Source organism: Pseudopipra pipra, chromosome 30 (assembly GCF_036250125.1).
Source record: "Pseudopipra pipra isolate bDixPip1 chromosome 30, bDixPip1.hap1, whole genome shotgun sequence".
NCBI lineage: Eukaryota > Metazoa > Chordata > Aves > Passeriformes > Pipridae > Pseudopipra > Pseudopipra pipra.
The window spans coordinates 899,052-1,431,235 of record NC_087578.1 but is presented as its reverse complement, the minus strand read 5'-3'; the positions used below and the strand labels follow the sequence as shown (position 1 = coordinate 1,431,235).

The 532,184-nt window shown below is 59.1% G+C and overlaps 39 protein-coding genes, 5 long non-coding RNA genes and 2 other non-coding genes across 86 annotated transcripts in view; 22 read left to right on the top strand and 24 right to left on the bottom strand.

The window, feature by feature from the left end:
* The window catches only part of KMT2D (lysine methyltransferase 2D), a 27,549-nt gene extending 5,230 nt beyond the window's left edge, over window positions 1-22,319 (top strand). Inside the window, 40 exon segments of the mRNA XM_064638921.1 lie at window positions 143-324; window positions 404-568; window positions 982-1,088; window positions 1,181-1,222; window positions 1,330-1,545; window positions 1,631-1,774; window positions 1,860-1,976; window positions 2,361-2,485; window positions 2,573-2,762; window positions 3,212-3,286; window positions 3,604-3,708; window positions 3,839-4,012; window positions 4,314-4,398; window positions 4,511-4,755; window positions 5,057-5,130; window positions 5,209-5,259; window positions 5,400-7,058; window positions 7,211-7,384; window positions 7,469-7,617; window positions 7,829-9,900; window positions 9,992-10,115; window positions 10,207-10,294; window positions 10,473-10,539; window positions 10,659-10,891; window positions 11,173-14,337; window positions 14,418-14,561; window positions 14,643-14,807; window positions 14,895-15,051; window positions 15,134-15,215; window positions 15,307-15,482; window positions 15,808-15,956; window positions 16,063-16,198; window positions 16,283-16,419; window positions 16,757-17,921; window positions 18,196-18,332; window positions 18,455-18,585; window positions 19,233-19,518; window positions 19,850-19,923; window positions 20,027-20,135; window positions 20,248-22,319. Of these exon segments, the coding sequence (XP_064494991.1) occupies window positions 143-324; window positions 404-568; window positions 982-1,088; window positions 1,181-1,222; window positions 1,330-1,545; window positions 1,631-1,774; window positions 1,860-1,976; window positions 2,361-2,485; window positions 2,573-2,762; window positions 3,212-3,286; window positions 3,604-3,708; window positions 3,839-4,012; window positions 4,314-4,398; window positions 4,511-4,755; window positions 5,057-5,130; window positions 5,209-5,259; window positions 5,400-7,058; window positions 7,211-7,384; window positions 7,469-7,617; window positions 7,829-9,900; window positions 9,992-10,115; window positions 10,207-10,294; window positions 10,473-10,539; window positions 10,659-10,891; window positions 11,173-14,337; window positions 14,418-14,561; window positions 14,643-14,807; window positions 14,895-15,051; window positions 15,134-15,215; window positions 15,307-15,482; window positions 15,808-15,956; window positions 16,063-16,198; window positions 16,283-16,419; window positions 16,757-17,921; window positions 18,196-18,332; window positions 18,455-18,585; window positions 19,233-19,518; window positions 19,850-19,923; window positions 20,027-20,135; window positions 20,248-20,340 (12,969 nt within the window). The 3' untranslated portion in view covers window positions 20,341-22,319.
* Window positions 22,320-23,183: 864 nt separating this feature from the next.
* PRKAG1 (protein kinase AMP-activated non-catalytic subunit gamma 1) lies at window positions 23,184-26,273 on the top strand. Of its 2 annotated transcripts, XM_064639005.1 has the most exons (12): window positions 23,184-23,265; window positions 23,381-23,471; window positions 23,805-23,908; window positions 23,987-24,068; window positions 24,146-24,204; window positions 24,301-24,346; window positions 24,432-24,486; window positions 24,573-24,699; window positions 25,045-25,210; window positions 25,321-25,358; window positions 25,460-25,606; window positions 25,689-26,273. In XM_064639005.1, exons 1-12 carry the CDS (start codon window positions 23,260-23,262, stop codon window positions 25,785-25,787), a joined length of 1,020 nt encoding a protein of 339 aa, XP_064495075.1. In that variant the 5' UTR covers window positions 23,184-23,259; the 3' UTR covers window positions 25,788-26,273. The 2 variants fall into 2 exon arrangements, with proteins under 2 accessions (XP_064495075.1, XP_064495076.1); XM_064639006.1 differs by lacking the exons at window positions 23,805-23,908; window positions 24,432-24,486.
* Window positions 26,274-26,595: 322 nt separating this feature from the next.
* Window positions 26,596-28,560, top strand: DDN (dendrin). The gene is given in 5 exon segments (XM_064639023.1): window positions 26,596-26,724; window positions 27,230-27,304; window positions 27,385-27,741; window positions 27,744-28,297; window positions 28,299-28,560. Coding segments are annotated over 3 exon segments (789 nt in total). The 5' UTR covers window positions 26,596-26,724; window positions 27,230-27,304; window positions 27,385-27,617; the 3' UTR covers window positions 28,410-28,560.
* A 5,118-nt stretch (window positions 28,561-33,678) lies between these two features.
* WNT1 (Wnt family member 1) lies at window positions 33,679-37,601 on the bottom strand. The gene is made up of 4 exons (XM_064639001.1): window positions 35,867-37,601; window positions 35,342-35,595; window positions 34,869-35,134; window positions 33,679-34,556 (listed from the first exon to the last, which is right to left on the bottom strand). Exons 1-4 carry the CDS (start codon window positions 35,965-35,967, stop codon window positions 34,068-34,070), a joined length of 1,110 nt encoding a protein of 369 aa, XP_064495071.1. The 5' UTR covers window positions 35,968-37,601; the 3' UTR covers window positions 33,679-34,067.
* A 782-nt stretch (window positions 37,602-38,383) lies between these two features.
* Window positions 38,384-41,577, top strand: ARF3 (ADP ribosylation factor 3). 4 transcript variants are annotated; one of them, XM_064639027.1, is made up of 5 exons: window positions 38,632-38,741; window positions 39,553-39,732; window positions 39,845-39,955; window positions 40,061-40,185; window positions 40,566-41,577. In XM_064639027.1, the coding sequence occupies exons 2-5, from the start codon at window positions 39,585-39,587 to the stop codon at window positions 40,725-40,727; spliced, it is 546 nt and encodes a 181-aa protein (XP_064495097.1). In that variant the 5' UTR covers window positions 38,632-38,741; window positions 39,553-39,584; the 3' UTR covers window positions 40,728-41,577. The 4 variants fall into 4 exon arrangements, with proteins under 4 accessions (XP_064495096.1, XP_064495094.1, XP_064495095.1 ...); XM_064639026.1 differs by lacking the exon at window positions 38,632-38,741 and adding an exon at window positions 38,384-38,487 and having other exon boundaries at window positions 39,845-40,185; XM_064639024.1 differs by having other exon boundaries at window positions 38,614-38,741; window positions 39,845-40,185.
* A 1,421-nt stretch (window positions 41,578-42,998) lies between these two features.
* On the top strand, window positions 42,999-45,042 carry FKBP11 (FKBP prolyl isomerase 11). The gene is made up of 6 exons (XM_064639028.1): window positions 42,999-43,189; window positions 43,637-43,702; window positions 44,364-44,451; window positions 44,540-44,573; window positions 44,659-44,729; window positions 44,809-45,042. The coding sequence occupies exons 1-6, from the start codon at window positions 43,073-43,075 to the stop codon at window positions 45,024-45,026; spliced, it is 594 nt and encodes a 197-aa protein (XP_064495098.1). The 5' UTR covers window positions 42,999-43,072; the 3' UTR covers window positions 45,027-45,042.
* Window positions 45,043-45,215: 173 nt separating this feature from the next.
* Window positions 45,216-48,438, bottom strand: CCDC65 (coiled-coil domain containing 65). 2 transcript variants are annotated; one of them, XM_064638989.1, is made up of 9 exons: window positions 48,413-48,438; window positions 48,053-48,186; window positions 47,417-47,584; window positions 47,177-47,346; window positions 46,917-47,055; window positions 46,634-46,831; window positions 45,997-46,215; window positions 45,756-45,908; window positions 45,216-45,654 (listed from the first exon to the last, which is right to left on the bottom strand). In XM_064638989.1, exons 2-9 carry the CDS (start codon window positions 48,176-48,178, stop codon window positions 45,430-45,432), a joined length of 1,398 nt encoding a protein of 465 aa, XP_064495059.1. In that variant the 5' UTR covers window positions 48,179-48,186; window positions 48,413-48,438; the 3' UTR covers window positions 45,216-45,429. The 2 variants fall into 2 exon arrangements, with proteins under 2 accessions (XP_064495059.1, XP_064495058.1); XM_064638988.1 differs by lacking the exon at window positions 48,413-48,438 and having other exon boundaries at window positions 48,053-48,304.
* A 199-nt stretch (window positions 48,439-48,637) lies between these two features.
* RND1 (Rho family GTPase 1) lies at window positions 48,638-51,834 on the top strand. The gene is made up of 5 exons (XM_064639022.1): window positions 48,638-48,808; window positions 48,895-48,982; window positions 50,418-50,527; window positions 50,833-50,967; window positions 51,046-51,834. The coding sequence occupies exons 1-5, from the start codon at window positions 48,689-48,691 to the stop codon at window positions 51,289-51,291; spliced, it is 699 nt and encodes a 232-aa protein (XP_064495092.1). The 5' UTR covers window positions 48,638-48,688; the 3' UTR covers window positions 51,292-51,834.
* A 593-nt stretch (window positions 51,835-52,427) lies between these two features.
* On the top strand, window positions 52,428-58,506 carry DDX23 (DEAD-box helicase 23). 2 transcript variants are annotated; one of them, XM_064638964.1, is made up of 17 exons: window positions 52,428-52,526; window positions 53,012-53,220; window positions 53,322-53,420; window positions 53,523-53,619; window positions 53,702-53,767; window positions 54,363-54,501; window positions 54,582-54,712; window positions 54,786-54,898; window positions 54,979-55,122; window positions 55,323-55,548; window positions 55,664-55,809; window positions 56,119-56,296; window positions 56,381-56,623; window positions 56,967-57,118; window positions 57,237-57,345; window positions 57,444-57,618; window positions 57,924-58,506. In XM_064638964.1, the coding sequence occupies exons 2-17, from the start codon at window positions 53,012-53,014 to the stop codon at window positions 58,145-58,147; spliced, it is 2,451 nt and encodes an 816-aa protein (XP_064495034.1). In that variant the 5' UTR covers window positions 52,428-52,526; the 3' UTR covers window positions 58,148-58,506. The 2 variants fall into 2 exon arrangements, with proteins under 2 accessions (XP_064495034.1, XP_064495033.1); XM_064638963.1 differs by having other exon boundaries at window positions 54,579-54,712.
* Window positions 58,507-58,673: 167 nt separating this feature from the next.
* CACNB3 (calcium voltage-gated channel auxiliary subunit beta 3) lies at window positions 58,674-65,861 on the bottom strand. The gene is given in 16 exon segments (XM_064638971.1): window positions 58,674-59,846; window positions 60,101-60,250; window positions 60,336-60,431; window positions 60,506-60,657; window positions 60,745-60,854; window positions 60,944-61,002; window positions 61,204-61,284; window positions 61,503-61,522; window positions 61,629-61,693; window positions 61,763-61,878; window positions 61,965-62,087; window positions 62,174-62,296; window positions 65,211-65,303; window positions 65,453-65,505; window positions 65,508-65,627; window positions 65,630-65,861. Coding segments are annotated over 16 exon segments (1,863 nt in total). The 5' UTR covers window positions 65,847-65,861; the 3' UTR covers window positions 58,674-59,561.
* Window positions 65,862-66,193: 332 nt separating this feature from the next.
* Window positions 66,194-68,264, bottom strand: LOC135404135 (basic proline-rich protein-like). The gene is made up of 2 exons (XM_064638711.1): window positions 67,343-68,264; window positions 66,194-66,252 (listed from the first exon to the last, which is right to left on the bottom strand). The coding sequence occupies exons 1-2, from the start codon at window positions 68,262-68,264 to the stop codon at window positions 66,194-66,196; spliced, it is 981 nt and encodes a 326-aa protein (XP_064494781.1).
* On the top strand, window positions 67,468-78,472 carry ADCY6 (adenylate cyclase 6). 2 transcript variants are annotated; one of them, XM_064638933.1, is made up of 22 exons: window positions 67,468-67,626; window positions 68,514-69,348; window positions 70,549-70,698; window positions 70,793-70,914; window positions 71,022-71,133; window positions 71,203-71,330; window positions 71,835-71,993; window positions 72,096-72,237; window positions 72,334-72,462; window positions 72,927-72,952; window positions 73,054-73,201; window positions 73,477-73,574; window positions 73,649-73,736; window positions 73,824-73,940; window positions 74,044-74,202; window positions 74,759-74,934; window positions 75,019-75,048; window positions 75,575-75,704; window positions 75,854-76,117; window positions 76,749-76,953; window positions 77,561-77,685; window positions 77,769-78,472. In XM_064638933.1, exons 2-22 carry the CDS (start codon window positions 68,515-68,517, stop codon window positions 77,895-77,897), a joined length of 3,471 nt encoding a protein of 1,156 aa, XP_064495003.1. In that variant the 5' UTR covers window positions 67,468-67,626; window position 68,514; the 3' UTR covers window positions 77,898-78,472. The 2 variants fall into 2 exon arrangements, with proteins under 2 accessions (XP_064495003.1, XP_064495005.1); XM_064638935.1 differs by lacking the exons at window positions 73,477-73,574; window positions 73,649-73,736.
* A 958-nt stretch (window positions 78,473-79,430) lies between these two features.
* Window positions 79,431-88,297, top strand: CCNT1 (cyclin T1). 2 transcript variants are annotated; one of them, XM_064638968.1, is made up of 9 exons: window positions 79,436-79,644; window positions 80,407-80,488; window positions 80,746-80,874; window positions 81,667-81,727; window positions 83,066-83,128; window positions 83,738-83,783; window positions 85,750-85,913; window positions 86,257-86,327; window positions 86,610-88,297. In XM_064638968.1, the coding sequence occupies exons 1-9, from the start codon at window positions 79,460-79,462 to the stop codon at window positions 87,984-87,986; spliced, it is 2,178 nt and encodes a 725-aa protein (XP_064495038.1). In that variant the 5' UTR covers window positions 79,436-79,459; the 3' UTR covers window positions 87,987-88,297. The 2 variants fall into 2 exon arrangements, 1 of the variants encoding a protein (XP_064495038.1); XR_010425606.1 differs by lacking the exon at window positions 85,750-85,913 and having other exon boundaries at window positions 79,431-79,644; window positions 86,610-86,747.
* A 1,089-nt stretch (window positions 88,298-89,386) lies between these two features.
* On the top strand, window positions 89,387-100,979 carry KANSL2 (KAT8 regulatory NSL complex subunit 2). Of its 3 annotated transcripts, none has more exons than XM_064638980.1 (10): window positions 89,387-89,457; window positions 90,180-90,438; window positions 91,551-91,729; window positions 92,166-92,280; window positions 92,847-93,010; window positions 94,472-94,638; window positions 95,261-95,357; window positions 97,778-98,031; window positions 99,610-99,786; window positions 100,430-100,979. In XM_064638980.1, exons 2-10 carry the CDS (start codon window positions 90,188-90,190, stop codon window positions 100,544-100,546), a joined length of 1,521 nt encoding a protein of 506 aa, XP_064495050.1. In that variant the 5' UTR covers window positions 89,387-89,457; window positions 90,180-90,187; the 3' UTR covers window positions 100,547-100,979. The 3 variants fall into 3 exon arrangements, with proteins under 3 accessions (XP_064495050.1, XP_064495049.1, XP_064495048.1); XM_064638979.1 differs by lacking the exon at window positions 89,387-89,457 and adding an exon at window positions 89,653-89,885 and having other exon boundaries at window positions 100,433-100,979; XM_064638978.1 differs by lacking the exon at window positions 89,387-89,457 and adding an exon at window positions 89,653-89,885.
* LOC135404316 (small nucleolar RNA SNORA2/SNORA34 family) lies at window positions 95,439-95,566 on the top strand. The gene has a single exon (XR_010425610.1). It is a non-coding gene; the product is annotated as a small nucleolar RNA SNORA2/SNORA34 family (small nucleolar RNA).
* Window positions 100,241-100,368, top strand: LOC135404317 (small nucleolar RNA SNORA2/SNORA34 family). The gene has a single exon (XR_010425611.1). It is a non-coding gene; the product is annotated as a small nucleolar RNA SNORA2/SNORA34 family (small nucleolar RNA).
* A 476-nt stretch (window positions 100,980-101,455) lies between the features above and the next one.
* On the top strand, window positions 101,456-109,506 carry NCKAP5L (NCK associated protein 5 like). 4 transcript variants are annotated; one of them, XM_064638950.1, is made up of 13 exons: window positions 101,456-101,525; window positions 104,393-104,434; window positions 104,536-104,639; window positions 104,965-105,033; window positions 105,147-105,185; window positions 105,305-105,424; window positions 105,509-105,622; window positions 105,955-107,687; window positions 107,759-107,912; window positions 107,988-108,066; window positions 108,154-108,438; window positions 108,544-108,683; window positions 109,060-109,506. In XM_064638950.1, the coding sequence occupies exons 3-13, from the start codon at window positions 104,538-104,540 to the stop codon at window positions 109,294-109,296; spliced, it is 3,072 nt and encodes a 1,023-aa protein (XP_064495020.1). In that variant the 5' UTR covers window positions 101,456-101,525; window positions 104,393-104,434; window positions 104,536-104,537; the 3' UTR covers window positions 109,297-109,506. The 4 variants fall into 4 exon arrangements, with proteins under 4 accessions (XP_064495020.1, XP_064495018.1, XP_064495021.1 ...); XM_064638948.1 differs by having other exon boundaries at window positions 104,533-104,639; XM_064638951.1 differs by lacking the exon at window positions 101,456-101,525 and adding an exon at window positions 103,727-103,842.
* Window positions 109,507-109,608: 102 nt separating this feature from the next.
* Window positions 109,609-113,282, bottom strand: TMBIM6 (transmembrane BAX inhibitor motif containing 6). Of its 2 annotated transcripts, none has more exons than XM_064639015.1 (10): window positions 113,152-113,282; window positions 111,693-111,793; window positions 111,494-111,602; window positions 111,288-111,408; window positions 111,149-111,197; window positions 110,958-111,055; window positions 110,784-110,863; window positions 110,574-110,674; window positions 110,422-110,494; window positions 109,609-110,182 (listed from the first exon to the last, which is right to left on the bottom strand). In XM_064639015.1, exons 2-10 carry the CDS (start codon window positions 111,746-111,748, stop codon window positions 110,159-110,161), a joined length of 711 nt encoding a protein of 236 aa, XP_064495085.1. In that variant the 5' UTR covers window positions 111,749-111,793; window positions 113,152-113,282; the 3' UTR covers window positions 109,609-110,158. The 2 variants fall into 2 exon arrangements, with proteins under 2 accessions (XP_064495085.1, XP_064495086.1); XM_064639016.1 differs by lacking the exon at window positions 113,152-113,282 and adding an exon at window positions 112,967-113,080.
* A 276-nt stretch (window positions 113,283-113,558) lies between these two features.
* On the top strand, window positions 113,559-126,303 carry FMNL3 (formin like 3). 6 transcript variants are annotated; one of them, XM_064638954.1, is made up of 27 exons: window positions 113,559-113,797; window positions 116,275-116,358; window positions 116,454-116,534; window positions 116,621-116,694; window positions 117,722-117,805; window positions 118,149-118,301; window positions 119,282-119,390; window positions 119,478-119,554; window positions 119,624-119,717; window positions 120,094-120,168; window positions 120,257-120,367; window positions 120,449-120,598; window positions 120,708-120,809; window positions 120,889-121,135; window positions 121,307-121,375; window positions 121,737-121,861; window positions 121,945-122,147; window positions 122,409-122,643; window positions 122,727-122,795; window positions 122,939-123,019; window positions 123,125-123,254; window positions 123,333-123,493; window positions 124,369-124,470; window positions 124,552-124,641; window positions 124,728-124,839; window positions 124,988-125,086; window positions 125,733-126,303. In XM_064638954.1, exons 1-26 carry the CDS (start codon window positions 113,648-113,650, stop codon window positions 125,077-125,079), a joined length of 3,060 nt encoding a protein of 1,019 aa, XP_064495024.1. In that variant the 5' UTR covers window positions 113,559-113,647; the 3' UTR covers window positions 125,080-125,086; window positions 125,733-126,303. The 6 variants fall into 6 exon arrangements, with proteins under 6 accessions (XP_064495024.1, XP_064495023.1, XP_064495022.1 ...); XM_064638953.1 differs by having other exon boundaries at window positions 116,618-116,694; window positions 120,452-120,598; XM_064638952.1 differs by having other exon boundaries at window positions 116,618-116,694.
* Window positions 126,304-128,111: 1,808 nt separating this feature from the next.
* Window positions 128,112-130,458, bottom strand: ATG101 (autophagy related 101). 2 transcript variants are annotated; one of them, XM_064638975.1, is made up of 3 exons: window positions 130,248-130,458; window positions 129,456-129,744; window positions 128,112-128,969 (listed from the first exon to the last, which is right to left on the bottom strand). In XM_064638975.1, exons 1-3 carry the CDS (start codon window positions 130,292-130,294, stop codon window positions 128,565-128,567), a joined length of 741 nt encoding a protein of 246 aa, XP_064495045.1. In that variant the 5' UTR covers window positions 130,295-130,458; the 3' UTR covers window positions 128,112-128,564. The 2 variants fall into 2 exon arrangements, with proteins under 2 accessions (XP_064495045.1, XP_064495046.1); XM_064638976.1 differs by lacking the exon at window positions 130,248-130,458 and adding an exon at window positions 130,183-130,247.
* A 1,821-nt stretch (window positions 130,459-132,279) lies between these two features.
* On the bottom strand, window positions 132,280-138,656 carry NR4A1 (nuclear receptor subfamily 4 group A member 1). 2 transcript variants are annotated; one of them, XM_064638973.1, is made up of 7 exons: window positions 138,367-138,656; window positions 134,415-135,223; window positions 134,031-134,160; window positions 133,773-133,924; window positions 133,435-133,637; window positions 133,175-133,353; window positions 132,280-133,097 (listed from the first exon to the last, which is right to left on the bottom strand). In XM_064638973.1, the coding sequence occupies exons 2-7, from the start codon at window positions 135,219-135,221 to the stop codon at window positions 132,841-132,843; spliced, it is 1,728 nt and encodes a 575-aa protein (XP_064495043.1). In that variant the 5' UTR covers window positions 135,222-135,223; window positions 138,367-138,656; the 3' UTR covers window positions 132,280-132,840. The 2 variants fall into 2 exon arrangements, with proteins under 2 accessions (XP_064495043.1, XP_064495042.1); XM_064638972.1 differs by lacking the exon at window positions 138,367-138,656 and adding an exon at window positions 137,372-137,480.
* Window positions 138,657-140,756: 2,100 nt separating this feature from the next.
* Window positions 140,757-144,816, bottom strand: TAMALIN (trafficking regulator and scaffold protein tamalin). The gene is given in 9 exon segments (XM_064639008.1): window positions 140,757-141,088; window positions 141,090-141,298; window positions 141,381-141,447; window positions 141,529-141,595; window positions 141,668-141,761; window positions 141,848-141,950; window positions 142,388-142,442; window positions 142,795-142,844; window positions 144,661-144,816. Coding segments are annotated over 9 exon segments (1,005 nt in total). The 5' UTR covers window positions 144,802-144,816; the 3' UTR covers window positions 140,757-140,869.
* A 1,878-nt stretch (window positions 144,817-146,694) lies between these two features.
* Window positions 146,695-164,955, bottom strand: ACVR1B (activin A receptor type 1B). The gene is made up of 9 exons (XM_064638981.1): window positions 164,798-164,955; window positions 155,655-155,894; window positions 154,461-154,709; window positions 153,175-153,405; window positions 152,394-152,561; window positions 151,699-151,855; window positions 151,098-151,222; window positions 150,239-150,369; window positions 146,695-149,661 (listed from the first exon to the last, which is right to left on the bottom strand). Exons 1-9 carry the CDS (start codon window positions 164,919-164,921, stop codon window positions 149,536-149,538), a joined length of 1,551 nt encoding a protein of 516 aa, XP_064495051.1. The 5' UTR covers window positions 164,922-164,955; the 3' UTR covers window positions 146,695-149,535.
* A 1,271-nt stretch (window positions 164,956-166,226) lies between these two features.
* Window positions 166,227-175,896, bottom strand: ACVRL1 (activin A receptor like type 1). Its single transcript, XM_064638984.1, has 10 exons — window positions 175,596-175,896; window positions 172,470-172,540; window positions 171,000-171,224; window positions 170,498-170,697; window positions 170,314-170,413; window positions 169,912-170,058; window positions 169,554-169,829; window positions 168,694-168,891; window positions 167,418-167,548; window positions 166,227-167,320 (listed from the first exon to the last, which is right to left on the bottom strand). The coding sequence occupies exons 2-10, from the start codon at window positions 172,534-172,536 to the stop codon at window positions 167,186-167,188; spliced, it is 1,479 nt and encodes a 492-aa protein (XP_064495054.1). The 5' UTR covers window positions 172,537-172,540; window positions 175,596-175,896; the 3' UTR covers window positions 166,227-167,185.
* LOC135404311 (uncharacterized) lies at window positions 172,473-175,978 on the top strand. Its single transcript, XR_010425607.1, has 2 exons — window positions 172,473-172,557; window positions 175,350-175,978. It is a non-coding gene; the product is annotated as an uncharacterized LOC135404311 (long non-coding RNA).
* A 2,324-nt stretch (window positions 175,979-178,302) lies between these two features.
* Window positions 178,303-181,289, bottom strand: ANKRD33 (ankyrin repeat domain 33). The gene is made up of 4 exons (XM_064639034.1): window positions 180,888-181,289; window positions 180,497-180,626; window positions 179,654-179,794; window positions 178,303-179,558 (listed from the first exon to the last, which is right to left on the bottom strand). Exons 1-4 carry the CDS (start codon window positions 181,194-181,196, stop codon window positions 178,765-178,767), a joined length of 1,374 nt encoding a protein of 457 aa, XP_064495104.1. The 5' UTR covers window positions 181,197-181,289; the 3' UTR covers window positions 178,303-178,764.
* Window positions 181,290-212,042: 30,753 nt separating this feature from the next.
* On the top strand, window positions 212,043-214,739 carry FIGNL2 (fidgetin like 2). The gene is given in 2 exon segments (XM_064638965.1): window positions 212,043-213,246; window positions 213,248-214,739. Coding segments are annotated over 2 exon segments (2,322 nt in total). The 5' UTR covers window positions 212,043-212,362; the 3' UTR covers window positions 214,686-214,739.
* Window positions 214,740-218,095: 3,356 nt separating this feature from the next.
* On the top strand, window positions 218,096-218,864 carry TMDD1 (transmembrane and death domain 1). Its single transcript, XM_064639018.1, has one exon. It carries the CDS (start codon window positions 218,137-218,139, stop codon window positions 218,776-218,778), a length of 642 nt encoding a protein of 213 aa, XP_064495088.1. The 5' UTR covers window positions 218,096-218,136; the 3' UTR covers window positions 218,779-218,864.
* A 6,037-nt stretch (window positions 218,865-224,901) lies between these two features.
* On the bottom strand, window positions 224,902-278,506 carry SCN8A (sodium voltage-gated channel alpha subunit 8). 2 transcript variants are annotated; one of them, XM_064638925.1, is made up of 27 exons: window positions 278,385-278,506; window positions 268,435-268,764; window positions 260,832-260,949; window positions 258,763-258,853; window positions 258,433-258,561; window positions 256,442-256,533; window positions 252,565-252,786; window positions 252,164-252,227; window positions 251,638-251,779; window positions 250,773-250,979; window positions 250,260-250,547; window positions 249,181-249,540; window positions 246,695-246,830; window positions 244,495-244,733; window positions 244,144-244,317; window positions 243,112-243,468; window positions 241,566-242,036; window positions 241,003-241,120; window positions 240,003-240,157; window positions 239,265-239,438; window positions 235,313-235,435; window positions 231,687-231,971; window positions 231,215-231,268; window positions 230,386-230,523; window positions 229,666-229,770; window positions 228,469-228,739; window positions 224,902-227,295 (listed from the first exon to the last, which is right to left on the bottom strand). In XM_064638925.1, the coding sequence occupies exons 2-27, from the start codon at window positions 268,708-268,710 to the stop codon at window positions 226,148-226,150; spliced, it is 5,937 nt and encodes a 1,978-aa protein (XP_064494995.1). In that variant the 5' UTR covers window positions 268,711-268,764; window positions 278,385-278,506; the 3' UTR covers window positions 224,902-226,147. The 2 variants fall into 2 exon arrangements, with proteins under 2 accessions (XP_064494995.1, XP_064494996.1); XM_064638926.1 differs by lacking the exon at window positions 256,442-256,533 and adding an exon at window positions 256,214-256,305.
* A 2,250-nt stretch (window positions 278,507-280,756) lies between these two features.
* Window positions 280,757-283,097, top strand: TMT1A (thiol methyltransferase 1A). The gene is made up of 2 exons (XM_064639019.1): window positions 280,757-281,563; window positions 282,339-283,097. The coding sequence occupies exons 1-2, from the start codon at window positions 281,054-281,056 to the stop codon at window positions 282,573-282,575; spliced, it is 747 nt and encodes a 248-aa protein (XP_064495089.1). The 5' UTR covers window positions 280,757-281,053; the 3' UTR covers window positions 282,576-283,097.
* A 769-nt stretch (window positions 283,098-283,866) lies between these two features.
* TMPRSS12 (transmembrane serine protease 12) lies at window positions 283,867-291,409 on the top strand. Its single transcript, XM_064639013.1, has 5 exons — window positions 283,867-284,174; window positions 285,115-285,313; window positions 287,367-287,638; window positions 289,693-289,835; window positions 290,975-291,409. The coding sequence occupies exons 1-5, from the start codon at window positions 284,069-284,071 to the stop codon at window positions 291,212-291,214; spliced, it is 960 nt and encodes a 319-aa protein (XP_064495083.1). The 5' UTR covers window positions 283,867-284,068; the 3' UTR covers window positions 291,215-291,409.
* Window positions 291,410-291,937: 528 nt separating this feature from the next.
* On the bottom strand, window positions 291,938-307,073 carry ATF1 (activating transcription factor 1). 3 transcript variants are annotated; one of them, XM_064639009.1, is made up of 10 exons: window positions 306,905-307,073; window positions 302,827-302,942; window positions 300,989-301,117; window positions 299,623-299,723; window positions 299,176-299,306; window positions 298,173-298,352; window positions 296,916-297,075; window positions 295,401-295,554; window positions 293,496-295,294; window positions 291,938-293,450 (listed from the first exon to the last, which is right to left on the bottom strand). In XM_064639009.1, exons 2-8 carry the CDS (start codon window positions 302,938-302,940, stop codon window positions 295,410-295,412), a joined length of 960 nt encoding a protein of 319 aa, XP_064495079.1. In that variant the 5' UTR covers window positions 302,941-302,942; window positions 306,905-307,073; the 3' UTR covers window positions 291,938-293,450; window positions 293,496-295,294; window positions 295,401-295,409. The 3 variants fall into 3 exon arrangements, with proteins under 3 accessions (XP_064495079.1, XP_064495081.1, XP_064495080.1); XM_064639011.1 differs by lacking the exon at window positions 302,827-302,942 and having other exon boundaries at window positions 293,496-295,554; window positions 306,905-307,071; XM_064639010.1 differs by lacking the exon at window positions 306,905-307,073 and having other exon boundaries at window positions 293,496-295,554; window positions 302,871-302,942.
* Window positions 307,074-307,929: 856 nt separating this feature from the next.
* On the bottom strand, window positions 307,930-374,226 carry DIP2B (disco interacting protein 2 homolog B). Of its 4 annotated transcripts, none has more exons than XM_064638837.1 (38): window positions 373,984-374,226; window positions 346,838-346,909; window positions 343,346-343,495; window positions 342,334-342,459; window positions 340,421-340,633; window positions 338,023-338,166; window positions 337,435-337,554; window positions 336,652-336,849; window positions 336,385-336,476; window positions 335,801-335,911; window positions 334,552-334,675; window positions 333,928-334,037; window positions 333,175-333,277; window positions 332,142-332,206; window positions 331,590-331,683; window positions 330,706-330,825; window positions 330,033-330,147; window positions 328,869-329,008; window positions 328,530-328,666; window positions 328,186-328,266; window positions 327,929-328,056; window positions 327,139-327,253; window positions 324,731-324,932; window positions 324,264-324,373; window positions 324,076-324,156; window positions 323,420-323,543; window positions 322,896-323,017; window positions 322,403-322,514; window positions 321,864-321,973; window positions 319,450-319,580; window positions 318,764-318,932; window positions 316,060-316,230; window positions 315,081-315,142; window positions 314,902-314,959; window positions 314,205-314,279; window positions 312,850-313,027; window positions 311,937-312,060; window positions 307,930-311,450 (listed from the first exon to the last, which is right to left on the bottom strand). In XM_064638837.1, the coding sequence occupies exons 1-38, from the start codon at window positions 374,072-374,074 to the stop codon at window positions 311,198-311,200; spliced, it is 4,731 nt and encodes a 1,576-aa protein (XP_064494907.1). In that variant the 5' UTR covers window positions 374,075-374,226; the 3' UTR covers window positions 307,930-311,197. The 4 variants fall into 4 exon arrangements, with proteins under 4 accessions (XP_064494907.1, XP_064494908.1, XP_064494909.1 ...); XM_064638838.1 differs by having other exon boundaries at window positions 335,819-335,911; XM_064638839.1 differs by lacking the exon at window positions 373,984-374,226 and adding an exon at window positions 366,258-366,294.
* A 2,351-nt stretch (window positions 374,227-376,577) lies between these two features.
* LARP4 (La ribonucleoprotein 4) lies at window positions 376,578-399,392 on the bottom strand. 5 transcript variants are annotated; one of them, XM_064638833.1, is made up of 17 exons: window positions 399,284-399,339; window positions 392,931-393,104; window positions 392,577-392,724; window positions 391,303-391,461; window positions 390,930-391,005; window positions 390,298-390,434; window positions 389,977-390,080; window positions 388,851-388,961; window positions 388,431-388,484; window positions 387,605-387,814; window positions 386,627-386,730; window positions 383,587-383,811; window positions 382,902-382,950; window positions 382,559-382,717; window positions 381,911-382,032; window positions 380,882-381,050; window positions 376,578-380,731 (listed from the first exon to the last, which is right to left on the bottom strand). In XM_064638833.1, exons 2-17 carry the CDS (start codon window positions 392,979-392,981, stop codon window positions 380,384-380,386), a joined length of 2,226 nt encoding a protein of 741 aa, XP_064494903.1. In that variant the 5' UTR covers window positions 392,982-393,104; window positions 399,284-399,339; the 3' UTR covers window positions 376,578-380,383. The 5 variants fall into 5 exon arrangements, with proteins under 5 accessions (XP_064494903.1, XP_064494901.1, XP_064494905.1 ...); XM_064638831.1 differs by lacking the exon at window positions 399,284-399,339 and adding an exon at window positions 397,241-398,485; XM_064638835.1 differs by lacking the exon at window positions 392,931-393,104 and having other exon boundaries at window positions 399,284-399,392.
* On the bottom strand, window positions 396,375-397,241 carry LOC135404196 (uncharacterized). Of its 3 annotated transcripts, none has more exons than XR_010425594.1 (3): window positions 396,655-397,241; window positions 396,485-396,512; window positions 396,375-396,439 (listed from the first exon to the last, which is right to left on the bottom strand). It is a non-coding gene; the product is annotated as an uncharacterized LOC135404196 (long non-coding RNA). The 3 variants fall into 3 exon arrangements; XR_010425596.1 differs by having other exon boundaries at window positions 396,485-396,559; window positions 396,700-397,241; XR_010425595.1 differs by lacking the exon at window positions 396,375-396,439 and having other exon boundaries at window positions 396,464-396,512; window positions 396,655-396,799; window positions 396,845-397,241.
* Window positions 399,393-405,758: 6,366 nt separating the features above from the next.
* LOC135404246 (uncharacterized) lies at window positions 405,759-407,896 on the bottom strand. Its single transcript, XR_010425604.1, has 2 exons — window positions 407,704-407,896; window positions 405,759-406,012 (listed from the first exon to the last, which is right to left on the bottom strand). It is a non-coding gene; the product is annotated as an uncharacterized LOC135404246 (long non-coding RNA).
* Window positions 407,897-407,943: 47 nt separating this feature from the next.
* On the top strand, window positions 407,944-434,214 carry LIMA1 (LIM domain and actin binding 1). Of its 3 annotated transcripts, none has more exons than XM_064638918.1 (11): window positions 407,944-408,048; window positions 411,876-412,011; window positions 413,989-414,034; window positions 416,138-416,506; window positions 420,553-420,637; window positions 421,601-421,761; window positions 424,764-424,868; window positions 428,136-428,190; window positions 428,501-428,616; window positions 431,289-431,422; window positions 431,967-434,214. In XM_064638918.1, the coding sequence occupies exons 2-11, from the start codon at window positions 411,893-411,895 to the stop codon at window positions 432,949-432,951; spliced, it is 2,175 nt and encodes a 724-aa protein (XP_064494988.1). In that variant the 5' UTR covers window positions 407,944-408,048; window positions 411,876-411,892; the 3' UTR covers window positions 432,952-434,214. The 3 variants fall into 3 exon arrangements, with proteins under 3 accessions (XP_064494988.1, XP_064494986.1, XP_064494987.1); XM_064638916.1 differs by having other exon boundaries at window positions 420,550-420,637; XM_064638917.1 differs by lacking the exon at window positions 407,944-408,048 and adding an exon at window positions 408,096-408,118 and having other exon boundaries at window positions 420,550-420,637.
* A 2,820-nt stretch (window positions 434,215-437,034) lies between these two features.
* CERS5 (ceramide synthase 5) lies at window positions 437,035-456,343 on the top strand. Of its 3 annotated transcripts, none has more exons than XR_010425597.1 (11): window positions 437,035-437,286; window positions 442,015-442,120; window positions 444,031-444,161; window positions 445,889-445,946; window positions 446,638-446,688; window positions 447,227-447,319; window positions 448,772-448,900; window positions 449,494-449,600; window positions 451,868-452,024; window positions 453,442-453,539; window positions 455,077-455,169. XR_010425597.1 is itself a non-coding variant. In XM_064638843.1 (11 exons), the coding sequence occupies exons 1-11, from the start codon at window positions 437,096-437,098 to the stop codon at window positions 455,227-455,229; spliced, it is 1,206 nt and encodes a 401-aa protein (XP_064494913.1). In that variant the 5' UTR covers window positions 437,035-437,095; the 3' UTR covers window positions 455,230-456,343. The 3 variants fall into 3 exon arrangements, 2 of the variants coding, with proteins under 2 accessions (XP_064494913.1, XP_064494914.1); XM_064638843.1 differs by having other exon boundaries at window positions 453,510-453,539; window positions 455,077-456,343; XM_064638844.1 differs by lacking the exon at window positions 453,442-453,539 and having other exon boundaries at window positions 455,077-456,343.
* LOC135404202 (uncharacterized) lies at window positions 443,527-445,212 on the bottom strand. Its single transcript, XR_010425598.1, has 2 exons — window positions 445,148-445,212; window positions 443,527-444,762 (listed from the first exon to the last, which is right to left on the bottom strand). It is a non-coding gene; the product is annotated as an uncharacterized LOC135404202 (long non-coding RNA).
* A 154-nt stretch (window positions 456,344-456,497) lies between the features above and the next one.
* Window positions 456,498-458,893, bottom strand: LOC135404201 (cytochrome c oxidase assembly protein COX14 homolog). 2 transcript variants are annotated; one of them, XM_064638847.1, is made up of 3 exons: window positions 458,801-458,893; window positions 457,605-457,799; window positions 456,498-457,544 (listed from the first exon to the last, which is right to left on the bottom strand). In XM_064638847.1, the coding sequence occupies exon 2, from the start codon at window positions 457,789-457,791 to the stop codon at window positions 457,630-457,632; it is 162 nt and encodes a 53-aa protein (XP_064494917.1). In that variant the 5' UTR covers window positions 457,792-457,799; window positions 458,801-458,893; the 3' UTR covers window positions 456,498-457,544; window positions 457,605-457,629. The 2 variants fall into 2 exon arrangements, with proteins under 2 accessions (XP_064494917.1, XP_064494916.1); XM_064638846.1 differs by having other exon boundaries at window positions 456,498-457,799; window positions 458,801-458,892.
* Window positions 458,894-461,162: 2,269 nt separating this feature from the next.
* GPD1 (glycerol-3-phosphate dehydrogenase 1) lies at window positions 461,163-466,978 on the bottom strand. Its single transcript, XM_064638845.1, has 8 exons — window positions 466,851-466,978; window positions 465,964-466,141; window positions 465,276-465,416; window positions 464,706-464,844; window positions 463,740-463,852; window positions 463,204-463,437; window positions 462,851-462,957; window positions 461,163-462,609 (listed from the first exon to the last, which is right to left on the bottom strand). The coding sequence occupies exons 1-8, from the start codon at window positions 466,889-466,891 to the stop codon at window positions 462,513-462,515; spliced, it is 1,050 nt and encodes a 349-aa protein (XP_064494915.1). The 5' UTR covers window positions 466,892-466,978; the 3' UTR covers window positions 461,163-462,512.
* A 1,082-nt stretch (window positions 466,979-468,060) lies between these two features.
* On the bottom strand, window positions 468,061-475,365 carry SMARCD1 (SWI/SNF related, matrix associated, actin dependent regulator of chromatin, subfamily d, member 1). The gene is made up of 13 exons (XM_064638842.1): window positions 475,186-475,365; window positions 474,924-475,111; window positions 473,806-473,848; window positions 473,595-473,717; window positions 473,018-473,140; window positions 472,419-472,535; window positions 471,991-472,092; window positions 471,344-471,505; window positions 471,141-471,238; window positions 470,560-470,695; window positions 470,127-470,249; window positions 469,791-469,892; window positions 468,061-469,638 (listed from the first exon to the last, which is right to left on the bottom strand). Exons 1-13 carry the CDS (start codon window positions 475,348-475,350, stop codon window positions 469,585-469,587), a joined length of 1,536 nt encoding a protein of 511 aa, XP_064494912.1. The 5' UTR covers window positions 475,351-475,365; the 3' UTR covers window positions 468,061-469,584.
* Window positions 475,366-477,728: 2,363 nt separating this feature from the next.
* On the bottom strand, window positions 477,729-511,801 carry ASIC1 (acid sensing ion channel subunit 1). 3 transcript variants are annotated; one of them, XM_064638904.1, is made up of 12 exons: window positions 511,383-511,801; window positions 509,881-510,275; window positions 505,762-505,957; window positions 484,400-484,550; window positions 483,868-483,995; window positions 482,769-482,919; window positions 482,118-482,174; window positions 481,879-482,032; window positions 481,703-481,794; window positions 481,441-481,520; window positions 481,221-481,325; window positions 477,729-479,860 (listed from the first exon to the last, which is right to left on the bottom strand). In XM_064638904.1, exons 2-12 carry the CDS (start codon window positions 510,240-510,242, stop codon window positions 479,756-479,758), a joined length of 1,581 nt encoding a protein of 526 aa, XP_064494974.1. In that variant the 5' UTR covers window positions 510,243-510,275; window positions 511,383-511,801; the 3' UTR covers window positions 477,729-479,755. The 3 variants fall into 3 exon arrangements, with proteins under 3 accessions (XP_064494974.1, XP_064494975.1, XP_064494973.1); XM_064638905.1 differs by lacking the exon at window positions 511,383-511,801 and adding an exon at window positions 510,683-510,702; XM_064638903.1 differs by lacking the exons at window positions 505,762-505,957; window positions 509,881-510,275; window positions 511,383-511,801 and adding an exon at window positions 488,117-490,748.
* On the bottom strand, window positions 497,848-504,767 carry LOC135404121 (mucin-6-like). Its single transcript, XM_064638698.1, has 4 exons — window positions 503,299-504,767; window positions 498,833-499,210; window positions 498,273-498,757; window positions 497,848-498,181 (listed from the first exon to the last, which is right to left on the bottom strand). The coding sequence occupies exons 1-4, from the start codon at window positions 504,765-504,767 to the stop codon at window positions 498,057-498,059; spliced, it is 2,457 nt and encodes an 818-aa protein (XP_064494768.1). The 3' UTR covers window positions 497,848-498,056.
* Window positions 511,802-516,658: 4,857 nt separating the features above from the next.
* Window positions 516,659-517,472, top strand: LOC135404238 (uncharacterized). The gene is made up of 2 exons (XR_010425603.1): window positions 516,659-516,794; window positions 517,105-517,472. It is a non-coding gene; the product is annotated as an uncharacterized LOC135404238 (long non-coding RNA).
* A 1,648-nt stretch (window positions 517,473-519,120) lies between these two features.
* Window positions 519,121-520,140, bottom strand: LOC135404235 (uncharacterized; the record flags this gene model as incomplete). The annotated part of the gene is made up of 1 exon (XM_064638902.1): window positions 519,121-520,140. A coding segment is annotated over one exon (969 nt), but the record flags the coding sequence as incomplete, so codon positions are not given.
* Between the last annotated feature and the right edge of the window lie 12,044 nt (window positions 520,141-532,184).

Sequence of the window (532,184 nt, the reverse complement as noted above, 5' to 3'; positions counted from 1 at the left end):
GTGGGACACACACACAAGGTCATGCCCGGCGCGTCCCCCGGCCGTGCCGAGCCACTCGAGTGTCCTCTATGGCCACGCCGAGCCCGAGGACCCCCGTGGCCATGCCCAGGGCTCACATGGCTGCCACCCCTCACATCCCCAGATCACCAAGGTGATGCTGCTGAAGGGCTGGCGCTGCGTGGAGTGCATCGTGTGCGAGGTGTGCGGCAAAGCCTCGGACCCCTCGCGCCTGCTGCTCTGCGACGACTGCGACATCAGCTACCACACCTACTGCCTGGACCCCCCGCTGCAGACCGTGCCCAAGGGCGGCTGGAAGTGCAAGTGGTGCGTGGCGGGGCAGGAAGGGGTGTCCGAGGGGGCGTCCGAGCCGGCGCTGACCCCTCGGACCCCCCTCCCTCCCCAGGTGTGTGTGCTGCGTGCAGTGCGGGGCCGCCTCCCCCGGGTTCCACTGCGAGTGGCAGAACAACTACACCCACTGCGCGCCCTGCGCCAGCCTCGTCGTGTGCCCCTTCTGCCGAGAGAAGTACGTGGAGGACGACCTGCTCATCCAGTGCCGGCACTGCGATCGGTGAGCAACGCTGAGGGGGCTGGGGCTGCTTGGCCTGGAGAGGAGGAGGCTGAGGGGAGACTCATCACAGTCTGATCTCAGTGGTGACCAGTGACAGGACGCGAGGGAACGGCCTGAAGTCGGGTCAGGGGAGGTTTAGGTTGGATATTAGAAAAAGGTTTCTCCCAGAGGATGGTTGGGCACTCAACAGGCTCCCCAGGGCAGTGGGCACAGCACCAAGGCTGCCAGAGCTCAAGGAGTGTTCGGATGATATTCTCAGGCACACGGCGGGATTTTGGGTTGTCCTGTGCAGGGCTGAGGGTTGGACTCGATGGTCCTTGTGGGTCCCTTCCAACTTGGCATATTCTGTGATTCTGTAAAGTTTGGGGTGCCCGGGGGTGGCCGTGGTGTGTGACAGGTCGCCCTGCCCGCAGGTGGCTGCACGCGGCGTGCGACAGCCTCTTCACCGAGGAGGAGGTGGAGCAGGCTGCGGATGAAGGCTTCGACTGCAGCGCCTGCCAGCCCTACGTGATCAAACCTGGTGAGCTCACGGGGTGCAGGGAACCCAGAGAAGGGCTTGGGAGACATTTGTGGGACGTGGGGACTCACCTGCCCTTCTGCTTTCCTATACAGCGCCCGTGCCTCCTGCAGAGATGGCCAAGGCCAAGGATCCGGGTACGTGCGGTGCCACGACGGTGCCACGGGCTCCCCGGTGCCGTCCCCGCTTCTGGCCACGCACCCAGCCCTGGCATTTGTCCCCAACGTGGTGTTTGTTCCCCCAGAGCCCCAGTATTTCCGCTTCGAGGGCGTGTGGCTGACGGAGACGGGCATGGCCGTGCTGCGCAACCTGACCCTGTCGCCCCTGCACAAGCGGCGGCAGCGCAAGGGCCGCCCCGGCGCCCTCAACGGGGACGGGGGGCTCGAGGGGGGCGACCCCCTGGGCCCCGAGGACAAGAAGGACGGCGACCTGGACGCCGACGAGCTGCTCAAGGCTGAGGGTGGGTGTTCCCGGCGTGAGAGCTGGGTGGGTGCAGTGTTGGGGGTGCCAGAGGGCCCCACTGAAGTGTCGTCCCCCCGTGGCAGTGGGTGTGGAGCACATGGAGTGCGAGATCAAGCTGGAGGCTCCGGCCAGCCCCGACCGCGACGTCGGCGCCGACGGGGACTCGGGGAAGGGGCTGGAGGACCCCGAGGAGTGCAAGAAGAGGAAGCGCAAGCCGTACCGGCCCGGTGAGTACCCCCCAGGCCCTGACCCCCCTCAGACCCTGCTGTGACCCCTCCTGGGCACGCTGTGATCCCCCCCTCTGCCCCCCAGGCATCGGCGGGTTCATGGTGCGGCAGCGCAAGTCCCACACGCGGCTCAAGAAGGTGCCGGCGGTGCTGGCGGACGTGGGGCGTGAGGGGCTGAGCACCGAGGGGCACCCCGAGGATGGTAGGGCCTGCTGGCACCCCTTCCCTCCTTTTCCCTTTTCCCCTTCCCTCCTTTTCCCTTTTCCCCTTCCCTCCTTTTCCCTTTTCCCCTTCCCTCCTTTTCCCTTTTCTCCTTCTTTTCTTTTCCCCTTCCCTCGTTTTCCCTTTCCCCCTTCCCTCTTCCCTTTTCAGCTCCTTTCTTTCTCTTTTCAACCCTTCCCTCTCTCCCCTCTCCCTTTTTCCTCCTCTTTCCCTTTCCCCTTCCCTTTTCCCCCTCTTTTTCCTTTCCCTTCTCCTCCCCCCGGGCTGTGGAGGACCTGCAATGCTGTGACGGTGCCGGTGGCTCAGGAACAGCCCCAGGCCCTTTTTGGGAGGTGTGTGTTCATTCCTGGGGGGGCTGTTGCAGGGGCTCCGGGCGATGTCCCGGCCGAGGCTGGCCTGGATCCGGGTTCGGGAGAGGGGGACGAGAAGAAGAAACGCCGGGGACGGAAGAAAAGCAAGTTGGAGGACATGTTCCCCCCGTACCTGCAGGTGGGGTGGATGGGGGGGTTGAGGTGGCCTGGAGGTCGAGGGGTGGAGAGAGGCCCCCCTGATGCTGACAGAACCCCTCTGTTCCAGGAGGCGTTTTTTGGGAAGGCGCTGATGGACCTGAGCCGGAAGGCGCTGCTGGCAGCGGGCGGGGTGGGGGACGGGACCGCCCGCCCCTCCCTGGGCCAGGGCGCCCCAAGGCCCAAGGGGGACCCCAACCTGGCTGGGGCACTGCAGGGAGTCCCCCCGGACAGGAGGGAGACCCCCACCCACCCCCGAGGTGAGTGAGGCCAGGAGCGAGGACACTGGATGTTGCTGAGGGTCATAGGGGGTCCTGGGGTTTTTGGGGGCTTTCAGGGTTTTTTGGTGGTCCCTGAGGTGGTTGGGGGTTTTTGAGGGTCCTTGGGGTTTTTGGGGGTCATTGAGATTGTTGGTGGTCTCTGGAGCTTTTGGGAGTTATTGGGAGTCATTGGTGCTGTTGGGGATCCCTGGTGTTGTTTTGGGGTGGTTGGGGATTTTGGGGGTCCCGAGGATTGTTGGGGGTGGTTGGGGGAGACCCCCATTGTGAGGACCTGCTGTAGACACTGGGGCTTGTTGGAGGATGCCGTGGACTGTGAGGGGTTGACATCGAGGGGTGTAGGAGGTCTCTGGGATTCAGGGGGTGACCTCGGGGGACCCTGGGGAGGCTGGGGGGTCCTGCCCCCCCCAATGAGTCCCGGTGCCCTGCAGGGGATGACAGCACCGATGGCAGCGCCGCCGCTCCCGACGACGATGGCAAGGACGATGCGAAGGCCGAGGACCTGGGTGAGTCCCTGGGACCCCCGCGGGACCCCCCAACAGCGGAGTCCTCCCCCGGGGGCTGGAGCGCCCACAACCATCGAGACGGAGCTCTATGGTTGAGGGGATCCGCTCTAGGCAGGGCTGAACTCTATGGTTCCGCCCATGTGATTCCCATGGCCCTGGTGACCATAGAGTGGCGCCTAGAGCGCCCCCGCGTGGCTCGGGGTCCTTGGAGGACCGAGGGACTCCTGTCCCTTTTTGGGATCGGGGGCGATGGGTTCAAATGGGGGTCTCCAGTCCTGAGCCTGGGGCTGAAGGCACCTCCTGATTCCTCCTCACAGGGGCCGATGAGCCAAAGGATTCCCCAGACCCTGGGGACACCGAGAAACCGGCCACCCCGGGCGAGGGAGCGCTGAGCTCTGACCTCGACAAGATCCCCACGGAAGGTGAGACCACCCTCATCCACTGAAGCGAGGGCAGTCCCGGGGCCAGGACCCCCAGATTTCTCCTCTGCTTCCCGCCAGTGTGGGTTCTGCACCCTGGGATGGCTCAGCCTTTTTGCTTTTGCCCCTGCAGAGCTGCCCAAGATGGAGAGCAAAGACGTGCAGCAGCTCTTCAAGGACGTGCTGGGCTCGGCGGAGCGGGGGGAGCAGCCCCTCAACTGCGTGGCCGGGGGGATGGAGGCCGGGCAGGACCCCGGCCGGGCACAGCGCCCCTTCCTGCAAGGAGACCTCCAGCTCTCGGGGCAGGGTGGGTGGAACTGGCAGGGCCCCCGTGGGCTGGCAGGGCCTGGATGGTGGGGAGAAGGGCAGGACTCGCTGCCAACCCCCCAGAAAGCCAAAGTGGTGGGGTTGAGCTGCTCAGAGAGCAGCACAGTGCCTGTGGTACCAGAGAGCCAGGGCTCCTGCCTGTTCCCAGTTGCTCTGGGGGTGAACGTGGGAGGCGTTTGGGGGGATGCTGTATTTTCTGGGGGCTGCTGGGACCCCTAGGGGAGGCACAGGCTTGAGCCCCAGCCCTGCCCTCCCTCCAACCTGTCTCCTTTCCCTCTCAGGGAGCGTTTCCCTGGGCTCGCTCTCCGGATCCGTCTCCTTGGACTCGTATTCAGGGGTCTGCCCGTCCCCGTTCCTCGATAGCAGGTACGTGGGGGAGCTGGGGGTGGTCTCCTTGGGGGGATTGAAGCCTGGGGTGTTGCGGGACCCCCTCTTCCCTCACACCCTGATGATCCTTGACACTCTTCCCTCCACGCAGGGAGCAGAGCGGCTTCTTCAGCCCAGACCACTGCGAGCCCGAGAGCCCCTGGGCCAGCAGCTCGGCTGCCACCACCCCCTCGACCCCCACAACGCCCACGACAGAGGGGGAGGGCGATGGCCTGTCCTACAACCAGCGCAGCCTCCAGCGCTGGGAGAAGGACGAGGAGCTGGGCGAGCTCTCCACCATCTCCCCCGTCCTCTACGCCAACATGAACTTCCCCAATCTCAAGCAGGATTATCCAGGTAGGGCTCTGGGGGGGCTGTGGCTCTGGGGGGGGGCTGCAACTGCCCTTTTGGGGTGAGGGTGGAGGGTCTGGGTGCAGCCTGACCCCCTCTGATCCATGTTTGGAGGGGAGATCCCAGCTGCTCTGGCACTGAAGTGTTTCCTGCAGCATCATGGAGGGGGTCTTTTCACCAGCTCCTGGGCACGAGGCTGTCCCCACGCGAGAGGGGACGATGTCACCCACCCAGGGTGTGGGTGGGCTCGTCAGGTCCGGGCTAAGGTTGTTTTTGTCCCCTCCATCTGCTCGTACCGGACTCCCAGACTGGTCGAGCCGCTGCAAGCAGATCATGAAGCTCTGGAGGAAGGTCCCTGCCACGGACAAAGCCCCGTATTTGGTGAGTGCCGGGGGGTCAGCGGGGTGGGGGGCCGGGGCGCCGGGGGCTGCGAGTCAGCTGGCTTCGTGTCTTTGTTAGCAAAAGGCCAAAGATAACCGGGCGGCTCATCGCATCAACAAGGTGCAGAAGGTACGTCCGGCGCGGGGAGGTGCCCGGCGGCCCCGGCCCAGCTCTGGGGGGACGTGGTGTGCCCACCCCAGCCCCGTGTCCGGCCCTCAGGGAGGGCAGGAGGGGGTCCCGCAGCCCTGACGGGCCGGCTCTCTCCGCAGCAGGCCGAGAGCCAGATCAACAAGCAGACCAAAGGGGAGGGACTGCGCAAGCCGGAGAGGCCCTCGCTGCACCTGCGGATCCCGGTGCCGCCGGGGGCACAGCCCGTCTACATCAGCAGCCCCCCCGCCGCCGGAGAGGGCTTCCTGAAGCCCCCGGCGGGTGCCGGAGCGGGGCCGGAGTCTCCCAGCGAGCTTTTCCTCAAGCTCCCGCCCCAGTCCCCCGCCCAAGTGCCTTCGCACGACCCCTACGGCGCCTACGCGTTGGAGCCCCGCTTCCCCTCGCCCCTGGGCCAGAGCCCCACGGCGGGCGCTGCCTTCCAGCCCTTCCCTGGCCAGCCCCAGCCCCTCACTGCCCCCCGGGCCCCTCCTGACTTCCACCCCACGCCCCCCGGAACCCCCCGGCACCAGCCTGGCACCCCAGACCCTTTCCTGAAGCCCCGCTGCCCCTCCTTGGACAACCTCTCGATGCCGGGGAGCCCCGGGGCGCGGCCCCCCGAGGCCCTGCTCTCTCCCCTGCCTTTCGGGGAGCAGAAGAAGGGTCTGGAGGTGAAGAAGGAGGAAGGGGGGAACCTGGGGGTCTGCTCGCCCGGCTATGCCTCCGCCATGGGCTACGGGGACTCCCCGGGCGGCCCCCACCTCTCGGCTGCGGAGCTGAAGGCGGCCGACGTCTTCAAAGCCCCCATGACCCCACGGGTCTCTCAGGTAGAGCCGCAGAGCCCGGGGCTGGGGCACCGGCCCCCCGACCCCCACCCCTTGGCCCCCTCGCCCCCCGGCCACCCCGATCTCTACCGCCAGTCCCCCTACCTGGACCCCTACTCGCAGCCCCCGCTGACGCCCCGGCTGCAGCCCCCCGAGGCCTGCTGTGCCCTCCCGCCCCGCTCCCTGCCCTCCGAGCCCTTCTCCCGCGTCCCCGCCAGCCCCCAGTCCCAGTCCAGCTCCCAGTCACCCCTCACCCCCCGCCCGCTCTCCAACGAAGCCTTCTGCCAGTCCCCCGTCACCCCCCGCTTCCAGTCCCCGGATCCCTACTCCCAGCCGCCCTCCCGGCCCCAATCCCGGGACCCCTTCACCCCCCTGCACAAGCCCCCCCGGCCGCAGATGCCGGAGCCGGGCTTCAAGCCTGGCGGGGGTTTTGGGGGCGCCCCGGCGGGTGAACCCCACGCCAAGGCACCGGCGGGGCCGCAGCCGCCCTTCGCTCGCTCCCCCGGCGCCAGCGTCTTCCCGGGCAGCCAGACCCCCATGCGCTTCACCTTCCCCCCGGCCGTCTCGGAGCCGCTCAAGGGCTCCCCGTCCCACCAGCCCCATGGGATCAACAGCCATTACGGCTCTGGGAAGCCCCAGAGCTCGGCCTATGCCTCGTCCCCCGGCTTCCACCAGGCCGGCAGCCCCCTGGGCCCGGGCACGGCTGCCCCTGACACCTACAGCCTCTCGCCCCTGCGGCCCCCGTCGGTGCTGCCGCCGCAGCCCCCGGCCCCCCCGCAGCAGCAGGACCCTTCCGGAGCCTTCCTGCCCCGCGCCGCGCTGGGACCGACGGCCGACAAGAGGGAGGATTCGGCCGTGGGGCTCTCGGCGCCCCCGAACCGGGACCTGGCAGAGCTGCCCGGCGGCCAGGATGGGGCCCTCGGCACCATGAGCCAGTCGGAGCTGGAGAAGCAGCGGCAGGTGAGGGCTCGCTGGTGATCCCACTGTGTCCATCCGGGTTTGGAAGGGGACGTGAGGGAGGAGCTGGGACCTGTGGAGGCATTGATGGCCACCTGGGTCTTGCTGGTTTCACTCCTGTTCCTGCTCTTGGCTCTAACACTCGGTTCTCCCAGCGCCAGCGGCTCCGGGAGCTGCTCATCCGGCAGCAGATCCAGCGGAACAGCCTGCGGCAGGAGAAGGAGAGCGCGGCCGCTGCCGCCACCTCCTCGCCCGCCGCCTGGGCCCCCGAGGCCGCCGGGCAGGGCTTCGAGCTGAGCCGGGGCATGGCCCCCTACCAGCCAGCACAGGTGGGAGAGCCGGGTCAGGGTGTGCACAGGGGGGTGACACGACTGGTGGAGGGGTGACACCGTCTCATTCCTTCCTTCTTCCAGGACAAGGGACTCCTCGGGACCTTGGCCACGGCAGCTGGCGCCGGGAAGCTGCCCGGCTCTGTCATGGTGCAGGCGGCGTTTCCCCAGGACGAGCGGCTCTCCCGGCCCCCGCCAGCGGCCACCCCGGCCACACTGGACATCAACGGGCGGTGGGTGCCCCGTGACAGGGCGGTGGGCTCAGTGCGGCGGGGTGGGAGCCAGCAGGGATCACCCTGGTGGGGTGTGTGTCCCCAGTTTGTGGGGAGCGCCCCAGAGTGGCAGTGAATTTTTGGGTGACTGGAGTGGTCCGGAGGAGGTGGGACTTGGTGCATCGGGGCTGTGGCCGTGCCGAGCCGGTACCAACATCACGGTGTCTTCCAGGGCGACAGTGGGGCCCCCCCAGGCCTTCTACCCCCGTGGGGTCTTCCCAGCACCGTCCCCGCAGCAGCAGCAGCACCTCTGGCAGCAACAGCAGCAACAGGCGGCCGTGGCGGCCCTGCGGCTCCCCGTGACCTCCCGCTTCGCCCCCCCGGCCGCCGGGACCCCCATGGGCAGCCTGGGCACCCGCCTGCCAGCCCCCGCCGAGGCCGTGCCCCCCTTGTCCACCACCCTGGGCGCTCCCTTCATCGAGCTGCGACACAACGTGCAGAAGGGACCTGGGGGGGTCGTGGGGTCCCCCTTTGCCCCCCAGGCGCCCCGGCCTCGCTTCTTCCTGCCCGGGGAGGAGGGCACCGCCCAGGCCCTCTGCACCCCCGTCGTGCCCATGCAGGCGCTGCCACCCCAGAAGGTTCCGGCGCCGCTCCCGCCCGCGTCCCCGCAGGGAGCAGAGATGGGCAACAGCCACCAGCAGCCCCACGCCAAGGTGGCCCCCCCGCCACTGCCGGCCCCCACCCTGGAGCTGCAGCACGTCCCCCCCCGCCCGCTGTCCTCGGGCACTGCCCTGCGCCCCGAGGGTCCCAAGGATGGCCCCGCTCCAGACCCGGCACCGGCCCCAGGGAAGAGCCACCTGAGCCTGGAGGGGGCACGGCTGCCCTGCGAGGTGCCCGTGGAGCCCGATTTGGATGACGACTTCGGCTCCCACAAGGACTTGGAAGATGACGACGATTTGGCCAACCTGAGCCTGGATCCGGACGTGGCCAAGGGGGACGATGATTTGGACAACCTGGACAGCCTGGAGACAGCAGACCCCCACCTCGACGACCTCCTGAACGGTGACGAGTTCGACCTGCTGGCCTACACCGACCCCGAGCTGGACACCGGGGACAAGAAGGACATCTTCAACGAGCACCTGCGCCTGGTCGAGTCGGCCAACGAGAAAGCCGAGCGCGAGGCCCAGCTCAAGACGGAGCCGCCGCCGCCCACCTTGAAGCTCCCCAACCCCGGGGACAGCAAAGATGTGACCCCATCTGTGGAGAACCAGGAGGTGCCCAAGGAAGGGCTGGTGCCCAGTGCGAGCTTGGGACCCTCTGCCTGCTCCACGGGCACCGTGCTGGCCCCTGACCCGGCTTTCAAGGCTCAGGGTGCGGAGGCAAAGCCCGGCTCGCTGCCCACTGAGGTGAAGCCCAAGCTGGAGGATGGTTGCCTGAAGACCTCGCCCTGCCAGTTCACTGCCACCGGCCCCGAGCGGCTCCCGGTGCCCGTCAAGTCCGAGGGGCTGCAGGGCACCGACAAAATCTCTGCCTCGCTGGGGCTGAGCCTCAAACCCGGCCAGACCCTCCTGAGCCCCGGCGCCGGCCCCGCTCGCCTCGGCCTGACTCAGTTCCCCAACAGCGGCCACGCCGGTGTCCCCATGCCGGACAAGGACCCCTACGCTGCCCCCGGCCGTGGGCTGGCCCCTGCCCAGCTGGGCAGCCAGAGCAACCCCTTGCTGGAGAAGTTTGAGCTGGACAGCGGAGCGCTGGGGCTGGGCAGCGCCCGGCACTCACCGGCGGATGACCTGGACAAGATGGAGAGTTCGCTGGTGGCCAGTGAGCTGCCACTGCTCATCGAGGACCTGCTGGAGCACGAGAAGAAGGAGCTGCAGAAGAAGCAGCAGATGTCGGCCCACCTGCCCCGCAGCACCCCCCACCTCCCGGCCCCGGGGCACCCCATGCTGCACACGGGGGCGGCTGGGCAGCCCCCCGAGGGGCAGCCCCCCCGCCTGGGCGCCCCTCAGACCCCCCTCCAGCTGGGGCTGGTGGCCCGGCCACCACTGATGCCGCCGCAGCCCCCCCGGCTCGGCGCACCCCAGCAGGGCCCGGCGCTGGCCCCCCACATGGGCATGGCCTCGGGGCAGCCCCACGTGCTGGCGTCCCCGCACGGGGTGCAGGTGGCCCTGGGGCAGCCGCAGCAGAGCCAGCAGCAGGTGCTGGTGCAGAAGCCGATGGCTGGGGTGCAGCCCCCCGCCCTGGGCCTGAAGCCCCCCCAGCTCGTCATGCAGCAGCAGTTGGCCAACAGCTTCTTCCCAGACACAGGTAGGACCTGTGGGTGGTGGTCTGGGGGAGCGTGGGGCTGTTTTGGGTGGAGCGTGTAGGGCTGAGCGTGTTGTGACCTGTCTCGTGGCAGACCTGGACAAGTTTGCGGCTGAGGACATCATGGACCCCATTGCCAAGGCCAAGATGGTGGCACTGAAGGGCATCAAGAAGGTGATGGCTCAGGGCAGCATTGGGGTGGCCCCAGGCATGAACAGGTAAGGGGCACAAAGGTCCGTGGGGCACGGGCAGGGATGGGCAGAGTGCCTTGGCTCCAGCTGACCCCCATCTCTGTGTCCTCCTCCAAAGGCAACAGGTTTCCCTGCTGGCCCAGCGGCTCTCGGGGGGCCCAGCAGTCTCTGAGATGCAGAACCACTTGCTGGCAGGGAGCGGGCAGGTGAGTGGGTTGTTGGGGATGGGGAATACAGAGGTCCCTTAGGTCTGCCTGGCTTGGTGCTCAGCACCCTGCCAGGCCAGAGCCACTCTGGCCGGTGGGTTTATGTCTCCCTGGGGAGGTGAGGGCTGTGGGGAGGGGACAGGGAGGCACATGTCCCCAGCATTCCTCTCTCTGGCAGGAGCGAAGCGGCACAGACCCAACCCAGGCTCGGCCCAACCCACCCACCTTCGCACAGGGCGTCATCAGTGAGTACGGGGGGGCCGGCGCGGTGAGCTCACCCTGCCCCTGGGAGCCGGGTCCCCGCTCACCCCGCGTCCCTGCTGACCCGGGATCCCTGCTGACGAGCCCTCTCCCCACTCCACAGACGAGGCTGACCAGCGGCAGTACGAGGAGTGGCTGTTCCACACGCAGCAGCTGCTGCAGATGCAGCTGAAGGTGCTGGAGGAGCAGATCGGGGCTCACCGCAAGTCCCGCAAGGCGCTCTGTGCCAAGCAGCGCACGGCCAAGAAGGCCGGCAGGGAGTTCCCCGAGGCCGACGCCGAGAAGCTGAAGCTGGTGACGGAGCAGCAGAGTAAGATCCAGAAGCAGCTGGACCAGGTAGGGCCCTGCATGCGGGTGGGAGCCTCGTCCTCGGTGCAAACACGATGTCCCTGGCACCCTGTGCCGCCCCCAGTGCAGATGTGATGTCCTCAGTGCTAATGTGCCATTCCTGGCCACAGGTGCCATGCCGTTCCTGGCACTAACTCCCTGCTGTCCCAGGCACTAACACTGTGCCATTCCTGGTGCTAACATTCCCCTGTCCCCAGCAGTAATGCCGTGCCATCCCCGGCACTAACGCCCCACCGTTCCCGGTGCTGACGCCCCGCTGTCCCCGGCAGGTGCGGAAGCAGCAGAAGGAACACACCAACCTCATGGCCGAGTACCGCAACAAGCAGCAGCAGCACCAGCACCAGGCCTCGGCCGTGATGGCCCTGAGCCCCTCGCAGAGCCCCCGCCTCATGTCCAAGCTCCCGGGGCAGCTCCTCTCGGCACACGGGGTGCAGCAGCCCGGGGGGGCCGTGGTGGGAGCACAGGGCATCGGGCAGCAGCCGGGGCAGCCCGGGGGGCTGCGCCTGTCCCAGGGCGGCGTGTCCATGGCCGTGCAGCAGGGCCTGTCCTTCATGGGGCAGCAGGCCATGGGGAACGCCCCGGGACCCGGCTCCTCCAGCGCCTTCTTCGCCGGGAACCCCACGCTGCGCGGGCTGGCCGCCGACAGCCGCCTGATGCAGGAGCGGCAGCTCCAGAGGATGCAGCTGGCGCAGAAGCTGCAGCAGCAGAACATGCTGGGACAGGTGTCACTGCCACAGCAGCAGCAGCAGCAGCCTGGTGTGATGGGACAGAGCTCCATGCAGCAACCGGGTGTGATGGGACAGGTGTCGTTGCAGCAGCCGGGGGTGATGGGACAAGTGCCCATGCAGCAACAGGGTGTGATGGGGCAGACCCCCATGCAGCAGCCAGGAGTGATGGGACAGGCGTCCATGCAGCAATCAGGTGTGATGGGACAGGCATCAATGCAGCAATCAGGTGTGATGGGACAGACGTCACTGCAGCAATCAGGTGTCATGGCACAAGCATCGATGCAGCAACAGGGCGTGATGGGTCAAGCCTCCATGCAGCAGCCCAGTGTGATGGGACAGGCATCGCTGCAGCAGCCCGGTGTGATGGGACAGGCATCCATGCAGCAACAGGGCGTGATGGCCCAGGCAGCCATGCAGCAGGCAGGTGTGATGGGACAGACGGCGATGCAGCAACAGGGCATGATGGGCCAGGCGTCCATGCAGCAGCAGGGTGTGATGGGACAGAGCTCGATGCAGCCGCAGAGCATCATGGCCCAGACGTCCATGCAGCAGCCAGGCATGATGGGACAAGCTTCGATGCCACAGGCAGGTGTGATGGCGCAGACGTCGATGCAGCAGCCGGGCATGATGAGCCAGGCGTCCCTGCAGCAGCCGGGGGCGCTGGGCCAGGCCCCCATGCAGCCGACGGCCGTGGCGGGGCAGCCCGGCCTGCTGGGGCAGCAGCAGCAGCCCCCGACCCCACAGCCCGGCGCGGGGGCTCAGCCCATGGTGCCGAAGGCCGGGGGGCTGCTGGGCAGCCAGCAGAGCCTGCTGGTGCAGCAGCTCTCGCCCCAGCAGCAGCCGGGCGTGCTGGGCCACGCACCGGCACCGGGGCTGCAGCACCAGCCCATGCTGGGCCACCCCCAGCCCCAGCGCCAGGTGCTCCTGGCCCCCCACCAGCAGCGGGTGCTGGGCTCGCCCCAGCTGGCACCGCAGACTCCGGGGATGCTGAGCCACCGGCTCGTGCTGTCCCAGCAGCTGGGACAGTCGCGGGCACTGCTGACCCCGCAGCAGCAGCAGCAGCAGCAGAACTCGGCCCAGCCGGGCCTCCTGGGGCTGGGCCAGGGGCAGGCCTCGATCCAGCACTTTCCGCAGCACGGGGCGGGGGGCCAGGCCCCCTCTGTGCTGCACCTGAGTCAGGGAATGCAGCCGGCCCCGGCGGTCCTGGCTGCCAAGGACCAGCCCACGGGGCTGGATGGCAGCGCCCTGCCCGCCGAGGGTGGCGAGAGCGGGGGGCAGCTGCACGGGGAGCAGCAGGGACCCCTCAACCCCCAAGGGCTGGGGGGTCCGGAGGCCGTGGCCCCCAAGCACCAGGCTGAGCTGGGGCAGGGCCAGCAGCTCCTCTTGGCCTCCCCACAGCCGGGAATGCTGCGGGCAGCCCCTGGGCAGCAGGGTACCCTGCTCGCCCCGCCGCTGCAGAGCCCCGGGGCCGCCCACCCCGAGCTGTCCCAGCAGCACGGGGACACGGCCGGGGTGGCGGAGCCGCCGCTGGGCTGCGGGACGGGCCCGGCACCGGGCATGGTACCGGCACCGCGGCCCCCGGAGCAGCCGGGCAAGGGGCCGGCAGGGACCCTGCAGGGGCAGCCCCAGCCCCCGCGGCTCCAGAGCCCCGGGCAGCACAAAGCAGGGCCGGCACCGGGCACGGCCACGCTCCCCCCGGCGCTCCTGGGGCAGGTGCCGGGGCCGGTGATGGGCCAGATCCGGGCGCAGCTCCAGGGTGTCCTGGCCAAGAACCCGCAGCTGCGGCACCTGACGCCGCAGCAGCAGCAGCAGCTCCAGGCCCTCCTGGTGCAGCGGCACCAGCAGAGCCTCCTGCAGCAGAGCCAGGCACTCCGGACCCCCGGCCCCTTCCCCGGGCAGGCCCCGGACTATGGCTCGCCCGCTGCCCGCCAGCCCCCTCGCCCCATGGGGTCCCTCTTCCAGCCCCGGCCGGGCACCCCAGCAGAGGCACAGACCAGCTTTGCTGCCGAGCCGGGGCGGGCGCTGCCAGGGCAGCCCCCTCAGCAGCCCCCCCAGCAGCCCCTGGCAGAGCTGGTGCAGGCAGCCCTGGCTGCCCGCGGCCCCCAGCCCGGCCTTGTCCGCCTCCCCACTCCACCAGCCCCCTCGCCCCTGGGCTGTGCCCCCCAGCACGTGGCCAGCCCCGAGCAGAGCCCCCAAGAGCCAAAGAAGACGTCACCGGGGGTCCCGGCCTCGACCCCCAGCCCCGCGGTGCCCACAGAGCCGGGGCTGACGCCCACGCCGAGCGCTGCCCTCCCTGACCCAGCGCGTGGCCCCTGGGACCCCGAGGCGCCCGTGGTGGACCCAGCTGACCCCAGCGAGATCCACATCAATGGGGCAGTGCCAGAGGGGGCCCCCGCGGCAGGTGAAGCCCCCCAGGTGTTGGTGAAGCAGGAGCCGAAGGAGGAGGCGGCAGCAGCGGCGCAGTGTGAGCTGGATGGAGACGAGACGGCAAAACCGGAGGCCAACGGGGACCCTGGGGCCGGCCAAGCCAACAGCCTGCTGGCCCCGGGCGGGCGCTCCGAGGCCGGGCACCTGCTGCTGCAGAAGCTGCTGCGGGCCAAGAACGTGCAGCTGTCAGCGCAGAGCCCGGGCGAGCTCAATGGGCACACGGAGAGCCGGAGCGCCGGGATGGAGCCGCGGCCGCAGCCGCTGCTGCTGGGCCGGGAGGTGAGTGGGGCAGGCCGGGCCGGGGGGCAATGGGCACGGGGCTGTGCCAGCACAGCTCACACCCCCCTCTCCCTCCCCAGGACCCCTCCATCGCCAGGAAACCGGCGCCCACCAAGCCCAAGCGGGTGCAGAAAGGCAACGAGCGGATCCCGGCTTCCCGCAAGAAGCTGCGGAAGGATGAGGGGCTGCGTCCCGGCGAGGCCCTCATGAGGCAGCTGAAGCAGGTACGGCGGCGGGCTGGGGGGTGGTGGGGGCTCCCTTTCTGCCCCTGTGCCCCCCTCACCACCTCACCACTCTGCCCCCAGGAGCTGTCGCTGCTGCCGCTGACGGAGCCGACCATCACAGCCAACTTCAGCCTCTTTGCACCCTTCGGCAGCAGCCCCATCAACGGAAAGAGCCAACTGCGGGGCGCCTTCGGCAGCGCCGTGCTCGACAGCGTCCCTGACTACTACTCCCAGCTGCTCACCAAGGTGAGGGAAGGGGTTCTTCACCTGTTGTCCCCTCAGTCCAGGGGTCCTGGACCACCCTGCCGCACTCACCCCCCTGTCTCCCCCCAGAACAACCTCAGCAACCCGCCCACGCCGCCCTCCTCGCTGCCCCCCACGCCCCCTCCCTCCGTGCAGCAGAAGATGGTGAACGGTGTCACGGCCCCCGAGGAACTGGGTGAGCAGCCCAAGGACACCGACCCAGCCCGCGAGCCCCACGGCCAGAAAGGTAAGCCTGGCTGGCACAGGGGTGGCACAGAGTCCCTGCCACCACCTGTCACCCTCCCGTGACACCCGTCCCTTCCCCACAGACGCACCGGCTGTGGAGGTGAAGAGCCTGGACCTGCTGGCAGCTCTGCCCACCCCACCACACAACCAGACTGAGGATGTCAGGTGAGACCCCAACCAGGGTGACCTCTGTGAGTGACACCAGCCCCCCAGGGGTCACACCAGCCCGTGGCCCCTGACACCTCCTTCCCTTCAGGATGGAGAGCGACGACGAGAGCGACTCCCCTGACAGCATCGTCCCTGCCTCGTCCCCCGAGAGCGTCCTGGGCGAGGAGCTGCTGCGATTCCCGCTGCTCAGCGAGGCCAAGCCGGAGCTGGAGGAGCGTGTGCTGTCTCCCATCATCCCCATTATCCCCCGGGCCAGTATCCCAGGTGGAATGGGCTGGGGATGGTGCATGGACCAGGGCAGGAGTGGTCTGTGGTCCGTATGGACCGAGCAGGAGGGGTTCAGTGGGATGTAAAGTGCAGGGAAGGGGGTCTGGAGGGCATGTGTTGGGTAGGAAGGGATATGGGTGGGGCAGGAGGGGGTTCCTGGGATTTTGGACAGCAGGGGAAGGGTCCTTGGGGTTGTGTGGGCTGAGGGAAATGGGTCTGGGGGGTGATGGATTCCCTGCAGGGGTCTGGGGCAGCTGGGTGGGGTCAGAGGTGGCTGTTGGGGTGTCTGTGCAGCTCTGACCCCTCCTTCTCCCCACACCAGTGTTCCCTGACACGAAACCCTACGAGGCCGCAGAGCCCTTTGGGGCCCCCCCAGGGAAGGTGGGGGCAGCAGGCCCAGGAGCCCCGTGGGAGAAGGGCAAGAGCAGCGAGGTCTCTGTCATGCTGACGGTGTCTGCGGCGGCTGCCAAGGTGAGCGAGGGGACGGGGGCACGTGAGACGCTCTGGGGTCCTGGCGGTGGCCCCACATGGTGGCATCTGGGGCACCCTGGACCCATCCCATCCTTCTCTATCCCAGAACCTCAATGGGGTGATGGTGGCCATGGCTGAGCTGCTGAGTGTGAAGATCCCCAGCTCCTACGAGGTGCTGTTCCCCGACGGCCCCGTGCGAGTGGCCGTGGTCGAGGCCAAGAAGGTGGAGGCTGATATGGCTGGTGAGTGTCCTCCTTGTCCCTGTGGGCCCCCCACAGCCCCAGGCTGGGCCCCTCCCCGTGATGGGCTGTGCCTCTCTCTTCCAGGGATGCTCGGAGGGAAGGAGAAGGCGCTGGCTGGGAAGGTGCCGGACAGCAGCTCCGAGTGGCTGAAGCAGTTCGACGCGGTGCTGCCTGGGTACAGCCTCAAGGGCGAGCTGGACCTCCTGACGCTGCTCAGACAGGTCAGTGGCTGGGGGGGTCCACTGGGATGCTGAGAGAGGTGTATTGGGGTACCTGCAGGGCTGTGACTGGGTTGGGGTGCAGGAGTGAAGGGGGGCTCTTTGGAACCAGGTGTTAACCATGTAGAGGTGCCTGGTGGTCCCTGTAGGTCCCCCCATGATTGCAGGGGGCTGCGATTCCTGGCTGGGTCTCCTCATGGAGAGGTGCTGAGTCTCCCAGGAAGGGCTGGAGGTGGTCCTTGCAGAGCTGGGAGCACGTGAGGTGCTCTGGGGTCCCTGCAGGTCCAAAGACCCTCTCCTTGCGACACTCTGACCCGTGACCCCCTCCCCATCTCCACAGGAGAGCTCCGCACCTGAGAAGACCCTTCACCACTGCTACGTCAACAACGTGTCCAACCTGGACGTGCGGCAGCTCTCCGTCATGCCCCAGGAGCCCTCGCCCCCGCTGTCCCCCTCCGTCCCCTCCCCATCCAGCCCTGCCGAGCCCACCAGGGTCCCCAACCCCGAGGTGGCCCACGAGGCCGCCCCGGCGTCGCCGCTGCCGCCGGCCCCCTCCCCGGCCCCCCAGGAGGAAGGGGCCGCAGGCCCCCACTCGCCGCCCCGTTTCAAGCCGCGCTCGCGGCCGCCCGAGGACGGGGACGAGGCGCGGCCGCGGCTGAAGAAGTGGAAGGGGGTGCGCTGGAAACGGCTGCGCTTCCTCGTCACCATCCAGAAAGGGGGGGCCAAGCGCGACGGCGACAAGGAGATCGCCGAGTTCATCGACAAGCTGGGCACCACCCTGCGCCCCGAGAAGGTGCCGCGGGACCTGCGCAAGTGCTGCTTCTGCCACGAGGAGGGCGACGGGGCCACGGACGGGCCGGCCCGCCTGCTCAACCTCGACCTCGACCTCTGGGTCCACCTGAACTGCGCCCTGTGGTCCACGGAGGTGTACGAGACGCAGGGCGGGGCCCTGATCAACGTGGAGGTGGCCCTGCACCGCGGGCTGCTCACCAAGTGCTCCCTGTGCCAGAAAACCGGCGCCACCAACAGCTGCAACCGCATCCGCTGCCCCAGCGTGTACCACTTCGCCTGTGCCATCCGCGCCAAGTGCATGTTCTTCAAGGACAAGACCATGCTGTGCCCCCTGCACAAGCTGAAGGGGCCCTGCGAGCAGGAGCTCAGCAGCTTCACCGTGTTCCGCCGCGTGTACATCGAGCGGGACGAGGTGAAGCAGATCGCCAGCATCATCCAGCGCGGGGAGCGGCTCCACATGTTCCGCGTGGGCGGGCTGGTCTTCCACGCCATCGGGCAGCTGCTGCCCCACCAGATGGCCGATTTCCACAGCGTCACCGCGCTCTACCCCGTGGGCTACGAGGCCACGCGCATCTACTGGAGCCTGCGGACCAACAACCGCCGCTGCTGCTACCGCTGCACCATCTGCGAGAACAACGGGCGCCCCGAGTTCGTCGTGCAGGTCATCGAGCAGGGCCTGGAGGATCTCGTCTTCTCTGACTCCTCGCCACAAGGTGAGGAGTTGGGAGGTGCTGGTGCTGGACTAGTGCCGGCATTCATTGCCTGTGCCAGCGGTTGAGCCACACCGGAACACAACAGGGGATGGGGTGATGGGAGGTGACTTGAGCTGGGGGTCTCCAATGGGTCCCCATCTCCAGCCCGTGGCACTCAGTGCTCTGGTCTGGTTGGCGAGGTGGGTGATCGGTCAAAAGTCGGGCTCGATGATCTCAGAGGTCTTTTCCAACCCGATTAATGCTGGGATTCTGTGGTTCTCCCTTCCCTCGGCAGCCGTCTGGAACCGGATCATCGAGCCGGTGGCGATGATGAGGAAGGAGGCCGACATGCTGCGGCTCTTCCCCGAGTACCTGAAGGGCGAGGAGCTCTTCGGCCTCACGGTGCACGCGGTGCTGCGCATCGCCGAGTCGGTAGGTCCGGGGGAGGACGGGGGTCTCCCCTCCATACTGGAGGTCAGCCCTGCTGGGGAAGGGTCTGGTGGCTGCCCTGGTGTTGCCACTCGACCCCCGGCCCTTCTGTGTCCCCTCGGCAGCTGCCGGGTGTCGAGAGCTGCCAGAACTACCTGTTCCGCTACGGGCGCCATCCCCTGATGGAGCTGCCACTGATGATCAACCCCACCGGCTGCGCCCGCTCCGAGCCCAAGATCCTCACCCATTACAAGAGGTAAGCGGGGCTGGGATCCCCCGGGACAGCTGGGATCTGCTGGGAGAGCCGGGATCCCCCGGGACAGCTGGGATCTGCTGGGAGAGCTGGGATCTGCTGGGAGAGCTGGGATCTGCTGGGAGAGCCAGGATCCCCCAGGAGAGCTGGGATCTGCTGGGAGATCTGGGATCTGCTGGGAGAGCCAGGATCCCCCAGGAGAGCTGGGAGAGCTGGGATCTGCTGGGAGAGCCAGGACCCCCCAGGAGAGCTGGGAGAGCTGGGATCTGCTGGGAGAGCCAGGATCCCCCAGGAGAGCTGGGATCTGCTGGGAGATCTGGGATCTGCTGGGAGAGCCAGGATCCCCCAGGAGAGCTGGGAGAGCTGGGATCTGCTGGGAGAGCCGGGATCTGCTGGGGGAGCCAGGATCCCCCAGGAGAGCTGCGATCTGCTGGGAGAGCTGGGATCTCCCGGGACAGCTGGGATCTGCTGGGGGAGCCAGGATCCCCTAGGAGAGCTGGGATCTGCTGGGAGAGCTGGGATCTGCTGGGGGAGCTGGGATCTGCTGGGAGAACCAGGATCCCCCAGGAGAGCTGGGATCTACCAGGAGAGCCAGGATCCCTGGGGATCCCTCGGCTCTGACCCCTCTCATCCCCCCCCCCCCTTGGCAGGCCCCACACCCTGAACAGCACAAGCATGTCCAAGGCCTACCAGAGCACGTTCACGGGCGAGACCAACACGCCCTACAGCAAACAGTTCGTGCACTCCAAGTCCTCCCAGTACCGGCGCCTGAAGACGGAGTGGAAGAACAACGTGTACCTGGCGCGCTCCCGCATCCAGGGGCTGGGGCTCTACGCGGCCAAGGACATCGAGAAGCACACGATGGTCATCGAGTACATCGGCACCATCATCCGCAACGAGGTGGCCAACCGGCGGGAGAAGATCTACGAGGAGCAGGTGGGGCTCTGGTGGGACGTGGGGGGCGTTTGGGGGGCACACTGAAGGCTCTGGCGGGAGGTAGGGGGACCTGGGTGGGATGCTGGGGGCTCTGGTGGGATGTGGAGTGACTCAGTCGGGGTGTAGAGGGGCTCTGGTGGGATGTTGGAAGCTCTGGTGGGATGAGGGGGAACTCGGCTGGGACGTGGAGGGGCTCAGATGGGATGTTGGGGGGCTCAGGTGGGACGTGGTCTCAGATGGGATATTGAGGGCTCTGGTGGGATATGAGGGTCTCAGGTGGGACGTGGGGACCTCGGTGCACCCCCTGACACCCTCTTGTCCCCCGTGGCAGAACCGTGGCATCTACATGTTCCGCATCAACAACGAGCACGTCATTGACGCCACACTGACAGGGGGCCCGGCCAGGTGAGCACGGGGGGGCTTTGGGATGGTGGGACCCCCCCCGGAGGGAGCCGTGGTGTCCATCTGTCCTGCCCCTGGGTCGGTTCTGACCTTCCACCTCCTCCAGGTACATCAACCACTCGTGTGCCCCGAACTGTGTGGCCGAAGTCGTGACCTTCGACAAGGAGGACAAGATCATCATCATCTCCAGCCGGCGCATCCCCAAGGGGGAGGAGGTCAGTGGGGGGCTGAGGGGGGGTCGAGGGGGGCAGAGGGGGCTCAGAAGGGGGGCTGGAAGTGGCAGGACTGAGCTCTGCGCCGTAGGTGACTCCCCACTCCTCCCCTCAGCTCACCTACGACTACCAGTTCGACTTCGAGGACGATCAGCACAAGATCCCCTGCCACTGTGGAGCCTGGAATTGCAGGAAGTGGATGAACTAGCTGGGAAAAAACGGGGCTGGGGGCCGCCACCCCCGCCTGGGAGACCTCGCCAAGCCCCTCCCCGGGGCCGCGGGAGGTGCCAGGGGCAGCCGGGCACGGAGGGAGGAGCGGCCGCGGCGCCGCCGGCCCTGCCCGGGCGGGACGGACAGACGGACGAACTGGCAACTCAGGGTTTTCTTTGCTTCGTCCTGCGAGGAAAAAAACAAACAAACAAACGGAGCGGGGGGCTCGGAAGCCCCCCCTTCAGCACCCCCCCTCCCCGCCAGCCTCCCTCGTGGGGGAGCCACGGGGGAGCAGCGCCGGGCCCAGCGCGCGGAGCCGGCCCGGATATAACGATTATTTTATTCTATTTTATTTTATTTTATTTTGTTTTCGGTTCTCTTGGGTTTTTTGGTTGGTTTTTTTTTTTTTTTTTGGTTTTTTTTTTTTTTTTTGGTTTTGTTTTTTTGTTTTGTTTTTTTTTAGAAACTAATAATATTTGCTCGCTAATTACCAAGGTAACACAGACTCCTTGAGCTCGACAATCCGGGCTCTGCCCCGCCCCCGCCAGGGCGGTCAGAGCTCGCTCGGTTCCTTTTGATCTCTTTTTGTTTGTGCGTGTGGACGAGACCCCGGAGCGGCGGCGGGATGAGGCCAAGACCCCGACAGACACAAGGAGCTTCTGCACCCAAACCTACCTCATTTTAAGTGTTAGATTTGTTTCTTTTATTTGTTGTTGTTTTTAAATGTGAGCCCCCCCCCTTCCCCTTCCAACCACCCCAACCCGGCCCCCCCCGCCCCGGGGGGGTCTTTCCCTCTCTCCCTCGGGCTCCCCCCATCCTCCTCCTCGGATGTGGCTGCAGGAGGCCCCTCGGCGGGACCCTTTGGAGGGGGGGACACGGGGACCCCCCCTCCTCGTTACCTCCCCTCTTCCCCAGGAGGTGCCAAGGTGTGAGGTGGGGATGGGGGGGGGGGCCAGACCCGCTCCCCCAGCTCTGGGGGGGGGGCTGAGGGGCTGGGTGAGAGCCTCCCCTTCTCGCACGTGGCCCCCATGGCTGGGGGGGCTGGAGGGGGGGCAGGGTGGAGGCCCCCCCCCCCCCGCTCACCCATAGCCCCCCCACGGCCGGGGCTGCACGTGGGCACCGACGGCACAGGGGTGGAAGGTTATTTATCTATTTATACCTTATATTGTATATACTAGACGGGGGGGGGGGCTCTTTGTGCTCTGCTGGGCTGAGATTTGGGGTGCAGGGGCAAAGGGGGGGGTTTTTTTAAACCCGATCTCCGAGGAGTGTGTGTGTGTGTAGGGGGAGGGGGGTCGGTCTGGAACCTCCTGCCAGGCAGGGGCGGCCTCGGAGAGCGAAGCAGCGAGTGGGCATTACACCCCCGGCCCCCCCCCGCGCTGGCTGCGGCCCCCCCGGGGTCCCCACCTGCCCCCCCCCGACCCGGGGGAGGACCCCGGGGGGCGCCGGGATCTCTTAACGCACAAACACGGCGCGGGGGGGGGACGGGACCCTCCTGCTCCTGAGGGAGGGTGGCGGGGTCTGACCCCTCCCTCGGGGTGCAGGGAGGGGGGGGCTGACGGGGGTAGTGCCCCCTCCCCACCCACCCCCCCCCCCGGCGCAGGGTGGGCCGGGGCTGATCTTTAAAAAAAAGCTGCTTCCGCAACTCATCAAAGCTGCAAAAAAAAAAAAAAAGAGAAAAAAACAAACAAACAAAAAAAAAAAAGAGGAAAAAAAAAAAAAGATTTAAGGTAAAAATGTTTAAAAAAAAAAAAACGAAAAAAAAGAAAAAAACTCACAAAACAAAAACCACAAAAACAAACCCAGACAAAAAAAAAAAAAAAGCGCGAGTGGGGGGGGGATGAGAAAGTTTTAACAGAAAAATATACGAGAAATTTAACTTTCAGAGCTGTACATAGGCCGGGGCGTGTAGAAAATCCCGTTTTTACCAATACCGGAACCACTGGATGTTATTTTAAATAAAGCGCGTGAGAAGCCGAGGCCGCCTCGTCCCTCCTGGGATGGGGGGGGGCTTGGGGAGGGGCTGGAGGTGGGGGGACAGTGGGGGACAGCCCTGACAGCGGGGGCAGCCAAGGGCAGGTGAGTCCTGTCTGTGTGTCCCCCCTCTCACCCCCCTCCGTGTCCCCCTGTCCCGATATCTCGGGGTGGCCTCTGCCCCCCCCCCCCCCACATTGGGGTCCCCACCGTGTCCCCCCTGCCACAGCCACGGGCCCCCCAGTCAGTGACCCTGCCCCCCTGGGACCCCCCTATCCTGCTCCTCTTCATGCAGGGACCCCCCATGTCCTGCCCGCCCTGCCTCTGGGGGATTGTGATGTGTGTCCTGGGGACCCCCACACGTGTCTGTGTCCCCCCCAAAAAGCTCCTCCGTGACCCGGCGGGAGGGAAAATTGCCAGTCCGACTCCCAAAATTGAATACGGACGAAGATTCCTCCCAGGTGCAGTTGGTGGGTCACCGTGGGCAGCAAGAGCTTTCTGGCCTGGCACCTTTTGTCTGGGAGGGACCATCGCTCGCTTTTGGGAGCCCTGCGCTGAACTTGCCAGCCCGACTCCCAGAACTGAATACGGACAAAGATTCCTCCCAGACAAAAGGTGCCAGGCCAGAAAGCTCTTGCTGCCCATGGAGCGCTCAGGCTCGCCCACCAACTGCCCCTGAAACCCAAAGGTCACGGGCTCGCTTTCCTGGGGGAAAGGGCCTCGTTCGTTTACAGGAGGCCTGCGCTGGAACTGCCAGGAGCCGGGCGGAAGTAGGTCAAGGAGCCGGGCGGAAGTGGGTCAGGGAGCCGGGCGGAAGTGGGTCAGAGAGCCGGGCGGAAGTGGGGCAGGGAGCCGGGCGGAAGTGGGACAGGGAGCCGGGCGGAAGTGGGGCAGGGAGCCGGGCGGAAGTGGGGCAGCGGCGCCGCGGGACGGAGCGGGGGCCATGGAGGTGGGGGCGGGGGGGGGGAACAGCGGGGACCGGGAGGGGGGACACGGGGAGGGACATGGGGCTACCGGGACCGGGGGCCGCGGCCCGGCCTGACTCGCTCTGTGTCTGCCCCCAGGATCCTGGCCCCGGCCCCGACCCCGGCCCCGGCCCCGGCCCCGGCCCGACCGCCGAGAGCCTGGCGGAGCTGAGCCCCCCGGGGCTGGAAGGTGATTCCAGGCTGGTCTGAGGGATCCGGGGTGCGGGGAGGATCCGGCAGGGGAGGTGCCGCGTGGGTTTGGGTGTCTCAAGGTGTGCAGAATCCAGAGGGTTTTCCCTTTCCTGGCGTTTGGGGGGTCCGAGGTGGGAAGGTCCTGGGGTTCGGGATGTCTGAGGTTTGGATTTGGGATGCCTCGGGGTCTGGATTTGGGGTATACCCACGATTTGGGGCCCAGGGTTTGGGGTGCCCCAGGACTGGGGGTGCCCCGGGGTCAGGATTTGGGGTATCCCCAGGACGGTGCCCCAGGGTTTGGGGTGCCCCCTCACGCTGCCCCCCCCCCCAGGGGACGCCCACCGCGGTGCCTACACGGCTTTCATGAAATCCCACCGCTGCTACGACCTGATCCCCACCAGCTCCAAACTGGTCGTCTTCGACACGTCCCTGCAGGTGTGCTGGGGCCGGGGGGAGAAGGAAGTTTTGGGGCTGGGGGGCACTTTCGGGGCTCCCTGACGGCCGTGCCCGCAGGTGAAGAAGGCGTTCTTCGCCCTGGTCACCAACGGCGTCCGGGCGGCCCCGCTCTGGGACAGCAAGAAGCAAAGTTTCGTAGGTGAGCCGGGGGGGCACAGGGGGCTCTCAGGCTGGCAAGGGGCTGGAGGGACCCCCCTCACCCTCCCTGCCCCCCAGGAATGCTGACCATCACCGACTTCATCAACATCCTGCATCGCTACTACAAGTCGCCCATGGTGAGGGCCGGGGGGCTGCGGCGTGGGGGGTGTCTGGCTCTGCCCACCCCACCTGTGGCTCTGAGTGATCCTGGTTTCTCCTCTTACCCCCCCCAGGTGCAGATCTACGAGCTGGAGGAGCACAAAATAGAGACGTGGAGAGGTGAGGGGGGTCTCTCCCGGCCGCCTCCCGCCCCCCCCGGCGCTTTCCCCTGCCCACCCCCCTGAGCCCTCCCCTCTCCCCGCAGAGGTTTATCTGCAGGACTCCTTCAAGCCCCTGGTCTGCATCTCCCCCAACGCCAGGTACCCCCCGGGGGGCAGGGAGGGGGTCATGGCTTGGGGGGGCACCCCTGGGCACCCCCCAAATCCCCCCCCTCTCCCTCCCGCAGCCTCTTCGACGCCGTGTCCTCCCTGATCCGCAACAAGATCCATCGTCTGCCCGTCATCGACCCCGACTCGGGGAACACCCTCTACATCCTCACCCACAAACGCATCCTCAAGTTCCTCAAGCTCTTTGTAAGTCCTGCCCCTGCCCCGTGGTGATGGTGGGGGCCACCCTGGGACCCCCAGCCCGGGCTGTGTCAGGTCCCTGTGCCAAGTTCTGCCCCGAGCCCCTCGATCTGGGCTGTGCCAGGTCCTTATACCGGGTACCACCAGCACTGGGCACAGGGTGGGCACAGCTCTGGTACCTCCCCACATGTTCTGGGTGCTGAGGGACCCCCAGGAGGCCGCACAAACCCTCTGCACCGCCCCTGCCCGGGGGTCCCACATCCCCTGCTCCGCCCCCCGGCGCTCTGTGCCTTCACCCCCAGCACGGGGGGGTCTGTGCTCAGCCCCGTGCCCCCCTCGCTGTCCCCGCAGATCGCAGAGGTGCCCAAGCCCGAGTTCATGGCGCGGACGTTGGCGGAGCTGCAGATCGGCACCTACAGCAACATCGCCGTGGTGGGCACGGGCACCCCCATCTACGTGGCCCTGGGCATCTTCGTGCAGCAGCGCGTCTCCGCGCTGCCCGTGGTGGATGACTCGGGTAAGGACGGGCTGGCCCGGCCTTGGCTGTGCCCAGGTCACCTCCGGGGGGGGCTGTGTCCCCTCTCGAGGGCCCGGCAGCGCCGCTGAGCCACTCCCCTCCTTCCCCAGGGCGGGTGGTGGACATCTACTCCAAATTCGATGTTATTGTGAGTACCAGGAGGGGCAGTGCCTGGGCGGGGGGGGTGCTGGGGAGTGGTGGTGGTCCCCAGGGTCCTGGCTGTGTCCCCAACACCTGTTCCTGCCCCAGAACCTGGCAGCTGAGAAGACCTACAACAACCTGGACGTGACGGTGACGCGGGCGCTGCAGCACCGCTCCCACTACTTCGAGGGCGTCCTCAAGTGTTACAAGCACGAGACGCTGGAAACCATCATCAACCGCCTGGTGGAGGCCGAGGTAACCGTGCCTGGGGTGCCAGGGTGGGGTCTGGGGGGGTCCCCGCTCCCCCTCAGCCCTTCCCTGTGTCCCCCCTCCCCAGGTTCACCGGCTGGTGGTGGTGGATGAGAGCGACGTGGTCAAAGGGATCGTCTCCCTCTCAGACATCCTGCAAGCCCTGGTCCTCCCACAGGGCCCCTGAGGTGGTGGTGGGGGGGTTAATTCCTCCCCTGGAGCCCCCCACTCTGCTCTCCTGCCACACTGTGCCCCCCCGGGCTGGCGGAGGCACCCGGGGTTGGACCCCACTCACCAGCAGCATCCAGCAATAACTCCCAGCCCTGGGGCAGCCCCCGCTGCCCTTCCCTGGGTGGGGGGAGCCCACGGTCCCCCCTGCACCTCAAGGCCGTGCAAGGTGCTGGGGGCAGCCCCCGACCCCCCTGGGGTCACCCACCTCCGTGCCAGGGCTGTTCCCAGTGCGGACCCTCGTCCCCATCACCCTGCCCACCCCGGCCCCCCCCCAGGGTTTCACTGGCTTTGGTGAAACCCCCTCAGCTCTATCTGGCCCAGGGACCCCCCCCCCAGCCCCAGGGGTTCCCCCCAGGCCCCCCCCAGGTCTCTCGGCCACATCCCCACCTGCCACCGCTTCGTGTGTGGAGAAACCCCACCAATAAACACAGACCTGGCACCACCCCGGCTCGGTGCGGGGCACGGGGGGGCACCGGCGAGGGAGGGGGTGCCCGGGGAGGGGGCGAGACACCCCCCCCACGAGACAGGGGGAATCTGCTGAGCTCGCCCAGCCCCTAAATCCCTGTTTGTTCCGCCCGTGGCTTTTCTAAAAGGCCGGGATTGGGGATGGACGGGCACAGGGACCCGGCGGGACATGGGGACCCTCCGGTGGGCACCGCGGTGAGCGGGGGGTGTCGGGCAGGGGCTGGGGGAGGCCGGAGCGAGGGGCTGCGTGTCGGGGGGCTGGCGGGGGTCGCGGGCAGGCGGGAGGCCGGGGTTTGCCGCCGGTGCCCACGGGGAGGCGCGAGGCCCGGCCGTGCTGAGCGTGGCACATTCCTGGCCGGGGGGGAGAGGCCGGGCCGGGCGACCCCGTCCCTGCCGGCCCCGGGGTCCGGCAGAGGCTGCGGAGCGAGGTGAGCGCCGGGCAGGTACCGGGGGGCCCCGGGGGGGCTCGGGGGGGCCGTGCCGGTTGCCATGCCGCCGCCGGAGGGTTGCTAAGCTCCGCTCGGAGCCCGCGTGGGCTGCAGCGCTCGGTGGCCAAACCCGCCATCGCCTGCTTGTCGCAGGGGGGGAAGGGATCCCGAGGGGGGGGCACACGCACACGTACACGGCGACAAGACACCCCCGGGACGGCCGGAGGGGTCCCCGCGGCGCGCCGGGCTCCCGGCCCCCCGGGGGGCTCCGAGCCCCGCGGTGGCACCGGGCGGGACACGGGGGTCCCGGGGGGAGCGCGTGCGGCCGTGGGTGTGCGCGGGCGGGCGAGGGGCTCCGCCGAGGCTCCGCTGAGCCCCCCTGCACGGGGACCCCCCTCCCGGCCGGGGCCATGCTGGGGGGTCCGGAGCGGGGCGCGGGGCGCCTGCGGATCTGTGAGCGGACCAAGCTGGTGCTGGTGGAGATCGACACGGTGGCGTGTTGCAGCTCGGGCGCCGGGATGGCTGCGGGGTGCCGGCCAGAGCCCCCCTGGACCTACCGCCGCATCGCCGGGGAGTACGCGTGAGTGGGGACGGAGGGGCGGGGGGTTCCGGCCCGCCCCCCCCCCCCTCCCTCCCCTCACCCCCATCTCTGTCTTGCAGGTACCTGGAGAAGCGCTTCGTGGCCGAGCTGGCCCCCCCTGGCCCCCGTGCCCCCCAATCCCTCCCGACGCCTGCAGGACTTCGCCCCCCGGCCCCGGGTGCCCCCCACCCCTTGCCCCCCACGGCAGCCCGAGGGGACGGGGGGCAGCGGACCCTGGGGGGGGAACCCACCACCCACACCCCGGCCCCCGGTGCCGGTGGGCAGGTTGTGCCCCCCCACCTACGAGGTGCACATGCAGCGGGTGCAGGCGGCCCATGCCCGCCGGGGAGGGCCTCCCCCCTACATCTCCCCCCCCGCCTATGACGCTCCCCACCGCACCCTGCAGCTCCGGCCCCCCCGGGGACCCCGCAGCCCCCCGCGGCACCCCGGGCCCGGGGGCCTGTGCCGGGGGGCTGGAGCCACACGCTGCCCCGGGCGGCCACCGAGGCCAAGCACCGGCGGCCCCGCGGGACGCAGCTCCCCCCGGGGGGGGCCGGCACCCCCCGGCACTGCCAGACGCTGCCGCGGGCGGCGGCCGGCCGGGAGCGGGTGCCGGGGCGCGGGAGGGGGCGGCGGGGGTCGGGGGGACACGTCCTCATCGACGCCACCCGCGTGGTGGTCCGGGCGCAGTACGTGCCCCCCCCGCAGCGCCAGCAGGTCCGCTACGCCGGGGGTCCCCGGCGCCCGCCAGCCCTCCCCGCAGCCCTCCTGCGCCCCCCCGGGGCTCTCACCCCCCCCGCAGCGCCCTCGCCCCCCCGGGAGCCACCGGGAGCCCCCGCAGTCCGTGGCGGAGCCCGGGGGGCTGCGGGGGTCCCCGGGGGCGGCCCCCCCCCGCGGCGGCCGGCACTGTACGCCCAGGCCCTGCGCGAGGCCGTGTCCCGCATCCGCCGGCACACGGCGCCCGACTCCGACTCGGAGGCCGAGGGGAGCGTGGGGGGGGTCCCGGCGGCGGCTCTGCCGAGACCCCCATGCCTACAGCAGCAGCAGCAGCAGCCTGGAGAGCACCGGGGCCCCCCCGGGCCCCACCAGCCCCACCCGAGCCTGAGGGCCGGGACTTGGTGGGGTGTGGCACCTCGAGGGCGGGACTTGGCTGGGTGTGTCCACCGGAGGTGTGGCTTGGCAGGGTGTGGTCCTGGGGGCGGGGCTCAGGGCTGGATCTCCCGGAGCTGACCCCAATAAAGGCTGCGGGATCCCCACGTGCCGCCTCAGCCCCTGTGTGTGTGCGGTCGGGGGGGGGCCACCACCCTCCTCAGGCCCCTCCACCCCCCACCGCCCCAGCAAGGACCCACGTCTCTGGAGACCCCCTCCTGAGGACCCAGGTGTCCATCCACACCCCGCCGTCACGGTTCTGGGGTCAGTCAGAGGCCCCGGGCATCCGTTGGGCACCGCAGCGCGTCACAACACGGGGGGACGTGCCACCCCCCCCGTGTCCCCCGTAATGAGTAGGTGAGCGCAGCAGGTCTGGCCCTGGGCCACTGGCCCCACGTCATGGCCGGGGGGGGACCCCGAGTGACTCACCGGGGGGGTGCCGTCCCCCCCCCGAGCGGCCGCCACCTCTTAGTCACGCTGCTGGGGGGGGAGGATCCCCCGGCCCCAGGAAACCGCACAAATATCGTGTCCAATTTGCACGTTATTTAAAACCGGCTCCTCCCCCGCCCCCCTGCGCGACCCTGTCATTATCCCGCTGCCACCGGCCCGGAGGTCACGGCGCGGGGCAGCCGGCGCGGCCGGGGGGGGACCCGCGGGCAGGGGGGGCACCCCCGGGGCCACGTCACCCCGTGTGTCCCCCGTCCTGGCACGTCCCACAGCGGGCCTGACCCCAGCCCCGACGGTGACCTCAGCCCAGCACGGCACAGCCGTGGTGCTGCAGTGGCACCTGGCACGGGATGGCCTGGCATGGCACAGGATGACCTGGTATGGCACGGGATGGCCTGGCATGGCACGGGATGGCCTGGCATGGCACGGGATGGCCTGGTATGGCACAGGATGGCCTGGCATGGCACGGGATGGCTGGCACAGTGCAGCGTGGTCCCCTTGGCTTGCCACAGGCTCATGGCACAGCTCCATCCGGCGTAAACCTGTAATGGCACGCCACGTCTTGGCATGACCTGGCACATCTTGGCACAGCCTGGTATAGCCCGGCACGGGTTGGCACAGCTTGGCATGGCTCACCACGGCACAACAGCCTGGCACGGCTCAGCACAGCCCAGCACAGCTCAGCAAAGCCCTGAAGAGCCCAGAAGAGCTCGGCCCAGCCTGCTTGGCACAGCACATCACCGCTTGGCACAGCCCGATGTAGCCTGTCACGGCTCAGCTTGGCACAACGCAGCCCGCACGGCCTGGCAAAGCCCTTAACAGCCCAGCACAGCTCGTTGCAGCCTGGCACAGGCTGGCATAGCCTGGCACGGCTCGGCACAGCACGTCACGGCTCGGCTCGGCGCCCTGCCCAGCGTGGCGCGGGGTGTCCCAGACGCGGGGGCAGCGGCGCGGCCCCTCCGTGGGATCAACTCCTGCCCAAACCCGCTCCCCGCCGGGAAAATCACCTTCTAATTCGGGCTGCGCCGGCGCCAGCACCGCCCCCCCGGCACCCCCCCGGCACCCCCCGGGCACCCGCCGCCCCCCAGACCTGCCGCGGCCCGGCGGCCCCGCGGGGGGCTCGGCCCGTGGGGTGCCCGCGCGTGGCACCGGGGGGTCCCCCCGGTACCGGTGCCCCCGAACCGGGGCGCGGTGTCGCCCGCGGCCGCCAGATGTCGCCGCGCAGCCGGTGACCGACAGCCCCGGGGGGCACCGGGGGGCACCGGGGGGGCACCGGGACCGTCGCCGGTGTCCCCAGGGAACCGTGAGCCACGCGTGTCACTGGTGCCGCTGCTGTCTGAGGGTCACGACAGCCCCGTGTGTCACCGGTGACAGTGGTGTCCCCAGAGAGCCGTGACCCTCGTGTGCCACCGGGGCTGGCATTGTCCCCAGAGAGCCGTGATCCTCGTGTGTCACCGGGGCTGGCATTGTCCCCAGAGGCTCTGCCCCTCGTGTGCCACCGGGGCTGGCATTGTCCCCAGAGAGCTCTGCCCCTCGTGTGTCACCGGGGCTGGCAGTGTCACCTGGGGACTGGTATCCCCAGCCAGTCGTGACCCGCGTGTGTCGCTGGTGCTGGCAGTTGTCCCCAGGGTGTTATGGCCATGTGTGTGTTGGTGTCCCCAGAAAGCCGTGACCCACACGTGTCACCGGTGCTGGCACTGTCCCCAGAGAGCTGTGGGCATGTATGTGCCGGTGCTGGCTGCGTTCCCGAGGAACTGTGACCCGCGTGTGTCTGGTGGTGTCTGAGAGCCGTGCCCCTCGCGTGCCACTGGTGCCACTGGTGTCCTGAGATCTGTGCCCACGGATGTGCCAGCGCTGTCGGTGTCCCTGCAGAGCCGTGACCCACGTGTGCAGCTGGCACCGGCCACACCACAACGCACGGGCGCCCTCAGCACTGTCCGTGTACCCACAACGTCAGCCGCGGTGCCAGCCACGCCGCATCCCTGCCCGTCCCCATCCCACCGTCCCCGCCGCGTCCCCGCATCCTGCCCGCGGTGCCGGCTCTCCCAGGCCGCGCGAGGAGCCGGTGGGAAGGGTCCGGTGAATGCGGCATTGTTGCGCGGGGTTGGAGTCACAGATAATTACCTCAATTAGTTACAATGGCAGAGTAATAAATACAGGCTTAGCGGCTCCTTCCCCACTGCGGCTTCTCAGATTAATCCAGCCCGGGCGAGCGGAGCTGAAAGGATTGATGGACAATTCATTAAACCCGCCGAATGCCGCACAAGGCACCCGTGAAGGCCGGCGTTAGCCCCCGGCGGCTCCGCTTTGTCCCTAATTGTTCGTCTCGGGCATTGGTCACCTATCAGGGAGTGGGTGACGGCGACGGTCCCCCCGGGGCTGGCATGCCCGGGGATTAGAGGCCAGCGCTGCCACCGTTGCTGGGCGCGTTGGCCCCGCGCCGGAGGAATGCGGCGGATGGGAGGGGGCGGCCGGACAAGCCGGGAGCGGGCGGGACGTGGGTCCGCGCCGACCGGAGGCGAGGGGAGCCGGGACGGGGCTGTGCCGCTGGCCGTGGGGACAGGACGGGATGGGGACGGTCCTGCAAGGTGGGATGGGGCCACCGGACAGTCGGTGCAGGAGGGCACAGCTCTGCCTGTCCTGCAGCTCTGGGCACTGTCCCATCCCTCTGCCCTGCACCTCTGGGCACCGTCCTGACCTTTTGTCCTGAACTTCTGGGAAGGACACCATCCCTCTGTCCTGCACCCCTGGGCATGGCTCTGTCCCTCTGTCCTGCACCTCTGTGTGTCATCCTGTCCTTCTGACCTGAAACTTTGGTCACCGTCCTGTCCATCTGTCCTGCATTTCTGGGCATGACACCATCTCTCTGCCCTACACTTCTGGGAGCATCCCTGTCCCTCTGTCCTGCACCTCTGGTCACTGTCCTGTCCCTTTGTCCCACACCCCCAGGCAGAGCCCCCCTGCACCCCACCCCTGCTGGGGGGGTGTCCCAGCCCTCCTCAGGCCCAGCTTGTGGCCACCATCCAACTGTCACTTGGCTTCCCAGATGTGACAGGCTGGCACCGGGCAGGACCGCCCTGTCCCTGTTCCTGTCCCTGTCCCTGTCCCTGCACCGGCCCACAGCAGCTATTTCCAGCACCCAGGAATATTTGTCCAAGCCGGGGAGGTCTGTGCCCTGTGCCCGGGGTGCCCCTGCCCGCCCGGGGGTCGCGGCTGCCCAAGGTGCCCGGCGGTCACCGACCCGCAGGAAAAGCTGAGTAACAGAGGTGACTTATAAGAATGTCATTATCTATATTCCTGACTCCTACCGCAGGAAAACAGGCTATTTTCATGCCGGGGCAGGAGCAGAATTTAGCAGGCAGATAACCCGGCAGGCGGGAGATGCTCGGAGGGTTATTTCGGGCTGTGTTCCTTTCCAGGCGTTTTCCTCGCATTTCGGTGTTTTATTCCCCACGCTGGGCTGTGTTTTGACCTTGGCGCGGGCAGCGGGGGCCCCCGGGGTGTTTTTCCCCCCCCCCTCCCCTCTGCGTCTAAACATCAACTTTTCCACTATCGGCTCCGCGGGATATTTCGGGTGGTGGCAGCGTCATCCCCGCAGCCTTTGATGCGGCGGAGCCCCGGGGGCCCCGCGAGGTTCCCGGCTCCGGAGGGCAGCCCGGGCTGCAGGGACCTGCCCGGGGCAGGTGGGCACCAGGCTGGGGGTCCCCCAGACACACGGGGGGGGTGTGAGGTGCCCAAGATGTGACGGCACGGGGTGGGGGGGGGAGGATGTGGGCCCTGTGCCAAGCCCAGGGGTGCCTGTCCCAGGGGATACCCACCCTGGTGGGAAACCCATCCCAGTGGGATACCTGTCCCAGAGCGATGCCCTCCCCAAGGATGCCCATCCTGGGGCTATGCCCACCCCATGTGGGATACTTAGCCCGGGGGAAAACACACTCCAGGGGGATGCTCGTCCCAGAGGGATGCTCGTCCCAAGGGGGTGCCTGTCCCGGTGGGATGCCCGTTCCAGTGGGATGACTGTCCCAAGGGGATGCTCGTTCTGCTGGAATGCCTGTCCCAGTGGGATACCCATCTCGGAGGGAAGTCCATCCCAAAGAGATGCCCATCCCAAGGGGATACCCGTGCCAGCAGGACACCTGCCAGCCACAGAACTGCACCCCACCTTTGCCACAGCCTTTCTCTGGCTGTGGCCAGACCCCACACACGGATGCGGGGCTGTGTGTGGGGCCAGTGGCCATCCCCGACCCCTCTGGCCCCCGCCCCGGTAACCCCGGTGCCCTCCCCGGCCCCCCTCCTCCCCCGGAGCCGAGGGGAGCCGTCAGCCCCGGCCGGGAGCGGTGATGGACGATGCTCATTCCCTGTCTGCCGTCTTGTACCTCCCGGGGCCGCTCCCAACGCCCGGCCCCGGCGGCACCAGCCCCGCCGCCCCGGCGAATTCCAGCGCCGGAGATGCCGCGGCCCAGGTGCCATGGTGATGGGCGCCCCAGCCCTGCCGAGGGACCGGGATGGCTGGGGCTGGAGACGGGCACAGCGGGAGAAAGAAGGGGGTCTGAGGGGAGGGGATGGCAGAGACGAGAGGGAAGGAGGAGGAGGATGGACAGACAGCGGCCGGAGGGGCTGATGGACACGGAATCGGGAGGTGAGGAGGTGGAGAGGTGATGGATGGACAGATGGACGTGGGCAGCAGACCCCACAGTGTGGGGGACCATTGGTGTCCCCCCTCCCCAAGCTTGTACCCTCCCTTCCTCAGCCCCCCCAGACACGGATCAGGTCAGGACTGATAAAAATATATCCTTTATTCTTCTCTAAAGGCTATCAGTGACACCTGTAACAAAGCATCATTATTATTAATTATTATTAATTATTATTTTCTTTAATTACAAAAACCAGGGCCTGGGGCCAGCGAAGCGGGGAGGGGGCGACGGCGTCGAACCGTCCACAATAAATATTTTATTTACAGCGAGAAGGGGACCCCGTGGAGCCGGGGGGTGGCCGGGAAGGTGCGTGGCACCAAGCCCACCCGTGGCAGGACGGGGGTCCCTGGGGGGCACATCCATACCCCCGCCCACGGGCGCCTCCAATCCAGCCGGGCACCCCTCATGGGGGGTGTGTGGCACAGACCCCCTCCGGGGCTGGGCAGGGTGGTCCCGGGGGGCCGGGGGGGGGGTCACAGACACTCGTGCAGCACCTGGGTGTTGGTGCAGTTGAGGCAGCTGACGTGGCAGCACCAGTGGAAGGTGCAGTTGCAGCGCTCGGTGACGCGCTGGGTGCGCGTGCGGTACCCGCGCCCGCAGCACAGCAGCTCGCACCCGTCCAGCCCCGGCGAGGAGCTGTTGCAGAACCTCCCCGCCGTGCCCGCCGTGCCCGTCTTCCCGCTGTAGGTGCAGAAATTGGGGGACTTCTCGAAGTAGACGAGGTCGTGGGGCGAGGGCGGCTTGTGGGCCGGGTTCTCGGGCTCCAAGTGGTGCAGCTCCACCCGCGACGCCCGGTTGCTGCCCTTGTTGCCGTAGATGACGCGGGAGGCGCCGTCGAAGCGATCCTTCAGGACGTCGCCCACGGCGCGGAAGGTGGGCAGCCGCATCCAGCAGGTGCGGACGGTGCAGGAGCCCGACATGCCGTGGCACTTGCACTCCTGGCGCATCTCCGAGAAGACCGTCTGGAAGGGAAGAGGGGGGTTTGGGGTGCTGTGAGCAGCCTGGAACCCCCCTGTCCACCCCGAGGACCACGGAGCTCCTGCACCCCATTGCCCCACAGCATCACATTGCACTCAGCCTCCCAAAGCCGAGTGAGAGACTCTTCTCTGACAGTTCCCAACCCGCACATGGGGACAGGCTGGGGGGCTTGGTGGCCGTGCCCATCCCAGTGCCCACACCAGTGCTGCCTGAAGCCCCTCAGGGCATGCCCTTACCATGCCCCTGGTGCCCTCACCATGCCCCTGGTACCCTCACCGTGCCCCTGGTGCCCTCACCATGCGCCCGGCCTCGTTGTTGTGCAGGTTCATGAGGAAACGCAGGTCTCGGCCCTTCTCGCTGGAGTCCACAAACTCCCTCCCGAAGAGGCGCCCGAAGTCGATGTTGTCGCTGCAGCCCCCCCAGTGCCAGTCGGGCCCCCCGGGGCCACGGCGCCGGTAGTCGCAGGTGCAGGACTCGATGGACCCCTCGGAGCACGACCGGGCCACCGAGTGCGTCACGCCGGCGCTGGTGATGGCAAAGATGAACGCCGTCTCCCGGCAGCCTGCGGAGGGGAGCGGGGCCTCAGGGTGCTGCCAGGGTGGGGAGGGGGCACCCAGCAGCACCCCCAACCCCCCAGCAGCACCCCCAACCCTCCACCACGACAGGCTGGCGGTGCCCCACGGCAAACCAGGGGCTCTTTGCCGAGCATCCTGGCTCGGGGGTGCACAGAGGGGGTCGGGGGCCCCCCGTGCTGCCCCTGCAGCCTCACCCCGGTTGACGATTTTGCCGAAGATGTTGGGGCCCTGCGAGGTGGGACAGTTCCAGCGGCGGTTGCGGAACTGCCACTTGCACTCCTTGATGGCTGTCTGGAGGCCGGAGCTGACGCTGTGCAGGATGCCGGGGTTCTGCCGGATCAGCTTGCGCTGCTTGCGGCTCAGCAGCTGCAGGCTGGGGTCCAGCACCAGCTGCACGTTCTTGGAGTCCGTCAGCAGGTTGGTGGACGAGGCCACGTTGATGATGCCCCTGTGGCACAGGTGGGGACGGTGACCACCAGCGGGGGGGTCCCCGGCATCTCCCTCCTCACCTCAACCTCCCCGGGGACTCCTTGATACTACTGGAGCATCCTCCTCCCCGGGTATCCCCCGCAGGGATCCCACCCCGGGGATCGCAGCCCCGTGTCCCTCCATGTGCCCCATCCCTGGGTACGGGGCAGCTGCTGCTGCGCCGGTGCCAGCCCCTCTTTCCCACTCCACTGCCCCGGTACTGGTACCGGTGCCGGTGCCGTCGGACTCACCACCACCGCCCGCTGTTGTTCACCGCCAGCGTGTTGGAGAGGGAGGAGAGGGCCAGAGCCCAGAGCGCCCGGAGCGCCAACCCCAGCGCGGCCGCGCGCATGGCTCCGGCCCCGGGAGCCCCGGCAGAGTGCGCGGGCGAGCGGCCGTCCCGGTATTTATGGTGCCGCGGAGCCCCCGGCCCGGCCGCTACATCCACGCGTGTTTCCGGACGCGCGGGGCGGCTCCGAGATCAGGACGGCCGCGGGGGGGACGCGGGGAGCGCCGGGCGGGCGGGCCGGCACCGGCACCGGCACAGGGGTGCAGCCGGTGGCCGGGGCGCGGCGTCGGGGGTGCGGTGCCCGGCGCTCCCTGCCCGGTCCCTGGAGCGCGGCGTCGGGCGCTCCGTGCGCGGTGCCGCCGCCGCAGACCCGGCGCTCGGCAGTCCGGGCGCGGTACCCCGTGTCGGTACCGGTTCTCTGCGGTCCGTTCGCGGGACCCGGTGCCCGGTGCTCGGTGCCGGCGGCTCCCCGGAGAGGCGGCCCGGCTGGACTCGGCTCGGCGCGGCGGGTGCGCAGCGCTCAGCACCCGGGAGCATCTTCCAGCCCCTTCCCTCTTATAGGGGCGGCGCGGAGGGTCCCCGTGGGCCGGTCCCGCCGCGCGGGGCCTCCCCGCGTCCTCGCCCTAACAATGGGGAGCGGCGGAGCCGCGGCACCTCTTACGGGGCGGCGGGAGCGGCGGCGCCGGGGCTGTCCGTCACGGGCCGGATTAGCCCGGCGGGTGGCTGCGCCCCGGCCCCGTGCCCAGAGCCCCCGGCTGCCGTCCCCCGCCCTCCCCGCCGCCCCTCGCACACGCTCTACCGGCACCGGCGGGGGGAGCCCAGCACGACCCGCGACAGCTCCCGGCACAAGGAGGAGCCGGTTCCGGAATAGCCCGGGACGGCCCGGGACGGCTCCGGGTGTACGGAGGGAGTGAGGAACGGGAATAGCCCGGGATCTCCCGGGACAGCCCGGGGTGCACAGGGAGGGGGAGTGACGGGATCTCCCGGGACAGCCCCGGGCGCACGGGGGAGGCAGAATTCAGGGGCCACGGGCTTTGCGGGGGACAGGACGTGCAGCCCCCCGGGACGTAGGACCACCGGAGCCGCGCTGGTGACGGTGCCGGTCCGGAGCCCCCAGATCCCCCTCCCGTCCCGATCCGTGCCCGGCGCGACAGGACGGCCGCGTCCCTCGCCGCTCGGGACCGGGCTGTCCCGGGCTGTCCCGGGCTGTCCTGGCGGCACCCCGCACCCTCGTGAACGTGCCCGTGGACACCTACGGAGTGCACAGCCCGCGTGGGCGCAGCACTGCCCCGCACGGCTCCCGCTGCCCCGGGGCACCCGGTCTGAGCCGGTACCGGGTGTGTCAGAGGGGCGGATGAACACGGGGGACGGAGGGACTGAGGGAGATAGAAGAACGAAGGGCAGGGGGTGCCCGGACGCAGCGGGGGCGGTCCGGGGTGCCCACGGCCAGGACACGGTCACGCAGGGCCGGTGCTGGTGGCCCGGTCTCGGTTGGGACAAGGCTCTGTCCCCGCTGTCCCCGGGCGGGTGTGAAGTCCCCGGTGCGGAGCCGGGCGGGCCGGGGGGGCTGAGCTGAGCCCCCCGTTGGGGCGGGGCCCGGGGGGTGTAATCCCCCCGCCGCGGTTTCCCCGGACCAGTCATGCGGGGCCGGATTAGCCCCGCTCGCCCGTCACGGCCCGGGGCCGCCGCTCATCAGTTCAATTCAGGGACGGACAAAGCCCGGGACGGCGGCGGCGGGGGGCTCGCGCCGGGCACCCCCCGCACCCCCTCCCCCGGCCCGGCAGGGGCCCAGGGCCGCCCCGGGGTCTGATCCAGGACGGCTCTCCCGCCTCCCCCGCCCCGGTTCCCGGCCGGGCCGGGCCGTGTCCGCGCCCTCCGGCCGCCGCCCCGTCGGGGCTCCCGGGGCTGAGGTCAGCGGCCGCGGGGAGGCCCCGGGGCGCGGCCGAGAGGGCCCTGCCCGGGGTTGTGCCACCAGCGGCGGGGCCCAAACACGGCCCGCGCCTCCCCCGCTACATCCCGGGATTCTCCGGGACCTCCGGCCCCCCCGCACCCCCTGCCCGCTGTCCCGAGGCCCCGTTGCCCCCCCATCCCCTCTGCTGCGACCCGACGGCGCCCCGTCCCGTCCCGTCGCACCAGGCAGGGGCGGACGGACAGACAACGGGGACATACGGACGTGGAAGGGGACCCGGGGGTCCACCGCACCCGCTGCCAGTCCCTGCCCCGTCCGTGAGCACCGGGACGGCCTCGTTACAGCCGGTACCGGGACGGCGCGGGCGGGCTCAGCCTGGCCCGGGGTTCCCGTTTGGGGGGGGAGCATCCCCGGGACCCCCGTGACGTTTTGGGGTCCCCGCCCCCCCGTGAAGCACAGGGCACGCCGGGGTCGGACGGGGTTCTGCCTCTCCCGGTGCGCACGGAGCGGGGGGGGAGCACCGGGACCCCCCCGCTCCCCACCGGCCCATCCCGACCCCCGGTGCGGGTCCCCCCGAAGTGGAGGGGCTCCCGGCGGGGGGTGTGGGCGGGGAACGACACCGGGACCCCCCCTCCGAGCCCCCCCCGCCCCGCACTGCTGCATCCGTCGCCATGGTAACGCCTCGCGGCTCTCGCGATTGCACCCCCTCCGTCCCCCCCGCCCCCCCCCCCGCCGCTCCCCGCGCGCGCCCCCGGTCCCGGTGCGGGGGGGGGGGGGGCGGGTGTGCGGGAAGCGGTGCGGGGCGGCGGGGGGGGGGGCACCGGGCGCTCTCGCGAGATCGGCGCGATCGGGGCCTCCGCTTCCGGCGGCGGGAGCGGTGCAGAGTCAGCGGCGGCGGGGGCGGCACCGGCACCGGCACCGGCACCAGGTGCGGGGGGGGCCCGCGCCGCACCGCGGGGGGATGCGGGGCGCGGGCATCGCCGGGGGGGGGGACGGGGGGGACACACACGCGCGCAGGGGGGTCGGCACCGCACCGGCCCCGCGGGGGGGGGGGGGGGCTGCAGCGCGTGCGGGGGTTCCCGGTGCGGCGGGGGGTGCGGAGCCCCGGGAGCGGAGGGGTGGGGAGGGGGGGGTCGTGCCGGGGGAGGGGGGGGTGCGGTGCGGTGCGGCGGGCGGGGGCGGGGGGCGATGCGGCGCGGGGGGGCGGCGCAGTGCGGGGGGGGGAGGGCGGTGATTTGGGAGGATGGGGGGTGGTGTGGGATGGGGGGCGAGGTGAATTCGGGGGGTCCCGGGGGCGGGCGGCTGCACACGGATATGGGGGGGGCGCTCTGCGGTGCGGGGGGGGGGCGATGAGGGTCCCCCCGGCGAGGCTGCGGTGATGGGGGGGGTCATGCGGGGGCTGGAAGTGCAGAGGGGGGGTCGGGGACGGGGGGGCTCTGCTCCCCCCGAGTAGGGCGCGATCTCTGCCTCAGTTTCCCCCTGTGCAGCACCCTGGGCTGTCCCCTTGCAGGGTGGGCCCCCTCTGCTTACAGCCCCCCCATATCGAGCTGCACACAGGGACACCCCCACGGAGCGCGTGACCCACTCCTCAGCCCCTCACTTGGGGTCCCCCAAGCCCTGCATCCCCTGGGACGTGGGGCTCCCCCATCCCCGCAGCCCCCCCCGGAGCACGGGGGATCCCTACAGCCCCCTCCCTGCAGATTTCAGGGCCACCCCCAGCCTGCCCCGTGCCCCCGCAGGATCCGGCCTCGGAGCCAGCGCCGCCGTCACCATGGGCAACATCTTCGGGAACCTGCTGAAGAGCCTGATCGGGAAGAAGGAGATGCGGATCCTGATGGTGGGGCTGGACGCCGCCGGGAAGACCACCATCCTCTACAAGCTCAAACTGGGGGAGATCGTCACCACCATCCCCACCATCGGTGGGTGGGGTTGTGGGGGCACCGAGCACGGACCCCTCCCCATCAGGGCTCTCCTCCGAGGGGGCTCGTGGCTCCCTGTGCCTCAGTTTCCCTCTGCTGTCGCTGCCCGCAGGGTTCAACGTGGAGACGGTGGAGTACAAGAACATCAGCTTCACCGTGTGGGACGTGGGTGGGCAGGACAAGATCCGGCCCCTCTGGAGGCATTACTTCCAAAACACCCAGGGTGCGTGTCCTGGGGGGACACGGGGTGGGGGACACGGGGGTGAGGGCGGCCGAGGGGACCCCGCCAGCACCAGGGACCCCACCAGTGCCCGCTCCTGTCCCCCAGGGCTGATCTTCGTGGTGGACAGCAACGACCGGGAGCGGGTGAACGAGGCGCGGGAGGAGCTGATGCGGATGCTGGCGGAGGATGAGCTGCGGGACGCCGTCCTGCTCGTCTTTGCCAACAAGCAGGTGGGTCTGGGGGCGGGCAGGGCCCCCGTGGCAGGGCTGAGACCGTCCCCAGGGCGTCAGGGCTGTGCCAGGAGTGTGCCCATCCCCGGGGTGTCAGGGCTGGTGTCTGGGTGGCTGTTCCAGGAGCCCATTCCCGGGGTGTCAGGGCTGGTATCTGGGTGGCTGTTCCAGGAGCCCATTCCCGGGGTGTCAGGGCTGGTATCCCACCCCTGCTGTGGCAGGACTGTGCCCATGCCCGTGGTACCAAGGCTGGTGTCAAAGAGACCCCACGGCAGGACCATTTCCATCCCCGTGGCATCAGGGCTGATGGCAGGGCCATGCCCATCCCCGTGTGATGGTGTGATGGCCAGCACGTGATGCCCCTCCCTGTGCCCCCCCAGGACCTGCCCAACGCCATGAACGCGGCGGAGATCACGGACAAGCTGGGGCTGCACTCCCTGCGCCACCGTAACTGGTACATCCAGGCCACCTGTGCCACCAGCGGGGACGGGCTCTACGAGGGCCTCGACTGGCTCGCCAACCAGCTCAAGAACAAAAAGTGAGGGGGGGCCACCCCGTGCCCCCCCGGCCCCTCCCCCGGGGCCACGCCAGGGCCCCCCCGGCCGCCCCCTCCCCGCCCCGGCTGGGTTTTGCTTTCTTCTGGCACCGGTTGCTGTGGGGTTTTTCGCCTTTTTTGGGGTCCCCCTGGTTCCCCTCGGATCTCGTGTGTGCGTGCGTGGAATTAGAGCTCTATATAACGCCCGGGGGGGCGGGGGCAGAGCCCCAGGAGAGGAGGGGGGGATGGGGGCTGGGGGGGTCCCCTTGGCGCTGCCCTGACCGGGGGGGGGGCCAGGGACACCCCGTCCCCATGCATGTCCCTGCACCTCTCGCCTTCCTCTGGACCAAATGTGGGGGCAGCGGGGCCGTGGGGGGGATTTGGGACCATACACCCCCCTCCTCCCTCCCAGCACCCCCTCCTGGCCCTGAGTGCCCCCCCCCGGGGGTCCCACACGTCCCCGGCCCCCCCCTCATGTCACTTCGAGGCAGGTCTCCTCCCCGCAGCGCGACCCGAATGGAGGGGGGGGGACACGAGGCTGCCGGGACCCCCACGGTCCCCCTGGCCGTGCCCCCCCCTCACCCGGCCGCCTGTCCCCACCCCCTCCATGCCAGCATAGTGATTGTATGTCCCTGCCCCTCACAGACAGACGGTGTCCCCCCCCTCCCGTGCTGTCCCCCCCCCCAGCACCGTATTTATACCCCCGGTCTGTGCTTGGTGTGACGTGTCGCTGCGGCTCTGCCCCGTCCGGGGACGTGTGTTCTCGCCCCCCCTCCCCAGCCCCCCCCCCCCCACGCCTGAGACGGTGGGTGACCCCCTCCCAACCCCCCCCTTGGATATTAAACATGTTTTATGTAGCGCTGCCCCTCGGCTCTTCTTCCGCAGCCCCCCCGGCGCGGGGGTCCCGCGGAGGGGACGGTGATGGACAGCCCCGGGCTGCCTTTAATTAGAAAGAGCTTAACAGGGGCGAGGGGGGGGGGCTGGCAGGGGGAGAGGGGGCCCCCCCCCTCCTTCCCAGGCTCATCTTTAGGGGAATATTGGATGAAATGGCAAATCCCATTAGTGCTAATCCCAGCTGGGGCGTGGGGACGGTGCCAGCGCCGGCCTGGGCGCGAGTGGGGGCTCGGTCCCCTCGTGTCACCCCCCAGCCCTGTGTCACACCCCCCCCCCCGTAAGTCAAGGGGGGGTTGAGTGGCATTTGGAGCCAGCGCTGCCATCCCCATCCCTGTGTCCCCTCTGGGCTGCTGGCTGGGGGGCTGCTCTTGGCTGTGGTGATGACACGGGGGGGGTCAGACTGGGGGGGTCCGGGGCTCCCCGGTGGGTGGGAGCCGCAGAGATGACACCGGGGGGCTGCGGTGGGAGTGACCGGGGCTCCCCGGTGGGGGGGGGCAGCGGAGCCGGCACCGGCGCGTTCCCACCGGCCGGACCGAGGGCTTTGTGCGGCGGGGGCTGACCCGGCGCCCCTAATCCCATTAGCGCCCCGGGCCCCGCCGCCAGCCCGGCTTCCCCACCTCTCGGCAACCGGGGCTGGTATGTGGGTGCGCCGGTGGGGCCGGCGTGCCGATGCCGTCGTCCGGGAGCTGCACCGGGGCCACCACCGGCGTCAACGGGGCCACCGTCCGGGAGCTGTACCGGGGCCAGTGCCACCACTGCTGGCAACGGGGCCATCACTGCTGGCACGGGGCGAGGGATCCGCGTGCCGGTGTGACCCCCTCAGACCGGGGGGACTCTGCGGGCTGGGGACCCCCAGGCACAGGGACGACGATGTTTGGGGCAAATTCGGTCCCACCGGGCCCTAATCGAGCCCCCGGGTCCCCCGCTCGGGCTCGGCTTCTCTTGTTGGGCACGGCCGGGAGCTGGAAGGGACGCTGGGGTGCCAGGAGAAGGGATGCTCTGCACCCGCCGGGGGCCGGGGGGGGGTCCCGGGTCCCGGTGGGCGCCGGTTTCCCCGGGCGGTGCTGCCGCCTGCTGGCACCGGCGGCGACGGGACACCGGGAGCTGTACCCGGGGAACGAGCCCCCCGGTCCCGAACCCCTCCCGGACCCCCACCCGGACCTCCACCATGACGCCCCCCGGGACAGTGCCCGGGCAGAGGGGGACCTCGGTGCCGGCCGGGCTGGGTGGCACCCGGTGGCACCGGGTGGCACCGGAGCGCACGCGTGGCACCGGGCACCGACAGAGCGGCCAGTCCCGGGGACCCCCCCTGTCCCTCGACCCCGCCGGGGCCCGGGGGCAGCCGCGGGTGCCCGTCCCGGGGCCGGTCCCGGGGCGGGGGGCGGTCCCGGGGGCGGGTCCCGGGGCGGGAAGGGCGGTCCCGGTGCCGGTCCCGGTTCCTCCGCCGCCAGCCCGGCCATGCCGTCCCCCGCCGCGCTGCTGCTCCTGGCGCTGCTGCTGCCGCCGCCGCCGCTCGCCCGCGCCGCCGAGAGCGAAACCGAAACCGGCGCCCGGGAGCTGCGGCTGGAGACCATTGTGAGCTCGGGGAAGGGGCGGGAGGACCGGGAGGCACCGGGGACCCCCGCGGCCCCTTCGGGCGGGGAGCTGGGACCGGCGGGGCACCGGCGGGACGCTGGCGGAGGACGGAGGCACCGGCGGGGAACGGGGCACCCGCGGGACGCTGTTGCTCGGGGGGCACCGGAGAGCCCGGCCTGGGCACGGGGGGCGGGGGGGCACAGCGTACCGGGAGGACCGGGCTGCGGAACGAGTGCGAGCCGGGGGGCACCGGGAGGACCGGACTGCCGCGGGGGGGCACGGGGAGGACCGGGCTGCGGGGAGGAACACGGCGAGCCGGGAGGACGGGGGAGCCGGGGGGAGAGTCCGGTTCGCGGAGCGCTCGGGGGACACGTGGGCACGGGGGCTGCGGGGACCCCGAGGCGAGGGGGCCCCGTCCCGGCTTCCAGTGACCCCCCCCCGTTGCAGGTGGCCCCCCCCGAGGGCTGCACGGAGCTGTCGGCGCCGGGGGACACGGTGCACATCCACTACACGGTGCGGGCGGGCGGCGGGAGGAACACGTCAGCACTGCGCTCCCGCGGGCGGGGCGGGGGGCACCGGCACGGGGGGGGGGGCTCGGCCGGCACCGGGGCGGTACCGGGGGTGGTACCGGGGTGGACACTGGGGTGGCACCGTGGTGGTACCGGAGTGAGTGTAGGGGTGGCACCGGGGTGGGCATGGGGACGGCACTAGGGTGGGCATGGGGGCGACGCCAGAGTGGCACTGGAACTGGGATGGGGACGGCCTCAGGATGGGCTCTGGGTGGCACCTGGACTGGCACAGGGGTAGCACTGGGGTTGGCGGCCTGGGGATGGCACTGGGGTGGGCTCTGGGGGAGCACCTGGGAAGGCACAGGGGTGGCACTGGGGCTGGCGTGGGAGAACCCGAGTATGGGCATGGTTGGCACTGGGATCAGCCCGAGGATTGCCCTGAGAGTGGCCTTGGCACTGCAAGCAGTGGGGATGTCCCCAGCATGGCACAGGGGTTGCACAGTGGGGGACACCGGAACTGGGACCAGCACAGGGATGGCACAGGGCGGGCACTGGGATCAGCACCAGAGCAGGAGTGGGATGATACTGGGCCCCGCATGGGGAAAGCACTGGGGCCGCATCCCCAGGGGTGACCCCGGCTGTGACTGTGTCCGTGTGTCCCGCAGGGCACCCTGGAGGACGGGCGGATCATCGACTCCTCCCTGAGCCGGGACCCGCTCCAGGTGGAGCTGGGCAAGCGCCAAGTGATCCCCGGTGAGTGGGGGCTGAGGGGACCGGGGTGGGGGGTGAGGGGTACCCAGGCCCCCAGGCCCCGCTCACCCCTCTCCCCGCTCTCCTGCAGGCCTGGAGCAGAGTCTGCTGGACATGTGTGTGGGGTAAGCGGGGATGGGGGGCACGGGGGTGGGCAGCGTCCCCCCACCGTGTCCCCCCCACGTGGCACCGACGGTCTCCCCGTGGCAGGGAGAAGCGCAGAGCCATCATCCCCCCTCACCTGGCCTACGGCAAGCGGGGCTCCCCTCCCACCATCCCAGGTGAGTGCAGCCCTGGGGGTCCCCGTGGGGTCCCCCCCGAGCCGCCGTGGCCCCCACTCAGGCCGTGCCCCCCTCACAGGTGACGCGGTGCTGCGGTTTGAGGTGGAGCTGGTGGGGCTGTCCCGGGCCAGTTACTGGCAGAAGGTGGTGAACGAGGTGGTGCCGCTGCTGTGCCTGGGGCTGGTGCCGGCCCTGCTGGGGCTCATCGGGTTCCACCTGTACCGCAAGGCCAGCAGCCCCAAGCTCTCCAAGAAAAAGCTGAAGGAGGAGAAGAGGAACAAAGCCAAAAAGAAATAAAACCTTCCCCTCGGCATCTGTGGCTGCTCTGACCGGGACAGTGGTGGGGATGGAGCAGTGGGAAGAGGCTGTGCACCCCCCCAGCTCCCTGCCTGCTCCAGGGCCTTGGTGGGTCACGTCAGACCTGAGTGGAAGGTGACAAAGCCCCCCCCCAGTCAGTGAATCCCAGAAATAAGACCCTGGAGCACATTTTTGGGCAGTTTTGCTCTTTTATGGCATCTCCGGGCAGTGACAAGTCCCTGGTGTCCCCAAGCACCAGGCAGGTCCCTGGTTTGCCCGTGGGGGTCTCAGCTGGAGCCGGCAGAGCCGAGGACGGGGTCTGGGGGGGTGACCCCTCCCTGGAGGCTCTCGGGGTGTGCTGTGTCCTGATGTCCCCGAGTGTGGCCCCGCCCCAGCTCGGGGCTCATTTCTGGGGACGTGGCTCTTGCTTGGTGGCGAGGAGGGGGTCGAGGTCTTTGAGCACCTTGCGGCTGACCGAGACCCCCGCCAGGTACTGCTGGAGCAGCTCCCGCAGGTGCCGGTTCCTGTTTGCCAGGGCTGCCCGTGTCTTCTCCAGCACCTTCTCCTCCAGCTTCGCCTTGTTGAACCGCTGCCAGAACCGCTCCAGCCCCACATAGTCCTGTGCAGCCTGGGGGGAGGGAGGGACGAGAGCTGGGGGGTCCTCAGGGCCGGATCCCGACCCTTGTTCCCTGTGGGCACATCCAGGACCCCCGGGCAGTGCCTCCTCACCTGTGCCAGGGGCTCCACGGGGGTCTCCTCCAGGACTCTGCGGGCGTCCTGCAGCTCCCCCTCGGCCAGCGAGGAGGGGTAGAAGGGCAGCACCTTCTCCTCCTCCGTCTCCAGCCTGCGGCACATCTCGGCCAGGCGCAGGATGCGCTGGGCCTGGGGGGGGGGGGGTAACAGGGGGAAGGGCAGGTGGGAGGGGACACCGGGACACGGGGATGTCCCCCCTCGGCACTGCCGGGCTCACCTTCTCCACCACCCGCAGCAGCGCCTTGAGGGCGGCCCCGCTCTGGCAGCTGAGCGTGGCCAGGTCGGCGCGAGCCGCGGCCACCGCCCCGGTCACCTCCTTGCGGAGCTCCTGGAGCTGCCGCAGGGCCTCTTCCTTCCCCTCCCGGGCCCGCTGGATCTGCTCCTCGCTCTCCCGGGCGTGAGCCGCGATCTGGGCCCTGGTGGCTGCCACCGTGTCCTGGTGGAACAGGGGGTTGGGTGCCGGGGAAAATTCCCTCGTGGGAAGGCTGGTGGGGCACTGGAGTGGGCTGGTCAGGGCAGTGGTGGATGTGCTGTCCCCTGGGAGTGTTCAAATAACGGCTGGACGTGGTTCAGTGGTGGCCTTGGTAGTGTTGGGTTGATGGTTGGACTCGATGGTCTCAGAGGCTTTTCCAGCCTTAACGATTCCATGATTTTATGAGCCACAGCTCAGGTGCTGCAGCACAAGCTCTTTGGGAGGCCCCTGCTTAGCCCAGCCCGTTGTCACCTCCCGGTTAATGGCTGGACTCGATGGCCTTGGAGGCTTTTCCAACCTCAACAGCTCTGTGCTTCCATGGGAAGCGAGCAGTGGGCAGGGGTGTCCCTGCTCCCACAGCCACCCAGCTCCCTGCCAAAACCTGGAGCTTCTGCAGCTTCTGCGCCTGCTCCTCGATCTCCCGGGAGCTCTTCTCGCACTTCCTCAGCAGCTCCTTGAACTCGGCCATCTTGTGCTCCGTGGCCTCGTTGTAGCTCTGCCGGGCCTTCTGGATCTGCTTCCACAGCCCCTCCAGCCTCCCCACCAGCTGCAGGCGGCTGTACTGCTGCTCCTGCCAGCTCTGGGGACACACAGGGGGTGACCTGCCGCCCCCAGACCTCCCTCTCCAGCCCTAAAGCCCCCTGGTCGCTCCCTCCTGCCCCTGCCTTGCTTTTGATGTCGTCCCGGGCGCTCTGGAAGCCCAGCGTGGCCTCGTGGTCGGTCCTGGCGTGGTCCTGCTCCGTGGCCAGCGCCATGTCCTCCAGACACCAGCTTTCCCACTCCTGCTGCTTCAGGATGGTCCTCCTGCAGGGCCACACAGGGGGGTACAGGGGTTCCCTCCCCGGCAGAGGCTCAGCCTCACCCTGGGACACCCGCCGGGCGCCACTGCTGCCCCGTCCCCCTTCTCCCCCCAGAAATCCCGCACCTCTCAGCCTCAAACTCTGCCTTCAGGGCGCCCACCTGGGCAGCAAACCCCTCCTCCAGGTAGCCCAGGCGGCAGCGCTGGAGCTGCAGCAGCTGGTCCGTGAGGCTCAGGTGGCTGCGCAGGGCTCGGCTCTGCTGCTCCTCCGCCTCCTCCAGCTCCCTCAGCAGCGCCTGGGGAGTTTAGGGGGGGTCACAAGTGTCCCCTGCGGCCCCCCCCCGGCTCCACCGGCCCCGCAGCCACCTCGATGACGGCGTCCTTGCAGTCCATGAGCTGCGAGAAGGTCTGGCTGAGGGTCTCGATGTCCCCGCGCAGCTCCTGGTCCTTGGCGTGCCGCAGCGCCGAGCGCCACAGCGTCCGCAGCTGGTGGAGCCCCCCCGTGCTGAGCTGCTGCTCCCGGGACAGCTTGTCCTGCGGGGGGGGCGCGGGAGGTGTGGCAGGGGGGCTGCCCACCCGGGGTGATGGGGGTATGGGCTGGGGGAAGGTGGTTTGGGGAGCTCGGAGTGGGAGCGGGTGGCGGGTCTGGAGATGGGGGTGAGCTGGGGGGAAAGGGGCTTAGGGGAGCTCGGAGGGGGAGATGGGGGTGGGCAGGGGGCGATGGGGGGCTGGGAAGGGTGTGGTGGGGAGATTGGAATGAGCCTGGGGATCTCTGGAGGGAGAGATGGAGATGGGTGGGGGGAAAATGGGCCTGGAGGGTCCTGGAGGGGGAGATGGGAGTGGGCAAGGGGCGATGGGGGGCTGGGGAAGGAGATGGGGGTGAGCTCGGGGGGGCTGGAGATGGGGTTGAGCAGGGAAAAAGGGGGCTGGGGGATCCCTGGAGGGGTCCTGGAGGTTTGGGGGGGGTTGCAGTGGGGGCATCGCTGCAGTGGGGTCCCGGACCTGCAGGAAGCGGGTGAGCAGCTCCCGCCTGGTCTTGGCCGCCTCCTCCTCGGCCAGCGCTTGGCTCTGCAGCAGCAGGAGCTCGGCCTCGGCCGACCCGGGGGCGCCGGGACGGGCCCCCGCCATGGCTGGACCTGGGATCCGTTGGTAGGGGTGGGGGGACGCTCGGGGGGGGGCTCAGTGATGGCCCCTCCAGGGCCCACCCAGGCCCGTTTCCCCCTGTTCATCCCCCCTCTCCCCGTCCAAGGACCCCTCGGCCTCATCGCCCTCTGCCCACCCCCATCTGCCCCTCCAGAACCCTCCATCCCCCCCATTTTTGGGGTCCCCCCTCCCGGTACCGGCCCCGCTCCCGCGTCCCACCGGTCTCCCAGCAACGGCCACTTCCGCTCCCAGTGCTCCAACTTCCGCCCTCGCCCGCGCGGGCGCCCCCTGGCGGACCGGAGCGGGTCCCGCGGGTCCCACCTCTCCGCCATTGGCCGACGCTCCGGGTGCCCCCGCGGTGATTGGCGGGCGGGCGCCGCCGTGGGCGGGGCCCGGCGGCGGCGGCGGCGTATATAAGGTCCCTGCGGCGGCGGGACGCAGGGCGGTGGGCGGGCGGGATCGTGTGGGGAGTTTTTCGCGCGCGGTGCCGCCGCCATGCGGGAGCGGAGGCCGGCACCGGCCGCCCCGGCCCGCTGCAAGCTGGTGCTGGTGGGCGACGTGCAGTGCGGCAAAACGGCCATGCTGCAGGTGCTGGCCAAGGACTGCTACCCCGAGGTGAGCCGGGGCAGCCACCGGGAGCCGGCACCGCGCACCGGGTGGCTGGACCGGAGCGGGCGCTGACGGTGCCGGTGCCGTTGCAGACGTACGTGCCCACCGTGTTTGAGAACTACACGGCGTGTCTGGCCAGCGAGGAGCAGCGGGTGGAACTGAGCCTCTGGGACACCTCCGGTACCGGGAGGGGACACGCGGTGCATGTACGGGGGGCTCCGGTACCGGGAGTGCAGCCCCGGTCCTGGTGGGGGTGATGGAGGTATTTGGTGGTCTGAGGGCGCGGGGGGTTGTAAGACTGCGGTTTGATGGGGGCTGCAGTGGGGGCGTCCCTACAGTGGGGTGTTTTGGGGTCCCTGCAGCGGGGAAGGGGGGGGGTTGGTGGCCGCAGTGGCGTCCTGGGGATGTTTTTTGGGGTCCCGGAGGTGTTTTGGAGTCCCTGAAGGGGGGGCCTAGTGGGCCCAGTGCGGTCCCTGCGGTGTTTTGAGGTCCCAGCAAGGGGGGGCTTGTTGGCCGCAGTGGGGACCCCTGGGGGGGCTTCGGGTCTGCGGTCGCATCCCTGAGTCCGGGGGGCACAGGGACCGACCCCGCGGTGGGGGCACAGACACAGACGGGAGGGGGTCACACAGGGCTGAGCCCCTTCCTTTGGGGGGTCCCCCACCCCGCCGAGCCCCCCAGAGGGAGCTCAGGGTGCCCCCCGCGCCCTGCCTGCGAACGGGGGGGGGGTATGGGCGATTCCGGTGCTGCTCCTCCCGGGGCACCCCGAAAGGTGGGGAGTCCGGGAGGGGTCGGGGGGGGTCGGGGCAGCCCTGCCCGGTGCTGCAGTGTCCCCCCTGGCGGGGGGGTCCCCAGCCGGTCCCCGGTTGCCATGGCGATGCGCTGGCGCAGCCTCTTTGCTATTCCGTGCACGGAGCGTCTGGGCTGCGAAACCCCCTCCGAGGCCTTTTGGGGGGCGAGGGGGGGCGGGGGCACCCCCTACACCCCATGGACGCCCCCCGCCCCGCGTCCCCCGCAGTCCCCGGTGCGGTGCCGGTGGCTCCGTGTCCCCGGGGACCCCGCGGGGGTGGCAGCCCCCCCACCCCTCTCCCGGCTGCCTCCCCCCCCCAGACACCCCTCGGTGCTGGCGGGGCTCCCCAAAATGCGGGGGGTGGGGAGGCTGTTACATAAACACCGCGGGATCCATTTCCCGGTGCCTCGTCAAGGCGCGATGCGTTCGATGGGCTGCGGGGACGGGGGTGGCGCTTTGGGGGGGCTCCAGAACTGTGCCCCCACCCCGGGCAGGAGGGGGGCTGCGTCTATTTTGGGGGGCTCTAGAGCTGTGTGCCCCCCCATCCCTTTTGGAGGGCTGTGTGTGTTTTTTGGGGGGGGCTCTAGAGCTGTGCCCTCCACCCTGGGCAGGAGGGGGGCTGTGTCTGTTTTGGGGGGCTCTAGAACTGTGTGCCCCCCCTCCGTCCCTTTTGGGGGGGCTCTGCCCCTTTTGGGGGGGGGTCTAGAGCTGTGAGCCCCCCCCCCCCAGGCAGGAACGGGGTCGTGTCCCTTTGCCAGCACCCCCTGCCTGGGTCCCTGTGTCCCTCTGGGGGGGGTTGAGAGGTGACACCCCCTCCATACCCCCCAGGCTCCCCCTACTATGACAACGTGAGGCCCCTCTGCTACAGCGACTCGGACGCCGTCCTGCTCTGCTTCGACATCAGCCGCCCCGAGACCCTCGACAGCGCCGCCAAGAAGGTGGGACAGGGTCCCTGGGGGGTTTGGGGGGGCTCAGGGATGGGTCCCTGGGGGCTTGGGGGGGCTCAGGGATGTGGGGACGCTGACCCAGGAGGCCCCTGGGGGGTTTGGGGTGCACAGGGACGTGGGGACACCATCTGTGGAGGGGGATCCCTGCAGCGTTTGTGGGGCTCAGGGACATTGTCCCAGGAGTTTCCTGCAGGGTTTGGGGTACACGGGGCTGTGGGGACACCAACCCAGGGGGGTCCCTGTGGTGTTTGGGGTTTTGGGGTCCCCTCTCCCTGACGGCAGCTCCCACCCCGCAGTGGAAGACAGAAATCCTGGATTATTGCCCCAACACGCGGGTGCTGCTCATCGGCTGCAAGACGGACCTGAGGACAGACCTGAGCACCCTCCTGGAGCTCTCGCACCAGAAACAGGCCCCCATCTCCTACGAGCAGGTCGGGGGGGGCCCCGTGGGGGGCCGGGGGGAGGTGGGCTGGGGTAGTGCCAGTGGTCTGACATGGGGCTGCTCCCAGGGCTGTGCCATGGCCAGGCAGTTGGGAGCCGAGGGGTACCTGGAGTGCTCGGCCTTCACCTCGGAGAAGAGCGTCCACAGCATCTTCCGGACCGTGTCCGGCCTCTGCCTCAGCAGAGCCCCCCAGCAGCCCCCCCAGAGCCCCCCCCGCAGCCTCTCCAAGAGACTCCTGCACCTGCCCAGCCGCTCCGAGCTCATCTCCAACACCTTCAAGAAGGAAAAGGCAAAAAGCTGCTCTGTCATGTGAAGGGGGGGGGGACAGGAATGACCCTCCCCCCCCTTCCAGCCCCCTCCCAAGTCCCCAGGGTGGGATGGGGGGGGCTGGACAGGGCCCTGGCCCCACCACCCCCTGAGGAGGAGGGGGTGCTGCTGCCCCCCTATCACACCATTGCCCTGCCAGCCCCCGGCCGGGGGGGCTGCCCCTGTGGGGAGGGAGGGCTGGGGGGCTGCTCAGCACCTGGGTCCCTGTGGGGTTTGGGGTGCACAGAACCCTGGAAACACTAACCCAGGGACGTCCCTGTGGGGTTTGGGGTGCACAGGGACACGGGGACACAGTCCTGGGACGTCCCTGTGGGATTTGGGGTGCACATCATGGGGCTCATCCATGGACTCATCCTGTTTTCCCCACCCCTCATCCACTGCTTGGCCCTGGGGGGACCCTGGCGGGTTGGGGGATGCTGGGGGGGGGTTGTTTTATGGACTGTCTGGGGTGGGGGGGGTGTCTCTGTTCCATGTCAGTGTTCTTAAAAAGCTTATTTATTATCAGAAATATAACACCCACCTATGTGCAGCCCTGCCTGGTGTGGCGTTTTTGGGGGGGTTGTGGGTTTTGGGGAGGTGGTTTTGGAGTCACTGGGGATGGGGACACTGATGTGGGGGGGTGGGGGGCCCCTGGGTACCCCAAAATGCCCCCCCCAGACTCTGCCTGGGAATTTCAGCTTGGGAATGGGGGTTCAGTGGGGGCATGAGGCTCCTGCAGGGATGCTGATCTGGGGGTCCCTGGCGGCTTGGGGGTCACAGGGATGCGGGATCACTGTCCTGGGGGCATCTCTGGGGATTTGGGGTAGGTAGGGACAAGACAGTGACCAGAGAGGGAGGGGGTCCCTGTAGGGTTTTGGGGTACGTAGAGACACTGACCCTTTGGGGGGGCTCAGTGACACCAACCCGGGGAGGACTCATGGGGGCACGCAGGAGCTCCCGGCGGGATTCAGGGAGCGCGGGTGCACCGACCGTGGGCACTTTGGGGGCTGCCGGGCCGCGGGGACACTGACCCGGGGGACTCATTTCCGAGGGCGGGGGCGGCGGAGGGATCGCGGGGCGCGGCGGTGCTTTGACGGCGCGGGGGCTGCCGGAAGTTGTAGTTTCTCCCGCGCAGAGGCTGCCGGGAGTTGCAGTCCCGCGCCGTCCCGGCGTGCCCCGCGGCCCCGGCGGACATGGCGGCGGCGGTGGCGGAGCGGCGACGCTGAGCCCGAGGCTGGCGGGGTGAGCGGGGACCGGGCACCACCGGGAGGGGGCCGGAGACCACCGGGAGGGACCTCCGCGGCGCCCAGGGGCTGCAGGACCCCGCTACCGCCGCGCCGGGCTGAGCCCCGGTACCGGGCACCGCGGGCGGGGCCTGGAGCGCCCGATGCGCCGCGTCCCCCCGAGCCCTTTGGGGGCTCCTCTGCCAACCCCCCCCGGGTCCTCTTGCCCTCCACGTCCCCTTCTTGGGGCCCCTCTGGGTCCCCCTGCCCTGGTCGATCCTTCCTGGGGGTTCTTCTCTGCCCCCCCAGGTCCTTCCTGGAGGTCCCTCTGTGCTCCCTCTGGGTCCTTCAAGACCTCCCCGGTCCTTCTTGGGGGTCCCCCAGGGTCTCTCGCAGCCTCCCCGGGGTCCCTCTGCTCCCTCCCCGTGACCCCCAGCCCTCCTCGTACCCTCCGTGGGGGTCTCCCAGCCCTCCCCGGTCCCCCCCGCTGACCCCTCCCCGCAGATGGCCGGAGAACTGGCGGACAAGAAGGATCGGGACTCGTCCCCGGTGAAGGAGGAGAGGAAACGCTCCCGCTCCCCAGACCGGGAACGGGACCGGGAGCGCGACCGGGACCGCAAGGGCTCCCCGGCCAAGGACAGAAAGCGACACCGATCCCGGGACCGGCGAAGGAGCCGCTCCCGCTCCCGGTCCCGCTCCAAGTCCACGGAGAGGTGAGGGGGGGCCACGGCTCCGTGGGGTTTTGGGGGAGAGCTTTGACGGAGGAGTCTGGGGTGCGGGTGGGACCGCGCTGTGACCCCTCCCCGTCCCTCAGGGATCGGCGGCACAAGGAGCGGGACCGTGACCGGGGCAAGAAGGAGCGGGATCGGGACAAGGATGGGCACCGGCGGGACAAGGACAGGAAGAGATCCAGGTGGGTTTTTGGAGGGGTCCCTGCTCTCTCCTAAGCCCCCCAGAGATAGGGATTCCCTGGGGATGTGTCTGGGGCCTGATTCCATGCTGTTTTCCCGGGAAGTTTGTCCCCGGGCAGGGGGAAGGACTCCAAGTCCCGGAAGGACCGGGATGCTCGGAAGGCAGAGGAGGAGGAGGAGAATGCCCTGAAGAAGGAGAAGGTGAGGATGGGGCTCGACTGGAAATGGCTCCAGGGGGATCCAGGTCCCTGGGGGTGGTGCTGACATCCAGCCCCATTTCCAGGCACAGCCCCTGTCCTTGGAGGAGCTGCTGGCGAAGAAAAAGGCGGAAGAGGAGGCAGAAGCCAAGGTGGGAGCGAGAACAGGAGCCTCTTCCTTGTGCCAGGGCTGGGGATGTTTCAGGGGACACCGGGGAAGGGCAACCCAGGAGGGAGTGGGGGGAGCTGAGGGGGGCCTAAGGGGTGAAGGGAAGGACCCAAGGGGGGCACTGGGGGGCTGTGGAGACCCAGAAGGGAGAGGGGGAGGACTGGGGAACCCCCAGGAGGGAGCAGAAGGACCCTTGGAGGGAGTGGGGAAGATTGGGGTACACAGAGGGGTCCCCAGGAGAGAGGGCTGAAGGACTCAGGGGGTGCAGAAGGACTCTGGAAGAGAGAGGAGAGACCTGGGGAGGGAAAAGAGGGACCCGAGGAAGGAGTGGGGAAACCTGGGGGCTTTGGGGGGAACAGACAAATCCCAGAAGCAAGTGGGGAAGGCCTGGGTGGGACCCTTGTGAGGGACTGGGGAGGCCTGGAGGACTCCAAGAAGGAGTGGGGAGGGCTGGGGGACCCCTGGGAGGGACAGGGGAGGGCTGGGGGACCCGGAGGGGGAGTGGACAGGTCTGGAGGGACCCCCAGCAGTGTGAGGATTGCAGCCAGGCCTGGTGTGACCCTTCCTGTCCCCCCCAGCCCAAGTTCCTGTCCAAGGCGGAGCGGGAGGCCGAGGCCCTGCGGCGGCGGCAGCAGGAGGTGGAGGAGCGGCAGCGGCTGCTGGAGGAGGAGAGGAAGAAGAGGAAACAGTTCCAGGAGATGGGGAGGAAGATGTTGGGTAAGGGTCACCCCCTGGAGCTCTCGCCCCCCCCCAGGGGGCTGTGCTGGCTCTGAGCCCCTTCCCCTGCTCCCCAGAAGACCCCCAGGAGCGCGAGCGCCGGGAGCGCCGGGAGCGCATGGAGCGGGAGACCAACGGCACCGAGGACGAGGAGGGCAGGCAGAAGATCCGGGAGGAGAAGGACAAGAGCAAAGAGCTCCACGCCATCAAGGTGGGGCTGGGGGCCGGGCTGGGGGCCAGGGGGGGGTGTCCGGGGGGGTCCCGCTGACCCTGGGGTCCCGCAGGAGCGGTACCTCGGCGGGGTGAAGAAGCGCCGGCGCACGCGGCACCTCAACGACCGCAAGTTCGTGTTTGAGTGGGACGCGTCCGAGGACACCTCCATCGACTACAACCCCCTGTGAGTGCGGGGGGTGCCCGGGGCTGGGGGTGCCCCTGAGGGGGTGCAGGGCAGCCCCTGATGCTCCCACCCTGCTCCAGGTACAAGGAGAGGCACCAGGTGCAGCTGCTGGGCCGCGGCTTCATCGCGGGCATCGACCTGAAGCAGCAGAAGCGGGAGCAGTCGCGGTTCTACGGGGACCTGATGGAGAAGAGGAGGACGCTGGAGGAGAAGGAGCAGGAGGAGTGAGGATTTTGGGGAGGGTGCTGAGGGGTGTGGGGGGGTCCTGGCTGGCTCTGCTTGGCCAGGGTGGGGAGCTGGGGGTGGCACTGGGACATGGCAGGTCCTGTGGGAGGGGACGGGAGGATTCCGGAGGCACAGGGTGAGCCCATCCCGGTTCCTTGTCCCCCTTCCCACATCCCCGTCCCCTCCTGCCCCTGGCCAGGGCCCGGCTGCGGAAGCTGAGGAAGAAGGAGGCCAAGCAGCGCTGGGACGACCGACACTGGTCCCAGAAGAAGCTGGACGAGATGACGGACAGGGACTGGCGCATCTTCCGGGAGGATTACAGCATCACCACCAAGGGGGGCAAGATCCCCAACCCCATCCGCTCCTGGAAGGACTCCTCCCTGCCCCCCCACATCCTGGAGGTCATCGACAAGTGCGGATACAAGGTGGGCACAGGGAGGGGGGCCCCGGAGGGGGCTGGGAGTGGGGAAAAGGGGCCGTCAGGGGCGTGGGGAGGGGGAGGAGGGAGAGTTCTGCTCCCGACCTGCTTTCCCCTGGCAGGAGCCGACCCCGATCCAGCGCCAGGCCATCCCCATCGGGCTGCAGAACCGGGACATCATCGGCGTGGCCGAGACCGGCAGCGGCAAGACGGCGGCATTCCTGATCCCACTGCTCGTGTGGATCACCACCCTGCCCAAAATCGACCGGTGAGGGCACAGGGCGGGGGGACGCTGCCCATGGGAGGGGGAGAAAGGGTAACGTGGTGGTGACACTGTGGAGGGGGTAGGACAGGGTGACAGGGTGACACTGCCGAAGGGATGAAGCGACAGGGTAAGGCTGGAGGGGACGGGGATGAGGCAGGATGATGTGGTGATGCTGTGAAGGGGATGGAGCGGGGGGGCAGGGGGACACTGGAGGGGATGGGGGACGAGGCAGGGTGACCGTGCAGGGGACAGGACAGGCTCACGTGGTGTCACCGTGGGTGACACGTCTGTCCCCCTCCCCCTGCGCTGCAGCATCGAGGAGTCGGACCAGGGGCCCTACGCCATCATCCTGGCCCCCACCCGCGAGCTGGCCCAGCAGATCGAGGAGGAAACCATCAAATTCGGGAAACCCCTGGGCATCCGCACGGTGGCCGTGATCGGCGGCATCTCCCGCGAGGACCAGGGCTTCCGCCTGCGCATGGGCTGCGAGGTGGGCTGGGGCGGCACCGGGGGGGCCCAGGGGGGTGGCTCAGCCCCGGGGCTGCCCCACTGACCCCCCCCCAACCCCCCCCAGATCGTGATTGCCACGCCGGGCCGGCTCATCGACGTGCTGGAGAACCGGTACCTGGTGCTGAGCCGCTGCACCTACGTGGTGCTGGACGAGGCCGATCGCATGATCGACATGGGCTTCGAGCCCGACGTGCAGAAGATCCTGGAGCACATGCCAGTCACCAACCAGAAACCCGACACCGACGAGGCCGAGGACCCCGAGAAGATGTTGGCCAACTTCGAGTCGGGCAAGCACAAGTACAGACAGGTGGGCACGGGCAGGGGGGGCTGAGGGGGCGTCATGTGGGGGTTCGTGGGGTGAGGAGGGGTTTGGGGAAGGGGTTCCTGCCCCACTAGGGATGTTCCCACAGCACAAAGGATGTCCTTGCTCCCCGGGGGAGATGTTTTAGCATTGTGGGGGCATGTTTTTGCTTTGTGGGGTGATGGTTTTGCCCCACAAAGTGCGTTCGTGCCCAGGGGGGAGACATTCTTGATCTATGCAAGATATTACTGTTCCACGGGGGGGGTTCCTGTCCTGCAGGGGGATGTTCCTGCCCTATGGGGGGACATTCCTGCCCTGTGGGTGACGTCCCTGCCCTGTTGCCTCACAGACTGTGATGTTCACGGCCACGATGCCGCCGGCGGTGGAGCGCCTGGCCCGCAGTTACCTGCGGCGCCCGGCCGTGGTTTACATCGGCTCTGCCGGCAAACCCCACGAGAGGGTGGAGCAGAAGGTCTTCCTCATGTCCGAGTCGGAGAAGAGGTGGGCAGGACGGGCTTTTTGGGGTGGTCTGAGGGGGTTGAGGGTGAGGGGGGGACTCTGCGGGGCCGCTGCAGCCTCTCCTCGCCCAACTGTCCCTCCTCCTCCTCCTCCTCTGCAGGAAGAAGCTGTTGGCCATCCTGGAGCAGGGCTTCGACCCGCCCATCATCATCTTCGTCAACCAGAAGAAGGGCTGCGACGTGCTGGCCAAGTCCCTGGAGAAGATGGGGGTGAGTCTGGGCTGAGGGGGGTCATCCTGAGCCCTGTGTCCCCTGTCCCTGCCTGGGGACCCCCCGATGTGCCCCCACTGACCCCCCTCGTCCCACAGTACAACGCCTGCACCCTGCACGGCGGGAAGGGCCAGGAGCAGCGGGAGTTCGCCCTCTCCAACCTCAAGGCCGGGGCCAAGGACATCCTGGTGGCCACGGACGTGGCCGGACGTGGCATCGACATCCACGACGTCTCCATGGTGGTCAACTACGACATGGCCAAGAACATCGAGGGTGAGGATGGGGGGGCTGAGGGGGCTGGGAGGCACCCGGGGGGCTGTGGGGGACACCCAGCCCTGGTGCTGTGGGGTGTTTCCCAGCCCTGGGGCTGTGGGGTGTTTCCCAGCCCAGGGGGCTGTGGGGTGTTTCCAGACCCGGTGCTGCCTGTGCTGGGGGTGCAGGGAGTGCCCAGCCCTGGTGTTGCCCACACTGGGGGGGCTGTGGGAGGTGCCTGGCCTTGGTCCTGGTGCTGCAAGGTTTGCCCAGCCCCAGTGTTGCCCACACCAAGCCCTTTTCTGACCCTCTGCCCCCTCTCCCAGATTACATCCACCGCATCGGGCGGACGGGCCGAGCGGGGAAGAGCGGCGTGGCCATCACCTTCCTCACCAAGGAGGACTCCACCGTGTTCTACGACCTCAAACAGGCCATCCTGGAGAGCCCCGTGTCCTCCTGCCCCCCCGAGCTGGCCAACCACCCCGATGCCCAGCACAAGCCTGGCACCATCCTCACCAAGAAGCGGCGGGAGGAGACGATCTTTGCGTGAGGCCCCTCTGTGCCCCCTCTGTCACCTCTCTGGGGACGACAGGACCAGCAGGGCTGCCAGGACTGTTGTGGCCGTTCTTTTCCCACCTCCCTGCTCAGCCAGGACTGTCCCCACACAGAGACTGGGGCTGGGATTGTCCCAAAATACCCGCCCTGTTCCCCCAGTCCCCCTCCCCACCTTCCCCACGGAGCGGAGGAGCTGCTGGAGGCTGTTTGGGGGCCGGTTCCTCCCTGCTGCCAGGGCGGGGCTGGTTTTTGGGCTGTCCTGGGAACTGTCTGCACCTCGTGCTTTGGGTTTTTTGGGAGTTTTTTGTAGCTGAAGCTCCAGGCTGCAGGAATAAACCGGCAGCGGCGTTACCAGCGTCGGCTCCTCGTCCTCTCCCTTCCCTGGGTGCCACCTCCCACAAGGACAGGAGCCAGCAGTGCCCAAAAGGGCATTTTTTTGGGTGCTCAGCACCCACCCCCACCGTCCCTTTCCACCCCCCAGACCAGGTGTCCCCCCCCCCACAGACACGGACACCGGCGCCTCCAAGCACTCGTGTGTTTCTGAAACCAATTACAGGGAAATCAGTGCTTTCTACAAAAGAAATCGTAACAAATCTGTGGCCCCCACCCCTGCCCCCCCCTCCCCACCAGCGCTGGCCCCCGGGGGGGGCTCAGCCCACGCCGGGTCCCCCCCGGCCGAGGGCGGTGGGCGCCGTATTTACAGGAGTGTGCGGTGACTGCGGTGACGGCAGCGTGGGCAGGGGGAGGGTGGTGGGTGCAGGCGTGGAGCAGCCCCCCCACCCCGTGCAGCCCCTCTGTGTCCCCCCCCCATCCCGAGGGAGGGCGGTTTGGCTGCGGTGGTCGGGGCAGGGGGGAATCGATGCAGAGCGAAGCGAGTGGTGCGGCCCCCTCCTCCCGGGGGTCCCATGCAGGGGTGGGGAGGGGGCAGGCAGGACCCCGGGGGGGGGGAGTGGGCGCCTTCCCCCTCTTCCTCGGGTCTGTGCGGGGTGGGGGACGCTGCTAAAACTGCCCCCCGTGCCCCTTACCTACCCTTTTTTTTGGGGGGGGGGCACCCACTGTCCACGGCAGCTGCCCTGCGGGGAATGAGCCAGCCTGCGATGCGGGGCCGGGGGGACACTGAGGCGGGGGGAGAAGGCATGTGGCTGTCCCCGGGTTTCCCAAAACTTTTCGGGAGAGGGGGGGGTCCCAGGGCATCCTGGCCGCCGGGCCCCCCCAGCTCTGTGCTTATGGCTGAAGATATGCCCGGGGGGGGGAAGCCCGGGCGAGAGGAAGCTGCCGGTGCCGAGGAGATCCCCGAGAGGGAGATTGTCTGAGCACCCCCAGCGCGGGGCTGGGGCGAGGGGGGCAGCGCCCGGGCTCTGAGGGGGGGGGCCGGTTCCCAGCCGTGCCCCCCCCCCCCCTCCCCACCCCTAATAGCTGTCCTTGGCCCAGGGCCGGCTGCGCTGCCAGTTCCTGTCGTGGTTGCGCTCGCCCGGGCGCTCCGGCGTCCCGGGGCCGCTGCCGTGGTGCCGGTGGGGCTGGTACAGGTCTGGGTAGGGGTCCCCGTACTCCTCCTCCTCCTCCAGGTGCCGGGAGCTGCGCTGGGACGTGGCCCCCCAGGGCTGGGGCGAGGTGTCCCCGGCCTCGTCCGACGGCATCAGGCTGTCGTGCTCCAGCGGCGAGTGCTCCCCCCGCTCCCCCAGCAGCTGCTGGCTCTGCGGGCACCGAGGGGTTGCAGGGGTGGCACGGTGCCCTGGCACCCCTGTGCTGGGTCCCCGGGGGGAGCAGGGAGAGGGGCTGCGTGTCCCCAACCCTGAACTGTGCACCCCCCACACCCTGGTCTGGGGACCCCTGTGCTGGGTCCCAGTAGGGAACAGGGAGGGGGTTTGGGGACAGTGCAAGGGGATTGTGTGTGTCCCCCCAGTCCTTGTGGCAGCCGTGGGGAGCAGGGAGGGGGCCGTGGGGGTACCTGCAGGCCCGGGAGGCCGGTGGGCGAGGGGACGGCGTGGGGGGCGTGCGGGGGGTGGTGGGTGGCCCGCCAGTACACCTCCAGGTACTCGGCCAGGTGCTCGCAGGCGTCCTCCAGCTGGTTCTCATCCAGGATCACATCGAAGAGCTCCTGGGGGAAGAGCAGGTAAAAGGGGTCATGGGGGGCTTGGGGACCCTCCCGGGCATCCCCAGGGTGGGGGGACGGGCCAGCTCACCGGGGGACACTGCACCAGCTTGTCAGCTGCCATCATCTGCACGTTGAGGTGCTTCACCTGCGACTTCCCCCGGGACTTGATGAGGCGCTGCAGGACCTGGGGAGGGGAGAGGGGGGTGGTGGCACCACGGGGGGCAGCCGGGACCCCCCGGAGCCACGGTCACCCCTCACCTTGGGCGAGGACACCTTGACGTAGACAATGATGGGCGCCAGGGAGGTCTTGGCCAGCTGGGCCGGGTGGTTGATGGTGTCGGCGTCCAGCACCACCAGCTGCAGGGACTTGGCCAGCTCGAAGATCCGCTCGATCTCGCTTTGCACCTCGGCTGGGGGGGGGCACGGGGGGGCTGTGTCAGGCTGGGCTGGCCCCTGGCAGGGGGTCTCTGCACCCCGGGGCGAGCCCGACCCCTCACCAATGCTGGAGCGGGTGGTGGAGCGCTCCAGGATCGCCTGCTTGCCCAGGTTGTTGAGGATGGAGCGCTTGGCCAGGGACAGGTCGGCCGTGATGTGGGTGATGGAGATCCTGGGGGGGGCACAGGGACACGGTGGGCACCCGGGGACCCCTGGGCCACGGCCGGAGGGGGGTTCTGGGTACGTGAGGGAGTGTCTCACCTGCCATCGAATCTGTGCTTGAGGAAGTCGAAGAGGGCTTTCTGCATCATGTCGGTGACCTGCCACGGGGCCGCCAGCCCGGTGAGCCGGCACAGATGGCACCGGCAGGGAGGTGGCAGCCGCCCGGCGCCCTGCCAGCCGCCCTCGGCCCTGCCATCTGCCCGCTGCCGGCACGGGACGGGCAGGGAGGGGACGAGGGGCACGAGCCACCACCCCAGGGCACAGCGAGGCCTCCCCCCAACCCCGCAGCCCCCTCATACCTCGTATCCTTTCAGTGAGGGCCCCACCAGCACCACGGGCCGCATGGAGGGGACCACGTCGTAGGGTGGGATGTGCTGCGTCTGGAGGACACGGGAAGGGGTCGGTGCCCTGGTCACCCATCCCCAACCAGGAAGGGGTCGATGAGCCTATTCCACAGAGCTCCAGTGCCCTGGAGTCCCCCCTGGCCCCATAACCGGAGCAGAGGGGGTGTCTCTGCCCCCCCCCCACCCTTGGCCCTGCCTGCAGCCCCCTCCCCATCTCCCCCTGCCCGGGGCACGGCTCTGTGCCCGGGACTCACCTGCTTCTGCTTCTGCTTGGCTTGAGGAGAGGAAAGAAGAGACAGAGGTTGGTGATAGTAAAGTGAGGGCCCCCCTGGATCCCTCTGGGTCCCTCTGGGTGCCCCTGGGCCAAGACCTGCCCTTACCTAAGGAGGGGGGAGGCGATCGCCGGCTCCCGCTGTCGCCGAGGCCCGAGGCATTGCCAGCTCTCCTGAGGGAGAAGGGGGTGAGTTGGGCAGCCCGGGAGGGATCCAGGGGGGAAGCAGGGTCCCATCCCTACCTGGCTTTTTGCTCCTGCTTGAGCCTCATGGCTTCCAGGCGCTGGGGGCTGGGGATGAAGGCGATGTCCCCCCCCTCCTTCACTAGGCGCCCGATCCACCAGTCATTGCTGTATTTCTGGGGGAGGACAGGGCAGGGGTGAGACCGGGGGGGCATCCCTGGCCCTGTTCCCCCCTCCCCGCCGTCTCAGCACCCAACCTCACCTCCTTGATGTGCAGGAAATCTTTGGCTTCGAAGTTGATGGCGGCTCCCTGCACCGGGCACTCCTCGTCCAGCGCCCCACAGTAGCTGACATTGGTGCGCACGGCGAAGGCGACTGGCTTGTGCTGGGGGAGGGTTGGGGGGGTAAATCAGCACCCCCAGGCCCTGCCAGTCCCCCCCAGCCGTGCCCTGGGTGTCCCCCCACCCCTACCTTGGCCCTCTCAAGCTGCTGCTGGGCCTGGCTCTCCACCTCGCGCCGGGCACCCTCACGGTCCTCTTCCAGGGACACGTCGGAGTCCAGGGACGGGCGGCTGGTGTAGGAGTCCGCCGAGCCCTGGGGGGACAGGGCTGAGTGCTGGGGGGCTGCGGGGGGGACCCCCACAAAGAGGGGCCTTGCCCTGAGGCAGTGCCAGCCCGGGGAGGGGACCCCGCTGACCCCCAGCCCCCTTCCTTCCAGCTTTCTGGTGTCCACGGGGGCATCGAGCCAGGCGTGTTGGGTGGCATCGCCCAGCACGGCATCCCTGGGGTGCAACCCCCGTGTGCTGGGGGGGGGCACGGGGGAGAGCCCTACAGCCCCGGGGAGGGCCGGGCCGGGGAGAGGAGTCCCTGTCACGATGGGGATGTGGGTCTTGCCAGTGTCCCCCCCCCACCCTGGGGTGCTCAGCGCAGTCCCCCCCGGCTCCCCCCCCCGCCGCGCTGGTATTTACCCCCCGCCCGCTGCGCCCGGAACAGGCGCAGCAGCCGCGGTGAAATATTTATAGGTCCCTGGATGTAGCTGAGCCCCCCCCTCCAACCTCAACCACCCCCCCCCGAGGCCCCACGGGCCTTGCCTGGCTGAGCTCAGCGCCGCTGCCCAGCACCGCCCCCCCCGCGCCAGCACACGGGGCCTCCCATCCTGCACATCCCACCCCGCTCACATCGGGGGGGGCCGTGGTCCCCCCCACCCCACCGCAGGCAATATGGTTTCCCAGCATGCCCCCCCCCCCAATATGGCCTCTCCAGCACGGCCCCCCAGCATCGTCACCGCCTCCCCCCCCTCCCCGAGCATCCCCCCCACCCCCCCAGCATCCCCACTAGGGCACGCCAGCATCCCCAGTATGGATCCGCAGCATCCCAGTGCGGGCCCCCATTGCAGCGTCTCCAGCGGCCCCCCCTCCCAGCATCCCCAGTGCGACCCCCAGTACAGCGTCTCCAGCGCCCCCCCAGACACGACATCACCCCCCAGCATTCCCAGTGCCACCCCCCCTACACCGCGACCCCCCCCCCATGAAGCCCCCCCAGGCCCGGAGCATCGGCCCTCGCGGGGTCCCCGGTCATGGGGGGTGGGATCGTCCCACCCCGGTCCCGAACCCGGTCCCCATCCCGGTCGCACCTGCCGGGATCGAGGGAAAAGCGGCGGCGAGGAACAAAGGGCCCGGGGGGGCGGCACAGCCCTCCCCCCTCCGCCGCACCGGGCACGAACCCCCTCAGCGGGCACGGCCAACACCGCCCGCACCGGGCACGGCCCCCCCGTGCGCCATCACCGCCCCCCGGGGCGCAGCTCCCCCCATCTCCCACCGCGGCCCCCCGGGCACGGCCCGCCCCGGCCCCCCCGGTACCGGAGCCGGTACCGGGGCCGGTACCTCGTTGAGCAGGAAGGTAGCGCTGGAGTCAGAAAACGACATAGACGGGGCGAGCCGAGCCGAGCCGCCCGCGCCCCCCCCCCCGCCCCGCTCCACCGGCACCGGCTCCGGTTCCGGCTGCGGCTCGGGCTCCGGCTGGCCCTGCCTGCTCCGCCGCCGCCGCCGCCGCCCCTCCCCGCCCCTCCCCGCCCCCGCCTCCCACCGCCCCCCCGGGGCGCACGGAGCCGCCCCCGCCGCTCAGCCCGGGGGGCGGGGGGGCGTCGGGGGTCGCGGTTCCCTCTTCCCGGTGCTGGCGGGGGGCTCCGGTCCCTCCCCGGTGCAGCTCCCCCCGGGGGGCTGCACTGGCAGCCGGGGGTCCCGAGCGGTCCCGGTGCGATGCACCGGGACGGGGCACCGGGGCAGCTCTCGGTAGCGGCGTGTGTGCGAGGGGGTAGTTTGGCAAGAGGGCAAAGCTCCCGGGGAGGGGGCGTCCTGGGGTGCGGCGGAGGGTTTGTGCCGGCCGGGGGTCCCGGGGCGGCGGCGGGGGGGTCCCGGGGGGTACCTCCATGCTCCGGTGCGGCGGCCCCGGTCCTGCCCCGAGCCGGCAGCAGCCCCGTCTGCAGGGCGAGCCCTGCGGCGGGGCCGGAGCCGCTCCCGCCCCCCCGCCGCGCCCCCCCCCCCCCGCCTCCGAGGAGGGGGGCAGCGACGGGCCCCGGGGGACCGGCCCGGCCCTCCCCGTTACCGTGCAGCGGGACGGCCACCGGCGGGACCGGCCCGGGAGCGCTCGGGGCCGGCCCGGGGGCCGCGGGGCAGCGCTCGGCGGGGCGGGGGCTCCGGGCAGCGGCGTGACGGGCCGCGGGCACCTGCACCGGGCACGGGGCACTGGGCACCGGCCCCGGTACCGGACACGCGGTGGGGCCCGGCCGGGCCCTCTCCGAGGTGCTGAAGGGGCCGCGCCGGGTGCTGGGCCGGGCCGGGGGGTCCCTGAGGGTACCGGGGAGTACCGGGGTACCGGAGGAGCAGGTGCTACCCTGGGACGGAAAAAGGATGCTCGGGCCGCTCTGCGGCCCTCGGGGCCTCCCCCACCGGAATCCCCCGCCCTCCGCGAGGCCGCTCCGGTACCCGCTCCCCCGCCGGCGGCCGGGGAGGGGGCGCAGCTCGCGCCGGGGGGAACCGGAGCACCGGGTGGTGGGCGGCGGGGGGGTCCGTGCCCCCTCGGGCAGCGCACGGAGGCGGCCCCGGTGCCGGCTGATGGACCGGGCGGGGCGGCCCCGCGGCCCCCCCGCCCCGGCTCGTTCCCCCTCCGCTGCCTCAGTTTCCCGGGGCCGCCCCCCGCGCCGCAGTGCCGGTGCCCGCCGCCGGCCCGGCCCTGACGCAGCACTCGCTATTTTTAGCCGCGGGGAGCGGCTGTTGCGATGCCACCGGCGCCCGGTGCCGGCGCCCAGCCCCGGTCCCCCGGGAGCGGCGGGGCGGGGGCGGCCGCCCGATTCCTCCCGGTGCAGGGGTTGGGGTGGGAGATGCTCGGCCGCTCCCCGCTCCGCACCCCCGGTCCCTGCCTTAATGCGGAGCCGCAACGGCGGCGGGCCCGGGGCTGGTGGGGCTGCCCCGCCCCGGTGCCGGTGTCGGTGCCGGTGCCGTCCCGCTCACCTGCCTGCGGAGGATGCTGGAGGTGGTGTCGGACGAGGTGCTGCCGTCAGAGCGCTTGAAGCGGCTCTTGCGCTTCGGGAGCCTCCGGGGGCTCTGCGGGGAGAGCGGCCGGTGAGCACCGGGCGGCACCGGGCGGCGTGGCTCCGCCGCGGCGCTGCCACCGGCGGCCCCCCGCGCTGCGGGAAGAACCGAACCGGGCCGCACCGGGCCCGCGACGGCCGGGAGGGCTCCGGTCCGCTCACCTGGAAGGAGCCGGGAGCGTCAGACTGCGCCGGGGCGGACATCCCCGGCGGCGCCCACCGGAGCCCCCGGGATGCCGGCGGGGCCGCCCCGCACCGGACCGCGGCGCTCCGCGGGGAAGGGCCGCGCCGCCGCCGCCGCCACTGCCGCGCTCCGCATCACACGGGGCCGCCGGGGCGTCCCGGCCGTCCCCGCCCCCGCCTGCCCGCCCCCGCGCCCATCCCCGCGGCGGCCGGTCCGCGCCCCCGCGGCTGGGCAGCCACCGGAGGGCACCGGGAACGGACCCTCCCCGCAACCCGCAGTGCTGCGGGCACCGGCCGGGCGGGACCGGGAAAGAGGAGACCCCTCGGCCGTGCCCACGCGTGTGAGGGGATGCGGGAGCCCTACCACCCGCATCCCACCGTGTTCCCCCGCCCGGGGGTTTTTGCCCCCCTGCCCCGGGGGGTATATACCCCCCTGAGGGGGTACCTGCCCCCGTAGACCCCCGCGTGGGGCAGGCGGGGCTGTGGGGAGACGCAGCCCACCCACCCCACGCCCCGTGTCCCCGCCATGCCCACGGGGGCGGCCGGTTCCGGTGCTGCAGCATCACCGGACCGGAGCGGCGGGCGCGGGGGCTGCGGGGAGGGGGGTACCGGGAGCCTCACGGAGACCCAGCGTGGGCCCCCCCCACCCCCCGCGCGGCGGGACTTCCGCGTGGGGCCGCAGGGACACGGCCCCGCCGGCGGCTGCTAATTAATGATTAATCAGCGCTCCCCGGGGCCCGGCGCCAGGGCGGGGGGGGCTGCGGGGCCCGGCGCCGCCGCTGCGGGGGAGGGAAGGGGGGGCACGGAGGGGTCCGGGAACGGGAGTGTGTGTGCCAAGGCATGACCCACGCCCACTCGTGGGGGACGGGGGTGGGGGGCTGGCGGGGACCACGGTGAGGGGGTGCCCTGTGCGAACTGGTCACGGGGCGCGTGGAAATGGGGGGGGCGTGTGCAAGGGGCTTGTGTGTGAGGGGGACTGTGAGGGTGTGAGGGGATGTGTAAGGGTGGTGTGTGTGTGCAAGGGGGGGCTGTGAGTGTGTAAGGGGGAGTGTGTGCAAGGGGGTGTGTGTTGGGACTGTGTGTAAGGTGTGTGTGTGTGTACAGGTGTGTGTGTGTGTACAGGTGTGTGTGTGTGTACAGGTGTGTGTGCAAGGTGCGTTTGTGTGATGTGTGTGTGCAAGGGGGGGCCGTGCACGCGTCCCTGAGCGCACACCAGGTGTGCCCAGGTGTGTGTGCCCGGGGAATCCGTGCGTGTTTGCGGGCACACACACACACAGAGGGGTGCACGTGTGAGTGTGCAACGGGACTGCACGCGTGTGCAAGGGGGGTGTGTATGGAAAGGATGTAAATGTGCAAGGGGTTGTGGACGTGCAAGGGTGTGTGTGTGTGTGCAAGGAGGGGGGGGGTGTGCAAGGGGGGGGTGTGTGCAAGGGGGGATGCAAAACACGCGTGTGCGTGTGTGTGTGTGTGCAAGGCGGTGTGTGCTTGTGCAAAGAGGTGTGTGTGTGCCTGCCAGGGGCGTGCGGGGGGATACGTGTGCGTGTGTACACGCGTGTGCGTGTTGCACAAGGGCGGGCGCCGTGTGCGTGTGCAAGGGGGGGTGCGGGGATGCGCGCGGGGCGGGTGTGCAAGGGGGGGGCACGGGGGGGCACTGGGGTGGGCGTGCAAGCGACACACTCAGAGAGGGGCGTTGTGCGGACACGGGGGGGCCCGGGGAGTGCGGACACGGGGGGCCCGGCCGCGCGTGTCCCCGCTGTCCCCGCCATGTCGCCGCGGCGCGGCGTGTCCGTGTGTGCGTGTCCGTGTGCGTGTGCGCAGCCCCCGGGGGTGCGGGTCCGCCCGCGCCTCCCCCGCCGCTCCGGGCCGTACCGGGCCGTACCGGGCCGTACCGGGCCGTTCCCGCCGCCGCCGCTGCGCCTTTAAGGCCGCTGGCCGGGAGCGCCCGGGAGCGGATCCGGGCGGGGGGGGGGCGGGCACCGGCCGGGGCGGGCCGGGGCTGCGCGACCGGGACCGGGGCCGCCACCGCCACCGGGGGCCCGGCCTGGGCGCGGGATGGGGCGGCGGGGACGCGGCGCGGCCGCCGTGTAGGAGCGGGCGGCGGCGGGGCCGTGGCGGGGCGCGGGGCCCCGCGGGCGGCGGCTCCGGAGGCGGAGGTGAGCGGGGCCGACCGGGAGCACCGGGAGCGGCGGCGGGCGGGGGGGAGGTGGATCGGGGCGGCGGCGGGGACCGCGATCGGGACCGGGACTAGGATTGGGAGTGGGACTGGGATTAGGGCGGGGGGGCGACACCGGGCTGGTCCCCGGGGCGGCGGGAGCGGTGCGGCGGCGGGGGGGCTGTGCGGTGCTCGGCGGGGGGGTCCCGGTGCGGCCGGAGCTGTCGGTGCGGCGGGAGCGGCCGGTGCGGCGGCGGGAGGGCGCTGGCGGGTCCTGGTGAACGGGCCGGGCTCGGCGGGGCTCCCGTGCCCGGAGCGGGGAGGGAGGGAGGGAGGGACGGAGAGAGGCGGCCGCCGCCACCGGGGCCGGCCCTTCTCGGTGTCCGTTCCCCACCGCCTCTCGCCCGCTCCTACCGCGGCCGGCTGGGACCGGGCTGCCACGTCCCGGCTGGTTCCCGGTGCCCCGGGGCGGCCGTGCCCGGTGCAGCCCGTTGGCCGCCGTTCAAGACAAACAGGGCCGGGACGCCCGGGTCGGTCCCAGCTTTGTCGCAGGTCGCTGCGCCGGGGAGGGCGGGCTCGGGGCGGCCTCGGCAGGGCCACGCACCGGGCACCGGGACACCGGGAACCCAGCACTGGCATACGGGTGGGCACCAAGCACCGGGCACCCGGCACCGGGGTTCCGACACCGGGAACCCCGCACCGGCCGTTCCCACAGGGGCCATGGAGGTGGTGGGAGAGCTGGGACTTGGGGTCTGCATCCCCCAGGGTGGAGCGGGACACCGGGACACTCTGCCCCTCGTGTGGCCTCGCACCCCCGTGAGCACCGGGGTCCCTCTCGGGGTGTCAGGGTGGGGGTCCGAGCGCTGAACCCCCCCCCGGTGCCCGCAGCATGTCGTGGTTCAGCGGCATCCTGGTGCCCAAGGTGGACGAGCGGAAGACGGCATGGGGGGAGCGCAACGGCAAGAAGGGCCCCCGGCCCCGCGCCGGCCTCTGCGGGCCCCGCTACATGAGCTGCCTGCAGGACCCTGAGATGGAGAGGGGCGCGGGACCCCCCCGGGGGCTGCGCTGCACTTGGCAGGAGGACCACTATGGCAAGAAGGGGCCTGCGGGCGACCTGGGACTCAAATCGGTGGACGGGGCCCTGGAGGACGGCGAGGCCAAGGGCCCGAAGGGGGTCGGGGGACACGGGGGGCGGCCGTCGGCCGGCGAGTGCTGGCGGCGGCTGCTCCAGGTTTTCCGCTCCAAACGCTTCCAGTCGGCCAAACTGGAGCGGCTCTACCAGCGCTACTTCTTCCAGATGAACCAGAGCAGCCTGACGGTGCTGATGGGGGTGCTGGTGCTGGTCTGCGGGGTGATGCTGCTCTTCCTCTGCCTGCCCGGCGCCCCGCACGTGCCGGCGGCCGCCGCGCTGGCCGGGGCCACGGCCCTGTTCCTGCTCCTCATGGTGCTGTGCAGCCGCAGCGCCTTCCCCCAGGACTACATGTGGGTGGTGAGCTACGTGGTGCTGGGGCTGCTGGCCGGGGTGCAGGCGCTGGGGACGGTGGCCGTGTCCCCCCGGAGCGCGGCCGAGGGCGTTTGGTGGAGCGTCTTCTTCATCTACATCACGTACACGCTGCTGCCCGTGCGGATGCGGGCGGCCGTGCTGGCCGGGGTCCTGCTCTCCGCCCTGCACCTCGCCATCGCCTGGCACCGCAACGCCGCCGACCCCTTCCTCTGGAAGCAGGTAGGGAAAGGGGGACACGCACACGGCGGGGCGGGGGGCTGAGCCCAGGGGGTCCTGCCCGCCTGTGGGGATAACCCCCAAGCGGGACCCGGCGGCTCCCCGCTTCCCTTTCCGCCAAATTGGGGTGGTTTTGCACTTGGTGGCGGAAAATTCTGGATGTGGGAGGGGCCCCTTGGCTGCCCGGGGGTGGAGGGGTCCCGGGGGAGGTCCCGTGCCAGGGGCCTGTGGTGAGACCAAGGGTCTCTCTGCTGCCGCAGCCCCCATGGGGCAGGAGGGGCCCCTCATCCTGGCACAGACCCACCATTGTGGGCTGCACCGCGGGAGGGGGGCACCCACAAAGCCCCTGTTGTGGGGCTGGCGGAAATCCCCGAGGAGGGGACGCAGGGCCAGGGGAGGGGGGGGAGGGCTGTCACCCAGGGCACTGGGACGCTGGCAGTGTCCCCTGTCCTGCCCCTCTGGCGTGCTGGGTGCTCCCAGTGGGGTGCTGCGGGCACAGAGGGGTCCCCCATCCCCAGGGCTGGGTGTTCCCAGCCCTGGCAGCCCCTTGCTCTGCTCCCCCTCCCTGCACGGGGCCACTCGTCACCGTCACCCTCGCCCTGCCTGGCCGGGGCTGGGGCCACGTGTCATCCCTGCGGGGCACAGGGCGAGGAATTCGATGACAGGGGGGATCCGAGGCCAGCGGGGCTTTGGGGGTCACGGGAGGGGCAGCCCCTCGGGGGTGGGGCTCACCCCCGCAGGGTGGGAGCGATGGGGCTTCCAGGGGGATGTGAGGGGGCTGGGGGGGGTGAGGCCCCCCCTCCCAGTGTGTTGGAGAGCTATAAATAGCCCTGGCTCCGGTCCCGGGGGACTGGGACAGGGGGGAAACCGCAGCTCCCACTGCAGCCATCTCTGCTTCCCGACTTCCTCTGCTTCCAGAGGGTGTCCTCGTGACCCACCCTGCTCCAGGTCCCCGTGTCCCCCTTGCCCTGGGTTCCTGTATCCTTATATCCCCCCTTCTCTGGTTTCCCACATCCCCATGGCCCCCTGGTCCCCCTGTCCCCTGTGTCCCCGGGTCCCTGCATCCCCACATCCCCCTGCCTTGGGTCCCCAGGTCCCTCCCTGCCCCACATCCCCCCATACCAGAGGCAGGGTTTTGGGGCGCACACCGGGGTGGCAGAGCCGGCTGGGGGGGGTCACGCTGAGCCAACCTCCCCCTCCCAGCTCAGCGCCAACGCCCTGATCTTCCTCTGCACCAACGTGGTGGGGGTCTGCACCCACTACCCCGCCGAGGTGTCGCAGCGCCAGGCCTTCCAGGAGACCCGCGGCTACATCCAGGCACGGCTGCACCTCCAGCGGGAGAACCGGCAGCAGGTGGGCTGGGGGGGGTCCCAGGGGTCCCCGTGCCGGGCTGGGGGGGGTCCCCAGAGGTCTTGGCCCCCCACTAATGACGCTGCTGTGGGTGCAGGAGCGGCTGCTGCTCTCGGTGCTGCCGCAGCACGTGGCCATGGAGATGAAGGAGGACATCAACACCAAGAAGGAGGACATGATGTTCCACAAGATCTACATCCAGAAGCACGACAACGTCAGGTACCGGGGGGGACGGGGGTGCGGGTGAGGTTTTGGGGGTGTCAGCAGGGGAGGGGGTCCGGGGCAGCGCGTGGACCCTCCCCAGCCCACGCCCTTGCTCCCTGCAGCATCCTCTTCGCGGACATCGAGGGCTTCACCAGCCTGGCCTCGCAGTGCACGGCCCAGGAGCTCGTCATGACGCTCAACGAGCTCTTCGCCCGCTTCGACAAGCTGGCGGCGGTGAGTGGAGGGGCCGGGGGGAGTCTGGGGGGGGTCCCAGAGCCCCCCTGACCCGCCTGTGCCCCCCAGGAGAACCACTGCCTGCGCATCAAGATCCTGGGGGACTGCTACTACTGCGTGTCGGGGCTGCCGGAGGCGCGGGGGGACCACGCTCACTGCTGCGTCGAGATGGGCGTCGACATGATCGAAGCCATCTCGTGAGTGGGGCAGGGCTGGGGGGCTGTGCCCGTCCCCCGGTGCCCATCCCCGGTGTTGGCAGGTCCCACGTGCCACCATGACTTGTGGGGACGGTGCCTTGTCCCCAGTGGTGGCGCGTCCCTGGTGCCACCACAAAGCTGGGAGTCTGTGCCCATCCCTCTTGCTGGCGTGTCCCTGGTGCCACCACAATGCTGGGGGGCTGTGCCCGTTCCTGGTGCTGGTGCTGGCGCTTCCCCAGTGCTCACCGGTCTGGGTCATGGTGCCCGGGGGTGTCATGGTGTGACTGGGGGTGCCCGTGAGGCCCTGGGGTGCCTTGGAATGCCTGAGGGTGCCAAGGGGTGCTGGGAGGAGCCTTGGGGTGCCCAGGGGTGCCTGGCAGCACCAGGTGGTGCCCGGGGGGTGCCACGGTGTCCAGGAATCCCATGAGGTCAGGGAGTGCCTCAGGGTGCCCGGGGGTGCCCCGGGGGTGCCCGGGGGTGACGCGGTGCCGGTGCCATCCGCAGGCTGGTGCGTGAGGTGACGGGGGTGAACGTGAACATGCGCGTGGGCATCCACAGCGGGCGGGTGCACTGCGGGGTCCTGGGGCTGCGCAAGTGGCAGTTCGACGTCTGGTCCAACGACGTCACCCTCGCCAACCACATGGAAGCAGGAGGCAAAGCCGGGTGAGCCGGGCTGGGGAGGGGCTGGGCTGAGGGGGGGACGGGGCAGGGGGTGTGGAGCGGGGTGAGGGCTCACGTCCTCCCCCCCCCCGTCCCCGTCCCCAGGCGCATCCACATCACCTGGGCCACGCTGCAGTACCTGAACGGCGACTACGAGGTGGAGCCGGGGCACGGGGGCGAGCGCAACGCCTACCTCAAGGAGCACAACATCGAGACCTTCCTCATCGTGGGCTGCAGCCAGAAGCGCGTGAGTGGGGGGGGGACAGTTGGGGGGGGGTCCCAGGAGGGTGGGAGAGCCGGGGTGTCCCCCCCTGCTCCTCACAGCCGCGCGTCCCCCCTGCAGAAGGAGGAGAAGGCCATCCTGGCCAAGCTGCAGCGCGCTCGTGCCAACTCCACCGAGGGGCTGGTGCCACGCTGGGTGCCCGAGCGCTCCTTCTCCCGCACCAAGGACTCCAAGGCCTTCCGGCAGATGGTGAGTGGCCTCGGGGAGGGGGGTATTGGGCATGGGGGGGGCCCCACCACGGCGGTATCGGCTGCTTGCTGCCCTTCCGGGGCTGCCCGTGGCTTCCCCAGCCCTGCCCGAGGATCTTGTGGCTTCCTCCTGCTGCCTTGGGTGGCCCCCCCGTCCTCATCAGCCCATGGGAACCCCCCCAGTGTCTCCCCCATCCTCAACAGACCTCAGGGATCCCCCCGTCCTCCCCAGCCTTGGGGACCCTCAAGGATCCCCCGTCCTCACTGGTGTCAGACATCCCCCCCCAGACCCCTCTCTCCTCCCTCTGCAGACCCTTGGGGACACCTCCACCATCCTGGTGACCCCTGGGACTCTGTCCCCCATCCTGGGTGACCCTGGGGGATGTCTCATGCCCCTGTCATCCGTGGGGGCCCCCCCCATCCGTGCCAGTGTCCCTGACACCCCCATCTCCTTGTGTCTCCCAGGGCATCGATGACTCCAGCAAGGACAAGTGAGTGTCCCCATGCCGGGGCGCTGGGGGGGTCACGGCTGGGCCCTTCCCTGGGGCAGAGACAGGGGTCTTGGGGGACCCTGACCCCCCCGTGTCCCCAGCCGAGGTGCCCAGGAGGCCCTGAACCCCGAGGACGAGGTGGACGAGTTCCTGAGCCGGGCCATCGACGCCCGGAGCATCGACCAGCTCCGCAAGGACCACGTCAAGAAGTTCCTGCTCACCTTCCAGACACCTGAGCTGGAGAAGAAGGTGGGAGGCCCTCTGGCCCCTCTGCCCCAGCCCTGAGGGCCCCTCTGTCCCCTGGCCCCATCAGCACCTTTGTACTTCTCATCTCACCTTAATTTCCCGGGATCCTCTGTGTGCTGGTCCATGGATCCTCCACCTTCTCAATCTCATCCCATCCCATCCCCTGAATCCCTCAGGTATCCCCAATCCTCCTCCATCCCATTCCCCCAGGGTCCCCCCTGTCCCCTTCTATCCTATCCCGTGGGATCTCCCTGTCCCACCTCCCCCTCTCCCCTCAGTACTCCAAGAAGATCGACGACCGTTTCGGTGGCTACGTGGCCTGTACCCTCCTGGTCTTCTGCTTCATCTGCTGCCTCCAGATCCTGGTGTTCCCCCAGTGAGTTCTGCAGCCCCCCCAAAACCCCGGCCCTGGCCCCCCGAGCCCGTCACTCACCCCCCACCTCTCCCCAGCTCCCCGCTGATGCTCGGTGTCTACGTCAGCATCTTCATCGTGCTCGCCGCCATCCTCTTCGTCTGCGCCGTCTACTCCTGCATCACCGTGAGTGCCGGGCCGAGGGCTGGGGGGGGGCTTTGGGGGGCTCAGCTGGGAGTGACGGGGTCTTTCCTGTGTGTGTCCCCCCCCCAGCTCTTCCCCACCGCCCTGCAGAGGCTCTCCCGGAGCATCGTCCAGTCCCGCGCCCGCAGCACCAGCATCGCCGTCTTCACCATCCTCCTCGTCTTCATCGCTGCCTTTGTCAACATGGTGGGGACATGGGGGGCCCTGGGGGCCTGTGGGGGGCTGTAGGGGGCTGTGAGGGGCTGTGAGGGGCTGTGGGGCACCATCTCACCCCTCTGCCCCCCCCCAGTTCTCCTGCAGCCGCGTGGCCCTGCGGGAATGTGCCGCCCGGGAGCTCAACGTGACCCCCGAGGCCGTGGGGCCCTGCCAGCTCCGGGCCCTCAACTTCTCCCTGGGGACCCCCCCTGGCTCCTGCCACGGTGACGGGCTGGCCTGTGACTTCCCCGAGGTGAGGGGCTGCGGGCACCCCCGGGCACAGGGTCCCTGGGGGTTCTGGGTGCTGGCAGAGGGTCTCTGTAGTCCCTGGGGCCCCAGGAATGCTGGCAGGGGTCCCTGAGGGTGCTGGGTGCCAGCACAGGGTCCCTGCAGACACAGGGTGCTGGCACAGGTCCCTCGGGTCCAAGGTCCTCTGCGGGTGCTGGCACTGAGCCCTTGAGGGTGTCCCCAAGGGTGCAAGGTCCCCATGGGCGTGGGGTGCCATCTGGGGTTCCTGGGGTGCCATCCAGCATTCCCAGGGTGCTGCAGGGGTTCCTGGGGTGCTGGCTGGGGTTCCTGGGGTGCTGACTGGGGTTTCCAGGGTGCTGCCAGGGTTCTTAGGGTGCTGCAGGGGTCCCAGAGGTGCCATCCAGTGTTCCCGGTGTGCCCTTGGGGTGCCCGGGGTGCTGCAGAGGTTCCCAGGAGCGCTGCAGGGATTCCTGGGCTGCCATCAGGGGTTCCTGGGGCGGGCTGCAGGGGTTCTGGGGGTACCAGGGTCCCAGTGCATCCCCCCCATGTGTCCCCCCCAGTACTTCAGCTACAGCGTGGTGCTGAGCCTGCTCGCCTGCTCCGTCTTCCTGCACATCAGCAGCATCGGGAAGCTGCTGCTCATGGTGGCCATCGAGGCCACCTTCCTGCTGCTGGTGGAGGGGCCTCACGCCGCCCTCTTCGACAACGCCGACCTGCTGGTCGTGGCCAATGCCCTGTGAGTGCCCCTGTGCCCCCCCCGGGGTCCCCGAGCTCCGAGATGTGTCCCCACCCCGCTCACCCCCAGCTCCTCTCCCCACAGGCCCTCCTTCAACGTGACCCAGGGCGAGTGGTGAGCGGGGAACTGGGACCAGTGGGGAACTGGGGGCAGGGGGTGAGGGTGGGCAGCAGCAGGAGGGTGCCTTGTGGGGGTCTGTGCTGCGAGGGTGGGTGCAGCTTTGGGGTCTCTGGCGTGGGTGCAGCTTTGGGGTTGAGTGTGTTTTAGGGGTCCCTGGGTGGGTGCAGCAGTGGGGCTCCTGGGTTGGGTGCATCCTTGGGGTGGGATGAATCTTTGGGGCTCCCTTGGGTGAGTGGGTGGGCCTTTGGGGTCTGGGTGGATCTCTGGGGTCCCTGGAGTGGGAGGGTGAATCGTAGGGGTTGGGTGCAGATTTGGGGTCCCTCGGGTGGGCGGGTGCAGGTTTGGGGTCCCTGGGGTGGGCGGGTGCAGGTTTGGGGTTGGGTGCAGGTTTGGGGTCCCTGGGGTGGGCAGGTGCAGGTTTGGGGTTGGGTGCAGGTTTGGGGTTGGGTGCAGGCTTGGGGTCCCTGGGGTGGGCGGGGGCCATCCCTCAGCCCCTCTCAGGGCTCCGGGGGTCCCGCAGCCCCGCGGAGGGGAAGGTGGCCCTGCGGTTCGTCACCCCCGCCGTCCTGGCCGTGTTCGCCCTGGCCCTTTACCTGCACGCGCAGCAGGTCGAGTCCACCGCCCGCCTCGACTTCCTCTGGAAGCTCCAGGTAGGACCAGGGGCCGGGAACCACCCCCATGACCGGGACCAACCCTTTTCCCTTCACCCCAGGACCAGAACCGACCCCTCCCCATGCCCCAACCCCGGGGTGGCCCTGTGGCCCCCCTGGCAGCCCCCCCACGGGTCTGTTCCCCGCAGGCAACGGGCGAGAAGGAGGAGATGGAGGAGCTCCAGGCCTACAACCGGCGGCTGCTCCACAACATCCTGCCCAAGGACGTGGCCGCGCATTTCCTGGCGCGGGAGCGGCGCAACGACGAGCTCTACTACCAGTCCTGCGAGTGCGTGGCCGTGATGTTCGCCTCCATCAGCAACTTCTCCGAGTTCTACGTGGAGCTGGAGGCCAACAACGAGGGCGTGGAGTGCCTGAGGCTGCTCAACGAGATCATCGCCGACTTCGACGAGGTGCTGGGGGGAGCGAGGGGCGACGAGGGCAGGGGGGTGTGGGAGGTGTGGAGGTGAAGTGCATGGGGTGCTGGAGAGGCTGTGGAGCAACGTTCTTGGAGCCATGGGAAGAGATGCAGGGGGTGCTGGAGAAGCTGTGGAGCAGCATGGATGAGGATGAGGTACAGGGAGTATGACCACGGGGTGCTGGAGGGGCTGTGGAGCAACATTTTTGGAGCCTTGGGAAGGGGTGCAGGAGGTGCTGGAGAGGCCGTGGAGCAGCACGGATGGGGTGCAGGATGACGGGTGCAGGGAAATGGGGTGCATGGGGCCTTGGAGAAGCCACGGAGCAGCATCCACGGAGCCTTGGGAAGGGGTGCAGGAGGTGCTGGAGAGGCTGTGGAACAGCATGGATGAGGATGAGGTACAGGGAGTACAATCACAGGGTGCTGGAGAGGCTGTGGAGCAGCATGGATGGGGTGCAGGATGATGGGTGAAGGGAAATAGGGTGCACGGGGCCTTGGAGAAGCCACGGAGCAGCATCCACGGAGCCACGGGAGGGGGTGCAGGACCCGGGGCACCCACAGCCCTACCGAGGGGCTGCGGGGGGGTGGGGGGTGACCCCACCACGTGTGTGTGTGTCCCCCACCAGATCATCAGCGAGCAGAAGTACCGGCAGCTGGAGAAGATCAAGACCATCGGCAGCACCTACATGGCGGCGTCGGGGCTCAACGCCTCCACCTACGACCGCGAGGGCCGGAGCCACATCGCGGCCCTCGCCGACTACGCCATGCACCTCATGGAGCAGATGAAGTACATCAACGAGCACTCCTTCAACAACTTCCAGATGAAGATCGGTGGGTCCCTGCAGGCCCCCGTGAGCCCCCCATGGCTCCCGCAGCCCCTCACACCCCCCTCGGCCACGGGTCATGGCTTTGTGCCTGGTGGCTCTTCCCCTGTTCGCCCTTTTCCCTCCCCCTTTTCCCTTTGCCCATCCCTTTTCCCTTCTCGTCCCCCCTTTTCCCCTTTTCCCACCCCTTTATCCCTTTTCCCACCCCTTTATCCCTTTTCCCACCCCTTTATCCCTTTTCCCACCCCTTTATCCCTTTTCCCATCCCCTCATCCCTTTTCCCTTCTCATCCCACCCCTTTTCCCCTTTTCCCACCCCTTTATCCCTTTTCCCATCCCCTCATCCCTTTTCCCACCCCCTTTTCCTGTCCCGTCCCCACTTTTCCCCTTTTCCCGCTCCCTCATCCCTTTTCCCACCCTCTTTTCTCCTCTCACCCCACCTTTCCCCCTTTTCCCACCCCTTTCCCCCTTTTCCCACCCCCTTTTCCCACCTCCTTTCCCCCCTCGCCCCTTCCTTCCCCTTCTCACCCCTCCTTTCCCTTTTTCCCTCCCACTCTCCCCATCCCCGTGGGTGTGTGGGGGTTGTTCCCTGACCCTCCCCCGTGTGCCCCCCAGGCCTGAACATGGGCCCGGTGGTCGCGGGGGTCATCGGGGCCCGCAAGCCCCAGTACGACATTTGGGGCAACACCGTCAACGTCTCGAGCCGCATGGACAGCACGGGGGTCCCCGACCGCATCCAGGTCAGCTGGGGGGGTGGGAGGGGGACAGGACCACCCCCCAGGGACCCCCACGCCCCCCCTCACCCCCGTGTCCCCCCCCCCAGGTGACAACGGACCTGTACCAGGTGCTGGCGGCCAAGGGCTACGTGCTGGAGTGCCGGGGGCTGGTCAAGGTCAAGGGCAAGGGGGAAATGACCACCTACTTCCTCAACGCTGGCCCTGGGGGCAGTTAGGGGGGGTCCCCGTGGTGCCCCCTCACCCCCCCCGGGGGGCTCCCCCAGCCTCTGCTGGGGCCAGGCGAGGGAAAAAAAGAGAAAAATCCCCAAATCCACGTATTTAAAAAAAAAAAAGAAAAAAAAGGGAGAAACGGACACAAGGGAGGTGGTTGGAGGGGGGGGCGGTGAGACCCCTCTGTGCTTCCCCCCCACCCCAAGGTGGTGTTTTGGGGGGGGTGTTTCCCAGGCCTGCACCGGGGTGTTTTATTTTGGTGGGGGGGGGGTCAGGGCAGGGTGAACCCACCCCCCCCCTTCCTTTGCTGAAACCCCTCCATGTGCCAAAGAGGGGAGATGGGGCCCCCCCAAGGGAAGGTTTTTGGGGGGTTTGAGGGTGGGGGTGTCCCCAGCCCCCTCCATGTGCCAAATTGAAGTGCCGCCTGCGGGGGGGGTTGGGAGGGTCGCAGGCCCAGCACCTCCGCAGCCCCCCACCCCCCCGGGGGTCCCAGCTCCCTCTGGGGGGGGCTGCAGCGGGGAGGAGGAGGGGGGGGCAGCCCCCTTCCTCCTTTTAAATGCAAAAAAAACTAATGAAGTGACTTTTTTTTTTTCTTTTAATTTTAATTTTTTTTTCCGGTTTGTTTTGTTGTTTTTTTTTTTTTTTGAAGCGGTTTTGGGGGCGGGGGGGGGGGCTCAGCCCGGGGGGAAGGGTGTGTGGGGGGCAGCGTCGCCCCCCTCATCCCAGCGCAGACCTGAGGTACTTTGTCCTTCGTGTGTACAGATAAATTATATATAAAACACTTTGGATACGAGCTGTGGCCTGGTCTGTGGGGTCAAGGGGGGGGACACACGGGGGTCCCGGTGAGGGGGGGTCCGGGTAAAGGGGGGCTGAGAGGCTGGGGGGGGGCACAGGCGGTAAAATCGGAGTTGGGGGGGGGTCCCCATGTCCTGGGGTGGGGGTCATATCAGGGATCTGAGAGGGGGGTCCCCATGTCCTGGGGTGGGGGACATATCAGGGATCTGAGGGGGGGGTCCCCATGTCCTGGGGTGGGGGTCATATCAGGGATCTGAGAGGGGGGTCCCCATGTCCTGGGGTGGGGGACATATCAGGGATCTGAGGGGGGGGTCCCCATGTCCTGGGGTGGGGGACATATCAGGGATCTGAGAGGGGGGTCCCGGTGTCCCGGAGGTGGGAACACGGGGGTCCCAGTGCTGGGGGGTCCTGCTAAGGAAGGGGTCCCGTAGTCCCGGAGGGGTGGCACACAAGGGTGCCGGTAAGGGGGCGGTGAGAAGCTGTTGTGGGGGCACAGACACCGCCCTGAGGTTGGGGGGGGGCTGCGAGACCCCCCTAAAACCGGAGACCCCCCCTAACACCGGAGCCCCCTCAGGCTTCCGGTGTGGGCGTGGCCTGTCCGTCCACGGCCGTATCCCCACAGGAGAGTGGGCGTGTCCGCCATCAAGCCCCGCCCCCTCCCCGGAACACGCGCGTTCCCCAACGGCCGCTCCCGCTCCGCCCCTCCGGCGCTGTGACGTCACCGCGTTGCGTGCGCACGCCGCCGCGTCCCCCGCGCGGGCGCAGAGCCGCCATGGAGGCCTCGGCGGGCGGCGGCGGCGGCGGCGGCGGCGCCGGGCCCGGGCGCCGCTGGTACTTCAGCCGCGAGCAGCTGGAGCGCAGCCCCTCCCGCCGCGCCGGGCTCGACCCGGACAAGGAGCTCTCGTACCGCCAGCAGGCGGCCAACCTGCTGCAGGACATGGGGCAGCGCCTCAACGTGTATCCATCCGGGCCCGCGCTCTAGGCCGCGCTAGGCCGCGGGGTGTGGGGGGGAGCGGGGCGGGGCGGGGAGGGCGCAGAGGAGGGGGAGACGGGAGGGTCGGGAGAGACAGGGGAGGGTGTGAGGGGAACCGGGAGCGGGGAGAGCCCGGCCCGGCGTTGAGGTTGAGCAGAGCCCGGCCCGGCATTGAGCAGAGCCCGACCCGGGAACGGGGAGTCGGTGCTGGCGTATTGGGAAAGCCCGGCTCGGCTCGGTAGCGGGAGGAGCCGAGCCCCGTTTTTTGGATCGAGGAAGTCCTGTTTCGGGAGCGGGCAGAGCCGCTCTGGCTTGTTGGGAAGGCTCGGGAGCGCCCGACCGGCCCGGAAGCGCCCAGCTCGTTTTGGGATCGAGGAGATCCCGTTTTGGGAGTGAGAAGAGCTATACCGAGGTGCGGGGAAGGGAAGACGTGAGAGGCCGGGAGAACCGAGCTTGTGTGGGGGTCGAGGAGATACCGAAATGGGTTTTGGGAGCAGGGAGAGCTATGCTGGGCTGTCGGGAAGACCCAGCCTGGGAGCGAGGAGAGCCGAGCCTGTTTTGGGATCTGGGAAAGCCCGTTTTAGTCTCGAGAGGAGCTGTGCTGGGATGCAGGGAAGACCCAGCCCAGGAATGCGGAGAGCTTGTCCCATCCCGGTGGGATCAATTCCAAGGGCTCCCCTGAGGAGAAACCCCCTGCCCAGGGGGTCTCTGTCATGGCTGTGCCTTTCCTTAACCCCCTTCTCAAGCTCCCAGCTCACCATCAACACAGCTATCGTGTACATGCACCGCTTCTACATGGTGCAGTCCTTCACCCAGTTCCACAGGAACGTAAGTGCTGGGATCTGGAGGGAAAGGGGGGCACTGGGAATTCCCCTGCTCTGCTCTGGGGAGGTGGGAACTGGCCCGGGGGGAGGGATTTTGGGAAGGGGGAGGGATGAGAAGAGAGACCCTTTTCTCCCTCCTGGTGGTGGCTGGACTTGCCCAGGCTTCACTTCCTGGAAGAATGTGGAGAATCCACCTGATTTATTTGATTTATTGTCGAGTTTGGCGACTTTTTGAAGTGACTTCTGTGTCTCTGCCCTCAGTCCGTGGTGCCGGCGGCACTTTTCCTCGCAGCCAAGGTGGAGGAGCAGCCCCGGAAGCTGGAGCACGTCATCAAGGTGGCACATGCTTGTCTGCACCCCCAGGAGCCTCTGCTGGACACCAAGAGCGAGGTGGGTGTGGGGATGGAGCCCTGGGATGCGCTCTGAGGAGTGGGAATTGCCTCTGGAATCGCGCGGCTCCGGTGGCTCCTCGACCCTCCCGGGGGCAGCTTCCCAGTCCAGCAGCTCCTGCTATGGGGAGATTTGGGCTTCCCTGCTCTGGGCAGCCTCTGCTGTGCTCTGCTGCACACCTGGGTCCAGGTGTGGTGGGAGCCAGTGTCCCTGGAGTGCTGCCCAGGAGGGCAGAGGTGCTGGAATGGAGCAGAAGTGGGAGCAGTTTGTCCCCACGCCTGTCACAGGGGGTTAAAAACGCTGCTGGTCCCCCCCCACCTCTCCAGACAGCCCGTTTCACCTGGAGCTGGGCAGCCAGTCCTGCTGGAAGGGGCAGCTTTTTTTCCAGGGAGACTTATGGAAAATGAGAGGGAAAAAAAAAAGGCAGGAATAGCTGCTGATTCCTGCTAATTCCTTTCCTGCTCCTGTGCCACCCCAGGAGTGTGGGGGACCAGCACCCAGGGCCACCCCAGAGCTCTGCTCCCTCTTTCACACAATCCCAGGATGGTTTGGGTTGGAAGGACCTTAAACCCCATCCTGTCCCACCCTCCTGCCATGGGCAGGGACACTTTGCACCAGCCCAGCTTGCTCTGAGCTCCATCCAGCCTGGCCTTGAGCACTTCCAGGGGGTCTGTGCCAGTGGCCCCGTGCAGGGAGATTCCCATTTTTCCCCTGGAGAGAAGGGTGTTAGGAATGTGCAGGCTTGATCCGAGTGCCTCTCCGTGAGTAACCTGCCTGTCCTCTCAACCCCAGGCTTACCTGCAACAAGCCCAAGACCTGGTCATTCTAGAGAGCATAATACTGCAGACCCTGGGTAAGTTGTTCGAAGCGGCCGGGCTGCCACACGAATCCCAGAGCCAGGAGAATTCCACAGGCTGGAGAGCCTGACCCCTGCTGTCTTCTCCCCAGAGCCCAGGCAACAAACCCCCTTTTTCACCCCCACTCTTGTTTTAACATCAGTTTTTCCAGGTGTAACTCGTGCCAGGCTCAATGCTCAATGCTCAGAGAGATTTTAAGTGTGGCTTGTCTCTTTTTTTTTCTTTTTTCTTTTGTTTTTTTTTTTTTTTTTTTTTTTGCTTTTTTCCCCCTAAAGAACCAGGATTTGTGCTGCTTGGACACTGGTCACTGTCATGGGTTGTGCTTTCTGGCTCAGTCATAGAATCATGGAATGGTTTGGGTTTAAAGGGACCTTAAAACCCACCTAGTTCCAACCCCTAAAGCTCTAATTCTGTTGCAGGAAGCAGTTTGTGCTGAGAGATGTCTAAAACACCCAATTAAAAAGTGAATATTTGCATCAAATAATTGAATGGGGAAAAAAAAAAACCAGAAAACAACAAACCAGCAAAAGTTTTTGGAAGTAGAAGTTGGAGCCTCCACGTGGGGCGGTGGTTGGTGGACCTGGTACCCTGTTCCTTTCTCAAATGTGCTGTTAAAAGTTGTTCTTACTAACACATGTTCCATTTCAGAGGCAGTTTGTAGGTAGATTTTTCTCTCCAAAAGAGCAGGAGTTGTTATTCCTGCGTGGATTCAGAGCAGACACCCCGTGTGTCCCCTCCTCAGGATGGGCTGAGGTGTCGTGGGCCACAAACCCACGGCTGAACTGAGCCCAGTTCTGCCACCACTCAGTTCTCCAGTTGCCTTTTCAAACATCCCAGTTCTTCTAGAACATTCTGCAGATCTGCTGCACACATGGACCAACTGGAATTCTTTCTCCCTTTAAAGCATAATTCCCAAACTGAGGAGGAAACTGGAGCGAGGATTAAACTCAGTTGTCCTCAGGCCCCTTCAAAGGGAAACAATCTGCTTCCTCTCAGCTTTTTGGGTGAGAGAAATTCCTTGGAGCAGATGCCATTGTCTTCTCCTTCCTCCCAGCTGCTCCAAGAGGCTTTGTCCTGCTATTTTTAAAATCCTTAATAGTTGTTTTGTTCCCAGTGAGGCCCTTCAGAAGTCCCTGAGCTCTGGGGAGGTCTGGCAGCACCAGAGAGACCTCCAGGGTTTGTGGCTGGAGAACTTGAGGCTTCTGGATGCAGGAAAATGGGCTCTTCTATTCCTGCCCAGCTCCAAGGAGGGCTGGAGGAGGGAAGGGGAGCAGGAAACGTGGCTCCAGGGCTGTGCTGCTGGTCCTGATGGTCGTTTGTCTGTGTCCTTGCAGGGTTTGAGATCACTATCGACCATCCCCACACCCACGTGGTGAAGTGCACCCAGCTCGTGCGAGGTGAGGGGCAGCTGGGATGGGAAGGGCTGGGAAAACAGGGTGGGATGTCCAGCTGGGACTGCTCCAGGGCTTCCCAGAATCCTGGGGTGGGTTGGATTGGAAGGGCAGGGACACCTTCCACAAGACCACGTTGCTCCCACCTGGCCTTGGACGCTCCCAGGGATGGGGCAGCCACAGCTCCTCTGGGCAACCTGTGCCAGGGCCTGCCCACCCTCCCAGGGAGGGATTTCTTCCCAGTATCCCATCTAAAAAAATCTCCCCTTTTCCTGTGGGAAGCCATTCCCCCTTGTCCTGCCACTCCAGGCCTTGTCCAAAGTCCCCCACGATGGTCACCCCAGAGCCTTTTCCAGGCTGAGCAATCCCAATTCTCGCAGCCTTTCCTCACAGGAAAGCTGTTCCATCCCTGTAATCATCCAAAAAGAGGCAGTTTTAAATGATTCTGGCTCTGTTGAACTTCACAAAGCTCTCAGTGAACAGAATTCCCCAAATCCCTGTGGCTGTGGCCTAGAGTGTGTTAATCCATGGGTGGCATGTGGCCCTTGCACCAAAAAATGATAATGTTTATCAGAATATGCAAGTAACACCCTGCTTTTTCCTTTTATCTTACAGCCAGCAAGGACTTGGCACAAACTTCCTATTTCATGGCTACAAACAGGTTATTATTTTTTTTTATTTTATAATTGATTTTATAATTTGTCTGCTGCTGGTGACTCTGGGGGCATCGCTCAGCCTGGGAGCAGCTGGGAATCCCTCAGGAGGAGCCTTAAGAAAGGGTTCCTACCCTTTTTCCTGCCAGCTGCTGGGCAAAACCAGTTGGAAAATGAGGCAGTGGGGTGCTCAGGAGCTTCAGTGCTTGTTTTATAAGAATTTATTTGTGAAAGTTTAAGGAAAACCCCGAGCAAACAAAAAAAGGTGAAATGAATATATACATTTTTCCTTGCTCAGTCCCAGGTGTTGGAGAGTTTTCACTGAACCAGGTGCTGTGGAAATTGTCCATGAATATGGTTTGTACCCAGAAAAAGGCTGATTTAGGGTATAAATGGGGTAAAAGCAGAGTTGGGTGCAGGCCAGGAGGAAACTGTGCTGTGAGTAGAACCTTGGAAAGAAAAGTCAGCCCAAGTTCATCCTCTGGGTTGTTTTGTCCCTAAATTTTCGCTTCCAGGCTGATGCCAGCAACTTGTGTTGGGATTATTTTGCAGTTGAATTTCCTGGATTATCAGCTTCAGGCAAATCATGGAGTGAATGTCACGGACAGAGAAAATGTTGTGTTTTTGTGAAACTAGGGAGGAACAAAAGGTGGTTTGGGAGCCAGCACGGGTGAAGCTGCAGGGCCAGAGCTGCCTCCGAGCCCTGGGAATGTCTGTGGGCACTGGCTTCCCTCCTCTCCACCTGGGAGGTGTTCCCTGCTCACCTGCACTGTTTGTTGAAGGTGTTCTCAGGCTCCAAAGGGCGCCTGTGGATTTCCGGCATCGGGAATGTGATGTTGGTGATATTTGGGTAAACACAGCCCTGAAACCTCTTTTATCCCTTGCAAAGCCAAGGAATTGGGAGTTAAGACTGTAACTGAGGGAAATCCAGGCAGAAAGGACGAAGTGGAGCCTCAGTTTTGCCCCAAAGTGATGCCTGAGGGAGATGCCTTGGGGATGAACTGGATTTATCCGTGTGTTCCACTTGGATTTCCTTCTGGCATCGTTATGGGGCAGAGTTGAGGCTCTTTGTGCACCTTAAGTGCACTCTGCCAAGGCTCTGAATTTCCTGCTTCTTCTGGATAAACCCAGGGTCCATGAAACCTCAGGATTTTTGGCTGTAGATTCCATGTTTCTGCCTCTCCACCTTTCACTGGTGGAAAAATGTTCAATAAGGTGGTGAGGGGATGGTGCCTCGTGGGTGCTCAGGGGCTCCTTTTCCCAAAGGGCCCATTTGTGTGTGGGCAGATCCCACACTCAGACTTTTGCTTCCATGTTTCCTAAAGCTCTGGTGTTCCTGCAGGGAGAGCAGGATCCTTTTAGTCCCTTGGTTCTTGCTTTCCCAGTGCTGCCCACACTTCCCAGCACTGAGTGGGAAATTCATTTATTAGTGAAAACACTTGGTAGGTGACCTGGCTCAGGTGCTCCTGGGTCACTCCAGCATTGAGTGTGTATTCCTGAAAATCCTTTGGGAAAGACCAGAGCCTTCCTAAAGCTAAAAAAAAGGGCCAGTTTGCTCCTTCAGTGCCATCCAGGAGTTGTGCTTGGAAGTTTCTCCTCAGAGCAGAGGTGGGGCCGGCAGGTCCCCACTGACTTTCCTCTTCCCTGGAGATCCCAAATTTCCTGTAGCAGAACAGGGATGAACAAACAAACTGGTGGAGGAAATCCCAAAATTTTCCTGTAGCAGAACAGGGATGAACAAACAAACTGGTGGAGGAGATCCCAAAATGTCCTGGAGCAGAGCAGGGCCGGCCAAGCCCGGCGGTGCAGAAACCCCCCCGGGCGGTGGAGCCGGGCCGGATCCGGCTGTGCCGGGGGGGTCGTTCCGGGGAGGTCCCGAGGGCCACCCCCACATTCCCCCCCGTGTCCCGCGTGGATGCTGCGGCTCAGGCGTGGGAGTTGATGGCTTTCTGTTTTCTCTCCCGGTGACGTCAGCCTGCACCTGACCACCTTCAGCCTGCAGTACACCCCGCCCGTTGTGGCCTGCGTCTGTATCCACCTGGCCTGTAAGTGGTCCAACTGGGAGATCCCAGTCTCCACGGACGGGAAGCACTGGTGGGAATACGTTGATGGCACTGTAACTCTGGAGCTCTTAGATGGTAAGTTTGGGAGCGAGGTTTTCCCCCCTCCAAAAAAAAAAAAAAAAAAAAAAGGAAAAAAAAGGCTCTTAAATTATTTTGGCATCTTTGGTCCTGGGTCTGATGTTCCAACACCACCTCACGGGCTCCAGGATTTCAGGGCTTGCCGAGGTTTCCAGGGCAGCAGCAGCTTCTGTAGCACCACAGAGAGATGAGTTTAAATGTGTCAGTGGTTCCAGTTCTCAGAGTTCCCCTCCCGGAGCAGCTCCATCCCACCAGTAGCTCCATCCATCAGAAGAGGGGGTTGTCCTGAGGGACCAGGGCTGCTCTGACCCTCCCGCTCGGGTTTGTGTCTCCTCTGCAGAACTGACCCATGAATTCCTGCAGATCCTTGAGAAAACTCCCAGTCGGCTTAAACGGATCCGGAACTGGCGGGTAAGAAACTCTGGACATTCTCTGTGATTCCTTTGGGAATGACAGTGCAGGACAGTGTCTGGGAAGGGAGCGTGTGTGTGGAATCTGAATGCTGGGAGTGGTGCTCGAGTTTGTCTGTGCTGAATTAACTCTGGAGAGACTTTGGTTTTCCAGCTGCAGTAGCAGCCTGGCTTCCAGGGCTTGGGAATCTTCCCACAAGGAGGGATGGGGGCAAAATCTGTCTGTACTGACGAGCTCCAGCGACACCCCAGAGTAAACACCCGGTTGGTCTTTCAATTCCAGGCCTCTCAGGCAGCCAGAAAGTCCAAGACCGACGACCACGGCGACGACGAGAACCTGTCGGAGCAGACCATCCTCAACATGATCTCCAGGAACAACAGCTCGGACATGAACATCGCCGGGCTCATGAGCATGTCCACGTCCTCCACGGCCGGCGCGGGGCCGGCGCTGCCGCCCGCGGCCGATTCCCCCGGCGAGCCGAGCGCCGCCGACCCTTCCCAGGCGGATCATTGGCATCCCCCGGCCAAGCTGGACATCCACAGGACTAGCGAGAGCTCCTCGGCCGCCGCCGAGCACCCCCAGCAGGACGGTGCCGCCTACCCAAAGCAGGGCACCAAGAACGCGCCGTCGGCCAAGGTGTCCCTCAAGGAGTACCGGGCCAAACATGCCGAGGAGTTGGCGGCGCAGAAGCGGCAGCTGGAGAACATGGAGGCCAACGTGCGCTCCCAGTACGCCTACGCCGCCCAGAACCTGCTGGTGCAGCAGCAGCGGGAGAGGGAAGGGCAGCAGGACAGCAACCCCTCCCCGATCATCCTGAAAATCCCCATCGCGGGCTCGGACAACCCCGAGCGCCCGCCCGGCGCCGACAAGGGCGACAAAGCCCTCAAGATGAGGATCCAGGCGGCGGGGCCGGGCGGGGAGAGGCCCATCCCCTCCAAGCAGGAGGAGATCAAGATGCGGATCAAGGTGCCGGGCCCCGGAGACAGGCACGGCTCCGCGGACGAGGGCGGGAAGAGCCGGGAGTACAAGGAGAAGCACAAGGGCCACTCGTCCAACCACCACCACCACCACCACAACCACCACTCGCACAAACACTTGCACGCCCAGCTCGGCGCCGGCCCCAGCACCGCGGCCAAGCGCCCGGGGGACTCCAAGCACGGCGCCCAGCCCGGCGCCGCCGCCCCCCACAAGGGCTACGGGCCCCTCGCCCCCACCCGCAAGAGACCCCTGCCCGAGGAGCCCTCGGCCGCGCCCCACGAGCACCAGCCCAAGGCGGCCAAAGCCTCCAAAGGCCCCGCGGTGCCGTTCCCGTACTCCCACCTCCCCGGGGCCTCCCACCTGCCCGGGCACAGCTCGGATTTATCCCAGCCCGGCAAAGCCCAGCGGGGCGCCCACAAATCGGACAAGGGGCCCTCGGGGGCCAACGGGCACAACGCCAGCCAGGCCAGTGACTATCAGGACACGGTGAACATGCTGCACTCGCTGCTGAGCGCGCAGGGCATGCAGCCCACCCAGCCCCCCGCCTTCGAATTCCACTCGTACGAGCTCCTGAACCCCCGGGCTTCCAGCGGCTCCCGAGCTGCCGCCAACACGGACAAGCCCCGACCGCCCCCCCTGCCCTCGGAACCGCCCCCCCCGCTGCCCCCCCTCCCCAAGTAAACCCCCCCCTCCCCTTTTTACTACTGAGTCCAGAGCCCGAGCCCGAACCTGCAGGGCTTGAGAAAGGGCTTTTTGATCTCCACTGCCTCACGAAGAACTTATTTTATTATAATATAACTTTTATTATTGATATTTAGTTGTTAAAAAGCTGTGAAAGGATAAGGAACCCTTTCTCTATTCCTTCCCTTTCCCCCCATAGGCTCCCAGTTAGTGTTGGGCTTTGCCCCCCCCTCTGGGGAACGTGGGGGGTATTTAAAATATGTCACAGAAAATTTAAGATGTTTTACAAATAATTTAAGCATTAACTTATATCTTAGTGGTTTTGGTCCTTTTAATTCCGTGGGGCTGCAGTGGAGCCCGGGGAGGATTTGGGGGGGACTTGGTTGTGGGGGCTCTACTTGAGCTGTTGGAGATTGGATGTGGATTTAGGAGTTTTTGGGGGAAGGGGGGATGTGGGGGGCTAAGGGAATTCCAGGTGATAGGAGCTGCTCTCCCTGCCATGGTCCTGTTTCCTCGCTCCTAAACCTGCTCTGATTTGGGAATGGTGTCTCTGTCCCTTATTCCCCTCCTGCAGCCCAAGGCTGGTGTGTGCAGAGCTGGGTTTAGGGCTGTGTTGGAGGACTTGGCTGTCGGGGACAGGATTATGGTGCATTCCCAGTGGGATGAGGATGCAGGATCACTGTGCCTAGGGCAGCTCTTCCAGGGAATCCCACTGGCATGTGGCTGTTCACAGCCAAGCTGGAAGAAGCTTTTAAACAGCCCAGGGACCCACCAGGGTTTGGGTTGAATGTTTGGGAAAACCCCATTTCCTTCCTTAGACTTTTACTCTCCCACCTTCAATAAATGGATGGTTTTTGGGAAACTTGTTCCACATGGGCTTGTTTTCAGGAAGATTCAGTGCTGGCCTCTCCCTCCAGCACCTCTACCCTCGGTGACCCTCCCCTGCCAAGGGTTTGGGAACGGGTTTAGGTCCGTTTTTGGGTCTGGCTTAGATTTCAGGCTCTGGCCAAAGGCCCAGCCCCTTGTTTCCCCCAACTCCTTTGGAGGCCGGTTTCTCCCGGGATGAGGAGGTTCTGCCTTCCCGTTAACCTGCGGGGAGAAGTGTCGGTCTGCAGCCAGTCCGGGAAACCGGGAGGGGATCAGGAACAGTGTGTGGGGCTCTTGGCCAAGCCCGAGGATCAAGCCGGGGCTCCCGGGAGCTCCTCCTTTCCCGGGGCCGAAGCCCGATCCCGGTGTCGCCTCCCCCGGGGACCCTCCCGGTCCCGCCGCGCCCACGTGTCGCGTTCCCGCCGCGCCTCGCCCACGTGACCACCGGGGGAGGCGTGGCCTCTCCCCTCGTGAGTGACGGCGGGATCGCCCAACCGCGCGCGGCACCGCCCCCGCGCCCGCCGCCGATTGGCTGCCGGGCGGGCCAGTGAGGCGGCGGGGCGGGCGCGCGCCGGGTCTGCGCGGAGGCCGCGGCGGCAGCGAGGTAAGATGGCGGCGGCACCTCCCGCCCACGGAAGGGCCCCTGCGCAGCCCCTCGCCGCGGCTCCCGCGCGCTCCCCCGCGCCCCCTCAGCCCCGCACCGTCCCGCGGGCGGGCTCCCACCCCGCTCCCCGCGCCGACAGCACCGCCTGCGCGGCCCCCGGGGGTTCCCCCGCGCGCCGGCCGCCCGCGGACAAAATGGCGGCGCCGGGGCGGCGGGAGCGCGCATGCGCGGGGGAAGCGGCGGGGGAGCACGTGCGCGGGGTGGGGGGGCGATGGGATAGAAACCGGGATAGACCGGGATGGGATACTGGGATAGACTGGGATGGGGACCGGGATAGACACCGGGATAGACATGGATGGGCACCGGGATAGAGGCGAAATGGACACCGGGGTAGATCGGGATGGAAACCGGAATACATCGGGATAGAGGTGAGATGAGAACCGGGATGCAGCGGCACGGAGGCGGGAACGGGCACTTGGAGGCACCGGGAGAACGGGGATGCAGGCAGGGATAGGAACCGGGATACCCCGGGATTCAGGAGGAGGGAGTTCTGTTCTGGTCCTGTACTGGTCAGTGATGGGGGGGGGGTGATCCCGGGAGCTGGGAGGGGCCCTGAAGGGATGAGGATCATACCGGCCATGGGGGTCAGAATTTTACCCGCATCAGTTCCCAGCTGCTGCTCTTCATCCTGTCGGTGTTTCGTTCCCTCTCTTTCCCTGCAGGTGTTGCCATGAACAGGATCCGGATCCACGTGCTGCCCACGAGCCGGGGCCGCCTGACCCCGGTGCCGCGGCCTCAGGAGCCGCTGGCCTGTGCCTTCAGCCCCCGGCCCTGCTCCCAGCCCCGCCTGGAGGGGCAGGAATTCTGCATCAAGCACATCCTGGAGGACAGGAACGCTCCCTTCAAGCAGTGCAGTTACGTGTCCGCCAAGAACGGGAAGCGCTGCCCCAACGCCGCCCCCAAACCCGAGAAGAAGGATGGGTGAGTGCCTCCTCTGCCTCCTGGTTTTCCCGGTATTCCCCGTGGTTTTTACCCTGTGGAATTCAAATGGCCAGGAGGAGGTTCTTCCCCGCCGAGGGAAAGGCTGGAGCTGTGTCAGGGGAGGGTTGGGTTGGATTTTTTGGGGAAAGGTTCTTCCCCCAGAGGGTGGTTGGGCACTGAACAGTTTTCCCAGGGTTTGGTCACGACCCCAAGGCTGCCAGAGCTCAGGGAGCATTTGGACAACACTTTCAGGAGCTGGGATTTTGGGATTAGTGGGATTTTGGGGTGTCCTGTGCAGGGCCAGGAGTTGGATTTTGATGGTCCTTGTGGGTCCCTTCCAGCTCAGGATATTCCATAATTTTCCTCCTTCAACTGCTGCACTTGGATCACCTCAGAGAAGCATCTCCCCTTTTCCAAAGTGTTTTTTAAGCTGGAAAAAGGCTCCAGGGAGTCCTCTTGGCACCGTGGCTGTGCCCTGGGCCAGCAGGAGGTGGCTGCAGTGCTCCAGGCCCTGCCTGGGAGCCGTCCCTCCCTCATCCCAGCACGGAGCTTCCTGCTGCCTGTGCCTGTGGATAATCCCCAGCGCAGCCACTCTGGCCCTGGGGAGCTCTGACCTGGTTGTGCTGCTGCTTCTCTGAGGTGTTTAAAATGCTCCAAGATGATCAGAGGGAGGGAGCAGCTCTGCCATGGGGAAAGGCTGGGGAGAGTTGGGATTGTTCAGCCTGGAGAAGGGAAAGCTTTGGGGTGACTTTCCAGGACATGGAGGGGACCTGCAGGAAAGATGGAGGGAGATTACTTCCAATGGTCTGGAGTGCCAGGACAGAGGGGAATGGCTTCAAACTGACAGAAGACAGGGTTAGGTGGGATATTGGGAAGAAATTCCTCCCTGGGAGGGTGGGGAGGCCCTGGCCCAGGTTGCCCAGAGAAGCTGTGGCTGCCCCATCCCTGGGAGTGTCCCAGGCCAGGTTGGAGCAACCTGGGCTAGTGGGAGGTTTCCCTGCCCATGGCAGGGGGTGGAACTGGATGATGTTTAAGGTCCCTCTGACCCAAACCATCCAGAATTCCATGGCTCCTTCCCTGGGGGCTGTAACGAGCCCTGGTTTATCCCTCAGCACGTCCTTCTGCGCGGAGCACGCCCGTCGGAACGCGCTGGCGCTCCAGGCCCAGGTGAAGAAATCCCACCCCGGGCCCGTGAGTGAGACCCTGCTGTGCCAGCTGAGCTCCTATGCCAGGTCAGAGCTGGGCTCCCAGAGCACGGAGAGCGTCCGGAGCGAGGCCAGCCGCATCCTGGGTAAGGGCTGGGCCCGGAATCCCCCCGGGAGAGGGCCTGGGCACTCCGGTTTCGTGTGGAAAAGCCCAGAATATCCCTTCTTAAATCCAGTGGGAAAACCACCCCGGGGTCTGGGGGTAAAAGGTGCTGTTTTGCAAACCTCGGTGTGTCTCTCCTGCAGAGCCAGCCCCAAATCCTGCAGGTTTAACATGGAAATGTCAGTGGGGTTGCTCAGTGGTGGTCCATGGTTCCTGGGAAGGCTGCTGGGGGGGTTTGACCCTGCCCAGCTTGGGGGGGGGGGGGGTTCCTGTTGGTTCCTGCTCCGTGTCCCTCGCTCAGTTTTGGGGTGGAGAATTCCCTCTGGGCACGAGGCAGAGCCAGCTCAGCTCTGTGGGGCTGTGGGGCCACCCTGGGCCGTGGGATGGTGTCCTGTCATTCCTGGTGCTGTGTGTTCCAGACGAGGACAGCTGGAGTGACGGGGAGCAGGACCCTGTGACCGTGGAGCAGACGTGGCGGGGGGACCCCGACAGCGAGGCCGACAGCATCGACAGCGACCAGGAGGATCCCCTCAAGTGGGTCTGGGGGGGTTAAATCCTGTTAAATCCATGTTAAATCCTGTGAGGAGCTGAATCCGCCACACTCTTTAGGGATTCAGCTCTGAGGGACCCCCATATCCTCCAGGAGAATAATCCTGGGGAATCCCCACACCCAGTGGGAGAAAACATCTGAGGGACCTCCACACCCTCTGGGGAACAATCCCGAGAGACCCCCACACCCCTTGGGAGAATAATCCTGAGGGATCCCCACACCCCTTGGGAGAATAATCCTGAGGAATCCCCAGACTCCTTGGGAGAATAATCCTGAGGAATCCCCACACCCCTTGGGAGAATAATCCTGAGGGATCCCCACACCCCTTGGGAGAACAATCCTGAGGAATCCCCACACCCCTTGGGAGAACAATCCTGAGGGATCCCCACACCCCTTGGGAGAACAATCCTGAGGGATCCCCACACCTCTTGGGAGAACAATCCTGAGGGATCCCCACACCCCTTGGGAGAACAATCCTGAGGGATCCCCACACCCCTTGAAGGAGAACAACCCCGAGGGCCCCATCCCAAACTGCCCCTGGTTTTTCCAGGCACGCCGGGGTGTACACGGCCGAGGAGGTGGCTCTGATCATGAGGGAGAAGCTGATCCGGCTCCAGTCCCTCTACATCGACCAGTTCAAGCGGCTCCAGCACCTCCTGAAGGAGAAGAAGCGCCGGTTCCTGCACAGCCGGAAGGGAGAGCACGAGGCCATCGGTGAGCCCGGGGCATGCACAGAAAAACATCTCAAAGGAGGGGTTTTTGGCCTTTGTAGAGGCAGATTTTGGAGCAGGGTGAGGGTTCCACGCTCAGGTGTTTTCACTGAGGGGCTGGAGCATGTGCAGAGGTGGGAATGAGCCTGGAGCACGAGGAGAAGGGGCTGGAGAACTGAGGGAGCTGGGGGGGCTCATGCTGGAGGAAAGGAGTCTCAGGGGGGACCTTCTCTACAGTTCCCTGACAGGAGGGAGGAGCTGGGGGCATCAGGCTCTGCTCCCAGGGAACAAGGGACAGGATGAGAGGAAACAGCCTCAAGTTGTGCCAGGGGAGAGTCAGGTTGGACATTAGGAGGAATTTCTCCATGGAAAGGGTTGTCAGGCATTGGAAGGGGCTGCCCAGGGAGGTTTGGAGTCCCCGTCCCTGGAGGTGTCCAAGGAGGGACTGGAGGTGGCACTCAGAGCTCTGGGCTGGGGGACAAGGTGGAGGATCAGGCACAGGTTGGACTCAATGATCCTGGAGGTCTTTTCCAACCCCGGGGATTCTGGGATCCTGTGCTGGCCCCGTGCCCGGAGATCCGTATCGTCGGGGTTCCAAAGCTTTCCCAAAGCATTTCTTTGCTCTTCAAAGCTTGCAGCGTTGACAGGAAATGAGCTTACAAAGTTAATTCTGAGACAAAAGTGCTTTTTTTGTACTGGGATTTCCTGTTTTTGCTTCTATAAACAAAAAATATTCGTCCGTAAGGCCCTGGGTGTGTGGGCAGGAGTTGGTTCCAGTAGCACCAGTGCTGCTGTACTGGCATATTCCTCCTTAGCATGGATGCAGCTTTCCCTCTGCCTCTGTTGGGATTCTCCCTGTGCAGAATATGCTCTTGGAAGCAGGAATTCCCAGTTCAACTGAGGCAAAACCGGGCTCTGTAACTGATCCCAAGTACTGCAGAGCAAAGGACTCTTTTTTCCAGCATCATCCTTTAATAGCTCATCCCGGAAAATGTCATAATTCAGCTCAGGCCCAAGTAAAAATAACCAGGACTTTGGTACATACCAATTTTGCAGAACTCCTTTTAGCAAAGCAGTCAGAGGAGAGCAGATCTTGAGTGTTGCCCTGTAATTACTCCGGGAATGCTGGCAGGAAGCTTCCAGAACTCGCGCAGGAGCGACCTGGAATTCGACAAGCTCCCGTTCTGCTGCAGAAATCACAACGGACGGGAGTGGCTGGGCTATTTTTAAAAGGGGTTTTAAAATCACCCTGCGGGCCCCAGCGCTCCTGGTGTGCACAGAGAGGTCAGGGTGAATTTTGGGACGGAACCTGCGTTACTGGTGTCACCCAAAGCTTCGCTTTGGAGCCTCTGGATCCCCCCCCGTGGCTCTCGGAGCCCTCTGACAGCCGATTTGGGTTCTTGATGCTGGGAAAAAAAACAGGCAGGGGGGTGGAGATTCCTTGACTTTTCTGTGGTTCCTGCAGGGAGCAGCCTTCTGACGGGCCCGGAGGGGCTGATGGCCAAGGAGAGGGAGAACCTGAAGCGGCTCAAGTGCCTGCGGAGGTACCGGCAGCGCTACGGGGTGGAGGCTCTGCTGCACCGGCAGCTCCGGGAGCGCCGCGTCCTGGCCACCGACGGCGCGGCCCAGCAGGTCTGTGGGGACACCCCGGGGGGGTCTCCCCTCTTGTCTCTTCCCAGGAGTGATGCCAGGCCCCTGACAGATCCCCCCCTTCCTGCTAGGACACCGCGGTCTGGTGACCGTCCCCCTGTGCTGGGCGCCTCCAGTCCTGGGGTTGGTTTTGGGGCCCTCGCTCCCAAGACAGATGTGGAGGGGCTGGAGTGTGTCCAGAGAAGAGAAGGGAGTTGGGGAAGGAGCTGGAGCACAAGGAGAAGGGTCTGGAGAACTTCTGAGGGAGCTGGGGGTGCTCAGCCAGGAGAGAAGGAGGCTCAAGGGGGACCTTAAGCCCCTTCCAGGGCCTGAAAGGGGCTTGTTAGAAAGAGGGACTTACACGACCAGACAGTGGTAGGGCAAGAGGGAACAGTTTAAACTAAGAGATGAGAGATTTAGATGGGATATTGGGCAGAAATTCCTCCCTGGGAGGGTGGGGAGGCCCTGGCAAAGGTTGCCCAGAGCAGCTGTGGCTGCCCCATCCCTGGAAGTGTCCCAGGCCTGGTTGGACGGGGCTTGGAGCAACCTGGGCTGGTGGAAGGTGTCCCTGCCTGTGGCAGGGGGTGGAACAGGAGCTTTAAGGTCCAACATTCCATGATTTCAGGCCCACACCACCCGTTCCAGCCAGCGCTGCTTGGCCTTTGTCGATGACGTCCGATGCTCCAACCCGTCCCTGCCGATGACCCGGCACTGCCTCACGCGTATCCTTTGATCCACCTGCTGCTGTCCCTGGCTGTTTGCTGGCCGTTTGCCCTGCCTCTGCCCTTCCTTTTTTCCCCTCCCTGGCCCTAAATCAAGGCCACCGGTTTGCTGTAGCCGTTGGTTTCAAGCAGGAGCCCAGAGGAAACGTCTCCCGGTCTGTTGGCGCTCCCGTCCCATGGAGCAGCCAATTCGTGTGGGAGGGACAGAGGCACGGGCTGGTCCCACCACAGCCTCCCTGATCCAGAGCATCCAAACAGGGTGGGCAGTTCACTTGGGAGCACCCAGAGAACCCAAGGAGGCCTCAGTTGTGAGGGGTGTGTGCGGGAAGGGGTGTCTGACCACCGCAGCGTGTCCTTGGGGATTTTGGGGAGGATCTGGAGGGGTAGTTCTGGGCCTGTTTGGAGCTGCCACGGCCCAGCTTGGTCGCTGTGACCCCTTGAAAGGTTCTTTCAACCTTTCAGCCTTGAGCTGTTCCAGTTCCCGAAACTGCCTCAGCTGTTGGAGACCTGGCACTGAAACTTCCTCTGGGATCTCCCAGCTCAGGGATCACCCCCCAACATGGGACCCACTGGGTCCCATGCACTGCCCTGGGTGCATCTGCTCCATCCACTCTTTTGGATCTGTGAGAGCTCAGGGGTCTGTGGGAGCTTCTGGATTTGTGGGAGCTCGAGGGTCTGTGGGAGCCCCGAGGTTTTTGGGACCCCCTGGGTTTGTGGGAGCCCCTGGGTTTGTTTTGTCCCCAAAGCTGACCAGCTCACCTCCACCCCCGTGCAGGGAGCAGGAGCTGGAAGCTGCCTTTGTTTCTCTCTAACCACCATATACCTCAAAATAAAGACAGGATAAATCCCATAAAACAGCCGGAGAAGCCGCTGCTGGCAGCTGGTGCTGGGGAGGGCGGGGAGGAGCTCTCAGCTGACTCCCCCTGACACAAACAAGCCTTTCCCATAACATCTGCATCCCGATAACATCTGCAGCCTCTCTGTGCTCCCAGGAGCTGGATTGTTTGTGACAGGGCACTGAAGGGGTGGGGAGAGGCTCCAGGTGGGGCCTGGGCTTTTTGGCATCTTGGGGATCTGTGCTTTTGGCTGCTGGTGAAGTCGGTGCTGGAGCTGGGAGTCACTCCAGGAGGTGAAAACCTGCCTTCCCCACCCCTGCTCTCCCCACATCTGCCCTCGGGTAGCTCGGATCCATCTCTACTGGGATGGGCTCCGATGTTGCTGCCAGCCCAGATTAGGGCTCCCCACAGCCTGTTAGGAAGTGGATCCATGAGAAATCCTTGTTCGGGGAGGAGAGGAGGGAAGGATGAGTCTCAGGCCTTGGCAGCTTAAGAAACTGGGTTAAACGTGGTGACTTTTCCCGGTTTATGTGGGTTTGGGATTTTTTTTTCCTCTGCCACGTTGTGGTGTTTGAGGGGGAAACTGCAGCGTGAAGCCCCCAAAGCTGGAGAGCAGCTGAGATTGGAAAGGGGATGGGAGGGGGGTCTGAGGAGGGTGAAGGGGTTGGAAGAAAAGGATGGGGATGGGAAGGGGAGAAAGGGGTTGGAAAAACAGGAAGGGATCAAAAGAGGAGAAAAGGGTGGAAGAGGAGGAAGGGGGGTTGGATGAAGAGGGTGGGGGTCAGAGGAGGAGGAAGAAGTCGGAAGAGAAAAAGGATCAGAGCAGGATGGGGCTGGAGGAGGACGGGATCAGAGCAGGATGGGGTTGGAGGAGGATGGGATCAGAGCAGGATGGGGTTGGAGGAGGATGGGATCAGAGCAGGATGGGGTTGGAGGAGGATGGATCAGAGCAGGATGGGGTTGGAGAAGGATGGGATCAGAGCAGGATAGGGTTGGAGGAGGATGGGATCAGAGCAGGATGGGGTTGGATCCACGGCTCCTCTGCCGCTGGATCGCTCCACAAGTGCGACACAATCAGAGCAGAGCTTCTGTTTGTGATTAAAGGCAGGAAATCCCATTTACACCTCTGGCAGGAACAGGTTTTCCACTGGGAAGGAAAATGCACTGGGAAGATAGAAATACCGGAACTAAAGTCCTGGCTGTGGGAGAGGCATTGTGTGTGCTGGGATGTCCCTGCGTGTGGGGCTGGAGCCGATCCCTCCCCGGGGCTGGCTGCAAACAAAAGTTAATCCCGTGCCTTTGTGACATCCACACGAGGATCTGCCAGTGGTTCACAGGGATCCAGCCACATCTCCCAGCCCCCACGGGGAGGCTGTGGCTGTTGTCCCAGTTTTCCATCATGGAAATAACGTCACCCACATCCCTGGGCAGTGGGGATGGAGCTCTGGGGTGTGGATTCTTCAACAGGGAGAAATGGGGGTGGGGAGGGGGTTAACAGCATCTGATGGGGGGACTGGGAGTTTTATCCCTCTGGATGCGTGCCTGGCTGTACCTGGGCTGCTTTCCTTGACCAGCTCTTCCCAGATATCTGCCAGGACACGAACCAGACGCTGTTCAAGCCGTGCCAGGGCTCCGAGGAGGTGCCCTGCAACAAGCCCGTGCCCGTGAGCCTGTCGGAGGAGCCGTGCTGCCCCCTCCACCTGCGCCTGCCCCCCCAGATGTACATCCCAGAGCAGGGCCTGGCCGTGCCCCAGGAGCTGGGAGCTGCTCCCTCGGAGCTGTACCTGAGCGCGGCCGAGCTCCAGCCCACCGAGAGCCTGCCCCTGGAATTCAGTGATGTAAGTGGAGCCCACAGCCCTCTGCCCTCCTGAGAGAGCCCTCCTGGAATGCTGCGTCCAGCTCTGGGATCCTCGGCACGGGGGGAGGACGTGGAGCACCGTGGAGGTGCTCCAAGGGCTGGAGCCCCTCTGCCATGGAGACGGGCTGGGAGAGCTGGGAGTGTCCAGCCTGGAGAAGGGAAGGCTCTGGGGAGACCTGAGAGCCCCTTCCAGTGCCTGAAGGGGCTCTGAGAGAGATGGAGAGGGGCTTGGGACAAGGGCCTGGAGTGCCAGGACAAGAGGGAATGGTTTCCCACTGCCAGAGGGCAGGGTTAGATGGGATATTGGGAAGAAATCCCTCCCTGTGAGGGTGGTGGGGCCCTGGCACAGGTTGCCCAGAGGAGCTGTGGCTGCCTGGGAGTGTCCCAGGCCAGGTTGGAGCAACCTGGGCTAGTGGAAGGTGTCTCTGCTGTGGCAGGGGATGGGACTGGATGAGCTTTAAGGTCCCTCCCAGCCCAAACATTCCTGGGATTCTGTGAAAGTGCAGGAGTGGGGAAGGTTTGGGAGCTGTTCCTCAGGGTTGGTGGCTGCTCCTTTGGAAGGGCTGTGCTCGTTTAAATCCCTGTAGGGGCCTCTTAAAGAGAGGATTTCCCCCCCCCCCCCATTTTCTCTCCCATGAGGAAAAAAAATGAGGATTTTAATCCCCAGATTATTCTGGCATCCTGCATTTAAGCCAACACACTTAAACTCCTCGGAAATTTGTTTAAGCAAAACAAGAACACCCCAATCCGTGGGAGCTGCTCCTCTGAGCGAGGTGTCACCTCAGGCTTTGGTTGCTCCCGAGATTCCTGAGCGCTGCTGTTGGAGACAAACCTCGGATCTGCTCTGGAGTTGGCTGGTGGAGGAGGAGGGATTCCAGCAGCTGCAGAGCCCCAGGGATGGCAGGAGCCAGGAGAACAAACGGGGTCAGGCTGGGGGGGAGCTCGGATCAGATCCCAGCCCCTTCCTGTGCGAACAGGAGGTGGATTTTTTGGGGTTGGAAAGGGAAAATGGAAGTGTTTTCCCCCTCCTGGGCTCCGGAGCTGTGGCTGCCGGGGGCATCTGTGTTGTGTCTCACGTCTGCCAGGCTGGGGAGGTGCCACTCGTGAGTCGCAGGAATCTCACCCTCGTGTCAAACTCCCTCTGGAGCCAAAACAAATCCCAGCCTCTCCCAAATCCCACCCTCTCCCCTCTGCAGGAGGGGCAGATGGAGGAGTCCTCGGAGCCCATCTGTGGTGTCAGGGCAGGCGGGGGGGGGTGTGACATCCTGGAGAGGGGGGGCTGCTCTGGGGGTCCCCAGGAGGACACTTCTGGGACAGCACGTCCCAGGCCGTGTGTCCCAACACCTTGTCCTGGGATCATTCCTGCAGGAGGAGGAGGAGGAGGCTCCTGTGGTGTGTTCCAGCTGCTGGACGGGGGTCCTGCTGGCACAGTGCCCACTCCTCTTCCTCCTCCTTCTCCTCCTCTTCTGCTGCTCCAGGGGTGACAGAGAAGGGCTGTGAGGATCTGGGTCTCCTCAGACCCTTCCTGACAAGCCCCTCCACTGTTTCCCCCCCTCAGGACCTGGACGTGGTGGGTGATGGAATGCAGTGCCCCCCATCCCCTCTGCTCTTCGACCCCTCCGTGACCCTCGAGCCGTCCCTGCGGGACGTGGCCGAGGCTCCCATCGACATCCTGGCGCTGGAGGAGCCGGACAGGGGCAGCTCCTCGGCCCCCCTGGCCGAGCCCCCTGCGCAGGTACGGCCTGGTGGGGCTGCAGCCCCTCAGGATGAGCTTTCCCAGCGGGAGAACCACCCCCTCCCTGCCCTCCCACCTCCCAGCTGGGCCCGGGGGGCTCCTCTCCCCCGCTGTGCCCACCGTCTGGATGACATTAGGGATGGGGGCGGCCCCCGGGATGGCTCCATGGGTGTCCTGGGAGGTGTCTGGGACACTGGAGATGTGTGGCTGTGGGGGCTGCCCACTGTGGGAGCCTCTTAATCCCAGCTGGGGGTTTTTAGGGGAGTGGCTTCCCAGGCCAAAGGTTCTGTTTTCTCTGGAGCAACTTGAGTTTGCTCCTCCCGTGTCCTGCCCGGAGCCTGGGGCTTCCTTGGGATGACCCCCCAGACTGTCCTCCTTGGAGATGTCACCTTGTCCTGCCTCCCCTGCCCTCCCTGGGTGGGAGCCAAGTTTTGGGGGGGGGGGGGGCCCAGCCCAGGCTCTGACTGAAGACCCCCGGTTTGCTGTAGCCGTTGGTTTCAAACAGGAGCCCAGAGGAAGCGTCTCCCGGTCTGTTGGTGCTCCCGTGCCATGGAACAGCCAATTCGTGTGGGAGCGACACCAGCCCAGGCTGGTCTGGCCGTGTCCCAGCACAGCCAGCTCAGTGTCCCCGTTCTGTCCCCAGCAGGGTCACCTCCCGGGCCGGACGGGGCCTCAGGATGACCAGGAGGAAACGGCCTCGGCCACCCCGGCCCGGGGAGCCACTGCCAACGGGAGCCTGGAGCCGGGGGCTGTGAGCTGAGCCCGGCACCCCCTGGATCTCTGCTCCCATGGGACCCTCAGCATGGGATGTGGGGGGACCCACAGGCGCTGATGTCCTGGTCCAGTGCCAGGATGAGCCACAGCTCGGGTTCCTCTGCTGATGTGATTCCTGGGGACCCCAAAACCCCAGAGTGGGGCCCCTGAAACCCCGGAGTGGCGGCTCTGAAACCCTGGCATGAAGACCCTAAAACTCTGGAGTAGGACCCTAAAACCCTGGCATGGGGACCCCAGACCCCCCCTTGCCTGTGGGGATGGAGGAGCCGCAGGGGGACTCTGGGAGAAGGCAGGGAGGGACTCGCCGGAGTTCTGGGATCCTTTGCCACGTCCTCATGTGCCCCCGGGGGGGGTGACGTGGCCCTGTAACATTTGGGGGGATGGAGGTTCCCCCCACAATAAAACGATGGAGGTGGGCTCCTGCTGTCCCCGTATCTTGTTGATGAGCTGGGGGGTGTCCAGGGGGGGTTCGGGGATGCTCCGGAGGGGGGGGGGGATGAGTGACCTCCCCGGGGGGTGGGACCACGCTGCTGCCAGAGCCCCAATCCTGCTGCCGGGGGGCCCTTCGGGGGTCACTCCCTTATTTCAGCCCTTCACCCACGACCCCGGAGCTCGGCGGCCGCAGCGGTGGGGAGGACACGCGGGGGGGGCTCCGTGGGACGCGGCCGGTCCCAATCCGGTCGCTCGGTACCGAATCCCGGCGGGGTTGGTGGGGGGGGGGGCTCCGGGGCTCACGGGAGGGGGGGATGCGGGAGGGGGCGCGGATGCGGCGGCACCGGGACCCCCCCGCGCCGGGACCCCCCCGCCGCCCCCGGGCGCGGATTGGCGGCGGCGGGGGCGCAGGGCGGGGCCGGCCCGGTGGAGCCATGACGTCACCGCCGCCGCCGGTCCCGCCCCGGCCCCGGTCCCGCCCCGGTCCCGGTCCCAGCCCCGGCCATGCCGCCCCGGCCCCGCCGTAGCCCCCGGTGAGTCCGGTCGCGCCGCGGCGGGGGGCGGGCGGGGGTCCGGGGGGGGTTCCGGCCGCTCCTCGGGGCACCGGCGGGGGGGGGTGTCCGTGGCCTCCGGGCACCGGGACGTGCCGGGAGGGGTTGGGGGGCCACCCCAGGGAAGCGGCGCGGGGTGGCCCGGTCGGAGCCCCCCGCATGTCCCCGGTGCCCCCCGGTGCATCCCGGTTGTGTCCTCGGTTCTCCCCGCTGTCCCCGCTGTCCCCAGTGCATGCTGGGGTGTCCCCAGTGCCCCCAGTGCATCCCGGCTGTCCCTGGGGTGTTCCCAATGTCCCCAGAGCATCTCGACTGTCCCCAGTGTCCCCAGTGCATCTTGGTTGTCCCTGGGGTGTCCCCAGTGTCCCCACTGCACCCTGGCTGTCCCTGGGGTGTTCCCAATGTCCCCAGTGCATCCTGACTGTCCCCGGGGTGTCCCCAGTGTCCCCAGTGCACCCTGGCTGTCCCTGGGGTGTCCCCAGTGTCCCCACTGCATCCTGGCTGTCCCTGGGGTGTTTCCAGGGCATCCTTACAGTCCCTGTTATGTCCCCAGTGTCCCCAGTGCATCCTCACTTTCCCTGGGGTGTCCCCGGTGCATCCTGGCTGTTCCCGGTATGTCCCCAGTGCATCCCGGTGTCTCTGGGATGTCCCCCACTGTCCTCCATCCCACCTGCTGGTCCCCACTGTCCCCAGTACCCCCCAGCTGTCCCCTGCGTGTGTCTCTGCTGTCCCCACTGCATCCCTGACCGTCCCCAGTGCTGCCACCGCATCCCTGCCTGTCCCTGCGTGTCCCTGGCGAGTCCCAGCTGTCCTCGATGTGTCCCTGCACCCCGAGGCTGTATCTCTAGCACATCCCACTCGTCCCCGGTGTATCCCGGCTGTCCCCAGGGTGTCCTTGCTGTCCCTGCTGCATCCTGGCTGTCCCTGGGCTGTCCCCAGGCTGTCCCCAGTGTGTCCTGGCTGCCCCCAGAGCAGCCCAGCAGGGCTGGGGACACTCAGGGCTGTCACCACACGTCCCTGGGCTGTCCCCAAAGCAGCCCAGCAGGGCTGGGGACACTCAGGGCTGTCCCCCCCTGTCCCTGGGCTCGGGGTGGGGACCCTGGTGTGGGGCAGCCCAGGGCCAGCCCGTCACGGCCACGCTGGCGTGTCCTCGGCCGCGGTTTGGGCACGTGCCCTGTCCCCACACCGTGTCCCCGCAGTGCCCGGGGCAGTGGGGACGAGTGACCGGGGTGGGGGTGACACCGGGGAGGGGAGCTGAGCTCTGGGTGCCCCCGGCTGTCCCCGAGCCGTGTCCCCCTCCCCACAGGGACCCTCGCGCTGCCCCCGCGGGGCCCCACGCTGGGGGAGGGGACGGCCGCGCCGTCCATCTGTCGGGGCCCCCCCGGCTGTCCCCGCCGGGGGCTTGGGGGGGCCGCGGGCTGCTCTTCCCCTCCAGACGGAGCCTCACTTCCCCCCGTGACGCAGCCGGAGCCGCCGGCCCCGGGGCCGCTTCCTGCGCGGGGGGCGGGCGAGGGGCCCACGGGCACCTCGGGGACAATGGGGACCACGGGCACCCGCATGGGATCCCCCCGCGGGCTGCAGGGGACAGGGACAGCACGTGAGAAGCGTGGCCGTGCCCTCCCAGACCCTCTTCTTGTCCCCTCCGTCACCCCCAGACCCTCTTCTTGTCCCCTCCATCACCCCCAGATCCTCTTCTTGTCCCCTCCATCACCCCCCCCAGACCCTCCTCTTGTCCCCTCCGGCCCCCCCTTGTCCTGCCGAGCCCCCCACGCCGCGGTGCCGTGGGGTCCGGGTGAGCTGGGGCCGCGTGGCCTCGTGTGAACCCCGAGTCCCCCCAAACCTCACCCTCGTGGGGTGGGGGGTGGCGGCCACGTCCGGGGTTCACGGCCCGGCTCCGCCTGCAGCCCCGGGGGGCTCCCCGAGGGGTCCCTGGCTCCGGGGGGTCCCTCCCGAGGGTGCGGAGTTCCCCGGGGGGGGGTCCCTCCGTGGGGTGCCCTGTCCCCCCCGGCCGTGCCCGGTGCCGCAGGGGGATTCCCGGTGCTTCCTCTCGCGGGCCGGTGCCCGGTGTCCCGGGGGTCCCCGCGCCGGTTCCCCGGGGTTGGCGCTGGCGGAGCCGCGCACCGGGGGCGGCGGCGGCTCATCCCCGGCTCCTCCCCGGCCGCGGCGGGAAGGCGGAGCCGCCGCCGCCGCCTCCCAACAATAGCGCGGCCGGGCCGGGCCGGGATGGAGCCGCTGCCGCCGCCGGGACCGGCCCCGGGGCCGCGCTGAGCCGGGACGGGCGGCGCCGCCGGGACCCCCGGGCGTGAGTGCGGGGCCGGGGCCGGGGCTCAGCGCGGGGCCGCAGCGGCAGCGGCGGCGGGGGGAGCCCCGGGGGGAGCGCGGGGTGTGCGGTACCGGGAAGGGGGGGCCCGTCTGCACGCCGGCGGTTCTGTGCACCGGGTCTGCGCATCGCGGTGCCCCGGGGCCGCCGGGGTCAGCCCCGGGCCGGGGGTGCTGCACGTTCCGGTGCCCCGGGGCCGGTGCCGATCCCGGTCCCGGTGGTGCTGCGCATCCCTGTGCCCCGGTGGCGGGGCCGGAGCCGGTCTCGGGGGCGCTGCGCATGCCGGTGCCCCGGGGCTAGTCCTGATCCCGGTCCTGGGAGTCCTGCGCATCCCGGTGCCCCGGGGCTGGTCCCGGTCCCGCTCCCGGGGGTGCTGTGCGTTCCCGTGCCGGCTCAGGGCCCTCGCACCCCCAGGAAGGGGCTGGGTGGCAGGAGGGCTCCCTGTGGCTCCCAGTGCCGGTGGGGTCAGGACTCGGCCCCGGGGGTCTCCTGAGGCCTCGTCCCACCCCCCTCAACCCCATTTTCCCGGCAGGTGACACCGTGGAGGGACAGGGCTGGGGACGCCCCGAGCCAGGTAAGGGGGGGCTGTGCTGCGCAGGGTCTGGGGGTGCCACGGGCCGGGGGACACTGGCCAGGGCCAGCAGGGACCCTCCTGACACGTGTCCCCTGCAGCAGCGATGTCGGAGAGCGTGGCTGAGGCGCCGGGAGCCGGGAGCCCCGCGGCCCTGGGAGAGACGGGCACCAGCCATGAGCTGCTGCAGCGGCTGCGGGAGCTGGAGGTACGTGGGGATGGGACCACTGGGGCACGGGACCACCAGGCAGCCATGGCTGGTGCCACCAGGCAGCCATGGCCACCATGAAACCGTGGCCACCATGCAGCTGGTGCCAAGAGCCAGCTGTGGACCCCACAGCCCAGGCACCACAGTGATGGGCAGCACTTTCCATGGCCCTTGTGTGCCACTGCTCCGGGGTCAGCTCTGCCCCTCCATGAGTGGCACTGGGTCCTACCAGGAAGAGGAGGAGGGGTCCCCTTGGTGCCACGGGGGGGTCCAGGTGCCCGGGCCCCTCCACTGCATCCCCTGAGTCGTCTCTGCTCTGTCCCAGGCGGAGAACTCGGCCCTGGCCCAGGCCAACGAGAACCAGAGGGAGACGTACGAGCGCTGCCTGGACGAGGTACGGGGACACAGGGACACACACACATGTGGGACACGTGTGCACACGTGTGTGCCGGGGCAGGGGGCTGTGTGTGCCCTCCCACCCCACCCAAACCCCCCTCTGCTCCCCAGGTCGCCAACCACGTGGTGCAGGCACTGCTCAACCAAAAGGTGGGTGTCAGGAGGGCCGGGGAGGGAGTTGTGGTTCTAGGGGGAATGTTGGGGGTCTGGGGGGGATGTTGGGAGTCTGAGGGGTCCTTTCTAACCCCCCACCCCCCTGCCCTGACCAGGACCTGCGTGAGGAGTGCATCAAGCTGAAGAAACGGGTGTTCGAGCTGGAGCGGCAGAACCAGGCACTGAGTGACTTGTTCCAGCAGAAGCTGCACCTCTCGACCGGGTCCCTGCCCCAGGTGTGCCTGGGGCCGTGTTGGAGCTGGGGGGGCCACAGGGCAGAGCCCCCCCAAAGCTTAACCTGCCATCTCCCTCCTCTCCAGCTGCCACTGCACCCGGTGCCAGTGCCCCTGGACGCCCCCGTCACCCCCCAGCCATGTTCTGCAGAGCAGCCGCCCCCCCCGCTGCCCCCTGGTCTCTGTGTGCCCCTGCCCGAGGTGAGTATCAGTGTCTGCAACCCCCCCTGTCCCCGTGTCCCCTTCTCTGGGCTGTGGCACCCCCTCCCCTTTCCCTCTTCCCAGTGTCTGGTGTCCCTAAGCCCGTGGGACCCCATTTCCGAGGCCCACGGTGTCCTCTCCTTCCCCCTCCCTGGATCCTGGGTGTCCCCACCCACGTGCCTGTGGCATCACCTTTCTGTGGTGTCCCTGTCCCCATTGTGTCCCCATCCCAAAGCCCATCACGTCCCTCTCCGTGTCCCCAGGGTGTCCCCCTGGTGCTGGGGGGGTTCAGTACCGGGTGCCCAGGGGGTGACGGTGCCCGGCCCCCGCAGGTGCTGCCGCCGGTGCCGTCGGGCAGCCCCGGGCTCAGCCCCGGTGCCCCCCCTCTGGACGCCCTGTCCCCCTTCTTCAAGAAAAAAGCCCAAATCCTGGAGGTGCTGCGCAAGCTGGAGGAGACGGACCCGCTGCTGGGGCCCCCCCCGGCCTCCCCCGGCTCCCCCGAGCCCTGCCCGGCCCCGGGCTGGCCCCCCTGCCCGCTGCGGGGGCCGGGGGCTGCGGGGGGGTGGCGGGGGGCCGAGGGCAGCCCCTGCTCCTCTCCGGAGGAAGGGGGGCCGCCTCGGGGGGCTCTGCTCAGCGCCTTGGCCGAGCGGCTGCTGCGGGGCGAGGGGGGGGGCTGCTGCCGGCGCAACGGCGAAGCCCCCGGGGGACCCCCCCGGCAGCGGCGCGGGGACCACCCCGCTTTCCTGGGGCTCTACGCCCCGGGCGAGGAGAGCCCCGAGGGGGGCTTCGCCCCTCTCTCGCCCGGGGGGGTCCCCAACGCCCTGCCCTCCCCCGCCAAGGTGCTCAAGCTGCCCCCCCCGCCCGGGGGGCTGCGCCTCAGCCCCCAGGTCGCCCACCCCTCCAAGATCCCTTGTCGTGGCGCCCACCCCGAGGCCTCGCCAGGGCTCAGCCGCCGCGCCTCCCCCGACGCCCCCCCGGAGCCCGACTCCCCGGAGCCCCCCGCCTTCCCCCCGCCCCACACCTTCGAGGGGGCCGAGCAGCCCCCCGGGCCCCCGGGCCCCCCGGCCGGTGCCGAGCGGGCAGCCGCCTCCCCCCCCAGCTCCCGCCGCGGCACGGGGGGCTCAGCCCCCACCCGCCGCCCCGGCAAGAAGCCCCCCGAGCCGGGCTACCTGCCCTTCAAGGAGCGCCTGGCTGCCCTGGGCAAGCTGCGGGGGGCCGAGGGCCGTGAGCCCCCCGGCCCGGGGCGGCCTGAGCGGGGCCACGGGGCCGAGCTGCGCCCCCCACCCCGGGGGGGCATGGGGGGCAGCCTCAAGCACCCCGAGCCGGCGCACGGCACGGAGCCCCTGGCCCGCTGCTACTCCTCCGGCTCCATGGGCGACCCCGGCAAGGCGGGGGGCAAGGGGCGCGCGGCCACCGGCAGGACCCCCCCGCGGGCCCCCCCGGCGCCCCCCGCCAAGTCCTCCCGCAGCCCCCACGGCAGCCCCACCAAGCTGCCCACCAAGACGGGCACCGGCAAGGCCGGGGCGCCGCGGGCCGAGGAGCCGTCGGGCGCCAAGGCGGGCGGGGGTCCCCACAAAACCCCCGCGGCCCCCGAGCCCACGGGGCCGGCGCCGGGCGCCGCGGGGCACTCGGCCATCGAGGAGAAGGTGATGAAGGGCATCGAGGAGAACGTGCTGCGGCTGCAGGGGCAGGAGCGGGCGCCGGGCGCCGAGGCCAAGGGCAAGGCCGGGCTGGCGAGTTGGTTCGGGCTGCGGCGCAGCAAACTGCCCGCGCTCAGCCGGCGCGGGGACGGCGGGCGCGGGCGGGAGTGGGCCGGGACCCCCGCGCCCCTGCGCAGGGAGGTCAAGTTGGCCGCCCGCAAGCTGGAGGCCGAGAGCCTCAACATCTCGAAGCTGATGGAGAAGGCGGAGGACCTGCGGAAGGCGCTGCGGGAGGAACACGCCTTCCTGCAGGGGCTGGCGCTGGAGAAGGGCAGACCCCGCGGGCCCCCCCGCGGCCCCGGCCCCCTCCCCGTCATGTACCAGGAGGTGACGGCCGAGACCTTCATGCAGCAGCTGCTGGACAGGTGAGCGCCCACCCGGGTCCCCTTGGGGTGGGGGCGAGCGTGGGGTGTCCTGACGCGTTGTCCTTCCCCAGGGTGGACGGGAAGGACGTTCCCTACGAGACCCGCCTGGAGCACAAGCGGGAGCTCTGTGACCTCCGGCGGGTCCCCCCCGACGCCAAAGACCCCCGGCTCTGCTGCCCGCCCCGCAACGGCATCGTGGGGCACCTGCGGGAGCCCCCGGACAAGGTGAGGACCCCCCCTCAACCCCCAGGCTCCCGCTCTGGGGGGATCCCCGGCCCCTCACCCTCCGTGCCCCTGCAGGTGCCGGACGTGGGGCTCCGGGATGAGCTGCCGTCGGACGAGAGCTTGTCCGAGTCGGGGACATCGCAGCACTTCGCCGGTGAGGGGGTGACAGGGGGGTTATGGTGTGAGGGGGCACCAGGGTGGTCCCCCCACCCCAGCACTGACCCCTCCGCCCGTGCCGCAGCCTGCGGGTCGCTGACACGGACGCTGGACAGCGGGATCGGGACCTTCCCGCCCCCCGACTACGGGGGGGTCCCAGCCAAGAGCACCCCCAAACCGCGGGGCCGCCCCGAGGCGCTGCCCGGGGCTGTGCCGGCCGCCGCCACCAAAGTGCCGCGCAAGGCCCGGACGCTGGAGCGGGAGGTGCCCAGCGCCGAGGAGCTGCTGGTGCCCGGGAAACACCGGAGTGCCCCGGGGGGCCGCCCCCCAGCACCCCCCGGCCCGCACGGGCACCGCGCCGCGCCCCAAGGTGGGTGTCCCCCCCGGGCAAGGGGTGTGCCCCACGCTTGGCTGCCCCACGATGGGGGCACCGGGGTGGGCCCTGAGGCCAGCGCTGACCCTCTGTATCCCACAGACGCCGGGGATGACACCGGGAAGCCGCGGCGTGTCCAGCAGAGCAAGAACTGGACCTTCCCCAACGCCAAAGCCTGCGGTGCTGCCGACCCCTTCCTGTGCCCCTCCGGGGGGCTGGAGGGGCTGCACCGGCCCGTGCAGGTAAGGGGGGCTATGGGACCCCTGAAACCCTGGCATGGGGACCCTAAAACAGTGGTGTGGGGACCCTAAAACTCTGGAGCAGGACTCTGAAACCCCGGCATGGGGACCCCAGACCCTCCTGCCCTCGCTGCAGGGATGGAGAAGCCACGGGGGGCCATGGGGAATGGACGTGGGGGGACTCACCAGAGCACTGGGATCCTTTGCCACGTCCTCACATGCCCCAGTGGGGGTGACAAGGCCCTGTAACATCTTGGGGGGATGAGGGTTTCCTCCCATGGGGTCCCCCCACAATAAGGAGATGGCGGTGGGTGTGGTGAGCACCGGTGGGGAGCGGGGGGCACGGGCAGCCCCCCCTGCCCACCCTGTCCCTCCCCAGGCACCCGTGTGCAGCCCGGCCGGGCGTCGAGGGGCGTCCCCGGAGGCCCCCCCGCCGCTGCCCCCCGCCCTGAGCGCCAGCAGCAGCCGGACCCCCAGCGCCTCGGACGTGGGGGACGAGGGCAGCACAGAGGCCCGGTCCCGGGATGGGGGGCACGGCCCCCCCGGGCTGGAACACTCCGAGTCCCTCAGCGACTCGCTCTACGACAGCCTCTCCTCCTGCGGCAGCCAGGGCTGAGCCCCCCCGGCCGCGCTCCCACGTCTTCCACCCCCCTCCCCACTGCTCCTGCTCCCGCTCTGGGGGTGCTGCCTGGGTTGGGGGGTCCCGCTGTCCTGTCCCCCCCCTTCTCCCGGCTCTCTCCGATGGTGCTATGGCCCTGTACAGCCCCCACCGATGGGTTTTTAACTCAATAAAGCTGCCCCCCCCCCGGGTTATTTATATACGTGACGGTGCAGCCGCTGCCTCCCTGCGCCGGAGGGAGGGACAGGCGGACGCGGGGAGGGAGGGACGGACAGACGGACACGGGAGATGGAGGGAGGGGGCCAAGAGTTTGGAGTCTGAGCGGTTTTATTGAATCATCCCGGTGTACAAAGAGCGGAGACGGCGGGATTTGGGAGCGCTGGGAATCGCGACGTCCCCGCGGCCCCTCCCAGCACAGCTTCACTTCTTGGCACTGGTGCTACAGGGGAGGCTCTGCCGCTGAGTTTGGCTGAGGGGGGTCCCACCAAACCCCCCCCGGCTGGTTTTGGGGCTCTCACGGCTTCCCGGGGCAGGAGAATGTTCTGGGAGCCAGCGGGGCTGGGGACAAACCTCCATGGAAAGGGGACATGTGGGTGACCCCCCTGAGGGCCGTGGGCCGGGGGGGAGTTGGGGGGCTGTGGGGGAGCCAAACTCCAGCAGGACCCACAAATTGGCCAATTTTTAATCAAAAAAAAAAAAAAAGAAAAAAAAAGAAAAGCCGAACGAGAGAAAAAAACCCACGAGGTGCGAAAGCTTCCGGCTGCTTCCTGGGCAGCAAAGCACAGCCCCTTTAATGACAGGGAGGGACAGGAGGGGACATGGGGACACAGGGACGGCTCCGCCTCGGCCCGGAGCCGCTTCACTTCTTCTCCTTCTTCTTGTTCTGCAAGAGGAGAGGCGGCCACAGTCACTACTGGGGCTGTCCCCCACCCCACAGGGCAGCTCTGCCCCCTGTCCCCCACCCCACAGGGCAGCTCTGCCCCCTGTCCCCCACCCCACAGGGCAGCTCTGTCCCCCACCCCACAGGGCAGCTCTGTCCCCCTGTCCCCCACCCCCCAGGGCAGCTCTGTCCCCCTGTCCCCCACCCCCCAGGGCAGCTCTGTCCCAGGACCCCTCACCCACCTCGGACATGCCCAGGATCATCAGGAGCTCCCGGAAGATGTTGACGAAGTCGAGGAAGAGATCCACGCAGTGCCTGTGGGAGAGAGGGATGCATGCTCGGGGGGGGCCACCCTGTGCCCTGTGTCCCCCCCCCTTGTGTCCCCAGCACCCACCAGATGTAATCCTTGTCCCCGTTCTCCGCCTTCTCGATGATGAGCTGCGTGTCGAAGAGCACGAAGCCGCACATGATCATCAGAGCCACGTACAGGTTGGCCTGTGGGGAGGAGAAGGGGGCATGAGGTGGGGACAGTCCCCTGCTGGGGTCACCTGTCTGTCTGTCTGTCCGTCCTCAGCGTGGTCCTGGCAGGTGGGAGGGGACTCACCGTGAAGACCCAGGTGGATCTCACGAAGGCGTTAACCAGGGAGGAGAGAAGAAGCAGGGAGAGCCCAGAGAGCAGGAAACCTGCAGCAAGAGAGGGCAGGGAGTGAGGCCTGGGCCCTGCCCACCTAGGGGAGCCCCTGGACTCCCTGAGAGTCCCCCCCAAAACCCCTCTCACCTCCCAGGTAGAGGTAGCTGCGGCGCCGGGCGTACAGGGCGCTCAGGGAGAAGCAGGCGAAGATGGTGGCAGTGCCCAGGAAGGCGGTGGGGATGATGCTGGGGGGGAGGAGACAGGGGTCAAAGGGGTCTGGGAGGCAGCTTGGGGTGGGAAGAGGGTCTAGGGGGTGATGGGGACACACACACTCCTACCTGGGGTTGATGGAGATGCACATTTGCAGGAGGGGTCCCAGGTTGGTGCCTGGAAAGGACAGAGCTGGGTGTCACAGGAGGCATTTTGGGGGCTGGGGTCCCACAGGATGTGAGGGGGGGGTCCCTGGTGCCCACCCACCTGTGAGGAAGGCGAAGGCAACCAGCATCCCCAGCCGCTTCTGCTCGGTCTCGCGGTTGTGAGGGGTGGCCGTGAGCCAAACCATCAGTCCCAGCGCACCCAGGCCGGTCAGGAGCCCAAACTGGGGGGGGAAGAGACACGTGAGGGCTGGGCATCGCCCCACCCGGGGGGTGGCAGAGCTGGGGTGCCCCCCAAAGGGCCCTCACCTGGAACAGGTGGGTCACCATGTTGACGTAGGCGCCCGCGGCCGCCACGAACATGCAGAGGGCGAAGCTGCCATAGACCCTCTTCAGGTGCTCCTGAGTGGAGGCCGAGCTGTGGGCGAGGGGAGGGGGTGTGAGGGGGGCAGAAGGGGCTGGCACAGTCCCCCCTGCCCCCCCTGCCCTGCCCGGGGGTGTCACTCACATGTGGGAGAACTTGAAGAGGGCGTCGAAGTTGATGCTCCGATCGAAGACGTTCATGGTGCCAGGCTGGGATGGGCCCGGGGCCGCTCCGCAGGGTGCAAGCTGTGAGGGGACAGGGGGGGTCAGGGGGCACCAGAGCCCTCCCACACTCCCCCCAGGAGCCGGGTGGGAGCCCAGGAGCTGTGGAGCGAGCGGCAGGAGCTGGGAACTGCCCGGGCTGCGGAGCCTCCCTGGCCCAGCTGGTGCAAGCGCTGCCGGCTGTTGCGAGGCCCCCGGGGACCCCCCGGGTGTTGCGGGGCTGTTGCAAAGCCGGCACGGCCCCCGGGGACCCCCCGGGGGGGTTGTTGCGAGGCCCGGGAGAGCCCCCCTGGGAAGGCCCCGGTGCCGCGGGAGCGCTGCCGGCAGCTGGAAATGTCGCTGCGCCAGGTGACTATTAGTGCCCGTAATGACGTCCCCGGAGGTGGCTCCGGCAGCAGGAGGCTCCCGGCAGGGCCTCTTCCTCCCCTTCCTCCTCCTCCTCCTCCTCGTCCGGCCGGCTCAGCCGGCTCTGTCCCCTCTGGCGCCTGCGGGAGTCCGACCTGCCCGGCCAGTGGCACGAGCCACCTGTCCCCGAGGGACACAGGGGACACAAAAGGGCCAGAGGGGGTGCGGGATGGGGCGTTTCAACCAGCACCCCCCCGGCACAGGGGAGGATCTGGGGGGGGTGTCTCATCCTGCCACACCGGCACAGCCCGGGGGTGTTGGGGTTACACCCCAGCACGGGGACAGCGACATCGGGTTGGTGCCACCACGGGGCTGGTGCCACCGGGCCATGGGGACCCCCCGGGTCACCCCCCGGCGGGGCAGGGGCGGAGGTGTGGCCATGGGGACAGTCCCCGCCGGGCTGTGACGGCTGGCGGTGTGTGACAGGGGTGTGGCAGGGGTGTGGCAGGGGTGTGACAGGTCCCCCCCCCCCCGGCGTTAACACCCCCCCGGGGCCGGGGCCGCCGGGGCCAGCCCGTTCCATCAGGCAGGGCCCGCTGGGTGTCGGTCCCGGGGCGGCAGAAGGACCCGGTGCCGGACCCCGGCCCCCCCTTCCCGGCTCCCCTCGGAGCCCCCCCGGCCCCAGCGCCGCTTTCGCTTTCGCCGGTGCCGCCCCCGCTCGGGCCCGAGCGACCTTTACCCGCGGCTTTCTGCACCCGGCCCAGGCGCTGCCCCGCCGCTTCCCCTCCTCCCCCCGCTCCGCCAGCCCCGATTCCCTCCGATCCCCCACGGTAGAACCGGGCGGAGCCCCACCGGGGCCCGATCCACGCGCGCCCCCTCTGCCGCGGGGCCTGGGGGGTGCGGGACCCCCCGGATAGCCCTGAGAAGGCTGCTTTAGGGGGGTTCCCTGGCTCCGTAGCCCCCTCGGACCTCCCGGACCCTTCTCTGGCCCCCCCGTCCCGGTCCGGGCCCCCCCGTCCCGCGCCCCCCGCCCGCACCTGCGCCGCGTCCGTCGCCCGTGCCAGGCCTCGAGCGCCGCGCACCGCCCCGCGCCGCCGATTGGCTGAGCCCTCTCCTGGTCCCGCCCTTCGCCTCGTCCCATTGGCTTCCGCGGGCCCCGGGGGCGGGGCCCGGCGCGCGCCGCCGTTACCGCCCGAGCCGCGCCCGAGCGCCGCCGTTGGGCCGCGCCGAGCCCCGCCCCGCAGAGCGCGAACGCGACGCTGATTGGCTGCCGCGGGCGCGGACCTGGCCAATGGGAGCGCTCCATTCGCTGCGGGGGCCTTCGCGAGCCCCCCCGCGGTGGCGCGGCCGCACCACGGGGCGCCCCCTGGCGGCGGCGCCGGGACCGGCTTCGGCGGGGGCGGGACCGGGACCGGGCGGGACCGGGAGGGACCGGGCGGGGCGGGGGGGGCGGGACCGGGAGGCGGTGGCGGCGGTAGCGCCGGACACGACGGGCTGAGCCTCCCCCGCCGCCCCCCGGTGCCTGGGCCGGGGATGGGGAACGTGGAGAGCGCGGACGGGGAGGCATTGCCCCGGGGCCCCGGAACGGCGGCAGGCCACCCGGGGGGGCCCGGACTGTTCGCCCCGGGCAAGATGCCGATGCCGGAGCCCTGCGAGCTGGAGGAGCGCTTCGCGCTGGTGCTGGTGAGAGGCCGACTCCCGCCGCTCCCCCCCGCGGTTACCAGGGGGCTCCTCCGGTTCCCGGTGCGCCCCTGCGGTGCGCTTCCACCGTACTCCGTCCCCGCGCCCCCTCCGGGTCCCGCTGCGCCCCCCCGGTCCGCCCCTTCCCGGGACCCCTCCCGATGCGCCCACCCGGGCCACGGGGCAGGCACCGGGCACCGCCGGGACGACACCGGCGCCCGGAGCCACCGGGGACGGGCGGGGAGCGCTGGTGCCCGCGGGGATGGGCAGTGGCCTCGGGGCTGCGGGGAATACCCCGCCCGGGACAGCCCCGGGGGGTGACGCCACTCCCGGTGCCACCGGCGGGCCCCCTGAGGCCCCGGGGACTTTGTGAACCGGGAAAGTCCCGTCGGGGCGGCGAGCGGGGTTGCGGGAGGCGGGTCCCCGTGGTTGCGGGGGTCCCCAGGGCTGGGGTTCCCCCTTGGGTGGCGATTCCCGGTGGATGCGGGGGTTCCCGGTGGGTGCGGGGGTTCCCGGTGAGCGCGGGTCCCCCGCGCGGTCCCCGGCCCGTTGTCACGGACGGGGCGGTGGCCACCCCGCCGCGGTCACCGGCCCAGCCCGCCGGTGCCACCGCGTCCCCGGGACGTGGCTCGGCAGTGCCCCGTCCCCACCCCGTGCCACCGGTGCCATCGGGACCCCCAACACTGCGGGAGGGAACCCACCGGCGCCGGGCTCGCGGCGCGGGCCGTCCCGGTGGCCCCTCCGCGTCGCCGGCTTTGTTTGGCGGGGGAGACACACCGTGACCGGTGACACCGGTGCCCCCCGGTCCCCGACGCCAGGCCCCGCCGTCCCGGTGGGGGCCGCCGCCAGCGGAAGCCGCGGCCAGGCAGGAAATGCCGTGTGGTCCCACGGGGCTCTGGAAGCCGAAACCGGAGGGCATCGGGGGGGCACGGGGGGCACCGGCACCGCCGGCGTGGGCGCGTCCCGCCGGTGACCGAGCGGCTCCCGCCCGCGGCGCCGCTGCCCGTCCCGCATCCCACGCGGGGCGGATGCGGCCGCCGGTCCCCGCGGGGCCGGTGGCGGGGGGGACACGTCCTGCCGGGCGACACCGATACCGGGGAGGGGCTCAGTTTGGAGGGTTGTTGCACCCCCCCCCTCACCTCCCAAAATGTCCCCCGCGCCCGTCGGCGGCGCCCGGTGCCGTCCCGACTGCTGCCGGGGGTGGAAAAATATTCCATCATGTGATGGAGCTCCGGCGGCCCCCGGACGGGAGGATCCGCCCCGGTGCCCCCCAGCCCCAGGATGCGCTCCAGCCCCGGTACCGCCGTTCCCCGGGGGGGTTCGGCCCCCGGGACAGCCGTGGGGGCTCCCGGTGGGGGCGGCGGCGGAGGAAGTGCCCGGCCGGGAGCGGCCGCGCTCCCACCACAAAGGCAGGAAACCGAGCGGCGGGAACGCCGGGGCGGGCGGCTGCGCTTCAAAGCCCCCCGGTGCCCCCCCGATGCCCCCGAGACCCCACCCGGGGTCTCCGTGTGTCCCTTCCGCCTCCATCTCCGGGAGGGCCCTCGGATTTCGCCTGTGGCCCGGGGGGAATAAGCGGAGACCTGTGGGGAGGGAACGGTGCCCCTTTTGGGGGCAGTTTTGGGGGGCCCCGTGCTGGCGGTGACGTCCCCGTGGGCCCGCGGGACCCCTGCCCGGGGGTGTTCAGTCTCGCCCAGTCTCTGTATCCCGGTTTCCTGCGGCTTTGTGGGATCGAGATGAGCAGGGGAGGGATAATTTTGGCTGCCACGGGGCGGGTGGAGCGGTGGCAGTGACCGGCTCCCGATAACGGGGCTGCCCGGACCTGCGTCACCGGGGTGACATCACTCACGGGGGTGGCATCGCCCACCGGGATGGCATCGTGTGCTGTGACGGCATCTCCCGCGGGGGTGGCACTGCCCCAGTCCCGCGGCCATCCGGCATCCCCGGTGCCCCCTGGGACACTCCCTTTGTGTCCCCTGTGCCACATCCCGCACTGTGGGTCCTGGGGTCCCCCATGGGGCTTCCCGGTGTCCTGGTGAGCCAGCACCGGTGCCTGGCCTTGTGCCCAGTGCCTCAGTGAACTGGGACCGATGCCAGGTCTCGTGCCCGGTGTCCTGGTGAGCTGTCACCGGTGCCAAGTCTCGTGCCCGGTGTCCTGGTGAGCCGGCACCGGTGCCCGACCTCGCCGCGGTCGGGAGCGGAGGCTGCGGTTGCCGCGCGGAAGCGGGTGCAGGAAGGACACATCGGGGATGGGGAGATTTGGTGCTGCCCGCAGGCTGGCATGTGGCCCTGTTGGCACTGCTGGCACTGCTGTCCCTGTGCCACATCTGTGCCCACCGGTGCTGGTGACCTTGGCTGTGCCATGGGCCTGAGTGCCCTTAAGGGGGACCCTGGCTGTGTTGTGGGTGCATTTTGGGTCTGGGTGCCCCCGGGGGGCACAGTGTCCCTGTGTCCCCAGGGTGACACCTCCACTCTGCCCCCAGAGCTCCATGAACCTGCCCCCGGACAAAGCCCGGCTCCTGCGCCAGTACGACAACGAGAAGAAGTGGGACCTCATCTGTGACCAGGTGGGGGCTGAAGGGTCCCAGGTATCCTGGGGGGGGGTCTGGGTGAGCTGTGCCGCTGTCCCAGTGTCACCAACGCCCCCCCTCATCCCCTCCAGGAGCGGTTCCAGGTGAAGAGCCCCCCCCACGCCTACATCCAGAAACTGCGCAGCTTCCTGGAGCCAGGTGTCACTCGGAAGGTGAGGGACCGGGGGGGCCTGGGAGGGGCCCGGGGGTCTGGGGGGCTCTGAGGGGGCACAGCTCAGCCTTGCTCTGCCCCCAGAAGTTCAGGAGGAGGGTTCAGGAGTCGACCAAAGTGCTGCGTGAGCTGGAGATCAGCCTGAGGACGAACCACATCGGGTGAGTGGGGGGTCCTAGTGAGGGGTGTGGGGTCCTGGGGGAGGGTGCAGGGTCCCAGGGTGGGGTGCAGGGTCCCAAGGTGGGGTGCAGGGACGCGGGGGGGCTCTGGGGTCCCGTCACCAGCCCCACACAGCTGCAAGGGAAGCCGGAGGCGCTGCAGGAACTGGGCCGGTTCCTGCCCCGGCCCGCGGGCAGGTCCCGGGGGCGGATGCCGGGGCGGATGGGCCAGCGATGACGCCCTGGACGAGGCAGCGTGGCCAGATCCCGCCTGGCTCCTCCTGGCACCTCAGGGCTCGGTCGGCACCGTCCCCGAGCCGGTGACACCCCGATCCTCCCCAGGATGCCCCGGGGGCAGCGCGGGGCGGTGGGAGGGACGGGGCGGTCCCGGGGGTGTCGGGGCCGTCAGCGGCGGGTGCCCGGTCGTGCCCGCGTGCCCGGGGCGGCTCGTGCACGTGCTGGGCTCTTCCCCGCCGCCGGCCCCGCTCGTCCCTGCCCACGGACCCAAAATAGCAGCAGCCGGAGACAGGAAACGGGCTGGGGCGAGGGGCTGGCGGCGGCAGGAAAGGGGCAGCTGCGGCCCCCCCAGCTCCCTGACGCAGGGCCGTGGGCAGGCGTGGGGACCCCCGGCGCTCCTGGGTGGAGCCCCCACCCCACACACCCCACTCTGTGCACCCCCACCCCCTTCCGCACCCCTCCCTGCCCCTGGGCACAGCACCTCATATGTGCACCCCGACACCCTCCCCCCAGGCGTCGGGGCACCCCGAAGCCCCCCCCCGCGGGGTTCCCAGGGTGGGGGTGCAGCAGCCCTGGCACCCACCTCTGTTTCCCGCCCGCGCCGAGCCCTCCCCGCCCTGCAGCCTGCAGATAACCCCGCACCGGCGCTGGCACCGGCGATAGCACAGGGGCTGCAACTGCCACGGCAGCCCCGGGATGTCCCTGCGCCAAGATGGGGATCCCTGTGGTGGAGGGGGTCGTGCCGGGGGGGGTCCTGACCCCTGCAGGCCCTGATGGGTTCCCGGTGCCGCAGGTGGGTGCGGGAGTTCCTCAACGACGAGAACAAGGGGCTGGACGTGCTGGTGAACTACCTGTCCTTCGCCCAGTGCGCCGTCATGTGAGTGGGGTCGGGGGGGCCCTGGGGGATGGGGGGGGGGTCCTGGTCCCTGTAGCAGCCCCCTGCTGTGGGCGGCCGATGCTGGTTGGTCCCTTATCATCCCTGGGACACCACAGGGGGGACCCGCTTGCCGTGGTGTCCCGAGGGACAAGGGATGCTCAGCCCCCTTCCTGCCCACCCTGAGGGTCCCAGAGCCGCCTTCGCGCCTGTCCCTGCCCTGCTGCCCCCCTGCCCCCTGCCTCAGCGCTTGCCTCTGTGTGCCCCCTTGCCAAAGCCGTGTGCCCCCTTGCCAAAGCCTTGTGCCCCCCCGCCCTCGCACGCGTGTGCCCCCCCCCCCCTCCAGGTTGGATTTTGAGGGCCTGGAAGGCGGCGAGGACGGCGCGCTGGAGAAGCTGCGCGCCTGGAGCAGGTCCATCGAGGATCTGCAGCACCCCAGCGCCCTGCCCGCCCCCTTCGCCAGCAGCCTGGCCCGCTCGGCCCGCCAGACCGCCCTACGGTACGTACCCGGGGGGACACCCACCGTGGGGGCACGGCCCACTGGGGGGGCACGTCCTGCTGTGGGGGTACGTCCTGCCGGAGGGCTCTGGCTGGTCATGGAGCTGCCGCTTGCTGCGTGCTGTGCCACGTGCCGGTGTGCCACGGTGTGTCCTGGTGTGCTGTGCCACGTGCCGGTGTGCCACGGTGTGTCCTGGTGTGCTGTGCCACGTGCCGGTGTGCCACAGCGTGTGCCGGTGTGCTGTGCCACGTGCCGGTGTGCCACAGCGTGTGCCGGTGTGTTGTGCCACGTGCCGGTGTGCCACTGTGTGTCCCGGTGTGCTGTGCCACGTGCCGGTGTGCCACGGCGTGTGCCGGTGTGCCGTGCCACGTGCCGGTGTGCCACGGCGTGTGCCGGTGTGCTGTGCCACGTGCCGGTGTGCCACGGCGCATCCCGGTGTGCCGCAGTGTGTGCCGTGCCAAGCGCTGTCCTGCCGTGGCGTGTGCCATCGTGCCCCGCGCCATGTGCATCGCACCACGCCACGTGCAGCGCCCAAAGCTCGGGCTGTGCCTCGCCCGCAGCGTGGCCGTGCCGTGGCTCTGCCGCGTGTGCCGCGTCCTGCGCTGCCTCGCGCGTCCCGCCCTGCCCGTGCTCCGCCCGCCCCTGCTCTGGCTCTACCCCGGGGTAACGCGCCCCATCTCTGCTTCCAGGGCCGGGTGCCCCCTCTCTGGCTGTGCTCTCTCTCTCTCTCCTCCGTGCCCACCTCGCCGCTCGCTCGCCCGCCCGCCGGGTAAGTACCGGCGTCCCGGGGCCGGCCCGGCGCTCGCGGCGGCTCAGCGTCTGCAGCCTCTGTCCCTCTCACCCTCCGACCTCTTCTCTCTGCCTCTGCCCCTCCTAAAGCCCTGCTGTCCCACGCTGTCCCCGCCCCGTCCCTCGGTGAGCGCTGGCGGTGCAGCACCGCGGGCGAGGGTCCCACTCACCGCGTGTCCCGTGTCCCCCAGCTACGGGACCCTGCCCAGCCGCCGGGCGCTGAAGAACTCACGCCTGGTGAGCCAGAAGGACGACGTCCACCTCTGCATCATGTGTCTCCGGGCCATCATGAACTACCAGGTACTGTCACCCCGCGGTGGGGACGCCGCTGTTGCCGCTGTCGCCGCTGTCGCCGCGGCTGACGCTGTCCCTGCTCCGTCCCCGCAGTACGGCTTCAACCTGGTCATGTCCCACCCTCACGCTGTCAACGAGATCGCCCTGAGCCTCAATAACAAGAACCCGAGGTAAGGGGGGGGTCTGGCAGGACGGGGGTCCCGGTGCCGGCCGGGGGGTGACGGTGACGCTGTGCCCAGGATGAAGGCGCTGGTGCTGGAGCTGCTGGCGGCCGTGTGCCTGGTCAGGGGGGGCCACGAGATCATCCTCGCGGCCTTCGACAACTTCAAGGAGGTACGAGGGGAATGGGAGCAGCAGGACCAGGCTGGGATGGTGGGAATGGGAGTGGCAGGACCAGGCTGGGATAGGGGACTAGGGGGAGGCAGGATCAGGCTGGGATGGTGGGACTGGGGGGGAGGCAGGACCAGGCTGGGATGGGGGCACCAGAATTAGGCTGGGATTGGGGAGCAGGACCCAGGGAATGGAGAAATGGGGGACCCCAGGAGAAGGCTGGGATGGGGAGCCTGGAGCACGTGGGATGGGGGGATCAGGGAGGATGAGGACCGGGGGGTCTGGGGGCACCAGGACCGGACTGGGATTAGGAAACTGGAGCCCAGGAGACAGGGGGGGAGGCCAGGTCAGGATAACCCTGTGTCCGCTGCCTGCTCAGGTGTGCAAGGAGAAGCATCGCTTCGAGCGGCTCATGGAATACTTCCGCAACGAGGACAGCAGCATCGACTTCATGGTGGGACAGCCTGTCCTGGGCGAGGGGGAGGGTCTTTGTGGGGGGCCAGGGGGGGCTCCCAGTGACCCCAGGTGACCCCTGCCCGCAGGTGGCCTGTATGCAGTTCATCAACATCGTGGTGCACTCGGTGGAGGACATGAACTTCCGCGTCCACCTCCAGTACGAGTTCACCAAGCTGGGGCTGGAGGAGTTCCTGCAGGTACGGGGGGGTGTCAGGGCTCGGGGGGGGGGGTCACCCCACAGGGCCCCCCCATCCCTGACGCCGCCCCCGTGCCCGCAGAAGTCGAGGCACACGGAGAGCGAGAAGCTGCAGGTGCAGATCCAGGCGTACCTGGACAACGTTTTTGACGTGGGGGGGCTGCTGGAGGACGCCGAGACCAAGAACGTGGCCCTGGAGAAGGTGGAGGAGCTGGAGGAACACCTGTCCCACGTACGTGAGCGCGGGGGGATGCAGGGACCTTGTGGGGTCCCGGGGGGGGTCAGTGGTGATACCTGGGGGGTCCCTGAGGGGGTGTCACAGCCGTGTCCACCCCCCCCAGCTAACGGAGAAGCTGCTGGACCTGGAGAACGAGAACATGATGCGGGTGGCGGAGCTGGAGAAGCAGCTGCTGCAGCGGGAGAAGGAGCTGGAGGTGGTCAAAGTGCGTCGGGGGCCACGGGGGGGCTGTGGGGAGCGGGGAGGGGTCCCGACCCCCCCCGCCTGACGCTCGCTGTCCCCAGGAGACCTACGAGCACACGAGCCACCAGGTGCACACGCTGCGCCGGATGATCAAGGAGAAGGACGAGGCTTTCCGGCGCCGCTACGGCTCCGAACCGCCCCCCGTGCCCGGCGCAGAGTCCCCCCCCCAGCCCGAGCCCGAGCCCCTGGAGGAGACCCTGCGGCTCCCAGTCCTGCCCCCCGTGGAGGCCGCGCCCCCTCCACCCCCCCCGCCGCCCCCCCTTCCGCCCCCCGCGCCCCCACTCCCAGGTGAGGAGGGGGAGCCCCCGGGGCATCCCCCAAAATGGGGCATCCCCGAGCTGGGCTGTCCCCGGGGGTGGGAGGGGGGGCTCTCAAAGTGGGGTGTCCCTCGTGCTGGGCTACTCCAGAGGGTGGGGGGAGTCCCCAGAACTGGGGTCTCACCCTCTGGTGGCTTCACAGGGAAGTGCCCCCCGGCCCCGCCGCTGCCCGGGGCTTCGCCCTCCATCGCCCTCACCGTCGGGCTCTCGGGTAAGGGAGGGTGATGGGACTGTGGGGATGGGGACAGGGATGGTGCAGGGACTGTGGGAATGGGGACAGAGAGGACATGGGGACCAAGGAGACAGGGACAGGGGACAGGCACCGTGAAGGAATCAGGATGGGGACAGGGAGGGTGGAGGCATTGTGGGGACAGGGACAGGGGACAGGGAAGGGTTCCAGGCACCAGGGTGTCAGGATTGCAATCTCCAAGGAACACCCGTTCAGGAACAGGGATGGGGTGGCCCAGGGGATGGTGACACCAGACTCAGATGGCTCAGGGTGGGCACAGGACCTGTCCCCCCTCCTCCCGCTGCCCCGGGGGGTGCTGAGCCGGCTCCCACCCCTCTGGCAGCCATCCGGATCAAGAAGCCCATCAAGACCAAATTCCGGTTGCCCGTGTTCAACTGGACGGCGCTGAAGCCCAACCAGATCAGCGGGACCGTGTTCAGCGAGCTGGACGACGAGCGGGTGCTGGAGGTGAGCCCGAGACCCCCCCTGAGCCCCCTGGGTGGGCACCAGCACCCCCCCCCCCACCTGTGACCCCCCCTCGTCCCCCCCAGGACCTGGACCTGGAGCGCTTCGAGGAGCTGTTCAAGACCAAGGCGCAGGGCCCGGCGCTGGACCTGGTGTGTGCCAAGAGCAAGGCGGCGCAGAAAGTGGCCACCAAGGTGACGCTGCTGGAGGCCAACCGTGCCAAGAACTTGGCCATCACCCTGCGCAAGGCCGGGCGCGGCGCCGACGAGATCTGCCGGGCCATCCACACGTATGTCCCCACGTGGGGGGGGGAATGGGAGGTGGGGGGACAGGGAGGGTTGGTTGGTGTTGCAGGGGGGCTGGCAGGGGTACAGAGGGGGTTGGTTGGGGTGCAGGGGGTCTGGAGGGATTCAGGGGGTCTGGAGGGATTCAGGGGGTCTGGCGGGGATTCAGGGGTTCGGGCAGGTTTCGGGGGGGCCAGGCTGGGGTTGGGGGCTCCCAGCCCAGGCACTGCCACGAGCTGCTCCCTGACATTGTGGGCGCGGGGCAGGTTCGACCTGGCGACGCTGCCGGTGGATTTCGTGGAGTGCCTGATGCGGTTCCTGCCCACGGAGGCCGAGGCCAAGGCGCTGCGTCAGTACGAGCGCGAGCGGAAGCCGCTGGAGGAGCTGGCGGACGAGGACCGGTTCATGCTGCAGTTCAGCAAGGTGGAGAGGCTGCCCCAGCGCATGGCCATCATGGCCTTCCTCGGCAACTTCGCCGAGAACATCCAGATGCTGACGCCGGTACGGAGCCGGGAAAAGGGGGATTGTTCCTGCTGGACCCCCCCCAGCCCTGGCTGAGCCCCCCCTGTGCTGTCCCCCTGCAGCAGCTCAACGCCATCATCGCGGCCTCGGCCTCCGTCAAGTCCTCCCAGAAGCTGAAGCACATGTTGGAGGTGGGGACAGGCTGGGTGGGGGTCCTGCGCTCCAGCCTCGCTGGAGCTGGGGGAAGGGGGGGGTCCTGTGGGGGTCCCACTCTCTCCTGACCTCCCGATCCTGCTGCTTTGCACTCCCCATCCCCGGTGCTTCACTCCTGCAGATCATCTTGGCGCTGGGCAACTACATGAACAGCAGCAAACGCGGCGCCGTCTACGGCTTCAAACTGCAGAGCCTGGACCTGGTGGGCAGCCCCCGCCCCCCCATCCCCCTCCCTGGCTCCCTGGGAACCCCCCCCCGGGGGTCCCATCCCACAGCGCTGACCCCCCCTCCCCAAATCCTGCTGCAGCTCCTGGACACCAAGTCGACGGACAGGAAGATGACGCTGCTGCACTTCATCGCGCTGACGGTGCGGGAGAAGTACCCGGAGCTGGCGACCTTCTGGCAGGAGCTGCACTTCGTGGAGAAGGCGGCAGCAGGTGCCCCCCCCGTGCCCGCAGCCCCCCCTCACTGTGCCCACACCGCAGGGCCCCTGACCCGCCCCGTGTCCCCCCCAGTGTCCCTGGAGAACGTGCTGCTGGACGTGAAGGAGCTGGGCCGGGGGATGGAGCTGCTGCGGCGGGAGTGCGGGATGCACGAGAGCGCCGTGCTCCGCTCCTTCCTGGGGGGCAACGAGGGGCAGCTGGAGCGGCTGCAGCGGGACGCGCGCACGGCCGAGGTGAGGGCGGCTCATTCCTGGCCCTGCGTGGACCTTGGGCACAGCGGGGCATCCTCACCTTGCTCTGCACAATCCCTGTGCATTCCCAGGCATCCTCACCTTGCTCTGCAGGATCCCTGTGCGTTCCTGGGCATCCTCACCTTGCTCTGTACAATCCTTGTGCATTCCCAGGCATCCTCACCTTGCTCTGCACAGTCCTTGTGCATTCCCAGGCATCCTCACCTTGCTCTGCACAATCCCTGTGCATTCCCAGGCATCCTCACCTTGCTCTGCAGGATCCCTGTGCGTTCCTGGGCATCCTCACCTTGCTCTGCACGATCCCTGTGCATTCCCAGGCATCCTCACCTTGCTCTGCACAATCCCTGTGCATTCCGGGGCATCCTCACCTTGCTCTGCACGGTCCTTGTGCATTCCCGGGCATCCTCACCTTGCTCTGCACAGTCCTTGTGCATTCCCAGGCATCCTCACCTTGCTCTGCACAGTTCTAGTGCATTCCTTGTCACAGGAACCTTACTCTGCACACTCCCTGCGCACACCTGCCCTGCCTTGCACACACCTTGTCATCTGCTCTGTGCTTTGCACAGCCCTTGGGCACTCCCACTCATCCACACCTTGCTTTGCACGTTCCTTGCCATCCACAGCTCACTCCGCCCGTTCCCGGTGTGCACCTGCCTTCCCTCGCCTGTTCCTTTTGCATTCCTTGCCGTCCACACCTTTGTCTTCGCGCTCCTCACGCACACCTGCTCATCCACACCTTGCTTTGCACACTCCTCGTGCACTCCCGCCCTGCTGTGCCTGTCCCTGGTGCCCACCTGTGCCTCACAACCCCCCCGAGCCGGGCACTGCCCCGTCCCTGACCGCCCACCCCGTGCCAGGACGCCTACAACACCGTGGTGCGGTACTTCGGCGAGAGCCCCAAGACGACCCCCCCGTCCGTCTTCTTCCCGGTCTTTGTCCGGTTCATCCGCTCCTACAAGGTGAGGTGGGACCAGGAGGGGACACAGGGGGGGTGTGGGTGGCACTGGGGGATGGCTCCCACCGCCCCTGTGCCCCGGCAGGACGCGGAGCAGGAGAATGAGACGCGGAAGAAGCAGGAGGAGGTGATGCGGGAGAAGCTGCTGGCGCAGGAGGCTAAAAAGCAGGAGAAGGTGAGAGCGGGTGGGCACCGGGTGGGCTGGGGAGGGGGGGGCACAGCGGGGACCCCCCTGTCCCTAACCTGGACCCGCCCTCACAGCGCAACAAGTGGCAGCAGCAGGAGCTGATCGCGGAGCTGCGGCGGCGCCAGGCCAAGGACCACCGGCCCGTGTACGAGGGCAAGGACGGCACCATCGAGGACATCATCACCGGTATGGCCCCCCTGGCCCCTGCCCTGGCCCCTGCCCTGGCCCCCCCGGCTGCCGGGGCTGACATCTCCCTGTCCCCTCCACCCCCCAATTTGGCCACGGGGGCTGACATCTCCCTGTCCCCCCCGTTCCCCGCCCATGCCCCCCGCAGCGCTGAAGAGCGTCCCCTTCACCGCCCGCACGGCCAAGCGGGGCTCCCGCTTCTTCTGCGACCCGTCCCACCACGACGAGTCCAGCTGTTAGTCCCCAGGTACCACTGCATGCCTGGATCCCCCTCTGGATCCCACTCCGGATCCCTTCTGGCCCCGCATGTCCCCTCCTGCACGCCCCCTCCCCGCATGCTGTCACCCTGGGGTGCCCAGCACCCTCCAGTCCCTTGGAATGGAGCAGGATCCTGGGGAAAGGTTGGATCCTGGAACAGGATCCCAGCTCAAGGCTGGATCCCAGCACTGGATCCTGGTGCAAGGCTGGGTCCCAGCACAGATCCCAGTGCAATGCTGGGTCCCAGCACAGATCCCACTGCCAGGCTGGTCCCAGGAAGGGATTCCAGTGCAATACTGGGGGGGGGTCCCAGTGCAATACCGGATCACAAGTCGGGGTCCCAGTGCATCACTGGATCCCAGGACAGGATCCCAGTGCACTACTGGGTCTGAGGTGGGATCCCAGTGCAATACTGGATGCCAGGGAAGGGTCCCAGCGCACTGATTGACCCCAGCACGGGGTCCTAGTGCCCTTCAGAATCCCAGAGTGGGATCCCAGTGCACTACTGGGTCCCAGCCCAGTGCTGGGAGGACTCACCCTGAGCTGCCTGTACCCAGGGGGGGTCACCTGGGCCCTCCCTCGGGCCAGGCCAGCTGTCCCCAACACTGTCCCTGACTGTCCCTTCTGTCCCACAGCCCGCAGGTGCATCCGCCTGTAGCCGGGAGAGGTCGAGGACCCGGCTGGGGGCAGGGGGGGGCTGGGGCTGCCTCAGTTTCCCCTCCTCACCCCCCTCTGCCCTGCAGGTGCCCGGGGAGGCTCTGTCCTGTCCCGACACCATGCAGGGGTTGGGGGGAAATGTCCTCGTGCCACCGTCCTCGCGGGTGACCCCCCCGTCCCTGCGCCAGACCACCCCCAGACCACCCAAGACAGAGGCCAAATCCAGCTGTGGTGGGACCCCAGCGCCGAGGGCTGACCCGTGGGGTGCCCTCTCCCAGTCGGGGTCCCCTCATCCCTGGGGTGGGAGGTTGTCACTGCTTCAGGGCCCCCACCCCACCACAGGGACCACAGGGACCCCCCCACCCCGCGCTCGACACTTTGACCACTGATGTGAACACTAAGTGCCAAAAAAAAGGGACCAAAGCCAGGCCGGGGGGGGTGTGTGGGGGGAGTGGCAGGATGGTGCCCACTGTCCCAGGACCCCCCCGGACCCACCCCCTCGCCCCCCAGTGACTTTTTGTACATGTGAAATATATGGAGTCTTTTACACGGCCACTGCCTGATTGGGGGGATTCACAGAGGGGATCCGAGTGCCTGGAGTGCCCCCACCCCAGGCTGGGGGTCCCATGTCCCCAGGCGTGGGGGCCACATGGATATACAGGGGGCAGACCTTCAGCAGGGCTTTGCAGTGCTGTTATTAAAGTTATGGGATTAAAAGGGGGAGGAGGGACCTGCTTTTGGGTGGCTGATTTGGGAGCCGCCCCCACATCACCAGCCCTGTTCCAGGGTGGGGGGATGCCAGTTCACCCCACTGCTGGTGGCTGTGGGGGACTGGGAGCAGATTAGGGGCCAGGAAGGGCTGTGGGGAGCGGGGTGGGGGGCAGGATGTAGCCCCAGGAGCAAGGGAAAAGGGGGCGAAGGGGCAGGGTCAGACATGGGAGAGGCAGGATGGGGCCAGCAGGGCAGAAAGAGTTTGGGGGGGCAGAATGTGACCACCGGGGTCTGAAGGGCTGGGAGGGGCAGGATGCGATCCCAGACCCTTGGCAGCGGGGCAGGGGCCCGGCCTCCTTCCCTGAGCCCCACCAGCCCAGGGATTAGCCCTGAAACAGGGAATAAAAGTTTCCCCTAATCCTCTTGGGGGGGATTACCAGCACTGCCGCGCCCAGGGCGGGATCCAGCCCGGCCCCGGCCCCCCCAGCACCGCTGTGGCCTTTTAATCCATCCACACGACCCCCTGCTCCATCCCGGGGGCCACCAGAGATTCTGTGGGCAGAGGTGCTGCTGCCCAGCCCTGTCCATCCGTGTCTGCCCATGTCCAGCCGTCCGTCCATCCGTCTGTCCGTCTGCCAAGCTCAGGCAGGTCCCAGTGCCCTCGGTGACATCCACCCCCCTGAGCCCCCAGCGCCGTCCCAGAGGACTCTCAGAGATGCCACTGTCTGTCCACATCCCTCCATCCGTCCGTCCGTCCGTCCGTCCGTCCGTCCGTCTGTCCGTCCCTACCTGCCCTCGGTGACATCCACCCGCAGGAGCTCCCGGAGCCGTCCCGCTCCCTCGGAGACGAGGACGCTGCCGCGCGTCCGTATCCACCCGGGTCCCTCTGTCCGTGCACGGGGCTCTGTCCGTCCCTACGTGCCCTCGGTGCCCGCGTCGGGCTCGGACGGGCCCCGCTCGCCCTGTGCCGCGGGCGCCGCCAGGCTCTCGGCCTGCAGGAGCAGGTTGCAGCCAAGGAAGAGGATGGCGAAGGCGACGGCGAGGCCGAGCACCAGCACCACGGCGATCTGGGCGGCCTCGCTCAGCCCCGTGTCCTCACGGGTGGTGTTCATGGCCCCCTCCTCCTCCTCCTCCTCCTCCTCTTCCTCCCCGGAGCGAGTGTGGCGGCAGCGACAGACGGGAGGGTTTAAGTGATGTCAGGGACCGTCTTATCCCCCCCTTCTCCACGGCCCCCCTCACGCCCGGAGGCGCCGGAGCCCAGTGGATCCCCCCCACCCCGGGGAGGGAGGGAGCAGCTCTGCCCCCCCTTGGTGCAGTGGAGGGGTGCAGGGTCCTGCATGGAAGGGAGGGGTCACCCCAGGCCCTCCCCGATGTGCCTGGGGGCAACTGGGGCTGCCCCGCTCCGGGTGTGGGCAGCACTGACCCCCTGCCCACTGCAGCCCCCCAGCACTGGGGTGCAGTGGGGACCCCCAGCTCAGCCCCATGACACTGGGGACCCCCAGCTCAGCCCCCCCAGTGCTGGGGAATGATGGGAACCCCCCAGCTCAGCCCCACAGCAGCGGGGACCCCCAGCTCATCCTCAGCACCTGCTTCCCTCCTCCCACGGCCCTGAGCCCCCCCCAGCCAGGATGTGACCAGTCTCCATGTGAAAGCAGGAACACTTTATTTTTGGGGCAGTTCCAGTTCCCAGGGAACAGGGTGACACCGGGGGGGGGGACAGTTGGTGACAAGGGACACTGGCTGTGACACCAAATGTGCTTCGGGGGGGGGTTCAGGTGTCACTCCGCCCCTCAACACCCTGTGCCAGGCCCCAGCACCCCCGTGCCAGGCCCCAGCACCCCCGTGCCAGGCCCCAGTGCCACGCCAAGCCGGTGCCACACGTGCCCCGAGGACTCACCCCCGTCATCAGCCAGGCCAGAGCTGCCGAGCCGGTTCTCCAGGACGGACAAGACCAAGGAGCAGCAACCCCCAATTACAGGCCAGGCCGAGCCCAGCTCCTTCCAGAGGCTTTCTGGAGGTGGAGAAGGGGATCCAAGCAGAGCCTCTTGTCCCCAGGAGGTGCCACCAGCCGGGGTGACCCTGCCGGGGTGACCCCAGCCCTACAGCGCCAGCGTGTCCTTGATGAGCCGGCGCATGGTGGTGGTGACCGAGGTGCCCAGGGAGTCCGTGATCTGGTAGGAGATCTTGTACAGGTAGGGCTGCACGTCCTTCAGGCTGGTGTCGAAGACGTTGTCCACCTCGGACTGGGTGGGCATCTTGGGCAGGTACTCGTGGCGGTTCATCACCTCCACGATGTTGATGATCTTCTCGCAGAGCTTCTCGCCCACCTTCTCGCGGCAGATCTGCCGCTCCTGCTCGTTGGCCAGGTTCACCACGTTCACCTTGATGGTCCAGAGCTCCCAGGGGATGCACTCATCCGAGAAGGGCCACCGCGACTTCTTCTTCTGGTAGAACTCCAGGGAGATCTGCCCCATCCCGTCGCTGCCGGAGCCGCGCAGAGCGTCCTGCGGGGCAGCATTTGGGTCGGGGGGCAACAGGGACTGACCCCCCCCGGGGCACATCCCTTGGGACTGTACTGAATCACACAATATCCTGAGTTGGGAGGGCCCCACAAGCATCATCCAGTCCCCGCACAGACACCCCAACAATCCCACCCTGTTCCTGAGAGCATTGTCCAAATGCTCCTGGAGCTCTGGCAGCCTTGGGGCCGTGCCCGCTGCCCTGGGGGGCCCGTTCAGTGCCTGACCACCCTCTGGGGGAAGAACCTTTCCCTGACATCCAACCTAACCCTCCCCTGACACAGCTCCAGCCGTTCCCTCACGTCCTGTCCCTGCTCAGAGAGAGCAGAGATTGGAACTGCAGGCCCTGAGGAGTCTCCCCTCAGTCTCCTCCTCTCCAGCTGAGCAGACCAAGTGCCCTCAGCTGCTCCTCGTGGGGCTGCCCCTCGAGGCCCTTTCCACTGCCTTTCACCCCTGCTGGGCCCCCCTCACCTTGAACTCCCCCACGGCCTTGCGCAGGGCCCGGTCCAGCTCCTCGGAGGAGACTCGCACGTAGGCGAAGTCGATGAAGTCGCAGTCCACGTCCTGGGTGCCCACGGTGCCGATGGAGTAGGTGCCCTCCTTCTTGTAGTGGAACTTGCCGGTGCTGCGGTGCAGCAGGACGGTGTGGAGCACGGCCAGCATGGCCTCCTCCACCTGCCGCCCCTCCACCGACACCTCCAGCACCTCGGCGCGGCAGTTCATGGCGGGGGCGGCGCCGGGGGGGCCACAGCAGCGGGTGCTGGGGGGGCACAAGGGTGGGGAGGGGATGGGGGGGTGTCGGTTGTACCCCCTGCTCGGGTGGCAGCCCCTCTGGGGACCCCCCTGAACCCACCCCTGGGGACACTGGTGTTCCAGTGAGTGCCCTCCCCGTCCCAGTACAGGCCCCCCCGTACCTCACAGGGACCCAGCCTGGGTCCCCCATAACCCCGCAGGGACCCCAGTGTCCTGGTTCGAGCCCCTCACACCCCACAGGGACCCCAGTGTCGTAGGCTGGCCCTGGCACAGCCCAGGGGGGTGACCAGTGTGTGGCCTCCCCACCCCACACGGCCCCACACGGCCCGGTCCGCTCCCTCTCAACCTCCCCCGGAGCGTCCCAAGCTCCCCTCGGGCTCCAGGGCCCGGATCCCCTTCAGTCTCCGGGCCCCTCACCCCCTCCAGGGGCCGCAGCCTCCCTCACCCCCGATCCCGGCCCCGGCCCTGGCCCCGGTCCCAGCCCCGATCCCGGTCCCGGCCCCCACTCACCGCCCGGGCCCGACCATCTGACGGCGGGGAGGAGGGAAGTGGACCATCCCATCTGCGCAGGGGGCGTTGGGACACGCACGGGGGCCGCGGCGGCGCCTCCCGCTGTAACCGCCGTGTTTCCTCACTCTACATCTATTTCCGTTAGTTTTTTGCCCCCCCCTCCCCTCCCGGTGTCGTTTCTCGCCGCGAGCCGTCTCCGGGGGCGGAGTCGCCGTTCCCCTTATGAGGATCTCCCCCTTCCCGGATTGGTTCGTTCCGAGAGGCCACAGAGTTGCGCCCGCCGCGGCGCAGAGCGGCTCAGCGCCTCCACAGCGCCCCCTGGGCTGGAGGCCCCCGCAGCGGTACTGCAGCGGGGCGGGGCGTCCGGTGACCTCCCGTGACCCCCGCGGGGGCAAGTGGACAACGGGGGGAAGTGCGTGGGGACAGGGGCCACAGGGGCACGGGGAACACCGACACGGGGACATCAGGCACATAGGGAAAGGGGGGGAAGCAGGGACAGATGGACACAAGGGACAGAATGACACAGGGATATGGCGACACGGGGCACAGGGGATACTGGAAACGGGGACGTGGGGACATGAGAGATATGGGGACAGGATGGATGGATGGATGGACATGGGGGACACAGGGAATGAGGATATGGAGATTTGGGACACGTGCCCAGGTGCAAATAGCAGGAGGTCTGTGGCCGTGGCATGTCCCCGGGCACACGCTGTGGCACCCTGTCCCTGCCATGCAGCCCCAGGGCCACCGCTGTGGCCAGAGCTGGCCATGGGGCTATTTTTACCCGGCCCTGCTGGCACCATGTCCCCATCCTTCCTGCAGCCAAGGGGACGGGGACGGGGCCAAGGTGGGCAGAGGCCAGTCCTGAGCTGTAGGGAGGGGACAGGGACCTGTGGCACGGCCACTCCTGCAGCTGGACCAGAGCCGAGCTGTGCTGTGCCAGGGGCCCACCCCGTGCCCCCCATGCCCTGTGTGTGGGGCTCTCCTGTCCCCCAACCCAACCCCCGTGGCCCTGCCGTGCGTCAGCACTGTCCCCGCGGCGGGGGCGGCGGGGGGGGACAGAGGGACCCTTGTTGTGTGTCACTGTGGGGCCCCCCCGGCCCCGCTCTCAATGTGGCCCTTGTTCCACACCGACCCTGAGTGTCCCCATTAAGGTTTCTCCAGGGCCAGGCTGTGCCCAGCAGGAGGAAGGCGACAAGCTGGGGGACACACCAGCCCCATATGTCCCCCCTGCATGCCCGGGGACCCCCACCCTGTCCCCAGCCCCTGGGATGGGGATCCCCACCCTGTCCCCAGCCCCTGGGATGGGGACCCCAAAAGCCATCACTCCCTCACCAGGACTGGCCCTGCCAGCGGCCACGTCCCCGGGGACACGATGGGGGGGACACGGTCACGCTTCGTGGCTATTTTGGGGACGATAAATCAGGCAGGCGACAGGTGCGGGGCCGGGGCAGCGCCGCCGAGGGGGGGAGTGACCGTTCAAGGGCAGCGGCGTGGGCAACGTGCGGCTCCGGCACCGCGGCTGTCCCGGCTCCGGAGCCCCGGCTGTCCCCGAGCCCGGCTGTCCCCAGCTCCAGGTTCCCGGCTGTTTCCAGCTCCTGGGCCCCAGCTGTCCCCTGCCCTGTCATCTCTGCCGTCCCCAGCTCCAGAATCCCGGCTGTCCCCTGCCCTGTCATCCCGACTGTCCCCGGCTCCAAAATCCGGCTGGGCTGTCCCAGCTCCAGAGTCCCATTTCTCCCCAGCTCCGGCGCCCCAGCTGTTCCCAGCTCTGACATCCACACTGTCCCCAGCTCCAGTGTCCTGCCTTTCTCCAGCTCTTACTGTCCCAGCTCCAGTGCTCTGTTTTTCCCCAGTTCAGCATCCCGGGTGTCCCCTTGCCCAGCTGTTCCCAACCCCGGCTGTCCCCATTCCAGTGTTCCTGGCTGTCCCCAGTCCCGTCGCTTTGTCCCCACCCACCCCCCCAGTCCCCAAATATTCACCAGAGCCAACATTTCCGGGGGACACGCAGGACAAAGGTCCCTCTCAGAGCTCTCACCGTACGTACAAGTTTTATATACAGAAAGTGGCCAAAAAGGGGGAAAACCCAGAAAAATATATATAAAGGGGAGGGGGCCGAGGTTGGGGGGCTGGAACCTCCCCCCACCCACGCCCCCCTGCTCTGTACAGGACCCGGCCGGCGCTATTTACATCGGGGGCGTTTTTACAGGGGGAGGGGGCACCGCGCCGGCGATGCCCCGAGGGGGGGACGGCACCGGGGCTGCTCTGCGGCCGCGCCCGCGCCGTGAAGGCACATGGGGGACCCCCAAAGGTGTCCCCGAGGGGACTCAGGCATCTGAGGGGGGACCCAGATATCCCGGGAGCAATCGGGGGAGGGTCCCAGGCGTCCTGGAGTGATCCAGGGGCGGTCCCAAAGCATCCTGGGGATGATCCAGGGGTACACAGGGGATGTCCTGGGCACCCCACGGGTGACCCAGCGGTGTCCAGGGGGGTCCCAGACATCCCTGCACTGAACCAGGGCTGCTCATGGGGGGTCCCAGATGTCCCCCGGGGGGGTGGCAGGGGCTGGTAGTGGCAGCCGCCCACCGGGGGCTCAGAAGGGCAGCGTGTCCATGAAGATCTTGTCGACGATGGGCGGCGGCGGCACCAGGTCCTCCAGCTTGAGGTAGAAGATGCGCTGGAGGCCCTGGGTGCAGAGGCTGCGCAGCTCCGGCAGCTTCCCCAGGAGCTTGGAGAGGCAGCCCGGCCGGCCCGGCTCGGCCCCCGCCGCTGCCACGTGGTCCTTGAGGCAGCTCACGATGCGGTTCTGCAGCTCCTCCACCCGCTTGGGCTCCTTCAGCCCGTGCCGGTCTGGGGGGCACAGGGGGCGTGAGGTCAGGGTGGGATGGGGACACCCCACAGGGTGGGGCTGGGGAGGGGGGTCTCACCTGTGATGATGACGAGGGCGGCGAGGCAGGAGAAGGAGGGCACGTCGACGCTCATGCGGTGCAGGCTCTGGGAGAACTCCAGGATGGCATCGATCCACTCCCCGAAGCCGCGCACGCACTGCTGCCGGTGCAGCACCACCCCGTTGCAGAAGATGAGTTTCCCTTCCTCTGGCTTCGAGCTGCCGGCACAAAACCGGGTGTCAACCCCCCGGCACATCCCGGGCTCGCCCCGCTCCGCCCTGTGCCGCCCCGGGGCTCACCGGTAAGCCAGGCGCAGGATGAAGAGCTCCAGGAAGGCCGACTCCAGCAGCAGGTCCTGGTCCTCCTTGGGCAGCTCGGCAAACCCCTGGATCTTCTCGGCCCACTTGCGGATGACGTCCATGGAGCCGGTGAGCAGGTCGTAGAACTGCTGCACGTCCACCGAGTCCTCCTTCTCGAACGGGCACGGCGCCGACTCCTGGAACTGGGGTGGGAATGGGATCAGGAGCCGGGATGGGGATGGGTCTGAATCCAGCATGGGGACAGGTCAGGAACTGGGGTGGGTGGGTTAGGATCTGTCCCCAGCCCTGGCAGGGCCCCAGGGTGGCACTGGCCTTACCTTGGAGTAGTCGAGCTTGGTGGCACTGGGGATGGAGTCGATGTGTGCCCGCACCAGGGAGGTCATGAGGCTGACGGGGGACACGTCCAGCGGCTGTTTGGGCTTGGAGGGGAGGCGGCCCCGCCGCCCCTTCAGGCTGTCGGTCCGGACCACTGCGGAGAGGGACATGCCATGAGCGTGTCTGTCCTCAGCGCGGGCTGCAGAGCAGGAATCCCCCACTCCTGCTGGGACCCCCCGCCCAGGACGGGACCCCCGTACCTTCTTTGACCATTCCGACGGCCAGGCACTTCTGGAAGCGGCAGAACTGGCAGCGGTTCCTGCGCCGCTTGTCCACGGGACAGTCCTTGTTGGCCAGGCAGATGTACTTGGCGTTCTTCTGCACCGTGCGCTGCGGGCGGGGAAGGAGCGGCCGAGCTCAGCCCGGGGCGCCGAGCTCCGAACAAAAGCCCTTCTGTCCTCCCTTGCCTCCCGCTCCAGCCCCGGCATCCGGCTCCGCGTCCGTGGGGAGGGCTCGGGGCCGCGCTCCCTGCCCTGCCCCTCCCCGGGGTACCCCGCGGCATCCTCCCGCTGCCGCAAAGCCTTGTGGGAACATCCCGCCGGCGGCGGGGCGGGGTGGGGCGGGGGGCGGGGGGTCCCCCTTACCTTGAAGAAGCCCTTGCAGCCCTCGCAGGTGCGGACGCCGTAGTGCTGGCAGGACGCGTTGTCCCCGCACACGGCGCAGCGCCCCTCGCCCGCCCCGGGGCTGCGCACCTTGGTGGGCGCCAGCGCCGGCCCCTCCAGCAGCGGCGAGGTGGGGGCCAGAGGCAGCCCCGCGAAGCCCCCGGGGGGTCCCTGGGTCGGGGGGAAGGCGTCTGTGTCCAGCAGCCGCGGGTCCACGTGGGGCGAGGGGCCCGGCTGCCCCTTCAGGGTCACGGGAGACCCGCCGGGGCTGGGGGCCGGGGGCCCGAAGGCGAAGAAGGGGGGCTGCGACCCCCCGCCCTTGGCCGGCTCAGCCCAGGGCTGCCCACCCTCGTAGTTCGGCAGCGGCGAGAAGGCCCCGAAGGAGCCCTCCCAGGCCGGGGCCTGCTGGAAGCCCGGCGTGGCAGGCGAGGGGACGGAGCAGGGGCTCCCGTAGCAGTCCGAGCCGCTGGAGGAGAGGGTCTCGTCCGGCTGCCCCCCGAAGGCGCTGGGATAGCAGCCGTACACCTGGAAGTCCTCCAGCTTGAAGGCGGCGGCGGCGCTGGCGGCGCTGGACTGGCCGCTGGCCGGCAGCTGGTAGAGGAAGGCGTCGAACTCTCCGGCGTAGCCCTCCATGAAGGTGCTGAAGCTGGGCAGGGCGGGGGCGGCCGCCAGGTCGGCTCCTGCCACTTCCATGGGGAACCGGCCGCCCTCGGGGCTGAGCAGCTCGGCCGGGCAGCGCTCGCAGGGGCCGGCGCCCGCGGTGCCGTACTGCGCCTGGATGCAGGGCATCTCTGTGGGGAGAGAGGGCCGTCAGCGGGGACCCCGCCATCGCCCCTCCGCCATCCGGGCACAGCCTGGAGATGGCAGGAGAACCGCTGGAGCTTCCCCAGAATCCCACTCATGCCAGAACCAGGCCCCTGGGGCCGCTGGCTGTCCGGTGGCGGCCACCCCTGTCCCTGGGAAAGGTCACGGCACAGCCAATGGGCGCAAAGGACATTCCCCAAAACGTTGATTTAGCAAAGTCCCCTAAAGGGAAGGAGGGAGGAATGTGACCAGCAGATTCCCAAACCCCAGGGCTGGCCAGGGGAAGTCAGAGCTGAGGCTGAACCAGATTTCAAGGATCCCACTGCCCTCATAAGCCGTTCTGGGGCCTCGTGGTAACAGCAGTGCGGGCAGACTCTCAGGGGCAGGGGCAGAGGAGCCCACCCTGTGTGTCCCCACAGCCCCCGGCGCTGCACATGGACCCAGCACCATGTGAGACAACCCGAGTCCTGTGTCCAGCTGAAAGCCAAGCCAGGAGTGACCCCGATGGCAAGACGATAATGTAATTCATCTCGCAGACCTTTAAAGGTCACCCTGCGCTGGCCCCCGGCCGCAGCCCCGGCACGGCCCCGCTGCCAGAGCTCCGCCGGCCCCCGGCTTCCCCCGGCCAAATCTGGGCAGCTCTCGCCGGTGCCCAGAAAGCCGATACCCGCCGGGAGCCAGGTTTAAAAATACCCAGTGTGCATCCAGCCCCGGCACCCACGGGGTGGCACCGGCCCCACTCCCAGTGTCCCAGTGGGGTTTGTGCCTGTCCAGCTGGGCTAGGAGGGGGAGTTCAGTGGGGACCATGATCTCCCCCGGCCACCTCCTGCCCCTGAATGCGGACGAGGGGACCTGAGGCCGCGCTGGGGACACGACCCCGGGGGACACTGGCTCATTCCCTTGCCTGTCTGCAAATCCTGACAGATGCAAAGCCCCGACCCTTCCCGTGGCCCTGGTTATTCAAACACTTTTGCCCTTTCCCACGTGCCGGTGGCGTTTGGGGTCCCTCCTGCCATGACCTCCCCGGGGACAGGGCACAGATTCCTGCAGCAGCCCCCGCGCTGCCCACGGCCGGGCACTAATTGCAGATTCCTCATTTGGGAGTGCAGGCAGCTGCCCGTGCCCCGTCCGGAGGCTGCTGCCTGCACGGGCGGGTGGCAGCCGCTGGCACCGAGCCCTGGGCCACAGGAGGGCGAGAGCAGCCGGTGGCCCTGGGGGTGGGTAACGCTGCCCACAGCCCTGCCGGCACCTGCTGCCCGGAGCGGCCGCTGCCAGGTCTGCGTGGGCAGCGGGGGGTTTGCCTGCAGGGGGCTGGCCTGAACACCCCTGCCCGCACTGCCAGGTCCTGATGCTGCCTGCACATCCCTGCTTGCACTGCCAGGTCCCCGGTGCTGCCTGCACGCTCCTCCTGCCCGGTCCTGCCCACTCTGCTCAGGGATCCCAAGGTGATGCCCGGTATGGGGTGACTCTGCCCCCCACAGCCCTCAGAGCCGCGGGTCTCCTGGCTGCAGCTGGTCCCTGTTTTGGGTGCTGGGATGGGGGATCCAGCCCGGTCCCCCATAGTCCAAGAAGTGCCTCCCGGTCCTGTGCAGCTCCTCACAAAGGAGCGATGTCAGGCTCTTCCCCGGACCCCCAGGACGGGGACCCCTCGCTCTGCCGGCTCCCGCCGGGGCCGCGTCCCCCTGGCTCCTCCCGGTGCCGCCGGGACTCCAGATCCAGTTCTCCCGGTGCCACGCGGGATGCCCGACTCGGATCCCCCCCGGTGCCACCGGATACCCCCGAGGGCCGGTCCCGCGTGTTGCTCACCGCCCGGTCCCTTCCACCGGGATCCCCGGTGGCACCGGGCGCTCCTTCCACCGTGTCCTTCGGACACACGAGCCCCGGTTGCCCCCGGTGCTACTCGACCCCACGCACTCTGTAGGACGTCCCACGCCCTGAGCCCCCGGTGCCACGGGGATGCCCGACCCGGATCCCCCCGGTGCCACCCGGGACACCCGGTCCTCTTCCCCCCGATGCCACCGGGACACCCGACCCCGTGCACCTCTCGATGCGCTCACCCCCGCCCCCGCTGCCCGCGGGACCCCCCCTCCCACGGTGCCCCCCGCCCGGTGCCCGCATCCCGGTGCCGCCCGTACCCGGGTGCCGGCGCGGCGGCGCTCCGGTCCCCGCTCCTGCCGCCGCCGCTCCGCGGGCTCCGCCGGGCTCCGACCCCGCCACTACTTTCTCTTAAGCGCTCGGTGACGCGCGGGGCGGTGCGGGGCCGGTGACGCACGGGGGGGGCGGCCCCGGCGGGGGCGCGGCCGTGACGCACGCGGGGTTCCATTGACGCACCCGCGGCCCCGGCTAAAAATACCCCCGCGGCCCCGGCTAAAAATAGCGCGGGCGCCCCTCGCCCCCCTCCACATCCCCCCTCCGGGGCTCCCGGGGCCGCCGGCGGGGGGAGGGAGGCCCCGGTGTCGGGGGTATCCCCGGTGCCCCCAGCGCCGGTGCCCCTTCGGTATCCCCGGGGCTGACATCCCCCGGTGTTTCCATCGCCGGTGCCCCCTCGGTGCCGGTATTTCCGGTGTCCCCTCGTTGCTGGTACCCCGGTGCCCCCATCCCCTGTGCCCCTTCGGTGCCAGTATCTCCGGTGCCGTTCTCCCCGGTGCTCTTCTGCACTCCCGGTGTCGTTATGCCCAGTGCCCATCTGAGCCGGTATCTCCGGTGCTCAGCAGCGCCGGTACCCCCGCTCTCCTCCCGCTCCGTGCCCGGGTGCGGGGTGGGTGACGCGGGGTCCCGCCCCCGCCCCGGCCCCGCGGGGAGCCCCTGGCCGGGGCGATGGAAAGAGCGGCGGCTGCTGGCGGGCGCCGGCGCCGGGAACAGCGCCCGCGGGCTGGAAAGATGAGCTCAGCCCGTGCGGGGCCGGGCCGGGCCCGCGGGAGGGCGAGGGGTGGGCGGAAGGGACCCAGTACCCCCCGGTACCATCCCGGTATCTCCCCACCTGGTACGCTCTGGTACCACGCCGGTACCCCCCGAACCCTCCGGTACCATCCAGGTACCACCCCCGTACCCTTCGGTACCGCCCCAGCACATCCCGCGGTACCCTCCGGTACCACCCCGATACCCTCCGGTACCAGTCCCCTTCCCGTACCCTCCGGTATCCCGTTAGTTGGGGGTCGGCAGAACGCGGGGTTGGCAGCCCCGTTAGTGCCCCCCGTTAGTGCCTCCCGCAGCGGCAGAGCCCCTGGCACGGTCCCACCGTGCCGGGCATCGGTCCATCCCCCGGAGTCGGGACGGCGCTGCCGGGATCATCGGTACCGGGACCCTCCCCGGCTTCAGAGGACCCCCCGGCCCCGCGGGGGAGAGCCCGGCACCGGAGGGGCCCGGGGGGAGCACGGGGGTACCGGAGGTGGCTGTTCGGGGACGGGCGCCGTCGCTGCCTCCTCTCGCTGCCCGTTACCTCGTTCCGGCCCCGGTTCCCGCTGTCGCCCGCCCCCGACGGGGCTCCGTGACATCACACCTGCCCGCTGACGTCACACCTGCCCGCTGACGCCTCGGGGATCCCGCGGCACCAGAGGGGCCTCCCCCGCGGGGATCCCCCGGGCCAGGCGGGACCCGCCGGGGTCCCCGCGCCCCGCACAGCCGGTACCGGGACTGCAGCCGGTGCCAACCCGGGGGTACGGACAGGAGCCCCCCGGGACGGTGCCAACCCGGGGGTACGGACAGGAACCCCCCGAGACGGACCCCGAGCTGTCGGGAGTCCCGGAGCCGACGGGGGTCCCAAAGCCACCGGGGGCACGGAGCCTGGTGGCTGCAGCCCCCCGCACCCCTCGCTCAGCAGCGGCGTTACCGGAGGCAGGAGGGTGATACCGGCAGCCCCCGCACCCGGGATTAGCTGTACCCCGGGAGAGGCCGCGGGGACCGGGATGGCTTCGGGGAAGGAAACCCGAGCCAAGCCACCCCGGCAAGGCCACCGAGCTGCAGGGGAGGACCCCGGCTCGCACCGGCCCTGGGATGCCGGCTCCGGGATGCCGGCTTCATCCCGATACCCAGGTGCGGACACAGGGACACGGTGGCCACCAGCCAGCCCTCTCCGAGCCTCAGGGTGGGGGTCGGGGCTCGCGGGGTGCCCACGGCCGGGCAGTGATTGCCGAGTGCCCACGGCCGGCGCTGGCTCCCTGCCCCGGGCCTATATTTGTCGGTAATAACAGGCTGCTCCGGGGCGTTCCCGGTCCGTACCCCGCAGCCTCAGCCCCCCGGCCCTGCCCGGCTCAGCCGGTGCCACGCGTGACCCTGGTGTCCCACTGCCACCTGCCCATTCCCGGGCACACGCAGCCACAGGTCCGGGCTATAAAAAGCTCGGCGTGGGGTGGCAGCTGCGACGGGGGGTCCCGTGATGGCCGTGACAGGGACGGGGTGCTCCGACCCTGGCAGTGTGTGGGAGAACGTGAGCCGGGGCCGCCGGAGCCAGACCATAAATGTCCAAGCGCGGAGTCGTCCTGGAACAGGGACAAGGCAGGAGAGCGGCGGGGAGCCAGCCGGGCCCCCCACTCCGCGGCACACACGTGTGCACGCACGGCACCCACGGGCACCTGCAGCCTTGGGGGTCTCACCCCCCAAATCTCCAGCAGATCCCCCTGGGATCCCGGGGGGGTGGCCCGAGCCGTGGGACGCTCCAGGAGCTCAGAACTGGGGCTCCCCGGGGCTCCCCACACACGCGATGACCCAGCCAGAGGGGAATTTGAGGCACGGAGGGCTGGGGGCTCCCGGGGCTCCCCGGAGAGCTCGGGAATCCCCGTGCGGAGGAATCCCCGGGCGAGGGAGTCCCCGCGCACTCACGGGCGCTGCTGCAGCACCCGGAGGGTCTCTGCGTCCCCCAGTTCCTCTGGATGCTGCTGGATCCCACTCCAGTGGGAGTGCACTCCAGTGCCCGTCCCGCGTGGGCACCCCATTCCCCGCGGGCGGAAGGGCTCGGGGTGGGACCCGCTTCCCGCCGGCTGCCGGAGGAAACGGGGCAGGAAGGGCCTGGCCGGGGCCCCGCAGAGCCGGGACGTGGCCCACGGCACCGGGGGCTGCGGCGGGCGGGGGGACACGGGGGGTCCTTGGGAACCCACGCAGGTCCAAGGTGACATCAGTCGGTCACCCCAAGGCCGCCCCGCCCGGAGCCCAGCGGGGAGGGCAAAGGGGGCAGCGCGGGGACTGAGGGGGGGCTGCAGCCTGGTGGGCTCCCCTGTGGGACACAGCCCCCCCAGCCAGCCCACCCCGCTCCCCACGGGGCCCTGTCCCCCCCCACTCACAGCCACACGTCGCTGCAAAACGTCTCTGTATTGGTGAGCGCTGGCGCGGTACAACAGCCCCGGGGGGGCGGGGCCCCCCCAGCCCCCCAAACCTGGGGGACGCAGGGCCCCCCAGTGCCCACAGGGAGGAGGGCACCGATTCCTGAGAGCAGCAACGGCTCCGTGAGCCGTTTCGGGAGGGTCCTCACGTCCGTCCCTCGGTGTCACGTCTGTCCCTCGGTGTCAGGACCCCCCCGGCCTGGGGGGGGCCAAACCGGGACCCCTGGGGCCAACCCAAACCTCCTTCCCCCGGGGATGGGGGGATGAATCCTCTTGGAATAAATAAATAAATAGTCCTGGGGGGGTGGGGACCCCCGGCTAGAGGTGACTCTCCTCCTCCTCCAGTGCCCGGTTCAGTCCCGGGATGAACTTGAGCAGCCGCCGGCGGAAGCTGCTGTGTCGGCCCTTGCGGGGGGCGGCCGCCCCCTCCCCGGGGTCCCCGGCCCGGGCCCAAAGTCGCCCCGCGGCCCCCACACCCCCGGCACACTTGAGGCTGGCGCTGCGGGCCAGGGTGGGCCGGGGGCGCGGCGGGGGGGGGCGCGGGACCCCCACTGTCCCCATCCTTGTCCTTGTCCCCATCCTTGTCCCCATCCAGCGAGTCGGCGGAGGCGAAGACGCAGGTCTGGTACAGGGAGTCGTCGCTGCCGCTGGCGCGGGAGGAGCCCCCCGGCAGCCCCCCCTCCCCCTGCAGGCACCAGCGGATGGACTCCAGTGTGTCGTAGATACTGGGATCCTTGGCCACCACACCTGATGGCGGACACGGAGAGGGGTCAGGGGGGCCAGGGGGTGCCCCAAAGCCCACCCCCCCAGCCCCCCGGCCCCGACTCACCCCGCACCAGCCGCTGCTCCTGCACCATCAGCGAGCGATACTCCCCCCACTTCTCATAGAGTGTTTGCTGTGGGAAGGGTGTTGGGGGTGAGGACCCTGCTGGGGGGATCCCCAAACCCCCCTGACCCCCTCAGGACCCCCCTCTCACCTTCAGGTACTGCAGCCGGGCTTCCAGCTCCGCCCTCCGGATGGACGTCCCATAGAGCGTGTCGAGCCTGTGGGGCAGCAGCCGTCAGCGGGGGGGAGGGCTGGGGCCCCCTGGACCCCCCTGAACCCCCCCAGCTCACCGGAGCACGTTGCCTGAGCTCTTGATGATCTCCACGATCTCCCGGTGCCGGACGCCCTCCACATTCAGCCCGTTCACCCCCGTGATGGTGTCCCCTGGAGGGGGGGGGGTGAGGGGGTGAGCTCAGGGCAGCAGGTCCCCACTGTGGGGGTCCCCCCCGAGCCCCCCGGGGTGTGCTCACCAGCCTTGAGCCCCGCGGCCTCGGCCGGGCTCCCGCCGTGCACGCGGCACACGAAGGTGAACATCTCCACGCTGTTCCTGTCCTGGTGGTGCAGCCCGTAGGTCTGGAACAGGGGGGGGGGTTGGTGAGGGGCACGGGGACCCCCAACCTCCAAAGTGCCCCCGAGCCCCAGGGCCCCCCAGCAGCAGCCACGGGGCAGCGATTGCGGTGTTTAATTGTTTAATTGCCGGTGGGTGATGAGGGGCAGCCCCCCGGCCCCGGGGAGGGGGGTCTTGCCCCGATGGCTGCGCCCCAGTGGGGCCCCCCCGGGCTGCCCCAGTGGGGCCCCCCCGGGCTGCCCCCGCGGGCACGGCCGGGGGAGGTTCGGTAACACGGCGGCTCTGTCACTGCTAAAAATAACCCCTGGCTCAGAGACAACTTAAAAATACCCTCGATGCAAAGCAAGGTGCGGGCTGGCAGGGTGGGGAGCAGGGCATGGCACGGCTGAGCACGGCACAGCTCGGCTCAGCTCAGCTCAGCTCAGCTCAGCTCAGCACCCACCTGGATCTCGAAGCCGAAAGACTCCTCTGCCTTCTTCTCCAGCGTCACCACCCTCCTGGGGGACACGGGGATCAGGGACAAGGCAGAGACCCTGGCACCCCCCAACCCACCTGCACGGACCTTGGGCCCTTCTCAAAACGCTGCTTTGGGGACCCCAAGGACAGGAACCCCCTCCCCAGGATGGGACCCTCCCGCAGGATGGGATCCCCCCCGTCGGCCTTGGCCAGAGCCCTGCAGCCTGTCCAGCACCAGCTCCCCTCAGGGTTTGGGGATGTCAGGGCCCTCCAGGGAGTGTGATCCCATCACTGCTCTCAGGTTCCCCCACAAAATCTCCCCCATTTCCAGTTCTTCCTGGAACAGTGTCCCAGGGACTCCAGCCCCACCCCTGTGTCCCCCTGTGTCCCTACCTGTGCTCCTCCGGGGACTGGTTGGGGGTCGCCCACCTGAACCCTGCGTCCTGCAGCAGAGGAAGAGCCATCACTGGGGGACACCCCAGGGGACATCCCCCCCTGCCACCCCCTCCAGGGACAGCCCAAACGGGGTGTCCCACCAGGGCAGCACCAAACCCCTGGGGAACACCGTGCCAAGGCGGCACCGAACCAGCACCCGGGAGCCCCCCCAGCCCCGCGGCCCCCCCGGCTGGGTGGGCATAACAGGGCTTTGATCGGCGCTCAAAGGCACCCTCAGAGCTGCCCCGTGCTCCCCCCACGCTTTGACGTCAACCGCGCCGCACCCACCCCACGCCGCGCTCGGGGGGGGGCCCCCGGCACAGAGGGGCCCTTTTGTGGTCACAAAGTCGGGTTTTTTCATGCAAAATTCCCCCCCCCCCTCCCGGCCCGGACAATGCCCCTGTTGTGGCGGGCGCGGAGGCGTGGGCGGGCGGAGGGACAGGCCGGGCACGGCAGGACCCTCGCCGCGGGGCAGGAGGTGACAGGGCTGTCCCCAGATGCCCCTCCGAGGCCGCGGGGCTCCAGCAGCCCGGTGCGGGCGGTGCCACCGCGAGCTGCGCCTCCGGAGTGGCACGTGGCCCGTCTTGGTGGCACCGGCTCCGTCCCCGCTGTGCCACGTGGGTGCCACCGGCCCCGCAGGTGCCACCGGGCGGTGGCGGGGCCGTCCCCGACCGCATCCGAGGGCGTTTTAAGTGCAAAACCACCCGGCTCGGGTGCTTTTGTCACAGGGAAAGTTGCCGCCCGTCACTCCGGGCCCCACGTCACGGCAGTGACGGGAAGGTGACGTGGGATGTCCCAGACCCCTTGGGGACGTCTCCGGTGGTGGCCTTGGCCGGTGAGGGGGAGCCGGGACACCGCGCGTGACCCGGGCTGTGCCAGCGCGGCCGCGAGGCCACTTCTGCTCCGGATGTCGGCTCCGCTCTCGCTTCCCCACAAGGCTCAGGAAGCGCCGCGGGGCCGGGGGGGGAGCGTCGGGGCGGTGACAGTCCCAGCGCCACCGCAAGAGGCTTTTCCAGGGGCGTGGGGGCAGAGGGCCCCGTGCCCCACCAAAGCAGACATGGGGTACCCTGTGCCCTGTCCCCCCCATCCTCTCCAAAGCAGACCCGAGGTACCCTGTGCCCTGTCCCCCCCATCCTCTCCAAAGCAGACCCGAGGTACCCTGTGCCCTGTCCCCCCCTGCCCTCCCCCTGCAGCAGAGCCCAGGGGGGCTGTGGGGACATGCCTGCCCCGGTGCCAGGGCCGCGTACACCAGGGTGGGAGCCTGGCCCTGTGCCCCAAAAACTACAAGGCAGGACATGGGGAGAGAGCAGGACAGGACGAGGGGCTTGGGGGGCCGCTGTGGAACAGGGAAGATTCCGAAGAATAACGTGGGGAGGGACCTGGACAGGACGTGGGGCTTGGGGAGGACACTGGGGTGGGGGCACAGGGACAATACCGGGGCAGGACGTGGGGAGGATCCGGGACAGGATGTGACGCCTTGGGGGACAACACTGGAGCGGGATGGGAACACTGGGAAGATGCTGGAGCAGGACGGGTCCGGAGTGAGGAGATGCTGGGGCAGAGCAAGAGGCTGGGGGCGGTCACCGGGCCAGGACCGGGACACCGGGGCGGGACGGGGACACGGAGCGAAGCTTTGGGGGCTCCCGGGGGCAGGACGGGGGGGACCTCGAGGCAGGACAAGAGCCCAAGAGAAGACGCCGGAGCAGCGACCGCGCGGGGCGGGGACACCGCGCACCCCCTCCCTGCTCTCCCCCCACCCCGGTTACCGCTCGCGGCGCCGGTTCCCGCACCGGCCCCCGGTGCACAACCCCCCAAATCTCCTACCTTGCGCACGCGGGGCAGGGTCCCGCCGGCCGCCGCCAGCGCCCGGTACAGCTCGGCGGGGCCGGGGCTCTCCGGGGCCGCCGCCGCCGCCACCGCATCGTCCTTCGGCCGGAGCCGCCGCCGCCGCCGCCGCAGGGTCATGGCCGGGCCGGGCCGCCCCGAGCGCCGCTATATGGGCCCGGCGGGCGGGGACAGCGCGGGACGCGCCCGTTTCGGGGCAAAACACGCCCCTTTGTGGCTTAAACCGCGCCTATTTGTCTGTAAGCCGCGCCTTTCGCGGGGAGCTCGGCCCCGTGTCCGGCATCGCCCCCGCCCCGGGTCCTGCGTGGGGACCATGTGGGGGGTCCCGGGGGTCCAGCTTGGGGTCCTGGGCAAGGATTCCCTTGGGGTCCGGCGTGGGGGTGCAGGGGGGATGTCCTGTGCGGGGTCCAGCGTGAGCGATCGGGGGAGGGTCCTGCGTGGGGTCCTGCTCGGGGACCCCGTGGGGTTCAGCGTGGGGGTCTGGGGGTGCTGCTGTGGGACAGCAGGGAGAAGGGGGAGGTGGTGACCGGGGGGTGCGGGGTGGGACACTGCCGGGGGTGTCACGGGTGGCACCGTGGGGTGCCAAGGAGGGGCCCCAGGGATTACATCGGGGATGATTTTGGGGAGAAACCAGTGGGTTTCCGGGCGCAGAAGCGACGCCGGGCTCTGCCTCCCCCCGACAGCTGCCACTGCACCCCCCCAGGCCACCCCCCGCCGCCAAAGCCGCATTTGGGATTTAACGGGAGGCAGGAGCTGCAGCAGGGGCGGCCACAGCCCCGGGCCCGGCTCCCAGCGGGGGCGGCCGAGGGGGGATTTAAACCGTTCCTGCGCGATCCGTGCCCGCGCCGAGCCGGGACACGGGAGGAAAGAACAATTCCCGGAGGCAGCCGCGGTGTCTGGTGCGGACACGTCGCTCCGGCCGCCCCTCGCTGCGCCGCGCCGGGAGGCAGCGGGAATTTTCCAGCTGGAGTTGAGAGCTTTGCCCAAATGTTTGTCTAAAATTCGCCAAAAAAAATGAAGATCGTAACAATCCCGCTGGCGTTCCACCCAAACCTCCCGCCCACAGCCTGGCCTGGGGTTACCAGGAGGCAAAAGTTTTCTCCTGGAGCGGAGCTGCTCCGGGTTGGAAGTGCTGGGGAAAGGATGGGATCGAGCCCACCACCCCGTCCCGAGGCACCAACCCCCTGGGGATGGAGAGGAACATGCCATTCTGTTCCCGAAATTTGGTCATGATTTGGCCCCCTGGCTGAAGCCATCCCAGACTGTTTCCCCATCCCATTTCCTAGAGGAGTAAAGACAAATTTTGCTTAAAAATTCCCCATGTTCTCATCCCACTGCTGCCTCTGCTTCCAGGACGGGGCTGGATTTTCCCAGGGACCACAGCAGGAGCTGCAGACAAAGCTGGGAATGAGGAGGGACGAGCCCAGATGGCGACTCCCCCTCCCCACCATGTCTGAGCCCGGGGGGACCCCAGGCCCCGGCGGATTTTCCCCTTGATCCGCTCACAACAGGCTCGTTTGCAGGAGGCTCTAATTAGGGAGAATTAGTGGGGGCATTTTGCACAGCACCGGTTGCCCTTGGAGCAAACGGGATTTTAGAGGGACAGGGGGCGGTTTGCTCTGGGATTTATCCTTTCTGGAAGCTGTGGGAGATACAGGGACGCTCCAGGGGGATGCCCACTGTACCCACCACATCCCCAGGGATGCTTTGGGGGGATGCCCACTGTACCCCCCCCCCCACTCCCTCCTGCTCTGTGCCTGTCCCCAGAGAAGGAGCCCCGAGTTCAGCTGCTCATCCCTGTGTGGGCTGGAAATCCCACCTGCCACCTGCTGGAAGCTGCATCTCCACCAAAAATGGGAATATTCAACATTAAAATGTCTTGTCCGGGATTCCCAGAGAGATTATTTTACCTGTGGGGGACAAGCCCCCTCCCAGCCCCTTTTTCTGGGGGCCTGAGATCTGCCCTGTGCTTCCCACCCCTCCCAGTGAACTGAGAGACTCCGACACCTCACGTGAATAAAACAAACTTTTAATAATGTACAGCAGAAATCGACAGCCTGGTTTTATATTAAACAAAAGATTTCCTATCTTACACCGTATGTACATTTGCATACTGAAGAGGTAAAGTGGCTAAGTGGCTATTTTCTTACAGTCCTTTGCTAAGAAAAAATGTACAAAACCAAACAAATCAAAGGGGCAGAGAAGTACCAAGAGTTCTGTCCTGCAGCCGCGTACCGCTGATGGACCCCCCCTCCTCGGCCTGCACCGGGCTCCCCTCGGGACTGCCTGGAATGCTGCTTTTTCCCAGAGCTGCTGCAAGGCCTGGAGCCTGGCAGAGATTCCTATGTGCTCCCAGCCAGCTCTGGCACCCCCCGGGCACGGCTTTGCATGAAAGTGCTGTGTAAATGCTACATGGTCAGCGTTCCCGCCGCGGATCCCGCTTGGTTTTCCCCATCTCTCTGTCTCCCAAACAAGGCTTCTCCTTTCCTGGGATGCTGCTCGCAGGGGTGTCGCCCTCCCCTCGTCCCTTGTGCCTGACCCGGGCCGACCCCGCGCGCCGGGCGCTGTTTGGTTTGGCGCTGAGGCAGGTGCATGTGTGGCTACAGTTGGAAGGGGGGGGGAGTCAGTGCAAGTTCCGGAGCCTCCGGAGCGTCCCTGGGAATTGGCCTGCACGGTCCCGGGGATGGGAGACCCGAGGGAGAGCCCGCAGTACCTACCAGTGGGGGACGTCCCTTCCTGCCCAGCCCGTCCTTCCCCAGCTCCCAGGGCATCCCCGGGGCCTGTGCCAGCAGCTGGAGAGTCAGTGCTGGGCAGTGCCCGCCAACCCCTGGGCTTCTAAACGCAGGTTTCGGGGAAATGGAGACTGGTGGGAACCTCTGGCTGGGACTGGGAGCCGAGATAAACTGGGATGGGACGGGGAGCTGGACCCCGATCCCGCTCCGGGAGCTCCGCGCCGCTCCCAACTCCTCGGGGGGATGCAAAAGGGCTCCTAACACGATGCAAAAACCACACTCCTCACTTTACACAAGGTCACAGACAGACGGGGGAGTCGGGGGGACACACGGACAGGGACACAGACAGCAAGAACAGAGGGATTGAAATAAAGATTTAACCCCGGCGGCCGGAGCAGAGATGAAACCTCACCTTAGAGAGCAGGAGCAAGGTCAGAGTAGAAACAGTTCCAGTGTAAATCGAGCTGTGCATTTGGTTTTTTTCCTTTTTTTTTTTTTTTTTTTTGCAGTGATTTCTTTACAAACCAACAGGTCAAGAGGTAATAACTAGAGATTGTTTTTCTTCTCTTAGAAAGAATTAACAATATTCAAAAAAGTTAAAATCCAGACCCTCCCAGAAAATAATAATAATAATAATAACAATAATAATAACAACAACAACAATAATAAAAAAAAAATAATAATCAAAACCACTCCAGTTAAAAGTTATGGCTTCAGAGTTCTCTACCGCAGACACTGACCTGACCCCCACACCAGGACTGCCAAAATCAGCAGGGCAGCCTCAGCCCTCACTTCCATGTTCACTGCAGACAAGTCATCCCACCTCTTCCTCACCCGGATTCAACGCTGAATGAAAAAAAATCCATGCAGGCCCCCCCCACCCCACACTTAAGACATGGCCACTTCCACATCAGGAGATATTTATACACCTATATTAAAAAGATGGACGCTGATTTCCCAACCCACACCCGCTGTCAGATCCTGCCCGGCGCCTCTGGGAGGTGCAGAGCACCCCCAGCACCCAGCATCCTGTGGATCAGCCCCCAGAATTCTGCCTGGATGGTGGACTTGGGAATTGTGTTCCCAGGAGAACCGTCCCCTGCTTTCCCTGCAGGCCGGGCGCAGCGCCTGCTCCATCTCTGACACATCTCAGCTCCCCCCTACCAAGAATTACAAACCCCAGGGGCTCGAGACAAAAAAAAAAAAAAACAAACACCCCTGGATTCCAGGAGTGATTCTCAGTTCCTTATTTTGTTTTGTCTTAAAAAAGGGACAGGGTGGCAGTGAGGTGACCTGGCGGGGACGTTCCCCGCCGGGGAGCCGAGGATCCGCTCTGCAGCAGCCTTGTCCAAGCTCCACAAACGCTCACAACTCAGCACAGGAGAGCACCAGCAAACAGCTCACAAACGGGACACTCGAGATTTGCACATGCACAGGAAGCACGGACAGAGATGAGCCACCCACGGGCAGACACCGCACGGCTACGGAGGAGATGACCAGGCACAGGGACACGCGCGCCTCGCGCATGCAGACGCCGGCGCCCCGACGGCCGCCGGGGCGCTCGGCTGGACTTCTTCAAGCTTAAGAAAAAAAAGGAGGGAGGGGGGGGAAACGGTTTCGTGAAGCTGATCAACTGTTCCGGCTCAGCCTCTCAGGAAAGGGAGCACCATTTTGTTTCGCTTTTTCTGCACCGGCGTGCCAGTCCCCCGGAAAAATCCTCAGAGCAATGGCAAGAAAAACCTTCCCTTTCCCTTCCCACTCCCGGCACCGGGCACCCCGGGCTGGCCCCGACCCCGCCAAGGGGTGCCCAGCGCCCGCTGAACTTTACAGGGACTCCCGTTAAAGGGACAAAGAGTTAACGATCGTGGCTGAGATCCCTCGGGTGAAGTCCCCTCTCCGGTCTCCACGCTCTCAGGAGGTGATCACAAAAGGTTTCGGATTGTTTCATACCCAAGCAGGGAAGAGAGCGGCTCCGTAGGCTCCGTCCCCCCGCCTCGCAGCCTGCAGGTCCCGCTGTCTGGTTGTAGCAGTAGGTTGGGCTGAAACACGAGGTAGGCCTCCATCACATGTCTACTCTAGCACGGCAGCTCCTGTGCAGTTTCTTCCTGCTGAGGCTCAGAGCCTAAATTTTCACATCTTCCTGGACGCTGAGCTGGGAGAGGGTTTTCTTGATGCGGAGGGCGGTGAGCCGGGCGGCTCCGTTGGCGTACCAGCACTCCCGCATCATCTTGCCCATCACCCGCAGTGCCTGGGCAGGAAACAAGGAGGGATATCAGTGCTCTGCTCTCCCCCAGGCCCCACATCACTCTGCCAGGACACTGGGACACCCTCCACACCCCCCAAAACCAGAGCTCAGCTTACGGCGCTCACTGTTTACTCACCTCACTGCAGGATAATTATGGAATGGTTTGGGTTGGGAGGGACCTTAAAGATCATCCAGTCCCACCCCCTGCCATGGGCAGGGACACCTTCCACCAGCCCAGGTTGCTCCAAGCCCCATCCAACCTGGCCTTGGACACTTCCAGGGCTGAGGCAGCCACAGCTTCTCTGGGCAACCTGTGCCAGGGCCTCCCCACCCTCCCAGGGAGGAATTCCTTCCCAATATCCCATCTAACTCCACAGTGTAAAGCCATTCCCCCTTGTCCTGGTACTCCAGGCCTTTGTAAATAGTCTCTCCCCATCTTTCCTGCAGGCTCCCTTCAGGTACTGGGAGGCCACAATTAGGTCACCCCAAAGCCTTCTCTTGGCCAGGCTGAACAACCCCAGTTCTCTCAGCCTTTCCTCATGGCAGAGGAAGGGGAGGTGAGGATGGAAGCCGACCTCACCTCGTAGCTCTGCCACCAGTTGGGGATGTTGGGCCGTAATTTCTGATCACACACGACCTTCCGCATCTCCTCGATGGAAGGATCAGAGGGCACAAGGTCGTAGTAGGGAAGCTGATACTCCTCATGGATACCTGGAAGGCAGAGAGGGGGAAATGCAATTCCTGGAGAAGGAATCACGGCCCCAGAGCTCGCTGAAGGCAGGCGGGTTTGGGCTCCATGACTCACTGCTGAGATGCGTCAACACTTTGCACTTATTTAGAACAGAAATGAAGAATCTGGGATTTGGGTTTACAGGAAAAATTCAGGGAAAATAAAATGCAGCTGCCCAAACTGGAACAGAGTCACAGGCTGGGATCAGCACCTCCCAGCACGGAGCCAGGGTCACCAGATCTCAGTGGCAGTGGGGCTGTCACAAGTGGGACGGTGGGGCTGTCACACGTGGGACAGTGGGGCTGTCACACGTGGGACAGTGGGGCTGTCACACGTGGGACAGTGGGGCTGTCACACGTGGGACAGTGGGGCTGTCACACGTGGGACAGTGGGGCTCTCACATGTGGGACGGTGCTGCAGCCGCACGTGCCAAGACATCTGTACTGATCTGGGGGAAATCCCCCACCAATGGGCACCACCACGTCCTTAAAACCCATCCAAAGGAACACCAGACACCAGTGGGAGCATCAACCCCCACGTCCCCACACTGGCCAGGCTCAGCAGCAGCCGTGGGTCACCTCTACTCCTCCCTCAGTGGCAACACACAGGGACATTCCTCCCACAGCCCTGCTCTCCCTCAAACCTCCCCAACAGCAAAGGGAGACCCAGGAGCAAGCAGAGCCCATGGCACAGCACACCAAGGTGTTACCTCCTGCGTTGCACCTTCGGGCAATCTCCCAGTAGACCAAGCCCAAGGCGTAGATGTCGGCACATTTAAAGGAATCGAAATGTTTCATGTTGATGGTTTCATCCAAGACTTCTGGGGCCATGTATCTGCAGGCAGAAAGGAACAGCGTGTTCATTCAGAGAGGGAATTCTCTGGAAGATAGTAACTGATCTGTTTTCCCCACACAGCACTTCCCAGCAGAGCAAACTCTGCATGGCACAGCCCCCATCAGAACGGAACTGGGCCCCGTGGTCTAACAGCGAAGAAAATAACTCCTAAACAACAGCAGGATGGGAAAAGAGGTAAAAAGAGGTTTTTGTGTCCCCAAAACACATCAGGCTCCCAAGAGCAAGTTGGCCAAGCCTGTTGCCAGGTACTACATAGGCTCCCTGGTGCTGGGTTTACGTGGCTGGCCCACCCCTCTCAGACTGAAGGTACTGAGGTCCCTTGGGCATCAACCTGGGCACAGAGCTGTCCCTGTGGGACACTGGGAAACGTTGGACACAGAGAATTCCCCCAGTGCTCAACCAGCAGCTCAGGCATTTCCAGTCTCACTCTGCTGCCTCTGAGTGTGTTTCCCTACCGTTTGGTGCCGACCCTCTGATTGGGTGCGATATCGATCGTGTCGGTGACGGAGTCGTGCCGGACAGCCAGGCCCAGGTCAGCGATGGCACACGTGCCGTTCTTCTTCACCAAGATGTTCTTGGATTTCAGGTCTCTGTGAGCAATCCCAGGTTTCCCTAAGAGAGCAAAACAAAAAGCAGCGAGGGTCAAACTGGGGAAATCCGTTTGATGAACCGGTGCGGAGGCAGCGCCGGATTTCAGGGCGTTAAACCCGGTGTTGCAACACATTTTCCTGTTTGGATCCACGAGGGACCGGGGCAGGGCTGCGGTGGGAAAAGGCTCCGGTGGCGTTTCGGAGGCGCCGCTGATGCAGTGGCATCCAGAGGCCTCAAGAGGGACGTGAACTCCACGTCCCAGCACAGGCGCGGCCCTGCCGACGTCAGGAGTTTGTGCTGGTGCTGCTGCCTGCGCTCACATCCCACCCAGGCAGCGCCAATTTTAGGATGGGATGTGAAATGGTGATATAACTCCCGGGAGTGAGCGCCAGGATAACCCACTTCCCAGCCAAAGCAGCCGCTCTATTTCTGGGCAGTGAGGACCAGCCGAAGCCAGGCTGCCTCCGAGGCTCAGGCAGGGTTTGCTGGGCAGCACATCAGCCCCCCCTGAGCAGTTCTGCTTTAGCCTCCCCTCGAGGATTCCCAGCTGGGCTCTCACCCTGAGTGCCCACGATCTCCATGTGCAGGTGGGCCAGCCCGCTGGCAGCAGACAGGGCGAGCTTGATCATGCCCTCGATGGTCACCGTGTAGCGGTTCAGGTAGTCGAAGAGGGACCCGTGCTCGTGGTAGTCGGAGACGAGCCACAGCTGAGTCCACGTCCCGTTGTCTGCAGCAGGAAGGAGACGGAGCTCAGGCAGGTCCCACACATCATGGAGCAGCCCCCACCCTTCTGGGACAGAGCAGAGCTGCTGGATAAGGCTGCACTGATCAGTCAGCCTGGGGCAAGTCAGGGAGCAGAAATGGCTCCTATCAGAAAGAGCGTGGCCAGCAGGACCGGGGCAGTGACTGTCCCCTTGGGCTGGGTACTGGTGAGGCCACAGCTCCAATCCTGGGGTCAGCTTTGGGCTCCTCACTCCCAAAAGAGACACTGAGGGGCTGGAGTGTGTCCAGAGATGGGAATGGAGCTGGGGAAGGAGAACAAGGAGAAAGATCTGGAGAATCCTGAGGGAGCTGGGAGGGCTCAGCCTGGAGAAGAAGAGGCTCAGGGGGGGGACCTTCTTGCTCTCCACAAGTTCCTGGCAGGAGGGGTTGCCAGGTGGGGGTCGGGCTCTGCTCCCAGGGAACAAGGCACAGGACAGGAGGAAATGGCCTCAAGCTGTGCCAGAGGGCATTTAGATTGGATATCAGGGAACATTTCTTCATGGAAAGGGGGATCAGGCACTGGACACCAGGCTGCACCCTGGTGAAGCCTCCGCTCCCAGGCCCGAGGCACCTCTTACCTTTGTTATCCGCAGCAATAAACCCCAGGATGTTCTCGTGCCGCAGCATCACAGTCTGATAGATCTCTGCTTCCCTGAACCAGGAACGCTCCTCACGGGAGGAGAAGATCTTCACGGCCACGTCGCCCCCACGCCACCTGCCTCGCCACACCTCCCCGAAGCGGCCCTTGCCGATGATCTCCTGCAGGACAATGGTCCTGGCCACGGTGCGCTGGACGAACAGCGGCAAACCTGGGCACAGGGGACGGGCAGGAATGAACCCCTGGGGCAGCAGCAGAACCTCCAGAGGCTGGAGAACACCCTCAAAGCCAGCAGGCTTCATGGTTGATAACAACCAGCAGCCTGAGCAAGGCCCAAAGCAGGGGATGGTGGTGGCTCCTGCGTGGGCTGTGCCACTGCTCAGGCAGCATCTGCATTCGGCTTTGAAGCAGTGGAGCAGCCAGGGAACTCCTGCTCCACGGCACATCAAAGGAATTTCAGCCTCAATATGCAAAGAATGGAACTCATCTAAATCAGGCTCTGCTAAAAAGCAGAAAACCCCCTGAATTTCTCTCAAGAAAGGAGTCCCAACGTCGCTGCCATGGCTTGTGGAGAGCACGGAGCTCACCTGCCCACATGGAAGAGATCCCAAACACTTTATACAGAGCAGCAGATGTGCTGCTGAAGGTTTATTCCCTGGGCAAATACCAGGTTCTGACATTCTCTGCCTCTGTGGGTTTTCCTACAGTTTCCACCTGCTGGAAAATTCCTTTCCTTCTTTAACCCAACTGCTTTCCTGCTTCAAAGCCACGACTGAATGATGACTTCCCATCTACTCCATGAATCCCATCTAGGGATTCCTTTTAAGTGCTACAGAAGCAAACACTGGGAAGACTCAAGGATTCTTTGGGATAAAATGGGCTGTGCAAATGCACTGTTTGCACACTGTTAAACGTTCACCTGCTTGGGTCTCTCCCATTTTCCTGCCAGCTTTGATGCAGGTGACATGCTGCATCCTCCTCTGAAAGCCAGCAATGCACAGCTTAGCAGTTAACTGCTGTTTCCAACCCAAATCCACTTCCAAGGCTAAGGTGGGGAGAGATGCAGCTGCCTGAGGTATCCTCTTGCAGTTAAGGAGCTGAACTATTGTTCTTACCTCAACACAGGGTGACCAAATGACTGAATTTAACCATCCCTCCAGGTTACTCGTGCCAAACACCCTGAACACCCCTGTGCAAAGCCGTGGCAACCATGAGACAACTCCAACTCCAAGTTCTCCTCAGTCACTTCCCACCATCCCACAGTACCTGAGCCCGAGCCGGAGGTGGAGAGATCGTAGACCAGGTCTTGCAAGGTCTTATCCTTGGAAAGGCACATTTCACAGGAGGGGTCCTCCATGTCGAGCCGCTGGCGGTTGTGATAGACTCGCTGGTGGTGATGGAACACGAAGACCACGATGATCATGACGACGAACACGAGGAACACGGGCCCGGCGATCACCGCCACCAGCTCCACGGGACCCCAGCTCGACGGGGGCTCGTTGTCCTTCAGGTGCCCTTGGCAGGAGAGGGAGAAAAAGAACAGGCGCTTTGAGAAAATTATCACTCCGTTGAGGGCTTTCTTCTTGGGTTTTAATTATTCTCTCAGAGCCTGGACAATTTTAGATCACTGTTCCGGGACATCAACACGGGGCTGAGCGAGGCACCAGGCAGGCAAAATGCAGCTGGAACCCCCAAAAGAAAATGGACCTGGGATCAGGGATCATGGGCATTCACTGTTTTAAGAGGATGGGAGCCTGTCCTGGGCTGAATCTTCCAGAACAGTCTGCAGTTCACCTCCCACTTGAACCCAACCAGTCGGTCAGGGCTCATTGCTCCCTCTCTGCCCTTTGCCCTGCAACAACCAATGAACCTGCACCTGAAGGCAACAATTAAATTTTTGTCATTTTGAGCCCAAATAAGACCTCCCCCCTGCTCCTGAGGAAAATGACACTGCAGTCTCCACAGCACCCACTAGAAAGCAGCCCAAAACGGAGAGCAGGAGGTAGGAGGAAGCACCACATGCCCTCTGTGGCCCAGGAATGAGAAGCAGACATTTCCCACACCCTCACAGAGGCAGGGCTGCTTCCCCTTGGTGTATTCTGAGCCCAGGCACCCTCCACCCCCCACACACTTTGCTCTGAAGCTGCTGCAACGTTCCCATACTCGTGTTCAGCACTGAAAAGATCTGGAGTCCTGGAAAGGAAGCAGCTCCAGCTGATAAAGGCAGGTCCAGCTCAGGGCGGGCTGTGCCCGGGGAACACACACACATTCCCATTTCAATTTGAAGTAGTTTGTTATTTCCACTTTACAGACGAAGGAAACAAACCCAGTGCTCGAGTTCCCACATCGACCAAAGGGAAGGAGCGAAACCAGGGCCGAGAACTGCGAATTCCCAATCCCAACCAGACTCCCCCTCTCCTCCCCACTTCAAACACCCGATTGATCCCGCTCTCCACTCACCGCTGGGAACCATTAAATCAATTTTGTTGCAGAAATCGGAGTAGCAGCAGTGAGTGTTCCGCAGGTCCTCCGAACTCAGACAGTAGAAGGGCTTCCCAGCAGGAATCAGCTTGGCCTCGGGGATGCAGGTCCGAACGTGGTGTTTGACCCCGTCCAGGTTGAAGACCGAGACCATGCAGGCGCCGTCCGTCTCGCAGGTGGAGTTGGCTTGTTTGCAGTCGGAGCACAGACATGTCAAAGCTGGAAACAAAATGAGAGCGAGCCCTTAAAACCCACCGAGAGCGAAAGCGCAGGCGAGAGGAAACCTTCCCCAAACTCCCCGTTCCAGAGGGGCCCTTCTCAGCCTCTGGAAGAACCAGCCTGAAGAACAGCACAAGTCACAGCTCAGGATTTCAGGCCTGCAAGAACCCAACTTCAGCACGAAACCCAGCGTGGAGGCAGAGGAGCCTTTCCAGGAGGTGCCTGCCCAGGCAGCCCTTTGCCTGCCCCTGTTGCAACCACCACCGGCCATGCCCCGAGTCACCCCTGCAAACCGGGCGAGCCCCACTCCCAGCCCAACCTCTGCTCAGGCTCAAACCAAACGCAACAATTCCTCCAGCTGATGGATGGGATTCCCCCTGGCCTGGCTGCCCAGGCTCCAGGGGGAGCTGCCTGATCCAGGCTGGCGAGGGACGACCACCCCGGCTCCCGGAGCAGGGAGCAGCTGGCAGATGCCAAACCCAACCCCATCCCAGCCGACTGCACGAGCCAAGCGTGCCACGCCCAGCTAGATCAGCCACTTATTTAGCAACTGCTTTCCTGATCCGAGACACTACCTTGGGGTCAAATAAATTCCTGGCTTTCTGCCTGCTCCCCACGAAGATTATTCGGGTAAAAGAGCGAAGGAGAAACTCCGAGGCAGATTCCCACATTTTTCCGCCTCCCAGCTGTCATTGTGCTTTTCTCAAGCTGCCTGAAAAACTGTAAGCAAATCCCCAGGCCCTGCCATCCTTGGGAACAAAGAGGAATCCAACAATGTCAAGAAGAAGGGTGGGGCTTGTTTAGCAGCACGCCGGGTTTTTCTCCAGCTTTCATCAGCTCTCCCCAGAGGGAACCCGAAACCTGCCCTTACCCGCTGCAGAAATGGGCTTTTGGGTAGGGAGGGTTTCCAGAAGGGTTTGAAAAGGTACAAGTGCCACAGTTCACTCTCCCCAGGCCGACCTGAACCTTCTGTCTGAACCTTCAGCCTCAACACTCTGTCGTGTTTGGGGCCACGTTACCTCGAGCTTAACAAAAAACAAGCTGCTCCTGATTTACTGGGGGTTCCTTCAGGAGGAAGACACCCATTAGCCCTCATCCCAGAGTCCTGGGTAAATCAATCAGCCTAATTGCATTACTGCTCACTTAATTCTCCCTGGACGCTGCTCCTCGTTTTCCAGCTGTTGTTGTGAACTGTTCCAGACCAGCTAAATGTGGCTGCTGGGGAGTTTGGAACCAACAGATTCAAAATTGCACTGAAAAAGCCTGTGACCAGTGACAGGACCTGGGGGAACCTCTGGAGCTGCGTCAGGAGAGGGTTAGGTTGGATCTCTGAGGGTGGTTGGCACTGAACAGGCTGCCCAGGGCAGTGGGCACAGCCCCGAGGCTGCCAGAGCTCCAGGAGGGTTTGGATGATCCTCTGGGGCACAGGGTGGGATTTTGGGGTGTCCTGGGCAGGGCTGAGGGTTGGACTGGGTGGTTCTTGTGGGTCCCCTCCAGCTCCAGAGATTCCACGAGTCTACAACTCTATGATTAAAACCCAGAGTGAGAAACCTTTAAAAAGCCTCATGAGCAAATGTCACTTAGTACCATGTGCTCAGCACAGGCCAAGGAAAAGGGACATGGGACAGAAAAAGGACAGGGAAAACCTTCAGACTGATCCATGTTGGGAAGGGTGGAGAGCATCCATGGATTCAGCAGATTCTATGAGGAAACTTAATAACCAGAGGAAAAGACCCCTCCACTGATGTTCACCTCAAAGAGCTCCGAGATCAGTGTTTTATGTGGTCAGCAGAGCACAGACAAGACAATTCTGAAAAATACAAACACTTGGGGGAACAAAGGTTGGTGATAAAGGAGATTTTATGAACACCCCAGATGGCAAAGAGCAGCCAGGGCACATTCCTGCCTTCATGTCTTACTTAAAAGGAAATGGTGTTTTAAAGCATCTCCCTTATTACTTATCAAAAACTCGAGGTACAAATTAAAAACATTTAACCCACACACATCTCACCATGTAGGTTCTTTTCAGTTTGATTTAGATGCAACAAAACTGAACTTTGGTCCTGTTAGACTCATTTCTGAGGTCTCAATCCCAAGATTCAGACTGTGGCAGTTTTGCTTCCAGAAGCTCCCAAGTAAACAAAGCACTTCAATGCACGAATAAAACTGATTTCGTAAACGTCTGAGTGAAGGATCTGGCCTGAAACCCAGCATGCCTTTGAGAGGGAAAGCAGAGGAGCTGGTTGTGTCTGCTCAGTTGCATTTGTAGGATTAAAAAATAAAAACAAAAAAATCAGTTTACCTGCAAGGTACGATACCAGAGCCCCGGCGCAGAGACAGACTGAGATCCTTATCTGTTCTGTGCAGAAAGCCAAAATTTCCTGCTAAGGAGGGGGATGCCCCACGGCCTCCTCTCACCCCATTCCCCCTCTGAGACAGCTGCTCTTTTTTAACTTCAATTCTACTGTTTGCACCTCAAAAATCCCCAGGGTGGGAGAGCAGCGGGAACAAAGAGCACGGAGCCTTCAGCACACACGTCTGTGCTCCTTTACAATTCTCATCAGCGACCCTCAAGGGGCTTTCCAGATATTCCTGGCCAGAACCTGCAGGCTGCAGGCAGGAACTCTCCAATTTTCTGTGTGTGCCAGGGAGGAAAGGCCTGTCTGCACCGGGAAGCTCCCGGCAAAGAGCAGAATTCCAGGGCAACCCGTGCAGGCCCAGCTCGATTAAACCAGGGGGAAAAATTCTCCTCCCATCAGTAACATCAGAAGCCAGGCAAAAGGAAGGGTTGTTTGCCCCTGGGTGGGGGTCAGGAGATGGCCAGGGAAGCAGAGCCACCGACCAGGTATCTCTTGGGTGCTGTGGGAGCAGCTGGGGCGAAGCGGGAGGAGACAAGAAGCGGATAAAAGGATTTTTCATGCCAACAGCATTCTTTTTTTTCTTGGGGAAGAAAAGCTCCTATTGAGCAAAACATATAATCTACTTAATAAAAGAAACTGCCTGGGCTGAAGGAAATAGATGGGGTGAAGGAAAACAAAGAGCAGCTCCCAGAGCCGGGGAGGCACATTCCCCCCTCTGGAGCGCCCGGGGACGAGTCTGCGTGGAAGGAGCGAGCGGAGCTGGAGCAGAGCCCGCTCCATGAGCTCCCCACACGGACACCCCACTCCCAGCCCAGCCCAGCCCTGCACAGACACTGTTTGAACAAGCCCAGCGTTGAGCTGCAGGTCCCAGGGACGAGGCTTTGTTCTCCTGGAGAGAGGGAGCAGGTCGGTGTTTACACGGAGCAAAACGGGGCCTCTCTGCTTCCCAAAAAACAGAAGGGCAGTCAGGGCTGCCAAAGGATGAACTCTCCTTGATCCTGGACTACCCCAGCCCAGGGCTCGACTCCTCCAAACCCAACAACTGCTTCTGCTCCCTGTGATGTTCCCAGATTCCAGCCCCAACAGGATCCCAGGGAATGGAGGTGTCCGTGTCCTCTGCATCAACCAACACGAGCAGAGCCTCTCCCACCAAATCCCCCCCTCAAAGCAACCTGAATTCCCCCAAGGGATCCAAACAAACAGGTGGGGGGGGGGGCTGTGGATTCGAGCTCTGCGCTCCAGGGAGACTCAAACACCGAGCTCTGACAGGCAAAGAACATTTCTCCTCCTCTCCCAGCAACTCCCCGAGCTCATTTTGCACAGATTCGTCCTCGCGCAGGGTTTCACGTGTCAAGATGTCTCTGCAGCGAGACAGGGGAAAGTTTCACAGCAAAACCTCCTGCAGTGGTGGCAACCACCCCCTGGACTGCCTTTTCCAGCGCCTCCCCAAAGCACACGGAGCAAGGTGCCATTTTCTCAGGGCTGAGAACTCCACCTGACCAAGATGTGTGAAGATAATTAACCTGAAGACGAGTATTGGTAAAATTGCCAATAACCACCCACGTATTTACCAGATAAACAGATTTTTTCGGGGCGATTGTGGCTGCTGTTCTTTTTCAACAGTTCGAGCCTGGGCTGGGAGAACGACTCCCCTGACTTTGAGCCTTTCCAAGGCTCTGCAACAGGAGCTGCAATTTATTGTGTCTCTGTGCAGCACCAAACTTAATGAGCCCCACTCTGGGAGTGCTGGTTTCATGCTGCAGCAGCACAATGTTAGCAAGAGAAATGGGAAACAATTGGCTTTGTAGCTCTGCTGCTTCTTCAGATGCTCTAATGAAGAGGGACGTGTGTAAACACGCTTGGAAAACAGAAATATCTGTCAGTGCTTGGCTCTATGCTGTGCTGAAATAAAGAATAACCTTTATCACAGAGGGTTAGGAATAAAATCCCTTCCCTCGTGCTGAGGGAGCAGAGGTGTGTCCAGCTGTCCCTCTGTGCTCCATGTTCAGCTGTACCACCCCAGGAACAGCCCTCCAAGAAAACAACCAGCTCCCTTTCCAAAAATCTGGGCTGAGGGCAGGCTGAGCCATCTGATGAAGGCTTTAAAGACAAAGATTTCCTTGCCATTATCATGGAATCCTGGAATGGTTTGGGTTGGAAGGGCCCTTAAAGATCATCCAGCCATGGGCAGGGACACCCTCCACCAGACCAGGCTGCTCCAGCCTGGCCTTGAACACCTCCAGGGCTGGGGCAGCCACAGTTTCTCTGGGCAACCTGTGCCAGGACCCCACCACCCTCCCAGGGAGGAATTTCTTCCCAATATCCCACCTACCCCTGCCCTCTGGCAGTTTGAAGCCATTCCCCCTTGTCCTGGCACTCCTTTGGAAATAGTCTCTCTCCCCCTTTCCTGCAGGTTCCCTTCAGGTCCTGGAAGGCCACAATGAGGTGACCCCAAAGCCTTCCCTTCTCCAGGTTGAAGAATCCCAACTCTCCAGCCTTTCCTCATGGCAGAGCTGCTCCATCCCTCTGATCATCCTGGTGGCCCTTTATATTCAGATCCACCTCGATTCTTCTGCTGCCTGGCATCCACAGTGGGATCCCCACACCCCTTGCTGGGACACATCCGAGTCCAAAGTGACCCCTCCAGTGTCTCCCCCAAGTCCCAGACCCAGCTCCACCTTCACCCATCGCCTCCAAAATCCCTGCAAGGACAATTCTGGATGCTCCCACAGCCTGTTTCCTCCCAAAGCAGCTGGAGAAACGAGCCCAGATCTGCCCTTCCATAGACACAGCACCACCACCTCGAGCACCTTCCCCACATCTCACTGCCCCTTCAACTTCTCCTGCTATTTTGGATGCAAACATTCTCTTTAGCTTCTTGCTGGTGCTTATGAAATCCACTGACCCGCTGCCGCGAAACGAAAGGGAGTTAAAATTAGCTGCAAAAAAAAAAAGCAAGAAAAAAAAAAAAAAAAGCAGCACTTTCACGCAAGTCATCCAGAAACTAAACATTATCCTGGGATATTTCAAGCTGGAAATAAGAGTCTCAATTTCTTTGAGCTGGCTGCAGTCCCCTGGCACAGGTTGGACCTGACGTGAAGGCTGCATGGCTGAGTAGAAAACACACGAAATGGAAAAAAAAAAAAAAGAGAAAAGGCAGGAAGAACGTGCCTTTAAAGTGCAGAACTTTCCCTGCATCGACTCAAGGAACACAAAGGAGCTTCCAGATGAATTGTAAATAAGGAATTGACAGGAGTCTCATCATTAAGAGGGTAATTAGAAGAAGCCTTGATGTTTCTGCTGCTGCTCTTCCACTCGGAACACAGATATGTGGCTCTGAATTCCCTCTCCAGGCTCTGGTCTGACACCCATTTTGTGTTTAAACTCGTCAGGAAACCAGCTGAGGAGCCACCAGACCACACCAGTGCTGTGGAAGAACATCCTGCACACCTGATGCCCAGGTCATCACCGAAGTTCCAACACTCCAAACCCATCCTGGCTTTTCTCAGGCAATTGGCTTTTCCAGAGTACAAACAAGTTGTTTAATGTGTGGTCTCTATTCCCACATCCAGCAATCCACCTGTACTTCCAAAAAGCCCACAGAAGGCAGCAAGGCTACCAAGGGGATTTAAAGTGCAGGGAAGGCTGTTTTGCTGCTGAAAATAAACAAATATATGTCTGCAAGCAAAGCACAGGGAGGCCGAGAGCCAGGGGCTTAAATCAAGGGGACAAGAGAGCTCCCACCTGGCATTTCATCCCTGGAAAACCCTGGTGGAGGAGCAGTTCCTGCCTGCTCTGCTCAGGGCAGACACATTCCCACTGGTCACCACCACCCAGTGAACTTTGCTCGCTGAGAGAGCTGACGTTTGCCTTCGCTCCTTTCGCAAGAGCCATTTCCGGAGCATCCCCTCCTGGCAGCGCCGGGGAGAGGGGAAAAAAAAAAAGAAAAAAAGAAAAAAAAACCAACCCAAGCTGTCTGGCCAAGGAGCTGGAGGAGTTCAAGAATGCTTGTTGGACACTGTTTCTAATTTCCAGTCAGAGAAAGGCTTTCTTGGAAAGTGGTGGGACGGCGGCTACGGCCGGCGCGGGGTTCGCCTGATTTAACCGGGTAAATATTTGCAGCAGGTGTTAATGATAAAATCTGCTGCCCCAAACTGTTCCCCACGGTGGGTTTGCTGCTTTATTTCCAGCAAAGCTGACCCGCAACACCCCAGAACCATCACTGCAGAGGCACCTTTCTTGATTCTTTTCCTTTTTTTTTTTTTTAAAGGAAGGGGCTGGAGGGGTGTTTTCTGCTCTGTTTGCTGGCACACAGAGGCTCAGGCTCCCCAGCACTGCAGAAATTCGGATGTTTTTCCAGCCTTCCCTGAAACAAGCAGCTGTTAAATGTGTGGTACAGAGCACAATAGTGAGGGCAGCCCCGGCACGCCGAGCGTGCATCATGGCTGCTCCAGCAGCAAACAATTCCCAGGGGGATTCCCTGTTCCCTGCCATCCTGCCCCTCGCTCCAGGAGCACAGCTCCCTCAAATCCAGGCTGAGCTCACACCTTGGACTGAATAAAACCATTCAGTGCACGCTGAGCGGAAACAATAGTCACTCACAGAGGCCAAAATCAAAGGCACCGGGAGTCGCCGAGTTTCCAGGGGATTCGTGCAGTCAAGTGGCCCTTTCCTGTTTACTAATTATGATTATTTTTTTTTAATAAACACCATCTTGCACCTAAGTGAGAGCCTGAGAGCAGTTGTGCAGTGAGTCCCATCAGATCCTGCTCTGCCATTCACCACAGAGGAACTGAAACCCCTTCCTCGGGCTGGGTTTTACCTGAGGTTACTCCAAAGAGCACCTAAAACACCCCCTAAAACACCATCCCATTCCCAAATTCCCAGGACTCACAGGCAAACCCTCACCTGCTGCCCAGGTGAGGTTTAAAGCCATTTTCCGTGGCTCTGACAAGTCCAGATCTGCACACACACACAGTTATTACCCTCTGACGGTCGGCTGGGAATGCAGAACCCGAAGAGTGAGAGGTTGGGGAGGAGGAGAAAAATATTCCAGCGTGGAGCCTGTCGGAACAGGCACCCGAGTTACACAACAGCGATCGCCCCGACAGCCACGGAGCTGCACTGGGCTGGGGAGCCCTGGAGGCCACGGCCACCAGCCTGTCCTCTGTGCCCTGATGGATGCTCAGAGATCCTTCAGGCCCCTCCTCTGGAGAAAAGGGCCCAGTTCATCCCAAATCCAGAGCCACGACCCCCTCGCTCGTCCCCCGGGAGTGGCAGGACCCCGCCAGGTAAAGGGAACGGATCAGCACGGAACAAACGACCAACACAAAGAGTTTTCCCTCCCTCCAAACAAATATTTACAGTTGTTCCAACCCAGAGGCTCAGGGCTGGGGGAAGGTTTCCTTAAAACCCCAAACCGCAGGTTCAGAGGGGCTGGAAGTTACGGATCTCCAGGGCAGGGGGGGCCACCAAAGCCCCCCCAGGATGGGCCACGGGATGATGGGAAGAGGTGACAAACTCCACAGGCTCCACAAAAAGACGGTGGCACTTCCCACCTTGGGCTGACCCGCTTCTCAGTGCCAAGCCCAAAACACCTCTGGGACCCACCCCCAGGAGCCCCCCCAAGCCCATCCTCACTCTGAGAGAAGCCCATAAATCCCGGTTTCCTTCGTTATCCCCTCCAGCCAGGCTGGAGGCTCCCAGATCCCTTCCCAAGGTGAGCACGGGGGGCCTCGGTGGAGCATCCCCCGGCACCACAGGACCCCCCAGCACTGGGAGCCGACCCCCAGCCCCAATTGCTGCTGCCCCCCCTGGACATCTCAGAGGGGGAAAGGGACACCCCCCAAAACCAGCTCCAGGGTCCTCTTCGTACCACACACCCCTGTGAGCCCCCTGAGCCCCCCCGGCCAGGCTGGACCCCCCCCGAGAACCCTCACACGAGATCCTTGATGTCTCCAGAGCCCCCCAGTCTCCCAGGAACCCCCACCCCACGGAGCCCCCTCCCCAAATCCTTCTCCCCACCCTGAAACACCCACTCCTGTGTCCCCCCCCCCGCCCCCAAACCCCTCAGTGCCTCCTCACAGCCTCGGGGGCACCTCCAGCTCCCCCCCCAACCCTCTCACCCCCCACCCTCCAGGACCCCCGCATTCCATGGATCCCCCTTCCCCAATTCCTTCTTCCCACCCTGAAACACCCACCTGTGCCCCCCCTCCCGAGCCCTCAGGGCCTCCTCGCAGTCTCGGGGGCACCTCCAGCCCCCTCAAACCTCTCTCACCGCCCTCGAACCCTCCCAAAATCTCCCCCCCGGCCTCACCCCCCCCTCACCTGCCCCACAGCCCCCACCCAGATCCAGGCCCGGGCAGGCCCCGGCCCCCCCCGTCCCCATCAGCCCCCGGCATCGCCTCCCCCCCGCTTCCCCCCATCGCCCCCCGCTCCCCCCCACGAACCCCCCCAAGCCCCCCGGTTCCCCTCCCGGCGGGGGCGGGGGCGCCGCCATGTTGTGCCCGGTGCGGGCCGGGCCCGGCGCCGCCGCTCACTCACCGCGGGCCCCGCCGAGCGGCCCGGCCAGGAGCAGCAGCAGGGCGAGCAGGGGGGCGGCGGGCGGCGGCGGGGGCCGGCGGGCGGCGGTCGGGGGCGGCGGGGAGCGGGGGGCCCGGGCGGCCATGGCGGGCGAAGCGCCGCGGCCTCGGAGCGGAGCGGCCGCAGCGCCGGCGGGAGGGGGAGCGGAGGGGGCGGGGCCGGCAGCGCGGGGGGCGGGGCCGGGGGCGGGGCCGGGGAGGGGCGGGGCCGCGCGGGCGCCACGGGGAGGGGAGGGAGGGGCGTGTGTGTGACATGTGACATGTGTGTGACATGTGTGTGATGTGTGTGACATGTGTGTGACGTGTGTGACATGTGTGTGACATGTGTGTGACATGTGTGTGACATGTGTGTGACATGTGTGTGACATGTGACGTGTGTGACATGTGTGTGACATGTGTGTGACGTGTGTGGTGTGTGTGACGTGTGTGACATGTGTGTGATGTGTGTGACATGTGTGTGATGTGTGTGACATGTGTGTGATGTGTGTGACGTGTGTGACATGTGTGTGACGTGTGTGATATGTGTGTGATGTGTGTGACGTGTGTGACAAGTGTGTGACGTGACATGTGTGTGACGTGACATGTGTGTGATGTGTGTGACGTGTGTGACATGTGTGTGACATGCGTGACGTGTGTGTGACATGTGTGATGTGTGTGATATGTGCATATGATACATGTATGATATGTCTATGATATGCGTGTGGTGTGTGTGTGATATATGCGTGACGTGATATGTGTATGATATATGTGTGACATATGATATGTGTGTGATATGTGTGTGATACGTGTGTGATATGTGTGTGATGTGTTTATGCACACATGATGTGCGTGCATGCAGTCATGTATGCCGTGTGTGCGTGGGAGATGTGTACAAGCGTGATTCGTGTATGTTCAAGCGTGACTTCTGTGTGTGGGATCATGTATGACGTCTGTACATACATGCTGTGTGTGTTCAAGCATGATTCGTGTGTGTGCATGCGTGATGTGTGTGTGTGTATGTGCAATCTGCCTGGGGACTGAGCCACCCTGGGCAGGGCACCCCAAAACCTGGCCAGAGAACCCCAAACCCCAGGTGGGGCACCCCAACCCCTGCCCTGCCCCACATCCCCTCATCCCCCCCCCACAACCAGCAGCTGCCCATTGCTGCCCAGTTCCTCCCAGTCCCTAACTGGGCTCAGACCAAGACGATTCCAGGGGAGCCCCCTGGAGCAGCCCCAGCCCCTCATGGGCACCGGGAAGGGGTTGGCACAAGGCTGAAGCCAGGTTTGTCGCGGGATCCGACGGATCCATCGGATACTCGGAGGTGAAGCCACAAACGGAGCCGGGCAGGAGCTCCGGGGCCCGTCCTGCCGCGGTGCCCGGTGCCTGGTGTGGGAGGTTTGGCAGCTCTCAGGCGATAAAATAGCTTTACACTTTATTAAATATATTAAATCTTAATAATTAAATAGTTATGGAGCAAAGCTGGCTCTGCTGAGCGTCCCGTCCTGGTCGTGTCTGAACAGCCCGGAGCACGGGGCGGATTTTGGGAGGGCGGCGAGCGACGCGGGACGGAGCCGGAACACCTCGGAAAACACCAAAACTCTGGCAAAGACCCAAAAGGGCACTTCTTTGGGAAGGGGGTGCCGGCTGCTGGGCAGGGAAGGATGAGGCCACCACGGGACCTCCGCCTCGGAGGGGTGCTCAGGCCGTGCTTGACGCCAGCAGCTCCTCATCCCGGGGAGCCCCACGACGTGCCAGGGTGTGGATCCAGCGTGACCGGGGCGATGCTGCCCTTGGACCATCCTTTCCCAGTGAAATCCATCCCTCTCCCTCGGCGAGAGGCGCGCCGGGCACCGCAGCCCTGCCGGGGAATTCCTGCCGCCGCCGCTGAGCCCGCGGCGTTCCCGCTGCCAGCGCCGGGCGGGCAGGTCTGGGCAGCTCCGGGGCTGGAACTGGTGCCAGGGCGGTGCCGGCGCTGGGTGGGTGCCCCGCGGGCTCAGGGTGCAGCAGCAGGGGATGGTTCTGTCCTCGGTGCCCCTCGTGGTGGTGTCCAGCCGGGGGGCTCAGGGTGTGCCACCAGCCCCAGGCACCCGCTGCCCTCCCCGCCGGGCAGACGAGACGCGCCGGCGTCGGATGACGGATCCGGGGGGGTATTTTTATCACTGACTGGAAGATTCCTCCGATGGTTTGGTTTTGTTGGGGTTTTTTTTCCCCTATTTTTTTCAGTCCTTGCAAATCCAAACAGCTCCAAGGAGGGGTGGGAGAGGCGGGGGCTGTGAGCAAAACCCCTCTGAGACTGGAGCCATCCCGACATCGGCCTCGCCGCAGTCCCTGGTGCAGCCCATGAGCGGCTCCGGCGTGTTCCCGGCTCTCACTGCTCCGGCTTTGGCTTTTCCAGGGAATTGTTCAGCTTCTTCAGCGTCTTTTTAATGCGCAGGGCGGTGAGGCGGGCGGAGGGGCTCTGGTACCAGCACTCCTTCATGACCCTCGCCAGCGCCGACAGAACCTGGGGGAGGCACAAAAAGAGGGATAAATGGAAGGGTTTAACGGGGGGGCAAAGGTCTGGCCCAGGGTGGGAGGGGGGCAGCCCCCCCGGGACTCACCGAGTCGGAGAAGAGGCGGTTGGGGATCACGGGGGTCTGCTGGTCCACACACACCACCTTCTTCATGTCCTCGAAGCTGGGGTCGCTGGGGACGGCGTCGAAGAAGGGCGGCCGATACTCCTCCACGATTCCTGTGGGAAGGGGGGCGGCGTCAGGGGTGAGGGCGGGCGGGGGGATCACCCCCATCCTGTGCATCACGGGGTGCCCGGAGGGTCTGGCATGGCTGAGCTGCTCCCTGCCTTGGGGGGCACGGGGGGAATCGCCGCTGGGATGTGCCGGTGATGGTGCCTATGGAGTGCACGGCTCTGGCACTGCTGGTGGCTCCGGCACCAGCTCCAGCCTTGACACTAATCCAGCCCCAGCCCCACCATGAACGCCAGCTCTGGCACCAGGTCCAGCCCCCAGCACCAGGTCCAGCCCCCAGCACCAGCTCCAGCCCCCAGCACCAGCTCCAGCCCCCAGCACCAGCTCCAGCCCCCAGCACTGCCACCACCTCCAGCCGTCACCCCAGGGCCAGCTGGCCCAGCTAATCTCCGTTTAGTGCCTCCATATGTCCGTGTCCCCGCAGGGTTTAACCTCTGTGGGATGCCCCGAGCCCTCGCCAGCTCCCTGCACCCCAAGGAGTAGCCCCCAAACCTCGGGGTCCCCTGGAGTCCTCCCCATCCCTGATGCCCTGAGGCCATCCTGGAGGGGGGGGGATTCTGGAAGGGTTAAACCCAGCTGGCTGAAGGTCGTCCCTGCACATGGCCGGGGTAATTCGGAGTAAATGTGTAATCTGAGGGAGCCCTGGGGCCCTAAATGAGATTATCCCGGCCAGACTGTGCCTGGGGGGACCTCCCCCCTCACCCGCCAGCACCCACCATTTAATTAATGCTTCTAATGGGCTTTGCCTGATGAGCAGCGCTGGCCGGGCAGCCCCGAGGAGGTTCCTCCCCGGCGCGGGGGGGACCTCATCCCTGTCCCCATTCCCGAGTTCCCAAGCCAAGCCCCAGCGGCCGAAGGTCCCGGCCGTGGCCGCTTTCCAGGCAGAGCTCGGGAGCTGCTTGTTTTCTAATCAGCGCTGAACAAACAAAGCACTGATTGAGCCTAATGGGCCCTTTAATCAGGGAGCCGGGTGCTGACACTAGATTACAGTGTTTATAATTTACAGCTAATCTTCTGGGCGAAGGAAAGGAGGAGAAAAAAAAAAAAGGCAACAAGAGAAGGAGGGAAGGACAGAGCAGAGCCTCACGGGGAGCCGGGAGCGAGCGGAGCCGCCGGGCTGGGATCCACCCACCGTTCACCGCCGTGCGCCGGGTGATCTCCCAGAGCACCAGCCCGTAGGCCCAGATGTCCGTCTTCTTGTAGGACTCGAAGCAGTCGGTGCGGATCTGCTCGCTCAGCACCTCGGGGGCCATGTAGCGCTTGGTGCCCACCCGGGGGTTGTTGCCGATGTCCAGGTAGTCGCTGCCCTGGGAGTGCATGACAGCCAGTCCTGGGGATGGGACAGGACAGAATCACAGTCACTGGGGTTGGGAAGGACCTTTAAGATCTTCCAGTTTAACTGTAAAAGGCCGGGATGTTGGCCTTGGTCAGTGCTGTGCTGGTGCTGTGTCCTGGGATGCTGCATCCGTGGGGCACCACATCCCTGGGGTACCACATCCCTGGGGCACCACATCCCTGGATCACACATCCCTGGGGCACCACACCCCTGGATCACACATCCCTGGAGCACCATATCCCTGGGTCACACATCCCTGGGGTACCACATCCCTGGGGCATCACATCCCTGGGGTACCACATCCCTGGGGCACCACATCCCTGGGGTACCACATCTCTGGGTCACATATCCCTGGGTCACACATCCCTGGGTCACACATCCCGGGGTCCCACATCCCTGGGTCACACATCCCAGGGTACCACATCCCTGGGTCACACATCCCTGGGGTCCCACATCCCTGGGGTCCCACATCCCTGGAGCACCACATCCCTGGGTCACATATCCCTGGGGTCCCACATCCCAGGGGCACCACATCCCTGGGGTACCACATCCCTGGGTCACACATCCCTGGGTCACACATCCCTTGGGCACCACATCCCTGGGGTACCACATCCCTGGGGTCCCAAATCCCTGAGGTACCACACCCTCCACCTCACCCAGGTCAGCGATGCAGCACTGCCGGTTGCTCTTCACCAGGATGTTCCTGCTCTTCAGGTCCCGGTGGGCGATGGCGGGCTTGCCCTGGGTGCCGAAGATCTCCACGTGGAGGTGGACGAGGCCGCAGATGATGGAGGAGGCCAGGCCCAGGCAGGTCTCCACGTCCAGGACCGTCCTCTGCAGGAAGTCGTAGAGGGAGCCGTTCTCGTGGTAGTGGGTGATGAGCCACAGCTGGGTGCTGGAGTTCCTCGAGGTCATATCAGAGGCGATGAAACCTGGGCAGGGAGAAGAGCTGGCACCGTGGAGCCCCCACTCAGCTGCCCCCCACGCCCCCAGCCCTGCCGGCCCCCCGCTCACCCAGGATGTTGTCGTGCCGGAGCAGGACAGTGTTGTAGATCTCCGTCTCGCGGAACCACGACTGCTCGTCCCGGGAGGAGAAGATCTTCACGGCCACGCTCTCCCCGTGCCACACGCCTCGCCACACCTCGCCGTAGCGCCCTTTACCTGCCACGGCCACGGCACTGTGCCACGCAGCCCCTCGGACCCCCATGCCCTGCCCACCCCCAGCATGGAGCACCGGGATCCCGATGGAGCGGCGCTGCATCCATTGGCCTTGCTAACATCCATCCACCCCCCCAGCCTCTCTGTCCCTCCCTCCCGGGGTTTTGGTTGGGTCTAACCCCCCTCTTGGGTCTGAAGTTGTGGTGGCATCGCCCAAGCACCGGCTGGGGCACCAGGGCAGCCCCCCCTGCTCCTTACCCACGCACTCCACGAGGGTGATCTGCCGAGCCACCGTTCTCTGCACGAGGAAGGGCAGCCCCGACCCGCTGCCCGTGGTGCAGTCGTCGTTCAGCAGGTCCTGCACAGCCGGGGCGACCGTGGGGTCAGCACAGAGGCCACCCCACCCTCCCACACCTCGGGGTCCCTCCCGGAGCTCACCCACCTCTAAGGTGCTGTCTCCCACCATGGATGCCTTCAGCATGAGGTCAGTGTCGCTGAGGTCACTCTGCTTCTGGCGGTGCTGGGCCACCTTCCAGCAGAAGAGCCCCGTGAGCGCCACGAGGACGAGGAGGGCAAGCAGAGGGACGAAGATCATCAGGAGGAGGTTGGGCAGGGAAGGCACTTTTCCCAGGGCATCTTCTCCTGGGTGGGGGAAATGGTAGATGGGAGCATGATAATGAAGGTCTTAGGGCTCAGGCTTCGACGTGGGAGGGTGGAGGCCTCGGGGTTTGGGCTTGGACCTGGAGAGGGTGGCTCTGCACTGGGTTCAACCCCACGGGTGGCAGCTCTGCGGGCACAGCCCAATAAGGGACACCTGAGGGCATCTCTCTGGCCCTGCCCACCTGGGAACAGGTGGCTCTGGAGGGGCTGAGTGAGGACAGGGATGATCTGCAGATCCAACCATGTGTCCAGCTGCGTGGGCAGCTCTGCCCCTCGCCCTGTACCTTGCAGGAAGATCTCCAGCTCGGCGTTGCACATGCGGGACTCGCAGCACCTCATGCCGTACTGCTCCGTCACGGGCGTGTTGCAGTGCTCCAGGATGTTCTGGGAGAAGCAGCCCCGGTGCTGGGTGATGGTCCCCTCCTCCCTCCTCTTGCTGACGAAGCACACCTTGCCCGTGCAGGTGGGCTGGCTGCAGAAGGGCACGTCGCAGGCGCACAGCAGCTCGTCTGCGGGCACGAGGAGGGGGCACGTTGTGCCACGGGACCACCCTAGATGGGGTGGCTGGTGGTTTTGGTGACAGGGACATTGTCCTAGGGACTCCTGAACCAAATTTTGAGAGTGGGCAGCCTGGGACTGTCATGGTCCAGAAGGGGAATGTGTCTGTGGGTGCTCAGTACAGGGAGCCCGTCCTGACAATTCTTGGAAAAGCTACAATCCAAGTACCAGCCCTGAACCTGGGGCTCGCCTGTCCCCACACCCCTGACAGGCACAGGATGGGCTGTGCATCCAGCCCCAGCAGCTGGGATTAACTGGGATGCACTGGTTCACATCCTGCCCGTGGGGTCCCAGAGGACGTGGGAGCCGTGGGAGCCGGATGCCGGGAGCCAGGATGGGATCAAAAGCCTCAAACTCAGCCAGTGCCTTCCCAGAGGGTGTTTCAGGAGCTGGATGCCAAACCCGGCGTCTTTCCTGGAGCTTTCCCTGACTTCCCCGAAGGCATTTCCCTGTGCTGTGGTGCTGGAGCAGCTCAGAGGGCGCCACAGCCCCGAACTCCCGATTTAGCTCTGCCCTTTCGCGCAGAAAATATCCCTCCTGGAATCAGCGAGTTCAGCGTGAGGGCAGCCAGGCGGCCAGCGGCGAGGGGACAGCGAGGGGACAGCGAGGGGACAGCGAGGGGATGTCTGGCAGTGGCCAGTCCCCCTCCTGTGCCCGTCATCCCCCTGCCCCAAAGGCTGCCCGGTGCCAGCGCTGTGGGGTGGTGGCAAGGCCATGTTGGGGTTGGTGGCCCCGTGGGCAGGACGGGGACTCGGTGGGGACTCGTCCCCTCAGTGAGCTCTGCTGCTCCTCCCCAGCACAGCCACACTGCCCCTGTCCCCCCTGCACAAACACGGCCGGCTGGATCCGCCCCCAGGTCACCTGGTGCTCCCCTGGGATGCTGAGCAGCTCCTCCCCACAATCATCATCATCATCACCCCTGGGAAGGAGCGCTCTTTAAAGCACGTGGTGCCAGCCTTCCCCGTCTCCCCTCCGGTGACGGCAAAGCACTTGATCAACCACAGTTAATTAATTAAGCCGAGATCCTCCCTGGGGAGTGGGTCACCATCCCGCAGGGGCACAGCCCCTCGCTGAGGACGGCGCCGTCCCCGAGGAGCCCTGGCTCCCTCTGCGGGAGGTTATTTTGGGCGGAGACGCTCCCAAAAAGCCGAGGGTTTGTTTTAACCTGCTGTTCGCCCCCTCCCGTTGGTACTCACCGGCTGCGAGGCCGAGGGACAGAGTCATCAGCGCCAGCACCGCGCGGCCACCGGCTCCACACGGCATCGTCCTGCGGAGAGAGGAGCGGTGAGAGCGGCCCCCGCGCCCCCGAGGGGCTCATCACCAGCCCTGGGGGGCTTTGGGGAGGAAGAGGGGGGACCTGGAGAGGGAGAGGGCGGGCGGAGCGAGGTAGGATGGGCTGCTTCCAATGGAGTTTGGCTCCGGACATCCTGGGTACAGCCCTTCCTGAGAGCACATCCCGGGACCTCCCGAGCCTGGGGGACCTCCCGACCGTGGCACTGGACACCACGGATGGCACTGGGACCGGGACCCTGCCCTGCCCACGCTGCCCCAACATCCTTCCTTTGTGCCAACGATCCGTATTCCAGCATTTCCCACCATTCCCACGGCTCCTGCTCTGTAAAACCACGGCCCCCACGGGCTCGGCACCGCTGGAGATTCCAGGTTCAGCAAGATCCAGGCCTTGGGATGGAGCTCAAAGGCCTCACACCACGTGCACCGGAGCCTCCGAGCGCCGCTGGCCGCGGTCCGGGGCTCGATCCCGGCGGGGCTTTTGCACCGAGCTTATCAATGACACAAACAGGGGCAGCCAAAAATTCCCTGCTGTGCCTCGGGGGAAGTTTGGCTATTTTTTCTCTTCCCATATTTTTTTTTTTTTGACTTGTAAAAGGGACGTTTCTGCCAAGGCAAACACGGCGGAGCCCCCCCAGTGCCCCCCGCCCCGCTCCGCGGCCGCGGGCTCCCGGCCCCTCCTCGGCTCATTCTTCGTGGTTCCCGACATAAACACGCCAAAGGCTCCGTTTCCTGCAATTGAAGAGCCCAGCCCAGGGCTGCCGGGACAGGAATCAAGATTGTTTAGATTCTGGCCTTGATGGGGAAGCGGAGTCACGCAAGCCCAGCCCTCGGGAGCGCGCTCAGACGCGGCTGACCCCGGCAGGCTCCGGCAGCGCCGTAAAACGGGCTTTTCCTCCCCGAAATAACTCGCTTGGTTGTTGCTCGCGGGGAGGAAGCAGCGACCGGGTGCCAGGTCCGGGGGCTGGAGGGCAGGAGTGAGATCTAGTCCCGGGTGCCCCGTGCCGGGAGCGATGCCGGGCTGATCTCCATCCAGGTCCTCGGCTGGGCCAGGATCAGCTTTGTTTTAAAATCCCAACTCCCCTGGACCTGGGCTGGGATCAGCTTTGTTTTAGAATCCCAACTCCCCTGGACCTGGGCTGGGATCAGCTTTGTTTTAAAATCCCAACTCCCCTGGACCTGGGCTGGGATCAGCTTTATATTAAAACCTCAAACCCCCTCGGAGCTGGGCTGCTGCTCCCTGAGTGCCCAGGGTGCCCCCAGGCACTGTGCTTCTCCCTGCAATTCTGAGAGCTCCAAAATGCATCTTTTTAAAGTCAAGCCGAGTCTCTCAGGTGGTGAATTCCCTCCAGGGAGCCCCTTCCATTAAATCCCAAGCCTTAGATGGCTGTGGGGTATTTGTTGTGAAACACAAAGTGGGCAGGGCCCAAAACTTTGTTGTATATGAAATATCACATGGCTTGTTGTTGTTACCAAGAGCAAACCTTAATCCAGAGTCATCCCTGGCATCCCATTGGAAAAACATCCTGAGTGTTTCCGTAATGGATCAAATCAGAGCCTGCACCTCCATCCCTGTCCCCAGCCTTCCTCCTTTGTCATCAGGAACTGCAGCTCAAGGACTCTCCTGTCACCCAGAGCATCTTTCCCCATCTATGCCATACCTTTTGGGATTTGTAGCAGCACCAGGAGATGGAAAAAACCCCAGTGAAAACCTCTTGGATGGGACGTGGATGCCGACAGGAGCGGCTGGGAATGATGGGCACCACAGCCGGGGGGTGCAGAGCAAGACCCAGCCCTGGGAAGGGGAATTTCCCCGTGGAGGTGGAGGAGGAGGCAACAGGAGTCCAGGGAAGGGTGGCTGGGCACAACCCTTGGGATGGGTAGGATGGTTCAGGGTTAGGGTTAGGGTCTTACTGGGGGGGGCTTGGCTGAGCTTCACATTCCTGGTGCTTCCGCCCTCCCCTGCAGTTTCTGCTGCTCCCAGGGGGGTTTGACACAGGATGTGGCTCCTGACTCAGTTCCCTGTGCTGCCTTTTCACAGGGAGCCAGACACAGCCGAGCCCCTCGTGCCAGTGCCAGTGCCAGTGCCAGTGCCAGCTGAGGGGGAGCTGGCATGTGCCAGCTGCCGGCGTGAAGGACACTGCCAGAGTCAGCAGGAGCTTTGCCACAGCTCCCAAGGCTCCAGCCTGGTTTCAGGCTCAGGGGGAGGTTTTCCTCTCCCTGCCCGGGGCTGCAGGAGGGTCACGGATGCAGCAAAGCCACGCTCACCCTCCGGCACAGGAGGGATGCTCGGCTCAGGGAGCTGCACTGGAGGGGCTGAGCCACCCCAGCCCCTCTCCCTGATGGGCATTGCTGTTCCATGAACATGAGACACACACAGAGAGCAGCAAAACCCACCCAGGGTCACCCCAGCGTGGGGCTGGCACTGCCCCCTGCTCCTCGTGCAGAGCAGGGACGAGGGCAGTGACCCTGGCCTGGCCTCAGGGAAGGCTCTGTGCCCACAGTGGGACAGAGCTCCGTGGTGAGGCTCATCCCAGCTTGGCTCTGGAGATGGAGCCTCTTCAGCAGCCGTTTGGCTCTTCCTCACCCACCCCTCCTCTGAGAGCCCCAGAGTTTGGCTGTGCCAAAGGGGAACATGGAGGTGGCACATCCTGCAGCATCTCTGCCGCCCTCGCTCCAGCCCCTGGCTAGAATTGCTGTCAACTCTCCCTCATTTTTCCCTGTGGCTTTTCAAAGTACACCCGAATTCCCCATTTCCCATGTTGATTCCAGCCTTTCCGTTGCAGCTGCGTGTTACTTCAGCTCTCCAGCAAGAACATGGGGACGGATCCTGTCACCAGCCCACTGGTGTGGAGCCAGATTCCCCCTCCCAGCCCCAATTCCAGTTTCTCCAACCCCGGTGCTGACACCGGTGTCCCACCGAACGTGAGGGAAACGGGGGCAAATCCTGCTTTCAGCTGCCCCGGGGGTAAATCAGGAGGGAAATGCTGAGCTCAGCACAGCCCCAGACCCTGCAGTGCTTCCCCACTCACCTACAGCATCGGCGTCCCGCGGGCGCCCACGGCACTGCCCGGCCCTGGCGAGGCTCTCCCGGCCACGGTCCCGCTCTCGGAGCCGGGGCAGCTCTGCTCCGTGCCCTGCACCCCGGCTTGGAGGAGCTTCATGGGTCTGCTCCCCTCCCGTCCCGGCACCGGGGCAGCTCCCGCGGCTGCGGCCGTGCCCGTCCCGGTGGGGCAACGTCGCCGTTCCCGGCCCGGCCCCGGGGGCTCGGCAGCCCCGTCGTCCGACGCAGCCGCTTGGCAGGAGCTCTGTGGTCTGGATGTGGGAGAAGTCAAAAAAATGTTTCTTATTACTGCCTCTTCCTGCCTGGCTTCTCTCCACCACTCCCAGCTAATAAAGCATTTCCTATTGCTGAGCACACAGCCACGACCGGCCTCCCTTCCTCCCGCTCACCGGGCCCCAGCTCCATCCTGGTTGCTCTCCCTCGCCCGTTCCTCCCGCCTCGTCCTTCCCCGGGCTCTTTCCCACATGGTTTCCCAGCTTTCAAAGCCAACCCAAGCCCATTGTGGGGACATGGCCATGAGAGCTCCTACCCTGGGCATCCCCAGGAGAGCAGCTTTGGTGGCGATGGGAATGTTCTAGAGGGATGCCGTGGGAATGACCCTGGCATGCTTGGCCATCCCTCCCTCTCCAGCCTCCAGCCCTCGTGGGGATGGAGCATCACAGCCCCTCAAGGGGCTCCCTGGTTATTCCATGTTGGACACAACACTCTGGGATGGGGCACGGGAGGATTTCGCCCCTGGGGTACAACGTGGCATCGGGGGGTGCCCCACTGGGGATGCTGAGCCCGGCTGCGGGCACGGAGCCAGGCTGGCTGGGCCAAGGGGCTCATGCTGGCACAGCCCTGGCCCTCCCCACATGATGCCGCGGTGGCTGGCCGCTGGGATGCCGCCGGCAGGGCCGTTCCCACGGCGGGAGGTTGGGCACTTCCCGCTCCCCCAGGGCGCACGGGACCGCGGGCGGCGGAAGCGCCGCTTCCCCTTTTGCTGCTTTCGGGGCTGTTCTTTGGGCCACCCCAATCTCAGCTGCTTCACACTTCTCCCATCCTCTCCTGCCCCTCCAGTGCCTTCCCAAGCCCCATCCCTGCCTTTCTCCCAGCTGCTCCACCAGCACCGTGACTCCATCCAGCATTGCAGCCTCTTTCCTAACCAGGTGCCAGGGCCTGCTTTGCCACCCCGTTCCCATTGCATCACCAGCCCCAGTTGCATCAGGAACCCACCCGGAGCCTCCTTGTGCCGGGGCACCGCGGCGGCGGAGCTTTGAGTCTCGCCGGCCGCCTCGCCCCGCTATCAGCCGTGATCTAGGAAGTTTAAACAAACAAAAGCACAAAACCAGGATAAAACACCAAGGACCTTCACGGGTGACCTTGCCCGTGTGCCGGGCCCGGAGCTTTGGGAGCCGGCGCGGGGGAAACGGGTAGTTTCCATCAGATAGGAGCCGCCCCGGAGGAAGCCGGTGCCTGCAGACATCTTATCTCCGTGACCATCTTTGCTCTGCTCTGCAGGTCTCTGTGATCCAGCTGCAGATCAGCCCCTCCCAGAGTTATTCCTGGATGGCTCCTGCATCCCCCCCATGGGAGCAGGCACAGGGTGGGCATCAGCACCCCAAATTTAGGGCTGCGGGCAGGGGTTGCCCCAGGCAGCCAAGCACACCAGGTCTCTGGCAAGGGCGGGTGCCAGCTGGTTTGATCCCCATAACTCCGTCTTCCAAACAGGACATCTTCATTTTTAAATCATAAACACTTGCTTAAAAACTTCTAAAACTTCCTAAGTCCTAATCCTGGGTGACTTGAAGGGGAGGGATGAGTGGGGAGCCCCAGGCCAGGCTGTTGCTCTGGCACTGCCGCTGTGGGAAAGTGGATTTCCCCACGGTGGGACTGACTGTGAAGGGACACGACGGACAAACCAAACCCTTGGCAGGCTCCTGCCCCGCTGCCAGCTCTGAGTGGGGCAGATGGGGTGAGTCAGCAGGGCTGGGCACCACCCGGCAGCACCGTGACCCGACATCCCGCGCCAGCCGTGGCGCAACCTCCTTTCCATCACCATCGCTACCATTTCACCCCGTGGAGGGGCACGGGCATCCCTGCACCGCGGTCAGACCCTCCATGGGCACATCCAGCCGCCCCTCGGGGTCTCACTGCAGTGGCAGAGGAGTCGAGGGGCCGGTGGGAGCCCGTCTGACCGTTCCCCCTGCGCGGCGGGAGCCGGGCTGGCGCGGCGCGTGCGGCGGCTGCTCCGTGTGCCACCCGCCCCCGGCTCATCTGCCAGTCGCCGGGAGCTGGCGAGGGAGGGCAGCCACGTGCCGGGGAGCCCGGCCGAGCCAAGGGCTGGGGGGGAACAGACGGGGAGGCTGCAGCTCCTTCCCTCCCCACCGCAATCCTTCCCTGCCTGCGGCTCAGCCCAAACCTCCCCGTGCCCCCCCAAGGCAAGGCTGCGGCCTCACAGTGGGGGCTCTCGTCCCCCTAAGGGAGGGGGAGCCCACAAGCACCCCGAGTTTGGTTTCCAGCCTGTGCCTGGCACCCGGAGCTCCCTCACCCTCCGCAGTACGGAGCTGCTTCCCTTGGTGAGCCTTGGTGTGTCCACCCACGACCCAGGAACACGCAGGAGTGGGCAGTGTCACCAAGGGGGTGACAGGGTGGCCAGGGGACTTTGGCAGAGAGGAGGGAGCATTCCTGCCAGCCCCACGAGCAACCCTGAGCTTTATTCATGGAATCAGTCCTGTTAACATGGCAACCACTTCCATTTTAATTTGCTCAGCCACATTCCAACACGCGCTGCGGAATCAAGAGCTCGGGAAGATCAAAGAGCCAAAAAAAAAAAAAAAGAAAGAAAAAAAAACAAACCAAAAAGGAAGAAAAGGGAGCAACTTGTGCCACAGTCCTGCTCCCTGGCACTCCCAGAGCCCAGGCCAGGGTCTCAGCACGTCGGTGCCCAGCATGACCAGCGCTGGACTGGGATGGTCAGGTAAAGGTAGAGAGGACAAGGGACCAGTGGGGACACCTCAGCTGGGTGCATATGCCCACATCACCCTCCTCCCCTGGGCATTCCCGTCCCACCAGGAAGGAAACCATCCCTGTGCCACAAGAGCCAGCAGGTCCAAGGGGACAGCGGGGACCTCGTCCCCACCCCGGCACCTCCTGCCTCAGCGTTTCTTTTTCTTTTTCTTCTTCTTCTTCTTCTCCTTCTCCTCCCCATTGGCCTTGGCCTCCTCGGCCGCTTTCTTCTCCTCCTTCAGCGCCTTGTACCTCCACTGGGGCGGCTTCAGGAGGTGCTTGTCCTTCACGCGCGGCTTCTGCTCCCTGGCGTCGGGGGCCGGGCCGGAGGGTTTGCTCACTTTGATCCTGGGGACGGGCTCCCCGAGGGGGAAGATGCTGTTCCCGCGCCGCAGCCACAGCGGCAGGAAGCGCAGGAAGCGGTGGCCCGGCCGGCGCGGCGGCGGCACCTCCGTCACGGCCTGGCCGTTGCAGGAGGACGCGCCGGTGCTGGGGCGCGAGGACAGTTCCGAGTCGGCGTCCGGGTCCGGCACGTGCTGCCCGAGGATCTCCGGCACGGACAGCCTGCGCTTGCCCACCTCGGGCGGGCTGTCGGGGCAGACGGTTTGGCAAGCGGTGGCCACGAAGGGGCTGGCCAGGGACGTGGTCATCCTCACCATGTGGTCCATCACGCCGTCCTCCTGGGGGTTGCAGGGGATGCTGCAGGTGAACATGGAGCAGATCTTCTCCAGCAGCCTCCTGCTCCTGGATTTGGGGCTCAGGGCCTTGGCCACCAGCTCGGCCAGGGCTGGCCACTCGGGCCGGTACTGGGACCCGAACTGCTCCGCCCGCGGGCGCCGCAGGAGGGTCCGGATCCGCACGGTGGTCTCGAAGCGGCCGGTGAAATTTGCCCATTCCCGGGCCGTCTTCCCCTTCACGGCGTCCACCGCTTTCAGGTCAGCCCCTGGAGGCAGAGGGATCCCGGGAGGAGGATCACCACCCCACCCCACCCCGAGCAGCAACGCCAGCCCTTCCCCAAAGGGCCGGGGACGCGCTCACCCGCCAGGAGCAGGGCGGTGACGCAGTCCTCCCGCCCCTGCACCGCCGCCTTCATCAGCGCCGTCAGCCCCCGCGGGTCCCGCTGGTCCACCTCGAGCGCGGGGTAGTAGTTGAGGAGGTAGTTGACGATGGTGATGTGTCCTTAACAGCCAGAGAGAAGCTGTGTTAGAGTTCCGACAGTTAACGGGGAACAACGGCCGGTGCCTGGCGGAGAAAGGGTTTAGCAGCTGCATCTCGTGAGGATGAAGATGCAGAAGCTTGGAGGGTTCAGGACTGAAAGGGTTTGGGTTTATCTTGTTTTAGGTTTGGCCGTGGAGGGAACAGAGCTGGCGCACCAGCTGCCTCAGCAGAGAATTCAGGAAAGAGTCCAAAAAATGAAAAAAACTAATAAAATCATCAATTCCAGCAAGGATACAACGGGGTGAGCCCCACCTTGGGACCCTCCTCCTTCCCCCTATGGTTATTCACTAATAAGGAAAACTATCTGGAGGTTTGGTTCCTATATGGACCTTGGAGCCTTTGGGGAAGTAAATCCCTGCAGCTTCCGGGGCTTTCCTGGAGCACATGGGGTGGCTTCCAGGACTTTCCTGGAGCTCATGGGGTGACTCCCAGGACTTTCCTGGGGCTCATGGCCAGCTCTGCCACTCAGCACGGCACATTCGGGACAAATCACTGGAGGAATTTCCATTTTTGCATCAGCTTTAAAGCACTGCTGAGGTGAACCATAAATGCAGCTGATGTCACACATCCCTTGGGACCACGGCTTTCCAGGGTGGATCATTCCAGGGTTTTTGGGGGGAAGCACAAGCCCCTTCCCAGGGGCTGCCCACGCCGAGGGCTGACCTGCCTGGGCTGCCATCATGAGGGCCGTGTTGCCGTCGTTGTCCTGCTGGTTGACGTTGATGTAGGGGCACTTCCTCAGCAGTGGCACGATGTCCACGAAGCCCTTGGCGCAGGCGAGCATCAGCCCGTTCTGGAGAGGGGACAGCACTCGGCACAGGCACTGCACCACCCTCCCACCCTGTCCTCCCGTGGCCCCCCCCAGTCCTCCCCCCACCCCAAACCAGGCAGGCTCGGGATGGAAGGTTCTGCTCCAAGGACTGGGTGGACCCCAGGAGATCCATCACGCTCAGGCCTCTCCCTCCTGCCCCACCGGCTTTAGCAACCACCAGGATTTGCCTATTCCTGGAAAATCCTCTTTCTTCTCTGCGGGGTGCCCCTCCCAGCCACTCACCCTCCCGTTGATGTCCAGCTCCGTGGCCTCGCTGCGGGTCACCCCAGACTCCAGCCTGTCCCACACCAGCTTGGCATCATTCCTGGCACAGCACTGGTACAGGGTGAGGAACCCGGGGCCGTCGGCCTCCGCGGAGGACTCGTAGCAAGGGTAGACGGAGTCATCAGAGAAGATGCTGCTGCTGTCCGAGGGCTCTGAGGGCCCCGAGGACTCCGACTCCTCCTCCTCATAGTACAGCTCCGGGTCGGAGTCATCCAGGCTGGCACTGGGGGCTGCAGCACGTTCTCCTCCACCGCAGGCATCTGTCATCCGGCCCGGCCGGGGGGAGCGAGCCCAGCCTGGCCCCGCGCCCTGCCCGGGGCCAGGAGCCTCTCCCGGGGGGACAGGGGGGCTCTCGGGACTGTCACTGCCCCTGTGCAGACACAGAGTGGGCGTGGGAGCCGTGTGGGCTCCGGCATCCCCCATCCCGGCTCCCAGCCCCCGGCACAGCCCCCGGGTCCGGCTGCCTCTGCCCCGGGGTAAATGCTCCTTCCCCTGAGGGCCTGGATGCTGCAACACCCCCAGGAGGGAAAAATGGGCAGTTGGAGAGGTGGATAAGTGTCCCATGGCCTGGGTGTTGAATCCAGGTGGGTGGGAGATCAGGAGTGCCTCCAGGGCTGTCAGCTGCTGATCAGGGAACTGAATGCAGCCAGCAAGTGCCAGCAGGAAGGGCACATCCACCACTCCAGTGCCACACTCTGGGGCTGAGCCCTTCCCAGCTGCCCTCCCCACCTATCCAGTGCACAGCCCAGCAGACACAGACACCTTTCCCAGCAGAGCAGCTCCTGCTCCCCCAGGACACAGGGCAGCCCTGGAACGGGAGCTGTGGGCAGGGGCTGAGCCTGGCAGCAGGAATTAAACCCTTCTGCTGCTAAGCAGAAGCCAACAGTTAATTGGTGGGCTCCACGAAGCCTCCAGAATTCCACGGAACTCTCCTACTCCTTAAGCATTCCCAAGCAGGGTTGGAGGATGTTCTCCTCACCTTGATCTTACCTGGGGCTGCTCAGACCTTCCCCGTGGGTCCTTCTTCAGCTGGGCAGCATCCCGGCCCCAACCAGGAGGGAAGAGTCACCAAGAGACTCTGGAAAATCCCCTTTGCAGGGAGAAAGAGGTTTGTGCTCCGGGGCTGAAGAGGCCTTTTGACACCAGAGCTGTGACAACCCTCACGTTGACGTTGCTTCAGCTACCCAAGAGATCTTAAATTAAACTGTTGCTTAAAATGGCTCCATCCACCCTGAGCAGGATCAGGGCAGGATTTAGTGTCCTTAGCCAAGGAGCTGCTGGGAGCCCTGGGCTGTATTTTTATACCTGTCTCACACCGGTGGGATGGTGCTGCCTGAGCAGCCCCAGGGGCTCGGCTGAAAGCCCCCAGGCACTTCCCAGCTGCCTTTATGTCCAGGTGAATTGGCTTAGACAAATCAGTGAGGCTGCTGGTCTTGCCTTCTAGACAGGGCTTGGACACCTGGACTGTGCAGGTGCAGCCAATAAACTCTGTGATTCCCCCTTGAGAGGTGCCTTGGAGCCTCCATCCCACCTCCTCCCCTGGAGGGGGATTCCAAAGCCCTCAGGGCAGCCTTATCCCAGGAGTTGCAACAACTGGTTTCCCAAATTCCACATAAAACCCGACTGTCCTCTTGTCTTCATCTAAAGGGGTTTTTTTTGTGTGTGGTTGGTCAGTGTTTGTGTGCTTCCTGGGCTTCAGGGGCCAGCTGGGCTGTGGGATCTGGGAAAGGGCATTTCCAGTCCCAGGATCAGCTATTTTCATGCCAAAAAGGCAGGAGTTTGGTGCCAAGGCGGATCGTGGGAGGCCACATTCCCCATTTACAGCCACCACGGAGATGGAGTCCCAAAGGTCACTTTTGCTGCATCCTCGAACATGAAAATATGGAGCAGATGAGGGATCCCAGCTGTTCCCTCAATGCTGGGAGGAGCAGGCTGGGAATCCCAGTGTTGAACCTCAGGATCCTGGGGTGAAGCTCCAGACTGTGATGCCAAACACCCGGATCTCAGTGCTGAACACGAGGATCCCAACGCTAATTGTCCAGAGCCTGGACACGGCGCGGCCACCGCGGTGTGACCCCGGTGTGCCAACCCCTCCTGCCACCTTCTGGCTCTGCCTGATCTCGGGGGAGGACGGGAGCAGATTTAGGGCTTAGGGAGTCATCCCCAGAGCCCCGTGCCGTAATCTGCCACCTGGCACAAGTGGGAGGCTCTGAGCCGGTTGTGTAATCCCGGGGCTGGGTGCCCAGGTAGGTGCTGAGGTGGGTGCCAGGGGAGGTGCCCAGGCGGGTGTCCGGGTCGATGCCGAGGTGGGTGCCAGTGGAGGTGCCCAGATGGGTGTCAGGATGGTCGCCAGGGTGGGCGCGGCACTCCCGTCCCGTTTGCCGGTGCCCTCGGTGGGGTCGGGAGGGTCCCCCCAGCACCGCGCGGTCCCGTTGGGGCGGCCGGGCCAGGGAGGGGACCGGCGGGGTGGCACCGGGGGACGTTTCTCGGCCAGCCTTCGGTGGCGAGGGGATTTGCAGAGCCCCCGGCTGCCACCAGGGGATGCCGGAGGCCGCGGGAGGCGGCGGCGCCTCCGGCCGGGACCGGGAGCGGCCGCGCCGGGAATGGGGGCTCGGGCCGGTGTCACTGCCCGACACCCCCCCCCCCCCGCCCGCCGGGTCACCTCTGGAAGGGCAGCGGGCAGGTCGGGCTCGGGTCTTCTGTTTTGTTATGGTCATCATCATTATTATTTATTTTTTTTAAAGAAGTTTGTACGTGGATGTCAAAGCGTCCTCCCAGCTGTCGGAGCATCCTGCCAGATGTGACGGCATCCTGCCAGACATCCCAGCACCCTCCCGGGTCTCAAGGTACCTTCCCAGATGTGACGGCATCCTCCCAGACATCCCGGCATCCTTCCAGATGTCATATCACCCTTCCCGCAGGTGATGGCGTCCTTGTGGCCACCGTAGCATCCTTCCAGATGTGCAGGCATCCTTCTAGACTTCATGGCATCCTCCCAGATGTGACGACATCCTCCCAGATGTGATGGCATCCTCCCCGGGGTTCATTGTACTCACCTGAGCCTTCACTGCCTGGGAACCTGTCCCTTAGGGTCACCCTGGACAGAGGGATGGAGGAAGCACAGCCAGGAGATAAATAACCCAGCTGACACACGGGAATGGTCCCTTCCCAGAGCTCCAGGTCCAGCTGCTCTGCAGCAGGGATGCACTGCTGTGGGGTCCCACCCTCCCGGTGATCCTGCACACCCTAAATCACTCTCAGGAGCCTCGGTGCAGGTGGGGGGCTGGGAAGGGGCTGGAGGACAGCCCTGATCTTTCACCCCTCGCCCAGGGTCCGGCTGGGAGCGCCGAGCCCGGTGGTCTGGCCCAGGTCACTCATCCCTCACCGCCTGGTCATCTCCATCACAAAACCAGGAGCAATAACTCAGCGTGGACGGGAAGTGGAGGGCGTTGATTTAGATCCGGGGACGGGCTCTCCTCGCCCTGTCCCTCCTTGCCGTGGTGGGGCCAGGTCGTGTCCGAGCGCAGCTCCCTCTGCAGGAGCAGGCTGAGGGGACACGGTGACCCAGTTTGTGTCCCCACATCCAGCCCTGCTGGCCCCACACTTGGGTGCTGCCCAGTTTGTGTCCCCACATCCAGCCCTGCTGGCCCCACACTTGGGTGCTGCCCAGTTTGTGTCCCCACATCCAGCCCTGCTGGCCCCACACTTGGGTGCTGCCCAGGGAAGGAGCGGAGCGGCCGGGACAGGGTCGGGTGCTGCCGGGCTGGGGGGGTGAGAGGTGTCTGGGGTGTCACATCCCACTCCCCACCCGGCCATAAATCAGTGCTGGGTGTCACCAGAGGAGGTGACAAAGCCACCCTTGCCTGAGGGCCGGAGCAATCCCGGGGTCAGGCCGTGATTTACGTCGCCGTGGCCACTGTGGATCCCGCTCAGGAGTCTGGTGTGGGCCGAGGGTTTCCAAACCGTGGTGCAAACTCCCGTCCTCTGCCTTGCCCAGAGCCCACACCACCCCCTGCAGCCCTTTTCCTTCCCCAAGCCGCTCCAGAGGGGGGGATTGTCCCTCTGGGTGGGTCCTGCTGTGCCGAGGAATGTCCCTCCCTGCCTCTGGCGAGGACAAAGCGCTCGGAGCATCCGTCACACTCCGCTGGCCACCTCGGCACGGTGGCACAACAACCCCTTGTCTTGTGCCTGCCTGGACATTCCCGGAGGATGCTCTGTGTGATTCCTGGCACACTGGGAAGCCGGGGGATTCACCGGGATTTACCCCCAATACACGTTAAGACCATAAAGCTCCTCAGCCCCGGGGCAGGGCTGTGACATGCAGGAGAAGTGAGCTCTGGCAGGAGAAAAAAAAACAAAATAAAATAGAAATCTGACCTTAGTTCCCTGAATTTCACAAACCTGGTGCAAGTAGAAAGGAGCTGCTGCCTGAAAAGGAAATTAAGGACTTGTGTGCTTTATAAATTATTTTTTTCTCGGTTCTTCTCCTTGGCAGCAGGATCAAAGGGGGTTCATGAGGATTTTTCACTCGAGTTCTTCCATTTGCCTTTTTTTTTTTTGGATTCCAGCTCGAGGGCAGCACAGCCAACAGCCCCTGAGCCCAAACTTCATGGGATGGAGGGTGTCCATGGGGAGCAGAGTGTGGGAACAGGCACTGGGAGCCAGGACACCAAACCAGGGTGGTGTGAGCCCATCACCCCCTCGGCACAGTCTCCACACTCAAGGGCTGGTGAGAGGCTCCAGCAACTCCCAAACCCGTGGTTCCCTCTGTTCCCATTCCCACCCCACCATCCTCTCCTTTTTAATTTAGGACCTCGGGGTTAAAAAAAATAAATAAATGGCAAGAGAGAGGCTTTTCTGATTAAATTACAGCTGGCCAGCGCCAGAGCCGGGGATCAATTTCAATTTCTCCTCGTTCTTTTTTTTTTATTTTGGAGGAGGGGGAAGCTCCGGGGAGGAGCGGGGAGAGAAATCAGACTTGCTAATTCCCGCCTGTAATTATTCCTAAAGGGAAACGGTGGCGCACGAGGTCCCTGGTGTGCGGGGAGCAATTTAGGGCTGCTCTGCGAGGTCTCTAGGAAATTTGGAAGGAGAGGGGCTCTCCCCCCCCCCCGGTAATTGTATTTCTGGTGCCGCAGATGGTGCTGGCTCCGGGTCCTGGCTATAAAGAAGATGGATCGTGGGGTGAGGAGGGAGTGAGGTGACGGCATCGCTCGGCTCCACGATGAGCATTATCCATCAGCCCTTTACAAGGCAGCAGGAGCTGGGACAATAAGGAATTGCCCGGCAGGTAGAGAGGCCACCACATCCCCTGCCCGGTGGCCCCGGCCCCAGGCAGATCCCCTGTGTCCCCAGGCAGATCCCCTGTGTCCCCAGGCAGATCCTCTGTGTCCCCAGGCAGATCCCCTGTCTTCACCTGGCTGGGTTTTTCACCAGCTCTTCTTCCTGGTTGTTGCTGTGTCTCTCAGTCTTCTCACATCCCCATTTTTATGGAGATTCCGCTTTTATGGACTCCTCTCTTCCCCAGGAGCACCGTGGTGGCTGCAGGGGCACACGTGTCCCTGTGCAGGAGTGGAGATGCCCAATATTTGGACTCGAGCCTTGTGGACCTCCTCAAACTCAGGATATTCCATGATTCTGTGATTCAAACTGAGAATACCTCTTGAAACTGCGATCTTGCAAGACCTGTTAGGTCCTGGATGTCTGGAATGGGATGAGAAAGGGCCTGGCTGGACAGCAAAGCCTGGAAATGAGCCCAAGCCCAGCAGGGAAGGTCCCCGTGGGCTGGTGGTGGCCATGAATGAAATAATTGATTTTTTTTTTTTTAAATGCTTGTGGCAGGGAAATGGCTTTGTCCTTTGCAGGAATTTCCATGTATTTATAAAACATTGTTACTTGAGCAGGTCCCTGGATACCTCCTCTCTCCCAGCAGCACGAGCCGTGCTTGCACACCCATCCTCTTCCTCCCCCCCCCAAGTGCAGCTGCTGCTGCTCACACTTTTCCAGGGGCTCCGTGTGGGATCCTCAGCCACGGGGAAAAGCAGCTCCTGGAGCTGAGAGGAAACCTCAAAAATTCCCTCGGTTCCAAGGGGTCTCCTTCTTTTCGGGAGCCTGGGGAGAAAGAGGGGCCAGAGGAAAACTCGGGGGGGCTAAAAGAGAAGCTGTAAATGAGGCTTTTTGTGGGATAAATGAACATCCAGACATCGGATCACACGGGGCAGGAACTGGAATGGGAGAGTGGGATGATGGAGCTGCTCCCACCCGGAGCATCCCTGCGTGGGAGGGGAGGGTGGGATGCCCCAAACGTGGGGAAGGGCCCGGGCTGGAGCCGGGTTGGGTGATTTACAGGAGGTGACAAGGCCAGCTGGAAATGATGGATAGGAGGTGGGAAACGCCGGTCCCCAGCTGGGCCCGGGGTGGCAGCGGAGGCGAGGGGACGTCCCCAGCTATTTATCATCTCTCCCCAGGCCCCTGCAGGACTGTGAACACCCAGTGTCCAGCACGTGGGGGGGAATTAACCCTTTCCAAGGACTCCAAAGGGGCCCGGGGGGGGTAAAGGCTCTGCTGCTGAGTCCTGGTGTCAGCAGGAGGGTGTGGGTTTGCCCCCAGTCTCTCTCTCTGCCCCAAAGCACCCGCAGATGGGTGTGATGCTGCTGCTCCAGAGGAAGGTGGGTTTTGAGGAAGCTGGGCCGGCTGTTTTTGGGTGGAAAACAGCCCTTTTTCCAGGTTTTTTTGGGCAGGGGAAGGCTGTGCAGGGTGGGCAGGCTGAGGTTGGCAGCTCATCACAGGAGTGAAGACCATGAGCCTCAGCACCCTCCAGTAGAAGGAGGGGAGATCCTGAGGGGGGGAGCAGCAGAAAACTGCTGGATCCACAGGGAATGCCCCCGGCCCCTCCCAGAGCCCCTCGGCCGGTGCTGCCTTATTAGATTTGGCAAAATATTAGGGGAGTGTTTGGAAGGTTAATTAACCCAAGGCTCTGCAGCCTGGGAACGCGGCAGCACCGCTGGTTCAGCCCCGGGCCAGGGGGTTCAGCTGCCGGCGGGAAATCGAACCCGCCTGGGACCACCCGGAGCCGCTTCCCAGCCCCGTCACCTCCGGGAGCAGCCCCTGGCACTCACTGGCTGGTTCTTCCCGCTGCTGACTGAGCATCAGAGCATCCCTGCCGCGGGGATTCCCAGTTATCCCGGCCCTGCTGGGGTGTTTCCTGGTGGGGCAGCTGAGGAGGGGAGCTGTGAGGGGCCGGTGGAGCCGTGCAGGGGCTCTGCCCGGGGGTGCCAGATGCCACCTCATCCCCCCTGCCTGCTCCTGCTCTGCTGGCTGGACTCCATGACTTCAGAGGCTTTTCCAGCCTAAATGATTCCGTGATTCTTCGCTTCTCGTCCCACAAGAGCCGCAGGGATCAAATAAACCCAGAAGAGCTCCTTTCAATGCACTCTGGGCAAGGCAAAGGCTTTTCCTTGGACACAAACTGCGTTTGGAGGACAATCCCCCTCCTGGCAGCGGGGCAGGGATCAGCATCACCGTGGTGGGAGATGCTGGTGCCATTCCCAGTCCAGGATGATGGGAATGAGGGGGACACAGAGCCAAAGGGGCCGTTTGGGGCTGTGACACTGAACCCCCACGGCCGCCTGTCCCCCGGGGTGTCCCCCCAGCCGGGTGTTGGGGTGCAGCTGTAACCCGATGCTCCCATTCCTGGCATGTTTTACATGTGGTTGCGTTTTGTTTTGCCAACCTTTGCTTTCCCCAAGGGAGGGAATGAAAGGGCCAGTGTGCCGCCAATTTATTGTGCCCCCCGAGAGCCCCGTGGCTGCCGAAAAAGCAGATGCCTCCTGCTTAATCTGGCCTGTTGCTATGTAAACCTCCTTCCTGCTTTGATGTCCCCTATAAATACTCCATGTGTTTCCAATAAACTGGCATTTTTATCACTGGAGCTGTTAAAGGCAGATCTGTGTCCGATTTGTCCCCGGGCTCGGCCGGGGGTTCGCTGGGGGTAAAACCTCCCTGCCCTTGGAAAGGGGCTCCTTGTATCTGGGGGTGGGGGTCCTGCAGGGGAGGGGACACGGTGATGGCACCTCTCCTGGGTCCAGGAGATGCTCCCAGGGGTGTGGGATGTGCCTGGGTACTAATCCTGCAGCAGTTGGGGCTGAACCAACAGCCCCAAACCCTGGGCTGGGATCACCACAGCCCCAAACCCTGGGCTGGGATCTTCTCAGTCCCAAACCCTGGGCTGGGATCACCCCAGCCCCAAACCCTGGGCTGGAACCACCCCAGTCCCAAACCCTGGGCTGGAACCACTCCACTCCCAAACCTTGGACTTGGATCACCAGAATCCCAAACCCCGCAGCCCCCAGGACCCTCAGGGCTTTGTTGGGTCTCCCCCTCCCAGCTCAGCCTCTCCTGAGGTGCTGCTCACCCGTGTTTTGTTTCAGAGGCTCTCACAGACCAGGAGGAAGCCTTGGGGCTCCTTGGGGACGAGCTCAGGCACCTCATTTTTTTTAATCCCAACCCTTAATTTTGTAGCTCAAACGATGTGACGGCCAAAGGGAGAGCAGGGAACACACCCCAGAGTCCTCCTGTGAGGAGCATCCCTGCAGCAAGAGCCTTCCTTCTTTTTGTTACCATCATTTCCCTGAGCTGTCGGGGTGACACCCACGCTCGGGGCACAACCAGCACCGAGCTGAGCTCTCGTGGAGGTTGCAGCACGAGTGGGCTACCAGCCGTGGGGCTGGGCTACCCACGCCTCTGCCCTGTTGGGAAACGGGGGGAGGGGTTGTTGTGGGGGGGTTTTTAATCCCTGTTTTGGCCTGAAACGTGGTGTCAGGAGCCTGGCTGATATATGCTGCGGGAGAAGGGGTCGGCAGCGGCGGTATTCTTTATTTTGACAGGGCAATGAAAGTGTTATGTAGTCGTGACGCCTCCCTGCTGCTCCACCCCCCTCGGCCTTTATCAACCTGAAAGAGCCCAGGATCCTATTTATAACCTAACCTGAATTGTGCCGTGCCTGGGGAAGGGGCCACAAAGAGCAGTGATTTATGAAGGCGGAAAAAAAAACAATGCGGACCCTCCACACTCGCCCCCGGCCCGAGGGGAGACCCCTTCACCCACCCCCAGCCCCCCGGGGAGGGACCTGGGGGGCGTTTGCATGAGGTGGGAGCAGCTCCTGGGCTCGTTTTTGGGGTTGAGATGGGAACCCAGAGCTTCCCAGGCACCTGATCCCCGGCTGGAGCCGCTCCATGGACCTGTCCCGTTGGGTTTGCAACCTTCCTGGGAGGGTTGTGTTCAACATCCTTGTGGGGAGGGGGGGATTGGACCTCCTGGTTCCCTTCTGCAACTCCACTCACCTCGGGATGCGCCCGAACTCCTTCCTGCAGTTGTTTAATAGGTTTTAAATGAATTACTGGGATAAAAAGCGCTTCCTGCCGGCGCGTGGGAGCGCTGACAGATTGCAAAGCCCCTCGTTACGCCGCGGGGGAAGGGGAGGGATGACAGGGAAGCTCCTCTCTCCAAGGTCAAACCACTTCCATCCCTCACCTCTGCCTCTCTAAGAATCTTGTCGATGAGCACCAGCGGCTTTGAGGGGACAGGACACCCACTGTCCCCACGTGCAGGCACACGGGGACACCCCCACTGGGTCTCAGGGATTGATTTGGGTGAGTGGGTGCCACCCTCACCCTGGTTCAATGCCCCAAACCCACCCTCCTGAGTGGCAACTCAGCTTCCCAATGTCTCTTTTGGGCTCTGAGCAGTTTGGAGAGAGTTTGGGTCTGCCCTTCACTGTGCTGGGGCTGTGGGGGTCCCTGTGCCACCTTCCTCACCTGTGCCCCTCTCCTTCCCCTTTTTTCCCCTTTTTCCCCCTTTTTTGGGGGCAGGGTGGTGGCACTGGTGCCACCAGTGGGCCTCTTGCCCCTTGTACATCCCTCGGGTTATTGCTGCTGACATCTGAATTTGGCGTGTGGAAAACCTTCCCTCCTGGGCCGTGACACGTTGATGGCTGAAGCAACCCAGCAGGGTTTTGACTTTCCCTGCCCTAATTACTGCCAGATTTCTCAGCCCCGGCCCTGTGCTCCCAGGGGGGGAAGGGGCTGCGCGCGTGGGGAGCAGGATGGGCTTGGGAAAACCCACCTCACCCTCATTTCCCTGCGACCAGGAAAGAGGCACCGCCAGAACCAGAATATGAGAAATTTTCAGTGCAAAAGGGAAGTAGAAGTTGAGCTGAACAGCACCAAATGTCCCCTTAAAGATGCTCAGCCTGCTGGCGGGGTTCCCCTCCACCTCTGGATCATCCTGGGGGTGATGTGCTGCTTCCCACCCTCCTCTGGGCTCACCCCACGAGCTCCCCACTCCCGGCACAGCCCCCCCTGTGCCGCAGTTTCACACCGAGGAGCTTAACGAGGGTGTTCCTTCTATCTTAACTCATTTATTCTGGTACACACCGAGGTCAGCCGGGGTGCAGGGCGCTGCAACCCGAGTGAGAAAAGCTCTTGACAAGGGAGGTGCTGCTCTGCTTTCCGTCAAGCGTCAGCCCCGCTGCCGTCGGCGCTTCCCTTCGGAGCCGCGCCGCCGGCCCGGGATGTGGCACCTCCCGGCCGCTGGAATCGTGCTGGGAACCTCCTGCCCGGCGTGGTTTGGTCTTACCTGCGCGAGCAGAGCCCTGGGAGAGGGCAGGACACTTTGTGGGAAGAGCAGATCCGGGTGTTGGCTCAACCAAAAGCAGCAGAGGGGAAGGGCCGGAGCTGCCACGCGGATTCTGGAGACTGAGGAGCTCGTCCTGTGTCCCCAGTGCTGGGGACAAGAGGAGCCAAACTGCCTGGAGAAGTGAAATGTGGATAGATGGATGGATGGATGGATGGATGGGTGGATGGATGGATGGACAGGAGACCTCAGTTTTCCTCTTCCAAAACTGAACCAATGCTGAGGCTCAGAGCTGTAGAATCTTCACACTTAGGACTTGCTTCATCAAAATACTGCTCCCCTTTCCCGGTTCCTGGAGGTCAGTAGGCACATCTGCAACGTGCTTGAAGTCCTTCTGCTTAACCAAAAGTCTTGCAGCAAGTCCAGAGGTTCCTCGATGGAGACATCCAAAACATCTGGAACGACGCCCGCTCAGAGTTCATGTTTCATTGTGCGTTGATTTATCGTCCCTTGAGTTAATTATTGACCTTAGCCTTGCCTTGGTCAATATTTACCTCCCCAGGTCAATAAATCTTGACGTTCACCTCAACAGAAGTCAATATCTCCTTAGTGTTTATCTATTCCTTCTGTTGCTAATTTTGCTGAAAGCTTTTATTTATTCTTCGAAGCGCGTGAGGAGGAGCCACCTTTGCTCACCCACCACGGGCAAAGCCCCTGCTGCTCATGTGGGACCTCACAGACACAAACTGAGGGTGGCATCGCTCAGCCGAGGCAGGGCACTGCTTTCCTTGATCCAGCTGATGAGATCTGGCTGATTTTCCACCTTTTCTGATGGAGCTGGGACCACAGCCTGGCCGCTGAGAAGACCACGTGGCCCTACCAGGAGCTGGACAAATACTGGGGTAGGAGGGAGCAGAATGGCAGCTCATCCTCAGGTATTTGTGGAAAGATGGGCCAGTTGTTGCTGATGTCACCCCTGCTTGGTCCTGGAGCAGCCTGGGGGTGCCATTCTCGTGGCACATCAGCTGGGGGGGGTTGGGGACATGAGGCTGAGGATTCTCATGGATTCTCCTCTCTTATCCCTGATGTCACCCACAGAGTTTGGGCTCCTGAGCCCGGGACAAGCTCTGCCTGGTGCTGGATTCTGCAGCGTTGGACACGGCCACAGATTCTGTCTTACAGTCACCAAATGACAATTTGTGCTGAGTGGAGACTCGTGTCAGTGGTGGGCGTGGCAGTGCAGGGTCAGTGCTTGGACTCGATGATCTCAGAGGGCTTTTCCAACCTTTATGGTTCCTTATCCGATTTGGGAACGAATCCCTGCTCCTTGCCTCTTGTTGCATGTTCCCTTGCCCACCAGGACCCCCTGCCACAATCCCTAATCTCTCTCCCCCTGCCAGGAGAGGGGAATAACCTCCATCTCCGTGCTCCTGCCTCGAACTTTTAATATTTTAATTGAGTGAATTGACCTGGAGTAGTCCATTGAACTCTGCCCGACCTTTTAAATAACAGGTCAAGGATTTAGCTTTGCTGGGCTGACCTCGTCCCTTATCTGCTAACGCTGCTCCTCTCTCAATTAGCTGCTGCCCCCCGACCCGCCGGGCTTGGGACCACTTTGCCGGCGTCTCCGTGGCCTCCTCCACGCACGAGTGGGCAACGCCACGGCCTCCCCGGCTCTGCAATGGAGATCATCTGTGCTCCCGGGGCCTTTGCTGTCCTGCAGCGTCCTCCTTCAGGGACAGGCCTCCCTCAGATGTCCACCCAAGCACCCAGAGAAAGCTCCATCCTCGTCCTTTACCGGTGGGGGAAGGGAAGATGAAGCCGCTGTGAGGGTCCTGTGGCAGCTCCAGCCTCATCAGCCACATCAGGGAGACTCCAAGGTCACCTTTCTCATTTTCCTGGAATTTAGAGGTTGTCAAGAGGAACAGCTTGAGATCCCACCTGTGCCAACGAAGCAAAGGGGGGTCACCCCTCCAGAGCAGCCTGAGGTGCTGCTGCAGTACAGTGAGAAGGTCCTTCCCAGGAACAACAGTGGAAAATAAGAAGAATCTGGAAGAGTCATACTGAGGGTTACAGGAGGGATTTTTTGGCATTGCAGCAGCACTGGGACATGGGATCCTCCACAGCCACATCAGCTCAAGCAGGAGGTCCCGTGTGAGGGGCTCAACCAGCGGGTCCCTCGTGCTCTGCACACTTGGACAGCTCTCTCCTGTGTCCAGAGGATGGACTCAACGGGCAGGTGACCACTGGGGGGTTTGAACCTCAAACCAGGTGACCTTTCAGGTCCCTCCCAACCCTTCCAAGCCATTCCATGGCTGTGTGGCCCCTCGGGGAGGTCGGAGCCTGTTCCTCAGGCAGTGTCCGGCCACCCTCTCCCACCCTTCCCAGCTGCCTTGTCCATCTGCTGGGTGAGGTGCCTTCCCAGGGAGCATCATTTAACTTTTACGGGGGATCCGAGGGGGCTGGAGAACAAATGCAAAGATTTGTAAACCCATAAAAACTCTGCCCCATCCAATTTTATCTCCTCGAGGGCCCGGCTTTGGAGAGCGGCCCTGGGTTACCCAGCCCTGTTAAATTAGCACCGGGCTCTGCATTCCAGAGTATAAATATCTGCCATTGTAGTGCTGAGGAATGCGAGCGTGTTGGAGTCTAAAATTAAAGAGCTGGGACCGAGGCATCTCGGGTTACCAGAAACAAGACTCCATTGTGCTCCCGTCGGAGCGGGGAAGGCACCGCCAGGGTTTAGAAACCGCCCGGCTTTAAAATGCGAGGGGCAGACGAGCCCTAAATTACGAAACTGGGACGAATCCCTGAAGTTAAACCCCTGTGACTGCTGCTCCAGGAGGGCAGGCTGCCCCGCCAGGCGCTGGGAGGAGGATGCTCCGGGGTTTTGCAGCGTTTCCAGGGGGTTTCTCTCGTCTGCTCTGGGATGCTCTGGGTGTCCCGTCCGCTTCTTCTGCCTCAGCTCTGCACAGCTTTAAGCACGTGCCTAAATTAAGCCCCTCTGGGACTGGGGTCAGTGTTAGCTCGGGGGGAAGGTGCTGTAGGACCCCCTCCCTGTGCCTGGCCCCGTCCTGCCCGCCCCGGCTCCGCTCTGTTTCACACGCGGGGCCGGCGATGCTCGGCCGGTGTTTACCGGCAATGAGGCCACTTGTGCAGAGGAATTTCTGGCCCCTGGAAGAAAACTCGGGGTGGGGAAAAGGAGTGGGAAATAGGTCAGGGAGGGATTGTGCTGGGGCTGCGCTGGGGGGGTGCACAGATGTCATTGGACCTCCCCGGGGTTCCCTGTGCTGTGGCATCCTCAGGGAAGCCCCCGGTCCTGGTGGGTCCTGCAGCTCCAAATCCTCCAGGGGAAACTCTCCCCGCTCCTCACCTCAGGCACAAACATCTCGCTGGCTGAAAATAAGGGGCAGGAGGAGAAAGAAAAGATGGGTCAGATGGAGAAATGGAGGAGAAAAATCACATTTGCTGCCATTTGCTGGTTTTGCCCCCCCATGCTTTTGTTGGGATGCAATTCTTCCTGAGGGGGTTGATCCTGGCATTATCCTGGTGCTGCTTTGGGTTTGCACCCCCAGCTCCTGGTGCAGCAACAGTCAGGGGACACACAGCTCCCCGGGATGCTGGAGCTGGTCCTGGGATGAAGCAATCCCAGGGAAAGCCACGTTCCTTCCTGCCTTAGTGAGGGTTTCACGTCGTGTCCTGCCCCAAATCCATGGCGGTCGCTGGTGTGGCGTGATGGGAGCTGCCATGGGGATGTGGTGCCCCCCTTTCCAAAGGGTCCAGCACCTCCTTAGAATCCCACCCCTCGAGTGGGGGCTTTGGTTGCAACCTCAGCCCCTCGTGACGCGGAGAAAGCCCAGAAACCTCCGTAAATATGGAGCCGTTTCCTGTTGCCGCCGCCGAGTCCCCTGAGCAATCAATTTATGGTCCCTAAAGCTCCTCTAAGTGGATTTGGCCTCTCAAGATAAATCTTCTCCCTTTGTGCCTGCCCCGGGTCTGCTAAACTGGGCGTTCGGGGGGATTTAACCCCCGGCCGGACCCTCGGCCGGAGCCGCCGAGCCCCGTGGTGGCTCCGCTGGCTCCACCCCGGTGGCTCATCCCCAAATTGTTCTCACGTTCGTGGGACTATTTTTTTTAATTAAGGGGATGTGCTTGCCCCCGGGGGCGAGATCTCAGGGCTGAGTTATGGTTTTTCCTTAATTCAAGCGGGGCTGAACAAAGAGCTCCTGGAAGTCCTTTCCCCGCTCCTCTCGCAGCGGGGACCTCCTGGGGATGGACAGGGATCCCTGTTTATCCCTGGGAGCCACTTTAAGTAAATAAAGCTGCTAATGGAGGCTCTGCCTTCTCTACCTCTGCCCAGTTTGGGGTGAAGGGGGTCCCTGTGATGCTCTGGGGCTCAGAGCTCACCCGTTTTATTGTTCCCTCTCTGCAAAGCCGGGACCACCAAGTGCATCGGGGCGGGGAGCAAAGCCACCAGCTCGGGGTCGTGTCCCCCCTCCACGGAGAAAGGGAAGGGAGCTGGGATAATGTTCCCTTTGCCACAGAGAAAGGGAAGGGAACTGAGGCAGCCTCACCTCTCTGGGAGAGGAGGAGCTGAGCTGGATTGCAGGCAGGAGCCGAGATTCCCGATCCAGGGACGCTCCCCAGCCCCTGCTCCAGGCTCAGCTCTCCCTGGGCTGGGAAAGGCCCTATTAGCTGCACGGGTTTTAAGCACAACCAGATGTGGGAGATGAAGCTGTTAAAGTCCTTTTGTGCTCTCAGCAGAGGCCGAGGGGGGGTCCTGGGCCCCTGCACTGCCCCGCACCCCCTCCACTGCAGCCACTGAAATCAGAGGTTTCACTCAGGCCAGGGAGGGGACGGTGCTGCTCGGAGACCCCACGTGTGACATGGGCTCTCTTATTGCTAAAGCCAAGATTAAGACTCGTGCCACGAACTCATTCCCCAATTTCTGTTCATTTGCAAGCCTCATCTCCTCCAGGAATTCAGCACAAGCCCTTTGTAAAAAAAAGAGACCCATTCCTAAGAGAAAAACTGCAATTTCTGGGCTAATTTCTGCTTTGCCTTCCAAGAGCACATCCAAGATTGTCCCCCTTAGGAGCTGGTGGGTTTTTGGTCTTGTCACTGGGAGCAGGTATCCCCAAATCCTGGGAGAGAGCAGTGAGGATCCAGCAGCCCTGCTGCCAATAAATCAGCAGCTCTCTGTAATTTTATGTAACGTTAATAAATCAGACAAATGAAAATAGCTCGAGCCTTGTAGGGCATAAATCACCTTCCGCTCGGGCACGGTGCTTTAAAATAATTTGTAGATTGATGGTTGTCGGGCTGAATGAGGGAGTTGGGGGCCTGGGAAGATTTTTAATGACCACTGTGGTGTAATGTCTCCCCGGGCAGAATCCCAGCTCCTCCCCCCTTCCCAGTTTTCCAGAAGTGGCTCAGAGGGACCTGGGAAAGTGGGAGCAGGGGGAGAAGTCCAAGCTGGACACCCTGGCACCGCTGGAGGCACAGCCCTGGGGTGCCCTGTGTTGGGATCGGGGGCTTTTCTGGGATGAGGCCCCCCAGGCTCTGGGTACAAACTCATCAGGACCAGGTCTCCTTTCTCCACTTGGTCTCAGGATGGTCTTGCTGCCAGTGTTGGATCTGTGACACCCTCATGGAGGGCTTTGGAAGAGGGAAAACCAGTAGGAAAAATGCCCCGAGCATCAGTGTGGGGTCAGAGCTCCCAGCCTGTCTCCATCACTGCCCACCCTGGCATCCTCCCCACGGCCTCTGTGCCCCAGGAGAGATCAAGTCCAGGGTTTCCATGGTTTTTTTTCCCGTGGTGCTGCACGTTTTACTGCTTTTGGAGGTGTGAAGAGTTAAGTGCTGGGCCGGAGGGTAATTGCTCCCTGACACGAAGGCTGCGTGTTCCAGCAGGATCAGCTGCTCTGCCTGCGGGTTGGATTCTTATGGATGGGGCTTCCAGTGGGATCCCGGGCACCTGGTGGGGCTGAGACCCCCCGAAAACACTGGTGTGTGTCCCAGTCCCCTGCTGAGGGGTCCCCTTGGCTGAGGAGTGGCCGGTTCTTGGGGTCCCTCAGCCAAACCCAGCTCTGAGCACGGGCAGAGCCTCCGGCACTGAAGGGCTGGGATGAAAATCCCTCTCTAACCCTCCTCATCCCGCTGTGGTGATCCACAGCAGCCACATTGCTGGCAGTGCCACCCTAACCCAGGAACCTGCCCTTTTTAAGGAGCTGCTCCCCCAAACTGAAGCAGAGCCCGATCCAGCATCTCCCTTCCAGCCAAAACGTATCCAAACCCCATCCCACCTCCCAGGGATGAGCCACGAGCATCCCAGCTCCCTCTCTCACGGCTTCGTGGCCAGATTTGAAACCCTTCCTAGCGGGAATTTACAGCTGCTCCCAATCCCGAGGGAAGGAGGACGTTAAATAATCAGAGGCCTCTTGGATTGATGCCCCTCGCTCGGTGTCGGGCACCCGGAGCTCCTGGCACAGCTGCTCCTGCCAAGGGGAGCGTGAGCCGAGGCAGGGCCGTGTCACCCCTCCGTGAACCGGCAGCAAACATCAGGCATCACATGCCCACAGCCCCGGGATTATCATATTTTGTCGTTAAAGCCTAATGTGAGCTGTGGAATGCCGGCTTCCCTGTGGGGGAAGAGAAACCCCAGCGTTTCTGAGGAGGAGGTGTCAGCACGGATTTCTGCTGATGGTTTCTATTGCTGATCAAACAGAGCAATAATTAACGAATTCGGACTTTTGATGAGGAGTTTATTTTTTAGAGGAATCATGGGGAGTGATTAGTGAAAATAAATTGCGTGACCCCGCAGTTCCCATCCAGCTTTTCCCTTGGCTAATGAGGTGAGGTTGAACTCTGCGAGCAGGGCTAGAAATCCGGCTCCCCAGTTTAATAAAAGGCAGCTTATACCCAGCGAAACCGGAACCACAGTAAATGTCAGGCTCGTTTTATGGCTTGCTGGGATTAGTATCATTAAGATGCTGGTTTTGGGACGGCAGCGTCCAGGTGGATGCAGCCAAAGTCACGGTCCTGCAGCCCTGGGGAGTCCTGGCCCCAGAGAACCCGCTGCTGGAGCCAAATTAATTGATTTGGTTGAGGGAGGTTGGTGGTTGGCATCTTCAGCAGCAGCTTGGTGGCATCCTGGGCAGCTGAGCTGTGGCACCCAGGAGGGCACAGCCAGAGGCTCCTGCAGCTCCAAGGACAGGGAATGCTCATCTGCTCCTGGAAAGAAAAATGTGCCCTGATCCCTGAGGGATATGACACAACGCTGGGGTGAGGGAATAATGCCGTGATGTGATTCCATCAGGGAAGAGCCTGGGGTGGTTAATTAAAATGGAGCAGGGGTTCGGAGAGCAAAGGCAAAGCAGCTGCAGGGCCTTCTTGGGGAAAACCCACCCAAAAAAGGGGAATTTTGAGGCCCAGAGAAGGGAGTGTGTTGTCTGGAGCCTCAGCACAGCTGATCCCGAAGCCTGTGTGCATCCAGAGTTTTCAGGGGGTGGATAATGCCTTAATAAACGGGCTGTCCTGTGGCCACCTCCCAGTGACACACTATCCTTGGGGCAACTGTTTTATTTTTGCACGGTAAACCAATAGTAGGAAAATATTCCAGGTATTTGGGATTCCTCTGAGAGCAGCTTGGCAGCTGAGGAGGACCCAGCCCAGGGCTCCCCACGTGCCACAGCTGCGTCCTCGGGGGCACGGGCAGGGCTGGAGTTGGGGTGCAGGGGCAGGGATGTTGAGGGGAGCTGGGAGACAGGGATCAGGGATGTTGGGGTGCAGGAGGAGGGGTGTTGGGGGGAGCTGGGAGACAGGGATCAGGGATGTTGGGGTGCAGGGGCAGGGATGTTGGGGGGAGCTGGGAGACAGGGATCAGGGATGTTGGGGTGCAGGGGCAGGGATGTTGGGGGGAGCTGGGAGACAGGGATCAGGGATGTTGGGGTGCAGGGGCAGGGATGTTGGGGGGAGCTGGGAGACAGGGATCAGGGATGTTGGGGTGCAGGGGGAGGGATGTTGGGGGGAGCTGGGAGACAGGGATCAGGGATGTTGGGGTGCAGGGGGAGGGATGTTGGGGGGAGCTGGGAGACAGGGATCAGGGATGTTGGGGTGCAGGGGGTCGGGGTGCTGGGGAGCTGGGGTGCAGGGTTCAGGGATATTGGAGGGCAGTGGAGGGGAGAGGGGGTACAAGGGGATGGGGTGCTGCAATGCCAGCTGCTGGAGCTCGTGGGTGCTGGGATGTCAGGGTGCAGGGCAGTGGGGTGCATGGGCATTGGCACTTTGGGGGTCAGGTACTTGGGTGCTGGAATGTGGAGGGTCAGGGTGCGTGGATGCTGGGGTGCAGGAATGCAGGGTCCATGGGTGCTGGGGTGCAGGGGGTCAGGGTTCACAGGTGCTGGGGTGCAGGGGGTCGGAGTGCTGGGATGTTGGGATGCAGAAGGTCAGAGTGCTGGGATGTTGAAGGTCAGGGTGTATGGATGCTGGGACGCTGAGGGTCAGGCTGTATGGATGCTGGGGTGCAGGAATGCAGGGTGTATGGATGCTGGGATGCTGAGGGTCAGGCTGTATGGATGCTGGGATGCTGAGGGTCAGGGCGTAGGCATGCTGGGATGCTGAGGGTCAGGCTGTATGGATGCTGGGGTGCAGGAATGCAGGGTGTATGGATGCTGGGATGCTGAGGGTCAGGGTGTAGGCATGCTGGGATGCTGAGGGTCAGGCTCTATGGATGCTGGGACGCTGAGGGTCAGGCTCTATGGGTGCTGGGATGCTGAGGGTCAGGGTGTAGGCATGCTGGTATGCTGAGGGTGAGGCTCTATGGATGCTGGGACGCTGAGGGCCAGCGCGCACGGCCGGGACGTTGTGTGCCAGGGAGTCGGGGTGCACGGGTGCCGGGCCGCACGGTCTCAGCTACCCTCTCCCCCGCTCTTCCCCCGGCCCGGGGGCGGCAGCGCCCACCTCCCCATCCCCATCCCCGCGCTCCGAGCGCGCCCATCCCCGCGGCCTCCCGCCCCGCCCCGCTCCGCCCCGCCGCGGCTCAGGGGCGGGCCGTGGGCGGTGGGCGGTGGGCGGCGGGCGGGGGCAGCCCCAGCCCCGGCCCCGGCCCCGGCCCCGGCCCCAGCCCCAGCCCAGCGCCGGCCCCAGCCCCAGCCCGGCCCCAGCCCCCGCCGCCCGGGGCCGCCGCGCCGCCCCGCATTGTCCGGGCGGCAGCGCAGGATGCGGCGCCCGGCACGGCCGCCCGGGCTGCGCTAAGGGCCCGCCGGCATGAGGAGGTGAGTGGGGACGGGGGAGGGAGCGGGGGGGGCCGGGGCGGCCCGGCCGAGCATCCCCCGCGCTGCCCGGGATGCTCCGGCCCCGCGGTACCGCCGAGCCGGGCTTTGGGGAGAAACCGGCCGGGCTGGGGATGCGGGGGGGTGGCGTGGGGGGGCTCCCGGTAACCCGAGCCCTCCCGAGGGACGGGGCAGCCCCCGCTGCCGGGGCCTTTGGCGTTCCCCTCCCTTCTTCCCCCTAAAAGGGTGCGGGGAGCGCCGGGGGACGCGCTCGTGACATGAGCCCGCCCCGGGGCGGGAGCCGGGTCCCGGGGGAGCCCCGTCCCAAGGGGAATCCGGTCCCGGTGGCTTCCGAGCCCGGAAGGTGCACACGGTGGGGTGGACCAACCGTCCGTCCGTCCTTCCTTCCTTCCATCCACCCACCCAACCATCCTTCTTTCCATCCCTCCGTCCCTCCATCCTTCTGTCCACCCATCCCTCCCTCCATCCCTCCCTCCTCCCACCCCTCGGTCCGTCCATCCCTCCCTCTCTGCCTCCGTCCCTCACCCCCCAGGAACAATGCGCGCTCCCTCGGCCCCTGTCGCACGTCAAGCGCACGCCGGGAGCGCTCGCCTTCAAAACAGTCGCGGCGTTGAGGAGCTGAGGGTGATTTTTAATCAGGAGCTTTGAGGAGCTGAGGGGGATTTTTAATCAGGAGCTTTGCCCGAAAGGTCCTTTTGTTTTTTTTGGAAATGGGCTCTTTCTGCTCGGGGGACAGGAGGCGTTTGGAAAGAACACCAGGAAGGGTTTAAGTTACTTTACTGGTGTTGGTGTGTTCCAACATCAATTCTCCTGGTTTTGGAGGCGCCGTGTGCTGGTTCCTCGTTCCATTCCGGGACCACAGAAATGAACATTGTCACGAATTGGATCCCGGTTTTGTGACAGATTTCAGGGAGTGAAGGTGGAGAATGGAATTCTGGACAGAGCAGGGTGTTTGATGTGGAGGCTGCAGGGCACAATAAGGGCTCGGGATGGATGTTCTGATGGGGATTGATGAGGTTTCTCCCTGATTTCCTCCTGCTGCCCCAACCCTGCCAGGGTTTCCGTGCGGGCGCTCTGGTGCCTCTTTGCTCTCGAGGTGGTTCTGAATTAAACATTTCAGCGGGGGCCGAGGCCCGGGAGTTGTTTATCACATTAAACATTTGCTTTAGCTCTCTTCAGCAGAAGTGTGTTGACATTTTCTCTTGGGGGACTGCTGGGATAATGAATGGCACGTACTGTATTGTGTTCCTCGGAAAGCCACGGGATCCTGCAATAACATAAACAGCCAGGGCTGAATTCATCCCAGAGCCGAGAGGAATGGGCTCGTGTTTACATCCACACTGCCCTGCACTGCAGCTCCCATTTAAACTTTGTTGTTGATTATGAAAATATCCCGGTTAATGCTTACTGTGTACATGTATTTATTTATTTACTGTGCTGCTGACAGCTGTAGTTTCTCTCCCTGCTCTGTGTTTTAGCTGGAGAGCTTTTGTGGAGGGGAAGGAGCGAGCTGGGTGGGTTTGGGCCACTTGGCCAGGGGAACCAGCCACTGGCTTTCCCTTCTTCTTCCTCTGGAGCGTGGAATGGGGGGGGCAGCCACTGGCTCTCCCTGCTCACGATTCATTCCTTTGGAGCAGGGAAGGGGGAGCAACTGCTGGCTCTCCCCACTCACAATTCCCAGAGCAGGGAAGGGAGAGCAGTCTCTGGCTGTTCCCACTCGTCCCTCTGGAGCAGGGAATGGGGGAGCAGCTGCCAGATCTCCCTGCTCACAATTCCTGGAGCAGGGAAGGGTCTTGTAGCCGCCAGCTCTCCCTGCTCACAATTCCTGGAGCAGGGAAGGGTCTTGTAGCCTCCAGCTCTCCCTGCTCACAATTCCTGGAGCAGGGAAGGGTCTTGTAGCCTCCAGCTCTCCCTGCTCACAGTTCCTGGAGTGGGGAAGGGGGGGAGCAGCCTCTGGCTCTCTCCACTCGTTCCCCTGGAGCAAGGAAGGGTTTTGCAGCCGCCGGCTCTCCCCCCTTGCAATTCCCGAGGCAGGGAAGGGTTTTGCAGCCCCCGGCTCTCCCCGCTCACCATTCCTGGAGCGGGGAAGGTTCCGCGGCCGCCTTTGTTCTCCCGCCGAGCCCCCGCCGCATTCTTCCCTTTTGCCATTATCATTTTGGTTAAACAGAGCGGCGCGTTGTGAACCATATGGATCATGTTAACAATTGCTTATCTGGAGCCGGTGTTTTCTCCTCCCTCCCTCCCCTTTCCAGCCCTTTTCCCCCTCCCGAGGGCCGGGTGGGGGCTTTAACAGCATCTCGGCTTCGGTGCCGGCTCGACGCGGCCCCGGAACCCAAACCCCTCTTGTGTCCTGTCAGAGCTAATTCCCCGAGGGAAAACGTGCAATAAACACGAAGAAACCTCCAAAGAGGTTTTCCCTGGATGCTCTGGAATACGGAATCCAGTTGTTGAAGAACCCAGCGTGTCTGTGGTTCCCAGCCCATCAATGGGCTTCCCCCCCCCACTGCAGCTCCCTCCTTTGCTTTATCTGGGGAGGGGTCGACGGCCGGAATCTGATCCTGATGGTGTTCTGATCCAAGGAGGGGCTGTGGTTTTCCCAAATCCCTCCTTCAGGCTGCTCACAGATCCGTATCCAAGCGCCTGGATAAGTGGGCTGAAAGTTTCGAGCCCCTCACCCCGTATCCACCCTCCGCTCCCGGCACTTCCAGTAGCCACGGGAGGAAAAAAAAAAAGCCCAAAGGATGTTTTTTTGGGTGGCCAAATACAGCTGTGAGGGCCCAACCTTAGGCCAAGGGAGTGGCCATCGGGTCACTTCATTCGCCTCCTCCTTCCCTCATGGAAAAGATAAACACAAAAGCCTCCGGGAGCGATCGGAGCCGGCAGCGCATCCCGCAACGCTCCAGAGGATTAGAGGGAATCAAGGGATTCTGCACATCGTTCCTCCTGGGTGACAGCATCTCTAGTGCCCTTCAGAGATTCCTGGAAGGAGCCCTGCAGCGTGTGCCAGCACATCTGCAGACGCTGCCAGCTTCATTCCTGTTAATCATTTGTGCATCCTCCCAGTCGAGGGGATGTTCCTGAGGGTAGGAATGCCACAAACAGCCAAATGTTCTCCTTTCTTCTCTCTTCTCTCTGCTTTCCCAATGATTTGGGGCTCCCTGTGCCTCCCTTCTTGTGTCTGGAAGGAGTGTAGGGAAGGAGAAATCCCTCAGCCCAGCATTTAGGGCAGCAGATGTGGATTGGAGCGAGGATTCCTGGAGGGAATTTCCCTCCGATGACATTAATGCATCCAGAGAAGCGCTGCTGACCCCTGTGCGACGCTGACCCTCCTTTCTGCCTCTGTAAACACTCCCCAGTTTTATTTTTTGAGCTCCAGTGGTTCCGTGGCTGGAGGGAGCTTTGCTGTTTGACAGGGCTGTCCGGAGGCTCCTTTTGTCATCCCAGGGCAAATCCCGTCGCATCTGGCCGAGTGTCAGCTGGAATTCTGCAGCCTGCAGGAAAGCTCGAGGCCGGTGGCTCCCAGCATCTCATTCCTCCCCCCTCCACTCTGGCTCCAGCTCCGGTGCCAGCAGGACAGGCCCTTCTCTGGCAGCTTTTTGGCAAAATAAAGGTGTTTTCCTTCTCTTTTGGGCATGGAGGGATGTGCTGGTAGTGCACGTGTTTTCTGGTAGTGCACGTGGTGCTCTGGCTCTGGAAAGCTCGTCCCAGGTGGTGATGCTGGTGCTGGTGCTGGTATTGGTGGTGATAGTGCTGGTGGTACTGGTGGTACTGGTGGTGCTGGTGGTGCTGGTGGCAGGACACACGTGCTGACGGTGTCACCCAGCTCCGATCGAAGGGAACTGTTGGCATTAAACCTCAGGAGTGTTAAGCAGGAAAATTCCCATTGCTGGATCAGCAGCATAAACCAGTTCTTCCCAGTGCCAGCCCTGGCAATTCCCAGTTCTGAAAACCAGTTTGTCCCCTTGCCAGGTCCCGCTGCCGGGATGACTCCCGGCATATTTTCCCATCTATTTTTCCTTTGGGCTCGGCTTGTTCATGTCAGGAGAGGACCCTCCTTTTTTTCCTCCATCGTGCTGCAGAGCCCTGAGCGGGATCACGGAGCTTTTTCTGCTCCATAAATCCCATCCTTGACGTGCAGAGGGTGCCGTGCCCGCCCGGGGCTGCCCGGAGCGTCGGGTCTGGGAGCAGGAGTTGGGAATGGAGTTGGGAATCGTCTCTCCACAGCAAAGTTTATTTTGCTGTGTGACAAGGGCGTTGTAAAACCTCCCCTGGCCTTGTGTCCCGGCAGCAGCTGCAGTTACTGTTGGTTAAATTGTACCAACGGCCCTCGTGATTCCCCCGCCCTGGGGCTGCCCCGGGTTGCTTATCAGCAGCCCTGGATCTTTATGGGGGCCCCGATAAACCCACCCAGGCCTCGAGATGCTGCCAGAGAGAGAGCTGGGAGGATGTGGAGGAGAGGTTTTCTTCCTGGCTCCTTTCTCCTCAATCAGGGGTGAAAAACGGGAATGTTTATTGGATTACAGCGATGCCATTGTGGTCTGGGTCGTGGTGCTGCCCGGGATCGGGGTGTTGGGTTGTCTCCCTGGGGTGTGCTCCCTGCTCAGGGGTTTGAGGTGGGATGCTGGAGTCTACTCCTTGGGGAGGGATGCTGGGGTGTCCCCCCTGAGCCACAACGCTGGGCTGTCCTCCCTGGCTGGGATGTCGAGGTGCTCTCCCCGGGGTGGGATGTGCTCCCGCCGGGATGCTCGGCTGGCAGAACCGCGCTACCCAGGCGAGTGTTTTCCCTCCGAGGAGAAAAGAGCCACTTTTTTCCCCCCCTCCCTCTTTTTTTTTTTTTTTTTTTTTCCCGAGAAAGTGAAAACGAATGTCAGGACAAACTGCACTTTAACCCACGCTTGTCTTGCCTACAAAAAACCAGCTGAGTAATCGCTGAATAAGGAGCCTCTCCCTGCCCCCGGCGGAGCCGCTCCGCACAAAGGCTGCGCTGTGTAAATAACGGGAGGTGCGCCGCTGGCTCCGGGCTGGGGGGGACTTGCGGCGTCGGGGATGTCGGAGCCGGATCCTCTCCCCGTGATTAATCCATCCCAGCCTCCGAAGAGCAGCGGGACGGGCTGCCGGGGCGCTTTGTGTGCAGCCTCGGGGATGTTCCCGTCGCTTTTTCTCCTCCCTTCGGGAAGGCTCCGCGAAGCACTTGACTCCGCTCCCCGCGTCCCGCTGCTCCCGGCGCGGGATAATGTGGGTGTAATTGATGGCGAGAGGACTAATGGCTGCAGAAATGTGTAATTAAAGGCCAGGGGTGACGTGTGGCGAGGCCGGGCCGCGCGCGGGGGGTTACAGAGGTTGAGTGTGTTTTGAAGGGCTCGTCCTGCACATCCCGCCTGGGGAGGGCGGGTCACCCTGCTCGGGGTGGGGGTGAGCGGGAAGGGTTGGGAGGTGGGAGTTTCTCACCCTGCTGGCATCGCTGCAGCTGGATCTGGAACGGCCTCGGGGCCTGCCACAGGTTCTGCCTCCTGTCCCCCGTCCCAGCCTTGAGCTCCAGCATCTCCCAGAGCATCTCCTCCTCCTCCTCCCTCCCGACGCTGGCTCAGGCCACGTGTTGTCAACATAAATCCGCTAAAATTCCAGCGTGCCACGGGCGGGTTGGGCTTTACCCGAGCCGGGAGCCTTCGGCTGTGCCACCACGCTGGGATGATGGCTCTGGGCCCCCTGGGGACCCCCGGGGCTGATCCCAATCCCTGGGGAGCCGGGGACGGCCACAGGCAGGACTTTGTGCCCAGGATGGGATCTCAGCCACCCGAGTTGTCGCCTCCCAGCTCTGGATGTGCCACCAAAAAACCATCATTACAGATCTCACCTCGGGCCATTCCCATCCTCCTCCTCCTCGGTGATTACTTGGTAACGAGTGGCTGCTAAAAACGGTGGAAAAGGAATTATTTCTGCTGTGGGATTAGCTCGAGGAGATTAGCTCCGCCCCCGTGGATGAGCTCCTGGCACCAAAATTCCCCATTTTCTGGTGATACCTTCACTTCAACACTGCTGCCACCTGATTATTCTTTAACATTTTGGGGTTTTTTTGGGGAAACAACCCTGTGGTGGCAGGTTGAGGTGTTTAAACCACGGGATACAATATTTATATGCACATAAATACACAGCCTGTTATAAACATATAAATATAGTGAGATATATAAATATAGTGAGAGATATAAATATAGTGAGATATATATATTAGATATATATAAAAATTATAATATATTTCTGTATATGATGGTGTAGAATTATAACTGGCTTATAATAGCCATGGATCCATGCAATCCCAGAGTGCAGAAGGTGGGAGCTCTGGGAGCAGACGCTCTGAGTGCAGCAAAGGATCCCCAAAATCAGAGTCCTTCCATCTGTCCAAGCATCAGGAGCCGCAGCCTCGAGTGTCAGCAGAGAAAGACTCCAAAAAAGGGGAACTTCTGGAAAATCCATTAGTGAATGGGAGTGCAGGAGGGAGCTGGGCTTTTCAGGCTGCTGGGGCCGGTGTTTAAAAAAGAATCCGCGAGTCAAAAGGCTTGTGAAAACAAAAGCCACGGCGAGAGGCCTCCCCGGCCCCGGCCCCGCTCCGGCGGGATCCGCTGGGGCTGGACGGCCCAATCCCCAGGGATGGGGCTGGATCCGTCGGGGACATGGAGAAAGGAGATGCAGGAATGATGGAAAAGAGGAGGTTGTGCCCAATTCCCTGCGGGGCACCTTCCCCGGCGGGCACCGAGGCGGAAAATGCAGCGGCTTTGGCGGGGCTGGATGGGGCTGGGAGGCTCCCCGGAATTAGAGTTAATTAAGATTGATTCGTTCCGTGGAGGAGAGGAGCTGGAGCGTTGCTGCTGCCGCCACGGAGGGGGCACTGAGGGAATTATCTCCCTCCTGCAGCCCCTTCCCAGCACTGACATCCCCCCGAGGGCAGATCCTGGAGCAGATGGACCCGGGGCTGGGGGGTTCATTAGTGGAGCTTCATCCCACAGGGATCTGAGCAGCACCCATGGGAGTGCTGCTGAGGCTTCTCCTGCTCCTCGAGGTGACCTGGAGGACGGCAGGATCCAGTGCTCAGGGATGCTCCTGGGAAAATCCTCCTGCCCGCCTGAGAACCGTCCTTCAGGCAGAGCCCGCAGCTGGAATGTGGAGCCCGCAGCTGGAATGTCACCCCGAGGGAGCTCCTGCAGCAGTGAGGTGGTTCAGGGCAGGAGAAGATCCACTGGAGGAGTGGGGACACTGTCAGAGGGAGCTGAAGCCCCCCATGGCAGGGAGTGGGCAGCACTGTGGTGGATTAATGGGATAATTAATCATTTGGAATTAATGCTCATCCTTGGTGCAGAGGGGGGGATCGTGCTGGTGGAGTGGCAGGAGTGGAGCTGAACCAGCTTCAGCTTCCAGGGGGTTCTAGACCCAAACATGTTCCTGGGGGTGGTGCAGGGCTGAAGGCCAGATCTCAGCAGCCTGAGGGGTCCAGACAAGCGGTGTCAAGAAAAATAGAAGTGACAAAAGGAGGCTGGTTTTTTTCTGCTCTTTTAGGTCTGCTTTTCTTATTTCTATTTTATTTCATTTCGTTTTTGTTTGGCCGGGTTTATTTTGCTGTGTCACTGTTTCCTTTCCTTTCATTTCGTTTTGTTTTTTTTTTTTTTTGTTTTGCTTTGTTTCACTTCTGGTTTCGTTCCATCCCTTCCCATTTTGTTTTCCTCCCGCCCACCCTCTGCCGACGCGCGGAGCAAAATTCCTCCGATCCGCCCCTCGCGTCGCCTCCTTATTAACAGCCCCCAGGTTTTATTGCTGTTCCCCTTGATCCCGGAATTCCCAGGCCAGGGGCCGTGACTCTGGCTCCCCCGGGTGCCGTTGGCGGTGGGTTCCTCTCTCCTGCCCGTGACAGATGGGGATGTTCAGCTGCCGCCGGATCCGGATGAATTTTTCATTCGGGGCAGCACAGATGGACAGCGGCCCGTTGGTCACTCCCGGCCCGTGCTGGTGTCCAGCTGCTCTGCACTTGATATATGAGCGGCCAGAGCGGCCGCCGGAGCCTTGGGATCACCCGGGATGAGGCCGTTCCTCCCGGGGGTGGGAGAGGGCACGGGGGGGGACGGGGGGGGAGTCAACCCAAATCCTTTTAACACATGTACGTTGCCCCTGCTCTGATTGCAATCCCAGCCCTCGCTGGGGAGGGCAGGGGGAATGTCACTGCGGTGATGGGTTTGCCAAACGCCCTGGGTCTGCCTCGGAAAACTTGGGGTTTGCCACGGAATCCCCGCCTGGGCCGGGCTGGGGGTGGAACCTTCACCGGTGCTGCCGTGGTGGGATTATGACACCTGAGCTTTGTGCCTGGTCCTGCCTTTGGGACAGGCTCTGCTGGGCTGCTCTGCCTATTCCAGACTCGCTGGAGATGACCGGAGTCTGGCCTCAAGGCATGTATCAACACGCCCAAATATTGCTTTAATCCCCAGCCTTAGTGCTGGAGCAGCTCCGAGACATTGCCACGAGCCTCAGGTCCTCTGTGAGGGTCAGCACAGTGTCTGCAGGGTCATAATTCTGATTTACAGCCCTGATTTCACCCGGATGATGCCGTTGCACTTTCCCTGTGCTGCTCTGAGGAGGCAGGGATGGACCCCAGAGCTCTGGGGCTCTGCTTCAGGGAGCTGTAGCCCAAAAGATCATCAGGAAATACGCCATTTAGAAGAAGAAAAAGTCGTTCCCACTCCTGGGCAGACTTGGGGAAGCCTCTTCTCTCCTCCTCTTTGTCCAGACCCACCACTGGGTGCACAGTCCAGCATGGAAGATCCGTCACGCGCATCCCCGAGGTGGGAAACCCGTGTTTTCGGGGCTCAGTGAAGGCTGGGCTGTGGAAGGAGGCTCCGGCATCCCCGTTTTCTCTCCCCTGGCCCAAACCTTGCGTGGCAGAGCGTTAAAATCCCGGGAAGTCGGGCAGCCCCTGGAAGCAGGGCGGCTTTCGGGAGCCGATCGCGTCGGGCCGCGCTGCCGCGGGGATTTCAGGGATAATGGGGCTGCTCAATGGATTTTGGAAAGAGCATAACTGCCCCGAGTGACAGCTCGGCCCGGAGGAGCCGTCAGCGTTAAACCGGCACGACAGCGGCGGGACGGCCGGGGGGTGGTGGATGGAGGCGGCTCCGCGGCTCATCCCGGCACCCCAGGACTGGGATAACGCAACCAAAGGGTCGAGCCCACCTGGATCGCTCCCTCCAGGGGCTGATCCCTCTTCCCAAGGCTCGGGGGAGTTCGTCTGGATTTAAACCCTGGGCTTTAGTGCACCCCCAGCTCGAGCGTGTTTGCTCTCGCGCGTCGCTCTCCTTCTTCGCCTTCCAAATCCACTGGAGCCCTCTCCTGATCCCCCCCGGGATGTGGGATCGCTGCAGCCATCAGCAGATGCTGCCTGTGGGTCGCCCCTGTGGGATTTTTGCCGGGGTTTTTGTGCACCGTGCGCGTGGGGCCGACACGGGTGGGGGTGTGTGTGCGTGGTGTGCTCTGCATACGAGGGCTGAGGACGGGATATCCCTGTTCCAACAAAGCCACCTCACCCCGAGATGCTGCTCTGGGGCAGCCCGGCATCCCGAGGCCTCGTGGCCGGAGCTCCTCCCGGGGAGGGGGGCGGCGGGAGGCAGCGCACCCCGTCCCCACGCCGAGCCGTTGGACACCCTCGGTGGTGCTCCCCGCTAAAAACCCCCGAACAAAAGCCCAGTTCAGAGTCGCTGCTGAATAGATTAACAAGATTTCCATAATTAGGGCGGGCGGGAACAATAGGATTCTCCCTGCCCAGCCCCCCTGCCTGCCTTTGTCTTGCGCTGGGGATAATGGGCAGCAGCGAGGGTGGGAACCGGCCCGGCCATTTGGTCACTGGACAGTAATTTTCTCACACTGCCAAGGGGAGCATTGAAACATCTGTCCCGCTCCGCCGCTCATTCACGTCCCATTTCAGCCCTGACAACTCCTCCCTGCCCGCCGCCCTCCCCCTCCCGGCGTGTTCCAGGGTGCGACCGGCTTTTCCATGGATTTGGGTTTTTCTTCTCCCAGATGCCTCTCTTGTCCTTAAAGGGTTGGTTGCAAACCTGCGACCCTGCAAACCCCCCTGCCCCTCTCCTCCCGGCAGCTCCGGGATCCGGGGCTCGGGAATGGGGGCTGGAGGAGCCCGGTGCCATCGTGATGGGCTTCCAGCCACCCTCTTCCAGGCTCTTGGGAAAGCAATTCCATCACTGGGCCCATCCTGAGATGCCAGTTTTTAGCTGGTGTGTGAGCAGTGGGGTTCAGGCACTGGGATGGATCCGTGGGGGACAGCTGGGTGCTCCTGGTTGCTCTGGGGTTCTGTCCATCCTCGGGGTGTTCTCCACAGAAACAGAGCTGGCGCTGCCGGATGCCACAGGACGGGAGAAGACGGATGTGGATTTCTCTGGTCTGTGGGCTGCTGAGTCCTCCCTTCCCCAGGAGGGTGAGGGTCTCCGTGGGCAGCTGCTCCCTGACTTCAGAAGCCTGGGAATGCCACTGGGGTTTGCTGGTTGTGCTGGTGGCACCTCGTTCCTGCCACGCTCCACACTGGGCTCAATGCTGGAGCAGTCGGACACCTCTTGGTGCCCCCAAACCCCTGAGCCCTGGGTGTTTCCAGCTGGATATTTTGGGGGGGCAGAAGCAGCTGCAGGACTGCACAGTGCTCAGGTGGAAACTCACAGGACTTTAATTCCTTAAAAAAAAAAATAAAATCAAGGAAAATGTCTTATTCCTCCTGGAGTTCCCAAATGCTCCTTTTTCCCTTTGCAGCTTCCTGGTACCTTTGCCCCCAGGTGCCCCCCGTGCCCCTCGTGCCCAGCCGGCTCCGCGGGCGGCTCCGGGAGGATCTGCTGGGCGTTTATCCCCCAGGAGCTCTTTGATAATGGCCATAAATGCAGGGGGAGGGCGGCTCAAGCCACGCAAAGCCACCATCTAAATCCTCTTGTGGAAGTTTGATATCCAAAGTGGAAGCACAAATGCCCTATAAGTCAATTAAAGCATTAAGTAATCTAATTGTGCCGTGGCCACAAAGTGGCTTAAAGGCTGCGAGCGGAGAGCGAGGGGGGCACGAGGCCCCTGCCTGGCTCCGGTGTCGGTGTCCCCGGAGGGGATGGGGGTGGGATGGGGGGGACCACAGCAGGGTGGGGAGGGGGACACGCTGCCACCACCCTCAGGGGCTGCTGGTATTTGGGGACTGGAGCAAGAGAGGGTGACACTGACCCCAGTGGAGGCCCCCGTGGTCAGAGGGGATTTTTGGGTGGAAGAACTTCTGCGTGGAAAGGGTGGTCAGGCCTTGGAAGGGGCTGCCCAGGGAGGTGGTGGAATCCCCACCCCTGGAGGTGTCCGAGGAAGGACTGGAGGTGGCACTCAGTGCTCTGGGCTGGGGGACAAGGTGGGGATGGGGCACAGGGTGGACTCGGTGATGTCGGAGGGCTTTTCCAGCCTCAGGGATTCGGGGATCCTGTGAAAGTTTGGGGTGAGTTGAAGCAGATGTTTGCAGTCAGGGGGTGTGATGGGGCACAGGACAGGCCAGTCCAGGTTTTTGGGGGTGCTCCACGCAGAGGGTGCCCGTCCCTGTTTCACTGCTCTCACCTGTGCCGCCCTGTCCCCACAGGTCTGTCGAAGATGCACTGGTCACCAGAGCATGCCCAGTCCCTGAACCAGTGGCCGGAGCAGCACCTGGACGTCTCCTCCACCACCTCCTCGCCGGCCCACAAGTCCGACCTGTACCCCAGCACCCGCCAGCGCTTCAACTACGCCTGGGCCAACGACGACATCTCGGCGCTCACGGCCTCCAACCTCCTCAAGAGGTACGCCGAGAAGTACTCGGGGGTGCTGGACGCGCCCTACGAGCGCCCGGCGCTCGGCGGATACGGGGATGGCGCCTTCGGGCCCGTTAACGGGCAGAAGGGGGACGGGGAGCCCTGGCCGGGGGCTCACGGCTCCGACGGCACCTACCCCCTGACGCCCATCCACGATGGCCTCCCCGGCGCCAAGGGGGTGGTGCCGCCCGCCGTCCCCGCCGCCGGCGGGGCCATCGGGCTCGGCGGCTCCCCGGTGGTGTCGGCCAACCTCGCCGACCCCATGTACCCCGGGAACTCCTGCGGAGGGGCCGCCGCCGGCTCCGGCGGGCTCGGGGCATCTCAGGAGTACCCCTCAGGCTACGGCGGCACCTACTTGCCCTCCGGCTACTGCACCCAGCCGGCGGCAGCGCTCCCCCCCCCGCACCCGTCCGCCCTCCACGGCTCGGGGCTCCTGCAGCCCCCGCACCCCTCGCCCGCCCTGGTGCCGGGCTACGGCTCCTCCGGCCCCATGTACAACTACGCCGCCGGCAGTTACCCGCCGCAGCCGGGCTACGGGGGCATCCACCCGCCCCACCCCCCCCGCCTCCTACCTGCCCTCCGGCATCGCGGCGCCCACCCCCATCCCGGCCCCGCCGCCCGCCGCCCGCCCGCCCGGGGTGCCCGGGTACGGCTACCAGGGCGCCGGGCTGGCCCCCCTGGCCGTGCCGCCGCTGGGCACCGAGGCGGGCGCGCTGAAGAGGAAGGCGTTCGACATCGGCGGGGAGGACGACGGGGAGGGCAGGTACAGGAAATACAGCTACGAGCAGCCAAAGTCCCCCTACCCCATGTCGGACAACGGCGAGTGCCGGGGGAACGGGTTCGGCGGCGCCGCCGAGTCACCCCAGGTGGCCTTCAAGCCCGGGAAGCGGCCGGGGGGTGCGGGGAACGCCGAGGAACACGCCGGCAAGTACGGCGGGCAGCAGATGAAGAGCATGGTCTCGCCGCCCTACGGCGCCGGGGACGCTCCGCTGCGGCCGGCGGAGCCCTTCGAGAAGTTCAGCCCCCCCCTCGCCAACGGGGAGCGGGCGGCGGAGCCGGGACCCCCCTTCCCGCTGCGGCTGCCCCCCAAAGCGCCGGTGTTCGGCGGCGCCCCGGTGGAGGAGCAGCCCAAGAACGTCGACCCGCTGGTGCTGGAGCTGGTGAACACCAAGGTGGTGGAGCGGGGGCCGCCGGTGCAGTGGTCGGACGTGGCCGGGCAGGTGTCGGTGAAGGCGGCTATCGAGGAGGAGCTGGTGTGGCCCATCCTGCGCCCCGGCGCCTACAGCGGCGCGAGCCACCCGCTGCGGACCCTGCTGCTCTTCGGCCCCCGCGGAACCGGGAAGACGCTGCTGAGCCGCTGCATCTCCACCCAGCTGGGCTCCACCCTGCTGAGGCTCAGCGGGACCACCCTGCTCTCCACCTGGAAGGCCGAGGCCGAGAAGATCCTGCAGACCGTGTTCTTCGTGGCCAGCTGCCGCCAGCCCGCCGTGGTGCTCATCACCGAGGCCGAGGCCTTGCTGGCGGCCCGGGCGGGCGAGGACGGCGGCCAGGTGAGCAACCTCAAGTCCCAGCTCCTCTCCTACCTGGACAACGTGGCTACCTCATCCGAGCAGAACGTGGTGGTCATCGGGACCACGGCCCGGCCCGGCAGCATGGACGAGGCGTCGCACCGGCGCTTCGGCACGCGGCTCTACATCCCGCTGCCGGACGGCGCCGCGCGCCGGCACATCCTGCGCCAGGCCCTGGCGCAGCAGAGCTGCTGCCTGAGCGAGCGGGAGCTGGCGGCGCTGGCCCAGCGCACCGAGAGCTTCTCCGGCGCCGAGCTCCTGCGGCTCTGCCAGCACGCCGGGGCCGCGCGCCGCGCCCTGCCGGGACCCCCCGCCTCCTACCAGGACCTGGAGAAGGCGTTCTGCAAGGTCCGCCCCGCCGCCTCCCAGAAGGAGCTGGACTTGTTCCTGGAGTGGGATAAGATGTACGGCACCAGGCACTGACGGCAGCGGGGGGACGGGGGCGCCGGGACGGACCCCGAGGCCGCGGGGCTGGATCTGGGGTTGGGGTCTGCGGGACTCCGGTTCTCCGGGCGGGGTCGGATCCCTCCTCCCAAAGCGCGGGAGATGCCGCCGGCAGCACCACGTACCTCATCTCTCCTCTTTCGGACTCGCCCAGGGAATTTCCCCTCCGTGGTTTTCTCGGGAGTGTCGCCCACGACTCAGGATAAAGCTATTTATTGTTCTCCCCTCTGTCCGTCCCTGGACCAGCGGTGCCAGCGGGGCTGGAGGCGCCCCGGGATCCGGCTCTGCCGTCGGGATCCGCTCCGGCGTCGGACGCACGAGCTCCCCCCGTCCACCCAAAAGCTTTATTATTGTTTTTTTTAAACTGCTTTTATTGTCCCCAACAGAAATACCTCGGGCTTCTTCCGAGCCAAGCAGCCCCTTCGCCCCCGGCCATGACCTTGATCGGGGAGGGAGGGGCAGGGGGGACACCCCAAAACCAGGTGACACCCCAAAACCAGGGAGTTCCACCCCAAAACCAGGGGGTTCCACCCCAAAACCAGGGGGTTCCACCCCAAAACCAGGGAGTGACACCCCAAAACCGGGAGGTTTTGGAGTAAAATGCTGTAGATTGTTGAATATCCTAGACTTGGGTTTTTATTTTTGTAAGGTCTGTAGTATTTTTTTTTTTGTTTGTTTGTTTGTTTTTGTTTTTTATTTTTAACTACTCAGGAAAAGAATTACCTCAGAAAAATGAAAGAATGTGTTTTTAAAAACTCTTTTTATCTTCTCAGAAAAAAAAAGGAAAAAAAAAAAGAGATTTTTTTAAGAGTTTTCCGACCTGGGACAAAGCTGCCTCATGCATTTGCTTCCAAAGGGGGTGAAGAAAGGAAGAAAGAAAGAAAAGGAAAAAAAAATAAATAAACTTGAAGCTGTTACAAAGATGAAATTTGAATGTATTTCGGGTGCTTTCCACGTATATTATGCCATAATTTTATTTTTGATTTTTGCTTTTAACATTGTTATTGTAGCGTTTGGTGGAGTAAAACGTGTCTTCAAGGGGAAGTTTTAGTGCTGTAGGTTGGGAGCTGTCGCTGGCACCACTTTTTGGAGCAGGGGGGGTCCCCATTCCCAGAGTCAGGCTGGAACTGGGGGGGATCCTCCTCCCAGCGTGGGTTTGGGACACAGGGGTCACCCGGGCTTTGCTGGGAGGATTCCAGTGCTGACACTGCTCCTTTTTCACCTGAAATCAGGGAATTTTGGCTCCTCTGGTGGCCACAGATTGGGGAGATCACTTCTCCCCGGCCCCCCAAAAACCCATCAGGGGGTTTGCACAAGAGCATGAACCCCCAACCCATCCACTCACCCCCCACCCCTCTGCATTGCTCTGGGGGTGGGTTTTTTCCCCTAATTAAAAAAAAAACTTTTTTTTTTTTTTTTAGTGCTCTATAGATGGGGAAGCAGCTGCTCCAGGCCCTCCCCCCCAGAGCAGCCCCCCCAAACCTCAGGGTCTGCACATGCAGAGAGAACAGACCCCTCATGGGGACTCCCCCACCTCACCCCGAAGTGTCTGCCAGGGTTTTTCCCAATTTTTCCCAATTTTTTCACAGTTTCTTATTGCATCCAGGGCATTACCAGGGCACCCCCTTTGCTCCTCCCCCCCCTTCCTCCAAAAAGTGGTGCTGGGTTCCTGAAGACTTATTATTATTATTATCCTATTTGTACACTCTCTGTAACCATTTCTACCTCATTTTGCAACATATTGTACATGAAAGTATTTAATTCATGTCTTATTGATGTCTGAGACAGACAAGCTCTAGGGCTGGGATGGTCTACCTCAAGAAAATGCTGTATTTTAAAAAAGAAAAGTATTACACAGTATTAAAGAGATTACATGAACAACTCCTGTCCTTGGGGTGTGTCCCCTCCCCTTGTTAGAGGTGTCCCAGGTGTGTCCCCTTCCCTTGTTAGGGGGGATGGGGGTCCAGGTGAATCTCCTTCCCTTGTTTAGGGTGTTGGGAGGATCCAAGGGTGCCCCATTCCCTCGTCAGGGGTGTCGGGTCCAGGTTTGCCCTTCCCTTGTTGGGGCAGTGGCACCGATGTCCTGCTGAGGAGGGGGCCCTGCTGGAATGTCCCCCGGGCCTGGGGGGCTCAGGGGGGTCTCGGGCAGGTTTGGCTGCTGGGGAGGACCCACCCAGCACTTGCAGGTACGGGGGAGGTGCGGGGGGGGGCCGGGAATGACGGGGGAAAGGGGGCAGGGGTTCGGTGGGTGCGAGGGTGAGGAGTTGGGGGCTGGATCCCGGGTCGGGAGGGGACACGGTGCTGTCCCTGGGTGGTGGCAGGGAGGGGACAGGGTGTTATCCCTGGGTGGTGGCAGGGAGGGGACACGGTGCTGTCCCTGGGTGGTGGCAGGGAGGGGACACGGTGCTGTCCCTGGGTGGTGGCCGGGAGGGGACAGGGTGTTATCCCTGGGTGGTGGCAGGGAGGGGACACGGTGCTGTCCCTGGGTGGTGGCAGGGAGGGGACAGGGTGCTGTCCCGGGTGGTGGCAGGGAGGGGACACGGTGCTATCCCTGGGTGGTGGCCGGGAGGTGCTGGAGCCTTTGTGCTGGCGCTGGAACATCCGGAACAATCCGGCTTTTATTGGGACCCCCGAGGTTCCGGCGCTGTGGAGAAAGGCTGCGGAAAAACGGGAGAAAGGCTCCATCCTCCTCCTCCTCCTCCAGCAAAGGGGGGCTCGGCTCCTCCACCTGCTGCCGGCACAGCCCCGCAGCCTCCGGGGTGAGTTTTTCGAGGAGATCCAGGGAAATCTCAGCTTTATCGACACCCGACCGAAAGTGGGAGCGCCGGTGGTACCTCGGGGCTGCGCTGTCACCTCGGGGCTGCGCTGTCACCTCGGGGCTGCGCTGTCACCTCGGGGCTGCGCTGTCACCTCGGGGCTGCGCTGTCACCTCGGGGCTGCATTGCCACCTCGTGGTTATGGGGTCGTCGCCCTGACCCCGAGCGAAACTAAACCCGGCTCTGCTCCGTGGATTTGGGGTGGGAGAGGAACAGGCAGGTCCCGGCGTGGGGGGGCGGGTGTTGCATCCCCCCTCCTTGGGGAGGGACAGGCGAGCTGTTGTCGTGGCCTTTGGGAGGTGGAGGTGTCCCAGGGGGCAGTGGTTGTCCCCATCCCGCCCCTCCAAACGTGCTGGCGGAGGTGGGGACGGCGGCTGCGGAGCCCGGATATCCCAGCCCGGGTGAATCCCGCGGGTGCAGGTGGGATGCTCCAGGCTGGAGGGGGATGTGGGAAGCGAAGGATGTCGTGGCTGGACAGGGGGTGGCTGGACAGAGGGACGGCTGTCCCTGGAACACGCTGGTCTGTGAGGTCAGCGGGGGATTGTGAGGTCAACAGGGGGTTCTGTGTCCCCCCTGGTGCCAAGGGGCACCAAATCCATGCTGGTACCCAAACGATGCTGGTGCCCGTGGGACTCGCCCTGCTCTTGCTGGCCACGGGTGGCCGGGGCGATGACACGGTGGCGGCCACCGTGGGCCGTCACACCATGGGCCGCATCGCCGAGCTGCTGTCCCGCTCCGAGTGCCTCCAGCTGCAGGCGGAGCTGAACGGGCCCGACGAGGAACTGCAGCTGGAGCCGGAGCATCTCTCCGGGAGGAGCCGCCCCGCCCGCCCCCGCCGGGGCCGCCGGTGCTCGGAAGCCCTGCGGCACTGGCTGGTGACGGCAGGAGAAGTCACGACCTGGGACCGGCTGGTCCGGAGCCTCCGCAGCATCGGCCGCTCCGACATCGCCCGGGAACTGGGGAAAAACCTGAACCAAGACCGGAGCCTGCAGCTGAAGAGGAACGTGGAGGGGTACAGCCGGAGCGTGCAGCACCTCAGCTCCGTGCAGCTGCAGCCCGGGGGGCTGCGGGGCAGGAGGGCCCCTGGCACCGGGGACCTGCTCTTGGAGCGGCAGCGGCTCCCCCGGTACAGCCGCGACCCCCTGGGCTGGGTCCAGCCCGTGGTCCTGGGCGTCCTGGGAGCCTTCCTCACCTCCACCCTCCTCACCGGGACCCTGATGTACTACTGCCACTGGAGGAGGCTCTTGGCCGCCTGAAACTGGGATGGTTCCCAGACCGGAGCATCGCCCGGAATCTGCCGGGAGGGAAAACGAGACCCAGTAAAGCCTCGTGGAGGGACTGAGGTGGAGAGACCGACCCTGTGTGTTCTCCCGGGCAGGGAGGGGCCCGTCCTTGGGTTGCCCAGGGCTGGATGGCCACCAGCCACCCCCGTCACCCCTGGCTGTGCTGGAGATGTCCCTGGTTGTCACTGGATGCCAAGGTGCCCTGTGGCAGGGATGGAGCCGGGCAGAGCTCCCTGGGCTGCAGCCCCAGTGTGGGGTCCCCCCCGGGGCAGGGAGGGGGCAAAACCTCTCTGCTGGGTTCTCAGGCTGAGCCAGAACCAGGAGTTAATTATTCATGGGCAAGAGGGTGATTTTAACCCTCATGACCTGATGAGTTGTGGCAGAGGCATTTTGTGCTGGGATGACACTCGTGGCTTTCCTGAGGGTGGGAGCTGGGTGGGCTGAGGAGCCACCAGGGGTCTGAGGGCTTCTCTTTATATCAGAAACTGGTTTGCATCAATCCAACCAAGTGGCCTACGAGCGTTGGAGAAGGAAGGGAAGGACAGATAACCCTGAGTGCAGCTTTCAGAGACGAGCAGAACAGTTAAAATCTACACAATTTACAGAATGCTTTTTTTTTCCCCCTGAATGGAGCCCTCGGGGAGCCTCTTCCTGAAGCACCAGCACGGCCAGTTCCTGGCACGGAGCTGTCCCTGTGTCCTCTCAGGTGGCTCCTGCCCGTCAGTGAAGGTCAAACCCAGTGGCTGCTCCGCAGGGTGAGGGGCTCAGGGGCTGTTTTGCCATCTGTCACCTCGGCCCCCCCGTGCTGGGGAGCGTCTGCCTCGGCCGCGGGGAGCCCGAGGAGCAGCTCGAGGCTGGTGGGAGCTGGGGAGGAGCTGGTGGGTCTTGGAGTGTTCACTCTGGAGCAGAAGGAAGGCAGTGTGGACCTGCAGGGTGGTTGTGTCCCCTAAAGCATCGCTCAGCCTCCCTAAACCAGGAGCTGGAATACGCTGGGACAGGGCTGGGATGAGCTTTGTGTTGTGCCCAGGGGGTTTCAAAGCTGTGACTCTCCCAGGATGAGGAGCCCAGGGGCTCTTCCAGGACAGGGGCTGGTGCTGGACATCCACGCTTCAGACCAGCCCCACCTTGCAAAGCCACCCTTGGAGTCCTGCCCTGGCAGGGATGAGCTGTCTGGGCCGAGGGTGTGGATTTTGGGGACTGGGTGTGGATTTTGGTCGCTGCTGTGCGAAGGTTACAGAACGACAGGGCAGCCAGGAGAAGTTGTTAAAACAAGATGGACATACCTCTTTATTGCAAATTCCAAAGTAAAAAGATGTACAGTACAAAGGAACTCAAAAGTTCAGACATGGAACTCCCAGCCCGTTCCTCCATCGCCTTCCTCCTCCCTCCCCCTGCTCCCTCCTCCTCCTCTCCTCAGGTCAAACAGAACAGAGAGTAAAGCCCAGGGGGGGAAGGGGGGAGCACGGACAGCTCGGGGTGAAGCCTGAGCGAGGTGTCAGAGGGAGGAGCTGCCTCTGCCCCGGGCGGAGGGTGCGGGACTTTCGTAGCAGCATTTTTGGCCCCCCCTGCCCCCCCCCCCCGTGCCCCGCTCTGCCTGCACAGCCCCGGGTGCCCGAGACCCTCCACGCATCACACTCGCTCGGTAACTAAGCCTCACAACACCCCTGTGAGGTAGGGAATGAGCCACCCCGTTTACAGAGGGGGAGAACTGGGAATGCTCCGTCCTCCCCGTGCCCCAGTTAAACCAGTGCTGTCGTGGTGTGGCACTGGTGAGGTGCAGGACGGCACAACCACGCTCTGGGCCCTGCAGTGCCAGTGCTTTGCTCTAACCGGCCTCAGCCAAGCAGGAAAATTCACATTTGTCGAGCAAATTGGACCAAAATTCAAACAGGAAAAACGATTCCAGGGCGACCAAAACCCAAATGGGGAAAACCAATTCCAAGGTGACGCCTCGGACGTTCAACTCCAAGGTAAGTCCTGCCCTTGGCAAGGGGTTCACACCCAGCTCAGCCCTTCAGGTCCAGAGGGGGAGTTGGTGGTGGGGTGCAGGTGAGGGGTCCCCTGCCACCAGCTCCAGCCCCAATCCGGGGCCCTTCAGCACCACTGAGCAGCAGGACCCCCCACTTGTCCCTGCTGCCCCAAACCCTGTCACTCCACGGGGCGTCCCATGGGATAAGGGTTGATCTGGAGAAGGGAAGCCAAGAACAGGGGTGGGACTCAGGGTCTGGAAGGACCCCCAACAGCACCAGTGCTCAGAGCTCCCGACCTGCCCCAGGGAAGGACTCGGGGGGTGCTCTGCAGCTGCTTTGGGTCCTTTTTTGGGTCCTTTTAGTGCAAGTGAGGGGGCTGCAGGGTCAGTGAGGGGGCTGCAGGGTCAGTGAGGGGGCTGCAGGGTCAGTGAGGGGCTGCAGGGTGAGGGGCTGCAGGGTGAGGGGCTGCAGGGTGAGGGGCTGCAGGGTGAGGGGTTGCAGGGTCAGGGGTTTCAGGTCAGGGGTTCCAGGGTCAGGGGTTCCAGGGTCAGGGGTTGCAGGGTGAGGGGTTCCAGGGTGAGTGAGGGGTTCCAGGGTGAGGGGTTCCAGGGTGAGGGGTTCCAGGGTGAGGGGTTGCAGGGTGAGTGAGGGGTTGCAGGGTGAGTGAGGGGTTGCAGGGTGAGAGAGGGGTTGCAGGGTGAGAGAGGGGTTGCAGGGTGAGAGAGGGGTTGCAGGGTGAGAGAGGGGTTGCAGGGTGAGAGAGGGGTTGCAGGGTGAGAGAGGGGTTCCAGGGCGAGTGAGGGGTTCCAGGGTGAGGGGTTTCAGGGTCAGGGGTTCCAGGGTGAGTGAGGGGTTCCAGGGTGAGTGAGGGGTTCCAGGGTGAGAGAGGGGTTCCAGGGTGAGTGAGGGGTTCCAGGGTGAGAGAGGGGTTCCAGGGTGAGAGAGGGGTTCCAGGGTGAGTGAGGGGTTCCAGGGTGAGAGAGGGGTTCCAGGGTGAGTGAGGGGTTCCAGGGTCAGGGGTTGCAGGGTCAGGGGTTGCACGGTGAGTGAGGGGTTGGGTTCCAGCGTGAGAGATCACAGACCAACAATGTCCTCCCCTGCCAGAGCAGGTCCAACACGGGGCATTTTGACCTGCCAAGGGCACCCACCTGCCCCAGCCCTGAGCAGGTTCTGAGCCCCCCCCTCAAAGGCACCGACCCCACAGACCCAGCATGGGGACCAACACCAGGTAACACCAAACACCTTCCAGTAGCTTCTCCTGCACCTCACTCTGCCCCACAAAAACCACCCTAAAAAGCCTTGGAGGAAGCACAGAGGAGGAGGAGGGGAGGGAGGATGCAACCAGGCAAATAACTGGGACACCAAGACAACCTTCCCTTGTACAGTGAAAAGGGTAACGTTTATTTAATTATTTTCTTTTGGCTTATAGTAATTGTTAATCATGTTGGGTATGAGCCACCATGCAGTTTCTAATACACTAATCTTCGCTATTGAGCTTTTACAGCTTGAACAGGTTTTTTTTATTTTATTTTTATTTTATATTTTATTTTATTTTTATTTTACTTTTGCGGCAGAAAATTAAATAATTCGAACTCAGGTGTGGCCTCTGCGGGGTTGCCTGGAATTTTTTGGTTCAACGTTGGCTTCTACATTTTTAAAAAAAGGTGAAAAGTGAGTAAAGCAGCTTGGACTGGCTTTTTGTTCTCGCCCTCCCCTCGGAGTCACAGATTTAACCCAGAAGGGAGAGGGTTTTAGAGGAGGGGGAGAGAAGGGAACTGCTCGGTGTGGGTGTGATTTTTGTCTTTTTAAAGGCAACACCCCCTCCCTTGCTCTGCTCCCACAGCCCTGAATCCAGAATGGGAATTCTGTGCAGGAGTTCGGATTTGGGAGATTTGGGTGCCACACGAAGGTCCCTGAGGCTCCTGGCCTGAAGTTTCCTCTCCCCTCCCTTTGGCTTCACCCAGTGAAGCTCCACCATGTCCTGCTCCCCCTCAGCTGAGGGAAAAACCCACCCTGGGGAGGAAACTGAGAAAAACCCCCCCAAAAACCCCCCTTGGGCCTCTTTTTTGAGCAGAAGGACCAACTCCAGCCACCCAAAGGCTGAAAAACCTCCTCCCTCCCCTTCCTGCTCAGCAACCTCCTGCGTCCCAGCGTTAAAAAAATAAATCTCTCTGCAGAGTTTGAAGGGACTTTTTATTTTAAAGTCATCGAGCAGCTTCATGAGTTGCCAGCACGAAGGCACCGAGCGTCACCTGCGAGACTCAGCCCAGCCCAAGGACAATTGTGGAGTTCAGCCAAATCTTGCATAGAAGTGGTCGACTTATTGCACATTGGAACCCAAAAGTGGAGACTTTTTGCTGCTGCAATAAAGCTTTTGTCAAAATCTATTTTGGGGGAGGTTTGTTTGGAATTATTTTTTGTTTGGTTTTTTGTTTGTTTGGGTTTTTTTTTTTTTTTTTCCTTTGGGGGACGTTTTTCCTGGCTATCTAAAGCCTTAAAGGACAACAGAAAAAATCTTAAAAAAATAAAAATAACCATGGACAATGGCATAAGCCAGAAGCCATTCTATAATTTTTTTTTTTTGTAGTTCTTTGTATTTACAAAAAGGCATGCCGATAAAATAAAATGATATATTACAGTATTTATAACGTCTCTTAAAAAGTTCAACCACCCTTTTCTGCTATTTTTTTTTCCTTTTTTTTTTTTCTTTTAATGTTCATTATTTTTTTTTTGTGCTGTTTACAACGTAACCTGTACATATGTATGAAGATTTACGGTTCTTATTTTTTTTTGTTTGTTTCATCATCATCTTTATTGTTATTATTATTATTATTATTATTATACATCCCACCCTTGGAGCAACAGGGGCAAGGCAGGACAGGCGAGGTCCCTGCTGTGGGGCAGAGCTGCTCCCGTGCCCGTGGCCGCCCCGGTGGCACAGATGGCTGCTGGATGGCTTCCTGCTTGGGTTTGGTTTATTTTAAGTGGTTCCTGTCGTTTTTCTGGGTTATGGGATTCTGCAAACTGAGATTCACCCTCCTGGCGAGTTCTGGCGTCTTGGGTTTCTCCCTCTCCCTCCCTCCCCTGCTCTGGGTACCCTTGGTTTGGTTGGGGCCAAACGTCACCTCCCTTCGCTCCCCCTTCCCTGCACCCCCCCGAGCCCCCCCTGGCCCTGCAGAGACCCCCCCCAACCCGAGTGGGGCTGGCCTGAGAACCGGCTGAGCCGTGAGGACGCCCCAAAAACGGAGCTGGGGACGAGGGAACAGAAAAGCTTTGGGAGGTGGCTCGTGATGTCCTTCCCTGCCGCGGCGAGACCAGGCAAGAGGTAGCTCCGGTTCCTCCCCCTCTGTGGGGCTGTGATGGAGGTGTGGGAGATGGGAAGGGAGGTGAAGGCACCCGACAGCTCCTCCTGTGCCCCTGCTGGGCTGTCCCCCCCCCAAAACCCTCCTGGCTCCACCCCACGGCACGGGAAGGGCCGCGCTCCCAACACCGGGAGGATCCCCCAAGGGGGAATCCCATCCCCGTCCCCCACCTCGTGGGATGGCTGTGGGATCACCCCCCCCAAAATTCCCACCAGCAGAGATAACACACTGCTTTTCTTTTTTCTTTTTTTAGCTTTTATCTCTCCCAAAAGAAGTGTCTGCGCCGCAGGACGGAGGCCGGACAGTCAGTAACGCTAAATATTGCAGGATACAACTGACCTTGCTGGCTGGTTGAAGCCCTAGGTTTTGGGTTTTACAGTGACATGGATAACAAGCCATTCCCAGATTTATCCTCTCCCCTTGGGTGAGGTCCAGAGCAGCATTTGGAATTTTATTCTATTTCAGTGTGCAAAAAGAGATGGCTCTATGGAAAAGAAAGACAGAAGTTGTTAAACAGACACACACAATTCATTCATCTGCTTGTTGGGGTTTTGTTGGGGTTCGATAGGTTTTGCTGGGGGGTTTGTCGGTGCTTTGTTGGGTTTTTGTTGCATTGTTGTTGGGTTTTGTTGGGGTCTGATAGGTTTTGTTGGGGTCTGATAGGTTTTGTTGGGTTTCGTTGGGGTTTTGTTGGGGTCTGATAGATTTTGTTGGGTTTCACTGGGGTTCTGTTGGGGTCTGATGGATTTTGTTGGGTTTCACTGGGGTTTTGTTGGGGTCTGATAGATTTTGTTGGGTTTCACTGGGGTTCTGTTGGGGTCTGATAGATTTTGTTGGGTTTCGTTGGGGTTCTGTTGGGGTCTGACAGATTTTGTTGGGTTTCACTGGGGTTTTGTTGGGGTCTGACAGGTTTTTGTGGGGTTTTGTTGTTTTTTTTTTTCTCCTACTGGCAGGCCTGTGGAAGATTCCCCACGAACTGGGACGTTCCGGTGCCGGGCAGGAGCGTCACTAAGGTTTCTCTCCAAATACAGTGTGCGGTAGATACTCAGTGGAGTGCCTCGAATTTATGGCTTAAACACACCCCTGTGGACAGGTGACTGCGTGTCTCGTGGTTCCTCATGCATGGTCCCTGGTCATGCCGTCATGCAAATTCGCTTCTGCGCGTTAACGAGCACTTTTTGTTCTGTTTTGGGGAGGATCAGCCCGAGCTGGCTCCAGGCTGAAGGTACCCGATCACCCCATCTCCCAAACCAAGTAAAGCCCACGTAGAAAGTAGAATGCAGATAATAAATCTCAAATAAACTTATGACAACTGGATGGGCTCAATGGGTGCTTTGTTTCGGTTTTTCCCTTTTTTTTTTTTTTTTTTTTTTTTGTTCTACTTGTTTTAACTTTTTTTTTTTTCCGGTTTTTTTCCCTTTTTTTTTTTTTTTTTTTTTTGCTGCTTAACTAAATGCAAATCCGGTTTTGCATGAACAAACCCGTTAACATCGTGACTTCTGGGTTTTCTTTCGAGAATAATCAACAAAATGGGAAAATAAAATCCATTTTGGGCTGCTTTGGAAAATACATGAATCCCAGCAGCGGGTTTTGTTTCTCTGTGTGTGTGTGTGTGTGTGTGGTTTATTTTGCTTGTTTGTCCTAAGTTGCATTGACTGATGTGGAACATGCAGTATCCACCTGCCCAAACAATAGAAAATCCTTTTTTTTTCCTTTTTTTTTTTGTGTGTTTAAATGTTTGTTTACAGGGTCCTTTAAACAGGTGGTAGGTCACTGCTTTAGATGCAACGCTGTCACACAGTAAGCAGACTATGTTTGGTATAAGATCTTCAGGTAAGTGTCTCCACAGCTGTTCTGTATTGAGATTATTTCAGGAAGTTTGTAAACAATCTTTTTTTTTTTTTTTTCCTCCCGCTTGCAAATATTTTTTTTTTTAATTTGTACAATTCTACTATTTTTTTTTTTATTTATTATTATTATTTTTTTTGTGTGTGTGTGTGTGTGTGTGTCTCAACACTTGGATTCCCTGGTGTCTTTTTGTCTCTTTGCCTTTTCTCGCCTCCCCTCCTCCGCCCGCTGCTGTTTCTCCTTCTCGGGTTTGGTGACGCTGTCGTAGGACGGCAGGGACGCCGTGGACGGGGTTCCTTCCTTTTTCTCCCTGTTGGCTCCCCCGTTTTCCAGTTTGGTGGAGGCAGGCCTTCGGCTGATGAAGCCCCGTCGTGCCAAACGAGCCCTGTAAGCCCTCTGGATCACCACGGCCGACACCTCCTCCTGCTTGCGCCGCAGCGTCGTGGTGATGGGCTCGTAAGACACTTTGGAAGGGTTGGACGCCACGAACCTCTCCTCCATCTGCTGCCTCAGGATGTCCAGCTCCCCGCTGTCCCCCAGGACACGTTTGGTGAAGGCAAACAGGATGTCCAAACAGTGGATCCTGTCCCCACTTACCATAGGCAGGTCCATGGCGATGAGTTCGATGGTGTTGGGTTTGGGGACGCGCAGCGGGTGCTCCAGGGCGTCGGCGAAGTCCGCCAGCTTGCTGTACTCGATGAACTGCGTGGCGTCGGGGTCGAACTTCTCCCAGATCTCGTAGAAGGTCTCGAAGTCGTCCTCGCTGAGCGGGTCCGCGCTCTCCTCCGTCGCCACGCTGAAGTTCTCCAGGATGATGGCGATGTACATGTTGACCACGATCAGGAAGGAGATGATGATGTAGCTCACGAAGAAAAATATCCCCACCGAAGGGTTCCCGCAGTCCCCCTTGAAGCCGCTCCCCGGGTGCTCCTTGTCCAGGTCGCAGTCCGGGGGCCGGTTCAGGATGGGCAGCAGGAGCCCGTCCCAGCCGGCGGACGTGGTGATCTGGAACAAGCAGATCATGCTGTTGCCAAAGGTCTCAAAGTTGAACATGTCGTCGATGCCGGCCTCGTGCTTGACGTAGGCGAAGTTCGACATGCCAAAGATGGAGAAGATGAACATGACCAGGAAGAGCAAGAGGCCGATGTTGAACAAGGCAGGCAGGGACATCATTAAGGCAAAGAGCAGCGTGCGGATTCCTTTGGCTCCTTTGATCAAGCGCAGGATGCGGCCGATACGGGCCAGGCGGATGACTCGGAACAGGGTGGGGGACACGAAGTACTTCTCGATGATTTCAGCCAGGAACATTCCTAGGGAAGAGGAGGGACAAGTGTGACGGTGGGGACGCACAGGATGCAGCTTCCTCTGGGCCCGGTGGGGGACGGGGCACAGGGAGGGGGGCTGGGAGCAGGAGGCCTCACCTTCGGGCAGGTGAGTCCTCACGAGGGGACATGGAAGGGCAAACACGGATCTCTGCTCTGGTGACCAGTGACAGGACCCGAGGGAACAGCTGGAGCTGTGCCAGGGGAGGTTTGGGTTGGATACTGGGAAAAGGTTCTTCCCCCAGAGGGTGGTTGGCACTGACCAGGCTCCCCAGGGCAGTGGGCACGGCCCCAAGGCTGCCAGAGGGTTTGGACAATGCTCTGAGTCCCAGGGTGGGATTGTTGGGGGGGTCCTTTGCAGGGCCAGGATTGGACTGGATGATCCCTTCCAACTCAGGAGATTCCATGATTCGAAGTCTTAGCTGGGTGCTCTGGCTCCCTGAACAGCTCTCCTACCCAGAGAGGGGTCCAGCTGCAGGGGGGTTCATCCCACCGGGAGCAGGATGGATGAATTCCCTCCTGGAGATGTTTGCTCTAGGTGCCCCACCCTGCTCCAGGAGCCAGGCTATGGACTCTGCTTTGAAGGTGCTAAAAATGTGTAAGATAAACCTGATTTCAAGCAGCAGAAAACCTGGAGCTGGGTTTTAGGCTGCGGGACAGTCTGAAGGCTGTGGTTTGTCAGTGGGCCTGTGTGCTGCCAAGCTTTACCCTGATTTATTTGTGAGGCTGTGCATATTTTGCAGATTAGGTGCTAAAAAACCCCAAATCCTGTTGGAGGAAACACTGATTCAACATTCAACCAAAGTCCAAACACCACATGCTGTGGCAGGAAGCCCCTGCAGGGACATTTTCAGTGGTTACTGAGCATTAAAACGTTCCTATGGGGGGAGTGAAACTCCTGTTTATAAAAACAAGGAGAGCAATTGTCAAGTGGTTTACTCCACACAAGGACAGCAATTGTCAAGTGGTTTACTCCACATGACTGCAAAGGAATTCCAGAGCAGGGGGAGGAGGCATCAGCCGGGACTTCAGGCTGCCAAAACCCGCCGCGGTCCCTTAAAAGAGAACCTCGGAAACCCTGAAAGCCCCACACCCTCCCTCCAGGGAGCAGAATGTGCTCTGCCCTGGCCCCCCCAGAGCCCTGAGGGGTGTCACACTCACCCACGATGGACAGAATCACAACCACGAAGTCAAAGATGTTCCAGCCGATGGTGAAGTAGTAGTGGCGCAGGGCGAACATCTTCAGCACGCACTCGCACGTGAAGAAGATGACGAACACGAAGTTGATCCAGTACAGGATGTCCTCCATCTGCTTGCTCTGCGTGTCCGTCTCCACCATCATGGTCACCATGTTGAGGCAGATGAGCATCATGATGACGATGTCGAAGGCTTGCTGGGTGACGAAGTCGAACACGGCCCCCTGGACGCGGTTCTGCGCCGCGGGAGAGACGAGGGACAGGGTTGGGACACGGGTCGTGGGGGGGGAAACTCACCCCATTCCACCCCCTGGCCACGGGCAGGGACACCTTCCACTAGCCCAGGTTGCCCCAATGTGGCCTGGAACACTCCCAGGGATGGGGCAGCCACAGCTCCTCTGGGCAACTCGTGCCAGGGGTTCCTCCCAGGGAGGAATTTCTTCCTGATCTATCATTAGGCAACAAATGATTTCACTCTTGGTGGGAAGAGGGATGAGGACTTTGTTTTGTCAGGAAGCTTTCAAGGCAAACCCTGCCCACAGTCCAGTCTGTTTAGGGGAAAGGCAGGAAAATGCTGCTGTTTATACCCCAACATGCTGCTACAGCCCTACTAACAGCAGATCTTCCTCTTTGCTGAGCCCAAGGGGAGGGTGAAGCACTTCCAGTCATGACCAGGGAAAGCAGCCAGGTCCACCTTGCCCTGGTGACTGACTGCTGGGTACCTGGAGAAGAATCCAACCCCTTTTGTGTCCTGGCATCAGTGTAGTCCCAGCAGCAGGTGCCTTAAACATGCAGGATGTGAGGGACTCACCCCAAAAGCCTTTTTGGCTCTCTGAGGGGTGCAAAGCCTTTCAGAAAGCAGGGAAAGGTGCATCAGTGCAGCCCCCAGGGCTGGATAATTGCCCAGGCCCTACTCCCCATCTCTGGCCTCTCACCAGACAGGGTTTGGGGATTATTTTGCTGATTCAAGTGATGAGAAGTGATTAACACCAACCCCAGCACGGGCTGTTTAACCTTTCCCAGCTGATACCTGAGTTACAACGACAAGAACTGGGTGAGGTGGAGCCCAGCATGAGTCAGAACAAAGGATGCTTTTGGAGGCAAAGCCCCTTTGAAATCTGCTCTGCAGGTTCCCCCCCTCAGTTCCCTCCAACGTACTCACCAGAGGTCGGGGAATGGGTTTCTGAGGCTTCTTTGAGCCCAGTTTTTTCATGGCATTGTAGTACTTCTTTTGTTCTTCTGTCATGAAAATGTCTTGACCTCCAAAGTAAAGGGGCAAAAGGAAAACTGGTTACAATCAGCTCGTGCAGCAGAAGGGGTAAAGCCCAGCTCAGGCAGGAGGAGGTTGGTGGGCAGCTGTTTCAGACAGAAATAACTCACACTCATGCCCAAGGTGGACTGATCTTCCCTTAAAAAGGAGTATTTTTCCTAGGAATGACCTGTTTTATTGCACTGCCTCCTTCCCATCCCCTCTCTCCCCTCTGTGCTAAACAGGTGTGGGGGCATTTACAGGATGCAAATCCTCAGCTTGACTTGGAAGAAAAGCAGCAGATGAGAGACAGGCAGGAAGGCATTTTGCTCCCAAGCCTATATTTTAGTCAAGGCACAAAACCACCCCAAAATGCATGAAAATGTAGTCTAGGGAAAATGTCTAATGTGGCTGGAGCTTAAATCAAGCCTTGGGCTGCCTCTTGCACCCCTGAGCCTGCTCAGCCAGTCCCACAGGGCTGGGCAGGGACTGAGGCACAGAGAGCTCTAAGGAAGGAGGTTTGTGCCCCAAACTGACTTTATTTTGGAGAAAAACCCACCAGCCTGAAGGCCCAGCACTCCTCCAACAAGCAGAGACCACAAGAGATCACAGCAGCAAACACAGAGCACTTATCTTTTTCTTCTGTTGGTTGAAGTTGTCGATGATGACACCAATGAACAAGTTCAGGGTGAAAAAGGAGCCGAAGATGATGAAGATCACAAAATAGATGTACATGTAAATGTTGTCCTCGTACTTGGGTTGCTCTTCTTGCTGAAGGGGAGGTGAGAAGAGGAACAAATGACATTTCAAAGACATCATACAAATACAGGCAAAATGAGACTGGTTGTATTTTCCAAGCTCTTTCTTTTGAAGATGTGACACCAAAAAGATCAGAGGAGAGAAGAACATTTTTACACTGCCCTGACACAGCCATACTTGTTTCCAACCTGCATTTAGTGCAGGACAAGAAAACCCATTTAAAAATATTTTCATACAAAATCGAGAGAAGAGGAGGGGGGGGAAAAAAGAAAACAAAAAGGAAGTCATGGTATTTGCATGATTCCAGCAGGCAAGAACCAGAAAAGTGCCTGAGGAACGACTCCAGCCCAGACACAATTCCAAACCTGGATTCACACCAATGCTCCCATGCAGACACAGGTTCGTGGGGGATCTTCTGGCTAATTCCTCCCCACAATTTGCTCTGATGATTAAATCTATAATTGTATTATTTCCTTCACTGTATTTCTACTCCAGGAGGAGCAGAACAAAAAAAGCAACTGGCAGAACCTGCCCTTCTTTGGGATTTCCTCGAGCATCTTTTAACTCATCAGAGCAACAGAGCCAACGAAACAATCCCAGCATTAAAAACATGCTACAAGCACAGCTCTGCAATTCTCACTCCTGATTTTTACCACAGCAGAAGAGCAGAGTGAAATGTGGGGAGGGGAGATGGGGGTCTTACCTTTCTGGAATCTACTGCTGCATACATGATGTCCATCCAGCCCTTGAACGTAGCCTGGCAAAGAAAACACATGTTCTCTGAGACAGAATTCACCCAAAACACAAGAACAAGCCTGACCTGAGCCAGCTCAAGGACTCCCTGGCCCTCTTGATGGCCCTGTGTAGTGAAGTTTAACATTCCTTCTCTTTTGATTTAAGTGAAATCAGCCAAGCTTGAGAAGCTGGCCCATGGGAACCTCATGAGGTCCAACAAGGCCAAGTGCAAGGGGACAGACCTGGGGCCCCTTTTGCTGTGAGGGGAGACCCACACACTGGGAAAGGGAGGAAAGACAAAATAGCCATTTTACTGCAGCCCCAAACCCAAGGGGGGGCTGAGGGGACTCTGTATTTCACAGAGAGAGGGAAGCATTTAGAAACCCATCAGCAGCAGTTTGTAGTCCCCAGTTAAAAGAAGAGTGAAAGGCCAAACTCACGACTTGCAGGAGAGCCAGATATCCTGCCCCAACGTTGTCAAAGTTAATTTTCACATTCTTCCACCGGATCTCCGTGGAGTTGGGTGGCATCAGAGCCTCGCAGTCTGTCTTGTTGTTAACAACATCTATCTCAAAGCGGTGCTCAGCTGTTTCATTAAAGCAGTAATGATATTTCCCGGCAAACAGGTTAACCCCCATAATGCTGAAAATCAGCCAGAAGATAAGGCAGACCAACAAGACATTCATAATGGAAGGGATAGCGCCAACCAAGGCGTTGACAACCACCTGTGTTGGAAGGGGTGGGAAAAAGTTTCAGTATAAAACACGAGGCAGGAGACAGCGAGCATCAGTACAGCTGTTTTCGGGGGGGGAACAGGGGTCGGGCCACTGACGCACCGGCACAGGAGCCGGCAGTGAACTTATTCCAAGCCGTGACAAATTCCGCTCCAAAGCCACCTGGGGAAGCTCTGTTTTCAGGCTAAAACAGGCCAGGCTGTTGGATGGACAGAGTTCAACTTTGGATCGGTCGTTCTTCGGTTAAACAACGATTATTTAATGTTATTTTAGGGAGGAAGGGGGGGGTGTGCTCAGACTCTCTTTGTCGGAACAAACAGGCAATTCCTAGCTGGAATTTTCTCAGAGCCAAGTGTGAGGACACTTTTGCTCGTGGATTCCACGGGTTTTTTTATCAGCCAGTGGCCCCTCCGGCCATTCCCCACGTTCAAACAAGGCTGTTTTCACTCCGGAGCCTGATCCTGCTCCCACCCAGGGCCAGGGGGGACAGGACCAAGCCCGGCATCGCTCTGGTCACACTGAGTAACACCAAGATCATACTGTGACTAAAAGCAAGGCCAGTCATGTTGCCCCAGGCAGACAGCTGAGCATGCAGCTGGGCAGGCTCGAGGAGACAGAAAAGCCATGTTCCTTCCTCCAAACAGCAGCAAAAACAGGGTGGGAACGAGGATGGGTTCTGTCAGAGCTTGGCTCTCCCACCATCACCTAATTTTAGCCTCTCCCAGTTTGGGAGCACCGTGTCCCTGAGCATCCCTGGCCACACCACATGACCAAATGTAAGCTCTGAGGCTTTTAATAGAGGTAGGTCAGCAGGATATTAAATCTTTTATTATGATCTCCTAATTTAGATTCCTTTAATAGACGAAGAGAATCTAAACTGTTGTTACCCCTTCGCCTGAGTTTCGAGAGATGGCTCAGCTGCACGGGGGTTTGGGGGTTCTCAGGTGGCAGCACCTGAACCACAGCTGGTCCTGGTCCCCTCTCTGCTCCTACAACATCCCTTTGCTGGATGCCACCACCCCACCCAGTAAGTGCTGCAGCAAACCCCTGTCCCCCTCACAGCAGCTCATGGAGAGGCTGGACAGGGCTTGGAGCAACCTGGACTAGTGGAAGGTGTCCCTGCCCATGGCAGGGGGTTGGGAGTGGATGATCTTTAAGGTCCTTTCCAACCCAGGCCATTCTGGAAGAAAATTGAAGCCCGTGGTGATCTAGAGAGTCTCCCATTCCAACTGTTAAATCGTGTCACGGATTCATCACTGCACCCAAGGAGGGCTGGAGGCACAACCTTTGCTCTCATCCTCCCTTCATCCCAACAGGATGTTCAGCTGCTGGACACCAACACCAGGGGGGGCTTTTTGGGTCAGATCCTCCCATCTGTACACTGGTTTATTCCACTTCTCACCGGAAGCGAGAAAAGGGTGAAATCCCCCTGAAATATGGGCACTGAGGGTTGTTTAAACTGACAGAGCTTTCCAAGAGATGGGAGAGGAGGAGGAACATGGCTTTTGTGTGCAGACTGACAAGAACACATGCACATCCCACAGCACCACTGTCAAACTCCCTGACTGAGCCCAGAGCAGAGCAAGCCCCTGGAAAAGCAGATTGTCATGGAGGAGAGAAAAGCAAAGAACTCCAGTTTGGGTCTCCTTTACAAAGGCATTTCAGACCTTCTGATGTGTCCTCTGGCTCAGAGGAACTGGTCTGGTTGGGTGGGGCAGGGACACTTGTCTTCAGGTCAAAACAAAGGAGAAATAATTGGGTTTGGGCACCTGACAGGGCTAAGCTGTAACTACCAATTCTGCTGCGGTGAAAACCCCCCACTTTCAGGACGAGCATTTCCTGATTGTGCAGCAGAAATCTTCTCTCCAGCACGGCTTAAAAATGGCTTTAATGCCCCCAGGTCTAGTGCTGGGCCTGTTCTTTGTGATCAAACTCTTGGGTGGGACCTGAACCCAGCTCTGCCTTTGTGTCCAGGGGAAGTTTTCACCCTTTGTGCCGTTATCATACAATCAAATTTAGGATTAAGCCAATGACACAAAGAAATAACAGCAGGGTAAGGCCTTAGGGAAGAAACACTCCTCTTTGGGTTTGGATCTCGTGTATTTCTATCACTTCCTAGGGAATTTGAGGATCCCTGCTCAGCTCAGTGCCCCCCTCACACTGGATTTTGGGCTCAGTTACACTACAGCAAATCCAAAGAGCAGAAGGGTCCAGGTAGGATTGCTCCAGAAGGATCCCCGTGGAATTGCTCCAATCAGACCCTGAAGTAAAACAGCGACTGCTCTTCCCTTCCCTTTTCATTTAAAATGCATAATTTTATCTCCTGTAATATCTCTGATTATGAGCTAACTGGGATTTAGCACAAAACCCACATTGCTGTTCTAAGATCACCTGGGAAACCCATTAATACAGAACACCCTTTACTTCATTTTCCTACTATGCAATATTTTTTTTTTTTTTGCGTGTTCATAGGAGACTATTTCAATCCCAATTGGGGAAAAGAATAAAAAAGGCACCAAAATACAGAATATTAGTGGCAAAGCAGCGAGACACTGCAATAATTGATATCCCCCAGGGAGTGGTTCCAATTTGAGGAAAGCTTGATAAGTTCAATGCTTTGCTTGTGCTTCATTCTGGTTCCACAGCGACAGGACAGGGACCAAAAAGCATGGAAAAAGGGAGGGGGTGGAAAGGAAAAGCTCCACTACCAGACAAGGCTGCCAGTCGCCACCAGACTGGACCGAGAACAACAAGGTGCAACAAGAGGAATGAAACCAAAGTTTTCAACCAGCTGAGCTCCCCCCAGTCCCTTCCTGCAGTGACCCCCGAGAGGCAGCAGCCTTTTCCCCCTGGCAGCCAAATTGCTTTTTTGTCAAACCCCCCTCGAGCCCAGAGTCTTTCCATCCAATTCCACCGACAGCCAACGCTCGGAGGGGCTGGAGACCCCGAGGTGGTTCCAGTTCTGCTTCTTTGCACCTGGTGATTCTCCCTAGACCGGAAAAGTTCCAGCTGAGAAGCCCCTCGGATGCTCGAGGTCAAAGCCAGGCCAAATGAGAACAGCCAAGTGTCGACATCGGCTACGAATGGCAGGTGGGTTGGGCCGGTAATTAATGTAATGAGGCAGCTTTTATGCATCTCCCTTGGTTAGAGGGGAGGGTGCAGCGGTGGGTGGGGTGAGGGGACATCCACGTAGAGGTGATCAGAGTCAGCAGCTGCATCATGATTCTGTTTGGAATTTTTTATCCCACCGGTTTTGATCGGTTCTAGCATGCTTTTTAAAAAGAAACCGCTCCACGGGCATGCAGAAGGATCAGCTGCTAATGGAATCTTACCCTCATCCCCTCAAATCGGGACAACGCTCTTAAAGGCCTCAAGGCTCTTAGTGTCCTAAGGGACTTTATGGCACCTAGTTCCGAGTAGCCCAGGGCATTAGCTATAAGGCTGACTAAAGAGACCTACACAGAAAATAGAAACAAAACAGAGAAAAAAAAAACAAACAGAAAAAAACAAAAAAAAAAAAAACAAACAGAAGGAGAAAAAAAAAAAAAGAAAGAAAAAAGAAAGAGAAAAAAAAAAAAGAAAAAAAAAAAAAAGAAAGGAAAAAAAAAAAGGTTCCAGACTGTTAGATTGGATCCCCTAACCCTGATTGCCCAGCCCAGGAGCCACCTGGGCCGCCCCAAATACCGAAGCCATGACACCAGCTGCCTACTTCACTTGACTGAACCGACCTGGAAGGAAATAATGAGGCTGAGAAAAGAACAGAGGGGAGAGATCAGTGAGAGAGAGGCAGAGACACACACGGAGAGGGGGCTGTTTGGAAGGAAGAGCCCAAACGAGGACAAAAGCCTTACCCTCGCCCTGCACCGGCGGCGGGATCCCGGCGGCGCCCATGAAATTTAAGCCAGACAAATGTTAAAGGTACCTATGGGAAAGAATACAGATAAATACACTCACTGCACACCCGGGCCCAGCTCTCACAGGTGAGGCCTCTCCCACCTCAGCCAGGATGAACAAACAGCTCCGGGGAACCCGAGCACTGACCCCGCCGGGGCCGCTCCGGCTCCCGCTGCGGCTCCTCCTGCCTGAAATCCCAGGGATGGGGGTGTCCTTCCTGCCTGTCCACACTCCAGCTGTGCTTTCTGCCTGCCCCCAGTCCCAGTGACCCTTGGGAGTGTCCCAGTGACCCTTGGGAGCATCCCAGTGACCCTTGGGACTGTCCCCAAGGCGGGACGAGGGCGGACGTGCCCGTTTTCCACGCGGGCGGCTGCTCGGACTCACACACTGAACCACCACACAGCTCTCAGATCCACTTCCCAACGCTCTTCCAACAGCAAAGACAACCTGGTTATCAGCCTGGAGTCACATTTAGGCTCTGCAGGTGGGAATTATCAAAATATCCTTAAACCCACCAAGTCCCAGACGTGACTTGGCCACGTGTAAACAGCTCCAGACACCTTCCACTATTCCCATTTTTGCTGCTGCCACACAGACACAGATAAGAGACAGATATTCCAACCTTTTTTAAGGAATAAAAAGACACCAATATAGAGCAACAAATAACGGAAAAACACGAGAACTCCTCCTGGAACAGGTGGGGGTTGAGCTGCGTTTTCAGAACAGGACAATTCCCATGTACTGTTCTTTTTTTAAAAGGGATTTCAGGATAATAATGTGAAATCAATCATAAGGATGATTCTTACTCCACACATATTCCAGGGAAATTTCAGAACCAGATTTCTAATGCACAAACACATGGGAAAACTGAGATTTCACCTTATTTGGTGCACATGCTTTTTCCACCTTCATATGAAAAGTGTCCCTGCTCTGGAAAGGGCTTGGAATTAGGTGATGTTTAAGGTCCCTTCCAACCCAAACCATTCCACAATTCTGTGATATGTGCCCCAAAAAATAAGTGGCTACAATAGGTGGCCACACAGCTCTCTGGTCTTTCCATCTGACCTTAAATTCCACTGATTAAACCCAGGCCCAGGAGCGTCCCAAAGGTTCCAGCAGAGATCCCAGGGGTGTCCCAAAAATTCTAACAAAGCCTTTTGAAGGACAATCAGCCCTCTCAGAATGAGACTGAGCCCTTGGTACGTTAAAATCGTGGACCCAAATATCAAAATCCAATGGATTTGGAGGTGTGGCCTATTTACCCTGTAAATACAACACTGGAATGCCCCACCCTGGAAGTGTTCAAGGCTGGATGGAGCTCTGAGCATCCTGGCCTAGTGGGAGGTGTTCCTGCCCGTGGCAGGGGGTGGAATGGGATGAGCTTTAAGGTCCCTTCCAAGCCAAACCATTCCATGATTCCATGATTCCATGAACACAGGGCACAGACTTCACTGACTCCCCATTTTTAAAGCTTCTTCCCCTCGGGATAACACCTCACTCCCGAGCAGGACACTAAAACCATGAGAGAAAAAGGCTGTTTGAGCTTTCAGGGGTCTCCCAGGGCCATTCCCTGGGGACATTCCGAGGGAAGACACAGCAGGCACGAGGTCGGACAGAGGGAATCCCAGAGTGACTGAAAAGCAGAATCCTTCATTATTACCCAGAAAAAGTCTTCACAAACACACCCAGGAAGCTTTGGGGCTGAGGAGGAGGAGGAGGAGGGGATTGGACAATGCTACCAACCTGCAAAATAACAGCCAAGAGCTTTGTTAGGGTGCAAAGGCTCATTCCCTGCTGTCCTGACTCACTCCGACCCCATCCACGCCACATCCCAAAATTTTTGGGGGAAAAACCCCATGATTTAACAGCCCCAGGACACGAGGCATCGCCAAGATTTCACCAAGGGACATTTTGGCATCTCAAAAGTCCCACTTCAGACTCTTTGTAGAGGCAAATGTGGAGCTCTCCTGCCTGAGACACCACGGGGCAGAAGGAATTCCTCCTAAAGCCCCGGGAATTCCGGATCCTTCTTCCCTCCCCCTGCACGTGTTACCTGCCTGGGAAGTTCCTGATCTTTGCTCCACCAGACACTTGGGAAGGAAATTAAACTTGGACCACATCTGCCCATCAAACTGCACTTCATTCCCAACAGCTGGAATTAGACTTGCACCTCACCTCCAGGCAGTGAGAGAGATCCAGGGTTATTGTCAGAAAATAAGATTTACAATGTGCAGATGTGCCCAAGGAAAGGTGTCAAAGGGGATCAAGAGGGGACTTTTTAGAAAAAACAGCAATTTAAAATTTCAGTTTTTCCACAGGAAACGTGGAGTTTGAGTCACTTCTGCCCCTGAATTCCAAGCATAGCTCCTCCACCTACTCAGGAATATTTCCAGAGCGATAACGGTGCTGAGCAGCAACTGAATCATATGCAGAATGTTCCAAGGGAGAAGCTTGGAAAAAGTGTGAATTCTTTTTTAAAGCACTGGCTCTTGGGGTTTTCACTGTGGCCACTGATTCCCAGCTGGATGTGCTGAAATGCTCTAAAAGAATCCAAGCACTTGGGATTCCAAAGTTCCTGGTTTTGCAATTCTTTGGAGCTCCAGTCCTACTGAATTTCACAATTTCCTGCCACTCTGGACAGCATAAATTCCGTTTATTTTGAATTCCCTTGCTGTGCTTCAGAGCCAAACCTATTGCTAAAACTTCTCTCTGTTGTCTTTCTTCTTCTAATCCTCAAAGTTACTCTCCCTGTTTCAATTCTCCCCTTTATCCTCCCTCCCAGGGTGTCCTGCAGGGGATTCCAGGGCTGATCTATCCCGATCAAACCGTGTCCCTCACTCCTGCTCTGACCTCTTCTCTGTCCTCCTGGTTTCAGGTGGTCCTGCCTTCTCTTCCCTGGGCTAAATTAGATATTCTGAACCGAAGAAGGATGATGTTGAACTTCATTTTGCATGGAAAAAGCTTTCAAAGTATTGAGATCCTCCCAAAAACACGCTCCCAGTTCGGAACAGACCTCGGGGACTGGAGAGATTTTGCCTCATCACCCCCTTGTTGTTCATAACACAAGAAAATGATGACAGGGAATGTCATTCCTTGGAACATCACATCTGGTGACACCTTCCAGCAGCTCCACACGTGGGTAGGTCTCCTAGAAATCCCATTTCCAGCTGAGCAGAAGAGCCAAGGGCTGGAAAACCTCGGCCTCCGCAGGGCAGAAATCCCCCAGTTGCACTGGAAACCCCCCAAAGGGCTCAAGGGTTTGACCCTTGGTTTGCAAAACTCACAGACATCTGGCACCGAATCCTCATTAAATCTGGGATTCAGTTGGGATGGAAACATTCCCCACCACGGTTTTTTTCCAAGCAGGAATAAGGAGGAGAGGATACATACAGCCACAATGAGGAAATCCAGCCAGCACCAGGCATTGGTGAAGAACTTCACAAAGCCATAGGCACACCACTTGAGCAGCATCTCCAGGATGAAGATGTAGGTGAAGACCTTGTCTGCATATTCCAGGATGGTCCTGATGGTTTTCCTCTGCTCTATGTAAATGTCCTCAAAAGCCTGGGGAACAACCAGGAGCTCGTGTCATTCCATGGGATTTATTCCACAGTCCCATGTTCTTATCCAGAAGCTTATTCAAATGGTACTGAGTTAAATATATATTATATATATAAAATATATAAGTCATACATAATAAAATGAATTATGTTTCTTACATGGTGAATTTTATCTGCTCGAGTAGTTGAAATGCTGCAAACACTAAACCAAAAATAAAAAAAAAAACCACAACCCCCCCCAAAAAAAAGGAAATTCCTGGTCACAGGTTGCACTCAATGATCCTGGAGGGCTTTTCCCACCACAGTGATTGCAGGATTTTGTGATTCTGTGAAATTGGACTTAGACACAGGCTGACCTCGCCCCAAATCCTCCTGATGAGCAGGACCCAGATTTGCAGGTTTAAGGCTTTGTTCTTAGTTTAAACTTAACTGAAATCTTCAATAAAGGCTTTTGTAGAGTACTCTAAAGGAGCTGTGCTGTTCTCCAGGTAAGAACCCTCCCAAGTTTGCTTTTCCCCCACATTTCCTACACAAGTTGGACACCTTGAGGTCCACACCCTGTACTCACCAGAGCTCCACTGCTCAGGAGGATCATGAAGATGATGAAAGTCTCAAACCAATTGTGCTCCACGATCAGGAAACAGGTTTTCCTCAAGGTCCACCATGACTTGCCCAGCCCTTCCTCGATGTTGACCTGGCAGCACTTGCAGCGCTGCATGCACCCTGCCAGGGGGACAGGGCACAGGGGGCTCAGGGAACGCAGCATTCCAGGCAGGAACGGGACATTCTCGCCCTCAAGGAGCAGTTTGGGATGCCACCAACACCAAACACGGCGGGTTTCAGTTTGAATCCTGCGTTCTTGAGGATTTTGGGGATTGTTCTGCCACCCTTGTGCCCCCGGGCACCCGAATTAACACCAATTTGGGAACAGAGCAGCTCGTTCTGCTCGGTGAGGTCCAGGCACTTGAGGGGACGAATGGAAAACTTGCTGATAAAATAACCTTGAACCATTTAAAGCATCTTTGCCATGGGAATACCTGTAATGGATCAGCTGCTGCAAGACATTGAGGCCAGAGACAGGAGGGGAAAAGTACTCTGCTTCTGAGCACTCAAGGCACCAGCTGTACAAAACCCATCTTGTTCTACTGCAGGTCATGTAGGATTCTTTAGAAACTCCTCCCTGGGAGGGTGGGGAGGCCCTGGCACAGGTTGCCCAGAGAAGCTGTGGCTGCCCCAGCCCTGGAAGTGTCCAAGGACAGAGCTTGGAGCAACCTGGGCTAGTGGAAGGTGTCCCTGCCCATGGCAGGGGGTGGAGTGGGATGATCTTTAAGGTCCCTTCCAACCCAAACCAGTCTGTGGTTCTATGATCTGCATCCTGGCAATGGCAACCACCACCTCCAAGGCCTTCACTCTGCAAATTCCTCAGAATTAGTTCACCAGCATCCAGGGAGGGTCTCAAAATAAGCTGAGAGCCAGCCCTGAGCCAGGCTGGCCTAACCCTGAGGTGAGCTTACAGCAGAGCAGTCCCCAGGACAGCTCAGAGACCTTTTCCTTCCCCCAGAGCTCACCTTCTGTGAAACAGGCCTCCGGGTCCAGGTACTCCTCCGGTGCCTCCACGGGGACTTCTTCCACCTCAGGCTTTATGTCAATGGTGCTGCCCTCAGAGGAGCTGGTGTCATCGAGTTTCTGAACACAGAACAAACCCCCACCCAATCAACAATCAGTTCCCAGCAAATAATGGACCTTCACCACGGTCCAGCCACAGTTTGTTCACCACATTTACTGGAGTGAAAGTTGTTTCCTCGAGGTCCTGACCCACCTTACACCTCATGTCAACAGGACAGACAGGATTAAGCACTGATATGATGAAAGGTGTCCCTGTCCATGGCAGGGGGGTTGGAACTAGATGATCTTTAAGGTCCTGCCCCACCCAGGCCATTCTGTGATTCTATTCTAGATATTTTATGAGTATTTGTGGCTTTCCACAGAGCCACAAGGAACTTCTGTCCTGAGCACAAAGACAACAACACAAGCAGAGATTTTGTGCTGGAACCACCCAGTTCTCCCTCCCAGTGGGTCAAAAATTAACCCGAGTGAACCCCCAGCCCTTTTCCCCCCCCTCACCCCCCACCTCTTTGCTGCCGTCGGGGTCCGTGTCGCTGCTGAAATCCTCCGTGTTGAGGTTCTCGAAGTCGGACTCGCCCACGGCGATGGGGACGCGCACGGTGAGGTTGGGGTTGTTGATGAAGGACATGTGGTCCTCGTCGATGATGTACTTCTCCACGCTGCTGCCGATGCCGCTCGTGGTGCCGTTGCCGTTCTTCTGGAAGTCGATGTCCCTGTTGATGTCGGCCCCGGTGTGGTTGGCGATGCAGTTCACCTTCTTGTCGTACAGCTCGTCCAGGGGCTTCACCTCGTCGGCCTCCCTCTGCTTGAAGTGGGTGTGCATGAACTCCCGCACCTTGGCCTTGGTCCAGGCGATGCCCTTCTTGATGCGGATCACCGAGATCTGCAGGTTGTTCATCTCCCCGTCGTCGTCCGTGGCTGCCAAGTTGTCTGCGCTGAAGGAGCTCAGCAACAAGGCCAAGAACAGGTTCAGCACCTGGAAGGGAAGAGGTGATGCTGGGCTGACACGTGGGGGTGCGTTCCCAAAGGACCCAAGTCCTGCTTTGTCTCCAAACACCACCGAGGACGAGCTCTGGTGTCCCACAGACCTGCTGAGGTGCCCAGGGCTCAAGGGACGAGCCCCTGACCCTGCAAGACGTCCCCTGAACGGGGACCCCGGTGCAGCACAGGGCTCTGAGGGGTCCTGGGGGTCTGCTGCAGGTGCAGGAGTCCCTGGCATGGAGCCCCTTGCAGGCTCCAGCCTGCAGATGTCAGAGAGGGACTGAAGCAGCAGCCACCACCCAAGGGATTTAAATTCAGCCTTACTGGTTTAGACCCATCCCTGGCTCAAAAAGAAATGGGCCAAATCTTGGCATTCTGAGTGATCCCTCCCAGCTCTGTTTCCTTGCCCACATCCAGTGACAATCCCCAACACTCATTTTGCCAAAACCCCTTGGCAAGATGGGCCCTCCCAGAGAGAGCTCCCACCGCCACTGGGAAGGCTTGGGACCGTTCATGTGACTTCATTCTCGCTCACAATTTTCCTCCACAGACTTTTCCTCACAAAATTTAAGGCCAGAAGGAACCATCATGATCTAGTCCAGCCTCCCACACAACTGTGCAGCTTCACAGCCCATTCCTGCACACGACGGCGCCTCATGACTGAGCCAGTGGGCAGGTTTTTAGAAGACACTTCCAACCTCGTTTTAGCACTTCAGGGCCTTCCCCTGAGCACCAAATTATTTCATTTCCCGGCTGTTTAAACACCAGGTCCTGCTTCTTTTAAGCTTCTTTTACTCCTCGGGCCAGGTGTGGGTCTGTCCCCTTGGGCTGAGGGTTTGTTCCTCAAAATGCTCGGAGGTTTGATTTGTGGGCAACTGTTTAAGGCCCTCACCAAGCAAAGAATATGGTGCTACCAAAGCCCACAGGACTGTTCATAGTCAGAGGCCGTGGAGGACCCCAGCAGAGCAGGAACAGACTCACAAATCACCACTCCCTCGTCCTGTGGTCTCCCCGAGCTCTACCCCACCCAGAGGCAACCAAGAAAGCCCAGCAGGTAACCATTTACTGACCACTAAATTGCCGATGACCATGACCATCATGAAGACAATCAAGCACATGGCCTGTCCTGCCACTTCCATACAATCCCACATGGTCTCAATCCATTCCCCACACAACACACGGAAGACAATAAGGAAGGAGTGGAAGAAATCGTGCATGTGCCAGCGGGGTAGCTCACACTCCGGACTGATCTTGCAGACACACTCCTTGTAGCTTTTGCCGAAGAGCTGCATCCCCACCACGGCGAAGATGAACACGATGATGGCCAACACCAGGGTCAAGTTCCCCAAGGCACCCACTGAGTTACCAATGATTTTTATCAGCATGTTCAGAGTGGGCCAGGACTTGGCCAGTTTGAAGACTCTCAGCTATAAAAAAAACCAAACCAAAAAAAAAAAAGACACTGAGTTGTGTCAGAACTGCCTGAAAAACAACCAGCTTGTATTTTATGCAAAGATGAGCCCAGGCTGAGGTCGGTGGGAGCAGGGAATGTTTGACCTCTCTTGGAATTTGGGCTTGTGTATTCTGCACTCAGTCACCCCATACACACGGGTCTCCCTTCCCCAAGGAAAAGTCACCCTTGCCTGCCCAAATGCAACGAGCTGTCAGTCAGAGCTTGGAAAGGGAAGTTGTGAAGTAAGAAGGGACCACAAAAATGGCACCGTTTCGTTGCTGTCCTCCCCAAATCCAGAAAAAAAGTGGGTTTTCCCTTTTCTCACGCAAACAGGGAACATTTCTCATGTAAAGGGAACGGCTGGAGCTGTGTCAGGGGAGGTTTAGGTTGGATCTCAGGAAAAGGTTCTTCCCCCAGAGGGTGGATGGGCACTCAACAGACTCCCCAGGGTCCCCAAGGCTGCCAGAGCTCCAGGAGGGTTTGGACAGTGCTCTGAGGGACAGGGTGGGATTGTTGGGGTGTCCTGAGCAGGGCCAGGAATTGGACTGGATGATCCCTTCCAACTCAGGAGATTCCATGACTCTGGGACTCTAAGCTTCCTAGCAGTTCCATGACAGCAACACCGGAAAAGAGCTGGAACTTGGAATACCAATCGGAAAGATCGCAGCACGGAAAGTCCTTCCACATCCGCCAGGCTCAGCTCCATCAAACTCAGGGAGACAATAAACCCATCAAAGATGTTCCAGCCCTCCTGGAAATAATAGTAGGGATCCATAGCAATGAGCTTCAGGAACATTTCTGCCGTGAAAATCCCCGTGAAAACCTGGAGTGGGGAGGAGAGACAGACAAAGAACAGGCAAAGAGTGGCTTTGTTAGTGTTTTGATCCTCAGGCTAAATCTTGAGGGTGCAATTTGTTCTAAGTTTAAGTCTGTATCAACAAGCTCTGCATTGGCACAGCAGGAGCAGATCCAGGGGGAGCCTTTCCCACCCCTCCCTTACCAGATTTCCTACGGAGAGCACGTGCTCAAACTGGGGGGTCATGGGGTGGTGCTCCATGGCCATGAACAGCGTGTTCAGCACGATGCAGATGGTGATGGCCAAGTCAACAAAAGGATCCATGACAATCAAGTTCACGATCTCCTTCAGCTTCATCCAGTAGGGGTGGCATTCCCAGATCAGGAACGTGTTGGCGAATTTGTACCAGCAAGGGGGACACTTCCTCTGGGACTCCTCCAGCTCTACGGGTACAAAACAGAACAGGGGTCAGGCTTCACCTCTGAGGCTGAAGACAAAGAGCTACAAAGCCATGAACCGCAGGACCACGGCCACGACAGAAGAGTTGGGTCCAGTTTTGGGACAGGTTGGACATTAGGAGGAATTTCTGCATGGAAGGGGTGGTCAGGCCTTGGAAGGGGCTGCCCAGGGAGGTGGTGGAGTCCCCACCCCTGGAGGTGTCCAAGGAAGGCCTGGATGTAGCACTCAGTGCTCTGGGCTGGGGGACAAGGTGGGGTTTTGGAGGGGTTTTCCAACCTCAGAGATTCTGGGATTCCATAATTTTATGATCACACTGAGTTTCTCTGCCTCCTCCTCTGTCCCTGCACAGGAGCTGCATGACCCCTGCCCCAGGTCACCAAACCTGCAGCTCTAACCCTGAGCTCCACCTGAGCTTTATGATTCAATGCAAATTGCTCCAAATGAGGGGCTATATTTAACTCAGAACTGATCAAGGTAAAACAGTTTAAACCAAAGTTACAGATTCTAAGCTGCCTTTGGTGCCAGTTTTTAAATAACTGAGATGAATTCTGTGCTGAACACGGCCCTGGTCTAAAAGAGGAAAGAGATGACATAATGCTGCCAAGGATTTTCAGCAGGAATAACCTGATTAAGACAAACCACATCCATTTACAGAAATCAAACACGATGCCATGTCCATTTCTTATTTTTTTTTTTTTACACTGCCTTATTTCAAGTGCTTGGGGAGAGGGAATCCAACTGAGGAGTTCCGCCCTCTCTTTGTTGACTTGCTGTGGTTCCAGTCAGGCTGTGCAGCTGTGAATGCTCAACTTTTATTTCTCAGGGGTAGAGGGAAAGGACCACTGTGCTCTCCTTCCCATTGGTTCTCTGGTTGCTTAGTATTTAGTTGCCTTGGAATTTGGGAAGTTAAAAGGAGGCCCGTGGCTCTGGAGCCCGTGGGCGGTTGCGCAGGAGGGAAGCGGCAGCAGAACCCTGCTCTGCTTCTAAGTATATTTAGTTTTCATACAATTTTATTGCAGGAGACAGCAGGAATTTGAGATCATCAACCTCATGTGGCTGCTGCTCAGAAATTCTTGCTGGTTCCTGCATAACACGTTTGGAAGTCACATCTCCATGTGCTGTCCCTTCCAGAACTCCCAGCAGCCCCTTTCCCTTCTGACAGCTGCCACACTGCAGCTCTCAGGGTGGCTCCAGCCCTTTTCTCCCATGGACTGCAGCAAAGGAGGGTCTCTCCAGCCCCTGGGAGATGGTCCAGGACAGATCACCTGGAGCAGACTTTGTCTCACCCCTCTGACCTGTGCATTGTCATTAGTGTAAAGTTACAGCTCTTTGCTGCCTTTACTTCCACTTCTCTCTAATTCAGATGCAAAACTAAGTAAAATAAAGCCTAACAAACACTTCTGCCTCAATAATGACTGAAAAGGAGAAGGTTTAGGCAAAACCCAGTGCATGAACATGAACTGCCTGAAGGCAGGGGGAGCTGAATTCCATAAATCCGCAGGGAATCTGCCAGGTGCCCCTGGCTCCAAACTGATCTATTTGGGGTCTGTGCTCCCCACCCTACACCCCTCAGCACCCCCCTTACAGACCTCAGAGTCCCAGAGAGGTTTAGGTTGGAAGGGACCTTAAAGCTCATCCCATCCACCCCCTGCCATGGGCAGGGACACCTCCCACCAGCCCAGGTTGCTCCACCCTGGAATGGGACAATTCCAGGGATGGGGCAGCCACAGCCTCTCTGGGCAACCTGGGCCTGGGTTTCCCCACCATCACAGGGAGGAATTTCTTCCCACTATCCCATCTAACCCTGCCCTCTGGCACTGGGAAGCCATTCTCTGTGTCCTGTCCCTCCATCCCTTGTCTCCAGTCCCTCTCCAGCTCTCTTGGAGCCCCTTCAGGCACTGGAAGGGGCTCTAAGGTCACCCTGGAGCCCCCCAATCACACTTACCCTCAACAAGGGTGTTGGTCAGCCCGGTCATGACGCTGTTGGTCCGATCCTTCCTTCCGTAGGACGCGTTCACCTGATCCATGGAGACCAGGAGAGACCCACCAGGTTTCTTTCTAATCTCAATTTCAGTTGTACCCTGCAAAATGCAGAGAATGATTAATACAAACTCTTGAATCTCCCCAGAATTTTTACACACCCTCAGCCCACAAACGTGGCACTTATTTCATATTTTCACATTCTATATTGTCTATATCCTTTATTTCTCTATTTCCTGTTGTCCTTCCCACTTTCCTACAACATCTAAGTGGTCAAACCAAAACTCAGGCCCTCGTTTCTGCTGGCCCAGTGCTTTGCAGCCTTAGACAAACTAAGGATTATATTTCAAAGGACATTTCCAAATGTTCTTTAAAGAGCTACTGCAGCACAACATCATTTACTCTCTGTGCTCCAACCCACCACCTGGGCAGTGACTCCTTCACCAACCCCGTTGGTCAGAGGTGAACTCCACCCCAACCTCATCTGAGCCACCCAAATTAATAAGGTTTATTATTTAACTTAACAGTATCAGCATTTATTTCAAAATCTGCACCTGAAAATTAGGCTGCAAGAAGCTCAGCCCCCACCCTGGAGAGCTCGTGGGGATTCCTCCCACTCCAGCCCACGATGCAGCTGATTTTTCCAACACACCAGGGATGTGAAATCCCCCCTCATTCCACCCTGGGAAGGATCACCCTGCTCCCCTCCAGTCAGAGCTGGCACCTCAGTTTCCCTTTCCAGGATTGCTCTGGAAAAGCCCAGAAAATCCTGGGCACTGACAGAGAACTGGGCTTTTATTCCCCCTGTGTAGAGTCAGTAAAATAACAGCTAATTAATAGTTTCTCTCCACACCATGCAGGTTTTACTGCTCCCACCACATCCAAGCTGTGCTAGAAAAGAGGATTAAATACTGAAGTAAAATCCTGTATAAACGTGGTAACAAGGGTAGAACAAAACCAGGTAGCAACTGATGCTCAACAGAACTAATTAAGGTCAAACAGGTTGCAAAAACTCAAATAATTTAAAAAATAGCTTGGAATTTATAGGCACAGTAACCAGATTTTCCAGAAACAATTGACTCAGGTCTCTCTCCAGTGATGTTGTTTAATCAAATCCAGATTCATCTGCGCCCCACTAAGTGATGTTCTATTTCTGGAGCATTGTTTCTCTCCTGCATCCTGAAATGCTGATCCACTAAAAGGTTTCTCAACAACCAATTCATTCAACTAATCACAAAGAGCCACAGTCAAGGAGAACCCAACAATTAAAAAAAAAGAGTAGTTTGAAGAATCCTGATTTCACCACCAGCTCCCCTTGCAAACCTCAGCGAGAGCAAAGAGATTGGTTGGATTTCCCTTTAATCCCCCAATATTTTCTCTCCCTGTGGAGAACATTCCCAACAAGCTCTGGGAGCTGGGCTGGTTTTTCCCACTCCCGTGCCTTGAACAGCTCTGTAGGTTCCTGCTATTATTAGTCCTTTAATTAAGGACTCAATTCCAAGCCTTCCTCCTCCAAGGAAGCTGGAGGGGGCGGGTTGTGGAGGGGAAGGAGGGAAAGGGGCAGTGGAAGCTCGGGGGGTTGGGGAGGATGGACAGACTGGGCTCCAGTTCAGGAGGAGGAGGAGGAGGAAGAGGGAAAAGAGGGTAAAGAGGAGAGGGAGGAGGGGGAGGAGGAAGTGAAAGAGGAAGGAGAAGAGGAATGGAAGGGGAAGGGGAAAAGGAGAAGGAAGAGAAGGAGGAAGAGAAGGAAGAAGAGGAGAGAAGAGGAAGAAGAGGAGAGAAGGAAGAGGAGGAAGAGGATAGGGAAGAGGAAGGGAAAGAGGAAGAAGAAGAGGAATGGAAGGGAAAGGGGAAAAGGAGGAGGAAGAGAAGGAAGGGGAAGAAGAGGAGAGAAGAGGAGAAGGAAGAGGAGGAGAAGGAGAAGGAGGAGGAGAAGGGAGAGGAGAATTAAGAGGAGAAGAGGAGAAGTAAGAGGAGAGAAGGAAGAGGAGAGGAGGAAGAGGAGAGGAGGAAGAGGAAGAAGAGGAAGAAGAGGAGAGGAGTGAAGAGGAGAAGGAGGAGGAGGAGAAGGGAGAGGAGAAGAGAATTAAGAGGAGAAGAGGAGAAGTAAGAAGAGAGGAGGAAGAGGAGAGGAGAGAAGGAAGAGGAGAAGAAGGAGGAGAAGGGAGAGGAGAAGAGGAGAAGGAAGAGGAGAAGGAGGAGGAGGAGAAGGGAGAAGAGGAGAAGTAAGAGGAGAAGAGGAGAAGGAAGAGGAGAGGAGGAAGAGGAGAAAGAGGAGGAAGAGAAGGGAGAGGAGGAGGAGGAGGAGGGAGAAGAGAAGGGAGAACAGAAGAGGAGAAGTAAGAGAAGAGGAGAGGAGGAAGAGGAGAGGAGAGAAGGAACAGGAGGAGACCCCACCCCGTGCTCTGAGCTCAGGGACCCCCTCCCACCGTGCCCCCCCTCCCCTCTGACCTCGGGCAGGATGCGGCCCCCGGGCATGCTGGAGGGGGGCCCCCCGATGAGGGACACGACGCCGTTGCAGTCCACGGTGCTGTTCCTCTTGACGTTGCGGCGCAGGGCGGGGAAGATGCGGGAGGAGCGGCTGCCCTGGCTGTAGCCGCTGTAGCCGCTGTAGCTGCTGCGCCGGTCGCGGCCGCGGATGGGGATGAACAGCGAGTCCCGGCGGCCCTCGCTCTCCTCCACCGTGCTGTGCTCGTCGTCGGCGAACTCGTTCTCCGAGCCCGGGTCGCGGAAACGGCCCTTGTAGCTGAAGATGCTGCTCCTGCTGTTGACGCGGGAGAGGAACGGGGAGCCCGGGATGCTGAGGAGAGACTGGGGGGGAAGGGGGAGGACAGCGGGGTGAGCGGGACGGGGACCAAGGGCTGGGGTGGTTTCACAGACTCACAGGGCGGTTTGAGGTGGAAGGGACCTTCAAGATCATCTCATTCCCACCTCCTGCCATGGGCAGGGACACCTCCCACTAGATCAGGTTGCTCCACTAGATCAGGACACTCCTGGGAGTGTCCCCTGGCCTGGGACACTCCCAGGGATGGAGCAGCCACAGCTTCTCTGGGCAACCCGTGCCAGGGCCTCCCCACCCTCCCAGGGAGGAATTTCTTCCCAATATCCCAATTTCTTCCCAATATCCCAATTTCTTCCCAATATCCCACCTAACCCTGCCCCTCTGGCAGTGGGAAGCCATTCCCCCTTGTCCTGGCGCTCCAGGCCCTTGGGAATAGTCTCCCTCCACGTGTTTCCCTCCCCTCTCCAGGTCTGCACAGACCATCACCCCTCACTCCTTGGCTGCACTGGGAGAGCTGCTCCCTCCTGGCTGGCTGAGCTGGCTCAGAGAAGGAATTAACTGGCTGGATTCCCTTCCCTCAGGAACAATTCCTGCTGGGGGAAGTGTGTGTGAGTGCTCTAAACCTGGGCCCTAAGTGTCCTCCTGATCTGCTGAGAGCAGATCCTTGGACATGCTAACCAGAATCTAAACCAGAACACCATCCTGACCTCCAGTAAGCACAAAAACCAGTGAAGGAAGTTAAAACTACCTGGTTCATGATGGAAAACTTCCTTCCCAGCCTGTTATCGGGCAGCCTGAACGCTTTCCTCCTCATGCCATCCTCGGATTCTGACTTGAACACCTTCTCAGTGTCACACTTCTCATCTCCCTCCGACAGCTCCTTGTCCTTCCGCTTTTTCCTCCGGTTCCGACGCTCCTTGGCGCTCTTGGAGCTGAGTTTGGAAATCTCTGAGGAGCTCCTGGACATCCTCCCCCCACCATCATCCTCCACAGCTTCTTCAGAGACCGTCCCAGCTGAGGTGACCATGGCAGCAGCCTGAGGGGGGAGGCAAGAGAAGGGAAAATAAATCACATCTTTCCGTGATTAGTGCTCCATTTCCTGCTTGGAGGAAGAGTTTGGCTCAGTGCACGTGAGCACAAGTCCAGCCCAGGTTGCTCCAAGCCCCATCCAGCCTGGCCTGGGACACTTCCCACAGCTCCTCTGGGAAATCCATTCCAGTGCCCCACCACCCTCACAGGGAGGAATTTCTTCCTTTCTCACCTGTGCCTCTTCCTGCTGCTTTTTCAGCTGCTCCAACATGGCCTTGAACTCTGCCTCCTTCTGCTCTGCCTCCTCCAGCGTCGCCTGGTTCTGCTCCTCGTAGGCCATGGCCACCACGGCCAGGATCAGGTTCACCAGGTAGAAGGACCCCACGAAGATCACCAGCACAAAGAAGATCATGTAGGTTTTTCCTGCCGCTCGTAAGGTCTGGGAGCGGAAAACAACGGCAGAGGGATCAGAAGAGGGAACGGGAGGAGACCCCAGGGTGACACCCGACGCGTGAGCCGGCCCCGAGTTTCTTGACCTGGATGTTTCTGAGGAAATCCAGCAGTGCTGAGAATTTCAAGCTCAGCGCTTCCCCTGCAGAGCGCTGGAAGCTGCAGGTTGAACACAAAAGGTGACATCCCCCTTCCCCTCCGGAGGGAACATCCAACAGGTGCAGACTGAGAGGGGTTCGGAGGCACAGAGTGAAACCCAAGGCTCAGGCTCCCTCAAAACGACCCAAAGCGAGGAAAAAGCCACTTCATCAAGTCCCCAGAGCACCCTCAAGTCACGAGGGGAACCTGTGCCCTCCAAAGGGCCTGAGCACCTCCTGTGAGCAGACCTGGGCTCCCACCACCTCCTGCAGCGGGTGCTGAGCTTCCTCCAGAATTAATTCACAGCTCAGCTGGACCCACCAGCCCTTCAGGACTCCAAGCCCAGCACCTGCTGCCAGGTAACATCCCCTTCCTCCTCCAACCCAACACCTCACTGGGCAGCTTCTCCTTCAGAGAAGAGGAATGAAACAAAGCTTCTCCCGTTCCCCTTTCCTGGTTTATCCCCGAATTCTCACCGTGGGAGAGGCAGAAGGGAAGCATTTACTCACTAATTGATACAAGTTTTCCCAGAAGTCCTGAGTCATAAGGCGAAATAGAGCCAGGAAAGCCCAGCTGAAGGTGTCGAAGCTCGTGTAGCCGTAGTTGGGGTTCCGTCCTGCCTTCATGCACGTGTATCCCTCTGGACATTGGCTGGGGAGGGACAACAGCCAGGTCAGGGCATGGAGAGGGACAAAAAGGCACCAGCTTTGGCCAAAAGCGCCTTCAGAGCTGAAGGTCGGGGGGAAAAAACAACTGGAGGCCACAGCATGAGGTGAGTTCCTGTTTCTGAGCCTCCACCCCCCCTTCTCTGGTGATCCCTAAGGTTGGATTCAGAGGGAAATGGTGCCACTGGCACCACCTGCCCCCTGAGGTGACGTGGAAAACCCACTGCACCAGCAGTGCATTCCCAGTTAGAGACAGAAATTATTGAAAGCTGGTGAAATAACACCAGAACCAACCAAGGAAGGGACAGGGAATATTCCAGAGGTTTTTGCCAGCATTAGCCACCCATCAACAGTGAAGGTCAGCACTCACCCTGCATCCGAGCTGTTACCACAGAGCAAAGGATCTGGGGCACCAGGAATGATGTAAAAATTTGCTGAAGAGGGTGAAAATGAGGAGATTACAAGTGAATATGTATGGAGGTAGAAGATTTAACAGACTACAGCACCATAAAACCCTCCACCCAAGAACTCCTCCCCCCAAATCCCCTGCTGAGAAATTTATCTGTAAAAATACATTTTGGACAAACTACTCAGCTCAAAGAGCACGGCCAAACTCTTTAAAAGGGTGAACCCCACCAGAAACAGCCTAACTGGGTTCTAAGAAGCTGAAAATTCTCTGGGCACGGGGGGGGTTTTTCACTGCACACTGGAAATGGGGGGCACCTCCCTGAGCTGAACAAGGAGGTTTTGGGGAGCCTCAGAAACACCTACACATGTTGTTGGTGTACTCCTCCCAGTCGAAGCCCCTGGAGCCGTTATCCAGGAAGGTCTCGTTCACATTAATTGGCCAAATCACACACTTGTTCCTCAGGTTGCCCATGAACAGCTGGAGCCCAATGAGGGCAAAGACACTGAGGCAGAAAACTGTCAGGATCATCACGTCCGACAGCTTCTTCACCGACTGGATGAGGGCACCCACGATGGTCTTCAAGCCTGTGGGGAGGGAAAGGAGACTGGAAATCACTCCTGCAGCGGGAAAACACACTGCAAATCCCTCCCAAACCATCCAGCACCTCCTAACACCTCCAGGGGGGGAAAGGTCCTGGCTACAAACTGGGGGGGCTCCCGGGAACCCCCGTGTGGGGTTGGGTTTTCCAGCTGGCACAAGATCGGGATGGAGGGACCAGCTGAGGGGTTTTGTGGGGAGTGACAGTCAGAACAACCCCAAATCCTGCTGTTTGTCCCTGAGGATGCCTGAGCTTTGCAGCCAAGCTGAGGGATGTGCTGCCCTGCACACAGGGGGTGTCAAACAGGGATGTTAAAAGCAGGATTTGCTGCCACAAACCCCTCGCTGGCACGGGCTGCGACAGCTCACAAAGATCAAACACCTTTAAACTCTCCCACCTCGGGTTTCTCCTGCTCATCTGAGCTGTCCCAGCATTTCCCTTCCCTGTCCCAGCACTTCCCTTCCCCCCTGTGGGAGCTGAATTTTCCATTTGGATGGATTTCACCTGGTGCTTTGGGATCCCTCGGGATCCTTGATAGACTCAGTACTAAAAGTAAGCTCAGGCATAAGCCAAGAATCCTTTTGGTTTCTCAAACCAGCCTGGTCTGTGAGAGGAACCCCCTCAGAAGGGGGGGAAGAACTCAGCACTAATTTTTAGGAGACAGGTCTAAACTAGCAAGAGTTTTGGAGGCAGAAGCCACACAGATTTAGGGCCCTTTAATCAGCCTTTCTGGTGTTTAGTAGGATAATTCTGTGACTTGTAAATGAGCAGTGAAGGGAGAAAGGAGGGAAAAAAACCCATAAATCACAGATCCAGCTGGATTTGGGGCCAGTCAGATCCAAGGCTCTGGCTGAGGCCACAACAACATCCCACAATAAACCCCTGACCAGAATCCTTGGTCCCCTCCAACCTTCCCCTTCTGCACCACCAGAGGTTTGAGCCATGTCAGGCACATAAAGATCCATAAATACATGGTTATAGATACATTCCTTACAGAGGAATAATTTTTAAAATGTCGTTTCCTTCCATTATCCCAACTTTTCCTGGATGCCAAAGCCCTGCCCCGCCCCAGAGCAGGTTTTTGCTGTTAGTTCTGGCAGACACATCACCCCCATGCTCATCCCACAGCTCTGCTCTGCTCATGCACCAGCCCTTGGGTTCCTGCTTGGGATGCTGCTCCTTCAGAGGAGTGCAGGAAAAGGGGGGGTGGAACCAGGACAGAACTGGCAGCAGGAGAGTTCTGGCTACAAACCAGGAACACTCCAAAAAAACCCCACAACTCCAGCAACAGCAGCTCCAGGTTTTCCTGGGTCCTGTGTGCTGCAGGTGTGACAGAAGCGTGTCCCCATCAGACAATTCAGTGTAAGAACTTCAAGGGCCAACAGGGAAAATCTCTTGAGACCATCACAGTTTCACAGGGACCCCCAAGCCATAAAACCAAAGCAGTACTTTGATGTTTTAGCTCCCAGGAGCCACAGTCTGCTCCTGTCACACAGATCCACGGAGACCATGGAATTCTGCCCAGGGGCAGATCCTGGAAATATTTCCCATTTTTTATCTTATCTCAAAACCACAACGAATCCCAATTACTGGTAGAAGGTGTAGTCAGCACTCAAAGCACTAAAACAAGTTTCTCAGTAGCTCAGCACAGGGTTAAAATTCCCACTCCATGTGCTGAAGCAGAAGGGGAATCCCTTTCGATTTTAATATTCAGTGTGTTCTGGAAATCCCTTTCTGCCTGTGAAATGACAGCAGTAAAACCCATAAAGAGCACTTCATGCCTTCACATTAAATAACCCAAAAGGCCAATTACCCAAGTGCTTTACATTCCTCCTGTTGTTAGTCCCAAAATCGAGGGGGGTGAGGTTTGTGCTGCAGAACCACACCCGGACAACCCTCCCCCAGAGAGGGATACAACACCCAGGGTTTGGGCACTTCCAGGTGTGTTCAGTGTCCCCCAACGCCCAAACAGGGTCCCCTCGGCTGCATGTGGCAAATCACCCTTTTAATTAAATCAGAATATGCAGCAGATTGTGCCTTTGGTACCAATCAGGGCTGTGCTGAGCTCAGCAGGGCTCAGCCCCCCCCTCCCCTCGCTGCCATTGGAATTCAATTCCATCAGTTTGGAGTTCTGTGGAGGGAATGATCCAGAACTGAGCTGTCCTGCTCCCTTCCACGGGAAGACAAGGCAGCCACACAGTCAGGAACCAGCTCCTTGAAGCTGCACCATCTCCACTCTGCTACAATTAAGGAAGCAGAACAGGCAAATCTGGTTCCAGCAGGGATGTTTCCCTCTGAGCCAGGCAGTCACCCCCTGGAGCAGGCTGAGGGAATCCCAACTGCACATCAGGCCTGCCCAGGGCACTGCCAGCAGCAATTCCCAGGGATCTTTTCTCTTTAATATCCCCAGACATTAAGGAAGGCTCAGCAGGGACATCACTCCAGCACGTTCTCATGGGGTGCAGGGGAAGCAGGTGCCACATCAGAGCATCATCACCATCATCATCATCATCACCATCATCATGCACAACAGGCAGGGGCAGCTGATGGGGTTGGCAGTCTGGGATGGGCCCTACAAATCCACAGGCTCTTCCCTGGCAGCCTGAGGAAGCAGAGCCAGGGAATGTGTCATGGAACAGACTCCAAAGGACCTGCAGAGCACTCGAGGGGGTTATTTTGGGTGCCTGCCCTGAGACAGGCTGAGCACCTGAAAACCTGCTGAGTCCTGGGAGAGCTGAGCCTGGAGCCTGACCTTAAAACTAGGGGCACCTGTGAGAAACCACCCACATGAGGCTTTTCTGTACAGGAATTCAGGATCAGGAAGTGGTTTAGGCCAGGCTGGATGGAGCTTGGAGCCACCTGGTCCAGGGGAAGCCCTGCCCATGGAATGAGATGAGCTTTAAGGTCCCTCCCAACCCAGACCATTCTGGAATTCTGGGATTCTCAGTCCATAATCTGTGTGTCTCACAATAAAAGAAGGGCCCCTGCTCGCCCCATGACACACAGATGAGTTAAAGGTCTAGAAGCAGCTTTGGGAGGCTCAGCCCTGCCAAGTCCAGCTCAGGAAATGGGCAAAAGGTTTTAATCCCAGTTGGGCAAATCCCTGAGCCAGAAACTGCTCAGCCTGAGGGGGAGCCTGAGCCTTCATTCACCTGCAATTAAACTTCGAGCCTGGCTTTAATTGCAGAGATGGGCACACCAGGGATGTACACAGGGACAGAGGAGTAAATAACAGCCTGTTCACCCCATGATTTGGTGGCCCAGAAGCCTTGATTTCAAACTGTTCTGTCACACAGACTGCAAACCCCATCCCAAAAAGCCCAGTGCCATTCCTGAGGAACAAGCAGTGCAGGGAGGGAGGGGAGGTGGAGAGAGGAGACACAGCCCAGCCCCTGATGCCGAAGGGTTCTCACCTGGAATTACAGAGATAGTTTTCAAAGCTCGGAGAACTCTGAAAGTTCTCAATGCTGAGACATTCCCAAGTTCCACAAACTCTGTGACATATCTGCAATGAGGGAGGTCACACACAAAAAAACACCATGACAATACACACACCAAAATAAAACAACAACTACAGACAAAGCAATACATCACTCACAGGGGCCTGTACCCGACAGCTAAAACACCAACCGGGGCCTTACCTGGAATTACAGAAATAGTTTTCAAAGCTCTCAGAACCCTGAAAGTGCGCAGAGCTGAAACATTGCCTAGGTTTACAAACTCTGTTATATACCTGCAGAATTAAACCAGAGTTAATGGCACCGTTGGGGTCACCTCCCCCTGCATAAATCGTCTGCTTGCAGGACACAGCTCGGGATTTAAAACGCTTCGGGGCGGGCAGGGAGAAGAGAGAGACAGAAAGTTGTGGAGGTAAAACCTGGTTTAAGTCTCTCCTCTCTGCAACCAGCTGGCCCTGGTGCATGGGTGGGTACCTGGATCCTCACCTGGAATCATGGAATATCCTGGGCTGGGAGGGACCCCCAGGGATCATCCAGTCCAACCCCTGGCCCTGCACAGACACCCCAACAATCCCACCTTGTCCCTGGGAGTGTTGTCCAAACCCTCCTGGAGCTCTGGCAGCCTTGGGGCTGTGCCCACTGCCCTGGGGAGTCTGTTGAGTGCCCAACCACCCTCTGGGGGAAGAACCTTTCCCTGGGATCCAGCCTGACCCTGCCCTGGCACAGCTCCAGCCCTTCCCTGGGTCCTGTCCCTGCTCACAGGGAGCAGAGGTCGGAGCTGCCCCTCGGGAGGAGCTGCAGCCCCCGAGGAGTCTCCCTTCAATCTCCTCCAGCTGAACAAACCCTCAGCTGCTCCTCCAGACCCTTCCCCATCCCTGTGTCCCTGCTTTGGACCCTCTCCAACACCTTTACATCTTTTTGACATTGTGGTGCCCCAAACTTCCTATACAGGACTCGAAAATTCAACATCACCTCTGCAGAGGGCAACTGTGGAAGTGTCACATCTGTGAGGAGTCCTGGTGACACCACCCTAAGCATCCTGCTCTGGTGGAAGGTGTCCCTGCCCACAGCAAGGGGTGCAACTGGATGAGCTTTAAGGTCCCTCTCAAACCCAAACCATTCCAGGATTCCATGATTTTATGATTCCTCAGTTCGGGGGTTTCAGGTATATTTGCTCCACTTCACGTTTTTAATAAATCATGATCATCTTTTGCTCTGATTAGCATCCTCCACTTTCATTAGCATCCTTCATTTTAATCAGCATCCTTCATTTTAAATCCTTTATGCTCCTGTTTCTGAGCCACAGGTAGGTTTGATCATCCCCCTTTTCCAAGGGGATAAACCCAAGATACACAGAGAACATGTTTAGTGCAAGGCACCAGAGTTCTATTTTACCCCAATTTAGAGAATATTTCCTCTGTGCTGTCTGGGGAGAAACTTTCAAGTGCTCTGAACCCTTGGAAATCTGGCTCCTGAGCCTTCCTACACGATCCCTGTTCCCTCAGACCTTGGTGACCACGGGAGCCCAACAATGTGCACCTGCAACATCCCAAAAATAAATGTGAAAGGGGAAAAATATCTCTTCCACCAGCAACTCAGAGACCACTGACATGGACCTGGTTTCCATCAGCAGGACTGAGCCTGAGCCAGGATCACCTCAGGGCAATAAGGAAAAACCCAGAAATAAGGAAAAAACCAGTCCTGATGGGACTCAACATCCCCCTGATCCTCAGTGTCAGCCACTGGAGCTGATCTGGCACGAGAGGAAAGAAGGAGGAAGGAAAATTCCTTCCTTGGGGAATGGGTTTATGACCACAGTAATTAAGGAGTTATTAATGGGTTATTAGTGGGGTAATGACTGTCCAACCTCCAGCTGCAGCCCAGGAATATTTAAAACCCCAGCCCAAGGAGGAAGGAGAGGTAGAGACTGGGATTTAAAGGTATTTGGCTCCTGGTCCTACACTGAGCAGCCCCTCTGGCACGTGAGCCATCGAAAAATCTCCATTAACAAAGGCAATTCCCTGAAAATCCTGGTTTTTCTGCAGCAGCAGCTCCACAGTTTAGAGCTGAGATTCCATCAGGCTTTAAAAGCAGGCCAGAAATCTCCTTTTCCTTTACAAACCTCCCCCCCTCTTCCCCCCCGAGCCCGGAGATAACCTGGAAACTCGACTCACGCCATCATGATGACGCTGAAATCCAGCCAGTTCCAAGGATCCCGCAGGAAGGTGAAGCCATCTATACAGAAACCTCTGGCAATGATTTTCACGAGTGACTCGAAGGTGTAAATCCCAGTGAAGGTGTACCTGGGGGCAGGGGGAGAGAGACACGGGCTGAGAACCGCCGGGGAAAAAAAAAAGGGCGTTTTGGCCCCCGGGAAAATGGGAATGACAAACCCTCCCAAAGGGCTCTGGGGGGTGATGGGTCCGTGCAAAGGGGCAGGGGGAGGGACAGGGAAGGAGCTCAGAGCTCTGGGGGGGTCTGGCAGCACAAGGGTTGGTACTTACTCCACGTTCTTGGACCATTCGGGCGGGTTACTAAAAGTCATGAACACACAGTTGGTCAAAATAGTGCACATAATGATCATGCTAAATACTGTGGGGCAAAGTCAAGGAGCAAAGGGACACGTGCTGGCTCTTTACATCCCCCTCTGGGCCCCAAAAATCACGGAGTGCAGGAAAATGCAACCCTTTCCAGGCATAATAAGAAGCCGAGATGCTTCCAGCACTCGTGGGAAATAAGGTTATTTATATATTATATACTAAATATAATATATAATATACAACATATATAGTATAATATATAATATTTATATATATAATTTCTATACTGTACAATATTTACAATTTATATACTATATATATACTATTGACATATATATACTATTTATATGCTATATATACTATTGACATTATATATATACTATTTACATATTATATATACTATTGACATATTGACATATAAATATATACTATTTATATACTATATATACTATTGAAATACTCTATATACTACTTATATACTATATATACTATGTACATACTTATATATATTATTTGTATACTATATATACTATGTACATACTTATATATATTATTTATATACTATATATAATATGTACAAACTATATATACTATTTATATACTATATATACTATGTACTATATATACTATTTATATACTATATATACTATTTACATACTATATACTATTCATATACTATTTATATACTATATATACTATTTACATACTATATACTATTCTTATATTATATATACTATATATACTATGTACATACTATATATATATATGATTTATATACTATATAATACATTTATAGTATAGAAATAGTATTTTAAGTCACTCTTTAATTTATTTTTTATTTTCCAGTATGTCTTAGTAATTAAAAAAAAAAATCCCAGGCCTAAAGGAAAAATGTCTCCTCAAATAATTCCAGTTGTTCAGTAACATGAAAATCTCTTGTCTGCTCATCCAGCCCGTGGGAAAGCCACAGACACCAGGATTTAGCTTGGAGAAAATCACAGGAGTCCTCCCAAAGCTGTCTGTGTGTGTTTGGGAGCTGGTGCTGGGGACTGACTGGAGGAGGTTGCAGCACAAATTCCCCACTGGAAGTGGATTTTAACACTCAATTATTAGCCCAGCAGTGAAATCCAGCTCAGATCCGAAGCTGCTCGGCTCCAGAATTATTTAAGGAGACTCCAAGAGACCTCGGATGGAGACCCAAGAGCCTCCAGCAGCATCTTGGGCTCAGCCTGACAATCTGCATCCCTTGGCTGCAGCCCAGGGGGAGGAAAAGGCCACGAGAACTCACACAGAGCCACAGGAAACATTCCCAAGTCCACTTGGAAAAGATGGAAAAGCTTTTTCTCCCCCTGAGAAGCAGGAATGGAGGGCACAGGAGCCTCTACAGCAGCAACTGAGGGTGTTTCTGCTTTAGAGCCACCATCTCAAATAAATAAATAAACAGGGCAAAGCAGCTCAGTCAATAAGAGACATTTTTTTCCTCCCAATAACACCATCAACCAAAAGCCACTGGAGCTGCCTGAGCCCTGCAGAGGAACGTTTTGGAAAAGCTTTGCCATTAGAAGGATGTTTTAGAGATGCCAAAAGAGCAAGAAATCACTGTCTAATTACAGACAAGGTGGCTCTGGCTCCTTCTCCGGATAATAATTCTATTTAATATTTAGTATTTTTTAAAATCTGTTTTAGTTCTATTCAAGCATTTCAGCAGCTGTTAAAGGTCAGCTCCTCTTCACATTAAAAACACAACCTTAAATCTGTTCCAAAATTTATCCACGGGTGTGGGATGGGAGGATGGACACAGGGAAAATAAAGACGTTTCCTTCACTGGATGTGGCTCAAGGACACTGACTTTTCACACAAAAAAAGCAGTTTTTTGTGCATGTTCTGAGGCCAATCCACCTCCCTGGGTGCAGGACTGTCATTCACAGATGGGAACTGAGCAAAAGACAATTTGGGAGGGAAGAGATTTGACAGGGAAGAGATTTTCAAGGAACACACAAAGGCAAAGAGAACTCGGTAATAAAAAGGATATGAATGTATCAAAATTTTAATAGCTATTCTTCTAAACAGATTAAAAGGACTTAAAATGTACAAGGCAGGTGTGGCACTAAATCGGAAGAGTGTTTTCCCTCTGTTTAGTACTACAAAGGTCTGCAGAGAAACAAAGAGAGAGAGAGTTAATGCAGGAAAATCAAAGCAGGGGTTGTAGTCATTTAAAAAAAAAGGACAAACAATTTCCATAGGAAAAAAATAGCATTTTCTTTTAAAGAATAATCTTCTTTATGAAGCTCCCATTAGGGTGAGACATACCAGGCCATCCTGGACATCCCTACCAAGACATCCTGGACATCCCTACCAAGACATCCTGGACATCCTCACCAAGACATCCTGGACATCTTCACCAAGACATCCTGGACATCCCTGTCAAGACATCCTGGACATCCCTACCAGCACATCCTGGACATCCCTACCAAGACATCCTGGACATCCTCACCAAGACATCCTGGACATCCCTGTCAAGACATCCTGGACATCCTCACCAAGACATCCTGGACATCCTCACCAAGACATCCTGGACATCCCTGTCAAGACATCCTGGACATCCTCACCAAGACATCCTGGACATCCTCACCAAGACATCCTGGACATCCTCACCAAGACATCCTGGACATCTCTACCAAGACATCCTGGACATCCTCACCAAGACATCCTGGACATCCCTACCAAGACATCCTGGACATCCCTACCAGCACATCCTGGACATCCTCACCAAGACATCCTGGACATCCCTACCAAGACATCCTGGACATCCCTGCCTGGACATCCTCACCAAGACATCCTGGACATCCCTACCAAGACATCCTGGACATCCCTACCAAGACATCCTGGACATCCCTGCCTGGACATCCTCACCAAGACATCCTGGACATTCCTGTCAAGACATCCTGGACATCTCTACCAAGACATCCTGGACATCCTCACCAAGACATCCTGGACATCTCTACCAAGACATCCTGGACATCCTCACCAAGACATCCTGGACATCTCTACCAGCACATCCTGGACATCCTCACCAAGACATCCTGGACATCCTCACCAAGACATCCTGGACATCCCTACCAAGACATCCTGGACATCCTCACCAAGACATCCTGGACATCCTCACCAAGACATCCTGGACATCCCTGTCAAGACATCCTGGACATCCCTACCAGCACATCCTGGATAATTCTACTCCAAGCATCCATTTCAGCAGAGATTTCAGAGCAGAAGCCAACCCTCCCATCCAAGCCAAGTTTTCCTCTCCCACAGCCCTGTTACCCCCACCTAAGAGAGCAGAACTGAGGCCCAAAGTGCCCCAGGACCAGGAGCCAGGAGCGGATCCGGCAGCTGAGCCCTCACCACGAGCTCCAGCCCCTCTTCAGGGCACAGCCTGTGCCTCCTTCCCAAAGAACAGCTCCCACAGGGAATCCTGGTTTTACAGGACAGCAGCTCAGCTGGAAAGAGAGACTGGCAGGTGATCAGGAGGAAAAGGTGGTGGCAGAGTCCCCCAGCCCAGCAGACACAGGTCACCCCCTGCCCCACCCCGGGCACAGCCCTGGGTCTCCCTGCCCTTAATTAATCAGAGAGAAGCTTGAGATTTGAGGTTCAATTCCTTATCCAGAACCTGTGGAACGACTCCTGTAAATGGGAGGCAGAATCCCACAGCCTTACCCCACAGATCCCTCAGTCCATCTCCCCACGGAGCACCGGGAGCATCCCAGGCACGAGTGGGTGTGTGGGCACTTCATTCCAGCACACCCAAAGCACCCAGCACCGACTCAGAGGGCAGGAAGCAACTTGTGTGCCCTGAGAAGCCAAAGCCCTTTCCCTGGCACCATTTGTCCCGTTTTTATTCTCTCCTGGACTCGTCTCCAGCCCCCCTGGCTGGCACAGCCCCCAATTCCCAGAGCCCAACCCAAGGGAATCCTGGGGCTCCCTGCCAACCCCGGCTTCCCCAGGAGACTCCTCTTAGGAAATCTGTCATTTCCCTCCTCGCAAGGGGAACGACGTGTTTGAGCTCGTTTGGCTCAATTAGACCATCGAGCAGTAAATTATTTTGCAAAGGAAACCAAAATCAGGTTGTGGTTCAGCACGGAGGGAGAAAGCCTCGTTAGCAGAACCACTAATGCATCCCCACCAAAAGCACTTTAAAGACAGCCCTGGACAGCTCTTCAACTGCAGCATCATGAATTAATGACCAGATCACCTTGGCATGGAACAACCTTCTAAAGGGCCCAAAGTTTTGCAGAACTGCCATTACAAAGTGCTCAAGGGACAACCCAGTTCTAGGAACCAGCTCATTTCCCTTCCCTGACACCACAAACTTTCCAGGACTTGAATCCCATTCCTTTTTAAACCTCTTTTTAAGGCTCTGGAGCAGGACACTGGGATGCTCCCGGGCTCCCGCCGTGTCCTGAGCTCCTGACTCTCCCACATCTTTCCAGCAGTGACACCTCTGATGTGCCTGTGCTGAGCATGATGTGGGGCCAGGTGAGCTGGACAAAGACCTGGGGACTCCACCACCTCCCTGGGCAGCCCCTTCCAGGGCCTGACCACCCTTTTCCAGGAAGGAATCCAAGCTGTTTCATCCCACTGCCCACCAACCAGGAACTCCACGTTCTGCTTTGCCCTCTTAGTCCCTCCCCTGCCCCGTGTCCTCGTTTCCTCTCCGTGCTCTGCACACATTTCTCCTTTTAGACCACAAAACTTGTGGAGTGGTTCCTGCCTGTAAAGCCCATCCCCCCTGGGCCTTCCAGCACAACCCTCACACCAATAAAGTGCCCCAATTCCAGTCTGCTCATCGATTCCGACGGTTCCGAGATCCACCATTCCCCTGTGCATCCCATAAAATCCTGGGTAAGCCTCCCATTGGTCTCATCAGTAGAAAGAAAAGCCCAAAAAGCCAAGAAGTGTTTGGCAATTTAAACCCTCTCTTAGCTTCTCTTTCTGCTGCTGACATATCAAAACTCCATTTCGAAATGGCTGCGAGCTCTTAAAACGTTCGCTGGGTCCGGGCCAAGAACATCCTTAAGAGCTTTTAAGATGTGCTGAGGCAAAGCTCAGAACTCAGAGGAAGGTGATACCTGGAAAAAGGCACTTTGCACTCGGTTTAAGAGGTGGTTGTGCCTGGTTGAACCTCCCAAACTCTCAGTTTGTTGTTAGAGCTGCGAAAAAACCTCCGTCCGCTTTAGTTCCCTCAGAGCCCCCGTGTTAACAAATCCTTGGGAACAGGGCTCCTAAGGAGGAGGAAGATTCCCAGAAGACGGATTTTCTAAATTAATCTGCAAGATGGTGCCTGTGCCAGAGGAGCAGGACAGAGCTGATGGAGGGGTGGCAGCTCTGGGAAGCTCTGAAACGCTTCTGCTTCTTGTGGGTTTAATTCCAGGCGGTTCCGTGGCGGCTGAAGGGTGAGGAGGGGAGTGGGCAGGAGATTTCAGAAGGCAACAGCTTTGGGAACAGCCTGGGAACATATGGAAGCACATTCCTGCAGCAGCGACACCGGGACGGGCTGACACTCGGCGCTGAGCAAGGGGGAGAGCGACGACTTCCCGGTGACACCCCGGGGCAAAACTGCTGGAAAACTCATGGACAGGGAATTCGGGCCCTCTGAGGGCTGAGGAATCACAGACAGAGTCAGAGCAGCCCTGGGGGAGAAGGACCTGGGGGGATCTGGTGGGGGAGAGGCTGGACATGACCCAGCCCAGAAACACCCCCACGTCGATGCAAAATATTTCTCAAGTCTGTTTTGTCTCACAGAGTTGTACTTTCTAACACAGAAACCCAATTATTTAATATTTAATTTCCCCTTCCCCCAAAAGGGGACAGATTAATTCTTCCTTACTAACTTACTCTTCACCACTGAAAAGCTTGTGGGGGAAAAAAGTATCTGCTATGTTTTGTTCTTGCTTTAACCTCTTGTTTCAAGCCAAATAGTGGGAAAAAAAACTTGACTGTTTTGGAATTTAGAAAATAAAACATTCCTGAAAGATATATTTAAAAAAAAAAAAAAAAGCAGATGGTTCAATATGGAATATTGAGAAACTGATTTGGAATTTAATTTTAACAACCTCTCAATCTGCCTGTGCAAGGAAATCCATCCTCTCTCCAATTCCCCATCCTTCCACCATCCCCAGTGGTGCAGATTTAGGGGTGGCAGCAGAGATTCCATCACCTCCCTGGCCCTGCCACACTCAGCATTCCCTGATCCCAGCTGGGATCCTCGGGGCTGGATCCACTCACAGCCAACAGCTCCATCCCACTCTGCCTTCCCTCTGCCCCAGAGAGGGCAGGACTGACAGGGATTTCACTTCCCTTCCTTCAACCTTCTCCTTTCCCACTTTTCCTGCTCCTTTTAAGTCAGTTGGAGACACAAAGTGGAAGAAAAAAACCTCATTAAGGAGGACCTGGAAAGCAGGGGCTGGGGCTGCTCACACTGGGAGCTCTCCTGAATTCTGCTGGAACAAGGAAGTTCACAAGGAAGTCCTGGCCCTTGGGGGGTTTTAACTGAAATATTTCCAGTTGGCACAACAAATATCATGGCCAATATTGCTTCAGTGTTGGAAGGTCTGGAAAAGGCACCGAGACCCTGGAAACAAGTCCAAAAGGCTGATTTCTTGAGGTGGTTCTGACTCTTCCCCCTGCTTTGGGGACTCCACTGGAAGGCAAAGCCCCGGCAGAGCCACCCCCTGTCCCTGCAGACGTCACATCCCAGGGCCAGACGTGACTCCTGCAGCTGGGCCCTCCCATCCCAGAGATTTTCCCGGGCCCACAGAGCCAAGGTGACATTCTGGACCCGAGGGCCCACTTCCAACCCGGGCATGTGACTTGGGGAAGCTGCAAGTCACTCCACTGGCACGAAACCTGGAGAGAGGGATCCTCAGGTGCTCATCTGCCGGCAGGAGGTGACCTCGGACGTCCTGCTCCAGCCTCAGATGCTCAGGGATGTGTGGACAGCCTTCCTTTTCCCACTGGAATCCACCCACCCGAGCCTATCCATGGTCTCAGCTCCCAGGATATTCAGGGACCTCCTGCTGCCTTGGAAGTGGAGCCAACTGCAGGAGCAGGAGCACCTTGACCCCGTCCCGCAGCACGGATGAGATTCCAACCCAGGGAAGGTGCTTCAGGAGAACAACCCCAGCCTGGGAAAAGCCTGGACTCGGTGCTCTGGGCTGGGTGACAAGGCAGGGATGGGTCACAGGTTGGACTCGATGGTCCTGGAGGGCTTTTCCAAGCTCAGTGATCCCGGGATTCCGTGACTCCCATGTTGCAAAACTGAGCAGAGCAAGGAGCAGCACTTGGGACAAAACCATCGCCGGGCTCCAGCCCCAGGGCTTGTGACTCCCTGGGCCATGGTGCTGTTTGCAGGTCACTCTTTTCCTCCTTTAAATATCAGTTACCAGGCCACTGGAAGTTCAGCTGCTCCCTTAAAATGCAGCTTCAGTTTCCTCAGAGAAACCAAGATCACCGTGTCCTCCTGCAAGGAAAAGCAACCAGCTGATCTGTCCCTGTGCACGCTGCAGGAGCAAAGACCTGTGATGCAAAGCCTTCTGGAGAAGGGGGGGGGTTGTGGGGAAATCTTGGAAAACTTCCCATGATTCAAGCAGATTCCTGATGATTCAGAGAAGGGCCTTTTTTAATGGCCTTAAAAAAAAACAACTGCCTGGTGGGAAGTCACAGACTCTGGGAAGCAGCAGGAAGGACACACCTAAGGAATGGCCACAATCCCACAGAATCCAGTGGCTGTGGGAAGAGCCAGGCCCTGCTCCCAGCATGGAACACACAAGGCTGGGGGGGGTTTGCCTCCCATCTCCAGAACCTTCCCTCCATCTCCACACCACGAGCAGGCAACGACTCCTCAAGTGTCAGGACTCCTGTGGTGCTCCTGGAGGTGGGAGAGATGCTTTCAGGGATGGGAGTGTGGCTGATTTTCTCCTCTAGAAATGGAAGGTTTCTTGATAGCCTCGTGCTGGGAGGCAAACCTGGAGCCTGGTGGAGCAGGAGGGGTAAAGGGGGTCCCCTCTGCCTCCTGCTCCTGGTGGGACACCGAGAACCAGGGAGCCTCTGCCCCCTCAGCACCACAGACCTATTTCTGCTGGAAAAGGGTTCAACAGCCCAGCTCTGCCTCTGGCACCATCCCTTCAACTCCACAGGCACAGAGAGGCTCCAAACCCCTCCTGATGGGATCCCAGTGACATTTGTGACACCCCGCTGGTGGGATGGGCCAAGAGACCCTCGGAACTGGGAGGGTGGGGAGGCCCTGGCACAAGGTGTCCAGGGAAGCTGTGGCTGCCCCTGGACCCCTGGAAGTGTCCCAGGTCAGGTTGGAGCAGCCTGGGATAGTGGAAGGTGTCCCTGCCCATGGATGAGCTTTAAGGTCCCTTCCAGCCCCAACCATCCTGGGATTCCATGAGCCGGTCTCACCAAAAACCAGGTTGGTTTAATAAAGGGAAAATACTTGGTTGATAAAGAAAAAAATACTCCTGAGGATAACTACGGTGCCTTTTTCCCCCAGGAGTTCCTGGCAGTGCATCTCCTGAAGCAGCACATCACCTGGACCCTGGGATCCAACACACACATCCCTGAATTCCAAAGCCCTGTGCTGAGCCAGGTCCTGCTCCCAGCAACACAACTCACCACTGCAAATGCAGGAAAGAACAGCCAGTTACACCCAAATCCAGCTGATTCCATGGGAATTATGCCCTGCCAGTCTCTGAGTCCCTTCTGAGTGTGGCACAAGCTTCTGTCCCATCACAAACTCGTCACACATTTGTTACCCAGCACAGGGATTTCACACACAGCCAACTGTCCCCACTCACATCCCAGCTCCTGTCACCCAGGGGCCAGACCTGCAGCTCCTCCCAGGACAGCTGAGCCTCACTTAGGGATGGCAGCTATCTCAGCTTGCCCCAGTTAAAGTTGTACTGAGGAAAGTCATGAAAATAAACAGCCAAAAACCTCAATTTCAGCCTTCTGAGAAAGTCCATGACCATGCTCCTCCCTATTCCACGACCAGCAGATCCCTCCCCTCCTTCTCCAGCACTTTCCCAACTCACTGCTCCCCTTATTTCTGAATAAACCCCACAAATGCCTCCTCTGCCACATCACCTTGATTCCAAACGTTTTAAAAATAAAAATTCTCCAGATGAAAGCCAGTTAATTAGTTTCTTTTCTGCCACAATTCTGTGTCCCACTGCCTCCTAACCATCCCATCCAGCCTGAATTCCGTGGAAGTGATGAAACACATGCTCAGACCACCACTGTTGCCCCTCAGTTCCAGTCTCCTTATTACCCCAATGGTTAAAATTGGCACAGCAGCACAGTTTGATCTATTTTTACTTTCCAGCCCCTGTTCTCTTAACTCCATCCTTAAAGACCGGCCTTACAATACCAATTAAACCCGATCACACAATATCAATTAAACCTCATAAAAAAACCCACACAACAAACCAAACCAGCCCCATCCAAGACTCCATCCTTTGTCTTCTGCTCCAACCATCCCCCAAACCTGCCATTTATTCCCAAGAGGGGGGAAAAAAAAATAAAAAACCAAAAAGCAGAAGGGTGCTTTAGCGGCTCCTTTCTCGCCAGACTCACTTTCTGGGTCATATAATAAGGGTCAAAGTCCTCCAGTGGCACAGCAACCAGCCCTTTGGGGATGTCCCCGTAGATGAAAGGCAAATTCTTCCCCGCCTCGAGGTCACTGTTGGGTTTGGGTTTGCTGTCCTCGTCGTCATCCCGGTGGCTGCTGTCCTGCTTCGCGCGCTGCTTCCTCTTCAGCTCGGCGATGTGTTTCTCGATGTTGGCCAGAGACTCCGGAGTGAAGGGCTTGAAACTCTCGGGGCCTGGTGGTGCGAGCAGCCGCGCTGCCATCTTTTCATCCTGCAGCAGCTTCTTTAGCGATGTTGCACCCCGGGCAGGTCAGCTCTGGAGAGGAGGGGGGGGTAAACACAGGGGAGAATGTCAGAGTGGGCACAGACAGACAGACAGACAGACAGAGAGACAGACAGAGCAGGGCAGAGCCACGGGGAGCTCCGGCCTTCAAATCCCCTCGGGATCACTGAGGGACCCACAGGGATCGTCCAGTTCAACTCCTGGCCCTGCACAGAACACCCCAACAATCCCTGAGAGTCCTGCACAGGACACCCCAACAATCCCTGAGAGTCCTGCACAGGACATCCCAATGATCCCACCCTGTCCCTGAGAGTCCTGCACAGGACACCCCAACAATCCCTGAGAATCCTCCACAGGTCACCCAACAGTCCCTGAGAGTCCTGCACAGGACACCCAACAATCCCCAACAATCTCTGAGAGTCCTGCACAGGACACCCCAACAATCCCTGAGAGTCCTGCACAGGACATCCAACAATCCTTGAGAGTCCTTCACAGGACACCCCAACAATCCCTGAGAATCCTTCACAGGTCACCCCAATGATCCCACCCTGTCCCTGAGAGTCCTGCACAGGACACCCCAACAATCCCTGACAGTCCTGCACAGGACACCCAACAATCCCTGAGAGTCCTCCACATCCTCCACAGGACACTCAACAATCCCTGAGAGTCCTGCACAGGACACCCAACAATCCCCAACAATCCCTGAGAGTCCTTCACAGGACACCCCAACAATCCCTGAGAGTCCTGCACAGGACACCCCAACAATCCCTGAGAGTCCTGCACAGGACCCACCCCAACAATCCCCAACAATCCCTGAGAGCCCTGCACAGGACATCCCAACAATCCCTGACAGTCCTCCTGCACAGGACATCCCAACAATCCCACCCTGTCCCTGAGAGTCCTGCACAGGACACCCCAACAACCCCCAACAATCCCTGACAGTCCTGCACAGGACACCAGAACAATCCTCAGCAATCCCTGAGAGTCCTGCACAGGACACCCCAACAATCCCTGACAGTCCTGCACAGGACACCCCAACAATCCCTGACAGTCCTGCACAGGACACCCCAACAATCCCTGAGAGTCCTGCACAGGACCCTCCCCAAGAGTCCCCCCACATCCCTGAGAGCATCATCCCAAGGTTTCTTGAGCTCTGGCAGGAACGAGGCAGCCGAGCTGCTGGTTCAGCCCCAAAACAAGCCACACCAAGGCTGGACACAAGTGAACCTGCCCATTCCCACCCACCTCACCCAGGACAGGAGAAGCACCACACAGAGGTGGCTCTCCCACAGGTGACCACCCCGATTTTGGGTCCTCCTGAACACAAACTGTTCTACAAAAAAGCAACTCCCTCATCAAACCCACTGTTCTCCTGCAAAAATGGTTCTGCCGGTCACTGCCCTCAGGCAAACGGATTATTAGGCAAAATTCCCAGCCAGCTGGGGTTGGACAAGGTCTGACCTGGCCCAGGCAGGGCTGGGGACCAGCACATCCCTCGCTCTGCTAACGAGGTGCTCAGCAAAGAGCTCCCTGGTACCCACAGGAGGAACTCGGTGCCAACGGGAGCGGAGCGCTCTGAGCATTCCCAAAAAGTGCTCCCTGGCACGGGCTGCCCAGGGAAGCTGTGGCTGCCCCAGCCCTGGAAGCATCCAAGGCCAGGTTGGAGCAGCCTGGGCTAGTGGGAGGTGTCCCTGCCCACGGCAAGGGGTGGAATTTATGGTCTTTAAGGTCCCTCCCGACCCAAACCATTCCCTGACTCTGCCAATTACCAGGGCAATGATTCATTTCGGGCCACGAGAATGAAATGATTTTAAAATACTTTGATTGAGCACAACAGTGATTCCTGCAAGTGAAATTTCTCTGGCATATGGGTTAGACACGGGGTCTTCTTTGCATCAGATGCAACACAAATGATGAAAGGAAAGGGAGGGGAGGAGGTGCAGAGCAGGGGTGAGGACGAGCTCGCAGAGCTCCCCTCCTGCCCAAGGAGCCCAGACCCTGCCAGGGTTTGCCCCATCCCTCCAGGAGCCCCTCGTGCTCCTCCACCCACTCCCCCAGAAAAGCCGAGCTGGGAGGAAGTCGGTTCCTGGGAATGCAGCCGCCCACAAACCCTCTGCAGCTCCGCTCCCCGTGCCAAGCTCCAGAACCAGCAGCAGGAATATCCTGCATTCCCGAGCTGCCGGGCTGCTCTCGCTCCGGGAGGAGGCCAAGGGAGGAGAGGGATGACAGAAACCCTGCACTGATGCAACAGCACTGCAGTGCTGCAGGCTGGAAGAGAACCCAGCCCCGCCACGGCGCTCGGGGAGGGACCCGACAGCAGATCCAGGAGGGAAGGCAGGAGAACCACGAGGATCCAAAGGATTCGTGGGATCAGGTCCCTCAGTGAGGGAAAGAAACCACCGGGAAGGGCAGAGCTTTTAAGGCAACACAAACACGGCACCCAAGCAGATATTAAAAGGTCTGGAATCTCGGGAAGGATGACTTTGAAATTCCTTGCAAACCACGCCAGGGGGCTGAATGGTTAAAATTCGGGTCAGCACCAGGTCAGAGGCACCTGCCCAGCCCCTGGAGCTGAGGGTTGGGCTGAACTCACACGGGAGGAGCTCAGGGAAGCCCCAAAAAGGACAATCACAACTCCCTGGAGGGCAGGGGGCTCCAGGAATAACCCCAGGGACAAAGAACCGAGCCCTGGGGAGGAGCACCCGGAGATCCCAGCCTTTCACCCAGCACTTCCAGGAGCCAGGACATCCCAAGGATCCTGCTGAGGGATCCCAGGGTGTTCCCTGCAACTGCTCCACTCCAGCTCTGCCACGGCCATTCCCACCCTCCCAGGGTCAATCCAAAGCTGCCCCACACGTGTGGGCACTAAATGCTGTGCCCAGCTGGGGTTTTATTTGAAGACCCCAAAAACCTGATGTACAGATCCCCCTCCTTATGTAATCCCAGAGCCTGGCCGGGCTGGGATTCTCTTCCCACAAACCTGACCAGGTATTTCTAAAGTAACAACAGTAAAGACTCAAAAAAAGATGGCAAGAGGGGAGAGAAAAACCAGTATCTTGGTCACATTATCTCTGAGAAATCACCCAGTGGCCTGCTGATATTAAGGAAAATTAATTTATTCTATTCTTGCAGCATTTGCATGCATTTAATTACCAAATTTCCCACATACTGTGAAACTATAGAGCAGCATTGGGGATGTGGTCTAATTGAATGGCACAGATAAATATGTAAGGCCTGAATTTAGAAACCAAAGTAGCTCAGGGACACAGCAGAAAAAAAGGGGAAAAAAATGAAAGCACGAAGGAATTTGTGCACAATTACACAACCCACAACTGGAGGCACCGACTCAACTTTATCCATTAAGGGAAAAGAACAAAACCAAAACCAACCAAACCAACACCCAAACCTGGCTCCCAGCTGCACGTGGCAGCAGCTTCTCTGGGTTTTGGCATTTTGGAATTGCTCAGAGGGCTGTTACTTGTTTCAGTTTCACTCCTTGGGAAAGTTCTTGCCCGCCCTGACTTTGTTTGTTCTGCCAATAAATAATCCCACATGAAGAGAATGGACAAAATTCACTGTGTGGCTCATCCTCCTCTTCCTCAGTGAAGTCACTTCCACGCCTGGCCTGGCCCACGTGGCCTGAGCTGTTCTTCCCAGCTTCTGGAGGCCAAAAAAACCTCGTCAGGGTTCTTTTCCAAGTGGGAATGGTCCTGCTGGGACAGCAGGAATTGGGAGGGGATAAATGCCAGGATTCCTTTTGGCCCTTTGGGAGGTTCCTCAGCCTCCGAGGAGAGAAACGTGGTGGAAATTGTGAGGCAGCCTCGGCCCCCAGGGGAGGGCAGGAGGAGGGTGGGGGGTTCTGGATCCATGGATAATGCCCTGGGAATGCTGCCCTGCAGGAGGAGGGTGGGGGGTTCTGGATCCATGGATAATGCCCTGGGAATGCTGCCCTGCAGGAGGAGGGTGGGAGGGTTATGGATCCATGGATAATGCCCTGGGAATGCTGCCCTGCAGGAGGAGGGTGAGGGGGTTATGGATCCATGGATAATGCCCTGGGAATGCTGCCCTGCTGCTGGGGGGTCTGGGGATTCATCCTGGGCCCTTGGAGCTGGGTGCACACAACTCCCCAGGCCCCATTTTTCAAATCTCACAACTTCCCACCAGATTAACCACTGCACTGAGGGGCCCAGTTGCTAAGACTTAATTATTTTTCTCTAAATGTTCCCAGCAGTCCATTTACCGGTACATTATGAAATATTCCAATAAATTATTCAAGCTGATTGTCCAAATAAATTAAAAAAACACTTTTGAGGCAATTTCCTTGCTTTAACACATTTCTTCCTTTATTAATTACCAAGATTCAGCCGTTCACAGGGTGACTTTGAGCAAGAGAGAGAGACCTTCTGTGTGAATTTTTATATGAGCCACACAGCCACACGTGGCTCTGATTCCAACATGAGGGTCAGGGCAGGAAGGAAAACACAGTGTGGATAAACCCCCCCTGAAATTCTGCTGCAGGAGAGCCTAAAAACCTTCAAGCCAACCCAAAATATCCCTGCATGGGAACATCCATGGCTGGAAGTGGCTGATCCCCACCTGCAGAGACTCCTGTGCCCAGACCAGGCCAATTTTATCAATGAAAAGGTTCAGTGATGCAACAGGCTGGGGAGAAGGAGGGACTTTTCCCTTAGGGAAGCTCTCATGGCATATTTGTTGCTGGAAAGTGGAAGGAAAGAGGAAACACCTTAAAGCCCATCTTGTTCCACCCCCTGCCATGGGCAGGGACACTTTCCACCAGCCCAGGGTGCTCCAAGCCCTGCCCAACCTGGCCTTGAAAACTTGAACACACAGAAAACACCTGAATATTTCACGAGGCTTTCATAAAAACCTGAGAAATGAAAGCCCTCAGAGTGCAGGGCCCTCCATCCACCCCAGGAGCTGGGTGGCTTCTGCAACACCCCCCAGTGAGTTACCAGAACTAAAACCAGTCAAGCCCAGTTCACCCACTAACCCCCAGTCCCCTGTGCTGCTGCTACTCAAAGCTGGCTCGTGTTTACCCCCAACCTCACCCAGAGCTTGGAGATTCACAGACTAAACAACCTCAACTGCTTCAACTTCCCCCTTTTTAAAGCCCAACTTCTGAACAAAGAACTGAATAAAGCAGCTCCTGTGTAAGAGTTCAGCCCCTAACCCACATTTAACTCCTGGCTGGGTTCATTCAGCCCCATCCCTGACCCACAAAACAGGAGCCAGGGAAGGGTTATTTTACACCAGCATTTGAGGGGAATTAATCTCCTCTTGTGCAGCACTGGGATGCTTCGAGTACAAATGAGGCAAATATGAAAAAAGGCAGAACAAATAACCCTCCTCTAAGTGCTCTGCTCTCACACAACATGGATCTGGGAATTTCTGCCACGTGCTGGAATACAACCCAGGTTTCCCCATGGAGAGACAGTGTTTTCTCCCTTCCTTATCACCCCTGCAGATCTCAGCTGGTCACACCAACAGCTCCCCCTCCCTGGGAGTTTTCCTGGTTGTCCTGACATCACCATCCTGAGACCAATCTCACTTGACAGCCAAGGAAAAGTTCACCTCCCACTGGAATCACCACTGGAATGGCCACATATGTTGTTCAACCTCACGTTTCCAGGGCACTTTTCCACCTGGGTGCCACAGATCTCACACTGAGGAGCAGCTGAGAGAGCTGGGGGGGCTCAGCCTGGAGGAAAGGAGGCTGGGGGGGGACCTTCTCACCCCCTCCAACTCCCTCAATGAAGGGTTTATTTCTGTAACTTTAAAGCCGCCCCCTGGACAGTTCACTGGGTGTTGTAACATTATTCAACAACAAAAAAAACCACTCCTCCCCAAATCAGCTGGCAGCAGATCTCATTCTGAACTGCTCACACCCTCCTGCTGGGGCAGGAGCACCACGAGAAACATGGAATGGCACTTCCAGGGTTCAGGTACCAACAGTTTTGCATTGTGAAACGTTTCTGTTCAGAAAGCAGCAATGTCACAGCTTTGCCACAGCCCAGGCCCTGCTGGCTGCCCCTTCTCCTTAAAATATCCTGTCTGCTGGAATGCTCCATCAGGCAGGAATAACAGCTACAGGACAAGGGGAGGGGAGGCAGAAGTTGCTCTAACTTTGGAACAGCATTTAAAGACAGAATCCCAGGATCCTTGGGGTGGGAAAAGCCCTCCAAGACCATCGAGTCCAGCCTGTGCCCGATGCCCACCTTGTCCCCCAGCCCAGAGCACTGAGGGACAGCTCCAGTCATTCCTTGGACACCTCCAGGGGTGGGGACTCCAAACCTCCCTGGGCAGCCCCTGCCAATGCCTGACAGCCCTTTCCATGAGGAAATTCCTCCTGGAAAGAAGACAGTTTTGCCTAAGCCAGAAGAGCATGTGAAGTGTTAAAAGCCAGCCTGGAGCTCATGCCAGGGTTTGTAACATGCTCCTGCAGCAGGAAGCCACTTCTTCCCTGCTCCTCTTCCCCAACTCGGCTCCTGTCTGCTCTGCACACAGGTGGGATAACGGGGGCACAGGGGGGACAGTCTGAGAGTTCAGTTATTCCTGAGCCCCACCAGATCCCAGCCAGTGGCCAGCAATGACCAGCAATGACCAGCTGCCCAACACCAGGCCTCACACGTGTTTCCTCCCCGGGGGTCCTCAAACGATTCCTCCCCATGCTTGCTCCCCTCAAACAATTCCTCCCCCTGTTTGCTCCCCTCAAACAATTCCTCCCCGTGCTTGCTCCCCACTCCCTGGTTTCTCTGTTTTACAGCTTCTCCCTCCCCCAGCCCCCTGCTCTGAGCCCAACAATCAATTATTGATCCCGGCGGATTTGCCCATGTCAGTGGAGTCGCAGCCGCTCCCAGGGAAGGGATTGAGAGGGAATGGGAACCACGTCATGGCAGGAGCCCAACGGAGCCTCAGGGACCCCCACGGAGCCTCAGAGACCCCCAGGAGCCTCAGGGACCCCCACGGAGCCTCAGGGACCCCCAGCCACTGGAAACCAGCACCTCCCAGTCGAGGTGAAAACCCGGCTGGGGCCGTTTTGGTGAAAGCCACACTCAGGCAGAGCCAGCCCCGAGCAGCAAATGGGGGGAGGTGACTCCGTGATTTGGGTTTTGAAGCTGCTTCCTTCCCACCCCGACTTTGTTTCTGCCTTATTTGACGGGAGGAAGGCCCGGCCCTGCTCCATTTCCTGCGGCACACGAGCGCTCGCCCTCCTGCCTGTCAGAAACCTCCTTCCCCCCCAGCATCCACAGGATCACACTTGTTCCCCCCAGCACTACAGCATCTACACCACCATCCTCATCCCAGCCATATGTACGAGCTTATATAACTGGTAAATTGTCTGTGATGGGCCCGGGTCCTTCCCCCCGGGGTGAACGACGCCGTGGAAGCGCCAAAATGCGTAAAAATGATCCGGTGGCCCTTGGGTCAGGCTGTTAATTTTACAGAAAACCCACCGAGGCGAAGAACAGGGACTTTCTAGACAGGCAGAGGATGGAAAACCCGAGCAGAGGATGGAAAAACCGGGGAGGCCTTAGGATGGAGCCGTCCGGAAAACACCCGGACAGAGGAGCGCGGCCGGGGGCTCGTTACTGCAAAAAGCACCGGCTCCCCTCGCCGGGGGACACCCAGAGGTGCCCAACAGCTTCACCAACTTTACATAACGGCACCTGCCCCCCCAGGAACGGCGACATCGGGGGTGGCGATGGCCCGAGGGGACGGGGATGGGGGTCCCGGCTGCGGGCGGGGAGCGGCCCCGGGAGGAACCGGGAGGAGCCGGGAAGGGCCGGGAAGCGCCGGGAGGAGCCGGGAAGGGCCGGGAAGGGCCGGGAGGAGCCGGGAAGGGCCGGGAAGGGCCGGGAAGGGCCGGGAGGAGCTGTCCGTTTCAGCACCGGCTCCGCCGGAGCCGCGGAAGGTCCCCCCGGCCCCTCCAGCCTCGCCCAACCCTTCCGTCCGGGGCACCGCTGGAGGAACCGGCCCCCAGCGCTTCCATCACCCACACAGGGAAAGAGAACCATTCCCGGGCCCCCATCCCTCTAGGGCTGCCAGGGAAAACCACCACCGCTACACCTTTCCCCCTTTTCACCCCCCGAAACACCGGCAGGACGAGACGGGGCCCCCCCGCCCGCCCGTTCCTCGCCATCGGAGCTGCCCGGTGCGAAGCGAGGACGTCCCGGTCACGGCTCCCGGTGCGGCTGGAATGCTGCAGTGTTCCCGGAGAGGGTGGACGCGGATCCACAAGAGCACAACCACAACCAGCGCCCCAAAAACCCGCCCCACCCGTGCGGCCCCTCGGGGGGTTGGGGGGGCTCCCGCAGACCCCACGGGGGAAAGGGGGGGGAACACAAGGATGAGCCTCCCACGCCTGGGATCACCCTCCAAAATTCAGCTCAGGGCCCGAGGGGCGGAATCCAGCTGCTGGCCCTCGCACACCACACACTCCCCTCTCCCAGAGTTTCCGACTTCACCCCGGCTCATCCGCAGCCGCTGCCGTGGAGCATCTCCCGGCGTCCCCACCCCCACAGCAGCCGGGCATCGCTTGCACCAGAACGCAGGGGGAGGGGAGGAAGACACCCAGATTTTTAACAGGAAAAAAAAAAAAGAAAAAAACCCACCCAAACCTGTGAACGTGCAATTCCCTCCCGGCAGGAAAAAAAGAAAAAATAATATAAACCAAACCTGCCCTCGCCGACCCTCCACCCCCACCCCAAAATCTGTGCGGTGGAAGGAAGGAGGGAGGGAGAGAGGGAAGAGCACAACCACGATGCTGACCCAACATCTGGGTCAGCTGGAACATCGAGGCCGCCCCGAGCATCGCCCCCCACCCCCAAAAAACCCCTGTCCTCCAGGTTGTCCCCCATCCCCGGGCAGCGGGAGATGGGGGTGGGGGGAGCGGGGGGCGGCGGGGGGACGGGGCAGCGCTGCAGCGAGGGCCGGGGGAAGGGACAGCGGCGAGAACTCGGGCTCTCCCTCCCCACAATGCAGACAAAGAGCACGGCCCCCAATTTGGGGCCTGGGAGGAGGGTCCCGGGCAGCGGGGTGGAGGGGGGATGCAGGGATGGTGGAAGGATGGGTGGAGGGAGGGAGGGATGCGGGCAGCGATGGAGGGATGGGTGGAGGGGGCCCAAGCGGGGCTGCAGGCCCAGGGTGGGCGCAGGGGGCTCCTGCCCCTTCCCAGCCCCTCGGCGGGGGGACACTCACCCCGGGCCTGGCACCGTCCCCCCCCTCCGCGGGGCCGGGGCCCTCGGGCTGCAGCGGACGGACCCTCCCCGGCCCGGGCAGGGGCTGCCGGAGCCCCCCGAACAGGGCTCGGGGGGCAGCGCCGGGCGGGCAGAGAACCGGCTGCCCCCGACCCCCTCCCCGGGCGCGGGGTGACCGGGCATCCCCCGAGGGGGCGGCTGGGGAAGAGGGGGGAAAAGCCCCGGGACCCCCCCGCTCTTCCCGCGGCGGGTTTGGGGCCGGGGGAGCTCCCCGAGCTCCCCCCCGAGCTCCCCCCACCACAACGGGGTGTCCCCGGCGCCGCCCGGGCCGCGCTCTGCGGCAGAGCCCCCGGGGGAGGCGGCGAACCGAACGGGACGGTAAGCGCGGGGAGCGGCGGGTGAGGCCCGCGGGGGTCCCGGGGGCCGCGGACTCACCGTGTCGGGCGGGCTCAGCGCGGCCCCGGCGCGGCGGGGCCGGACTGCGGCGCGGGGGGAGCTGCGGGAGGGACTGCGGGTGTCGCCATCTTGGTGCGCTCCCGGCGCTCCCCCCCCCCCGCCCGGCCCGGCCCCCCCCGCGCCGCGCGGCCCCCGCCCGCCCCCCGCGCGCCGGCAGGGGGCGCTAAGGAGCCGCCGAGAGCACGCGCGGGGGGGGGCGGAGGTGGAGGGAGGGGGGGGGGAGCGGGGAAACCCCGACCCGGGGCGGGCACCGGGCACCAGCACCGGCACCGGGCCTTCATCATCTTCATCGGCACCGGGCCTTCATCAGCATCTTCATCAGCACCGGCACCGGGCCTTCATCATCTTCATCGGCACAGGGCCTTCATCAGCATCTTCATCAGCACCGGCACCGGGCCTTCATCATCTTCATCGGCACAGGGCCTTCATCAGCATCTTCATCTTCATCAGCACCGGCACCGGGCCTTCATCATCTTCATCGGCACCGGGCCTTCATCAGCATCTTCATCTTCATCAGCACCGACACCGAGCCTGCATCAGCACCAGCACCGGGCCTTCATCAGCGTCTGCATCATCTTCATCGGCACCGGGCCTTCATCAGCATCTTCATCTTCATCAGCACCGGCACCGGGCCTTCATCATCTTCATCGGCACCGGGCCTTCATCAGCATCTTCATCTTCATCAGCACTGACACCGGGCCTGCATCGGCACCGGCACCGGGCCTTCATCAGCGTCTTCATCATCTTCATCGCCACCAGGCCTTCATCAGCATCTTCATCTTCATCAGCACCGACACCGGGCCTGCATCGGCATCGGCACCGGCACCGGGCCTTCATCAGCATCTTCATCATCTTCATTGGCACCAGGCCTGGTCCTTCATCAGCATCTTCATCTTCATCGGCACCATCACCAGGCCTTCATCAGCATCTTCATAGGCACCATCACTGGGCCTGGTCTTTCAGCATCATCGTCATCATCATCATCACCAGGCCTGGTCCTTCAGTAGCAGAAGCAGCATCATCTTCATCAGCATCATCACCGGGCCTGGTCCTTCATCAGCATCTTCATCATCTTCATCTTCATCAGCATCATCACCAGGCCTGGTCCTTCAGTATCATCATCATCATCTTCATCATCAGCATTGTCACTGGGCCTGGTGCCTCACCAGCACACAGGTGCTCAGGAAAAAAAACAATTAAAACTGTTTAATAAGGATCCTGCCTCCTCCTTGGTTCATCCCGACCTCTCCTTCCCCTTCAGTGCAGTGACCTCTGCTGACACCTCACACCTGGGCTTAAGCTCTGCATTTTCTGCTCTCCCTCCAACCTCACTCCCACCTTTTAAACACAGGAGTTTCCTTAGGAATGATTTCCAGGGAAATTCCCCCGGGACACCAAGAGCAGGTGCTGCTTCCTTGGCCACTTTAACCTTTTCCATGATTCCCTGCAGCACTAGCAAGGAATTACAACCTGATATAAAACCAGATTATAATAAAATAATCCATTACTGCCTCTATTTGTGCTTCACACATGCAACCCAGAGTAATTAACTCCATGATCTTGGAGGTCTTTTCCCACCTAAACGATTCTGTGATTCCCGTTGTTCAATCTGTCTGTAGTTGCCACGAGGTGGAGGCACGAAGACACAACAGAGCTCGTTAATGAAGCACCTAATTACTCCTGGGTTTAATTTGCTTCGCTGCCACCAGAGGGAGGAGGGGACGCACCGGAGGCACTCCCAGGAAAACAAAACTCCAACGCAATTCCCAGCAGAACGGCCTAAGGTTGTTAGGGAGTGCTCATCCCGAGGGTTTCAGGGGCTTTTGAGTCCTCCTGTCACCCGGAGCAGAGCAGTCCCCTGTTCGTGGCTCACCCACACTGCCACCAAATCCTTTGGAAAGCTCTGGCCACCCCAAAGGTGACAAAGCTTTCTGTTGACTTGACTTTAAGTCAATAAACCCCAAACCCCACATGCTGCACATGCAGCAACTCCTGAATTAATAAACTGTGTTATCTCTGCCCGTCACTCTGGAAAATCACCCCGAACAGCAGCTCCCAGAGCCCGCTCCCACATCCCAAAGGATTTAAGGTGTCCTCGAACTGCAAAGACTGAAAACCCTTTTCAGTGGAGATTCAGTGCAGTTCAGAGGGAGGATGGAGCTGCTGAGCTCACCCAGCTGCTCACACCGGGTGGAAAATCAACTCCCAGACAAGTGTGTTTGAACTGAGACTTTAATCAGCCCCCTAATGAAATTCCTGCAGAGCTCCAGAGCCGGGCTGAGCTCCCTTCAGCTCCCCCAGGGCAGCACAGGCGGCTTTAAGAGACGTGACCGTGCTGGAACCGCCGAGCGCCAAGAGAGGGCACTCGGAGACACTTTGCCAGGGGTTACACACACAGTTGTGCTGCCCAGTTTGTCCCGGTTTGGGAACAAACCGGCAGCTCCTCCCCTGCCAGTCGGGACACTCTGGTCACCGCTTGCCTGTGACCGGACTTGGAAATCAGCTGGAGAAAAGAGTCCACCAAGGAGCTGAACGTACTCGGACAGGAGCACAGGGAGCACCCGAAGGCAGCTCTGTCTGAGCTCCCAGGGCTCTAACACACAGCAGAAGCTGTTCTGCCCCGTGCAGATCCTCTGCCCACGCTGGGAATGGCAGAGGCCGGTGCCAGCGTCCTCCTCCTCCGCACCTGCCTGGTGCTGCTCGCCTTCCCCGTCTACCTGCTCTCCTTCCTGGGCGTCTGGGAGCCCTTCTGCAGGAAGGTGTTTTTCCCTTTCATCTTAGACAAGATCGCCGCAGTCCACGACAAGAAATCGAAGAAGCACAAACTGGAGCTGTTCCGGAGCCTCCCCGACTTCCGGAGCCCCTCGGGGGAGCTGCGGCTGCTGGAGATCGGCACCGGCGCCGGCTCCAACTTCCAGTTCTACCCCTCGGGCTGCAGAGTCACCTGCACCGACATCAACCCCAGCTTCCAGGAGAGCCTGGCCAAGAACATGAAGAAGAACCAGCACCTCCACTACGAGCGTTTCCTGGTGGCCGCAGGGGAGGACCTGCACCAGGTGCCCAGCGGCTCCGTGGACGTCGTGGTCTGTACCCTGGTGCTGTGCTCGGTTCAGAGCGTGAGCGGCACCCTGAGGGAAGTGCTGCGGGTGCTCCGGCCGGTGAGTACCTGCATTAAACCTTTATCAGCCACTCCAGAGGCACCTTGCCACGAGGAAAGGGGAAAAATAGTATAAAAAATTGGTTTTGAGCTTAAAAACCAGACCCAAGTTGGTTCCTGCAGCCGTTCTGCACGTGATACTGGTCAGACTGGTTTAGTCTTAAGAGTAAAATCCTAAAAGCAACACTCTGCTAACTGAAATTGCTTCACAGTCCATCATTTAAAGCAGAATGTGGTGCTGTCCCTTCCCACTCACACGACTTTCCTTGGGTGGGAAGTTCTGATCAAGGCTGGATTTTAAACGAACTGCTTCGGCCTCTCTGAAGTGGGGCTGCTCCACCTGCATGACCAGACCAGTCTAATTAAACACCACCTCCCCTGGAGTTGCTGATGAGCTGCAGATTAAAACCACCCTCACAGGGGGGAATTTCTTCCCAATATCCCATCTAAAATCTGTCCTCTGTCGGTTTGAAAGGCAATCCTCTGGGTTGTCCAAACCCGATGGGTTGGAGCAGCATTTACACATTTCTCTTGGTTTTCTTTGGAAAAAAAGTCATGTTAGCAACTAACTGAAACAAAGCCACAACAAGTTATTGCTGGAATAAAAGAGGGATCAAATAAGTCAATTCTTTGTGCTTCTTGAATTTCTGCAAGTTTCCTGCTTTCAGTAATTCCAACTGATACAGGGAGGAGAAGAGGGAAAAGGGAAGGGACAGGACAGTGGGAGCTGCTTAGCATGACCCCCCCACTCACTGTAAGAGACTCTGTGTTCCCAGGGAGGAGCTTTCTACTTCTTGGAGCACGTGGCCGCCGAGCATTCCAGCTGGAAGTATTTTTGGCAGCAGGTCTGCTTCCCCACTTGGAAACTCGTCTTTGCTGGATGCTGCCTCACGAGAGAGCTCTGGAAGAGTCTGGAAGAGGCCAAGTTCTCGGAGCTGAAGGTACAACACATAAGTCTTGCACTGCCCTGGACGCCCATCGAGCCGCACATCGTGGGGTACGGGGTGAAGTAACCCCTGTCCTGCCCGGCTGCTCCCTGTGCCCCCCAAATTCCTCATCCTGACCAGCACACCCAGCACGGCACAGGCTCCTCAGCACGACTTAAATCAGAAACTGAATTAAGTGTTAAGTGAGAAGAGAGGGTCTGTTTTCTGAGCGTCTCCGAATCACAGAACTGGTCGGGTTGGAAAAGCCCTTTTGGGTCAGAGTCCAACAGTGAACCCAGCACCAGCACCACGGTCACCACTAACCCATGTCCCCAAGTGCCACATCCACACGTTTTTTGAACATTTCCAGGGATGGTGGCTCCACCACTGCCCTGGGCAGCCTGTTCCAGTGCCTGACAGCCCTTTCCATGAAGAAATTTTTCTTAATCTCTAATCAAACCTCCCCTGGTGGGACTCGAGGCCGTTTCCCTCGTGAAGCCCTGGCACTGCTGACCCTGCCTCGCTGGAGCCCAGTGCAGATACAGAGGATCCCAGGAGAACATAAACCAGCCCAGCAGACAGGAAAATAAATGTATTAATGGAGGGGAACTGCTGCCTGTGCCTGGTTAACTCTGGGATGGGATTCCTTCAGGTGTTCCTTACCTGGGATGTGGCCGGGGCTCCATTGGACCCCGTGTCCCCTCCTCACGATCCCTCACGGCTGTTCCTGTTCCTCCTGATGGAACCCGAGTAAACCCCGACCCCCAAACCCTGACCCTTCACCCAGGGGAGGGCGAGATCCCCCCCAAACCTTTGCTCAAGTGAAAGTGAGACCCCTGAGCCTTTGTCCGGGTGACCGTACGACCCCTGAACCTTCACTCAGCTGAGGGTGAGATCCCTAAACCTTCGCCCAAGTGAGAGTGAGGCCCTTGAACCTCTGCCCAGGAGAGGATGAGACCCCTAAACCCTTGCCTAGGTGAGAGCGAGACCTCTGACCCTTTGCCCAGGTGGAGATCCCCAACTCTTTGCCCAGGTGAGAAGGACATCCCCTAAAACTTTGCCCAGGGGAGGGTGAGACCCCTGAAACTTTGTCCAGGAGAGGGTGAGACCCCTGAACCTTTGCCCAGGTGAAGGTGAGACCCCAAATCCTTTTGCCTAGGTGAGGGTAAGCCCCCCTGAACGGCACCTCCTGCGAGGGCTCCCTGAGGGCAAGGCCGGTCCCCGAGGGAGGGCAAGGCCGGTCCCTGAGGGCAGGGCCGGTCCCTGAGGGCTGAACCGGTCGGTCCCTGAGGGAGGGCAGGGCCGGTCCCCGAGGGAGGGCCGGTCGGTCCCTGAGGGCAAGGCCGGTCCCTGAGGGAGGGCCGGTCCCCGAGGGAGGGCAGGGCCGGTCCCCGAGGGAGGGCCGGTCGGTCCCCGAGGGCAGCGCGGCCCCTCCCGTCCCCCGCAGCCCCTCCGGCCGCTCTCCCCGCGCCGTCCCCGCCGCCCCAACGGCCCCGTGCGGACACCGGCACCGGCCGTTCCCCCGGGGGGGGTGGGGGGTGTCCCTGAGGCGCCGCCGCCATCTTCGCCCCTCGACGGAGATGCGGCGGGGGCGGCCCGCGGTGCCGCCGCCGCTGCTGCTGCTCCTCCTGCTGCTGCTCGCGGGGCCCCGGCCCGGGAGAGCGGCCCCGAGGGACCCCAGCGAGGGTACCGGGACCCACCGGGACCCACCGCGGCCGGGGAAGGGCGTGAGGGGGCCGGGCGCTGAGGGGAGGAGTTGGGGGCGGGTGTGTGTGTGTGTGGGGGTGTTTCCACACAGACGCGAGGAAAAACTTCGTCTGCACCTGAATTTGGGGGGGGGGGGGGGGGGGTTCGTGAAGCAGCAGCAGCAGCAGCGGCGCCTCGAGATGCGTAATGTCAAATCTACGCGCGAGGGATGCACCTTAGTAAGATAGAAACACGTATTTGATACCAGCCAAGGAGTCCCGGGATCCTCCAAGGCAGCGAGGATGATTTGGGTGGGAAGGGGTCTCAAAGATCATCCAGTTCCACCCCCCTGCCATGGGCAGGGACACCTCCCACTAGACCAGGTTGCTCCAGCCTGGCCTGGGACACTTCCAGGGATGGGGCATCCTCTGGGAAATGCATTCCAGGGCCTCACTACCCTCAGAGAAGGGAATTTCTTCCCAAAATCCCATCTAAAATCTGCTGGCACTTTGAACCCATTCCCCCCTGTCCTGGCACTCCAGGCCCTTGGAAATAGTCTCTCTGCACCTTTTCTGCAGGTTCCCTTCAGGTCACAATGAGGTCACCCCAAAGCCTTCCCTTCTCCAGGCTGAACAATCCCAATTCTCCAGCCTCTCCTCATGGCAGAGCTGCTCCATCCCTCTGAGCATCTTGGAGCATCTCTGGACTTGCTCCAACAGCTCCACTTCCTTCCTGTGCTGTGGGAACGCTGGAGATTGAAAAAAACACAAACAACTCAAACCAAACAAAAAAACCAACAAAACAACAAGACACCTAAAAAAATCCCCCCAAAACCCCAACCAACCAAAAACCCCAAGGCAACCAAACCAATAACACCCAGATCCTCCCCAAAAAAGCTCCGTTTCCCCCCCTAAACCCCCTCCCCTGTTGTGTTTTGCAGAGTGTCAGCAGCAGCCGCCCCTGGCCCGGAGAGCCACGTCCTGGATCGTGGGGGGCCACGAGGCCCCGGAGGGTGCGTGGCCGTGGGTCGTGAGCCTGCAGGTCCTGCGAGGGGGCGTCCGGTTCATCCACCTCTGCGGGGGGGTCCTGCTGAGCCGCAAGGCCGTGCTGACCGCCGGGCACTGCGTCGAGGGCAGGAGGTACGGCCGGGCTGGCACCGGGGGGGACCACGGCGGGACACCACCGGGGGGACCAGCTGGGCTGGGGGCAGTTTGGGCCACAATCTGCCACGTTTAGGTCACAATCTCCCACATTTAGGTCACAATCTCCCACATTTAGGTCACAATTTGCCAAGTTTGGGCCACAATCTCCCATGTTTGGGTCACAATCTCCCACGTTTGGGCCACAATCTCCCACATTTGGCTCACGATCTCCCACGTTTGGGCCACAATCTCCCACGTTTGGGCCACAATCTCCCACGTTTGGGCCACAATCTCCCACGTTTGGGCCACAATCTCCCACGTTTGGGCCACAATCTCCCACGTTTGGGCCACAATCTCCCACGTTTGGGCCACAATCTCCCACGTTTGGGCCACAATCTCCCACGTTTGGGCCACAATCTCCCACCTTTGGGCCACAATCTCCCACCTTTGGGCCACAATCTCCCACCTTTGGGCCACAATCTCCCACGTTTGGGCCACAATCTCCCACCTTTGGGCCACAATCTCCCACCTTTGGGCCACAATCTCCCACCTTTGGGCCACAATCTGCCACGTTTTGGGCCACAATCTGCCACGTTTGGGCCACAATCTGCCACGTTTGGGCCACAATCTGCCACGTTTGGGCCACAATCTGCCACGTTTGGGCCACAATCTCCCACGTTTGGGCCACAATCTCCCACGTTTGGGCCACAATCTCTCACGTTTGGCTCACAATCTCCCACATTTGGGCCACAATCTCCCACGTTTGGCTCCCAGTCTCCCACATTTGGCTCCCAGTCTCCCATATTTGGCTCCCAGTCTCCCACCTTTGGCTCCCAGTCTCCCCAGTTCCAGTCACTGGGTGCAGTACAATCAGTAAAGTCAACCTGCAAGAGTCCCATTTGTCCCTGCAGATGGAAGTGGCCCGTCAGGAAAGGCCCTGGGGGTGTTGGTGACAGCAGCTGCACATGAGCCCAGGTTTTTGGTGGGTTTTTTTTTCCACAATGTGGTAACAACTGCTCAGAACAGACTTTTAACTGTGGCCTTTGCCCCACTTGCACAATCTGCACCAGTTCCCATCGACTGTGTTGACACAGCCATGACCCTGAGGGAAAGTGAACTGTAAAATCCCTGAACTTTGGAATTTCATCCTTCATCGGGACTTTGTTACATCAACTCCCTGTTTCTTTAAATGAATTTAACAATCATTTATTTGCAATATAATGCCTCTTTAAATTATCAATTTAATTTTTACCTTAACTTTGGAGGTTAATCTGAATTTTATAGCTCATCCCAGGCCAAATTCAAATCCCACTTAATACCAGTAAAGATTTTTTTTCAACATACATGAACTAGAAATTAGGTCTGAAAGACTCCAACCCTATTTCTAAATTTCATATTCATTATTGTTACTTCTAGTTAATGGATTTCCCTAATCTAGGTACAAGCAGAGTCTTTCTGAGCATTGTAGGGATGAGCCTCTGCAAAATAAATCCAAGTTTTTAGGCTTTTCAGAAGAATATCTCCTGGTGGCCTCTGCTGAGATGGGCTGGGAGGGAAAATCCAGGTTTCAGCTTAAATCATTAACCTGAATTTTCCTGAACAGCCACCAGCATTAGGCAAAGAGAGTGTCCCCAGGGACAAGGGGAACGAGGCAGATTCCTTCCAGAAAACATTTCCTCTGGAATTTTCAATACATATTCCTAAAGGTGCATGAGCCAAAGAGGGCAGGCTTAGATGGGACACTGGGAAGAAATTCCTCCCTGTAAGGGTGGGGAGGCCCTGGAATGCATTTCCCAGAGGACGCCCCATCCCTGGAAGTGTCCAAGGCCAGGTTGGAGCAACCTGGGCTAGTGGAAGGTGTCCCTGCCCATGGCAGGGGGGGAACAGGATGGGCTTTGAGGTCCCTCCCAACCCAACCCAACTCAACCCAACCCAACCCAACCCAACCCAACCCAACCCAACCCAACCCAACCCAACCCAACCCAACCCAACCCAACCCAACCCATCCCACGATTCCCTAAACCCAACCAAACCGCGGATCCCCCCGCAGGAATCCGTGCTTCTGGCGCGCCGTCCTGGGCCTGCACAACCTGCACAGGCACGGCCCCCACACGGCCAAGAGGAGGATCAGGAGGATCCTGGTGCACTCGGAGTTCAAGAGTGAGACCTTTGAGAACGACGTGGCCGTGTTCGAGCTGAGCTCGGCCGTGCAGTCCAGCCTGCACATCCAGCCCATCTGCCTCCCGCCCGCGCCGCTGCAGCCCCAGCTGGAGAACGGCTCCGACTGCTACGTCAGCGGCTGGGGCCGCACCGCCGAGAAGGGTAACGGGCCCTGCCTGCCTGCCTGCCTGCCATTCCCAGCCTTCCCAGGGGAATGGAGTCCCACTGAAACAGGGGGATGTTAAGAAGGATATTAGGGATATTAGGAATGCCTCCCTGTGTGGGGCACAGCCAAGAAGGGTAATGGGCCCTGCCTTCCTGCCTGCCTGCCATTCCCAGGGGAATGGAGTCCCACTGAAACAGGGGGATGTTAGGAAGGATATTAGGAATGCCTCCCTGTGTGGGGCACAGCCAAAAAGGGTAACGGGCCCTGCCTTCCTGCCTGCCTGCCATTCCCAGCTTTCCCAGGGGAATGGAGTCCCACTGAAATGGGGGGATGTTAGGAAGGATATTAGGGAAATTAGGAAGGATATTAGGGATATTAGGAATGCCTCCCTGTGTGGGGCACAGCCAAGAAGGGTAATGGGCCCTGCCTTCCTGCCTGCCTGCCATGCCCAGCCTTCCCAGGGGAATGGAGTCCCACTGAAATGGGGAAGGGTTGAACGGGTTATCAGGATGGATATTAGGGATATTAGGAAGGATATTAGGGATGTTAGGAAGGATATTAGGGATATTAGGAAGGATATTAGGAAGGATATTAGGAAGGATATTAGGGATATTAGGAATGCCTCCCTGTGTGGGGCACTGCCAAGAAGGGTAACGGGCCCTGCCTTCCTGCCTGGCTGCCATTCCCAGCCTTCCCAGGGGAATGGAGTCCCACTGAAATGGGGAAGGATATTAGGGATATTAGGAAGGATATTAGGGATTTTAGGAATGCCTCCCTGTGTGGGGCACTGCCAAGAAGGGTAACGGGCCCTGCCTTCCTGCCTGCCTGCCATGCCTGGCCTTCCCAGGGGAATGGAGTCCCACTGAAATGGGGAAGGATATTAGGGATATTAGGAAGGATATTAGGGATATTAGGAAGGATATTAGGGATATTAGGAATGCCTCCCTGTGTGGCACACCGCTGAGAAGGGTAACAGGCCCTGCCTCTCCTGCCTGCCTGCCATTCCTGGCCTTCCCAGGGGGAATGGAGTCCCACTGAAACAGGGGGATGTTAGGAAGGATATTAGGGATATTAGGAAGGATATTAGGGATATTAGGAAGGATATTAGGGATATTAGGAAGGATATTAGGGATATTAGGAAGGATATTAGGGATATTAGGAAGGATATTAGGGATTTTAGGAATGCCTCCCTGTGTGGGGAGGCCCTGGAATGCATTTCCCAGAGGATGCTGCCCCATCCCTGGAAGTGTCCAAGGCCAGGTTGGACAGGGCTTGGAGCAACCTGAGCTAGTGGAAGACATCCCTGCCCATGGCAGAGGGTGGAATTTATTGTCTTCGAGGTCCCTCCCAGCCCAAACCATCCGTGATTCCAGCTGGATTTGCTCAGGTTATGGTCCCCTCACACAACTTCATTAAACTCTCTGCAGTGAGATTCTGCTTCCAGGGGGTTTTTCCATCGTGACCAGGTTAGATCCACACAGCTGCAACCACAGGAATACATTTCCCAGCCTTTCTTCCAAGAAAAACATGAAAAAAACCCCAAAAACAACTCACCTGACTTTCAGATTTGTGCTCTGCTGGAAACAGCTTTTCTATCAAAAAAGCAACAATTCTGACGCTGCATGTTGTGAACTGGGGGGTCCCCAGGGATTGATGAATGGGGTCCCCAGGGATTTAGGAATGACTACACTCCTTCCAGATCTCTCTTTAATCCTACTGGGCACAAACTCGATGCCAGTTGGTGTATGGGAATTTTGGGATCACATGAGCCCTTTAGATAAGTCACCTCTGACACTTGGAGCGAGGCAGGTGTGTTACCACTGCTGCTTCTTCTGAGGAAGAGCTGCAAAATGTCCATCAAACCCAAGTCTGCAAACCCTTAAACCCCCTCCAGTTCCAATCCCTCAGGAGGAGGCAGGACCCGTGTCCCATCCGTGCCTGAACACGCCCCAGCTGGGGAGACAGGGGGGAAAAAAAGCACAGCAAAAAAAACCCCACTCCCCACACCCCCCAGCACATTTCACCTGGCTGAATTCTGCCTCCATTGCAGGTAAAATCTCACCTGTGCTGAAGGAAGCCCGGGTGGAAATCCTCCCTCCCAGCCTGTGCAACAGCTCCGAGGGCTACGCGGGGCTCATGGACCACAGGGTGCTCTGCGCCGGCGCCTGGGCCGGGGGCACCGACACCTGCCAGGTGAGAGGGGGTGGCTCAAGGGCAGCAGGAGCAATTAAAACAACAGAAATGCCAACTGGAAAACAGGCCAAAGGCAAAGGAAGCGTCAGAGAGAGGGGTGGGACGGTGATGGCGAGGCAGAAATATCTCAGGTGCATGTTTGGTGGCATCAGAAACGTGGCAAGAGCCTGTGAATGCTGAACAAAGGGAAAGGGTAAAGGATGCAACAAATCTGTGCCATGGAGGTGACAATAAATCATATATGACACTGGACACACGTGTTGCTGTGCCATGGAGCGTGTGTGAAGCACACCAGTGTGCCACCTGTTTTTATGCTTTTGGAAGAGAGCAGCAGCACTGCACAGGGATGGGGCTCAGGGACGTGGCTCAGGGATGGGGCTCAAGGATGTGGCAGGGCTTTCATTCCAGTGGCTGAGCAATCACCACCTCTTTCTCAGAAAAGCCAATTCTTGTGTCTGAAGCACTGGCAGAAGCTGCAGCACCAGCTGGGACATGGAGACATTTATAATTAAACCCCATAATGTGCTTTGTCTGATACACTTCCTGCTTCCCTCAGCAGTTTTCCCCGAGTAGGTGACACGGCCAAGAATCAGGATGTGTGTTCCTTACCATGTGTCTTGGTGCTTCCACACTGTGTGGACAACACATTCCCCAATGAACTGAGGAGTGAGGAGTTGAGGGGGACAAGGCTTGGCATGAAAAGGTGCAGAGAGAAAACAACAGAACTTTAAAGACACTGAAGCAGTGCAGGCCTGGGGTTCTGGTCAGGGCAGTGTCTTGAGCAGAATCAGGAGGAATTTCTTCATGGAAAAGGTGGTCAGGCCTTGGAAGGGGCTGCCCAGGGAGGTGGTGTCCCCACCCTTGGATGTGTCCAAGGAAGGCCTGGACGTGGCACTCAGGGCTCTGGGCTGGGGGACAAGGTGGGGATGGGGCACAGGTTGGACTCGGTGATCCTGGAGGGCTTTTCCAACCTCAAGGATCCCGATTCTGTGTCACCACACTCACCTTGACTCGTCCACGTTCCCGCCCACGTTACCATCACTGCTGCTGTCATTAATTGAGCTGCCTGAAGTTAAAAACCCTGCCTTTATTACTGCCTGGCTTCTGCATTTCTGCATTTTGTGGTGTTTTACCTGCAGGGCGACAGCGGGGGCCCCTTGGTGTGTTACCACCCCGACAGGTATTACCTGATCGGCATCGCCAGCTTCGGAGTCGGCTGCGGCCGCCCCAAATACCCCGGGATCTACGTCCAGCTCTCCCAGTACAGGACATGGATCAAGACAAAACTTAAGCTGACCAGCAGGACTCCAAAACCCACGAGCACCACGCTCACCCTCCTCCTGACTGTGGCACACACGGTGCTCACCCAGACCTTCTGAGAGGGGCAAACCCAGCGTGGCACCACCGCGGAGCTCGGCCCGGCCGAGCTTGGGAAAAACCAGCTCCCTCCTTGGCCCTGCCTGGGAGAGCTTGGGAAAAACCAGCTCCCTCCTTGGCTCTGCCTGGGAAAGCTTGGGAAAAACCAGCTCCCTCCTGACTCACAATAAATCCGAGAGCCAAAGGACGTGCACTTACTTTTTAGGAGTCGTGTTTGCATTTGTGGTTTTTTTTTGTTTGTTTCCTGCCTCTGAAATCCACACTGATGGGAGAGGAAACAGCAACAGCCTTGGCCCTAATGCTGAAAATTGAATAGAGGGATGTTATCAACTGGCAACACTTTCCTCCCACCCTATTTCTGCGCCTTTCCAGCCACCAGAAGGTTAAATACACTCGGTGATGCCACCAGGGTTTGTGGATGGCAGATGCTCCCTCTGCCGGGTAAAAGCCAGCAGAGCACACAGAGGTTTTAATTAACCATTTAATTAACCAAACCTCAGCTGTGGCTCAGCTTATTGAAATCTAAGAAGGTAAAAAACCCCCTACAGGAAGGTAAAAGTTGTTCTGCACTCACGATTTTTAGCATGACAGGTGCTCTTTCATCCGCTAAAACTGACAATTAATTATTCCTGGCCACCTTATGACCCGATCCCACAGAGGTATTTCCACCTGGACAGCACCACTGCAGTTCTGTGCTAGTTAAAAATAAATAGGGACCATCAGAATTAGAATATTTTGGCGACTTTATTTACCAAGGTCAAAATTTGCAACCATTAATTGTTTCAACAAATATTTACAAATCATGGAAAGCACGGACTGTTTGGAACCAACCAGCAGAGCAGCACTGGGTGCTGCCCCTCTTACCCTCAGCAGTGAGATTTTACTCTTTACAATCGAGATTTTAAAGTAAATCCAAATTAAGAACTTCCTGGTCCGTGATTAAAGAGCGAAACCCGTGTTACTGTTTAATATTCCCATGATGAAAAATCAGCTGCTCTTTCCAACACACTGTTTTAAAAGAGGGTAAAACTTGACTCCTGGTGTGTCTGGCAGCAGGGCAGGGGTTGGACACAGAAAGAACTGGCCACCACGGTTCTACAGCCTCAACATTGGATAGGTTTTGTTTATTATTATTCCATATTACAAGAGGAAAAGGAGAATACCCAGTGAGGATCAGCTACCACAGAGTTCCCAAAGCAGTTCAGAACTGCAGCTCAAAGCCTGTTCCAGGTACCACACACACACCTGAGGGGAAAGGTGCAGATCTCTGAGGTTCACACTCCGGGCTGTTCGTTTGTCCTGAGATTCCACCAAAGAAACAGGGGGCACTGACACCTCTCCAGGAGCAGCTCCCTCAGGTCAGGACTTTCCCAACCTCGTTTCTGATGTGCCAAAAAGCTCTTTTCTGGCAGGGTGGCAACCAGGAGTCAACTCCAGCCTGGCCTAAAGGAAACACCTCAGGACTCGTGTCCAGAACAACCAGAGATTCAGAAACTGCAGGAAAAAACAGCCTTTTATGACCCACTAACCAGGAGATCGTGGAATGCAGACTCCTCATGGCAGAGAGCTCTGCTTGCTACAAGTCCATTAATTCCCAAAGGAGTAAAATCAAAAATCCTGACTGACCATGGGATAAGCATCACACACCCAGGGAGGGAGCACAGCTCGGAATTCCACCCGGATCCGAGTGAGCAGGACACACAGGGAGCTCCAACACCTGGGGACAGCACAGCCCACAGTGCAGTTCCTGCTGACAGAACTGGAAGCAGGATTGGGATTCAATCCCAACTATGGAAATGGGGGGTTGTTCCTCATGCAAAAGCTGCAGACACGGCGGGATCGTTCCCAGAGCCATCCTGGAGTGGGACTGGGGGGGTGGGACTCTGGGGGTCCTCCTGTCCCACCCCCTGCTCAGGGGGGTCACCTACAGCACCTGCCTGGGGTCACAACCTGCCCGGGGTCACAACCTGCCCGGGGTCACAACCTGGTCAGAACCTGCCCAGGGTCACAACCTGCCCAGGGTCACAACCTGCCCAGGGTCACAACCTGGTCAGAACCTGCCCAGGGTCACAGCCTGCCCAGGGTCACAACCTACCCAGGGTCACATCCTGCCCAGGGTCAGAACCTACCCAGGGTCACATCCTGCCCAGGGTCACATCCTGCCCAGGGTCACATCCTGCCCAGGGTCACAACCTGGTCAGAACCTGCCCAGGGTCACAGCCTGCCCAGGGTCACAGCCTACCCAGGGTCACATCCTGCCCAGGGTCACAACCTGGTCAGAACCTGCCCAGGGTCAGAACCTACCCAGGGTCACATCCTACCCAGGGTCACATCCTACCCAGGGTCACATCCTACCCAGGGTCACAGCCTGCCCAGGGTCACAGCCTGCCCAGGGTCACAACCTGCCCAGGGTCTGAACCTGCCCAGGGTCTGAACCTACCCAGGGTCACATCCTGCCCAGGGTCACAACCTGCCCAGGGTCACAACCTGCCCAGGATCACGTCCTGCCCAGGGTCAGAACCTACCCAGGGTCACATCCTGCCCAGGGTCACAGCCTGCCCAGGGTCACAGCCTGCCCAGGGTCACAGCCTGCCCAGGCCCACAACCTGCCCAGGTCCACGTCCTCCCCAGACGGCTCTGGGGATCTCCAAGAACGTTGATTCCCCACCCAAAAGAGTCCTGATCACGTCAAACACTTAATTTTCACCTGAAACAAATTAAAAGTGTACAAACTGAACCCTCTGACACAATCAGATCTAATGTGCAGATACTCTCAACTGTGGGGAGTAAAAAGCCCTGATTTCTTTATTATTTATTCTTTTTTTTTTCCCCCCAATACTCTTTAGGATCCTTTTTTTTTTTTGCAGGTTGCCCACAGACATACAAAATTAATTCAAATATCTCCTACACCAAAGAGGAATCTCATTTGACTTTGTACTATCCATAAAAATATATCCTTGAAAATCTGGTTCACAAAATATTTCATTTGGTTACTAAAATGAAATATATAAACTGTCAAAATACGTATAGAAACTCAATTTCAGGTTTTGTAAAGATCACAATTTAGCTACAAAATATACCAACCATCTCCCTGTTTGCAATAGAATATTTGCTTACAAAGACACCCTCACTTTGCAAAATAGTTCCTACCTTACAAAATTAGGCTGGAAATGGTAATTTTGCACCACTTCCAGCAATAACCCAGAAACTAGAACCTCGTAACCCTTTGGTATAGATCTTCCATTTTTTACTGCATCATTTCTCTTCTATTTGGTTTCATGTTCCAAAGCCCAGGAGAATCCCCAGCCACTGAGTGTTTAATTGTAACACAATTTAATTTTCAATGATTGATGTTTCTCATTGCCCAGAACTAAGAACAAACCTCCTGTGAAATTAAACTTCCAGAAGTTTTGAATTTCGGAAAATTCTTCAGGACTTTTGTCATCAGTCCCTGTCCCACTACACTGTGCTTTAAAAACCAGGGATGTGTTGAATTGTCTGGGGAAAACCAGCACAGTTTCCTGTGCCTCAGACACTTCCAGGCCCAGGCCTCCTGCTGCCTTCTGCAGCTCCTTCCCAAATCTGATAAAACACAGCAAACATGGATTAAAAATCATCCCAACTTTTTTCAACTGCCATCTGAGAAAGAGGAAAAACATAATTTATACCTCGAGCAAAAGTATCACCTGCACCTGTAAATGCCAACTTACAGGTTAAAATAAAAATATTTACAGACAAGTAACTGAAGGAAAAAGGATTGAAAAAGAGTAAGAAATCAAAACATACACTGGTTATAAATGTTACTAATAATGTCAGCTATGGCAAGGATTCCATTTCATCCACGTTTTCACTGGAACCAAATTTTGCCTCCATTATCAGAGGTATTGGTAGGAATTCTCAAAGAAACTCTCATCACCTGCCTCGTCACACGTGGCTGTCCTTCCACTGCAGCTGCAATCTTGACTTTTATCGGTTTCCAGTTGTGCCAGCAGGAATTTTGGTGAGGTTTTCTTGTTTCCTTTTTTGTACTTTGTCACCAACACGTTGTAAATAAAATCTATAGAGTCTTTGAGCTGTGAAATCTAGGTAGAAAAGTTTCATTTTTGACCTTTCATCTAGTTTAAAAAATTCAGTATAAAAAAAAAAAATTCTCCTCTGAAATTTCACCAGTCCCCAAAGGTTTTTTACCTTCTTTTCTTACACACTTTTATGACAGTAAAGATCTTTCAAAGTTTTTAGTTCTTCAATTAGAGTTTTGTTCTGGTTTTCCAGGACTGCCACTCGATTTTCCAGACATTTCACGTACTCCTTCTTCTTCCTGCGGCATTCCCGGGCGGCTTCCCTGCAACACACAGGCAGGATTGGGCATCTCAGGGTTGTGTCTGTCCTTGGGATGTTACAGTTCTGAGAGAGCTCAACTGCAGGCAGGAACAAAACCAACCCAGAAGTGCCCCAGGAATCACAGAAGGGTTGGAAGGGACCTCAGAGATCATCCAGCCCAACCCTTGATCCAACCCCGCCGTGGTTCCCAGCCCATGGCACTGATGCCACATCCAGTCTGTCCTTAAACACCTCCAGGGATGGAGAATCCACCCCTTCCCTGGGCAGCCCATTCCAATGGCTGAGCACCCTCTCTGCAAAGAAATTCTTCCTGATCTCCAACCTACCCCTCCCCTGGCACAGCTGCAGACCCAGCCCTCTTGTCTTGCTGATGGGAAAAGAGACCAACCCCCCCCGGCTCCCCCCTCCTGTCAGGGAGTTGCAGAGAGTGAGGAGGTCTCCCCTGAGCCTCCTCTTCTCCAGGCTGAGCCCCCCCAGCTCCCTCAGCCTCTCCTCACAGCACTTGTGCTCCAGTCCCTTCCCCAGCCTCGTTGCCCTTTTCTGGACCTGCTCCAGCCCCTCCATGTCCTTCCTGAGCTGAGGGCCCAGAGCTGGACACAGCACTCCAGGGGTGGCCTCACCAGGAAAAAATCCCTTCCCTGGCCCTGTTGGCCACCCTGTTCCTGAGCCAGGCCAGGATCCATTGGCCCTCTTGTCCCCCTGGGCACACTCTGGCTCCTGTCCAGCTCCCTGTCCATCCCAAATCCCAGCTCCCTTCCTGCCTGGCTGCTCTCCAGCCCCTCTGTCCCCAGGGGTTGTTGTGGCCAAAGTGCAGGACCCGGCACTTGGCCTGGTTGAACCTCATCCTATTGGAATCAGCCCAACTCTCCAACCCATCCAGGTCCCTCTGCAGAGCCCTCCTGCCTTCCACCTGATTGACACTCCCCCCCAGCTCAGTGTCATCTGCAAATTTGCTGATGATGGACTCAATCCCCTCATCTAAATCATCGATAAAGATATTAAACAGAACTGGGCTCAACGCTGATCCCTGGGGACACCACTGGATCCAGATCCCAACTGGATACAGCCCCATTCACCAGCACTCTCTGGGCCTGGCCCTCCAGCCAGTTCCTAACCCAGAGAGGGGGAGAGCAGGAAACTCAGCAGGATCTGGTGACAACACACTGCAGCCAACCTGCAGCGTTGGCAGGGGCTGCCCAGGGAGGTTTGGAGCTGTCCAAGAAGGCCTGGCCGTGGCACTCACTGGGACAAGGTGGGCATCGGGCACAGGGTGGACTCGACAGTCCTGGAGGGCTTTTCCAAGCTTGGGAATTGTGTGGTTTCAGCACATGAAGCTCAGCAAGCCCAGGGGCACCCCCGTACCTGTTCTTCATGAGCCGGATCTCCCGTTTGAGCTGCGGGTCGTCCGTCTTGCTCGTCTGCGACGTCAGGGTGACGGGGGACGTCATCACCACCGTCTGCGGCAGCGAGGACGTGGTGGGCGTCGTGCGGATCTGGTACGTCTGCATGTCTCCAGAGGCAGCTGGGGACACCAGAAACGGGGCAGGGTTAGGAGGGGACAGGACACCAAACAGGGCAGTGTTAGGAGGGGACAATGGGACACCAAACGGGGCAGGGTTAGGAGGGGACGGGACACCAAACAGGGCAGGGTTAGCAGGGAACAGGACACCAAACGGGGCAGGGTTAGGAGGGGACAGGACACCAAACGGGGCAGGGTTAGGAGGGAACAGGACACCAAACGGGGCAGGGTTAGGAGGGGACAATGGGACACCAAACAGGGCAGGGTTAGGATGGGACAGGACACCAAACGGGGCAGGGTTAGGATGGGACAGGACACCAAACGGGGCAGGGTTAGGATGGGACAGGACACCAAACGGGGCAGGGTTAGGAGGGGACAGGACACCAAACGGGGCAGGGTTAGGAGGGGACAGGACACCAAACAGGGCAGGGTTAGGAGGGGACAGAACACCAAACAGGGCAGGGTTAGGAGGGGACAATGGGACACCAGAAATGGGGCAGTGTTAGGAGAGGACAATGGGACAGCAGACATGGGGCAGCGTTAGGAGGGAACAGGACACCAAACGGGGCAGGGTTAGGAGGGGACAATGGGACACCAAACAGGGCAGGGTTAGGAGGGAACGGGACATCAAACAGGGCAGGGTTAGGAGGGAACAGGACACCAAACAGGGTAGGGTTAGGAGGGGACAGGACACCAAAGGGGCAGGGTTAGGAGGGGACAATGGGACACCAGAAATGGGGCAGTGTTAGGAGGGAACGGGACACCAAACAGGGCAGTGTTAGCAGGGAACAGGACACCAAACAGGGCAGGGTTAGGAGGGAACAGGACACCAAACGGGGCAGTGTTAGGAGGGGACAACAGGACACCAAACAGGGCAGTGTTAGGAGGGGACAACAGGACACCAAACAGGGCAGTGTTAGGAGGGGACAGGACACCAAATAGGGCAGGGTTAGGAGGGGACAATGGGACACCAAACAGGGCAGTGCTAGGAGGGGACAGGACACCAAACAGGGCAGGGTTAGGAGGGAACAGGACACCAAAGGGGCAGGGTTAGGAGGGGACAACAGGACACCAAACAGGGTGACCCCAGGGGTACTCACTCTGCACCACCACCTGGTTGCTGGGCACCAGGATCTGCTGCCCGTCCGAGGTCTGGGCGTACTGCAGGATGGTGGGGGTGGGCTGGGAGCCGCCGGCGTTGGCCATGGTCAGGGTCTGCAGCCCCTGCACCCCGTCCGCGCCCGGCCCCGCCAGCTGCAGCCCGTTGGCCGCGATGGCGACTGCGGGGAAGGGACAGGACAGCAGGGTTGGGAGCTGAGCAGTGTAAAACACGGGTAAATCAGGGAATCATGGAATGGGCGGGGTGGGAAGGACCTCGAAGATCGTCTCGTTCCACTCCCAGGGAAACCTTCTGCTAGAGCAGGTTGCTCCAAGCCCCGTCCAACCCGGCCTTGGGCACCTCCAGGAGGAGCATTCCACTGCCTCAGCACCCTCACAGGGAGGAGCTGCTTCCCAGTATCCCATTTAACCTTGCCCTCTTCCAGGGGGAAGCCAGGACCCCTTGTCCCATCACTCCTTGCCAGAAGTCCCTCCTCAGGTCTCTTGGAGCCCCCAGTGAAGGAAAACGAGCTCTGAAGCACAAACCCTCTGCTCAGAGGATGGAGAGGAGGAGCTCCACGTGCTGGAGCAGGTGTGGAGCACACTGAATACCAGGTGATGACATCAAAGGGACAAATCCTATTTTTTTTGTGCCTCCCTGATACCACAGGAACCTTTTGGTGTGGCCTATGATATATGTGTATATATATATATATATATATATGTATTGGTGTCTTCACTGAGCTGACATTTTGGGTTAAATCCAGCACAGAACACTGCTGTGTGCTTCACACCAACAGCCTTAAATGTCTTAATGTGCAAAAATTAAGATTACAAAGGACTGAGTTTATCTGAAGTCTTAGATACCAGTTATTTCTATGTACTAACTCCACTGACTGCTAGATAATAACCAACTTTTGAGTTTCATCTTAATCAAATATATAACAAAACCTGTATTTTGAGGCCATCTGAATAAAAACTGTGTAGGTGTTTTGGGTAACATACTGTACTGTCCAGTGCTTGTCTGGTAGATGGGTGTGGGAACGGACATGGAGGTGACAGTGGAGACCCCGGGACTTTCCTCATCTCCTTTTCTATCCCGTGTGTCTTCAGAGGAAAGATCTTTCAAAATTTTTCTGTGGAAAAAAAAAAAAAAAAAAAAAAAGAGAGAGTTTGACATTTGGCTACACTCCCCACTTTCAGCAAAATGATACAAGTGAGTAAAATCCCAGCTGATGCACATTTTCCCCTGCACGACATCGTGCTGAGGCTCCAGTCAGCAGAGTCAAAGTTTCCTCTGTCAGCTCGGGGTGTTCAGTGCATGAACAGCCCCACTGCATGTTCCAAGGCAAAGGAAACAACTTGGAGGTGGGCAGAGCACGTGAAAGCACTGAAAGGAGCCCCTCTCTTGGTTTCAAACAGAACCCCAGGTGTGTCCCAGCTCATCAGTACCGGTACGAGGGGCGGCGAGCCAAGATGCCCCGAGCCTTCTGCGAGGAGCCAATGCTGTCTGAGGAGTCCTGGGAATCCTCACTCTCAGACAAGGAAGAGACCTGGTGGGAGAGGGAACAGGAACACCAGTGATGCACAAACACAGATGTTTATGTAGGCAGAGGAGCAGTGGAGTTTGGTGGTGAGAACACGAGTCCAAGGAAAATAACGTTTGAGGCAGCAGCGTATCAGGGAGCAAATGTGCAAAGTACTATCTACAACTTTCTTTATTCTACTGTGTGCTTGAAGTGTTATTTTGTCTCTGATGCTCCTTATTAGTGAAGAAAATATTTATCTGTTCTTATGTGTGTGCCAGCAGCAGAGTCCAGAGGAGTGCACAGAGCTCTGGGAAAAGCCTTTCCCACTGAGCTGCAGAGACAGACAGAGCAGCCCACGATCAGCAGGGAAAAAAAACCTGCTCATGTTGTACTTTTTTTCCCCCCCAACAAGGCCACAATGTTCATAAATAACATGGGGGAGGAAAAAAAGAGGAAAGAATCCAGTCAGTGGGACCCTGCAGGAGGGGGAAGGAAAAGGAATGGGATTAAGGGGAGCACCAACAACTGACTGGGGCAGAGGCTCCACTGCTTTCAGGAGCGACACGTGTTCTCCTCTCCCTGCTCTGATTCCCAGCAGTGGCAGCTGACAATCCCTGCCAGCTTTGCTTCCCATGGTTTATCAGTGCTATGAGGAGTGTGGGACAAGGATCAGGGACAAATTCCTGGGTTTTAGGGCAGCTCCTCCCTGGCCCTGCTGCCAGGGCAGTGGCTTCCCAGGGTAACTGCAGTGGCCCGAGGGCTCTGCAGCAGGGACTGACTGGAGCAGGAACAGCCTCCCTGGAACTCCCTGGGAAGTGACTCACAGCAATCACGTGGCAAGTGAGTAAGAGGCACAAGCAGAGACTTGGGCACCTCTGAAAGGGAGTCACAGAGCGCACGAGGTGAGCGAGCAGCAGCTCAACCCTTCACTCACCCACCTTTCCCAAAGACTCATTTGAATCCAATTTTTAATTATTCTGTTATTCCCCTACTTTGGGGACCAAACCCCAGTTCCCTGCCTGCCAAGGCACAGCCCCAGAGCAGTGGGCTGGGTTTGTTAACAAAGGGAGGCCTTTGTTAACAAAGGTTAAACGTTTATTTGGAACTCCAAAGGTGAGTCCGGCACCACAAATCACTGCCAGCCCAAAGGAGGGATGCTGTGTCCCACAGGATTGTCCCTGGATCCCACTCTGCCTCTCACGGGGCACTGAGGGTCAGACAAGCCTTTGCACATCTTCTCACCCACAGAAGTGCTGAGGTTTGGGGTGGGAGAGCCCTGCTGGAGTTACCTGCACGGTCTGCACCTGAGGGGAGTGGATCACCGAGGAGGACTGGGCTGTCTGGATCACTCCCTGCACCTGGACTTGCTCTCCTGGAAGCTGAACGACCGTCAGGGGAGCAGAACCTCGGAGAGACATCTACAACAGAGCCAAAACCAGCAGTGAAACCAGAGCAGAACCTCAGAGACATCTACAACAGAGCCAAAACCAGAGCAGAACCTCACAGAGACATCTACAACAGACCCAAAACCAGCAGTGAAACCAGAGCAGAACCTCAGAGACATCTACAACAGAGCCAAAACCAGCAGTGAAACCAGAGCAGAACCTCACAGAGACATCTACAACACACCCAAAACCAGAGCAGAACCTCAGAGACATCTACAACAGAGCCAAAACCAGAGCAGAACCTCACAGAGACATCTACAACAGAGCCAAACCCAGAGCAGAACCTCACAGAGACATCTACAACAGAGCCAAACCCAGAGCAGAACCTCACAGAGACATCTACAACAGAGCCAAAACCAGCAGTGAAACCAGAGCAGAACCTCACAGAGACATCTACAACAGACCCAAAACCAGAGCAGAACCTCACAGAGACATCTACAACAGACCCAAAACCAGAGCAGAACCTCACAGAGACATCTACAACAGACCCAAACCCAGAGCAGAACCTCACAGAGACATCTACAACACACCCAAAACCAGCAGTGAAACCTCCGTGCCAGGGGGCTTGGGAGGTGCAGCTGGGGGAGAACTGCCAGGAGCTTCTTTTAATTCTAATTAAGTCACAAAAGTACCTTTAAAGATGCAACAGTTTTGAGACAGGACTTACATATGAAACAGGTTTTTATTCCCTTTGGTTGGGGGAAATCAAATGTGTCACGTTATGTCACATATTAAGATTAAAAAGATGCAAACTCCCTGGAGGGTTTGTAGTTTTGACACTGAACTCACATAAATCCTTCCACTTTAATTCAATTGATATCGTTCACATGTTCACAAACCAAAAATAATTCAAGTTGACTCTAAGTAAATAACCAGTTTCCTCACCAAATTTCTTCACTACCTCTATTAATCTGAAATACAGGAGAAGATGAAGGGATCATTAACACTCACACAGCTGAATTTCCACTTCAGGCTATTTCTGTATCATAAATCACAATATTAAGGGACATTCAGAACTTTATATAAAACCAGCCTGGAAACAAACCCCAGGCCACCTGCTGATATTCCCTCCTCTCTTAAATCCAAATTTGGCACCAAAATACCAATTGCCTCCACGGGGTGAACAGTGGATGAGTTGCAAAACGTTTCTGTTTCCCAGGAAAACCCTCCTGGAAGGATTCACTCTCAGGTGCAGCAACAGCTGAATCCTGAGGGGTTGGGGTTAAAGCTCTGACAGGGATGTCACCTTGGAGGAAGAATCTCACATTTCCAACTTCATGTGATTTATTATATTTAATATGTTCATGCTGGGCTAAAATCCAAGTGTTTCCATGGTGCTGAGCACACCCAGCATTGCTGTTACTACAAAAAGGAGCTGAAAATGCTTTTCCTGAGCAAAAAATGAAACCAGGCCCTTGATTTATTCCTGAGCAGCTCCTGTGGTCGCCTAACCCCAACTCTGGGCTGGACTTCTGCACTGCACAAGCCCAAAAAATCAACTTTTTAAACACTTTTCCATTCATTTGACATCGTTCACCAACAAACAAACACATTTTTCTCAACCTCTTCCCGTTTTTAATTCTCCATGCACTTCTAAGAACGACCCTATGGTTTGTGGCACAGAAAAAAGGGGCTCTGAAGGCCCTGAAATGTTTGCTGAGATGCAAAGGCCCAGGCTTTACCTGTTGAGCAATATGAGAGAGCTGAGCTGCCTGGAGGGTTGTACCTTGTACGGCCGAGGGCTGGGACGGCGTCACCGAGCTGCTGCTGCTGCCCTTGTGCACCTCTTCCATCATAGCTGGGGGAAAACCAGGGAGATCCAGTTAACAAGGGGGAAGGGATCTTAAAGATCATCTCATTCCACCCTGTGCCACTATTTCAGGTTGCTCCAACCTGGCCTGGGACACTCCCAGGGCTGGGGCAGCCACAGCTTCTCTGGGCAACCTGTGCCAGGGCCTGCCCACCCTCCCAGGGGGAATTTCTTCCCAATATCCCACCTAACCCTGCCCCTCTGGCAGTGGGAAGGAAGATCCAGGAAGAAAACCGAGATTCTTTATACTATCTTGCTCTAAGCAAGAGAATTTCCCAGAAGATTTTCTAGCCAGGCCTATTTTAAACCATCTGAAGGTGCATAAAAACAACCCGGGGATTCAAATCGAAGCGGAGAGAGAGAGCACAGTTTTGAATTTTAAGCCCTGCCAGAGTCACTCTGTCTCCATGTAATGCAGTCACCAACACCTCTCTCATGTCTAAGATTTTATATTTAACTGTTCAAGGTCTTGCCAGCATCCCCCCCCCTCAGATATTGGGGGTTCAGGGATGCACAAGTGCAGGTTTCAGCTGGGGGGAGTGGGCGGACCAGCCTGGAGCATTAAAAAGCTGATGGGCGAGCGTTAAACATTTTGTCACAGAAGGTTTGAAAGTGTTGAAAGGACAGTTGCTATGAGACTGGAAATTACATTGCTTTCTGTGGAAATGTGAGTCATTGATTTTTCCCTGCCGAGCTGAACCGCGGCGAACGCTCCGAGGGGGAAAAGGCGACGGAGAGCAGAGTCCTGCTCCTGCAGCCTCGGCTGCCAGGGGTCCCAGCTGGGACTAAATCAGGCACTAAATCAGGGCCAGGCACTAAATCAGGGCTTTGGGGGGACAAAAACGGTGCTTGGGTGACACAGGAAACATTGATGGAGCAGCTCTGCTGGGAGGAAAGGCTGCAGAGTTGGGATTGTTCGGCCTGGAGAAGGGAAGGTTTTGGGGTCACCTCGTTGTGGCCTTCCAGGACCTGAAGGGAACCTGCAGGAAAGGGGGAGAGAGACTATTTCCAAGGGCCTGGAGTGCCAGGACAAGGGGGAATGGGTTCAAACTGCCAGAGGGCAGGGGTAGGTGGGATATTGGGAAGAAATTCCTCCCTGGGAGGGTGGGGAGGCCCTGGCACAGGTTGCCCAGAGAAGCTGTGGCTGCCCCTGGATCCCTGGGAGTGTCCCAGGCCAGGTTGGAGCAACCTGGGCTGGTGGGAGGTGTCCCTGCCCATGGCAAGGGGTTGGAACTGGATGATCTTTAAGGTCCCTTCCAACCCAAATTCTTCCAGGACTCTGTGATTCCATGTGTCCTTTACAGCCCAGACCAAACCCTCCCCAGCACATGATGCAGCTTCCCAACGTCCTCGTGGCTGCAAACATCAACCACATCAAAACGAGGAGCAGAATTAATGACAAACATGTGCAGGGGACACAACTCTGTCTGCCCTCTAATGCAGCTTTAGCTTTTATAAGGGAAAAAAAAAACCAATCTACCTTTGCACCCACTGGGGGCCCCTCGAACCGAAATCCAGCAGCAGCAAAAATGACAATAAATTTCCAGTGCCCCAAAAAGCCCCCGTTCATTTCTGTAGTGCCAAACCACAGCCTGCCCTCCCCTCCCTCTGCCACTGCTTTCTCTGCTTTGCTGTCCCAGGAAAGACTCAAACCAAGCCTGCAAGAAACAGTGAAACCGATAAAAGCACCCAAAAGCAGCACCCCGGGGAGGGAGCACAGAGGGGTTGCTGAGCTCTCTCTCATGGGTGTGAAGTTCTGCTTTACAGGAATAAAAGATGAAGTACTTCCCATCAAAAATGTGGTTTTTCTGAGCTGACTCCATCTCTGCTTGCTCTGCAATATTTAATTATTCATCCAACATCAATCTGTTTGAGTACAACAATGTTTTCAGGAGAAGACTCAGCAGGGGTTGCAACAAGGTGGGAATTCCCCCTGCACCTCACACCCTCCGGGGATGTGACAGTCCCTCAGTGCCTTTACCTTGCTGAAACAAACCTATTGAGCTGGAAAACCGGGAATTTCCTATTGGAATTTCCTATTGGAACGGCCTCCTGTGAGCACCTGAGACAGCAACTGGCACCCAGCAGCTTGCAGAGGGAAGCTCCAGGGAAAAAACCTCAACCTGCAGGTCTCAAGCTCTGACAAGAGGCACCAAAAAGGGAAATCCCTGAGCACAGTCCCAGAGCTGAATTTGGATTTACTGAGCTGAAAGAGCTGCTCATGTCGGGGTGAAGGAAGAGTTTAACCTGTCACAGAGCCCTGGCAGGAGGGTTTATTATCCAATTATTGCCCCAGTGTGGACAAACCCCACTTTTTTACAGTCAGACAGGTACAGGTGATGCTTTTCAGGGTAAAACCAAAGTCTCCAGGCAGCTACACCTCAAAAGTCATTTAACTGAGAGGATCCTCCAGCAGCAGCTCATGAAAGGACTTGAAGGACTCCCAGAATTCTGGGCATCATCTCCCTCCAGCCAAGGATTTCAAAGAGAAGCAGGAATGTCACAGTTCACCGTGGGCATGTTCCATTTCTCACCCCAAAGCTCACAGACCCCCCCCCAAAATCCCACAGGCCTCAGTGAGACCCACCAGCCAAACCCCCCAGAAACACCCAAAATGCCTCATTCCCAAAACTTTCCCTAATTCTCTACATTCCCTAAAATGCTACGAAGAGCACCAGAGGAAGAAACCAAGTGCTTGTTTTGCCCTTTCAAATCGAGCAGAGGAAAGGCCCTAAACGATGTTTCACCCCTGAAATATTGTAAGAGCCAATTAATCATATTTTTAAAGGCTTTATAAAGTCAGAAGTCAAAGAATATTGGACAAGGCACTTGTTCTCAAATACTCAGTGAAAGGGGACAAATTCTGACATTTACAAATTGCTCAAAGGGATTTAGAAGTTGTTTTTTTTTTTAAATGATACCGAAGCAATCTGGGGAAATTTGGAGTTCTTCAGTGCCTTAAAATCAGCTGCTTTCGGCAGCGAAAAGATTTTTTTTTACCTAATTTTGCAATTAAGACGCTTGGGGAAATTTCGTTCACCCAGAAAACTGTCAGAAGTCCGAGTTTTTTCCCCGAAATCAGCGAAAGAAAGAGCGAAGGGCAGCGCATCCCACCGGCTGTGAGGAGCCCCGAGTCAACGCGCCCGGTCAAAGCCCTGGAGCCCATTCCAGAGATATTCCTTAAAACTCCAGGAGCGCTCTGCACGTGTGTTTTCTTCCACTCACCCCCCCCCATCCTCCCAGCCCGTACAGGAACATCCCCGACAGGAGCTTCAGACACAAAAGCTGCAGCCCAAAAATCTCGATATTCCATCGGCACCGGGGACCTGATGGGTCGGGAGAGGAAAATCCCCCCGAGAGCACTGACATCCTCCCCGAGCGCCGGAGCCGGGGCTCCCCAACGCGGTTTGGGGCAAAACCCTGGGAAAACAGGTACCGGCGGCCATTAATTAAACGGCGGGTTAATGAGCGATAAAGCTCCTGTTTGTCACAACGAGCGGTTTGTCACAAGCTGCCCGGGGCCGGGGGCACCGGGGGACCCCCTTTTAAACCCCCACCCCCGGGGCAAAGCGGGACTGGGGGGTCCCTCGTCACGCTCAGAGCCCCCTTTCCCCCCTCCCAAGACGCGGCGGGGGAGCGGGAACATGGAGGGGGAGCGGGAATGGGGGGAACGGGACTCGGGGAGGGGGAAGCGGGGGGACCCCCCGTCACCCCCAGACCCCCTTTCTCCCCCACACAGCCCCGGGCGCAGCTGGCCCGGCCCCGGCAGCAGCGCCAGGCCGCGGGGCAGCGCCTGAGGCCCGGCAGCGGCCGGAGCTCCCCGCGGGATCCGCCGGGCCGAGGCCGCGGCCTGTTGCCCGTCCCCTCACGGCCCTCGCGGGGCGGGGGGGGGGTGAAGGGGCGGGCGGGCCCAAAGGGGGACGGGGCGGCCTCCGCAAGCCCGCGCTTACCTCAGAGCCCCGCGGGGCCGCGCGTGGGGAGCGCCGGAGCCGCCGGATCCCGGTCCCGGCCCCGGCCCGGTCCCGCCTCAGCGAAGCGGCGCCGGCGGGGGGGGCGGGCCGCGACCATAGAGAGCGCGCCCAGGGGCCCCCGCCATAGAGCGCCAGCGGCGCGGAGCGCGCGCGCGCCGGGCTAGAGCGGCCGCCTGAGCGCCGGCCCCGCCCGGCCCGACCATAGAGAGCGCGCGGCGGAGCGGCGCGCCGCGGCAACAGCGCCCCCCCGCGGCCGGGAGGGCGCCAGGGAAATCACGATATTCCCGATATTCCCGTTATTCCCGATATTCCCGGTGTTCCCAGCCCTCGCCGCGGGGTTAAGCGCGCCCAATGCGCGGGCTAAGGGCGGCGCGGGCGGGTTTTACACCGAGTCCACCCTGTGCCCGATGCCCACCTTGTCCCCCAGCCCAGAGCTCTGAGTGCCACGTCCAGGCCTTCCTTGGACACCTCCAGGGATGGGGACTCCAAACCTCCCTGGGCAGCCCCTGCCAAGGCCCGACAACCCCTTCTATGAGGAAATTTTCCCTAAACTCCAGCCTGACCCTCCCCTGGCACAGCTTGAGGCCGTTCCCTCTCATCCCATCCCTCATTCCCTGGGAGCAGAGCCCGATCCCACCCGGCTCCAACCCCACCAGGGAGCTGTGGAGAGCGAGGAGGTCCCCCCTGAGCCTCCTTTTCTCCAGGCTGAGCCCCCCCAGCTCCCTCAGGAGTTCTCCAGCCCCTTCTCCAGCTCCCTCAGGAGTTCTCCAGCCCCTTCTCCCTGTGCTCCAGCCCCTTCCCCAGCTCTGATCCCCAAAAAAATCATATCCACAAAGCTGCAAGTCCAGGACACCCATCCAGCCCTTCACTCCCTCACGGCTCAGACCCCTCTCAATACAATGAACAAAACATAAAACACAAGTTCTCCCTCTCCCCAGGATCAACATTAACCCACATTTCACTCCTAAAAAAAACCCCAAAAATTCCTTCATGGAAACAGCATCTTCAAGGACTAAACGAGCAACCAGGCATCAATATTTATTAACACAAGACAAAGGAAACACAATCAATGCGTTAATGGGACACTGTCCAGCCAGGTGTTAAATTTAAAAATGTAACTAAGCTAATTTTAAATAAATAAAACCTTTATACATAATTACAGAAACGCCGGAGTCTGGATTGGACAATGGGAAAGAGGTTGACAGAAATTAAAGGAAAACAAATGCACCTAGGGCTAAAATTGATCTGGTTTTTACAACCTTATTTTAGAGCAGTTAGTAGGAAACAGCTGAATTCCGTTGATTTAAACCAGAAATGAAGTGCAAATTCCAACAGAAGAGGATAAAACCGACCTGTTCCCACACAGTTTGCTCAGGGAAGATCCAGAAACAGTGAGACATACAAACTAGTTTAGTCCAGTGGGAAGAATTCCCAGTTTTTCAGTTTCACTGCAGTTGCTAAGCTTGGAATCTGATGGACAAGAGGAAGGAAAAATGTGCCCTGTGCAACTCCAGGAGCTGGGAGGTCAAACCAGGGGGGAGAGGCTGTTTTTTGGGGAAAAGCACCCAGCCCTGCCCCTGCCAATGTCTGGAGAGAAGGATCTTGGTTTGTTCCCATATGGAAAAATCCCAGAGGAAGGAATGGAAGGAATGGAAATGTGGAAAGCTCGTGGAGCCGGAGGAAGAATTTGGGGATTGCGGAGTCCCGGCTCCATCCTTCCTCCTCTCCACCACATTGCTTCCCACTGTGCCAAAACAGGGACAAAGCACCCAGGGAAGCCAAACTGAGCAGCTGCTCCATGTCCCTGGAATGTTCCCTGCATCCTGCAGTTCTCCAAGCCCAGAGAAATGGAACGTGCTGGAAGGAAGACTCGGAGCACCCAGGGAATGGCAAGAGAAAAGCCCCCGAGGCCTGAAAAGCCATGGGTGCCCATCCAAATGAAAACTAAAGGGAAAATGAGATCAAATGGATCCAGTCTCATTCCAAAATGCCATTTTGGGAAGGCCACCTACCACACTTGGGAATCTCTGCTGGAATTCACACACACATTGTTTCGTTTGTGAAGGATCACGAGGAAAAATAAATGACAATCCTGGACTTGAAATCCACTCCAGGGGACAAAAAGCGTTTGCTGAAACAATTTTAACTAAAGCTTTTGAGTAAAGAAAAAGGTCCAAGACCACCAGAATTTTCCCTGGAAAGGTCACATTGGAGTGAAGCTGCTCGACCAGGCCTGGGCTGTGCAAGAAACACAAAAATGGTGACACAGAACATGGAATAACAGGAATTTTCTGGCTGTAAAGGGAGAACAACCTTTGTGCACTTTACACCCAAAACAAGCTGCAGGACCAACTGTGTCAGTCACAGTTTCCCCTGTGGCTGTCCCCACTTTGTGGTCAATTTGTTAAAACTAAACACATCAAAGATTTGGTGCCTATTCTGCTGCCACTGTGGAAAACACAGAAAAGGTTCCAAAACGTGCCCCCCGTGAACCGAAGTGTTTGCAAAGAACCTTCGGCCCAGGCCTGCCAGAAAACTTCCAGTTCCTAAAGCTATTTCCCCACCAAATATTTATTATTTTTATTTTTATTCTTTTTTTTTTTTCAAAAATATACTTTCAAACTTCTTCTCTGAGTTTTTTTTTTTTTTTTAAAGCTCCTGGTTTTCGGTGAGGAACTAACCAGGATGCAGCAGGAGCTTTTTTTTTTTTTTCCAGGACATGGCTGGGCTTTGCCCACGGATCCACCGGGTCCTGCTCCAGGAACTGCCACAGGATCTTCCGAGTCCACACCACGAACCTTTTTAAAAACGGCCTAAAAACTTTGCATGAGGTATCTGGAACATCTGAAAAGTTTTATATTTACACTGTATATACCACATGGGACTCAAAAAAAAAACAAAACCCTGTTGCAGGATCTGGCAGCAGCCCCCAAGGCTTCCAAAATCATATTTTAGCACCCAGAGGAATGTAATTGCTATTGAAAGATGAGGTGTTGAAACGGAAAAAGGTCATTTTTGAGTCAAAGCTCAACCACTGGCTCCGTGGAGGGGCTTCCCAGCAGGAAAAGCTGGTACCTGCTGCTCTCTAAGGCTTCTCTTTCTTCCCATTCCCTGACTTTGGAGCTGACCCAGGAGGTGGAAGGCTGGGAGAGCAGTTTGCACAATGTTGTGTTTGCCACAACTGCTCTGTCTCCTGTAAAATAAAACTTGCATCCCACTCAAACCCAGGGTTCTCCTGCTCTTTCCAGGGAATGCTCTGAGGGAAGATGGGCTGTTTGCTCCCAGTTTTATTAAAGCCTATTTACAGTGTTTCCTGGGGATGGAAGGAGTCATGGATGGCACAAGCAGGGGAGTTACCTGTGTGTCCACCTAAGGAATGTTCTTCCTTCCCACACCTGGAGCCAGAGGATGAGGCAGAGGCTGCATCATTCCAGTTCAGGATTTGGGACTTGCATTGCCACTTCTCCCCAGTTCCACCTTTTAAATTCATCTCTTGGAGGAAGATGTGCCTTAATATCAAAGGTTCTACATGCTCTGACACACTTCTGGCCAGAATGAAGAGACAAATGGAATCAGAAACCTGTGGAAGGTGGGAGCATCTCACATTGTGTCTAAGCCAATGCCAGGATGCTGAGGACCACAAAAGTCACCTGTCCTTAAAAACATCAACCTTCAGCTGTCCTCATTAGCCAAGTTAATTTTCTAGCTAAGTGAATTATGTATAATAATATTTACATATTTAAAATATAGGCAAAATTCTTTTTTTAAATTCCAGAAATCTCTCTATGAATAAGTAACTCTTCGATTCCGTAAGTTATTGATTTGGTCATGGCACAATTGTCAATAAGTCGGGTGATCCCAGGGGATGAACAGCTCCAGATGCAAAGGAGATCATGGAGTAGGGAACTGCAGAACTCTGATGACCCTTTTTCTTAATAGTTTATTATCTTAACTAAATAAACCCTCCCCTTATAGAATCCTACCCCGGGATTAGATAAAAATACAAATATGTACAACGGATGAAAAAGTAACACTACTGTAAAGGCCTTGGGGGTTTTGTAGCTCACACACTTCTCCACTTTGCATTTCTCTAAAGCTCATGTGTTCAGTAAACTGTTACAGAGGTTTGCCAGTTGCCTCCCAAATTCCCTCCTCTCCCTGGGAGGGAAGGAATGTGGCAGCAACCTCAACCTGTAGGTCAAGTATTAGTAATTTCACCAGCTTCACTTCCATCACCACCCTGGTCCTTCTGGGCTCCTGCAGCTCCTGCCATCACATGTTGTAGGCCACGTAGATGGGGTCCAGCTGATCTGCCAGGAAACTGTCCCGGAGGTGCATCCGCTGCTTCTCGCCTCGGGAATTGATGGGGATGACCCCGGGATCCACCACCACCACCACGCCCACGATCAGGTAATGCTCTTCCAGGACCACGTTGGTCACCAGAGGGACTAAATCCAGAGCCTCCTGCTCGCAGCCACACAGCTCCACCACCACCACCAGCAGGTTGGTCCAGGTGAACACGGCACTGGAAGGGCAAAGGAGAACCAACAAAGACCCAAAAGTTTGTCACAAAGACCCAAAGTTTCCAGCTGATTATCCTCAAGTGGAATCTCCCACCTGCTCTGGGCTGCATTTCCAACCTAACCCCGGGGTGACCCGGCCCTGACGTGTCAGAGACCAGTTCAGAGCCACCTCAGCACCACCCGTGTGACACAACAACGCTGCTGCCACCCACTGAGAAGTGGCTCTTTACACCCCAAAGCAGCAAATCATCATTTCTGTTCAATACTGAGGCCTGTGAGAAAACCCTGAGTCTGTTCTGTGTGGAAATCAGGCACTGAGTCTGTTCTGTGTGGCCGAGGGCAACGTGGATAAATCTGAATTTCCCAACAGAAAAAAATCTGAATTTCCCTGATTTTTTTTTCCTGATTAAACCCTGCACCTTTGCCTCAACTGCTGCATTTCAGCTGGGCCAGGAGGAGCCCAGCCCTCCTGTGGGGGGCTGTGTTACCATTCAGCAATGCTCCTGTGGGTCCGGGACACCGAGGTCTCGATGTCGATGGGGTGGTAGCGCAGCCCCCGCAGCTCCAGAGTCTCATCCAGGGCTCCCACCACGTACAGGGCGTCGTGGCGCTCTGGGGAGAGAGGGAAAACAGCTGGAAGGGCTGGAATTCAGGTACAACAGTGTCTGCTACAGGCCAAAGAATCATGGAATGGTTTGGGTGGGAAGGGGCCTTAAAGATCATCCAGTTCCACCCCCCTGCCATGGGCAGGGACACCTTCCACTAGACCAGGTTGCTCCAGCCTGGCCTGGGACACTTCCAGAGATGAGGCATCCTCTGGGAAATGCATTCCAGGGCCTCACCACCCTCAGAGAGGGGAATTTCTTCCCAAAATCCCATCTAAAATCTGCTGGCGGTTTGAAGCCATTCCCCTTGTCCTGGCACTCCTTTGGAAATAGTCTCTCTGCACCTTTCCTGCAGGTTCCCTTCAGGTCCTGGGAGGCCACAATGAGGTCACCCCAAAGCCTTCCCTTCTCCAGGCTGAGCAATCCCAGCTCTCCAGCCTTTCCCCCTGGCAGAGCTGCTCCATCCCTCTGATCCTCTTGGTGCCTCTGGACTCTCTCCAGCAGTTCCACATCCCTCCCTGTGCTGTTCCCCAGCTGGAGGCAGCTCTGCAGGGGGGTCTCAGCAGAGGGGCAGAATCCCCCAGCACAGGAGGGGTCTCTGGGCCATGTCCAGCCTCTCCCCACATCCTTCTCCATCAGCTCATCCCTGCCCTGCCCCGACCCAGCAGCAGCGCCGGCACTCGTCTTACTAAACCCCCCGAGCTCCCTGAGGGCCACTTCTGGAGCTCCTCCAGGCCCCTCTGGATGGCCCTGTCCTGGAGATGTGTCCCCCAGAGCCCCCCGAGTGCCTGCCCACCTCCGCTGGCCGCCGTGAGCTCGGTGCGCCGCACGAAGCCCAGGTAACCGGTGCGGGCCCAGAGCGTCTGCGCCGCGTCCCCGAAGCTCAGGCGGGTGTTGAAGTGGTCGGCCTGGAGGGTCTCGTTGTCGTAGATGGTGTAGTAACCGCTGGCTGTGTGGGGGCTGTTCACCCAGATCTGTGCAGGGAGGGCACAACGGTCACCCCCGGGCCCCACGAGCGCTGACGTGGAGCGGGTGAGAATCAGAGAGTCATGGAATCGTGGAATCATGGAATCATGGAATCATGGAATCAGCTGGGTTGGAAGGGACCTCTGAGATTATCAAGTCCAACCCTTGATCCAACCCCGCCGTGGTTCCCAGCCCATGGCACTGATGCCACATCCAGTCTGTCCTTAAACACCTCCAGGGATGGAGAATCCACCCCCTCCCTGGGCAGCCCATTCCAGTGGCTGATCCCTCTCTGCAAAGAAATTCTTCCTGATATCCAACCTACCCCTCCCCTGGCACAGCTGCAGACCCAGCCCTCTTGTCCTGCTGATGGGAAAAGAGACCAACCCCCCCCGGCTCCCCCCTCCTGTCAGGGAGTTGCAGAGAGTGAGGAGGTCTCCCCTGAGCCTCCTCCTCTCCAGGCTGAGCCCCCCCAGCTCCCTCAGCCTCTCCTCACAGCACTTGTGCTCCAGTCCCTTCCCCAGCCTTGTTGCCCTTCTCTGGACCTGCTCCAGCCCCTCCATGTCCTTCCTGAGCTGAGGGCCCAGAGCTGGACACAGCACTCCAGGGGTGGCCTCACCAGCTCTGAGTCCAGGGGCAGAATCCCTTCCCTGGCCCTGTTGGCCACCCTGTTCCTGAGCCAGGAAGCTCCAAGGTGAAGGTTCCCTTTTCATCCACCATTTTTTCAGACCAAAAAAAAACCCCCATTCATTTAGGTCAGACCTCCAAATATCCTCTGTTGTCCTTTATTATCTCAATAATGCACCTTGCAGACCTGCTCTCAGGACTCGCTGAGCAAACAAACTGCGGATTTTTAACGTGTCGAGTCCAAAATTTGATAATAATCTGCCAACACAGACAAATACACTGGTGTGTAATCAAGATAAGGAAAGCCAAATGTAAATTAGATTATTTGGGAGCCAGTTTGCAAGATTTGGAGTGGAATAAGCTTTCCTTTCTAGTGGGTTTTCTTTTGACCGGGCAGTGAAATAACGCCCAAATTCTGAGAGCTCCAGCAATAATTCAGCTTCCAAAGGCCTGTGAGTGTCACAGCTCCAAACTGTCCCCCAGCAGCTTCAGAAGCCAGCAGAGAAGAGCCCAAGGAACAGCAGGAGAAGGTTCCCAAGGAGCAAAATTTCCACTTACCTCCCCAAGGTGGGAATCTCCCAGAGGCCCTTTTGTCTCCGGGTTGACAATGACCACTTTGACTCCAGGCAGAATCTAAGGAGCACAAGAAGGAATGTGTAATTCCTGCTGGATTACAGGAACAATAAAACACATTCAGGCACAATAAACCACATTCATTCAGGGCAGGATTTCACCCACAGCCACCACGAGCAGGGATAAAACACGCCAGGACAGGTACAGCGAGGCAGGCTCAGGGGATGGAGGGATTCCATGGCTCAAGGGCCACACAGGGAGGGCATTCTGGGCCTGGACATGTTGCTGGACCTCAATTTTGAAGAATTCAGTTACAAAAATACTGGGAAACCTCTTTTTGTTAATCCATGAGGGAGCGACAGTAAATCCCAAACACAGGCTGATTTCAAGGATCCCACAGCCCCCACTTCTGATGTGGACTCCATGATCTCAGAGGTCTTTTCCAACCTAATTCACTCTCTGATTTGGTTCATTTACTGCTAACAGAACCAATTCTCCCACGAGTTTCAGCAAAACACGCTCCTTAATCATTACTTTGTTATAAATCCAACTGATTTTCCAGAGGAACAGTGTAGCCAAGCCCTTCCCAAGCCTTGCCACAGGATTATCTTCCTCAGGGCTGTAAGAAATGTGTGGTTCCCAGCTGCCCTGTGCTGTGGCTCTGATAAAGATGTGGAATTACCTTCCCAGACTCGGAAAGCAACAGGCTCTGTGGAGCTCCTCGTTCCACCAGACGGACTCTGAAGGGAAAGAAAACCTTGTCAGGATTAAAAGAGTGGAAATCTCCAGAGCAGTGTGAGAGCTCAGCACCCTCACAGCATTTTATACAGTTGTTAAATTGATTTAATGAGCTCACTGTACCTGTCATGCCTCAAGGACTTCAGGTCCACGTACACCGTGGTGGGATCGGGCCCGGACGTTCCCTGAGGAGTTCAAACATTTAAAACCCATCAGTTTGTCTCCAGCAGGCAGGGGAACTGCTGCCTGAGCTCAGAAACCTTTCCAGGGGCTTCCCACAGCAAAATTCCTACTCACATCCCCCCCACCTTTGCAGCTGCACTAAAGGAGACCCTTCAGTGAACAGGGAAACACTTGGGGGGAGGGAGGTTTGGGGAGGGGGGGACACAGTCCAAGCCCCCTCAGCCATCAGTGCTGGGGCAACCAGGCACTGTTTGGGTGGGAATAAACACACCAACACTGTCCATGTGGGAATAAACACACCAACACTGTCCATGGGGGAATAAAGACACCAACACTGTCCATGTGGGAATAAAGACACCAATCCTATGTGGGAATGAACACACCAGTGCTATGTGGGAATAAACACACCAACACCATGGGGAATAAACACACCAATACTGTGGGAATGAACACACCAACACTGTGGGAATAAACACACCAACACTGTCCATGTGGGAATAAACACACCAACACTATGGGGAATAAACACACCAACACTGTGGGAATAAACACACCAACACCATGTGGGAATAAACACACCAACACTGTCCATGGGGGAATAAACACACCAACACTGTCCATGGGGGAATAAATACACCAACACTGTCCATGTGGGAACAAACACACCAACACTGTCTACGTGGGAATAAACAGCTCCCCAGGGCACGTTCCAGCTGTTTGGAGCATCTGTGCCATGGTCTGGCAGCCCAGAACAAGGGAAGCTGCCTCCCCCCCGTGCCAGCTGCTGCGGGCAGGGCAGATGTTGGGCTCCAGCAGGGTGGGCACACGGGGGAGAGTTGGCAGGTTCTGGAACAGAACCAGAGCCTGGAAGGTGGGCTCTGGGATCCCAGGAATGCTGGGAAGCCCTGGGAAGTGTCACCTGTAAGCAGATGGCCACGTTGACCCGGGAGCCGAAGGTGGTGCTGACGGCGCGGGACGAGAGGCCGATGTCCTTGAAGAGCTTGGAGAAGGACTGGGTGAGGGCCACCCGGGGCCGCTCCTCCGCCACCACCACGCACGTCCTCACGCACGACAGGTTGATGCCCCGGGCCTGGGGAGAACAGGGGTCAGGCAGGAGCCCTTCTTCCAGCTCCTATTTGGGATACTTATTATTATTCAGCACAGGGCTGGATGTGCTGGTCACCTGTCACCACTCAAGAGGTGACACTTGCTTCTTATCCCTGGAAATAACTCAGGAAATGCAGGACAAACCCTGCTCTTGTGTTCAGGTTATTCCCCCCTTTTCAGCTTCTGTTTGTAATTCTTATCCCTGGCAATAACTCAGGAAATGCAGGACAAACCCTGCTCTTGTGTTCAGGTTACTTTCTCTTCTCAGTTTCTAATTATTATTATTATTATTATCATTATCATTATTGTTGTTATTCAGGCACAGGGCTGGATGTGCTGGTCACCTCTCACCACTCAAGAGGTGACATTTGCTTCTTATCCCTGGAAATAACTCAGGAAATGCAGGACAAACCCTGCTCTTGTGTTCAGGTTACTTTCTCTTCTCAGTTTCTAATAATAATTATTATTATTATTATTATTATTATCATTATCATTATTATTGTTGTTGTTATTCAGGCAAAGGGCTGGATGTGCTGGTCACTTCTGTCCCCTCTCAAGAAGTGACATTTGCTCCTTATCCTTGGAAATAACTCAGGAAATGCAGGACAAACCCTGCTCTTGTGCTCAGGTTGTTTCCCCTTTCCAGCTTCTATTTGTAATACTTATTATTATTCAGGCACAGGGCTGGATGTGCTGGTCACCTCTCACCACTCAAGAGGTGACATTTGCTTCTTATCCCTGGAAATAACTCAGGAAATGCAGGACAAACCCTGCTCTTGTGTTCAGGTTACTTCCTCTTCTCAGTTTCTAATTATTATTATTATTATTATCATTATTATTATTGTTGTTATTCAGGCAAAGGGCTGGATGTGTTGGTCACCTCTGTCCCCTCTCCAGAAGTGACATTTGTTCCTTATCCCTGGAAATAACTCAAGACACACAGGACAAACCCTGTTCTTGTGTTCAAGTTATTTCCTCTTTTCAGCTCCTATTTGTTGTTGTTGCTATTGGTGGTACTGTCAATAATAATAATAATAATAATAATAACAATAATAAATAGTATTATATAACATGAAATGTGTTATTTTAGCTTCTATTTGTAATTATTATTATTATTAACAACAACAACAACAACATACTATAATAATATAACATTAAATTTGTCATTTTCAGCTCCTGTTTGTACTTCTAAAATGTGTCTGACCAAGCCTGGAAACGCAGCCAGGACCAACCCTGCTCTACCAGGGCTCCCTCCTCTGCCCCAGTGCAGCACCAGGGGCTCCTGCAGAGCCTGGGATTCACTGCTCACACACCTGGAAACCAAAACAAGGGAGGGTAAAGCTGGGATTGCACCGAGCCTTCAACAAAACTGGGAGCAGAACCCACTGTTTCCATCAGGAATGCCCTGAGCAGCAGCAGCCCAGAGTGCTCACCTGGTGACACAGCCCAGGCAGGCACCCAGGGAATCTCACAGAGGGAGCCACTACTGCACCAAACCCCGGGCAAAAATCCACCTCAGGCATCTCAGGGAGTTATTTTTTGCCTTCTCTCATCTCCAAGGAGAACACACCTCCCTGGAGCAGCTCCTGCCATGTGCTGTGCATTATGTGCTGGGCTGAGCCTCCACTGCAGACTCTTACATAAGGGATCTGCTGCAGAGCCCTGTGGGATCCTCCCTCTGCTCAGGGCTGGCCTGGCACTCCCTGCCAGGTGAGTCCTGCACTCCACACATCCCTGCTCCATCCCAGTGTCCATTCCACACATCCCTGCTCCATCCCAACCCTGCTCCCTGCACTCCACACATCCCTGCTCCACCCCAGTGTCCACTCCACACATCCCTGCTCCATCCCAGTGTCCACTCTACACATCCCTGCTCCATCCCAGCCCTGCTCCCTTCACTCCACTCATCCCTGCTCCATCCCAGTGTCCACTCCACACATCCCTGCTCCATCCTAACCCTGCTCCCTGCACTCCACACATCCCTGCTCCATCCCAGTGTCCATCCACACATCCCTGCTCCATCCCAGTGTCCATCCACACATCCCTGCTCCATCCCAGTGTCCACTCCACACATCCCTGCTCCACCCCAGTGTCCACTCCACACATCCCTGCTCCATCCCAGTGTCCATTCCACACATCCCTGCTCCATCCCAATGTCCACTCCACACATCCCTGCTCCATCCCAGTGTCCACTCCACTCATCCCTGCTCCATCCCAACCCTGCTCCATCCCAGTGTCCACTCCACACATCCCTGCTCCATCCCAACCCTGCTCCCTGCACCCCACACATCCCTGCTCCATCCCAGTGTCCACTCCACTCATCCCTGCTCCATCCCAATCCTGCTCCATCCCAGTGTCCACCCCACACATCCCTGCTCCATCCCAGTCCTTCCCCTCCTGGGGCTGCAAACCTGCTTTGGTGATTTGCTTCCTGAGCCACCTGTGGCCTGGAGACTTGTGCAACAGGAAAACTTGTGTTAATTCATCCAACAGATCACTCAGGAAACGTTTCTTACCTTTAACATTTCAACTTGGTTTCCAAGTCCCTTTGTGCACAGTTCCATGACTGAATAGGAACAGAAAGTGTCCCTTATTTTATACTGGCTGACAGTAGATAACCAGAGAAAAAGGTTGGATTCCAGCTCCATAGGAGGAATTAAAATTGACTGGTGTCCAGAATACACGCTGGGAAGAACATAAAGGAAGAAAACATCTTTGTGCAGCTCGTAGTTATCTTTAAATTAATATTTACTGTATTAGCACATTATGTTCCTGCTAAACCCAAAGCAGGCTGTGGGACTCTGCAGCTGAGGCAAACTGGAGCAGCAGCATTTGAAAAATGCAACTTACTGTACAAGAATAACAGTCTGTGCACACACACAAACGTGCCCAAACACTGTCAGTGAGGGAACAGAACTGGCTCAGCCCCACACAGAACAAAAACCTCCCTTATTGCAACACATAATCAAGGAAGAAAGGGAAAAGAAACATTCTGGAGCCAGGGGCATTTGGAGGCACAAACAAAGATAATCGAGATGGGATAATCTGCAGGAAAAGGGAAGGTGGTGGTGTGAGTTCAAAGACAAATCCCCCCCCACTGTAAATCAGTCACTTTGGTCTGGAATTACACCCAGAGGGACCCATTTCCAGAGGGACAGAGTCAATCTGTCCCTTCCCCCCCACAAAAAGACAAAAGTCCTACCTGCAAAGGCACCAGAGCACGAATCCCAGCCCGCAGTAGGGGTCGAGGCAGATGGCAATCTGCCGGGAGGAGTAGAGCTCACACTGCAGCTTGATGGCCCTGCACAGGCCACTGACAGCAGCATGGGACATCTGCAACACAGGGGACAACAGGGGACATCAGCAACACAGGGACATCAGCAACACAGGGGACAACAGGGGACATCAGCAACACAGGGGACAACAGGGGACATCAGCAACACAGGGGACATCAGCAACACAGGGGACAACAGGGGACATCAGCAACACAGGGACATCAGCAACACAGGGGACATCAGCAACACAGGGGACAACAGGGGACATCAGCAACACAGGGGACAACAGGGGACATCAGCAACACAGGGGACATCTGCAACACAGGGGACAACAGGGGACATCAGCAACACAGGGACATCAGCAACACAGGGGACATCAGCAACACAGGGGACAACAGGGGACATCAGCAACACAGGGGACAACAGGGGACATCAGCAACACAGGGGACATCAGCAACACAGGGGAACAACAGGGGACATCAGCAACACAGGGACATCAGCAACACAGGGGACATCAGCAACACAGGGGACAACAGGGGACATCTGCAACACAGGGGACAACAGGGGACATCAGCAACACAGGGGACAACAGGGGACATCAGCAACACAGGGACATCAGCAACACAGGGGACAACAGGGGACATCAGCAACACAGGGGACAACAGGGGACATCTGCAACACAGGGGACATCAGCAACACAGGGGACATCTGCAACACAGGGGACAACAGGGGACATCATCAACACAGGGGACATCAGCAACACAGGGGAACAACAGGGGACATCAGCAACACAGGGACATCAGCAACACAGGGACATCATCAACACAGGGGACATCATCAACACAGGGGACATCTGCAACACAGGGGACAACAGGGGACATCAGCAACACAGGAGATAACAGGGGACATCAGCAACACAGGGGACAACAGGGGACATCAGCAACACAGGGGACATCTGCAACACAGGGGACAACAGGGGACATCATCAACACAGGGGGACATCCGTGACACAGAGGACATCAGCAACACAGGGGACATCTGCAACAGAGGGCACATGAGCACCACAGGGGTGTCAGAGACTGAAACAGTTCATGATTTGTGCATTCTAGGATTGCCAAGGGGCTTTTCCAGGCTTCAGCAGGACTTTTGCATTGTACCTCTGATGGCCCGTTGTACCTCTGATGGCCCATCAAAGCTTGTCCACCCCCCTGCCAATCTTGAAAGGCAGGAAAACCCCTTTTGCCAGGCCCCTCGGGGGAACTCAGCACAGACCCAGGAGATGTTGGAGGCTCCTGGCATGGCCTGGGACATCTTTTCTTTCCCTTACTCTCCCTTCCCCTTATCCTGTCTTTCCTTTCTCTCCCTCATGCATTTTCCCCCCAGGGGTTATCCCTGTGAGAGATGATACAGATGACAACACCCAAAATGCTGACATACCTGTTCAAACAAAACTGTTAAAATGAACCCTACCTATATGCTTTTAAAATAAACCCTACCTAGATATGTTTTCAGACACTGATTATTCAGTGTCCTTTCACTCTAATCCACCCCAAGGGAATTATTGATAAGAACCTGGGTTGCTCCCCCCCTTTTTTCTGGGGTGGGTAGTAACAAGGGGACATCTGAGACACAGGGGGACATCTGAGACACAGGGGACATCAGCAACACAAGGGGACATCAGCCCAGGGGAGAGGTGCTTTCTGCAGGAGCCCCTGAGCCCCAGTGACCAGGAGCAGAGACACCAACAGTTAAAGCTGCAGGGGTTGAAGTTCCACCTCAACTCGAGGAAGAACTTCCCAGGAGGGTGGCAGAGCCCTGGAACAGCTGCCCAGGGAGGCTGTGGAGTTCCCCCCTCTCTGGAGACATTCAAAGCCCCTCCTGGATGTGTTCCTGTGTCACCTGCTCCAGGTGACCCTGTCTGGGCACTGGGGGGTCTCCAGAGGTCCCTTCCAACCCCAGCTCTCCTGTGATCCAGGCATCCCTGACTCCAAACACACCTGAGCATTAAGGGCAGTCTAAAGCTTTCAGTTTTAGTTTCTTATCTTCCTTTTTTTGCCAGCTGCACCCCTGTTCTGGTCCTGGTGGGGGAAAACAGGAGCTCAGAGCTCTGCTGCTCTCCCAACAGGCAGCTCTCCAGAGGGAGGCAGCAGCAGAATTCCTGATCCCACCCTTGAGACCTGTTTTCCTCCACTGCAGAACTAACTCAGTGAACTAAAAATCCTCAGCTTTGTTAGAAGGAAATCAGGGTCTTTATTTAAGCTGCAAGGACCAGCTTTGGTGGGGGTCAAGGGGAGCTGGCTCAGAATATCAGCCAGAGACATCTCCTACCCCATTACTATACCTTTACTCCTGTGAGCATGCCCGTTGTGGAGACACTAAAATCTAGATATGCCAACATTTCAGGCGTGGGTGGCTTATAGATCTGGGCCAGTCTCTTCCTGGGCAAGTCATCTGTGCAAGAGAGGAACAAACAGGTTAGTTTTGGTTCCTGAACTGCTGTTTGAAAGGAGAACACAACTTTCAAAAAGCCAGAGAGGGAGGGAAAAAGCTTTCTATTAATTCTCTTTCCAAAAGAGACAGACTGCTGTATGGCAGGAGTCTTGCCAAAGCTCCCACGTAGGAATTTATTTATTCTCAGGAAAAGGGAGGAAAGACCAACTTGCCCTTGAATTAAGATGAAAGTTGGCTGCAGCAAGGCTGGTCTGTACAGCCATTGTCCATGCACAGCTCAACAAATGCTCCCAGTGAACAAGGTCACAATTAGATTCCATCTTGGACAGCTTTTGTAAATATTCAAGCAAATTCTCCAGAGCCAAACGGGGGGACAGTCCCTCTGGAAGTCACCCCTTCACACAAGTCCCAGGAGCCTTTTTGCCCCACCTGTGTCGATGATGGTTGGCCAGGTTTTCACATCCACAGCTCCAGCTGCCTCCCTGGACTTGAGCAGCCTCATCAGGGTCTGGGTAGTGAGGATACAGGCGGCTTTGCTGACCTGGAGAGACAAAAAAAAGAGACTGAGAGACTGAAAAAAGAGACAAAAGCCTGGCCCGGCAGCACTGCCACTGCAAGGCCTGCTGTTCAGGGACTGTTTTATCACCTGCAGCCAGTTTCCCTCAGCAAACCTGAACTCCCTTCTCTGCCTTTTGCACACCCTGCTCTGCTTTTCCTTCACTAACCCCCCAGTGCAGCCCAACCTGCCCAGGACCTGCCAGAACCTTCCGGGCAGGCGAGAACGCGGCACGGCCACATCCAGCTTTCTCCCAGGGAGGGACTCTCCCCCGTCCAGCTGGGGAGGGCAGTGACTGAGCAGCTCTGGGGGGGTGCCTGGCAGCCAGGCAGGGTGTCCCCAGTGCCCCAGCCCCTCCTTGCTCACCTCCACGATCATCCTGACGGTGGGCAGGGTCGCGGTGAGGCTCTGGGCGTGGGGCGGGCGCACGGTGACGGGCACACAGCCGGCGTACAGGCAGCCATAGAAGGCTGTGATGAGCTCAATGCCTGCAAGGACAGGGCAGCTGGAGCAGGGGACATGGGGAGGGACACCCTGGGGACACCCTGGGCACTGCTGCCTCCTCCAGGAGTTCCTTCCTGCCGGGTAAGGGGGACGCTCCCACGGCGCGGATGCACACCGAGGGCAGGGAGTTTGGGATAGGGGATTGGGAAGGTAAAGCACAGAAAATCATCTCCATTGTACAGGAAAAGAACATCTTGAGTGTCAGCTGACTCAAAAGCCAGTCAGGACATGGAGCAGTGTCTGGCAGGGCTGTAAATACACACCGGTGACCAACTCGCACCAGCAGCGAGTGTCTGCCCTGGATTTCCATATCCCAGTGAGGAAACCAAAGAAAGCCCAGGCTGCACTTCCCCAGTGGGCCCCAGCCATTCCCAAAAGCCACTCACCAGGAGGATAAAGAAGCACCACATTGTCTCCTGCATTGAGATGTCCTTTGTCACAGAGCACTGACGCGATCCTCTCGGCCTTCTTGTGCAGCTGAAGGCAGGTGGCCGTGCACACAGTGGTTCCCTTGAAAGGACACAAAAATGCTCGAAACGGGGGCTGGCACAACCCCAACTGGCTGCTGTGAGATCAAACCAAGCTTGCTGGGCTAGCAGGAGGCTACAGCTACGAGTTATCTCTACCTAAAGGCTGCTGGTGCTCAGTGAGCTGCTTATCCACTACGGTATCAAAGGACAGAGATGGAGTTAGATCTGCTCTAGAAAATTCTACCTTCCAGGGAGTCAAGTTCAGGTCTTCTTGCACCAGAACCTTGCCAGAATATACTCAACAGGGATACACCATTAACTGATACAGGAACCAGTGGGACCTACAAACAGGCTCAGTTTGAAAATGAAGCCTCGAACCGTGAGAGTCGTTCGCTGAAGGGACCTACAGGGTCAAAGGGTCAAGTTTTGAGTCACAAACCTATGGGCAAAGGCTGATACAGAGACTAAAGAGAGGCACTGCAGAGGGCAGAAGATTTTAGAGAGAGTCTCAAACTGGCACTGAGTGAATAACACGTGGGCCTTGAAATCCAAGAGCTCAGCACTGACCGTACCTTGGCGTTCAGTAAAAGGAAGAGCGGGTGGTCAGGAGTGGCTTGAGCTCTCCACTGCAACACCTCTGTCAGGAACTGGTGCTGGAAGAGAGAGGCAGGAATTCAACACCAACCAGAGCTGCTGCTCTGCACCCAGCTGGAGGGGAAATCCCCTTCCCTTTCCCCAGCTCTGATCAGCACTGATTTACCTTTTTAACTAAATCGTTGTCTTCCAGCTGGCCCAGGTCTCTCCCCGAGGCCTGAGCGATTCGCTTCCCAGCAACCAGGTTCCCCACCATCACAGAGGCAGGGCCCACGCCTGAGGAGAGAGAACAGCCTGGAATGGGCACTTTGGGAAAGCAGAGGGAAGGTACAAAGAGTGTCTGCGGGATCCCACCGCTCCCGGGCACGGATGCAGGAGGACAGGGAATGAAACCTCACTGAGGGAGTTCAGCAGGCACTGCTGGTCTCTGCTCACCAGCAGGGAGAATCCCAATGAGTTCAAAGGTAGGAATCAAAATTCCTGACTAACACATGCAAAGGAGAGGCCTCAAACACACCCCAGCCACAGGGCACGAGACAGGCTCTGGTCCCACAGGGAATGGGACACGGAGTGGGACACGGAGTGGGACACGTCACCCCGACACCAAAAGGGCCCCAAAGGGGCTCAGGTTACCTGGCTGTTTCTGCCTGGGCTTTGGCAAGTTTGTCACACAGGTGTGTGGGCACATGAGGATGTTGCAGGGGTGCAGAGAGCCCTCCAGAAAGTGCTGTTTGGTTTGTGAGATGTGGATCCCTCCCAGCGGAGTTTTTGGCAATGTGTTGGCTGGCACGAGAGCAAGGCAGTACACCCCCACTTGGTGAATGCTGTCAATGGCCTGCAGAGAGGAGAGATGGTCACTGCAGCTCCTGCTGCTGCTGTTGCTGACTGCACTGGCACTGCAGGGCAAATCCCTGGATTTCTGAGGTGCTGGAGGAGCGAGGCAGTCACTGACATCCCATTTCACCTCTGCACCACCAGCCAGCCCTGCAGGGAGAGCCCCAAGTGCTGGCACATCCCTGCCTTTACAGCCCATTCCACAGGCACCAAAGCCATTTTTAAATCTTCCATGACCAAAATCCCAAAATACCCACAGTTGCCTGATGAATCACAGGATTCTGATCTCGGGATTGTATCCATCTGTCTCCTCTGAACCATCACACTCTGTTCCTTTCTGCCCACCTCAGCATCCAGGCATCTGATCCATTATTCACAGCACCAGGTACTTCCCTCATTTCCCTCCCCAGCTTGCACACTTCACACCCTGAGTGTCATTCCCAGGAAGGACACACATGCAGCTCCCAGAGGAAGTATTTGCTGCTCATTCTGCTTTTAGGACCACACTCATTCAGCTGGTTTAACCTCCCTCTGCTCACTGTCTCCCTGCTGAAAATGCAGCTCCAAAGGCCAGGGAGGCTTTAAAGCCAAACTCTGAGCTCCTCAGGATCCAGACTAAAAGCAGAACTCCAAAGCTTGAGCACAGATCTGCTCAGCAGTGCTGAGGGAACTGTTCCTCCAGGTTGGAAAGGACCTTAAAGCTCATTCCATTCCCCCCCTGCCATGGGCAGGGACACCTTCCACTAGCCCAGGTTGCTCCAACCTGGCCTTGGAGTAACTTCCAGGGATTGAGGGGCAGCCAGAGCTTCTCTGGGCAACCTGTGCCAGGGCCTGCCCACCCTCCCAGGGAGGAATTTCTTCCCAATATCCCATCTAACCCTGCCCTCTGGCAGTGGGAAGCCACTCCCTCTTGTCCTGGCACTCCAGTCCCTTCAGGGCACAACAGAACACCTTGGACACAGCAGATGCACCAGTTTGTGACCCTGCACAAACCCCCTGTGCCAAGAGGGATCCAGAGCCTGTTCTCCCTCCATCCCAGTGTTCTCTCCATCCCTGTTCTCCTTCCATCCCACTGTTCTCTCCATCCCTGTTCTCCCTCCATCCCTGTGTTCTCTCCATCCCTGTTCTCCCTCCTTCCCTGTGCTCTCTCCATCCCTGTGCTCTCTCCATCCCTGTTCTCTCTCCATCCCTGTTCTCTCTCCATCCCTGTTCTCCCTCCATCCCAGTGTTCTCTCCATCCCTGTTCTCCCTTCATCCCAGTGTTCTCTCCATCCCTGTTCTCCCTCCATCCCAGTGTTCTCTCCATCCCTGTTCTCCCTCCATCCCTGTTCTCTCTCTATCCCAGTGTTCTCTCCATCCCTGTGCTCCCTCCATCCCTGTTCCACCTCCATCCCTGTGCTCTCTCCATCCCAGTGTTCTCTCCATCCCTGTTCTCCCTCCATCCCTGTGCTCTCTCCATCCCTGTTCTCCCTCCATCCCTGTTCTCCCTCCATCCCTGTTCTCTCTCCATCCCTGTTCTCTCTCCATCCCTGTTCTCCCTCCATCCCAGTGTTCTCTCCATCCCTGTTCTCCCTTCATCCCAGTGTTCTCTCCATCCCTGTTCTCCCTCCATCCCTGTTCTCCCTCCATCCCAGTGTTCTCTCCATCCCTGTTCTCCCTCCATCCCTGTTCTCCCTCCATCCCTGTTCTCCCTCCATCCCTGTTCTCTCTCTATCCCAGTGTTCTCTCCATCCCTGTGCTCCCTCCATCCCTGTTCCACCTCCATCCCTGTGCTCTCTCCATCCCTGTTCTCCCTCCATCCCTGTTCTCCCTCCATCCCTGTTCTCCCTCCATCCCTGTGTTCTCTCCATCCCACTGTTCTCTCCATCCCACTGTTCTCTCCATCCCACTGTTCTCTCCATCCCACTGTTCTCCCTCCATCCCAGTGTTCTCTCCATCCCTGTTCTCCCTCCATCCCTGTTCTCCCTCCATCCCTGTTCTCCCTCCATCCCAGTGTTCTCTCCATCCCTGTTCTCCCTCTATCCCAGTGTTCTCTCCATCCCTGTTCTCCCTCCATCCTTGTTCTCCCTCCATCCCTGTTCTCCCTCCATCCCTGTTCTCCCTCCATCCCTGTGCTCCCTCCATCCCTGTGCTCCTCCATCCCTGTTCTCCCTCCATCTGGGCCATTCCTCTGCTCTTCCCACCCCCCAAAAGTGTCCCCCCCTGACCTGCAGCACCCGACTCATCCACTGGAAGCTGTCCTCCTCGGAGGCATCCGGCCTCTGCTCCGCCACCACCACGATCCTCTCGTCGTAGAACACGGACACGGAGAACACGGCGATCCTACGGGAAAGGGGGAGAGCCCCAGAGGCACAAATTCCAGCTCTGCTCCTTGGCAACACAAGGCAGAGCTTGTGAAAATAACCAGAGGGGCAAAGACAGAGAGGAAAAAAAATCATCAGGCAATTCAAGTGGAAAAGGAAAGACTGGGAAGTGTTTAAGGGGTTAATTCCATCTCCCGGTGAAACTTCCACATGGCGAAGTCCCCTGTCCTCCCAACCTGCTGTCACATTCCTGCTCCAACCTGTGGCAAATCACCAAGGCAAGAAGCCTTAAAGGCACCCACATGATGGTTTAAAATCTCCCTCTGGAGACACAAGATCCAGCCCTGCCTGAGGATGTAGAAAATGACACCAACAACTGCCAAATAAAACCCAAGTGTCTTTGGGCATTAATGAAACCCTGCCTTGCTGCAGAGCACCAGCCAGCAGCTAAGGACTAAAACTCTGCAGAGACAGGGAATTAAATTCTCCATGGGGTTGACTTGGGACTCCTTCCCCTAAAGCACAAAGACTCCATGGAAAGCCAGGCTGGACACTGGGAAGAGGGTGGACAGTGGGGGGAAAAAGACACCTAAGTCAAAAATACATTGACTTTAACTGAGCTGCCCAAAGGGAAACCCAAGAAAACACTGAAGACCCTGTTTCCCTGTATTCCATGGGGGTTTCTGGTGCTGACCTTCCCCTGTAAACTGTCTTGATGGACTCCACGGCCAGGCCGGTGGCCACGATGTCGTCGGCGTTGTGCCTCCGCCCGCTCACCATCAGCAGCCCGTCCATCTTCCCCACCACGAACACCAGGCTGCCCTGCAGCACAAGGAGAACAACCTCTGAGTTCTCCCACACCCCCTCTGGCCCCAGGAGCTTCTCTCTGAGCCCCTGGAGGCCCCGAGCAGAGGGACAGAGCGGCGCTGAGCTCGGAGCTGCCTCACGTACGGGGCCGACAAATCCCAGCAAGCCGGAGCGGACGAAGGGCACTTCCCCCACTGGAGAGCCTGAGGAGTTCACAGGGATCACCTGCAACACAGTGGGGAGCACCTTGGAGGCCACTGGGTTTGCCTGAGGACAGAAAAACCTTCCCCACCCCCCTTTACATGAGTGGAGGGAGCCCTCGGTGCAGTCAGTGCAAGGGGAATGCTGAATACCCCTGACTGTAAGGAGCTTCCCAGGGTATATTTTTAAAAAAAACAACATTCACACTTCAGTTACAAACCCAAGGGATTACACAAGGCTCCCAGTTTTACAGAGAAAACAGGGCAAGGACATTCTGCTGTACATACCTCGAAAGTGTTCTTTGTCACCCCTGCCAGCCCATAGTACATCATCCCTCCTGCTCTGGAGCTCACACAGATCTCACCAATCTCGTCTGTTTTGCAGAGCTGGGGTGGCCCATCGGGTTTCACAATGCACATCATGCCTAGGACAGAGCAGGCTTTGTTAAAACAGCCCCCAGACTTGGCCTTGTGTGAGAAGTGACCCCCTGAACGGTGACAGGAACGAGAGTCTGGCCCTGCCCCACCTCCCCCACACCAAGGCTGGCTATGGGAGAGAACACTGACCTGTTCCTCTCCTAAAACAGCCCCAGAAAGCTCTTGTAGGAGCCTCCTGCCTGTTTTTACCTCCTGGCATCACGTGGCCAACGTCCTGCACGGTGAGAGCAGAGTTTTTATCTTCAGTGTTGACCCGAATCACCCCGAAGCTCAGCCCGTTCATGGACAGGATGGCTCTGCCTGGCAAAGGGGCCCCAGGGACTCCAGGCCTTTGAAGGACACAAAAATCAATGAACACACTCCAGCAGGCACCACAGCAACAGAAAGAGGAGGATTTCAGTGTCTCTGCTTTGCATAGTGACTTAAAACCGAGATGGGCAGGAGGAACTGCCTCCCACAAGAGCCACACTGATCAGTCCCTAAGGAATTGTGTTCCTGGGCAGTGCAGCTCCTCTCCCAGCTCGTTATCTCCCCCAGTGCTAATCCCCAGCTCCCAGGCCAGATGATTGCAGGGCTGTTTGTCACAGAAGGCAGAGGATGAAAATGTCCAGAGTGATCTCAAATCTAACCCCAGGCTCAGAACACCCATCCTGTGACCCTGTGACTCCCAACACCCCCCTGGCTGTGGAGATCAGGAGGAGGAAAAGCAGCTGTGGAGCTCAGGAGCAGGAAAAGCAGCTGTGGGGATCAGGAGCAGGAAAAGCAGCTGTGGGGATCAGGAACAGGAAAAGCAGCTGTGGGGATCAGGAGCAGGAAAAGCAGCTGTGGGGATCAGGAGCAGGAAAAGCAGCTGTGGGGATCAGGAGCAGGAAAAGCAGCTGTGGGGACCAGGAGCAAGAAAAGCAGCTGTGGGGATCAGGAGCAGGACAAGCAGCTGTGGGGATCAGGAGCAGGAAAAGCAGCTGTGGGGATCAGGAACAGGAAAAGCAGCTGTGGGGATCAGGAGCAGGACAAGCAGCTGTGGGGATCAGGAGCAGGACAAGCAGCTGTGGGGATCAGGAGCAGGACAAGCAGCTGTGGGGATCAGGAGCAGGAAAAGCAGCTGTGGGGACCAGGAGCAGGACAAGCAGCTGTGGGGATCTGGAACAGGAAAAGCAGCAGCCAGGCCCTGCCGAGCTGTCCCAGCCCAGCACACACTCGTGTCTCAGGAGGGATATTTATCAGCTCAGCCTCTCCAGGTACCTCAGCACGCCCAGCAAATGTCAGTGGAGTTCATTACAAGTTTAAATCAACTCTGAGCAAGCCATGTGTGAACAAAGCCCAGCCTGGATGAGTCAAACCCAGCGACGGTACCTCCGGATCGCGATGGTCATCGCCTCGGGGGAGGTGGCACAGGGACAAATGGCCTCTGGTTTGAGCCCATGGCTCTGGAACAAGCTCAGGAAGGCATCACAGGAGGAGACAGACCCTGGGAAGAGAGAAAATGTCCCACTGGGACCTCACAGGATTTGATTTGATGCCCATCTATGGGAAGGGTCGGGAGGAGGAGGAGGGAAACGAAGTGGCTTCGAGTTGTGCTGGGGAGGTTCAAGTTGGATATTAAGGAAAATCTCCTCACTGAAAGGCTGGAACAGGCTGCCCAGGGAAGTGGTGGAGTTACCAGCCCTGGAGGGAATTAAAAGACCTGTGGATGTGGCACTTGGGCACGTGGCTTAGTGGTGAAGGTGGCAGTGCTGGGGAAGCAGTTGGGCTCGATGATCTTAAAGGTCTTTTCCAACCTAAACAATTCTCTGATTTTATAAACTGTCTCCCCTCTGCTCCCAGCCCAACCTTTCCCTGTACTTTGCAGGATCTCTCAGACCCCAAAGGGTGGAAGGGTGGGAACCCCTCGTTCTGGTGCCCGAGCACCACGAGCCAGAGCTCCGGGATCTCCTGGGGGGTGTCTCCTGCAGGAGTGGAGGTTGATCCCACGGGACACCAGCTGAGCCCCCCCTGCCCTGGGAGCCCCCAGGCTGCCCCCACTCACAGGGATTTGCACCATCAGTGACGATCAGCATCCTCAGGGAGCTCAGACTGACATCTCTTTGGTCTCTGTGGGCCATCATGGCCCAGTGCAAGTCTCGACACTTCACCAAAGCCACTTTTGCTGCAAACCAACACAAAAAACCACAGGTGAGGACAAATAAAAACCTTCCACGAGTCACTGTCATCCACCTTCCCAAAGGAGGAAGCTCTCACCAAAGCAAGGAAGCCTTAATGAACTGAGCCTGCTTAACAGCAAACCCAACACACAGTGGCATCTGCTGTGGCCTGCAGGCCACTGCCCACCACCTGAGCCAGGGTCTGTCACCCTCACAGCTCCTCCTCCAAAGGCCACAAATCCTTACCACCCTCTGGATGCCCTGGGATCAACACCCCATCAACAGTGCTCAACCATTCCCTTGGTTTCATCCAAGAAACTGGCTCCAAGTCAGGAGGCCCCCACCAAGTTCCCCCATGCTCACAGGGCATTAGGATTTATTCAGGAATAAATTAGAATTTGTGCACATTTAGAAATAAATGGCACAGTCCCCTGCCCTCCCAACCTGCTGTCACATTCCTGTTCCAGCCTTGGAGCAGGTGGCAAATTGGTGGAACCAGCCTTGGAACACTGGTGGCAAATCACCCCTGTAAGAAGATTTGCAGGTATCCACATGACATTGGGGGCTTAAAATCTCCCCCTGAGCCTCACATGAGCTCCAACCCTGACTGAGCATCCAGAAAATTGGATCTACTGCTGCCAAATAAAAATTTTTGGATGTGAGTGACACTCTCCTCCTTGAGATTTGTCAGGGGAGGGCAAGAAGATGGGATCTGATGCATCTGAGATTTTAATGCTCCAAGGTGGAGCTGTGGGATGTCCTGAGTTACCTTTGTGGGCGTGGACCCTCTGCACCCAGGAGAGAGGGCAGGTTTTCATCACAGAATAGGGCACGCTGATGGTGTGCAGCTTGTTCATTACATTCTGAAAAGCAGGAGAAAGGTGGCTGGAAAAGGGCTCACAAACCTTTTCTCAAGCAGAGTTTAAGAGTCAGTCCCCATCAACCCCCCCCCAAGAATTCACAGGGGTTCAGTGAGGATGGTTCTGTGATTCCCTGGGAGAATTGCAGATGTGGCAGGGAGAGAAATGGTTGGTTTAAGAGGTGATGGTCCTCAAATGCTGCCTTTACCATATTTCATTGACTCAAGGAATCCCAGACTGGTTTGGTCTGGAAGAGACCTCAAAGCTCCTCTCATTCCACCATCCCAGGAAAACCCGGCCTTGGACACTTCCAGGTATGGAGCAGCCACAGCTTCTCTGGGAAAACCATTCCAGTGCCTCCCCCCACCCTCCCAGGGAGGAATTTTTCCCTAATATCTCATGCAATCATTAGCCATTAACCTCTCATTAATTCCAGAGGGCTCGGGAACGCTCCGACTCACCGTGAGGATCCCGTGCCACAGCCCTGCATCCTTCTTGAAGTCCAGCACATTCACTATCGTCTCACCTGGGAAAAGAAAGCTGGAGTTGTGAAGTGCAGGGTGGCAGGAGAGCTGCTGGAATGTGTGCCCATGGATGAACCTGTCCCTGCCCCTGCCAGAGCTGCTCCAGGGGCACACGGAGCCCTCGTTACACGTGTGGCTGCTCCCAGCCCCTTGTGATGCTAAATAACAACTGCACATCCATTTCTGAGCAGGAACACGGCCCAGAAAAGCTGCCAGGAAATCACATCCCCAGCCTGGAACAGCCCAGCAGCAGGACAGGAAGGCTCTGAGCCTCGTCATGCACGAGTGGGGAAGGAAGGGAAGGGGAGCAGGGAACATCATTCAAGCCCTGACTCCCAGGAGCAATGGAAACTCGAGTGATGGCTTCCAAAAGACAGACTTTGCATTTTAAAGCACTTTGACCTGCAGCTCTATAAATAGTTTCGCTCGTGGATCAAGGAATTAGCTTGAATTACAAGGCAGACCAGACTAAAACCATCTCCTAGAGCAGAACTCTCTGGAAATCTCACCAGAGTTTTCCCATCTCCACTTCTGGGTTACCCAAAAAAAAAGCCTTATGGGACCAGAACAGCCCCAGCAAGAGGTATTTACACACTCTCAGGAACAAAAGTTTGGGAAGACATTTCCATGTGGGATCAGAGGGGACTCGAGTTCGCTGGAAAATGCTCCATTTTCAATTCATTTGCTCCCCTTTTGGTTCAGCAGAACAGACCCAGCAACTCCCCAGACATGATGCAAACCCCACTTTTTACTCCTCTTCATTATGGTCATGAAAATGATGCAAATTTGGATGGAAAAACATCCCACTCAGCCTTCACTTCTGGGGGAGAATCAACCTGCGCTTTTTATTCCTTTTTTTTTTTAAGCAGCTCTTGGTCACTCAGAGACTGCTGTGAAATGCAGGAGAGGCAACCACACCAAATGAGGCTGCTGACCCTTTGTTCCTTTGGTGTCCTGTGCCCTCACCCACCTTCAGAGTAGTTGCAGGCCTGAGACAAGGCTTGGCAGTGGGCCAGCATGGCCACCCGGGACACCGTGACCCCCATGACACTGCCCTCCTTGCTGGTCTTGTACTGCAGGAGAGAGGAGAGAGTCAGGGTGGAGGAGATTCAACCACAAAATACAATGGAAAGCAAGTTTCCTTTCTGTGAAGCTGCTGAGACAACCCCCAAACCCACCTGCTGGCAGGGTCAGCCCCCAGGGGATGGTTCTTGTGGGGGCAGCTCCAGGGAGTGGGGGATAAAAAGGGTGTGCTGGTGTTTATCTCACTGCCACTGATGCTCACAGCATCTCTTCCTGCTCCCACAACAAACTGAAAAGCCAGGCTGGGATTGAAGGATGGCCAAATCACCCCTCAAACCACTGCAGCCCCTGGAAGTTGCCTTCTGGCCCACAAACAAAGATCAGCTCTGCCAGGAAGAACTGAGAACTCAAACTGAATGTGTGTTATCAAGCACCATCTCAGGGCTCAGCTGCCTCCACTCCTCACTTTCTGGAACAAGAACAGTTCTCCAGCTCATTCCAAGCAGTGCCCAAGGCCATGAAGGGACTCAAAAACTAAACCTCAAAAACTAAAAGGAGCTTCCCAGCAGGATGTCCCCTCATTTCAGTGGCAAGAAAGTGGGGAGTTTAAGGGAGTGAGGTGAAACTATTCTCTCTCTGGTGATTAGAACATTAAATTCAGCTCATGGAAGCCACTTTCCATTCCCCATTCACCACTTACCTCAATATATGCTGGCTCAGTTCCTGCTGCTGAGATGTTGGGCTGCCAGTCCTTGGGAGATTTGGAGAGATATTTTGAATCTGTCACAACCCATTTGAGTCTGGGCCAACCTGGAGCCAAAATTAAACAGCACATTAATATCAGCTTATTTACTGAGGGATTTATATTCTGCAGGAATGCACTAAACCCCATCATTTGTCCAAGCTGAGTTACACAAGCAGAATTCCAAGCCAAGCCCAGCTACCAACCAGAAGGTTCGTCTCGTTTCTCATCAGGGAGTTCAGTGGGCAACAAGGTACTTCCTTCTCCTCAGGAAAGATCCCTGCAGCATTCCTAAAAATACCCTGTTGCATTGGGAATAAACTGCCTTGGAACCTGCCAAGTGCCACTGAAGGGACCTGAGGACAACCCTGAGGTGGTTCCTCGTGGCTTCCAGAACCCCCAAAGTTCCACCAGACACGTGGACTGATCTCACCACGCACTCAAAACCCACAGCAGTTTGGTGACAGGACCAGAAGTGGCCCCCTTTGCCCCCCCCAGATGCCTCCAGGCTCCTGGAAGCTCCTTTCAGCCAGTCCAGCTCCAGCAGAAGCAGCACCAGGAGCTGGCACAGAGCTGACTCACCTTTGAACTGCACGATTTCTCCGTTCTGGGTTTTTGGGAGCCCTTTCAGACACACTTCAGTGGTGAGGGCCAGGGCAATGCCACAGCTCCCCAGCAGGAAGCCAATCTGCTGCCCACCAGCATCCTGAGGGAAGAGGGGGAAAAGTCATTCCCTGTTCTAAGGTGACCTGAAGTGAGATCCCCCCTCACCAAAATCCAGGGGTTGGTAACGCTCTGGGAACTGGGGAGGAAGAAGAAGAAGAAGAAGAAAAAGAAATAACCCATTCCCACAAACACCCAGAATCACAATTACAGCAACCTGGCCTAGTGGAAAGGGTTCCTACCCATGGAAGGGGGTGGAACTGGGTGGGCTTTAAGGTCCCTTCCAACCCAAGCCATCCTGGGATTCTGTGAAATACGTCCCTGGCAGGATTAAAATGCACTGGATGTGAAATCCAGAGAGAACAAGTGCTCCTGCCCAGCATCCAGGCAGGGCTCACACCCCATCCAGTGTCATTAATGGAAACCCAGATGCTCCAAAGAGGAATCAAGAGGCAAAACCAAAAAGCAGAACGTGTAATTACACCCAAATAACGAGACCTCTCCATCCCCAGGAGCTGATTCCTGCTGCACAGTGACAAAAACCCCGAAACGAGGAGGCTCAGTCAGGGACTGACTGGGCAAATCCTGCACAGGTTTGAATTTTGCATGTGGTTGCCACAGCAGTTTGTGCAGAGAAATGGAATCAGAGCTCTGTGATCCCAGAGCATTCCCAGACCAGCTCCCACCTCTCCTGCCCCATGATTGCCAGGAGACTGCTGCTTTTGCTTCCCTTAGGAAATCCTCTGGTTTATGTGGCAACAGTGCAGAGATTCTGGTAAGGGGGTGAGGAAAACACTTTTGTGGAGCAGATAATTTCCAAGAAGTGCCTCAGAAACCTTCAGGAACGCTGAGCACCTTCTTGTCCAGCAGAGCCAAAGCCTGGCAGAGCCCAGCAAGGCTGGATGAGCCCCCTCCCATCACCCAGGGGGGCAGATCCTCCCTGTTCTGCCTTCCCCAGAAACGAGCTGCAGTGAGGGGTCAGCACAGCTCTGGTCAATACATTTTTCCACTTGGAAATGCCATTCCAGGCTCCCAGAGGTCCTCGTGGGCACACGGAGCTGCTCAGGCAGCAGCTGGAGGCTGGGAAAACGCTGTCAGAGGCTGATGGTCTGACTTGGTTTCCATCCCACCATCAGCCCACGGCTCCTCCAAGCTCCAGCCACGTTACCTTTCTGGTAAGAGGTACCTCTATAGGCACTGGGATCACTTCTGCCAGCAGACAGCCATAAAATGCCACCATGAACATCACGGGGTCGTTGTTGGGGTAGACAAGGGCCACCTGCAACCCACACAGGGGTGTTGTTACTTGAAACAGAAGTCAGAGCTGCACAGTTCAGACCTGCAGGGACTAAAACTCGGGAAACTTTGTGCTTTTTCATGTTTTTTTCCTCCCACAGAAGGCATGGAATGGGCCTGAGCTCCTCACGGAGTCCTGTCACCGTTCCCACGTGTCCCCACGTGTGAGGGTTGCTCACACAGCCAAAACACAGAGTCTGGGTCTCAAAACCCACACCCTGGGTCTCTCTCAGAGCTGCAGAGCTCTGCCTCAGATGTATTTCAAAGCCCAGAGATAAAAAGCTGCTCCCAGAGGAGCCAGAGCCACTGCAAAATTACAGGAATTCCTTTCCCCGAGTAGCCTGTCCCTGGGATCAGGGAACTGCTGTGAAAAGAACACAGGATCCTGGTGCCTGTGGCAAATTACAGCCCCCCCAAAACCCCAGAGGGAGAACCAGGCAGCCCCAAAGTGATTACCCTGTCTCCAGGTTTTAACACAGGCTCGTTTTTGGTCCCCAGTTTGTTGAGCAGGGTGTAGGCCAGCTTGAGACTTCTGCTCCACAGTTTGCCTGGAACACAAGAGAACAGGGACTTGCACAGCTCCAAACCAGCCAGCACAGGGGAACAGTTCAGCCCCTGGCTGCTCTCACCCCCTGGTGTGGCCAGGGGGGTTTTTGGGAGCCCCTTCCCCAGCTGTGCTGTCCCCTCTGTGAGCAGGGGCAGGGAGGGCTCAGCCCCACTCACCATATGTGAGGGTGTAAACGGGTTTTCCTGTCACATCCAGGGCTGTCAGACAGGGACACTTGGCCTGGGTGGTCCCCCAACGCTGCAGAGCTGCTTCCAGGGCAGGAGGCCAGTTACAAACCACTCCCAGGGGCTCCCCCTTCACCGGGGTCATCTGCCTGCCCTCGGGCTTGGGCTGGTTGGGGTCGGGCTGGGGGACTGAGAAAATGCAACACTATTTCCAGGAGATATACAGGAATGGTCCCAACACAACCCAACCACAATATTCCCACTCCTTTCCCACTCATCACCCGACAGCTGAGCTGGGAAGACACTGAAAACAAACGTTTTCAGCATTTAAAAACCCCCAGCCCAGCCCATTTCTGCCCAAAACAAGCCCTGGGGAACAGGCTTCTCCCAGGGAGCTGTTTAAAGGTGTTCAACACATCAAGTGAGGGGCAGGAACACAGAGGTGGAGAAAAGGAAACCTTACAAAAATCATGGCTGGGATGAAACCTCCAGTAAAGGACAATCCCTTCTGGGAAATTAATTAACGTGGCCTAAGCAAATGAAGGGGTTTCAAAAACCTATTTAAATAGTTTTCTTAAGAAGTTTAGTGCTGAGGAGGTCCCCCCCAGAGCTCAGCAGAACAAGTAAATGACTTCAAACACTGGGTTTGTGTCAGACTCTTCATGGAGGCTGCTGCAAACACTGAATCAGAGTCAACCAGGGCACAGATGAATTCAGTTCTTTGCAGGTGTGACAGTAACAAATGGTGAATAAAACCATTATTTGTGCCATTACCTTCCACGATTTCTTCAAAATCATCCACGAAGAATTCTTTCAGGGGTGGTCTTTTGGGCCTTTTCAAGGTGTTGAGCAGCTGCTGAATTTTGGTGGAGACTCTGCTGCTCACAGGGACACCTGGGGGGGAAGATTTGGGCCAATAAAAGTGTCCTTCCTGTGCCTGTTACAAACATTTACACCTCAGCTCCTCCCAGTGCAGGGCACCCACTGGTTCAGCTCCTGGTTTCTGTTCTTAAAGCTGTGCCAGTGCAGGAGGGACATTTAATTTTACACCAGCTCTGCGTTAACTCCGGTCAGAAAACGCCATGAACAGAGATTTGGTTTTTAAAGCATTCCCTCCCTTCCAAATCCTGCTTTCCAGCACCAGCAGAGGGGACACCCCAGGACACCAGTGTCACCTCCTGCACAAAGCTTTCCCTCAGACAGCCTGGAGCATCCTCAGCTCCACGGGAGCTCAACCAGGAGCCCGGAATTCCATCATTCCGTGCTTTCTTTTCTTTTTTTTAGGGACTCTGGGGCAAAAATCTTCCCAAACCAATCAGCCCCAGCCATGCATTTATCATTTTTTTGCCCTTCCCTCCCTACCATCAGCAGTGTCCATGAGGCTGGAGCGGTTGGATCCCTTGTGCATCCCCTTGACAATTCCAGAGGGAGGGAGGTCGATCGCCGCCGGCCGGGCCGAGGGGGTGGAGGTAGTTGCTGTGACATCTGGGGGGACTGAGAAATTCTCTAAAAAGAGGGAAGAAGTCGGTTAAATACTCCTTTTAAATCAGGCAGCACAAGCAAAAATATTGTCAGTGACCTGTCACCAACATTAAGGGTTTAAGGAGTTGGATATCTGTTTATTAAATGCTAAAACACTCTGATCCCCTAAATGTGAAGCACATTTATCTGCTCTGGGAAACCAAAAGCCAAAGGCTCCATGTCAGGAGAGTGGTTCAGCAAAGCAGGATTCCTGGTCTTGGTTTCTAAACCTTGAAGCTCAACCTTGTGACATTCTGTATTTAAAAAAAAAAATACAAAAAATAAAATAAAAGAAATATAAAAGTTTGAGATTCACGTGAGCTCTGAAATCTCCAAAGCCCAGCACAAACCCCTCCCTCACCTCTGCACTGACTCCTCTTGCTAGAATTCTACTATTTAGCTTTTTTTTGTCGGTCAGGGCTTTCAAAAACAAAACCACGTGAGAGTTTGACCGAAGCAGATCAGCAAAAAATCGAGTTGGGTCTCAATTCCTTCCAGCTGGGTGGTTACAGAGCCTGTCCAGCACTGACAGAACAAACCCCACGAACAGGGTGAGCTGCCTGAAGGTGCAAGACACTGTCCTGCCCTGGAGAAGAGGCTGGAAGTGCATCCTGCAGGAATTCTCCAGTGAAATCTCTCTTAAATAAAGGGCTTTTTGCTTATGTGGGATTTCTTTGCACGACCCAGCGGGTTCAGTCATCTGATAGGGCAAGAATATTCTATTCTGGCTTAGCAGCACCAGCAACTGGTGCTTACAAAGGAAAAAAAAACCAACAAATTCGAAGCTCAGAGAGCCTGGAGCCAGATCCTACATAATTCCCACTGAAAGGGTTTTGTGGTTGGTTCTGTGTTGATTTCTCTTTTTTTCCAGGGATTAAAACCGACCCATTTCTGCATCCCTTTGGAGATACAGTGGCAAGAAACACTTCCCAAGCACTGCACTTCTCAGATCACTGAGAAGGACCTGGATTTGTGCAATCCAAACATCTGCAGGACTTTTTATTTCTCTCTCCAGAGAGATGCACAGAATTGTGTGAGTTCTATTCACTTAAATCAGCTGTTAACACAGGGTGAATGTGGCAAATATAATTCTGACACAGATTTAAAGCTTCTACTGGGCATAAAACACTGATTAGATTAGACAGGAGATATTCTGCTGGTGAAAAGCTGTATTACCTTAATTCATTACAAAAGGTAACGTGGCTTTCTGCATTCTCCAATTAAAAACAGCCTCTCTGCTTCAAAGACATTCCTTATATCGACTACATTTTATGGGCAATTTCCTCAGTTTTCCATTTCAGGAAACAATTTGCATCCCAGCAAATAAACAGACGAAAATAACAGCAATAAAAAAAACCAAAACAAATAAGTTGAAACAGTCCAAACCACCAGCACTTCTAGGCACTGCTTGCCCCCAAACCAGTTAAGCAGAAGCAGAGAGCACACGGAATACAGACATGTCCTACAGGTGCAGGAATTCCCTCCCCAGCAGCTAAAAAAAGGACAAAAACATAACACAGAGCAAAAAAAAAAAAAAACAAACTTGGCCATTTCATACAGAAGCATCAGCAGCAAAGGAGCACCTCAGAGCCTCAGAAAACTGAGCCTGGGGGATCCAGATCTGTAGATTCTGCTCCGTCTCCTCAGTACCTGGATGCTCTGGTTGTTCCTCAGCCACTCAGGGCAGAGCTGGGCTGAAGCTTTACTCTGATTAACCCTTTTTTTTTTTTTTTTTAAGGGCAGGTTCATTTGTTCACACACACAAGGCTGGGTTTGGCTCTTTCTCTCTCCTGATCTAAGGCAGACAATAAACCCTCAGGGCTCAGATGAGGATGGGCAAACACAGCACTTCCCCACTCCACGGGCACAGACACCCCAAGGAATTCGGGACACGGATGGAAAAGCCACTTGCAGGGGGCAGTTTTGTGCCCACAGGAGAGCTGCAGACACAAAGCAACACAGCACAGAGGTTGTGCCTCCTGCTCTGCCCATGCTGTCCCTGGAGCCTCCTCTGCTTCCAGAGGCTCCTGCTCCCGCTGCCCCTTTTCCAACTGCCTGGAAATTCTTCGGGGGGAAAAAAAACCCAAGGTGATGGTGGGACTCCAACCAGCCCTGGCAGGTTCCATCAACACCAGCTAAACCCTCACTCCAAATTTCCCCGTGGGGGAAGGGACAACTCCAGCTTTATCAACACAGTCTGAACTCGAAGCCACCGGTTCTGTCGGCACCCAGCTCCTACCTATTCGAGTATTGGCAAATACATCAGCTAGTGACCCACTGGTCCCTTTGCCTTCTCCATGGGAAAGCGTAGAGGATGCTGATGAGGATGTGGATGACCCCTGAACAGATCGGTTGATCCAAGACTCAGCATTCTGTAAGCTCTGGTGCAATGCAGCAGAGAGAGCGGCCTGGCGCCTGAGCGAGCCCTCGTCCTCGGAGGCGGAAGACGTGTCTGTGTGGAAGCAGAGAGAAAATCTAACTGCTCGGGGGAAAAGCACATGGCACTGAACATGCTCTTTCCAGTCACATATCAACAGGCTTTTTTTTCCACAGAGGGTCTGTTTTCCACAGGTTGTTGCACTGGTCAAAGCATTAAAGCAGGTGGGAACACACTCACCCCTGGTCGATTCACCTCAAGCAACGCCCTTCCCCTGGCTTCTCCAAGCCTTAGGATTTATCCCTCGTTACTTTTCCCTTCGTATTCCACGATATCAGATGCTGCTTTGCCTAGTTCTGAGCTGGGAAGCGAGGGCTCAGTGTCCTTGTGGCAGAGCAAACTCCCAGGAACAAAGCAGAACTCAGGGAACGGCCGTGCCAAGGCCGCAGCAGAAAATGCTTTTGTCCGGGGCTCTAAATGGGGCCCTTTCAACCTCAGAAAACAAACAAAAAGCCCAGCCCCAAAACAAAACAGAGAAATCTGCAACGAGGAGCTGTTCCTGTGCGTCCCAGAGCACGGACACCTCGGCTGTCCCCAGATTGTGAGCTCAGGAGTTATTTATCACGGAGCCAGCACTCAGGACTTGGGATGCTGGTGCTAAACACAAACACTGGGGTGGCTCTGGCCTAAAATTGAGGTGTTCTCAAAAGTGATTTTCTGCCTACACTCAAGTGGTAAATTAAACTATCAAATCATGTCCTCCCCACTTGCCAGAGTGGAAGGGAGTGGAGTGGGACTGAATCCAGCTGGAAAAGCTGACCTTTATCCACGTGACACCCCCAGCTCGGGATGTGCTGCAGTCCTGGACAAGTGAGCACAGAGCTGAGCCCCAAAGCAGACACCAGGAACATGCACCAGCCCCCAGGAGAGAGGAAGGGAGAGAAGGAAGTGTGATAAAGCAGGAGGTAGAGAGGAGGAGGAGGAGGAGGAGGAGGAAGAGGAGGAGTGACATGGCCCAGCAGAGCAGGTTCAGGGGATATGAATCCCCCCAGGAGACAGGGATTCATAACATTTGGATGACTTTGTCCATCCAAATGGCTGCGATGCTTCTGCACGATGAGACACGACACAGAAAACCACACGGACTCGTTTGGAAGCCAGGGCATTCCAGCTGCTGGGAAACAGAGGGTTATCCATGTCTGCTGCTGGAAAACAGAGGGTTATCCATGTCTGCTGCTGGAAAACAGAGGGTTATCCATGTCTGCTGCACGTGCACCACACCAGACACCACGTTATCCGGGGGGGGGGATTCTGTTGCAGCCACTAAAGGGAGGGGTGGGAAAAGTCCTGCAAGGCTGGAATCCCACCAGACCCCTCCGAGGTCCTTGCCCAGAAATGTTCATCACTGCAAATCCTCCTCCTGTGTGCTGAGCACTGAACCTTAAGGAGATCGAGACGTGAATTGTGCAGCAGGAACAGGAGTGAGGGAAGCAGGGCAGGCCTGGCCAGCCTGAATCATATCCATGGAATACCCAGAGTTGGACCCACAAGGATCATCTGAGTCCAACTCCAGGCCTTGTAGAGGACACCCCAAAAGTCCCACCAGGTGGTTCTTTAAGAACTCCTGGAAGAGGAGCCCCTTCCCCAGCCCTGACAGAGCTCCAGGACAAAGAGTGTGGGAGTCTCTTCCCGGTGTGTGAGGAGCTGGAACACTCAGCCCACTGCAGCCCCTGGGCTTGGCTGCTGCTGAGCCCCTGGACCTTCCCTGGACTCACCTGGGGGAGTGCAGGCATCTGCTGGGGACTGGACAAACGTGGAGCGTCGCTTGGTGGGCATGGGCAGGGCCATCTTCTGCTCCTTGTGCTTGGCCAGCGCCGCCTGCACCGCTTCCGTGTGGATATCTGGGGACAGGAAGGGTTCCTGAAGTTTGGCAAGCTGAAGGCAGGGCTTTTTTTTTAAAGTCTGGAATGTTCTGGATTAGTCATTATATATCCTTGTGTCACCAGCAACTTTCAGGGAGAAACCTCAACCCCACCAGCTCTTTCCCCTCGGCCAAAGATTATCCTAAAATATGCCTGTGCACAGCTTGAACATGCACCGAGGGTGTGCAGCCCCAGGTGCACCCAGCTCTGGGCACTGACAGTTGCCTGGTTTAGGAAAAACCTCCTGTTCCCAAATGGATGCAGATTTCATGTAAATCTTGGAAGTTTAGCTGTGGTTGTAAAGGCAGGCTGATCAGGAACTGAAGCAGGCTGGGACTTGAGGCTTCCACCCCTCTGCAAGCCCCAGAGCTCTTTAAAGGAAGACACACACCACTGGTGAGGAGGAATCAACTTGTTAAAAACCTGGGACAGCTCATCTACATTCACTTCTCAGACTGATGTATTTTAATTATGCTTTTGCAGAGCCCAAACTGGGGGAACGGGGGGATACGGTGGGGGAGGGAGCCCTGACGAGCTTAATTTGCCCACACTGAGAGGAAAATGTTAATTCTTGCTATTGCAAAGTGAAAAACAAAACCAGGTGGAGATAAAAAAAACGTGTGCCACCACCTTGCCCCTTCCTGAAGCAGAGCAGGAGTTCGGGAGGAGGCAACAAATTATTTGCTTTTTCGACTTAATAATAATAATTCTTTTTGATTCGGCGGCTGCAGCCCCACGAGTCTGATGTTTCTTTGCAGGGAGCCACCCCAGCGAGGTGTGGAATGATAATTTTGATCCCTTGAGAGGACAGAGCACGTTCCTCCCCCACGAGGAGGGGCCCAGGTGGCTCCTGCCCTGCCCTTACCGGAGCGGTACCGTTCATCTCGGGCTCCCCCGGAGCGAGCGCGGTGGAATTTGGAGGAGGAGGAGGAGGAGGAGGAGGAGGAGGCTGGAGCTGCGGATGGAGGGGGCATCTGAGCTGATCTGGATTCCTTCTGTGACGCTGGATCAACCCCTGGAAAACAGGGAGCAGGGGATAAAAGGAGCTTTTTCTAGACCCCGCTCTTTCCCGTGGGTGTTGGGAAGCTGGTTTGTCACTCCACGTCCCAGGGACCAGTTCATTATTGACTGGAAAACCAATAATAAACCAGCAGCAAGAGCCTTTGCTGTCCCCACTAATTACAAACCCAAAGAGACCTCCAGCTGGCCAGTCCTGGCTCCCTTCAGCTCACCAAGTGTGGGGCTTTATCACCCAGGAAAAATTGGTTTTGCCCGTGAAAACAGGGAGCTAAACAGACCCCTCTGCAGCATTTATTTGCCTTCACCCAACCCCAGAGGGCTTTGTTTTGATCCAACTTCACCAGCTGAGAGCCAGAAGAGCCTCATGTTTCCTGATCCCCTGAGTATTCACCAATTCAGGCACCCACTAGATGTCAGCAGCAGATTTGACACTATTTTAACGTGAATTATTAAATTCATACTCGGTTCTTTCGTAAGTCTTGCAAAAAGCCTCTCGTCTCTCTGAAGGGCATCACATGGCAAACATGACATTCCAGTCAGGAAGGGATCAAAGGTGCCTGGGAGTGACATGACACACGAGAACAAGCTCTTTGTTTCAGTCTTTTGCTCTGACATAAGAACATGTTGCAGTCGCCTCACAGAGCTGTTCAGAGGAGGGGAAAGTGGAAATCACTGATGGTTGCACAACAAAGCAGCACGAGGGAGCCTGGCAGGTGACAGGTGATTTATTCCACCTTCCCTTCGGAATTATCCTGCTTTCCACCGGCAGGAACGTGACAAACACGGCGGAGAGAGACGAGAAATGAATTATTTATGTTTGTTATTTATCACTGGCTCTTTGAAGGGTGCTGTGGGTTTGGGAATCGCCCTCGGATTCTAATGAGAACTGACTGTTTTGTGATCCCCGTGTTTGGAGATTCAGAGACTGAATCACTGGAAGATCAGCAAGGATAAATGTTTGCATTAATAACGAGGACAGCAATGCCCAAGGAAGCAGCAGCCAAACCTGTTACTCTGACATTTGTACTGGGAAGGGAACAGCAGTGCTGCTGGGGCACTGGCTGGTCCTTGGAAAAGGGGGTTTTTTCAAGCTACATGCCTGTAAAAAAACATGGAAATCACCAAATCGGAGTAGCCAGGGACTACTACTCCCAGAACCCAGGGACACCCACCAGGTCCCCTCCAGTTATTCCCCTTTGGAATAACACGAAGCTCAAAGGCAGGGGGAGAAAAGAATTAAAAAAATAACCAGCAAAACTTCACAGCAGAGTTTTTTCTGCTGGATTTTGAGGGGGGGGGAAGGAAGTACAGAAATAACACTTCTTTCCCAAAATGTCACGACTTCAGGGCAAGAAGTTGGACCTTGCTGAACCTTGTGAGCCCCTTCCAGCTCAGGATATCCCACGATTCTGTGGAATAAAACACTGAAGTAAAAATCTGTCGTGTTCCCACTGAGTGACAGCAGCAGCAGCACTTCTGTTCCATCACCAGAGCGAGTTCCACGGGCAAAAATGGACATTGCACCAGGAAGAAAATTAATCTCTGGGCAATGAACTGTGCTGCCTTCCCTCCACAACAACCAGGCAGCTGCCAGAGGCTGGGAATGGAGCAGGGATTCAGCAGGAGGAACCTCCTCAATGATCCTCTGACGTGCCCTGACACGTCACCTCCCCTCCCTCACCTCATGGAGACACCCTGAGCCAACCCCAGGATGGTACTGGGAGAACTGGGATGTGCTGGGAGCCAGCACTGAGCGGGTTTTGTTGTTGTTGTTGTTGTTGTTGTTGTGGAGTAAATGAATTTTCCCCTCATTACCAAGGTGACCCGATTCCCAATCCCTCATGCACGACTTCCCCAGGGTTTTTACCACGGGAGGCTCCCAAACACTGGGGCAGCTGGGTGTGAGATGGGAGGAAAAACTGGGGGGCTGAGCAGGAAGGGCAATTAAAGCTCTTTGTTAATTGTGACCTCCACCATCCCGGGCCTGGGCCTGGACTCCAGCCCCGTGTGCAGCTCCCCGAGCTCTCAATTAATCTCCCAGTCCTGCCAAACACTTTTCTCCTCTCCTAATTAAGGGTTTTCTGAGCCAAACCCAACCCCTGAGCAGTGCCAGGAACGAGGGGCCCGAGATTGTGGCATCTCCAGGCCCAGGACAAGGGCAGGGCTGCCAAGAGGCTCCGGAGCCACCAGAGGATCCCACATTTCCTCCCGGGGCTCCCGGGATCTCCACGGGCACAAACACTGGCCTGGGAATCTAAAAACCCACCCAACAAATCCTTCTAAAGAGGGATCAGTCATTTATATCTCACTTTCTGGGTCCTTTAAAACAGAAAAATGGATTTGACACGAAGGCAGCCACCGAGTCTCCGAGATTCCCATCACACCCCAGTCCAGGGAGCAGCCCTCCTTTGTAACAAAATCTCCAGTTTGAAGGCTAAATTACAATTTTTGCTTGCCTTGCTCCCTCCAGCACGTGGCTCTGGCAGAACACACCGACCTTTTGTGTAAAAAAACCCAGTTTTTATCTCGGACAAGGGAACAGGCCCCAGCTTTCAATGAACTCACGACCTAATCCAACCTGAAACCAGCAGGGCTGGAGAGCAGGAATGACACCAGCCAGCGTGGAAGGGTCTGGAAGTTGCCACATGACAGCTTTATGTTCCTCCATCGAGTGCCTGAAGGGAGCTGCTGTCATTTCCCCCCCAGTCCTGTGGTGCTGATGGGCAATAAATGCACTGGGAGCCTTCACTCTTCATTAATTATCTTTTTTTTGGCAGCAGCTCAGACTTGGGAAATTCCAGTAGGTCCATTCAGGACTCCCCATCACACCCAGTAAGAACCAGCCCCATCAGTGGTTAATGGCTGAACCTCTCAGCAGATCAGTGACACAACAGTTGTGGGTGAGCAGCCCCACAGAAATGATCAGACACACGTTCAGCCACGTCCTTCAGCTCCCAATTATATGTAATTATCCCCCAGCCAACGAGCTGAGCTGCCCAGGATCTTTGAACCCCAGGAAACAGATGGGAGCAAAGCAAAATAAAGCACCAAATCATGAAAACCCTCGTGTTTCTCCAAGGAGGAATTAAGGTGGCTGAAGGACACGGCACGGACCACGCTCAGGAGCTCTGGAGCTGCCAGGAATCCCTGGAGTTCCACAGGAACACAGGAACCACAGGCAAAACCCTGGCATCCCCACACCTCCACCCAGGGAACACACATGGAAGAGAATAACCCAGAGCTGGCAGAGGGATCTCGGGGCTCCACAGCCACTCCCCAGCCCCCTGGAATGTCACAGCTCCACAAAATCCCCCTGCCAGATGGAACAAGGACCTACCTTGGCTTTGGGGGACATATGGAGCCAGCAGCTTTGCTCTCTTCTTCTCATACCCCTTCTGTGTGATGTCCCCTAAAACCAAGCAGACAAAAATCGTTTTTCAGTCTGAGCTCTGTTTGCTTCTCTTTCCAGTGCCACGAGGGTTTCACCTGAAAACAGCTGAGGAAAACCTGCAACCCAGCAGATCCAAGAACATTAGGATTTCAAAGCTCCACGTTACAGAACTTCTGCAGTTTCCCTTGGGATCAGAGATCTGCACCATCCACTATTTAAATGCAATAACTTGGATCAGAGCAGCTATCTAGATGGAATATCAAAGCAAGGAGAACCTAAAAAGGGAAACTTGGGAGTGGATGAAAATGTTCTGTAACCACAGAGCCAACCTGGGCGAACAAAGGGGGAGAATTCCCAGCCAACAGGGAAAGTGCAAATTTGGAGCCTCACCTTCAACTCATCAAACTGAGAAGAGCTTTCAGCAAACCAAGCCAGTCCCCTGCAGGGGCTGCTGAGGGCACCCCCAAAACCTGAGGTGGGGATGGACAGATGCAGGACTCAGGTGGGGTCTCACAAGAGCAGAGAGAGGAGGAGAATCCCCTCTGAAGTGACTATTCCAGAGGACAGAATAAAGTATTTGTAAACTTTTCCCTTTTTTTTTTTTAAAAAAACTAATCTGTCTGATCCTGGAGATGCACCATCTGGCTGCTGTCCCTTTGTTTTAATTTCTCACGTTACATCAGAACCACAAGAAAGAACTGGAACCTTGAAGGGATTAAAACAAAAAAAAAAAAAAAAAGCCCTGCAGGGTTTCAAGCCTTTTCACAGCACTTACAACCTCTTATCTCTGGGGCCCCAAAGATGGGGAGCCATCAAACACAGCACTAAGAAAACACAGAATCATTTGGTATCAGGTTAAAATCAAGCCACAGTTCCACGATGACAAGCAGTGAGGGATCCCAAACAGGATGTTTTCTTTGCTGGGAGGGAACAGCACCAGCCACTGGGTTTTGCTCCCAGCAGGATCCTCCTGCCTGAGCTGGGGGGGCACAAAAGGGGATTACAGGGATCTAAGCCTCTCAGCAGCACCAGTGTCTCTGCTCAAACATCCCAGCTGGCTGCCCAGTTTGGTTCCAAAGGTGAGCTGTGGAATGCCTGGAAAGGGAATGGACTCCACTCCACACCAGTGGCACTTGGAACACCCAGAACAGGAATTCCAGAGCTGGAGAGGGACTCAGTGGCTTCAAACTGCCAGAGCTTAGATATCAGCACAAAATCCTTCCCTGGGAGGGTGGGCAGGCCCTGGCACAGGTTGCCCAGAGAAGCTGTGGCTGCCCCTGGACCCCTGGGAGCGTCCAAGGCCAGGTTGGAGCAACCTGGGCTAGTGGAAGGTGTGTCCCTGTGCTCAGCAGAGGGTTGGAACTGGATGATCTTTAAGGTCCCTTCCAAGCCAAAGCAGCCCCAAGTCTCTCTGGTTCGTGCTGCTCAGGGCAGGGTGTGTGTCTGCACCCAGAACTTTATCTCACTCCTCACCCTACGCCGGAGTCAGGCCCCGACAAGCCTGAACAAATCCAGCAGCTGAAAGGGAGAATGTCCACGAAGCACTGGAATGCCAAGCAAAGCAGGAATTTTAATGCCTGAGTGCAAAGCAGGGCCCAGGTAACGCTGACCCAGCTGCCTGGACAGGTACCTGCCAGGGCAGAGGGACACCCCAACCAGAGCTCCTGGAGCTCCTGTGCCCGAGCACGACGTGCTGAGCGACTGCAGGAGCTCCAAACCCCACCAGCTCTGCCCAGCTCTGCCTCTCCATCTGCAGAGGCAGCTTTCAGAGGATCAGGGAATCTCCCAAGTGTGAAGGGACCCATAAGGATCTTCCAGCCCATCCTGGCCCTGCAGAATCTCACCCCAACAATCCCACCCTGTCCCTCAGAGCGCTGGCCAAACCCTCCTGGAGCTCTGGCAGCCTTGGGGACCCTGGGGAGTCTGTTGAGTGCCCAACCACCCTCTGGGGGAAGAACCTTTCCCTGGGATCCAGCCTGATCCTGCCCTGGCACAGCTCCAGCCCTTCCCTGGGTCCTGTCCCTGCTCACAGGGAGCAGAGGTCGGAGCTGCCCCTCGGGAGGAGCTGCAGCCCCCGAGGAGTCTCCCTTCAATCTCCTCCAGCTGAACAAACCCAGTGCCCTCAGCTGCTGCTCCAGACCCTTCCCCATCCCTGTGTCCCTGCTTTGGACCCTCTCCACCAGCTTTAGACGTTTTTTACCTCGTGGTGCCCAAAGTGCCCCCAGGACTGAGGTGAGGACAATCCCCTCCCTGCCCCCAGGACACCCAGTTCCTTTGGGAGGCACAGGGAGCCAGGGGATGGACACTGCAGGAAAACACACCTGCACAGAGAGGGGAGGGATTTCTCCCTGTAATCCAACCCACGGGTTTGTTTGGAGCTTGTTATTTCGTGATTAATTTCTCCACAAGGTTTAATTGGACTCTTGACACTGGTGGTTACACTCTACCTATATAATGAAACACTTGCCATGGAAAATGGTTGGAATTACTAAGGAATACAACACACACAAATAATCCAAGTACATTACGAACAAACACCAGAACTTTAAATGTAAGTCCTGGCAGCATCCATTTCTGAGAAGCAGAAAGTCCTCATTAATTCCACACTAATATCCCACCAATAAAACAAACCCATCCTCACTGGAATGCAAACGGTTCCCAGACTGGCACTGGGAAATCTGAAGCTGAGATGAGACACTACTGAGAAACAAGAAGGTAACTCAGGGCAGAACTCTGCTCGTAACTGAGCCGGCCTCGTGATGCAGATCACTGACATTGTTGCTGAAAAAAGGATTTTCTGAGCATAAGCCAATAAAAAAAAAATAAAAGCCTAATGCTATTTGGCAAGAGCAGGAAAGTTCCAACGAGCAAAACTCGAGCAACAGAAATAAAGGTGCTGAATTCCTGGGACTTCCCAGCAGTGCTGTGTCTTCCTAGTGCTGAATCTCCAGGTAGAGTTTGTTAGAATATAAAGAAATAAATCATTATTTTAACAAACAGGGTGATGGTCTCAAACACCTGCACAGGGTTAGAAAACACAAAGCTTCAATTTTGAGACCAGCCCTCCTGAAGTGGAATCAGGCAGGGATTGAAAGTAAGAGGAAAAGAGGGAAATCTGAGTTCTTTTGCAGAGTGCCAACCAAAACATCATCACTTGAAATAAAAGCTGCAGCAACACACAGGGATTGTCCTCTGGGGAAAAACCTCGTGTGCAGATTCACCTCATGAACAGGATGATGTGATTCCTTCAACCACAACTGTCCTGCCCCGGTGACATCCCGAGTCCTGGGAGGGAGTAACGTCCTTTTGACACTGAAAAATTAATTTATGCCATAAAACCTCTTCTCCCTGGTCATGCACAGTCCAAATTTGGGGCCAGTCCACCGAGACAGGAACTGAGGAATCACTAAAGGAGAAGTTTTCTTTCACCCTGTTCCTTTTCCGCTGATCCGCGGGAAATGGTGAGACCCGGACACGAACGTGGACTTGCTCATGGAATATCACCCATTGCAGCCACGGGAGGAGCACCAGGACAATCCCCAGAACCAACAACACACACCTGGCTCAACCACCAACCCCACTCCCACCCTCCAAACCCCCCGTGGCACTCGGGGTGCCGGATCCTCCCCGGGGACCACGACCCCTCCGCGGGCAGACACGAGACAGGGCACCCCAAAGGACCAGTGAGAGCTGACAACTGGGCTTCCCAAGGGTGTTTGTTCACTCCTGGGGGGGAAATCACCAACACAAACAGTGCTGAGACGCCCTCCTGGCTCCCTCCCAGCCCCAACCACCGCTGTTGGGGTCAGTCTGTATTTATCCGTGTCCCGAGCTGAGGGGGCCCCACGCAGGAAATGGGGCTCTGCTCAAAGGGAAGCAGCTCCAGGGTGTTTTGGAGAGCACATGACAGTGAGCTGAGCTGCTGCTGGGGGGGAGGAAGAGGCTCTTCTTCCTTCCTGTCACTGCTGCAGTGACGGCACCGTCGTCGTCTTCAGCCCCCACAGGTAACCCCGGGCCAGGGCAGGTGCAAACACAGCCCCCCGGCCACTGAAATCATGGAATCATTGGGGACCTTCAAAATCATCTCATTCCCACCCCCTGCCATGGGCAGGGACACCTTCCACTAGCCCAGGTTGCTCCAACCAGGCCTTGGGCACTTCCAGGGATCCAGGGGCAGCCACAGCTTCTCTGGGCAACCTGTGCCAGGGCCTCCCCACCCTCCCAGGGAGGGATTTCTTCCAATATCCAACCTAAAACTAACCTCTGTCAGTTTGAACCCATTTGCCCTCATCCTGCCACTCCAGTTCCTGATGAAAAGTCCCTCTCTGGCTTCCCTTCAGACCCTGGAAGGGGCTGTGAGGTCTCCACACAACCTTCTCTTGCCCAGCTCTCTCAGCCTGTCAAACCATGCTGGACAATCCAGTTCAGCAGCTCCACACACAACCATTTCCCTCACTGCATTACCCAAACTCAGAGTTTTTCCCCTCCCACCCAAAGCAAAGCTCTACCCCCACCCCAACACGTGAGAAACCTTCTCCTGCTCCTCCGCCAGCTTTAAAAGAAGAACCTGAAGAAATCCTACTCTGCACGACACAGCAGGTCTTGCAGACACACCTGAGATGCCCTTCTGGGGATTCAGGACAGAAACCAACACCTGTGTTTTGCAGACACAACCAAGGAACAGGGATTTTCCTCACGTGGAATGCCCGGACAATAATCCCGACTGCCAACACCTCCGTGAGGGAACCCTTGTTTGGGATTACACAAGTGCACACCTGAGAGACAGAATTCCCTAGGAAAATGCAAAAAAAAAATGGATCCTGAGGTTAATTTTTTAATCTGACTCTCCCAATTTCCCGAGGGAAAATCCAGAACTGATCCTCAAACCCAACCGGGACGTTTCCGATCGCCGGGAGCGGCAGAGAAAGGCTCGACCTGGCCATGGCAGAGCCCAGGGGAGCCAAGGGAAGGGCCACCTGGGCAGCCTGGATGTTCCACCTGTATTCAAATCCTGCAGCAGAGGAGCCTGGAGCCTCTGGAGCCTCCCGGGGAGCCTCACTCAGCGCCCTGTGACGCCGGGGCGGCTTTTGGGCAATTAGCGCTGATGATCTTTGCTCACCAGTGGTGCTCAATCAGTGCAAGGTGGTAACACCAGCTAATCCTGCTGTGCTCAGACAATGCTCTCCTCTTTCAACATCCCTGCTCCCCCTTCCCCCATGGAACACTGAATCATTTACTGTCTAACAAAACCATAATTACCACGGTGGAGAAATTAAGGAAAATGATCACGTAGTCCAACAGCATCTCCCCAACAAAGCCTGGGCCTGAGCAAGGGAAGGGTTCCAATCTGAAAGCAGTTTGTGTGCAGTTTTAAAAAATGTTTGTGTGCTCTTAAAGGGAAAAAAACAAAACAAAACAAAAAACCTGTTGATGTTTTCCAGCACTTTGTGGGAATCGTGGCAGCGCTTCCGGGACTTCCAGCAGCCCCAAAACACAGCAGCCACTCTGCTGAGGGCAAGTGCCATAATGAGGTTGTAACAAAACTAATGACACTATTCCATGAGCACTGCCACAGCTGCTTTTCACCTCTCAACCCCAGAAATGACCTGCTGACTTTGCCTTTCTTGCCTGTTCCCTTTATTGATCTCCAGCCACGGGACAGGCGACGTCTCCCCTTGGGTGGTTTTGTCACCTTGGACCTGCTCTGAAAGAACAGAACACACAGCCTGGGTGTGCAGGGCTTGGGTTTGGATCACCCAGTCATTACCTGGCCCTGATCAGGAGACAGGGAAACCCAGAAGTGCTGCTGGAAGCCCAAAACATCCTTTTGCTGCAGATAAAACGTGACTGGAGTGGCAGGAGGCACCTCTGAGAAACCCCAAGTGAGGACTGAGTGCACTTGTGGCCTGGGCAGAAAATGGGCACAAACCCACCTGTCCAGCACTCAGTAAGCAATGCTGCTGTCACATATTTGTGTATTTACAGCTGGTTTTCTTTCCTGCAGAAGAAATCCCTCCCTGGGAGGGTGGGGAGGCCCTGGCACAGGTTGCCCAGAGAAGCTGTGGCTGCCCCTGGATCCCTGGAAGTGTCCCAGGCCAGGTTGGAGCAACCTGGGCTGGTGGGAGGTGTCCCTGCCCGTGGCAGGGGGTGGGACTGGATGAGCTTTAAGTTCCCTTCCCACCCAAACCAGTCTGGGATTCTGTGATTTTCCTGGAGGACTGGCACCTTCTGGACATCCCTCACTCTCTCTCCAAGGGTTACAAGCTGGGACATCTCAATCCCAGGCTCCAGCAGCCCAAAACACGACGTTCAAACCTTTTTTTCCTGAGGCTGTGTGTTCAAACAGGCTGTACCTGTGGAATGGCCTTACACTCCTACCACTCTTTGGCTACAACTGCGGCACAAAACCTACGTTTGAGACAAGTTTAGACAATTGCCTCCTTCTGTCTGAGGCCAAAGGATGATGCATCTTCAAAGATTCCTCCTCCTTCCTTTGGGTGAAGCTGTATATCAGGTTTCCTCCTTGGAGATAATACCAACAGCCTTCCAGAAAAAAAAGTGTGATTTCTTGAAAGAAATAAATGCCTTTCTCAACTCCATCTGTCACCAAAAAAAAAAAGCCCCAAACGTCAGCAAATCAAGGAGCACGGGTTTGGCTCTGCAGTTCCCCTTTAACAGCACCATTCTGTCCCCATCAGGAGCATGAATAGGGCACTGAGAGCCTGGCCCTGCTCACAAAGCTGCGTTTGTTGGGCACCAGCATTAAACTGCTACACTTTCGGTGCTAAAAGTTTCACAGCCAGATCAGCTCCAGATTAATTTACACACACAGAACAAGTGGGCTTGGCCCCAGCACTGTGAGCACTCTGTTCTCCACTCCCCAAACCCCTTTTTCTGGAGGCTTAGGAGCGTTTGTTTCACCAGATTAAAACCCATTTTAATCCTGACGTTTGTTATTTCCCCAGGACGAGGTTCCTGCGCCACGTCTGGGTCGTTTGGGGTCACAAGGTGCTCTTCACCCCGGGGTCACTCACTTGCCTCAAACCTTGACAATTTTTCTGCCTTGTTTTGACTGGGAGCAATCAATCCAACTCCTGGAAGCTCCCCTGAAGAAATGTCTTTATCTGGCAGCGGCAGCAGATCCTCTGTCCTCGAGTCACCCGTCTGGGCCGGGTATTTCCAGCAATAATCTTCCAGGCCATATGTGATGCATCACCCGAGTGGGTGAGCTCAGGACAGGGCTCTGTCCTCCCCCTGAGCTGGGGGGGACCAGTTTTCGAGGAGGTGCCACCAGCTCCTTGTTAAAAAGCTGGTTCTGAGGTCACATTTTCTCACCCCGTATTCAAATCATCCAACTCCGCAGCAGAAAAGTTTCTGTCTTGTTCTTCTATCTTCCTTTACAAAAGGTAAAATGTTTTTTTTAAAAAGGCTCCCAAAACTCTCCAAGATAAACCCTTCAAAAGCACCACTAGCCCTGAAATGCAAGCTCTGCTCAACTGCCTCCTCCAACCTGGAAAAAAAATCCTATCACCCGACAACTTTATGGGAGATAATTCCACTGCAAAGTGCAGCCACATAAATTTTACATGTTACCCATAAAACTTATGTGCAGCACATGCACATAAACAGCTGAATCCCACACACACAAATAATAAATCTTGCATGTAACCCCCCATCCTGGGGAAAAAAACCCCTAAAAATCTTTTTAAATAGCTCCCACTTGTCATGGGAGGGGGGGAAATGCATTTTCCCTCCTGGGTGCTACAAAGGGCACAAACCCAAGGCTTTGTCACGAACAGGACTTCACAAAACCTGTTCAGGAGAAATGTTTTCATCTATTTTTAATCAGCAGCCAACAAGAACCGTGTGAGTTCAGGGGCTGCACAGTTTGTCACCCCAGAACTGTTTGCAGAGGACACACGGATGGTGTCAAACATTGTTCCCAAGAACCAGCTGCACTCAGGGGCTGAGTAAAGCAAGATAACAGAGCAAGAAAAAAAAACCACCGAGGTGATTGTGCCCTGACTAATTCCCTTTGCTGACTAAACCTCCTGCTCACAGGACTCCTGATTCCCTTTGCTGACTAAACCTCCTGCTCACAGACAGGAACTCCCCGGGACTCAACCCCCGGCACAAACCCCTCTCGGAGAAGTTCCCCAGGAAATGAGTGAACTCTGTGACAGCCCCGTGACTCAGCACCTGAGTCAGGTACAGCATCACCTCCCTGCAGGTCCAGAGGGACTGATCCCAGCTGGGAGTGCTGATAAAACCCTCTGCCAGGAGCTGCCTGTCCAGCCCAACCAGAGCTTTCCCACCGACACTCGCCCGTCCTGGGACTTTGCACTTTCTCCACAGGGCAAGACAAGTGTGGACAGATGATTTTCTCCAAATCAAGCCTGGTTTTAGCCCAGGAATAAAAATAAAGCCAAAACCACGCAGGCAACCCAAAGAGACTGAAAGAGAAGTCACTGTGGCTTTTAATCCCACACACAGTTCCTGTCGCCCACCTTTTCACGGCTCTCGGGTGCCAACATTTAAATCATTCTCTTGGCTTCAGTTTTTAGCATAAGGCAAGTGCCACAGGCAACTCCTTGCTGGGAACTCTCCTCCAAACCTTCTCCAACCATCCCAAGAGGCATTTTGGGTGCCCAGCCTGGCTCAGCTCAACCAGACCCAAAGTTACTTCGCTTCATTAAATCCTAAATCCTTGAACAAGAGGCAAGGAGGGGAGGAGAAAGAAGTGAAGAGCAATTATTGCCCTATCTGGTGATCAAACACAGCTGCTCAAACCAAGTGTTCAGCAACTCTGACCTGCCCTTAAACACAGCCTTCCTTCCAGAGCACTAACCCAGTTGGCACCACCTCACCCTGCAGAGTAATGATGTGTTTCCAGATGGGAAAATGCTATTCCCAGTCACAGGGCGAGGAGGTCGATGACTGTGCACGATGAAACAAAGAGAGGGACCTTGAGGAAAGCACTGGCACTTAGGAGATCCCTCCTCAAACAAAACCCAGCTCAAAAAAACCAGAACCAACCAACCAACACCAAAAAAATCAATTGCAAGAAGGAATTTTTCCAAAATCAGGAGGTCAGAGGTGGGTCCTCCATCCCTCCCACCCTGGCCTTCCCACAGGGACAGTACCAAGTGTGTACCCATAAGGATGTCACTCCCATCCCACAGAAAGAGCAGCAGAAAAGTGGTGGCTGCTCAAGAGAGCAAAGGATGTTGTTTTTCCCAAAGCACTGGAACCTGAAGCACAACCCCCAGTCACTGCAGAGCTCTCTCCAAAGTGCTCACTGAGGACAGTCACTATTAAACAGGATTAGTCACCAGAGCAGGATCCCACTACTTAAAGGCAAAGCAATACAATTATTAAACTTTTACCAGCCTCCAATTAGTGTGTGACACCCGTAATTTGGCTGGGGGGAACTCCCACCCAATTCCCGGGGTGTTCCTGGCAGAGGCAGCTCCTGGAGCTGGGCTTGGCCTTCCCAGTCCTTCCCTTCAAGCCTGACCAGTGGGAACCAAAGCACCTCCTTCAACACCCCCAAACCCTGCTCTGCACCCCCCCATCCCGACCCAGAGCCGTATTCCTGGGAATAAGAGCAGCCTGGGAAAGAAGATTTAAACAGAGGGAGCAGGAGAAAAACGCCCTGCACGGCCTGGCAGGAGCAGCACATTCCAGGCTCTGCACTCAGGATGGGTTGTGTGAAGCTTTTAGTCGTGTTGACATCCCACCCAGGGCTCCCTGAGGAATGTCAGTGCCAAGGAAACCCTCCTGGCAGGGCCCCAGCAGGCCCAAGGAAGCCCATTATTATCCCGCCGGCTCCGGCCGGGACGGATCGAGCCAGGAGCGACTCCGTCCAAGGGCTCTCAGGGCAGAGCCAATGCCTCCTTCAGCAGAGCTTTGTTCTGGGCTGCAGAGCAGGAGGTGGCAGATCCTTCTCCTGTGAAAGCCTCTAAAGCTGAGTGGAAGATCAAAATGAGGAGCAAAACTCGGGAGAACCCCCCGAGCTCCAACGAACCCACCCCGGAGCCACCGAACTCGGCTCCTTCCTGGGAAAACCCCCCCTGTTCCCTAATTAATAAAGCACATTCAGAGCTCTTTAGAGGGAATGGCATTCCCTTTTTGACACAGAGTGGCCCTTTAAAGCAGGGAGATCCTGCTGTGGTCACGAGGAGGAGTAAATCAGTTTATTGTCCCATTTCTGACGTTCCAAACAGCAACATCCTCACACACGGAGTTTTCTTGCCTCCTGTCAGAACCTCACTGCTGCCACAACGTGTTTTCACACAGCTGGGAAGACAAATATCCCTCCCACACCGACACCAGTGGACTTCAAAGCTAAAAAAACCAGGCTTCAAAGTAAGAAAGGTCTCATTTCAGCAGCCGTTTCCAAACCCACGGCAGCTCCTGACGGAGGATTTTTCCTCCCGTGGCCTCTCTCAGGGTGCAGAGTCTCCTCTTCCAATTCAAATAAACTGAATTCTCACATGTCTCACTGGCAGAGGGAAGGAAGTGTGGAGAAATCAGCGGGACTATTTAAGAGCACAGAGTCAGCAACTTGACGGGGAGAAAAAGAACACAAACAAAACGAACAAAGAGGCAAAAAAAAGAAGATTGGGCAGTTACAGATGTGAATTAGCTTGAAAACTTCAGTCTTTAACAACAAATTAACCCAGGAATTATTTACAATGCACTGGAAGGGGCTGCCCTGGGAGGTTTGGAGTCCCCAACCCTGGAGGTGTCCAAGGATGTGTCACAGGGGGACAAGGTGGGGATGGGGCCCGGGCTGGACTTGAGGATCTCTGAGGGCTTTTCCCTGGGGGATCCCGTGTGATTTATTACAAAATGTGCCACTGCAACCCCGTTAAAAAGCTGGTTCTGAGGCCACATTTTCTCACCCAGCTCCACAGGACGAGCTTCTACCTTGTTCCTTCTTCCCCAGTGACAAAGAAAGCAGAAGGTGACGGTGGAGTGAGCACAAAAAACGACTCTGAAACCCCCTTCTTGGGATGCTCAGGGAACTGGGGCTCCCAAAAACCCACAGAGCAGAGGAGGACACAAAGCTCTGGACAGTTGTTCAAACAGTAACTCCAACATCTCCAGAGAGGCTGAGGAACATCCCTGGATTCCTCCCCAGCCCTGCCCTACCTGAGGAGCTGCTCCAGGGTCCCAAACTGCTCCAAAACCTGCTGGGAAGGAAAGGTGGTTTACACCTGGTTTACACCTGGTTTACTCCTGGTTTACACCTGGTTTACACCTGGTTTACAGCTGGCAGTGAGCAAACACTGCTCTGGGTGAGCAAACACCTCAGTGCACCCAAATCACCCAGCAGGTTGTTCTGTTTGGTGTCTCTGCACCCCCAAGGCCACGGATGCAGCGAAAATAAACTCATTGGGGGTTTATTTGCAACAAAAAAAAGGCAAGAAAAAACAAACATGTTCCCCTCGAAAGCAGCAGGGAGATGAAAAACTCCCTGTGGGTAAATTCAGCACCGAAAAGTATCAAAAGGCACAGCTGTAAACAAATTCTTTTGAACAAACACTGGTCAGCTGGAAAGAAACTGTTCCCTGGTAAATAAAATTGGTGGCTGCACAGAGGGGAAAAACCCCCCAATCAATCTCTAAACTGGTTCCCAAATGTTTGTCAGGCCAAACCAGCTCCTGCACTGAAAGGCCACCAGAAGTGGTGGCAAAGTCACTCACGGGAACAGGAAAAGTGTTTCAGCCACAAATCCAAACAAATAAACCCCATTTCCACCCCAAAGGCTCTCTCCAGTTGTCCTCACATCCACCAGCCCAGGAAGCAGCCTGGCAAAATCTGCTAAAAGCTTTAAGGAGCCTGAATTAAATATTCATGCCCTGGAAATGATGAAGCCAGCACAGAGTTCTCCTCTGCCACTCCAGCTCTCTGTAGCCCAGAGGAAGGGATGAAAAGAGCTGGAATCTCCCTGGAGGAGGAGGACACTGGTGGCTCTGCCCTCAGGAGTTCAGGGCTGGATTTCCTGGCTGGGGATTTTCCTGGGATGCTCCTTTACCTTCCTGTCACCTCCCAGAGAACTGTCCCCATTCCCCTCCAGTTTAAGGATCCTTGGTCAGGTCTTAATAACAACCTGGAAAGACTTGTCAAAAGCTCCTAAAAAACCTCCTAATTGAATGATGACATCAATTACCTAATTTTAATGAGAGTGAGATCATATTTTAATTTTTCACTCCGTGCTAAATTTCAAGCAGAGGTGACTGTGCAGTTTCTCCCAGCACTAACCAAGGTCCCTCCAAGGTGGAAGCAGAATTACTTTCAACAACAAACTAATCTTTATTGCTTTATTTCCCATTAGCACTTAATTCTCCAGAATTAGCCTGGGTTTTATTACTATGCAAAAAAGTCGTGGCAAACAAGACACCCAAGACTTTGAACTCACTGGAAAAGATCCTGCCAGCTAAATTCTCTCCAGGCATGGGCAACTCTAAAATGTCCAGAAAAAAAAAAAAACAACAACCTCAAACCTAAGAAAAAAATAAATGAGGCCAAACTCAACAAAAGCATCACCCGAAAAAGCAAAGTAAGAGTGTGAAATGTTAAATTAACTTTGTGTCAGAGTCATTCGTGGGGATCCCAGTCCCACAGCATCCCTGCTGGGAAGGGCAGGGTGGAATCCAAGGATGGATGAGCCCTAAGGTCCCCTCCAACCCCAACCATCCCCTGGTTCTGTGATTCCAGGCATTCCCTTCCTCCTCCACCACAGCCCATGAAGAGAATTCCACCTCCCCTTCTAATTCCTGCCTGGAAATGACAACATGAGAAGTGCCTGGGCAGGAACCATCTGTCCCTGTGCCTAATGGAGCCACAATCACTGGAGATCAAACATCCCCTGTTTGGAGAACCAGGGGTGGCAATGGAACATTACCAGGGAGATGCTCATCTCTTTGGGATAAAAGATGATGTTCACAGCAGGCTTTGCTTTCAGCTGCAAACACTGAGGCCTCTCCCAGCCAACCAGAGCATTTCTGCACAGTTTGGGGGGGTTGGAGGGGCAGGAAGGGCCAAGGACGTGTTGACAGCAATAATTTAAAGACAAGACACTCTGCCAAGAAAGTAAAGGATTAATGGCCAAACAGAAAACTTGCAATCAAGCAAAACCTCGGAGAAAGGAGGGCTCTGGATCTCTGGGTTGGATCTCTGCCCTCCAGTTTGTTCTCCAGGACTTCTCTGCTGACTCCAGATGTTCCATGGGAGTGAAGTTCGTGCCACGCTACGTAACAGCCCCTCAAGAGAAATTATGATGATGGGGAAATCAAACAACCACTTCCCTCCAGCCTCCCCTGCACAACAGGACTGTTTCTTCTCTAGCACTGGGATTCTGGAAGCACAACAGGACTGATTTCTTCTCTAGCACTGGGATTCTGGAAGCACAACACAGAACTGCCTGAGAAATGCAGAAAGAAAATAAATAAACTCCTGGGGGGGACTCCCAGCTGAGATGCTCCCACCAAACACACCCCTGACCTCGGTGACAGCCAACCTGGAGCATCCAGAGAAGACACCCCCGGGCTGTGGCACCTCAGGAAACTCTGGGGAGCTGCTCCCTCCAGCCCTGGTTCTGCTGGGGGGGAAGACACAACAAAACTCCCCCCGAGACCCCGAAGTGCCACGTGAGGGGCCCCCATTCCCATGGAGACATTCCCCCATTTCCATGGAGACATCCCCCCATTTCCATGGAGACATTCCCCCATTTCCATGGAGGAAGCCACAAATGCAGGATGTGCTCAGGGGTCTGTGCACAGGCAGGGGCTGAATATTTCATGTCAAGAGCTCTGAAAGGAGGAACACGAGAACCCCTGGCCCAGAAAACGCCTGCCAAAAATCATCTGCTGGGCTGACAGGCCTGCAACCCTGAGCAGCCTGCCCTGAGAGCCACAAATCACCCCAAAAATCACAACTGTGGTTTGTGGTTTGTGCCCTGACAGCCACAAATCACCCCAAAACCTTCTTTCCACGCAGAGCAAAGGGAGATGGCAGAGATGTGAACAGGGGAACCTGCTCCAGGTCAGAACTGAGGCTCATCTCCACCCTCCAGTTGGTCTCTCCTTTTCATTCCCACACGCTGGGAGCGAGGAATTCATCCCATGGAGCAGCCAGTCATTCATCCCAGAGGCAGAGACCCCGGGGCTGCACCAGTGTCCAAATGGGCCCAGGATTCCCTCAGTCCCTGACAAAGGCTCCCAGCAGTTGGCACTTTGCTCCTTCCTCTTCAGATGTGCCTCCCACCCCCTGATAAGGCCTGGAATTCACACCCAGCACGATCCCAGGGAAAGGGCAGCACAGGAAACCCCCAGTCAGCTCTTTCCCCTGGGTCAGGGAACTCTCCCTGGAAGGGCCAGCACGGTCCATCCCTCCCCCAGTGTCCCAGGGAGACAGAAACGTGCTCCCAGTGCTCCCAGTGCTCCCAGCTCCACCATTAACTGGTTTAGTGAGTTAAGACACGGATCTGTCTGCGACTGCTTGGGGCAGAATGTGCTGAAGGAGCAGAAATCCACCTTTCAAGCAGGGATCCATGAAAACAGCTTTAAACAATCCCTTGAAAAGGTGGAAAGGATCCAAGGGCTGCGAGCTCATCCCAGTGTGTGACAGTAACTCCCAGGGACTCGTCCTCAGCTCTTCTGCAATAATTCTTCTTGATGGAATCACAGAAAAACCAGTTCTGACACCTCCCAGATCCCCCTCTCCCTTTCTTGGACTGTTTCTCCTCTCTTGGTGTCATAGATCCCACAGCAACACTGGGAATCTCTGGGAGTTCCTCCCCTCAGACCCCGGAGCGGCTGCACCGGCACAACCCCGAGGTCCTCACTTTGCAGGGCAGGAGAGCTCCCAGATCCTCCAGAACCTGGAGCCAAACTCTCATGGAAAACTATTTACTCCTCCCCCAGTTCTCCAGCCAAGTCTTCCCTTTCATCCTCGTGCCTCCCTGGGAGAGGAGTGTGCCTGTGGTGCCATAGGACACCTCTGTGCTCACAGCATCCCACTGCTCCCAGGAAGGTGTCCTGTCATTTTAAACATCCCCAGGAAGGTGTCCTGTCATTTTAAACATCCCCAGGAAGGTGTCCTGTCAGTTTAAACATCCCCAGGAAGGTGTCCTGCCATCTCACACCAGAACAGAACAAGGAATTGCTTTCCTGGGAGAAGAGGCCAAGTCCTGGCACCCTGGAGAACTTTTATCACCACCCTCCACCTTATTCCGTGCCCTCCTCCCTCGTTGCTTCCCTGAATCCATCTAAATCTCTGGAAGGGGAGAAAGAGTCACCTTTGCTGCAAACTCAACACTGATGAGTGTGAGGCTCCATAAAAACACCCCTGAGAGCTGCCAGGACATGGACCTGGGTTTCCACTTGGCTCTTCCCATCGGGTTCATCACCAGAAGCCACCTTCCCATCCCACAGATAACTGGGATCACTGCAGGGGAGGGATCCCAATTCCCACTCACACCTGGAAAAGTGGCTTTGCTCAGATGTATTAAAAATCAGCTTATCAACCCTGAAACCCACACTCTGAGGTGAGTAACTACCCCCTAAAACACAGGACATCAATCCCAACACATCGCTCAGGACTCTGCTGCATCCAAGTGCTTTTCCTTCCACCTTCCACGCTCCAAGGAGCTGCTCCCAAAAGTGTTTTACCAAAGCTCTGCCCAATGAATGAGGATTTGACACACAAAAGGCAAAGGGTAATTACATCTTCCTGTTTGCTCTTCCAGCCAGACATTTTTTTAAAGGCATTTACTGCAAAAAGAATTGCCCTGAAAGCCTTCCAAGGCAACAACCCGGCTCCAGGGTTATGGATTTTTCTGATTTTTGGGAAAATATCAGAGCAAATGAACTATGTTCCAGCTCAGGCCTCTGTGCTTCTGGTCAGAGTGATTTGAAACAACGTTCCTGAGCCTTTAATGTTAATAATGGGGACTGGCCCTACACAATTTTTTACATGCTGCAATTTTAAAACAGGACTTAACAAGCAAAGTGTATCAAACACGGGGAATAACCAAACAGAAGTGTTTGCTCAAGGTTTCTAGGTGTGGCTGCAGCCAAGAATAATGGGATTATTTATATCTGACTCATTTGCTTCGCCTTCATCCTCGATTCTCCCTATTTGGGACTCAATAATTGACTTTTTTTTTTTTTCCTGCACCCCAGGACTTTTTACATTCGGGGTGTTTTCCAGGAGGGCTTGAAAGCTTAAAGCAGAGAGGAGAAATTCCACAAGTGCAGTGGGTTTACATCACATTCAACCAAAACTCACCATCAGCATCACTGAGAAACCCCCTCAAAATTCAAATTCAAGCACCCTGAGACATCACTGGTGACCTGCAAATGTCACAGTGGGAGTGAAAACGTGTCCCAGGGTCTGCTGTGCCCTGTCTGTGACCCAGCCCCTCACCTCAGCCCTGGGCATCTCCCCTTCCTGCCTGGGAACTCAAAACAAGGAGACTTCCCCCTTTTCCAACCCCGTAAGAACGGGGGGGGTTTCGTTCCCGTCACAATAAGAATTGTTCTTTTTTTTTTTTTTTAATCCACAAGGGATCACTTGAAGAGTTTCTGCCCTAAGAATAAACACTGGTCTCAGGCTCCAAAAACATTTACACCATTCTGAGATCTCCCTTTTTGTAACACAAAAAGCTTCAGCCTCACATTCAATATTTTTCCGGGATTGCCACAAAAGCCTTTAAAAAACCGTCTCAAAACACTTAATAATTTGCTTACTTACAAATTCTTTCACTGCTCCTGAAACAAGGTGAAAGTTTAGGTTATCTTTTTAAAGGGAACAAAGCTCAGATTCCTAAAAGTTTTCCCCAAGTGCCCTCCCCTGGTTTGCCAAAGTTCAGGGCTCTGCCATTCTGAGATGGAAAGAGTGAGGTGGAAGAGGTGAGGGCAGCCTGAGCCAACTCTGCTGGGGTTATGAAACCCAGGATGCAGCTCTTGAGGACACACCAGGGAACAAGACAGGATTTCTCCAGCCTGGAGATGCCACACTGGGTGAATTTATCCACAACCCCCTTCCCTTCCCGTGTCAACTCAACCGGAGCCACCAGGACCTCGCTCCAAGCCCCCCTGTGGGACACACCCCGAGCTCCTGAGTGCCACAAATGGAACACCCTGAACAGGCACTTTCTGCTTGTGTTCAATTCAGGGGAGGGAATAAAAGGCAGCCCAGTTTAATGAGCTGCAGATCTGTTCATTCTCTCCCAGAACCACTGAAGAGGATCAGGGGCTTTTATCTCCCTGACTCTCCAGCACAGGGTGAATAATCACAGCCTGGAATTTGCCATGTCACCTCCCAGCTCCTGGGAGGAATTCTCCTGCTCCTGATCCCGGTGACAAAGCACATTGTGAGTGGGAATGTCAGCAGGGACAGAGGGAATGTCAGCAGGGACAGGGGGAATGTCAGCAGGGAAAGGGGGAATGTCAGCAGGGACAGTGGGAATGTCAGCAGGTACAGAGAGAGGGAATGTCAGCAGGGACAGAGGGAATGTCAGCAGGGACAGTGGGAATGTCAGCAGGGACAGGGGGAATGTCAGCAGGGACAGTGGGAATGTCAGCAGGGACAGAGGGAATGTCAGCAGGAACAGTGGGAATGTCAGCAGGGACAGGGGGAATGTCAGCAGGGACAGTGGGAATGTCAGCAGGGACAGAGGGAATGTCAGCAGGGACAGAGGGAATGTCAGCAGGGACAGTGGGAATGTCAGCAGGGACAGAGGGAATGTCAGCAGGGACAGAGGGAATGTCAGCAGGGACAGGGGGAATGTCAGCAGGGACAGAGGGAATGTCAGCAGGGACAGGGGGAATGTCAGCAGGGACAGAGGGAATGTCAGCAGGGACAGTGGGAATGTCAGCAGGGACAGTGGGAATGTCAGCAGGGACAGAGGGAATGTCAGCAGGGACAGGGGGAATGTCAGCAGGGACAGAGGGAATGTCAGCAGGGACAGGGGGAATGTCAGCAGGGACAGAGGGAATGTCAGCAGGGACAGGGTTCCCTTCCTCCCTTCCTCACCCCACAGCCCAGGGTGACCTCAGACAACCATCAGCTCTGCTCTCACCTCTGGCTAGAAAGGGAGCAGAAAACTCCCCAGGCCTCCTTCCCCTCCTTGGGGTTTCTTCTGGCTGCTCAGCCCCTCTCTGGGATCCCCATTCCCAGAGAAGGGCTCGCTCATAATTACAGGGAAAGAAAACATCTTATCAGGTCAACCCTGATGGATCCCAGGGAGCAAACACAGCACTGCCAGGAAAGGGGCCTCCAGCTGGAATGGTTCCCTGTGCCAGAGGTTCATCAGCACCCAAAATGAAGAGCTGGTGTGTTAAAGGACAGTCACCCACAGCCCATCCTGGTGGCAGCCACGGCGATGGCTCACGTGGAAAATGAGCAGCAGGAAAATCCTTGTCCTGAGCTTCCTGTGGCTCGGGAGGAGGAGGGGGAAGTGCCACGTGAGGGTGGATTCCCAAGGGAACACAGGGATCTGTGTGTGCCACAGGGATGTGGGACTGCAGGGACAGCAGTGCCTTCCCTCTGGAAAAAGGGAGCTCTGGCAGGTCCCTTCCCTCTGGAAAAAGGGAGCTCTGGCAGGTCCCTTCCCTATGGAAAAGGGGAGCTCTGGCAGGTCCCTTCTCCCTGGAAAAGGGGAGCTCTGGCAGGTCCCTTCTCTCCAAAAAAGGGGAGCTCTGGCAGGTCCCTTCTCTCCAAAAAAGGGGAGCTCTGGCAGGTCCCTTCTCTCCAAAAAAGGGGAGCTCTGGCAGGTCCCTTCTCTCCCAAAAAGGGGAGCTCTGGCAGGTCCCTTCCCTATGGAAAAGGGGAGCTCTGGCAGGTCCCTTCCCTATGGAAAAGGGGAGCTCTGGCAGGTCCCTTCCCTATGGAAAAGGGGAGCTCTGGCAGGTCCCTTCTCTCCAAAAAAGGGGAGCTCTGGCAGATCCCTTCTCTTTGGAAAAGGGGAGCTCTGGCAGGTCCCTTCTCTCCAAAAAAGGGGAGCTCTGGCAGGTCCCTTCTCTCTGGAAAAGGGGAGCTCTGGCAGGTCCCTTCTCTTTGGAAAAGGGGAGCTCTGGCAGGTCCCTTCTCTCCAAAAAAGGGGAGCTCTAGCAGGTCCCCTCCCTCTGGAAAAGGGGAGCTCTGGCAGGTCCCTTCCCTCTGGAAAAGGGTCCCTTCCCCTCCTCTCTGCAGAACTGGAGGGGATGAAACAGAACTTCCTCCAAAAGTTACCTGTGCTGCTCTCAGAGAAATTCATCCTAGACCCGTAGCAGAGGAACACCAGTGCTGCTATTCCCAAGGAAATTTTCCAGTGCAGTGAGCTAAAATCCAGGAATACAGGCTCTGACTTCACCTCTTTGCAGTTTATGCCTCATCTCCAGTAAAAGGCTTCGTTTCCCAGCTCCTTTAGGATGAAGGCACAGGAACAATATCCTTCTCAAGACACAAAAGGTGGGAGAAACATCCCAAACAATTCTTTTTCCACTGCTGCACTTCAGACCCTGTGTGTGACATCAGCCCTGATCCCAGAGGCAAAACAGGGAGCACTCAGCCACCAGCCATCCCAACTGGAATAATGCATTATTCCTGCATGAAAACATATGTTTTTCAAGGCAGACAGCCATCCATCTGGGAGATTGCAGGAGACCTAATTTTATCAGGCAGGGATACAATTCTCCCTGGTTTTTTTGCTCCCTAAGGACACGGAGCTGGGTGAAAAGCAGGTTGCCTGGCTGCTCACTCAGGCAGGAAGGGGCATCCTGGGCTCACAGGATGGATTAATGGATGCCCTGGAGGCTCCGTGGGCTCCCATCCCTGTGGAATTCAGAGGCCAGAAGACCCAGAATTTGCACCAGCAATTCTCAAGTCAACAAGAATTGAGAAAAGTTTATATGATAAAACTTCCTTTTTTTTTTTTTTTCTGGTTTTCCTTTTAATCATCCCCAAGTCCCACTAAATAAAACGAGGTGTTTGCTCACAGGGAGGGAAGTTAAGTTACTGTCACACTGTTATCTTTGGTACAAGCTCAGTGTAACTCAAACAAGGTGTTTACTCCAAGTGTTTACTGTGTTTACTCCAAGTGTTTACTCCTGTGTTTACTCCAAGTGGTGCTTCCCAAACCCTGGGCTTTGAAGCCTGAAAAGAACACGAGCTGATGGAAACAGGCACTTCACTGAGAACACCAGGCAAGAGGAACCACCCAGGAACGACCCAGCACATGATCCAGGATGAGAAATACAGGTGTGAGGCTTCTCCTGAGGCTTTTCATCAGGAAAATCCGGGGAGCAGATGGAATGTTGCTGCCCGTGGAGCATCCCTTAGCTGTAAATCAGTTTCCTCACACATGGTGCAAATGTAAAGACTCTTCCATCCTAATTAATACAAGGAGACATCCTGGCCTGGTGGCTCTTCCCTGATTTCACAAGCTCTCCAAGAAATTTTGGGACTGAGTCCTCCCCAGCTGAGGAATGTTTCAATCCTTCTCTCTCCGGATCCAGGCCCAGAAAGCAAGTGAGGGAGTCACGGAGAGCTCCAGGAAATGCTTTTTTCTAACTGAGACCAAACCATCCTGAGAAATTATCTGCTCATTGTCTTTGAGAGAAATGCAAACAGGAACTCTCCGGCTCCCTCGGGAACGCTCGCCATGAGTTCACTCTTTTGGCTCCTGAAAAACTTGCCACTGAACAAACACGATAAATCCAGGGAGCAGAGAGCTCCAGGACAAACACTGATCAGGGGAGAGGGGCTCAGGAAGGAACCATCACCCTTTTCTTTCCACCACATCACCCCACGGAGCTCATGGGGCTCTCCACGGGCACCTCCCCTGCGGAGCCCCAAGGATTGCAGGGCAATCCTTGGGAAGAGCAGCAGCTGCCTCTGTGCAGCTCCCCTGCCACCCATCACATCTGCTGCTCAATATTTCATGCTCCAGAATCCAAAATAGCAAGCTGAGCACCAGCTATGTAGGACACCACCACAGCAAACCCCGAGCACGGACGGGCCGACGGGGCTGGGGAGCGTCCCCGGCCCCAGGATCCAGCTGGAATGGCAAATATCCCCCATCCTGGGAGCACTCAGAGTCCTAAAGGACAAACTGGGAATCCTTGCTACCAGATAGCCCCTCCTCCCAGCTGAGGGAACTGGTTCCAGCTCCTGCAGAGCTTCAGAGAAGCCGGGGAGGAGGTGCAGGACTCTCTTTAAAGCCTCTAATTTCCTCCTCTCCCCAAGGCAAAGGGTCAGAGCTGCAGCTTTTAAAAACAGCCCCAAACTCGGTCTTCATTTCCTAAGCATAAAAGGGACAACACAGAAATATGCACATTCCTTAAGTCTCCTGGTCACCGTTTATTACTCCAGCCTGGATGCTCCAAAAACCTCCCTCCCCTTCCCCGTGGCTCACATGCTTCAGTCACTGCACCAGCAGTAAACCCAACTCCCACTCGCAGGAGCCAAAATACTCCTTCCAGTGTTTGTGTTTAACTCCCTCTCTCCAAACCATTAATCACTGGGATCACCCTGCCCTGGCCATCTGCAGAGCAGAGATCTGGGATCATCCTGGGGACCTTCTGTTTGCCCCCACTCTGCTCCCCTTGCTGGATTTCCTTTTCCTGTGGCACAGACACTGTGTGCTCCACGTCTGCAACACTTCTCCCTGGGCTGTAAGTCTTAAAAAAACCCCACAGTTCCATCTGCAGTGAAGGATCTCTGTCAGGATCTTTGCAGAGCCAACCAAGGCTGGGAGGATGCTCCCTGGGTGAGCACAGCCTCCAAGAGGGTTTTTTGGGCATTTCAAAGCTCTCAGAGCTGTGCCTGTGCTGGCTGCACACAGAGACACAGATTTTCTCAGCAGATTTGGGGCCCATCCGCTCTCAGTCAGTCCTGCAGGTAAATTAAGGAAGCAACATAAAAGCTTTCCCAGTGCTGGTTTTGCCTAATGCAAGACTTGTGGGTGAGATGCTGCATAAATGCACAAAAACCACCTGCAAGTCCTGTTACAGCTACGAGAGGATCAGATCTGACTTGCTTGTGTTTGTAAAGCTCCTCTTCAACCTTTCCTGGGCTTTGCCCACAGTTCCCCCCTGAGTGGGGGGAGAAACTCGAGCGAAACCTTTCTGCTCCCTCAGCACAATCCAGCCCCTGCTCAGACAATGACTTCCCCTGGCTCTGTAATTTAAATTCTGTGCTTGGGCTGCTTAATCTATTAAAAAAAAAAAGGCCCTCACCTCCTCTGACAGGCTCCTGGCAATCAAGGGCTGCAAACTGAAACACTCAATTTCTGAGAGATCGCAGAAATACCCCCATTCCAGAGGAAATTCTCCAGCCAAACAAAACAGAGGCTCTACCCACTTGCTTGAGTCAACACGTTTCCTTCCAGTAAGGTTCCATCCCATCTGGCTGCCCTTCAGTCCCAGGGCTTCCACCGTTTTGCTGATCCTCTTTTTTCCACGTGTGCCACCATCCCTGGTGTTCCTTCAGCCCCTGAAAGCCCCTCACACCCAGAGCCTCAGGCCCAAAAACCCCTCACACCCAGTCCTGCTCTGCAAACAGACCCTCAGCTCCCAAAAAGCCCTCACAACCAGAGCCTCAGCCCCAAAAACCCCTCACACCCAGTCCTGCTCTGCAGACAGACCCTCAGCTCCCAAAATCCATCACACACAGAGCTCTGCTCTGCAGACAGAGCCTCAGCCCCCCAAAAACCCCTCACACCCAGAGCCTCAGCCCCAAAAACCCCTCACACCCAGTCCTGCCCTGCAGACAAACCCTCAGCCCCAAAAATCCCTCACACAGAGCTCTGCTCTACAGACAGACCCTCAGCTCCCAAAAGCCCCTCTCACACACAGTCCTGCTCTGCACACAGAGCCTCAGCCCCCAAAACCTCTCTCACAAAGCCCTGCCCTGCAGACAGACCCTCAGCCCCCCAAAAACCCCTCTCACATAGAGCTCTGCTCTGCAGAGCCTCAGCCCCCCAAAAATCCCTCTCACACAGAACTCTGCCCTGCAGACAGAGCCTCAGCCCCCCAAAAATCCCTCTCACTCAGCTCTGCCCTGCAGACAGACCCTCAGCCCCCAAAAAACCCCTCTCACATAGAGCTCTGCTCTGCAGACCCTCAGCCCCCAAAAAACCCCTCTCACACAGAGCTCTGCTCTGCAGACCCTCAGCTCCCAAAAATCCCTCTCACACAGAGCTCTGCCTTGCAGACAGAGCCTCAGCTCCCAAAAATCCCTCTCACACAGAGCTCTGCTCTACAGACAGAGCCTCAGCTCCCAAAAATCCCTCTCACACAGCCCTGCTCTGCAGACAGAGCCTCAGGACCTGGTAACCCCCTCACAGAGCCCAGAGGGGACTGAAATGACACCTCAGGCCTGAGCTCCTGTCACTTGGAGGTGGAGTTCCCATTCAGACCCCACCAGCTGGAGTTCACTCCACTGCCACCCCTTTCCTGCTCCACAAACGTCAGACAAGGCAGAAACCAGGGGGAAACGAGCCCCAGCAGCCAAATAAGCTCTTTAGGAGGGTGTCTGACCCTCACAGAGCCAGGCTGGGCCCTGCAGTGGGGCCTGGGAGGCAGCTGTGCTGCTGTCCTTGCTGTCCTTGCTGTCCTTGCTGTCCTTTGTCCTGCTGTCCTGCTGTCCCTGCCACACCTCCAGGAGAACACACCTCCCCACACAGGCAGCACCAGAGTCCTGTCTGAAACAAACCCTCTGATGGTGCCTAATTAGAGCCTTTGAACCTGGATATTCCAGAGTTTCCCCACTGATGGCTGGCAGGAGGGAGGTCGAGGTGAGAAGAAAGCTTCAAAATTTCATCCAAAAGTGGAAGAGCACCCAGACACCCCCAATATCAACCTTTTTCCACTGGATTCAACCATTTCCCCTGTTCTGTGAACCCCTGAGAACACCCCAAGGAACAGCAGCGGGTGGTGGATCCAAAGTCACCTTCTCTCAGCAGCTGCAGCTCAGCCCCAAGGTGTGAGACTGAGCTCCTGTCTCACCCTCAGACACGTGAAAATAAGGGGAGGGGAAAAGCCTCCTTTAAAGTTCACATCCCTGGCACTTTCACTCCTGAAACAGGAGCAGATGCAAATAGGAAGACAGCCCTTCCCATCGTTAGGGATGCACAAAATGTGGGTGTTACTGACAGAGGAAGAAAAGCACTAGGAAAGAAAAATATCCCAAAAGTGAGAAAAGAAGGAAAACATGAGTAATGAGCAGGTTCCAGGTTTCCCACAGCTCCATGACCCAATTCTCAGCTGATACACAGTTATTGTTACTTGAACATTCTTACTCAGAGGCAGCGACACTGATCCCTCTGTGAGGGAACTGGGGGGGTCTCTCTAAATTCAGATTTGGGCAGAATGTTCTGATAGGAGACAACAGAAGCCTCATGCACACTCAGGAATAAATGAGTTTGAATCCAAACCACCTCTGAGGGCCAAGACTCACAATAAGATCACTGAACAATTCCTGTTTCCTGAGCCACGTCCCACTGCTTCCCTCAGACACCTGACTGCCACTTCCACCCTGAGCACCAGGAACAATCCAGAGGCACAATCAGTCCTGTTGCTCTGCCTGGACAGACACTGCTCCTTGAGGAAGGCTCCTGGCTCACCACTGCAAACTCTGATTTCTATTTCCAGCCCACACCACACTAATCCTGCTCCACTTTGCATCCTGCTCCTGCTGACACAGCACCTTCCACGAGCACGACGCCAGAGAAGGGGTTTTAATACTTAAATTTCCCCCCTGTTTTGGTATAAATTCTCGACTCTGTGGTGGTTAATGGGAACACAGCCCCTGCATTAAAACTCCCTGCAAGGCTCAGCAGGTTCTGTGTTCCCAGGCAGCATTCCCTGCACCTGGAGCCAGGTACTCCCCTGCTCTCACATCATCCATCAGGGACAGAGCCACCTCAGGGACCCCAGGCTGCTCCCCTGCAGCTGCAGGTCCTCTCCTCTCCCAAAACCAGCCTGTTCCTACCCAAAAAAAACCCCCAAAAACCCCGACAGAAACATTTACACAGTCAACAGTCAGGCCCGGGGACAGATAAAGCTGCAAACAAGGGGGTGGGAAAAAAAGGGATCAAGTGTTCTTATCTGAGCAACAACTGAGCAGTTACACAGGGAGCCCTGCTGCCATTTTTAATAAAATGCTTCCATTCAATATTGTTTACTGTCAACAGCCCTTGGTTATATTCAGCTGAACAATGCACACACAGCCCTCAAAATCCCTCAGCTTAAGCCTCAAACTGGGGCGTGTTTTTCAAGAACTCCACAATGACATTACCTTACTCCCCTTCCCAGGTCAGGCCTCAGTTATCTCAGCAACAACATCCCCCTGAAATACGTTCCCAAGAGCTCGGGGACCCAAAATTCTTGGTACTCACAGGGGAGGGGTTTTTTTTTTTTGACAGAGAAAGTGATTTGCACAAACAAATCCTCGGCACCCACGTCAAGAAATCCGAGTATTAAACCCCCAAAGGGGCAGCGGATTTAACACTCAGAGAATTACTTGCATAACCCACAAAACTTCCCTCTGTAGCAACTGAAGTTGGAGGTATTTGAGGAGCTCGTTAAAGATTAGTGGGGTGTCACAGCAGCCAGTCCAGCAGCAGCAGCTCATTTATTCCCAAGTTTGCAGCACAGGGGGTCAGTGCCACAAGAACCAAACTTCAGAAAATGCTTAAAACACCCAGTGAATTCTCCAAAAAGCATCAACCCCCGATTTAACGCTGCATTTTGAGACAGTCCCTCAATTCTTTTGTTATCTCAGAGTCCCCCAGAGCAAACCCCGGGACAGTTTATCTCTCTAGGTAAATGTTTGCTGAAGGTATGTCTGAAAAACACCTCACAAAAAACCCCCAACCAGCCAACAGAGGGGGTTTAACTCCAGCCAGGCTGTGGCAGGAGAGCAGTGCCACGGCCTTTTCAGCTGGCAGAGCCTCCAGTGCCAGCGTGGGCAGCCCCCAGCTCAGGGAGTGAATTCCTCATCTCCAAAGGGTGAATAAGTCTCTTTTATGCACTGGGATAAACAGAGCGAAGCAGGATGTTCCTGCAACTTCATTTTTCTTAATTTTTAATGCTAACAGAGACATGGATGACGCTTGTAGGGTCCCTTCCAGCTCGGGATATTCTGATTCCATGGTTATCCCAGCCATGGAATGGACCCTCCTGAGAAGCCACTGATTTTGGCACCGAGCTCCGCGCCCTGACAGAGGGAGGAAAATTAAAGATATGCAAATCTGAGCTACCTGCTCTGCAACCTCTCCCCCCTCGGCTCCATCCCGCAAGGGAGGCTCGCGACAAAGCTGCACCGAGAGCAGCATTGGAAACGCTGGGAAACAAAGAACGAACACACGGCAAAAAAAAATAAAAAAAAAACCGAAACAACACCAAAAAAAAAAAAAGGCAGGGGAAAAAAAAAAAAAAAAGCGCATGCTCCGAAGAGATTACGGTAAAAAAAAAAAAGAACTTATTCAGAAAGTGGGAAGAACACGGGGTTTGTCTTCATTTATGTGCCCGAAGTTCCTGCGGCTCCCCCGCCCCAGGACGGGCTGTCCCGGGGTCTCCCCCTCCCGCTCCGCATCCTCATCCCTGGGGAACGACGGGGAAGAGAAAAACCCTCCCGGGACCGGGGAGGGAGGGGGGGTCGGGTCACCCAGCCCAGCCAAAGGCTCCCCCCGGGGTCGGGAGAGGGGGGTCCCTTGGGGGCTTCTCCTGGACCAGTCGGGGGGTCCCGCGGGGTCGGGGGAGTCGTTCGGGGGGTCCCCCGGGGGTCACTCAGGGGGTCCCTCGGGGACAGCCGGGGGGTCCCTTGGGGGTCAGTCGGGGGATTCCCCCCCCCCAGACGATGCTCCCAGCGCGGGGGTCCCCCGGGGCTCAGCCGGGAGGTGCCCCCAGACACGACCCCAACCCGCAGCCCGGGCCCTTCCTCCGCCCGGACGGACCCCGGACCCTCATCCACACCGACCCTCATCCCATTCGACCATTCCCGTCCTCCTCGCCGTCCCCACCCGCTCCCGCACCCCCCGAACCCTCCGGGCCGGGCCGGGCCGGGCTCCGCGGCGCTCCCCCCGCCCCGCTCACCTTCCGAGAGCTCCAGCTCCAGCTCGGCCAGCTGCTCGCGGACCTCGCGGGGCAGCGAGGAGACGGCCGCGGGCGCGGCGGGCTCTGCCATGGCGGCGGGGGCCGGGGCCGAGGCAGGGGCAGGGGCAGGGACAGGGGCCGGGGCAGGCTCGGGTCGCTCCGGGCTCAGCGGCCGCGGGGCGCTGCGGGGGCAGCGGGAGCGGCCTCAGGCTCGGCCGCCATCGCGGAGCGCGGCGCCGCCGACCACGTGACCGCCGGCCCCGTGTCCGTCCCCCCCCCCCCCTCACCGTCCCCGCAGCGCCCCCGCGCGGCCCCGCCCCGCGCTGCGCGCGCGCGCCCGCCCCTCAGGATCCGGGATCGGGATCCGGGATATCGGGATATGGGAACGTCTCCCGGGGCCCGGCCCGCATCCCCAGCGCGGCCTCCGCTCCTGCTCCCGGTCCCGCAGCGGCTCCCGGTCCCCGCTCCTGCTCCTCGTCCCGGAAGCCGCTCCCGGTCCCTGCTCCAGGTCCCCGGAGCCGCTCCCGACCTGTCCCACACCGGCTCCTGCTCTCGGAGCCGCTCCCGGTCCTGCTCCTCGTCCCGGAAGCCGCTCCCGGTCCCTGCTCCAGGTCCCCGGAGCCGCTCCCGATCTGTCCCAGACCGGCTCCTGCTCTCGGAGCCGCTCCCGGTCCTGCTCCTCGTCCCGGAAGCCGCTCCCGGTCCCTGCTGCTACTCCAGGTCCCCGGAGCCGCTCCCGATCTATCCCACACCGGTTCCTGGGCTCGGAGCCGCTCCCGGTTCCACTCAAGGTCCCCCCGATACCGCTCCCGGTCTCCGCTTTTGATCCCAGACACGCTCCCGGCCCCGCAGCCGCTTCCCCTTCCTGCTCCTGGAGATGCTCCCGGTCCCCATTCCCACGACCCCCCCTCCCAGTTCCCTCTCCTGGTCCCGGAGCCGCTCCCGATCCCAGTTCCCGCTCCCAGTCCCAGACCTGCTCCTGGTCCCAGAGCCACTCCCGGTCCCCATTCCTGCTCCCGGTCCCCATTCCCACTGCCCCCCCTCTCCCAGTTCCTTCTCCCGGTCCCGGAGCCCCTCCCGGTCCCAATTCCCGCTCCCAATCCCAGTTCCCGCTCCTGGTCCCAGAGCCACTCCCGGTCCCAGTTCCCTCTTCTGGTCCCAGAGCCGCTCCCAATCCCAGTTCCCTCTCCCAGTCCCAGACCTGCTCCTGGTCCCAGAGCCACTCCCGGTCCCATTCCTGCTCCTGGTTCCCATTCCCGGTCCCCATTCCCTCTCCTGGTCCCTGCTCCCACTCCCAGTCCCCATTCCCATTCCTGCTCCCGGTCCCAATCCCAGCCCTGGGTTCCCCCCATCCCCACACACCACTAAGAGCTCAGGGATTTGTGTTTTAGGTTTTTTTTTTTTTGTTTTGTTTTTTGGTTTTTTGGCTTTTTTTTTTTTCTCTTTTAAATCAGCTTTATTTTTTCTAACTGTTATTTCAATTTCCCATAGCACCTTGGCAATGTCAAAAACAAATACAAATACATGTATTATCATTTGAACATTTAAAGCATGAACCTACTTTACACAAATTTCGTTTTGGACAGTTTTGACGACAGGAATAAACCAGAACAGACAGTCTAAAAGCCAGATAAAGTTGCTTTTTTTTCTCCTTTCCTACCACTTTGAAGAGAGATCGTCAATGCCAAGGGGAAGCTGGATTCATCCGGGAGGAACAAGATGTCTGTAATAACTCGAGCTCAATATATTATCTGAATATTTTGTATTCTATAAAAATTAGAACAAAACCCATTTATGCACAGTCTGTTTACATTTGAAGTTGCTTTTTTTTTTTTTTTTTTTTGGAAACTGTATCCACAACTGAAGCTCCATAAAAATAAACCTCTGGTTCTTAAATATAAAATTTTAAAGTTGTTACAGGTTAGTCTGCAGATGGATTTTTTATTTTTTATTTTTTTTTTTTCAGAAATAAGTTGCTTTTAACTCCATTTCGAGTCCTCCCAACTGTACATTAAAAACAGACTCAATGAACCTCTTGAAGTGCCTGAGCTAAAGGCACTTAAAGAGAAGAGCCAAACTAAAATAACTACAACAAACCCAAAATTATGTACCATCCTAAAGGAAGCTCAGACTAATATGTAATATATACACGCAAAGAAGAGCATGATAAATCATTCAGATTAATGGCAACAATCTTACGTTTCAGAAGGAAATATCAAAATTAGAAACAAACAAACAAACAGAAAAAACAAACCTCTATTGCATATCTGTAGTAATCAAGGATTTTACAAAAAAAAAACCTCATCAGAAGCCATTTTTTCCCCCCGAAGTGCATTTCTGTTGCATCGTCTGTAATAACAAGGGTGCATTTTTTACAAATTTAAAATATCATCTGTACATACCAGGATATCTCAGCCCAGGGGAACCCACCTGGGGACAGTAAAAATCGCAGACAGTTCCAAGACAATTAAGCTGATATCCACAAAGAAGTAAGGCCATAGCTATTTAACTACAGTAAAGCATTGATTAAGTCACTTATTTGCTACTGATCTGCCACAGTATCATCTTTCTCTTCTGGTTAATAAGTGGGTTACTTTATTTTTATTTTATTTTATTTTTTTTTAGCGTTTTTAAATTTTATTTTTATTTTTGTTTAAACCTACAGCTAGAACTGCACCAGGCTAATTTAAAAACGAAACGAAACGACGAGAGCAGGAATGTCAGATACTATAAAAACTAACTCAATGTTAGAAATCCAAAGAAATAGAACCTTTTTTTTTGGGTTTTTTTTTGCACTTTTTTAATCTATCACATGCAAAAAAAAGAATTCCTCCTCCTTTCAGCAGAAGCACAAGGGGGGGGGGGGGGGGGGCATTTTTTCCACGTAATTTGGAAAAGAACTGAACTGGGAAGTGTTTCTGCCTCTACCAAAACTCTGAAGGAGGAGAAGGGAACAACAGCCCTGTCCCTGAATCCTGGGGCACAACTCCCACCCCACTATGGATTCACAGCCTCTGTGTCCACTTGGGAATTTCCCCCTGCACGGAAAAGGATGAAAAGGAAAAGAACCAAACCCCAAACCACAGCTGGAAAGGGTGGAAGGGAAAGGCTCCTGTGAAATCCCTGCACCCAGGTAGGAAATCAGTAACTCCCAGCACCCCAAGCTGAGAGAAGCTGGGATGTGCTGGGAAAAGCCAAGTCACAGCCTGACTTGCATTCACTGCACAAGAGCCACGATCTGCTGCTGGAAATGCACTCCCAGGACACCCAGAGCATCCCTTCCCATCTCCCAGGACACCCAGAGCATCCCTTCCCATCTCCCAGGACACCCAGAGCATCCCTTCCCATCTCCCAGGACACCCAGAGCATCCCTTCCCATCTCCCAGGACACCCAGAGCATCCCTTCCCATCTCCCAGGACACCCAGAGCATCCCTTCCCATCTCCCAGGACACCCAGAGCATCCCTTCCCATCTCCCAGGACACCCAGAGCATCCCTTCCCATCTCCCAGGACACCCAGAGCATCCCTTCCCATCTCCCAGGACACCCAGAGCATCCCTTCCCATCTCCCAGGACACCCAGAGCATCCCTTCCCATCTCCCAGGACACCCAGAGCATCCCTTCCCATCTCCCAGGACACCCAGAGCATCCCTTCCCATCTCCCAGGACACCCAGAGCATCCCTTCCCATCTCCCACGAGGACTGAGCTGCAGCTGGTTGGGTTTTCCCCTCCTCTGACCCCACCCAGGTCCTCTCAGCCCCACCAGGTCCCTCCAGCAGATGGATCAGGGAATTCTGATCCCCACCTGCAGCAGATCCCACACAATTCCTGCTCGGATCAGCCACGGGCACCCCAACACTTCCTCAGCCTCCCAACCACAGGGCACATCTCCCCCATCTCCCCCAGACACCTGTGACCATCCCACAGGTTCATTTTGTTCCAGTTTGGGCTGCAGGAATCATTTAAAAGCCTTTAGAACAAATCCAACTTTGCATTTCATTGCATTTCAGAGCTTTGACACTCGAAATGTTTCAAGCTTCCCTCTCATTCCAACAAGCTCAGCGTCCCCAAAGTAAAGGGAGAAGGGTCTGTAAGAATCCCTAAACCATAGATGTGATGATTTTTTTTTTTTACTAAATTAAAAAAGAAAAAATAAAAAACAACAAACCTCCCAAACCCAGTACAGGTAGTTTGAAAGTGAATAATGGTTTTGGTTTTTTTAATATATATATTTTTTTATATATATATATATATGTATACACACTACAGGGGAGGGAAGGGCAGGAAGCTGAGTCAGGGGGAGGTTTTAGGTGGGATCTCAGGAAAAAGTTCTTCCCCCAGAGGGTGGGTGGGCACTGGAACAGGCTCCTCAGGGAAGTGGTCACAGCTCCAAGCCTGTCTGACTTCAAGAAGCGTTTGGGCAACGCTCTCAGGCACATGGTGGGAATTTTGGGGGGGTCCTGGGCAGGGCCAGGAGTTGGACTCGATGATCCTGACGGGTCCCTTCCAGCTCAGCCTATTCTAGGGTTCTACTTCTAACCCCATGCGTAGAAATGAACAGTTAACTGCATAAATACATTATATCGTGTTATGGATCAACTCAAAGCAACTGCCAAGCTGAATAATAAGTTAGAGAAATGACAACTCTGGCTTTATATATATATTTATAAAAATAGATATGAGTGTTCTCCAAGCAGGTTGATAGAGAATCCCTACTGAGGCCGAGGGTTATCTGGCTTAAGAAACTCAGAAGATGAAAAATTTCACAGTTATTTTTAACTGCCACTTACATTCATTCTATGGCAACACGAGCATATATTAATTACTAAAGATGGTTACGGAATATAATCACAATTGAGTTTTTTTTTCCAGTGTTCACAACTTACGACTTTTTAAATTTGTACACTTGCTATTCACTAAAACAAAAAAACAAAACAAAACAAAAAACCTAAAAAAAAGACAAAAAAAAGAGGAAAAAAATAAAAATGTGATTCTTACTGCTGGAAGCTACTTTTCCCTAATGCTTTATACAGAACTCTGAACCCTGGCATGCTGATTTTGGCAGATTAATGAGCTGAATGTTCCTATTTCGGTCATTAATCACCCTGAAACTTAACCACTTACTGCACAATAGTGTTGCAAATTCGGGCAGCACACAGCTGGCAAGGTGCCACCTTTCCAGCAGCTTCTCTGAACATGAGGGGGTTTCAACTCTTCACCTTCAGTTCCACTTTAAACAGTTCCAACGAGTCAGTTGCTACCACATCAGCTGTAAACAACGAGTTCCCCAGATGTAAAAACCCTGATCTCTGGAGGCCAACCAGCCTGTTCCAGAGGCAGGACAAAGAAAACCTGGCTCTGGTTTGCTGCCAGCCACCCAGAGAGGATGGTGAGTGCCCAGAGTTCCCACCTGCCAAGGCAGAATTCCACATCTGCAGCCGGAATTTCCAGGCTCTTTACCTGTGCAGCCACACTGTGGGGCCACTGGGCCTGCCTCAGGAAAAACACACTACAGTCTGTAATAAAGAAATCAGAGAAAGTAACGAGAGAGGGAAAAAAAAAGCAAACAAACAAAACCCCAAACCTAAGAAGTTGCCCTCGAAAGGAGGCGAGGAAAAAAAGGGCAAATTAAAAACTCTGACGTGCTCCTCCTGCCTCCTCCCGTCCACACCCTCTCCTCTACCATCCCAGAATCCTGCAAAAATTACACTTTTTTTAAAAAAGCTCGCTGAATGAATCATTAGTAAGGTCAAGAGACTCTACTTCAAGCTGGAAACACGAGGTTTAACTACAGCAGTACATTCGGTTTTCATCGGCTCTGGCTGCGCTCGCCCCGCTCAGGAGGGTCTGCAAAGCAAGGCCACCCATGGCACACACACCAGCCCACAAAGCCAAATGTTAAATAGGTTAAAAAAAAAAAAAAAAAGAGTTCTAATTTTACAGAAACGCTCATTATTTCAAAAATAATATTCTCTTATCCTTTTTTTTTTTTTTTCCTCCTCCTCCCACGCCGAGGGACGGGTTAATTCGTCCAAGTCGGATCCTTTCTCTTTGTCAGAACACCACTTTCACAAGCCCCCAAACCCGATTTTTCAAGCAGGAAAAAAAAACCCCCTCTGCAAATTAAAAAAAACAAAAAAAAAAAATACAAAAATTATAATCTCTATATTTATAGTGATTGGAATCCTCCAGCATTCGTGAGATCGCTTCTTTTTTTTTTTTTTTTTTTTTAAAAGAGATGAATTTTTGGGACCCTCCACAACTCCTCCTCCGGCACGAGCCGCGCTCCTCCAGCTCAGAATTCCCCTTCCTGAATCTTTCTTCCTCCTCCTTCCCAGTCTCTGCTGCTCCTCAGCCCAACAGCTCCAACCCAACCAGAGGCCCAGGGGCTGGCCCGGCGTTACTTTGGTGACCGCGGCGGCACAAACTGCTCCTTCCCCACGCGCCGCGGGGCTCCCTGAGGCGAAGATCTGCGTCCAAACTGGCGCCTCTGTTCCCTGATTTTCCCGGCGGCTCCCCTGGGAGCTCCTCCAGGGCCACGGAACCCGGGGTAATCCTTCATCCGCCCCTCAGCCTTCTCGGCAGGAGGAGCCTTCTCCGGAGCCCTCTCGGCCGGCGCGTCCTCCTCGGCTTTGGCGGGAGGGACGATGTTGGCGCGATGCTCCCGCAGGGGTTGGACGGGCGCCGGGGGCGGCGGCTCCTTCGGGGGCTTCTGGCAAACCTCGGCGTAGCTGAGCTTGCGGGGCTCCTTTGGGACCAAGGAGAAGAGCAAGGTTGATGTGCCAGGAGCACCTTCCAGCCCGAAGGCACAGCGGCAACACCACGGAGGAGAGCGGAGAGAAGGTGCCAGGGCACCATCAGAAAGCTCCCCAAGTTCACCCCCTGCTCTGGGTCTTACCTGTGTCGACAGAGCAGGAGCTGCACTTGCTTGAGCAGAAGGTGAGGAGGTGTTTGTCCTTGGTGGCTTTGCAGCACTGACAGGGGACAGGGAGGCCGGTGGGGAAGCCTGGCTGGCCACGTCCTTCGGAGCAGACGCTTCTTCTGCTTTGCTCTCTGGCTGAACCGTGCTGAGAAAGCAACAACAATTCACATCAAAACCTGCTGGCACGTAAATGGAACGTTTCAGAGAGTAGTTCCTTGCTTTGGAGTCACAGCTGCACTTTAGCAGAACAGAATGGCACAGCCATTCCCACCAGCATTTGTTATTTCCATCTGGTGGCCTCTGGAGAAGCCGCCAACCACAGATGGAGAAACAACAACCATTATTGCCACCGTGCTGGACACTGCTCTGAGACACTGCTAAAGCATGCAAATGAGTCAACAGTGCCCTGGCAGCAAAAAGGGTCACCATGGCCTGGGGGGTACCAGGCCCAGCATCCCTGGGCAGGGCAGGGGATTGTCCCGCTCTGCTCTGAGCTGGGGCGGCCTCACCTCAGTCCTGGGGGCACTTTGGGCACCACGAGGTAAAAAAAGTCTAAAGCTGGTGGAGAGGGTCCAAAGGAGGGACACAGAGATGGGGAAGGGTCTGGAGCAGCAGCTCAGGGCACTGGGTTTGTTCAGCTGGAGGAGACTGAAGGGAGACTCCTCGGGGGCTGCAGCTCCTCCCGAGGGGCAACTCCGACCTCTGCTCCCTGTGAGCATGGACAGGACCCAGGGAAGGGCTGGAGCTCTGCCAGGGCAGGGTCAGGCTGGATCCCAGGAAAAGGTTCTTCCCCCAGAGGGTGGCTGGGCACTGACCAGGCTCCCCAGGGCAGTGGGCACAGCCCCAAGGCTGCCAGAGCTCCAGGAGCGTTTGGACAACGCTCTGAGGGACAGGGTGGGATTGTTGGGGTGTCTGTGCAGGGCCAGGAGCTGGACTCAGTCCCTGGGGGTCCCTCCCAGCCCAGGATATGGAGTGGTTCCCTGGACTGCCCTGTGCTCTGCCCACCTCAGCAGCACAGGCTCGCTCTGGCTCGGGGAGCTGGCGCTGCCGGCGGGCGCTGGGGCAGCGCTGGGCGTCTCTTCCTCGGGAGCCGGCGCCGGGCAGGTGGGCAGCGAGTCTTTGCCTTCCTGGACACAGAGCACAGAGATGGCAGGTGGGCTTAAACTGCTCCTCAGCGTGCCACTCACTGCAGGACAGCTGAGCTGAGCAGTGGGATGTTCCCAAAGGCTGCTCAAGTCCTGACTGTATTAATTTGACTCCTTTCGGAGAGTTGTCTCTAAAGCAACTCCCCCCCCTCCCGTGGGCAAATCACACAGGGGAGAAGAGGAGGAGGGCTGGATCAGCCCAATTCTCAGTGTCCCACCAGCCCAAAGAACAGGTTCATCTGCAAAGATCCCTTGCCCACACTCCACCACACTGTTCCTACTCCAACAGCCACCGCTCCTGGTTTCCCTGCTTCATTCCCAGCTCACAACAGCAGCATTCCCACAAAAAGCCAGGGAAAATGCACTATTCTGTGATCACACACAGCGTGAAGCTTGGGATTAAAGCATTCCAACGTGTGGCTCTGACCAACTGACTCTTTAGCAGGGAAAAAGGGGAGTCCTGGCCCGGGGATACTCCCGTGTGTGAGAGGGAGACGGGAGCGGGCACCTTCTCTTTGCAGACTCCTTTCACAACGTCGGCCATCCTGCTCTCCAGCACAGGCTCTCCCGGGATTTTTGCCGTGCTGCCAGGCAAAGGTGGGAAATTTGATGCAAGCAAGTCAAACTTTGGTGTCTGAGTCTTTGTTTCTGCTGAAGGCTGAGGTCTCTGGAGAGGGAAAACACCCGTTAACAGAGCCGTGACACCGAGCAGGAAAAGCCCCGAGCAAGTGCCAGGGAAATTCATGGAAAAACTGTTAACCCCCAGTTTAATCCCAGGGTTTAAGGGCTCTGCCACTCCTTCAATAACTGCACTTTGAGCAAGTCCCTGCAATAAGGGAAGGGGAACTCACAGAAACCCGGTCGTCGTCCCGTCTCCTCCGACCTCGGAACACGTTCCTCCTTGGAAGACAAGAAACCCTCAGTCAGTGCCTTGACCCTGCTCTGCACAAGGGAATTTGGGATTCCCTGTGTCCCTGGGATTCCATCCTCAGGAGGGGTCAAGGCTCTGATGCTCTTGGAACAGAGGAAATATGGGAACAAGTTCTCTCCCTCACCCCCAGGGATGAGCAGAGTTATCACCAAGCACAGGGACACCTGTAATTAATTCTACAGCAATCAACTTATTGGCCTGACTTCTCTGAACATTTCTTTTTAGGTGTCTAAACCCTGAATTCACAGAGCAAAGATAAAACAACTTAATCTTAAAATATTGCAGAGCATCAAACTGCCAGCTGAGGATTTGCTTATTGTTCACAGCAACGCAGCTGCCAACTTGACCTCAGCAACTCTTCTAATTCTGGGGACAAATCAGGTTATTTTAAAATTAAGACCCCTCACTGTCTTACTGCCAGAGTAAACAGCAGGTGTGGACTCGAGCAGGAAGCTGTCCCTGCTCCCAGCTCAGCTTTTATCACTCCTGCTGTAGTTCAATGCCAGTTTTCTCGGGGTTGGCCTTTATAGAAATGTTATTTTGTGCCCGTGGCCGATGACCTTTGGGCCGAGCCCCACCTGAGCAAACAGGACACAGCTCCTCACCTGCCCCTGCCGACGCCGTAATCCCCGTTCTGCTCCAGCTGTGCCGTGGCAGAATCCTTCTGGGAATACCCTTGGTCTTGGTGCCCGGTTAAGGGGCTGCTGTGCCTCTCCAGGACGAAACTCCTGGAGCTGGCTCTGCCCAGGTCCCCCATGGGCACGGCCCCCAGGGCGGGCGGCCCCTCCGCGTGCTCCGAGCCGGAGGAGGAGCGGAAATGGGGCTTCACCCTGCGGAGACACAGAGCTGAGGGACCCCCAGAGGGCTGGAGAACCACCCCCACAGCACCCACAGGCCACGGGATAACAGGATATCCTGAGCTGGAAGGAGCCCCCAAGGGTCAAAGCCTCAACCCTGGTGTTGGCAGCACTTTGTTCTGACCAGCTGAGCTCACCCCGGGGCCGAGAGAGCAGCAGGTCAGGAAGCACCACAGCTCAGAAGCTCTTTCCTAGGTACATTCAAGAGGAATAAAGACATTTGGCTTCCCCACCTCCATGGGTTCCTTCTGTTGTGGTTTTCCTGCAGCCTCCTCTCAAATGTTGGGTTTACAGGAAATATTGAGATCGTTGCCCAACAGATACCAAAGGGGGAAAAAAAAACCCAAACCCAGTGGTGGCAGCAGAGCCAGAAGCCCAAAGAGGGATTTTTCCTCTGTCTGGGCCTGCAGCAAAAGCACAGGGAATTGGAGAGGGACCTGGAGAAATAAGCTGAGCCCAAGGAACAAACACCTCTGGCCACAGGTGAACAAATGAACTGAGATGAGGCCAGGAGTAGATGGTGAATGAAATGGGAGATCAGGCCAGGGCAGCTGAGCCCCTCTCCAGGCAGAGCCAGGCTCAGCCTCGCTGTTCCCATTCCCAAACCCCCAGCACTGACTCTGCAGTTCCCAATCCCCAGACATTTCACTCTGTTATTGATTATTCAGCACTAAAGCTGCAGTTCCCTTGAGCACAGACCCAGCTTTGCACGCTCAGTGCTGCTGCAAGTTCAGGCACGGGGTCCTAAATGCAGAATTCCCCAGAAAAACTCTGCCCCAGCACAGCATGGAACAGTTTTCTGGGGCAGCATTTGGGTGCCTTGGACTGTTTTCCACTCCTGCCTTTTCCAGCAGCACCCACCAGCTGCAGAAAGCAAGACAAGGAATTTAAACTTCTCTCTCTCTCTCCCCTCTGGTCAACTCTGCACATTTCCTAATTTAAGGACAGCAGGAGGATTTTGCACACTTATTGTTTTTAAACAGTCTCATTACAACATTCCATGCAATCAGAAGGAACTCTCCTATTGCCAGCTGAGGTCTGACTTCTCCATCTCCCTTTCCCACAACGATGTTGCAACAAATCAGGGCAAAATAAATACAAGTGGCTTAAACAAATGTTTAGCTACAGAAAAAAAACCCAATGCTTAACTATTAACTGCCTAAAGGACAAGACAAATCAGGCTTAATGGGCCAGCACAGAAACCCAAAGGCAGCAGCTGAATGAACCTCTCTGAACGAGCTCCTCTGCAGCTCAAGAGGGGATGTGCTGAACAGAGATTAATTCACATTTCACAGCTTTGAGAAGCACCAAGAACCAGTTTTAAGGCCCCCAATAAAAGTTTTCCATCAGCAGAGCCCATAAAGAGGAGGAGGAGGAGGAAAGTGAAGTGAATTCTTCCATTTTGTTGAAGTTGTCCTCAAAATGGCAGCCCTCAGATCTCATAATCTGACCCGTCATCGAGAAGGCCGCGGTCTCGTCTGGGCAGAAGAGCAAAGCAGGAAAGATGAGGAAAGATAAAGGAGGAAAAAAAACAAAAAAAAAAAGCAGAAAGAAGGAGAGATGATGTGGAGAGAGCAGGAGGAAGGAGGAGCAGGAGGAAGGAAGAGCAGGAGGAAGGAGGAGCAGGAGCTGCCCAGAGCCCGACCGTGACCTGTTCTCTCTTAGCGCGATACTTGATCATCACTGGGCCACAACCTGCACAGTCCCACCCCTAAAGCTGCACCTTCAGGGGGTGAAGTTGCCCAAAGTAAAACACAGCCAGGATTTTAGGAGCTTAGGGATTGCACAGCTGTGATCTCCGGGGCAGCAGCGAACACGGGGCGTTCCAAGGTGGGAACGTTGGGAACGCGCTGACACTCCTGAGCTTTCCAGGCTTTGGTTGGGGCACAACTTGAGGCAAAAGAAAGAAAGAGCCAAAGCACCTTTGTAAAGATGGCAGCTGGGAGCTCAGCAGCTGCAACTGGAGCAAGCAGAGTCACCCTCCCAGTCCCACAGGCCGTGTCAAGGCTCTGCTGAGTCACCGCAGAGCAAATCCTGAAGTTCCCCTTCTGCCAAAAAGCCCCTGACCTGAGCTGCACCCACAGACCCTTCTGCCAACAGCCCCTGACCTGAGCTGCACCACAGACCCTTCTGCCAACAGCCCCCAACCTGAGCTGCACCACAGACCCACTCAGAGCCCTGGCACTGTCAGCTGATTCCTCCAACAACACAAAAAGCAACTCCCTTGGCCCCTCTCTGAGCTGCACACAAACAATTCCCACCCCCAGGTTGCCACTCCATTGTATTCCCAGAGCAACACAAAGTGTTTCCTCCTCCCCAGTGTTTACAGCTGAGTCCTCACAGCTCTCAGGAAAGATGGGGGATAAAGCAAATAAATTACAGGAGCAGACAGCAGAGCTCAGGGCATGCAACTCCCACTGCAGGAACCCAAGGGCTCTGCAAGGCTGATCCCAGCAGGAAAGGCTTATGTTAGTGCTGCTGGAGTTCATAATCTGCGTAGAACAAACATAATTACAAGTATTAACTTAAGAGGAAGTTAGTTATTTGTCTGCAGAAATTCCTCTGAGGCTTTTAAAGGAGTTACCTTTGCTCTCTCCAGCACGTGTGTCCAATAGTTTTCTTTTTTTTTTTAAGGATTTTAAGCTGCCACCTTGATTTTTTTTTTCAAATCAAGTTGAAAACCATCACACAGGTTTGATAAATGAAATAAATAGCCTGCCCCCCCTGTGACACACACAAGAAACACTTGAGGGTGTCAGCAGTGTAAGTTTTCCAAGAGCTGTCTTACCGATTCCTATGGAACGGGCGACCTATACTCAGGGAAGCAGCATTTGTTTTGTATGATCCTGGTGTGTTAAAGCCATTCACAAATCCACCATTGGGAAAGGGGGCCTGCAACAAAGACACAACACTCTCAGTGGGGCTGAGCTGCAAAGGAAAACGTTGGCAGGTTTCTGAGGAGCTCCAGCAGGGTGTAACCACCATCTCCCGTGGGGGGAACTCCCTTCTCCAGACCAACCAAACCCCCCTGGGAACAGCCAGCACCTGCTTCAGCAGAGTCCTGGAAAAGCTACAGACTCCTCTAGTAACACCAGCTACTGGACAATGGGATGTCACACCAGAATTCCCTGAAATAAGTGGCAGGCAGTGGCCAGGCTGGCAGCCTGTCCTGCTTGAGGTCCTGGAGCAGGACCAGAGGAGAGCAACGAGGCTGGGGAAGGGACTGGAGCCCAAGTGCTGGGAGGAGAGGCTGAGGGAGCTGGGGGGGCTCAGCCTGGAGAAGAGGAGGCTCAGGGGAGACCTCCTCACTCTCTGCAACTCCCTGACAGGAGGGGGGAGCCAGGGGGGGTTGGTCTCTTTTCCCATCAGCAAGACAAGAGGGCTGGGTCTGCAGCTGTGCCAGGGGAGGGGTAGGTTGGATATCAGGAGGAATTTCTTTGCAGAGAGGGTGCTGAGCCATTGGAATGGGCTGCCCAGGGAAGGGGTGGATTCTCCATCCCTGGAGGTGTTTAAGGACAGACTGGATGTGGCATCAGTGCCATGGGCTGGGAACCACGGCAGGGTTGGATCAAGGGTTGGACTTGATGATCTCTGAGGTCCCTTCCAACCCAGCTGATTCTATGATTCTATGATTCTGTGCTTTATCAGGTCCACAACACAAATGTCATAAGAGAGAGAGGTCTGACTAGAAGAAAACCTGGGCACTCCCCAGCTGGAGCACCCCCTCAGCCTGCTGCTGCTGAACCTGCTCCCCTGTGGGACTCACCAGTGGTGTCTCAAAGTAAGGTGCAGGATTTGGAGACCAGGTCTGAGGCACGATGCTGTAGATGGAGTACTGCTGAGGGCTATATACAGGCTGCATGAAGAGGGGGGAGGCAAACTGGGCCTGGGTCTGCACGGGCTGGGGGTACACGCTGGAGTCCAGCACCCGGTAACCATTCTTGGCAAAGAACGTGTTGATGGCTTTGATCCTGGCCTGCAAGACAGCAACAGCCCAGCCCAGGTGAGCCAGGAGAGGAGGAGAAGCACAATATGGAATCTTTCCTGCCTCCTGAGTTGCAACAGAAGGGATGAGAAGGGCTGGTTACTGCTCAGGAATAAACCCTGTCAGGAGTCAGCCCAGCTCACACCCTCGCAGTGGGACAGGGGAAGGGCACACGTTGCTTGGACTGGAGAATCTGCCAAGCTGAAGATAAAACTACAGCAGGGACTGTCCAGACTCCAGTGGTGACAGCTCCTCTCACAGCACAGGCAGCTCTGCTCTAGCCTGCTCTGTGCTGCAGCCAGCTCAGGGCTCACAGGGCAGGAATCCCTGTCCTGAGCTCTGCAGACCCAGATTCTGGGGAATGTGGGGGAAGGAAGACAGCACAGGAATGTGTTTCAGCCCCCCTGTGAGCAACCAGCAGCCACTGAACTGTAATTTGTCAGAACTACCCATGACCTCATTCATGTCTCCAGCCTTCAGAGCAGGAGTTATGGACCAGCCCACTGCTAATTCCTTGGTCCCACCCCTCCCTCAGGAATGGTCCCCATCATCCAAAGAGAAACAACACAATTGCACCAGAAAGCTCAGCTAAAGAAAGCAGCCTCACCATTACTGGCTTGCCCTGAAAGGTTTTCACTTCTTCCCTTAAGTATTTAAACGCCTGCAGATACAAAAAAAAAGGAAAAAAAAGATCAACATTAGAATATCTCGATAAAATTTTACTTCCCAAAGGGTATTACATGATCTAACACAAATGTGCTTCCCTGCCAGCCCAGATAAATCCATTAACACTTCAAATTCAGGATTCCAGTGCCAGCCATGGTCACTGAGTGCCGAGGCAAGAGGCAGACAAGGGAATAATCTCCCAACTTCAGTCTTATTAACCAGAATTTGCCAGTAATCTCTTAGAACAACAAAAGGGGGATCAGCAAATAAATATTTCTCTTAGCCACAGGGAGCACATGTGCAATCCCCCTGAGCAGGGGGAGGATTAACAAGGGGGATGTTGGGGTTGGAGGGGCCTTACCTGCTGGGCGTCTGTGTCGGACTGGAATGTAACGTACCAGTTGTTGTTGTGAGCAAACTCACAGCTTATCACCTTGGGGCAGTTCTCGTTCTTAAACAGGGCCTTCACCTCCTGGGGAGACAAAGCCAGGCCAGTTTAGGGCACCTGGCTCTGAGCTGGGCAGTGAACACCAACGAGAGACAGGTTTAAGCTCCAGGGGTGTTCTCGTGTTCCCCTGACAGGTTCTGCAGGCACCACGTCCTCCTCTCCCTGTTCCTGAACCCACAGAGCCCACTCCAGGCCTCCCCAGTTCCCCAGGCAAAACACAGCAGGATCAGGTGGGAAGAAAAATCAAGACCTGTGTGATATTTCCACAGAAAACAGGTAGTAAAGGTGTGGCTTTAAATCAGAGAGACAAGAATGATTCCATGAAATACTCCTAAGTCAAGGCAACCTGACAGGGTTTTTTTTTATATCTTTGCAATAATCAGATTGTAAAGAGAGGGACAAGCAGCTGTTCAGTGTTTGCATTAGAAGAACTCATTAAAAATGCTGGTAGACAAACACCCTGTGTTACAACTTCTAAAAAACAAAGAGCTAAATCATTCTGTTCGCCAAGTATCAGGAGGAATTTTATTATCCTCCCTTCTCTGAACATAATGAGCTCAGCTCACGCTGGGGCACAATGAATGAGAAATGTTTAGCAACATTTCTTGCTGCCAAAACAACCGTCTGACTTCAAGTGAAGTTACTGCTGTGACAAAAATTCAGCCTGAATTCCAAGCTGTGCCCCTGGACTGATTTATTTTTGGATCCGAAAAGAAACCAGTTCAAACTTCCTTCCAGAGAAGCCAGGCTAGCTCAGCTTTGGTGGAAAAAAAGAAAAAAAAAAAAGGAGGAGTTTACTTAAGAAGGTTTAAATATAGTAGTAAATAATGGGAAGGCACGATGGCAATAAGTTTTTGTTTGGGCTGTTTTGACAGCGCACCCAGGAGGAAAATATTACTGATGTGGTTCACAAGAAAAATATCCCTGTTTAATCACATTAAACACCAGCTGACCTTTTCCTGGTGCTGTTTGAAGCCCTGTTGAAGACAAAACCTTCCAAAATCATCAACCTTTATTTCCCTTTTCCCCCTGGATTTACCTCTATGGGTGTTGTCTCGGGGATCTCCCGGAGGATGATAATGCACCTCTTGTGGTTTGGTCTGACCTTCTCCCCTCTCTCATCCACTTGTACCATGGGAGAAGCTGAAATTCAAAGAGCAAAGTGGGACACTGAGCACACTTGGGACAAAGAAGGAGAATTCAGGAGGCTGGAACAGCCCCTTACTCAGCCAGGGCTGCAGAGGGAGGGTCCTGTCACCCTGGACCAGCACAAGAAGCCACAACCAGCTCAGAGACTGAACCATCTGAAGCACCAGGATTCTTTGTCCTACTGACACACCCCCCAAACCCCTAGACTTACATCTCAGAACTTCAAGAATAAGGTCCATATCCGTGGTCAGCTTCTTAATCCCTTCCATGTTGGCAATTGTCCATATTGGAACAAACTGATCGCTGTCCATCTGAGACATCAAGTAGAGATCCTTTGAAAGATTCTCACTAAAAAGACATAAAATCGTGATTTCAGAAGAATCCTGAACTTGACTCCCAGAAGACTCAAAAACCCAGGATCACTGCAGGCTTAAATATTCCCCAATTCCACTCACAGCTGAAAGGCCCTCAAATTCTCTCTCCTGGAACAAATCCCAGCAGACCAACACAAAGCAATTTAAAAAATGTCATGAAAGTTGTGGTGCTCTGCAAAAGGGATCTGCCAAAGAGCCTCCTGGGGACACACAGCCAAGTTATCTCGAGGTCTTACAACTCCAGAGCACAGGAGGTTCATCCTCACCCAAGGACATGGATGCACAGACGGGACTGGAACAGCTGGAAGGTGCCAAGGGGGTTTCCACGGCACGCCAGCAAACCTTGGTTTGTTCTTGATAAAAACCTTGTTTTTTATCAAGATGATGGGACACACCAAGCCAAACCCAGGGAATGTTTGTCAGGGATTTCAGTGAAGGCTTTGTAGCAGGCTGAGTCAAGTGCACCTACCGGGAGAAGCAGAATTCAAGTTGTTTCCTCAAACATTCCCTGATGTCTTCCGTGGACACGGCGGAGGGGCCGTCACCTGGAAGGGACCACACCCCCCATCAGACCCCAGTTCCACACCCACACAGTGCAGGGACACATCTCATTGTCCAGCAGAATAAATCCCTCTGGGTGGGAGCAGGGGGAAAAGCTCATCTGAGGAGCTTAAAGACTCCCAACGCGACTCCGACCCCACTGCTTGCACCTGCTTGGCCAAGAGTTGGAGCTCCTGGGACAGCCATGGACGTGCCAGGATTCCTCCTGGGTCACAGCACAGCTGCAGCAAACTGCAGGGGGTCACAGGCACTGACAGCAGTGGCTGAACTCGAGCACTCACCAGACACTTCATAGATTTGGTATCCCAGGTCTTCGGTGGCCAGGACGATCCCGTTGGCAGAGGCTTCGTCGGCTCCGGTGCCATTCCTGGTGGCTTCACAGGACGGGGAATACATCACTTCATACTGCTTGCAGCTGTCCTCTGAGAGCTCTATGTTACCTGCCAAAGGGACACCCCAGCAGCAGGGAAACTCCTGTGAGCTCCGGGAGAATTCCCCCCGGGAAAAACTTGGGCTACCAACATTAAAACAAACACCCAAAAACTGCTGCAACTGCAACTGAGAGTCTCTAAAGTTAGTCTGTATGTCTCAGATTTATTATTGGAGAGAACTTTCCAGTTCTTCAGTTTCAGAAAGGTCTTCTGGTTTGCACCAGGCTCTCGGGGATAAGTAAATAAAAGTAAATAAAAGATCCTGAAACTGATCCCCAGAGGGGGAGAGGATCTAAAAACCAGTCTTTCCACACGAAATTTAAAATATTTAAAGCGAGGTTCCCAAAAACAAGGGGTGGAAATCGCTGACACTGCCAGGGTTGCTTCACTTTGTTGTGAAGAGACAAATGAGTTTCTGTCGGGCAAAGCACAAACCCGGTGCTCGATCCCCACTTCTGCTGACTTACCAGAAACCTTTGACAGGGCCACACGAGCTCAATCCCCCCTTCTTTATCCCTGACTTTGACTGAGCTGTTTTTTGCAGGGAATCTTCTGCCTCCTCTGCTGTGCTTTGAGTCACCTCAGTTACCCCTGAGCCCAACCAGAGCCACAAGAATGCTCAGCTCTGGATGTGGTCAGGATGGAAACAGGGCTGGGATGGAACAGATCGAAGGGAGAGGAGCAACCCGTGGGCACTGGGCACTCCTGCCAGCTCTCAGCAGCCCCTCGGTGTTCCCAGGATGGCAGGTGGCCCTCAGACCTCATTTTCCTGTTCACAGGGTCCACGGATGCCAAAGTGCAGCGATGCCATGAGCCCATGCCCACACATCTGGCACCCTGCCCCCTCCTAGCGCGTTACATGGTCATCACTGGGCCTCTTGGATCCTGTTCCTGCCCAAGTGTCCTGTCCCAGCAGAGCTCTGACACCTCCTTGACCCTCTGAACCAAAGCCCACCGGTGAGACCCGTCACCTCCAGAAACCCCCTGCTGCCTTCTCACACACTTATTTCCCACTTTTTGCTCCCTCAGCACTGACAACCTCCAGGACAAGGGCCCAGGGGTTGCTCCTCCCAGCTGAACTCGCCCTGAGTGTCCCCCCAAGGGGAGGTGTCCCCACATCTCACCCTCGGCCGGGGTCCCCTGGGCCGCCGCCGTCTCCTGCCACGTGTGCTCGGTGCCATTTGAGGGGGGCACGGCCTCACCACTCCCCTGGGGGACTTCTTGCCACACTTTGGCGTTGGGGTTCAAGCCAGCCCCCTTGGATGTCACCTGCTGAAGAGACCAGAACACCCCTGTCAGTGCAAACGAGCCAGAGAAGCCCCAAAAAGCCAAGCCAAGACAACACAGGAGAATTTAGTGATCGTCCCTCTAGAGTTCCACATCTCAAGTGTCTACCCAGCTATTAAAGCACCTAAGTGATTTTTTTCATTAATCAAAACAGGAAAATCCTTGGTGTTTTCCAAGTATTTCGTTTCTACCTCCATTAGAAGTGTTGCCTTCAACCTCTCTCTATTGACATCCGACAACATCAGCGGAGGCAGCGGCTACCGGCCAGGACTCTGGGAACTCATAAGCTTTTAAAGACTTGACTGTCATAATGCTCCAGTCCCCTTTCACCAGAAAGGGAAATTTTCCCTCCTCCAGACCCCTTCCTAGAAAGGAAGGTAAAAAAACATATGTCAAGGAGCAGAAACTGTATAACTTATGGAATTAGTGACGTCTCTACTAACCAAGCATCGCCTGCGCTGTGCCAGGATTCCTCCTGAACTTACCTGAGCCCTGCCCCGTCCCCCCAGGGATCACCTACACCTTGCACACATCAGCAGACACCAATCATTTCCTTAAACCTGCAGCCAAGGAGATTTGGAAGTGCCAAGACAAACTTGCACCTATCCCGGCCTGTTTTAGACTTCTCACCTTGGGAATGGGCAACGAGGACCAGGATTAGAGGGAGGGGGCTGAAAATGGGACAAGACAAGAGGAACTGCTGCATTCCAGCCTGGAACCTGGCAGGGAGAAATGCTCCCTCCCACAGCACAAGGTGGAACCCTCCAAGGTCCCTTTCCCAGAGCTGCTCAGAGGGTGACAGTGGTTTTTGCTCCTTCCACGTAGACAACAAAACTCCCCTTCTGCAAAAATTCTCCCCCCAGGAAGTTCAAAGGCCCCACAAGCCACTGACACAGTTCCTCCAGCCACTGAATGATGCCCCACTTTGCTCCTGCTGGACTTTCAAAGGTGAAAGCCATTAATCCAGCTCCCATCCACCAGCTCCCAGATGAGGAAGTTGGATATTTTGGAGCCTGGCCTCCTGGGTACTGAAGTTAAGGAGTGGCTCACTACCAGGCCTCAAACACAAAGCACAAGGATAAGGAAGCAGTTGCAGCAGCTTTAGAGATAATTCCTCTGCCAAGGTCACACCTCGTGCCAAAGCTGTTGGCTGCAAGGACAAGCCCCAGTCCCGTAACAAGAAGCCTCCAAACACAGGAGAGGTTCAAGACAACCATGAGAGAAGCAAAACAAGGGCCACAATTCCTGCTCTCAAACTTCCCAACAGCAACAGTCTTCCCCCTCTCATTAATCTCAGCCCAAGAACAGAGCTGGAAGCAGAAAGGACTGGAAAGAGTTCGGGGTGAAAGGACACACTTTGCAGAGTTCAGAGCAATCCTCCAACAAAACAACCTGAGAAGGGAATCCCAGGAAGCTGCTGCACCCCCAGGCTCTGTCCCTGCAGCTCAGCACTTCCAAACTCCACCTTGCTCAGCTGCTGGGCCCTCCTGGGACAGAGCATCACCTGTCCACCTGCACTCAGGGACCCAGAGCCAGCAGGTCCCAGTTCTTTGACTTCACTTCTCATCAAAGCAAAATGAGACAAGACACAACCAGGAGATGATTCATTCTTCTCTAAAAATAAACTCTGCCTCACTACCTACATCTCTGAGGGAAGCACTGAGCTTGAAGGAATAGCTGTGAGAAAGGGAAACTGAAACACTTTTGGGGCAGTTTCTGCGCTTCTGGAGGTGCTCAGGACTAAAAGCAGCTCTGGGGATGGCAGAGGATGCTCCTCACCTTAGAGAGACCAAAGGCACACGTGGCAACAGCACAGCTCTGAAATCTCAGGTGCAGGTGAGAAGGGCTCAGAAACCAAAGAGATTTGGGCTGGGAAGTGCTGAATGGCCCGTGAACACACGGGCTGGGACACACACCTGGAACAGAGCGTGGGCCACTTCCCCTGGGCTGGAAACCCTCAGTGACGTGGAACACAGCCCTGCACAACCCAGCCCTGCTCTCACCCCTCTCAACAGCAAAACCCCACGGTCTGGAGAGGACAGAAAGTCCCTCATTTACATCAGCTTTTGGGAAATTCGCCGTGCCGGCCCCCAGGAGCGGCTCTTCAGAGGAGGAGGCCAAACTATCAACTCTTGCTTGTTTAAGCGAGGATCCAGAGCCCTGGCCTGTGGGATTGGCTGCAGCACGACCCTCCCAGCTGCTATCAGGAACTTTCAGGACGAGGTTAAAGCTTTACAGAGTGACAAAGGTTGGGGACACTCGCTGGGACCCACGAGCTGACAAAGCTGCCCTCGGCACAGCAAACGTGGATCAAAGATCTTCCTCCAGCAACTCCCCCCAAAAAAAAATGACTGTTGAAGCCAACTCTCCTTCTTGAAAGGATGGAAAAGGATATTTTTCTTGCTGTAATTACATTTAAATAGTATTTAACCAGAGTCAATTAAGCTGACAGAAATGCAAGCGCTCGGAGGTTTAAAGCATTTTAATATTAACTCAAATCATCCCGCGACCAAAATCTTAACCCAGAGCTTGTGACACGTTTCCCAGAGCAGGCAGAGACTGAGAGGGAATCAGAGCCGAAAAATCCAGAAGAGAATTTAACAAAAAAACTTGCGAGGGGGAGAAACTAAACCTTTTTCCAGAAGTGGAAACGTAAGCAGATGGAAAAACCCCAAGGTCAGCAAAGCCCCGGGAGGCAGCACGGGAGAGAAACCTTGTGCTGGCTGGGGGAGAGGCAGGAGGGAACACCCCTGGGGGGATCTCAGGCATAGTGTGGGCTCCTGGTACCTCCTCAGAGAGTAGGGACTGTCACCTCCTCAGGGGGAGTCACCTGGCACCTCCTCAGAGAGCAGGGACTGTCACCTCCTCAGAGAGCAGGTACTGTCACCTCCTGGAGTCACCTGGCACCTCCTCAGAGAGCAGGTACTGTCACCTCCTGGAGTCACCTGGCACCTCCTCAGAGAACAGGGACTGTCACCTCCTCAGGGGGAGTCACCTGTCACCTCCTCAGAGAGCAGGGACTGTCACCTCCTCAGAGAGCAGGTACTGTCACCTCCTGGAGTCACCTGTCACCTCCTCAGAGAGCAGGGACTGTCACCTCCTGGAGTCACCTGGCACCTCCTCAGAGAGCAGGGACTGTCACCTCCTCAGGGAGTCACCTGGCACCTCCTCAGAGAGCAGGGACTGTCACCTCCTGGAGTCACCTGGTACCTCCTCAGAGAGCAGGGACTGTCACCTCCTCGAGGGGAGTCACCTGGCACCTCCTCAGAGAGCAGGGACTGTCACCTCCTCAGGGGGAGTCACCTGGCACCTCCTCAGAGAGCAGGGACTGTCACCTCCTGGAGTCACCTGTCACCTCCTCAGAGAGCAGGGACTGTCACCTCCTGGAGTCACCTGTCACCTCCTCAGAGAGCAGGTACTGTCACCTCCTGGAGTCACCTGTCACCTCCTCAGAGAGCAGGGACTGTCACCTCCTGGAGTCACCTGGCACCTCCTCAGAGAGCAGGGACTGTCACCTCCTCAGAGAGCAGGTACTGTCACCTCCTGGAGTCACCTGGCACCTCCTCAGAGAGCAGGGACTGTCACCTCCTGGAGTCACCTGTCACCTCCTCAGAGAGCAGGGACTGTCACCTCCTGGAGTCACCTGGCACCTCCTCAGAGAGCAGGGACTGTCACCTCCTCAGAGAGCAGGTACTGTCACCTCCTGGAGTCACCTGTCACCTCCTCAGAGAGCAGGGACTGTCACCTCCTGGAGGGGAGTCACCTGGCACCTCCTCAGAGAGCAGGGACTGTCACCTCCTCAGAGAGCAGGTACTGTCACCTCCTGGAGTCACCTGGCACCTCCTCAGAGAGCAGGGACTGTCACCTCCTCAGGTGGAGTCACCTGTCACCTCCTCAGAGAGCAGGGACTGTCACCTCCTGGAGTCACCTGTCACCTCCTCAGAGAGCAGGGACTGTCACCTCCTGGAGGGGAGTCACCTGTCACCTCCTCAGAGAGCAGGTACTGTCACCTCCTCAGGGGGAGTCACCTGTCACCTCCTCAGAGAGCAGGTACTGTCACCTCCTGGAGTCACCTGGCCCCTCCTCAGAGAGCAGGGACTGTCACCTCCTGGAGGGGAGTCACCTGGCACCTCCTCAGAGAGCAGGGACTGTCACCTCCTCAGGGAGAGTCACCTGTCACCTCCTCAGAGAGCAGGTACTGTCACCTCCTGGAAGGGAGTCACCCTCTCAGAGCTCAGCCAGGGTGTGAAGCTGGATAAGGAGAAGCTCCTCAAGAGCTGCCAGCAGGTCTCAGGTGACAGTTCCATGCTCTGAGCACCCCAGGTGACTCTCAAACCCACATTAATGGTCACAGAGGAGTGTTGCTCCCACCAGGTGGGTTTTCCAAAGGCTGGGATGAGTCCCCTGTACCCAGGGGGGGTTGTGTAAAGGGGGTACCTGTGGCAGAGGTGTGTGAACAGGGGCAATTCTGGGGGGCTCAGAGGGAAGCCAGGAGCCTCACCTGCAGGAGGAGAGGGCCAGCAAAGCTCAGTGCTCGCCACAGCCCTGGATTTCCAACCAGGACACATCACGGGCAGCGTTTCGCCCACCTGGAACACACAGACTTCCATTTCCCCCATAAACTACAAACAGATGGGATCAGCAGCACGTGCCCCCCTGAGCAGAGCCCCCAACAGCCATTATCAGTCCCATTTTTCCCCAGTGCTTTTAATAATATTCCTAATGCAGCTAATTATTGATTGTGAACAGCACACGGGCCCTGGCTGGGAGGGAAAAACAAGGCCGACCCCAAACATCAGCATGAGCCTCACACAGCCCTCACTGCAGCACTGGAGTTAAAGATGTGACAGGAAAACCCAATTTCCCTCACTCTGTGCATCCCACGAAAGGCTCCACTCACAATCACCACGTTCACACTTCAGGTGGGTCTAAACCAAACACCTACAGCTACAGCAAAGCAGCCAATCCCCCTGGAAACCTCGAGATGTCCACCACCGTCCTGCCCTGGGCCTTATTTTCCAGCAATCCCCAAAGATCCTGAGGCAAAGGTGCTGTTTGCTCCCGAGCATCCGACTGCAGCGTCCCAGGACAGCCGGCTCTGAGCTCCAGCCCCTGTCCTGCCAGCAAAAAGGCACCTTCAGAAAGCCCAGATGGTCCTCAGGAACTCAAAACTGAACATTACTGAGGCCTCCAGAACTGGGAGATCACCGAAACTCCCACCACCACCAGAGGAAGGAGATCAGACAGAGCAGAGCTGGTGTTTTTAGAGGGACCCCCTGAACACCCCGAGGTGGGGATGTGCTCCAGCTCCCTCTGAGCTCAGCCACAACATCACCACCAGCCATGTGCTCGCCGGCTGATGGGCTCTGTCTCCCAGCACAGCTCCACTGCTCCCCTTCCAGAACCTGCCTCGTGTGCCCAAGGGGGGCCACCTCCTGCTCCGGGGCCCTCTCACCACGCTCAGCCTGGGCTGAGGCCGCTGCTTATGGCTCCCCTCAGCCCGGGCAGTTCCTCTTCCAGCCAAACGCTGCAAAACCAGAGCCCTCAAGACCTGTCACCGTCCTCACGACAACTTTTATTCCTCTCGGGTGAAGCCACGTTAACTCCCAGCTCAGAGCCGAGGTTTGGCGATTCTTCTGCGGTGATTTCGCTCAAGGGAGAGGAGCCGCTTCCCGAGCCTTTTTATTCGGAGGGCCTGAACCGCAGAGCACGTGTCGGTGTTTCGCGTTAAGAGCACCACCAGCACCATCACCCCCGAGAAACTCCGAGCAGGACCCCCCAGGCAGAACCCCACGAGCCGAACACCCCCCCAGGCAGGGACCCCCCTGAGCTGGAACGCCCCCGACAGACCCAGCACGGCTCCCCCGGTCCCCTCCGTCCCCCCAGCCGCCACCCCCCCCCCCCCCGACCCCGCAGCTCTTGGCTCCGCGCACGTTTTCGGGACAAAACTCGGTGCAAAGTTTCCAGCGGCCGCCCGGGTCCGTCCGGCAAAGGCTGGAACGGCCTCGGCCGAGCCCTCGAGGGGCCGCGAGGCGCCGCAGCCCCGTCCCGGGGCCTCCGGGGACACCGCGCCCGCCCTCCCCGGTGACCTCCAGGGCCGGGCCGGGCCGCGCTCCCCGTCCCGCCGGGCCCCGCCAACGGCGCAGCCGCCCCTCGCCCCGCCGCGAACCACCCCCGGGGGGTTTAATTAACGCAATTAACGAGGCGCCGCGCTCGGGCCCAGGGCCGCGGGGCCGCCCCGCGCCGCGGAGGGGCCGGGCCGGGGAGGCCCCGGGGAGGCCCCGCGCGTGTCCCGCGTCACCTTCACGGCCGGGCCGCGGCGGCCCCCGAAGGTCACGGCGGCGCCTCCCCCGCTCCCGGAACCTTCCAGAGCGCCCCCCAGCCCGCCCCGCGGCCGCCGCGCGCGGATCTGCTGTGTCAGCCCCGTCCCCTCCCCCGGCGCGGCGGGCGCGGCGTGCGCGGCCTCCCCGCCGCCTCCTCCTCCTCCTCCTCCTCCTCCTCCTCCCGCGCCACATGGCCCCGCGCGGCGCCGCCGCCGCCTCACCTCCACGAAGAGCAGCATCGCGCCGCCGCGGCCGGCGGGGCCCCGCGCTCGCTCCCCCCCCACCCCCGCGGTGGCCGGAGCGGCGATCGGGACACGCGGGCTCCGCCTCCGGCCGCGCCGCCCGGCCCGGCCCGGCCCGTCCCGCCCGCTGCCCGCCCGACGCCGCCGCCTCTTCCGGGCGCTGCGAGCGCGTCCGGGGCACGGCCGGCGCGCACCATTCCCCCGCGCGCGGGGGGGGGGGACGGTGCTCTTCCCTCCGGGCTCCGCCAGAGGGCGCGGCGGGCGCGGCGCCGCGCGCGGGAAGCGGCCCCCCCTCCCCGCGAGGGGGGAAATGGGCGGGTCCGGAGGCGCGTTGGTGGAAAATTCTCGGGTTTGGGGGTTTTTTTTAATTTGTTTTTTTGTTTCTTTTTTTTTTTTATGAGGGATTTGTTTCTTTTGTTTTTTCTTTTTTTTGTTTGTTTTTGTTTTGCTGTGTTTTGGTCGGTTGGTTTTTTTTTTTTTTTCATTACGGGACCCAAAATACTTCATTTCCCCCCCCACACACACACAGCCCAAATCATCCCCCCTGTGCCTCGCACGGGTGATGCTCCCGCTGCAGGTTGGACGCGCCTCAGCTCGGGGATCAGCAAGGGCCAAACCTCACCCACGGAAAGCCCCGAGCACCGAATCCTGCCCTGCACCCCAAGGGGATTCCTGCCAGGAAAACACACCCTGAAAAAACCTTTGCTTTAGGGGGAGAGATCCACAAAATTTGCTACAGCTCACTGAGAGGAATCTTGTTATTTTGGGTGACCGAGAAGTGTCCTGTAACAACATTAAAACATTCTGGTGTGGGTGGAGGACCGAGTTTCCAGCCCTGGGATCCCCGGGATGCTGCCGTGGATCGCTGGCCTGGGAGGGACCCCACCAACCCCATCACCTGCAATTAGGGCCGGGCAGATCCGGGTGGATAAGTGGGAGCCAGGGAATAATCAGGGGCCATTGAGGAGATTAGACAGGGAGCACAAGCTGCCTGGGAAACGCAGCCCAGCTGGCAGGTTCTGTGGTGTTCCATGGGCAGCAGCTCCGGGACACGGAGGAGTGAAAGAAAAGGAAATTGGAGGAGCAGAAATCGAATTAATAACTTGGAGCAGGATAAATGGGAGGATTCACAGATCACAGAATCCATCCTGGAACCCCGAACCACGGGGACAATGTGGGAGCAGATCCCCCTGAGCAGGGTTTGGACCATCTCTGAGAGCAGGGGCAGGACCCAGGGAAGGGCTGGAGCTGTGCCAGGGGAGGTTTAGGTTGGATTTTGGGAAAAGGTTCTTCCCCCAGAGGGTGGTTGGGCACTGACCAGGCTCCCCAGGGCAGTGGGCACGGCCCCAAAGCTGCCAGAGCTCCAGGAGGGTTTGGACAGTGCTCTGAGGGACAGGGTGGGGTTGTTGGGGTGTCTGTGCAGGGCCAGGACCTGGACTGGATGATCCTTGAGGGTCCCTTGCAGCTCAGGATATTCCAAGAGTCTGTGATTTAGTGAGACCTCATAGTTCCAGTGAGGAATTGAGAACCTCTTCCTCCTCCTCACCCCCTTCCCCCAGCAGATGCCGTGGCACTGAGCACTTTGTCATCTCCAAAGCCCTTTGCAGCCATTAACTGGTTAATCCTCACCCCCCCTGTGGAGCAGGTCAGCATCCCCCTGGCCCGGGGATATCCCCAGCTCCAAAGCTGCTCCTTAATTTTGAGTGTTCTCAAACAGAGCTCCCAAAGCCACGGAGGAGTCACTGGCACCAAACGGTTCCGAGCCCCAGTTTCAGACCTGATATCCCTCAGGAGCTGAGGATTCCCGACCCCAGGCTTTGCTGGGATGGAAATTATCACTAATGCCTGGATTAGAGCGTTTCCCAGCAGCTGGTTCTGCCCATTCCACTGAAATGCTGTTGGTGAAGGGCTTGGTGCCACCAGAACACTCCCCCAAGCCTGCTCCAAGTGCAGATGGGGTGCAAGTAATTCCTGCTGGGTGCCAGCAATTCCCTGTCACCCGAGGGAGAGATGCAGGAGCGATGCCACTGCAGCCAGAGCACGCTTCAACCAGGTCCCATTCCCACCTTTTGGGAGGTGAAACCACCAATTCTGTGTTTACAGCCCCGGGGAAGGTCACCAGAGGCAGGGACAGCTCCCTGCTCTGCTCCCAACGGCTTCTCCCGCTGGGGGGGTTTGGAATCACGGCAGGAACGAGAGTTCCTCCTGCTGAAAGTGCTCCAGAGAGCTGATGGACACACTGAAGCTCCTTTCCTACAGCAGGCCCTCACCCAGCTCCGTGGAACGGGACTGCAGAGGGATTTATCTCTTCTTAGAGCTCAAATTATCTGATGTGAGCCGGTGCCAGTAAAAACTGGGATTTCCTGTCCCCAACCTCCCTCTGCTCTGCTGACTTTCCCTTTGCCTCGTTCCCCAGGAGTGATCCAGCTGGATTCAGGGGCATCCCACCCGCTCCTCTGGAGCATCCTCTGGGGCAGGAGCATCCCAGCCCGTGGGGTGGGGCAGGAGGGAGACAAAGGCTGTGACACAGACACCTAAACAGCGAGCAGAGCCTTTCCCAGCCCTCGGAGCCAACGGGACAGGAGGTTTTTGGCACCCGCTGCCTTCAGGAGAGGAAACTCCACCTCGGGGCAGCGCCGAGGGCACCGGGAGCTTGGCTGAGGCCAGGAGGGAATGTTGTGACCACGAGGCAGAGTGTGGCAGCAGCAGCAGGAACACTCAGGAGCCTGGGGCGGCCGTGCTGGCACGGATTGGTGACTCCTGGGTCAGAGCTGGGACCTCCTGCCCGCCAGCCCCGAGGTCTGGGCGCTTCCTCGCAGTTGGGAAGTGCTGCTCCCTCCCCAGTGGTGCTGAAACAAGGAGGGAGTTTCCCTTTTCCTGGTGTTTCACCTCTGTTCCATCCCCACCGGAACGCTTCGGTCCCAGCCCGGTGTGAACACCACGAGCCAGGCAGGGATAAAGTTAATCCCCCTGGTTCTGATGAGGGCCCTGCACAGCAAAGGCTTCACCTGTTACCTGAGCACAGCCTGCCCGAGGGGTCTGAAGCCATTCCTGGGACAGGGATGATGTCCTGTCCCTGTCCAACACAGCTCCACCACCTCTTGGCCCCAGGGTTTTGCCCAGAGGTGCTAAATTTGGTGACCACACCCCTGCTGCCATCCCCGCTGCGAGCCAGGAGCAAATACTCTGAGACAGGGCATAAATCCTGAGCTGGCAGCACCATCCCTGCCCCAGCTCCTGCTCCCTCCTCCCAGACAGCCAGGGAGCCTCCGGCACCGCAGCAGAGCCGTTGGGATTACAGGGTGTTCCCACCACGGGGCTCTGCAGATGCTGCCAGGGCCTCCTTGGTGGCTCCAGCACAAAAAGGGCTCAGCAGGGTGGGTGGAAACATCTGGCTTTGATTCTTCTTTAAAGCCACGACTTTCATTCGGCCACCAAACCACTTCCCTTTCATCTCCCCGGAGGAGCGACCCTGTGGCTCTGCCCTTCCCCTGCCCCTCATCCCGCGGGAAGAAGGTCCCAGAAAATCCAGGGGGGAGATTTCAGAGAGGCAGCAGCTCCCAGCTGACACGTCCCTGCCCTCCTCCTTCCCTGCATTTCCTTTTCAGGTCCCTTCAAGGCACACATTTCTCTGTCAGCCCCCCTCCAAGGGGCTCAGATCCAGTTTAGACCCTTAATTCCCTGGGATGAGAAGCCAACCTTGAGGAATTTGATAGACCTGGCATGTTGTGCTGAGCGGGCCAGAGCGTGCCCTTGGGCTGGAGGGAGAAGCTGTGTCTGTTTGGAAATTCCTTTAGCTGAGGATGCTGAGGGTTTGTGGCTGGGCTGGCAGGCTGGGGAGAGGGCTGGGAAGAGGCCTGGCAGGATCAGAAACACAAGCAGAGGCAGAGGAGTTTCCTCAACAACACTTGGCTGATAATTCTGCTATCAATAAACGATTACCCGAGCTAAGAGATGCTGTTTTGAGCTCTCAGTGTGTTTTTGTGCAGCAGGAGAGGCCTGAAGCAGGAATGTTGGAGGTTGGAGAGATCAGCTGCCATCACATGATCCCTGTAACCACAGCAAAGTTTTATCCAAAGCCAGGGAGACTTTTGGCTCTGCTTCTGGGCCTGAGCTCAGCAGAGACTGTGCCTTGTGTTTTCCCAGCCTTCCATGGATGCTGAAGTGACTGAGTGGCTCTCCAGGCAAAGCTGAGTCCCAGCAGAGTGGGAGAGGTGCCTCAGGAAGCCTCAGGCAGCTCGGAGCCATCGTGGGGGCCGAGCCCAACATGCCAAGCAAACACCCCTGGAGCTGCCAGCCCTGAACAATCCATCTCCTGTGGCAGACTCTGGCTACACCCAAAGCCTTGGCAGTGCTGGGGTGGGGGAAACTGTGGCAATAAGACCAAATAAACCAGCTCTTCCCATCTGCCTCCTGCCCTCCTGCTGCTGCAGCACCGTGCCCTTCGCGCTGCCCCCGGGGAAAAGGATTTACCTTTTTTTTATTTAATCAAATCAAAATAATCCAATAAAAAAAATGGACAAATAATCCATGCAGGGAGCAGCAGGACAGTAACAGGCTCACATGGAGTCACAGCTGCCTGGGAGGAGCAAGGCCCTGCTGTGGGGCTGCCGTGGGACACGGAATCCTTCCACAGCTCAGGTGGGTGTTCTGATACCCGGGATTTTCCCCTCTTGCTGCCCCATATTCCAGCCAGGAAACCCACTGGGTCACCCAGCCCTCGGGAGCTGATCTCCAGTGCTACGTGCAGGAGAGCTGAAGTGTCCCTGTGCCACCTTCCCACCTCTCCATCCAGGTCAGGACTTCCTGGTGGGAGTGAATCACCGGGAGAGAGCGGGAGCAGGAAATGCAGCTGCCAGGCTGACTCAGCGTGGCTCCCTCCTGGACCTTGGACAGCTGGAGCCGGGCAGGACGTTAATCTTTAACTCCACTGAAGCCTCCAGCTTTGCAAAAAGGCCTGGGAGACACCAGCAGAAGGCAGGGACATCCTGCTCTGCAGGAGCTGTGCTGCCCAACGGGTCCCTCGGGGCTGGGTTTGTGCCTGAGAGGCGAGTAAGTCAAAAGGCAAAAAAGTCCAAAGGGCCCCTCGACATCTGATAAGCCCCAGGAAAGAGGTGGAATAAAGGGAATGGCATTAATGAGCTCATCTGGCCAGCCCTGCCCTGCCCTGGGCAGCTCTGGACAGACCCACACCATCAGCAAAGGAAAGCTCACGGGTTGTTTGGGAGATGTTATGGATTATCTCAGCAGTGACCTCCCTTCTCCATCTCTCCTTCCTCTTCCCAAGGTATTTAAATCCATACAGGACTCTCTTGGCCAAGGAGGAGCACACAGTGCCCCAGGGGGAGGGCAGGACCCCAGACTTTAATCCCAGCTCTGGTTACTCAACAGCCAGGCTGGATTCCTGCTCCTCACTTCCCCCTTGTAAAACGGGGATGGTGCTTCCTGAATTCCCAACACTGCCAGAGTCACCTTCCAGGGGCTAATTAGGAAGATCCAAAAATGCTGGATGAGTGGCTGGGAAACACTCCCTTGTCAGAGGACCAGGAGGAACCCTGGCTTTCCTGCTCCACAGCCAGGATGCCAAGGACAGCCAGGAAAGGGCCCAACAGTTCTGCCTCTGTCCCACAGGGAAGAGAGATCCTGCAGGGAATCCATCCATCCCTTCCCTTTGTGGCCTCTGCAATAACCTGACGTGGGCACAAAGGGAAGGGATCCATAACCCTGTTCAGCAGGGGGATCCAATATCCCTCCCAGTCCCTGAGGGCTGAGGGAGAATGGATCTGTAATCCAAGAAGCAGCAGCTCTGGCTGCCTGGGAATGAAAGAGTCACAGAGAGCACTCACCTGGCTAAAGTTACCTGCAGGCAGAGAGGGAAGAGCTCAGCCTGTCCTCTTGGAATGGCTTGGAAACGGTGTGGCTGTGCTGGAGGGAGCTTGGGATTTGTTCATCATGGAATAACAGCAGCTTTTGCTCTGTGAACCTCCAACGTGGAGCTCTACCCGTGCCCAGCCCCAAACTGTACAGCACAGGCACCAAGGAGCTGCAAAAAGAGGCAGATGATGCTTCAGGATGTCCAAACTGCCTGGAAAGGATCTCCTGGTGCCGCTGGAAGACACAACCCTGGAGTCCTGAACTGGATGAGAGCTTAGAAAGGGCTCCAGGACCCGCTAGAGACACTGGGACAGCAACTGAGCTGTGCCAGGGCAGGTTCAGGTGGGACATCAGGGAGAATTTTTTGGTGGAAAGGGCTGTCAGGCCTTGGAAGGGGCTGCCCAGGGAGGTGGTGGGAGGGCTCAAAGCTTCTGCTCCTCAGCCCTAAAGTCCCCACACCTGACCCAGGTGTGCGGTGCCACCTCAGCAAAGGTGCCACAGGAGTTCCAGGATGGTGTTTTCCTGTTGCCCTGGCTCTTGTCACAAAACAGAAACGGGGAATGCACGGACTGACAGAGCATGTTTGGAAATGGAAGTAAAATTCCAGTTTAATCGCTGATTAAACAAACCAGTAGTGCTGTTGGGAGGGGTCACGTGGAGTTCACTGCCTGGGTGGAGACCTCAAAACCAAAAAAAACGCCACGAGGGTGTCCGAGCATTGTCCAGGGGTTTCTCCAGCTGCTGCCTCACCCTTGTCTGCTGCTGCTGGGCCTGGGCTGTGGGAAGCTGGAGAGTCAGAGTGTGCAACACCGAGAGCCAGCCCCAGATGAAACACTGAAAAGGGAGGAGAGAAAACAGAAAGTGTTTCTTTGGATTCTCCCCTCTGGTATAAACCTACCAGCCCGGTTCCATCCTGCAGCTCCAAGGAAAGATGCCATCCCTGGAAAGCACCAGGCCCCACCAACACATTAATAATCACCCCCCCGAGGTTATTTCCCCAGAACAGGCTGTTTATATCTCATTGACTCATCACCTTTCACACAATTCAAAACCTCTCACCAGAGCACCAGAAAACCCGTTTTAGATCAGTGCTGAGCTCAGAGCCCTCAGCTGCACCTCAGGAATGAGATCAGAGCTCAGAGCCCTCAGCTGCAACTGGGGAGTGAGATCACAGCGTTGTCACTGCCAGTTCTCTGAAGCCACCGGCTCCTGGTGCTGGGGCAGCCAAAAAAGGCAACGGGAGGACACTGAAATGAGGCCAAAACCCCAAAATCCTCAGAGCACTGGAGTGCAGTTGTGGTCTCAACTGCTCAGTCTGGAACGTGGTGCCACAGAAGACCACGGAGACAACGTCAAGTTAGAACAGGAGCACATGAATTCACACCCACATGGTTATCAGTGGCCTCTAAAAGGGCTCAGACTCGCCCTTGACATCTCTGGGATGCTCAGGAGAGAAAAATGGGCAGCAGCAGGAGCTGAACTTGGCTTGTTCAGCTGGAGAAGAAACCGAGGGGACACTTGCCAGGGTCTGCAGCTCCTCCTGAGTGGCAGCTCTGTGTGAGCAGGGACAGGAATCCAGCTGGAAGTGTCCTGGTCACCCAACCCAGACAAACAGGTGAGTTCCTGTCCAAGTCCCACATTCAATAGCAGCACATCCAAGTTTATCTGACACGCCCCAGTGCCAGTGTCACACCTGCACCACCCAGACCTGCCTCCAGCCCACCAGGATCCCATCCCTGTGCCATTGCTGGAGCCTGTCATTCTCAGTGTATGGATTCCTGGACTCCAGGCTTTTTCCTGCAGTGACTGGATTTCACATGTCAGTGCTGAGACTGCCATAAAAGTAACACCAGCGTATTAATTTAATTAGTCACTTCCTGTCTTAATGGCCAGAAGATCCTGAGCTGCTCCACAGGCACAGGACAAAGGAACACATATATTTGTCCCAATAATTTGGGGCAGCCCAAAGCGAGCTGTGGGGACAATGTCCACGTCCAACAGGTGCACTGGGGCTGGATAACCAGACACACGCCGTTATTTGCTTTTAACTCGGGAATTTGGTACCTGACACATCAGGAAAAACAACAAGGAAAGAGAAAGAACCAGACACCTAAAGCTGTTCCTGAGAGAACTGCTCAGATAAACTCCCGGAGGAGCCGCAGGGCTGGCTGGGAGCACAGGAACACAGGGATGTTCCCTATCTCAGGAATGCCAAGTGTCCCTTCTGGCTGCTGAACCTCCTTTATCTCGTTTTTCAAACAAACCCCTTTTTTTTGTTTCCCAAACAAACCGAGGCCGTGGGAGGTTCGGAACCCGGAGCTTCCCTCAGACAGCCCTTCCCTCAGACCTCGGGAGCCACGGGAAGGGCTTTGGGGGGGGTCTGACAAGCCCCAACCCCGAGACCCCTCATCCCGCCTTCACTTTGCCAGGCTTGGGAAGCACCTTTGACACCCCCAGCCCACCTGTGTGTGTTGTGTGTGTGAGGGGGGGGTTCGGCCGGGCGACCCTCAGCCCTGGGGAGGCACCTATGGAATCTGCGTCCAGTTCCGGGCTCCTCAGGACAGGAGGGACATGGAGCGGGTCCAGTGGAGGCTGCGAGGGCGATGAAGGGACTGGAGCATCTCCGTGACGAGGAACCCTCAGATCCGCCCCCCCCCCGCTCCCCTCACGGCCCCTCAGAGCCGCCGAGGGCGGGAAACGGGCGGGGGCGGACCCCTGCGAGGGGGCGTGGTTAGGGGCGGTCCGGGGCGTGGCCATAGGGAAAGGGGGCGTGGCCAGAGGCGCTGCCCGGCGCTGAGGCGGCTGAGGGGGGACAGTCGCCGGTTCGGCCGCGACAGGTGCGTTGGGACCCCCCCGTATAGCTGAGAAAGGTGAGTTGGGACCCCCTGCCCCCGTATCCCTGGGAAAAGTGGTTGGGACCCCCCCGTATAGCTGGGAAAGGTGCAGCGAGACCACCCCCCCCGGTGTTCGGCTGGGAAAGGTGTGCTGCCCCTCCCCCGGTATACCTGGGAAAGGTGCGTCGGGACTCCCATTTCGGCTGGGTGAGGTGCGCTGGGAACCCCCCCCGGTTCGGCTGGGAAAGGTGTGCTGCCCCCCCCCCCCTCCGTATAGCTGGGAAAGGTGCGCTGGGAACCCCCCCAGGTGTGTTGGGACTCTCAGTTCGGCTGGGACAGGTGCGATGGGGACCCCCCTGTTCGGCCGGGACAGGTGTGTCGGGATTCCCCCCCCCCCGGGACAGGTGTGTCGGGATTCCCCCCCCCCCCCGGGACAGGTGTGTCGGGATTCCCCCCCCGGGACAGGTGTGTCGGGATTCCCCCCCCCCCGGGACAGGTGCGTTGGGATTCCCCCCCCAGGACAGGTGTGTCGGGATTCCCCCCCCCCCAGGACAGGTGCATGGAGGGGGGGCAGGACCACCGGGACCCCCCTCCCGACAGCGGGTCCGCCCGGAGCTGGTCCCGGTCCCGCGGGAGGGTCCGAGCTGGACCCGAACCCCCCCTCCGGGCATCCCGGGGGGGGGCACCGGGGCTCGGGGGCAGAGCCCCCTCCATCGGGAAAAGGGGGTCTGGGGGCTCGTCCAGGGGGCAGGGAGGGCTGGGGGTCGGGTTCGTGCCCGTGGTGGTGCCCTCGGGGTGTCCCTTTCCTGGAATGAGTCACCCGCTTCCACCTCGGGTAACAAGGACTTTTTGCGTTCAGGATCTTTCCAAACACAGAGGGATTTTTATTCTGCTGTCGGACTCCTAGGGGAGGTTATTGGGGGGGTGGATTTGGTGCGTTCAGGTGGCTAAATCACAGTCCTTCCCTAACATCTGGCACACCTCTGGCATCCCCGTCCCCTCCTCCATCTCTCGGTGCCACCTCCCACGTGTCCCGTTGCAGAACGCTCACGGTCCTGTTAAAATTTTAATGCGTGTTTTCCTGAAGTGACTGGGAATAAATCACTCGGAAGGAGCAGCAAAGAAAGCCCGGAGATGCTTGAAAGCACCAAAGCCGTAAAATGAATGAGAAAGCCCCAAGAATGTGGAATGGCGTTAAAAAAAATGCGGGAGCACGAGTTTCAAGGCATCTCAGGGCTCTGCTTCGTGTCATTTCTGGCGACTGAGATTCCAGATTTGCTGCTTCTCTTTCCATTTGAAGGTCCCAGCAGCAGGTGCTGAGATTTTTTGCCAAAACAGGCCTGATTTGGCTCAATGTGCCCGTGGCCGTGATGGAGGAAACGGCAGGGAGACACAAAAACCCCAACAGGGAGGAGGTGCAGCCCCAAACTGGGATGGCTGGAGCTGCACTGGGAATGCTCAGGCACCCAAAGCAGGGTTATTTTCTGAACAATTGCCCCTCGGTTTTGTTTCACTGAACTGTCCTTCCCTGTGTCAATGGGCACCTGTTCCCTGTGCCAGGGGAGCTCCCGTGAATGCCCCGCTCCTGTTTCCTGGGCACAGCTGACTGTGCTTGTGAAAGGCCATTTAAACTGCAGCAGGGCCTCAGGTGAGCTCCCTTTGGCTCCAGATTAGTCATAAAACAAAGTTCAAACTGTGGCATGGCACGGCTCATTCAGCATTGGGGTTTTGGTGTGGACAGGATTCTTTTTGTGAGATTTTTTTTTTTCTGTGTGTGTGAGACTGGGAGCTGCATCCTGCAGCCACGGGAACACTGGTTCGTTTGTGCAGGCAATATGATTTTTAAGGAGTGGAGGAGATGGAAATGAGCCCCTTGTCTTTGGGGGTGGTGCTTTTGTGCAGCTGTCAAAGGCCAGACAAGTGCAGAGCATCCTCCTCTCAGTGCAGCCTGGACAGAGGTTCACAGGGGAGTGGAGGGGGGGGACTTGGTGATGCAAAATGTGCTCAAAAAAAAAGCAGGAATTTCAGAAAGTAACTGCAGTGTGAGGTTCTCTTGCTGCTTGGAAGGGGCTCTGGGTGCCTCTCACGTTGATAAGTGGTTTCAGGGTGTTTCAACATCCCCACAAAACCAGCGCCACTTGTTTGCCTCCAGAGTTCCACCTGCACATCTGAGAGCTCCATCCAAATCCCTGTCTGGATAAAATGTGTCCTGGCACGTCTCTGCAGGACATCAGGGGGCTTCTGGAATGGGAGAGAAAGGCCTGTTCTCCCTGACTGCATCCCCAGGACAGGAGCAGCCCTGGAGAGGCTCCTCCATTCCCAGTGTTCCCATTCCAGCACTGGAGAGGCTCCTCCACTCCCAGGGCTCCCATTCCAGCCCTGGAGAGGCTCCTCCATTCCCAGGGCTCCCATTCCAGCCCTGGAGAGGCTCCTCTGCTCCCAGAGCTCCCATTCCAGCCCTGGAGAGGCTCCTCCATTCCCAGTGTTCCCATTCCAGCACTGGAGAGGCTCCTCCATTCCCAGAGCTCCCATTCCAGCCCTGGAGAGGCTCCTCCATTCCCAGGGCTCCCATTCCAGCCCTGGAGAGGCTCCTCCTCTCCCAGAGCTCCCATTCCAGCCCTGGAGAGGCTCCTCTGCTCCCAGAGTTCCCATTCCAGCCCTGGAGAGGCTCCTCCACTCCCAGAGCTCCCATTCCAGCCCTGGAGAGGCTCCTCCACTCCCAGGGCTCCCATTCCAGCCCTGGAGAGGCTCCTCCATTCCCAGTGTTCCCATTCCAGCCCTGGAGAGGCTCCTCCGCTCCCAGTGCTCCCATTCCAGCCCTGGGAACTGCAGGCTCTGCCCAGGCAGTTGAATTCTCCTGGCCCCAGGCCTTGCAGAATCCCAAGTCTCCCTCATTTCTGAGCAGGTGCATTCCACACCCGTGAGGATTTTGGGAATGTCCTCATCCCTCCCTTTGATCCACTGTTGCCTGAAGGTGTTTCCATTCACCTGTGACCAGTCCAGCAGACCTGGACTCAGACTGGAGCCAGAGTTCTGTGCCTGTTCAAATCCCTTAAAGGAATTAATGGAAAATGCAAGGAAGAGCTCAGCCCCAGCAGTTGGCATTGTGTGACGTGGAGACCAGGGAGAAAAGAAAAGAGGGGGGAAAAAAAAAAAGGAAAGGCGTTTCCCTACAGGCTTTTATTTTTGTCTTATCAGAGAACTCTGTAAATTATGATCTCCCCTCCTTTCCTCCTCCTCCACAAAAAGAGAACCAAGCACGTAAAAAAATAAATCTGAGGTGGTGAAAAGCTGGACAAAATCCCGTTTCCAGCAGGATGGGGAGGGAGTGAGAGCTGTTCTTGAGGTGACTGGTGTTATTTAAGTGCCATTGTGGTCGCTGTTGTGACAGGAGGGTCGGTGAACACTCACAGAGGAAACCGAGGGCGAAACGAGAGTGAATGACAAATGTTTGCACAGGAATTACATCCTCTTAGTTTCATAACTCGAGCCCTCTTGCATAAATGCCAGCAGGTTTGGGTTTGAGGGCACTCTGGGGCTTCCTGGAGCTCCTCTGGGTGTGTGTGTGGGAAACACGAGAGTGTCACTCCGGAATCCTCACTCTGGAATCCTCACTCCGGAATCCTCCGGCCCCTCTCACCCCCTCCTGGAGGCTTTATCAGGGCACCACCTCAGTGGCATCTGCTGAGGAAATTATAATTGGCATCTGCTGCCTTTTTTTTTAAGTCAGTTGATGGGTGGGATCCTGCTGGGTCGAGGCTGGTGGCACTGGGAGCACCCGCACGGGGACGGCAACAAATCACTCTGAAACCTCCTCCCCCCTCTCCATCCCTGCTGCTGACAACGTTCCTTCCTCCTCACAGGGATTTGGGGAGAGAAGATGGAGCCTTCCCCGTTCAGCAGAAGACAATGGGCCTCCCAGTCTTTGAAAATCACTGCCAAGGAGCTTTCCCTGGTCAACAGGAGCAAGTCCTCGGCCCTGGCTGAGAGGTTCTCCAAGTGAGTGGGGCTGTGGGGCTGGGAGGTGACAGCTGCTCCCTTGGGCAGGCACTGCTGCACTCACAGTTGCTTTGCTGCTTCAAAACACCCCAGAGCTGGAGGCACTGAGGTTTCTGGTTTAGGATGTGCTGGGCAAAGGTTGTTCTCCTTGCTGACATTGCCTTGTTTCAGCAGTCAGGGCTGGAATACCTTCTTTCTGCTAAAGGGGCTAAAGGGGATCATTTTCTGTCACACTACCAGCTGCAATTTGGAGTTGAGGGACAGAGCACTGGGATGTGGGAAGCCATGCCCACTGCCCAGCCACCCTCTGGGGGAGGAACCTTTTCCCAATATCCCCTGACTGGGGTAGAAGAGGAACATTACCCTTCCCTTTCCTCTGAGAGATGGATGAAGTGTTAAACCATAAATATTGTACACACTGAGGGGTGGGAACCTGCATATGTTTCCTGGAAAAGCTTCTATTTCCTTAAGGAATTATAATAGGATGCAGCTGGGACTTTCAGTGGGATTTGGGGCACCTGAGTCTGCTGGGATCTTGGAGCCAAGTTTAGGGGTGTTTGGGTCTTGAGTGTGGGGGAAACTGTGTAAGAGAGGGATAACTGCACATCTCCAAGTTCCTCTGTGGGTCTCTGGGCCAGGGAGAAGCTTTTTGCTGTCACTGCCTCCTTAAGGTAATTTATTCCCTCGCTGGAGCTTGATTACAGGACCTGCTCATCTTGCTAAATGTTGATAATCCCTCGAAAAGGGCTTACTGGGAGTAATCCAAACTGCTATTCCTTAATCAAGCCCTGTCCCCCTGCACAGGCAGTGTCAGTTCCTTGGAAAGAACATGGTCCTGCTCCCTGACACCTGCAGGGAGGAGGGTAATTTCTCTAAACGGCTGTTACCCAAATATTTGTCTGCGAAAACATTTCTTTTTCCATCCCACACAATCAGTTTTGTCGGGTCACAGGCAGACAAACAGCAACGGGAGGGATCCCAGCAATGCCCTGTGCTGGGAAGGGCTGGGGCTCCTCAGTCCTCCTGTGTTTTCCAGGTGGTGCTTGACTTAATCCCGGTGTCCCTCTTGGTTGCTTCTCCCAGTATTGATCCCTCTTTTCCCAGCAGCACTTTCTCAGCCTGTCTTGCTCAAATTTTGGACCCTTTGTGGGGCAGAGAGGTGGGTGAGTGTGTTTGCAGGGATTAAAGGGGAGGCAGCAGCACACTCACAGCTGAGTCAAAAGCAGAATTCCACAGATAAGGAGAACAGAAACACCCTTTGCCCAGGCAGACAGTGGGTGATGTTCCCTCTCCCTGAAAAGCAGAGCTCTCCCTAAAATGGCAAAATCTGTCCCTAATTTTCACGTTGCAGACACCAAGTGTGGTGCAGGAACAGTGAGGAGTGTGCAGGGACTCCCCCCCGGGGGCAGATTGCAGGGAGTTCCCTCCTAGAGCTCCTTAAAGGACTTTGATTCATGATCCAGGGTGGCTTATCTTGGGAGGGCTGTGATTACCCTTCCTGCTGCCACCCTGGCTCAGCTGCTCAGGAGGCTGAATGGGGGCAGTTCCCAGCCCACAGAGTCGGATCCACTGGCACTCAGGGAGGTTTTTGGGGTGTGCCAAGCTGGGATTTGTTCTGGTTCAGCAGCTGCTGGATAAAGAGCTGAGTTATTCCTGCCAGGGGGGCACAGCAGACAGCTGGGTGGCGGAAACAATACCAGCTATTCCAAGGTAAACTGTCTCTGTTTGGGGATCAGAGTGCTTAGGGAGGGAGAAACATTCATGGGTGTTATTACTGTAAACTGGGTGACTGAAAATGTGTCTGTCACTTGGCTTTGTGTCATCTGCTGCTGTTTGTCCAGCCTCTGGTTTTAGTTGATGGATCCAGGGAGTGAGATCCTTGCTGGGGGGATAAAAAAAAAATCCCAGCTGTCTTTTCAGGAGTGTTCAGTCTAGTCAAAAAAAGTAATTTATGTTTGGTTTTCCTCCCTCTCAAAGGTATCAGAAAGCTGCTGAAGAAGCCACTGCTGAGAAGAAAAGAAGTGTAAGTGTTTGCATGAGTATTTGTTTCCTTGGGAATGAGCAGAGCCCACGATCAGGATGGATCACCTGCATCAATGTTGCTGTGACAGCTGATTTTTGGAATGTCCAATTTGCTGCTCAGAACTTGGCTTAGACACAGTGTTTGCTCTTGCCTCAGTCTCCACACCTTCCCCCAGTGTGGAGGGAAGGAAAGGAAAGGAAATGAAGCTTCTGGCCCAAAGCTCTGTTGAATCACCAGCTCACCCCTCAGCAAAAGGCAAACTGAGTTAACCAGGGGCCATGAACACCCACCTCCTGTTCTCAGCTGGGGGCACTTCTGTGGTGCCTCTTCCCTCCTTAACTAAACTGAAAAGTGCTTAAAAGAGGCCTCCAGCCTCTCTAAAATCCGTGTGTGTCTTTGAGAGCTGCAGGATCTTCCCTGGAGTGACTCCCAGGGCTGGAAATGCCCCTGGAGGAGGCAGCACCGACCTTTTTGGCTCTGTGACAGCCTCACATTCCCTCTGCTGCACTCGGTGTTCCGGGGTCAGGGAACCTTGGCTGGAACACCAGGCCTGAAGGTTGCAGGGCTTTGTCCAAGCAGGCCCTCGGGGTAATTAGTATTTAAAAGGACTGCCAATATTTTCAGGATCTAGAGGAAAGTCGCTGCCTCGAGTTCCTTAGTTCTTGGGGCATCACTCTTTTGCTGTTTGGGATGCAGGTGGGATAAAATAAGCCCTCTGAAAATTACTTTTGGGTCTGAAATTCCCTTCACTGCTCGTGCTTGTGTCTGTCAGTCCCCCTGTCATCAGGGAACAGGCAAATCCCAAGCAGGAGGGACTCGTGTTAGGAAGTGTGCAGGGACTCCAGAGGTGTTCCCATGGAAACCTGCTGTGCAGCCTCCAGGATTTCTGTCCCATTACAACACTTCCCTTATCATTTCAGTGCTTTCCTTTCAATGCAGGCAGCAAACAGGCTGATTTTTTTAAATTTATTTATTTATTTTGGTGGAAGTGTAGGTGGATTCAAGTCAATTTGCAAAGCAGTGTTCAAAAGGGGACCAGAAGAGTAATAGGGTGAGAGACTTAAATCCCAATATAGCTGCTAATCCCAGTTAATTCCTGTAAGCCTGGCAGGCCCTGCTCCACTTGCAATGAGTTTGGAGTGGTCTCTGTAGGGGAGAGGCAGGAAACATGCAATGGTGGCAGGTACTGGGTTGGGAGGAACCAAACAGGGGCTGGGGCTGCTGCTCTGGGGAGGGGGAACTGCCTGGAGCAGAACTGCTCTGGGAAGGGAGGGATGGAAGCACTTGGATGGGAGGGATGGAAGCACTGGGATGGGAGGGATGGAAGCACTGGGATGCTCCAGGTGCTCCCTGGAGGGGTGAGGTGTGTCTGTGACCCCCTGGGCCTGTCCCTGGCAGAGCTTTCAGTGGCCTGAGTGGAAGAGAAGAAAAATCCCAGCGAATTGCTGGTTATTAGAGCACTGGAACAGGCTGCCCAGGGAGGTCCTGGAGTCTCCCTGCCTGGAGTCATTCAACAACCTACTTGCTCTAGGTGATCCTGCCTTGGCAGTGGTCCCTTCCAACCCTGACAGTTCTGTGATTGATGAGGAGGAGTGGGGGGATGTTGGTTGTGGGTGCTTGGCTGGAGCTTTGTGAAATCCTGCTCAGATCCCTCGGGGCCGAAGTGCTGCTGTTACCTGGGAGTGGAAACACAAACCCCCAAGGGCTGGGTGGTTTCTGAGGACTGATCTGTAGCTTTGGGAAGGCCTGATAACTGTTGAGGACGCTGCAGGGTCGGGCCCTCCCCTGTGGCCGCTCCTGTCCCGTGGATTTTGGGTCCCATTTCCTTCATATGTGGATTCGAGCCTTTTGTGTGGAATTTAACCCCTCGGGTTTGACTCCCATTTTGCCTTATAAGGCCATCCTGTTTGCTCACTTCCTGACTTTTTTTCTCCTCTCTCCCCCCCTCCTTCCTTCCCTGTCCTGGATGTTTCTCCATGTGGCACAGCTGGAACTGTTCACAGCTGGCCGGGAGCGGGAGCGGCGCGGAGCCCTCGCCTTCCTCCTGCATACGGGAAAGGAAGCGCTCGGGAGAGCTCGGAACTAACTCCTTGTCCCTTGCAGAACGCGGAAAACCTGCCCCCTCACTTCCCCAGGGGCAATCTGAGCGCGCTGAAGAAGAAGTGGGAGAAGCCGGCGCCGGGAGCGGAGCCCGGGAGGGACTCGCTGCGGGGCGAGGTTCGGCACAAGGTCGGCACCGGCCGCGCTCCTTCCCCATCCCCGGGGGCTGGAGCTGCCCCCGCTGACGGCTCGAAGGCCAGAACCCGCTCCCCGGAGGGTGCCACCATGGAAAACTGCGTGAGAGAGCCCAGGGAGGTGGAAAAGCCCGAGGCCGGCGAGGGCGCGGAGCCCCCGGGCAGGATCGAGAAGTACAACGTGCCCCTGAGCAAGCTCAAGATGATGTTCGAGAAGGGCGAGCCCCCCCAGCCCAAGGTAAGGGGTCGCTCCTTTCCCGAAATCCCGGGAGCAGCTGGAGCTGCTGCCTCCTCCGGGGAGCACCGGGAAAACCCCGGGAGGGAGTGGCTCCGGCTCCGGGCTCTGCGAATCTCGTGTGCATTGTTTGGGGGGGAAGAAAAGCAGAACATCGTGGGGTTTAATAACTCACACCGCGGTGGGAACGACTTATTCGAGCCTCCCGAGTGCGTGCAGGGCGCTGGGAGCTGGTGGCTCGTTGGGGTGAAATGGTTTTTGCTCCTGGAAGGGTCCGGTTGAAGGGAGAAAAGGGAATTTATTAGGTCGGGATTATTTCTGCCTCGTGTGAGGACTGCGGTGAGTTACATAAGCAGGAATTGTGCAAAAATACATATATATATATTTATACATTTATATATGTATATATGTATATATTTATATATTTTATATTTATATATTTATGTATTTTTAATTTATTTTATATATTTACGTATTTTTATCTGTATATGAAAGAAGAAGTAACTGAGGTGAGCTCAGCAGTCAAGCTGAAGCACTGAGGGGTGAGAGGTTTTGATATCTGGATCAGCACGAGTCACACACACACATATATATATATATACACACATACATACATATAAATATGCATTGTGAAATACTCCCATCTTTTCCTCGCTCTTCCCACATCCCTGGATCTTAACAAACGTTTCTTATCGGGGGAAAAAAAAAATAAAAAAAATCCCTCACCGGGGGAAAAAAAGAAGCCGAGATGGCCAGAGCAGCTCCTGCCCTCGCTAGTTTTGACTTGCAAATGCTCAGGGCTCGCATTTTTCCTCCGACTGCTCATGAAATCCGATCCCGCGTGTGGACTCCGAGTGTCCCCGGGGGGGGGAATTGCTCAACTCCAAAATGAGTTGCATATGCCGGGGACTTGAAACGCGGGTCCCGAGGCCCCGATGCTGGTGGATTTTCCAGTTTTTCTCCTCGTTTCCCCTCCTCTCCCGGCTTTGTTCTGCTGCGGGTGGTTTTTCTTGAAGCGTTGGGTAAAACAAACGCATTTCGGGCAGCGATTTAGGGCTCAGACGGTGTCGGAGCGAGCTTTGGGGCCGCGTGGAGTTTCACAGAGTTTCCCAACTCTGGATTTTTTGGAGCCTTTGTCATGCTGCGAGAGCCGCCCGCCCTGTCCCCCGTGGGGAGGGCGATGTCCCGACAGCCCTTCCCTGAACTCGGGATTCATCACTCAGGATTCCACTGGAATCCTGCAGATGGGCTTCCAGTAACTTTATCCAATTGTTTTGGACCTGAGTGAACATGAAGCTGATGGTTTTGTCGAGTTTGGTAATTCAGGCGTTGTTAAGAACCAGCTCAAACACAGGAAACGCCGTCCAGGAGGGATGGAACTGGCCAGGCTGGGTTCAAACCCCCTCTCCCAAATTAATCTGTTAGCCTTTAATTTTACGAGGGGAAAAAGGCACAGAGTGTTGGGAAGTTAAGGACTGTAGGAGGGGGGAAGAAGGGGTGTCTGTGGAGTTAAATTCCTGGTTCTGGGAATCGATCCGAGGGCAGGAGGGTGATGTCATGTCCTGTGCAGTGAGGGGAGCTGGCACTGGGGGGACACAGCTCTGCTCCAGTGGAGTGGAAGCCACGGCAGCCCTGCTGTGAGTGTGGCCAGTGCAGCTCTGCAGTTGCCACTTCCCACTTCTTTCCTGAGCAAAACTCCGTGGAATCATTTGGTGGAAAATACCTTTTTGATCACAGAGTCCAACTGTAAATTCAGCTGAGGGATGGAGGCTTTCCTGGGAATTTCCTTCAGGTGTAAGTGCTGTCAGAGCTTTGCTGACAGAACATCTGGGTGAACTGGAACAGCAAATGGACTTTCCTGGTCCCTGGGCAGGTCTGGGGCAAGAATCCAGGTTAGAGCCTGGATTTCCTGGTTCCATCTCCCTCTCTGAACAAACCTCCTCTCGTTTGCAGGTTTGGAAGCAAACCCTCCCTCTTTTGTTCATTTATTCTGCAACGGGGAGGTGGCAGATCCTCCCCCGTTGCGTTTTCACGGGACCAAACTGCTCTAATCCCATTAGGGGCAGGCACGGCAGGCTGGAGTTCAGCCTGAGCACAGCCTGGGGGTGATAAAAGCCCTGATGTTCAAAGGGCTCCTCCTGGAAGTGGCAGTGAAAGCACAGCCCGGGGAGATGGGAGGAGGAGGAGGAAGAGCAGCACTTCTGGCAGAGTTGTCTCCAGGCTGGTTTGGGTTTCAGGGCTGTGGTGTGTAGGGCACACATCTGGGGTGGAATGAAAGAGGTGTGACTTTGATTTGGGGTTTTTTTTCCCGACTCTGTGCCCCCAGGGTGAAGCTTTAACCTCCCTCCTGGTGCCTCTGCCCTCGCCCAGGGCTGAGAACTTGGGGCTTTCCACACCCCAGGGATGTTTCCTCTCCTTCCCAAAGCTGTGCCTTGGGGATCCAGGGCTGGGAAGGAACTGATAGCACGTGCCCAAGGTTGGGATTTGGGAATTCCTCCACGTGAGGGGTGTTACCTCCCACAATCCAGCTGATTCCCTGCAGTTGGTCCCTGCAGATTGTGATGGGGAAAGTCCCTCACCTTCCCTCTGCTAAACTTCTTTTTCCTTTTACTCTGCTTTCCCCCCCCTCCCCAACACAAAACTGTTGATATAAAACCCACGTGTATATTTATAGATATTTATAGATTTACTGAATATTGGGAGGTTTATTGGAATATCCCTGACCTCTAACAAATTTCTGAGCAGCAAGAACCCAGACTCAGGGTGACAGGGAAGGGGACAGTGGCTGAATAAGGATCATTTAAGAGCAGTTTTCACCCTTCATGAGGAATCTGCAAGTCCTTACAAGTGCAGGCACTCCCAGCCCGAGCCTATCAAGGGAAGGAAAAGACTTGTCAGAGCTAAAGCTCTTTTCCAGTAAGAAAAGTTACCAAAGCCCTTAAACCACAGAAAGAGAAACTATTTCCCATCCTAATGGAAAAAAAAAAAAAAGAGGTTTCCCAGCTGCATTTTCCTTCCCTGGTGAAGCTGCTGTTTGCATGGAAAGCAGCCCTGATTTTTTCACAGTGATTGTCTTACAGAGAGCAGTGTTAAAATAAACTTTGGAATTTCCTTCAGTTTGGTGAGCAGCAAATATGAAACTCGTTGGAAAAGTTGGGGAGGGGGGAAATGTGTGGTTGGAGCATCTTGCCAAACCTCCCTTTTTTTTTTCCCCCTGCCTTAGCCTCAATCTGCATTTCCAGCTGTGATTTAACTCTTCCTAGGGAGGCAACAAAAGATCCAGCACCTTCTAGGATTTTATGGGTTGGGCTTTCAGCTGTGAAAACAACCCCACCTTGGTGGGGTCCAGCTGGACTCTGTGCTCGGGAGGTTTTGTCAGAGCTGTGGAAACTTCTTTTGTTGGGATTTGGATTTTGGGGAGTTGGTGTCCAACAAATAAGTGTAAAAATCTGATGGAGGCAGCCAGAGCATCTGTGTGGTGCTGAGGGACACCCTGTGCAGCTCTGCAGCCTGGCAGGGAGTGATTATCCTGCAGATCTGGGAATATTTATCTCTCCTGCTCTCCTGCTTAAGCTTCAGCTTTATCAGGCCTAATCAGGGAATTATTTGGTACCAAATGCATGAACTGTCCAAATCAAAGCAGGTAACTCAACTTTTATTAAAATACTACCAGTTCCTTTTTCCTGTGGCTGAAAATCAGTGCAGATTTCGGGTGGCTTCTCCTTTCACCCTCCACCTGATTTTAGAGCTCAACAGAAATGGTGTGAGTGGCAAAAACCTGCACCAGAGTCTGTGTGTGCAGTGGGAACAGCCTGAAAACCTGATCCCTGGGCTCCTTTTCCAACCAGGAGAGCTGTCAGAGGGCACCAGGTGAAGGTGTTCCCCAGGTCAGGCAGTTCTGTGATCAAACTTTTAAATGAGATGTCACCTGCCAGACTTGTTTATTCGGGCCAAGCAGCTTTGCTAGTGACACCTGGGCCTCTTAAGGGATTACCCCCAGCAGCCCCTGGCTGTGCAGGCAGCTCAGGGGGTGGCTCTGTCCCCAGCAGGTCCCCAGGGAGCCCCGGAGGACGGCGCTGGGCAGGAGGGTCTCGGAGAACAGCGTCTCCTCGGAGGACTGCGACGCCGGAGCAGGTCAGGGGCACCCCAGGGCTGGGCTTTAATTCACTTTACAAACTCAATCTGCTTGGTACAGCACAGGGGAGATTCCCCTGGGTGTGGCACTGGGAGCTCAGGGCTGGGGGATGAGGTGGGAATCGCTCACAGGTTGGACTTGGAGGGTCCTGGGGGGGCTTTTCCAGCCTCAGGGACCCTGTGGAATAATGTCTGCCTTTCCCAAAGGGAAGGGGGTGCAGCCACCTCCCAGCTGGAAAGTCCAGCAGCATCCCATTTAATAGAGCAAGGTTTGCTGGGAATTTTAAACCATTCCCATTTAATGAATGAAGAATTTTAAACTATTCCCATTTAATGTATTGAGGCTAAATGGGAATGGTTTAAAATTCCCATTTAATGTTTCAAGGCTTGCTGGGAATTTTAAACCATTCCCATTTAATGTATCAAGGCTTGCTGGGAATTTTAAACCATTCCCATTTAATGCTTCAAGGCTTGCTGGGAATTTTAAATCATTCCCATTTAATGTATGAAGAATTTTAAACCATTCCCATTTAATGTTTCAAGGCTTGCTGGGAATTTTAAACCATTCCCATTTAATGCATGAAGCCTTGCTGGGAATTTTAAACCATTCCCATGTAATGTATTGAGGCTAAATGGGAATGGTTTAAAATTCCCATTTAATGTATCAAGGCTTGCTGGGAATTTTTAACCATTCCCATTTAATGAATGAAGAATTTTAAACCATTCCCATTTATTGTGTCAAGCCTTGCTGGGAATTTCAAACCATTCCCATTTAATGTATGAAGAATTTCAAACCATTCCCATTTAATGTATGAAGAATTTTAAACCATTCCCATTTAGTGTATGAAGAATTTTAAACCATTCCCATTTGCTGGGAATTTTAAACCATTCTGCTCTTAAGCACAGGAGACCAAAGCACAGGGAATAACATTATTCATGTGTTTTTTTGGGTTTTTTTGCCAGGGCATCCTGCAGAGACCCTCCCAGGGCTGAGTGTGGACAAGGCAGATGCCAGGAGGAGCCTGGACATGCCTCGTTTGACAGAGAGCTCCATCAAGGACAGGCTGGCCAAGTACCAGGCAGCTGTGTCCAAGCAGGGCCCTCCCTCAGCCCTCACTCCCATGGTAAGGCCAGTTTTTGGCTTGGCTGGAAAGGGAATTTTTGCCCCAGGCTGAGACTGGAAGGAAGATCTTGTGGAAACCAGGCTGCTTGGGACCTTCTCCTTCCCTGGGACCTTCTCCTTCCCTGGGACCTTCTCCTTCCCTGGGATCACTCCTTCCCTGGGATCACTCCTTCCCTGGGATCTCTCCTTCCCTGGGATCTTCTCCTTCCCTGGGATCTTCTCCTCCCCTGGGATCTTCTCCTCCCCTGGGATCTTCTCCTTCCCTGGGATCTCCTCCTTCCCTGGGATCTCCTCCTTCCCTGGGATCTCCTCCTTCCCTGGGATCTTCTCCTTCCCTGGGATCTCTCCTTCCCTGGGATCTTCTCCTCCCCTGGGATCTCCTCCTTCCCTGGGATCTCCTCCTTCCCTGGGATCTCCTCCTTCCCTGGGATCTCTCCTCCCCTGGGATCTCTCCTCCCCTGGGATCTCTCCTCCCCTGGGATCTTCTCCTCCCCTGGGATCTTCTCCTCCCCTGGGATCTTCTCCTTCCCTGGGGTCTTCTCCTTCCCTGGGGTCTTCTCCTTCCCTGGGGTCTTCTCCTTCCCTGGGGTCTTCTCCTTCCCTGGGGTCTTCTCCTTCCCTGGGATCTTCTCCTTCCCTGGGATCTCTCCTCCCCTGGGATCTCTCCTCCCCTGGGATCTCTCCTCCCCTGGGATCTTCTCCTCCCCTGGGATCTTCTCCTCCCCTGGGATCTTCTCCTCCCCTGGGATCTTCTCCTTCCCTGGGATCTTCTCCTTCCCTGGGATCTTCTCCTTCCCTGGGATCTTCTCCTTCCCTGGGATCTTCTCCTTCCCTGGGACCTTCTCCTTCCCTGGGACCTTCTCCTTCCCTGGGATCTTCTCCTTCCCTGGGATCTTCTCCTTCCCTGGGATCTTCTCCTTCCCTGGGACCTTCTCCTTCCCTGGGATCTTCTCCTTCCCTGGGACCTTCTCCTTCCCTGGGATCTTCTCCTTCCCTGGGACCTTCTCCTTCCCTGGGATCTCTCCTTCCCTGGGATCTTCTCCTTCCCTGGGATCTTCTCCTTCCCTGGGATCTCTCCTTCCCTGGGATCTTCTCCTCCCCTGGGACCTTCTCCTTCCCTGGGACCTTCTCCTTCCCTGGGACCTTCTCCTTCCCTGGGATCTCCTCCTTCCCTGGGATCTCCTCCTTCCCTGGGATCTCCTCCTTCCCTGGGATCTTCTTCCCTGGGGTCTTCTCCTTCCCTGGGATCTCCTTCCCTGGGACCTTCTCCTTCCCTGGGACCTTCTCCTTCCCTGGGATCTTCTCCTTCCCTGGGACCTTCTCCTTCCCTGGGACCTTCTCCTTCCCTGGGATCTTCTCCTTCCCTGGGACCTTCTCCTTCCCTGGGACCTTCTCCTTCCCTGGGATCTCTCCTTCCCTGGGATCTCTCCTTCCCTGGGATCTTCTCCTTCCCTGGGATCTTCTCCTCCCCTGGGATCTTCTCCTCCCCTGGGATCTTCTCCTTCCCTGGGATCTTCTCCTTCCCTGGGATCACTCCTTCCCTGGGATCTCTTCTTCCCTGGGACCTCCTCTTTCCCTGGAATCTTCTCCTTCCCTGGAATCTCCTCCTTCCCTGGGATCTCCTCCTTCCCTGGGATCTCCTCCTTCCCTGGGATCTTCTCCTTCCCTGGGATCTCCTCCTCCCCTGGGATCTCCTCCTTCCCTGGGACCTTCTCCTTCCCTGGGATCTCTCCTTCCTTGGGATCTCTCCTTCCTTGGGATCTCCTCCTTCCCTGGGATCTCCTCCTTCCCTGGGATCTTCTCCTCCCCTGGGATCTTCTCCTTCCCTGGGACCTTCTCCTCCCCTGGGATCTTCTCCTCCCCTGGGATCTTCTCCTCCCCTGGGATCTTCTCCTCCCCTGGAATCTTCTCCTTCCCTGGGATCTTCTCCTCCCCTGGGATCTTCTCCTTCCCTGCTGGGAAAGCACCCAGGGCTCCTTTGATGTGGAAGTGTGGGGTCTGTGCTGCCCTTCTCACCCCTGTGCCACAAAGGAAAGGCAGAATCTCTCTTGGGAACAGCTGTTTTGGGACATTTTGGTGGAATTAGGCCTGGATTAAAACTGCTGGGCCCTTGGCTGCAGTGAGGGTGAGGAAGGAGCCCTTCTGTGCCTTGCAGGGGGTGCAGGGAGGGGAGGGAGAGGTGCTGGGCAGCAGATTTCCAGCTCTGGGCAGGATTACAACTCCAACATTGTCCCAGACTTGTTGGATGTGGCTGGTTCTGTGCAGACTTGTCTCCAAAGCCAGTGAGATGCTGGGGCTGCTCCTCTTTGATGTCCCACAGGAGAAGCCCCGTGAGGAGCACGAGGCTCCCACTGCTCTTGTGTCCTGGGGCAAGGAAGGAAACACGAGGTCCCACTGGGTTTTATCTCCCTTTTTAAGCCTGAAAGATTCTTCTGTGGAGATCTCAAGTCAGCCTGTCAAGAGCAGAAACCTCGGGGAAAGAGCAGAATCAAGGTTTTGACTTGAAGCAGAAGTGGGATTTGCTTTTATGTCAAGTCTTATTTGGCAGCTGCACCATTCTTGTCTGGAAATACTTGTCATTCCCAGGGAAAAGTTCACATTTCTGGGAGATGTGGACTGGGCAGGGGATTTAAGAGCTGGTTTTAAGCAGGAATTTGGGAGGGTTGTTAAGGAGAACACTGGTGTGCCCTCCATGGAGCACAGTAAAATCCTGCAGCCCAATCCTTCCCCCTCATTAGGATGTGTCACTCACCAAGTGTCTGTAGGTTTTTATGGCCCTTCCCTTAATTATCATTTTAAATACTAGAAAAACATTTATTTTTTTTTAGGATGTGTCACTTACCAAGTGTCTGTAGGTTTTTATGGCCCTTCCCTTAATTATCACTTTAAGTACTAGAAAAACATTTATTTTTAAAAAAAAAAAAATTGAGAAAAATAAAGAAGCAAGTTGTTTTTTCCCAAGGGGAAAAGAACCTGTCACCATCCCAGTGCTTTGTCCTGTAGAGTGAGATTCAAGCCAGTGAGAGTGAACTCAAGAATTACAAATCTGGGCAGAAGGAGAATGTGGCACCCAGTGAGGACTCCAGTTCCTGTCAGGATGGGGAGAAGGTAAGATGTTTGTGCTGGGGGAGATCAGGGGCTTCCCTGGAGGTGGAAATGGTGGTGGGAGCACAGCTGAGGCACTGGTCCCACATCCCTCAGGCCACCCAGGAACTGGCCATGAGCAGCTGCTCCAGATGAGTTCCCTGCTGCAGAATCCCTGAGTTTTAATTGTTATTTTTAATGATTTTTTTTAGGCTGTCTCTGTGGAAGAGAATGCCTAGAGACAAGTTTTCCTGGAGAGTTTCTCTGTCTGCTCAGCAGTGATGTGTCTGTGCTGTAGCAGAGCCCTTCAGCCTCCTGCTTTTTGGGTATTTTTCAGGAAAGAAATCCCTCCCTGGGAGGGTGAGGAGGCCCTGAGGTTGCCCAGAGAAGCTGTGGCTGCCCCTGGATCCCTGGGAGTGTCCCAGGCCAGGCTGGAGCAACCTGGGCTGGTGGGAGGTGTCCCTGCCCATGGAGCTGGATGATCTTTAAGGTCCCTTCCCACCCAAACCACTCCCTGTGCCCAAATCCCTTGATGCTTTTGTGGTTTTTCCTCATTTGTCCTGGTAGGGATTTTTGGTTTTATTCTTGGCTGTGATGAAGCCACCTAAAGGTTTTTTTTTTGTGTCATGTCCCCTCACTGTGGGAAGATGATTCACAGCCAGGTATTTATTTGTTCTGTTGGTAGTTTTGTCTTGGGATGGGTTTTTCTTTAATAAGCAAAAAGGATCCACACCAGAAAAAAAACCAAAACAACAAAACAAACCACGAGGAGCTTTGTGTGACAGGAGCAGCAGGAGTTTGTCACTGCTTCTTCTGCATTTAGTGGCTCAATTTTAAGGTAAATTGGGAATGGCAGCTCAATTTTAAGGTGACTGGGAATGGCAGCTCAATTTTAAGGTAACTGGGAATGGCAGCTCAATTTTAGGGTAACTGGGAATGGCAGCTCAATTTTAGGGTAACTGGGAATGGCAGCTCAATTTTAGGGTAACTGGGAATGGCAGCTCAATTTTAGGGTAACTGGGAATGGTAGCTCCATTTTAGGGTAACTGGGAATGGCAGCTCAATTTTAGGGTAACTGGGAATGGCAGCTCAATTTTAGGGTAACTGGGAATGGCAGCTCCATTTTAGGGTAACTGGGAATGGCAGCTCCATTTTAGGGTAACTGGGAATGGCAGCTCAATTTTAGGGTAACTGGGAATGGCAGCTCCATTTTAGGGTAACTGGGAATGGCAGCTCCATTTTAGGGTAACTGGGAATGGCAGCTCAATTTTAGGGTAACTGGGAATGGCAGCTCAATTTTAGGATAACTGGGAATGGCAGCTCAATTTTAGGGTAACTGGGAATGGCAGCTCAATTTTAGGATAACTGGGAATGGCAGCTCAATTTTAGGGTAACTGGGAATGGCAGCTCAATTTTAGGGTAACTGGGAATGGCAGCTCAATTTTAAGGTGACTGGGAATGGCAGCTCAATTTTAAGGTAACTGGGAATGGCAGCTCAATTTTAGGGTAACTGGGAATGGCAGCTCCATTTTAGGGTAACTGGGAATGGCAGCTCCATTTTAGGGTAACTGGGAATGGCAGCTCAATTTTAGGATAACTGGGAATGGCAGCTCAATTTTAGGATAACTGGGAATGGTAGCTCCATTTTAGGGTAACTGGGAATGGCAGCTCAATTTTAGGATAACTGGGAATGGCAGCTCCATTTTAGGGTAACTGGGAATGGCAGCTCCATTTTAGGGTAACTGGGAATGGCAGCTCAATTTTAGGGTAACTGGGAATGGCAGCTCAATTTTAAGGTAACTGGGAATGGCAGCTCAATTTTAGGGTAACTGGGAATGGTAGCTCCATTTTAGGGTAACTGGGAATGGCAGCTCAATTTTAGGGTAACTGGGAATGGTAGCTCCATTTTAGGGTAACTGGGAATGGCAGCTCAATTTTAAGGTAACTGGGAATGGTAGCTCCATTTTAGGGTAACTGGGAATGGCAGCTTGGCTTTGCTGCTGCTTTTCAGCTTCAGTTTTGAGACTCTGTGAATGGGCCTGGAGCATTTTGTGCCCCGAGCTGGGGATAAAAGCAGCTGAATAACAATAATTGGGGTACTGTGTGGCCCAGCCAGGCTGAACACGTGGCAGCCTAATGCCAGGAGGGCTTTTAGAGCTTTCCAGCCTCCCTCGGGCAAGGGGCCAAATCTTTGGCTTCTCAGCTGCTCCTCCCTGGCAGCTGAGCAGCTCTGGGTCCAACTGCTCCCTGCTCAGAGGTGAGTTCATTAAAAGAGCACCTGTTAAATCAGAATTAAAGCAGAGCCTCTGCCACCCCTCGAGAGGGGAAGGTTTGAATAAAATCCCTGTCATTGCAGAGTCACCCACTGAGGTGTCCAGGTGCAGGGAGAACCTGAATGGGACCTTGTTTGGGAGCCTTTGGAAAGGGGCTGGGGTGAAATTTGGGAATGAGCCTCATTGGAGCCGTTGGGAGGAAACAAAAGGCACTTCTGAGCTGCCACTTCTCACTCTGCCCCTGGGACAGATTCAGGGGCCACAGGGGTGTGACTGTCAGGGACTGTCCCAGGGACTGTCCCAGCCTCTCAAAGGGAATTATCAGCCCATATCAGGGGTTACAGTGGTTTTTTTATGTTAATAGATGCAATTTGCCTTCTCATTAACTCGTTAATTTGCAAATTTTTCGGGTGCTGGCAGTGGGCTTTTCAGCCCTTAAAGTGAATTAGGGATGATTTGCAGTTAATCTCGTTACTGTGCTTCAGGTCCTCGGCCCAGCTACTTAAAACTATTTGATTTAATAGCAACAGTGCCAAGTTGAATAAAGGACTCTGCATCAGGAGCTTTACCTGTAATATGGTTGCACTCAGTGATCTCAAAGGTCTTTTCCAACCCAAACAATTCTGTGAGTCTGAAACTGTTCAGATCCAACTCTTCTAAAAGGTTTTTTAATTTGTTGGGTTTTTTTTAAATATGAGTTTGTTTCCAAAAGGGGATGAACAGGATACAGATCCAGCACGTCTGTCCCAGCAGGTGTCTGGCTCTACAAAAGTTTCTTAGAATTCAGCTGTTCCTTTTTTTAAGTTATTATTAATTTTTATTTTTTTTTTCCCCAAAAGCACAGTCTCTGCTGAGTGTTTAAATGTCACAGGTTGGTCAAATGAGATTTCCAGGACTGGTGGTGTTGACACAGCAAACCCTGAGCCCCTGGGGTCTGTCCCTGCCCCAGCCTGGGGGGTTTGCTGGGGTTGTTCAGTCTCAGAAGGCCAGGGGGGCTCATTGTCTCCTTCTCTTGCAGGTTCCTGCAGGTGAGAGCAGCTCTGTGCCCTCTGCCCTGCTGGAGGATGGCCATGGTGAGCACACAGGGCTGGGGGAGATAATTCAGCTCAGCCCCCTCAGATGATCCCCTGACACAGACTAAAGATCTGCCCTGTGCCCAACTCCCACTGGATAAGAACTTCTCTCACATTCAGAGTTTTTTGCAGTTGTAATTCTAAGACATTTGTAGCTCCTGCTTGCCCTGGCTGAACACTTTTTTAAGTGTTAAAAGCTCCCTCACCTTTTCACCCAGACTAATGCCCCGTGAGCACGAGCTGCCCGTGGTTTAAAGCTTTAAAGCCTCCCTGTAATTGCATTTTTTTTCTCCCTCCTCTGCTCCCTCAGCTGGCCAGAACTCAGAAACTGAGGCAGAAGCTCAGAAACCTGTTGGCACAAAGCAGCAGAACGTGGGGGCCAGAGCAGCTGCCCAGGCTGAGGCCTCCCCACCCAAAGCCGTGAAGGTAACACAGCTCCTCAACCTCAGACATTCAGGGGGGGTTAAAACCATCTGACACCCCTGTTGGATGCTGGAGAACCCTCAGTGTGGGCCCAGAGGCCTGGCAGTGAGTGGGCTGATGCCTGGCCAGGCTGTGTTTGTGAGGGAATGATTTAAAGCAGGAAATCAGGAAAATTTAAGTCAGGAAAACACCTCGAAAAGGGGGTTTTCCTCCTGAGGTTGGGTCAGGAATTGCTTGTTGTTCCACAGACTCTGCCCCTCCTCGGTGTGGGAGAAGGGGGGGTGGCAGGGGCTTGTCAGTGCTCCCCCAGAGGTGGGCCCTGAGCTCCTGGGAATGATCTCCAGAGCCTTCCAGCACGCTGGCACTCGGCTTCCCACCCTCCTCTTCCAGCTGCTCCCAAGGGAGCTGCAGCTGGGAGCAGCTCCACAGTCAGGGCACTGTGATGCCTGGCTCTGGAAAGGTCAGGCTGGGCTTTCTGAGGGGTCTTTGATGTTCCAGTTCCTTCAGGGCAGCGACAGAGCAGCCTCTGGGACAGGACTGGGTTTGTTAATCTGGTTTAGACCCCAAGGGGCAGCAGAGCTGGGTGTTGTGATCCCGCTGCAGTTCCCTGTCACATGAGCTGTCTGGAGCTGGGATGAGGGTCCCCCTGGGCTGCCACAGACTTCCTGGCTCACTCCTGAGGAAACAACTGGGCTTTTGTTGGTTCTCCCATCTTTGGGAGGGACAGCACTGACCTCAGGGATCAGGGAGATGTGGCTCTCCCAGCTGGGGAACTGGAGCTGCCTGGAGGAGCTGTGTGATCTCTGTCCCTGGTCCTCTCTGCTCTCTTTGTATCATTAGAACCATTTTTAGCCTTTTTGCCTCGTCACTGCTTTAGATGCTGCACTGTGAGATAGAAACCCAGCTGCTGTTTATTCACCTGAGGTTCCTATTTCTCTCTTCCAGCTTCTGTCTCCTGCTCTTGGTTCCTAACCTCTCCTCCTGCCTTCTGCTTCCCTCCTAATGTGAGCTCAACTCTCAGCTTTCTCTCCAGTCCTTTTTTTTTACATTTATTGGGCCTCACCTTCCTCCTGTAGCTCCTTTTTGTAGCATCCTGGGAAGGAATTCCTGCCTCTTCACCCCCCAAAAACGCCTCTCCACAGACATAGGGCCTGTTGTGTGCAAGTAAGTTCCTCTCCTTGCATGGGGGGGTGATTGCAGAAGGACCAGGACCCTCCATCACTGTGCAAAACTTAAACCTTCAGGGAGAAGACTTTTTAATGGGCAAGCATTATTTTTTTTTGAGGTTTCATTTAGGGACTCAAAGAGTTTTGGCAGCACCTGGAAATTGTGGGTTCTTTTTTCAGGAGGAAATTCTGAATTTCTGGTAGCCAACCCGTGGCAATCAGAACTTTTAATCTGTTGTAACCTCAATTTAAAATGGAATTAAATTGGCAGCAAACCTTCTGGCTGTGACAAAACCTGGCCCTGCCTTCAGCAATCTGCCCCCTCGGACCGTAACTTTCGTTCCTGGCCATTGTTCCTGGGCTGTTATAAATAAATTGCTGTGATTATGTCTTCCTGTGACCTTCCTGTTTTTTTCTTCAGCCATCAGATTTTTTATTTTTTTTTTTCCTTAAAGCTTTTTGTAAGTTTGTAGGAAGAGGTAATTCTTTGTCAAAGAAAAGCTCTGAGTGTGTCTGGGCAGGGTGTGGAGCCTGAGCTCTCTCCTCCCCGGCTGCCAAATTAGTTCTAATCAACTAAATCAGCCTCAAACTGCCAATTTTTTCAACTGTGTTATTTAATTTTTCCTGCAAAGTGTCTTCCCCCCTTGGCCAGAGTTAACAGACTCCAAGGAGCAAATGGCACCTTTTCTCATGGACAGTGTTTTTTGCTTCCTTTGGTGCTGTTGGAAAACAACCCCAAAGTCACAGCAGTGCCACTCCACTGCTCAGTGTTCAGCTCCTGCTGAGCCCTCAGGGCAGTTTTCAGTGAGCACAGCAGAATTTTAGCTGTTTAACCTCAAAAGCTCTGCTCACTTTGAGCCTTCAGCGAGTTTGGGGGCCCTGAGCCCTGAAACCCCAGTGTGGGTTCTTTGGGATGGAGCTGGGAGTGAAGGCAGGGAGTGTTTCCTGCTGCTGTGTCGGGGCTGAGACTGTTTCCTCCTCTCTGAGAGGGAAGATTTGGCAAAAGTGGATTATTTCAGACCTTTGAGCAGCCTTTTCACTCCTTTCCTCTCCCACCCTCCACCTTCTGAGGCTGCTTCAGCTCTTCCAGTGAGAGGTGTCCCTGCCCACAGCAGATGATCACCAAGGTCCCTTCCCACCCAAACCATTCCAGGATTCAGTTTTTTCTGCACTATTTCTATTCTTCTGGTAAAGTCTCACCCTGACTGTAATTGGATGTTTCATCATTTTCCTATCAAGAGAAGCTGAGGCTGCAGGAAGAGGTTACTCAGCTTTTGGGAACCGGCTCAGCTCTGGTGCTTTCACTGTTGCTCAGGTGGAGCTGTGGAGCTCACAGGGGTAAAACCCTGGCTGGCTGTCGAGCCACAGCAGCCCTGGGGGTCTGGTGGAACCTCTTCCCACCTCGTTGCCCACCAGAGCCCACTGGGGAGAGCTCGGGGGGGAACCCAGGCCGAGCCCGCGGCGGCCGACGCCTTTTCCAGCTCCCACACTCTCCTCTCCTTCCCACAGAAATTCCAGTTGCCAATGAAGGAGACCTGTGTCGGGTGCCAGAAGACCGTGTACCCCATGGAAAGGCTCTTTGCCAACCAGCAGGTGTTTCACATCAGCTGCTTCCGCTGCTCCTACTGCAACAGCAAGCTCAGGTACCCACTCTGCTCCCCCTGGGAGGGGTGTTCTCCTCTGCTCCCCCTGGGAGGGGTGTTCTCCTCTGCTCAGGCTGAGCTGAGCTGGAGCCATCCCAGGAGTGGTTCCACAGGCCTGGTTCTGCCAGGGGTGTTCCACAGGCCTGGTTCTGCCAGGGGTGTTCCACAGGCCTGGTTCTGCCAGGGTGGTTCCACAGGCCTGGTTCTGCCACAGGCCTGGTTCTGCCACAGGCCTGGTTCTGCCAGGGGTGTTCCACAGGCCTGGTTCTGCCAGGGGTGTTCCACAGGCCTGGTTCTGCGCTTTGGTGCAGTTTCTAAACCTCTTAATGTGATTTTATGGTGGGGGGGAAAAAATAGCGTGTCCAGCTCGGTGATGAATTCTTGGAAAGAGCCCCACAGGATGCAAACCCTGGGGGCTTTGAGCTCGTTCTGAACGTGTTGGAAGAGTGACACACTCAAGAGAGTCTCTTGAGTGACACGACTGAAGCAGAGGCCGGTGTTGGTGGCCCTGAGCTCTGATGTCTGACCCTGTTTTCCCCCCCAGCCTCGGGACGTACGCGTCGCTGCGGGGGAACATCTACTGCAAGCCCCACTTCAACCAGCTCTTCAAATCCAAGGGCAACTACGACGAGGGCTTCGGGCACAGACAGCACAAGGAGCTGTGGGCGGGCAGAGCGGAAGGCGAGGAATCCCCGGAGAAAACCCTCCCCGGGGGGAACACGACAGAAGCCCCGCAGAGCCCCGGGGTGGAGGAGGCCCCGATTGCAAAGGTCGGGGTCCTGGCGGCGACTATGGAGGCCAAAGCTTCGGCCGTGCCCGAAAGGGAGGAGAGGCCGGCGGAAACCAAAAAGCTGCGGATCGCCTGGCCCCCTCCCTCCGACCAGAGCGTCCAGGGAAGTGCCTTAGAGGAGGGCATCAAGGTCCTCAAACCCAAGTGGCCCCCGGAGGAGGAGGTTTCCAAGCCGGAGGTGCAGGAGGAGGTGGATCTGGATCTCAAGAAGCTGAGGAGATCCTCCTCGCTGAAGGAGCGCAGCCGCCCCTTCACGGTGGCGGCCTCGTTCCGAACGGTGTCCGTGAGGGGCCACAGGGCAGAGAACTCGCCCTCTCCTCCCAAAGCTGAGAGGGACACGTGGAGGAAGGGGGAGGAGCTGGAGAGAGAGGAGAGAAAGCAAAAGGAGAAGAAGGTTGAGCACAGGAATGAGGAGAAGAACGCGGGGGAAGAGCAGGAGCTGTGCGGGGTCAGAACGGCAGAGCTCAGCGTCGTGGAGAACGGGCAGGGGGGTGTGGAGACAGACGAGGAGGAGCACGCGGCGGGAGAGCCGGAGATCCCAGGGGAAGAGCTCCTGGAGCCAAACTCTCCCAAACGCTCCAGCCTGGCCCACGTGGTGACTGGCAAGGAGCCCTCCCCGGACCAGCACCGCAAATCCCAGGACGTGGGTTTCTGGGAGGGCGACGACGTGGAGGATCTGTCCGTGGAAGAGCAGATCAAAAGGAACCGTTACTATGAAGATGATGACGATGAAGAATAAAAAATTGGCCTTTTTTTAACTAGGAAACTTGCTGCAAGGTGCTGGGCCTTTTGGAAATGGGTATTTTTTTTTTTTTAGCTTTAACAAGCAGCTCTCCTCCGTGAAGCGACGCCACACTGCACGTCAAGGGAATCCACGTCCAAATGATCTCACCTGGGAAACTCTGGAAGCCTCCAAAGGGTCTCTTTGGGTGCAAAGAGTGTCTGTGGGACAGCAGCAGCAGGGGATGTCTGCCCACGGGCTGTCCTGTGCTTGTCTCATCCCTCTGGGCTTAAATACGTGTTCCACTAACCAACAATTCCTGGAATTCCACCATAACCTGTGGAATTCTGCCGTGGTGGTCCGGGACAGGCCCTCTGGAACACGCCACTTGTACCACTACAAATGCTACTGCAGTGCTTAGGGACCAACTTCAAAGGGACTTTCTGGCCTGCTTTAAAAATGGTCACTTAAAATGCACTTTAATACGTGGAAAGGGGCACAACTGGGCTTTTATATTTCTTTTTTTTTTTTTATTAATAATAATAAAACCCCATTTCCGTGCGTGGCGTCCGACGACGGAAGCATCTGGAACCGAGTGCAATGTGAATTTTGGTGGCTCAGACCCGCCCCTGATGGGCTGGGGAGTCCCTGCCCTCTGTCCCTGCCCGACTGGAAGGGTGCCCGTTGCTGGACCCACGTGTATTTTAGTGCTTTCCCAGGAGCTGTGCTGGCTGCCAGGTCTCTCTGAGGGCGAGTGAACACTTTTTTTGAGCAGCCTGCAGGGCATTACTTCTGCATTTTCACACGCATTTGAAGTGGAGGTTTTTTTTTGTTCGGTTTGTTTTTGTTTTTGTTTTTATTATTGAATTTCCTCCTCGCCATTTTAAACCGCAAATAAGATTTTTAAGGCCTTCTGACAACTCTGGAAATCCTGCTCGTATCAAGCTGCCATAAATCCTCTTCCTTACAGCTGTGAAATGATGCTGCATTGCAAAAAAAAAAAAAAATCTCTGGAATCAAACAGTGACACTTTCTGACTTGCCAGCTTTGAGGCTCAGAACGTTTTTAAACTTGACTTTGTTTATTTTACAAATAATAAATTCTTGACCGGAGGAGGAGGAGGAGGAGGAGGAGGCCCTTTTGTATTAGCTTTTATTTGTACTGTACTCTCAAGAGAAGTAGCTCTTACCTATACTTGAGGTGTAAAATATTCTGCTTTCTTAACAGTTCTGCTGCCGACCAACCCTTCAATAAAGTTCGGTCATTTGCATTAAAATGGAAGCCTGGATTCAGCTCCTTTCATGGAATCATCCTGGAATGGTTTGGGTCGGGAGGGACCTTAAAGATCATCTCATTCCCACCTCCTTCCACGGGCAGGGAAACCTTCCACCAGCCCAGGTTGCTGCAACCTGGCCTTGGACAATTCCAGGGATCCAGGGGCAGCCAGAGCTTCTCTGGGCAACCTGTGCCAGGGCCTCCCCACCCTCCCAGGGAGGAATTTCTTCCCAATATCCCACCTAACCCTGTCTCCTGGCAGTTTGAAGCCATTCCCCCCTGTCCTGGCACTCCAAGCCCTTGGAAATAGTCTCTCCCCCCCTTTCCTGCAGGTTCCCTTCAGGTCCTGGAAGGCCACAATGAGGTCACAATCCCAATTTTCCAGCCTCTTCCTCCCCCTCAAGTCCTTCTCCTCAGGGCTGTGAAGGGATTGAGGGAGAAGACGGGTGAATTCCCGGTGTTCTTCCTGGAATTCCAGGGTTGTCCCTGGAAGCCAGCCCGGGATGGTGCCACTAGGTGACACTGTGTGTCCGTGTTTCCCAGTGTCTGCTCTCGAATTCAAGGAGAGGGATTAGAACAGGAGGGACAGAAGGGATTTTTCACTTCCACTTCTGGCTCCAGGTGGCTCTGCAGAGCAGCTGAGGACAACTGAGGGCTTTTTTTTTGTCCCCTTTCCTATCAGCTGCTCAGTTTGCAGTTCCCAACTTGAGCCCGAGGTGGGTTTGGTCAGGAGGGATGGGGATAAAGAGCCACAGGAAAAGCAGGGAAAGTCCTGCAGCAGCGTGAGAAGCTGCCCAGGTGTGTGCCAAGGGTATCAGGGAGGGAAAAGCAGCCTGCTGCCCAGCTGGGAGGTGTTGGCAGCCCCACAACCGACTGCTCCTTGTCCTTTCTTTTTAAAGGAAAAGAGAGAAGTGACTTGCACAGATCGAGGGAAAATTCAAAAAGCTGATGTGTAATCCTGGGCTGCTTTCTGTCACCTCTCTCTCTTCCATTTGGTGTTAGATTTCCTTAAGTGACTAAGCAGTTGGAGATCCTTCTGACTGGAAATTGTGCTGTTTGAAAAGGGGGGGGGAAGAATATTCGTTGTGGACTTGGATTTATGGAATGTGCCAACTGCTTGTTTCTTAGGAAACGCCATTGGATTTTACGGCGTCTCCCCGGTTACGTGATACTGAAGCAGCACTGGCTGCACTTAGCAGAGGCTTTAATCACAAAATCATTATTTCTGGTTAATTCTGAGGTATCTCTGAGTCTCTGAGACTGGAACATCTCAGCTGAAGATGTTCAGCTGAACATCTTCAAGGAGAAATCAGCACTGCTTTAACCATTGGTTAAAAAAAAAAACAACAGAAGTGAGCAGATCATGAATTACTCCATCCTTGAATCTATTAGTTATGGGAGTATTCGAGCGCTTAATGGGCCGTTTAATTTGCTCTCTGACTGGACAGGTGCCAGAAGAGCCATTAAATGAAGGATGGATCGTTGGCCGCCGCGCATGAGGTGGTTGATGTCAAACCACCTCCGTGGAGAGGTTGGGAACCTCACCACGAGCTAAAAGGAATACGTTAAACTTTGCCAGCCGGGCGTTTTTGTCACTGTAAATGTTAAACCGCATCTCTGTTAATGTCAGTAAAACTAATCCTTGGGATCTTGCCATAAGCTCTCCACACGGGAGGCTGCTCTGGCAGCTCTGGGCCTTTCCCTGCACGGGCCGTGGGCCTGCCTGAGGAATTATATCGTGGAATTGTGGAAAAGTTTGGGTTGGAAGGGACATTAAGGGCCGTCCAGTTCCATCACCCTGCCACAGTGGGATTCTCGGGGCTGTGCAGGGCCCCTGCACATGGACTTGGTTGATCCTGGTGGGTCCCTTCCGACTCAGGATATTCTGGGATTCTGCGCCCATTGGCCTACATAGTTCTCTTCATTAATTAGTAGGCTATCTTCTACTGAAAAAAAGCGGACTAATTAGCATGAGAAGTGAGAAATCAATAACCAGTAGGAGACAGGATATTAATTAATGAAGAGCGGCTCTGTGCCCCCCTCATTCCGTGTTTTCTGCCACCCCGTCGCCCGGCGGTCCCGTCCCCTCAGGCGATGGCGGGAACGCGCTCGCGCCGCTCCCTCAGGAGCCCGCGCGGGGCCGTGCGCAGAGGCGGGAAGGCGGGAACACCGCACTGCGCCTGCGCCGGGATAACGGTCCGGCGCGGGGGAGGCGTGGTCAGACAAAGCCCCGCCCACAGAGACACGGCACTGCTCACCGTGTGGGAGGGGCGGGACGGAGAAGGGCGGGGCTCAGAGCTTGGCCGCGCCCCACGCGTGGCGGCGCTGAAGGGCGTGGCTTGGTGACATCATCCCTCCCCCGGAGCCGTGGCGAGGGGATGAGGGGCGTGGCTGGGTGGTGGGTGATGAGGGGGCGTCTCCTCGCGTACGGGCTGTGGCGCGGCCCCCCGTGAGCTGTGGCAGGCGCCGGGAGCGGCGGGATGACGAATGAGAGGCGTGGCTTGTTTAAAGAGGGGGCGCGGTCTCGCCGAACCACGCCCGTTTCTTAGTGTGACGCGCCCCGGATTGGCTGGACGGCGCCGCGAGAGGCGTGGCCTCCTCCGCCACGCCCCCGGCGGGCTGAGGCGGGGCCGGGCAGTGGCGCGGCGAGACGAAGAGGGGCGTGGCCTCGCCCAAGCCCCTTCCCCGTAATCTGTGGCCGCACTCGGATTGGCGGAGCCTGTCAAGGAGGGGGCGTGGTCTCTCCCTAGCCCCTCCCCGGGGGTCCGTGACGGCGCCCGGATTGGCGGAGCGGGGCGCGGATGGGGCGTGTCTTCGCCAGGCCCCGCCCCCGTGCCTGTGGCGGCCGCCGGAGCGCGGCGGCGGGAGGAGGAGGAGGAGGCGGAAGATGGCGGCGGCCGCGGCGGCGGCGCTGCGGGCCTGGTTCTGGAACGAGCGGTTCTGGCTCCCGCACAACGTGACGTGGGCGGACCTGGCGGGCGAGCCGGGCAGCGGGCTGCAGTACCCGCGGGCCGCGCACGTCCTGTCCGCCTTCCCGCTGGCGCTCGGCATCTTCGCCGTGCGGCTGCTCTTCGAGAGGTGAGCGCGGGGCCCCCGGGAGGGGGGCTCGGGGGTTCCCGGGGGGGGGCTCCCCTGAGTGGAAAAGGGACGTCGGGTGACCCCGGGGAGCTGTCGCGCCGCTCGGGTCTGTCGCGACACGGAGGAGCCCCGGGGGGTCTCCCCGGGTCTGAGGGGCCCCTCCGGTGCTGGGGCAGCGCGGGGAAAACGCCGCTTTTCGTGCGGCAATTCGCTTTTATTCGCTTTTATTCCCCCTGCCCGGGGGCGGCTGAGGGAGCCGAGCTTCCTTGTGGGTTTTTTTATCGCCCTTTCCCCCGAGCTGCCGGAGGAGGAAACACGGCTCGTTCCCACATGGCCCCGGCTGTGTTATTAAACAATTCGCGGCTCTCCCGCCCCGGGATGTGGGCGCGGGATCGCCCCATCTGCCCACGGACAGGTGTCATTCGGGATTCCCCGCCTGCCCGAGCATCCACAAACACGGGATTAACTCCCACACCCCCCCGGGGCAGGGCTGGATCCGCGCCGGGGATCCCTCACACGCCGCGCGTGGGTGACAGAGCCGCTAATTAGCAAAGCGGCTTAATTAGGAAGCCCGTTAGGCGAAGCGGGCCCGAGACACACACCTCGCGGTTCATTAAACATTGATTTAACCGTGAATTTCTGCGTTGAGACGGCGGATGGTCGGGTGGGATGGGCTGGGGGAAGGTGTTCCCTGCCCGTGGAATTCTTTAATTAAGGTCCCTTCCAGCCCATCCAGTGGTTCTGTGAATATTTCTAAGCGTGAAAAGGGGCCGTGCAGGACTGAAATGGGTGGGAATCGGGTTGGGTTTGAGCTGTGTGTTCTCTGTCTTAAGTGTGAGTTTCCCTGAGCTGTCAGAAGGGAGGAGGGTGGTTGGGGCGAAGTGAAAAGATGGCAAATAAGGAGGAAAAAAAAAAGGAGAAAATAAGGAGAAAAAAAGCTGGAGAGAAACTCGAGAGGCTCTTCCTTTCTCCTGCTTATCTTTCTGCCCTTAGGGGAAAGAAAAAAGGCTTCAGAAAAGCAGTGCAGAGGACCCAGGAGCTGCCAAAATCTCCTCTGTGCTGCTGCTGCCCGGCCTGGCCAAGGGTTGGGACTCGCCAGGAGACGAGGAGGTTGTGAGACACAACAGGGAGGTGGTTGTGAGACACAACAATCCCCCTGGAGAGGGGTTTTGTGGGCAGGTGTCAGTCTGGGGAAGAGGTGCAGGAGATTCTCTTCTCCCTGGCAGAGGTTCAGTGCATCCTTCCACACCAGGCAGCCACTGCTTTGCCCTGATAAAGCCCTCCCTGGTTTGTGAAATTCCGTTTTTGGTGCTGATTTAGGGAGGGGTCAGGTGCCAAATTAAATCCTGCTCTTGCCCAGCGAGGCCCAGAGCCCTTGGTCTGGCCCCTGAGAGAGTTGTTCCCGTTCTCAGCAGTGTCTCAGGGGTATCCCAGAGTGAAATCACACTGTGGCAGCAAAATCCCGGGGCAGTTTCCAGGGTGTCTGTTTTAAAACTCCTTATTTTTGAATAAATTCCTCTTTGTTCCCTCCTGTCATAAAAGCTCAGCTTTGTCTGAATAAACCCCTGTGGTGCATCGATCCCAGTTCAGGCTCTGATTGTGTCAAACGCCTTCCTTGACACACATTTGGCAGCTGGACTTGATGACTCAGAATTTGAATTATAGGCTCGTGCAGCTCTTTTGGTTTAGCTGCATCTTCTCTCTCCCTCCTTCTGCTGTGGCTCCTCAGCGTGAGGAAGAGCTTTGTGCCACAACACTTGTGAATTCTCCTGTAAATGAACCTTTGCACCGTTTTATTGGTGAAACAATCATTAGTTTGGCTGCCTGGGGGCACTTTGTGACTGCAGAGATAAAGCAGGACTTGGGAGAGAAAAAGGTGAAGCCCTGCCTCGGTGGCAGGGAGGATTTTTGGGTAGAACTTCTGCCTTTTTGTGAAGCACAACACCCGAGTCCGTGGGCTCCAAAATTGGTGGTGGCTTTAAAATCAGCCTTGAACAACTGGTGTGAAAAAAAGAGTGTGAGCTGCTCCCTGGCCATAAAGGTGTGATGGAAGTGTCCATGGGATGGGAATCTCTTGCTGGAAAGGTGTGGCAGCCAGCTGGCCTTGGGCAGAGTTTGCTGCCATTAAGGTTTTATAGAATCATAAAACCATTTAGATTAAAAAAAGGACCTTTCAAGGTCAGCTCACCCAAACCTTCTCCTCAAAGCAAGGCCAACCTTCAGGCAACTGGTGTCTCTCCTCATCTTGTGCTGTTCAGTTGGAATATCCCCAGGAGTGGGAATTCTGCTCTCTGGGAAGTGGTTTTCCCCCTTTTTTTTTTTTTCCTGGTGCTGGGCAGAACCTTCTCAGGGTGGGATCTGCTGCAAAACCTGCTCTGGGGCCAAAAACCTGAAATGCCACAGAGGCTTGAAGTCCTTGGTGGACACCTAAATCCCTGGGATTGAGCACAGGACTGACCATTCCCTTCGTGTTCCACCTGCCAAGCTCTGGGATCATGGATGGAATCAGGAGCTCTTTTCCTTTTCCCAGGGGAATTCTCCTCCCTCAGGAGCCCCAGGGAAGGACAGGTGGCACTTGCACCGAGGGATTAGAGAAGCTCCCTCCTGACTGGCTCAGACTTCCTTAAAAGTGAGGAAATCCTCCGTGCCATCCCTTTTCCTTCCCCTTTCTGGCACTGGCACCACCTCCTGCTTCCAGTGGCTGCTTTCTGGGCACCTGGAGAGATCTGGAGATTCCTGATCTGCTCTTTGTCCCCCCCCCTCCCCGAGCCCTGAGCTGCACCCATGGCCTGTGCCTTCCTCTTGGCTTTTTCTTTCCCCTCCTTCCTGATTTCTGGAGCCACAATCTGTATTTTCCCCTCAGATTCCCACTGGAGGAGGCCTCCTGCTCAGGGCCAGTTTCCTGCAAAGTTTGGAGTTTTGCTTGGCTTTTTTTTTTTTTTTTTCCCTTTTCAGTCTTTTAAGTCCTAAAATGAATTATTTCTGCATTTTTTTTCCTGGTTTTTCTTTGCTTGGTGCTTCAGGTTTTGCACTCTGCAGTAAAGCCCAAACTTTGTGTGGGTCACTGTGAGCCTTCCTAACCATTCCTCCTCCTCTTCACTTGTTCTTAAGCCAAAGGAAGACTCTCCTGAGTAACAAAGAAATGGAATTAACCAGCTCTAGGCACCTCTGCCTTGGCCTGGGGTTGGAGTAGATGCTGCCCAGAGATCCCTTCAAACCCCAGCTATTCTATGGAATGTGCAGATTTTTAGATTTTTCAGGTTTCCTCTCTGACAGGAGAGGAAAAACTGAGTTTTTTCAGGCCAGGTTAAGGGCTTGTGTTGTTGTTTTGTTGCTGGTTTTTTTTATTAACAGAGCTGTTTAAGCACCACGTCCCAGAAAATGACCCAAAACCCTTTTTCTCATCCCACAATTGCACATGTGAACCTCTCTGTGCTGTCCTGGAGGAAAGCAGAGCAGAAAGACCTTTTATATACCTTTATTTTTGCACCTTTTTGGGGGGGTCTTGCCAAGTGTTTCATAAGATCAGGACCCAGTTTGTGGCTGGGGGTCGGGGCGGAAGCCGGGAGCCCTTGGAGCCGAGCTCAGAGGAAATCACTCCTTCCTTTTTGGTTTTTTAATTATTTTTTTTAAAGCTGTGACTGTCAGAACGAAGCTCAGAGTGTCCAGAGAAGGGAATGGATCCAGAGAAGGGGGTGCAGAACTCCTGGGGGGGCTCAGCCTGGAGAAAAGGAGGCTCAGGGGGGACCTTCTCGCTCTCCTGACCAGGAGAGGGGGGAGCCAGGCAGGGATTGGGAGGTTTAAGTTGGAATTTCCTCCTGGAAAAGGGGGGTCAGGCCTTGGAAGGGGCTGCCCAGGGAGGTTTGGAGTCCCCATCCCTGGAGGTGTCCAAGGAAGGTTGTGAGCAACGGGCTCTTTCTCAAAATAATTGATTTAAAAATACTGAATATTGGAGGGGAAGCAATTCCCATCTCAGGTAACACAGGCATTTCCCTTGGAACCCTGAGCCCATTTCTGACACAAAAGTGCAGCAGAACCTGGTGATTTTGAGCATGTTTATGTTTGGTTTAGTTGCAAACCCGGGCTTGGTTTCAGGGTCTCTGTGCTGTAAAAATTCAGGGAGGGTTAAATCAGCTTTTGGAACACGTGGAGCACCCGGGATGGAGTGAGATCCTGAGGGGACTTGCATCTTCCTCCCTCTCCTGAAGGAAAGAAGCCACTTAATTCTCCCCAAAGACAAAAAAAAACACCCACACAAAAAAAGCATCTTTTGGGAACTGTCTGGCTTGAACTTCCCTTTTTTTCCTGAGCTGTGTGACACTGAGGCCTGCTTTGAAAATAAGGCATTTTTTTTGTTTTTAGGGCTTCATCTGCAGCATTTCTGCTCACAGCAGACTCTTCCCAGTGATCTGGTGTTGGAGTTCTGAGGAATGAGGGTCCCCCTGGGGAACACAATGGGATCCTTGCAGGCCAAGGCCACTGAGATTTTAATTCTCCCCTCTGATGTGCACAGAATGTGCTGCCTGTGATCACCAGCAGGACTAAGAAAAGAAATTACTTCACATGGGAAGTTTCTTGAAGCACAAGTGGAGGTTCCAGGAGGGGGAGATTCCCCAAAGTTCTGCAGCTGGTGGCAAATCTGGGGGGGTTTTTTTGTGATTCAGGCAGAGGAGGGAAATAAAACTCCTGGTTTTTAATGCAGCTCTTTCCCTGGGAACTCTCTTGCAGGTTTATTGCCAAGCCCTGTGCCATAAACCTTGGCATCCAGGACAGTGGACCTCACAGAGCCCAGCCCAATGCAATCCTAGAGAAAGTGTTTACATCCATCACCAAGGTGAGTCAGGGGGCAAACCCTGCTGGGAATGGAAGGATTTGGGGAAGGGGAGGGTTTTTTGCTCCCACTCTTGTGGTGGGAGGGAAAGATCTCCCCCTGGGCACTCCCCAGTGGGCTCCTTCTGCCTTTGCTTTGCCTCTGGTGTGTCCAGGTGGGAGCAGAGTGGATTCCCTTCGTGGCTGAGCCGTGGTTTTCTGCACAGGAAAACCTGATTTTGAATAAAAATGTTCCCCTTTCCAGGCAGGTCCCTCAGTTCCTCCCTTTGGTCCAGGTTGTGACTCCTGTGACAGGAGTTTAACAAGAGATTTCCCAGCATCTTCTGCTGGAAAAGAGCTTCTCTTTTCCTTGGACTTTGTTCTTTTGCTGGTTTTATGGGTTTTGTTGTGAGTACCTTCCCCTTATTTGTGCCATTTACTGTCAGTGCAAGTGGGTTATTCAGGGAAATGTTCAGTCAGATGGAGGGCAGGACATTTAATGGTGGCAGGAGGTGTTTCTTGGGATTGTTTCCTTTCTTTCCCTTAAGCTCCAGAGCTTTTTTCAAGGCTCCATGGCTCCAGAGCTTTATTCAATATTTATTTATTGATTTTTTTACTCAATATTGACAGTGAAATCCCTGCAGGAGAGATTTTTCATTACAGATAAAGGAGTGGGAGGTTTGATGTTGAGATTTGGGGATGCTGAACCTCATCTCCTGGAGCAGATAAAGGGGAATTCTATAAAAAAAAAAACTCACTAAAAAGTCTCCCTGTGGGAACATTTAAAGTCCTGAGAGGTTTGCAGTCCCCAGGATCTGCTGCTGGTTGTGGGGAGGACTTTGATGCAGGGGGTGTCCTTGAAATGAATGTTTAGAAAGCCCAGGAGGTCACAGGCTGTGCAGAATTTATCTGCTGGGAAACCAGAGCTGCCTGGGACTGTCCCAGGGAGCTGTGGCTGCTGCTGGGGCTGCAGAGGTGGCACTGGGGCAGGGAGAGGGTTTCACTGCTGCTCTGGAATCCTCCTTGGGGACAAGTCCCCTTCCTTCAGCCCCAACCATTAAATCCCAGTAAAGTGCTGAGGGGTCTGGTTGGGAGGGGCTGACAGGGCACAGAAAATCAAATTACAGATGACTTTGCCTCTCAGCTGGGCAGGCTGGGGACTGTGTGTTAAATCAGCCCCCTGATTTTGGGGGGTGTGTGTGTGGAGCTCAAGCAGTGAAATGTGTTTATCATCTGTCAGGGGTAAGAGCTCCTTGGCAGAGCTCGTTGAAAGGACACTGCTCTGAATTATCTCCCCCCTGGGCCACTGGAGAGGGAGTCACCAGGTTTGGTTCACTTTGTCTCTGATAAATCCATTTGTCTTCGTTCAGACCAAACTCCCAGGAGAGTTTCCAGCCAGAGAGCAGCGCCGTGTTCTTTATCACAGAACTATTTCAGTCTCCACATTTATTTCCCTTTATAAACTTTGATAACAGAAATAACACAATTTCTACCGTGCCCTTTAGAACATACAGACATCTGCTGTGCTAAACCAGCTCTTACTTTAAAGCTTCCCTGTCCTTGCTGTGAGTGGGAACCCCTTAAACTTCTTCTTCAGCTTTGAGCTCCCCCAGTTCTGGGTTGTTTGAGTGGAGGTGCAGCTTTAACAGGGAGGACAGGACACTTTAACAGCTCCTCCCTCCCCCAAAATTAAGGCATCCTTGGTCAGCTGATGAAATAAATATAGGTGAGGAAATGTCCCACCAAAGCCATGCTGAATAATTAAATAATTAGTGGCTTAGGAAGGTTGAACCTGAGTGAAGGTTTGTGGCGACGGGTTCCTGCTTTTGGGCTCTCTTTTGGCCCATCCCTGGTGGGGTTTTTTTGGGACCTGTGCATCATTTCTGTTGGGGGGGAGTGGGAGAAGTGACCCCCTTGTGTTTGGTTCTCCTTCAGTCTCCAGATGCAAAGAGGTTGGAGGGCCTGTCCAAGCAGCTGGACTGGGACGTGCGGAAGATCCAGCGCTGGTTCCGGCACCGGAGGAACCAGGACAAACCCACCACCCTCACCAAATTCTGTGAGAGCATGTACGTCTGGGAGGGGCCCCTCCCCTCTAACCAACCCCTGGGGCAGCTACTCATCCAAGCCAGGGCCTAAATTCTCCTCCAAGCAAAGGAAGGGCTTCCTAAAATCCTCAAATCCTCAAATATCGGGGGGCTGAGGGACCAGAACACGAGCCCAGGGCTCAGTCCTGCCACCAAAGAGCAGCTTCACACAGTGGGGCAGGTCCTTGATGACCTCAGGGGGGTTTGCATGTGCCCAAATTGAGTGGAAACCTCCCCAAAAGGGGCCTGCTGCCTGCCCAGCTGCAGGGTTTGTTCCCAGCCACGGTGACCTTCTGGCTCACACCACGTACAGACTCTGTTACAGCCACTTCTTGGCTTCTTCTTCTCCTCATTCTTTGTTCTCTCTTCCCTCTCTGAGCTCCTGCACTCACCTCTGCTGCTGGAGCAGCACCTGAACCACTTTTCCTGACTCATTTCTCTGCTGCTGGAGCAGCACCTGAAATACTTTTTCCAGACTCATTTCACCTCTGCTGCTGGAGCAGCACCTGAATCACTTTTCCAGACTCATTTCACCTCTACTGCTGGAGCAGCACCTGAATTGCTTTTTCCTGACTCATTTCTCCTCTGCTGCTGGAGGAGGGCAGCTGCTTGTCCAAGCCAGGGCCTAAATTCTCCTCCAAGCAAAGGAAGGGCTTCCTGAAATCCTCAAATCCTCAAATATCGGGGGGCTGAGGGACCAGAACACGAGCCCAGGGCTCAGTCCTGCCACCAAAGAGCAGCTTCAGCCAGTGGGGCAGGTCCTTGATGACCTCAGGGGGCTTTGCATGTGCCCAAATTGAGTGGAAACCTCCCCAAAAGTGGCCTGCTGCCTGCCCAGCTGCAGGGTTTGTTCCCAGCCACGGTGACCTCCTGGCTCACACCACGTACAGACTCTGTTACAGCCACTTCTTGGCTTCCTCCTCTCCTCATCCTTTGTTCTCTCTCTCTCCCTGAGCTCCTGCACTCACCTCTGCTGCTGGAGCAGCACCTGAATTGCTTTTTCCAGACTCATTTCTCTGCTGCTGGAGCAGCACCTGAAATACTTTTTCCTGACTCATTTCTCTGCTGCTGGAGCAGCACCTGAATTGCTTTTTCCTGACTCATTTCTCTGCTGCTGGAGCAGCACCTGAACCACTTTTTCCTGACTCATTTCTCTGCTGCTGGAGCAGCACCTGAATTGCTTTTTCCTGACTCATTTCTCTGCTGCTGGAGCAGCACCTGAATTGCTTTTTCCTGACTCATTTCTCTGCTGCTGGAGCAGCACCTGAACCACTTTTTCCTGACTCATTTCTCTGCTGGTTTCTCTTTCCAGTAACTTTCTTCTCATTAATCCTTCCCCCCCCCAGTGTGGTTTTTTGTCTGCTTAAAGCCACCAGGTAAGAGGGGCAAAAATATCTCTATATTAGGGTAATTCTGGACAACAATGACTTTGCTTGGTGTTATCTTGCTGTCTATAAAATCACATGAGTGGTGCATGTTCACCCTGAACTTCAACCTGGGCTGTTGATGCAGACTCGTGTGTGGTGTGAAAAACTCTTAAATGGCTTTATCTGACCCAAAATGTTTAGGAATGAAGGTGAGTGAAAGCTTTTGAGGTGCCAAAATTGGGGTTTTTCACCATTAATTCGCTTTTTTGGTGATAATTGTTAACCCAGAAGCTGCTTCTCTGTCCTAAGCTGATTTTTCCACTTCTTTTTTTTTTTTTCCAGGTGGAGATTTACATTTTATTTAAGTATATTTTTTTATGGAATCAGGTTTCTCTGGACGGTGAGTTTGGCCTGTTCTCTGTGGCTGCAGCTGGGTTTGGGTCTATCCTGCCAAAATTTTAGGGGGTTTTCACCACCAGTGTCTCACCTGGCTTGGAAGGAGGGGGGGATTTAGTGATCTTTGTGTTCCCTGATTTTCTGTTCAGGACCCCCTTTACAGGGAAACCTCCATACAGATTTGTCATAACAGAAAATTGTGGAAAATAGAAAATTATTTTTCCTGTTACCCCAAAATGGGACAAAACTGGGTGTGGTTTTGTTCTTTTTTTGCTATGGGGGAGCTGCTTCTTTTTTTCTCCTCTCCCTCCTGAAGGGTTCATCTCTTTGGGTCTTTATTATTATTATTTTTATTAGAGCTGTGTGATTATTCCTGGAATTTCCATTGCAGTATAACTCCTGTTTGACTGCAAAAAAAGAAGCTTTTAATGCAATAAATGTAGCTATAAGAATAAATATTCAATACAATAAATTAAATATTTACAATACTTACAATTTATTTATTTATTTATTTATTTATTTATTTATTTACAATAAATAAATCAAATTACATTTAATGCAATAAATGTAAATGGCAGAATCAAGATAAAATTTCAGTGAGATAAAATTCCTTTAGGTGATGGGGAGTTAAAAACTGGGGGGTTTATATAATTTATATATAAATTATTTCTGTAATAACTTCCCTTTCCCTTCAGGCCCCCTGGTTTTGGGACACACGACAGTGCTGGCACAACTACCCTTTCCAGGTAATGAGAGGAAAACCCTTCCTAAATCCCAACTTTTTTTTGGACAGTGTCAGGTTTTATTTTTTGTTCATGTGCTGGATCAAAGCCCTGACATTTCTGTCTTTACATCCTGGTTAGGTTTTGGCAGCAGCAGAGTTTCCTCAGACACAACTGACTCATTCATTTTGTGTTTATTTGCTGCTGAGATTATTAAAAGTGTGTGGGGGGGGGAAGGGGAAAAAAGGATAAAATCCTGGTGGTAATTTATTTATTTGCTGTGTAGAGGCCAAGCAGTCTGTTCCACGGGCTGGTTTTCCTGCTCCAGGGGTTGTAAATATTGACAAGGGAATTTACTCCTTTGGAATAAAGCCCCAACACACAAATATGTGTGAGCAAAGCCTGGAGTGAGACCTCTGTTGCTTGAAGCTTGTTGTCACTAAACCTTTAATCATTTAACTTGTGCCTCAGCAGTTCTGGGAGAGGAGGAAGGGGAAAAAAAAGTGATTTTAATATGAATTTTAAGGTGTGTTTTGCCTTCTAACTGTGCTCTGTGTTGCAGCCTCTAACATCCAGGCTTTATTATTACTATATCTTGGAGCTGGCCTTCTACTGGTCCCTCATGTTTTCTCAGTTTACAGACATTAAACGGAAGGTGAGATGAACCAAAATCCAATTAACTCCTTAACAGCCAAAATAATAATTAATAACAACAATAACAGCAATAAATAGGACTAACAAAAAATATGAAATCATTATCATAACTCTTTCTTCCTCGTTTCACACCTTTGTGAATGTGAATCCTCCTGTAATCACCACCCAGTCCTGGGGGGAAAAAAAGGGAGGAACAAGCCTGACCTGCAGCCTGGGGGATCCTCCAGTCCCCCTCACCTTCCAGGGGAAAAGGGCAGGATCACTCAGTGCCTCCCAGTCAAAAATCAACAAACCAACTGCCTAAAAATACATTTAAAAATACATTTAACCAAGGAGGCTTTCAAGGAAACGAGCTGCCCCCAAAGCTGCTGAGCAAATGGCAAACCCTGATAATAAATGGGGTTTTTTGAGGGTGATTTTTCATCTGTGTGCAGAGCAGGTGATGAGTGGCCACAGTTGCTCAGATCTAATTCTGTTCCAGGGTTTGGCTCCTTGTTTACCCCAGTGAATCAGGGGGGTTTTATTTCTCCTGTGAGAAATAAACTCACAGGGTTTTATTTCTCCTGTGAGTTCCACGAGCTGCAAAGGAGCAAATTATCCCAATTCTTGCTTTGGCTGTTAAAAAAAACCAAACCAACCCAACAAAAAAACCCCCCAAAAACCCACAAACAAACAAAAAAACCCCAAAAAACCCCCAAAAACAAAACAAAAAAAAAAAACAACAAAAAAAAACCCAGAAAAAACAAAAACAAACAAACAAAAAACCACCAAAAAACCCCCAAAAAAACCCAAAAAACCCCCAAGTTTGCCTGGGATTATTGTCAGTGCTGAAATATTGGCAGGTGAGGCCCTGGGGGATGTGGTGGAGCTGCAGACAGGGGGTGATGAGCAGCCTCTGGGACACTGTTTATATGTTTAATTTGGACTTTAACGAGCTCCTCACGTCCCCCCACTGCAGCAGGGGGAGGCCCAGGGCCACGGGAGGGTTGTACCCGGGGGCTGAGCTGGAGAACAGCCCTGGATATTGTGCACTGGAGAGGTTTTTTGTGATGAAGAGGCCTCCTCCTGCCCTGCTGGGTGTTATCTGGTGCTCTGTGCCCGCTCTGCCCCTGGCAGGGTTTGATCCTGGCAGCAGCAGCAGCGCTGAAACCTCTGCCAGGAGCTGAGAGCACGAGTGGTGTCAAACCAAAGGGAGCCATGTGGGGTCCTGTCAGTCACTTCAGAGGGTTCTAGAGGCACAGGGCCAGGGGTGGGGGTGCTCCCTGTACCTGCAGGAGCACCAGAGCTGAGAGACCTTTCTGGAATCCTCCTGGTGACGGTGGGTGTGTGATGAGGTGCAGTCAGAGCCTGGAGTGAAGCAACCCCCTGACCCCACTTTGGTGGCTCTGTCCCAAACCTTTGTGGGTTTTTTTCGACAGCCAGAGGGTCTTTATCTTTGGGGTTTTTTTTCCAGGACTTCCTGATCATGTTTGTCCATCACTTGGCCACGATTGGACTCATCACCTTCTCCTACATGAACAACATGGTGCGGGTTGGGACCCTGGTGCTGTGTCTCCATGATGCCTCAGATTTCCTCCTGGAGGTGAGTCCCCTGTCAAAGCTCTGCACCCCCAGTGCTGCTGTGATCCCAGGGGGACAGGCTGACATTCCCACATTCCCCCCCATTCCTGATAAATGGAGTTGAATGTGCCCTGAAACCCACGTTGCTGCTCCTGCCCTGCCAGCTTTTCCTCCTCAGTGCTGAGGATCACAGAATTCTGGAGTGGTTTGGGTGGGGAGGAACCTCAGAGATCGTCCAGTTCCACCAGGCTGGGCTGCTCCAAGCCCTGTCCAACCTGGCACTGGGCACTTGCAGGGATGGGGCAGCCACAGCTTCTCTGGGAAATCCATTCCAGGGTCTCACCACCCTCACAGGGAGGAATTCCTTCCCAACATCCATCTTCCCTCTGTCAATGGGAAGCCATTCCCCCTTGCCCTGTCACTCCAGGCCCTTGTAAATAATCTCTCCCCACAGGATCCTGTATAATAATAAATAACAATAATAATTACACACTCTAATAATCCCTAATTGTTCCAAACCGTGCGAATGTGACTGAGTTTCTCGAAGCTCTCCAGCCTGGCACTTCCAGGGGTGCACAAAGGGAATAATATTCCTGTGTTCCTTGCCTCTTTTAGGCTGCAAAGCTGGCCAACTATGCCAAGTACCAGCGGGTGTGTGATGCTTTCTTCATGCTCTTCGGGGTCGTGTTCATCGTGACACGGTTGGGCATTTACCCTTTCTGGTGAGTGAGCTCCTCTTTGTTCTCCCAGTCCTTCCTTTTTGTTTTCAGGCTCCTCCCAAGCATTCCAGCCTGGCCCTCTGAAGCTGCAGAGGCCCCCAAGTGCTGTTTGGGGGGCAGGAGGTTCCCCCCAGTCAGCTGAGGGAGTTGGGAGAAGGCACCAGAACCCCAGTCCCTCTGCTGAGCAGTGAGGACAGAGCTCATTAGCTGGAGCAGAGGCAGCCAGAATCTGCCCTGAGAGGCTTGGAGGGTTCTTTGCTGCTCTTAAGGAGTTTGAGAAATAATCACCAGTCTCTTGAGGTGATTCTCTCTGGGATCTGGCTCAGTCATGGCTGCAGTTTCTCATTTTTATGACACTCCTGTCCTGTCCTCGTGTCGTGACTGCTCAGAGCCTGAAATTAGGTCTGAGGTAAAACCCTGGATAAATGGCTTAAGAGAGAATCATCCCCTAATGAGATTCCCTCTCACCTCAGCAGGTCAGGCTTGGTGAGGTGCTTCTGTTAATGAGCTGTTGTCTGTTTATTGTCCCTGGTGAAAATACATTTTACTGCCTGTATTTATTCCCCAGGCCATGGGCAGCTGGCATTCCCGTTCTTTTTGGGTGCCTGGTGGGCAGAAACCATCCTTTCACTTTAGGATCAAGGGTTGCAAGTTAAAGCTCTGCCTTATTTTCCAGTAAATGCACCAGAGGAGCCTGGATGAGGAAGAGCTTTAATTCTTATTTCTTTGTGAGCTCCTTCCAGAGCCTCACGAGAGAGCTGGGGTTGTTTTTGCAGCTCCTGTCTGTCATGAGGGGATGCTCTTCCCTCACACCAGTGTGCTCAGCATCCTGTAAATCTTTAATGTGTTTTCCACTGGCTGTAATGTCATTCCTCAGCTTTCTGGAGGAATCTGGCAGCAGCAGCAGCCCTGCAGACCCCAGGCTGTGCCACTTCACGTGCATTCCCTTCCCTGATTAGCCACATGAAACATCAGCAGGTCCCTGGAATTGCATTTAATTCTCCCATAAACCTGCTGGGGAGTTAAATATTTCTGGGAGGTGCCTTTTGGGGCGTTTTTGGTTCTTGTTTGAAAAGGTTTGTTTTTGCTTCGCTGGGAAAATGTTAAAAGCTGGGGGAGAATTAATGGTGTCGTTAAAGGTCTCTCCATACCTCCCTGCACCATAAAATCTAAAGTGTTTATTAAATTACTTAAGGACTGGCAATAACTCCCAGCAACAGGAACAGCAAAACAGCAAGGAAAGGAACACAAAGCTCGGGCCATAAAGCAGCTTTGAGGATTCCTTGGGGAATCTGTAAAACCCTGAGGGAAGAGAGGAGCACCCAGGGAAGGGAGGGAACAGAATTCCTCTCTGATCACAGAATCCCAGGATCATTTAGGTTGGAAAAGCCCTCCAGGATCACCGAGTCCCCCCTGTGCCCGATGCCCACCTTGTCCCCCAGCCCAGAGCTCTGAGTGCCACGTCCAGGCCTTCCTTGGACACCTCCAGGGGTGGGGGGGACTCCAAACCTCCCTGGGCAGCCCCTGCCGAGGCCCAACAACCCCTTCCATGAAGAAATTTCCCCTAAACTCCAGCCTGACCCTCCCCTGGCACAGCTTGAGGCCGTTCCCTCTCGTCCCATCCCTCATTCCCTGGGAGCAGAGCCCGATCCCACCCGGCTCCAACCCCACCAGGGAGCTGTGGAGAGCGAGGAGGTCCCCCCTGAGCCTCCTTTTCTCCAGGCTGAGCCCCCCCAGCTCCCTCAGGAGTTCTCCAGCCCCTTCTCCCTGTGCTCCAGCCCCATTCCCAGCTCTGGACACGCTCCAGCCCCTCAATGTCTCTCTTGCCCTGAGGGCCCAGAACTGGGCACAGCCCTGGGGGGGCCTCAGCAGTGCCAGCACAGGGGGACAGTCCCTGCCCTGGGCCTGTGCCCACGTTATTATTGATCCAAGGGTGAGGGCAGCCCGGGCAGGAAGGTGTTAACAGTTGTTTTGGTGTCCAGAGCAGCCTGACATCACTTCCCGGGAAGTTGTTATAAATAAATGCTCGTGTGCTCTGGGAGAAGGAAGCTGGCAGCAGATCCCCCCCAACTGCAGCACATTCACATGTTCTGCTTTTGCTGCTCGGCTCAAACGTTTCTAATCAGCTTCAGCCTTGTCTCCTGGCTCTGGCAGGAGCAGGAGCAGCAGCTGCTCAGTGAGACACACAAACTGTTTGTGCATCTGGCCTGGCACAGCACGACTGTCACCCCCCCCAGCCCCTCTGAAACGTGTTCCTGGCTCTCCCCCAGGATTCTGAACACGACCCTGTTTGAGAGCTGGGAGCTGATCGGTCCCTACCCCTCCTGGTGGCTCTTCAACGGGCTCCTGGTGACCCTGCAGGTCCTGCACGTCATCTGGTCCTACCTCATCATCCGCACGGCCTCCAAGGCCCTGGTGAGGGGCAAGGTAAGGCCTGGGGTGCCCTTGGGGGGTCCTCTGTCCTACAAACCCTGGTGAGGGGCAAGATAAGGCCTGGGGTGCTCTTGGGGGGTCCTCTGTCCTACAAACCCTGGTGAGGGGCAAGGTAAGGCCTGGGGTGCCCTTGGGGGGTCCTCTGTCCTACAAACCCTGATAAGGGGCAAGGTAAGGCTGGGGGTGCCCTTGGGGGGTCCTCTGTCCTACAAACCCTGGTGAGGGGCAAGGTAAGGCCTGGGGTGCCCTTGGGGGGTTCTCTGTCCTACAAACCCTGGTGAGGGGCAAGGTAAGGCCTGGGGTGCCCTTGGGGGGTCCTCTGTCCTACAAGGCCCTGGTGAGGGGCAGGGTAAGGCCTGGGGTGGCCTTGGGGGGTCCTCTGTTTTACAAACCCTGATAAAGGGGCAAGGTAAGGCTGGGGGTGCCCTTGGGGGGTTCTCTGTCCTACAAACCCTGGTGAGGGGCAAGGTAAGGCCTGGGGTGGCCTTGGGGGGTCCTCTGTCCTACAAGCCCTGATAAGGGGCAAGGTAAGGCTGGGGGTGCCCTTGGGGGGTCCTCTGTCCTACAAACCCTGGTGAGGGGCAAGGTAAGGCCTGGGGTGCCCTTGGGGGGTCCTCTGTCCTACAAACCCTGGTGAGGGGCAAGGTAAGGCCTGGGGTGCCCTTGGGGGGTCCTCTGTCCTACAAGGCCCTGGTGAGGGGCAAGGTAAGGCCTGGGGTGCCCTTGGGGGGTCCTCTGTCCTACAAGCCCTGATAAGGAATCCCGAGAAATTGGGGCCCTTTGGTGGGGGCTGGTGCTGGTTCTCGAGGGACCTGAGGAGTTCTGCAAGGAGAGTGATTTTTTTTTCCCCTTGGTGTGTGATTTTTTTTACCTCTGCAGTTCCCAGGTGTTGCTCAGGAGGCTTCCTGTGTTCTGGGCATGCAGGGAAATAAATCCCTTTTCCAGCATGCTCAGGTGTTTTGACAGTGGTGGTGGTGGCAGAATTGTTAGGTGCTTTGGAGTTTAGGGTGGTGACAGGCTCTTTTTTGAACTCCAGGATGAACACACAGGTTTTCCAACAACTTCAGCTGGTCCTGTGATTCTGTGAAAGAGCAAAAGCTGATTTAGGAGGACAGATGCTTTTCCCAGTCAGATTTTGGTGTTCTGAGCCCAGTTTCCCCTCGTGGCTCTACGTTATTTTGTGGTTTTTGACTTCAGCTGCCCCCACACAGGGATTGTTGACTCCCAGAAATGTTTCTGTCGTGGTTGCCTGTGGCAGGGACTGTGGGGGAAGGCAGGTTTGGGGAGTCTGAGCTCTCCCATCTGTTCCCCACAGCTGCTGCTGCAAATGCCTGATTTTTCTGCCTCTGGAGCTGTTTCTGTATCCTGAGTTCTACACCTTTTTCCCTCTCCTTGGTTCTCTCCTGTCCAGGTGACCTAGCCAGAGAAAGGACTCTAAGCTCTGTCTTCTTCATTCTTTTCTCCTTTTCTCTGTGCCAGATTGGAGCTGGACAGTTCCACCCTTTGCATGTAAGTGTGACCTGTGGTTCTCTTTGTTCACTCAAACACAGCTGTGTCCAGGCCAGGACAAAAGCAGAGCTCTGGTCTTGGGGCTTTGGTGCCTTCTCCTTCTCTCCCTGCTCCTGACAAAGTGCCAAAATTCAGTTTTTTCCAAAGGGCAGAGCAGTGTCCTGGGGTCTGATCTTACCTGCTGTCACCTGCCTGCATGACCTTCACTCTCTGGTTTTACACACTCTGATTTCTGTCTTGTGAGGGGGAGAGGACAGGAGAAAACTGCTCCTCCCTGTGAAAAGGAGCAAAACAGTCCCTTATCCCCCAATAGTGGGGAAAAAACTCAAGGGATTTCTGCTTCCTCCCAGTGACCCTTTGAACTTCCAACATAGCAGGAGATTGGGGGACAGATAATAAGCAAAAGTTCTGGCAAGGGGCAGAACCATCCAGCAGGGCTCCTGGAGATCATTAACTTCACCTGGCTTCCTGCCAGAGCTTCCCTGGAGTTCAACCACTTCCTGCTGCTGGAGGGCCCTACCCCTGACTCAGAATGGAATCCTGGAATCCTTGGAAAGCTGGGAGCCAGAGTGCTGGCACGTGGAGCCCACGAGGGCTGTTGGCTGCTGCAGGAGGGAGGAGAGTGAGGAGCAGGAGCAGGGCCCTGGGGAGGTTTTGCCTCTGGCACCTGCCACCTCCCAGGTGTGTGTTTGCAGTTAGGGCCGGGTTTGTGGGCTCTGCCCTCTCCCTTCTGGCTCCACAGGGCTGGAGCAGGGCCCTCCTGTGGCACCAAAGTCCTCCTGGAAAGGTTCAAATCCCCCCCCACGGATCAAACTGAGCTGGGTTTGCAGCTGAGGCATCACCCTGCTGGCAGATCTGGATCTCTGGGATGAGGCTCCTCCCGTTCCTGGCAGCTTTGCTGGGATCAGACACTGCCTTTGTTCTCCATCCTGCTCTCCCAACAGGCCCCTGCTCCTCAGGGGGATCTCCTGGATGAAGCACCCGGGCTGTGGGATTGGGGAGGCACTTGGTGCAAAGCAGTGATGTGATAAATTCAGCTGGTTAATGTTTAAAACAGCAGAGCCTCTCCCCGTGGGACAAAACGTTCCCTCCCAGGCTGATACATTGCTGGGGCTTGGTCACTGTGCCCACTGGTGATTGTGGCCTGGGAAAGTTTGGAGTCAAAACAAGTTGTTTAGAGACATGGCCTTTAACCCATCTAGAGTGGAGCTCTTGGGAGACAAGGACACCCCCAGAGCCGTGGTGTCCTCTGACCTGGTGAGAGCACCGAGAGCGAAGGGGCTTTCACAGGTGCACAGAGTGTTTGGAAAATGGAACTCACCTCCCCAGATTGTCATTTGCAGTGTGTGTCCTGTTCCTAATGCCATGACAGGATCCTCCTTGGGAGCTTGAACTGCTCCAGGCTCAAATGTGGGAGGTGGATGTGACTTGAAGCTGGTCCATCACGTGGACACAACCCTCTAACTGCTGTTTTCTGTGCATTTTCCAACTCCCCTTCTCCTCTCCCGCCACCCAATTCCCACTGGCCACCTCTTAGGTGTCCAAGGACGACCGCAGCGACGTGGAGAGCAGCTCTGAGGAGGAGGAGGTGACTTCCAACAGCACAAAAGGAGTCTTCAGCACTTCCAGCAACGGCTCCAACCGCCTCAACGGCCACGTGGCCGGCGGCCAGTGGACAGGGGAGGAGTAAGGCCCTGGGCTGGCCCTGAGCAAAAGCATGGACTTCTCTTTCAATTATCTAGTTGTGTTGAGCTCCACATTCCCAAGTGATCTTTAATCAAAAACAAAAAACAACAACAAACCCCCTTCCCCAGACACCTCCAGCAAAACCCCGACCGGTCCGAGGGACGAAGCCGGGGCGGGAGAACAGAGCTGCAGGTTCCACTTCGAGCCACTTTTGTGCTTCAAAAGCACAAGAAAAAAAAAAAACAAAACAACCAACCCCAAGTTGTTGAACCCCGAGAGTTCCTGTTGATGTCTGCAGAGGTGTCTTTTGTTTGGTTGGTTTTTCACTGGGATCAAACTCGAGGCAAGAGCGGGTTTGGACGAGGCCGGTCCAGAAGCACTCCAGGAGCCACTTGGGAGCAGGTTCCAGGTCCAGAAGCACTCCAGGAGCCACTTGGGAGCAGGTTCCACGTCCAAACCGCCCTGGGGGAGGCAGAGACTCTTTTCTCAGCCTTGAGCTTTGAACTGTGCTACCCCAGAACTGCTGGCCTGGCTCGCCCCCGGGGTGCTGAGGAGGTCCCAGCTGCTCATCTCTGCTGTCACCAGGGACCAGGCCGGCGTCTGCTGCCTCTTTTGGTGCTGCAAACCCCTCTGAAGTCTTGACCAAAGCCTTCTGTAAGGAAGGGGGGAGGTAGGGGGAGTGGTTTATTGCCCCTGAGACAACCAGCACAATCCAGGCCTTTTAAATCGTTTGTTTGTTTGTTTTTTCCCCCCTGTTGCAAATTGTGGGTTTTGAAGACTTTTTTCTAGACCTACTGGATCCAGTTGGCTGAGCTGGGATCGGAGGGAGGATCAGAACTGGTGGGGCTGGGTTTAACCCTCCAAAAAATGGGATGTTTTGGTCCTGTAACTCCCAGACAGAAGTGAATGTTGCTGCTCTGATGCTGCAGCTGTGGAGGAACCCGGGGCTGGAAGAGCAGCCACACTGTGGGCTTTTGCTTCTCTTTTGTTTTTTTTTACTCAATGGTACTTGGGGGCAATGGAATGGTCAATCAGGAGCAGAATTTTGGAAACTTCTCGACTCGTTACCATTTTATACTGTTGTTTACTCTTATCTCCGATTAAAAGTTGCTTCAGAACCTCGGGGTGACGTGTTCCACGCCGGGTTTGGAAGAAGGTGCCCCTCTGGCCATGGCAGGGGGGCTGGAACTGGGTGATATTTAAGGTCCCTCCCACCCCAGCCCAGCCCAGCCTGTGGTCTGGGGACACCACAAACACAGCACCACGCCTGGCTGCTTTCACACGGCTTTTATTGGGCCCAGGGGGGCAAAAGGGTGGGTCCTGCTGCCCCCTCAGTCAGTCCCAGTCCTGGCTCAGCTCCTGGGGTTGATTCCAGTCCCAGATTGGGTGCAGGACCAGTCCCAGCTCAGCTCCTGGGGTTGATTCCAGTCCCAGGCTGGGTGCAGGACCAGTCCCAGCTCAGCTCCTGGGACTCATCCCAGTCCCAGATTGGGTGCAGGACCAGTCCCAGCTCAGCTCCTGGGACTCATCCCAGTCCCAGATTGGGTGCAGGACCAGTCCCAGGCCAGACTGAGCTCCTGGGGCTGGTCCCAGTCCCAGCTCAGCTCCTGGGGCCAGTCCCAGTCCCAGGCTGGGCACAGGACCAGTCCCAGGCCGGGCTCAGTTCACTGGGCTAGGCTCAGCTCCTGGGGCTGGTCCCAGTCCCAGGCTGGGTGCAGGGCCAGTCCCAGGCCAGACTGAGCTCCTGGGGTTGATTCCAGTCCCAGCTCAGCTCCTGGGGTTGATTCCAGTCCCAACTCAGCTCCTGGGGCTGGTCCCAGTCCCGGACTGGGTGCAGGACCAGTCCCAGGCCGGGCTCAGTTCACTGGGCCCAGCTCAGCTCCTGGGGCCAGTCCCAGTCCCAGATTGGGTGCAGGACCAGTCCCAGGCCAGACTGAGCTCCTGGGGCTGGTCCCAGTCCCAGCTCAGCTCCAGGGGCTGGTCCCAGTCCCAGGCTGGGTGCAGGACCAGTCCCAGGCCAGGCTCAGTTCACTGGGCCAGGCTCAGCTCCTAGGGTTGATTCCAGTCCCAGGCTGGGTGCAGGACCAGTCCCAGTCCCAGCTCAGCTCCTGGGGCTGGTCCCAGTCCCAGATTGGGTGCAGGACCAGTCCCAGGCCAGGCTCAGTTCACTGGGCCAGGCTCAGCTCTGGGGTTGATTCCAGTCCCAGACTGGGTGCAGGACCAGTCCCAGGCCAGACTGAGCTCCTGGGGCCGGTCCCAGTCCCAGCTCAGCTCCCGGGCTGGGCACGGGGCCGGTGCCAGGCTGGTCCCAGCTGCCAGGCCCGGTCCCAGGCTGGTCCCAGCTGCCAGGCCCAGTGCCAGGCTGGTCCCAGCTGCCAGGCCCGGTGCCAGCGCCAGCCCAGGCTCAGCTCTGGGGGCCAGGCGTGTTCTCCTCGCGCTCCCGGCGGTGCTGGAGCATCCTCTGGACGCGGACGCTGCACAGGTACCCCGCGTAGAGCGTCAGCAGCATCATGGAGCCCGAGAAGGCCTTGTAGCCAAAGTCTGCCAGCTGCTTGCCCGACACCATGGCTGTGCCTGCGGGGGGAATCACAACGTCACGGGACCATCAGGGACCCCTGGAGATCCCCCAGCCCAGCCAGGGTCACCTGGAACACGTCCAGGGGGGTTTGGGATGTCCCCAGAGAGGGGGGGACCCCGAGCCCTCCCTGGGCAGCTGTTCCAGGGCTCTGCCACCCTCCACGGGAAGTTCTTCCTCGTGTTGAGGTTTAGTTTATGGCCATTGCTCCTTGTCCTGTGGCTGAGCACCACTGAGAAGAGCCTGGCACCACCCTGGAGATATTTGTACACACTAATGGGATCCCCTCTCACTCCTCCCTTTCCACACTAACCAAGCCCAGCTCCCTCAGTGTCTCCTCATCAGAGACGTGCTCCAGACCCCACTGGGACCCTCCCCAGGTAGTTCCTTGACTTTCCTCTCCAGAGGAGCCCAGAACTGGACGTGGCACTCCAGATGTGCCTCACCAGGGCCGAGCAGAGGGGCAGGATCCCCTCCCTGGCCCGCTGGCAACGCTCTTCCTGACGCCCCTCAGGATCCCACCGTCTTCCCTGGTCCCGGGTCACACTGTCACCTCGACCCCCAGGTCCTCCTCCCTAGAGCAGCAGGTCACCCCCCAACCTGTGCCGGTACTTGGGGTCGTTTCCCAGTGCTGGTACCCGGGGTTGCTCCTCCTCGAGTGCAGGACCCCGCGCTTGCCCTTGCTGGAATAACCTCATTAGGTTATCCTAATGAATTCTAACAGCTCATTAGCCTTCTCTCCGCCCAGTTCTCCAGCTCCCCCCCCCGGTCCCGCAGCATCCCAATGATCCCAAAAACCCCCTCAGGTCGGTGATCGACAAGACCGGGCCCAGTATTGAACGGCGGGGACGCCAATGACCGCACCGCGGGCTCCCAGGAGGGCGGCGGTGAGCGGGGCCGGCAGCGCCCTTCCCGTCTCGTCCCTCCCTATCCCACCGCACCCCATCCCTCCCTATCCCACCCCATCCCATCCCATCCCGTTCCGTCCCTCCGGACTCACCCGCTCCCGCTCCCTGTCACGTGTCCCGCTCCCTGTCACGTGTCCCGCCGGTGTCACGTGCCCGGCCCCCCCCTCCCGGGAGGGAGTCACGTGCGTCCAAACGTCACGTGGCGCGGGAAGCCCGCGCGGCGCCCCTTGGCGCCCCCTGGCGGCGGCGCCCCCTCAGCCGCTGCCCCCCCCCCCCTCCCGCTCCCTCCCTCAGGCCACCATTGCTGCCCAGGGTCTCCCGGCGCCAGGAGCCCTCAGGGCACAGCCCTTGGCCGCGCAGGGATGGAACAGAGGCTGCCCGGCTCCCCCTTCTGCTCCCTGCAGCCCCGGGACTTGGAGGTGCGGTACCATCCGAAGCCATCATGAGGGTGCCGATGCCTTCTCAAGAGTCCCAGTGGCTTCGCAAGGGCCCTGGTGCCATCCTGAGGGGCCTGGTGCCATCCTGGGGGTCCTAGTGCCATCCTGAGGGTCCTGGTGTCATCCTGGGGGGCCTGGTGCCATCCCAGGGGCCTGGTGCCATCCTGAGGGCTTCGGTGCCATCCTGGGGGTCCTGCTGCCTTCCCCAGTGCCCTGCTGCCTTCCCAAGGGTCCCAGTGCTATCCTGATGGTCCCAGTGTCTTCCCGAGGGTCCCAGTGCCCTCCCGTGGTTCCTGGTACCATCCCAGGGGGCCCCGTGCCATCCTGAGGGTCCCGGTGTTATCCTGAGGGTCCCAGTGCTTGCCTGGGAGCCCTGGTGCCATCCCAAGAACCCCAGTGATGTCCTGAGGGTCCCAATGCCATCCCAATGATCCCAGTGCCATCCCAATGATCCCAGTGCCATCCCAACGATCCCAGTGTTCTCCCAAGGGCCCCAGTGCCTCCCTGAGGGTCCCAGTGCCTTCCTCAGTGTCCTTGTGCCTTCCCAAGGGCTCCAGTGACACCCTGAGGGTCCCAGTGCCTTCACAAGGGTCCCAGTACCATCCCAGTGATCCCAATGCCATCCCAATGATCCCAGTGCCTTCACAAGGGTCCCAGTGCCATCCCAATGATCCCAGTGCTTTCACAAGGGTCCCAGGGCCATCCCAATGATCCCAGTGCCTTCACAAGGGTCCAGTGCCATTCCAATGATCCCAATACCATCCCAATGATCCCAGTGCCATCCCAGTGATCCCAGTGCCTCCCCGAGGGTCCTGGTGCCTGCCCAGGGTCCCTGGTGTGCCCCCAGCCCAGAGCCTCCTTCCCCCAAGCCCCCTCGGCAGCTGCTCCATTCCCGCAGCTCCTTCCCGGCGTTTGCCCTCCGCTGTCCCAGCCCTGCTCCATCCAGGGCTCCCCGGAGCTCCGGGGCTGCCACAGCCACCCTTTCCCCCCTCTCCTCGTCCTTCCCGCACCAGCAGCAGCTCCCGGGGCTGCGGCGCCGGGATGTGCTGAGCCTGCAGAACATAATTCCAAATGGCAAAGGGAAGAGACTTTTTATAGCTCTGGAGCTCCCAGCTCTGAAAGCGAGAGATCCGTGTGCTGGTCCCCCCCAGGGAGCAAAGCTCTGCAGGGACTCTGGCACCGGCAGAGCCAAAGAAACCCCACACGAGGGGGATGCACGAAGCATTTCCACCTCCCAGGAGCTCCCAGCTAAACCCAGCTCCCCGCTGGATCCTGCTGCAGCTCCAGGCAGGTGCTGACAGGAGTTTGGGAGCAGAGCTCGGGGATCCTCTTTCCTGCACGAGCCTCATGTCCAAACACTCCGGACTCCTGAAAGCACTCGAAGACAAAGGGAACTACAAGTCGTGCCAGCCCTGCAGGAACACGCTGGACTTCCTTTATCCTCCCTCCAAGCTCAAATGAGCTCCTTGGCAGAGGAGGCCGTGCCGGCTCCCTGAATTTAAAGGTCGCCGAGCGCCTGGTGAGAAAACGTGGCTAATAAAAGGCACAGAAACAAGAGCAGTGCCAGCAGATTAAATTCCCCTCACAAGACGCTGAGCGCGGGGCTCGGAGCCCTGCAAAGGTCACTCGGTACGAGGCACCTTCAGAGACACCCAGGGCAGAGCAGCTGGGAAGAGATGAATAAAAGCCCACGGCGTGCAGAGCCAGGACGTCAGAGGAGGGGAGGCCCGGGGTGTGTGGGGCACAGTGGGGTCCTGGCCCGGCTCCTGCAGGCCCCAGGTGAGGACTCTGGACCCGGCTCAACGCCGCAGTCCCGGCCCGCCGTGGTCCCGCGGCCAAACCTTAATCCTGGAACCGCCGCTGAGACAAAGCAAGTGGGACACTGTGTGACATAAACAGGGACCTGCGGGGACATTCTTGCTGTTTCTGGGACAGCACGGGAGGGTGCAGAGCCAGGAGGGAACGGGCAGTGCCCTGTTCTGAGCGCTCGGCGAGTCCAGCAGGCACCAACCCAACGGCAGCGACGCACCGGAGCCGCAGAGCAGGGAGAGCATCTCCCCTCTCCTCTCCGTGTTTATTGCCAGTTTAAAAGCACAATGCCCCTCAGAGACCCGAGTGGGGGGCACGGGGAGCCCTGCAGCACTCCAGCATTGCAGAATTCCAGCCCAGGCAGGATCAGTGACCGCTGGACAACGCTGGCCTTGAGCAAACACCGCCAGCTCCAGAGGAGCAGGGGGACACGTGGCACCTGCCTGGACAAGGGGCAAGTTTCACAGGCCCAGCGTGAGGCCCCAGACCTCTGTCCTCTCCTATACCTGTCGTGGATCACATGCCCATTCCTGCCCCTGTGCCAGCGGGCAGTTTGCAGCATCCCCACGGCAGGGAAGGCGTGGGACCCGCTCCTCAGCTCCCGGCCAGTCCCACGTGGGAGCACAGAGCAGGCTAAAAGCACAGGCTGAAGCGAGCCAGAGAGGGCAAAGTGTGGCTGTGGGTCGTTTATTTAACAGCAACACGACCCAGGTGCCCTGTACCCACCCCCTGGCTCTGCAGGTACAAGGCAGGGGGCACAGAGACTTGGGGGCAGTTGGTCCCTGCAGTGCCAAGCCCCAGAGGATGAAGTGGGACAGGGAGAGAAGTCAGGAATTCGCACAGGCAAAGCTGTGACAACAGGGGAGTTCCCCGGGGCAGGGGCCAGGTGGGATTGCGAGAGCAAAAGCTCTGAACAAACAGGGCCCAAAGTGTCCCTCTGGAGCTGTGGAGCAGCACTGGGTCAGCAGGAGCAGCTGGGGGTGGCTCGGGAAGCAGCACATGGCAGGGTGGCAAGGAATGCCATTGCCTGGCACTGGTGCTGCTTAGAAAGAAGGTTCTCAGCACCTCTGGGAGTCCTGAGGAGCTTTGCTCAGCGGGTGGAGCCTGGCAGGGGACTGTGCCCTCTCCACCAGGCAGGGAGGCCAAAAGCAGCAGCAGCAGCAGCAGGCAGGGAAGGGCTGGTGCCACCCAAAGTGGCCCCGCGGGGCTAAGAGGGAGGACTTGGGGCACTGTTTGTCCTCCCAGCCCGTATCAACCACGACAGAGTCCTTCCCAGAGCTGAATCCATCACAGCAGGAGGAAGTGGAAGGAGGAAGATGCTCAGTCCCGCTCGGGGCAGACCTTAGAGAGCGGCAGGAACTAAACGAGCCCTTCGCAGAGAGAGGGAGGTCAGCAGGTACCTCTGTGCCAGGCTCAGGCTGGCAGTGTCCAGGGCTGGGGCAGGGACCCTCTGCCCTTCCAGCACCCTGCCAAGGCTCCCAGGAGACCCGGACTCCTCACAAAGCTGTGGCAGCAGGTCGGGCTGGGGTGGGCAGGAGTCTCTGGCAGAGAGAGCCCCTCACATGTGCTCGGGGTGGTTCTGGAGACACTTGATGAAGTCAGTGACAGGTTTGCCCTCGTAGCAGATCCGATACACGGCGGCGAAGAGGGGGAACCTGTGGGCAGACGGACACAGAGACACCACAGCTGGCAGGGTCGGAGCACCTCAACTGCCGCCCTGACGAGCAGGAGCAGGTGGGACAGTGGCACTGGGCCCCATCCAGCAGGAATCCTGCCCGGCTGGCATGATGTGGGCAGTGCACGGATCGCCCTGAACAGCTGAGACACCAAGGGGGGGTTTCCCCTGCTGCTGCAGGAAAGGGTCGCAGCCCCAGCCCGGCAGATTCCAGCACTCACTTCTCCACCACGTTCTTGCTCTTGAGGATCCGATGCAGCTCAGCAGACGTCTGGGGGCCCTGCAGCTTCTGCCCGTTCAGCATCTCCTTCTCCAGCTGCTCGATGGACTGAAACAACCCAGCAGTGAGGAGCTGGGCCTGCAACCCCGACCATCCCACCCCGTCCCTGAGGGCGTTGTCCGAACCCTCCTGGAGCTCTGGCAGCCTTGGGGCTGTGCCCACTGCCCTGGGGAGCCTGGTCAGTGCCAACCACCCTCTGGGGGAAGAACCTTTCCCTGGGATCCAGCCTGACCCTGCCCTGGCACAGCTCCACACACTCCCCCCTCAACACCAGCCGCTCCCAGCCCCGCTCACCTTCCCCGTCTTGGCGAAAGCCTCGGCGACCTTGCGGTTGCGGCCCCCGTAGCAGGTGGTGATGAGGTCGGCGACCCCGCAGCTCTCCAGGAAGGTGGTGGGGGTGACGGGGCCCTTGCAGAAGAGTTTGGCAAAGCCAATCATCTCCATCAGCCCCAGGCGGATCACGGCGGCCTTGGTGTTGTCGCCGTAGCCCAGCCCGTCGCAGAAACCGGCTCCCACGGCCACCACGTTCTGGAAAACAGCGGGAACGTGGAGGGATCTGTTCCCAGCAGAGCTCAGGGCTTTGCTGTGCCCACGATTTGGCTCGTGTGGGGATCCTGAGCACAAGCTCCCGCCTGTGCCAGTGCCCATCATCCCTCCGAGCAGCTGGACAGGACAGGTCCCTCCAAAGTCTGGCCTTTGCCTCAAAGGTCTCAGCAGCCACAGTGGGGTCCGTTCCCCTGGCAGCCTCTCCCCTGGCAGCCTCCTCCCCAGAGCTCCCTGCAGAGCCCTGCAGGCCTTCAGGCTCCGCTGGCCAAGCCCTGCAGACCCACCTTGAGAGCCCCACAGATCTCCACGGTGTCGGCTTCCTGCACCACCGACACTCGGAAGTTGGGGGTCTGCATCAGCTCCTTCAGCATCTGCCCGTACTTCGTGTTCTTGCAGCCTGAGGAGACAAAGGGAGGAGGAGGAGGAGGAGGAAGATGATGGGGAAAAACCCCGAGGTAGGACCGTGCTCTCCCCTGCAGCTCATCCAGGGACAGGAACCTATTGCCCAACCGATGGACGTGGCCAAACATTTGCAGGTCCCCCAAGAGCCAGGCACACACGGCCTGACAGATAAGCACCGCTCAGCCTTGGCACTCCCAGGGACAATCCCTGCTGCTTCATCAGGCAAGACACAAATGACCTGCCCAGTAGGTTAAAGGCATCTTCAAAGGCTGCAGATTTGGGGTTGGAGCCTGGGGTCCTGTGGGGGTCCTGTGTGTTCCCAGGGGCTGTGGGCTCTGTTCCACCTCCCCAGCCCCCTGCCCAGCGTGCTGGCTGTTGTTTCACTAAACACAGACCCTTTGAATCCCACAGCCCCTAACCCAGCAAGCTGTTGTGTTGGTTTTGGCTCTGTGGACAGTTCCCAGCAGTGTGGGGGGTGTTGGAACAGCCACCAGATCAACGTCCAAGCAGCCCTGGCTGGGCAATAATGTGAGATCCAGGTGAGCATCCCGTGAAGCCCAAGGAAATGAAGGATGGAACTTATTCCCCAAGTGCCTCATGGTGTCCACCCCTTTAACTTGTGCCAGGCACGGTGCTGGCAGGAATGTTTTGGCCACACAGCTCTGTTGTTAATGAAACAGTGATCCCATCATAAACCCTGGGAATGAGCTCAGCCAGCTCCTGGGGAATCTCCTGCCTTCCCAGGGAAAAGAGCCAGCTCAGCCAGCAGTTTGAGCTGCACTGTGCCCCCCACTTTGCCTCTCATCACAAACGAAGGCTGCTAACGAGGAGGGACGACGGCTCCTTACCAATGGTGGTCTCACAGAACTTCTCATCTGCCACCTCATTGGCAAGGTTGGCCCCCATGAGCACGGTCATCTCTATTCCCAGTTTCTCATGGATGATGTCCGAGATCAGCCTCAGCCCATCTGGTCCTTCGTCCACGCCCTGGGAGACAACCGAGGACAGAGGTCACAGAACCACCGAGTCAATCAGGTTGGAAAAGACCTCTGAGATCACCGAGTCCAACCTCTGAGTGATCACGAAGTCCAACCTTTGGGTGATCACCACCTTCTCAAGGAGACACGAGCCCCTCCTGGACACCTGCCCCCGACCCCAATCCTGCCATTCCCTGTCCTGCAACGCTCCCACTGTGATCCCGCCGCGCTGAGCTGTGCCCTGCTCCTCACAGATCCCCCACGTGCTCTCACCCTTCCCCACCAGCACCTCCAAACCCCCACGAAGACTCTGCCCCCACCCTCCCCACATCCCCCCATCACCCCAGAGCCCATTTCCGCCCCCAAATCCCAGGATTCCCTTTGCAGCCCCTCCGAGCCGGGCTGCTTCCAGCTCCTCCCCGCCTCGGCTCCCGCTCCCACCTTGATGAGCGACATCCCCACGGCCTCTTTCTTCACGTGGCCCTTGAGCTGGTCGCAGATGCTGCCGATGAACTGGTGGGGCACCACGAACAGGAGCACGTCGGCCCCCGCGCAGGCTTTGAGCAGGTCCGGCTCTGCCACCTGCACGGGGACCGGGAAGGGAAGGAAGGGCCCGAAGTCACCTCACCGAGGTCCCTGCCAGGGCTGGCAGGGGCTGGAGAAGGGCTGGAGCAGAGCGGGATGGTGCCAGCTCGGAGGCAGCCACATGGCCTCCAGCCCAGCCCGCAGGACGCCAGAGAGGGGGGGACACAAAGGTGGGCAGCGAGAGCAGCCAGGGCTGCAGCTCATCCAAACGCGGCTCAAGGTCAGTGGGAGGGGGTCAGCGAGCCCCACACATCCCCTCCCTTCCACCCCAGCAGCCCCCCAGAGCCATCAGCTCTGCCCCCGGAGCCATCAGCTCTGCCCCCCGGAGCCACCAGCTCTGCCCCCGGGAGCCACCAGCTCTGCCCCTCGGAGCCATCAGCTCTGCCCCTCGGAGCCACCAGCTCTGCCCCCGGAGCCACCAGCTCTGCCCCTCGGAGCCATCAGCTCTGCCCCTCGGAGCCACCAGCTCTGCCCCCGGAGCCACCAGCTCTGCCCCTCGGAGCCATCAGCTCTGCCCCTCGGAGCTGGCAGCCCCCACACCCACCACGTTGGGGGGCAGTTTGTGCCCGGGCAGGTACTTGACGTTCTCGTGCTCGGCGTTGATGATGTCGGTGAGGCGCCGGCCGCCCACCTCCTCCTGCAGCACCCACATGTTCACCTGGCTCTCGAAGCCGCTCAGCCGCGCCGCGTTGGCACCCACGATCTTGGCGATGGCAGAGCCCCTGCGTGGGCACAGCGGGGCCGTGGCACAGGGGGAGCACAGGGCACGCGGGAGCCCAGGGCACTGGGGGAGCACAGGGCACGGGGGAGCACAGGGCACCGGAGAGCATAGGGCACCAAGGAGCCCAGGGCACCGAGGATCTCAGGGCACCGGGGGAGCACAGGGCACCAGGGATCCCAAGGCACCGAGGATTCCAGGGCACCGAGGATCTCAGGGCACTGGAGAGCCCAGGGCACCGGGGAACCCAGGGCACCGAGGATCCCAGGGCACCGGGGGAGCTCAGGGCACCGAGGATTCCAGGGCACCAGGGAGCCCAGGGCACCGCTGCTCGCCCTGGGACCTGGTGCCACCGGGGAGCCCAGGGCACCGGGGGAGCACAGGGCACCAAGGATCTCAGGGCACCAAGGATCTCAGGGCACCAGGGGAGCACAGGGCACCGGGGATTCCAGGGCACCGAGGATCTCAGGGCACCGAGGATCTCAGGGCACTGGAGAGCCCAGGGCACCGGGGAACCCAGGGCACCGGGGGAGCTCAGGGCACCGAGGATCTCAGGGCACCGAGGAGCCCAGGGCACCACTGCTCACCCTGGGACCGGTGCCACCGAGGGATCCCAGGGCACCGCTGCTCCTCCTGTGACCGGTGCCACCGGGGGGGACAAGGGACCGCGCTGTGCTGGCCGGGGGGGACCCGGGTGATCCCGGCGTGCTCACCAGTTGCCGGAGCCCACGATGCAAACCTTCTTGCCACCCATGGTGGTGCCAGGACCGGGGCGCTGCGGGAGCCGGACCCGCCGCCCGCTATTTCAAGGGCGCCCCGGAGCAGGGGCGGCCCCCGGCCCGCCCCCGGCCCCGCCTCGCCCCGGGGGCACCGCGGGCACGGCCGGGGCTCCGCGCTCGGGGGCAAAGTGCAGAGACCCGGAGTGGGTCGGATCCCCGGCACAACCGGGAGTCACTCGCTGAATCGCAGAATCGAGGAATACCCCGAGTTGGAAGGGACCCGCGAGGATCAGGATCAGCCCCGACAATCCCACTCTGTCCCTGAGGGCATTGTCCGAACCCTCCTGGAGCTCTGGCAGCCTTGGGGCCGTGCCCACTGCCCTGGGGAGCCTGGTCACTGCCCGACCACCCTCTGGGGGAAGAACCTTTCCCTGAGATCCCCCCTAAACCCTCCACGACACAGCTCCAGCCCTTCCCTGGGTCCTGTCCCTGCTCACAGGGAGCAGAGACCGGAGCTGCCCCTCGGGAGGAGCTGCAGCCCCCGAGGAGGTCTTTTTGTGCCTGCCGAGCCTCTCCCTCCTTTTCTGCATAAAAGCATTTCGTTCTGTCCTCCTAAAAGTGCCATTTTGCCCCCAGGTAAGGAGTCAGAACCACCTGGTGCAGGCCCAGGACTCAGCTCCTGCCTCAATCACAGCCTGAGGCAGCAGCTTTTTCCTCCTCACAGAGGATCCTTTCCTTGCCCCAGGGGCTCCCAGGTTTGCTGCGAGGCATTTGCAGTTCTATAAACCACCAGGGCAAAGAGAACAATTCCCCTTTTGCATCATTTTAAACCCTTGCACGTAAATTTTAATACACTTTCCTCCAAATTCTGCCTGAGTCCCCATGGGCCTGTAACAGGCTGCCACAGCCCAGCAGAGTGGGCACTGGGCAGTTCAGGATTTATTAGCCCTGGCCACTGGATTTCCAGTTCTGCTCAAGTTACTTTGTTTAGCACAAAAGCACTTTTGCAAAGGCTTAGCAGAGTGTGCAAACCAGGAGATCCCTCTACGGAGGGCTCGCTATAAAAGGCCAAAATATGAGGAACATTTTCTCTCCAGTCACTTAACCCAGCTGGCTTTGAGAAGAAAAAAAAAAGGGAAGAAAGTGGAGATAATCCTGTCCTGTCACTGGAGTGTCATCCCCCAGCACGAAGGAGGAGGACAGCTTCCTTCACAGGAGTCTTTTATTAAAACTGGGTGACGTCTACAAGGATACAGTACAAAAAAAAAACCAAAAAAAAACAAACAAAAAAAAGATTTGGTCCATGGAAAAAAACCGTAAATATTCAGTTAAGAAAAGCAGTTACTCTGCAACAGCTACGTTCGCCTACGCAGGACTCAGCATCCCTCACGTGGGAGTACCCTGAGGAGGCAGGGGCTGCTTCTCCAGCACCAAGCCCTTCACCCCAGTACCACAGAGGAGCATTTCAGGAGGGCAAAGGAGAGTCTATTACTCACAGACATGTAGTTACACAGACACGAGGAGCAGCAGGGCCACCCAGGTGCTCACAGCAGCCCCCTTGGAGGGCTGGGCAGGAACGGGATCCTGCAGCCATCCCAGGGGAGTCAGACCAACTCTTGAGTCCATTTGCATTGTAGTCCCGAGCAGAAACACCAGGGTTGGGGTGAAGAGGAGCCTGACCACCATTAATTCATTCCATGAAGAGGCCTCGGGGCTGCTGCTCCCCACAGCAAATCTATTTGTACATTCCTGAACCATGCTGGGCCCTATGGCAGCCCCGTGACCTAAAACTCGACTAAAAACCACAGGAGCTTCGGCATGGAAACACCTGCTAACTCACATATGCTTGGAAAAATGTCCATTCCCCAGGACTGTCCTGTTCCACACGAAGGAGCCTCTGGTCCCCACAGCAAGTGACACAGGACAACTGCCCCAGAGCAATGAGCCCACAGCACTGTGTCCATGCACAGCTCCAGGCAGCTGCTGCATCCAGGGAAAACAAGCAGCCACGTGGTTTGCTGGGAACCCCCGTGTAGGTGTCTGAAGGGCAGGGAGTTGCATCACTCCAAGCTTCCAAAGCCCTGCAGGAAGCCAAAACCTCCTCTCCCTGTGACCCCAGCCCAGGACAGCCCTGTCACAGAACACGAAGGGAATGGACAGGGGAAAAAGGGAGAAGGGAAGGAGCAATTCTCTACACAGTCCAGTAACTTCCTCGAGGAGGGGAGTGACCTGTGGGGCAGCCCCAGTGCAGCAGCACCCTCTGAGGAGGGGGGTCAGGGCAGGGAGGTATGTCAGCCCACGGCATCCTGCCCACGACAGCGCCTGGCACGGGCTGTAAAACGTGGCAGGGAAGAGCCCAGCCACACCTTAGAGCAGAGCCAGGCTTCCAGGGTGCCACAGGGGCACTGGGAAGGGCTGGGAGGAGGCTCCAAGTCAACTCTGGCTACCGGGGACACTACGGAGTCACGGGGAGGCTCCTGGAAGCCTTGGGGGCTGACAAGGCAACAGTCAGGAAGAGAACCAGGTAGAAATGTGTGCTGGGTGCAGCCTGTCTGCTTGTCACACCCCACGAGAGCCCCGCTGTCCTGGACTTGCCCCCAGCAGGGAACAACGCCAGGAGGAGGAACAGGGGCCTCGCTGCTGGAGTGGGATCCTGGGAGCTGGGCCAGCGAGCTCTGCAGCTCTGTCTCCACAACCAGCCGTGCTGCTGGGCAGGAGCAGGGCAGCCCTATGTGTTCCTGATGCCCAGGGCCTGCTCCAGTTCCTGCCGTCGCTGCTGCACCTGCAGGAGAAGCCAAGGCTGTAACTGCTGCTGGGGCAGCACCACAGCACCCAGCTGGCAAAGGCTGGGCTCAGACTGGGACCCTTCCCCTGGCAGAGGGCACCCCGAGGAGTGACAGGCAGGGAGAGGGTCCCCTGCTCGGGGACACCCACCTTGGAGTAGAAGTACCGGCACACGGCCTCCTGCGCCCAGGGCTGGAAGTAGAACTCGGCTCTCCGCTCCTCCTCGGGGTTGCCAACGACATCAGTCATTGTCTGCAGAGCACAAAGGGACACAGCAGCAGCTCAGGGAGTGCAAAAAGCTCTGGCTGTGCCCAGCAAACCCTCCCCTTTCCTCTCAGAGCGCTCAGGTCACGTTCTTGTGCTCGACTCCAATTCCAGTCTCGCTTTCCGAGCAGGAAATTGCCTCTCTGTCTCCCTGCAGGAGCTCTCTGTAATGAGGGGAGCGTGTGACTGGATCCACCTTCCACACAAGACAAAGCTTTTTACCTTCAAGTCCCGGCACTGGGACTGGAGCCAGTCGTTGATGAAGCCCTGAGGGTCCCGGGCGAAGCTCAGCATGAACTCGCGCTGAGTCTTCAGCTGGTTGATGGTCTCGATGGTTTCGTGGATCTGAAGGGCACAAACACAGGAGTGGAGCTGCTGGATGAGGGAAAGGTCACAAACATCAAAAAGGCAAATTCTGGCTGACTTACACCTGTCAGAGGACTCTCAGTTCCCAGTTTCCTGCCCTAAATATTCCCCAATTTTCCCACGGACCGTTTGCTTTAAAATTTACACTCCCAGGTGCAGCCACCAGTTTGTAAGCACTGCTCACCCTGCTCCAGCTTCCAAACACTCCTGTCCTGTCCAGGTTCACCTGCTGCAGAGACAATTCCCTGCCCAGCTCCAAGCAGAGCAGAGCCCAAGAAGCTTTTCCTACCTTGTTATCCAGAGCAGCAATTTCCTGCTGACTGGCTGTGGAGAGCAGAAAGGAATTCATCTGGGTTTTCAAGGTGTCATCCACCTCCACATCAATGTCATAGCAGGCTGTTTTCTTCTGGTCATTTGGGTCAACACTGGGGACACCCACAAAAAGGCAGAATCAGGGAGCAGCTCGAGAAAGGAGCCAAAATGAGTTAGTAGGTCAAGAAAAAAGGCAAAATCTGGGAGCAGTCCAAATGGAAGTGGCTCAAGGAGCAAATGCAGCTCCTCTGGGATGCTGCAGCACGTGGACTGCAGGCAGGGACAGGGACAAGCTGTGCCAGTGTCAGCCTCAGTCCCAGCAGCAGCAAAGCACTGGGAGTGATGGCTCCAGGCAGGTTTCTGTCCATGGCAAAGGACAGCAGGGATGTGGGAAAGCCTCTGGAAAAGAGGGATGTGGTAACAGAGGGTGTGGTGACAAAGAGATGACAGGTTAACACGGGAGCTGCTGCTAAAACCAGGAGGTATCACACCATCCCCCTGTGATCCTTCCTCACCCAGCCCTTCCTGGGAAGGGGAATCCCCGTGGAGCAGCCTCACCTGATCACGTGGTTGATGATGATGGGCTCGGGGGGCATCAGCAGCGCGTGGAGCCTCTGCGGGATTTCGGAGAACTTCATGCGCTGGGACTCGAAGATCTGGGGCAGAGACGGGGGCTGAGGGGGGGCTCAGGGGCAGCCACCCCCTGCCCATCCCACCCAGCCAGGGCAGCTGGGCCAGGGGCTGCTCCAGGGCCCCCTCACCTGCTGCAGGTACTTGTCACAGATGACGAACTCCCGCTCGTGGGGGTCCTGCAGCTTGTGGGTCTTGATGTACTGCCAGAGGGCCTGGATGATGACGGGCCGGGTCTGCGTGTGGATGCCCAGCAGCCGAGCCAGGCGGGGGTCCAGCTTGAACTGGGGGGGCTGCATGAGGAGCACAGAGGGCTGAGATGGTGCCAGGCACTGGTGAGGTGGTGCCAGGCACTGGTGAGGTGGTGCCAGGCACTGGTGAGGTGGTGCCAGGCACTGGTGAGGTGGTGCCAGGCACTGGCGAGATGGTGCCAGGCACTGGCGAGATGGTGCCAGGCACTGGCGAGATGGTGCCAGGCACTGGTGAGGTGGTGCCAGGCACTGGTGAGGTGGTGCTAGGCACTGGTGAGATGGTGCCAGGCACTGGTGAGGTGGTGCCAGGCACTGGTGAGATGGTGCCCAGCACTGCTGCTCCCAGCACGGGACCGTGGAACAGTTTGGCTTGGAAGGGACCTTAAAGCCCACCCAGTCCCATCCCCCTGACACCTTCCCGCTGCACCAGGTTGCTCCAACCCGGCCTTGGGCACTTCCAGGGATCCAGGGGCAGCCACAGCTTCTCTGGGCAACCTCAGGGTTGGAATTTTTCCCCCCTGCCTCACCTGGTAATCCAGCATCAGCAGGACGGTGCAGCGCACGTTCACGTCCCCCGGCCTCTTCACCTGGAAGCCGTCTGTCTCCTGAGTCGTGGCAGTCCTGTGCCACTGGGACAGGAGAGGGGATTCAGAAACACCCCCAGGTGTGGTGCCTCCCCCTGCACCCCCTCTGCTCCCGCTGAAGCTTCTCCAGTAAATCCCACCCGCCCGGAGAAAGCTCAGATTATTCCCACTTAGGGCTTGAAACGGGAGTTAAAACGTTTATTCAGACCCTCAGCAGGGGAGAGGAAAAGCTTAAGGGAGGATTCAAAGAGCTCCTGGCTCCCAGGAACCTCGGGGATCCCCAACCTCCCAGGTCACAAGTGCTGCACACAAACCCCACCAGCTGAAACACTGCCCCACGTTCAGACACAACACAGCAAAAAGCAGCTCACCTCTACTAGGTGATTGTCAGGGCCATACAGGTCTTTATCAAGTTCAATGACCAGAGATTTAAAGAAGGACGAGAACTTTCTTTTCTGCTTGGTGGCATCGTATTTGGACAGAGCAGACTGCAAGCAACACAGGGAGGAAGAGGGGTTAGGACAGCAAGTCTGAGCATTCAAGCACAGCCACCGTTGCATGACAGCTCCTGTGAGTTCTGAACACCTGAATTCACCAACGTGGGCTCGAAAAAAATCAAAGTTTCCAAGTCAGGAAAAGGTTGGAGTTAAAGATGAGCTGGCGGGAGAGAAACCCCTCAGCGGGTACATACAGTGCCAGGGCCCTGGTTCTCAGAGCTTTGGGGACACTGAGCTGCTCTCACCAGGGATTCTCACAGCTCTAAGAACTTTGGACAACTCATAGTCCTGCCATGGGGATACCCATCGGTCTCCAGGCCGGGCTCTCGCTCTCGTCACCACCAGACTCCTTGGAAAACAGAGACGGGAGGAGGAGATCAAGCCCCAGCTGTGCTCTCAGACACTAAGAAACTTGCTTTCAGTGCCAATCCCAGAGCCAGGGCCTCCTCTGAGGTGGGGTGTTTGCCACTTACGTCCTCCAGCAGCCTCCCTTCCACCCGCAGCTCCCAGGAGGCCACGGTGCCCTCGCCGTCCTCCGCGTCCGACTTGGCCGGGTTGAAGGTGTTGGAGATGAAAATCCGCAGCTTCCGCTTTTGCTGCCGGGAAAAAGCATCACCTCAGCCTCAGCTCTCACCTCCAGGGCTCCCTCCTCCTGCTCCAGGCCTTGCCAAAACTCAGCTCAGTGTTTTCAGCTGCCTCACTTCCCCCCTTTCCTGAGTGGCTGCTCCCCCTCCCAGAGCGCAGGTTCCCGACATTCCACACTCCCAGGACACGAGGAAAAGCCTCGGCTCAGCCTCAGCTCTCACCTCCAGGGCTCCCTCCTCCTGCTCAGGCCTTGCTAAAACTCAGCTCAGGCCTTGCTAAAACTCAGCTCAGTGTTTTCAGCTGCCTCACGTTCCCCCTCTCCCAAGTGGCTGCTCCCCCTCCCAGGCTGTGCCCAACAGGTTCCCGACATTCCACACTCCCAGGACACGACCCCTCCGTGCCCTCCTGCTGCCTGGAGCCTCCAGGAGCCTCCACCCCCTGGCTATTTGCCCTGCACTCCCCTACCTTGATGGGGCGTTTCAGAGCCTCCTGGATATCCAAGCGCTTCCTCATGATGGTCTGGTCCAGCTTCCTCTCGAAGGCCAACAGGTCCATGTAGGCTTGGGATTCGGGCACCAGCTCCCGGATCTGCAGCCAGGCAAGGATGGGAATTCCCATCAACCAGCTCCCCCAGAGTGCCCCAGGCTCCCTCACCTCCCCCCTGGCTCCCACTCACCCGCTGAGGGAGGATTTTGTCTGCCATCTTCTTCTTCTTGGCGCTGCCGGGGGAAAGAGGCACAAACAGGTGGGAAAACGGGAATGGATCTGGCCACGGGAATTCCCAAACCTGCAGCACTGACTGAGCAGGGACTCACCAGTTACCTGAGCCTGCCCCAGTGGGACTCACCAGTTACCTGAGCCCTGCAGCACTGACTGACCTCAATGTTTCCCATCCCTCTGAGCACTTGGAAAGGGGGTTACATTCCTTGGAAAAGGGGTTACATCCCTTGGAAAGGGGGTTACATCCCTTGGATAGGGGGTTACATCCTTTGGAAAAGGGGTTACATCCTTTGGAAAGGGAGTTACATCCTTTGGAAAGGGGGTTACATCCCTTGGAAAGGGGGTTACATCCCTTGGAAAGGGAGTTACATCCCTTGGAAAGGGGGTTACATCCTTTGGAAAGGGGGTTACATCCCTTGGAAAAGGGGTTACATCCCTTGGAAGGGGGGTTACATCCCTTGGAAAGGGGGTTATATCCCTTGGAAAGGGGGTTACATCCCTTGGAAAGGGGGTTACATCCCTTGGAAAGGGGGTTACATCCTTTGGAAAGGGGGTTATATCCCTTGGAAAGGGGGTTACATCCTTTGGAAAGGGAGTTACATCTGATGCCCTGGGATGCCCATCATGCCTGGGCCCATGTCCCCAGTAGCCTCGGGACATCCCCACTGCCCCAGGATGGTCTCAGGATGCCCAGGGATGTCCTGGGATGGTCCCACTGCCCGCAGATGTCCCGGGATGGTCCCACTGCCCGCAGATGTCCCCGCTGTCCCAAGAACGCTCTGTGACATCCCTGCTGCCACAGGATGTCCCCACTGCCCCGCGGATGCCCTGAGATGTCCCTGGATATCCCAGCTGCCCAGGGATGTCCTGGGATGTCCCTGCTGCCCGGGGATGCCTCGGGATGCCCTGAGATGTCCCCTGTGCCCACAGATGTCCCCACAGCTCCAAGAACGCTCCGGGATGCCCCTGCTGCCCTGGGATGTCCCGGGATGTCCCAGCCGCCCCAGGATGCCCCCAGGATGCTCCCGGGATGTGCCCATACCCCGGGACGCCCCGTTTCCCCCCGTCCCTTACTTGTGGTTGCGGTTGGGCACCGCCTGCGGCTGCACCTGCTGGAGCTGCTGCGGCGCCGGCCGCTTGCGGGCCTGGTCCAGCCCGGCCTGCGCCAGCGCGGGCCGCACCGCGGGGCTCCCGCCGTAGCCGGGCGGGCCCATGGCCGGGCCCTGCGGCGCCAGGCGGCCTCCCGGTAACATCCCGGGGCGCTGCGGAGAGAACACACCCGGTCAGCGCCCGCCGCGCCCGGCCCCGCGCCCCGCCCCGCGCCGCCCCGCCTCACCGGGTAGGCGGCTCCGGGCAGCGGCGAGCGGTACAGGCCCTGCCCCGGCGCCGGGCCCATGCGAACCGCCCCGCCCGGCGCGCCCGGGCCCAGCGCGGCCCCCGGAGCGGCGCCGCCGCCGCCGCCGCTGGCGGGCCCCGCCTGGAACCCGGCCCGCGCCGCCATCTTGTCCCGCACAAAGGGAGCGGAGCCGGAAACGACCCCGCGCGCCGCGCGCGGGCACGCGGGGAGGGGCCGCCCCCAGCCCCGCCCTCCGCCGGAGGCGCCCCCTGGCGGCGGGAGGACCGCGGGGAGGACCGAGGGCGAAGGGATTTGGGGTGGAAACAGGGGTGGGATTGGGGGTGTTGGTCCTGCGGGATTTGGGGTGGGAACAGGGTCTGTGAGGGGTGGGATTGGGGGTGTTGGTCCTGCGGGATTTGGGGTGGGAACAGGGTCTGTGAGGGGTGGGATTGGGGGTGTTGGTCCTGCGGGATTTGGAGTGGGAACAGGGTCTGTGAGGGGTGGGATTGGGGGTGTTGGTCCTGTGGGATTTGGGGTGGGAACAGGGTCTGTGAGGGGTGGGATTGGGGGTGTTGGTCCTGCGGGATTTGGGGTGGGAACAGGAGTTTGGGGGCACAGGATCCAGAGGGATTCGGGGATGGGAACAGGGTCTGTGAGGGGTGGGATTGGGGGTGTTGGTCCTGCGGGATTTGGGGTGGGAACAGGGTCTGTGAGGGGTGGGATTGGGGGTGTTTCCCTGGTGGCTCAGGGTCTGTCCCTGAGGGATGAAGGGCTCCAACATCCAGACATGGCAGGGACATCTCTCAGCATTCCGGGATCAAGCTTAAGGAGGCACAAATGTCCATTCTCATCTCCCCTGGGGTCCCACAGGCAGCTCCACGGGAAAGGCCACTTTTTGCAAGTATTAACATTAAGTTCCCATTCACTGGAGCTCAGAGAGAGAGGAGGGACACAAACCCACAGCACATTAATTAAACAATTAGTGATGATCAGCTGACGAGGGCTGACTCCAGCTCGGGGGGTCCCAGCACGGGGAGGACGTGGAGCTGCTGGAGAAGAGTCCAGAGATGCTCCAAGAGGATCAGAGGGATGGAGCAGCTCTGCTGTGAGGAAGGGCTGGAGAATTGGGATTGCTCAGCCTGGAGAAGGGAAGGCTTTGGGGTCACCTCGTTGTGGCCTTCCAGGACCTGAAGGGACCCTGCAGGAAAGGGGGGGAGAGACTATTTCCAAAGGAGTGCCAGGACAAGGGGAATGGGTTCAAACTGCCAGAGGGCAGGGGTAGGTGGGATATTGGGAAGAAATTCCTCCCTGTGAGGGTGGGGAGGCCCTGGCACAGGTTGCCCAGAGGAGCTGTGGCTGCCCCTGGATCCCTGGGAGTGTCCCAGGGGAGGTTGGACAGGGAATGTGCTGAGCAGGGAGAGCAGGGGCAGCTCTGGCTGCAGTTCATGGGGTTCATTAACACCCTCCTGGGCTTCTCCTCTCCTGCTCCCATTCAAATCCCTCCCCGTGGCCTTTGCAGCTCCAGCTGGGGCCAGGAGGGATCAGAGCTTTGTTCTGCTTGAAATGCAAAACACTCCTCTGCCATTTCCAGGGGCCACGGGGACAGGAGCAGAGCCAAGGGACTGGGAGGGGCTGGCATTTCAGTGTTCCCTGCCCACTCCCACCCCCTGTTATTCCGTCTCCACGGGGTCCTCAGGGCCTTTGTGGATGCCCAGGCTTTGGTCTGGTCCTTCTGCTCTTTGAAGCTGAGGGTTTTTAGGACACTGGGTGTGTTCCTGCAGGGGTTGTGCTCCAAGTGCCACTGCCGGGGTTAACCCGGGTGAAATTCCAGCTGGTGGCTCCTGCTGGATCCCAAACCAGGGAGGTGTTGGAGCTGTCAGGGATTAACAGCTCTGTGTGGGTGTTAATTCACCTGCCTGTGCTGGAGGACACGGCAGCTCCCACCCTCCAGCCCTGTGGCCCTTGGGATGAGTTCCCAGGGCAGGACAGGTCCTGGAGAGCTCACTGAGGTGCCCACATCCCTCAGGATGAGTTCCCATGGCAGGACAGGTCCTGGAGAGCTCACTGAGGTGCCCAAATCCCTCGGGATGAGCTCCCATGGCAGGACAGGTCCTGGAAGAGGGGTTGGAGCTCACTGAGGTGCCCACATCCCTCAGGATGAGTTCCCATGGCAGGACAGGTCCTGGAAGAGAGGCTGGAGCTCACTGAGGTGCCCACATCCCTTGGGATGAGTTCCCATGGCAGGACAGGTCCTGGCAGCAGTGCTGGAGCTCACTGAGGTGCCCACATCCCTCAGGACGAGTTCCCATGGCAGGACAGGTCCTGGCAGAGGGGCTGGAGCTCACTGAGGTGCCCACATCCCTCGGGATGAGTTCCCAGGGCAGGACAGGTCCTGGCAGCAGTGCTGGAGCTCACTGAGGTGCCCACATCCTTCCTTTCTCTCGGCTCCAGGATTTCCAGGAACATCCTGGAACGAGCCCGTCCCCCCTCAGCTCCTCAGGGAGCACTTCCAGCAGCTCAGCAAGAGAAAGGCTCGGCCTGGAGGGGGGTTTATATCATTTATATCATTCTTTATATCGTCGTTGAGAGTAGCAGGTATTGATGTACAATGCATCTGTCATCTTATTGTGCTTCCTATGAAAATGTGTGTACATAGTACAGATACCGGAGAGAATTCCACACTTTTTATACACTTTTGAAGGCATTCAGAGATCAGTAACAGAAATAAAAAATAAAATAAAATAAAAAATAAAATAAAATGGCACAAGAACAAGGCCTAAACCCTACTTGGATGGGTATCTACACTGGCATGATGCATATAGAGGTATATATATATATATGTACACATATATATATAGTCATATATATTATATATAAGAAATATAAAATGTGGATGGCGTAATAACAAAAGAGTGTCTTCTCCAGGTCAGATCCCAGCCCCATCTTTAACAGCTCCAAGGGGGGAAGAAAAGAGGGGAGGAAGAAAGCAAATAAATAAATAAATGAAAGGCCAGGTGGAAACACCAGGGAAAAATCCATAAGAAAATTTATGGATGTGGCCGACCTGTGGCTGACCTTCCCTCCCCCCCCAGTTCCTAATTTTGGTCAGGAAGCAAATAATAGGAATTAAAAAAAAATAAAAATGGCAGAAATTAAAAAAAAAATGGCAGGAATTAAAAAAAAATGGCAGGAATTAAAAAAAAATGGCAGGAATTAAAAAAAAATGGCAGGAATTAAAAAAAAATGGCAGGAATTAAAAAAAATGGCAGGAATTAAAAAAAAATGGCAGGAATTAAAAAAAAATGGCAGGAATTAAAAAAAAATGGCAGGAATTAAAAAAAATGGCAGGAATTAAAAAAAACCCCAAAGCTGCAGCTCGGAAACCAAAAAATTACTGAACAGACTTATTGCAAAAGCTCTTAAAAGATTTAAGTAGCACTTGGGCCCGGGGGGGCTCTGGCCTGGTCTGTGGGGTTGGGGGGGGCCAAGTGCAGACCCCAGAGTGAAGTGAGGGTGATGGAGGGGTCAGAGGGGGGGCAGAGACCCCCAGACCCCCCCCCGGGAGGGGCAGCGAGGCCACAGACCCCCCAAAAATCCCCTGGGCAGCTGAGTTTGGGGGGGCTCGGGGGGTGGGAGCTGCTCCCGGGACCAGCCTGTGAGCCCTGGTGGTGTTGGGGCTCCGGTGCCCACCCGGTGCCAAGGGGGTGTCCCTCTAAAGGGGGGTCCCTTCCCCCTTTCTCCCCGGGCAGGGCTGGTGCTGGGGGGCTGCCCGGGGTGCCCTGGCAGCGGGGAGGGCTGGTGGGACGGGGCTGGCACTGCCCAGAACCCGGGAAAAGGGGCAGGGTGGGCTCAGCATCGCCCGGGCTGGGGGTCCACAGAGCCACGGGGGCACCTCCCGAGTCCCCCCTGGTGCCCCCAGGGGCTGATCCCGGGGTGGGTGCCAGGGAAAATGTTCTGGAGAGGGGCAGCTGCTGCGTCCTGGTGCACGTGGAGTGCCCAGGCCAGGGTGGGCACCGGTCCTGGGGGACACTGAGGCTCTCCGGGGACCCCCAGCCAAGCCCTGGGACCCCTCCACAAAAATCCCCCCCCCCGGGCACGGGGGGTCCGAGGCATTGGGAGCGGGATGGGCATGGAGACGCTGGCGGACAGACGGACAGGGCTGTGGATGGACACCATCCTCTTCTTCTTCCTCCTCTTCTTCTTCTTGGCTTCTGGGTTCGGAGTTAAAAAGGCCGAGGGGAGCCGGGGTTGGGGTGGGGGGGCCGGGGCTGGCCCTGCCCCGGCCCCTGTGCGTGTGTTGTGTCGTCCCTCGAGTCTCTGGGCGGGCGCGGGGGCATCGCCCCGACCCGGGGGGCACTGCCCTGACCCGGGGGCATCGCCCCGACCCGGGGGCATCGCCCCGACCCTGCCCTGCCCTGCCCCGCCGGGCGAGGCCGTCGCTCGCGTCCGTGTGTCCCTCGGTGCCGAGGAGGGAGCGAGGGCCCCGGGGCCGCGTCCCCCCTCCGGGGGAAGGGGCAGCTCCGCACGCAGGGCTTTGGTAGCTCAGGTTGTACATCCAGTGACGTCGGGGTTAGCAGGTGAAGTCCTCGAAGGTGCCCCGGGCCGGGTGGTGAGGTAGGATGTTGGCTGCGTACGTCATCCCTGCCGGGTGCCCCCGGATGCTCTCGCAGGGGTTCTGGGGGGTGACGGGACGTTGGGGTCACTGGTTTCGCCCAAATCCCCGCAGAGAGCGGGACCTGGCTCCCCACAGCACGTGGGACTGGTCCCGCTGCTCCTTCCCCAAGTGCTCCTCGAGCTGGGACCTCCCGTCCCATGGCACCTCCTGGGCAGCCCCAAAACAGTGACCCCACAGCTCCTCCCAGGCAGCCCCAAAACAGTGACCCCACACCCTGCAGCCCCAAAACAGTGACCCCACACCCCACAGCACATCCTGGGCAGCCCCAAAACAGTGACCCCACAGCTCCTCCCAGGCAGCCCCAAAACAGTGACCCCACACCCCACAGCCCCAAAACAGTGACCCCACACCCCACAGCACCTCCCGGGCAGCCCCAAAACAGTGACCCCACACCCTGCAGCCCCAAAACAGTGACCCCACACCCAGGGGCTCCTCCCAGGCAGTCCCCGAGCTGCAGGGGGGCCCAGCAGCCCCCAGGGTGTCCCCAGCAGCCCTGGAGTGTCCCCAGCATCCCCCAGGATGTCCCCAGCATCCCCCAGGATGTCCCCAGCATCCCCCAGGATGTCCCCAGCATCCCCAGGATGTCCCCAGCAGCCCCTGAAGTGTCCCCAGCAGCCCCCAGGGTGTCCCCAGCTCCCCCAGGGTGTCCCCAGCAGCCTCAAGGTGTCCCCAGCAGCCCCAGGGGTGTCCCCAGCATCCCCCAGGGTGTCCCCAGCATCCCCCAGGGTGTCCCCAGCAGCCCCAGGGTGTCCCCAGCAGCTCCCCAGGATGTCCCCAGCAGCCCCCGGGGTGTCCCCAGCTCCCCCAGGGTGTCCCCAGCTCCCCCAGGGTGTCCCCAACAGCCCCTGGAGTGTCCCCAACAGCCCCTGGAGTGTCCCCAACAGCCCCTGGAGTGTCCCCAGCATCCCCCAGGTGTCCCCAGCAGCCCCCAGGGTGTCCCAACAACCCCCAGGGTGTCCCCAGCAGCCCTGGAGTGTCCCCAGCAGCCCCAAGGTGTCCCCAGCAGCCCCCAGGATGTCCCCAGCAGCCCCAGAGTGTCCCCAGCATCCCCCAGGGTGTCCCCAGCAGCCCCCGAGGTGTCCCCAGCAGCCCCTGGAGTGTCCCCAGCAGCCCCCAGGGGTGTCCCCAGCAGCCCCGGGGTGTCCCCAGCCCCCCAGGATGTCCCCAGCAGCCCCCAGGGTGTCCCCAGCAGCCCCCAGGGTGTCCCCAGCAGCCCCAAGGTGTCCCCAGCAGCCCTGGAGTGTCCCCAGCAGCCCCCAGGATGTCCCCAGCCCCCCAGGATGTCCCCAGCAGCCCCCAGGATGTCCCCAGCAGCCCCAGGGGTGTCCCCAGCAGCCCCAGGGGTGTCCCCACCACTCACGTGGCGCTTCACGTCGTCCATGCTGAGCGCGACGCCCTTGTCCGTGTTGTTCCTCTTGTGGTTCTTGCGGCACTTGCCCCTCCGGCACAGCCGGTGCTTTATCACCTGCCAGGGCCACGTTTTTCAGCCTCATTGAGGCTCGGGGGCTGAGCCCTTCCCCACGCCCCACGGGGTGCTCTGGGGTAACCCCCGGGCGGGGTGGGGCGAGGGGGACGCTCACCTCGTAGGCGTAGTCGAAGAGCTCGAGCACCGTGAGGATGCTGGCCCCGATGAACAGCCCCATCTGCCCTCCAATGTCACCTGCAGGGGACATGGAGCCGTCAGGGTGGCAGAGGGAGCGGGGAAAGGGCACAGGACTCGTGTCCTGCTCCTCGTCCCCACCGCGGGCACATCCCGGCGCCTCGGGAACGGGGCCGGGGCGACGGGGCCGACGCGGGGCCACCTCGCCGGGGAGGGCACCGGCCAGCCCCCCCCCCACTCACCCAGCAGACCGGCCACCTCGTAGGCCTTCTTCTGCTCGATGGTCTCGTAGTTGAGGGCCTCGAAGAAGATGTCCAGCACCAGGATGTTCTCCCTGCGCAGGACACAAAGTGGCACCGGGCTGAGGGTCTGGGAGGGGGCGGCAGCGGGTGCCACCCCCCTGCCACGGCCACGTTACCCGATGTACTGCTCCGACTTGTTGTACTTCTTGGCCAGGTACTTGGCCGAGGCCTTGCTGGGGATCTTGACCATGGAGAGCTCTTTGCCGTAGCGGGTCATGTTGCAGGGCATGTCGCACAGGCAGTACTCGTTGTCCTTCTCCACCAGGAAATCTGGGCAGGGGGAGAGGGGTTTGGAGGCCTGGAGAGACCCAAGGCCCGCAGCTCCCTCCCTCCCTCCCTCCCTCCCGAGCCTCACCCAAGGCGGGGTCCGCGCACTCCTTGTACTGCTCGGGGGTGCAGTACGGGGCATCACCTGTGGAGACACAGGGAGGGTTTTCCAGGTGGGATCCTCTGGGGAAGCCGTGCTGGCTGTGATACCCCACAGCAGGGTGGGAGCTCAGGGGCCACCCCAGACCCCCCTTTTCCCACCTTTTCCCCGTGACCACTGCAGCACCGGCTGTTGGGTGGAGGGGAACCCCCCATCAGCCCCCCAGGGATGGACAGGGGGGTTGGGGACCCCCCCCAGCGCAGATCCAACCCCTCCAGAGCCCCAGGGAACGGCTCCAGGGCTCAAGTGATGGGGACACCAAGGGACCCCCATGGGACCCCTCTTCCTGCTGTCCCATCCCCCCTTTTCTGCCCCTCTCCCACCCCTTTCCTATGGTCCCCCCAGACCCCCTCTGCACTCAGCTGGGGTCTCCCACCCCCCCTCCCAATAACTTTGGGTTCCCAACACCCCTCCCACTCAGCTTTGGGGGTCTCAGCCCACCACTTTCCCCTTCTCTCCCACCCCTTTCCCTATTGTCCCATTAAACCACAGCCTCCCTGTGCTCCCTCTGGGGGTCCCACCCCCTTGGCCCCTCAGCTGGAGGGGTCCCACCCCCGGTGGGCCGAGCTGGGGGCTCACCTGGCATGTGCACCATGCGGCAGTTGCAGTTCTCCACCAGGTAGCGGGTCTCGCAGTCGATGCGGCAGGCAGTGATGCTGTACGTGTCGTAGAACTCCAGGTCGCCCGCCACGGCCCGGCAGTCGCCCCAGGGAGGGGGAAGGTAGATGAGCTGGGAGGGGGCAGAAGGAAGGACGTTGAGGGGCTGGAGCGGGTCCAGAGGGACCTGGACGGGCAGGATCCAGGGGCTGATTGCAAGGGGATGAGGTTCAACCAGGCCCTTTGTCCACAACCCCTGAGGACAGAGTGGTTGGAGAGCAGGCAGGCAGGAAGGGAGCTGGGATTTGGGATGGACAGGGAGCTGAACAGGAGCCAGAGTGTGCCCAGGGGGACAAGAGGGCCAATGGATCCTGGCCTGGTTCAGGAACAGGGTGGCCAACAGGGCCAGGGAAGGGATTTTTTCCTGGGGAGGCCACCCCTGGAGTGCTGTGTCCAGTTCTGGGCCCTCAGCTCAGGAAGGACATGGAGGGGCTGGAGCAGGGCCAGAGGAGAGCAACGAGGCTGGGGAAGGGACTGGAGCACAAGTGCTGTGAGGAGAGGCTGAGGGAGCTGGGGGGGCTCAGCCTGGAGAAGAGGAGGCTCAGGGGAGACCTCCTCACTCTCTGCAACTCCCTGACAGGAGGGGGGAGCCGGGGGGGGTTGGTCTCTTTTCCCATCAGCAGGACAAGAGGGCTGGGTCTGCAGCTGTGCCAGGGGAGGGGTAGGTTGGAGATCAGGAGGAATTTCTTTGCAGAGAGGGTGCTCAGCCATTGGAATGGGCTGCCCAGGGAGGGGGTGGATTCTCCATCCCTGGAGGTGTTTAAGGACAGACTGGATGTGGCATCAGTGCCATGGGCTGGGAACCACGGCGGGGTTGGATCGAGGGTTGGGCTGGATGATCTGGGAGGTCCCTTCCAACCCAGCTGATTCCATGATTCCATGATTCTAAGGCAGGAGTGAGGAGAGAAGCCCCAGCATGGTGGGGAAAGACCCTCGTGGCATCACCCCCCGGGATCAGGTCCCCTCTCCACCCAACAGGCTCCGTGTCAGGAGGGAGAACCCCGGCCCCCCCCAGCCCTACCCGCTGCTCCTGGCAGGACACGAAGGTCTGGAAGCCGGGGGCCACCCCGAAGCCCAGCTGGTCGATCAGGGGGGGCTCGTCCTGGCTGTGGATCTGCACCTTGATCCCGGCTTCGAACGAGGTCTCATCTGCAGCAGGGAGAGGGTGGGATGAGCCGGGTACCGTCCCTGCTCCCAAAACTTCTGCCTCCCACTCTCCCCCCCCCCCCTCCCCGGGCCATTTGGTCCCTCCACATGTCCATCCATCTGTCTGCTGTCCCTCCAAACCTGTTTGCTGCACCACGTCCTTGCCCCCTCCGCCCCTGACCCTCCTGCTCTCGGCAGGGAAGTGTTTTGCCTCTATTTATAAACAAGGGATGTGTCTAAACCAGCGGGGAGTTGCCATGGCGAGGAGCAAAGACAAAGGAGGGGAAGGCAGAGGCAAAGAAAGGACCTGAAGTGGTGGGAGATGGAAGGAGGGAAGAGGAGGGAGCCGGGAAGGGGCCGGGGAGCACCCCAGGAGCTGCTGGTGACCCGCTGGGGCTGTGGGTTACCTGTTTCCCCCCACACTGGCAGGTACTCGTCCTGCTGGATGTCCAGCATGATCTCCAGGCCGTTGCCAGTGCCCCCCTTCATGGTGATGAGCCGGGGCTTCCCGTCCTGCCCCGCGTTGAAGGTGTAGCACTTCCCGTAGCGGGTGAAGACCTGCGGGAGAGGACACGGGGCTGAGGCCCCTCTGAGGAGCCACAGCACGGAGCCAGGAGGGCGTCACCAGCCCCAGGACACAGCCATCTCTAGGACACAGCCATCCCCAGGACACAGCCATCCCCAGGACACAGTCATCCCCAGGACACAGCCACCCTCAGCCTGGACACAGCCACCCCCAGGGCACAGTCAGCCCCAGGACACAGCCACCCCCAGGACACAGCCATCCCCAGGACACAGCCATCTCTAGGACACAGCCATCCCCAGGACACAGTCATCCCCAGGACACAGCCAGCCCCAGGACACAGCCACCCCCAGGACACAGCCACCCCCAGCCTGGACACAGCCATCCCCAGGACACAGCCACCCCCAGCCTGGACACAGCCACCCCCAGGACACAGCCATCCCCAGGACACAGCCATCTCTAGGACACAGCCATCCCCAGGACACAGCCACCTCCAGGACACAGCCATCCCCAGGACACAGCCACCTCCAGGACACAGCCACTTCCAGGACACAGCCACCCCCAGCCTGGACACAGCCATCCCCAGGACACAGCCACCTCCAGGACACAGCCATCCCCAGGACACAGCCACCTCCAGGACACAGCCATCCCCAGGACACAGCCACCCTCAGGACACAGCCATCCCCAGGACACAGCCATCCCCAGGGCACAGCCACCTCCAAGACACAGCCACCCCCAGGGCACAGCCATCCCCAGGACACAGCCACCCCCAGGACACAGCCACCCCCAGGACACAGCCACTCCCAGGACACAGCCACTTCCAGGACACAGCCATCCCCAGGACACAGCCACCCCCAGGACACAGCCACCCTCAGCCTGGACACAGCCACCCCCAGGACACAGCCACCCCCAGGACACAGCCACCCTCAGCCTGGACACAGCCACCCCCAGGGCACAGTAATTTCCAGGACACAGCCACCCCCAGGACACAGCCACCCCCAGGACACAGCCATCCCCAGGACACAGCCACCCTCAGCCTGGACACAGCCACCCCCAGGACACAGCCACCCCCAGGACACAGCCATCCTCAGGACACAGTAATCTCCAGGACACAGCCACCCCCAGGACACAGCCACCTCCAGGACACAGCCATCCCCAGGACACAGTAATCTCCAGGACACAGCCACCCCCAGGACACAGCCATCCCCAGGACACAGCCATCCCCAGCCTGGACACAGCCATCCCCAGGACACAGCCATCCCTGGACACAGCCACCTCCAGGACACAGCCATCCCCAGGACACAGTAATCTCCAGGACACAGCCATCCCCAGGACACAGCCATCCCCAGGACACAGCCATCCCCAGCCTGGACACAGCCATCCCCAGGACACAGCCATCCCTGGACACAGCCACCTCCAGGACACAGCCATCCCCAGGACACAGTAATCTCCAGGACACAGCCATCCCCAGGACACAGCCACCCCCAGGACACAGCCATCCCCAGGACACAGCCACCTCCAGGACACAGCCACTTCCAGGACACAGCCACCCCCAGCCTGGACACAGCCACCCCCAGGACACAGCCATCCTCAGGACACAGTAATCTCCAGGACACAGCCACCTCCAGGACACAGCCATCCCCAGGACACAGCCACCCCCAGGACACAGCCACCCCCAGGACACAGCCATCCCCAGGACACAGCCACCCCCAGGACACAGCCATCCCCAGGACACAGCCACCCCCAGGACACAGCCACCCCCAGGACACAGCCACCTCCAGGACACAGCCACTTCCAGGACACAGCCACCCCCAGCCTGGACACAGCCATCCCCAGGACACAGCCACCCCCAGGACACAGCCACCCCCAGCCTGGACACAGCCACCCCCAGCCTGGACACAGCCCAACCCGGGCTCCTGACCCACGGGGGTCTCTCGGTGTTGGAACTGAGAACCCAGTGTTGGAACTTGGCCCAGGCAGAGGAGGAGAGGTTCCACCGAGGCTCAGGGGTGGAGATGTTGCAGACCTACAGCGCCTCAGCCCCACGGAGCCCAGGGCAGCCCTGGTCCCCCACAGTGGGACACTCAGCCCCACACCTCCAGGGGATGGGATCCTGGACCCCCCCTGTCCCTCCTCGGCCCTTCCAGCTGCCACAACTCCAGCAAGGGGCACGTGAGGGCAGCGGGCTCAGAGCACCAGGACAGAGGTGCCACGGCCCTGGGGCTGCTCTCTCCGTGTCCCACCGACGGCTCTCCAGGGCTGGGGCTGAGATATCAGCTCCAAGGGCAGCATTCCCAGCCATGCCCGGTCCCACACAGAGCTCCAAGGGCAGCATCTCCCCTGCCCATGCCCAGTCCCACATGGTGCTCCAAGGGCTGTACCTGGTCCCACACGGTGCTCCAAGGGCAGCATTCCCAGCCCTGCCCCATCCCACATGGCGCTCCAAGGGCAGCATTCCCAGCCCTGCCCAGTCCCACACGGTGCTCCAAGGGCAGCATTCCCAGCCATGCCCTGTCCCACACAGTGCTCCAAGGGCAGCATCTCCTGCTGCTCCTGGTCTCACCCAGTGCTCCAAGGGCTGTACCTGGTCCCACATGGTGCTCCAAGAGCAGCATCCCCTGCTGCTCCTGGTCCCACCCGGTGCTCCAAGGGCAGCATTCCCAGCCCTGCCCGGTCCCACCCGGTGCTCCAAGGGCAGCAATCCCAGCTGCTCCTGATCCCACACAGTGCTCCAAGGGCAGCATCCCCTGCTGCTCCTGGTCCCACCCGGTGCTCCAAGGGCTGTGCCCGGACCCACCCGGTGCTCCAAGGGCAGCATTCCCAGCCATGCCCCATCCCACAGGGTGCTCCAAGGGCAGCATCCCCTGCTGCTCCTGGTCCCACATGGTGCTCCAAGGGCAGCATCCCCAGCTGCTCCTGGTCCCACCCAGTGCTCCAAGGGCAGCATTCCCAGCCCTGCCCGGTCCCACACGGTGCTCCAAGGGCAGCATCCCCTGCTGCTCCTGGTCCCACACGATGCTCCAAGGGCAGCATCTCCCCTGCCCGTGCCCAGTCCCACCTGGTGCTCCAAGGGCAGCATCCCCTGCTGCTCCTGGTCCCACACGGTGCTCCAAGGGCTGTACCTGGTCCCACATGGTGCTCCAAGAGCAGCATCCCCTGCTGCTCCTGGTCCCACACGGTGCTCCAAGGGCTGTGCCCGGACCCACCCAGTGCTCCAAGGGCAGCATTCCCAGCTGCTCCTGGTCCCACCCGGTGCTCCAAGGGCTGTGTCCAATCCCACACGGTGCTCCAAGGGCAGCATCTCCCCCACCGGGCCTGGTCCCACATGGTGCTCCAAGAGCAGCATCCCCAGCTGCTCCTGGTCCCACACGGTGCTCCAAGGGCAGCATTCCCAGCCCTGCCCGGTCCCACATGGTGCTCCAAGGGCAGCATCCCCTGCTGCTCCTGGTCCCACACGGTGCTCCAAGGGCAGCATTCCCAGCCCTGCCCGGTCCCACACGGTGCTCCAAGGGCAGCATCCCCTGCTGCTCCTGGTCCCACCCGGTGCTCCAAGGGCCGTGCCTGGTCCCACACACGTGGGGCCACCCCGGGGGCTACTCACCGGCGCGAAGTCGGCGGGGCCGCAGCGCCGGCCGCGGTAGCGGCAGCTCAGCAGCATGTCCTCCAGCCTGTGGCACGTGCGGTTAAAAAACCCAAACAGATTGAGGGGCTCCTCATCCTCCTCCTCCTCCTCCTCCTCCTCCCAGGGGCCGGGCGGGGCCGGGGCCAAGCCCAGCTCTGTGCCAAAGCCCAGCTCTGTGCCAAAGCCCAGCTCCGTGCCGGGCTCGTAGCGGACCAGCGGGGCCAGGTAGAGCAGGTCGCGGCGGCTGAGCTGCGAGAGCCGCGCGCGGTTGACGTTGCAGAGGGTGACGGCGGGGAAGGTCAGCTCGGGGCTCTGCTCCTCGCGGAGCAGCGTGACGTGCTGGCGCTCCAGGTAGCAGGCGACGCGGTCGCCCGCCTGGTAGAGGAAGGCCGAGAGGGAGAGGAGGAAGGCCAGAGCCCAGAGCGCCTGCCGGGCGCCCAGCCCGCCCTCCACGAAGATGTGGCTCAGCCCGTGCAAGGTGCAGCTGCTGGCGAAGGCTGCCAAGTCCGTGGCTGCCCCTGCGTCCTCCTCCTCCTCTTCATCGTCCTCCTGCCCGTACAGGAACTCGTCTGCTCCGTCCTCTCCCTTCCCGGGGTCCGTGGCGTCCTCAGGCCCTTCCTCGCTGGAGAAGGAGACGGTGCAGAAGATCTGGAGGGGCATCGCCCGCTCTGGGGGGGCCCAGCTCTGGAGAGGGGGGTCCTGGTGCCCGTCCGGCCACAGCCTGGGGGTCTCCGGTGCTGGGTCGGTTCCTCGGGGTGTGTGAGAGGGGCAGGGAAGGAGGGAGAGCGAAGGGGCGAGTTCAGGGAGGAGGAATGGAGGAGGAAAGAGGAGCGAGGGAGGGAGAGGAGCAGAGGGGACGGAGAGAGGAGGGTATAAGAGGAGCAGGAGCAGGGGAGGAGGAGCGAGGGGCGGTTCTGCGGGCTCCCCACGTCCCCCGGGACCGGCTGCCCGCGGCTGCCAGGACGGAGCAGAGGCACCACCGGCTCCAGGAGCACCTCGGGAGCTCCGGGTGCTGCCCAGGGGGCTGCCAGACCCCAGGAACAGAGGAGTTGTGTGCAGGTCCCCTCTGTGCCAGGTCCCCACGCCGCGTCCTCCGCCCTCCCTGCGTGGCCTGGCCCTGGCAGCCCGAGCGGCTGCTCCAGCCAGTGCTCCCTGCTGGGGCCAGGCTGTCTCTGGAGCTGCCATATGCCGGGCCCTGAGAGCTCCTCCTCTGAGAGCTCCTCCTCAAGAGCCAGAGGTTTTCCCAAAATGCCTGTGACACTGTGCTGTTGTGGTGCCAGGAGGGCAGAAGGATGGAGGGGTCCCCGAGCTCTCTCGGTGCCCATCCTGCCCTGGCAGGGCCCGTCCCCATGGGCTGATTCCCCCATGCCAGGAGCATCCAGCAAATCCGACATTCCAAGCCGTCTTCCTCCAGGCAGGGATGGTTTTGGAGGGGTTTGGGTGTTGTTCCAGTCGTGGCTCCTCCTGCAGAGCCCAGCCAGTGCCGGGTGTGCCACCTCCCTTTGGATCCCAGCTGGGCACAGGGAGCCATCGCTTCCCTCAGGGAATGGCATCCAGGCCTCGTGCTGGGAATCCTGGAGGGCAGCCCTGGTTCAGGGTGATGGGATGGAGAAGGTTGGGCTGGGAATTCCAGAGAGCAGCCCCTTTGCAGGGTGGTGGGATGGAGAAGTCTGGGCTGGGAATCCTGCAGAGCAGCCCTGGTTCAGGGTGGTGGGATGGAGCCTCCATCCAGGCTGGGAATCCTGGAGAGCAGCCACTTTTCAGGATGCTGGGATGGAGAAGGCTGGGCTGGGGGTCCTAGGGAGCAGCCCCTCTGCAGGGGGGTGAGATGGAGCCTCCATCCAGGCTGGGAATTCCAGAGAGCAGCCCCTCTGCAGGGTGCTGGGATGGAGCCTCCATCCAGGCTGGGAATTCCAGAGAGCAGCCCCTCTGCAGGGTGCTGGGATGGAGCCTCCATCCAGGCTGGGAATTCCAGAGAGCAGCCCCTCTGCAGGGTGGTGAGATGGAGCCTCCATCCAGGCTGGGAATTCCAGAGAGCAGCCCCTCTGCAGGGTTGTGGGATGGAGCCTCCATCCAGGCTGGGAATCCTGGAGAGCAGCCACTTTTCAGGATGCTGGGATGGAGAAGGCTGGGCTGGGGGTCCCAGAGAGCAGCCCCTCTGCAGGGTGCTGGGATGGAGCCTCCATCCAGGCTGGGAATTCCAGAGAGCAGCCCCTCTGCAGGGTTATGAGATGGAGCCTCCATCCAGGCTGGGAATCCTGGAGAGCAGCCACTTTTCAGGATGCTGGGATGGAGAAGACTGGGCTGGGGGTCCTAGGGAGCAGCCCCTCTGCAGGGTTGTGGGATGGAGCCTCCCTCCAGGCTGGCTGCCGGGATCTCGTTGTCTCCTCCCTGCAGCAGCGCGGCCCCTTCTCGTGGTTTTGCTGTTTTCCTGCACTCAGCACTTGGTAAAAGCATCCAGAGACCACAGAACCACCTCCAGCCCTGCCAGCACCGGCCCAGGGGGGAAGGGGAGCATGGAAATCCAGCAGCACCGGGATGTGCAGGGGCTGGGAGGGAGGTTCTGGTTCATGCCTGGGTGGGATGAGCTCACCCCAAACCCCCAATTCCTCCTTCCTGAGCACACCCCAGCACAGGGGGACACAACAAACTGGGGGGACAAATCCATCAGGAGAGGGTACAGATCTGTACAATGCACAGTTCTCTGTGATTCCTGAGCTGGTGACACCGGTGGGACGGGCAGGACACGCACGGGGTGGGTGACCAAGGGTGTGACAGCAGCTCGTCCCTTCCCGGGGCTCCCTGAGCTCGATGTTCCCAACAGGGAATGTGTAAGAGGGCTGCTGCCACATCCCACAAAGCTCAGGGACCTGGGAGAAAGGGTGGGTGACCTTGGGGATGAGAGCCAGAGCCGTGGGATGTAATTTCATCAAGCCCAGAGCAAGGTCATCCCTCCTGGGAGCAGCTCCGAGAGCCCGAGCTGGAAAATCCTCCCGGGAAAGGGGGCCAGGGAGGTGGGTTGGGGGGCTGGGAGCCACCAGGACGTGGGGGTCAGGTCACAGCCTGGGCTCTAAAGGCATCAGGGATCCTCCTGGGATGGGGAGGGGGATCACTGGGCTGGCTCAGCCCTGTGGGAACAGGCTGGGAGCGAGCTGGGCTGATCCCACACCGAGCAGAGCTGGAGGATGCTCTTGGCAGAGCTGGGGGGGGGGTTCTGGAGCTCCCCAGCTCTGGGACAGGGTTTCTGTGCCGTGGCTGCAGGAGGGAGAGGGGAAGGGAGGTGGAATTTCAGGCTGAGGGGGTTTGTTTGGCCCTGGCAGGGCACGGGCAGGGAGTTCTGCTGCCCAGTCCCTGCCGGTGCCAGCGAGGGGCTGATCCCAGCGAGGGGCTGATCCCAGCGAGGGGCTGATCCCAGCCCTTGGCACGGGGAAGGTTTAATGTGTCTTCTCGGGAGCGATTGCAGCAGGGAGAGAGAGAGAGAGAGGGAGAGAGGGAGATGCTGTAATGAAAACGTTCCATCATCGACTGGGGCCATTAACCCGCCTCGCTCGGCTCAAAGAGCTCTCGGGGAGCGCCGGGGCCGGTTCGGGGCGGGGGGGACGAGCCGGGCCCGGCTCCGGTTACACCCCCTGTCCCATCCCCGCGGCGTGAAGGTGACCGGGGACATCCCCAGCCCGGTGACATCCCCAGCCCGGCACCGGCGCCAAGGGGAGCGTGTCCCGACCCCCGGGGCCGGGGGACGAAGCGGGCAGGGCGGTGCCGTCCCGCTTTTTTGTGTGCGCGAGTTTTGGGAGGTGCTGGAGGAGTCCTTGGGCTCGTTCCAGCTCCTCCCCCGCCCGGGGAGTTATTTTTACCCTCTCTCTCTCAGGTAAAAGCTTTTGGCGGGGGCGAGGGACGGGGGATGTTTATAATTAGCCGTGACATCAACCCCCGTGGCGGCGGCCCCGGGGATGCTCCTCCTGCAGCAGGGAGGGATGAGGGATGGGGGGACAGGGATGGGATGGGGGGACAGGGGTGGGATGGGGGGACAGGGATGGGATGGGGGGACAGGGATGGGATGGGGGACAGGGATGGGGGACAGGGACAGGGATGGGATGGGGGGACAGGGATGGGATGGGGGGACGGGGATGGGGGGACAGGGATGGGATGGGGGACAGGAACAGGGATGGGATGGAGGGACAGGGATGAGATGGGATGGGGGGACAGGAACAGGGACAGGGATGGGATGGAGGACAGGGATGGGATGGGGGGACAGGAACAGGGACAGGGATGGGATGGGGGACAGGAATGGGATGGGGGACAGGGATGGGATGGGGGGACAGGGATGGGATGGGGGGACAGGAACAGGGACAGGGATGGGATGGAGGACAGGGATGGGATGGGGGGACAGGAACAGGGACAGGGATGGGATGGGGGACAGGAATGGGATGGGGACAGGGATGGGATGGGGGGACAGGAACAGGGACAGGGATGGGATGGGGGGACAGGGATGGGATGGGGGGACAGGAACAGGGACAGGGATGGGATGGGGGGACAGGGATGGGATGGGGGGACAGGAACAGGGACAGGGATGGGATGGGGGGACAGGAACAGGGACAGGGATGGGATGGGAGACAGGGATGGGATGGGGGACAGGGATGGGATGGGATGGGGGGACAGGGATGGGATGGGGGACAGGGATGGGGTTTTTCCCGGCTCCAGCGCTGCTTTTGGCCGCTGTCCCGGGGCTGTTCGGCCCCCCTCCCCGCTCCGCAGCCCGTCACGGCCCGGGGAAAGGAGAAGGAGGTTCCCCGGAGCGGGGGAGCAGCGCGGAGGCGGCGGGGGGGAGGCGGAGGAGCGGGAGGGGGATTTGACGGCAGCAGCAGCAGCAGCAGCAGCACATTTCACAGCCTGTCACGCTTTAATGGCAGAGGAGATCAAAGCCGGGATGGAGTTATTCATAGAGATAAACCAGTCCCCGAGGAGGCGAGGAGAAAACAACATCGCGAGCTCTGTTATCCCGGGCCCGAGAGCCCCCCGGGGAGGCTGGCGCGGAAAGTGCCCGGGGGGAGCGAGCCTGGCGCTGCCAAAAATCCGGCCGAGCCGGGGCCGAGCTGCCCGCGACACCCCCGCGGGGCGCCCGGAGGTCGAGCTGGATGGTGGGGAGGGATGAGAGGCGGGTGCAGCCCCAGAGCAGCGTGTGGGGGGTGGATATTTGGGGCTCCCCGCAGCCGGGCTGTCCCGGGCGGGTGAACCCAAAGGGAGACAAAAAAAAAGCAGATTTTTTTTTTTCCACGTGGATGCGCTTTGCGGCTCCCGGAGCTGCCAAAATGGTGGTGGGGAAGCACCTGCGGCGCTGCCATCGCCGATCCGGGCGGGATGAGCTCCGGGCAGGATGAGCTCCGGGCGGGATGAGGAGCTCCGGGCGGGATGAGGAGCTCCGGGTGGGATGAGCTCCGGGCGGGATGAGGAGCTCCGGGTGGGATGAGGAGCTCCGGGTGGGATGAGCTCCGGGTGGGATGAGCTCCGGGCGGGATGAGGAGCTCCGGGTGGGATGAGGAGCTCCGGGTGGGATGAGCTCAGGGTGGGATGAGCTCCGGGTGGGATGAGGAGCTCCGGGTGGGATGAGCTCCGGGCGGGATGAGCTCCGGGCGGGATGAGGAGCTCCGGGTGGGATGAGCTCCGGGCGGGATGAGGAGCTCCGGGCGGGATGAGGAGCTCCGGGCGGGATGAGCTCTGGGTGGGATGAGCCCCGGGCGGGATGAGCTCCGGGTGGGATGAGGAGCTCCGGGCGGGATGAGCCCCGGGCGGGATGAGCCCCGGGCGGGATGAGCTCCGGGTGGGATGAGGAGCTCCGGGTGGGATGAGGAGCTCCGGGTGGGATGAGGAGCTCCGGGCGGGATGAGCTCCGGGTGGGATGAGGAGCTCCGGGCAGGATGAGGAGCTCCGGGCGGGATGAGGAGCCCCGGGTGGGATGAGCTCCGGGCGGGATGAGGAGCTCCGGGTGGGATGAGCTCCGGGCGGGATGAGCTCCGGGTGGGATGAGGAGCTCCAGGTGGGATGAGGAGCTCCAGGTGGGATGAGGAGCTCCGGGTGGGATGAGGAGCTCCGGGTGGGATGAGGAGCTCCGGGTGGGATGAGCTCCGGGCGGGATGAGCTCCGGGCGGGATGAGGAGCTCCGGGTGGGATGAGCCGCTCCGGGCGGGATGAGCTCCGGGCGGGATGAGGAGCTCTGGGTGGGATGAGGAGCTCTGGGCGGGATGAGCTCCGGGCGGGATGAGGAGCTCCGGGTGGGATGAGGAGCTCCGGGTGGGATGAGGAGCTCTGGGTGGGATGAGCTCCGGGCGGGATGAGCTCCGGGTGGGATGAGCCCCGGGCGGGATGAGCTCCGGGCGGGATGAGCCCCGGGCGGGATGAGGAGCTCCGGGTGGGATGAGCTCCGGGTGGGATGAGGAGCTCCGGGCGGGATGAGGAGCTCTGGGCGGGATGAGCTCCGGGCGGGATGAGCTCCGGGCGGGATGAGCTCCGGGCGGGATGAGCCGCTCCGGGTAGAATGAGGAGCTCCGGGCGGGATGAGGAGCTCCGGGTGGGATGAGCTCCGGGCGGGATGAGCTCCGGGCGGGATGAGCTCCGGGCGGGATGAGGAGCTCCCGGTGGGATGAGCCCCGGGCGGGATGAGGAGCTCCGGGTGGGATGAGGAGCTCCCGGTGGGATGAGCCCCGGGCGGGATGAGCCCCGGGCGGGATGAGCCCCGGGCGGGATGAGGAGCTCCGGGTGGGATGAGCCCCGGGCGGGATGAGCCGCTCCGGGACAGCTCCCAGACAGCGGATCCCGCCCGGATCCCCGGCGGGAAGGCAGAGCAGGGCAGCCGAGCGAGGTGGGATTGCCCGGGATCTCTGGCGGGACTAATCCCGTTCCCTTTATCAGATGCTGCCACCTTGCCTGCGCTCGCTCCGCCGGCCAAGCCCGGGCGCAGTTTGTGTTATCCAGCCCTTTATCCCCCAGATTAGACCGCTTCACAGTGGATTAGCATGTCACATTCTGATGCAGAAAAAGAGGGTTTTTTTCCCCTCTGTATTATTCCCCACCTCCGCCTCCTCCCCACCCCGGCCCTGCGGGCCCGGCAGCCCCGGCTGAGGGACTGGGGATGCGGGAGGAGGGAGCTGCGCGCCCGGATCCAGCGGGGGAGGGAAACGGGAAACCCCAGGGGGCTTTTTGGGGCCGGCTCGGGCTTCCCGGTGCTTTTGGTGGCGTGGCAGGTGCTCCAGGTGCCTGTGCCACCCTGCTCCATGTCCTTATGCCATCCTGCTCCAGGTCCCTGTGCCATTGTGATCCAGGTCCCTGTGCCACCCTGCTCCAGGTCCCTGTGCCATCCTGCTCCAGGTCCCTGTGCCATCCTGCTCCAGATCCTTGTGCCATCCTGCTCCAGGTCCTTGTGCCATCCTGCTCCAGGTCCCTGTGCCATCCTGCTCCAGATCCCTGTGCCATCCTGCTCCAGATCCCTGTGCCATCCTGCTCCAGGTCCTTGTGCCATCCTGCTCCATGTCCCTGTGCCATCCTGCTCCAGGTCCATGTGCCATCCTGCTCCAGATCCCTGTGCCATCCTGCTCCAGGTCCTTGTGCCATTGTGCTCCATGTCCTTGTGCCATTGTGCTCCATGTCCTTGTGCCATCCTGCTCCAGGTCCCTGTGCCATCCTGCTCCAGGTCCTTGTGCCATCCTGCTCCAGGTCCTTGTGCCATCCTGCTCCAGGTCCCTGTGCCATTGTGATCCAGGTCCCTGTGCCATCCTGCTCCATGTCCTTGTGCCATCCTGCTCCATGTCCCTGTGCCATCCTGCTCCAGGTCCCTGTGCCATCCTGCTCCAGGTCCTTGTGCCATCCTGCTCCAGGTCCCTGTGCCATCCTGCTCCAGATCCCTGTGCCATCCTGCTCCAGCTCCCTGTGCCATTGTGCTCCAGATCCTTGTGCCATCCTCCTCAAGGTCCTTGTGCCATCCTGCTCCAGATCCTTGTGCCATCCTGCTCCAGATCCCTGTGCCATCCTGCTCCAGGTCCCTGTGCCATCCTGCTCCAGATCCCTGTGCCATCCTGCTCCAGATCCCTGTGCCATCCTGCTCCAGATCCTTGTGCCATCCTGCTCCAGATCCCTGTGCCATCCTGCTCCAGGTCCCTGTGCCATCCTGCTCCAGATCCCTGTGCCATCCTCCTCAAGGTCCTTGTGCCATCCTGCTCCAGATCCTTGTGCCATCCTGCTCCAGATCCCTGTGCCATTGTGATCCAGGTCCTTGTGCCATCCTGCTCCAGGTCCCTGTGCCATCCTGCTCCAGGTCCTTGGGCCATTGTGCTCCAGCTCCCTGTGCCATCCTGCTCCAGATCCCTGTGCCATCCTGCTCCAGGTCCCTGTGCCATCCTGCTCCAGCTCCCTGTGCCATCCTGCTCCAGATCCCTGTGCCATCCTGCTCCAGGTCCCTGTGCCATTGTGCTCCAGGTCCCTGTGCCATCCTGCCCTGGGTGCAGACTCAGCACCCTCCGCTCAGGACTTTAATAAAAAGCACATTCTGGTGATTAATGTGCTAAGTGGAATTCATTATGGAGCCGGGGCCTCCCCGGCTCCCGCCGTTCCCTCTGATTTCCTCTCAAATGAGCCTCATCTCCTCTCCAAACGCTCCCATTTAAACCCCATTAATCTTTCAAAGCTTTCCTCGGGTGAGCGGTGCTGCTGCCCTGGGCACCGGGGGCCACCAGCAGCCTCGGGGTCCTCGGGGGGGGCTCTGCCAGGACCCCCCAGCAGCTCCGTGGGCCGTGGAACCGACCTCGTCCTCCTCGCCGGGATCTCTTGAACCGCTTTGTTCTGCCGAGAGCTCATTTACCCGCTGGCACCGTCCCTTTGTGCCCTCATTTACCCTCTGGCACCGTCCCTTCGTGCCAGGAGGGGTCACCAGGACGCCGGGGGGGGGAGGGCGCTGCCGAGGTGCCGCTAATTCCCGGGATTATCCCCTTTATCCCGATGCCTTTTCCCCGCGTCCCCCGCCGGTCACGAACCGCCCGCGGGCGGGTCCCGATTTTTTCCCGACGTCCTTCCCAGCTGCTCAGACAGCCCCGGGCAGGAGGATCCGAGCCGGGGGTTTTAGGGGAGGGCGGAACGAACGCGCAATTCCAGCCTGGAATTTCCCTCGGAGCCGCATCGCGGTGTTCAAATCTGATCTGCTCCAGGCAGGGGAGTCTCCCGGCCCCGGGGGCTCTGCGGGGATCTCCCCGTGGCTCTTCGCTGCTGGGAGAACGTGGGGCAGGGATTTCAAATCCCTGAGGAACCCCGGGGTGGGTGGGAACCCCCTGCCCTGGCTCTGTCCCTGGATGCAAAGGCACCAAACCCTCCACGCTGCAAAAAAACCCTCTATAAATAATAAAAAAAAGGAATTGGCTGTAATATCCAACGGTGGGGGCTGTATAAATAAATAAGAGCTGGAGAGGAGCCCCTGGAGCTCCCTGGCTGGAGCAGGAACTGCAGAGAGCTCAGGCCAAGCTCCACAGGCAATAAAACAGAGGCGGCTGCAAACAGCCAGGGAAATTAAACCGAGGCAAAAAGGCCACGAGACAGAGGATTTTCTGGGCTCCCCGTGGGGATCTGTGGCTCCACAGCCTTGGGGGACCTGCCCCCTCTGCCCCGGCTTCTCCCCACTTGAAATCGGGGGGGCAGAGAGGGGAAAACAGCACTGGGAAGATCCTGGGCAGATCCTTTGGAATCCCCAGCCTGGGGTGGGATAAACCCCGAGGGGAGGTTGAGGGGGAGAAATTTGGAAACCCCCCCCACGTGCTGGTGCCATCCAGGGCTGCACTCCCAGCCCGTGGATCCCTCGGGACACCCGTGGGCACCACCCCGAGCCGTGACACCGGATGCCCCTGGAAAGCCTCTTCATCTCCCCCAGCAGCCACAAATGCCATTACAGCTTATTAATAGTCGTTAATAATTCATGTGCTAACGAGCCTTTATGTGCAGAGGCATCGCCAGAGGAGCAGAAAGGGCCCGAGGTGCAGCTGAGCTGCTCCAGAGCTCTCAGTGTGACAGCTCTGGATGTGTGTGAGTGTGTGTGACACCTCTGGGTGTGTGTGTGACACCTCTGGGTGTGTCAGGAGCTGTGTGTGAGTGTGTGTGACACCTCTGGGTGTGCCAGGAGCTGTGTGTGAGTGTGTGTGACACCTCTGGGGGTGTGTGTGTGACACCTCTGGGTGTGCCAAGAGCTCTGTGTGTGTGTGTGAGTGTGTTTGTGACACCTCTGGGTGTGCCAAGAGCTGTGTGTGAGTGTGTGTGACACCTCTGGATGTGTGTGAGTGTGTTTGTGACACCTCTGGGTGTGTGTGAGTGTGTGTGTGAGTGTGTGTGTGACACCTCTGGGTGTGCACAGAGCTTTGGGGGGTGTGTGTGACACCTCTGTGTGTGTGTGAGTGTGTGTGTGAGTGTGTTTGTGACACCTCTGGGTGTGCAAAGAGCTCTGTGTGTGTGTGTGTGACACCTCTGGTTGTACCAGGAGCTCTGTGTTTGTGACACCTCTGTGTGTGCAAAGAGCTTTCGGGGTGTGTGTGTGACACCTCTGTGTGTGTGTGAGTGTGTGTGTGACACCTCTGGGTGTGCCAAGAGCTCTGTGTGTGTGTTTGTGACACCTCTGTGTGTGCAAAGAGCTTTCGGGGGGGGTGTGTGACACCTCTGTGTGTGTGTGAGTGTGTGTGTGACACCTCTGGGTGTGCCAAGAGCTCTGTGTGTGTGTTTGTGACACCTCTGTGTGTGCAAAGAGCTTTCGGGGGGGGTGTGTGACACCTCTGTGTGTGTGTGAGTGTGTGTGTGACACCTCTGGGTGTGCCAAGAGCTCTGTGTGTGTGTTTGTGACACCTCTGTGTGTGCAAAGAGCTTTCGGGGGGGGTGTGTGACACCTCTGTGTGTGTGTGAGTGTGTGTGTGACACCTCTGGGTGTGCCAGGAGCTGTGTGTGACACCTCTGGGGGTGTGTGAGTGTGTGTGTGACACCTCTGGGTGTGCACAGAGCTCTGTGTGTGACACATCTGGTTGTACCAGGAGCTCTGTATGTGAGTGTGTGACCCCTCTGGGTGTGCAAAGAGTTTTGGGGGTGTGACCCCCCCGGGCATGCAGAGTTTTGGGGGTGTGACCCCCCTGGGTGCACAAAGAGCTCCGGGGGTGTGACCCCCTGGGTGCACAAAGAGCTCCGGGGGTGTGACCCCCCTGGGCATGCAGAGTTTTGGGGGTGTGACCCCCCTGGGTGCACAAAGAGCTCCGGGGGTGTGACCCCCCTGGGCATGCAGAGTTTTGGGGGTGTGACCCCCCTGGCTGTGCCTCCCTCCTTCCCTAATCCCGACGTTGTTCAGCCCTCAGGGGTCGGAGGCTCTGGATGATTCACCGGAGCTCTAACGAGGCGGTGCCCAGGCACAGGCACGTGCCAGCCTCTCTCTGTGCCCTGCCCAGCACCGGTGCCCTCGTCCTGCTTCCTCCTGACCCTCCTCTCCCCCGTCCTGGCCGAGGTCAGGGTGGGATCAGCACCCCTGTCCCGCTGCAGAGGGGACGGGAAACGCAGCTGGATTCCAGCAGGAGCTGCTGTCTCCACGTTCCCATCGGTGTGGGGCGAGCAAAGCCACGAGCAGCCGAGGGGGGATCCCAAATCCTGGTGCCCGGGGAAGCCCCGGGTGGAGCCGGGGAGGAGCAGCAGCGTCTGAGCAGGTCCCGGTTGTTTTCTGGATGATTTGCCTCGGGCAAAACGCGGTGATCCTGGAAAATCTCCCAGCTGAGGACGAGACGACAGAGCCGGGGGCGCTCCCGACCCGCTGCCCTTCCCGGGAGAGCCGAGTCATCCCCGGGAAACCGTCCCTGCTCCGTCCCCTCCCATCAGCTCCTCCCGCCGGGTCCGCTCCGCTCGTCTGGAAAATGAGGCAACCTCCGGGGTCAGACTCTGCTGCTGCTCAGCCGGGGGGAGAGGCAGACGTGGGGGAAGAGCCTGAGGACGAGGACACGGGCGAGGGGAGCCCCGCCGGGACGCCCGAGGTGAATCCCCGGATCCTTTTTTCCCGGCGCTTATAAGTTATTGAGGAGCTTTAAAAAGCGATTTACATAAATCACTGGGATGCCTCGCAGAATCTGTAAACGCTCTGGGACCTTGGAGGGAAGGGTTGGATCCCGGGAAGGCGCTGGGGACCGACCCCAGGGCAGGAAGGAGCAGGAAGGAGCAGGATGGTGCCGTCCCTGCCGCCCACACGCTGCCCCCGAGTTGTTGTTTTTTTTTTTCCAGGAGCCAGATGGACCCATGCGGTTTGTTTATGAACTGTCAAAAGCTGCAGGAAACGTCTGGGTATCAGTAATTCCCGTGCCTGGGTCTCTCCAGCTGCGCTGGAGATGCTCCTCGCCCCGGCTCCGTGATTATCCACTAACGCTGCGCCGCGGGGGGAGCTCCGCTCGCCGCGGGGGCTCCGGGGCCTTGTGACAGCCACGGGGCCGGGGGGGGCCGGGGGCGGCACCGGGGGGTCCCCCCGAGCGGGGTCGGGGCCTGGATGCTGCGGGGATGAGGGAGGTGGAGCGGGGGAGCAGCAACATCCCCCGGTCGAGCACCCCCGGGGCGCTGCTCCCGTCCCTCCGGGACCCCGGGGGGGCTGCAGGACACCCCAGGACCCCTCCCTTCGAGCTCCCGGGGGGCTGCAGGACACCCCAGAACCCCCCAGAGGGGCAGGTTGGACCCACTCGAGGGGTTCTTTGGCAGGAAGAGGGGTTGTGGGGCTCCCGGGGTGGCAGGAGCTGAGCCCCGACACCCCCCCGGGCTGGAGCGGGGTGGGCTGAGGGCTGAGCGGGGAGCTCGGGGGGGCACAGGGGTTTTGGGGCACACCTTGGGGTTTGGGGGGGTCTGAGGGGCGCAGGGGGCACACGTTGGGGTTTGGGGGGGTCTGAGGGGTGCAGGGGGCACACGTTGGGGTTTAGGGGGGTCTGAGGGGTGCAGGGGGCACACGTTGGGGTTTAGGGGGGTCTGAGGGGTGCAGGGGGCACACGTTGGGGTTTAGGGGGGGCTGAGGGGTGCAGGGGGCACACGTTGGGGTTTAGGGGGGGTCTGAGGGGCACAGCAGGAGCTGGTGGTGCCCAGTGGGGCACACGGAGGTTTTGGGGGTGCAGGGGGCACATGTTGGGGTTTAGGGGGGTCTGAGGGGTGCAGGGGGCACACGTTGGGGTTTAGGGGGGGTCTGAGGGGTGTAGCAGGAGCTGGTGGTGCCCCGTGGGGCTGGCAGGGGGAGGAGGGAGGTGGGGAGGCTCAGCAGGGAGCAGTGGGGGGCTGTGGGGCACAGGGACACGTTTCCAGATCCCTCCTCTGTCACAGCAGCTCCGGAGGTGGGAGGAAGGAGGAGAGGAGGAGTGTGGGGGGGGTTTGCTGGGACTGCTGCAGACCCTTCCTGCTCCCTTCCTGCTCCCTGCCTCGCTCCCCCTCCTGCCTTTCCAGGGCAGAGGATGCAGAACCCAGCGCCAAAGGCAGCAGCACGATCTCCACACGATCTCCACAGGATTTCCACATCAAACTCAATTCTCCCCAGCGCCAGCTCAGCCCCGGAGCCTCATGGAAACACTCCAGAGGTCTTAATCAATCCCCTGCAGCTCCTCGGGGATGTCCCGTGAACACTCCCCGGGGCTCTGGCTCGGAGCAGGAGGGGGACAGGGAGCTGGGATGGGGACAGGGAGCTGGGGATGGGGACAGGGAGCTGGGATGGGGACAGGGAGATGGGATGGGGACAGGGAGCTGGGATGGGGACAGGGAGCTGGGATGGGGACAGGGAGCTGGGATGGGGAGCTGGGACAGGGAGCTGGGATGGGGACAGGGAGGTGGGATGGGGACAGGGAGGTGGGATGGGGACAGGGAGGTGGAACAGGGCTCTGTCCCTGCCTGTCCCACCCCAAAAGGGAACTGGGGCTCTGTCCCCTGCCTGTCCCACCCCACAGAGAGAACTGGGGTTCTGTCCCTGCCTGTCCCACCCCACAAAGGGAATTGGGGCTCTGTCCCTGCCTGTCCCACCCCAAAAGGGAATTGGGGCTCTGTCCCTGCCTGTCCCACCCCACAAAGGGAACTGGGGCTCTGTCCCTGCCTGTCCCACCCCAAAAGGGAATTGGGGCTCTGTCCCTGCCTGTCCCACCCCACAAAGGGAACTGGGGCTCTGTCCCTGCCTGTCCCACCCCAAAAGGGAATTGGGGCTCTGTCCCTGCCTGTCCCACCCCACAAAGGGAACTGGGGCTCTGTCCCTGCCTGTCCCACCCCACAAAGGGAACTGGGGCTCTGTCCCTGCCTGTCCCACCCCACAGAGAGAACTGGGGTTCTGTTCCTCCCTGTCCCACCCCACAAAGGGAACTGGGGCTCTGTCCCTGCCTGTCCCACCCCTGTGGGTCTGAGGCTCTGGACACAGCCCTGGGCACGGGGACATCTCAGCCCGTGTCCTGAGGGGGGGTCAGGACTTGTCCCTCAGCCTCGTGTCCCTTGCTGACCCCCTGGATGACCTCGTTGTCCCCCTGGCTGTCCTCACTGACCCCCTGGCTGTCCTCACTGACCCCCTGGATGTCCCCACTGACCCCTGGCTGATCCCATTGACCCCCCAGCTGTCCCCACTGACCCCAGCTGTCCCCACTGACCCCCTGGATGTTCCCACTGACCCCAGATGTCCCTACTGACCCCTGGCTGTCCCCACAGACCCCTGGCTGTCCCCACAGACCCCTGGCTGATCCCATTGACCCCAGATGTCCCCACAGACCCCTGGCTGATCCCATTGACCCCAGATGTCCCCACTGACCCCTGGCTGATCCCACTGACCCCTGGCTGCCCCTGCTGACCCCCTGGATGTCCCCACTGACCCCTGGTTGTCCCCACTGACCCCTGATGTCCCCACTGACCCCCTGGATGTCCCCACTGACCCCCTGGATGTCCCCACTGACCCCCTGGATGTCCCCAAAGGCCCCTGATGTCCCAACTGGCCCCGGCCCTGAAGTGAAGCAGCTGCAGGAGGGTCGGGGACAGGGAGGGACCAACCTGTCCCAAACCCTCCCTGGCACGTTCCCTCTCCGTGCCCTCTGTGCCAGTGAGAGCAGAGGGGCAGCAGAGGCCCCAAAACCACCCTTGGGCAGCACGAGGGGCTCCCCAAAACGCAGAGGGGAACGAGGCACGGGACCCCCCTGCATGGGCAGCACCATCCCAGCCCCACACACGGCCCTGCCCGTGCCAGGCTGCCCAGGGGGAATCCAGAGGGCCCCGGGGATGCAGCACAGAGCCAGCAGCTTTCTCTAATCAAATCCATTAAATCATCCCGACCTGCTCGCCAGGAATAATCCAGGCAGGAACAACGAACCAGCTGCGGGAGCCTGCCCGGCTTTTGGGCCGGCTGGAGGGGGCAGAGGGAGGTGGGGAGATGGGAGGAGGGTCCCCTGGGGGGTTTGGAACCCGGCAGAGGGAGGTGGGAGCTGGGATGAGGGTCCCTGGGGGGGTTGGAGCCTGACAGAGGGAGGTGGGAGCTGGGAGGAGGGTCCCAGGGGGGGTTTGGAACCCGGCAGAGGGGAGGTGGGAGCTGGGATGAGGGTCCATGGGGGGGTTGGAACCCGGCAGAGGGAGGTGGGAGCTGGGATGAGGGTCCCTGGGGGGGTTGGAACCTGGCAGAGGGAGGTGGGAGCTGGATGAGGGTCCATGAGGGGTTTGGAACCCGGCAGAGGGAGGTGGGAGCTGGGAGGAGGGTCCCTGGGGGGTTTGGGCAGAGGGAGGTGGGGAGATGGGAGGAGGGTCCTGGGGGGGTTGGAACCTGGCAGAGGGAGGTGGGAGCTGGGATGAGGGTCCTGGGGGGGTTGGAACCCGGTAGAGGGAGGTGGGGAGATGGGATGAGGGTCCCTGGGGGGGTTGGAACCTGGCAGAGGGAGGTGGGAGCTGGAATGAGGGTCCCTGGGGGGGTTTTGGAGCCTGGTAGAGGGAGGTGAGGAGCTGGGAGGAGGGTCCCTGGGGGGGTTGGAACTGGGCAGAGGGAGGTGGGAGCTGGGAGGAGGGTCCCTGGGGGGATTTTGGTGCAGGGAACAACGATTGTGCCTCGGGAAGAGCCCGGGGAGGGGAGCAGGAGCCGGGCTGGAGCCGGCCCGGGGGGATCCGACCCCCGGAGGGGATCCGACCCCCCCCTCCCGGGGCTGCAACCCCATTTAAACAACAACGTGCCTCCATTTAACGACCCGACCTCCCGACGGCTGCCGGGAGGGACTGACAGGAGGGACGGGATTCCGGGAAGGGCATTAAAACCTCCGGGACCCGGCGGCGGCCCCGCAGCCCCCGGAGTGGGGACAAGGACGGGACCTGGAGCGGCGCAGACCCCCGGCAACCCCCGGCCACCCCCGAGGGATGGGGCAGCCCCCGAGGGATGGGGCAGCCCCCGAGGGATGGGGCAGCCCCCGAGGGATGGGGCAGCCCCCCAAGAGCCGGCGCTGTCGCTGTCTCGTCCCCAGCTGGGCAGGGAGAGGCTGCACAAAGGCACAAAGGCTCGATTGTGCTCCCAACCCCTGTGTGGGGGCACAGCCTGTGCCGCCGCCGGCACCCGCGTTCCCAAGGGATGACGGGGCTCCCTGGGCTCCCTGGGCTCCCTGCCATCCATCCATCCATCCATCCATCCGTCCATCCATCCATCCGTGCTTTCCCCCCGTGCCTCCCCCCCCGGCCCTGCCCTGCAGAGCCCAAAACCATCCCCGGGCAGCTCTGCCCACGTGGGGACACCCCCGGGAGGCCACAGCAAGGAGCAGCAGCAAACCCCAAACCCAGAGCAGCAACAAACCCCAAACCTGGAGCAGCAACAAACCCCAAAACTGGAACAGCAGCAAACCCCAAACCTCCCAAACATGGAGAAGCAGCAAACCCAAATCTCCCAAACCTGGAGCAGCAGCAAACCCAAATCTCCCAAACCCGGAGAAGCAGCAAACCCCAAATCTCCCAAACCTGGAGAAGCAACAAACCCAAATCTCCCAAACCTGGAGAAGCAACAAACCCAAATCTCCCAAACCCGGAGCAGCAGCAAACCAAAACCTCCCAAACCTGGAGAAACAGCAAACCCCAAACCTCCCAAACCTGGAGAAGCAGCAAACCCCAAATCTCCCAAACCTGGAGAAGCAGCAAACCCAAACCTGGAGAAACAGCAAACCCCAAACCTCCCAAACCTGGAGAAGCAACAAACCCGAATCTCCCAAACCTGGAGAAGCAGCAAACCCAAACCCGGAGCAGCAGCAACAAACCCCAAATCTCCCAAACCTGGAGAAGCAGCAAACCCGAATCTCCCAAACCCAGAGCAGCAACAAACCCCAAACCTCCCAAACCCAGAGAAGCAGCAAACCCAAACCTGGAGAAGCAGCAAACCCCAAACCTCCCAAACCTGGAGCAGCAACAAAACAAAATCTCCCAAACCTGGAGAAGCAGCAAACCCCAAATCTCCCAAACCCTGAGCAGCAGCAAACCCCAAACCCCGCGAATCCCGGCGAGGGGAAGCCGCTGCCAAAGCCCTTTCCCGGCTGGAAGGGGGGCAGGAGCGGCTCCAGGCGGACAGATAAACACCCCCCCAGCCCTGGGGGGGACAAACAAACACCCCCCCGGCCCCGGGGGGGGTCACTCACCACTTTGAAGTCCTCGGGGGTGCACTGCTCCCCCCGGAAGAAGCAGGAGAGCAGCATCTCCCGGATGTCGTGCCCGGCGCGGTCGTAGAACTCCAGCATGTTGAAGGGTTTGGGTTTGAAGTTGCGGAAGTTGGCCTTGTCCTGCAGGATCTCCAGCTGCTTCTCGTCGGCCGTCTGGATGTCCGGGATCTCGTACCTTTGGGAGGCAAGGGCAGGGGGAGGCTCAGGCCCGGCTGGGATCCCGTTTGGGATTCGCAGGAGCTGGGTCTGCCCCGATCCCGTTTCCGGAGCATCCGAGGGCACGAGGTGGCCCAGGGGCACGAGGTGGCCCAGGGGCACGGGAGGGGTGGGCAGGGGCCACTGCCCTGTGCCTGTGGTGGCATCCTGGTGAGGTGGGACATGGGCTGAGTGTGCAGGGTCTCAGCCCTGGTGGGACATGGGCTGAGTGTGCAGGGTCTCAGCCCTGGTGGGACGTGAGCTGAGTGTGGTGGGACATGGGCTGAGTGTGGTGGGACATGGGCTGAGCGTGCAGGGTCTCAGCTCTGGTGGGACATGGGCTGAGTGTGCAGGGTCTCAGGGTCTCAGCTCTGGTGGGACATGGGCTGAGTGTGCAGGGTCTCAGCTCTGGTGGGACATGGGCTGAGTGTGGTGGGACATGGGCTGAGCGTGCAGGGTCTCAGCTCTGGTGGGACATGGGCTGAGTGTGCAGGGTCTCAGCTCTGGTGGGACATGGGCTGAGCGTGCAGGGTCTCAGGGTCTCAGCTCTGGTGGACGTGTGCTGAGTGTGCAGGGTCTCAGCCCTAGTGGGATGTGGGCTGAGTGTGCAGGGTCTCAGCTCTGGTGGGACGTGGGCTGAGTGTGCAGGGTCTCAGCTCTGGTGGGACGTGGGCTGAGTGTGCAGGGTCTCAGGGTCTCAGCCCTGGTGGGACATGGGCTGAGTGTGCAGGGTCTCAGCCCTGGTGGGATGTGAGCTGAGTGTGCAGGGTCTCAGGGTCTCAGCCCTGGTGGGACGTGGGCTGAGTGTGCAGGGTCCCAGCTCTGGTGGGACATGGGCTGAGTGTGCAGGGTCTCAGCTCTGGTGTCCTGGCTGCAAACCCCTGCCCGAGGGGGCAGCGGTGAAGCCCCCCTGGCATTGGCATGGGCAGGGAGGGCACCTTGCTGTGGGCACCGGGCTCGTGGCAGGGGCTTGGCAGCACCGAGGAGCCACCACGGCCGTGGGGACGGGCAGGGGAGGGTGGGCAAGGGGCTTCCCTGGGGGTGATGGCACCCAGGGCACAGAGATGGGTGTGGTGGCACTCAGGAGATGGAGATGGGTGTGGTGGCACCCAGGGCATGGAGATGGGTGTGGTGGCACCCAGGGCACAGAGATGGGTGTGGTGGCACCCAGGGCATGGAGATGGGTGTGATGGCACCCAGGGCACAGAGATGGGTGTGGTGGCACCCAGGGCACGGAGATGGGTGTGATGGCACCCAGGGCATGGAGATGGGTGTGATGGCACCCAGGACATGGAGATGGGTGTGATGGCACCCAGGGCATGGAGATGGGTGTGATGGCACCCAGGGCATGGAGATGGGTGTGGTGGCACCCAGGGCACAGAGATGGGTGTGATGGCACCCAGGGCATGGAGATGGGTGTGATGGCACCCAGGGCACAGAGATGGGTGTGATGGCACCCAGGGCACAGAGATGGGTGTGGTGGCACCCAGGGCATGGAGATGGGTGTGATGGCACCCAGGGCATGGACATGGGTGTGGTGGCACCCAGGGCACAGAGCTGGGTGTGATGGCACCCAGGACATGGAACAGGGTGTGATGGCACCCAGGGCATGGAGATGGGTGTGATGGCACCCAGGGCACAGAGACGGGTGTGATGCCACCCAGGGCACAGAGATGGGTGTGATGGCACCCAGGGCGCACAGAGATGGGTGTGGTGGCACCCAGGGCATGGAGATGGGTGTGATGGCACCCAGGGCATGGAGATGGGTGTGATGGCACCCAGGGCATGGAGATGGGTGTGGTGGCACCCAGGGCACAGAGATGGGTGTGATGGCACCCAGGGCATGGAGATGGGTGTGATGGCACCCAGGGCACAGAGATGGGTGTGATGGCACCCAGGGCACAGAGATGGGTGTGGTGGCACCCAGGGCATGGAGATGGGTGTGATGGCACCCAGGGCATGGACATGGGTGTGGTGGCACCCAGGGCACAGAGCTGGGTGTGATGGCACCCAGGACATGGAACAGGGTGTGATGGCACCCAGGGCATGGAGATGGGTGTGATGGCACCCAGGGCACAGAGACGGGTGTGATGCCACCCAGGGCACAGAGATGGGTGTGATGGCACCCAGGGCGCACAGAGATGGGTGTGGTGGCACCCAGGGCATGGAGATGGGTGTGATGGCACCCAGGGCATGGAGATGGGTGTGATGGCACCCAGGGCATGGAGATGGGTGTGGTGGCACCCAGGACATGGAACAGGGTGTGATGGCACCCAGGGCATGGAGATGGGTGTGGTGGCACCCAGGGCATGGAGATGGGTGTGGTGGCACCCAGGGCACAGAGATGGGTGTGATGGCACCCAGGAGATGGGTGTGATGGCACCCAGGACATGGAACAGGGTGTGGTGGCACCCAGGGCACAGAGATGGGTGTGGTGGCACCCAGGGCATGGAGATGGGTGTGGTGGCACCCAGGGCACAGAGATGGGTGTGATGGCACCCAGGAGATGGGTGTGATGGCACCCAGGAGATGGGTGTGGTGGCACCCAGGGCATGGAGATGGGTGTGATGGCACCCAGGAGATGGGTGTGATGGCACCCAGGGCACAGAGATGGATGTGGTGGCATCCGGGGCACAGAGATGGGTGTGATGGCACCCAGGGCGCACAGAGATGGGTGTGGTGGCACCCAGGACACGAAGCTGGGTCCAGGTGTGATGGATCACCCCCCAAAGGCATCCCAGGCTGGCCCTGGCCTCGCTGCCCGTGCTGCACCCCGGGGACAGGGTGGGACTGGCCTGAGCCCCCCGGGGCAGCCCAGGAGCAGCAGCAGGGCCCGGTGGCACCAGCACCAGCTGCAGGGCTGGGCTGACCGAGGACCTGCTCCCTCCTGGGGTCTGAGGAGATGCTGCTCCTGGAGCACACCCCCCTCCAGCACTCGGTGCCCACGTGGGGCAGGGCTGGGGTGATTTTTGGGACCATGTGTGGTGACCTGTGGTGACCTCCCCACCCTGGCACATGGAGCTGTCACCTCCCAGCCTGGTGACCCCCCTCCCTGGCACTGGGGTCACCTCCCAGCCTGGTGACCCCCCTGCCCCGGCACTGGGGTCACCTCCCAGCCTGGTGACCCCCCTCCCTGGCACTGCTGTCACTCCCAGCCTGGTGACCTGTGGTGACCCCCCTCCCTGGCACACGGAGCTGTCACCTCCCAGCCTGGTGACCCCCCTGCCCCGGCACTGGGGTCACCCCCCAGCCTGGTGACCCCCCTACCTGGCACCGCTGTCACCCCCCAGTATGATGACCCCCCTCCCTGGCACTGCTGTCACTCCCAGCCTGGTGACCTGTGGTGACCTGCCCACCCTGGCACACGGAGCTGTCACCTCCCAGCCTGGTGACCCCCCTGCCCCGGCCCTGGGGTCACCTCCCAGCCCGGTGACCCCCCTCCCTGGCACTGCTGTCACTCCCAGCCTGGTGACCCCCCTCCCCAGCACTGCTGTCACTCCCAGCCTGGTGACCTGTGGTGACCCCCTCCCTGGCACACGGAGCTGTCACCTCCCAGCCTGGTGACCCCCCTACCCCGGCCCTGGGGTCACCTCCCAGCCTGGTGACCCCCTCCCTGGCACTGCTGTCACTCCCAGCCTGGTGACCCCCCTCCCTGGCACTGGGGTCACCTCCCAGCCTGGTGACCCCCCTCCCTGGCACTGCTGTCACCTCCCAGCCTGGTGACCCCCCTCCCCGGCACTGCTGTCACCTCCCAGTGTGATGACCCCCCTCCCTGGCACTGGGGTCACCCCCCAGCCTGGTGACCTGTGGTGACCCCCCTCCCTGGCACTGGGGTCACCCCCCAGCCCGGTGACCCCCCTCCCCGGCACCGCTGCCACCCCCCAGCCCCTCCGAAGCCCCCACCTGTTGTTGAGCAGGGCCAGCAGCTCCCCGGCGTGGTACAGGTCGTTCTTGGTGACGCGGCTGAAGCGGAACTCGTTGAGGTTGCAGAAGGTGACGGCGGGGAAGGTGAGCCTGCTGGCCGCCACCTCGTCCAGCTTGGTGACGTGGGGGTACAGGAAGTAGTACTGGATGCGGTTGGTGCAGACCAGGGCCAGCAGGGCCAGCGAGCCCAGGAAACACAGCGCCCAGACCACGCGCTTGAGCGAGAGCCGCTCGTAGGAGAAGATGTGCGAGAGCCCGTGCAGGGTGGAGCTGCTGGCGAAGGCCTGGATGCTCACCGGGTGCCCGCTGTCCACCTCCTCCTCGTCCACTTTCAGGTCCATCGTGGGCCGTGCCGGCGCCCCGGGGTGGCCACTCTGCCGGCAAAGGGAGCCCCGCGGGCGCTCGGTGGGCTCGTGGGGGGTGTGGGTGCCCAGGGTACCCCCCTCTCCCCGGGCAGGGGGCAGCCCCCCGGGTGGGGTAGAGGGTTTGTGGTGCCCTGCTCTGCCCCCCGAGCCCCCCTACACACACACACACATCCGTGGGGATGTATTTATCTGGATGCCTTCCCTCCCCTCCCACCTCCTCCCTCCCCATCCCACGGCAGGACCGGGGCCGCTGCCGCCCCTCCAGCCCCCACCTCAGCCCCCCCTCCCTTCCCACCTGCCCTCCCTCCCCCCTTTCTCCATCCCCCCCGCTCCCCCTCCGCCTCCCTCCCTCCCTCCCCCCCGAACGTCGCATCCGCGAAGGGATGAAGGGATGGGAGGAATCGGGGCTCGCAAACCTGGAACCGGGGCCGGAGCTCTGGGCTCGCTGCGCTGCCGCCGCGGTGTGGGGAGGGAGCCGGGGGGGATGGAGAGGGGCTGGGGGGGATGGAGAGGGGCTGGGGGGGATGGAGAGGGGCTGGGGGGGATGGAGAGCTGGGGCTGGGGGGGATGGAGAGCTGGGGGTGAGGGAGAGCTGGGGGTGATGGAGAGCCGGGGCTGGGGGTGATGGAGAGCCGGGGCTGGGGGGGGATGGAGAGCTGGGGGGGATGGAGCCGGGATTGGAGGGGATGGAGAGCTGGGGGGGATGGAGCCGGGATTGGAGGGGATGGAGAGCTGGGGGGGATGGAGCCGGGGCTGGGGGGGATGGAGCGGGGGCTGGGGGGGATGGAGAGCTGGGGGGGATGGAGCCGGGGCTGGGGGGGATGGAGCCGGGGCTGGGGGGGATGGAGAGCTGGGGGGGATGGAGCCGGGATTGGAGGGGATGGAGAGCTGGGGGGGATGGAGAGGGGCTGGGGGGGGATGGAGCGGGGGCTGGGGGGGATGGAGCCTCTCGCCGCCGCCGCCGCCGGGGAAAAAATAAAACCGGGAGCGGGAGAAGAAGGTGCGGGCACGGAGGGTGCCGAGGCACCGAGCCCGGCAGCGGCGGGTGAACCGGAAAAGAAGCGCGGGGAGGGGTGATGGAAGGGGGGGGGGGAATAAAAATAGCCCCGGCGGTACCTTCTCGGTGCAAGCGGGGGAGCGGGGGATGCGCCGGGGCCTCGCTCAGCACCGCGCGGGGGGACCGCGGGCGACCATCGCCGGAGAGCAGCAGGAGGAGGAGGAGGAGGAGGAGGAGGAGGAGGAGGAGGAGGAGGCTGCCGGGTGCGAGGAGAGGAGAGCAGGAGGAGGAGGAGGAGGAGGAGGAGGGAGGCGAGCGGGAGGCTGCTTCCCTGCCAAACACATGGATGCCTCCCCCCCCCGCGGCTATCTGGGAGCTGGCGATTTCTTCAGATGCATAATCCGCATGAAGTCATTGTCTGTGCGCGCCCGCGGCGCCCGAGGCCGCCCGGAGGTGCCGCAGGGCCGGTGGGCAGCGAGGAGGAGGAGGAGGGGGAGGAAGGAGGAGGAGGAGGAGGAGGAGGAGGAGGAGGAGGGAGAGGCGCAGGAGCGGGGCGCTGTTGGTGCTGCTGCCGTGTGCATGTGTGTGTGTGTGTGACATATGTGTGTGTGTGACATGCGTGTATGTGTGTGTGTGTGTGACATGTGTGTGTGTGACATGTGTGTGTGTGTGACATGTGTGTGCCTGTGTGTGTGTGACATGTGTGTGTGTGTGACATGTGTGTGTGTGTGACATGTGTGTATGTCTCTGTGTGTGTGACATATGTGTGTGTGTGTGACGTGTATGTGTGTCTGTGTGTCTGTGTCTGTGTGTGTGTGACACATGTATGCGTGTGTGTGCATGTGTGACATGTGTGTGTATGTGTGTGTGCGTGTGTGTGTCTGTGTGTGTGTGACATATGTGTGTGTCTGCCTGTGCCACTCCCACCCCCCAGCACTGCCGGGGATGCTCCGGAGCCCCCTCAGACCCCCCCCAGACGGCCCCTGACCCATCTTTTCCCCCCCCAGACGGCCCCTGCCCCGTCTCTCCCCCCCCCACGGCCCCTGCCCCGTCTCTCCCCCCCCCCCGGCCCCTGCCCCATCTCCCCCCCCCCCCCACGGCCCCTGCCCCGTCTCTCCCCTGCCCCGTCTCTCCCCTGCCCCGTCTCTCCTGCCCTCCGGGCTCCCCCCGTGCTGGCCCCGGCCCCGGGGCACGGCCCTGGGCACCCTCGGGTGGGTCCTTTTTTTGGGGGGGTGGATGGGGGGGCACCTTCCAGCCCTTTCTGGGCACCTCTTTGGGGTGGCCACGGGGGCACTGATCGGGGTGGCCATGGGGGCACTGCTAGGGGTGGCCATGGGGGCACGCGGTGCCTCGCCATGGTCCCTGTCACGACCCTTGTCACGACAGGTCCAGCCCCTCCCGGAGGCTCCGGGCTCCTGCCCCTCTCCCGGGATCCACATTCCGCTGTCCCCGGGTTCTGGGTGCTCTGCTCCTCCCCGGGGCGGGCAGGACCTGCTGCCCCTTTCCCGGGATCCACATTCCATTGTCCCCGGGTTCTGGGTGCTCTGCTCCTCCCCGGGGCGGGCAGGACCTGCTGCCCCTTTCCCGGGATCCACATTCCGCTGTCCCCGGGTTCTGGGCGCTCTGCTCCTCCCCGGGGCGGAGGTTTCGCGGCACTGCCCGGCTCCTCTGCCCAATGCCAGCACCTCTCCCCCCTCCCGCCGCCCCCCGTGAGTGCCCCGGGGCCGCGGTGCCCTCCTCGCCCGGCCCCAAACCCCGGCGCAGCCCCCCCGGCAGCGCCCGCCCCCCGCCCCCGGTGGGGTGGCCGCGGTCAGATGGAAAGGGATGTTTCCAAAGGGATGTCTCCACGTCCTTCACCGTGTCGGGAAGGGACAGCCAGACCCCAGGGGGGTCACGACGAGCTGTGGCCCTGCCCGGAGGCGCCTTCCCAGCGCTCTGTCCCCGCCTGAACCGCGGCCGGCGGGAGCACGGGCACTTCGGGGCAGTTTGGGACGCGGCACGTGTGCCCTGTCCCCAAATCCCCGCGGCTCGGGCACACTCGGTTGGGTCCTTTCCTGGAGCATCCTCTCCTCTGCCCGAGCAGGAACCCGGGGTTTTGCAGTGGGATATCCTGGGGGGGACAGAGATGGGAAATGGGGACAACCCCCTGAGCCAGCGCCCCCCTGAGCCAGTGCCCCCCTGAGCCAGTGCCCCCCTCGCCCCCAGGGCACAGGGACGACCCTGCCCTGGGTGTTTGGAGACGTGGCAGAGAGTGGAATGAGCATTTCCAGTCGGCACCAGCTCTGCCTGTGCCTTCCCACCCCGGAGCTGTCCCTCCCTGAGCCCGGAGAGGGACGAGCTGCCGGGATAAGGGATAAGGACATTTAGAAAGGGGCTGTTCCCCCCCTCCTTCTCCTCCTCTCCCAGCTGAGGAGTCTCTCTCTGCGGTGGTTTTATTGACAGGGAATCCACGCCGGGCTGGGCTCAGGCAGGGCTGGGGTTTCAGGCCCGCCTGGATGTTCTTGATTTCCTTGATTTCCAGCGCTCTTCCCCCCCCGGGGAAGGGGCTCTCCCGCACCCCTGAGCCACCCGGGATGGGGAACATTATTCCCGGGGGTCTCAGGGAGCTGTAGGGGTCCCAAAATGCCGGGATTCTTTCCCACAGGTGCCAGGGAGGAGGCGGGAGGGGCCGGAGGAAACTTCCCCTGGTCAGGGAGAAAATCGGAGGCTGGGGACCGGCAGCATTTCCGCGGTGTTTTTTGGGGGAAACCACGTGAGGGGTTGTGTTAATTCCCGCCGGGAGAGGCGTCGGAACCGGCCGAGGGCTCCGAGGTGACAATCAACGAGGTGACAATTAGCTCCGGGTGATAATTGGGGACAGCGGGGGCACCGAAGGGGGGGTGACCGAGGGGTGGGTCGGGCCCCCGGTGATGGATGTGGGGTTTGTGGCCGTGGGTGAATCCTCCTGCACAAAGTGGGTGCTCCCAGCGCGGGTTCAGCAGCCGGGGCTCCCCTCGGGTCCAATTAGCGCGAAAAGGTAATTAAGGGAAGGTGCTGCAGCGCCGGGGCTCCCGGCGGGCCCCGGCAGACAGGCAGGCACCCGGGGGAGCCCTGGGAACGCCTCTGGAGCTCGGCCCAGGGGAAAACCCGAGCCCTGGGGCTCCTTTCTCACCTTCCCAGCAGCGTTTTGTCCCCGCTCCACCACCCGAGTTACCAAAACCAGCTCCCGTCCCGATTCCGGGAAGAGCATCCCCAGGGCAAGGGCGGGGTCGCGAGGATTGGGCGAGAGATGCTTTTCCCTGCTTTTTTGGGATCTTTCCCTGCTTTTTTGGGATCGTGCCCTGCTGTTGTTCCCTCCGCGGAGGCAGCCCCGGTTTGCAAATCGCTGCTTTATCTGCCCCCGCCGCTGTCCAAAAGGCGATTTAATTCAGGAAGGCGATTTAATTCAGGAAGGCGATTTAATTCGGGATGGTGATTTAATTCAGGATGGTGATTTAATTCAGGATGGGCCGTCAAGCCCTGAGGGTGCTGGAGGTGCTTTGGCACCGCTGTCCCGTCCCGGGGCACCGGGAGGGGACTGGCCCTGCCATCCGGGGCTGGATTTGTGTATTTAAGGCCGGGTATTTAATTAAGAGGTCGCCAGGGCGGCACATGGCAAAGCTGGGTGTGCCACGCTCACCCCGCGCTGCGAACCCGGCCCGGCTCTCACCCCAAATGTTGAGGTTTCCCAGCCCCCTCTGCCCCCCCACCGGGACCAAAAATTCCAAGGGAGAGGGGGCGAAAAATTCCATCCCCACCCCAACCTGGGGCTGAGTGTGAAATGTCTTCACAGCCCAGCTCCGCTAATGGGTTGCAAATTGCTTCCATCAGCTCGGGCGTTCCAGATTGCTCGGCTGAAACCGCGTCCAGGAGCCCTTTTTGGGGCCAAATAACTTCCCAGCTCGGGGAAACAACCATCAGCCTCATTAGCAGCAGTAAATTGTATTCAAATGAGGCGCCGCGGGGCCTTGTTTGGACTTTTTACAAGAGCCTTTTTCTCTCGCTGGTGGCACCGGGGGGTGTTTCATCCCCACGGAATCGTTTAGGTGGGAAAAGAGCTCGGAGATCATCGGGTCCAGCTGCTCTGCCAGCGCTGACACTGAGCTGGGGGGGAGTGTGGATCAGCTGGAGGGCAGGAGGGCTCTGCAGGGGGACCTGGAGAGGTTGGAGAGTTGGGTGATTCCAAGGGGATGAGGTTCAACCAGGCCAAGGGCCGGGTCCACAACAACCCCCTGGGGCCAGAGGGGCTGGAGAGCAGCCAGGCAGGAAGGGAGCTGGGATTTGGGGGGGGCAGAGGGGCTGGAGAGCAGCCAGGCAGGAAGGGAGCTGGGATTTGGGGGGACAGAGGGGCTGGAGAGCAGGCAGGCAGGAAGGGAGCTGGGATTTGGGATGGACAGGGAGCTGAACAGGAGCCAGAGTGTGCCCAGGTGGCCAAGAGGACCAATGGATCCTGGCCTGGCTCAGGAACAGGGTGGCCAACAGGGCCAGGGAAGGGATTTTTTCCTGGTGAGGCCACCCCTGGAGTGCTGTGTCCAGTTCTGGGCCCTCAGCTCAGGAAGGACATGGAGGGGCTGGAGCAGGGCCAGAGGAGAGCAACGAGGCTGGGGAAGGGACTGGAGCACAAGTGCTGGGAGGAGAGGCTGAGGGAGCTGGGGGGGCTCAGCCTGGAGAGGAGGAGGCTCAGGGGAGACCTCCTCACTCTCTGCAACTCCCTGACAGGAGGGGGGAGCCGGGGGGGTTGGTCTCTTTTCCCATCAGCAAGACAAGAGGGCTGGGTCTGCAGCTGTGCCAGGGGAGGGTTAGGTTGGATATCAGGAAGAATTTCTTTGCAGAGAGGGGTGCTCAGCCATTGGAATGGGCTGCCCAGGGAGGGGGTGGATTCTCCATCCCTGGAGGTGTTTAAGGACAGACTGGATGTGGCATCAGTGCCACGGGCTGGGAACCACGGCGGGGTTGGATCAAGGGTTGGGCTGGATGATCTCAGAGGTCCCTTCCAACCCGGCTGATTCCGGGATTCTCTGAAACCACCTAAACCCCAAGGACCCCTCACGGGCAGCTCGGTGACCCCGGGGGGGGTCTCTAAACCCAGCCCAGCCCGAGTTGTGCTCGCAGCCAGCCCGGCTGCAGGGTCGAACCGCAGCCCCCGGAGCTGCTTAGGGCGGGATTCCCCCCGGGGGTTCATCCCGAGATCAAACCCGGCAGTTTTGGGGTTCATCCCGAGGTCAAACCCCGCAGTTTTGGGGTTCATCCCGAGATCAAACCCGGCAGTTTTGGGGTTCATCCCGAGATCAAACCCCGCAGTTTCGCTGCCCGGGGTCCCTCCCCGATCGCTGCCGGGCTGTGCCGCGCTCGCTCCCGCTTTGGCCCCCCCGGAGCAGCCGGTCCATCCAACCCTGAGTCATCCCCGGCAGGTTTCAGTCCTGAGGGGCAGCAGTTGGGATCATCGAAGGGCCTCCTGCGTGCCCAAAGCCCGGCGGCGCTGGCGGGGAGGGCGAGGACACCCCGCGGAGGAGGTTCCCCTCTCCCTCCCCTCTCCCTCCCTCCCCGCATTTCAGGGGGTGTTTTTTTGAACCTTTCCGAGGTTCCCCTCTCCCTCTCTCCCTCCCTGCATTTCGGGGGCTGTTTTTTGAACCTTTCCAAGGTTCCCCTCTCCCTCTCTCCCTCCCCCCTCCCTTCCTCCCTGCATTTCGGGGGGTGATTTTGAACCTTTCCGAGGTTCCCCTCTCCCTCCCTCCCCTCTTCTCTCCCTCCCTCCCCCTCCACTCTCCCCTCCCCCTCTCCCCCTCCCTGAACTTCGGGATGTGTTTTTTGAACCTTTCCGAGGTTCCCCTCTCCCTCCCTCCCTCCCCTCTCCCCTCCCTGCATTTCGGGGGCTGTTTTTTGAACCTTTCCGAGGTTCCCCTCTCCCTCCCTGCATTTCAGGGGCTGTTTTTTGAACCTTTCCGAGGTTCCCCTCTCCCTCCCCCTCTCCCTCTCTCCCTCCCCGCATTTCAGGGGCTGTTTTTTTTTAACCTTTTCCTGCCCCCCTCCCTCTCTCAGGTGACCGCGCTGCCGCTGCTGCCCCCTCCCCGTGTGTGCTATTTCTGCCCGGATTAAACCACGTCCCGCCGGAATCTCCCCTGGGCAGACCTTTATTAAAAGGACAAGCTGTTCGGGGAGCCGCTAATAAAGCCGTGAAAGCTTTTACAAACCGGGAGTTTGAAGGCACCGATATCGTTGTGCTCTGCGTGGGTGAGAAATTAGACAAGAGTTCCTCGGTGCTGATGGGTTTGGGGTTGGTTTTTTTTTTTCCCTTCCCCCCCTTATTCCTCTTTCTCGACAATTATCTTTTATTTTGATATCTTTCTGTTTAAACCCGGGGAGGAAAGGAGGGAGGTTGAAGTGGGGGGACCTGGGGATGGGATGGGGAAGGTGGGTCGGGCTCTCCCGGGGTTTTGGCAGGAGAAACAGTCCTGGAGAGCCAGGAGAGGAATTCCCAGGGGGGTGGATCCCGTGGGATCCTCTCCAGCAGCTGTGTCCGTGTTGGACCAACCCCTGGGGCCGGAGAGTTGGGAATTCCCCCTCCTGGCTGCTCCTCACCCTCGGATCTGGGGCTCCCCTCACCTGCTTTGGGGCTGAGGGGTCTCTCACAGCCCCTTCAGGGGTGTTCCTGCCCTTTTTCCACCCCGGAATCTCGTGATCTTGCATTTTCCGGGGTTGTGGACGGAAGAAGCCGAGGGTGGATGGATGGAAAAACCCTGTGGAGAGTCACCAGGGTGGGCGTGGGGCTTCATTAGCCGGAGCAATTAGCAGGAGGAGCTGCAAACCCAGTGGCTCCTCGAGTCATTTCCCCCCCATCCTGTCACCCAGGGCCCGGAAAAAGCCTCTCCCAGGACACAAAACCCCGGGAATGCTCCCCTGGGCTGTTGGGGCTGCTCAGGTCGGAAGGCAGAGCCCAAACCAACCCATCCCAGGGGATGCAGGGCCAGGCAGGGCTCGCTGTGGCTGCCAGGGCACTGCCCAGGGCTGGCCCTCCTGGCTCCTGGTTCTCTCCCCGCTCCAAAATCCATCTTGGAAGCTGCTCTGGAGCTCTGATTTCCACCTTGGAAGCTGCTCTGGAGCTCTGATTTCCACCTTGGAAGCTGCTCTGGAGCTCTGATTTCCCTCTTGGAAGCTGCTTGGAGTGGAAAGGCCCCTCTGGGCCGTGCTGGTGCTCCCACAGGGGTGTCCCAAAGGGGTTTTGCAGCAGCCCCAGGCCACGGGCAGGTACCAGCACTGCAGGTGTGTGCTCAGGTGAGATCCTGGGATGTGCCAAGCCTGGCACAGGACACCGGGAATGCCCGGCCCCTCCCCGGGTGTGGCTCCAGCCCATCCCACCCCATCCCTCTGCCACCCCCGTGTCCTTTGTCGCCTCCCGGCTCCGATTTCCCTTCATTCCCTCTGACATCGATCCCAACGAAACTCATCCCGTTACGGGAACGCCGGGAGGGGAATCGGATCCCCCCGAGCCGGGAGATGCCGGGTCAGGCCGGACACGGCCCCGGGCCATGCGGGGCAGGGCTGGAGGAGCCACCGGGCGCGTCCCGGGCGCTCCGGAGGCTGCGGGAGCCGAAGGGTTAAAGCCCCGGTGGGAGCGGGAGCCTCTCCATCCATCCATCCCCCCCCCGGAAAAGCTGGCAAACAAATTCCAGCGATGTTGTTGGGAGCCTCTCCATCCATCCATCCCCCCCGGTGGGAGCGGGAGCCCCTCCATCCATCCATCCCCCCCGGAAAAAGCTGGCAAACAAATTCCAGCGATGTTGTTGGGAGCCTCTCCATCCATCCATCCCCCCCGGTGGGAGCGGGAGCCCCTCCATCCATCCATCCCCCCCGGAAAAAGCTGGCAAACAAATTCCAGCGATGTTGTTGCAACTACCGGCGTGTCTTTGCAGCACAGGGAGGAGGAGGAGGAGGAGGAGGAGGAGGAGGAGGAGGAGGAGGAGGAGGAGGAGGAGGAGGAGAGGCAGAGCTCGAAAGGCTGCGGAGACAAAGGCGGTGCCGCGGGTGGGCGCTGGGGGGGACCCGCCGAGCTCCCCCCGAGCTCCAGATTCGCTGCCGCGGCCCCGCTGGAATAACCTGGGGAGGATTTATGGGGCCGAAAAGGGGGTGGGAGGGGGGGGAGGCTGCCTGGAAAAGGGCCGCGGGCCGGGAATTGCTGCGCTGGAATTGCTGCGCTGCTGCTGCTGCTGCTCCTCCCCGGGGCCCGCGGGCCCTTCCCCGGGAGGGAGGGATGTGGCACAGGGAGGGATGTGGATGTGGCACAGGGAGGGATGTGGCACAGGGGGGGATGTGGCACAAGGATGTGGCACAGGGAGGGATGTGGCACAGGGGGGGATGTGGCACAGAGATGGATGTGGCACAGGGGGGGATGTGGCACAGGGAGGGATGTGGCACAGGGAGGGATGTGGCACAGGGATGTGGCACAGGGATGTGGCACAGGGAGGGATGTGGCACAGGGAGGGATGTGGCACAGGGAGGGATGTGGCACAGGGATGTGGCACAGGGATGTGGCACAGGGAGGGAGGGATGTGGCACAGGGAGGGATGTGGCACAGGGATGTGGCACAGGGAGGGATGGATGTGGCACAGGGATGTGGCACAGGGAGGGATGTGGCACAGGGATGTGGCACAGGGATGTGGCACAGGGAGGGAGGGATGTGGCACAGGGAGGGATGTGGCACAGGGAGGGATGTGGATGTGGCACAGGGAGGGATGTGGATGTGGCACAGGGATGTGGCACAGGGAGGGAGGGATGTGGCACAGGGAGGGATGTGGCACAGGGAGGGATGTGGATGTGGCACAGGGAGGGATGTGGATGTGGCACAGGGATGTGGCACAGGGAGGGATGGATGTGGCACAGGGAGGGATGGATGTGGCACAGGGAGGGATGTGGATGTGGCACAGGGAGGGATGTGGCACAGGGGGGATGTGGCACAGGGAGGGATGGATGTGGCACAGGGAGGGATGTGGCACAGGGATGTGGCACAGGGAGGGAGGGATGTGGCACAGGGAGGGATGTGGCACAGGGAGGGATGTGGCACAGGGAGGGATGTGGCACAGGGGGGGATGTGGATGTGGCACAGGGAGGGATGTGGCACAGGGAGGGATGTGGCACAGAGATGGATGTGGCACAGGGAGGGATGTGGCACTCGCTGCTCCAGGCACAGGGAGGGATGTGGATGTGGCACAGGGAGGGATGTGGCACAGGGAGGGATGTGGATGTGGCACAGGGAGGGATGTGGCACAGGGATGTGGCACAGGGAGGGATGGATGTGGCACAGGGAGGGATGTGGCACAGGGATGTGGCACAGGGAGGGAGGGATGTGGCACAGAGATGGATGTGGCACAGGGAGGGATGTGGCACAGGGAGGGATGTGGATGTGGCACAGGGAGGGATGGATGTGGCACAGGGAGGGATGTGGCACAGGGATGGATGTGGCACAGGGATGTGGCACAGGGAGGGAGGGATGTGGCACAGAGATGGATGTGGCACAGGGAGGGATGTGGCACTCGCTGCTCCAGGCACAGGGAGGGATGTGGATGTGGCACAGGGAGGGATGTGGCACAGGGAGGGATGTGGATGTGGCACAGGGAGGGATGTGGCACAGGGAGGGATGTGGCATAGAGAGGGATGTGGATGTGGCACAGGGAGGGATGGATGTGGCACAGGGATGTGGCACAGGGATGGATGTGGCACAGGGATGTGGCACAGGGATGGATGTGGCACAGGGATGGATGTGGCACAGGGAGGGATGTGGCACAGGGATGGATGTGGCACAGGGATATGGCACAGGGATGGATGTGGCACAGGGAGGGATGTGGCACAGGGAGGGATGTGGCACAGGGAGGGATGTGGATGTGGCACAGGGAGGGATGTGGCCCTCGCTGCTCCAGGCAGGGAGAGCAGCAGCACATCCTCCCTCCTCCTCCCTCCCAGCAGCTCCCGACCCGCGGCGGGGCCAGCAGCACCTCCCCCGTGCTCTTGTTTGCTCTTAATTACCTCGAAGAGAAATCAGAGAGATGCAAAACCCCCCTAAAACCCCCCCCTGAAGCCGAGCCGGGTCCGGGGGGCTGGTGGGTTGGCAGAGTTTGGGGGGAGTTGGGCAGCCCGGCCCCACAGCCCGGCCCCACAGCCCGGCCCCACAGCCCTCGTTGGGGGGCTGCTGCTGCCCCTGTCGCTGTCCCCCGCGGGCAGAAACGTCCCTTTTCTCCCCCAGGAGGGGGTTTGTCCCCTCCCTCTCAGCCGGGCCCGCGCGAGGAGCAGATGGAGCCCGTCCCGGAGGTGCCACCTCAGCGAAAGCAGAGCTAAGAACGGAGTTAATTTTAATTTAAATTTAATTACGGCCGCCCCGCGAGCGCCGGGGGATTCCCGGGGGGATGGAGCAGCCCTTCCCTCTCCATCCAATTCCCGGGGGGATGGAGCAGCCCTTCCCTCTCCACCCAATTCCCGGGGGGATGGAGGGATGGAGCAGCCCTTCCCTCCCCACCCAATTCCCGGGGGGATGGAGCAGCCCTCCCCCTCTCCACCCAATTCCCGGGAGGATGGAGCAGCCCTTCCCTCCCCACCCAATTCCCGGGGGGATGGAGCAGCCCTTCCCTCCCCATCCAATTCCCGGGGGGATGGAGCAGCCCTTCCCTCTCCCCCCACAGCCCTGGGGACGCCTCAAAAGCCCCTGGGTGGACTGATGGAGCTTGGAAGCCCTGGAGGTTTTATCCATCCCTTCCCCCGGGGTTTTCCTGCTGCTGGAAGTGTCTGGGGTGGCTGGAAGTGTCTGCTCTCCGCAGGAGCCGCGGAAAATGCGAATATCCCGAGGGCAAAGCGTCTCCCTGCCTTTGTCTCGACCGGGAGGGGAAAGCGCAGCAGCTCCTAAAACAGCTTAAAAGTGAATTTTAACCACCGCTCCCTTCCCCGGTGCCTCCGGGGCAGCTCTGCCGCGTCCCCCAGCCGGGCAGTGACATTTCCAGGGGGGAATTCCTGCCTGGAAGCGGCTCTGGCAGCGCGAGGATGTGGATGCGCTGCTCTCGCTCCTCACCAGCCGAGCTAATAAAGTTCGGGCTCGTTAAATCCACAAATCTCGGCAGCCCCGGGCTGGCTCGGAGCTGCCTCCCCCCTCCTCCTCTCCCTCCCTGCCGGGGAGATAAGGACGGCGGCGGCTTTAATTCCTCATTTTATGCATCCTCCGCCAGTTCTGCTGCCCGCTCGCCCCTGATAAATGTTGCACAAAGGTTCGGCCGCAGATAAAGCTCCGGTCCCGCCAGATCCTCCTTCCCTCGGTGCCTTTTGTCTCGTCCCGTGTCCCGTTTGTTGGACACCCCACCTGCTGCAGGAGCCTCTGCCCGAGCCCCCCCCGGCCCCGAGGGGGGAACTGAGGACTCGGGGAAGGCGCCGTCGCTGTCGCCGTTTCCTTGAGCTGCCATCGATCCGCGATCATCGATCCGCGATCGATCGGCGGAGCTGCCTCGGCTCATCCCCCCCCCCCCGGGTCTCCCGGCAGCGTCCTCGGCTCTGCCAGCCCCAAACTGGGATTTGGGGACGCTCCTGTGCGGCGAACCTACAAAAACAGAGTGCCAGAGGCTCTGCTTGGGCTTTCTTTTTTTGCTAAAAACCCCTTTTTGCAGCCCCGCGGCCCGGCTGGGCGAGCACAGTTTGGGGGGGGCAGGAGGAGGGGACGGCTTGGGGAGCCGTGTGTCCCCACAGACCCCATGGGGTCCTTCAGCCCCCACAGACCCCGTGGGCTCCTCATTCCCCTCCCCACAGACCCCATGGGTTCCTTCAGCCTCCTCCCCACAGACCCCACGGGCTCTTTGTCCCCCTCCCCACAGACCCCATGGATTTCCTCAGCCCCCACAGACCCCACGGGCTCTTTGTCCCCCTCCTCCCAGACCCCATGGATTCCTTCAGCCCCCACAGACCCCACAGGCTCCTCATCCCCCTCCCCACTGACCCCATGGATTCCTCCAGCCCCCACAGACCCCGTGGATTCCTTCAGCCCCCACAGACCCCACGGGCTCTTTGTCCCCCTCCTCACAGACCCCATGGATTCCTCCAGCCCCCACAGACCCCGTGGATTTCCTCAGCCCCCACAGACCCCATGGGTTCCTTCAGCCCCCACAGACCCCACAGGCTCCTCATCCCTCCCCACAGACCCCATGGGTTCCTTCAGCCCCCACAGACCCCACAGGCTCCTCATCCCTCCCCACAGACCCCATGGGTTCCTTCAGCCCCCACAGACCCCGTGGGCTCCTCATTTCCCTCCTCACAGACCCCATGGATTACTTCAGCCCCCACAGACCCCACGGGCTCCTCATCCCTCTCCCCACAGACCCCATGGATTCATTCCTTCAGTCCCCACAGACCCCACGGGCTCTTTGTCCCCCTCCTTCCAGACCCCATGGATTCCTTCAGCCCCCACAGACCCCATGGGCTCCTTCATCCCCCTCCCCACAAACCCCATGGGTTCCTTCAGCCCCCATAGACCCCACAGGCTCTTTGTCCCCCTCCCCACAGACCCCATGGATTCCTTCAGCCCCCACAGACCCCACAGGCTCCTCATTTCCCTCCCCACAGACCCTATAGATTCCTTCAGCCACCACAGACCCCATGGATTCCTTCAGACCCCACAGGCTCTTTGTCCCCCTCCCCACAGACCCCGTGGGCTCTCCAGGATCTGAACTCTGCTGTTTATTGGGGGTTCACAAATCTCCCACAGAGAGTGTGGGGGTTCAGGAGTGTGGTGGGGATGGGGAACAATCCTGGTGGGGATGGGAACAATCCTGGTGGGCACAGGGAACAATCCTGGTGGGGATGGGGAACAATCCTGGTGGGCACAGGGAACAATCCTGGTGGGGATGGGGAACAATCCTGGTGGGCACAGGGAACAATCCTGGTGGGGATGGGGAACAATCCTGGTGGGGATGGGGAACAATCCTGGTGGGCACAGGGAACAATCCTGGTGGGGATGGGAACAATCCTGGTGGGCACAGGGAACAATCCTGGTGGGGATTTTTGTGTGGCACAAAAAACTCTTTTTTTTTTTGTGTGTGGCACAAAAAAGTCTGGGGTTTTTTTTTGTGTGGCACAAAAAACTCTGTTTTTCTTTTTGTGTGGCACAAAAAACTCTGTTTTTTTCTTTTTGTGTGGCACAAAAAACTCTGGGTTTTTTTTTTGTGTGGCACAAAAAACTCTGTTGTTTTTTTTGTATGGCACAAAAAACTCTGGTTTTTTTTTTTGTGTGGCACAAAAAAATCTGGTTTTTTTGTTTTGTGTGGCACAAAACCCTCTGTTTTTCCCGCTGGAATTGCAGCTCCAGGTGCTGTTTGGCTTCCTCTGCGCTCCCCACAACACCCTTTGATCACTTTTATCCTAAATCCATAAAAAAAATGTCACCTAAAGCGCCACAAATCAGGGCCTGATTATCTCCCGGGTCCTAATTATCTCCCCGGAGATAACGAGCTGCCCCCCGGGCAATAATCACCCCGATCACTCCCAACCCCGGGGGTTTTAAATTTAAATTTACAAATTAAACCCATGAGGAGGTGTTTGGGGTCACGGTTGGAGGGGGATCGGGGTCGTTCCTGCTTTTGGTCTGGGGAGGAAAGCTCGGGAAAAGCTCCCTGGGATTTTGGGATCCCAGAGGGTGGAACCTCCACCCAAGGAGGGATTTTGGGATTTTGGGATCCCAGAGGGTGGAACCTCCACCCAAAAACAACCAGGAGGGATTTTGGGATCCCTGGGGGTGGAACCTCCACCCAAGGAGGGATTTTGGGATTTTGGGATCCCTGAGGGTGGAACCTCCACCCAAAAACAACCAGGAGGGATTTTGGGATCCCTGGGGGTGGAACCTCCACCCAAAAACAACCAGGAGGGATTTTGGGATCCCAGAGGGTGGAACCTCCACCCAAGGAGGGATTTTGGGATTTTGGGATCCCTGGGGGATGGAACCTATGGAACCTCCACCCAAGGAGGGATTTTGGGATCCTGGGGATGGAACCTCCACCCAAGGAGGGATTTTGGGATCCTGGGGATGGAACCTTTACCCAAGGAGGGATTTTGGGATCCCTGAGGGAGGTTTTGGGGCCCCTTGATCTTCTTTTATTACTTTTTTTTATCTTTATTTTATTCTTTCTTGTTTTATTTCTTTATTTTTCTCTTTATTTTATTCTTTCTTATTTTATTTCTTTATTTTTATTCTTTATTTTATTCTTATCTTTATTTTATTCTTTCTTGTTTTATTTCTTTACTTTTATCTTTATTTTATTCTTTCTTTATTTTTTTATTTTATTCTTTCTTATTTCTTTATTTTTTTTATTTTATTCTTTCTTTATTTTATTCTTTCTCCTTTTATTTCTTTATTTTTTCTTTATTTTATTCCTTCTTGTTTTATTTCTTTATTTTTATTCTGTATTTTATTCTTATCTTTATTTTATTCTTTCTTGTTTTATTTCTTTATTTTTTTCTTTATTTTATTCTTTCCTGTTTTATTTCCTTATTAATTAAATTTTCCAACCCCTTTGTTTCACTTTGACCTGACCCCAACCACAACCACGACCCAAAATTATTTATTTATCCCCCAAAACTATTTATTGATCCCCCAAAATTATTTATTTATCCCCCAAAATTATTTATTTACCCCCCAAAATTATTTATTTACCCCCCAAAATTATTTATTTATCCCCCAAAATTATTTATTTATCCCCCACAATTATTTATTTACCCCCCAAAATTATTTATTTACCCCCCAAAATTATTTATTTACCCCCAAAATTATTTATTTATCCCCCAAAATTATTTATTTACCCCCCCCAATTATTTATTTACCCCCCAAAATTATTTATTTACCCCCCAAAATTATTTATTTACCCCCCAAAATTATTTATTTACCCCTCAAAATTATTTATTTACCCCCCAAAATTATTTATTTACCCTCAAAATTATTTATTTACCCCCCAAAATTATTTATTTACCCCCAAAATTATTTATTTACCCCCCAAAATTATTTATTTACCCCCAAAATTATTTATTTACCCCCCAAAATTATTTATTTACCCCCCACAATTATTTATTTACCCCCCACAATTATTTATTTACCCCCCAAAATTATTTATTTACCCTCCAAAATTATTTATTGATCCCCCAAAATTATTTATTTACCCCCCAAAATTATTTATTTACCCCCCAAAATTATTTATTTACCCCCCAAAATTATTTATTTACCCTCCAAAATTATTTATTTACCCCCCACAATTATTTATTTACCCCCCACAATTATTTATTTACCCCCCACAATTATTTATTTACCCCCCAAAATTATTTATTTACCCCCCAAAATTATTTATTTACCCCCCAAAATTATTTATTGACCCCCCAAAATTATTTATTTACCCCCAAAATTATTTATTTATCCCCCAAAATTATTTATTTACCCCCCAAAATTATTTATTTACCCCCCAAAATTCTTTATTTACCCCCCAAAATTATTTATTGATCCCCCAAAATTATTTATTGATCCCCCAAAATTATTTATTGATCCCCCAAAATTATTTATTTACCCCCAAAATTATTTATTTACCCCCCAAAATTATTTATTTACCCCCCAAAATTATATTTATTTACCCCCCAAAATTATTTATTTAATAATAATAATTTTGGAGAGAGTGAAACCCCCCCGGAAACCAGGGAGAGCAAACCCAGAGTGAATTATTGATGATTTCAGAGCGTTATCTGCCCGGACAAACGGACCCTGCTCGGCTTTATCTCCACTCCCAGCTTCTCATTCCGCCCAAAAATCACAGGGAAGCCACAGGATTAATTTTCTCCCTTTGCATTGGACTCCTGGGGGATTAATCCTGGTGCTCAGGGGGGAAAAGGGAAAAAAAAATTTAAAAAAAAAGGGAAAAAAAATTAATTTTTAATGGATAAAATGTGTTTTGAATAAATACAGTTAATAAATGTATTTGTTAAATGTATTAAATAAATATATTAAATAAATAAATAAATATATTAAATAAATAAATGAATTTAATAAAAATAGTTAATAAATATATTTATTAAATATATAAAATAAGTATATTAAATAAATAAATATATTAAATAAATAAATAAATGAATTTAATAAAAATAGTTAATAAATATATTTAATAAATATATAAAATAAATATATTAAATAAATAAATATATTAAATAAATAAATAAATAAATTTAATAAAAATAGTTAATAAATATATTTCTTAAATGTATTAAATAATTAAATAAATATATTAAATAAATAAATAAATATATTAAATAAATACATAAACTTAATAAATATATTTAATAAATAGATCTACTAAATAGATCTATTAAATATATTAAATAAATAAATATATTAAATAAATAAATATATTAAATAAATAAATAAATTTAATAAATATATTTAATAAATAGATCTACTAAATAGATCTATTAAATATATTAAATAAATAAATATATTTAATAAACGTGTTTAATAAATATATTTTAATGTGTTTAGATATTAAATATATAATTTATATGCAAAATAGTATAAATGTATTTATTAATAATAAGTAATTATTTATAATTATTTCATTATTTATTTCATTATATCAATTTATTAATAATTATTATATTACTATTATTATATATTCATCATATATTATATTTATTATATAATATTAACAATTTATTATTGTATATTTAATATCTATTATATACTGTAGTATATTACATATTATATACTGTATATTATATATTCTATTATATATATTATAATATATATCACATATTATATATTATATTATTTATAATATATAATTATACATATATTTGATATATTATAATTAAAAGGGGTGAAAATGAAGGCAAAGGAGCCTCCCTTTGCTTTTTAAGGAGTTAAATGTTTGGCTGCTCTTTGGCCCAGGTGGAATCATCTTGGGGTCCCACGGGTGGAGGTCAGGGGTGAACCTGCTTTGGGTTGGCACCAACGGGGCCCCTCAGCCCCCACAGACCCCACGGGCTCCCACAGACCCCACAGACCCCACAGACCCCACAGACCCCACGGGCTCCTACAGACCCCACAGACCCCACAGGCTCCTACAGACCCCACAGACCCCACGGGCTCCTCATCCACCTCCCCACAGACCCCACAGGCTCCTACAGACCCCACAGACCCCACAGACCCCACAGACCCCACAGGCTCCTACAGACCCCACAGACCCCACAGACCCCACAGACCCCACAGACCCCACAGACCCCACGGGCTCCTACAGACCCCACAGACCCCACAGGCTCCTACAGACCCCACAGACCCCACGGGCTCCTACAGACCCCACAGACCCCACGGGCTCCTACAGACCCCACAGACCCCACAGGCTCTTTGTCCCCCTCCCCACAGACCCCACAGGCTCCTCATCCCCCTCCCCACAGACCCCATGGGTTCCTTCAGCCCCCACAGACCCCATGGATTCTTTCAGCCCCCACAGACCCCACGGGCTCTTTGTCCCCCTCCCCACAGACCCCACGGGCTCCTTCAGCCCCCTCAGACCCCATGGATTTCCTCATTTCCCTCCCCACAGACCCCCTGGATTCCTACAGACCCCACAGACCCCATGGATTCTTTCATCCCCTCCCCACAGACCCCATGGATTCCTTCAGCCCCCACAGACCCCACAGGCTCTTTGTCCCCCTCCTCACAGACCCCACAGACTCCTCATTTCCCTCCTCACAGACCCCATGGATTCCTCATTTCCCTCCTCACAGACCCCATGGATTCCTTCAGCCCCCACAGACCCCATGGATTCCTTCAGCCCCCACAGACCCCATGGATTCCTTCAGCCCCCTCAGACCCCACAGGCTCCTCATCCCCCTCCCCACAGACCCCATGGATTTCCTCAGCCCCCTCAGACCCCGTGGATTCCTCATTCCCCTCCCTAAAGACCCCATGGATTTCCTCAGCCCCCACAGACCCCATGGATTCCTCATTCCCCTCCCTAAAGACCCCACAGGCTCCTCATTCCGTTCCCCACAGACCCCATGGATTCCTTTATCCCCCTTAGACCCCACAGGCTCTTTGTCCCCCTCCTCACAGACCCCATGGGCTCCTCATTTCCCTCCTCACAGACCCCATGGATTCCTTCATCCCCCACAGACCCCACAGGCTCCTCATTCCCTCCCCACAGACCCCATGGATTCCTTCAGCCCCCACAGACCCCATGGATTCCTTCAGCCCCTTTAGACCCCATGGGCTCCTCATTTCCTTCCCCACAGACCCCATGGATTTCCTCAGCCCCCACAGACCCCACAGGCTCTTTGTCCCCCTCCCCATGGACCCCATGGATTCCTTCAGCCCCCACAGACCCCATGGATTTCCTCAGCCCCCACAGACCCCATGGGCTCCTCATTTCCCTCCCCACAGACCCCATGGATTCCTTCAGCCCCCACAGACCCCATGGGTTCCTCATTCCACTTCCAACAGACCCCATGGATTCCGTCAGCCCTCACAGACCCCATGGATTCCTCATTTCCCTCCCCACAGACCCCGTGGATTCCTACAGACCCCACAGACCCCACGGGCTCCTCATTCCCCTCCCCACAGACCCCATGGATTCCTCATTTCTCTCCTCACAGACCCCATGGATTCCTTCAGCCCCCACAGACCCCACGGGCTCTTTGTCCCCTCCCCACAGACCCCATGGATTCCTTCATCCCCCTCAGACCCCACAGGCTCCTCATTCCCCTCCTCCCAGACCCCAAGGGCACCTTCAGCCCCCACAGACCCCATGGATTCCTTCACCCCCTCCTCACAGACCCCATGGGCTCCTTCAGCCCCCACAGACCCCACAGGCTCCTCATCTCCCTCCTTACAGACCCCATGGATGTCTTCAGCCCCCACAGACCCCACAGGCTCTTTGTCCCCCTCCCCACAGACCCCATGGATTCCTTCATCCCTTCCCCACAGACCCCATGGATTCCTCATTCCCCTCCCCACAGACCCCATGGATTCCTTCATCCCTTCCCCACAGACCCCATGGATTTCCTCACTCCCCCCCTCACAGATCCCATGGATTCCTTCAGCCCCCACAGACCCCACAGATTCCTCATTTCCCTCCCCACAGACCCTATAGATTCCTTCATCCCCCACAGACCCTATAGATTCCTTCATCCCCCACAGACCCTATAGATTCCTTCATCCCCCACAGACCCTATAGATTCCTTCATCCCCCACAGACCCTATAGATTCCTTCATCCCCCTCAGACCCTATAGATTCCTTCAGCCCCCTCAGACCCCATGGGTTCCTCATTTCCCTTCCTCACAGACCCCATGGATTCCTTCACCCCCACAGACCCCACAGGCTCCTCATTTCCCTCCCCACAGATCCCATAGATTCCTTCAGCCCCTTTAGACCCCATGGGCTCCTCATTTCCCTCCCTACAGACCCCATGGATGTCTTCATCCCCTCCCTACAGACCCCATGGATTTCCTCAGCCCCCACAGACCCCATGGATTCCTCATTCCCCTCCCTAAAGACCCCACAGGCTCCTCATTCCGTTCCCCACAGACCCCATGGATTCCTCATCCCCCTTAGACCCCATGGACTCCTCATTTCTCTCCTCACAGACCCTATAGATTCCTTCATCCCCCTCAGACCCCATAGATTCCTTCATCCCCCTCAGACCCTATAGATTCCTTCATCCCCCCCAGACCCCATAGATTCCTTCATCCCCCTCAGACCCTATAGATTCCTTCATCCCCCTCAGACCCCATAGATTCCTTCATCCCCCTCAGACCCTATAGATTCCTTCATCCCCCTCAGACCCTATAGATTCCTTCAGCCCCCTCAGACCCTATAGATTCCTTCATCCCCCTCAGACCCTAAATATTCCTTCATCCCCCTCAGCCCCTATAGATTCCTTCATCCCCCTCAGCCCCCCCAGATTCCTTCCTCCCCCACAGACCCCATAGATTCCTTCATCCCCCTCAGACCCCATAGATTCCTTCATCCCCCTCAGCCCCCCCAGATCCTTCAGCCCCCACAGACCCTATAGATTCCTTCACCCCCCTCAGCCCCTATAGATTCCTTCAACCCCCTCAGCCCCCCCAGATTCCTTCATCCCCCCCAGACCCTATAGATTCCTTCACCCCCCACAGACCCTATAGATTCCTTCACCCCCCTCAGCCCCTATAGATTCCTTCACCCCCCTCAGCCCCTATAGATTCCTTCACCCCCCTCAGCCCCTATAGATTCCTTCAACCCCCTCAGCCCCCCCAGATTCCTTCATCCCCCTCAGACCCTATAGATTCCTTCATCCCCCACAGACCCCATAGATTCCTTCACCCCCCTCAGACCCTATAGATTCCTTCATCCCCCCCAGACCCTATAGATTCCTTCATCCCCCTCAGACCCCACAGATTCCTTCATCCCCCCCAGACCCCACAGATTCCTTCATCCCCCTCAGACCCTAAATATTCCTTCATCCCCCTCAGACCCCATAGATTCCTTCAGCCCCCTCAGACCCTATAGATTCCTTCAGCCCCCACAGACCCTATAGATTCCTTCATCCCCCTCAGACCCTATAGATTCCTTCATCCCCCTCAGACCCTATAGATTCCTTCACCCCCCACAGACCCCATAGATTCCTTCAGCCCCCTCAGACCCCATAGATTCCTTCAGCCCCCTCAGACCCTATAGATTCCTTCATCCCCCACAGCCCCTATAGATTCCTTCATCCCCCCCAGACCCCATAGATTCCTTCATCCCCCTCAGACCCTATAGATTCCTTCAGCCCCCACAGACCCTATAGATTCCTTCATCCCCCACAGACCCCACAGATTCCTTCATCCCCCCCAGACCCCATAGATTCCTTCATCCCCCCCAGACCCTATAGATTCC

Bases quoted from the DNA above. Each gene is read 5' to 3' on its own strand.
- LIMA1 (XM_064638916.1), top strand. From the start codon at position 411,893: ATGGAGCCTTCCCCGTTCAGCAGAAGACAATGGGCCTCCCAGTCTTTG. The intron at 412,012-413,988 runs GTGAGTGGGGCT...TCCCTCTCAAAG, and splicing joins CTGGCTGAGAGGTTCTCCAA to GTATCAGAAAGCTGCTGAAG. The intron at 428,191-428,500 runs GTGAGCACACAG...CTGCTCCCTCAG, and splicing joins CCTGCTGGAGGATGGCCATG to CTGGCCAGAACTCAGAAACT.
- ADCY6 (XM_064638933.1), top strand. From the start codon at position 68,515: ATGTCGTGGTTCAGCGGCATCCTGGTGCCCAAGGTGGACGAGCGGAAG. The intron at 74,203-74,758 runs GTGAGGGGCTGC...TGTCCCCCCCAG, and splicing joins TGGCCTGTGACTTCCCCGAG to TACTTCAGCTACAGCGTGGT. The intron at 76,954-77,560 runs GTGGGTCCCTGC...TGTGCCCCCCAG, and splicing joins CAACTTCCAGATGAAGATCG to GCCTGAACATGGGCCCGGTG.
- PRKAG1 (XM_064639005.1), top strand. The intron at 24,487-24,572 runs GTACCCCCCGGG...TCCCTCCCGCAG, and splicing joins TGCATCTCCCCCAACGCCAG to CCTCTTCGACGCCGTGTCCT. The intron at 25,607-25,688 runs GTAACCGTGCCT...CCCCCTCCCCAG, and splicing joins ACCGCCTGGTGGAGGCCGAG to GTTCACCGGCTGGTGGTGGT.
- LOC135404135 (XM_064638711.1), bottom strand. From the start codon at position 68,264: ATGCCAGTGCTGGGTTCCCGGTGTCCCGGTGCCCGGTGCGTGGCCCTG. The intron at 66,253-67,342 runs GTACGGCCCGGA...CCTCCCCCGCAG, and splicing joins GTACGGCCCGGTACGGCCCG to CGGCGGCGCCGGGCCCCGCA.
- FMNL3 (XM_064638952.1), top strand. From the start codon at position 113,648: ATGGGGAACGTGGAGAGCGCGGACGGGGAGGCATTGCCCCGGGGCCCC. The intron at 120,599-120,707 runs GTACGTGAGCGC...CACCCCCCCCAG, and splicing joins TGGAGGAACACCTGTCCCAC to CTAACGGAGAAGCTGCTGGA. The intron at 122,796-122,938 runs GTGGGGACAGGC...TCACTCCTGCAG, and splicing joins AGCTGAAGCACATGTTGGAG to ATCATCTTGGCGCTGGGCAA.
- ASIC1 (XM_064638903.1), bottom strand. From the start codon at position 489,322: ATGGCAGCTCCAGAGACAGCCTGGCCCCAGCAGGGAGCACTGGCTGGA. The intron at 483,996-484,399 runs GTAACCCACAGC...TCCCTGCTGCAG, and splicing joins GCCAGTGTGGGGGGAAACAG to ATGAGACCTCGTTCGAAGCC. The intron at 481,795-481,878 runs GTAACGTGGCCG...TGTCCTGCGCAG, and splicing joins AAGTCGGAGCAGTACATCGG to GGAGAACATCCTGGTGCTGG.
- ARF3 (XM_064639026.1), top strand. From the start codon at position 39,585: ATGGGCAACATCTTCGGGAACCTGCTGAAGAGCCTGATCGGGAAGAAG. The intron at 39,733-39,844 runs GTGGGTGGGGTT...CGCTGCCCGCAG, and splicing joins CACCACCATCCCCACCATCG to GGTTCAACGTGGAGACGGTG. The intron at 40,186-40,565 runs GTGGGTCTGGGG...GTGCCCCCCCAG, and splicing joins TCGTCTTTGCCAACAAGCAG to GACCTGCCCAACGCCATGAA.
- RND1 (XM_064639022.1), top strand. From the start codon at position 48,689: ATGCGGGAGCGGAGGCCGGCACCGGCCGCCCCGGCCCGCTGCAAGCTG. The intron at 48,983-50,417 runs GTACCGGGAGGG...CATACCCCCCAG, and splicing joins GAGCCTCTGGGACACCTCCG to GCTCCCCCTACTATGACAAC. The intron at 50,528-50,832 runs GTGGGACAGGGT...CCCACCCCGCAG, and splicing joins TCGACAGCGCCGCCAAGAAG to TGGAAGACAGAAATCCTGGA.
- TMDD1 (XM_064639018.1), top strand. From the start codon at position 218,137: ATGCTGGTGCCCGTGGGACTCGCCCTGCTCTTGCTGGCCACGGGTGGC.
- CCDC65 (XM_064638989.1), bottom strand. From the start codon at position 48,178: ATGGCGGGGGCCCGTCCCGGCGCCCCCGGGTCGGCCGAGGCCGAGCTC. The intron at 46,216-46,633 runs GTTTTGGCAGGG...CTGTTCCACCAG, and splicing joins AGAAGCTGCAGAAGCTCCAG to GACACGGTGGCAGCCACCAG. The intron at 45,909-45,996 runs GTGAGCCCGGCA...CCCCCCCCCCAG, and splicing joins TGCTGCGGGTGGTGGAGAAG to GCCCAGCGCATCCTGCGCCT.
- LOC135404121 (XM_064638698.1), bottom strand. From the start codon at position 504,767: ATGGATGGATGGATGGATGGCAGGGAGCCCAGGGAGCCCAGGGAGCCC. The intron at 498,758-498,832 runs CTCACACACACA...ACAAACACACAC, and splicing joins CCAGAGGTGTCACACACACA to ACAGAGCTCTTGGCACACCC. The intron at 498,182-498,272 runs GTGTCACACACA...ACACATCCAGAG, and splicing joins AGCTCCTGGCACACCCAGAG to CTGTCACACTGAGAGCTCTG.
- ACVRL1 (XM_064638984.1), bottom strand. From the start codon at position 172,536: ATGCCGTGTGGAGCCGGTGGCCGCGCGGTGCTGGCGCTGATGACTCTG. The intron at 171,225-172,469 runs GTGAGTACCAAC...TCGTGCCCGCAG, and splicing joins GTCCCTCGGCCTCGCAGCCG to ACGAGCTGCTGTGCGCCTGC. The intron at 167,321-167,417 runs GTGAGTCCCGGG...TGCCTCCCCCAG, and splicing joins ACCGCCTCTTCTCCGACTCG to GTTCTGTCGGCGCTGGCGAG.
- SMARCD1 (XM_064638842.1), bottom strand. From the start codon at position 475,350: ATGGCGGCGCGGGCCGGGTTCCAGGCGGGGCCCGCCAGCGGCGGCGGC. The intron at 473,718-473,805 runs GTGAGTGGGAGC...GCCTGGCTGCAG, and splicing joins ACAAAATCCTCCCTCAGCGG to ATCCGGGAGCTGGTGCCCGA. The intron at 470,696-471,140 runs GTGAGGCTGCTC...GGGTGTCCCCAG, and splicing joins ATCATCAACCACGTGATCAG to TGTTGACCCAAATGACCAGA.
- NCKAP5L (XM_064638950.1), top strand. From the start codon at position 104,538: ATGTCGGAGAGCGTGGCTGAGGCGCCGGGAGCCGGGAGCCCCGCGGCC. The intron at 105,623-105,954 runs GTGAGTATCAGT...CGGCCCCCGCAG, and splicing joins TCTGTGTGCCCCTGCCCGAG to GTGCTGCCGCCGGTGCCGTC. The intron at 107,913-107,987 runs GTGAGGACCCCC...GTGCCCCTGCAG, and splicing joins TGCGGGAGCCCCCGGACAAG to GTGCCGGACGTGGGGCTCCG.
- DDX23 (XM_064638963.1), top strand. From the start codon at position 53,012: ATGGCCGGAGAACTGGCGGACAAGAAGGATCGGGACTCGTCCCCGGTG. The intron at 56,624-56,966 runs GTGGGCACGGGC...GTTGCCTCACAG, and splicing joins GCAAGCACAAGTACAGACAG to ACTGTGATGTTCACGGCCAC. The intron at 57,346-57,443 runs GTGAGTCTGGGC...CTCGTCCCACAG, and splicing joins AGTCCCTGGAGAAGATGGGG to TACAACGCCTGCACCCTGCA.
- CERS5 (XM_064638843.1), top strand. From the start codon at position 437,096: ATGGCGGCGGCCGCGGCGGCGGCGCTGCGGGCCTGGTTCTGGAACGAG. The intron at 452,025-453,509 runs GTAAGGCCTGGG...TCTCTGTGCCAG, and splicing joins AGGCCCTGGTGAGGGGCAAG to ATTGGAGCTGGACAGTTCCA. The intron at 453,540-455,076 runs GTAAGTGTGACC...GCCACCTCTTAG, and splicing joins GACAGTTCCACCCTTTGCAT to GTGTCCAAGGACGACCGCAG.
- ACVR1B (XM_064638981.1), bottom strand. From the start codon at position 164,921: ATGGCCGCCCGGGCCCCCCGCTCCCCGCCGCCCCCGACCGCCGCCCGC. The intron at 154,710-155,654 runs GTGAGTGGAGAG...TCTCCTGCCAAG, and splicing joins TGATTTAATGGTTCCCAGCG to GGCACCTGAAGGACAACGAG. The intron at 149,662-150,238 runs GTGAGGTCGGCT...TTTCCTGCCCAG, and splicing joins ACTGGTGGCAGAGCTACGAG to GCACTGCGGGTGATGGGCAA.
- GPD1 (XM_064638845.1), bottom strand. From the start codon at position 466,891: ATGGGTGGCAAGAAGGTTTGCATCGTGGGCTCCGGCAACTG. The intron at 466,142-466,850 runs GTGAGCACGCCG...GTGCCCACGCAG, and splicing joins ATCGTGGGCTCCGGCAACTG to GGGCTCTGCCATCGCCAAGA. The intron at 464,845-465,275 runs GTGGGAGCGGGA...GTTGTCTCCCAG, and splicing joins TGGGGATGTCGCTCATCAAG to GGCGTGGACGAAGGACCAGA.
- LOC135404201 (XM_064638847.1), bottom strand. From the start codon at position 457,791: ATGGTGTCGGGCAAGCAGCTGGCAGACTTTGGCTACAAGGCCTTCTCG.
- WNT1 (XM_064639001.1), bottom strand. From the start codon at position 35,967: ATGCGCGCGGCCGCGCTGGGGTTGGCGCTCCGGGCGCTCTGGGCTCTG. The intron at 35,596-35,866 runs GTGAGTCCGACG...CCTGTGCCACAG, and splicing joins AACAACAGCGGGCGGTGGTG to GGGCATCATCAACGTGGCCT. The intron at 35,135-35,341 runs GTGAGGCTGCAG...TCCCCTCCGCAG, and splicing joins CGGCAAAATCGTCAACCGGG to GCTGCCGGGAGACGGCGTTC.
- FKBP11 (XM_064639028.1), top strand. From the start codon at position 43,073: ATGCCGTCCCCCGCCGCGCTGCTGCTCCTGGCGCTGCTGCTGCCGCCG. The intron at 43,703-44,363 runs GTGCGGGCGGGC...TGTGTCCCGCAG, and splicing joins CGGTGCACATCCACTACACG to GGCACCCTGGAGGACGGGCG. The intron at 44,452-44,539 runs GTGAGTGGGGGC...GCTCTCCTGCAG, and splicing joins CAAGCGCCAAGTGATCCCCG to GCCTGGAGCAGAGTCTGCTG.
- SCN8A (XM_064638925.1), bottom strand. From the start codon at position 268,710: ATGGCAGCGCGGCTGCTCGCACCACCAGGCCCCGAGAGTTTCAAGCCC. The intron at 252,787-256,441 runs GTAAGGCCCCGG...CCCTCCCCACAG, and splicing joins AACTATTTCTGTAATTCCAG to GCTTGAAGACCATCGTGGGT. The intron at 241,121-241,565 runs GTGGGGGGTGAG...TTCTGTGTTCAG, and splicing joins ACCCCGACGGCAGCAAAGAG to AAACTCGATGACACCAGCTC.
- ATF1 (XM_064639009.1), bottom strand. From the start codon at position 302,940: ATGATGGAAGAGGTGCACAAGGGCAGCAGCAGCAGCTCGGTGACGCCG. The intron at 301,118-302,826 runs GTAAAGCCTGGG...GCTCTGTTGTAG, and splicing joins TCTCTCATATTGCTCAACAG to ATGTCTCTCCGAGGTTCTGC. The intron at 297,076-298,172 runs GTGAGTACCCCT...TGGTGTCCCCAG, and splicing joins CAACCAGGTGGTGGTGCAGA to CTGCCTCTGGAGACATGCAG.
- DIP2B (XM_064638837.1), bottom strand. From the start codon at position 374,074: ATGGCAGAGCCCGCCGCGCCCGCGGCCGTCTCCTCGCTGCCCCGCGAG. The intron at 332,207-333,174 runs GTGGGTGAGGGC...TTCTTTTCCCAG, and splicing joins GGCCTGCAACTACTCTGAAG to GTGAGACGATAGTGAATGTG. The intron at 323,018-323,419 runs GTGAGTGGCTTT...CTGTCCTTGCAG, and splicing joins GGTGCTTCTTTATCCTCCTG to GCATTGAGCTCATCACAGCC.
- KANSL2 (XM_064638978.1), top strand. From the start codon at position 89,858: ATGGAAACCGGAATACATCGGGATAGAG. The intron at 89,886-90,179 runs GTGAGATGAGAA...CTTTCCCTGCAG, and splicing joins CGGAATACATCGGGATAGAG to GTGTTGCCATGAACAGGATC. The intron at 95,358-97,777 runs GTATCCTTTGAT...AGCTCTTCCCAG, and splicing joins GACCCGGCACTGCCTCACGC to ATATCTGCCAGGACACGAAC.
- TMT1A (XM_064639019.1), top strand. From the start codon at position 281,054: ATGGCAGAGGCCGGTGCCAGCGTCCTCCTCCTCCGCACCTGCCTGGTG. The intron at 281,564-282,338 runs GTGAGTACCTGC...CTGTGTTCCCAG, and splicing joins TGCTGCGGGTGCTCCGGCCG to GGAGGAGCTTTCTACTTCTT.
- ANKRD33 (XM_064639034.1), bottom strand. From the start codon at position 181,196: ATGACAGATGCCTGCGGTGGAGGAGAACGTGCTGCAGCCCCCAGTGCC. The intron at 179,795-180,496 runs GTCAGCCCTCGG...CTGGCTGTTAAG, and splicing joins CATGATGGCAGCCCAGGCAG to GACACATCACCATCGTCAAC. The intron at 179,559-179,653 runs GTGAGCGCGTCC...CTCTGCCTCCAG, and splicing joins CACCGCCCTGCTCCTGGCGG to GGGCTGACCTGAAAGCGGTG.
- LARP4 (XM_064638833.1), bottom strand. From the start codon at position 392,981: ATGTTGTCGGATGTCAATAGAGAGAGGTTGAAGGCAACACTTCTAATG. The intron at 392,725-392,930 runs GTAGAAACGAAA...TGGTCTCTTCAG, and splicing joins AGGCAACACTTCTAATGGAG to CAGGTGACATCCAAGGGGGC. The intron at 382,951-383,586 runs GTGAGGAGCTGT...TTGTCTTCCAAG, and splicing joins TACGGCGTCGGCAGGGGCAG to GAGGAACGTGTTCCGAGGTC.
- TMPRSS12 (XM_064639013.1), top strand. From the start codon at position 284,069: ATGCGGCGGGGGCGGCCCGCGGTGCCGCCGCCGCTGCTGCTGCTCCTC. The intron at 284,175-285,114 runs GTACCGGGACCC...TGTGTTTTGCAG, and splicing joins CCCGAGGGACCCCAGCGAGG to AGTGTCAGCAGCAGCCGCCC. The intron at 287,639-289,692 runs GTAACGGGCCCT...CCTCCATTGCAG, and splicing joins GGGCCGCACCGCCGAGAAGG to GTAAAATCTCACCTGTGCTG.
- NR4A1 (XM_064638973.1), bottom strand. From the start codon at position 135,221: ATGCCCTGCATCCAGGCGCAGTACGGCACCGCGGGCGCCGGCCCCTGC. The intron at 133,925-134,030 runs GTACGGGGGTCC...CCCTCTCCGCAG, and splicing joins CGTCGGAATGGTCAAAGAAG to TGGTCCGGACCGACAGCCTG. The intron at 133,638-133,772 runs GTAAGGCCAGTG...TTCCCACCCCAG, and splicing joins CCAAGCTCGACTACTCCAAG to TTCCAGGAGTCGGCGCCGTG.
- TMBIM6 (XM_064639015.1), bottom strand. From the start codon at position 111,748: ATGAACGTCTTCGATCGGAGCATCAACTTCGACGCCCTCTTCAAGTTC. The intron at 111,409-111,493 runs GTGAGGGCCCTT...TTCCCCCCCCAG, and splicing joins TGGTGACCCACCTGTTCCAG to TTTGGGCTCCTGACCGGCCT. The intron at 110,864-110,957 runs GTGAGAGGGGTT...CTCTTGCTGCAG, and splicing joins CAGCTACCTCTACCTGGGAG to GTTTCCTGCTCTCTGGGCTC.
- ATG101 (XM_064638975.1), bottom strand. From the start codon at position 130,294: ATGGTCCACTTCCCTCCTCCCCGCCGTCAGATGGTCGGGCCCGGGCG. The intron at 129,745-130,247 runs GTGAGTGGGGGC...GTGCCCCCCCAG, and splicing joins CAGATGGTCGGGCCCGGGCG to CACCCGCTGCTGTGGCCCCC. The intron at 128,970-129,455 runs GTGAGGGGGGCC...GCTGCCCCGCAG, and splicing joins AGGCCGTGGGGGAGTTCAAG to GACGCTCTGCGCGGCTCCGG.
- CCNT1 (XM_064638968.1), top strand. From the start codon at position 79,460: ATGGAGGCCTCGGCGGGCGGCGGCGGCGGCGGCGGCGGCGCCGGGCCC. The intron at 80,489-80,745 runs GTAAGTGCTGGG...CTCTGCCCTCAG, and splicing joins TCACCCAGTTCCACAGGAAC to TCCGTGGTGCCGGCGGCACT. The intron at 81,728-83,065 runs GTAAGTTGTTCG...GTGTCCTTGCAG, and splicing joins CATAATACTGCAGACCCTGG to GGTTTGAGATCACTATCGAC.